The sequence below is a fragment of the Ornithodoros turicata genome, chromosome 10 (assembly GCF_037126465.1).
Source record: "Ornithodoros turicata isolate Travis chromosome 10, ASM3712646v1, whole genome shotgun sequence".
NCBI lineage: Eukaryota > Metazoa > Arthropoda > Arachnida > Ixodida > Argasidae > Ornithodoros > Ornithodoros turicata.
Genome location: NC_088210.1, coordinates 15794855 through 16260886, shown reverse-complemented (window position 1 = coordinate 16260886; position 466032 = coordinate 15794855). Strand labels below are relative to the sequence as shown.

The 466032-nt window shown below is 46.2% G+C and overlaps 24 protein-coding genes and 1 long non-coding RNA gene across 35 annotated transcripts; 14 read left to right on the top strand and 11 right to left on the bottom strand.

Annotated features, from left to right (window-relative positions):
• Positions 1–2043: 2043 nt before the first annotated feature.
• Positions 2044–19148, bottom strand: LOC135369736 (uncharacterized). Its single transcript, XM_064603253.1, has 11 exons — positions 18972–19148; positions 17395–17453; positions 14443–14584; positions 12878–13048; positions 11894–12027; positions 10362–10560; positions 8834–8989; positions 6724–6782; positions 6500–6641; positions 4560–4730; positions 2044–2240 (listed from the first exon to the last, which is right to left on the bottom strand). Exons 1-11 carry the CDS (start codon positions 19110–19112, stop codon positions 2103–2105), a joined length of 1512 nt encoding a protein of 503 aa, XP_064459323.1. The 5' UTR covers positions 19113–19148; the 3' UTR covers positions 2044–2102.
• A 4410-nt stretch (positions 19149–23558) lies between these two features.
• On the bottom strand, positions 23559–44815 carry LOC135369735 (uncharacterized). Its single transcript, XM_064603252.1, has 10 exons — positions 44542–44815; positions 44018–44076; positions 43793–43934; positions 41937–42104; positions 41648–41830; positions 28741–29373; positions 28173–28231; positions 26641–26782; positions 24901–25071; positions 23559–23873 (listed from the first exon to the last, which is right to left on the bottom strand). Exons 1-10 carry the CDS (start codon positions 44680–44682, stop codon positions 23736–23738), a joined length of 1836 nt encoding a protein of 611 aa, XP_064459322.1. The 5' UTR covers positions 44683–44815; the 3' UTR covers positions 23559–23735.
• Positions 44816–51624: 6809 nt separating this feature from the next.
• Positions 51625–58834, top strand: LOC135370683 (mucin-2-like). Its single transcript, XM_064604474.1, has 2 exons — positions 51625–52780; positions 53864–58834. Exon 2 carries the CDS (start codon positions 54273–54275, stop codon positions 58044–58046), a length of 3774 nt encoding a protein of 1257 aa, XP_064460544.1. The 5' UTR covers positions 51625–52780; positions 53864–54272; the 3' UTR covers positions 58047–58834.
• Positions 58835–59458: 624 nt separating this feature from the next.
• Positions 59459–75355, bottom strand: LOC135369734 (uncharacterized). The gene is made up of 8 exons (XM_064603251.1): positions 75139–75355; positions 72718–72888; positions 72105–72483; positions 69863–70121; positions 68599–69466; positions 66308–66676; positions 64622–65111; positions 59459–60369 (listed from the first exon to the last, which is right to left on the bottom strand). Exons 1-8 carry the CDS (start codon positions 75353–75355, stop codon positions 59619–59621), a joined length of 3504 nt encoding a protein of 1167 aa, XP_064459321.1. The 3' UTR covers positions 59459–59618.
• A 4361-nt stretch (positions 75356–79716) lies between these two features.
• LOC135370184 (uncharacterized) lies at positions 79717–89352 on the top strand. Its single transcript, XR_010415239.1, has 2 exons — positions 79717–80327; positions 88807–89352. It is a non-coding gene; the product is annotated as an uncharacterized LOC135370184 (long non-coding RNA).
• An 8108-nt stretch (positions 89353–97460) lies between these two features.
• LOC135369733 (mucin-5AC-like) lies at positions 97461–109109 on the top strand. Its single transcript, XM_064603250.1, has 2 exons — positions 97461–97466; positions 106785–109109. The coding sequence occupies exons 1-2, from the start codon at positions 97461–97463 to the stop codon at positions 109107–109109; spliced, it is 2331 nt and encodes a 776-aa protein (XP_064459320.1).
• A 3959-nt stretch (positions 109110–113068) lies between these two features.
• On the top strand, positions 113069–127939 carry LOC135370678 (uncharacterized). Its single transcript, XM_064604468.1, has 2 exons — positions 113069–113247; positions 120494–127939. Exons 1-2 carry the CDS (start codon positions 113239–113241, stop codon positions 127757–127759), a joined length of 7275 nt encoding a protein of 2424 aa, XP_064460538.1. The 5' UTR covers positions 113069–113238; the 3' UTR covers positions 127760–127939.
• Positions 127940–130715: 2776 nt separating this feature from the next.
• LOC135370677 (O-acyltransferase like protein-like) lies at positions 130716–145973 on the top strand. Of its 2 annotated transcripts, none has more exons than XM_064604467.1 (15): positions 130716–131536; positions 134781–134950; positions 135863–135974; positions 136056–136143; positions 137659–137777; positions 137881–138054; positions 138817–138910; positions 138982–139077; positions 139519–139684; positions 140382–140461; positions 141186–141311; positions 141389–141509; positions 142188–142368; positions 143086–143228; positions 144308–144641. In XM_064604467.1, exons 1-15 carry the CDS (start codon positions 131032–131034, stop codon positions 144335–144337), a joined length of 2205 nt encoding a protein of 734 aa, XP_064460537.1. In that variant the 5' UTR covers positions 130716–131031; the 3' UTR covers positions 144338–144641. The 2 variants fall into 2 exon arrangements, with proteins under 2 accessions (XP_064460537.1, XP_064460536.1); XM_064604466.1 differs by lacking the exon at positions 144308–144641 and adding an exon at positions 144658–145973 and having other exon boundaries at positions 130718–131536.
• A 5068-nt stretch (positions 145974–151041) lies between these two features.
• On the top strand, positions 151042–159508 carry LOC135369732 (beta-1,3-glucosyltransferase-like). The gene is made up of 13 exons (XM_064603249.1): positions 151042–151120; positions 151192–151322; positions 151393–151472; positions 151551–151662; positions 151732–151859; positions 152131–152191; positions 153028–153147; positions 153260–153329; positions 154191–154407; positions 154646–154768; positions 155274–155418; positions 157056–157254; positions 157318–159508. The coding sequence occupies exons 1-12, from the start codon at positions 151042–151044 to the stop codon at positions 157200–157202; spliced, it is 1413 nt and encodes a 470-aa protein (XP_064459319.1). The 3' UTR covers positions 157203–157254; positions 157318–159508.
• A 1722-nt stretch (positions 159509–161230) lies between these two features.
• LOC135370675 (A-kinase anchor protein 1, mitochondrial-like) lies at positions 161231–182552 on the bottom strand. Of its 3 annotated transcripts, none has more exons than XM_064604463.1 (9): positions 182386–182552; positions 175743–176566; positions 168902–169136; positions 167581–167714; positions 166428–166605; positions 165539–165686; positions 164373–164440; positions 164124–164257; positions 161231–163242 (listed from the first exon to the last, which is right to left on the bottom strand). In XM_064604463.1, the coding sequence occupies exons 2-9, from the start codon at positions 176502–176504 to the stop codon at positions 163177–163179; spliced, it is 1725 nt and encodes a 574-aa protein (XP_064460533.1). In that variant the 5' UTR covers positions 176505–176566; positions 182386–182552; the 3' UTR covers positions 161231–163176. The 3 variants fall into 3 exon arrangements, with proteins under 3 accessions (XP_064460533.1, XP_064460534.1, XP_064460535.1); XM_064604464.1 differs by lacking the exon at positions 182386–182552 and adding an exon at positions 179690–179868; XM_064604465.1 differs by lacking the exons at positions 175743–176566; positions 182386–182552 and adding an exon at positions 173037–173287.
• A 374-nt stretch (positions 182553–182926) lies between these two features.
• Positions 182927–222316, top strand: LOC135370674 (serine/threonine-protein kinase ULK2-like). 2 transcript variants are annotated; one of them, XM_064604462.1, is made up of 25 exons: positions 182927–183504; positions 185913–186005; positions 186066–186116; positions 186190–186222; positions 199875–199911; positions 202110–202160; positions 202243–202439; positions 203711–203812; positions 204562–204620; positions 205546–205628; positions 205722–205766; positions 207083–207312; positions 207433–207472; positions 207872–208167; positions 209769–209862; positions 210412–210543; positions 212671–212934; positions 214248–214346; positions 215105–215310; positions 215404–215532; positions 216195–216360; positions 217202–217350; positions 217698–217742; positions 218733–218823; positions 219694–222316. In XM_064604462.1, exons 1-25 carry the CDS (start codon positions 183415–183417, stop codon positions 219765–219767), a joined length of 2856 nt encoding a protein of 951 aa, XP_064460532.1. In that variant the 5' UTR covers positions 182927–183414; the 3' UTR covers positions 219768–222316. The 2 variants fall into 2 exon arrangements, with proteins under 2 accessions (XP_064460532.1, XP_064460531.1); XM_064604461.1 differs by having other exon boundaries at positions 207068–207312.
• A 2197-nt stretch (positions 222317–224513) lies between these two features.
• On the bottom strand, positions 224514–256148 carry LOC135370183 (uncharacterized). Its single transcript, XM_064603886.1, has 23 exons — positions 256041–256148; positions 252327–252949; positions 251132–251582; positions 248925–249058; positions 248559–248642; positions 248297–248485; positions 246566–246649; positions 244209–244378; positions 242125–242289; positions 240447–240518; positions 239754–239872; positions 236917–237151; positions 236016–236108; positions 235175–235267; positions 233180–233274; positions 231798–231859; positions 230425–230485; positions 229125–229192; positions 228777–228886; positions 227057–227125; positions 226309–226428; positions 224726–224799; positions 224514–224656 (listed from the first exon to the last, which is right to left on the bottom strand). The coding sequence occupies exons 2-23, from the start codon at positions 252688–252690 to the stop codon at positions 224530–224532; spliced, it is 3039 nt and encodes a 1012-aa protein (XP_064459956.1). The 5' UTR covers positions 252691–252949; positions 256041–256148; the 3' UTR covers positions 224514–224529.
• Positions 256149–258686: 2538 nt separating this feature from the next.
• Positions 258687–285826, top strand: LOC135370668 (uncharacterized). Of its 3 annotated transcripts, none has more exons than XM_064604456.1 (13): positions 258687–258794; positions 258858–258906; positions 260964–261064; positions 263724–263840; positions 266923–266988; positions 267045–267080; positions 269689–269856; positions 273500–273753; positions 276635–276732; positions 279245–279353; positions 281112–281297; positions 283957–284094; positions 285352–285826. In XM_064604456.1, the coding sequence occupies exons 1-13, from the start codon at positions 258773–258775 to the stop codon at positions 285682–285684; spliced, it is 1677 nt and encodes a 558-aa protein (XP_064460526.1). In that variant the 5' UTR covers positions 258687–258772; the 3' UTR covers positions 285685–285826. The 3 variants fall into 3 exon arrangements, with proteins under 3 accessions (XP_064460526.1, XP_064460525.1, XP_064460527.1); XM_064604455.1 differs by having other exon boundaries at positions 266920–266988; XM_064604457.1 differs by lacking the exon at positions 269689–269856 and having other exon boundaries at positions 266920–266988.
• Positions 285827–293689: 7863 nt separating this feature from the next.
• LOC135369731 (O-acyltransferase like protein-like) lies at positions 293690–306201 on the top strand. The gene is made up of 15 exons (XM_064603247.1): positions 293690–293846; positions 295037–295248; positions 296005–296128; positions 297612–297699; positions 297785–298051; positions 298988–299205; positions 300594–300687; positions 300748–300843; positions 301451–301616; positions 301682–301761; positions 302533–302655; positions 302715–302835; positions 302925–303111; positions 303772–303914; positions 305999–306201. The coding sequence occupies exons 1-15, from the start codon at positions 293708–293710 to the stop codon at positions 306146–306148; spliced, it is 2208 nt and encodes a 735-aa protein (XP_064459317.1). The 5' UTR covers positions 293690–293707; the 3' UTR covers positions 306149–306201.
• Positions 306202–308832: 2631 nt separating this feature from the next.
• LOC135370174 (uncharacterized) lies at positions 308833–314179 on the bottom strand. Of its 2 annotated transcripts, none has more exons than XM_064603874.1 (6): positions 313856–314179; positions 312748–312967; positions 311980–312154; positions 311315–311675; positions 309927–310362; positions 308833–309178 (listed from the first exon to the last, which is right to left on the bottom strand). In XM_064603874.1, the coding sequence occupies exons 1-6, from the start codon at positions 314035–314037 to the stop codon at positions 308903–308905; spliced, it is 1650 nt and encodes a 549-aa protein (XP_064459944.1). In that variant the 5' UTR covers positions 314038–314179; the 3' UTR covers positions 308833–308902. The 2 variants fall into 2 exon arrangements, with proteins under 2 accessions (XP_064459944.1, XP_064459945.1); XM_064603875.1 differs by having other exon boundaries at positions 308833–309175.
• Positions 314180–317044: 2865 nt separating this feature from the next.
• On the top strand, positions 317045–333817 carry LOC135370665 (aldehyde dehydrogenase 1A1-like). The gene is made up of 12 exons (XM_064604453.1): positions 317045–317169; positions 323437–323541; positions 325782–325922; positions 327061–327187; positions 327294–327355; positions 329025–329267; positions 329948–330050; positions 330397–330581; positions 332126–332448; positions 333099–333173; positions 333333–333372; positions 333658–333817. Exons 1-12 carry the CDS (start codon positions 317131–317133, stop codon positions 333688–333690), a joined length of 1476 nt encoding a protein of 491 aa, XP_064460523.1. The 5' UTR covers positions 317045–317130; the 3' UTR covers positions 333691–333817.
• A 2669-nt stretch (positions 333818–336486) lies between these two features.
• Positions 336487–338004, bottom strand: LOC135370663 (TNF receptor-associated factor 6-like). The gene has a single exon (XM_064604450.1). The coding sequence runs from the start codon at positions 337893–337895 to the stop codon at positions 336651–336653; it is 1245 nt and encodes a 414-aa protein (XP_064460520.1). The 5' UTR covers positions 337896–338004; the 3' UTR covers positions 336487–336650.
• LOC135370664 (tumor protein p63-regulated gene 1-like protein) lies at positions 336951–348141 on the top strand. Of its 2 annotated transcripts, none has more exons than XM_064604452.1 (6): positions 336951–338254; positions 339913–340019; positions 340662–340753; positions 341740–341916; positions 343666–343729; positions 343939–348141. In XM_064604452.1, exons 1-6 carry the CDS (start codon positions 338182–338184, stop codon positions 344230–344232), a joined length of 807 nt encoding a protein of 268 aa, XP_064460522.1. In that variant the 5' UTR covers positions 336951–338181; the 3' UTR covers positions 344233–348141. The 2 variants fall into 2 exon arrangements, with proteins under 2 accessions (XP_064460522.1, XP_064460521.1); XM_064604451.1 differs by lacking the exon at positions 336951–338254 and adding an exon at positions 339238–339586.
• Positions 348142–348916: 775 nt separating this feature from the next.
• Positions 348917–351099, bottom strand: LOC135370173 (large ribosomal subunit protein uL29m-like). The gene is made up of 6 exons (XM_064603873.1): positions 350887–351099; positions 350393–350502; positions 350271–350331; positions 350110–350206; positions 349913–350043; positions 348917–349252 (listed from the first exon to the last, which is right to left on the bottom strand). The coding sequence occupies exons 1-6, from the start codon at positions 350979–350981 to the stop codon at positions 348967–348969; spliced, it is 780 nt and encodes a 259-aa protein (XP_064459943.1). The 5' UTR covers positions 350982–351099; the 3' UTR covers positions 348917–348966.
• A 5842-nt stretch (positions 351100–356941) lies between these two features.
• LOC135370662 (kelch-like protein 17) lies at positions 356942–370796 on the top strand. Its single transcript, XM_064604449.1, is given in 13 exon segments — positions 356942–357265; positions 357898–358145; positions 358419–358540; positions 358625–358846; positions 358934–359050; positions 359616–359829; positions 360668–360694; positions 360697–360811; positions 361905–362161; positions 363364–363437; positions 364108–364289; positions 366261–366507; positions 368336–370796. Coding segments are annotated over 12 exon segments (1860 nt in total). The 5' UTR covers positions 356942–357200; the 3' UTR covers positions 366478–366507; positions 368336–370796.
• Positions 370797–372444: 1648 nt separating this feature from the next.
• On the bottom strand, positions 372445–375968 carry LOC135370659 (mediator of DNA damage checkpoint protein 1-like). Its single transcript, XM_064604446.1, has 2 exons — positions 373802–375968; positions 372445–373053 (listed from the first exon to the last, which is right to left on the bottom strand). Exons 1-2 carry the CDS (start codon positions 375791–375793, stop codon positions 372697–372699), a joined length of 2349 nt encoding a protein of 782 aa, XP_064460516.1. The 5' UTR covers positions 375794–375968; the 3' UTR covers positions 372445–372696.
• A 111-nt stretch (positions 375969–376079) lies between these two features.
• LOC135370661 (TAR DNA-binding protein 43-like) lies at positions 376080–389165 on the top strand. 2 transcript variants are annotated; one of them, XM_064604448.1, is made up of 4 exons: positions 376080–376409; positions 378576–378778; positions 382595–382735; positions 385204–389165. In XM_064604448.1, exons 1-4 carry the CDS (start codon positions 376172–376174, stop codon positions 386065–386067), a joined length of 1446 nt encoding a protein of 481 aa, XP_064460518.1. In that variant the 5' UTR covers positions 376080–376171; the 3' UTR covers positions 386068–389165. The 2 variants fall into 2 exon arrangements, with proteins under 2 accessions (XP_064460518.1, XP_064460517.1); XM_064604447.1 differs by having other exon boundaries at positions 382595–382747.
• Positions 389166–396004: 6839 nt separating this feature from the next.
• Positions 396005–418831, bottom strand: LOC135370658 (cholesterol transporter ABCA5-like). Of its 2 annotated transcripts, none has more exons than XM_064604445.1 (28): positions 418477–418831; positions 417474–417572; positions 417225–417356; positions 416087–416360; positions 414921–415039; positions 414483–414706; positions 413293–413479; positions 413023–413169; positions 411537–411681; positions 411313–411469; positions 410131–410479; positions 409509–409628; positions 409272–409410; positions 407641–407731; positions 407037–407322; positions 406369–406675; positions 405089–405240; positions 404109–404381; positions 403479–403763; positions 402408–402545; positions 402239–402337; positions 400801–401004; positions 399412–399618; positions 398625–398797; positions 398476–398551; positions 397814–398031; positions 396930–397165; positions 396005–396185 (listed from the first exon to the last, which is right to left on the bottom strand). In XM_064604445.1, the coding sequence occupies exons 2-28, from the start codon at positions 417570–417572 to the stop codon at positions 396061–396063; spliced, it is 4962 nt and encodes a 1653-aa protein (XP_064460515.1). In that variant the 5' UTR covers positions 418477–418831; the 3' UTR covers positions 396005–396060. The 2 variants fall into 2 exon arrangements, with proteins under 2 accessions (XP_064460515.1, XP_064460514.1); XM_064604444.1 differs by having other exon boundaries at positions 418482–418831.
• A 503-nt stretch (positions 418832–419334) lies between these two features.
• LOC135370172 (rRNA methyltransferase 1, mitochondrial-like) lies at positions 419335–424138 on the top strand. The gene is made up of 9 exons (XM_064603871.1): positions 419335–419866; positions 420478–420733; positions 421391–421455; positions 421801–421852; positions 422311–422390; positions 423064–423157; positions 423312–423432; positions 423648–423767; positions 423858–424138. Exons 1-9 carry the CDS (start codon positions 419682–419684, stop codon positions 423893–423895), a joined length of 1011 nt encoding a protein of 336 aa, XP_064459941.1. The 5' UTR covers positions 419335–419681; the 3' UTR covers positions 423896–424138.
• An 11156-nt stretch (positions 424139–435294) lies between these two features.
• On the bottom strand, positions 435295–443884 carry LOC135370657 (cytochrome P450 18a1-like). Its single transcript, XM_064604443.1, has 6 exons — positions 443233–443884; positions 442800–442921; positions 441167–441584; positions 439043–439307; positions 437977–438149; positions 435295–436976 (listed from the first exon to the last, which is right to left on the bottom strand). The coding sequence occupies exons 1-6, from the start codon at positions 443585–443587 to the stop codon at positions 436786–436788; spliced, it is 1524 nt and encodes a 507-aa protein (XP_064460513.1). The 5' UTR covers positions 443588–443884; the 3' UTR covers positions 435295–436785.
• Positions 443885–466032: the final 22148 nt, after the last annotated feature.

Sequence of the window (466032 nt, the reverse complement as noted above, 5' to 3'; positions counted from 1 at the left end):
GCAAAACTGCCATCTTGTCCTGGTCGCACGTCATAGAAAACGTCATTTTGAGGTCATATGACTTCGTTTACATGCCGTTTTGCCGCTTACCGACATATTTCCGTCGTCATACACATCTCATCTCTTACAGAGGTTTGTCACGTGACCAGAGGGGAACATATGAACACACAAGGGAACAACACAGAACACATTGCATATCTCCATCATTTACCGTACTTACTATCCAAGTACGTCAGTTCATCCTGACTAAGCGCAGTTGGGGGTTCAGTAAACTCCTTTACAGCGAACACCTTTTTAACGAAAATACCACTACAGCAAATTTTTTTGCGGTCCCGCTGGAGCCCTATAGGTCCAATAATAGACATCCTTTTTAGCGACAATACCTTTACTGCAAATGTTTTTTGCTGTGCCCTGAGTTTCGTTGTAAAGGAGTTTGACTGTACATTTTTCGCCCCCTTTTTTCGAAATTAGGAATGTCTAAAAAAATTTCCGTTCATCTTTTGACCTGAACCTGCATTCTATCTGTGTTTGTTCCACCTTTGGTTTACCTCCACACTCTTAGAAATGAATTTCACCGCATAGCACGCTCCTAGCCAACCATCATCTCATGATATCGTTATCAGCCCTTATTTGTTGATAACGGGGAGCGTACGCCTTTTTTGTGACACGTATGCTGTTCATATTTGTCACAAAAAAGGCGTACGCCTCCCGTTTTCAACAAATAAGAGCTGATAACGATATCATTCGCGATGATGGTTGGCTAGGAGCGTTCCATACGGTGAAGTTCATTTTTAAGAGTGCACATCGACTACACTCTTAAAAATGAACTTCACCACATAGCATGCTCCTAGCCAACCACCATCCCGAATGACAACGTTCTCGCCCCTGATTTGTTGAAAACGGGAGGAGGAGCCTATTTTGTTCCCATTATGCACGGCACAAAATAGGCTCCTCCTCCCGTTTTCAACAAATCAGGGGCGAGAACGTTGTCATTCGGGATGGTGGTTGGCTAGGAGCGTGCTATGTGGTGAAGTTCATTTTTAAGAGTGTAGCATCAAGGGCTAAGGGGCCGTTTACTGTGCCCTTTGTCTTATTTCTACGTTCCATCAACTGTACTCGTGTTTCTGTCCGTTGTCCTTACACCTCCAGTTTCTTCGTATAGCTACACTTTTAGAAATGAACTTCACCACATAGCACGCTCCTACCCAATCATCATCCTGAATGACAACGTTCTCGCCCCTGGTTTGTTGAAAACGGGAGGCGGAGCCTCTTTTGTGCAGGCACAAAATTGGCTCCGCCTCCCGTTTTCAACAAATCAGGGGAGCGAACGTTGTCATTCGGGATGATGGTTGCCTAGGGGTGTACAATGTGGTGAAGTTCATTTTTAAGAGTGTATGTACCAACAGGACCACTCAGCCATCCTAATCAGACTACAAATGCCTTGTTATTACTGCCTCGTGGGTGGACGGACGCTTCGTCACGTGGCTCCTCCAAATTTTTCCCTCTCCTCTGCACTCTAAAAGCAGAACCTCGCCACATAGCACGGCCAAGGCCAACCAAAACGGCAACAGCTCTATTTTTATGATGATGATGATGATTGAGGAGTTTCGTCGCCAGGTGAGATACTCTGCCGCATTGCTCATTGCACAGAATTATACCGTTATCACTCCTAATTTATGGGAAACTCGGGGGCGTACACGCCTCTTTGTGACAATTAACATAATGGCATGTCTGATTTTTTAAACCAATAATGGGCAGAAATGTGTGATCTCTGGGCTGGTGGTTGACTAATATGCAATTTGAAACATGTGGCCATTTTAAGACCATTAAGTTTTCAACGAACACGTGAACGGCATGGCCTATAGCTTAGTTCCAGCTTTCTTCTTTTCTAACCCGATAACCTCAGTTAAAAAAATAAAAAGTCTAGATTTAGACGCTATCAGTGCATTATGGCCATGGTTGTCCCTGTGCTGGAAAACGCAAGTCATCATGATGCTGTAATTTTCGATCAGCCACGGACTGTGAGCACCCTTACTAAACACATTAGGAAAGACAACTTTTATTTTTTTTATATTTCAGCTTGGGATAACAGCTGTATTCATTCATGCAAGTTGCTCAATCCGCTTTAGCATGAGTTCTAATCCAGGACGGTTGATTTCTTCGTAGCCGGGCAGTTCCTGTTTGATTCTGTTGTAGTAGCTTGCCAACTTGGGGAACTTTTCAGGGCTGGCAAACTTCAGCTGAAAAAACAAAGCAACAAAGAACATTCCTAAAATCCGTAAAGTTCAGTGTAACACCGTCAATACTCACTCATTCAATGTAAATACAACTCACAATGCTTGCCCATGCACATCGCATTTCAGAAATACGCACTTCCATTTTCTGACAGGTCAAACGATATGTTGAATACATAGTGCGTGTGTGTTGCGATACGGGCCTGTTCCCATAATTTTTTTTCTTCTAAAATCAAGTAGGGAAACTTGCTTGTGGACGCTGGCCCTTTTATACATACTGGAAAATATTTTTTTTTCAAGGAAAGTTTATTAACAGTGCTTACTTACAGTAAACAAGCTATTACAATAATAGTTTTACCAGTGATGGCCACTGACTACTTCTACAGTTGTTTAACTATAACTACTAACTACTTCACGATGGAGTAGTTTAACTAGTGTTCAACTACTTTTCAGGGAGTAGTTAAAATTACTTCTTTAACTACTGCAACGTATTTTAACTACATCTATAACTACTTAACGTTGTCCGTCAACAACAATCCCTTGTAGTGTTATTGGACACCTAAATATGAATCACAGGTAGTGATAATGATATTTAAAATATACTCTTGTGCCTACGTCGCTTAATTCACATACAGTCGTAAAATCCACTGCCTTTCCCTTGTATATTATGCACTGACAAAACAGCTTGCTGCGAAAATATTTTCTATGGAGTGAAATCTTCCGCTATACACTCAGGCTCCTTCGTGACAGATCAATGCGCCACGCACAAATATATAAACTAAGTTACAGAATTATTTCACAGCAAATGAGGCTTCGCTAGACAAGCATTAAAAGTGAAGATTTAGTACACATGCACGGCACAATTGCTCTGCACCTCCGTTCTCATCAAACTCTAGTAGCTCGAGCACGCTCCTAGCCAACCATTATCTCGAATGATATCGTTATCTGCCCTGATTTCTTGAAAACGGGAGGCGTACGCCTTTTTTGTGACACTTATGGTGTTCATAATTGTCACAAATAAGGCGTACGCCTCCCGTTTTCAACAAATCAGGGCAGATAACAATATAATTCGAGATGATGGTTGGCTAGGAGCGTGCTATGCGGTGAAGTTCATTTTTAAGAGTGTATACGGCGTCTTCTTCGTCAGAACGTTTAGCTGTTCAGTTCAGGAGGCGACGCAGACTCTTCTTGAGTTCAGGCAGGAACTCTTACATTACAAGTTTAAAAGTAACATGGTTTTGCTTTTGATTGTTTCTTAGTTTTATGGAAAGAATTCATAGCTGTATTTGACGAACAACATGTTACATAAATTACGTTTCAGAAGAAGTATATGGGTATGTTTTCTCCTGAAAGTGAACTATTATTTATAGTTTGTTTTTCGATAAACAAAGATACTGTATTCTGCTTCAAAACACTTTTCAGCACTAACTACTTTACTAGTAGCTACTACTACTAGTCGTGCTTTTCAGCTGAATTATTTTCCCCCTTGCTTTTCATACTCTTTTTAAAGAAAGGATTCCAAAGGATTCGAGATGCCAGGAACGCTCGCGCAGCGATCCATGTAATGTCCACCAGAGCGTCCCGAGGATGCCAAGGTCAGCTCAAAACCGTCAACCTCGATGAGCTGCTTGCAAGAGAAAGGAACATTTAATCCGCGCACGATAGATGGCATCGTGCCCTAAAGTGAAGTGCGCGTGGCTATACCGTGGCGCGGAAACAAGATGGCGCATGCTCGCTCTTGGAACTCAGTGTCGATACTCTGAAGCGAAGCTTGTTTAGTGCCTCTGGTATACTATTGGAGAAGAGTCCCTCGATAACGCGGTCCACCCTCAGGCGAGTCGTGTCTGGCGCGGCCTATAAAATGGCCGTCGGGACAGTATCCCTTGCGACGCTGTTCCCGGGACGATTTTTTCTTAAAAATCAAGCAACCGCTCCAGACATTAGCCTAATTAATTTTGACCAAATGAAGTTTTTAATGATGGAAGCTCTTCGGAGCAATGAGAACGGCTGTTCCTTTTCGTGGGCTGATGCCGCTTTTCAGACCCAGAGGGATAGGTTGTTAGCTCCCTTTGGTGCTGGGTTGTCTATGATGACTTGACCAGTCCTTCAGCGCCTTCTCTACGTCGAATATTTGATTTGATGGCTACAATGTTTCAAGAATGCATTAATGTCTCGTACTCGAACTCGAACACAAGCGCTCTAGAGCAGACTTTTGCACCGTCACAGCTTTACCTCTCCATCTTTTTTTTCTTCTTCTTCTCATCCATCTTGTACCGCAGGTAAGATAAATATCGCGGAGACACGAATAAAAAAAAGATGATATACCTCTAGTGGCGTGGACAAGTAGACAACCAGGGCAACATCAGCCACGGTAAGCGAATCACCGACCGCGTATTTTCCGTCTCCCACGAGATGCTCAAATCCACGTAGCACATTTTCTTCCAGTTCCACCAACTCTTCCGGTGTGGGCTTTCTTAGCTCGAAGAAACGTTGCCTCTGCAAACAGATGCATCACTGAATAACGTATTGAGTGTTTTTTTTTTCTAAGGAGCAGTGAAGGATTATTTCATACAGGGCATTTATTTTTATCTTACAGATTTTTTATAGGACAAACCTATGAGAGCAGCATAAATGTCGTCTGTGCAGTTGAGTTATAGTATAGGGCAAGGCGGACATCCTCTCGAAGAAGGTGTACCACTACAAGATGATTGGTTAACTAAAATTTATTAATTAGCTCTTTAATTAGGAGGTTTCGGGCAAAAGCGAGATAAAGCAGAATGAGAGACTATCCTCGTTGAAAGCCATTCCACGCTTTAAAAATCCTGAAACGCGACCGTGCGTTAAAATATCCGTCCCCGAATTTTGATGCGCAAATGAGCCCGAAATCGAAACCGCGGCGTCCTGGAATGCAGGGAGCACGGCGCTCGTTTCATGTCAGAGGGCCACGTGATTTGGAGCGGATGCCCGCCTGGCCACGTATAACTCAACTGCACAAACGACATTTATGCTGTTCTCAAAGCTTTTTTGTAAAAAAAATCTGTAAATGATAAAAATAAACACCCTGTATACAGGATGTCCCAGCTAATTGCGAACATATTAAAAAATATATGATATATACATATAACTTTTTCCAAGACGAAATCAATTGCAACATAAGATATGCTGAAGGGCACTCCTTAGGAGGGCATTAGCAAAGTCCTAAAGCAATGCCTTAATGAACTTTCATTAATTAACTTTCTAATTCTAAAAGTACGAAGTTGTCCCAGTGAGAACATCTGTTCGTTTCGGTCACCTGATATCGTAGCCGTTTTCAGAACAAAAATCCATTCGATAGATCGCCCGCAAAAAATTCGTGAAGGAGCACCATTTTTTTTCTTTATTTTGGTCAAAGTTCTGAGCGCCAGAACTTTGCCAGCTGTCCCTTTTTTTCGCCCGGTCTCGAAGCGATCGAGCAGCGGGTTGCCCAACTATATCCGGTCGCATCCGCACTGCAACGGTGGCGAGCGCTCTCATTGGCCCGCACGTCGAAGTTCACGTGGTTTTGCAGACGACGGAACCCGAAGACGGGCGACTCCGGTGCCCCTAGCGTCATCCAAGTGACTAAAACCGCTAGATTCCTGACACTCATGTTCGGTTGGCAACGGTCACGTGATCCAGCTCGAGCGCCGTCCTAGCAATTTCCGAGTGCTAGGTCGTGTCGCCACGAAATGACCACCCGAATTCGCCATTACTTCTGCTTATTCCGGGATCGCGTAGAACGAGTGAGGTCCACGTCGCTCCGTGGTGCGAAGGGCCAGTAGGAACATAGCCTGATCGCATCAACGGCGTGACGTAACAAGAAGTATGCCAATCATATTTCGCCACCATGAGAGGGACACGTGGGCAGCCACTCCTAGCCACAGCTATAGTTAGCGACTCAAGTGTCTTAAATAATGTGGTAGGGGTGCTCCTAGGTGACCACCCTTTCCATTTACTGATAAGGTTGTTCCCAGGCAGTGACCTCGTTATGCAGCGCCCCCGTGTGTACGATGAAGTGCTGTATTAAGTTTTTAATATGACACACCAGAAGCAAGCCGTAAAGCCGCCTAGGGCGGGCAGCAAAAAGGACAAGCGGGACAAGGACAAAGGACAAGGAGAGAAGCACCGTGTCCTGTGCTTCTCTCTCGTCCGCGTATTTTGCAATGTATTTCCATGGGTGAGCAAAAAGGAAAGTTATTAGTTTTCTTTTAAATAATCAATCAATCAATCAAAAGTTATTCACTCACAAAAAAGTCGAAGTAGTGTGGCTGTATGTTACTCGTAATCGTCGCTAAAATGATATCCACCTTGGCGCGGGCTTTTGGGCACTTCGGGTAAAGCGGTGTGTCCGGTGCATACTTGTTGATCAAGTAGTACAGTATAGCATTACTGAAAAAAAAAAAAGCGAAAAGACAAAGGCATTAGCTTATATACGTGGAGTCACTCTGCTCCGATGATATATCGCGGTTACCTCTCGTATACTGCAAATCCGTCGTCGACAAGGGTAGGGATCTTCTTGAAAGGGTTCAGCTGAAACGAAAGCGATGGAAGCAAGTTGATAAGTATATAGGGTAGAGTCCTACGCGGTTCGACCCGTACCCGCATGTGTAAGACCTGCGTCCAACCCGTGTTCCATTACGAAACGGAACCAGCACTAGAGCACTGCACGGTCCTAATTTTCAGGCCCGCGTCCGCCCCGGGCACGACTGCTACGACCCGCACCCGGCCCGGGCCCGAAGTCTTCCGTTTTTGCTAATAAGTGCTAAATATTTTGCTGAGTACACTACGATACCCCATGTCATCGAGGACTGTGACTGGTATACGTACGTGTGACCGCCAGGCGTTTCGGCGTCAACTTGAGCTCCTTGACCGTAGACCGGGGGTGCCGAAGTGGCGGCCCGAGTGGCCCACGAGCAAAAATTAAAAAAATAAAGAATATTTGTCCCAAGCTTCATGAACTGTCGTGGCGTTGTATGGGGCTCTGTACTCGTGCAGTTCATCTTATATTGGTTATAGTCATATAGTCAAAGAAAGCTTTCGCCATTGACCTGTAACTGCCGATGACTCTCTAAACAAGAGACAAACGAGGACGGTTGGTATATATACCAACAGCGAAGACGACAAAAGTAACACAGAGACACACAGGGCACGTCGAACTGTTTTTGTGCTACTTTCATCGTCTTCGCGGATGACTCTCTAATCCTGCCCCTGCGTGGCTGATAATTACTTGACTGATATTTCTGGTACATTCCTACCAAAATTTCGGATAAAACGCGGTGAACTCAAGCAAAGATTCTTCGAGTTTAGGAGACTTTTGAAACGGAGCTTCTTCGGTGGCCGTTTTCCGCAGCTGTGGACGACGTTCTTCATGACTTACAAATGGAACTGATTGACCTGCAGTGCGATATACCCATATAGAAAAAAAGAAAAAAAGAAAAAAAAATATCTGAAGTTGGATCGGCTTCGTTCTATTCTTTTGTTGGACGAAGGTATCCGAATAGACGTATGTTGTCGCCGTGAAACCGATCCATGTTCGGTACAACAGACGTCTAATAATGATAATCATTCGTGGCTGTATGTCGCAAGACAACTGTATCGACATACGTCTGAATGAAACCATGAATTTTATCCCTCTTCCCAGTCCCTTAATTCTCGTGAGACGTATTAGGTGAGCAAAGTCCACTGACCGACAACTATGGCGTTGCATTATGATCACATAGTTGTCTCGCATTTAACTATGTATACTATATCTTAGACAGGATACAAAACGGTTACAAGGAAAGCATTCACTTAAAAGGGTTGGGACAGTTTCATAGATGTGGTTCATTACATCACGGACGTGTTGTATACCGCACACCAGAATGCAGAACAAAAAAAATAAGTATTGTTCTACGTGTCGTACTTAGCGAGATACAAGCCCTCGAACAAGCACACTTCCAAGGAAAGCGCAGACGTCACAGAGCTAGCCGCGTCCATTGGTCCATTCCCACTGGGAGCCACAAGCACATGACTTCTCGTGGCAGCGGCGAGGCTGTGACATCGGAGCCGCATGATTTTCCGTATTCGCGGTGCCCATTTTCTCCGCTTCTATTATCCTCTTCGCTGTGAAACTTTCAATAGACATTCTTAGAGAAGCAAGCGCAACCTGTGCTACGCAAGGGCTCATGGGAACTTAGAGCGCCATTACGAGACGGCCAGGAGGGGGAGGTAGAAGAAGAACAACAACATTCCGGTGTGCGCATCAGCGTTGTCAGCCGAGACACAACGTAACCGTAGCAGACGATAGAGCCGTATCCCTCAAAGTTCCCATGCTGCCTTGCGCCGCGCGCTTGGTGGCGTGAGCATCTTTTAAAAAATCGTCTATTAAGGTTCACATCGGTGCTGAAGAACCGTCTTTTAGGGTTATCTGGTATAACCTGGGGGGTGACATGTCGCAACCCATTTAATTGGCATCCCATGTTGGGACACCCTACACCTCACTTCCATTTGCGTTCATTTAACGATACCATCGCCTTTCTGATCATGTGACCAACGTCAACACTTTGGCGCACGAACCATATAGTACACTAACCTCTACTCACCTTCACAAACTCCGGCTTGTGATTCGCTTGTCCGACCAGATCGAGGTCTTTGACGTTCAGGGGAACACCGAGAACTTTCGCCACCATACGTACTGTACGGCAAGGCGGACTGCCGCTGGTATTATACAAATCGATCGTCATATCTGTGTCCTTATCCTACCGGGAATCAGGGATCACTTTTGATTCAGAACCGGCGCTCTTCAATTTCAAGCGGCCAAAGACACACCACTGCCGGCGCTCGCAGTCACATGGGCCGGTGTTTCGCTATCCTCTCTCCCAGGAAAGGGGAGTTGCCATGGCCACGACTACTTCCACATAAACCTGTTGAGAGATGATTTCGAAAGAGCAATATAGTTGTAGCTGCGCGAGCATTGTTCAGGGCGACGTACGACGTAGACTGTTTGCACTGCTGTGCGCCGGAAACGATATGCTATCTCTCTCACAATGGCACGTGTCCATAATGGGGAGTTCTTGCCGGTTTTAGCGTGAGCTCGAGATTGGCTGCATCTTCTGGAATTGTGCGAAACGCGTTATGCGATGATATATATGCGATAGCTATACTGGGGGGGGGGGGGGGCATCTTTTGGCCATGCGCTGGTTTCTTGAGCTCGATTCGTTTCCAGTGGCTGCCTGGTCCGGTTTGTGCTACTTGGTTCCACAGCACCACCCACAGACGAGCGCGTTGTTTTCGTTCCTGCTCGTCGCGGCACCCTGATCTTCTGGCACCCGCACTGATTTCGGTGGCATATTAAATGCTGAACACTACACACTGATGCACGTGGAGAGACCACCCTTTCAATGTTTACAAACAGAACGCACAACCGGAAGTTGTCTAGGGTTCCCAGCGTCAGCGGCTATGTGTGGCGCCACGCCGTGTCGCTCATTTCAGTTAAACCCTTTCACTGTTTACAAGTAGTGAAAGGGTTTAACTCAAATTAGTGGCACATGTGGCCGCTGACGCTGGGAACCCTAGACAACTTTCGGTTGTGCCTTCTGTTTGTAAGCAGTGAAAGGGTGGCACAAATGGCGCGTATCTAGTCTTCTGCTTGCTCCTGCCTTTCTACCTTTTTACACAACCTTTTCGTCCCGTGTGCTCTCCCCAAGGACACCCTCTTTGCCATGGACGGGCCTGCAAGACTGCTGATGGTGGTTGGTCCAAAAAATATCGCTTTAATAACACTCATGCAACCGTTGTCAAGCCGAACATGAGCAATAATGTCCAAAGGAAAGCCACTGTGCTATGCTAGAAACCCCTGTCTAGGTTTAATCTCTACCACGTGGAGCACTGTGAATTTTTCTTTCAGTAGAAAATGAGGGGGGGGGGGGTAATGGCAGGATAGGCTCGCCGTTGTTGGCCATACAGAAGTCGGCGTCGTCACAACTATAGCAAAAAAGAAAAAGAACACAAAACACAAAGGACGTACGGACGGATGTAGGATAGAGGAGGATAAAGGATGGGGATGCGGTGAGGGTGCACGAGTTCGTCGGGGAGAGCAAAGTATTAGATGGGTCATTGAGCAAGACCTGCCTTCTGCAGAAAGAGAATGAGGTTTCTTGCTTTGGCAGAAGAACCAGCGGGGTAGAGGATGTCCGCAAGCGTGCCCGAGGTGGGAGCGAGGGAGATGTTCTTCGGGCGCAGAATTGTATGCTCGGCCGTCTCACAGGATGTGTTCGATTGTTTCGGGTTGTTCACAGTGGCCACAGCAGGCGTCACCCCTAGAGCCGATCTTGAATAGTTGAGAGTTGAACACACACCCAGTGCGGAGCCTATGGAGCATGGTCTGTATGCTTCGAGGAGAATGAACTTCACCGTATAGCACGCTCCTAGCCAACCATCATCTCGAACGATATCGTTATCTGCCCTGATTTGTTACGTTTGTACGCCCCTCATAGCATCAGTTGCTTCGCGGCGTTAACGTGCAATCAAAAAGCTTCACTACGTTAGCCAACTCCTACACTCTTAGAAATGAACTTCACCGCATAGCACGCTCCTAGCCAACCATAATTTCTAATGATACCGTTATCTGCCCTTTTTTGTGAAAACGGGAGGCGTGAGCCTTTTTTGTGCAATTATGAACAGCATAAGTGTCACAAAAAGGGCGTACGCCTACCGTTTTCAACAAATCAGGCCAGATAACGACATCATTCGAGATGATGGTTGGCTAGGAGCGTGCCATGCGGTGAAGCTCATTTATAAGAGTGTATTGCAAACGGTCTCGGAATCAAAGTCCCGGGCGAGGAAGTGGTGGATCCAGCTCGACTTTCTGAAAAACATCTTCACTCTCAGAACAGAAACTTCACCCGCATAGCACGTTGTGCGCCAACCACAACCACGAATGATAGTGTTATCGCTTGTGATTTGAAGAGAGCGAGAAAGAGACGGTGGGGCGTACGCCTTTTTATAGCAATTTTCATATATCCAAATTGCAGGTGTTGTTTCCAATGCAACCCCCAATAGACGGATCATCTCCCATGAATAGAAGGATTAGCCATTGTGTAGGGTACACCACTAGGGGCCGCTACGAGCGCCGCTTCACCACTAGGGGCCGCTGTCGCGTTCCGCGGATGACGTCATTGCTATGTTGGGGAGCATGGTGAGACACAGCGGGAGGCACGGGATGGCGATGCGAAGTTGAGCGCCCTTCTGCTGGCTGTAGTGGCGCTGCGGGCGACAGGACAGACGCTCTCGGTGGCGGCGTTATAGCCTGGTGCTCTTCAAATCAGAAGCGGTAACCCAATCATTCGCGGCAGTGGTTGGAGGACAACGTGCTATGCGGTGAAGTTCTGTTCTGAGAGTGTCCTTCATTACGAAAAGTACGTTTCAAAACGCCTCTCGGTCCCTGCGCCTATATCTGTCGAAGCTAGAAAACCAACGGGAAAACAAGCACAAAAACTGGACAATCTTTATTGCACGTGTTCTGAGAATTCAATATATCTTCATGTGTTGACCACATATAGGAACCGTAGAGCTCGCAGCTGTCCTCGGTCCCCCACCATCACTCTCTCTCTCTCGCACACGCACATTCAGCTGTACGACAAAATGCACTGTGCTTTGTTCACGCGAGCTGCGCGATGCGCCTTGTGAGTCCTTCGAATCCAGGACGGTTTATTTCTTCGAAGCCAGGCAGTTCTTCCTTGATCGTGTTGTAGTAGGACACCAGCTTAGGAAACTTCTCGGGACCAGCAAATTTCAGCTGCGAAGTTTAACAATAGGATCAGTAAAAACGGACCAGGGCAACGTCGGACGAAAAAGCACACTCTTGAAGATGAACTTCACCGCATAGCACGTTCCTAACCACTATCCGGAATAACATATGGTTTTCGTCCCTGATTCGAAAATGGGAGACGTATGTCTTTTTTGTACCACTTATGCAGGACATAATTGCTACAAAAAGGCGTACGCCCCGGCCCTTTTCAACAAATCAGGGGCGAGAACGATGGCTCGCCGTTGTCGGCCTCACAGATGTGGGCAACCTCACGACTGACGCCCTGGGGAATGTGCATCCTGGGCCGACTTCAAAGGGAACTGTGCCGACATATGTCTGAAAGCGTCTGAGGAACTACCTAAACACAGAACTTCACCGTATAGCACACTCCTAGGCAACCAGCATCCGAAATGGCATGGTTCTCGCCCCTGATTTGAAAACGGGAGGCGTACGTCTTTTTTGTACCACTTATGCAGGAGATAATTGCTACTAAAAGGCGTATGCCCCCAGCAGTTTTCAACAAATCAGGGGCGAGAACGATGTCATCCCGAATGACATCGGCATTCCCCTGATTTGCTGAAAACAGACGTACGCCTTTTTGTTACACTTACAAAAGGGCGTCCGCCCCATGCTGTCCACAAATCAGGAGTGATAACGGTAACATTCTGTGCGATGCTCATCTTCTCCTTCATTTATTGTTGTCGTTGTTCTGTGCGATGGTTGGCCTTCAGCGTGCTATGTGGTGAAGTTCTGTTTTAAGGGTGCGGGTGATGGTTGGCTAGGAGAGTGCTATGCGGTCAAGTTGATTTTTTTAAGAGTGTAAAAATGAAAGTTATACCTCGAATGGGAGTGTCAGGTGAGCTACCAAGGAGATGTCGGCCAGGGTGAGGGAATTCCCCACAGCGTACTTTCCGTCGCCAGCGAGATGTCCCAGCCCACGGAGGACGTTGTCTTCCAGTTTAGCGATATCTTCTTCCGTCGGTTTCTTCAGGTCGAAGAAACGGGGTCTCTGCGTTCAGGAGCGCGTAACGTAATGATTACAGAATCTGCAGATCGACACACCCCTTACGGGATATACGCTGTAGATGGAATGGATGCGTTTCTTTCTTATTTTATATATTCCGGGTTAACGCCGCGAAGCAACTGTGGCTATGAGCGGCGTACAGATGTGGACAGATGGAGAGAGGACAGCAGAAAGGAGTGGAGAGACGGGGGGATTAGTATGAATCCTGGGCAGACTTCAGGGACACTGTGCAGACATTTGTCTTCGGAAAGCCCAGGGAAATCCTCAGACAACACAGCCGGTGGTAGGATTCGAACACACCACCTCCCAGTCTTCGGCACTACCGTGGCTATGGATGAGTTTCCGTGGCAACAGTCAAGTGCTCCGGATAACCCTTTTGCGTGATATCACCGTTCATAACACGGGGACTGCAATATACTAGAAGCTGTACAGTGTGCGCTACCAAGAAATATTTATGCATTGAATGGTACCACGCCTATACTGACGCTTGGGACACGCGGTTGATGTACGATATATAGTATACGTAGTCAACGCCTTGGGTCTTCCAGTTGCCATGTTCCTTGCTATCGTTCAAGCAGCCAGTTTAGCGCAGTCAAAATGTTCTCGAATCGACAGAAAGGCTGCGACGAAGTGAGGAAAATATGTAAACGGGAGTACCGCAGATAGGTTGCTTGCAGCTATGAGGACCTGCTTCTCCGCTTTTGTGTACTACTGGCAGGCAGAAGCCACAAACTACACGCGTCCTTGCTATGAGCGCGCGATCCACGGATGTGTGCCCCAGTCACAACGCATCACGGAAGCACTGAGACGAGAAACCCGTATCCGTAAGGAACCGTACTAAGGCTTCGATGACCAGTCGCTGGAATGGTTCCCTGACGGTGACCGTGCTTATACTGAGCTAACACGATCTCGGATGATCATGGGCAGCGCGCACTTGACTGAGCATGCGCTTAATGTCCGCCAGTGTGTCAGGAGTGTGTGTGTGTGGGGGGGGGGGGCAGCAAATAACACACGTGGTCATGTACGCCAGAACACGTGAATAGTTCCTAGGGTGGCCGGCGCACACCACTGTGACGCTTCAGCCGCTGCGGTGTGAGGGTGCCTCGATACTTGTGCTACTTGCGCCCTCTTTACGGCATCCGGCCCTGTAAAGACCGACTTCACCATGGGCTTCACTCTGTAAAGAGGGCGCAAGTATCGAGACACCCATGCAATGTTTACGTAACAAGGGGAGGTCTATTGAAGTATCCAACTGGGCGCTGTGAAGCTTGTGTTCGGTTTGTCTCTATGTTTAACTGCGTCTCATCCACTACTATGTGTCGTTTTTTTTTTTTTTTTTGAGGTTTTCAGTGTTAAACAATTATTGGCATAAGACTTACAAAAAAGGCAAAGTAGTGCGGCTGAATGGTGCTAGTGATGGCGGCCAAGATCTTGTCGACGTTCGCGCGGGCCTTTGGACACTTCGGGTACAGCTCGCTGTCTGGTTGATACTTGTTTATCAGGTAGTACAGGATCGCATTGCTGGACAGAAAAATAGTCGAGATTAGAAGGTCAGAAAATTCGTGATTTCGAGCTGGCAAAGTAGTATAGAACCTCTGAAGTTACAAATGAGGGGAGGAAGAAAAAAATATGTTTTAAAAAAAATCCCCTAAGGTTAAAAACGAACCGCACACGCAAAACGCTATTACCCGAAGGATGCTCTCATGCTGCACAGGTTATCTTTCCTGATACAGATTATCTTATCGGATGCACGCAACCCCCCCCCCCCCCCTTTACCCGGCAAAATATTTATGTTTATTCGAATATTTCGTCTTCGAAACTTTTCCTGTGACATTTTGGGAACCTGACATTCTCAGTGCTGTGATGGTGGTTCAGTCATAGTTACGAAGATCCCTTTCCTGTCGAACGCAAATAAACAGTACAATAAATACAGTAAATAATGTAAATACAGGAGTGGGAACGTTTAGTTCCTATGAGCACGGAAAACGAATTCATAATTTTTTTTCCCCGTGCGACTAAGATTTTTCTTTCTCGACAGAATGGGTGGTTCCAGATCACACGGAAGTTAAATTATCAGATTAAGTTAGATTCGATAGTAAAAGAAAAAGCGTGGCGACGAGGAGGGAGCACAAATGCAGAGTAGCAAGCTAGCTGCGACTAACCTCTTCGAATATTCGCCTTGACATCCCCCCCCCCCCGACTAACCCGTGTGGAGATGGACTTATGACAAATCGTAGACATTTCTCAAGTTTAATGGATTTTCATGAAGGGTATCCTTCGGTCATTGACACTCCGCGCATACAAAGCTCGTGACTATACATAACGCATATTCAATAGAAAACAGAAGATATCCAACTCGACACTTCTATTCAGCGCCCACCATTTCCTCGGCAAAGGCAACGTTTGTCGGGAACCTATTGCATATTCTCATTATATCGCAAGCGAGTGCATATCTTACGGAAATCGAGGCAGAATGAACTGGGGGAATTCTATGAGGATCGCTCTTTCGTGGACACTCGTGAGACGGCAGCTGACGCGACGCGAAGGGGTTATTTCAGACGGCGGCGTGACGGAGTTCGTACTTCCTGTAAGCTCTTTTTATTCATTTTCAAAGAAACCGGTTTAGTTTGAACCGTGGCCGACGAAGCATATCCGTCTGAGTACTTGAACGGCATCGCAAGCCATGACGTGAGTTGAAAAAGAAAAAAAAAAAAAAAAGGACAGTCTGCTGATAATGGCGCCGAGAAGTTTGAGAGTCGCCTCCAAGTGCAGACTGAGCGAACCGAGTCGTGGGGATGTTCCCGGGCAGTATATGTGTTCCAAGTAAATCGCATTTTCATTCCAATATGAGAGTTTTATACTGCAAGTGACAGAAACGAAACCGAAACGAGGATCCCCACGAAGAGCCGGCACAGTGGCGCCTCTAGTGAAGGAAGGCAGCGGTGTCGTCACGAAAAGGAAAAATCAATTAATCAATCAACGGTTGACTGCAGCTGATAAAATGTTGAAGTAGAAGGTCAATACAATGTGTCAACTAGCCTGCAATAAAAGCTCCTTTCTCATTTCAATTCAATTAAATCTTATCTAAAATTAGCGTAACTATTATATTGGCTGGGAGACCCAATAACTACAGTGTTAGAAAAATTTATACCTTATAAGGTATAAACGGCTTGTCCCAGGGCGCATACCTTTTGAGGTATAAACGATATACCTCCTTCGAGGTATAATAACTTTATACCTCCCTGAAGGTATATTATTTGCACCTCATGGTATAAACATATATCCCCTTGAAGGTATATTTTCGAACCCGGGTGTAATTTTGAAAAATTTGAATATTTGATTTTTTTCAGTGCCATATAAGGGTTGCACTTTCCTGATCCAGCACGTAACAAAATTAGAACAAAATAATATTGAGTGACAAGTGCTTTAATAACAACAACTACCCCGAGAAGGAAGGAGAGAAAGGAAATACCTGGACACGCACGCATACAAACGTACCCACAAACTCATATTCACAGGGTGCAGGTGTAAAACGTAGAGGAGAGCTCATGCAGATTACTCGCCACGCAAGAAGCGACGTGGGAGGATTTGGTGGAGAACAGATACTGGCTATATAACAGATAATACGTCGCGGCTTCGCAAAATGTGGGGCACATTCGCCCGGCGAGCAACAATATGAGTGAGGACGCGTAGATTTGGTCATTTCAGGAACAAAAATCACGCTGCTATAAACCATGCCCCTTATTAATTACGATGCAACTGTATTGCTGACTGTGTTTCCTAATTAAATTACTGCTTAGATGATATGTTATACTGTCTCCACCACAAATTAATGTGGTACTACAGGTTCATATCTGAAGGTATACAAAATACAGAAGGTATAAACGCAAGAGAGAAGTACCTTATTATACCCTCAACTGGCGTGGAAGGTATAGCCTCCGCGATTTATACCTCCCACATGGTTTAAACGGGGTATAGACGTTGGTGATGAGGTATAAATATGGTAGTGTAGTCCTGGTTTATACCTTCGTTGCACCTCTTCTATACCTTTTCTTCTAACAGTGTATCGAGAGAGAGCACCACAACTGGGTTAACAGCAGCAGACGTCTCTCGGTAACAGCTTGGTCGTTTGTGCTGGAGACAACTCATGTTATGTCGTCCTTATGTCTCTGCTTGTTATGCCTCGCGTAGTCAAAGAGCACGTCAGCAACATTAGCATAAATTCATCCCCGTATCCACCCCGAGACTTGCAGTCGCCTGCTGAGTAATGTCGCTGATGTAGCTCAAATGTGTACGTCGCGTCACTGAATACGTCACTGCCTTCCGCTTACCTTTCGTAGAGGACAAATCCATCGTCGACTAGGGTAGGAACTCTGCTGAACGGATTCAACTGAAATCGGAGGGACAACCCGTTTATGCATCACGGAAGATGTCCCTAGTATATGGGCTTATTGCTACGTTAAGTTGGGTTGGGTTAGGTTCTCTTAAATGGGGTTGGGTTAGGTGGGGTTATAGGTCCGCAAAGCAGTCGAGGTGCAATCTAAAAAAAAAAGAAGAAAAAATCTATCTACTCGATAGGATGAGCCCTCACAATACTCTTATATCACAACTTTCATCACAATTGCGCTCATAGACTTCCAGAAAATTAATGTCGAAAACTACGGGCAACACTGTCGAAGTGAGCGCATTGCTCCTCAAGGACGGAGGCAACACCACATTGATGCGTACAACACTGGGTCTAAAAACGTAAGAAGTTGGCAACGAGTCAGCTACATAACCATCAGGGGAAGCAAATTTGTAATCGGGAACATATAGATCACCGTAGCTCGACGAATTTCGGGTAACTTCCCACCAGACGTCGCACCAAGCCGTTTTACCGCAATTTTTAATTTAAAAACATTTGTGTTAGCGCCGCGAAGCAACTGTGGCTATGAGCGGCGTACGGACGCGGACAGATGGAGAGAGGCCAGCAGGAAAGAGTTGGAGACAGGGGGTTAGTATACGTCCTGGGCCGACTTCAGGGGCAGCAGTGCAGACATTCGTCTGGAAATTCCATAGATTGAGAAGTTACCCGTCAAAAAGGAACTTAAGTTACTTTGGCAAAGTTATCTGAAAAAGAAACGAGTTCCTCTGAAAGTTACCTCGGCGCAAAAGTATCGAGTTAAGTTACCACAATAAGGAAATTAGTTACATTAACGAGTTACCTCAAAATGTGGGGAATTCTACCGGAAAACCCAGGAAAAACCTTATGACAGCACAGCCGGTGCCTGGATTCGAGCCCGCGTCACGTCGCACTCTCGGAGTGGAAAGCAATTATCCTAACCACTATGCCACGGGAGCATAGGCGCCGCAATTTCGATAGCAAATTAAAAATAATAAATGTTCTATGTCAACTGTTTACGAGTAACGAGCTGTCAATCTACACGCCGTCAACACAAACTGCCAGCGTGTCTCTAGAGCATCTTCAGATATTGTGGTCTTTGCCGATTTAGTGAAGATACGATCGATAGCTAGCTATTGCCGCAATATTTGGAAGGGCGCGTGGGCCAGAGGAGGGTGCCACAGAAAGAGAGAGAAAGAGATTAGGTCTTGTTATATTCCACCTCTGCTAGCTGTAATCTTTCACTGTGCCATGTAACTAAATTGTGCTCAAAAGCATTCCTATATCAGTGGAAATGACAGTGCATTTTGAACATATAGTTGTTTTAAACACCAGTACTGTCGTAGCTATATACTAGGACGAATACTTCCAGGAGAGAGAAAATAGACTTTTCCTCCCATTAGTCCTAACAAAGATGATGATGATAATGTAGCAGAGCTGTTGAGACAAAGAAGAGCACAGAATCTCTTCAGATAACATTCCTTATTGCAGCTACATCACATGAACTCTTAAAAGTTGGCCCCATACCTTGACGTAATCCGGCTTGCGGTGCTCGCCGCCAAACAGGTCGAGATCTTTTACGTTGACGGACAACCCCAGGATCTTGGCCAGCATCCGCACTGCACCGCACGGTGGGCTGCCGTTGATGTTGTATAGGTCGACCGCCATGTCTGCAACTCGCGAAGAAATGCGGCACGAATATGACAGGAAGGAGAAGTTCCGGTTTTCCAGTCTCACTTCTTTTTATCGCGGCCACGCATGCGTATATTGGGGCAGGTCGCTCGTGTGTAAACGTGGGCTTTCGGAGGCACGTGCTGAGTGACGCGGTGCTGTGGAGTTCGACAAAGAGATAAGTATTAGATAAACAGAGCATCTCGCCGTTGGTAGCATTGTAGTGGCTAATCGTGGATCTCATCAGATACTGCCACTACAGATCAGCGATCTCTTGACAACATGGTGGGCAGGGATGTGCCAATTAGCTGAGCCTCCAGCTGTACACGGTTGTCGCCGTGGTTATGCGATGTGGCGTCGTCTTCGTAGCGAATGTTGGCGCTTTGGGAGTGGACCTATAGATCCATTGGGACCAGCTGAAATGCTGACAATGTAAGACGACAAAGGCACACCTGCGATATGTTGGAAGATAGACGTGACGCAAGGAGATACACGATAAACCTAACCTAACCTAACCAAATAAAGTAGCGTTCGTGCACCAAGTATCGATTTATCCGGCCGAACTTTATTTCATCTTAATGATTTCCTGGCAGAAACATGCTGTTTCAAGACGAACTAAATACTAGATATACAATATGTCTTCCTCTGTGTTCTGTGTTGGTGTGTTGGTGCTGATGATGAAAATACTAGGGAGAGGTTGAATTCGTCACACGACAAATTCGGCTACTCCCATAAACAGAACCCCCCCCCCCCCCATGAAACAAATAACTCTTTTTTAAAAAAGAATTCCATAGATTCGAGATTCATAAGATCCGTGGATTCGCAGAACCTTCCTTTTATTCTTTCTCGATTTTTCTGGTATCCTTAACCGTCGGATTCGGATAATTTTCGATTCGTCCCATCTCTAGCTTTATGCGTTGAAAATATGAGCTGGAGTATTCCAAACGACTTACTGTCTAGAAGTTGCTTTACATATGTTACAGGCCTCTCTGACATATGCGAATATATTCCGAAAGCCGGGAATCGTAATGCGTACAAAGAAAAAAAGTTTTTTTTTTTTTTTTTTACATGTAGGCTAAGAAGTGATGAGTTCTTATTATTCCTTCCACTGCCAAGGACTAATTTTTTTTTGATAGAGAGAGACATAGACTACAGTCTATGTCTCCAATGATGGTGCAAGAATGTGGAAAGGTCTGGCATTATGTCCTCGGGCGATGACTCGCTTTCAGCGATTCAGACGTGAACTTCGCGGATTTCTCTTGGGGCATGCACAGTCGCTAGAGTAAGTTAGATAGATACAGCAGAAATACCTTTGTTTTGTTACCAAGTTGATAAAAATTTATTACCCCCTCAGGACACTTTGTAAGAAACATTATTTGTAAAGTATACATGCTAGGTCGGCGTCACAGCAGTACCTTTCAGATGATGATGCTGATGATGATGGTAGAAGAAAAAATATGGAGATGTGAGCCCGCTCACCGCGGGACAAGCTACTCCAGGTCTAATAGAGAGAGGGGGGACAAGAGAAGGAAGAAAAAAGAAACGTCTAAAAAAAACGAGAGCAGACGCCTTGCACATCTTGTAGGCGCCATTAGAACCTCTATACGTATTTTGATTGTAAAGAAGTAGCTCTCTCTCTCTTTCTCTCTCAAACAGTTTGTACATTAAACAGATGCGATTAGAGATAGTTTCTGAACCTCCTTTTAACAGTTCTTCCTACACATTTTTCCTCGGCTATTCCTCAGCTAACTGCCGGAAAACGACCAGGTGTGCGAGGAATCCAACACCCCTTCCCTCGGCAGGTCTTGTGACATTGAGACAAATGTGTGCGAGGGTCGTCATAACGGGCTTCAGGCGTTGTCCTCCACCTCGCTACCCGTTAATAGCTGCGGTAATTTGTTTTCCTTCACACGGAGTAGGCAGTCGGGTTTTGCTGACTCAACGTATTACAATTCTCTTTGCGAACGAGAACAAGGATAGAAAGTAAGCCTGTTAGCGATGTTTAAAAAGCAAATAAAAAAAAGCGCGTGCTGACAGATTACGGTCGTCACTAAATATGGCCTCATTTTTGTTTTCGAATGTTCCTATGAGGTGGGGGAGACATGTTTATTAAGAAAAAAGAAAGGTCAGCAGACGGAGGTCGGCTTGCTATTCCAAAAAATGGAAAAAGGGGACAAAAAAGAAAAGGCAAAGAAGAAAAGAAAAGGGGAAGACAAAGAAGAAACGAAACGAAAAGGACAATGTTCCTACTCCAGTACATGCTCTTCCAACAGGGATGGATACTGGTAGTACCCCCACTAATTTTATTATTTATTTAGACCTCTGCTGTAGTGCAGAAAAACTAGACTATTATCTAGTACAATATTCTAATATAGCATAATCAACAATTAATTATTATAATATTATTTAAATTGCATACGCATCAGGTGTCACCGTTGCACTTCCGCTGCACTCTTAAAAATGAACTTCACCGCATACACTCTTAAAAATGAGTTTCACCGCATAGCACGCTCCTAGCCAACCATTATCTCGAATGATATCGTTATCTGCCCTGATTTGTTGAAAACGGGAGGCGTACGCCTTTTTTGTGACAATTATGAACAGCATAAGTGTCACAAAAAAGACGTACGCCTCCCGTTTTCAACAAATCAGGGCAGATAACGATATCATTCGAGATGATTGTTGGCTATAGGAGCGTGCTATGCGGTGAAACTCATTTTTAAGAGTGTAGCACGCTCCTAGTCACCCATTATCTCGAATGATATCGTTATCTGCCCTGATTTGTTGAAAACACGGGGCGTACGCCTTTTCTGCGACAATTATGAACAGCATAAGTGTCACAGAAATGGCGTACGCCCCCCGTTTTCAACAAATCATGGCAGATAACGATATCACTCGAGATTACGGTTGGCTAGGAGCGTGCTATGCGGTGAAGTTCATTTTTAAGAGTGTGGGTTTGTCTCTATGCACGTCATCCCTCGCAAGAGTTCGTACTTGTTCGTGTCAACGTTCGTGACTCCTGAATTACACATGCACCTATAGGCTCGTCAAGACTTTCATCCCTTCTACAAGCGCAATGGGGCAGTGTACCGCCATAACGGCAGAGAATGACCCACCACATCGTCATCCCATATATATATATATATATGTGTGTGTGTGTGTGTGTATGTCTAGACTTTCTTGCAGTCTGGGCTACTTATATAATGTCGGTGTCTTCAAGTAAGGCAAATGGAAAGGTCGATGTTATATACGTGAGACGAATGCATACTATATATATAAATAAACCGAAATGTAAATATAGTGTCTATATATGGGTGCTGAATAACGTTTAGATTTCCTCATAACAAACTGTTCTGGTCGTTTACCTCCATGGTTCTAACTTCTTAGTCCGTTCTTGAAACGTGTGTGACACACATATCTACCGATAAACTGCGAAGAACTGGTTGTTATTGCGTGCAACAACAACAACAACAACAACAACAACAATTATATTCTGACGATGAAGTGGAGAAGTTTTCCACTCTAGGAGTGGGGCGCTACCCCATAGCTAGGGGGTGTAATATGAGACGATGATGAGCGACGGCGATCCTGATCGTGAAGGTGGGAATGTGCGAGGGAGCTGTCGGGGTCACAATGAGTCCTTTATGCCAGTCGCCTAAAAAATAAAATAAAAAAATAAAGCAACCACATGAGGTGTGCCACCAGCGTTATGTGCAGCTCACCAGCTGTATCCGATCTATTATGAAAGCACGCCTACAACGGATGACCAAGCCTACTACAATTCAATTCAGTTTCTCCCCTTTTTTACATTCAAACCCAAACTGAACTAAACCTAGAGGCAATTACGTGGTACTGGCAGCAGTCACTAAAGGTCTGCGTAGATATCGGTTTGAACGCACGCGCCATCACCTCTGTGTTGACCGTGGCAGGAGCCTTCTTCGGTTGTCAAGGTGTCTAATACGGTTGCCCTTTCGACTCTGTTGTTTTCTCGTCGATGATATGACGTTCGGTTCCTTGAGTGACAGCGTAAGTTGCAGACTGGTCGGTGTACGCTGTGGTCACGATCGGCGCGCCGCCGCCTTGACTCCATGACAGACCCTTCCGGCATTACATCTTCCGCAACCTCCTTGTCGCTGGCGTACTGGTCTCGGTACCGTTGCCGTGCCTACCACGGAGCCCGTTCTTCTCCGAACCAAGCGTAAGACACTACCACCGTCTAGATGCTTCGATCTGGGGACGTCTTCCACGGCCTTCTGCACGTGGCTGCATTGTACATGCCTTATTGCGGAGTGAAGCAACACCTTCCGACGTACTTGCGATGAGAGCGTTAAAACATATTAATGCAGCGTCAGTACTATATAGGCCACACTTCCATGCCGATAGCAGGGTTTTGCATTTGACGAAAAACTTAATTCATGCAGACACGACGACGTGCGACGTATATCCGTCTGCAATGTTTACTGCGATGGATTGGCACGTCAATTATATAGCTTATACATTGTTATAGTATTACGTAGTATACATTGTTGTTGTATGTTTTTATATTTGCGAAAGGAGAGCAAGAAGTAAGACCCTCCGATTGGTCACTGGATTTTTTCTTCGTTGCGGGACGTGCGAGCATTAGACGAGCTCTTCCCATCGCTTCTTGAGGGCTTCCAGTCCGGGACGGTTGATCTCTTCGAAACTCTCCAGCTCCTTCTTGAGGCGCTCGTAGTAAGCCACAAGCTTGGGGAACTTCTCAGCACGAAAGTGGGGAAGCTGAAAATCAATAGCCTCGTATGAAATGCGCACTCTACCGCAGCGCCCTTGGACGCCGAAAAAAACACCACGACACAAGACACAAGACGCTCCTGCAGTTTGTAGAAACGCACAAAGAAGGTTAGACCGAGTCGAAAAAATAAACTAAAAAATGAAGCGTCATTGTCATCAAGAGCAAAGACCTATACCCCTCTAAAAAGTACAATTTTGTTACTTTTCAGGAAACGGAAATGTACTAACATTGGGAACTCCATACTCACGCAGGAAAGGGTAAGAGTAAAGGGAAAGCTACGGTGTCATTGTGCATCGTCTTCGGACATTAGTGAGTTTTAGTATACCGTTGATAAGGTTATGGTGTCTATCGGAACCAATCGCAGTCGTGTATGACTCAGAATCTTATCCACTGATTGGCTCCGGTTGATACGGTTCAACACAAGCCACATTATCAACGGTCTGCTAAAACTCTCTATTGTGCATCGTTCGGTACACTCTAAAAACAGAACTTCAACGCATAGCACGTAGCGCGCCAATCATTGCCGTGAATGATAGGGCTGTCGCTTTTGGTTCGAGGAGAGAGGGAAGCGTACACCTTTTTGTGTCAATTACCATATACCCAAATTGCCACAAAAAGGCGCACGCCCCTTTCTCTCCTCGCGTCGGAAGCGGGGGCGTACGCCTTTTTGTGTCAATTTGGATATACGAAAATTGACACAAAAAGGCGTACGCCCCTCTCTCTTCGAATCAGAAGCGGTAGCTCTATCATTCGTGGCAATGGTTGCCGGACAACGTGCTACGCGGTGAAGTTCACTCTAGAAACAGAACTTCACCGCATAGCACGCTGTGCTCCAACCATTGCCAAGAATCGAAGGGAGAGGAGGGCGTACGCCTTTTTGTGGCAATTTTGATATATCCAAATTGCCACAAAAAGGCGTACGCCCACCTCGCTCTTCGAATCAGAGGCGATAACCATATCATTCGCGGCAATTCAAAACCATATACACGTCCTGCTTCAGCGCGTATTCCTTACCTCAAGGGCAAGTGTGAGGTGAGCAACGAGACTGAAGTCAGCCAGAGTCAAGGTATCGTTCACCGCGTACTTCCCGTCCCCAATTAGGTGCTCGAAACCACGGAGAGCGTTCTCTTCGAATTGCTCGATCTCCTGTTCCGTAGGCTTTTTCTTCTCGTAGAACCTCGGCCTCTGCGACAAGAGAAAAGATTAGATGCGTCACTTTCATGCGTGCTTGTTCACACCGACAACAGCGGTAGAAATTTGTAAGCGTGTCGGTTTCACAAACACAAGAAGTTAATCTCCACACTCTTAAAAGCGAGCTTCACCGCAATACACGGTACTAGCTAACCATCATCCCGTACGGCGTTCGCTCTCTCCTCTGATTTGAACAAAATGGGAGGCCGAAGCCGTTTTGTGCCGCTTTAGACGTGCTTAAACTGTCAAAAAATGGTCCGTCGTCCTGAGCAAACCAGAAGACACAAACGATATCATTCTAAATGTTGGTTCGCTCTGAGTGCGTTAGGTATCCGACTGGGAGGTACACGGGTTGGAATCCCGGTGCCGGCTGTGCTGTCTGGGACTTTTCCTGGGTTTTCCTCAGACACTTTCAGACATATGTTGGCATAGTTCTCTTAGAAGCCAGCCCAGGACGCACATTCCCCCAAGGCGTCAGTCGTGGCGTTGCCCACCTCTGTGCACTCTTAAAAATGAACTTCACCGCGTAGCACGCTCTTAGCCAACCATAACCTCGAATGACATCGTTCTCTACCCTGATTTGTTGGAAACGGGAGGCGTACGCCATTTTTGTGACAATTATGAACAGCATAAGTGTCACAAAAAAGGCGTACACCTCCCGTTTTCAACAAATCACGGGCGAGAACGATGTCATTCGGGGTTATGGTTGGCTAGGAGCGTGCTATGCGGTGAAGTTCATTTTTAAGAGTGTGGCAACTGCGAGCCCTTTCACAATTACCATACCTTTACCACCACAACCACCACCACTACCAAAGGAACGAAATGGCTCCAGACAACACACAGTCAGTGGTCGAATTCCGCAGAGCCGACGTCGCTGCTGCGCAGAATTGACCCGGACCTGTCTTACCGAATCCCTCCGCGGATGTCCCGGCCGTTCGAAGCTTTGCTTCACAGACTCCGACTCAATATCCCATTGCCCAACGCCCATTCTGTTCATGATATGCGCCCATGCTTCGTCGTTGTGTTCAACTGGGGTGTGTGCGTGAAAATTCGGAATATATTCCTCTCGAATGTGCGCGGTTTCGATCTGCACGTTTGCAACTTCAGAGATCCCTGAACCGTCTTGAGAGCCGATCCTTTGATGTCGTGAAAGTGCTGGGCGAATGGCCTGGGATTCATCGTCAGGGTGCACAGCGCTCACGCGTCACCTTCGTTAAAAGCATAGCAGAGCTCTCGTCTTTTTAGGCGTTGTTTTCTTTTTTCCTTACTAGACCTGGAGTAGCTTGCCCCGCAGAGAGCGAGCTCACATCTCCATTTTTTTCCGCCTATCATCATCATCACCATCATCATCATCATCAACCACACAGTTATGAAAAAGTTCTGTTTAATAGCGGTTGACGATACCGCCCTCTGTTAAAGATTCCCATAGGGCTTTCGTTACTTTCGCCACGCTACCTGTCGTTGAAATATTTTTGTTACTCATTTGGCTCTCGCTCTGGAGTTTAGGTAACCCTAGAGCATGGAGGCGGAGATACTTAATTCTTTTATGGGGCCCATACTCACGAAGAAAGCCATGTAGTGCGGCTGAATGGTGCTGGTGACAGCGGCCAGGACCTTGTCCACTGCAGCGCGGCTCCTGGGGCATTTCGGGTACAGGGTGCTATCCGGATCGTACTTGTTAATGAGGTAGTATAAGATGGCGTTGCTGTGGAAAAAGAAAACCTCCTGAAGTAACGTGGTGACAAGGAAGTTACAATGTAAAGATGAGCCAAGCGTGGTGTGCACAAGGGGAGAGACTGTTCTGGTAGGTTTTCACAAGGCTGTTGAGATGCCTGAGGGCAGAGCGAGAAAACAGCGGAAAGGGGCAGTTCCTTCAAGAGGTGACATACTAGGCTCCAGGGATCCAAAAGGCCGGAGCGACAATACGGTGGAAAGAGGGGTCCCTTGGAAAGGGGGCTCACTAGGCTCTAGGGTTCCCCGTGGGCAGAGCGAGAATATGGTGGTAAGAGAGGCTTCTTGGAGAGGGGTCGCACTAGGCTCTAGTGTTCCCTGTGCGCAGAGCGAGAATATGGTGGAAAGAGAGGCTCCTTGGGGAGGGATTGCACTAGACTCTAGTGTTCCCTGAGGGTAGAGCGGGAATATAGTGGTAAGGGAGGCTTCTTGGAGAGGGGTCGCACTAGATTCTAGGGTTCCCTGTGCGCAGAGCGCGAATTCGGTAGAAAGGGGGGTCCCTTGGAGAGGGGGCGCGCTGGTCCTTCTGGGTTCCCTGAGGGCAGAGCGAGAATGTGGTGGAAGGAGACGGCCCCTTGAAGAGGGGGGCGCACTGGGCTCTAGGAATCCCTACGACTGGGGAATAGCGAGATTAAGGCAGGAAGAGCGGGGGCGCGCTATAGGCTCTTGGGATCGCTGAGGGCAGAGCGAGAATACTGCGGATTATTTCGCCCTTTCTTCCTTTTCACTTTTCTTCATGTACCGTTTATATTCAGTTCTATTTTTAAATATTTCGGATACTTCTAAATGAGACCCACGAGGAGTGGAGAACGCAGGTGCGATTGCGATCGGTTCTGCACAGAGACTTTCCGTACCTATGGCAGCGATCAGTGCAAGGAGGAAAGAGACATCCAAAGAAAAAGCACAGTTTGTCTCAGTGTGCATGAATGGATTAACGAGATTCCCACTGTCCCTAAGAACACAGGCAGAGGGCGAATCCACATGCAAGAGAAACAACAGCCGTTGCAGGAGACTGGCCGCTTCCGCGGGACTCGTTCCCGCAATGGGGGTTTGTCAGATCTGAACCAGCACGGCAGCTATCTTCACAGATTGAATGGATGTCGGGCTTGATGGGGTCTTCCTTCCCCGCCGGTGCTGCTGCGGTCGCCCCGTCTCCGTGGCTTCGCTGGAAGATAGCTTCATTGTCTGCCCCCCAGCACCAACCGAGCGATACTCTTAGTCAGTGCTACTCGTGCTAGGGCTCTCTTCGTCCCACTTCTCACACCCCTCCAAAACAAACCTCTGTTTACTCAAAAAAAAAAAAAAAGTTTGTCTCAGTGTTCGTTGCACTGTTTGAAGTATGCTTCATCCACACGCCCGCTTACCTCTCGTACAGAACGAAGTCGTCATCAACGAGCGTAGGAACTTTGTGAAAGGGGTTCAACTGCAAAAAAGACAGGGTGCATGCTTAGTTCGAAAGCACATAACGAACATCACCTATCCAGTCTATAATGTGGGCTCCTACACTCTTAAAAATGAACTTCACCACATAGCACGCTCCTAGCCAACCATAATCTCGAATGATATCGTTACCTGCCCTGATTCGTTGAAAACGGGAGGCGTACGCCTTTTTTGTGACACTTATGCTGTTCATAATTGTCACAAAAAAGGCGTACGCCTACCGTTTTCAACAAATCAGAGCAGATAACGATATCATTCGAGATTATGGTTGGCTAGGAGCGTGCTATGCGGTGAAGTTCATTTTTAAGAGTGTAAACAGTAAATTCGCCGATTAGCTGCAGTTAGAAAACACATTTTGCGTAAAAAACGACGGTTGTTCGTAGATTCTATCTGCTTATTAAAACTATTCTTCTAATCGCATCATCTTGTAACGCGGAACACGCATCCGCACATAGCTGTACAGAAAAAAATTGAGACCCGCCGTCTTCTCACCTTTAGGTATTCAGGCTGAAGGTGTTCACCGGCAGCCATATTAAGGTTCTTCAGCTCCAAATCCGGTCCCACATACTGGGCGAGCATTCGGACAGCACCGCATGGTGGACTACCGTAAAGGTTGTACAATGTCAGTACCATTTTCTTTTGCGATGTCGACGTGGGCAAATCCCGGCGGTGTGCTGTCAGAGGCAAAAGCAAGGATGCGCCGATTCCGGTGCGCTGCGTCTGCTCTGGCGGTTTTCTTTCCCTCTCACCCTCGGGGTCTGATAAAGAGGATGTGATGGGTGTTGGACGGGGCCGACATGCAGCAGACCGGGAACCTATAGCATGCCGTCCTTGGGACGGCTGCTCGTACAAGTTTGAAGGGCGACTATTATTGTATGCTGATACGATCCATCGTGTGCATTGTTGAAAAGTAGGAAAAAACAATGGAGATCTTGATGGCTGGGTATTGTTACAAAAAAAGAAAGCAAGAAAAGAGAAGAAAAAAAATTGACGCCAAATGACGGGGTTGGTGGGCTTGTCGAGATATTGTACGTTGCGATGTGTGTTGACGCTGCGGCGTGACAGCTCTTGTTTGTTGGATCTTGCGATTTGTGCGTGTGCTGTTTGTTTATTTGTTTGTAAGAACTACTTCGGAGAACTACTATTATGGTCTGTCTGTGTGATATGCAGCTAGAGAGGCCCCTAAAATGAAGACATTTTCGATGAGGGAAGCTAAAAACTTTCAGATGCTTAGGTAACAAACGTGACGAGAGGCTTTGCCAACGAAGATTCCCGTCCTTTTTTGGTGGTGAATGCAATGGAAGCATTAGGCAAACAGCAGGCAGACGACGACACCATGCTTAATCCTTACTTTGTATGACTTCATGGTGACGTAATTTGTTTGTTCCGAGTAGTTTACCCACAGGATGACGGAATTTGAAATAGTTGACGGCGATTGAACGTATTTTGGGGCCGCTATAGTGCAATTTGAATAAACCCGTTAGAGGTGTCCCTAAGAAAATAAAGATAAAGACAATAAGTGTTGCCCGCTGCGCTATGGCCCAACATGGAACGTTAACACGATGGGAACGTTAGTGTAGCCCACCGACGACAGATTCCATTACTGCTGTACATTCAAGATAATACACCAGTGATATAGCGACGACTGAAAGAATGCCGAGCCAGCGACGACCGATAAGGGCCGGTGCTCCGCCGGTGCTCTTGTATTGTCCTCCATATTGCCGGCATTTTATCGCACAGAGCTAAGCCCAGTTGCTCTCCAGTCAAGTGCACTTCCATTTTCGAGAATGCGTATGAATTTCTACAGGTAGATTGAGCATCGACAGATTGAGAATAAACTTTGACCTTTCAGCCACCGTCATATAACGGTGCTGCGAATTTACTGTACAGAACTTCGCCGCATAGCACGCTGTATACCCCAACCATTGTCACGAATATGAGGTTATTCGAAGACAGAGGGAGGCGTACACCTTTTTTAGCGGCTATTTGTCATATAATTGCCACAAAAAGGCGTACCCCCTCCTCTCTCTTCGAATCAGAAGCGATAACCCAATCCTCTTAAAATAGAACTTCACCGCGTAGCACCTTTGCCCCATCTATCATCCCTTCAGAGACAGAACTTCACACTTCTAAAACAGAACTTCACCACAGAGCACGGTGAAGGCCAACCATGGAACAGAATGATATGTTCGTGTCTCCCGATTTGTGGAAAGCACGGGGCGTACGCCTTTTTTAGGAACTGCATAAATGTTTTTAAAAAAAAATAGCGCACGCCTTCCGTTATTCACCAATCAGAGGACAGAACGATGTCATTCGGGATGGTAATTGGCTAAGAGCGTGCTTTATGGTGAAGCTTACGTCGAGACAAGTGAGGCCGACAACGGCAAGCCCTTTCACCATCACCATCACCACCTTACGTCGAGATCGTTTTTCTCTTTGTACACAAGGCGGGTCTCACTCAACGATCCCTCTAGCACTTTGCACTCCCCGACGAACTCATACACCCTCTAGCATCTCCACCCTTCATCCTCCATCCGTTTTCTTTGTGTGTGTGTGCTATTCTGCCATCACCCTCAAGTCGTGACTGAAAGGTACCCGGGTTCGAATCCCGGTGCCAGCTGTGCTGTCAGGGTTTTTTTTTCCTGGGTTTTTCATGGACACTTTCAGATATATGTCGGCACAGTTCCCTTAGAAGTCGGCCCAGGACGCACATTCCCCCAGAGCGTTAGAACGTCGTGACGTTGCCCACCTCTGTGAGGCCGACAACAGCGAGCTCTTTTACCAGTACCACCACCACCACCCGGTGAGCGTTGCCGAGCAACTCGATCGGGTTTCCATCACCACCAACTGTTTTCAGAGTGCACAGAGTACACTGAGGGTCAACCATTGTACTGATCGAGTAATAGCTCTATCACGACAAAGGTATCACTTTATATACAATGGTTGGCCTTCAGCGTGCCCTGTGGTGCAGCTCTATTTTAAGAGGGTATCATTCGTACACTCTTAAAAATGAACTTCACCACATAGCACGCTGCTAGCCAACCATCACCCCGAATGACAACGTTCTCGCCCTAGATTTGTTGAAAACGGGAGGAGGAGCCTATTTTGTGCCGTGCATAATGGACACAAAATAGGCTCCTCCTCCCGTTTTCAGCAAATCAGGGGCGAGAACGTTGTCATTCGGGATGATGGTTGGCTAGCAGCGTGCTATGTGGTGAAGTTCATTTCTAAGAGTGTAGCATAGTTGCCGCACAGGTGCTATGCGGTGAAGTGTTCTGTTTAGAGTGTGATCGATACGATTTTTTTTAAAGATTGTGGTTCAACTTTACGTTCTCTTTATTCAACTTATGCGTTTTTAACGCTCTGGGACAAATGTCGGCACCCTACACTCTAAAAACAGAGCTTCACCGCATAGCACGCTCCTAGCCAACCATCATCCCACATGCCAACGTTCTCTCTTCCTTAATTTGATGAAAACGGGGAGCGTACGCTATTTTTTGTGGCAGTGAACTGCATAATGCCATAAAAATGGCGTACGCCCCCCCGTTTTCAGCATATCGGGGGGAAACACCGATGTCACAATCTAAAACTGAACTTCACCGCATAGCACGCTCCTAGCCAACCATCATCTCGAATGATATCGTTATCTGCCCTGATTTGTTACCTCCCGTTTTCACCAAATTGTTTTTGTGATTTGTTTGAAAATTTTTTGTGACAATTTGGATACATGAAATTGTCACAAAAAGGCGTACGCCCACCTCTCTCTTCGAATCAGCCGCGATAACCCTATCATTCCTGGCAATGGTTGGAGCACAGCGTGCTATGCGGTGAAGTTCTGTTTTTAGAGTGCACTCGAGACGATGGTTGCCTCGGAGCTTGCTGTGTGGTGAAGCTCATTTTTTAAGTGTGTATGAAGTCGGCCCAGGATGCGTGATGCCCCCCGAGTGTCTACATCGGCAGCCAGACCGATCTGCATTTTGAACAGTGGGTATGAAGGCGCACATTGCCGTTTGCAAGGTTGTGTCCATCATTCACGGATGTTGTCTTTCAAACACACACACACACATAAAGAGATAGTAATGAGATGGGGCAGATACCGGCCAGCAGGTGGGCGCTGCCCCATCTTCGCACTTAGCAGACGACACTTAGCAGATGACACCGTCAGCGTCTTTTCCTGTCGTCTGCTACGGAATATCTTGTGGCTGTGTCGACGCTCAGTTGTAGAGAATGAAAGATGGTGATGGCAGTCCAGGGGTGATCAAACCACGGTGGAGAGACCGGTTGATGACAGAAACTTCCAAAAGTGACAGATATACCTTGATGCATACGAGCGGGACTGGACCAGGGGCCCAGCACCTTCCCGTAGGTAAAAGGGCGGCGGTCGACTGCATGCACTACGCGCTGCGAGATCTCGCAAGGCTATAGATGTATTGTTTGATCATAGCCCCGCAGCAGAAACTTAAATACAATCGAACGATAACAACCTGGTAAAAAGCATCATTGCGGTTACACAGGACTTCCGGCCGTATATGAACCAGAGAAATCACTGTATACTATTGTTACGCAGCGTCAAACGGGCAGAGTGGCTGGCACGTCCACTTATGAAATCGTTACCGCCACACTTTACCCTTGTCCGGACAATGTCTGCGTGTTTTCCTCACCGACCTTGCATTGACGCTGCCTTACGGAATTCTCAAATAGGTCAGCGAACGGGTAGCGAACGGGTTTCTCCATTCTCTACCTTTGCACCTCGGTCGCGCCTGGATAGCTCCCGAATAACTTTTGCGCCCGCCATTGTATGGTTTTCAGATCGTTTTCGCATGAATGGCAGATGCAATACGAACTATGAAACATTGAAAATGTGATGCCGAAAGAGACACCCGCTTCACCCGCGACCGTCGGCGGGACTAATAATCTACCTTGTTTTCCTTTTATCTATCTAATCTAATCTAATCTAACTTTATTGTGCGAGTCAGGGGCAGGCCAAAGCACACTGGGGGCAACTTCGGCTTCACCTTGTTGATGTACGTGCTGATGTATGTGAACAGAGACTATAGTCCTATATGTCCACGAGGAAATGCCCAAGAGCTTCGTTAGAACGATGAACTGCCGCAAGAACCATATGCTGATGGTAATAAGTTGATGTACCGCCAAGTTCGGACGCCCATCGATCTTAGCAGAAGACGTCGCGTTGTCATAGAAGGAGTCCATAAAGATGTTTCATTTTCATGCAAGTCACATTGTTCCCATTCAACTCCATACTGCGATGTAAGAAGTATCGTTTAATCATATACATAACTTTCCCTTTTCGTTGACTCACTCTCGATTTCTACAGCACTCATTATGTGCGGAAAAACCCAGTTCTCTTCGTGGGATGTTTTCACATTCTCTATGAGATATACATAGATCACTGTGGACGGGGGACGTTGTGTTCCATTTCGCGAACGATAACTGAAAAGATCATTCTAATGTTATGAATATATAGGCATGTTAGGGCAAAGATATGCGTTTCTCACAAGTCGCAGGGAAATGTTACCAACAGTTCATAATTGTCACAAAAATGGCGTACGCCTCCCGTTTTCAGCAAATCAGGGCAGATAACGGTATCATTCGAGATGATGTTTGCCTAGGAGCGTGCTATGCGGTGAAGTTCATTTTTAAGAGCGTATACACTTTTTTTCTGGCACATTATGCAGCTTTGTTAAAGGCGTACGTTTGGCGAAATTCTGTCTGTTTGGAGACTGTAGAGGGAAAGTGAATATCTCCTTCTTTATTTCAAGGAGGAGGAAGGATGACGCCTCAAGTACCGTCTGCTCGCAAGTTCGCCAGGTTGAGCGATCGATCAATTTTCGCCGGCGATGCGTTTCCTTGAGGGCACGCATTATCGCCGACGTGCTGCTGGTTGTGTGCACAGCGATAGCGTTAAAGGGGCTGACGAGTTGACACGAGCTCAGTGAAGCTGACAGTTCGACGCCTGCGAGGCATCACGTCATAAACGCGTTGTATTTCACGAGAGAGTATTGAGGAGTAAAGTAATTATTTTCGGCAGGCGTCGCTTTAGTCGAGACATAAGCCGGCGAAAAACGGTCCTTCGTCCACTTGTGACGTCATTCGAGTGACACCCTCGGCCGTGGGTATTGGTTTACTTCACCACCTGAAGTCGGCCCAGGACGCGCACCAACGCCCCTGGCTCCCCCTCCTTTCTGCTGTCTCTCTCCACCTATCCACGTTTGTACGCCGCTCATAGCAACAGTTGCTTCGCGGCGTTAACATGCAATAAAAAAAGCTTTACTACGTTAGCCAACTCCTACACTCTTCGAAATGAACTTCACCGCATAGCACGCTCCTAGCCAACCATAATCTCTAATGATACCGTTATCTGCCCTTATTTGCGAAAACGGGAGGTGTATGCCTATTTTGTGACAATTATGAACAGCATAAGTGTCACAAAAAAAGGCGTACACTCATAAAAATGAACTTCACCGCATAGCACGTTCCTAGCCAACCATTATCTCTAATGATATCGTTATCTGCCCTGATTTGTTCAAAACAGGGGGCGTACGCCTTTTCTGTGACAATTATGAACAGCATAAGTGTCACAGAAATGGCGTACGCCCCTTGTTTTCAACAAATCAGGGCAGATAACGATATCATTAGAGATAATGGTTGGCTAGGAGCGTGCTATGCGGTGAAGTTCATTTTTAAGAGTGTATGCCTCCCATTTTCAACAAATCACAAAGTTCATCACGAAATCATGTTCATCAAATCAATACAGTGTATAGCACGTACACCATCATCCTGAATACACTCTTAAAAATGAACTTCACCGCATAGCACGCTCCTAGCCAACCATAATCTCGGATCATATCGTTATCTGCCCTTATTTGTTGAAAACGGGAAGCGTACGCCTTTTTTGTGACAATTATGAACGGCATAAGTGTTACAAAAAACGATACAGAAATAGCGTACACCTCCCTTTTTCAACACATCAGGGCAGATAACGGTATCATTCGAAATCATGGTTGGCTAGGAGCGTGACACTTATACAGTTATATTAAGTGTCACAAAAAGGCGTACGTCCCGCGCTTTGCACAAATCGGGATGATAACGGTATAGTTCTGGGCAATGATTGGCTTTCAGTGTGTTCAGTTCAGGAAGCTCCGTTTCCAGAGTGCAGGCAGTGGTGTCTAACGTGACATCACAACCGGGTAAGTTTCAATGTTGGCGGTGCTGACTTACGTCTGCTCGCTAATTAACTGTAAAATTTACGGAGGTGGGCATGTATTATAAATTATAATATGTTGTAATGAAATAGTGTTACTATAGTACATTTTTGTATTTTTGCATCTAGTATTCGTACCTTTATGTGCGTGTGTGTGTGTGTGTGTGTTGTACACTCTTAAAAATGAACTTCACCACATAGCACGCTCTTAGCAAACCATAATCTGGAATGATATCGTTATCTGCTCTGATTCGTTGAAAACGGGAGGCGTACGCCTTTTTTGTGACACTTATGCTGTTCATAATTGTCACAAAAAGGCGTACGCCTCCCGTTTTCAACGAATCAGGCAGATAACGATATCATTCCAGATTATGATTGGCTAAGAGCGTGCTATGCGGTGAAGTTCATTTTTAAGAGTGTACAACACACACACACACACACACGCACATAAAGGTACGAATACTAGATGCAAAAATACAAAAATGTACTATAGTAACACTATTTCATTACAACATATTATAATTTATAATACATGCCCACCTCCGTAAATTTTACAGTTAATTAGCGAGCAGACGTAAGTCAGCACCGCCAACATTGAAACTTACCCGGTTGTGATGTCACGTTAGACACCACTGCCTGCACTCTGGAAACGGAGCTTCCTGAACTGAACACACTGAAAGCCAATCATTGCCCAGAACTATACCGTTATCATCCCGATTTGTGCAAAGCGCGGGACGTACGCCTTTTTGTGACACTTAATATAACTGTATAAGTGTCACGCTCCTAGCCAACCTAGCCATCACCACCACCACCACCATCATTTTTAAGAGTGTATTAGTGTTACGTATTATAATATTCATTTTTAAAGGTATTTGTGTGATAGTATTAGAATATGCTAAAGTATGCATTACCAGTATTACTGTATTATATTATAATACGCGTTTTTGTGCAGCATCAAATATTGGTATTGTAATACAAAAATATTATTACTGCACAACGCTGGCATATTATAAATACTAATACAAGTACTTTTTGAAAATGCGTATTATAATACGTAATACTAACACACACACACACATAAATGGGATGATGATGATGGGGTGGGATGATGGGATAATACCAATACAAAAAGTATTATCGCAATAGTTATGTTCCTCCTCGGGGTGGGCCTAGCGATGATGAGACATTCGGCGGCCCAAATCCCGGATTGTACCGACACCTTGCTTGAAGAACGGACTCGCAGGCGACGTCAACAGACAAACAACTACAGTCGGACCTCGTTTTATGAACCCTCGATATACGAATTCCCTCAACTTACGAACGGCTCCACAGGGAACCAAACTTTTTCCATGTATTTTGACCTCGTTTTACGAACCCTCGATATCCGAACTATGAACGGATTATTAGGGAACGGACCCAAAGTAGCCATGCCATTCTGACCTCGATATACGAACGGGCGTTATGAACGTACCGAGGACAGGCCAATGCACCGGAGGATAATGAAAGTTCCTCAGTACATTCTGCCAAGGTCAAACATACAATGTCCCAACGTCGCTACGTTCCACAAACATGATTCATCATTTCCTGAAAGAATAATTCGGGCGTTTACAGCCGAACGGTTGTGAGTTTGGACCAGGTCTCCGAGATAGAAACATCTTGCCGTTCCAAGAGAAGGCGTTCAGTCCTGACAGCCGGTAACAAGCGTTATATTTGCCGTTGGAAACAGTCTCATCCGCGCGATACGGTACTTTGAGGACCGGGTGGATGAGTCAAGTGTCAGACTTCTGTCATCTCTTCTAAACAGGATAGACCTTGTAGAAAGTATGGTGCAAAGCACAATTACGCAGTATTTTCAAAAATAAAACTTATTCAAATCAATTTCCCGTGTTTTTGTGAGGTATTTGTGCACTGCACTCCTCGGACCTCGATTTACGAATACCTCGATTTACGAACGATTTTCTGAGAAACGAAGGGTGTTCGTAAAGCGAGGTTTGACTGTATTTACATTTATTTACAACATTATGATGGCACGTCGACAACCGACAATCAACCCCAATGATCAAGAAGCGTCGCCTTTTAACGGAAAGGCCACACCTCCTTCACCAATCAGATAATTACAAACTGACGTCAAAGTTTACACGTGAACATGAGCTGATATGGAAAACTTTCACTTTCAAACATAGCTTTCTCCGAAGTGGGTAACAAAGGCATACTGGTCCGGCTGACCCGCTTTCCACGACTCCGGACGTTCCGATGGTTTGAAAGGGACGCTGGCTCCGGACGACCTAGAAAGTATATACCGTAATCCCCATTGAGGGATCCAAAAGCGTATGTCGTTCTTCTAACAGATGCACATTGAAAGTTAATTAACAGCAAAATTATGTGTTTGCTCGGCTAGATGCCTAACAGCAATACTATTATGATACAATGTGTTACAATACATGCGCACCCCTGAAAATTTAGAATGTAGGTTTACATCGGTGAAAATAACACTTTTCAGCAGAATTATCCCGCACTACTTGGGGCTATAGGTGTGATATCCGCCTTTAAATGGGCACAAAGTGCAAAAATTCTTACCACGTGATGAGAGAGATGATGAGTGATGAGATGAGTGATGAGAGAGATGATTCCACCGCGTGAGATGAGAGCTGCTGTTACTTTAACAGCAGCTCAAAAGGAAAGGCGTTCATACGTTGCGTCGTTTGTGTACGTTTCCCCTCTCCCTCTCGTTCTCAAAAAACGCGGACAAACGCGATCCCCCGCGATGACTGGACAAATCGTTTGCGGCGACCAATGAGAGCGCGCTCTGACTATTATCGGCCTTCTTGAAAAATGGGGAGGGAAAGGAATACGGAAGACTCCTGTTCATTCGTTGTAGGTGTCAAGGTAACCGTATCTTCCATTCATTACACGAGGAGCATTTTTTGCACTTTAGTCGCCCTTTGAGTACTCATTGTTTCTTGTTATGGATGCTACAATAGAAGCAGAGATTACGCGAGCACAGTTGTGTATGGTATGGCAAAATAAACGTCTATACTGGCGCCTTTTTTATCGCTCCTACTATCTCTCCTATCTTATTTCGCGCAGCATCACAGAAGCGCTGACGCCCCCTTTGATCGTCGGAGTGGAATGCACTGAATGAGGACAAAGGCTTCGTTCTGCGATTTTACGCCTTCCTTCTGTGCTGTCTGGAGGCCGTCACTGCTTTTCGAGATGGCCGCTAAACGTACCTTGTTCATGCCGAGAGTGTGGAGGTAACAGAAGGAGGACTAAACCCGTCTCTCCTAAAATCAATGAAAAACCCCAGTGCAGCATGTGATGGCGAAAACAAGGGACGATGCACCGAGACGAAGATGATGACATCCCTGATCTCTTTACTCATGCATACAACACGCATGGTCTTATAATACAAGGCACAGGTTAATCAGCTGACATGAGCTCGGTGAAGCTGACAGTTTGATGCGGTACATTACGTCATAGATGCATTGTACACTCTTAGAAATGAACTTCACCACATAGCACGCTCCTAGCCAACCATAATCTCGAATGATTTGGTTATCTGCCCTGATTTGCTGAAAATGGGAGGCGTACGCCTTTTTTGTGACACTTATGCTGTTCATAATTGTCACAAAAAGGCGTACGCCTCCCGTTTTCAACAAATCAGGGCAGATAACGATATCATTCGAGATTCTGATTGGCTAGGAGCGTGATATGTGGTGAAGTTCATTTTTAAGCGTGTATACTGCACCAGAGGTGTAAAGAAAGAAGGTTGTTTTCGACAGGTGGTCGCGTTAGGCGGCGTATAAACCCGCGAACGACGCTTCCTCGTCCATCTGTGACGTCATTGGAGCGATATCCTCGATCATCCGTATTGGTTTTCGCGAGTCGCACATTCTAAAAACAGAGCTTCACCGCATAGCGCGTTATGCGGTGAAGCATGCAGCGTGAAAATTACCCCCTCTGTGACACTTATGCAATCATGGTAATCGTCATAAGAAAGCGTGCGCCCATCGTTTTTAACAAATCGGGATGTGGGGGGGGGGGGATATGTTTATTGGTAAAAAGAAAGAAAGGGACCAAGAGAGAGAAAGGGAGTGGGTAAAGGGACAAATCAGGGAAGAGAACGATGAAATCCGAGATGACGGTCGGCTGTCACTATGAAAACCAACCATGATCCCGAATATGACGACGTTCTCTGCCTTGATTTGATGAAAACTGGGGGGGCGTACTCCATTTTTGTGGCAATTACGAGCTGCATAATGCCACAAAAACGGCGTACGCCCCCCGTTTTCAGAAAATCAGCTGAAAGAACGATGGCACTCGGGATGATGGATGGCTGTTGGAGCGTGCTATGTGGCGAAGTTCACTTTTACGAGTGTACGATATTTTTAAGTGTACGAGAGTGCTACGCGGTGAAGCTCTGTTTGAAGAGTGTGGGTGTGATGCCCAAGCAGACTCGTGCGTAACGCGTTACTAGTAACTGCGTTACTAGTAATCGATTACTTTTTGATTAATTTTGTGGGTAATCAATTACTTTTCGGAATAATCGATTACTTCTCCGACAGAGATTAACTTATCTTTCAGATGTTCTGCCCCAAGTCAAGCCCCTCGTGCCGTCAGCCTTTGTTGGGCCGTTCTACTATAGCAAGCCGAGGTCGTTGTAATAACGTTCTGGGATTTCAGGGTCTCTCTCCCTAATCTCTTTCTACAACCAGTGTGGTAGTACTTGATGGGGAAGTTCCATGCAATGTTCTTCCAGAATCGGGTCAACGTCTTCTCGGGAGATAAATACCGTAGACGTACAGATCTACCTGTCCTAGGCGTTTTTGTTTTTCGTGTTATTTCAGCCGTTCAGCTGTTGAACTTTTTCTTTAATGAGGCACATGTAGGTGGGTATAAGTTGCGTGAATTCAGGGTAACGACCGGAGTAACGCGTTACTTTTCTACTCTTTACTCAATTACATTTAGAGTCGAGTAATTGTTAACGGTAATCAATTACTATTTTAGAGTGACGGGCACACGTCTGTGCCCATGGCCCGCACTCTTAAAAATGAACTTCAACGGGGGGCGTACGCCATTTCTGTGACACTTATGCTGTTCATAATTGTCACAGAAAAGGCGTACGCCCCCTGTTTTCAACAAATCAGGGCAGATAACGATATCATTCGAGATAATGGTTGGCTAGGAGCGTGCTATGCGGTGAAGTTCATTTTTAAGAGTGCGCGTCGATACTAGTTTATCCTGCTCCTGTACGCTCTAAAAACAGAACTTCACCGCACAGCACGCTCGGCACCAACCATGGCAACGAAGGATATGGCTATCGCTTCGGATTCGAAGAAAGAGGGGGCGTTCGCCTTTTTGTAGCAATATATAATATATATCTCCAAATAGACACAAAAAGGCGTACGCCTCCCTCTGTTCTCGAAACAGAAGCGACAACCCTATCATTCGCGGCAATAGTTGGCGCAGAGTGTGCTATGAGGTGAAGCTCTCTTTTTAGAGTGTAGTGCAATTCGGTGACCAGAGATTCTTCGTGTCAGCGCTAGTGGCGCTGCCATGCAGAGGGGGGAGTCCGGAGGATCAGTGCCCCTGAATTTGTGCATTTTGCAGTGCATTCGGGAAAGAGAAAGCAAGGGTGAAACCCTCTTCCCCATGTAAGGTTACCATACACTCTAAAAACTGAACTTCACCGCATAGCACGCTCCGCGCCAACCATTGCCACGAATGATAGGGTTATCGCTTCCGATTCGAGGAGAGAAGGAGGCGCACGCCTTTTTGTGTCAATTATCGTATATTCAAATTGACACAAAAAGGCGTACGCCTCCCTCTCTCTTCGAATCAGAAATGATAACCCTATCATTCGTGGCAATGGTTGGCGCAGAGCGTGCTATGCGGTGAAGTTCAGTTTTCAGAGTGTAGAAGCCCTCCCAAAGCATTCTTTTAGGAGGGGGGGGGGATACGTTTAATGCCGATATAAAAAAAGAAGGGAAAGGTTAGCCATGATATAGGCTTGCTATTCCAAAGGCTACGCTATACTGATCAGGGAGAGTTCTGAAATATGACCGTGGACAGGTCAGAGACCATCTTTCATCATATACCTCGCCGCTTCAGACACTGAGACGTCAATGTACGCTGTAATTACTTCCAAATATACATTTATTCACGACGTTTAACTTAAGAAGATTTGGGGCACGTCCCCGGGCACTGTCCCTTTTCGCCACCCTTATGGTGCTCGGCCATTCGCTTGACGAGCTCTAAGCCTTCGGCTGCGATCTCCTGGTACTCCGGTACGGCGCTCTTGACACGATTGTAGAACTCAACCAGTTGAGGAAACTTTTCCAAGTCGGGATAAGGAACCGCCTGAGTTTTCAACAAAAAAAAAAAAAAAAAACGTGGTTACACACTTTTTATACGTCGTATATAAATTTGAACAGTTGGAGTCTTAAATGGATGTGAAGATACATACCTCAATGGAGACACCCAGTGTGACGGCGAGACCGAGGTCAGCCAGAGTGACGTCATCTCCGGTCAAGAACTTCTTGTCTCCCAAAAGGGCCACTGCAGTTTCGAGAACCTTGTTGTAAGCAGCCTTCACTTCCTCGCTGGGCTCTTGACCACGGAACCACTTGGGACGCTATAAAGAGTTAAACGTGAAAAAAACATTTTATTTTGAGGATATACTTCCTGTATTGGTAGACATGAAAAAAAAAAAGTAATAATAGGGCTTTTGTCGCGAGATTACCACCACTAGTGACGGCGTAGAATGAAGGTAAGGGTAAATACGAGGAACAACGAGTCACCGTCTCACAAAATCACCACCATGGGAAAATACTTTGTTCGTCTCGGTATATCTCTATGCGTGATCTCCGTGCTTCATTCAACATGCAGCAGTCTAAAACGGTCCCAGTTCCCGGGCGAGCGCGCTCTAATCTTGGCAGGACTTTGTGTGCAAATTTTGCTCTGCATCGACAGCTCCTCGTTGCCTTCACTCGCGCTTATCGGTCGTTGAGCACAGGATGTTTGAACGTTCATCTTATAGCAAGGCACTAAAAATACGTCGACGAGCGATGAGCCAATATTTTCCTCTTGCTTTTCCGGTATAACTTTTGCAAAAATAAAAAAAAGTAAAACTGGATTCGTTCGCGCATCCCGTATCTTATTGGAACGATTACTTAAAAAAAGGGAGCTTTCGTATCCCCCCCCCCCCACCTCTATACGCAAAAAAAAAAAAAAAAACTTCAGCGATAACACGCTCTGGGCAAACGATTGCGCCGAATGCTGCGTCATTACAACTACACCATCACGTTGTGGCAGTCAACGTACGTATAAACAAAATTGTCATAAAATGGCGTACGACTCTCATCTGCAGCTATAGTCAGGAAAGGGTACGGTATTCTGAATGAGGGTTCGTTTCTGAGCGTGCTGTGCGGTGAAATTCTGGCTCCAGCGCATACAACCCGAAGCGCGTGTTAACCACATGTTATAATTGATATTAACATTGCCTCGAGTTTCAGGGGAAAACAGAAGATGAACACGGGACAAGATGAACAGATAGACTCACGAACCAGCAATGTAGCTTTAATACACAAAGGGCGAGGGAGACGGGGTGAAAAAAAAAAAAAGTGTACACTCCGGCGTCTCAGCGTAGGTGAATATGAGGATCGTTAACATGTTATAAGTTCATTTTTGGACTGCTTGCTGAAGCCTCAAACTATTCCACTCAGATATTTTAAGTTATTTGAAGCGCCTCAAATAAAAAACGTAAAATTTGTGTGTGTGTGTGTGTTTTCCTGTGTCACGAACGAAATAATGTCAAAGTTGGGTCTGTAGTCCGGAGGCACAAATACTGATAATACGGAAAAAACTGAAGCCAAGTTCATGTGTTATATGTACAAGGTTTCGTGTGGTAGACTACACTTAATTAGGTATATACTTGAGAAAGTGTAGCCTAGCTGCTACACTAAAAAACTTCATAAAAGCTCGTGCCCTAATATGTCAGGTTAAGCTTCAGTATTTCCCGTCTTACATCATGAACAATAAAAACCTTATATTATTCCTCCATTTGAAAGACAATATAAACGTATTTAGAACTGCCCAACCTGTACTTCACATTTAGTAACAACCTGGGTATGCAACCTGTACATTTACCTGTGTCTCGAATTCAAAGAAATCACGAATGACCCGCATGCAGCTAAGTGCTGTGGAACAGCCTGCATCCCTGTCGATCGAGTTAACATCTCTGTATTTTACTATGATTTTTTTTAAATTCTATGCAATACCCGACTCGTCGAAAGGAATCACTATCAATAGTGCAGTACTCACGAAGTAGTTCATCTGTGCGGAATACAGGGTTCCAGATTCGAAGTACAATAGCCTGTTGACCACAGCCCTCTCCTTGAGGTCACTCGGGTACAGCTTGCTACCTGCGGCATGCTTGTCCACCAGGTACGTACCGATAGCACGGCTACGGTATAGACACATAAACGAGTCACGTATATAAACGGATGGATTATGTGGATTCTGAACCAATGACTATACTGTAATTACCTTTCCCAAAGGACGAAGCCATCGTCGTCAAGGGTTGGAACTGTGTGCTGTGGGTTTAGCTGTGGAGAAAAACGAACATAAGTATTGCTTATAAAGAAATAACGATAAGCCGCCTTTGAGCTCAATATAAATTATTTTTTAGATCTAAATCTCTTCGTAAATCTCCTTTTTTTTAGTTTGAATTAAAGTTGCTGCTTGGTGACCATTCGAGCTCGCACTATAAGTCACATTCATTGCAGGGGGCGTCTCCCAAGATGATAAGCGTACCGTCTGCCCGCAACACTTCGCTACCTATTCACAGGAAGACATTAGAGAGCCATTAACTTCGCGTACGTAAGCAAATAGCGGGTGTACATTTCGCACGCGTGACTTTGCGTACAGCACGTGCTCAGTGGGAACAATCTTGCGCGCATGTACACCTCAACAACTCGTTGTATACTGCGGTATGGCTATTGAAGAAGGCACACGCATTTCCGAAGGGCACATGCACCAGCCGTCTATGTAGTAAAGCAGGTTAAATTTACCTTCACAAATTCTGGCTGCAGGTGTTCCTTAGCCATTAGGTTCACCTTCTTCAGGTTGAGCTCCACGCCCAAAAGTTTCGCCACGACCCTGACGAAGGTGCATGGCGGGCTTCCGGAAGAGCAGTACAGATCGACGGGCATGGTGGAATGCTTCTCGAATGCGATGCAGACACGACGAACGCCCACTGTTGACTAGAGCAAGGGCTCTGAAGTGCTCGCGTTTATAGTGCAGGCGACGATACACAGCTGCGTGACTCAGAAGCGACGCATTGGTGAAACTGTGTGGACGGGACTTGTCTTCTTATCAGGGCTTTTTCGCCAGAAGAATAGAGCTTGGGGGGTGATAATGTGACATCCGCCGGTTAATGTAAACAGGACGGATAAAATGACGGTGGCACCACTGTGCTATATATATATATATTTATAATGTTTCCTTATCGCGCGTGCATGCATAGTGGATATGGCTATCTGTAGTGAATGATGCTTTCCTGCGCGTTTGGCTGTGTGTGCGTTCCAAGGTTTTAGTCGCGATGTCCCTGCCGTGAATCACAAAACTTTCGAGAAAATTCTGGTTGGTTCAACTGGGCCTGCAGCCAGAACGGTTGCTCATATCCTTTGTTCCCTGAACCGGATGCTTCTAGTCGTGCTAGGTTACGTTAGATAAGTTTGTTTGTTCGGTGTGTCGGCGATAGTGACAGGCTGGCACGGAAACAGTACTCAACCGATATTGCGAGATTTCCCGTTAGCCAAGTAGTATAGTCATGTGCTTATTTGCGTTGATGGGAGAGCGTACATATTCTGAAGTTATTGAAGCAGTTTTTTTTATAACTGAATGGATTGATTTCCGCTCAAGCCTGCTCCTAACCATTTAAAATCGCGTAAACACGCGTATGGAAACGTTGGGATCCCTAAACATAATAAACCTAACAAGACGAAGTCATAACGTTATATATCTGAATCCGTATGATGCGTAGACGACTCCTTGTGTCCCTGTGTCATTCATGTAGTTGTTGTTGTTGTTGTCCCTGTGTCGGTCCACCAATCCAGCTCTGCAACAAGCTGCGCCAGGAGCTGTTGCGTTTGAACCTGTTACTGTAGGATGACCAGCTACTCTAAAGCTGAAATTAGTTGACAGGACGTATTTTGCATGCAAGGGGGCGGAGGGGGGGGGGTGTCAGAGTTTTGTGGACATTACCTAAAAGGTTTCGCGCCTATATGGTGGTGGTGGTGATGGCGATAGGGCTTGCCGTTGTCGGCCTCACGTATGTGGGCAACGTCACGACTGACGCCCTGGGGGAATGTGCGTCCTGGGCCGACTTCTAAGGGAACTGGCGCCTATATGGGACACATTATGCATGTCCAAGACAGCCGCCTGCTCCTGTTTTCAACAAATCAGGAAGCAGAATTATAGAATTCGAAATGGTTGTTCGCTAGGAGCGCGTTATGTGGGGTGAAGTTCTGTTTTAACAGTGGTTAGCAGCGTGTCCGCCTACCGATCTCAAGGTCGCGTGTTCGAACGCGGCGGAGAACACCAGCAACTTGGCGGCAGGATAAACGTTGCTTAGACACCAGGACCCTCAGGTGAACAGAATAATTTCACGCAGCGACGTCAGTGACGGCGTCTATGTTCACATTTAGAGAGTTTTATAGAGGAAGCCTACGCAGTCACCTTCCGTATACGTAATGAGGTAACGTGTTCACACTTGCGCACGCGCTGCACGCAGAGCCAGGTTCTACGCACGTACGCGCTACTTCACGCGTACTCTAAGCGGTTACGTGCGCAGTATACACCTCCCTCCCAAGCAGCACAACATATTAGCCCAATATTGGCTGGATATTGGCAATACGGTGTCCGACCAGTATTACCGATCTCCAGCCAATACTGTGCCACGATGTTGTACGGCTTGGGCTATTGTATCGCGCCGTATAAGGTCACGAATCACCGTTATCATTCGTAACTCTCACACGTGACCTCCGCAACGCGAAATGAATTGCCTGTACTGAAATCAGCACCTGGCACGGGCTCGAAAAAGAATCACGCGTGCGAGTCGCGTCGAATCATTACTACCAGCGCCTGCAACTTTCTCTGTCGCCCTGCGCAGACGTTCTAAATATACAATTACCTGAATCCTGTCCTTGCATTCCGCGACGAAATTATTTATTCTAAACACACGCGAGGAGACAAAGAGAATGTTCTCCTTGGGGAGCATCGAGCAACATCTCGCGATCATGGATAGCGCGGTCTCTCCGCCCTGCTTTTGATATCCTGCTTTCTTTCTCAATCCTTGCCAGTCTCCTTGAACGGCCTTGGGTAATTAGTGCACCGTCGCCGGAGGCTTGGGTGCGGAAACTGTATTCAGAATGTTCCTAAGGCACAATTGCTTCTTGCATGGGAGTAATCTTGGCTCACTCAATCGCATGCACGCGCTCCAAGGTCGCTGACAGCGATGGACGGAAGATTTTTTTTTTCGGGCTGTGGCGAGTATTATTCAATTTTTTCGAATACCGAATCGGTTTTTTCTTTTTCCATTCGAATTACGAATCAAATCGAATATCAATGCAATAGCATTTGAATTGTTCTTAAGCTGCGCTCGTAAGCCCCAATTTTGGTAGTGGGTATCCAATAAGGGTAGTCGGGGTAGTATCTTAGTTACCCATCCATCTTGAATTGCCTCGTTGTCTCCATGCCTGTGTCCTTGTGTGTTGCTACTCTTCTAACTAAGATGCCCCCAAAACGACAGAATACTGGGAAAAATCAAAGGCTGCCTGTGAAGCCTTACGTGTTTCATAGGTATGTGATTCGGTTTTAAAATTGCTAATCGCACAGGTTCAGTTATTCTACAGCTAAAAGTGCACTGCGCAAGGTCTCTGACACAGCGGAATCTGCGGCGTGCATTGTGTCTAATCCGGTATCGTTCCAGTAATGCGCTTCGAGATAGAGCGGGTCTCGTGCGTGCTTTGAATGTACAGTCTTGTGCAACGCGATATGAAGCATTATGGAACTCAAGTGGTTCTAACAAGAGACTGCAAGGGCTGCTTTATCTTCTACTTTTGGGTTGGCACAACTGAATGGGTGGATGCATGTTTCAAGGAAGCTATGGATAAGGCTTCAAAAATGATGGCTATGGCTATGGCTATGGCTTCACAAATGGTGGCTATGGCTATGGATATAGTTTCACAAATGATGGCTATGGGTATCTCCTTCTGTCCACGTCTGTACGTCCTTCATAGCTACAGTTGCTTCGCGGCGTTAACACGGACTCAAAAGTTCCACACATGTACACCTGTTTACTCCATATAGCACTAAAGGCTGACTGTTCAGCGACCACTTGAGATTGAAAGAGAAAATGAAGGGTAAATTGAAAAAATAAATAAATAAATAAATAATAATAAGATGTAAGATATAAAGAAAGGGTAAAGAGGGACAGGGAGTGAAATTACTATAAAGCGACGAAGCCGGGTAGGTTCCATGCACTTTGCTAAACTGAATTCCGTTATTCATTGGAAATTTGCGTCCACCTCAATGTCCCGGATATATTTGACTATATAGAGCACGAAATGCTCGTTGCCTGCCGCGTGGGTGCCACGGCCCTAGAATTTTGACTGCACGCGACGCCGGGGCTTGTCCAATATCCGTAGGATGTGTCTTCATTGCCATCGCTGCCAAAATCGTTACAATGTGTTACACTACATTACGCAGTTGACTTGGATTTTAAACTTGGCAACGCGTGTTCGACTGAGAGATCAAGTGCGGTCGTAAAACTGAGGGGGGGGGATGTGACGTCGAATATTGACCCGCCGTTGCTGGCAACACGCGAGTGGGCCAATGTACGACTATATAGCCAGAAAGGTATGGAGGGTGTAGGGGTGTAGGGTTATGGAGGTGAGGTAGGATGAATTGATGAGTCCTGTGAGTTTTTAATTTATTTTATGCCATGTTAGCACCGCGAAGCAACTGTGACAATGAGCGGCGTACAGATTTGGACAGATGGAGAGAGGACAGCAGGAAGGAGCAGGCTTGTAGTCCTAATAGCGTGTGGGCGTGGGTTTCTTAAGTAAACCATTTACTATTTGCCGTATAGGTAAATAAAGTGGACTTAAATGACGTGGGTTTTAAGAAATGAAGACCACATTATACTCTTAGAACTGCACTACATAGCAAACGATGTCACTCTGTGCAATGGTTAGCCTTCACCGTGTTATGCCGTGATGTTGTTTTTTTAAGGTTGCAGGTGTATAGTACGACGGTCATTTATTTTTCTATATCCGGTGGATTTGTCGACAGAAGCATAAATATAGCAAAACGGAAACTCGCACACAGGAAGACACTTTACACACTTGTCCGGATACGCGGGCGTTACGGTTTGGAAATCGAAAGAATGTGTTCCTCGTGGCTATCTCGGGACACTAAACGGTTTCGAGGAATCCTGCTTCGCTCTGCTAACGTCCTCGGTGGTTATATTAGCGTGGGAAAGAAGGAATGAATCACTCTCTCCGTATTCGTTCCATATTCGTTCACCTTGACTTTGTGAAGGGTTGCTGGGAAACACTTTCGGTACTTTCTCCTGATCTCGTCCGACGAAACCCCGCAGCGGGCGATTTACGAAAATAAAACAAAAACTCTGTTCCTTGCGCATGCGCGGAGTCTTGGGCGAGAGAGAGAGAGAGAGAGAAGGGAGGAATCTGAAGGGCATATGCGTAAATGTTTCGCCGAGAGATTATGTATATCATTAGTTAGATGTATAGCGTCTTGTTTTCTTCGAACATCGCATATTATGGACGACGACCAGGGAAATTGTGCATGCTTGCATGTAATTGTGCTTCTTTTCTGATGAGGAATGCCTCATAGCTTATTCTCGCGCTGAATGACATTTTGTCTCGCGGTCCATTGAGGTGTTGTCATTGACTATAGTGTCTGCTGTACGACTATCATGATCCTACATAGCAAATCTGTGATCGTTACAGAAATACCACGCGTCATTTTTAAGAAAGAAGGGTAACATGTACAAAAAAAGAAAGAAAAAAGACAATAAAAAATGCAGATAAGGCTGGTCACAAAAGAACTATACTATAGGATCTGCTACTCTGCATTCATGGGCTGTTAGCTGTTATCAAATGAGACGGGTTTTACGGAAACGAAAGTGCCCGTACCAAAGACGACAGACAAGTCCTGCACCTGCAAGGAAATGTACCAGAGCTTCGATGGTCAAGCGCTGTAACGGTGACTTGGCCCAATGACAAAGTACCTAGCACTCTCAAATTCAAAGGACTTTTTGTGACCTTGCCTGTGGACAAACGCAAACAAGACCGTTGTCGTATGTGGACAGCACACTGCAGAAGGACGTGCTCCATATCCGGAAGCGTACTACAGGTAATACAGAGTGAGGTTATTTTTCCTCATTTCATACATCGAAAGCGGGGCATTAGCAACATTTAGTCGTACAGCCGGTGTAGTAAATATGCTCGTGACCTCGTCAATACAACGAGGTATGAAAAACTCCATAGCGCGGTCTGTGGCTCTGTAGGCATCTGCAGCTACCAGATATCGGAGATAAAGTTTTCGACAAAATGCAGAGGCGATAAAGAGTGTCAGACCGGAAAGATTGAAATACGGCATTCGTCGAAAACTCGACACAGCGGCTCGGACCGAACCCGCGTACCTCTTGAAGATTGTGTTCTGTTGGGCAGTTTTTGTGTCCTGAACCTCATCCATGTACATCCTAGCATATGATGTATTCTCTCGCGTTGGGGTTCCCATAACATGTCTGATGCTGTCTATACTCGCAATCAATTCGTGCGTTTTTCTGGTTCCCGCACATGAGTCACATTGCGTATTTTACACTAAGGAAATGGAGTAGATATACGTATCCACGGTATCCGTGCCACGGCAGACCAGCCCAGGATGAGATAATTACCGACAGACAGATAGTGGGGAAGGCCCAAGCGCTTAGTCCTGAAAACAAAGCCTGGCAAAGCACGCAACTGGAAGGCTCCACGTGCAGCCTGCATGGCCGGAATGTACTCCTCATGGGCAGTTATCCGCATTCTGGCAGGCGCCTGTGGTTTTTAGAATTCAAGGTCTCTTACATTTCCCCTTCAACGTAATTAGATACAGAGCAAACACTTTCGATATTTCTTTGGGGCACGCAGGAGAAAGAAAGCACGTGTCACATAGCACGCCCGGAGCCCTCCACTTCGTATGAGTTTGCGAAAGCAGAATTTCATTTATAACTTGGAAACGCTTCGATATTGTATTGCGAAGCAAACTAGAAGGACAGTGACTGATGCCAAGAGACCAACGCAAATTCTTCGCTCATTTTGTAATGCCTGCTGTCCTTCCTCACATTTTCTTGATAGAAGGAGACCAAGTATTCTTGGGTATTCCGTGTGGGATGCAGGACTGAGCGCGGTAGCGGAACTATTAACAGCTAGTGTTAAAGGAAAGTATTACTAAAACGAAGAAGAAAAAAAAAAAGTGCGCACGGATACGGAAAGAAGATCAAAGAACATATTTCCGGGATGCGGCAGTCGCAAACCGTCTTCCCTTATACCGAAACTATTTTCGTCGCCCTACGTTTTCAAACAGAAGATCAATATTTTTTACTACCTCTCGCCATTTTTCATTTCCCGTATCCCATCCACGTTGCTGCTGGCTTTTCACACGCACGCGCACGCACACTGAAAAATGTGGACTGCGCTCCTTCGATATAAACGTGGGACATTCGAGTAAAAAGAAGACCACGTCTAGCCCGGAGGCATTTCAGCAGATGTAAATGCAAAGAGACTCAGCTTTATCATCGTCTCCAATCGCGAGCTTAACCGTTTTTCAGGAAGTGCGGTTGGAGAGGTCGTTATATTCTGTGGCAGAAACTTCTCGTGACTTCCGCAGGCTTCGGACAAAACAGCGTTCTGTATGGTGCTCCATTTGTAGACTGCACGAATAGTCTAAAGAGACAAGTGAGTTACCTGCTGCGATGCAATACGCTAATGGTTGGAGGTATGACAATGGAATTGAAATTCGAAGCAAGAAAAGCGTGCAGGTGTAGTCTTCATCAACACGAATGCCGGCTATACTGCGTCTAGCACTGGTAGCAGCGTGGTGCATGCTAATGAAAGGCAATAAAGCGAAAAGAAGAGTCGCAGAAAGATGTATGTCAGTCTGTAGCCTTCTTCTGTATGACCTGAACAAATATGAGTTGATGGTGCGTCGAGTCTGTCGGTGAACAGCAGATCATTTGCGCCAAAACATTCACGAGGTCAAAGTCGATTTCATCCACGGTCCTCAAGAAGGTATCGTCGTCCGTGACGTGCCACAAATTGTCAAGGAGTCAGTCCGTGGTGCAGAAGCTGCAGCAATTATAATTGAAAAAAAGAAAAAAAAATTAGAGTCCTCAAGTGGTAAAATATTTCGCTGTGAACTGGTCAAATTCAACAAAACAAAAAAAGAAGAAAAGTACAACGTCTTTAGTCGAAAAGCAACAACTTTCCTGGTCCTCAGTGAGATGCGGTCCTAATCCTGATAGTACTCCCTTATACCGTAGTATCATAGTACCCTTACCCCATAGTACCATAGTACTCTTACCCATTAATACCATAGTAACGTATAGTACCTTCTGCAGCGTATAATTTCACCTTGTATGAATGACACGCTCCTTTTTCTCTTGCGTTTGGTTCTCGTTTTTCTTAGACGCCGTCACGCGGCATCTTGTAATTGTGCGCTCTGGCTGTTGACACACGTTCAACGCCGTCGACTCTTCAATTCCCTCATGTCGATGTGTGCCGATGATAAGGGCAATACAGTAGAGTCGCCCTCGATCACTTTTGTGAAACGAAGCTCCGTACCCTGCTACCTTAGAGAACGAGCTTCACTTTCGGAACTTATCGCCGACCCAGATCACCTCGCCCCGATGATTTCGCAACGGCTGAAGAAAACAGCAGCGTGCCAGGCATGGCTAAACGTTCGGTACGAAACCGTATTTTCCCCTCTGGGCGTCCGAGTGCGAGGAGGGGGAAAGAAAGACCGACCGGCGAACGAGTTGCCCTGCCAATAAGGGACGGAACGATCCTTGAACGAGCACGCGCAAAAACGGTGCGCGACAAATATGGGGTTCGGTTGACGCGCGAATCGCTGTGTAACCATTGTGTGGAACTAGTGGATGTTGTACCCTCTTCGGTTTGGATGTGTGGGGGTCGGCATAATGGAAGGTTTCTGACACGTCGCCCATCCATCATGATACCGGTGAGTGCTTTTACAGTCGGTCGACTTTGTTCGTTCATGGACAATGAAATGCGATCGAATGCCTGCATTCGAAATTTTTTTTTCTTCGCGCTGTTGCAACATCTTTCCATTTCCATTTTATTTTATTTCATGTTTCCACGGTGCTACACAGATCATAGATTGTATACGGACAGAGGTCCCGTAGTTAAAAGTATAGTTACGAGACCTCGTGTTGTATAAGTGTAAAAGCAACTTTCAGAATTAGACGTAACGTGTATTAAGAGAAGAAAAATAATATGGATAATATGGCACATCGTGATTAGCGCAGTAGTAATATGAATCATACAGCTAAGAGATATACACTAGCAAAACAATGTGTTCAACGTTACAATTCAGGGAAAATGAACTGGCGCAAGGCATTTTTGAATGAAATTAAGATGTATGTCTGATGTCAACTTTTTCACAGTCTATCGTTATTCCTGAAGAAGAAACGTATCTTGAGTCTGAAGAAATTGGATCTTTCCGGTACCCCAGACGCTGGGATACATTGTCCTCTTCAGGTTCAAATCCATTAGCTTGCTTTCGCTTACAATATTCGAGTATTATTGGAACTTACAATGTAAATCGTGCAAAGGAGATGAATCTAATATACGTCTTATGTATTGAGAAGTCATCTCGGTATAAGCTGAGTGAGTTGAGCGTGGTATGAGCTGTCTTATCATGACTTGTCCCAGTTTCAGCTGGGCTTTGTACGAGTTCTCCTGGTATGAGCTTGGTGGATGTCATTGATTTGTATCTTTTTTAAAATACTCAAATGAACATCGTAATACGTACTATCGACGGAGACAATTTAATGAGACATGCATCTCTACCAGGAAGTACCCCTGTAATTAACGAGGAGCAGACCCGGCGGCCTAAAATTTATTCATTGAGACCTTCATTAAAGAGGTAGAGAGCCCGCGGCGATTCATTCTGTATAGCGAGCGCTCTGTCCATGTCCCCCTTCCAGACACAAGATTATAGTCCAAGAACGAGATCGCTGGCACTCTCTTGTACTAAAGTATGCTACTATCCGTAACTGTTTCGATTCCTGCTCCGTTCCAGGTCCTCTTGGCTGCGCTGTTGGTCGCGTGTCAATGTGCGCCGGCCGACAGGGACGATCCGGTCCTGTCGCACGGCTACAGCGTCAACACTGGATTGTCTTCCATACTGTACGAGGACTTCTCGCTTCCCCGCATGACTCGCTACACCACTAGCATCAAACACGGCCAACATCAGCATGGCGGTATCTCAGGCCAATTATATCCTCCTGGTCTGCAGTACGGAGACGCTGTGTCCAAAGTCACCGTGTCCTTCGGGAGCCGGATTCCTCCGCTAGAGGGTGCTGTGCCGGGGGAACAGTTTGCTCAAGGGTTGAATCCCCCCGTTCCGAACGGACAGTTCGTGCCAACCAGTGGAACTTCCGGTATACCCGGCGGACTGTACGGAGCTCCGTCGAACGTCGGCCAAAGCTATGGCTTTCGTGCCCCGTCGGGCATCGCCGCGGATGGCTCCTACGTACTTTCCCCCGTCCCAGTGGAGCAGGGACAGCGGTATGATTTTCGTGGCTCGGTCTCCAATCAGCGGCCTCCTACTCTACCCTTCGTCACCCCTGATCCCCCGAGTGATTTTACCAACAAAGGGTACCGGCATAACTTCCGGTATTCCTAGCGGTGGGTCTCTGACCCCAACGTCTGTGCCGTACAACCCAGCCGGGACCCCTGCAACGACAAACGGATACATCGTGCCATCTAACGGGACCTACGTTTCACAACCTGGTGTGCCTCTTATCTACTCACAGGGCCCTCACGACGGACAGGGCATTGGCGTCGGACCTGGAATGCGACCGTACACGGACTTTGCGCAGCAAACGTCCGTACGAGACACAGGTGACGATTTCATACCCCGCGCTTCTCCTCCTCCGTACCTGGATCCTAATACGCTCGTTATACCGAGAATTGCGAACCCCGAAACACCAGTGTTGGATACGGAGGTTGTTAATGCGAGAGATACCTTCGGGGACACCGCAGTATCAACGGAGTCTGGAGTGGACCTAGCACGGAGCAACACTTCCAAGTCCCATAACTGGAACTCGACCGACCCTTTACTGAAAAAGGTGAGCAACTTTAGCCCAAGCTCGCCAGATGCGCCCGGTCCTTCCGAGGGAGCGACTCCGGAACCCACTGACCTGTTGGACGTTTCCGAAAACCATGAAGTGTCAGTGCCGGAGTATAACTTGCCTCCGCGTGTTCGCCCTAAAGTACCAAACTGGACTTCGAAGGACAGTTCCAGAGGCGCCAGTAGTAGGCGCGGGAACTCTGCGGCTCCAACATTGACACGTGCTTCGGAAGATAAGTCCACTCTTAAGGATGAAAGTGCGACCGAAATCCAAGCACGGTCTTCAGCGTCCAAGCTTTCTCCCACACGTTTACAAATTCCAGAATACGTTCTTCAGACTGTGCGTGTGAACGGTGAAACCCCGGATAAATCTATTGAGCGTCCGGAAGTTCCGTCTAGTGGGACGTTTTCAAAGGAGTCTGCGAGTGCATCAGGCTCGGACGGTGCCAAAGGTAGAACTGCTGTACGTCCTACGGGTTCAATTAACAGTCCTCCAACAGCCTCACGGGAGTTGCTCGATCCTGCTAAGATTCCCAAGATACCTTTCAAACGCCGCGTTCCCGCTAAAGTTCTTACCGATCAGATAGTAAATAGTAAGGCGAATTCTGAAGAAGAAAAAAGTGTCTCTGCTACTGCCGTGCTGTCTTCCAGTATGAGGTCCATTGAAGTGGAAGCTTCTAGTACATCGCAAACCGTGCATAAACCTAAACTTACATTGGAAACTAAAAAGCCTTCTACAGGGCTATCTTCAAATAGTCGTGAAGGATCGAAAAATGTTAACGCGGCATCGACAGTTCTTCCTTCTGAGATACTTTCGGTTAATGGCAGTCCGGTAAGCACCCGTATTGTCCCTCTGCCATCTCCTTCGAAAACATCTAAACATTCACACACTCGTACCAACACCGTGACCGACGTAGAGCATTCTGATCCCAACACCACGAGCAGTACACCTTTGGCCCCAACAGCTACTTTGTCCCCAAGTTTCGTAACAGTCGCTTCGACTGTGCTTCCCACCACTTCACCATCTAGAGTAACAACGCCGAGCATGCGGCCGTCCGAACCAATAACCTCTTTACAAGTGCGGAAGAACACCTCCAAAACGGCGAAAAGCTCTTCCAGCAAATCGAGCAAGATGTTTGTGCCAGCTACTTTACTCCCGAAATCTTCAAACACGGAGGAGCACGGAACGATATCAGACACTGGAACTGAATCTGTTATACCATCCTTCGTACCGTCATCCGTTTTATCTTCATCCTTTAGCGAAATGGATGCCACGGCCGTATCTACATCAATTCCGTCCCCTTCCCTATCGTCACTTCGACCTACAGAACCGCAAGGAGATAGTCCGAAGCCGACAAGAACTCTGCATCGCGCTGGTACTGTCAAATCAAACAGCACTAACCTACAGACTCCGGCGAAACATGATAAGACGGCTACGCATTCTTCGATTCAGAGTGCAGATTCAATAAGCACGCTATCTTCAATCGAGTTTGCAAACACATTAGCATTTTCTAGGTCTCCGACAAACGCTTCCAGCGTTGAATCGACACTGACGACGGTGACCTCGTCGCCAGTGATTCGAGATATGAAATCGGTCTCTTCGACGTTTGCATCTCGTAAAGAGAACGGAACTTTAAGTACTACGTCCTACTCTGATTCGAAGCTAGATCCCGCTTTAGCCACACCATCTGCGATGCAGTCGCCATCCAAGGCTTCATCACCGCCGTCTGGTATGCTAAAATCGTCGGTTATCAAATCCAGTATGCATAGCACATTGACGAGCGCTCCAAGCACCACAAAATTCACGGTGCCCCTATCAGCTCTCGCGTCTAGAACAAAGAAAGCCCAACAAGGAACATCATCTCCTGCGGTCGGTCTTGAGACTTCGGACACTTCCCCCAGCGACGCTGTGCAGCTTACATCTACAGTGAGCTCGCAGCATTCCGTGTCCTTACAGTCCTCTGTAACTCCTTCTCTTTCATCTAAGGTAGTACCACGTGCTCGCCTTAGTATCTCATCCTCACCTCCAGAATCCCCTCGTACTAACATACCAGTAGCGTCCCCTACGGTCGTAGACAATATGTCCAAAGTGTCAAAGTCCGCAAGCCTTGCCCCATCCCTCATGTCTTCTACCCCCATTTCATCATCTCCTTCCTCTCGCCTTTCCGACGCATCAGACGTCATTCCGTCTGTCCTGACACCCGTGCCGCATCCTAAAGAGCCTTCCACTTCTATCTCTCCCTCTCGTACCGAACCTACAAAGTTATCTCCTGCAACGAAGGTTGTTCCTCAACAATCATCAAGAAGTACCGGGCAAAATGGTACCCGTGCAAATTCAACCCGACGACCGCGCCCCTCGCATACAACATCTGTTCCAACAACGGTCGTACACACAGATGTACCAACAACTGAGTTTCCTATGGAGCACGCGAATGCTACGACTGGTGCTACAACTCAGGTCTCTGTCCTCCAGTCGAAAAATAGAGCAACAGAGCAGATGACAACAGTCGCAACAGACGTGCCAATAGTTGGGGAGACCCAACCAACAACGAAGTCGTCTATGGAACAAGCGAATGCTACGGCTGATGCTACAACTCAGGTCTCTGTCCTCCAGTCGAAAAGTACAGCAACAGAGCAGATGACAACAGTCACAACAGACGTGCCAATAGCTGGGGAGACCCAACCAACAACGAAGTTGTCTATGGAGCACGCGAATGCTACGACTGGTGCTACAACTCAGGTCTCTGTTCTCCAGTCAAGAAATACAACAACAGAGCATATGGATATAGTCACAACAGACGTGCCAATAGTTGGGGAGACCCAAGCAACGTTGCCAGATGATGATGTCTCGGAGACACAAACGGGACAGGACACTTCGAGAGCCTATCCCGTTCCTGTGAACGACACCGGAGTGTCGCCCGCATTGTCGCAAGGGAACGAACCCTCTGCCACGTCGCCATCACCGGAAACAGACGACAACAGTCCTCCATCTCACCTGCTAGTGTCCAGGAGCATGCCTCTGTGGCCCTTCTTGGCACCACTCCTCTTGCTATTGTTTCTGCCGCCTGCAGTGTGGTTTCTGCTACGCCCCGTCAGGGTGCGTCCGCCGCGTCCCAGGTGGGTTGTGTGAGCAGAAGTGTGCCAACCTGTGTGAAGTGTTCATCAAACAATTCCTCGTTGAACATTATTATTATTATTTTCTGGAGGGCTTTGTGACCCAGACTGTATTAATCAAATTTTACAGTACTTCACCGCATAAACCCACGCTGATCCAACAACATTCAGAGTTGTTATTCAGAATGATATCGTTCACTGTCTCTTGATTTGTTCATAATTGAGGGCGTACGCCTTTTTGTGGCAATCAACATGTATCCGAATTGCTACAAAGGAGCGTACATTCTGAAAACGCAGCTTCACCACGTAGCACGCTGAAGGCCAACCACTGCCAAGAATGGTACAGTTATCAGTCCTGATCTGTGGGAAGCACAGGGCGTACGCCCCTTCTGTGACAATTAACATAATTTCATCAGCCTTCCGGTATCAACAAATCAGGGGAGGTAACCATGCCATTCGTCGTGATGGTTCGATGCGCGTTCTGTTTCAAAGTTCTCTTTTAGGGTACGCCCCCCTTTTATGTACGCCCCCCAGTTTATCATCAAATGAGGACGGATAACTGCACCATTCGGCACAATGATTGGCGCAGGGCGTGTTATGCAGTGAAGTTCTGTTTCTAGAGTGCATATCTGGAGTTGACTGATAAATTATGCTGTGCGTTGAACTTTGCCCCACTTTGGTGTGGTCAGCTGTGTGGTTCGTCGTATGGAATACTGATACGGTGTACATATTATGTATTATATGTATTATTTTGTATTATTGTGTGGTGTGCTACGAGTGTGCACTATAAAATATAAAAGTTTTCCCAGTTGTATTTTTTTAATCGCATGTAGACTCATTTAATCCCCTTGGGCAACGAGCAGTGCAGCGACGAAATCTTCTCTTTTGTTTCTGGCACAGGGCGAGTTAATAATACCTCTATGCGTTCTCCGACAGTTCTATGCCAGCAAGTTTGATATTTCCGATTAGATTCAGCTGGCGCGAGGTGAACCGAGGCCGTGATGTCCCCTCGCACAACAAGAGTAAACCAGACAGACGCCACGTTTGGATGAATGACAGTTCGTGAAGTCTGACACGTGCTCAAACATTGAAGCTCTCAACCCTTACACAGTACAGTGTCCTTTTAATCGTTCCAGTACTTTGTGCCCGGGACATGAACAGGAGTGTTCAGTGTCGCACGTGGATGTGCAGGTGTCGCGCGACGCCATTGACTTCAGTGGATGCATATGAGCGCATGTGAGAACATTTCCGACCACGTGTACATTCGACGCATTTTTAACCATGTTTGAGAAAACATTAGGTGCTGGACATCGTGGTGTGACTGAAACTGTGTTCTGTCTGCCGACTCTTGGGGCCACCCAAGCTCTTGGGTCCCCTATTCTAAATAACTGCATTCGTTTTACGCTTCGCGCAAATGAAAACTCACGGTGAACTATATATATATATTATAGTATATTAACTACTTTAGTGCTGCGAGCTACTGGGCACAATACATAATCATTTGCGTCGAGAGACGCTCATAAGCTGGACGGGACACTACACTTCATACTCCTCGTCAACCAATCAACCACCTTTGTCCGTTAACAAATTATTCCGCGGCTTCAGGAGGAGCAGGAGCGGAAAGTTTCCTCAAGAAGAACGTCTTGAGAGACCTCCTCCTCGCAACTGGAGCCGGGATGGCCACTGCGGGCGAGACGCCACTCAGCAGAGGCAGAGCTGGTGTCTTCGCTTCTCCTTCAAACAGCGCAGCGATTTGTTCCAGGCGAAGGCGGGACGTATCTGGAAGGAGCGACATCGCCAAAAATAATTCCAACGCCGTGATCGTAGCGATAACGCACAAGTCCACCGCCTCGCTCATAAGTCCCCTCTGGAAGAAGACCTTGACAATGCTGTGCGCGATCCAAGTGGTGCTGTACACAAGCCCGGTGAGGAGTCCGTGGTTCCTGGGCGGGACAAGCTCTGCGGCCAAAATGCCTGGTATGGGCCCGAGACCGAGGGAGTAGCCGATCACGAAAGTACCGACGAAGGCCATAGACAGGCGGGCCAGCAGGTTAGACCCTTTGCCGCTGACTTCGAAGAAATTGATAATGCCAAGGGCGAAGTCACTGATGATGACAGTGAGCGCAGAGAGCATCAAGAGGGGCCGGTGCCCCGCAAGGTCCATGAGGAATGTGGCCGTTAGGGCAAGGATGAGTTGGACAATGCTGACGACGATGCTGACGTTCGGGGCGCTGTCGCTCGCCGTCAGCGCTTCGAGAAACTTGGGAGATTTCATTACGATGTAGCCATAGCCGCACGTCTCCCGTATGCAGAACACCAGGACGGCACAGGTGACAGCCCTGCGGAGAGAAAGTGCTCATACATGTCGGGCTTCGTGTCAAGGTTGGCATATATATGGCGCAGCCAAAGTAGACTAGAGACAAGGAGAGAGGAAGCGCCGCGAAGCAACTGTGGCTATGAGATAGGTACAGATGTGGACAGATGGAAAGAGGACAGCAGGAACGAGTAGGGAACAGGGGGGGACACTGTCTTTGTCCATCGTCCACCACCAACACCACCAACCAACCACCACCAACCAACCACACCATGCCAACCTTATCAATATGGTAAGACACAGAAGGATATCACTCGGGATGATGGTTGGCTGGGAGTGGGCTATGCGGTGAAGTTCTGTTTTAACAGTACACTCTCAGAACAGAACTTCACCGCATAGCACGTTGTGCGCCAACCACTGCCGCGAATGATAGGGTTATCGCTTCTGATTTGAAGAGAGAGAGGGGCGTACGCCTTTTTGTAGCAATTATCATATATCCAAATTGCTACAAAAAGGCATACGTTTCCCTCGCCCTTCGAATCGGAAGCGATAACCCTATCATTCGTGGCAGTGGTTGGCGGACAACGTGCTATGCAGTGAAGTTCTGTTCCGAGAGCGAAAGTTCGGATTGGATTGACTTGGCTTTGACTATTGCGTACGCATGCGTAGCGTCACGTACGCGCGTTGCAGCGACGACATTTGTGGTCTTCAAAGAATACCACAACTGATCAATAGGCGAGATTTCCGAGTGGCACAACGCAGCGATTGGCTGTGGTCGGTATGATAGCTTCACGTTGACAGGAACAACCTGTCTGCTGAAACTGCCTAATTTGAGTTGAGAATGGTTAAAGGTACTATAAAGCAGTCGAGGTGCAACCTATGCAATCAGCATGACGTGAGAGTGCTAGACTCAAAGGTTCAGCACAACAAGTAATATGCGCAGGAGTTTACTCTAAGTATTTTTAATTAGTAAATAAAAACGCAGTCAAGAATATCGGGGCGACGCCTGGTGGGAAGAAGTCCTCAATTTGTCAAGCAACCCTGTAAACAAGGAGACCGATAAACAGATGGCTTTCCTGCTGGGATTTGCAAATAATACCTTTTGAGAAAATGTAATTCGTGTGAAAGAAAATACACAAAAGCCGAATCTTGCACTCCGTAGCTAAACATCTATACCTGGGCCTTGTTCCAGCACCGTGGCGCTGCTATCGTACGTCGCTCTGTTTGGCCCAGAGTCGTGCGCATGAGACATTTTCGCCGCCGTACTTGGCGGAGTTGGCGTTTCGTCGGTCTGCTTCGCCACAGTGTTGTCAGTAGATTTAAATTTGCATTTTTTCGGGAGCTATAACGTCTATGTGAGAAAATTTTGCGGCATTTAACTCCTGAGGACGTACACAATTCAGGGCACACAAAACATCAGGTTGCACCTCGACAGCTTTATAGTACCTTTAACGCCTCCAGAACTTCACCTCATAACACTGTCTCAAATGGCGTCGTTCTCCCCTGTCTCCTTTGGTGATAATCGGAGGCGTGCGCCCTTGTGTGACACCTACGCAGTGACGTTGACGTGGGTGACAAAAAGCCGTACATACCGCTCTTTCGACAAATCTGGAGTGATAACGGTTTGCAGTGCAGTCTTAGAAATGAACTTCACCGCATAGCACGCTCCTAACCAACTGTCATCTCGAATGATATTGTTTTCTGCCCTGAGTTGTTGAAAACCGCAGGCGTACGCCTTTTTTGTGACACTTATGCTGTTCATAATTGTCACAAAAATGGCGTACGCCTCTCGTTTTCAACAAATCAGGGCAGATAACGGTATCATTTGAGATGATTGCTCGCTAGGAGCGTGCTATGCGATGAAGTTCATTTTTAAGAGTGTAGGGTTCAGTGTACAGTTTTAGAGAAGTGTCCGCTCGAGGGGAGATGGCGCCACCTGGTAAGGTTAAGTGAAACTACAATGATGATGGTGATTTGAGTTTCTGTGGGGCAGAGACCACAAGAGACATAGTACATAGTGCGCCAAAACAGACTGAAAGGACAAAATAATAATAATAATAGTAAACCCTGGACTAAGCTTGTATTTCTTTTGAATAAACAAATACCCAAATGCATCGATGTAAACCTACATTCCAAGTTTCAGAGCGAAGAAAATTCGCACCGTGGTGGTGGTGGTGGTGGTCGCACCGTAAAGAGAAAAGAAAGCGAGGTGTGTGTGTGTGTGTCGGGGGGGGGGGGGGGGAGAAAGATCCGCACTGACTCTGACACCATGGACCGCGGCAGGTGTATCTGCCGGAGGCGCAGTCGCGGGTGAGGTCACTTAGATGAAGGATGAAAGGATGAAAGTCACTGAAAAGGTTAGCCAGCTGTAGGGATCGAACCCACATCTGGATTACCGGTCCAGGGCTCTACCAATTGTTTGTTCTAGCCTCAGAACATCAGTTTCTCTCTTGAGGTCACTTAGCTTTCTAGAACCAATAAGAATGACTGAGTCTCTCTCTCTCTCACTCCCTTTCCCCTCTGACGTGAGAGCTAGAGGGAGAAATTCGTTCGAGGGTCCCTATACTCAATGCCACCTATACAGGGTGTTTATCTTTATCCCTTACAGATTGTTTACATAAAAGAAAGCTATAAGAACAGTTTCAATGTCGTTTTTGCAGTTGACTTATACGGCCATGCGGACATCCTCTCGAAGAAAGTACGCGACTATACAAGATGACAAATTTATTATAATATATTAATTGTTAATATATTCTTAGATTATACAAAATTCGGTAATTAGAAGATTTTGGGCAAAAGCGAGATGGCTAAATCTGCCCTGATTTGTTGAAAACGGAAGGCGTACGCCCTTTTTGTGACACTTACGCTGTTAACAATGGTCACAAAAAAGGCGTACGCCTCCCGTTTTCAACAAATCAGGGCAGTAACGATATCATTCGAGATCGTGGTTGGCTAGGAGCGTGCTATATGCGGTAGTGTACTGCTGCCACACATGCATTTGAATCATCATTGAACATTTCGACGCACCCTGCACTTACACAGCTTCATGGCCCGGTGAAGGTCAACCGTTGCACAGAATGATAACTTTGTCATTCCTACTTTGTGGAGAGCGTGGGGCGTACGCCTTTTTGTGTGTGTGTGTGACAATTGACGTAACTGCATAAGTGACACATGGACGCGTACGTCTCCCGCTTTTAACCAATCAGGGGACAGAAAGATGTCATTCGGGACAGTGGTTGGGTATAAGAGCGTGCTATGCTGTGAAGTTCGGTTGTAAGAGCACACAGGCCTATCGAATGCTCTTTGAGAGGTTGACACACTACAGGCTAGATGGCGCTACGCCCGTCCGTCCGTCCGTCCGTCCAATGGGAAAGGCCACAGTATCCATCCATCCATTCATCGTCCGTACACATGACATTCTCGGGTAAACATAAACAAGCCCCTGCCACAACTTCCGATGCCACGAAGACTTCCGGTCCTTCCGAGATGCAAACGATTATGAAATTGGGGAGCGTACGCCTTTTTGTGACAATTATGTACCGCATAAGTGTCACAAAAAGGACAAACATGAGGCGAGAACGAGGTCATTCGGAATGATGGTTGGCTAGGAGGGTGCTATGCGGTGAAGTTCTGTTTTTTAAGAGTGATGTCGACACCGTGCATACCGGAACAAAAAGTAAATTTGTGAACGCCAGCCACATGCAAAAAACCGTAATAACTGTTATACTGAGAGCATGCACTTCTTTTAGGTTTGTTGTGCACCCTAAGAAAAAGGCTGTGGAAAGGTACCACCCAGGTTAGCATAGCGTATGAAAAACGATGTAAAAGGGTGGTAAAACCAATTATCATGTATCCAAATACAAAAAGGCGTACGACCCCCTCGCTCACCGAATCAGAAGCGGTAACTCTATCTATCATTCGTGGCAGAGAGTGAGGTAGCAGGTAGAACTTTGCAACCTTTTAGGCACAACATATGCGACAACTACTACCTCCTAAAGGGTGTAACTGCTATACCCTTTTTTCTGAGAGAGTGTGCATCTGTTTAGATTGCCGTTCAGTTTGATCGTCATTCATTTCAAAGACCACTGAAAATGTTCGTGTGACAGCGAACGTTATTCCCTGCGAAAAGGCGCTGGGCAGACGTGATGGTCCGATGGCGAGACGGTACAGCAAGCTATTTCCATTCACACAATTTACCACACTTCCAGAAACTCACTCTGATGCATCTCACCCCCATTTGGGGTCGCGTGAGGCCAAAGGGAATACGGTCACCTTACCTAGCGCTGGTCCTGCCAGAAATGTACCACGCTTCCATCCGGGCAAACTCCTCCCTAGCATCGGTGTGCTGCGCCCGCAGGTGATACATCGCCTCCAGAGCGTCCGACGTTCGACCCACGTGGTACAGCCAGTGGGGCGTCTCGATGGCGTACTTGCTAGCCAGGAATATGACCACAACGGGCACGCACGATACGGAAGCCAGGAGTCTCCAGCTCAAGAAGTGGCCACCGATGACGGACAGGAGAGCCCCAAGGCTGAAGACAACGTGCAGCGTTCCCGCGAAGAAGCCACGGAACTCTGCCCGGACGGTCTCGGTGACGTAGACAGGTGCGCAGACTGCCACCATTCCGCAGCTGAAGCCTTTCAAGATGCGACCCAAGTACAAGAGGAAGATGGTTCGAGTAAGGATGACGCAAAGCCAGCCCGCACTAAATGCCAGAGCGCACAGGTGAAGGGTGTGTACTGGACCCACTAGCTGGCCAATGGTACCTAAAGAAAGTATAAGAGTACCAGTATGCATATAGGACGTGTTCGGTGAATAAGGGGGCTTGACTTCTAGTGTGATTGTTATCAATTTCATAGGACGCGTTTCTGTATGCCGTATATACAGCAGTAATCACAGCACAGTGTAACGTGTACCTTACACTTTCTATCTAGAACCTTTACCTTGTAGACATACATTGTAGATAGATTGAGTTTTATTTCCAATACCTGTGCTGTGCGACAACCCACAAATGCCGACAGTGCAATACACCGTTCCTTCTTTATGCATATAGGCACGCTTTTCACACGCGCATCAGCATATTATACGTAAATATGGGGTATTCCACTTTGCCGCTTACCGCGTTCTTAATCTAATACGTGCACTAAACCAGGTTTTAAGCATTGCAAATACTTTTTGCCTATACGTTGTATATTCGATATGTAACCAATAGTAAAGGGCTTGACCGGGACGATAAAAGTCTTACTGGAAAAAGACCTAGGCTATGATGACTTCGCTCATGAGGGGTATATATGACTTGCAGCTATATAGTTTGGGACTGCCTACACTGCTTTTTAGCCTTCTTGCAGAATGTAACAGAGCACCGGCAACCGTGGATCATCTAGTGGCGTGTCCGCTTACTGGTTCCAACTTTGCTGGTTCGATCCCAGCCGAGGACGTCAGCAACTTCATGGCATGGTATACAAGTTGGGGCTGAACTAGACACTTCTACTAGCGGCAATAGCGGCGATGTTTGGCAATGGCCGATATCGGGTTAGATGAAGTTAGCCTAGATGAACTTTAGCGAGGTTAGGTTGTGTTGGGGGCACCGAAGCCCTAATCTGGTCCCGGTACTTAGGCGAGGTTAGGTTAGGTTAGGTTAGGTTAGGTTATGGAAGCGAAGCCCTAATCTAGTGGCCGTTAGACTGCGCCGCCGAAGTGTGGTTGCCGTAGGTTATCCCAAGTTGCTATAATGCCTTCCGCGAGGGACATTAAAACGTGCTGAGATTTCCGTGCGCATCGAAGGGCCCTAATGTGTGCAAAATTAATTTTGCAAACCAACCACTGTGGATAGTTAATGATCATGTCCCGTGACGTAAAGCCATAAACTGCCATGTAACACAGCGATTAGCGAATGTGCAAAACATGTGTCCTTGGCATTTCTATGCCCTCTTATCAGACGTCCTCGCTAGCTTACGCTCACCTCCTAGGATGCATCCAGCAATGGCACCTGCGTCCAGAAAGAAAGTAAACCACTCTGACTGTGAATCTCCAAAGTCGAAAGGCGGAGGGTCAAAGCCGCGCATACTGCGCTCGGCAGACACTCCGTATGCCATGACGTTTCCCAAGCACAACACTGCAACCCACGGGGCAAACATGACATGCAGGTAGCCGCTGCTCAGGTGCCTTAGGGTTGGCTTGATCTCTTCGGGGACAACAGAGGCAGCGGGAATATTGTTCAAGTTCATGTCCTCCTCTATCTGTCGCGGTGAGAGATCGACACATGAGCACGCGACCAGATCGAATGGTTCTTCTTCTTCTTCCCATGGAGAATGGCCATTAGCCACAAGGGAGATTGGCCAGGGTTATGGAATTGACTAACTAGACTATGGCATAACTATGACTTTGATCACGACCTACTACTATACTAGAGCACGACCTACTCTATACTAGTATAGTAGAAGGTCGTGTACTAGAGACCTGGCCATCCGCAAAACTCCCAGCACCGGGGTAGTAGTTCTGACAATCGCCGCTTGGCTATGTGATTTGGCGCTAGCTCGCACTATTTGTTACCACGTGACTTGCCGAGACCGCGGCAATACATGGCAGGCTGTGTTGACGACGACGAAGCAATAAGCGTAGCGCGTGCTTAGCAACAGCCTGTGTAGCTATGGCGGGCTAGCACGCCATAGTGTAGCACGAACGACGGTGGCAAGAGTGACAGTGTCATTCCCTCTCCCCAATAATGCTATGTGGCGCTTGCAGTGGTCACTACCGTAACTATCCCATGACCCGGCTCTCCCATAGGCGATCGCCAGTTGTCCCGGTCTCTAGTATAGAGTAGGTCGTGCTTTGATTGCACTATGGTCACTGCATGTGTACATGGCCGCTTCTTCCTCACACTCTAGTGTAGTGAAGGGTCTTTGGACCGTCGTGTGATCTACCTGCCGAAAGGTGACAACAAGTTGCGCGGTGTGGAAGTGCAGCAGTTATTGAAGCTTCTGGGACTTTGTAGAGAAGGATGACAGCTAGGAAGTACAGCAGGTACCATGTCTGCCGTAGGGGAATAAAGGAGCAGAAGCACCAATTTAACCATACTGTAATGGGCGTTGATGGAGTAGAGTATCGCCCCTATGGTGATGAAACTCCGCAATCATCGCCATTCAAATAAATTTGTTGTTGTTGTAGTTAAAGCTTTTCTGGTACAGTCCAGTCTTGGGGCAGCATCGGCGCTGGACATCCGCTGATGCCGTGGTATACACCCGCTACTGATGAAGTCCATTGTTGCCCACGACCATAAAGTTCATGAAGTCCACGGTGCATATGTGCAACTAGCCCACCTACACTCTTACAGAAGAGGGTGGAGTATAGTTACACCTTTTAGGAGGTAATGGTTGTCGCATATATGTTTGTGCCTAAAATGTTGCAAAGTTCTATATACCTGCTCACTCTCTGCCACGAATGATAGGGCTACCGCTTCTGATTCGGTGAGCGGGGGCGGCGTACGCCTTTTTATAGCAATTCGGATACATGATTATTGCTTTTACCACCCGTTTACACCCTTTATGAGACGCTATGTTGACGTATAGCTGTAGAAGTTACCACCTTTCCACACCCTTTTTTCTTAGAGTGCACTGCAATCCGTGCGTCTAGCCCCGAACCGATCGAGTCTCACTCTATGCCTGTTGCAATGAGTCAATCAATGCGTGGATGCACTGTTTGCGACTTATCAGACTTTTGTTGGGCCTATTTTTGCTGTTTCAAGGTTGCATTATATTAAGCTCCTTTCAATTGCAAGTAGGCAGTTGTCCTGTCTATAGTCCTTTTCGTCCCCGCCAGGTGTACTCTGTACTGCTTCTAGCTTCGTATGAACTGCAGTCACCAAGTAGACCACAAGTTCGCCGAGTGACTGCTTTTTTGTTTCCGTCGCGGAAGGGCGTCGGGGGTAAGATCACGTCAAGCACGAGTCTAAAAGCGCATATCAAATCCCGATATGATAGTGAGATCGTGGATTCTAAGACGTAAAGGACAGCCATCCTTAGGACTTGTGGCATATAACCAAGCTGAGGGGAAGACCCAGTCGCTGCTGTTCTTCTAACGCACCTCTTCTAACGCACCTCTTCCCCACGCATTTCCACTTCCTGAAACTATGGTTATTGATATATTGCTGTGTAATTGCACCCGCACAAGATAGTTGCAAGATGATAAACGAGATAAGACAGAAACGTGCAACACAACATTTACTCAACTGACTTATTCGATTTATTCATTTGCCTCGACGTTTGTGATCGGGTGTCATATTGCCTCCACTCTTACCAGGAGACTGAGGCTTTCCCTTCTGCTTGATGTCGTGCTTCTTGTCTTCTTGATTATCTTGTCTCATATCGTACGATTTCCGATCTGGCTTGGTACGACTCGCTTTATCGACTTTATCCTCCACCACCTTATTAAATTTAACACGCGCGATATCATCGCTAGTTATCTCTGGTTTGATAGCATCCTGTTTATCTTGTCCGAAGTCGATGAACCTGAAGGGCTTATCGCCTAACCTATACTCCTGTTCACTCTCGTCCATTGCTTTTTCGGGTCCAATAGCGCCGAAGAGCTTCCCCTGCCTCGTACCGTGGAGTCTAAGGTCTTCGTACTCGGCTGGCGTGGGAGTATCTGGAACTTCTTTCAGAAGAATAGCTTCTAGGGTCAATCCGTTCGTCTCGGGAAGAAACGGAACCAGAAGCGCAAGTGCGACGACACTGGTGGCACAAAAGAGCCACGTTGAACTGCCCTTCTGCACCTCGTCTCGTTGGTCTTCCTGCAGCATCGTCACCGTGTACGCGCAGGCCCAGTGGAAACCAACCACGCTGCCCATGAGGATGCCATAGCCGCGGCACGTGACCAATTCGACCACCGCGATCCACACAGCTGGCCCCAAGCCGATCGAGAAGCCAACGATGTAAAGTGCTATGAGCATGGGCCTCATAATGTGAACGAACCTAGTTTCTTCGTCCGTGGTTACCTGCTCGAACCATACGTCGGTCAGTCCCATAAGGATCAGCATTAAGAGGCACAGAAAGGACGACGTGATGATCATGAAGCGACGTCCCAACAGGTCCAACAGGTCGATAGTTGCGGCGGTGGCTATTACCTGTCAGTGGGAAAGAGCTATATAGTTGTGTGGGTCGTTATAGAGTCACTAAATAGGAGTATAGAGTAGAGACACTGAGCCACGCTGGCGAGTGAGCCCGCCATCTTGGATCCGGCGAGGCTACGTCGCGTAGCAACGGGACGCCAATCCCCTCCCCCCCCCCTTCTCCGGAGAACAGCGCAAACGAGCCACCTAGGAACCGTGGAAACCGGTTTTGGAAGGAGAGGACCCAACATGGACGGTGCGTTCTTGGAAGGAGAAACCACGTGACACGATCGGTCCAATCGCGGACACTGAACGGCGGCTACGGCGCGGAAAAGGAATGCGATACTCTGTACCCCTATTTAGTGACTCTATGGGTCGTTATAGGCGCGCCACTCGTTCGCTCGCTTATACCTGTAGTAGGGCAACGATAATGCTGCAGTCATGAGGGGATAGCTGGATTCCTAGACTGAGAAACGTCGATGACGCGTAGAAGATGATGGAGTTGATACCGGAGAACTGCTGTAGGAACAGGAGATGCAAACCCATGATGATGTTGCTCTTGGGCGTCTCGCGACTGGGGAACGTCTTTTCAATCTCCATCCATTCTTCCTCTACCATCCCTGAGCCGCCTCTGCGGAGAAGCTCGAGTGTCGACAGAGCTTCTTGCTTCCTGTAATAGGTCGTTGTCCTTCCATTACTTCATTACAAGGAAACGAAACCATGGTTCGGAGCATGTTCTAGGACAGCTGTCCAGGAACCTCCACGGACGTACATATTTTTTTGCTGTTATCACGATATGGATACTTCACAGTGGCGAACGAAAAGGTTCGATACAGGTGATGTACACAGCGTTTTCCCGCTATATATCCGCCACGATAATCGACGACCAAGTTCATTGAATACCGACTCATAGGTGGTGTGCTACGAGATGCCCCTCAGTTTCTCGTCTTCCGCCTAGGGGTGTTGTAGCGGTTTATCCAGAATCCCAAGCACGGAGGGGTGTTGGAAAAAATTGGGGGTGGGGGGGTCATTATTATATTTACGTCATTACAGCTTAACATATCATTACCGACATGTGTCTAAAGCTGAAATCGCAAGGGCACCCCCTGTATGCACCCCCAGGGCACCCCCTGACTGTAGGGGGTACATACGTGAAAAAATTTAGGGTGGTGTCACTGAACATTAGGGGGGTGAAGGGGGTTCGGAATAAATCAATGGAGTGTTGACATATAGCATGCACTCCGGAAAAGAAACAACGAGCACGGGTATCCCGTAGCGCGCGAGAGCAGCGTCTGACCTCCAAACCCTCTACAAACCCTCCACCTCCTTCAAAGAGCGTGTAAGTGAGCGAGGGAAGTCAACGTCACTTTGTGACGGTCGCAATTCCGATAGGAGGGCAAATCAGGCGACTCATGGAGAGAGGTAAGGCACACGTAATGGAATCGAGGCAAAGATGCAGACGCCATGTTCCTTCACAAGTGGATCCATTCACGGCTGGATTCTTCATTTTTGTTAAGCAGTTTCAATTTGTCCTCCGCGTGCTACACTTCGGAATCCATCATTTTACCTTGAAAAAAAAAAACAACAAAAAATTGCCCATCTGATCCTTTGACTCGTTGTCGAACTCTGTTAAACTCACCTCCTTCGTCTTGTTACCTTTCCTCCACCTCCAGTGTATCCTTAAGCGTGAGGTCACTTCTCTCCTACGCTTATATGTAATAAACCTCTACCCGAGAAATATGTTTGTAACTCAAACATCGCCATGCCAGTACTAGACAGCTGTTTCGGCCTTGTTGGGCCTCATCAACAGTATACGCAGGCAGGCAACGTTTGAGTGGATGGCGTCAGAAGGTCACGTAACATCACGAAACGTCATCATGACGTTGGTAGACAGACAAACCGAAACAAATCGTAAGGAGAGGGGTGGGTTCCACGAATGGGCACGTGTTTGCTGTCTCCTATTGAGGGAAAAGTAGGACTGAAAGTCGCGTCCCTTTCAGGGACCACAGTAATCCCCTCAAGAACATGACTTTCTTGCGCGACCTTATTCGCCCCTATATAGCTTCGGACCTCTCCCTGCTGGTAAACAAATGACGTCAGTGTGTTTGACAGCGCCACCAATTTGGTACGCTCGAAGCTAGGATGCGAACACGGTCGCGCCCGAAAGCCACGGTCTTGAGGGGATTACGATGGACCCCTGAAAGGGGCGCGACCTTCGGTCCTACTTTTCTTCAGTAGGAGGCAGCGAACAAGTGCCCATTCGTGGAACCCAGCCCTCCCCTTCAGATTTGTTTCGGTTTCAGTCTACCAACGTCATGATGACACTGACGTCATTTGTTTACAAACAGGTAGAGGTTTATTATACGCTGGGAATGACTCATAATGACCATCTATCGGTATAAAGCGTTGTTTTGTATCGTACACTGCTCTATTTCTGAATGTTATTTGTATTTATGTTCTGTATGTTTTGCAACGCATGTTTTGTTTTAATGTTTTACATTTTCTGTGTGTGTGTGATATCTTTATGTATGTTTGCTTAGGATGTGTTTTATAGTACGTTTCGTTATATGTCGTGATAAGCGCCAACACTAAGGCCCTTATGGCTGTACTTGGGCACAAATAAAATGATTAATACAAGGCCAAGGATACTTACTTCTCATTGAGTAATAGCCAGCGGGGAGACTCGACGCTGAGGTAGACAACGGGAACCATCAGTATGGGAGGCACAATACTAAACAATGCTATCCGGGACCAGCTCAGGTACCGTCCCAGGCAGAAAGAGTAAAAGATGCCAATGACGATGCCAAGCTGCACGACGCCTCCGTAAAAACCGCGGTTCTCAGCGGGTGATAGTTCGGAAATGTAGACAGGAGAAACCATGGAAACGACTCCGGCGAAGAATCCCGTCGCCAGGCGGCCAAAGTTTATCTGGACGTCTGTTTCCGAGAAGAACATTCCCAGCCAGGACAGGGTAAAGCCTCCGGAACAGAGATACAGCGTTGGTCTGCGGCCCATGTATTGCGACGTAGGGCCTGCGTTACGAGCGATGCGTATAATCGACGCTACGTATTTTACGCTATACCCGATAACGATAACCCGATAATCCTCCAATCTTATTTCGGCTTTTAAGAACAAGCAGATCATTTGGTGCACAGAGAGACATGGATATACGCTTTCCCAGTTCGTTCATTTACGGCTTCTACGGTACCCATTTCTCGCTACCAGGACAGGGAAACCAAGACCCATGTTCCTGTTGGTATATATACCTCCCACAATGCAGCCAAGGATTCCTCCTATTGGGAAGACAGAGCTGAACCAGAACATCTCGTCGTGGTGAAGTACGATAGAATGTTCCTCGTCGACGTCTACGATTTGGCTGCTCAAGCTGGTGGATGCTGGTGAAGAGTAACCCAGGGCAGTTCCCAGGCAGACAGACGCTGGGTAAAAAAAAGAAGGTATCACTAATACTCAAGCTCCCAAGCACATAGATTGAACATTACATCCTTACAGGTGATGAGAAATAGCGAACGACAAAGCGTCGTGAAAGTTCCTGTGCTGGCTATATCAGAAGCCATATAGACACGTGACTTCTCAACGCATGCGCAGATTGCAGTTAAACGCTGAAGACTGATTCTGCAAGGGAAGACTTTTCACAATTTCTTGGTCCGGACATGGCTAGAGCAGGGGTGGGGAACCTTTGCAATCCTAAGGGCGCACATCTGACCACCACCCCTCGTCGTCTTTTTTTTTTTTTTTTTGCCAGGGGCCGTATTTGAAACCATTTCAAAGAAAATCTAAACTATAGCCTGTCGCAATAATTAACCAGTAGAACAAGCTGAAAATATCTTTAACTATTACTTTTTAACCGTAATGTACTGAAAGCTCGCATTTTCCATGTCTTGTTGCATTCACATGGGAAGAGTACAGTAAACACCTTTTGTAAATTTTATTAAGAGCGGGAAAGGCGACGCAGAGAGTGCGCTTTTGCCGTGCCTAAGTCCTGGATAACCTCTCCTGAAGCACCTAAACAACAACACATCCTAAGCACCGGAATTGTCGTGCGCTTGGTCGCCGCTGGGCGGCACCAGCAACTGGGCCGCAAGCAGGTCGCGGTTTCTCCACCCCTGGGGGTCTAAGGGGATTCCTCCAGATAGATCTACGCATACCACCCTCGCCCCCCACATTGAACGCTATCGCCAACAAATTCATCAACACCTTGCGTTCATTTACAACAACGCGAACAAGTTTGATAGAGGATGTAGCTACGTGTAGCGGGCTGAAGGGTTTGACCGTGTGTGCTTTGTATAGCAACTGAATGTTTTTGAATTCGATGTTGCGGGTCGAACAGGGAAGCAGCACGACAATGCCCACGGCGTTCTTTCGCCGGCCTCTACCACCTATAGCCACCGTAAAACCTCTTCATAGGCGCGGTACATGTCTGAAGCACCGCGCCTGCACTGGAATCCTCTGGACACTATACGCACGTGCCTGAACTGCAAAAGCACGGAGACACGAACATTTATCCTGTTTTTTTGTCGAGCGCGGAAACTACGCATCACGACTGCCGTTCCGGGCGTCGACTTCCCATCGTAACGCACCACTGCGTCATCGATTTCGGTTCCCAAACGCGTACACCTCGGCTGCGACTCATGAGCTTTGGCGTCTTGGCTGTCGTCACAACACCAGAATATACATGGAAGAGGCTGGTCGTTATCCTACCAAAGTAGTGCTTTATTTTGCAGATCTGCCAAGAAAAAAAGAAAAGAGAAAAGGTACCTGTCCGCCTCTATGCACGCGTATGCTTCCAGTACGTTGTGCTGCCAGGGAAGGGCGTGCAACAGATTTATGCTATTTGGATATGGTGCAACGTGTTCAGCGAATTAAATCTTATCGATGATTTGACTACTTGTGAGAACATAACCCGGGAGGGGATATAGCAGTGCGACCGATGCATTGTTCTTCTGTCAGCAAATGGCACTTGTACCAACGTGCTTGGAAATATTGGCAAATGACGAACTGAAATGAGCAATATTTATTTTGAAGTTTGATTCGAAAATAACGTATAGTCCGCAGGCTACGCGAATGTCAGCTGAAAACACGTGGTCTGATGCCAGCACTGCCACGGAGCGGGTGGGCATTCAGCAGGGCCATAGAGGAACCTATCGTTGACTTGGTCTACCCTAACACAGTCTAGTCTAGCCTATAGCCAAGCCCGATCGAGATCGCCACCTCCTCGCCTCGGAGTTCACTGGAGCGCTTACGATGCAAGTGGAAGCTGCTGACAATCAATTCACTAACAGGGTCTTACTGACAGTGGCAGAGACAGTGGCACAGGGTCTTATACTGCCACTGAGTGGCACGGCTGGCTTCAAATTCATTTATACTGATTTCCTTTGATTTAGGTAAGAGTGTCGCTGTAAATACGAAACCTGCTTATCAATAAAATCAATAAAACGCAGTGCAGAGCGAGAGACACTGCACGAGCACTGAGATTTCATCGATTTCAATGCAACACCAAACAGCCAAGATTTTAACATTAAACTGTCCATTAATTCCTCGTGGTTGACCCAGGATACACCACTGGAAGGTGCTTCTTACAAACAGTGGCTATGTTTGGCTGTATCACTGTCCACTCAAATCGAATCGAACTTCCCTTCAGGGGGTTGAGGAGGGGAGGGGCAGCTTACCCATCCATGCACCGGTGAATGAGATGTAGCAGACCGTGGTGATTGACGATGGTGAAGTAGTGTGTTCTTCGGTGGTGGACTCCTTGGGCTTTCCAATAAACAAAACTGGCATCGCAAAGGAAGAACTTGGCTCGTATGGTTCGACGAGGGGGCAGATCAGACGCGCGTGCTTGTGCCATGCACTCTGACACGAGTCGATGGTTCTTCTTCTTCCCATGGGAATTGGCCAGGGCTATGGAATGGACCATTTCCGACAACGCGTATGCGCGTGCCCAGCCCTTGCGTCCGCCATGTTTGGGTGGAAAACATCACTATGCACCCACCTGCGGGAGACTGCCATGTTCATTAGGGGGAGATAATCGGTTTCAAGGTTACGCGGAAGGTTCTTTGTGTGTTTGTGTGTGTGGTTCTGTTTTTGATGTCTGCTTCTTATTCTACCAATCAAGATGACCATTGACACAAAACAAAACATTGACAAAAGACAACATTGCAAAACGAAAAAAAAAAAAAGAGAAAGTATTTTGTATATGTCTTTCAACCCACGTGTGCCATGCCCCATATGACTTCAGACTTCAAACCAACTATAACCAACCAACAACTAACTAACCAACTCTCGCTGGACTGTTATAGTCCAGCAAACAACTCTTTTCGATGGTATAACAACAACAACAACTTTATTTTCGGCCTTGGAGAGTGGGGAGTTTTCGATGGTATGGACACTACATAACATTTCGTTGTTCGTCCATCACACTTATAAATGAATCATGGCTTAACGGGAACGGCATACTTCTTCTCATCGACATTGTTTTATTATAGCCATGCCAGTTACAAAAACGTACATATGGTTGTACAAGTTGTAAACGTTCAACGTTGTACTCAGCTGGACAAATGAGGTCCAAGTAAAAGATTGAGCCGCAGCCGGAATTTCCGAACAGATTGTTATGGCAGCAAGGAAGAGAAGGAAAAGGCAAATAACCTAGTATAGGTCGTGGGAAGAAGAAGAAGAAGAAGAAGAAAAGCGCCTGGTCAAGTGTCCGATACTTGGATCCGACTTGGCCTTAGTCCCCATCATTACTGCACAGACATAAACAAACATCTCACACCCCTTTTGTCCTGGCCAATCTCCCTTAGTGGCTCACGGCCATTATCTCATTGGTAGAAGAAGAAGAAGAAGAAGAAGTGTCAGCATAGGACGAGACTTCCTTCAGCAGAAACAGAGTATTCCTAAAGCGGATGGTTCTCCGATCCGGAGCTTGACATCTGACATTTGACACTGAGACTTCTGAGACTTCAGAATATCAAGCAGCTTAATAGGATTGACAATGGAAAATAGTTTCGCTGAAAGTTTTCTCCTCACTGCGCAATTTAATCTACGAAAAAACGTCCTCAAAAGCCAGCCATGAGCGGTGAGGTGTGACCTTGGAAGCGAGATCACCTGTGCGTGACGTAATCGGATCAGTTCGGCGCAGTATCAGCGTAGCGAGCAGCCGCGAGATCTCATTTCCAACGGCTAACACGCCGCGGCGCTGCTTGTGGCAGGTGCTGTACACGTCACGGAACGACGTCATCATCACTCATTCACTTATGGGCTCTGTGAAGGAAGGAAAGGGTTTGTAGAGGTTGTGCAGATCAAAGACTTCTTTCAACGTGCTAGACGACAGCTACGACCGTCGTTCTTGTGAGAGTGCACATGATATTTTTTGGACATTCCGCCGCGAAAACGAACGAATTATAGGGATGGCTTTCATTGCTCTCTCAATGCCCAAGGCACGCTTCGGCATCAAAAGAGCAGTGAAAGAAGCCACTCAACTCCTTAACAAATCATTGTCCTTAGTCAATTTATGCTGACCAGTCGTTTAGGATCGGTTAACACGGTGGCGGACTGGTTAACAAAAGGGCTAGTGATGATGTTATCTGTATCTCGTACTGTCTGAAGCCGCAAAGCTGCCCTCATGTAAATGCTGGTCACAGAGCGCAAATCTCAAATGGAGGAGGCTCACAGTGCTGGCTGCGACATGTAGAAATCCGCTTTGGCTTAGATATATTGTAGCATAGTATTCATGGACACCAATAAGTCGTTGGCGATCAACTCCGGTAGACCTATCGCTGGCTTACACTGTCATCCAGGAGGCCGGACTTATTTGTGCTTACTTCAGAAGCAAGGTGAAAGGAGTAGTTATCGGTGCTGAGTAGTTAGTGCTGACACTGCAGGGACGCTAGGCAGCCCCAACGCAATGCCCCTACCAGTTGTACAGTCACTATAAGAATTTCGAATTGTCCCAGGGTCTCCCCTTAAGACACTAACATTGCCGTGTACTATGTTTTACCCGGTCGTGTGCACGATGTCATAGTGATCTAATCTTCTTTTGTGAACCTACACGCAGGCCGCACCTGAAGCCGTCCACACAGATCATAAAGTTATTTACCAACACAGTGAATCCTCCCATCACGGAAATCTCCCTCACAGGCGGACATTTCCATAGTGCGGACAGCTGGATCTCCGCAGGCAGTCTTCAGCGCTCTTACTTTCAATGCCCCTCGTGTGCGGACACTTCCCTTCAGCGAACAAGAACTCTGGCACCGTGGGTGTGTACTATGCCATTCGGTATTTTCTTTCTGAGGACGCGGCTTGAGGAGTCCATTCAGAGTCATATCTGTTAGCTGCGCTTCGCTGGTCTCGTACACATGGCCTTACTCCCCTGTATACGAAGACGGCAAACCCAGAGAAGGGGGCCACCGACTGCCTTACACGAGTGCAACGCATGAACGTGTACCGTCACGTAAGCCCTCTCGACTATTCCATCTCACCTGTCATCGGCATCAATCACACGCTGTCATCAGCATCGGCATCAATCACGAGTCCCGTTTCTTCTTTTGTCACCATGCACTTCACCAGGGGATTGATATATGCGTGTACAGAGCCCCTTCCAACCATATGGAGGTGTGTCTCCCATCAGAATATGCGTGGGTGGAACTACAGTCACGGCATGAGTGAAAGTCACCTTTCTCTATAGTTTTCTCTCGGGATAAAAAGAAACAGAAAAAAAAAGGGGGGCAACTGCGAGGCAGCAAACGGGTTTTGATGGGATAAACGCCCGATCGCGTGACAGCGGTTGTGATGACGGTAGGCCGTAGGTCGTTTATAGGGCTCTTTACTTCGGAAAGGGGGAACAATGAAAATATTCTGTGACGTGCATCGGCCTTTATTGCGTCTTGCATCCGGGGCCGCGCGCACGGAACGGAATATCCGCTGCATTCCGGTGTATAGGGTAAGAGTGCCTTTAAAGAGCAAGACACTTTCCGGAGCGCCGCCATATGTAAAAGTGGCGCTATACTTTGTCGTTATATTTCTGCTACTGCACCGGGGCCCTGTGGAAAACTTTCAATGTCGATACTATAGGAGATGATCCGGGTTCGAACCCCAGCACCGGCTGCGCTGCCTGACCTTTCTTTGAGCAAGGCGCGGTCGCGTATTTCACCAGAACTGAGAGCTCTCAAGAAAAATCTTTGCTACATTTGGTTCGCTCGCCTTCCACGTCTGCGCTGTCTATATGGCCGCAATAAGTTGCGGGAAAATAGTTATGCTGTACCTCGCTCTGGTCTGGCAATTGCGTGCTGCAGCTTTTCCCCCAATATGGTTTCGTGTGTGTTTCCACTTGTGTGTAATTCGTTACCGCGCTGTGCCAATTGAAATTTTGATATTAGAATTGATATTTTATTGAAATTCGTGGCAGAATTCTAATTTGAATTGATTGAAATGGTAGCCATCAGCATATATGTTCTGCGACTGCAGATGGTAGCAGACGACACGAAACGTCGACATCACACTTTTTTTATTACGCGTATAAAATTTACACGTGCTCGAGTTATTTCTCGAATTGAATTCTTCAAAATGTGTGCTATAAACCGGCCCTTTCTTACACTTGGACTTATTGTCACAATTTACACTTATCGCCATCGAAAGAAACCGCCACCATTCTCGGCCAAGTAGCGAGCGCCATTGCGGCAAGTAGTATAGTGGACGAACACCAACGCAAGCCTCACAATTCAATTGAACTAAACGTAAATTATGTTCACTTTATCTTCATCACTAACCCCGTATATTACCTTGGGTAACCCGCTACTATACCAGGTCACACACTACATTTTGTTTTTGATTTTAGCCCTCAGAAACCAGCGTCAATCTCAGCAATGCCGATTTGCTGATGGCTAGCACGTAGCAGATGAGGACTGCTGTGCAAACGCACAAGCCTTACTGATTATCAGTAACCTACTCCAGTTCAGATCTCGCGTAATCGAACAAAGAAAAATAAATATGTAAATAAGACCCCCCTTACGGACGTCATCTTCCTTCACCTTAGACACTTCGTCGCGAACAGAAATTGGGGGAAGATGAAGGCTGCAAGCCTCACATGGGTAGAGAAACGAGAGCTTACGCTAATGTTCATCCGCTAAAGCATGAAGATTCAACCTGCGGATATTGACAACGTTTTGTCGCGTCGCAACTTACTATTCTTCAGCTATTCGACAAATTTTAGACATTTTGACGACGTTTTCTTTTCCCCCGTTTCGCGAAGCAGCAGCTCCATTCGCTCGCTTTCGAGACATTGCCGCTGTTGGCGCGCCCACGAAGCGCGGAGGCCGCCACCTGGCGCCGGCGCTTGTCTCCTCCCAACCTCCCCTTTCAACCATTGAATGAGCTTCCTCCTCCTCCTTTCATCAGGGCTGCTCGCTTCTCGTGTGTGCACGCGTCTGTTGCTGACGCGTAGTCAGAACATTCTTCCCGTCATGTCGACCACGTACAAGCCAGCCTTCTACAAGAAGATCATTCATCTTATCAAGGACGCCGTCCTGATTGTTACCCGTGACATCCTGACTGTCGTCGCCCTCGTGGGCTTCTTCCTGACACCCGGCGCGGCCCTGCCGTACACCAAAGCCTACGTTCCCAACAAGTACACCCTAACCAACTCCAACTGCTCATCGCGAGCGTTGAGGATCCTCATGTCGCTCTGGCTGCTTCCCATGACTGTGCCGGTGCTCTTTTTGTTCGTGTTCATCCCTCCTTTGTGCATTCCCTTCGGTTGGAAGTATCGTAAGGTGGAAGAGAACTATGAGGTCGGCCCCAAGACGCAAGTTAGGCTGGATTCGCCGTTTTTCTTGAGAAAGTACAAGCTTTAAGTTTCAGGAAGGTGAGTAAACGTTTTTCATTCACTCGAACAAAACGTGGCGTGGAAAGCCGGCCGGCGCGGCGTGCCGGCCATTTCACGCCGGTTCCGCGCTCTCCACTGTCAAGGCCGCTCCCGCTGCTCTGTTGACGAGTTCCGACAGTTGAGTAAGGGGGGAGGGGGGGGGGGTTACTCGTAAAAGGGGGTTGTTCCTTCTCATTGTCTATTGCCCCACTTGTCTTCTAAAAGAATGACTTCCTCGTGACAGAGTGTAAAATGGTGCCAGAGACGCTTTGCAACAGACGTATGTTTGCCCAATAGCTCTACGCCGAACGGCGCAGTAAACTGATTCTGCTTGACAATGAAGATTATGCGCCGTAGGAAAGTGCAGCCATGCACGTGGTTGTTATCCTAATTGTCAGTCGCAACCTTATCGCCGTTCTGATAAGCAATATACGCAGGAGTTTCCGAGTGTGACGCATTTGCGGGTCGTTGCCTCCCCTTTTGTGTTCTCTTGCTTTGCGCTCGTTTGGAGAATGCGTGCTACATTTGGGATTTTAATTAAAAAAAATAAAAAAAAAGAAGCCGCGGAGAACAGGAAAACGTTATCCCATTTACTGTTTTGATCATGCCATGGATTAGCAGCCACATATATGTTCACAACCCGTTCTTCGAGCGACGAACTTCGGAGGATTCCACGCAGAAATTATCGACCGCGGTCGGGGAATTTTCCGCGACCTGCGTCAAAGCTGCCGTAGCGCTGATGCATTGCCACGACTTCATCGCAAAAAGGAAGAACCGGTTATAACCACGGATTGAAACTTGCTTTGCGCTGACTTTTTTTTACACGTTTTTCTTGGTCTCTTCTTGTCCGTTACCTGACACTAAACGTATAATGTTTGTTATTCGTTATTCCACCTATCCCCAAATTGTACTACACTCACCCGGTGAACAACACTTATGATGAAGAAAAAAACGTGTGAAGAAACGTATGTGTGAATGAGACTCGTATTCACGTGGCCTGGTTATATAGGTATATTTACTCGATCGTGTACAACAGATGCGCCCATTCACATGGTCTGTGTAGGGGATATATTGAGTCTTTAGAACTGTGGAATAATTTGACTTCCGATCAGTTATGTAACTGAATAAGATTCGTTTCAAGACTCCTTTACCGTCGCCCGACGTATCAAAAAGACCGATAAGTGCTTGGTATGTATCCGGTTTCAAGGCTCCTGGCGACAAGGCAAGGGTTCTTTCATTTCCTAAGAGGTCGAACGTGGGCCATCTGGTTGGCGCGTCGTCTTGTTTTTTATTTTTTCTTTCTTTCTCTTGCGGAAGGTCACTTTTGAACAGAACTTCTCGCTCAAGAACAGCTGAAGTATGTGCTTATGTAAGAAATATGATGCATGTAAGAAAATGCATAAAAATTGCGCCTTATGAGCACTATAAGGACCGTTTTTAGTCCTTGTCTGAACAGCTGCTCCGTGCTCTAAAGTACGGCTGATGTATTCGTTGCCTCGCTCCGATAAGCGCCCGACAGTATCGTTTATTGACATCACCTGTAAGAACTACGGCCCAAGCGCAATCAAGGAAGCCACAGGAAATCATTCAGGCCAGTCTCAGACAAGCAGCCTGCGCTTTACTGCGCTTCAGCCGTTTATTTATTTATTTCACACGTGTTGTGTACAAGTGATACGATGTGAGTAACCGGCCATCCCCAAAATGACAATCGACCGGTACAAAGCTGTTTTCACTGTTTCCCGATAGTCGAGCGTTTATCAGAGCGTCGTACCGTCAGTCTATTCTTTGTAGTCTAGTCAGTCGCGAAGTCTATTCTTTGTAGTCTAGTCAGTCGCGAAGTCTATTCTTTGTAGCCTAGTCAGTCGCGAAGTCTGTTGTTTGTAGTCTAGTCAGTCGCGAAGTCTATTCTTTGTAGTCAAGTCAGTCGCGAAGTCTATTCTTTGTAGTCAAGTCAGTCGCGAAGTCTATACTTTGTAGTCTAGTCAGTCGCGAAGTCTATACTTTGTAGTCTAGTCAGTCGCGAAGTCTATACTTTGTAGTCTAGTCAGTCGCGAAGTCTATACTTTGTAGTCTAGTCAGTCGCGAAGTCTATACTTTGTAGTCTAGTCAGTCGCGAAGTCTATACTTTGTAGTCTAGTCAGTCGCGAAGTCTATACTTTGTAGTCTAGTCAGTCGCGAAGTCTATACTTTGTAGTCTAGTCAGTCGCGAAGTCTATACTTTGTAGTCTAGTCAGTCGCGAAGTCTATTCTTTGTAGTCTAGTCAGTCGCGAAGTCTATTCTTTGTAGTCTAGTCAGTCGAGAAGTCTATTCTTTGTAGTCTAGTCAGTCGCGAAGCCTATTCTTTGTAGTCTAGTCAGTCGCGAAGCCTATTCTTTGTAGTCTAGTCAGTCGCGAAGCCTATTCTTTGTAGTCTAGTCAGTCGCGAAGCCTATTCTTTGTAGTCTAGTCAGTCGCGAAGCCTATTCTTTGTAGTCTAGTCAGTCGCGAAGCCTATTCTTTGTAGTCTAGTCAGTCGCGAAGCCTATTCTTTGTAGTATACTCAGTCGCGAAGCCTATCTTTTCTAGTAGAGGAAATTCGGAAATCTCGTGATGCTGATGAACGTCCAAGAATTGAATGTGTGCACGGAAAGTTCATGCGAAGGGAGGACATCTTGAACTTGTAGGACCAAGTCGTTCGAATGAACTGGGCACTACTATTCACGGCTCACTTTATAGTTCACAGTTCACTTTAGTGTAAGACTGTGCAGACAACAAGCCGTTTTGAACGAGCACATAGATACTGACATGAAAGGGAGTATTAAAAATTGGGTACCTAATCGCTTTGGAGACTCAGAGCAACGAGGGGTCGTCAGGACGCGAACAGGTGTTCTGCACACTTGTTTTCGATATTGTTCTCGACCTCAATCTTTATCGAGTGGTTGAAAAATGTATTGTTCTCTGTAAGTTCAGTTACGTACAATAACAGCAGGCCCGCATAAGTCCAGAGACTTGTAACGCTGGGCTTGGCGTCAGCAGTGGTTGAAAGCGCATATAGTTACTTTATTTTCCGGTGTATGACGCGCGCTCATGTATAACGCGTACCCTACAAACGGGTCGAATTTGAGAAAGTTCCATGTATAACGCGCACCGCAATGTTGCCACAAAGATTCTGTGCTGCCACAACTATACACAGTAAACCGAGGCGGTGTATAATATATGCATACGCTTTATTTGAAACATGTTTAGTTTCGCGTGCCTTCTAAATCACGCCAGCTTTCTGAAATAAATTCAGGATTATTGACTGCTCAATAGCATCCTTAAGCATCATTAATTTTTATGAAGTCCAGCGCCCTTTCTCCGGTTTTGTCAACTGACCCTAAGAGATTTGTGAGAAACTCACAGCACACCCTGGAAAAGGCTTTAATTTGTACGACACCGACCAGACAAGGAACTGTGTAGGAAAACATTTCCATGTATAACGCGCACCGTTTGATAACGCGCAGGACCTCTCCAGGGTACTTTTTTTACTGTATAACGCGCGCGTTATACGCCGGAAAATACGGCACTTCCCGTGGTGGGTTATCCCCAACCCCTGCGACAAAAAGGGTGCGGCTGTTTTTTGCGAAGCATCCGTGTAATGCGCTGAACTCCGGTCCTTGCGTAGAGGTAAATTTGCCAACGGAGTCGCTCATTTTTCTGCGAATCGTGCTTTCGCCTCAAAGCAGACAAGGAAACACAGATGGCGTATAAAGTTGTCTTCATGAGGGGGCGCGCAGCTTGGATGTTGCGACACTGACAGCATGGTCGGACAGCGAGCCAAAGTATCCCCAGAGGTGTTCACGTCGCAGGATGATCGTGCCATGACAGTGAGCGTTTTGGAGAGACAGCGTCTCATTTACTGCATACCTATGTCGTTTCCCAGCTGCAGCTTTTTCCCCGAAAATCGAATATTAACGGAGATATAGGATAACTAAAGGACGAATAACTCGGAATTCTCGGAACGTAATAAACTCCGAAAAAACATCCTCCCAATATGCCGCAAATAAATTCCGAAAACCCGGAATCCTGCGTAATATATGCCTTACATATACTTACTACTACTTATATACTTACTTATACTTACTTATTACTACTATGCCTACTTGCTTATACTTAAGTTGCCGCGCCATTAAACAATCATAATCATCACCTGCCCCAGAGGATATCCGGTGTTGTTGAGATACATAGATGTATACGACACTTTTCAAGCAGCCTTTTAGCACAGATAATCTTTCTTTCTTTCTTTTTTTTTTTTTTTCAATGTTTCGCTGCAGTGATTGAATACTGTGATACCATAACGTAGGACACAGTATCGCAAAGAGGGAGGAGTTCTTCGAAAAGTTACTGGAGTGCAAAAGCGACGAGTTCAGTTGAAAGTTACCGAGAAAAGTAGCTTAGTTACAGTAATGAGTTACCTGAAACGAGCTTCCCTCACCAATGGTAAATAGCAGTGTTGAATTGATGGTATAGGCAAGGCCTCGTGTTGGGGTTAAACCCAGTAAAACCTATCTTAGCTCGATTTGCATCGTCACTCCGGGTAAAACACCAAAATCCCCGAAAACCAGGTGATGGTGGTGGTATTGCTGAGAACTAGGCGGTCGTGCCTGTAAAAGAGCTCGTCGTCGTCGTCGGCCTCACACAGTTGGGCAACGTCAGGTCTAACGGTCTGTGGGAATGTGCGTCCTGGGCCGACTTCTACTAACTAAGCTTAGCAAAGTATCAGTTCAGCCACCAATAATGGCACTGGAGAGCACTGAGCCTTCAGCTCGGCTCGGTTTTCTGTTTGACGTACATCTCGTGTTCATGCAGAATGCGAGAAGCGCTCATTTGTGTGTATGTGTGTTCCACCCGAAAAATCTGCTTTTCCACCCGGCGTGGCCCGATTTTACTGTTTTGCGTTCCCGAAATAACACCCGGTTTTTACCCCCGATTAAAAAAAGAAACCATGAACACAAGGCCATACCACACGCTCCAAAAACAGAACTTTACCACATATCACGCTCTTAGCCAATCACCACCCCTATAATGACATCGTTCTGCATCCCGATTGGTTAAAAACTGCTGTGATAAAGGTCCTATTCCGTGCAGTGGTTGGCCTCCGCCGTGCTATGCGGTGAAGTTCGGTTTTTAGAGCGCACGTTGCGTGCTTTTACACTGCTGTATCCTTCTCCCATGTTCTCTCGCCGACGCTCGACAGCGTCGCTAGATCCCTTTAGAGCCTTTATTGGTACCGGTGATTTATCCACACCCCTTACACCCCCATAAGAGCCCTCAATGTTCAGTGACAAGTTGACAACCCCTTACTTTTCCAGCTGTGTAGCCTCTACAGGGGTGCTCCTGCGATTTCAGCTTTAGACACATGTCGGTTATTGATATGTTAGGCTGTAATGACGTACCGTATTTCCCGGTGTCTAACGCGCACCCCTAAAAACGGGCCGGATTTGCAAAAAGTTCCATGTATAACTCACACCGCAATGTTGCTACAAGTTTCTGTGCCGCCACCAGTGTACGCGATAAACCAGAGCGGTGTATCATATATGCATATACATTATTTAAAGCATATTTAATCAAAGCCGTTAAACTCCGATGCAGCAGGGTCGGTGTCGTATAGTATACATACTTCAATCGCCTCTCCGCTCTCGGTTTCGTTTCCCTTCTCAATCACGCCAGCCTTGTGAAATGATTAATAATAATAATTGATTAATGAAATTAATGATTAATAATAATAATTGGGGGTTTACGTCGCGAGACAACTGAGCTTCTGAAATGAGTTCAGTATTATTGACCTTAAGCAGCGTCATTAACTTTTTATGAAGACCGGTGCCCTTTTGCCGGTTTTGTCAACTGACCCTAAAGGATTTGGGAGAAAGTCACAGCACACCCTGGAAGAGGCTACAATTTGTACGTCACCGACCGGAGAAGGAACTCTATACAGGAAAATATTTCCGTGTATGACGCGCACCGTTAGATAACGCGCAGGAGATCTTCAAATCACTTTTTTTTTTACTGCATAACGCGCGTGCTATACACCGGAAAATACGGTAGCTATAATGACCCCCCCCCCCCCAGTTTTTTTCTAACACCCCTCCGTGCTTGGGATTCTGGATGAACCACCGATTGGTTCTCTATATTTTCGAGCGCACACGCATCTCTTGGGTTTCCAGCATGTGCAGTGGTGGCCACCCCATGTTTCTTTAAGTTCCTTAACCGCTTGGGTACCACATCGTAAAACTGCGTACCGAAGCTCTCAGAACATGAAGCCGCGGCCGACGTAGATACATTCCACATTGGCGAGTTCGTATCCACTGGAATCTCATTTCAGTGTCATGTAGAGAGCATGATGTGGAGCAGATATATAACGGCAACCAAAAGCCGAGTTTCTTGTTCGCCGTGTCCCGTGCGTGAAAGAAGATCGGCGAAATGAAAGGAGTAACTTGGTCTCTCACATTCCACCAAGCGGGCTCCAAGAGCTTGTATAAGTCATCATGAGCCTTATTGTAGTGTGGCCATGGAGACGTGTTCTTGAGTACCCTTGAAGGCGAATGTGTTCTGCTCAGCGAGGGACGGGTTGTAGGCACTAAATTTAGTGCATCTAAACTGACGCCCATTCAACGTGAGACGGCTGCGTGCCACATAGCCAGGAGTTTTGTATGGAGATAAATGTTGCTGTTGTGTTTCGGTACATCCGGCGGTCGCGCACCTAAGGTCGCGTTTTCTGCGTCAGCGCGTAACGTGGACGGGACGCGTACAACTTTCGAGCTAGGGCTGTGAGCAGAGAAATGGGCGATACATATTAGGAAACAGACGGTCACAGCATTGGCCAGATCAGGGATATTCTCCTTGTGCCCCCAAGGATCTTGCAGACAAAGCCCAGAGATGACAAAAGACCTCCGGGAAGCACCACCATGCAGTTTCGCGCCACCGACGCAGTCTGTTTTGCCGGTGCGCCTTGCCAATTCACATGTGGGCCACGTGGGAAACTTCAGTGTCTAGTTTATAGTCCTCTTTATTTGTTTACACGTTGAGCATTTGAAAGGATGCTTCGAGGAACTGCGTTTGGGGCCCTCCGAAACTCCTGTTCATCGGGACTACTACGCATCAACAGCGAGTTCTATAGTACATCGGAAGTATACGATAGAAGTTATCAAATGTGATGTCACTCGCTCCAAAGGAGGTGATTGGCTTTGAACAAGGGGGTTCGAGTCCTACAGCTGGCTAACCTTTTCAGTGACTTCCATCTTTCATTCATCAGTGATTGGCTTGCCATGTTTTCTGAACTCATCGTGAACACCTTCCGGCGTACTAAAACTCCCAGAGTTTTACGACAACTCTCTATTGGGGCAGCTTGTTCGTGTCAGGGCACGGGCGACTTTACCAGGCGTGTGATATCTTCGTGAGTGGTGCCGGTGATGACCGCTGACACCGCCGCTCATGCAGATGAACCGATCGATCAGTGTCGAAGCACGGCATTGATGAATCGATCAATTAGTGAAGCACCAAAGCAACCGCTTGCGATAATTCAGTGACAGTGTCACGTGACAGCCGTGTGATCGCTTCTTGTTAGTTCGGCTGTCGATCGTCGCTTGATTCGGGGGAAGTTCCGTTGAAACTTGGAATTACCAAGTAAATTGCGCTGGAGAAACAATTTATAGAGTCTTAGAGAAAGCATTTGCGGTAATACGAAAAATTCGGGCCGGATTTAATGGCTGTAACGGCTTCGCGTTCTTAAAGGGGCACTAAAATGCAAAAACAACTTGCTTTCAAACACACGTGTTTCAAACAAAATTACACAAAACGCTAGCGTTTAGATGACAAACTAAATGAAAACAGAGCCTCTTTGGCGGCAACCAATGGGACGTCCAAGAGGCGAAGATTGGCGGCATCCAATGAGACAGCAGGAGAAGCAAGCGCATATACCGTGGCCGTGTGGATTTGGAACGGGTCCGATCGCATAGTGTTCCGTATATGCGCGGCATGATGCGCACTGCTGCATTTTTCAACACCGATTCACTGAATTGTAGCCCGCAACAGTTCTCGCGAATGTTCCACTGAGAACATTTATCGTCACCTCCTTCTGATAGCGACGCCAGTCCGCTTCCCAACGCGCACTATCTTTTTCACCGGGACCCCTCCATGGCGTGGCAAGCGCGTACAGGGACAAAAAAGAAAAAAAAAAAAACACCGGTGCACGAGCTGAAGCTTCGTTCACTGCTTAGCGCCGGAACAAGAGAGTCCGGTACAATTTTGATTGTAGCTTCGTAACGTAATCAACGTTTTGAATTGTGATGACAAGTACGAAATTAACATAGCGTGTAACGTAATTTGAGGTGAACTTGTTTTGGCACCTTAGTGCCCCTTTAATGTTCGCCGGATGGACATTCCGTGTCCTGGCCCCTTTTCGTTCGCATTTTGCTCGCACTTGTTAGAGTGAGTATTCACCTGGTGTCTTTATCTTTGCAGGTAGAGACGATGAATACTCTTCAGAAGATAAACCCTCTCTTCAAGGAAATATCGCTTCGTGTATTGTCACATGCACCGAGCACATGGCATCGTCCGCTCACAAAATGCAGTGACATTTGCTTCCATAACATATTTATTGGACTCGAATATGCAAATATATTTCAATCAACTTCTCGGTCACCACGTGGACGCAGCCTGGCTTACAGGACCAACACATTCTCCGAGACATTCTGCGTCGACCAGGCAACTTTGTGATAATTTCATGCATCCGCGCTTTTACTACTTTTTTTTTTTTCCTTCTCGTTTTGATACACATACTCAGAGAGACTAAACAAGTATTTAAGCAAACGTATCTTTTCAGTTGTGTACAACTACCTGGAGAGTGCTCTGCATTATCAGCAATTTCAAGTTCCTTTCTCTCTCTTGCGGTAAACAATCAGGACTGCTGTGGAACTCTGGAGGTCTTCTGGGGCGTAACATTGTGCAACGATTTTCACCAGTTTCTTTTTTATACTGCCGAAAAATAAAACTTTCTTGTCAGTGTGGGGCACGCTTCCGTGTTCTGGTTACTGCGTAACCGGAAAGGGTTGTGACTAACATGCAGGTTATTCGGATTTATCCGGAAAACGCCGCTTTTGGGGGGTTTAAGTGACCGAAAACTCTACAAGAAAAGGCATGCCCTGATGATTGGTTGACGAGGTTCGCACTCTTCTGTGTCGAGACTGTGTCTTCTGTGTCGTTGGTCGAGAGCGTCTCGCATCGGGGGTTACCAGCCTCCGCGACAAGGAAATGTGGATCCCTCTATCTAGATCCACTGATATTCACTTCCGCAACGCGTAATGCATCTCTTTCATGCGGGCGTGCTCTGTTCTCGCGTATAGGGACGCTTGGTCGTTGGAGTCCGTGCCTTGTTTAGTGACTGTACGTTGTAGTTCTCTCGGGCCCTCGCTACTTCTAATAAATAAATACTCGACATAGGGGCATGTTGAGATATACTTGGGAAAGCATCCACCGCATATACAAGGTGTTCGCGCTAGCGTGTCCAGAGATTTTATTTAGAGCGAGAGATAGAGAAACGAGCCCTACTTTTCAGCTGCTTGCCTAAGAAACAGGTGCTACTAGTGAAGCAGTGCAAGTATCTTACTCAAGTAGCAGAAAAGTACCGCTTGCCTTTTTTTTTTTTATCGCTCGCTTTATAATTTCTGGACAGGTTAGAGCAAACGCCCTGTATAGGGCTTTCCTTTCCCAGTATGTGTGCATCGCTTCCCCTCTTCCTCAAAGTGGGTAAGGGAGCATGCGTTGAGTCGCGACTCTTCCACTCCAAAGGGAGTGGGAAAAGGGAGTCTAATCTCGCAACCCAAAGGTTGTCTAACCCCGCAAGGAGCCTCTGTTTAACGCTCCAAATCCTCGCTTTCTTGCCGGCCACACTGTCTTATGAGTGCTTAGGCTTAGTTTTGCAGACACCGCGAGCACTCGAGTTTTAAAAGCGGAGCGTTTAATAAATTGATTTTGCGAAATGTTGAGTCGATGCATCGTTCACCGTTGCAAGTTTGTTCTGGCCGTTCGAGATGGAGGTATGTCTGTGTAACGCAGAGCAGGCATCCACGCGTCAAAACCGATCAAAACACGCCATGACATCCGCCAAAACACGTCTCTGAGCTGGCGGAATGGTGAAACTACGTCACTACACTTCCGTATAGCCGGGTTCTCACTCCGTTTCTGAGGTGGAGTCACATGCACCGGAAGTGTGCTTGGCCGTTTAGTGGATGGAGTCACGACTACTTTGACTCTGGAATATCCACTTAACGCACCCAATGTCAAAAAAGAAGTCTCCTTGGAAGCACAGCTAGTTGTTGGAACGCAGACCGTATATGATGGGACGCAAGCGAAAGCTGCCCTGCGACTATATGTCAAGGGAGATCCGGATTTCAAGATGGTGACGTCGCTAGGTGATCGCGATGCAGGTGTCGTTGCCCGCAACTTATGCTAACAGTGGGCGGTTTTGCAAGGTATATTATTCTCGTTCCCTTATGAGCACGTCGTTACACAGCCTTCTTTTTTTGTTTTTCGTCTTGAATTTCCGGTACTAACTCGGTTGCAACAAGAAAACTCCGAAAAACTCCGAATTATCTGACGATAGTAAACCCCGAAAAGCATCCTCCGAATACGCCAAGATATAAACTCCGAGAAGCCGGAAACCTATACGGCAGTTTCCTAGAGAGCAGCCATCTTGCCTGACGTCACCCGGTCGCCATTACAGCTCTGTAGGGGCGTCAAGGCCGCGCCTAGTGATATGCGCCGCAACCAATACGGCAGTTTCCTAGAGAGCAGCCATCTTGCCTGACGTCACCCTGTCGCCATTACAGCTGTGTAGGGGCGTCATGGCCGCGCCCAGTGATATGCGCCGCAACCAATACGGCAGTTTCCTAGAGAGTAGCCATCTTGCCTAACGTCACGCGAGCGCCATTACAGCAGTGGGGGGCGTCATGGCCGCGCCCAGTGATATGCGCCGCAACCAATACGGCAGTTTCCTAGAGAGCAGCCATCTTGCCTGACGTCACCCGGTCGCCATTACAGCTCTGTAGGGGCGTCATGGCCGCTCTCAGTGATATGCGCCGCAACCAACATATTGTATGGGCACTTCGCCCCGAGCTTTATTAGAGAAACGTAAAAGAGCAACTTGCGTCGATGTGAACCTGCATACGAAGTTTTACAGCTGAACCTTCTCCACATTTGACGTAACTGCAAGCATCTCCGCCAATGAGGCAGTCAGCGACAGAGGTAACGTGCTTACGACAACCAATGGGAGTGGCCATAGCTCTCGTTCCTGGGATGTCTCATGTTCAATGGTTTATATCTTGCCAAGTACGACACGCAGAACAAAAAAGTTCCCGAATAATGAACCACATCTGCCAAAGTGTCACCACCACTTTTAATTTTGCAGCAAAGTAAACTCGTGTGTGGGTCAGTGGTCAATGCGTGGTTGAGACGTCAGCAATGTAGTAGAGCACAGCGTAGGGAAATCTCAAGGCGGCGTGTGCAGATCTCTTTGCTATTTCAGATAAGATAACACGTGCACATCTTGGGCTCACCCGCTCATGGTACGACATTTCTTACATGTTTTAATACAGCTGTCATGCGGGTATTTCAATGGTCATTGAAACTACAACTTTCCATAATGACAAGACAAGGAATACACACAAGAAGTGTGACTGCAGGGCACGATGGTCATTGGCCAAAAGCAATGGCCATTGAAGATAACTGACAATACGACGCTGCCGTATGGTCCACTCCAATGACCCTGGAGAGGCTGACACGCTACGCGCAGCAGGAGCCATACGTCTGTGCATCCATCTAACTCCACGCGGCCCTATGCGATTTCAAAAATCTGTGGGGAGTCCAATAGAGGCTGTACTTTCCTGTCAAGACCTTTCATCCAACAGAAGTGTGCTGCACTCTCCCAAAGTGCCTTCATTGCAGCAACAGGTGCCGCGAAACAAAGCCTCAATAGGCTGCCCTTTACACATACTGCGCTGCAGCTGGATTACAGGGTGTCACGAAAGCGCTTTCTCACGTCAGGAAAGAAGCGTCCTGGTAGCAGTTACAAAGCGAAGCAGCCCGAGTCAGCTAGGCTGCGAAATGCTCATCACACTCAATGAAGCTGTACACACAAGTAGCCTGTGTGCGTTGATGCCCCCCAACAGAGCGGAATCCAAGAAGAGAAGAAGGTGGTGGTGGTGATGTTGAAACGGATCGCCGTTGTCAGCCTCACAGAGGTGGGCAACGTCACGACTGATACCCTGGGGAATGTGCGTCCTGGGCCGACTTCTAAAGGAACTGTGCCGACATATGCGTGAAAGCGTCTGAGGATAACCGAGGAAAAACCCCAGCGAGCACACCCGTACCAGGATTCGAACCCGGGTACCTCCCAGTCTCGACGTGACAAGACAAGAAGGAGAAGACAAGGCTTATAATGCGCAACTCGACAAACCAGGATAAGCACGGTACTGCAAAAGCCAACTCCGAAGTATACATCAAGAAGACGCTTCGCAGAGTTCAACAAACAGCACTCGAAACCACCGCTCCGTCCTGTACTAAAGTATAACAGCATCCCTTATAGCTTGTGTGTATACCTTTAGAGATAGCAACCCATAGAATCCACGCAACACAACTCTCCACAGAAAGAACACACGATGGAGTTTGCCAGGACATGCAAGGTACCAGAAGACATCCTTGGTGTGATAATGCACCGCTACGATAACTTGCAGTCAATAAGGCATCTTGGTGTAATGGATTCCGTTCACTTTCTCTTCCGGACACTAACTTGCCCTTGGCAATAAATCAGTGCTCTTCAAATACGCTACGGACATGTTCAAAGAACAGAGGTAATCGGTAGTTTGAGGAAAGGCCTGGTACCCAAGTGCGTTTGACGCCCTAAAGAAATAAGCGGCCATTGCAGAGCATGGCCGGAACCAAGACAGTGCTTTGCGCACTGCGCGATGATAACTCCTGATTTGTTTTGGACCCTATTCTAAAATTGCCTATTGTCAACTGTTTCTGTCAACTAAAAACAGGGAAGGAAAACATGTGGTGTTCACTGCCGCATAAGTTTAACTGGGTTGTGGTGTATTGGAGCTAGGTGGCTGCCCTAAGGGCGCCTGCAGCTCCAGTTGTCCTGTTGTCCAGTGCCGCTAGAGTCTGTTGGAGTTTAAGTCTGGCTTGGCTATATTCTGGGCAGTGCATGATTATGTGGTGTGTATCCTCTGGGACTTTGCATCGTTTGCAAAGGTCTGAGTCGCAGAGCCTTAGCCGGTGCCTTGTAGTCCATGTGTACAGCGCTCCAAGTCGTGTGCGATGTATGGCTGTTTTGACTGATCGTTCAATTCCATTTGGAATTATTTTGTCTGCTTCAGGGTCGATGAATGCAAGGTAGTCCTTTGGTCTCATTGGTCGGATTTCCTGGTGTCTACGCAGCTTCAAGGAAGTTTATCCGCAGTTGATTGTCAGCATCACCAACTGCTTCAGGAACCCAGCCTAAGCGAAGGTTAGTCGACAAGGCAGGGCGTATAGCAGCTATGTTCGTGTTGGTATTCCATATTTCCTCTTGTAAATACAGCGCTCCTGTACCTATCTACATTTTCCACGTAATCATTACGCAGAAAATGTCCATCTTCGGAAGATGAAATGCGCGTGAGCTATGTGGATGTCTTTTGATGCGCGATTTAAAAATATACCAAATAGATAACGCACGGCAAACGGTGTTGGAGCCTGACTCCTGCTGATTGCTTCCGTGTTTCGATGCACCCTTCGGACGCTGTTTGAAGAGAGCACGTCGTCTCGTTCTGAGATAATGCGAGAAGATCAGCAAACGCTGCTCCAGGAATGAAGCCACCAACAGAAAGTCCTTCAAGTAATTCAATAAAATAAAATTGAATTGCATTCAAGAAAAATCGAATGAGTGCTAGTGCCAGACGCGTGTTTGTCCCTCTAGATGGAGCTCGCCTCGCCTCGTTTGCCTATCCGAAAGTCCTTGTCCTTGCAACAACAACGCGCTCTGAAGCAAAGCGCGAAGTTGAGCAACTTCCTCCAATGCTGCACCAGGTGGTGCCACTCGCCAAGGAGGTGCATGACTCCGCTAAAGCAGTGCGAGGAGGCATACGACAAGGTTCTACTATTTCATGCAGCTTAACAGCTTTACTTTTTGAGAGTTGCAGGCGTTCAAACTTTACTGCTCTTGCGTGCGTTAAAAAAAGAAAAGCACACAAAATACGAATTTTGTTCCGTATCGGGAACACTGAGTTTTCGTGAACGAAGGAACACAAACAAACAAATACTTAAACCTGAAAGAAGTACAAAACAAAAGAAGAACAAAACGACAAATGAACGATCGAACGCCGAACGCTGTGTGAAACGTATAAAAATTGATTTCTCCACTCCAAGACTGTCCGCGATGATTATTGAAGAGGCAACGACACTTCGGCGGCTCAGCCAACGCCACCTAGACAGAGAAAGCCTGCTTACTCGTCGACGTGACGTAACAACTAAGAGTCAGCCAATCAGGATCGCGTTTTCAACGGCGGTAGCCAATCACGAACGAGCTTTCCGCGGTCGTAGCCATGGAGATGAACCACCGTCGTCTGCGAGTAGTGATTTACTTTAACTTTAAAATAAAGCGCAAAACGGTCCCGTATCTTTCTCGAGAGTGATCTTCTCGAAAGCGTGTTGCACATTTTGTCTATATATTTAGGTCTGCAGGTTACAAGTCGGCTGCAATCATTCGCGAGTTCTTGAACACGCTGAACAGCGAAACACAGTAGTAGACGAATTCCGACTTTATATGTCCACGTAGCGAAGGAGGGAGAGAAGGCAATAAGCAGGCCTTCTGCATCTAGGAGGCGTTGGCTCAGTCCGAACGCGGAATAACCCATTGAAAATAACAGAAATAAATGAAATGAAAATGAAATGAAATGAAAATGAACCTGAGTATCGTATAGTTTGAAGAGGGACAGTCTGTCTGCCGGGAAGGGCGGAATACGAACATGCGGAGTAAAATCACGAATTTCATTTCACAACAGCGAAACCTTTTTATGACGCAGAATTGACGTCTTTCCGGTCGTTTATGTCGTTGACACTCAAGGAAACTTCATGCATAACGTTTCTGCGTGAACGTTTAGTGCAGGGTTAAGTTGACGTACATGGTCGACTCAAAGGGGCACTAAAGTGAAGAAGAATAGACCTCTTCCTGTTTGTAAACAAATGACGTCAAAGTGTTCGACAGCGCCACCAGTTTGGTAGAGTTGAACTATATGCTCGAAGCTATGGGGCGAACAAGTTCGCGCCCGCAAACCACGGCCTTGAGGGGATTACGATGGCTCCTGAAAGGGACGTGACCTTCGGTCCTACTTTTCTTTCAATAGGAGGCAGCGAACAAGTGTCCATTCGTGGAACCCAGCTCTCACCTTCCGATCTGTTTCGGTTTCAGTCTGTCTACCAACGTCATGATGACGTTTCTCGGATAGAGGTTTATAAAACCTTTATCGCGCGGAATGAGAGATGCCGTTACCTTGAGACCAACACAAGAGGAACGGGAGACATTTCAGTTACTTCGTAATTAAGTGCAGTAGCAAAAAAAAAAAAAAAAAAGACACGCATACTGGGCCGACTTCAGAGGGAACTGTACCGACATTTGGAAACCGACAAAGGAAAAGTCCAAGGGCTTTGATGGTCAAACTCTGTAACGCTCTATCCTGGAGTGATATATGTACACAGGGTGTCTCAGATAAATCCTCGCGCCGAATAATTTGAGAACGGCGCCACCTATCGGGAAATTTTCTTTTTTTGTAAGCGTCTCTGACGCATCGTCCACTAGCCACTGTCGTTGTCCATTCGCCACTCAGCGTGAAATTGATATGCGCATGCTCACTAGTTAGCAGAAAATATCAAATCAATTCCCCGAAAATGACAACTTTCAAAGTGCGCGTGAGACGGTATCGCGACATCTACTACACCATTGGGCTCCTTCCTGCTGCCCTCTCTCCATCTGTCCACGTCTGTACACCGCTCATAGCCACAGTTGCTTCGAGGTGCTGACACGGAATTAAATTATCCTGAGTACGTACCTCTCCGAGAAAAAATAATAATAATCGGGTCTAGTCATTTTTGCGAGTAATTAATTGGTTTCGGATTACACATTTTCCCCGCGTAGGAGCGCAAAAAGAAGCTCTTTCACACCGCATGTTTGACAACAGGGTGTGCTGATAGAAAAGTAACAGCAGTTATTTTCATCTAATTAATGAGCGTGCGCATGTCAATTTCACGCTGCATGGATAATGGACGATACGTCAGAGACGCTTACAAAAAAGAAAGTTTCCCTATAGGTAGCGCCGTTCTCAAATTATTCGGCCCGGGGATTTATCTGAGACATCCTATATTATATATCACTAACCGTGTATTCACATGAGCGACATTCCCCAGAATACTCCAGCGGAAGGTGCGAAAAACGTCATAGCTTTCTGGTGTCACGTGAGCGCGAGCGCTAACCGCTGAATATCCTGCGAAACGGCCACAAGATATTCCGTAGCAGACGACAGGAAAACACGCTGACGGTGTCTGCTAAGTGTCGTCTGCTAAGTGTGCAGTACGCCGCTCCCGATATTCCGCACTGTGTGAATACTCAACATAACGCGGGACGAAGCTTCGGCTCTGTGAGCAGTGTTTTCGCTTTTTCTTCCACTAGAATCTTCCGTGAGGATGTCCCTCGTGCGAATACGTGGTATCGCACTTATCTATGTATACACCGCAGTCCTCTATGACCGTGTGGCGCACTTTCGTGTCCTGCTTAGCGGCATAAAAGACCGCTGCAATCCTTCACGTCCGATGCCGTCGTCCGGTTGGACCTTCCGATTAGTCCCCTAATGAATGTCGTTTAGCCGCCTGTTTGACATGATGTCGTCCTCAACCATGCATTGAATGATCAGCGACGCCTTGCAGTCGCCCCTTGTTTTTTGGTTTTTTCGTCGGGCCATTCACCCGAAAGCGGGGACCTGTTCTTCCACTCACGTTCACCCTTACGGAAGGTGAAGTGAGAAAAAAAAAATCTCTACGGCGTCCGGTCGATTCATTCCGGTGGTTGCCTTAAACCAGACAGCATCGAGATGAAGGTGAGTCCAAGTTGCACGCCCAATTTTTGATATTCCTTGCCGTCTCCTTCTTCGATTCGAACTCTACTTTCTGGTGGCCGTACATAGTGCTGTAGTTTCAACGTCCGGTTCAGAACTACCGTCCTCCGATTATAAAGACGTTTTATCACCGTTCTCATACGGGTTCTTACCGATGCATACGAGTGCTATAGGTTCGCTATATTTCTGCTCCGCAGTTTATACCTATCCGGCTGTTCCTGTGTTTGCCAAATCCTATTGTTTCTCCTCAGAATTCCCGCTTTTCTTTCACATGTCTAATCTAACCTCATCCTTTTGTTTGTTTGTTTCTTTCTTTGAAAGAAGAAAAAAAATTGGAGAAACTGAAATAAACCTAATCCTTATTGTTCAGTGTTCTACATGTCCGGAAACTGTTCGGCTCCTGAATTCCGAGAAGCGGTTGATTTAAAGTTCGAGCGCGCAATATAGTTTGGGAGGGGGAGGGATCTCCTCTTCGCACATCACTGAACTCTGTCAGACGCAGACAGTAAAGCGTAGACACTGTAAATGGAGGTACTGTCGACCTCGGGGACGTTCGTCGATGTCAAAAAGGCGTGGCTTCGTTCACACGCATTAGAGAGTGCGTTTGACATATAGTTAGTGTAACAAGACCAGGCAGACATGCTAAATGTAATACTTTTTGAGGATGACATGGCTTTGAATAGGCTCTGCCCCCAACATGGCGACGCATGCTGTACAAACGTTTCGTCAATGAGGTTCCGCAAACCAGACTTGTGCGTATAGCTTAATTAATTAATTAATAATTCGGGGCTTTACGTCACGAGAATACTGCGATCGTACGTATAGCTTGAGTTCCGTGCTTGAAATACGCTAGTTTAAATGCCTTTGTTGGTATTTTAGTTACTCGATACACTCTTAGAAAAAAAAAGGGTGGAGTGGCTACACCTTTTAGGAGGTAATAGTTGTCGCATCATGTTGTGCCTAAAAGGTTGCGAAGTTCTACCTGCTACCTAACTGTCAAAACAATGCATAATATAAAACCCCGAGACTAAGGAACACGAAAGGACAGACACAAACACGAAGTCTGTCCTTTCGTGTTCCCTAGTCTCGGGGTCTTACATTATGCATCATCTTGACCAGCTCGCGTGCTTCCTAGCCGTTTTTTCATTGTCAAAACAAGACTTCACCGCATAGCACGTTGTCCGCCAACCATTGACACGACTGACAGGGTTACCGCTTCTGATTCGGTGAGCGAGGGGGGCGTACGCCTCTTTGTAGCAGCCTGGATATATGAGAATTGCATTTACCACTCTTTTACACACTTTATCAGACGCTATGTTGACCTAGGTGGTAACTATGGAAGTTACCACCTTTTCACACCCTTTTTTCTTAGAGTGTACTTTACACGGAGGTATTTCTGCGCTAGCTATTGGAAATACTTTTCTCAGTATTTTATACTCAGTAGTCTAATTACTTTATTTCGCTGCATACCATATATTTAGTTTCGCAACCCCGTTCCCCGCCCTCCCCCTGCTGCCTTGCCTGTTCGTCTTGTTCGTAGATTGTTAAAACAGAACTTCACGACATAACACGCTCATTTCGGATGGTATCATTCTGCCCCCTGGTTCGTTGAAAACAAGAGGAGCGCCAATCCTGGACACGCATAATGTGTCCAAGATTACTTTTACTATACTTTTATTACTTGCCTTATATGGATCCGTCTTCTGTCCCGAAATATGACGTTCCTGCACTCTTAGAAATGAACTCCACCGCAAAGTACGCTCCTATAGCCAACCATAATCTCGAATGATACCGTTATCTGCCCTGATTTGATGAAAACGGGAGGCGTACGCCTTTTTGTGACAATTATGAACAGCATAAGTGTCACAGAAAAGGCGTACGCCTCCAGTTTTCAACAAATCAAGGCAGATAACGATATCATTCGAGATTATGGTTGGCTAGGAGCGTGCTATGCGGTGAAGTTCATTTCTAAGAGTGCAAGAACGTGGGAGTGGGAGTCTTCCTCTGGCGGTCTTGCCCCGCGTGCGTTTCATCCGTGGACACAAGGAACTTGGTGACTCGTTCGTAATATACTCAGTACAGACTTGGTTCGTTGACAGGTTGTACCCAAGTGAATTTCGTCCACGTTTTGTCTTTGGTAGAGGTATACGAATCGTTTCCGCAGCGGTGCCATTCACAGTGAGCTTTAGTTTCTCCCGATATACCTTGGCGTCAGACTACAGAGTTGGAGAGCAGAAAGGGGATTCCCCTACTTCCCTGGTGGACGTGCAAGGTAATCATCTGAACGCGTTTCGGAGAACGACAACTTTGCCGACCGATACTCAAGTATTGACTGACTGATTGAGTAGAAAAATCAATAAAAATGTAAAGATGTGAGTCCCGATAGGGTCGGGACAGGCGCTACTGCAGAACATGTGAATAGAGAAGAAAGTATCATATATCTTAAATGTATCTTTAACGCTTAAAACATTGTCTACTCTACTCTATTTTTGTTTCCAAGAATTTGTACTGTACCTTATAGTTACATCCAGTCCTCAGTATTTTAATATTTCGTTTGAAATACTTATTCGTAGTATCTGGTACATGCCTGGTTACAGCCTCTTAAGAAGTAAAGAGTACTTTTCGTTGATGTACAGTGTACAGTACAATAGGACCAGCTCCCGTGGCCATAGTGGTTAGGATGATCGCTTTCCACGCCGAGACTGGGAGGTGACATGGGTTTGACTGCACGGCTGTGCTGTCTGAGGTTTTCCCTGGGTTTTCCGAAGACTTCCCAGACGAATGTCGGTACAGTTCTTCCTGATGTCGTCCCAGGACGCATATTAACCCGCCCCCCATTCCTCTCTGCTATCCTCTCTCCACATCTGTATGCCGCTCATAGCAACAGTTGCTTCGCGGCGCTATTACGGAATAAAAAATACACCAGTCAGGTAAATGATCGCATCCATCCCAGTGTACTACAGCTATCTATCAACCATTTGGAAGCACCGAAATGTGATTTTCAAAGTTAGCGGGCAACAGAAGCAGCACTGAAGCGCATTGGGCGCAATGCCCGAACACGAAGCCTAATTTTCCTTCTTCTTTCTCTCTCTCTCTCTTCTTTTTTTTGTTTTTGTTTTTTAAGTTCCTCACACATGAGGCAATCGACGTTGCGGATTGGCATTGGTGCGCCAGCGATTGCCACACTCTTGAAAATGGTGGTGGTGCACTCTTAAAAATGAACTTCACCGCATAGCACGCTCCTAGCCAACCATCATCTCGAATGATATCGTTATCTACCCTGATTTGTGGAAAACGGGAGGCGTACGCCTTTTTTGTGACACTTATGATGTTCATAATTGTCACAGAAAAGGCGTACGCCTCCCGTTTTCAACAAATCAAGGCGGATAACGGTATCATTCGAGATGATGGTTGGCTTGGAGCGTGCTATGCGGTGAAGTTCATTTTTAAGAGTGTGGTGGTGGTGATGGTGAAAGGGCTTGCCGTTGTCGGCCTCACGTATGTGGGCAACGTCACGACTGACGCCCTGGGGAAATGTGCGTCCTGGGCCGACTTCTAGGGGAACTGTGCCGACATATGTCGGCATAGCACCATGCTAACCAACCATCATCGCGAATGACAAAGTTCTCCCCCTTGATTTGATGAAAACGGGGAGTGTACGCCTTTTCTGTGACACTTATGCTGTTCATAATGCCACAAAAATGGCGTACGGCCCCCCGTTTTCACCAAATCAGGCGAAAGAACGATGTCACTCGGGATGATGGTTGGCTAGGAGCGTGTTATGCGATGAAGGCCATTTTCAAGAGTGCGGCAATGCACTCTTAAAAATGAACTTCACTGCAAAGCACACGCTTCTAGCCAACCATAATCTTTAATGATACCGTTATCTGCCGTGATTCGCTGAAAACGGGAGGCGTACGCCTTTTTTGTGACAATTATGAAGAGCATAAGTGTCACAGAAAAGGCGTACGCCTCCCGTTTTCAACAAATCAAGGCAGATAACGATATCATTCGAGATTATGGTTGGCTAGGAGCGTGCTATGCGGTGAAGTTCATTTTTAAGAGTGATGGTTGACACAGCGTGCTCTCTGGTGACGTTCTGTTTCTTGGAGTGCAGCACTGACGGCGCCGGAATCCGAACTCGCGTCGCCTCTGTACAAAGTTATGGGAAAAAAAAAAAAAAGAAGAAGAAGAAAAAATGTGGAAAGGGGAAACGTGATGTAGAGTCTGTGTCTAAAATGATTTACAAATGCTTGGTTGTGTTAAGTCGCGTTGCCAATCCCGAACGTCGATTGGCTCATGTGTGAGGAACGCCAAAAAATAAAATGAAGAATGACTTCGTGTTCGGGCTTTGCGCCAAACGCGCTTCAGGGCCGGGGCTTTACGAAGCCTTCGTTGGCAGTAAATTTCTATTAACTTTTTATTCAAAGCCCTGTAATGCTTCGTGAAATGGTTTAATTTCTCTCTGCATTGCCCCTGTATTGGCATCAGAGCGGAAGACCAGCCACACAGACTGGCTCCCTCTAACGTTTCACACGGACTAAACTAAGGCTACGTAGATGCCAACTCTAGAGCAATATGATCTCTAGATTAATATGTGTGCTGGACGTCACCCTGCAACGAACGAATACTCGCGGAAAGTTGCGAACGTGACAACGGCACACTGTACTTGGCCACCTAAAAGTGAAGCACATACGTACCTCTATCATCTTCAAAGAGGACCGAAGATGTCTGCCATCGTCTTGCAAAGTGCACAGCTCCCAGCACAGCTCTCTCTCTACGAAGAGCGCGACGAACCCCTGCTCGAACAAGATTTAGCGCTTCTGCTACACTACGCACGCGGCCACCCTGTGCTGCAATGCAGCGAGAAATCCACACCTGGTAGTTAATCTCAACTGCCAGAAGGAGGAACTGTTTCCTATCGCGATGCGGGACGGGAGGCTGAAAGAGCGTTTGAATGACAGCCCACCGAATGCGTAACACACCGAACAGGACTTCAACTTTGTGCCATAGCGTATCGGGCACAAGGCACAGATGAAACGCGTGTTCCGCAGTTTCGTGACAAGCACAGAACCGTGGTAATTACAACAAGGGCTTATGGGAACTTACATTGGAACGTTATGAGACAGCCAGAGACGGAGGTAGAAGAAGCACAACAACATTCCCGGTGTGCGCAGCAGCAGCGCCAGCCGGTGTAAACCCATAACCGAAGCAGGCAGACGACGGAGGAGTGTCCCTCAAAGTTCCCATGCTGCTCTGTAAAATCTTTGCGCATCTTTGTAAAATCGTTTATTTCAGAATGCCGCAAACACGGTCCGGCGTTCACATGGTAGTGACGTCACATGACCCTATAAATCCACTCCATGTAATTGGCCCCACGAAGCTATCGCTTTCAAAGTTGTCATGCAAGCAATTCATGTCTGTGACGAACATTGAAGGCACATGCAAAAAGACCCGTGAACGCCTCAGAGACCCACCTGTGCCACAACGTGTTACCACCACTTTATTCAGTGTCAGATACTTTCCCTGAAACGCGGATTATCAGCGGGACACCTGATTATGAAACGCTATCAGCGAAGATCCGCTTTCGCCATGACGCGTAGAACAGGATGGCTACTTTATATTGCGGCCGCGTGAAGTGTGTACGTCACGCTGACATCCAGTCGCTCCTGGATGACCTCGTCGACGGACGACAAGAACATTCTGGAAAAGATAGGATTAAGACACCTCTTACAGAATCGATAAGCTTTAAGCCGGATCAATTTTTCTTGGACGAAGGCCCAGCTTAGTAAACGGCTGTATTAAAGTCATTTTGTAGACATAAATGTCTTTCACATTTATTGGGCATTCACTTGGGGTGGGACGAAATGGACCTCTGCGAAATTAATGTGCGTTGGCTCATTGCGTAGGCAGCGCTCGGTCCTCCTGTTTCACATTGTTCTATGGCTGTGACAAATAGTAGTAGTATTCTTCGAATATCGAATCATTATATATATACGCGATTCGAATTCCGAATCGAATATGGAATTCGATGTTCGACTGGCAGAGCTATTCGACTACAGAGCTTTCGCTTGGACTATTCGCTTCGCGTTTAATTTGGGCACATGTAACTATGCGCCTCGGCTTTTTAAATCACTATTCGCACAGCCCTAAGTACTTCGCTTCGGCACGCACTCGCTTGTCCAGGAAGTGGATGTCTTAAAATGACACTGATCCTCGCCATAAAAGGATACTTACTCTTCTGTATGCATGAATAACATGCAAACGAGATCCTTCTTTAAAGGCTTATATACTGACCTTGAAACCAGATAAGCGAAAGTGTTATTAGTCGTATCCTTTCGAGCTGCGTATTTGGCACTAGTGGGAAAGTCCTTTAACGTCTCTTACGAAAAGATATATTGGGGAGGGGGGCGGTAAACAGGTTTGGGACGAACTTTCCTTTTACATGTATCGAAACTATATGTTTTGGCTGTAGAGCACGGTCGCGTACAGTAAGCGCTTTTTGTATAAGGTAGCCAATCTGACGCCATGTTTAGACTCTATATGTACTGCTTGCGAGTTGAGACACACTTGTCTGAAATCGACACTTCGTGGTTTATCCTGTCTGAAATGCCCAAGTGTTGCAAGATTGTTTCTTCCAATTAATATAGACTATAGTACGCCATACTTCCCACCCTCAAACACAGTAATGGTACAGTTCCCTCAGGGGCGTCCAAGCCAATACGGGCCGCTGTACCTTAGATTTCAGACAGACAAGTGTGTCGCACACTCTTAAAAATGAACTTCACCACATAGCACGCTCCTAGCCAACCATCACCCCGAATGACAACGTTCTCGCCCTAGATTTGTTGAAAACGGGAGGAGGAGCCTATTTTGTGGCCATTATGCACGGCACAAAATAGGCTCCTCCTCCCGTTCTCAACAAATCAGGGGTGAGAACGTTGTCATTCGGGATGGTAGTTGGCTAGGAGCGTGCTATGTGGTGAAGTTCATTTTTAAGAGTGCACGCAACGCACTTAACGCGTTTGCGTTTCTACCCCTTCTCTACCTAATAAAGAAAGAAGAATGAAGGGTGTAAAGACAGCTTGGCGTGTTAGGGAGTGAGCGAATGTCATGAATTCTCATTCTGACTGTGCATATAGCAGAGTTCTCGTCTTTTCAGAAGTAACGAAATGAGCACCGTTTATTGTGCAGCCTCACTTCACATTTGCAAGGGAACGCATACGCTCATTCACATGCGATGGTGATCTGACGTTTGGAAAGGAACAACAGTATTTATTTATTTATTTACCCTCAGAGTTCTTCATTACAGAGGGGAGTGGGTAATATATTGAAAATAGGCATACACATATGTTATACAAAAAACAAGAACAAGAAATGCAGTTGATCAAAATGCAGGTTTCATGGACAAATAAGCACATGTATCAAAACAGGTATCAAATACTATATTCGCTGAGTGCATTGTTGAAATGAGTGATAGAGCTGATGTTGGAAACAGAAGAAGGAAGGTAGTTCCACCTACGTGCTGTGCGCGGGATAAACGAATCAGCCAGTGTGTTAGTTGCAGCTATGGGAACAAACACTTTGTGAGAATGATCTACTCGCAAGGATATATAATGTGCAGAGGAAAGAAGTTCGTTTTTTAGCGACATGTTGTGATAATAAATTTTATGAAACAGAGAAATGCTAGAAAAGTCGCGTCGGGACTGTAATGATTGTAATGATAAATGATTCTTCATTAGTAGGCGGCAATTAAATTATGAACGATGAAAGGAAGCGGTTAGCTGCTGTTGTTTAGAAAATTTAAAGTCATTGATGCGGAGCGAGGGCGAAAAACTAGTTTTTCCTTATCTCTTCGCCACATCGTGCCGGACTTCCTCCAAAGGCGTTTTCATAATGTTGGCGTGAGCTTCGACCATTTCTTCCGAGCGCAAATGAAAAAGAGCAGGAACCACTGCATATGGAAAAAGGGGAACACAACCACAAACCAACCCTCTCCTTCCTACAACCGGTCCTCTTGTCGAAGCACCTTCATATGCTTTCGTCTTGGACGCTGGAACCCATAGCGTCGCAGGTTCATGCACCGTCCTTTTTTTTGCTTTTATATCAGCCACAGAATCGTCTGCGTTCAACCGATCCGTCATATACGCTGCAGGGATAATGCAGAGCAGGACCTCACGTAGGCACTCGGAACGGCCAGTGTTGCTGGATGCCACCTTCACCTCGACCTTCCAAGGCCGCCGCGGTGGCTACTTATTCATTTGTATCACGTACAGGAAATCCTTTTCGCTTGTGCCGTCAGAGGCTTGTATGAATGTCTCGCAGTGCATGCGTCTGCCATACATCATTCCTGGAAGACTATAGCGACTATAGCAAAGGTGGATGCCATTTCCTCAGTGGATGACAATTTTATGCAGTACAATTTTTTTTTTATCAGTATCGGTGTTCGACACAGTTCCTCATTACTCTTAGAAAGTCACTAAACAATTCCTATCCCCGGAAACAAAGTCTCAAAAAATGAAGGTGTCATTACAATAATATCTATGGTCCAGTGACAACGAGTGTCACTGGTATGGCTCCAATTTTTCTCTCCTCGTAACCACCCTCACCCTCGCACAACCATAGTGGAGTTGTCCACTGATGGAGGCCCACTACGGCAGTCGAAAGCACTACCACAACCACATACTGCGTCGTGTACAGTACCACAATCAGCACCTATTATGTATATTGGATTGCTTTTGTGCACCTCAAAGTAGAAATTGGAGACCGCAGTTCATCCCATAGACGATGTTATGGACATCCTAAGAGCAATAAAAGTCCTTACACTGTGCAACTTGCCGTGTAACTTACAAAAGTTACACTCTGCAAGGGGTACACATGTTTTCACATAGAGGTTGCTGAAATAATAAATACGTTTGACGAGTGCATCTACTTGTGTGTGGAGTGTTGGATCTTTCTGTGTTTCTGCCTGACCGTCTCGGATTGCACCACGAGCCAAGTGTGATGTGGTGCACTGGTTAAAAACCCACTTGGCGAGGTCGCTGAGAGGACCTTTCTATGTATTCAGCTCAGAATAAGGTCTGCCAAAAAGAAAAGTTCGAATGTTTTCCACAGGAATAATCTCGCGGTTCCTAACTTATCCACCAGGGATTACTCGCTTGAAAGGCAGTGAGCCAATTGATACAGTCATGAAAAATCTTGTTGTTTTATCATGAAACCTAATGCAAAAATACCTTTTATTGTCCTATCGCCATATTTGTCTTATCGCCATATATATTTTCTGTCTTTTGTTCCATTCAGGCACCGCTACTCCTGCTGACCATAACAGCCAGTGTTCTCAGCGTTCCCGTCGACAAGGCATACGACAGCGGACGCGAGAACGGTACGCCGAGACTACTACGTGCGGGCTGGCGTTTATCGGACGGCTCCACGACCGATGAAGGCTCTTACGGTTACACGGACCCGTTCGGCAAGAGACGCGGTGACCATTACACATCCGACGAAGGTGGCTTCGTCCCCAGAGACGATCACGGTCCCAACATCCCTTCAGAGGTTGACCAAAGCGTGGACCAAGTTGCCCAGCAAAGCGAAAGAAAACAGATCGTTCGAGACTTTGATGTAGCAAGATCTCTAGGTCGTTCAACCGCGAGGCCCAGGCGTCCACAGCCTCCATTCTACAGGGGTTCGGAATACCTGGCGGAGAAACCAGCGTTGCCACCGCATGTCCTCAAGGCGAGGTCCGGAGATACGTTTAGAGTACGTTCCAGGTCGAGACCAGTGTACAGGCCTTTGTATACGTCGAGCGATCACTTAGCTGAACGGCCGGCCATTCCTATACCGCAGATCGAGGCTTACGAGAGCAGTAGGGGGCCAGTGGGTTTGATTCCTTACGTGGAAGAAGTCGTGCAGGAGGAACCTTCAACGGAAAAGTCTACGAATGCAGCACGGGAGGAGGTTACGGTTGTCCCTCTAAGGTTCTCGAAGCCTAGTGCGGTACCGGACGTAACGACGTACTCTCCGGGCCCTGTCCTTGCTGAAGGAGATGCAGTTGAACTTGACGCAAAGCCCGATTCAACAGACGAGAATAAAGACGACGCTTCTAGCAACGTCCAAACCACCACTCAAGCGCCAACGCAAACGCAGGGCACGACATATGAAAACACTCCTGAACAGGCTAATGCCCTGTCATACTCGTCCACGCTTGAAGAGAGCTTTCCTTCTGCTCCCCTGACGTCTCTAAGACCCGAAGAACCTTTTTCGACCACCACGGTCAGCACCAGCGCGAAGACGGAGGAAGCAGATGGTTTGGTATTATACTCGGATGACGCTGAAGTCGCGCCCGAACCCTCGAGGCGACATCCGGTTCCCCCTCTGACGACGCCTCCAGTCCTAACGTCACCAAAACCTCCGTCTGCGTCATCGCTCTATCCGCCAAGGAAACGGTACACGTTCAAGCCCTTTGTAAAAACCAGTGCTGTAACGGTTCCAACTACTGTCGCCACGGTGGCAGTACAGGATGTTCTCTATTCCGGAGTCGGCACGTCAGGTGACAACGTCCAGGAAAGAGTTCCAGCCGTAAGCGTCAGCCCTAGTGCTGGATTTGAAACCACTCGTAACCTTCTCATATCGACAGAACCTACTGTACATGAGAACGATAACATTCCGGAAGTACCTCAGGAACCAGAAGAACAAGAAACCACAGAAAACCGCGATGAACTTACACAAGGGGTAACGTCAGTTCCTCAGGCTACCGAGATATCCGAATTGACTAAAACAGCAGAAGAGAAAGTTGCAGAGAAAAACGGAGCGTACTCTGAAGTTACCACGAGCAGTACCGTGGTAGAGCCGGGGGCGCAGGTAGTACCGGGAGAGTCCAGTGACGTGCAGACACAAGAGGTTCCGTCTGAAGCACTAAAGCAAGGCGAAGATGGCGTTGCTACGACACAGGCACAAAGTTCTAGCGTTCTTCCTCTCTCTAAAGTGACGTCAGAAACAGAACCTACCCACGCGTCAGGAGTAGAGCCAGCCGAGGAAGTGACATCTGCGGTGTCTCAACCGGAAAGCACGGTTGTCCCCTACCATGATGGGGCACATTCTCCAGAACGACCACAAGACAGCACTGCTCTTGCAGAAGGCGTAAGTGTTTCGCAGCTTCCAGGGAATGAACCAGTCACAGTTGTCTCCCCAGCGGAAGTAGAAGGAACTAGCCAGAAAGGCCAACCTCTTGTACTGTCCACAGACGCGGCAACGCTGGACAAGTTTGAACAGAAGGAAGGCCCTCCATCCTCTGAAAGTCCAGAAAGCTCTTTTGTTACGCAAAATGAAGAGTCTGCCGTAACGAATGAGGACAAAAGCGAAACCGATGCAGCGCTGCCTAGTTCCTCTTCAGCGCCTTCGACGAACGCGCAAACGGTTCAGTCGTCGGTCACGACAAGTGATCCTCCGTATTCCGAAAGTAAAGCACCTGAGTCTGCTACCACCGGACCCGTACAACCGACGGAGCTCTCAACAGAGACTGGTCTTGAGGAAACTGACGACAAATTACAGCCTGGGCAGTTCGCGAGGGGTCTTCAACCTGCTCATAGCATACATCCGGACAGTGCGTCTAGCAAACTAGTGTTTTAAGACGAGATCCTGTGATAGGACTTCAGAAGCGCGTGGAAGAGAATCTTCGAGAACTGCACAAAGGGTGACGGGACGTTGGTTATATGGTGCCAGAGAGTGAGTTTCTCTGTTTAAGGGGGGTGATGGGAACCTCACCTCGAAGGGGAGGGGGCAGCGTTTATATCAGTATTCTGTCTGAGACATTCCTCGTCGCATTGTCTCCCGCCTCATTTTAAAATTGTTGTGCGAGTGTTTTTGTTGTTTTGTGAATAAAATGTCAAGATATCGAATGTTATCTAGAACATTCGTTCTCGCATTCAGTTCCAAGCGCACGTTAATTGGACGAGTGCGTTGCTGGAAAGCCGTCTTGTACAAAACTTGTACACCTCATTTGAAAGACAAGTATAATTAGAAAATTTTGCGAATCAAATGGTTTGTGTTGAATATGTAGGGGCATCTTTAGTTTCAGGTCTGGAGGATACTATGGCTCGCATATACACACAATCGAAACTCATTCATATATAACCCGCTAGGAGTCGTACCATGCCCTTTACGTAACCTTCGAGAGGTAGAAAATTACGTAAGCTGTAAACAGAATAATGGGGCATTTTAAAATACTGTATGGATTTAATATATGCATGGTCACTCCTGGAATTTGACGCATACGTATATCCGTTTCTGCATTCCAGTTCGTTTGCGCTTCTTCTCAGACGTGGTCGATGAATTCCGTTTGACTGCAACAGGTCACTATGACCATATGGTCAAGGACACTGCTCTTTTAAGCAGGTCAGACAGGGGTATCATAAGTGAGCCCAAAAGCGGGCTCACACGTTTTGATCGCTGTAGGTCAGGAGAACCCAGGGTGCACGCAGTGACCAACGGTCGTAGTAACGAGGGTAACGTGCACATGTTCTCCTCTAGTTGTGCGGAAAATACCGGTCATTGTCATAAACGAAGTGTCGTACTAACGGGCAAGTGTGACCTGCAAAGGCGATTGGGAGGAAACGGTTCCAGAGAAAAGCGGTCATAATAGCGGGGGTGTCGTATTAACGACTTTATTTTCCAAAGACGGTGTGTCAGGATGATAACATTGCCACGGTCTCTCAATACTCTGTAGAGTATTGCCTATCAAGTCATTGCCTGTTACAATTGACATTGCCTAACCAAGTCCAGCCCAGAGTAATGATGAAGGTGTAACCAAAGAGTACCCTTTCCGAGCGAGTATCGCTTTCCTTCTCCCTCTCCTTCAGAAGAAGCGCTGCAATGCGGAGATTGGTTTCCTCAAACGGTCTCTCGCGATGATTGGACAAATCGTTTGAGGATACTCGCTCCAATGGGAGCTCGCTCGGCACTGTTGGTCTTCTTAAGAAAGAGAGGAAAAATGTAGATTCTTTTTTTTTTTTTTTTTTATCGGTCATAAATCACGAACGACGCAAGGAATATGAATCCTGTTCCTTGTGAATCGATGTCAAGGTAACGGCATCCTTCATTCCTTGAGGAGAAAGCTTCGGGGGATACCTCGAACGATGTTTCTGTCGTTCGCTTTGTGTTCTAATCTGAATTATTATTATTATTGCTACATATATTGGCCTTACAAATGGGTAATGCGGAGCTCCTCTAAAAATAGAACTTCACCGCATAAACCATCATCGCGAATGACAAACCAGAGCCGAAATTAGAACTACGCACTTTCCAATCGCCGAAACGACACAACCTTCCCCTTATCTGCACTCTAAAAACGGAGCTTAGCCGCACAGCACGTTCCTAGCCAACCATAATCCCGAGTGACATCTTTCTTCCCCCTGATTTGCAGAAAACGGTGGGGGTGTACGCCATGTTTGTGGAAATGGCGTACGCCCCCGTTTTCATCAAATCAAGGGAGAGACACATCGCCCTTAACGTTGTCGTTAAAGGTGATGGCTGTGGTTAGGAGCGTGCTATGTGTTGACGTTCATTTTTAAGAGCGATGGGTCGAAGAGCTCCGATCAGCTCCATCGCTCCAAAGCCCTCTCACGTGTATTGTGCGTCTCTCTTTCTGCCCTCTTGTAGTGGACTACTTGTCGTCCACTGGATTGATCCAGAAGCTTTAGTTCTTTCTTGTCTTTTCATTCTTCCTTCATCATCTTCACATAATATTCGTCCACGTGCAATGGGGTAGGGTACCGCACCACAGCGGTGAAACACCCCATGTCATCGCCATCATTCATTGTTGTTGTTGTTTTTGACTTGTAGTCCGAAGTTGTGGTTTCGGTTCAATTTGCATAGCGAAATTTGGCAATTTATATATCAAGGTACGTTCGCTTCTCAGGGTGTTTAATAAGGACGATTGGTTTGAATAATGACACTTGCACCAATTCTGCTATCTCGCATTCTCAGAAAACCTCGAAGTAATAAGCTCATTAAACGGTTTTTAGCTAATTAATCGTCCAGTGGTGCGCATACATTGTCCTGCAGGATGTCTTCCAAGACGCGCAACTTGCCTGCCAAGATGGCATCAGCGCTGCTCTCAGAACTTTTATCTGTGTCGAATAAAAAACAAAAAGCAAGAAACGTATATTTACTCCTTATGTGAGTCATTCTATCCATGCAACGATACAGTCATACAGACCACGACGTTGTCTCGCCGCTTCTTACGCTGTGCTTAGAAGGACAGCCATGGAGCCGTCGACTGATTTTGAGATTAGAGCTGTATTCGACTGTATGTTACGTCTATACATGCCATATGCAAAATATCATCCGACATAGCGTCGCAGTCGGCGAGATCAACAAGAGAGAGAAACAGAACGTTTGCATCCCGTTTTGGTTTTACGATGACGTAAGCACGTGCTGCCTCACCTTGGGGGACGTCACGAGGCTGTGATACCGAGAAAAAGGTGATTGGGCACTGTTTTCAGACACGATAAAGCGGAATCAACAAGTGTTGTCATGACAACACGATAAAAAAAAAAAAGAAGAAGGTGATGCGGAGAGTTTGGTCACAAAAAAATTAGGGCCCGCCGCTCTGCACTTGAACAGGTCGCCTGGTTACTTGACAGAGTAAAACCCGGAAGCAACTGTCGTGACGTCATGGCAGCTGCAAAATATAGCCCACGTTGCAAAATTCAATCAATACACGAATAATAAGTAATATACAATATACCAATTACTACATGATTATTTAATTAATCTAGGTATAATTGGTTAAGAACTTCATTACAACATTTTGCACGACGACTGAGCATCATGTCAGCATCAGAAACCACGTGACAGCGTTGTCTTCTGCTAACTTTTAAAAAAAAGCTTTGGTCTGGATCTGGACTTTCCCGCTTTCGGACGGTGCGGGCTTTCTTTCTGTGGAGGTGCAGAACGCTTGTCTCGGTACACGTGCGTTGGTGCTCATCCGGAAGCACACTTCTTAGCTAAAGTTGCCATGCCACACAAGAACACTGAACCTGATGTTTGTCTACTTCACTCTTCGAGCGTGACTTATCGACACAATGTGTTGAACATTTGGATGAATGAGTGTGGTGACGTTGAGTTGATCAACGGATGCAGTCAGAACCACGCTTTAAAGACGAATAAAACGAAGCAAAAATGGAAACGGAAAGCGTGAGGGTATTCTGCCTTATGACGTGTTGGGGGTTCTTTTCCTGCTGAGCGATCTGGCAAAATTTTGTTTGTTTTTTGTTGTTGTTTTTTTCAAAAACTACGTCCGCATTGCAGAGCGATGGAACAAGCAATCTCACATCTCAATCAGTTTACGCTTTCTATTTTTTAAATCTTTCTCAAGATACAAACCTCTATTAGTGGGCGATATAGTAGTTCGTTTTTCAAATAGAGGCGTACTATTTATTGCGTCTATTTTTATTGATCGCCACTCACTCAAGGTCGCTTGATCTTGAACCAGACCTTGGGCGGAATTTGGCACGCGAGCGCACTTCAGGAGCGAGTTCTTTTTTTTCCGTTTGGATCCCATCTGGTTTCGGACGCCAATGAAAGCTGTCAGAGAAAGCGAGTGAACGTGAGCTGGATTTGGGGTTCGAGATTAACCGTCGAAAGGGAGCATCTTTCTGAGGAGGTTGGTGGAAGGACCGCGTTCGCTCGCCACAGAGTGCTGGACAGTCGGCGGCACGTGCAAGCGGCCGTTTCTGACTGCTTCGAGTGGAAAATCATGAAATCGGTGAGTTTTATTGGGATTTTTCTCTCCGAGAATGTGTGGAAGGAGACTTGACGTGAGCGTAATATTGGAGAGCAATGTTCTTGGGCCTTGGTGCCGTTCGCCGGGGTCGTTGTATGGTTTGTGACGCAGCCTTAGCAGTGGGGACGCTTGTGGTAAGCGTTGACAGCGACCAGACCCAACCTAACCTAACCGCTGACACGCTGATTGTCTGACTCTCCGTGTCACGGGCGTGTGTACGTACTGCTCGCGGCACGCTTCTCTGAAATCAACACCCTGCGGTTTATCCCATCTGAAATCTCCAGGTGTTGTCAGATCATCTATTCTGAGTAATGAAAATGAACACGTGCAGCGTATGGTCTTTCTTTAAATACAACGTCGGAACATTTCCCAGAGCAGACAAGGAAATACGGGCTCCCGAACCATTGACATGCGATTCCACACAACCGTGTCTCAACCCGCAAGCAGGACCTGCTGCAACGTATCGTAGCAGCTGAGTCCAAGAAAGTATACAAGGGGAGCTCAACGCCCATTTGCACATTTCGATCGGGGGGCGTGGGCTCGAATCCCACTACTAGTGCTAGTTACTAGTGCTGCTACTGCTGGTGTACTGCTAGTGTTTACTGCTAGTGTATACTAGTGCGCCATTTCACCAACTGTCATTATTTAATACCTATTACAGCTAGTTTTCTATCTTTCCTATCTCAATATCTATTTTAGGAGTTACAAATACGAACTGCTGCGTCGAACAAAATTTGCATTAGGCCATGGAATGATTTAGGTTCTAGGATATTTCTAGGATAATCCGTATTTATGACGTTGCCACTGACCAAGAAGATATATGGCACAGGATAAGGATAATAGTTTTCGTGTTGCAACTAAATGGCAACGTGCAACGTGTTGCCGCGCAGCGCATAATCCTGGCCAATAAGATCTTCCATTGCGGTATGGTTCTATAAGCCAGCTCAAGCATGCGGTGATGCAAAAAAAGGTGGGCACAGTTAGTGGTTGTGGTGGTAGTGGTGGTAATGGTGATGGAAGTGCTTGCCCTAGTCGGCCACGTTCAGGCGGCCGACGTCACCAATATGCATCCTCGGCTGACTTCGCGGGGATAACTGTGCCGACATCTGTCTTAATGTGTCTTGAGGAACGCCCAAGGAAAACACCCAGACAGCACAGCCGGTGCTCGGATCCGAACCCGGGTCACCTCCCAGTCTCGTACCTTTTAGTGCTATGGTGGTGGTGCTAATGAAAGAGTTCGCCGTTTTCGCCCTCACAGAGGCGGGCAACGTCTCGACTAACGCTCTGGGGGAACCTGCGTCCTGGGTACCGACATATGTCTGACCGCGTCTGAGGAAAACCAAGGAAAAACCCCCAGACAGCACATTATGCACCCGGATTCGAACCCGAGCACCTCCCAGTGTCGACGTGACATGGCCTGCACGCTAACCATTCAGCCGCGCGAGCTATGGTACCACCGCCGACGGCTCCTACCGTCTGTACTGATCATACAGACACAAAAGACATCAAGTACTAATCACGTTCTGCCGATCCTGCATACGTTCAACCGTGTACGTATTTTCTCTAATCTGGGTCCGTGTTCCATCACCATTATCATCAGCAGCAGCACATCCCAGGGTACTTATGCTAATGTTTGGTAATGGGCAGAATAGGGTTGAGCAGAAGACATCAAACAAGTCTGTCAGGCCAGTGACACTGAGATTGAGATGTCATTGTACTTTTCAACCGGCGCGGAATGTGATGCGATGTTGGCGACCTTCCATGTCCTGTAGGCTAAGTGTCTGCCTTCCTGATTAGCTTTCGGTTTCTCGTGGAGATAGCACTTTTACGTAGGGAACTGAATTACACGCTGTGAATGCAAATTACTTACCGTGCAGGGGTCGAAGCGTGCGTCAGCACTTTATGGACCCCTGTCCGCAGTGTTAAAGCGCCTGAACTGAAGAAGAAGACGAAGAAGAAGAAGAAGATGATGATAATTCGTGGCTATAAACTGCCGCGTTGTAAGCAGAAAGTATAGTTCGTACGTGAAATTGCTACTCGTAGTGACTACGATGCTTTTAAGATGTAGCGACTGAATTTGCATTTATAGCTTTTAAAAAAAGGCGGTGCACCACAGTGCATGAAGCCAGTGTTTGAAGTGCATGAAGTGCACTGTTGCTGTTTATAGTCGGCATCACACGAATTTGCATACTACGAAAAGCATGCTCGGACATAATGTAAAAAAAAAAAAGGAAACAGTGTGATGAAATGCAGCAATGTCCCTGCAGACCTTAGCAATGAAACACGTACCACTCTCTCGACCAGGGACTCTCATTCAGGAACGTATTATTCGATTACTAACAGCTGGTTACATACACGTGTTGCAAGGTATAAATACTCGTACAGGTATACATGCATTAAAGGATACAAGTCGTTATATGTGGTGGTACAGATGAAGAACAGTGTCAGTGTAACATAGCTGGACAAAACGTTCCGCGAAATGTTTTCTTAATGTAAGCCAGTCGCAGGATTGAAATTGAAATGCACATTACGGCTCATGCAGACAGGTGAGATACATCGTGCCTTGCGTGTATAGCGTTTGACTGTGGCACGTAAAACGTGGTTTACTTTATGCATTGTGTCGTCTGCGGTGTACGGTAATTCATCTGCAGTGCGTCCATCCCTTACGCATGCGCTTAAACAACCACTTTTCACGCATTATAACAAAACTCGAGCTCCGCACTCTAAGGAAAAAGAAAGAAAGAAACTGAGTAAAATGGGGAGTAATTGCAGCTTCTAGTCCCCTATAGTGCAAATTACTCCCTCTTTTTGGTCCCCTAACCGCGATATTTACTGCCAAATTGGCACTGAACTTCACAATGAATGCAACAGTCTACGTAAATATGAGCTCTCGGTAAATTTGATGGCGTAACGCTGGTAAAATTCAGCCAAGTTCACAGTTTTCCACCCACACACAGAGTAAGAAACACTTAGTGCTTTCTTTCTTCGCAAATTGTGCCCTATGTTTGTCGCAAGATGTTATATCACTCGATATATCACGGTTGACAGTTAGATTCAAAGTATTTTCATGCATGCACACGAATTATGTAGTACCTGGGACAAGAACAGAGCGTGAAATGCAGTCCACACTCTGTGACATTCATTCACTCCCGTGCATTTATTCCCGAAAGGGAGTATTTTTTTTTTTTTTTTTTTGTGGCAATGCATCTAACCCCCAAAAGGAGTAAAATTACTCTCTCTCTTTTTTTTTTTTTTTTTCTTAGAGTGCGCTTGTCGATGCAGACGACTGTTTCAAGTGAAGTCCTCATATTCTGAGAAATAATGACCTGTTCGAGTTGGACCCTACCGAGTCGAAGTCTTGCGGACGATGTTTCAAAGACCTGCATGGCCGGCGCCCTTGTGTATTAGAAAAACACATGCAGGAAAAAATGAGAAATCCTAAGCAGCACAACATCTTGGCTCAATATTGGACCAATGTTGTGCTGCCAGATAATCGCGCTATCTGCTCGCACATGTTCTACAGCAGCAGCAACCGGTGACCATTCAACGACAGTAAGGATCGCCGTTCTACAAGAACTCCTTGGCCAATGCGATCGACCTTTCCTCGAAGTGAGTTTGTGAGCATATAGCATTTCGCGCAGCTTCGCAGGTCCCGGTCGTTCGTCCACGCGAGGCGCAATAAAGACCGATCTGGGAGCTCCGGTTGTTGGTTAGCCACGGTTGCTTCTTCTACACCTTGACTCACCCAATACGTGCAATATTACGCAGAGAGCAGAGCGAATCAGTGCGTCAAAGATGTCTTCTGCAAACACGATGAAAATGAAACAGTTGTTGAGCCTGCCTGCAGCGCTGTTCACGACAGCGTTTCCTAGTTTCAACAAGCAGGTAGTGTACGTGACTTTGTTTTGACTGGCACGCCATGTGTAGCAACGCGTCGGAATTCGCAGGCAAGCCGAACGCTCTTGCTGATAAAGGGGTGTTTTGTCCAAAGTTCGGAATGGTTGGATGCAGCGTCACGGCGTCAGTCGTCACTTCGAAACGAGTAGCGTATAGCAGCATGCTGTGTACGCCTTGCACGTAATGTGTGACTTGGTTCCAATATGTTAATTTCTTCTTTCGGTGATTAGGGTATTTGTCGGTTCCTTAAGGCCATTAAGGCCATTAAGGCCAAACTTAAGGCCGTTAGCGTAACGGCGTTTACTTCGGCTGTTGTCCAACCATCATTTCGAGTGACATCGTTCTCTGCCTTGATTTGTTGAAAACAGGAGACGTAAGCCTTTTTTGTGACAATTATGAATAGCATAAGTGTCACAAAAAAAGTCGTACGCCTCTCGTTTTCAACAAATCAGGGCAGATAACGACGTTATTCGAAATGATGGTTGGACAACAGGTGAAGAAAACGCCGTTACGCTAACGGGGTTAGGTTTGCATGCCGTCTGAGTGGGGTATAAATCAAGCCATTTCCGGCTGCGTTAGGCCCCGTATTAATCCTCGTACGTAAATAACGGTGACCATGTTGACGGGTCATAGAATCTACCGCGCTCGTGTTAAGGTCACTTGTTCGCGTGAACATTGGCGTTCCACGTCCAAAGTGCACATCTAGAAGGCGTCACGAAGGCAGAACGCAGATATACCGTTATCTCTTTCCCGATGTCCTCATATTAAAATTTGATGCTAGCTGCAAGAAAAATATGCGGTTGTTGTCTTCTTTACCTTTAGAGCTTGCTGTTCCTGATCGCTTCGAATAATGTGATTTATCGAGAATAGGTTTTAATCTTCGTATCCTTACCCTTATCTTTGTGTATGTAATCTTGATCCTTAATAGCTCAATAAGAGTAGAAATAGCAAAAAAAAAAAAAAAAAAGGTATGCGATGTGAGCCAATCACAACGTACCCTGTAGCCCAGAAGACAAAGTAATTCCAACAGGACCATCAGTTCCGGTCATAACCAAAGTTTAAGAAATGCAGGACCCTGCTCCTGGGGCCGTGCTGTGGCTGTTGCTAGTTTAAACAATTATTGCGGTAACCGAATTGAAACTTCAAAGCCCTCCAGGGAATACCGAAACCGTAGCGTATAAAAAAATGGGCTACAAAAATTACTTCAGTCTAGGAAAGAGTGCATTGCTTGAGATGAGGTTCCGAAAGTGAGCCTCAGACAAACCCAATAAATGATTTTTCATCTGGCACTTTCTGCGGGATCTCGCGACCGCTCAAAAAACAATTAGACCTTCGACCTTTCGCGAGAACTTTCTCGCTAAGAAACGTCGTACATCATCCGGAAGACCACCGTCACTATACCAAATAGAAAAACTCAACAACGACAACAAATATAGACGATAATGCGGAGTGAAAGAAAAAAAAATTGAAAAAAACTTAAATGATGAATGCGACGAGATAGAAAAAGAAGCACCGCCACTTTTATGTGTTTCTATACGAAAAAGTATAGAAAAACTACGAACAGGTATTTCTGTGTTCGCCCTCGATCACTGGGAAGAAAGTCCTCCTGAGCCATCAGCGATTCCGTCTGCGTAACGGTATGTAGTCCGCGGAGTCTTCGCCAGGGGGCCCCATATTGGGCTACGCGGACGACGAAAATAACGTTTTCGCGGTGATCCTGGTTCGGCTGCGAACGATAAAGCAAGAAAGAAAGAGACAGCGGCGAAATCCCCCCGGAGTCACGTCATGATCTTTGCTATGCGGGAAAGTACGGAAACGTGTTCTGAAATTGAGAGGAATTTCGATATCTGACAGTGACCTTGAGCGGTTATAACGGGAGATTATCGACGAGAATACTTTTGCTTTTCAGTTTCGATTTCCTTTCTTTTTATTGCTTCTGCGAATATGTTGGCAACATGCGAGCTACCAGTCAAACGTCATTCCGAATGACTCTTCCCTCCTCCTTCCTCCCCCAAGTTGTTGGAGATTTTATTTTATTCATTCGTTTATTGATGATGCGATAAAGGGGAACTGAAGTGCCAAAATTTCTGGAACTCAGTGCCAAAAACACGCGGTTGCTTTGACACCAGCCTAAAAGGAACGAGATTCATCGGTTGCGTCGTTCCTGGTTATGAGCGACAGAAACCGCAATTTAAGCTTTCCTTCTCTCCCTCCCCTTCTGAAGGAGCGGGACAATGCGGACAGGCCTCGGATTGGTCTCCTCAAACGGTCTCCCGCAATGCCATTGGATATAGTATCGGGAGACCAATGGGAGCACGCTCCGCACTGTATAGGACTTATTAGAACAGGCAGAGCCCTGATAATCTACGACGTAGGGTTAGCGGAGGCAGAGAGAGGGGATATTTCTTTGCCGGCACGCTGGTAGTATAGTTTTTTTTATTCTGTGTTAGCACCGCGAAGCAACTGTGGCTACGAGCGGCGTTCAGATGCGGACAGACGGAGAGGACAGCAGGAAGGAGTGGAGGACAGGGAGGTTAGTATGCGTCCAGGACAGACTTCAGAAGGAACTGTGCCGACATTCGTCTGGAAAGTCTTCTCTTCGGAAAACCCAGAGAAACCCTCAGACAGCACAGCCAGTGGTAGGATTCGAACCCACACACCTCCCAGTCTTCAGCACGAATGAAGTATAGTGCTTCTGGAAGTATAGTGCAAAAATCGTTCAGAGTAAAGCCTACTGCGCGGTTATGAACGCCCTGGGTAAAAGTGGAGAGCGACACTTTATGAAGTTTCCAAAAAGGTGCGGGGCATATTCGAGTCTTGAATCTAGAGGTGTAGACCTATTTTTCAACTGATGGTAGTGCAATCTTAAGACCATGTTGTAAGGAACCTAAGGTACGATCAGTGTTATCGATCAGATACATGAAATATGGTCATACCAAGGGAACTTGTTGTCGAAGTCCTGAGCTCTGGAATGTACAGCATGTCGCTTCTGTGCGCTCCAACCGAAACTGCGCCTCCTCGAACGATTCGTCCAATCAACGCAGGAGATCGTTTGTGGAGACCAATCGGAGGCCTCCCCGCGTTATCGGGCTTCTTGAGAATTAGAGGCAGAGGGAAAACGTAAATTGCGTTTTTTTTTTTTTTATCTATCAGAAAGCACGAACGACGCAACGTATAAAGCCCGCTCCTTCTATGTTGGTATCAAGGTAACGGCATATTTCATTCCGAAAAATGCTATCACTTTAGTGCCCCTTTAAGGCACTTGTACATCGTAACAAAGACTTTGCGAACCCAACGAGTACTATACCACGTCCGTTTATCTATTTTCTAGGTGCTGGCACTGTACCTGCTGCTGGCAGCAGTCCATGCTGCCCCTCTGGAGGTACGACAAAATCCGAAACAAACCGGAGTTCCGCACGAGCTTCAGCCTTTTGTGACGAACTCCGAAGAACATTCAAGTTCCGAAGAAACCGAACGCATCTTCAAAATCCATTCCAACTTCGGTGGCCTACGCCGTCTTTCCGACGATCCTCCGTCCGAGAGTGGCGGAACAAGCCCCGACAGTGGCGAGACGAGCATAGAAGAATCCGAGGAGGCTGAAGTCAAAACACTTCAACCATTTGGTGGCATCGTGCAGGGTAGTCGCAGGCTGGTAAGCCTAGACAGCTCGGAGGCTACCGGAGAGCATGTGGAAGACGCTGAGGAGTCTTCGTCACCAGAGCAATTGAAGATTCCGCTTGACACCGGAGGCCTGGACAAGAGAGGGCTTGGATATTCGGCAGCAGAAGACAAGGAATCTTCCGTGATCGGTGGCGGTAGTACGGTGACAGGAACTAGTCCTGGAACAGGTGTCGTAGATGCTGCAGCCAGTAGCGACAAGTTAGCACCCTTCACCGTTGGTGGAAAGTGGAACGAGGACTCACAGCGTACGCTACAGAGCGTTCCTGCTGGAAGTAATCCTGACGAACTCAAGCGAGGCTTAATCACAGAAAAGGAAATTAGAATACACGGTGCTCTTTCTCCTGAAGAAGAGCGTGCTACAGATGTGTCTGAATACGCAATTACAGGTGGCAGCTTCGGCCAGCCCAGTCGTGCAGCTGCTGTAGGTGTAACGCCTGGGTCTGCTTCTTCAGTTAGTAAGGTTCCAGGATCTGATCAACCGGTTCCAGATACTGGTGTTGCGACTCCGCATGCGGAAATCGCCAAGGACACAGAAGATGCAGTGTCAGTTCGGACCAGACTCGAGGATGCGACCAGCGCCCACGAAGTAACGGGGAACAAGAAAAGTGCTGAAAACTCAGGTGGTGTTGAGGGTGTTGGAAAGGGTCAACCAGCGCTAGCGACTTCAGTGGTTAGCTCCGGTGCGGGCGTTCCCGTGGTTCCTATCACATACACATTCCATTCGTTTGCTGATAATAATGAGAGCGGCGAGATTTCCCTTCCTACCGTGCGAGACGGGCAGGACAGTGTTGTAATCAAGGACCTAGCGTTCGAACCACTCAGGCAGTCATCGAAGCCGGTTGCGGAGAGTGGCACAGTTGGGCAAGGTGCCGGTCAGACGGAAGGTGCTCAAGACAAACCGGAGGTCCTCAACACTGGTACGCGTGTCTTCCATGGTCCTCCTGGAGGTTATGGTATCAAGTTTCAAGGATCAAAAATTAATGAACCCTCGTTTAGTGCACGCGACATCAAAGATGAATCCGAAACGTCTCAGCGAACAGGTGAATTTCAGCCACATGGAACAGTTGCTGCTGATGTAAAGGGTGAAGATGGCGCTGCAGTGAGTGGTGGAAAGCTAGATTCGAGTGCTTCGAGTGCTCCTGTTAGGGCTGACCAGCATCGAGATGGAAACGTTCCTGAAGGAACAGTTGTGGGTACCATGAGCCGGCAGGTCACTTTCGGGGATGCGAGCGGTGGGCAAGCTAGCACCACCGCAGGTAACGACGAAGAAGGTGGAGGAGGCCCCGAGGATGGCTCTAGGCAGACCGGGCAGGTGTTTGGTGGCGCAAGAAATACCGTTGGCTCCCTCCCTGATTTCGTATCCACTGGAAGAGCCACTGATGCACGAGTTAGGGAAGATGAGATGAATGACAGTACGTTACCGAGTGTAGGGGATGTCAGTACATCTGATACTTCCCCGACTGATCGATCTGATCACGAGAAATCATTTGACACCGGTACCAGTTTCCATTTCAGAGAAGGTTCCGAGCGGCCTAAAGCTCCATCAGCTCCGCAGAAGGTGCATAGTCCAGGAAAGAATGATAGTACGACAGCATCTGACCCTAACGCCGTCTTTCCCACTCCTGAGAAGCAAGAGTCGGCAAGTTCCAATGCTGAAAACCTTCAACCGATGGATGGTGGAGCTTCTTTACTAAAGAGTGACGTAGAAGAAACTTCTGTGACAGACAGAGACGCAGAAGCCCAAGGTCCGATACATGTGATGCTGTCCGGAAAAGGCTGGTCGGTTGCGACTGACGATGCTTCATTCCTCGAGAGCAGTCCGGACATGAGGAAAGAACTAACAGAGTTTGCAACGCACCTTAGGAAGGTCGATTTTCCCTCGCTGTCGGAAGACTTTGGTCGCAGACTTAACGCTGACCGGCCTTCTGGCGTACCTATCTCTGCAGACCAACACGGAGTGTTTAAAGTCGGTTCTAGTTTGAAAGACACCCTGGAAGAATTCGACAAGCTTATAGGCGACGAAGATGGGAGAAGTCCTGAGGTGGCGCGAACTGGTGCTGCGCCTGTTCATGAAAGCCAAATGACGGCAACTGGCAAGGAACCCTCTCTCGAAGAACCAATTATACCGGAAGAGGCGAGCTTACTGTGTCCGGAGGGTGTTCATAAGCCGGAGCCGGCAGACGGTAGCCGTCACGCCAGCCATGTTTCTAAATGTCGGGACCGTGTCACTAAAGACCTGAGTGGTCCAGAAGTTAGCAAAGAACAAGCATCCGAGCAAAATCCAGAAACAAACGGGTTTGTGCACACGAAACCAAAATCTTACTCTGGCGACTTACCGGCCAGAGACGTACCTTCCGAAGCAGCATTGCCAAGTGGAAAACATGCAGAGCAAGGTCTATCGCAAGAAAGTGGTGGTTCCGACGTTTCTTTACCACAAGTCCGGGAGCATGGTAAAGAAGGTGAGGAAAGCGGTGTTACCCGTGATCTCGATGAAAGCTACGAAACCAAGAAATCTGAAGAACGCAAGAAACCTGCCCAGAGTCAAAGCGGTGTGGTGGTCTTCTTAGCTGAATCCAGGGACTCTGCTACCGATGGAATATCGCTTCAGCACGGACCTGGTGTGGGCGAACAGGAACCGTCAGTACGTCAAAATAACGACGAAGTTGCAGCACACGGTCACGACGATGGTGTCGTTCAACAAGGAGCGGTGTCTGAAAGCTCCGTAGACACTCTGGAACCCGAACCGAAGCTCACTGCAGAAGGCGGGCAAGTTCTAGATAGGGAACATTCTGCAAGTAAAGGTAAAGAGGAAGTGCTGCTTGATAATAATGAGGCGACACCCGCAAATGTAGAAGGAAAAGCAGAGGATGCAGCTACCACATCTCTCGGAGGACAGAAAACAGAAGGAGGTATGCCGTCAATGAGACAGGACGCAGAAGCTGTTGGTCACGATGCCAGAGGTACAGCTGAGATGCACGGTGTTTCTGATACTCTCCATCCCGAAGCTGTCGGCATCCCCACCAAACATACACAAGATGTCTTTGGGCAGAGTGCTTCAACTACGGGAGCCGATGGTGAGCAGCATGCAGCAGACCAAATGCAACACGATGGCTTAGGGGGAGCTCTACGGGGTGTGGACAAGGAAAAACCTGATGTTGTAGTAAAAGATGCTTCGGTAGCTGCTGCGCCAGAAGCTGATACCTCTGATCAGTCTCAACAGGCTGAGTACCAAAGCAAACAAGCAGAAAACGACGCATCTACAGAAAGCAAAGCGGATGGAAGCGTGAAGGATGAACAAACTGTGGGAGATAGTCATGGTGAAGAGGATGAAGAGGAGTATCCGAAAGTGCAGGTTGATGAGAGTTTCCGCGAAGGCCTAGGTCCTAGTCATGGAAGCGATGGCTACATTCCAGCGGAGGCAAGAGAACAGGAAGAGAACACGACCCGTGACGGAACGGAGGAACCTGGTACCACTGTTACGGTGACGGAGGCTGAAATTACCTCGCAGGAAGCGCCACAGCAACAGGATACTGGATCCGACGGATTGACTGACTCTACAGAGCAGCATGTGCCGGAAAAGCAGGACGCTGTTGCAGATGGAACGGCGAGCGGTGGTAATGTTGCAGAGCTCCCAGATGTTTCACCGGGAAAGTTTTTCCCTACCCCATACGAGTACACTCGGCGCCCTGAGGTACCGGGCCATACAACCAGTGACGGAGATGAATATGATGTTCCCAAACTTCCCGATGTTGTTGATGCGGCAGAGTCACATGAGAGTAATGGAGCTGGCATTTCTCAAAAGCACGACGTGACTGACTCTACCCAAGCTCCAGGGCTACGTCTAGGCGATCAAAGTGTTCCTGGAGTTGAGGAGCAGTACGTCCCTTCGGCGAAGGATCACACCCAAGGTGCACAGGTACCTCAAGATAGTCACACTGTACATGGACTTGACGACCAAGACCTCCCTGCTGTCCGTGATCATACCCAAGACGGTGCAGCTGTTCCTGGAGCCGAGGAACATGGCGTACCTCCACAGCCTGATCACACCCAGGGTCCAGAGGAGTCTGAAGATGGTCAGACTGTTCGTGGAGTTGAGGAACAAGACCTACCTGTCGTCCGTGATCATTCCAAAGCTCCAGGGCTGTATCAAGATCAATCTGTCCGTGAAAGTGAGAAACAGGGCATGCCTTCTTTTCCCCATCATTCACAGGGTCCAGAGGTATCTCAAGATGATCACATTATTCGTGGACCTGAAGAACAGGCCGTGCCCATAATCCGTGACCATACCCAAGCTCCAGGGGTGTATCAAGAAGAACACACTGTTAATAGAGATGAGGAACAAGGCGTGCCTTCGCTTCCGGACCATACCCAGGGTCCCGAGGTATCTCAAGATGGTCAGGTTGTTCGTGGACCTGAAGAACAGGGCATGCCTATAGGCCGTGATCAGACCGAAATTCCAAAGTCACCACAAGATGACCATACTCTTGCTGTTACTAAGGAAGTTGACGACCATTTAGACGTTTCAGAAGTACCAGGACACGTTCCTGTAGTTCACGCTCACGTAGAAACAGATGACAAAACTGATGCTGATCGGAAAGCAGCCGTAGCTGAAGAAAGAGATGTTGTCCATGACGCTAGTGAACCCGAGGATGCAGACACTCCAGAGGTTGCACTTCAGCAGCCTGCCGCAGTTCATCACGGAATTGGTGTACAACAAGGAAAGCAAACTGATCCGTTAATACCCACTCATACTCAAGACCACGAGCCTGTTAATACACTGAAACCTCCCAGTGTACCCACAGGCACATCTGACGTTACCCACCACTCTTTGCCATGCGACCATCCAACGCTCCCCGTCAAGGCAACAACACCGCAACACGACACAGGACCGGTGGTGCATCAAACTGTTACTGGTGTACACCAACAACAACAACACGAGGTTCATCCCAATATTCCATCTTTACAATATCACCCAGGGGTAGTAACTGCACCGCATCTCCAACCTATAAGTACTGGAACGCTGGCCCAGGAACAGGGACCATTCGGGATATCCCATCATTACGCTAACAACTTTGGCTCGCAACATCAGGATCCGCAACTTGGCAGTGTTTCATTACGTCAGCCTAGTCCTTTCGGCCCTCCTCACCACTACCCTGGAGGCTTCATAATTGTCCACCATAAACAAGGCGATGCTGGCGTTCCTCAGGTGCAGACCGGGGTTCCACACAATCCACAGCACCACTTACAAGGTATTAGACCTGCTTTGCAATTCCAGACAGATGTTCCACGTCACGAGCCATCCTCCGTTGGTACTCCTGTCCTCCATGCACACAGTGGTGCAGCGCCTCTCCCTCAACCACCACAGCCTCACCAATTGGGCCACGCTGTTGGTCCATCTGACAGCGTACAACTAGGCGGTGCACCTCATATCCAACCCGACGGAGTCGTTCGTCAACAGCCACCGGTAATAAGCGGCGCTGAACACCAGCCGCATGATGGTGCTCTTCGTCACGTACCCGGTATTCACGGCCCAGCATTACAGCGGGAGCTTGGAACAACCAGCCTTACACACCAACACACTGGAGCCGTACAGCTTAAAACACCTCAGCCCGGGACTTACTTCCACGCGGAACACATACCACAACATAGTCCAGGATCCGCAGTTTCTTTCGTTCAACACGGAGAACCCGGCACTATTCAAGCGCCTGCGGGGTATCCCTCCGCTGACTTCCCTGGCTTCCAGCTTCAGGAGCCTGTACCTCCGTTTGGCCTACTCACAGCCGATCCACTACAAACACCTAAACCAACAATTGGTGCTCAGCCCCAACAAGACGACCCCATTGCAAAATACTTCGTCGGACGAGTAGTCGCTCCAGCGGGACTACCACAGGAAAACCCTTTCGGCAGTGACCTAAGCACACATTTTGTAACGCAAGCTCAGAACAATCATTCCCAGCAAACGCCCTTTCCTGTAACATCACAAGTTCAACATTTCGCCGGCGCACACACACCAGGGACGTCTAAGTCGTCGCCGTTGACACCCGGCGTTCAAGCGCAACCTACATTCTCCACACTTCCTCAGGCTCCCACAGCCCACGAGTTCCCTGGCTTAGGACAGCTAGGACAGCTCGTCCCACAGCAGCAACCAGCGTCACCCGACCTCGAAACAGTTCGCATACCCTATCCACCTTTTTACATAACCTTTAAACGCGATCAGACGTCGGTGAAGGTTCCCCCTCCTAACCAGCATGCGTATGATAGCTCGCCTGAATTCCCCTCTCAAACAGCTGACGCTAAACCTTACGAGGATTCAGGAAGAGCCTTCGGAGGAGAGGGCACTCTCCGAGATCTGGAGGCCTCTGAACAGGGGTCGCATTTCGGTCGCATCCTCGTCTCTGAGGGGCCTGTCACATTTCAGGCACCTGCGCCTGACTTTCACTTCAATGCTCAGGCATTCGGTGCTCCTGCATTGACACCTCTCCTTCCTAACTACGGAGAGCGCGTCCCAGTGTTTGAGCAGCCGCGCGTGTTCGCACCTGTGGCAGGGCACCACAACCCTTTACTTCACGGCCATTTCAATCCATTGTTTCACCAGCAGCCTCTCGGATTTTATAACAACAACAACAACTTTCCAGGTTATAACTTGGAAGCTTCTGCCTCATCGAAATCAAAGCGAATGGTGCAAAGACCGTCTAAAATGCTGAAATCTCTTAGGCAAGCCGTTGCTTCAAAGCTATCACCTTCAGGCCTTCAACCATTTACGCGGTTTCGCTCGGGTCGACAGCAGTCACCTGAGACCGCAAAAGGACCTAAATTGTTATCATCTCGGCTCGCATTCAGGCAACAGCGGAGGCTCCCCCACCTTCAGGTGCGGCCCGCTCCCGCGAACCAGTTCGGACTTAGGGTGAAAGCGTAATTCCTAGATGGGGTAAGACATCGTTGCGGGATCTCACCCGTGTCGGGTGAAATTGGTGATGGTGACGTTGATAGACGAATCAATGTTGGTTTATACGTTTCGCAATACTTACATCTTGTTTTCGCGTTGATCGTTTGGGCTTCTTGCCCGCAGGAAATAAAGGTGTTTCGTTGTCGTTTCTGTGCCGAATATACTTGTTCCCTACTTCCCGACTGACCTATGTGCAATGTGGAAGGACACTGTGCGCGTCCTCATTCACTGCACAACATACCCTGCCCTGCCTGCATAAGTTTCCCTGAACCGTTTGGACAATAGAAATCCTGACATCGTAATATCGTGATATTCATATTGAGAACGTGCTGGGCGTTTTGGGAGCCTAAGAAGCATGACGCAGCGTTTTCGGCACTTGTAAGCTTTGTAGTGATTTGTGCTATGGAGATGCTCTTCGTATTCACGCATCTCACCATCGCGTTTCTTTGCACTCACGACAGGTCCAGGAAATAGTATGTAGATGGAGGGAGCAGTGCTAGGGTATATAGCTTTGTAGGTTTCTCTAGGAAGGAACGGGAGGGTTCGATCTAGGAGTAGCAGAATTCGTCGGGCTTCCAGTTCAGTTTCTCAATTTCTTATTCTTTTTTCTCGGTTCAATTCAATTCCTTGATTCGTGCTTGACTTGTTAATGGTAAGTTCTGGAATGGAGAAACTGCAGAGCTTACGAGCGGAGTAATTAGCTTTAGGTTATAGGAGAGTACTGAACGACCGTTTAGTTTCCTGTTGACGTGTTCCTCAGTCATGATTACACAGCCTATTTACCTTTCTCGCTACAACGCTTTTTGTTTGTTTGTTCCTTAGGACAAATATCCAAAAAGAATGAACGATTTGCGGGCAATAAATTTCCACGCTTGACTGCCACAAGGAAAAGTGCAGGAACATCGGCCCTCCGATCGCCTGCATCTCTGTTTTTTTTCCTCGTCTCGCGATTGTGGTCTTGGCGAGGCGGTGACTTGTTTTGTACCACGGAGAAAAGTGCGCTGGAATTTGTTTTCCATAGTCTTCTTGCAGGACACGGCACAAGACTCTATCTTGAAAGGGCACGTTCAGGAAGCTGTGGATAACCGGAAAAAGTACCATTCCGTGGCAATCAAGAAATCTGAATTTTGCAGTGTGTTTTTTTGTTAACATTTCACATGAGTACTCTGTTTTTAATCCTAACGGCACTCTCCTTGAAAGTCCTTTTTTCGCACCCTCCAGTTCTTCTGCCATTCTGTATTTCCGTCACGCTAAAGTACCCGCATGTGGAATACACCAGCAGCAACGCACGTGCGAAAATTCCCACATTCAATTCATCCCATTCCTTCGTGCTACCAGGTGCCTGGTGCTGCCATACGGTGACGTCAAAAAGTTAGCCAATCACGACCTCCGGTGCAGACGAGTCCCATGCGGCTTCTCACACGAAGTCGACCTGCCTTCTACTGGAACACGGGTCTTGGACTTCTATTACGTTTCTACTCATGGAGCCCCAGCAGTATCTAACTCCAGGCTATAACATTCCATCCAAATTACACTTTTCGAGACTACTATAGTCGTGTTCAGCTTAAGAAGGAAAAGAAATCTAGTCCGTCAGCTCTCAAAATAATACTGCGCCGCAGATATAGGATGGTTGGACACAGATAGGTCACGATCCCTCCTGCGCGAGATAATGTAATCCATCATACTGACTCTGCTTCAGTATTGGCTGTGGGACTGTCTGCATGACGATACGCTGCGGCAGAAAGTGCGCTCTCCTACTGATGGCGCATGGTGGCACTGCAGTATTTCTCCTGGCGCACTATTGCGTCTCCTTATTCCCAACCTCGTTAGTTGACGGACTACATTTTTTATCCTTCTTAAGTTGAACACGACTATAGCTGGATATTGTAACGATGTCATAGCTTCACGAGCCTTCGATGCTTCAGAAGACTCTACGGGCCTAACAGGACCAAGGTATGACTAGTAAAGCTTTTATGTTTCATGTATAATAGCGTCATACTCAAGAGGCAGTCCTCTCACTTCGTAAAACATTTCGGTTTTGTCCAGGACAGTACTGTAAAAATGTTGGCCAAACCATTGCACGCCGACAAAAACGTGGCAAAAAAGAAAAGAAAAATACATTGGGACCAATGTGTGGTCCGGACACTAGTCAGTTTCATTCTGCAAACAACTTGTTTTAAAAAGATAGCTTCATTGGGCCAGGCACTGTGTAGATATACGTCCGTGGCACCCTGTACAGGGCCACGTGACGCCACGTGATAGTGAACCACGTGACAGCCAGAGTGCGCTCGCGGCACGCTGAGATCTGGCTGAAATTGTATAACCACTATACAGCGAGAGTGGAGAAAGAGTTCCGTTTTGGGTAATAATGTAGTGGGGCGAAGTACAAGAATGCTCTGCCCCCTGTAGTACCTATAAAAAGATATCACTGAGGGACAGGGACGAAAGCGAAAGGAAACGTTAAAGAGAAGAGAGATGAGAAAGAGGAGGAAAGTAATCACTATACAGTAACAATGTAAAAAAAATTACACGATTCCACCAATAAAAACGTAATAGCATTTCAGAAAGAGTTTCGCCAAAAATTTACTGCCAACGATGGTCCTAAGCGGCCGCATTTGAACGAGCTCGCACATTCTCCGAAGGAGCAGCCCATTGTTGTATACCAATAACGTTTCTATATACTTTAAGACACAACAGGAATCATGCTGAAACGCTTTCAGTCATCCACTCTATATTTATTCTTAATCAGTCGTTCTCCTTCCGCTGTACAGGTTAGAGGCTTCTTTCTATACGCAGATGACTTACAGCGATAGCAATATTACCTCACAAAATTATCACGCGATAACTCGCTATAGACGTCTTTCGCCACTTCCTCTTCTCCGCGCGTTCGGCGCACCAGTCTCCTCCACAGAGACTGCTTGCACCGATAAGATTTCCCAACAGGAAAATTCTGTGCGACAGACTTCTACTCTTGTTTTTGCAAAACGTGCCAGCCTTGAAACCTTGTTTTTCATGCAATCTACCTTCGCCTTTCCGTTCAGTGCGCGATTATCCTCATTGGCCGTTCACCACCACTGGACCTTGATTTGTCGTTCCGTAACGCGCCTTTTCTGCGCGTCGTCTGCTTCAAATCGACGTCGTCTGCTTTGAAATCTTCGTCTGCTTCACATCGACGTCGTCTGCTTTGAAATCGTCGTCTGCTTCAAATCGACGTTCACATATAGACTCTTCGCTCAGGGAGCATGCTGCTGCTTCTAGTACTCGCGCTTTTCTTTTCTGCTTCTGTGCGTGACTTGGCAAGTGGACAGGATGACAACGACTCAGCGACATCTGGATTCGGGAATCATCGGCAACATCAGCATCTGGTGCACGCTACAAGAGCAACAAAATCACCTGATAGTGGTTTGTTAAAGATACGAACGTCACGCGAAAGTTATGGTTCGGACGTCCCACGGAGTGCCGATGCGATCTTGAGCGACAGACTTCAAGATTTTAAGTCGGATATCCTGCCCACGGGTCGTACAGGACGCTCTGTGGATCCCAATGTGACATCGGTGCAGCGGCCCACCCGCGTACAGCTGGTTGATCCCAATGACGTCCTCTTCGGGATCTCCAAGGATTTTGCGGTCAAGCTGATATGGGTCCTGGAAGAGCTTCTTGCCGCAGACGTGATCACGTCGCAGTGCATGTCCAGCTTATTGGCGACGTACAGTGGTATCCTTCGCGATGACGTTTGGGCTCTGATGTGTGAGTTGTCTCCAAGTTCCGTTGTCCTGGGAGGCTTGTTGGCGCGACTATACCGTTCGGGTGTTTTCTCTTCTTCTTTTTTTGTGTGTGTTTGTGTGTGTGCCCGCCGTAGTTCTTCCTCGATCACTCCCACGTTTGTTCCCACATCAAAGTTTGGCGCCAGCTACGGGAAGGTAGCGAGTCAGGTAGTCCAACTAGATCTCTCTGTTCCGATTGGAGAAACAGAGATAAACTAATATTTGCCGGGACAGTATTCTTAGTGAGTATACCGGTTATGTAGCGTCCTTGAGAAGGACACGCTTCGGCCGTTTAGAAAATATGGGTGGATTACCTCTGGGTGACCGCGTAGATGGTGCTGCAAGTAATGCGCTGTCGCTTCGTGCAGGTCGAGAAAAATAAAGCGCTGACAAGGTAAAGTAATCGAGTTACAGCAAACTGATGCGAGCGAAAATTGCTGCTTAATACATCTTATAAATCGCGTTAAATTGTATGGGAAGGCTTGAATTGAGCCGAATAATTGAACTGAAAAACAAAAACATGAAAATGTATATAGTTTGCTTAACTACTTACTGAACTATAATTACTCGTTTTTCTTCAGCTTGTTTAACTTTCACTTGCGTCATTATGCTAACAACTGCATATATAGGGTTACATTTTCGTGATAGCACCAATTACCAATCGGTCGATGCATTTATTCGCAAAAATCCCTGCGTCTCCTTTCTTTACGTGACCGTCAGAGTTAGAGCTTAAAGAAGCTTTCACTGGAGACGGATGTGCATGCAATGATAGCTGCGTTTGTGGTGTAAATACACGGCAGAGCCGTACCGGTAAAAGCGTGAACCCGGTAAACTTTGGGCTTAGCGCCTCCTCCTCTCCCCCATGCTCTCCGGAAGTACGTAGAACCTAAAAGAAGACTGCGTAACACCTTTATGCAATTGGAAACGCATGCAACCGGCGTCTATAATTAAATAGTTGTGACCTTTTTGCGTCCGTAGCGAACGATAGCATCGTATATCCCCAGGCACTTCATTCACATTTTTCTCTTCAAGGCCTACTGGTTCGCGGGTACCGTCTCCCGTATAGTTAATTGAGCTCATTACATTGTGGATTTCCTCTTGGTACCTCAGATTAGGGATGCAAAATTACCAGAAATTTAGAACTGTTGGAACAAAATTGTCCAAAAGATTGTGCGTCCAACGTATTTAGAAAACGTGGCCGAGTACCATCTTGAACCAGGAAGGATCGCTCAGATGTCTCACAAGTATACACTAGATGAGTACCAGTGATGGGTAAAGGACCTCAAAATTGTACTTAAAGTAAAGTACCAAGTACATGAGATCATTTTTACTTGAAGTACAATACAAAGTACAAATGTACTTAAAGTAAAGTACCCAGTAATCGGAAAATAACTTTAAAGTAGAGAAAAGTACTTAAGTACTTTGGAGTAAAGTACCCGCAAAAAGTACTTAAAGTCCAGCACAAAGTGCACGTTCAAGATTGTACTCGAAGTAAAGTACAAGTACTCTGGTATGTACTTAAGTACTTGGTACTTTAGGTACTACCCATCACTGATGAGTACCCCAGGAATTTTTATTTTATTTATTTATTTGTTTACCCACCGGGCTTAAAGCATTGAAGAGGGGAGGGGCATAGGTTACAGCATTAGCTAGAACATAAATATCTATTAACAGAGCAGTTGTAATTGAAAAACTATACTCTAAACTGACAAAGGTTACAGAACTATACAAGCCTACAAACAACAACAGAAGAATTGATATTGTCAGCATGTTAATACGTATAGAACTAACCATAGTATAACCATGATATTAGTTAACAACGACGTCAATGATTATTGCAAGCGAAGGTGATCATATAAGGCCTTTTTGAAGTTAGAACTCTCTGAAATCTAAGTTATAAAATCGGGGAGGCCGTTCCATTCTTGAGAAGTCTTACGCAAGAAGGAGACAAAACATGATTTGGAACGACAAAATGGGACTTGCACCTTCTGCCTATGGTCAGGTCGAGACGAGATGTAAGATGGGCGCGAATACAGAAGAATGCAATACTTGATTGTGGTAGTAAATTTTATGAAACAATGAGAGACGTGCTGCCTTGCGGCGAGTGATAAAGGCGGCAAGTCAAGGGCAGATTTCATAGATGGTACGCTTGCTGTACGATTATCATTACATAATTCTCTAGGTTTCTATTGCTGCAAGTCAAGGGCAGATTTCATAGATGTTACGCTTGCTGTACGACTATATAATTACCTAATTCTCTAAGTTTCTATTACAGTGAACCCTCGTTAATATGACCCCCGATAATCTGACATACGCGCTTTACGACCATACTCTTGGGGAACAATGCTGTGAAACTTCTGCATATCCCCCCCCCCGTTAATATGACAATTCCGCATTATGACCAAAATTTTCGGGAACGACCATGGTCATAATAACGAGGGTTCACTGTATAGGTATCTAATCTGATCTAATATCTCATCTAGGCGTATCTCTCACGGTTTTGGGATTACCAAGCGTCAGATTTCCCCGGGAGAGAAAGTGTTAACGTGCACGAAAACCTGGAAAGAGTGGTGCAATTTTTTCCGCCCCTGGTGTGAAGTGCGGACCCCATCTTTCATGCCGCGACGAGAAATTTTTGCATATAGTATCCCTTGAAAGTTTTCACCTACACTCTAAAGACAGAACTTCACCACACAGCACGCTGTGCGACCAATCAGTCTGCACGAATGATACGATTATCGTTTCTGATTCGGAGAGAGAGGTTAGGGCCGTACGCCTTTTTCCGTCAATTTGGATACGTATACGACAATTGACACAAGGTGCCGGTGGTGCTTCTGAAACTGCTCGCCGTAGTCGGCCAAGCTCCTGCGGGTGACGTCACGACTATCGCAGTGGGGGTCGTGCGTCCTGGGCCGACTTCGTTGTACCTGCATTCGTCTTAAGGTGTCTGGGAAAACTCAGGGAACACACCCAGACAGATCTCACTCAGATCAGGAGTGAGAACGGTATCGTTCTGTCGAATGATTGGCACTCGGCGTGTTTACGTGGTGAGGTTAGGTTTAAATTATTCGAATTATTTTAAGTATTCCAATTACCTATGTTGAAAGAGTAAGCGAGACTAAGCGGGCTCCAGATCTACTGTAGCGCCACCTGCATATTTTATTGATGCTAATCGTCCCGTTTTTATTTTTAAAAATAGGTTTTTACTCCGATGGTTTTTATTTCAGTCCTGGATTCAACGGGCAAAGTTCCTACGGGTCTCCTGGAAGGTACAACCACTAGCCTGGGTTCCTACGATGAGTGTCTCTTCATAAAGACTCCCATCGACGTACCAGGTGGTACGACCGTTGTTGGTCGTTACTGTATGCTACGCTGGAACATCACCGATGCATCTGAGGTAGTCTGAGCGTCTGAAGCAGTCCCGCAAAAAATGTTGTCTGTTCTGCACATCTTTTAAAACTATGCCGCTAACGAGCCATCAGTGTATACCGGGTGTTTCAGTTAAATCCCCGGACTAAATAATTCGCGAACGGGTGCACCAGTCGAAGAACTTTCTTTTTTACAAGCGTCCGTCCGATACCACCTACAAGCTCCGCACCCTGTGAATGGGTGGGAGACGCTCATTCTTTAAATAAAAATTCAAATGGGTTTCGTGAAGAAAACGAAACTTCTAAAGCAGGGCGCCGTCGGCATTAAAGTGAGCACTACCTCTTTTAGGACCTGCAGTGGACATATTTTAGAGAAGAATCTGCCACCGAAGCGGGTCATTTGTTCCAGTAATTAATTGGTTTCGTTTTGCATATTTTTGTCGCGGTGAAGCGCAAAAGGACGCTCTTCCACTCCCTTATCCGCCAATGAATTACATCCTTATGCGCTTCGCTGGGACTAGCCGCGAGAAAAATATGTAAAACGAAACCAATTAATTACAGCAGCAAATGATCCGGTTCGGTGGCAGATTTTTCTCTAAAAGGTGCCCACTGAAGATTCCAAAAGGGGTAGTACCCATTTTAATGCCGGCGGCGCCCTACTTTAGAAGTTACGCTTTTTCACGGAACTCATTGGAATTTTTATTTAAATAATGATAGGCTCTCGCTCATTTACACGGTGCGGAGCTTGTAGGTGGTATCCGACAGACACTTACAAAAAAGAAAGTTCTTCGATTGATGCACCAGCTCGCGAATTATTTAGCCCGGAGATTTAACTGAAACACCCTGCAGATGCATTGGAAAAAGAACGATGTCCCAATAGACATATGTATCAGTACGTCCTCGTATTAATACCCTCATTAACATTTTTACCTGCTTCTCAGTTTCGTAGAGTATCCGAAGACCCTGCTCAACAATATGTCCGAAGCATTCAACTTGGAATATGCATTCCTTCACAGTGTACCGGTGATCACCTGGCCGCTGTTGCAGCTGAAAGTGAGGCCATACATTTCTCCGAGTGCGAGGTGCACATAAATAATAATAGCTCATATGTCTTTATTTGCATGTCATATGTAGTGCTGCAAGCGCAATACAGCTCCGTCGGGGTGTCATCCTGTCGCAGCAGGCAAGACCGTGTCATGAATAAGGCTCATGTCGCAATAATGTAAGTGCATAACAAGTATGCATGCAGAGTAATGTACAGATGTTTGGGATATTCTAATCTAAAGCATGGGTTCACCGCATAACACGATCGGGGGAAACAATTATCGCTCGCACTCAAAAGCCCTCTCCCACTCGTTCTCAAGAAGGTGGACGCTGCGGAGAGGCCTCCGATTGGTCTCCTCAAGCGATCTCTGACGATGATTGGACAAATCATATTTGCATGGGGACCAATGAGAGAGCGCTCCTCATTGTCGGCCTTCTTGAGAAGGAGAGCAAGAGGGCAAGCGTAAATTGCGTTTCTTTCTTTCTTCTTTTTTTTTTCTATCGATTATAAATCACGGACGACGCAACGGATGAGTCTCGTTCCTTTTATGCTGGTGCCAAGGTAACGGGATCTTTCATTCCGTGGCGAGAAATGTTTGCACTTTATGATATTCCTTTAACATAAATGTAGAGTATCTGCAGGCGTAATACGTCAGCAAAGTCCATGCATAGCCAAAGATGCAATAGGTTAATGCGACGACAAAGTAGGTGTTGTTGGAGAAATTTGCTGCGCTTTGTGTCGAAAGCACAAGCTTTTTAACGCTAGTGGAACGAGATCTTTGCCCGTGTCTGAGATTTCTCGTGTCTGCATTCATAGCCATAACTATTAATAAAGGAAATGGCTGCATCTTTGGAAATTGCGTCAAACGCGTGTTAAATGCGGTGGCTTTATAGGGATATCGTTTGCGCAGTAAATCTTTGTCAAAACTATTCTTGAAATGCTATTAAATTTTTATTGAAACGGCCTGGTAACGTCTTGTGAAACTGTGGTGGTTACACAATTTCGGCGTGTACCGCAAACACAGTGCGGCGATCACGTGGTGGTAGCACGTGACTGTGCCACGTGACTGGTCACCTGGCTCTTTGAAGCCATTAAAACCGGTCAAGGCACTACAAGGGTGGAGGTGGTACAGCTTGCGACATACTTGTCTGAAATCTCCAGCCCGGGGTCCAGCAGTCCCCTATCGGCAGTGTCGCGCGCGAAGGAGCTGTACGATTATCGCCTCCGAGGGGATGCAACGCCACCAATCGGGAGAGTCATCTGTGATACTTGGGCGTCGTATGCTAGCATTCTTTCCTCCATGCTAGCCAGACGACGCCCACAAGGCCCATAGCGCCCAACTATCACAGATGACCTGTCCCGATTGGTGGCGTTGTGTGACAAAGCTTCCCCTCAGGGTCGATAATGGTACAGCTCCACCGCGCGCGACACCGCCGGTAGGGGACATCTGGGCCACGGGTTGGGGATTTCAGACAAGTATGTCGGAAGCAGTACCTATTGAAGAGTACGCTTACATAGACTCGATAACGTATTTTGCTGCTGCTCTAACGAGCCGTCGTGTTGTTCCCGTTCCATATGAGATACGAAATACTGTGTCACCTTTCCTTTCACCTCTCCCATCTCATATCCGTGATTCCCTTTTTTTTTTTTTTTTTCTCGGCACTTACGGGTCTGCAACTTGTTTATCCACAGATGTCTTGTAAGCTTGTGGTGCACGGTAATCGTGTTGGCAACACTGATACACATCTATTGGACACACGCTAAGCGAGACTCGAGGAAAGCTAGAGGAACTCCAGAACGCATCAACTGCGGTACGTTCTGAGACTTCCTGTTTCGACGCAATTTGCGTAACGGATTAATTATGTAATCAGTTCTCGTTGATCACGTTGTGTTCTTCTTATTATCCGCCATTAGAACCTTTACTGGAGAAAGTAATACTCGGACTCTCGGCCATCACGAGTACAAAGGGTTTATTCGAACCGGAGCGATGCAGTTCTCCCAGGAGGATTATCCATGGCATTAGAGTAGTAGCGGTGCTATGGATTTTCCTTGGACAAACATACGAGCTTCAGACCTTCCAAGCACTGAGTAAGTACATCACGTAAGTACTAGTACGTAAGTGGTAAAAAAAAAACACAAAGAAAAACGAAGGAACGAAACTAAAGAAAGAGACAGAGAGGTCTACGCTACGACAGCTTGGTCTCTGCGCAAGGGAGAGGGTAAAGTTACAAGAAACCACGTGACGACGTGCCCGTCCAATCACATGGCAGCAATATTCGTAGCTCGGCATACGTCCACTAAAGAAACCACGTGCGCTTAACCTTGAAATATTGCGCCCCCTCATTTGGGAGAGGAACTAATCAGGACACTCCACGGGCAATAGAGGAAAGAGGGAAGCTGGGGAGCTGCGCAGAGAGCGCGTCCACTTGCATAACGCATTGCGCCGTGAGTGCGAACTATAGAGGGCGCTCTTACTTGCATACTTGCAAGTCGTGTCCACCTGTACACACAATTTCTATGGCTGTGTCTATGTGATTTTTCTTTGCTTGTTAAGCAATCACGAAGGAGACGACAGACATAAAAGCTAGCCCGAATAGATCCACATAACGCGTTTGCGCAACACGGACGAAATATACACCGAATAATACACTAAAAAGTAAAAGTGCACTGTTTAATGTTCAGCGCATCATCAGCTTCTGAAAAAGTCCGGTTGTTTTCTTTTTCAGTGTTTTCCGAATGAATCGTCAGAAGGTTTCACCCGTTCATTCGTTTTCAATTGCTCTCTAAGTGAGGAATATGGTTCCAAGTTCACGTTGTCGATGCATGAGCAGCGTTACATATTTCAAACAGGTAGTCCAGACGTATACTATTCCTGGCGGAATTGTCCATTGTATTCCCTGGTCGTCAACTGGAGCCTTGGCTTCACGGTCTTGTTTCTAGTAGGGTAAGCGTCGTTACTGACATCATGGCGCTTGTGACGAGCTTGGATGACGTCCATTGTCATGTGTTTTACAGGGGTGTTATTGGAAGCAGCGCAATATTGGAAAAATCTACGTCAGGCATTGGAAGCCTTACCTTGACAGCTGTCGTCCTTCTGAGGCGATACATCGCGTAAGAAATGTTTCTTTCTCTACATTTCTTTTTTCTTTCTAACGAACACTCCAAGCAACTCTGTGTCAACCACTATGCCGAACGGTACAGTTATCGATTGTGCGGTTTGGGGCGTGAGGCGGGCGTACGTCCACAACTAACATTGCAGCTAATATGTTGATTTTGTTTTCATTCTGTACGGCATAATGGAACAAAATTCATCAACCTCCCGTTTTCAACAACTCAGGGGCGAGAACGTTGTCATTCCGGGTGATGGTTGGCTAGGAGCGTGCTATGTGGTGCAGTTCATTTTTAAGAGTGTGGTTAACGAAGTCCCCGCTTTGAAGCAACTTTTCAACAAAAACAAAAGAAAAAGAGAGCGTCCGTGTTAGATTATGTAGCTGCATATACAAGGCTGAGCATCATCAGAGCATTCGCTTTCTTCTTTGCGTTTTCCAACAGACTCACCTTTCCTGCTATATTAGTGGTTGGAATATTCATCCTCCTTCCTCTGCTTTTGGAAGGCCCATTTGCAAACGATATTCTTCCGAAGCTCACATCACCCTGTTACCAAGAGTGGTGGACGGTCCTGCTCCACTTCAACAACTGGAACGGCCTGCAAGACATTGTAAGTGTAATTTCGTTGTCTTCTAGCTGCATCCGGGCACAGGACGATAAATATCGTAGAATTTAATGCCTACCCGTTGACCCCATAATACTTGTGAGCCCTTCAACACGTCATCCCTAACACCTTAAATGCCCCAAGCAGCACATCTTGACCAAATATTGGTCCAATATTGACAATATATTATATATTGCCATATATATTTCCACCCAAGCAGCACGACATCTTGGCCCAATATCGGCTGAATATTGGCAATACCGGCCTAATCTTGGTCCAATCTCGGGCCAGTATTGCCGATATATAACAAATATTGGGTCAATATATTTTGCTGCTTGGACGCCATGCCAATGATAAGGGTAGTGGCCAGGAGAAGAACAGTCTCTGTTCGAAATATTGGCGGCTCTCAAAAGCAACCTTCTGTATGGTGTGACACTTACACTGCGAGCGTGTGTGCCCATCGAACAAAACATTTACCCCCGAAGGGTATAAAAAATTAACGCGCACTCGTTTTCCTTTATACTGTTGCTCCGTGTATTTTCATCAAAAATTTCTCAATGCCGTTTGAAACTCGTATTCGACGCAAAAAGGAGCTCACGTTTCGTAACTGATAACGCTTGCACAAAAGCGGCAAATTGAATCGGATTCCTTAACGGGATATCCACACTCCAACCTTCATTGACTTGTGGTGGTTGTGTTTCAGTGCTACAGGCCACTGTGGTACATTGCTTGCCAGTTCCAACTCTGCGCTATTATTTGCGTACCTATCATCATCCTTGTAAGGTAAGCAAGCTTCTGCAAACGTTCCTTTAACCTCAACCTCGTGTCTTCACGTGTACTGCTAAATGTGGGGAATATCCTGCGACCTAGCCGCAAGATATTTCGTAGCAGACGACAGGAAAAGACGCTGACGGTGTCGTCTGCTAAGTGCGCAGTACGTCACTGACGATATTCCGACACCGTGTGAATACTCAACATAACACGAGGCGGAACATTGGCTCCGTGAGCAGTTTTTGCTTTTTCTTCCACTAGAATGTTCCGGTGAGGATGTCGCTTGGCAAGGTGTCAGCAACACAAAAGGAACGGGATTTATCCGTTGCACCGTTGGTGACGAACGAAACCGCAGTTTACCCTTTCCAGCTTCTCTCTCTCTCAAGAAGTGCGGAACGGCCGCTCATTGGTCTCCTCAAACGATCTAGAACGATGATTGGACAAATCGTTTGAAGAAAGCAATGACAGCTAGCTCCGCATTGCTGCCCTTATTGACAAAGAGAGAACAAGAAAAGCGGGAGAACGAAACGCGATAGTACTTGAGTTAGGCCATCGTCGTGTGATGCTTCGCAGAAGACGCTATGCTCTGGGGCTTTGTGAACAAATTGTCTGTCTACTAAGTGTTTTGGAGTCAGTTAGCTTGCTATATCATAGATGTCTGTATGGAGAAAGTATACTTTTGATGCATGCTCTACATTTGCCGTTTTATCACTTCCCATTGATGAATTATTTTCAGGCGCCCGAATATCGGTGTGGTTGCCATGGCTGTCTTATGTTCTGCGTCCCTTGTCGGCGTATCTGTTCAGGCTTCGCTGTATGGTTATGATCCTTTCCCGACCCTGCTTCCAGGCTATGATACGAGGTAATGAGGCCTATTGGCATATTGAGCGATAAACAGTAAATTATGAATACTAATATTAAGCAAGCACTTTGTTACAGAGATGCTTCCAGAACCCTGTCGTCCGTACTTTTTCTGCCATTTCTTCACACACCGGCAATAATAGTAGGTGCGGTCGCTGGATACTGGGCCTTGAAGGACAACAACAAGAGCCGCAGCACAGTAAGAATATGTTATGTGTGCGTGTGTGTTCTAATCATAGTGACAAAAAGAAAAATCAGGAATGCGCGAATCGTTGATTTTCGAGGAGCGGCCCGAGTCGCTGCTGTGACGTAATCGGGTCGTAAGCTCTCATTTGTCATAGAGAAGGAGCCGATAGCGTCACAAGCCACCTGATTGGCGCTTTCATCGTCTCCCTCTGCGTCAATATGTGACGTCAACTACACTCATTCTCTTACGGAGTCTCTAAAGGTGTGTAAGGGGATCTGGAGCACGCGCCGAATAAAATCCTCTCTCACGCGCTTAAAGGTCGTGTTTTGTGGAACAACCCCCAGCAGAGAGAAATGAAAAATTCAACCAGCACTTTCTGGGCGAAAGGGAAAACTGAAAGGAGAAAAAGCAAAATCGATCAAGATGCGTGGCATGGCAAGAAAAATTTTGTACAGCCACCGTCAAACTTAACTGTAACACGCGGACACGTAGGTTTGAGCCTTTGTGGGCGTTTGGGTTGGTGTCTGCGAAGGCCCCTGTTGACTATGAAGACGGCTGTACTCCTTCGTGTCCGACACCAACACTTCAGTACGTTCGATTTTGAAAACATTCCGATTCGCTCTGCTCGTATACCCTTCGGAGTATGCGACTTATTCGAGTTGATGAATGCCTTCATATCTTCTGTTCCAGACTTCCTATTTTTTCTACTGGACTGCGGCTATTGTCTCACTAGTAGCTGCTCTCTTTTCTCCCTACATATGGGACCATTGGATTCCATCAGCGCCCTCTGCAATGTTCTTAGTGGGTGTTAGGTTCCTGTTGGCGTGCAGCCTTGGATGGTTGGTGTTTGATTGTCTTCGCAATAGATCTAGTAAGTCAAGGTCCTTTTTTTTTTCTTTGCGCGATGTACTTGTGTGTCAATATTTGTTATACGAGGTTGCTAATGTTTATAGCGATCATACCACATACTACAGCGATCATGCTACAGCTGCGGTTGGTTTAGAGATGCCGTAGAAAGTAAAGCAAACTTCCGAACAATTTTAAAGAAAATTCTACATCAAAAGATCAAGAAAGTATCGTATGCAAGTATGCATATGAAACAAAATACAAATTATTTCGGCTTATTTTCTTAATGATAATATTATCATAAACACTATTCAATGTATCTCCGGAACACATTTCATGAATTGAAGTTTAAAACAACTCATGTACACTAAGCTTCATAAAAAATAAAAATTCAAATCTACTGACAATGACGTCAGCTATAAAAGTTCATTATAAATACCTAGTCGTGAGCTTAACTGAAGTATTTTCTATGCTAACTGATTCTCAGCTCGCTATGGTGCTCGTTTGGAGTTCGTACCTCAAGCACATTCTTTCAACGTTCGTACACGCTGCAAAACACAGGATAACAGACTTTGCGTGCAGCATGTCATTGGCTGCATGCATGTCAAAGAATATGTCTGACTGTTATCGTCATAAGAAACCACGTGACATCAATTTTAAAGTTCGGAGCGTGTCTGGACTTCAACTCTGAAACGCAAGATCCACAGATGCTACACGTATTATTATTGTTTCTTCGCCGCAGGTCTGCTGAGCAGAGTGCTAAGCTGTCGATGTTTCGTGCCACTTAGCAGACTCTACGTACCAGCGTATCTAGTCAGTGCAATGGTAACAATGTCACCGTCGCTCACAGCGAGGGATCTCATTTACGCCAGTCATTCAGTAATAGTAAGTGCGACTTATTTTTTTCCTCCTTCTGAACCTATTCCATATACTGGCTCGTGGAATGTTTAACATAATTCAAATCGGTGCTGACTGTTTATTGTTCTTCGTGATTGTTGATAGTTTATTGTTCTATTGTTGTAGGCATTTCGCTTCCGGGAAATTTACGCCCTTTTCGAAATTTTCGCTTTCCTTCTGGGAAATTTACGCCCCCACCTCCCCGTAGACGCCGGCACATAGTAGCAGACGCCACCATCGACCCTGCCGTCTGCTAAAGTTGGGCGCGAAAGGTTGAGCAAACGCCACCTAGGTACAGAAGGCCTGCTTATTGCCTCCTCTTCCCTCCTTCGCTACGTGGCCAACTGTGTCTGCTACCGCGAATCGCCGTTCTGCGAATTCGAGAACTCGCAAATAATTGCAGCTAACTAAGAACCTGGAGACCCTTTCCAGAAAATCAGTCTTCAGAAAAATATGGGACCGTTTTCCGCTTTATATTAAGTTTTTCCCATTTAGTACGCAGGGACGTTCAATCACTACTCGCAGACGACAGTGGTTTGTCTCCACGGCTACGACGGCTGAAAGCTCGTTCGTGATTGGCTACCGCCGTTGAAAACACGATCCTGATTGGCTGACCCTTATACGTCACGTCGACTGCCAGGCAGGCTTTTCTATCTAGGTGCTCTTGGTTGACACTTGCACCCACGTGACAGCAGAAAGCTGTGACGTTTTGCGCATCTTCTGCTGGAATTCTCTGGGAAATATGACGCTCGTGCGAATACATGGTAACAAGGACACTTTACAAGTTAGCCCCCCCCCCCCCCCCACACACACACACACGCGCGCGCGCGCGCGTTTTCATGAATCAGAAGAAATTACGATATTGTGATGTCATGTGATGTGATGTGATGTGATGTGATGTGATGTGATGTGAATAAAGAAAAAATGGGGATGTTAGTTTCCACGAAGTCAAACTGGCTACCCCAGTACACTTAATACAGAAAGTTCAAACCGATGATGCGATTATGAAAACACAATGGGATGATGTCCAGAGACGAACAGAGATGATAATGGAGTTCAACATGTAGGTCAAAAGTTCAAGAGCTGCGCCCAAGTGAGAGTAAAGTGGCGGAATCGCCGGGGGCACACAGGACACATCACACATTCACCGTGTCATAGGATGTCCATAAGCCCGGTTGCATGCCAAAAATCTTCAAGTGCCCTTAGCGCCTTGTCGGACGAAGGAGGACCTAATAGTTTCGTGATGTCGAAGGCTCGGGAGTCCACACGAGAGATATTGTCCTGAACGCTCTTTGCCTTGATTGTATTGTCTTGATGATCGTGGTGGTGATATTCTGTTCTGAGAAGCATTCGATACCGTTCTTTAGTGTTCTGTGTGTAATATCCGTTACCCTTCATTTTTCTGTGCTTGGTGTAGCTAGGGCAGTTTGTGCAGAATTGCATTACGAGCTACCTGCTGGCCTACATACTCTACGTACTCGCCGGAGGACCAGCGAACGCACTGAAAGACGCCGTCTGGAAGTTCTGGGTAACGTCGTCCAATCAAAAGGCACCACTCGACGAACTGGACAACAAAGTGCGGTTCCTCTCTGAATTGCTTCAGTCCAGTAAAGCGCCGACAAGCGACAAGCCACGGCCACTCCACAGAATAGCCTCCCTCAAGGATATGGTCGTCTGCCATTTGTGACATTGCAGACGACAGCTAATTCTTTATTATGAGGCGTTGTCTTGGAAGGCAACCCTGTTAAAGTGTGAAGTTTGTCTTGCCGGCTGCCAGTGCAACTGCGTGCCGTGGGACAGTGGCCATTCCAGGGGGGCGGTATGGGGCGATCGCCTCCCCCAAATCATTAGGTTACGCATTAGGTTTCTTCCTTTCCTGGAACGCCTGGTCTGGATACGCCTCTGCTGTGGGAATACTACCCACAGGGGTTCTGGTCCTGGCCTATCCGTGTCACTCAGCCGGCCTCCACTTCATCCACGCTCCCTGTGGCTTTCAAATGCAGCGCCAATACGTCGAACTAGGCGCTCGCACGTCAGGCTGGAAGGAGATAAAGTCGGACGTAACCGGCCATATCGGATATGTGGCATCTGATCTCCCAGAAGGCTGCGTCCAGTGACATATCCGGAGACTCCCCTGCACGTCCCAAATGTATGACGACAGCTTTCTCCCATTCTTCTCTGGGCGTCCCCTACAGGGGGGCTTTGTTATTTCAGCTTTAGACACATGTCAGGAATGACACGTAAGGCTTTTTTCACTAACCGTAATAATTAATTACCCCTCCCACGTGATCCCGACACTGAATAAACCACTGGCCGCGTCTATATCCCACCAGGTAAATCGGCGTTTCTCGTGATGTCCACCGTACTTTGTAAAGGTACTTCAAGCGCGTAGAGCACCACCAAGAGGGAATACCGTTCTTTACATCAGCGCAGTATTGTTATCACTCATTTTGACCATCAGCTCCAAGGGCATTACTATCTCCAAGAGATAGAAAGAGAGCAACGGGTAGCAAAATGGTTATTCCAAATATCATGGTCGCTATTCAGTGAACCTTGTGTTTTGTGACTGTCACATTTTTTTCAAGACCTAAAGCTAATATGGGACAGTAAAGTGGCCATCAATAATATCGTCTTCATTCTTCTTGACCTCTTTGTTGAACTTGAATTTGTGGGGTGGATGTTGTCCCGTGTGGACAGAATAGGTGACAAATAAATTTTGCTGCTGAATTTGAAGTTTACACTGCAGTGTACTCGTACTATGTATGTATTAGACACTTTAGTTATGAGGTATCGTTCCACTCCTATAGAGTGGAAAACTTCCCCACGTCATCGTCAAAATATAGTTGTTGTTGTTGTTGTTGTTATGCATACATTCGTGCTCAAGTTAGTGGAAAGCAGTGCAGAAAGGTGTAAGAGGGGTTACAAAGATGGTTACAAAATAGGAGATTTTACAGGAAATTTTTTGGGAAAAGCAGGAAAATTTGCAGGAGCTTCTATACCGACACGCCCGCTCTATAGATTTTCGCACCCCTAAAATTGGGCCCCAAAATGTATCATTGAGTACGGAAGGGTCCCGGTGCTGTGCCACAGGGACAGGACCTATTGGCGTAGTCGCTATATAGTCGTGTTCAACTTAAGAGAGCAAAAAAATCTAGTCCGTCAACTACATACGCGTTGGAGATAATGAGACTCAATAGCGCGCCAGGAGAAATACTGCAGCGCCACCATACGCCATCAGCGGGGGAGCGCACTTTCTGCCGCAGCGTCCAATACGGGAGCAAAGTGGATATGATGGATTACTTTCTCTGGCGCAAGGAGGCAGCGTGACCTCACTGTATCCAGCCATCCTATCCGCTGTGCAGTGATATTTTGAGAGCTGACGAACTAGATGTTGCCATATTCCGCTTTTACACTGTGGGGTAGAGCCGGGCGCAAATATCTGAGCTCCCAACTGTCGACTGGACCACTGTATAAGGTACCTGGAGCCGCTACCGATAGCGCCACAGACCGGAAGCAGTTGTTATCGTTGATTGCTGGAATAAATTTTCAAATTTGGATTCATCGCTGCCGGTTGGCTCTTAGTGGCCTAGATGGTAGGAGCATTGGCTATCTTCCAGGCAGTGAGAGCCGAGCCGTGTGTACACATCATCCACGGGCAGTCATCGCATGGGCTGGTGGAGTGCTCGCGCCAGCGGCGTAGTCAGAAAAAGTTCCGGGAGGGGTTCTATGGGGTTTTCCATGGGGGAGGAGGGTTTGTAGAGGAGGTGGAGTTCCTCTACATGAGCCCCGACCGGCGATGATGGTATGCCACGGAGAGGCGATGACGGTGGCCTATCTCCATGGCCGCGCCGGTGGAACTGAGGCAGGTGCTTCAGGCGCGTGGCCATCTTCGTCATTGTCCACGGCCCGCTACAGTGCTCCCCCCTCAGACGCGGAGCGGCGATAAGAAAGATGGAAGAATCACGTCTATACCGGAGGGAGAGAGCGTGTCAGCGGTATCGCCCCGACCGGCGATGATGGTATGCCACGGAGAGGCGATGACGGTGGCCTATCTCCATGGCCGCGCCGGTGGAAGTGAGGCAGATATGCTCCAGGCGCGCTACAGTGCTCCCCCCCCCCCAGACGCGGAGCGGCGAGAAGAAAGATGGAAGAATCACGTCTATACCGAAGGGAGAGAGCGAGAGCGGCCGTGGATGACGTGCACTACCGGACGAATTCGTGGGACAACAGAATACCCGTTGCGCGAAGCTCTCGATGAGCGAGGCAGATGAAGGGCGAATCGTTGGGCGTCAGAGTCGTGGCCTGGGGTGCCGCAACCGGCACGGGAGCGTGAGCTCATAGGGTCCCAGAAAGTGATTCTGCGTACCCGTGAGGACTGCCGTGAAAACTGCCGAGACGCCGGCTAATGCGGGCCGTGGCGTCGGCGTCCGCGACTGCCGAAACCGGCAGGCGAGCACTTTGCTCTGTTGTCGCGGCCGCTGCGAATGAGCGTCGAGAGGCGGAAGGGAAGTGGCGGGTAGTGACTGTGCCGGGGTCCGTGCACAGCGCAGGGCGGTCCCCAGGATTCGTCAAGCGATGGTCGGTTGGAGGATCGTATGACCAGTGACCGGTTGGAGCGTTGCATGGTCGTCCGAATCGGTACCGTGGAGGGGGGCGGTACGTGAGCGTCGGCGCGTCAGTCGACAGGAGAAGGTCAGTCGTGATGCTGTCGTCGTGAGCCGGACGGTGAAATGCTGCACGGCTGCAGAGGTGGGCCGAGCCGTGCTGGACGGTGAGGCCGCAGACGGAAAGCCGCCGGGTACGTTAACGGCGGGGTTTGCGGGCGGTGGGTCCAAGTATAGGGCGCTGTGGTAGTGCTCGTCGAAGGCGTCGTCAGGAATTTGGGATAGTAACGAGCCGAATTGCTCCGAACATGGTGTTCGTTGTTCGGGTCACCAAATGTAGAGGAGGTGGAGTTCCTCTACATGAGCCCCGACCGGCGATGATGGTATGCCACGGAGAGGCGATGACGGTGGCCTATCTCCATGGCCGCGCCGGTGGAACTGAGGCAGGTGCTTCAGGCGCGTGGCCATCTTCGTCATTGTCCACGGCCCGCTACAGGTTTTCCCCTCGTTTCACTCTCCCATGTGCACCACCAAAGGTACAATTACGGGAGGGTTGAACCCCGAACCCCCCCTGGCTCTCGCCATCGGCTTATCTCGACTCGCTTCTTTGCTCATGAAGAAGGTGAGTGGCACATCAAATTCTAGCGAACACACTAGGAGTCAACTTCCCTCCGTAGCGACTCTTGCGGAGCTTCGTTCGCATGGTATGGCGCGTACAAAAAGCAATATCCCCTTGGGAACGGTGTCGTATATAAGATAGAGTTTCCGTCGGTGTAAAGGGAACAACCTCCATAGGCAGTTCTCCTGGTTGACGACAATAAACACGATGGTCTCACTAGATAGAAATCCCACCGCGTACATGATCTGGAGCAGAACGTCGTCACAGTGCATCCTAATAAGGGGGGGGGGGAATAGAAAACATGTGTCTCGCTCAGACTTTGCAAGGCTAGGGGTTATTGTAGCTATGGTCACCAGACCACCTGCAAGACCCTCAGGTATATCAGCCATGGGCGGGTCCAGGCCCTCACTTTGGGGGCGATCGCCCCCCTAGTGAGGTCGATGGTCCCTGGAAGGGACGCGACCTTCGGTCCTACTTTTCTTTCAGTAAGAGGCAGTGAACAAGTGCCCACTCGTGGAACCCAGCCCTCCCCTTCCGATTTGTTTCGGTTTCAGTCTGTCTACCAACGTCATGATGACGTTTCTCGGGTACAGGTCTATTCGTCGGGTGGTGAATTCAGTCCCTCACCGTTTCTTTCCAACCAACCGACGCTTTTCGCAGCTGCGCATTTCATATTCGCAACGCTGTCGTATAGGCTTTGGTGGTTCCAAGAGTGATAACGGCATACGAGATAATACCATATAATACCTTCTAAGCAACAAAGAACAAAGGAATAAAGATAGCCCTAAAATGTGGACTAACGAACAGGCGAGATACTAGCCCTTCAATTGCGCCGTGGCGAGGTACGTTCAGGAGCTATAATCACATCCTGCGATGAGAAAAAAACAGAGCCAAAAGGACGTTCAAACAACAAAGACAAACATTGGGAAGAATGGAACCTCTACAGTCTGCCCATTTCCAATGCAGAACAATGCTTTTTTTTTTCTTTCTTTTTCGTGCGTTTTACGAGTAGCATGGAGTTCAATCATATTCTCCGAAAGCAAGAGGTAACCTTCGGACCAGAGGGAAAACAAGAGATTTGGTCTTCGATTCCACCATATATGTCGCAATCAAAATATCTATTCGACCAAAGTTCGCAAATGACGTGAAGGAAGGAAAAACTACAAACCAGCGGCATGGCCTAGAGCGGGTGAAGGCGCTAGTTGGTGGTACTATATAGCCAAGGTCGTGCTGAAGACTGGGAGGTGGTGGGTTCGAATACCACCACAGGCTGTGCTGTCTGAGGTTTTCCCTGGGTTTTCCGAAGACTTACCAGACGAATGTCGGCACAGTTCCCCTTGAAGTTGGGCTCAGGGCGCAAACTAACCCCCTATCCCCCACTCCTTCCTGCTGTCTTCTCTCCATCTCTCCATATCTGTACGCCGCTCATAGCCACAGTTGCTTCGCAGCGCTATAACGGAATTAAAAAAATATATTACAGGCTACTAAATTTTCAGGTCAATGATGGCTTCGATCCCAGTGTAGACTACAGCTATCTATCTATTAACCCTTTGCAAGCACTGAAATGTGATCTTCGAGCTTCGGGGCGTACCCAGTTTACCCAGCGTACCCAGATCATCTGGCAACAAAGAAACAAAGAACACCGAAGGAGTAAGTACAAGGGCACACGGGACGAGGAAACGATTTTAGATTTTTAATTCTACCAGTATGTCCGCACTGGTCCGCATACCTTTCCTGCTGGGCCCTTGCTACAAAGCGGCCCACCAGGGGTGGTGGTGGTGGTGTTGAATGGGCTCGCCGTTGTCGGCCTCACAGAGGTGGGCACAGTGGCGTCACTAGGGGGGTGCGGTCCGCACCGGGTGAAGCGACGGAAGGGGTGACGCGTCCTACCAATACTGCCGCTTCCTCCCATTCTCTGCGGCACGAGGTACGAGGCACATTTTTTTTTTTCTTCTTCTGAGTGTGGTGTAATATGTTTATTTATGATGAATCGCCTGCTATGCAAAGGGGTCCGTTAATGGGGGCATGGGGTGGAGGTGGGGGGAGGTGACGCAAAGAGCCCCCGCACCGGGTGACGCGTACCCTATAGCGACGCCACTGGGTGGGCAACGCCATGACCTGGGGCAATGTGCGTCCTGGACCGACTTCTGAGGGAACTGTGCCGACATATATGTCTGAAAGTGTCTGAGGCAAACCCAGAAAAACCCCAGACAGCACAGCCGGCACCGGGATTGGAACTCGGGTACTTCCCAGTCTCGATGCATACTAACCCCCCCTATCCCTCACTCCTTCCTGTTGTCCTCTCTCCATCTCTCCACATCTGTACGCCGCTCATGCCACAGCAGGGGTGTCACTACAATACATCCGATCTCTGCAGCCGTCCATCCATCCACGCCACAACACAATTCTAAAAAACAAACAAAACTTCACATTTGCTACCGTCCTATAATTTACGAGAAGCCTCATCGACATTAACATTTTAGAAACCGAAACTTAGGGGAAGTGTCATCGACATTGTTGTGGGCTCGAATTTTGTTACTAGCAAATTTTGAGGTCGCTTAGGTGCAGCATATCGAGCATGTCTGTTCATATCAGGACGCTGAGTGTCTTTTATTACCTGTTATGTCTGCCTTTGACATGGGCCAGCGCATCTCAAGGCAAGTTCTACGCAGAACAACACGTTGCTGCTCTGTGCTTGTATCTCCGAACATTGTTCATAATCTCTAAGGCATTGCTCTTCTTTCCACACAACGTATAGACATAGTATTCGTTATATTGAGTGAAGACAGCAGTTACCACAGACAAACAGCCGAACGTCTCTCTGATAACTTAAGACGCCAATCTGATGTTTTAAACAAGGTAATTGAAATGACACTTGACACGCGCTGCGCTGTGAAGCGTCGTTTGACGTGCTGACATCAACTTTCAGGCCCGTCCTACAGTGTATTCCGTCGCCCATGACTTTGTACATATTCCCGGTGCATGGGCAATTCTTCCTATCCTCAGCAGGTCAGCTGTCCTCTTGCTACTTGCCACGATTCTGTCTTTCGTAGTTCTTGTTCACTGACTTTACGTATATGCTTCAAGCTTGGCCGCGAAACATAAGAACCCAAGTACCTGGTTCTTCTTTTGTGAGGATTCCACCGGCGTAGACCTCGGCAGGTTACACAAGCTTCTGCGACCCTACAATTCTTCAGAAGTAAGATTGGCATCGCTGATGCTTTTCTATGGCATGCTTTTGCACATTGTCATTGCATCTCTGATCTAGGAGCACTTTCTGGGCTACCAACTGCGGGATGTGGAGCCGACCATTATACACCACTTTGACGAATCTCGCTCCTTGGCGTACCCAGACATGGCAGCAGGATTTATTATCAGTTTGGCAACTATAAAAAAGTAAAGCTGCCTGTTTGTCAGACGTCCACGTGTTGCACATTAATTTGCATGTTAGCATGGTAACGTGTTCGTGGTGGGGGACTGCTACAGTAACCACTAACGCTTGGTCTTGCACTGCTCGTCTGTCGTTTGTGTTGTGAAGAACATCAAAATGAGTAGTTGATATGCACGAGACGGAACTCGCTGCAGAGAAATCCTGCAGTGCTTTGCATTGCATGTCATACTTCGCGGGACATGAGCACGGGCTTGAATAGAGTGTGTTGTTTTATAGGGCTTCCAAGGCTTGGAGTAATGCAAGTGTCAACGACTTTGTTATTGACCGTCAGTATGAGGTAAGGAGCAGTTACGGTGTGGTTACTGCGTGGATAGTTCCTTTATAACTGTGATACGTTAAAGGAGCAGTGTGCTATATACCACATCACAGAGCCTATTAAAGGAGGTAAGAACTCCTATCTGCAGGTACTTAGTTACGGGTGTAATAGGTGTAATATTGTTCTTTTATGCTTCGTAATTCTATTTACACTTTACCATTCAATACTTCTCCTTTATAATGTGTACAGTGTTAATACAAGAACTCACTTTTTTTTTCGGATACAGGCGAGTAGATGTAGCGCCATCCAGATACCTCTATCCATTGTTACATCATTTGAAGAATTGTAGCACCCAATCGTACGCCAACGCGGAGGTACACATAATGTTCTGCTCTACACGCTTAGAAATGAACTTCACCACATAGCACGCTCCTATCCAACCATCATCCATGAATGACAACATTCTCATCCCCAAGTTATTGAAAACAGGAAGCCATTTTGTAGCCATAATGCCGTACATAATGGGCTCCGCCTCCCGTTGTCAACAAATCGGGAGCAAGAACGTTGCCATTGGGGATGATGGTTGGCTAGTGATGTACTATATGTGGTGAAGATACGGACCTATCGGATTCATCTGCACAAAAGGTGTCACGGCCAACAAGTTAAAATGGCCGTTTGGAGCCGACGCAGTCAAAATACTGGTTGCTCGTGATAGACTGCTCGAATAATTAAGCGGGACTTTGAGCAATCATGAAGGTCATTTCACTGCTCCTTTAAAAAGCCAGTTGCGATGTCTTAATACCCTGCAGTTTTTAACTTTCCTTATCTGTAATTGTGTATCACGTTGACCTTTACAGTTTGCAAAGTTTTTACTAGAGGCCTGTAATGGACCATGTCTTCAACATCCAAGTGAGATGTGCTTGCTTGAAAAGCAAGGAAGTTGTGCCTCTTGGGCAAAGATGCAAGCGCCATCATGTGTGAGTTCCGTGCAACTGACTAACAGATTGTGATTTTTCAGGGCACCTGGCATGTAACTCCAGTTCAGTGCTACGTTGTTTTTTATTTTTTAGTTTTTTTTTTTTTTAACAGGACGGGAGAGAAAGACTGGACCAAGTTGTGTTTGCAGTTAAGACTTGCACGAAGTTTCATGAGGAAAGAGGTATGTGATTTCATTCTGCTGGCTGATGAGGGTTTGTGGTAAATTATGAGTAGGCTGCTTCAAAGAAGTAACGCTACAGTTACATATCTAGCTTGTACTAGTTACTTCACAGTTGCGTTTTAAGAAATGAGATCTGAATCACTTTGCGAATCTCAAAAAGCTTTGTTTTAGCTGTCTACCATCAAACTGCAATTATGTTACATGTTTGTTACCCTTAAGCAGTAGTTGTCCTTCAAAGCTATCGTCAGTGCAGGCTTCCATTGCCTCAGTCCAAACACAGTAACTCCTCTAAGACTGTCTGGCTGTTTCAACAACTACGTGACAAACACACCATGTACCATGCCAAGATGTCGTTCAACAGGGGCATTGTAGCTTTCTTGGTATAATTTCCTAAAGAATGTCAAAATGATGTTTTGAAATGGATGCATTATGCCACTACCAAAGTAATTTAATTCCAGTTACATTTGGCAACTGCTTTCACCAAAAGTGGTAGCTAATAGCTACAGTTGTAAGCTACTTGTGTCCTAGTTACTACCAAAGACTGGTTCGCCTTGCCCTTTTGCAACCCCAGTTTTTCATGAGTCGTACACTGTGAGTAGTTCAAATGCTTACTGGATGACTGCGATTGCAGAATTGCTTCTGAAGTGTCAGTTTTTGCTCAATTTTTGCGTACCATTGAAGCCTCCACATTTTTGAGTGTGTGAAATTTGCAAAAATTGGGGTCTCACAAACATTAGGGGTTTTACAGTACATTACTAGTGCTGCATTGTGTTGTATGTGTGCATGTGACTGTCTGCAAATGTGTGCACACACATAGGGCCGAAGTGACAGTTTCTTTTCTGTTGTTTCTCCCGCTTACAGTTTCAGTTGTGAAGCGAACTTGGCACCGAGATGCAAGCACAGTGTTGTTCTTCAGCGACAGTCGAAATGACAGCATTCCAACGATAGACCTGGGAATAAGGAACACAGAAAAGGGCCACTGTACGAAAACAATGAAAATTCTAGATTACATCGCGAGCGATGAAAAATACAGCACAAAAAAATGGCTCCTTTTAGCTGATGATGACACACTGCTCAGGTGAGTCTATTGCTGTGTGTAAATTTTTGAGTTTTCCCACTGTGGTGATGTCTATCAGGATTGAGAAAATGATGTTCAAGGTTAGCTTTCACTGTATTTTTTAGGACTGAACATACTTTAAACAGACATAAAACTGGTTAACATTGGGCACCCTGTGCATAACATGTTAGTTTTCCTACATATGGTTCTTTAAAAATGTTTATTGGTGTTGAATTTAATGGTTCTTTTTCCTTTTCAGTGTTCCTCGACTGTTGAACTTTTTGAGCTGCTTCAGTTCAGATGAGACGATGGTAGTTGGGGAAAGATATGGTTTCGGTGTGCTGTCAGGTCATGGCTACAATTATCCCACGGGGGGATCGGGGTGGGTATATTGCTCAAGGAATTACATTAATAAAATTCTTGCGCAGAGCACCAAGTACTTCAATATAACAAACAAAACCTTCGAAATTATTTGAAAGGTATTACAAAAAGTACACTACAGCAATATAACTGCATCGCCTAAGGTGTATAGAGAGCAATTTATTTTTGCTGTTTTTCCCACATTTGGTCGTCTTTGGTGAGACCCCTTCTATACAGATGAACGGTTGCAAGCACCGTAAAATCATAAACAGCGTGGTGTTCAGCCTTATTTACGTTTACGCACAATAAGCGGACCACCGGGCCAGATGCACACTTCAGTGCATGCACACTAAAGGTCTTCTATTTTATGATTGGAGATGGCCACTTAGACAACTTAACCTAGGGCTGAGAGTGGATTTTCCAAAAAGAAAAGAAAGCTCACTTGACAACAGCACAAACACTACAGGATTGGATAGCGCACACATAACAAAATACCAATACGGCCTGGTGGTTGTTTTTGTTTGCAGAATCGTATTCAGCATGGCAGCAGTAAGGGCACTTGTAAAGGCTCAGTGTACCTGCCCTTCCAATGACTCTCCAGATGACATGATGCTGGGGATTTGTCTACAGGAACTTGGCATCCCTATTGTGCATTCTCCACTATTTCACCAGGTAATATTCTTCCGTCTTCTTGTACTATATTTCTCTAACTAAAAGTTGAGATATAATTTTTTTATGGGACGATCATCAATTGTGTTGATGAATTAAGCGAAGGGATGCTAAATACGAGCTGTGTACATGTGACAACTATAAAATGAGTACAACTCCGCGAGTGGAGAACTACGAAGTCAAAAGTAAAAGAATTGCAGAATTTTCCTTACAAAATCCAGAATTGAATCGTTTCAGCAAAGAGCAATAAATAACCAAAAGGAAATACATAGAGAAGAAGACAATATTTTAGCTGAGCAAAATTAGATTGAAAAATATTTGCACTGACCTCACTTGCATAGCATGTTTTCATTCACTGTATCCTCAGGGAAACATTTCTGCACTCTCTTTATTTTTCTAAACCGGCCTCGGTGGCTCAGTCGGTAGCGTGTTCGCCTTCTCATCCCGGGATTGTGGGTTTGAACCCAGCCGAGGACGCCAGCAACTTGGTGGCGTGGTACAAGTTGCTTAGACAAGCCGTCTTCCGCAAGTGACGTTAAATACGGGGGTGCTGTGTGGTGAGCTTTCATCGCACGTTAGAGAACCCTCAGGTGGGCAAAAGCAATCCACAGACTGACCGCTGTGGCGTCGCTCATGATCTCAGTTGTCTCATGACGTAAACTCCCAGTTATTAATTATCTTTATTTTTTAAGATTTCAAGGTCTGGCACTTTTGTTTGAGTGTGCACATAATTTGTAGGGGTTATCTATAGAGCCCGAAGTTTTAGGGTTTTACCCGATTCTTCCACGAATTTGCACCCCGAATTGGAGGTTCCCTATTTAGGGTGAAACCCGATTTTTACCCGGCAAACTGCCCTCACTGGGACATCTGTAGGAAGGCACTGACTTAATTGTTTGGCAGCAAATGCAGTTACATCACCATTTGTACCAAACCACTACAGTTAGTTTGAGTAGCTGAGCCCGATTTCTCCCCGAATTTAGCATACTGGAAGTTTTTCCACACGAATTCACATGAATTTACTGCACACGTTGATTTACCCGATTTCTACCCCCCAAATTCAAAAAAAAATATTTCCAGAAAACTTCAGGCTCTAGTTATCTACAACATCCCACATCTACCTACGCCCTAGCATAGGCCGGAATACTATTCACTCGTGATGGCTATCACACACATATTCATCACGGCAGATGAGATGATGTTTGCTGATGATGGTTGGATGATGGGGCTGACGACACATGCTTTGAACTGCTTTGCTGGTGTGCAATTGCACGTCAAGGGACCCTGACTGTCGCCTCTAAACCGTATATGGTGCTTCAAGAGAACAATAAAATATGTAATGGTGACCATCAGGCTACCAATCACTGCACACCCCTCCTACGGCATTGTGTTTTTTGGACAATAAAGTGCATTGTGCGAGCAAATCCATTGATTTTCGCACCATAGGCTGAATAGCTCTCCGGCAACATGCCCCCTTTAAGAGGTGCAGAAATATCGGAGTTTTTTTAATATCGACTAGAATACCGATTACAAATATTGATAATTTATCGGTATTTATCTATATACTGCATAGGTATCCATGAGAAAAATATTTATACAAATATTGATACTCTTCCGTTCCTACCCACCACTACACATTCCAGGCCCGTCCCGTTGACTATAGTGCGGATCTTCTCGCGCACCAGCAACCTATTTCGTTCCACAAATACTGGATGCTTGACCCAATCGAAGCATACGAACGCTGGCTGAAGGATGTGGACGTTAAAGGGCACGTGCACGATGAACATTGATTAACACTGCATCGTGAGTTGCATCAGTGTGCCAACTACGCTTTCCGAGTGGGTAAGCTGGAGCTATTGACTTACTTTGCGATTAGAGATGTACTCAACTGCAGGTTACTTGCAGATGCCAAATGCAGCATTTCATCTAGCAGAGCGTCGTAGTTTTGGAGATGAACAAGGGAAAAGCACACATATTCGCATCGAGGCTTTGAGTTTCACGGTGACATGAACAGGAACTACGAAACCTTGACGGGCAAGCGCATGATAAGATGCGGGTGATTGAGGGTTGTTTTGGGTTTTGGTAAAACGCAATCGGCAAGTTTTGTCTCGAATCTGTGGTTTGATTGTTTGGCAGAACAGAAACTAGAAGTTACCGACACATCATGCCATAGAACACACTTACTAAAAGCTTAGTTCTATAAATAATTGGCATTGAATTTCATTGAAATATTTTGCACAGTTACTCAGCCTCATCATTGGGGCACAGATTTTTAGGCGTTTGCCTATAAATGCCTAAATTTGCATAAATGCAACATTTTTCTTGGTCTCGCTCCATGATTGTCTTTTCTTAACTTTTTTTAACCCTCTTTGTCCACCTCTTCGCGCTTGTAACGTGTGTTTAGACACGAAAACTAAGAACAAGGGTGCTACTTATGCTCCTTTTTTTGTGTGTGTGCGACATGCTCCATGCTGCTTGTGCCGCAAGGCCCGATTTTGGCCTCTGACGGCCACAGTTGAGCACAGTGGAAGCATCGTGCAAGTGTGCCGTATATTAGTTTTCTGCGCAACGAAGTCGGCATATTTTCTTTCTTTTTGTTTTTATTCACGACCGTTGGTTGCTTTCATGCCAGTGTATATGGGAGGCATTTTGGTCTTGTCCAGTACTTTGGTTAGCTAGAAGATATTTAGATAGAAGGGATCAAGATACGCAGCTTTTCTTGGTGTTTGCAAACCTTCAGGGCCTGCCGGGGTACCCAGAACATGATTCAGTGTAGTGTACTTTTAGGACAACGAGCAGCTAAAATATCAGTGTAAAAGTGGCCTGGGATTGGCCCCATGCATAGTAATATTCTTGTACGAGGAGTTGAAGCTTGTATAGTATCATAGTATTTAAACGAGCGCAAGGACCATCATCGCATATCGTGAAAAGCTGTAAAAGAATGTCCGTATATAACTTCAGGAGAACATGCCCACTTCTCTTTTTACTGCCTATTTTCGTGACTTTTGGGGGCTTAGATGCCCACAAATTTGAGCCGCCTAAAAATTCGGGCCCTAATCATCACAAAGCATGTGACAGCATTTGCGATCCTAAATGTTGGCTCTATCCGTCCATGTGTCCTTTGCGTTTATCGCCGTGTCAGCATTTGCTTAGCTGTACTTAGGGCGATAATGGCAGCAGATAATCTAGCAGGTGATAGTGGTCAAAACTGCCCAGTAGCATGACTATTTCTTGAGTGTGTACTGAAAAATCGCCACAGTAGCAGTCTTAGGAGTTAAAGCATATCTGCCTTGTCTGTGTATATTTACACGAGCGGCGTTCCCCGGAATACTCCAGCAGAAGATGCAAGATACATGATAACTTTCTGCTTCCACGTGAGTACAAGTGCTCAAAGTCGCGTCTTTTCACACTCTCCCAGCTATGAGGAATATTGTACGACTCAGCCACAAGATATTCCGTAGCAGACGACACGGCCGAAGGTGTCGTTTTCTATGTGCACTGGATGCTACTCGTCATATTCCAGTGTCAAGCAAATGTTTAACATAAGACGCGGCGGAACTTCTGGCCCACAAATAGTTTTTCTTGCTTTTTCTGCCACTGGAATACCCTGTGGGGATGTCACTCATGTTAATACACAGTATGTGTCATTTTAACGTCCTAGCACAGTGACGTACGACAATATCTCGTGACATTTGAGAGGACAGAAATGTTGTGCATTGCTTCGAATAATATTAAAAGGATTGTGTTTAAGGTTTTGAATGCCTGGTACTGTAAGACGGGCTCTATGAAATGAAGGAAATGCAGTGCTTTAAAATTAGTTCAGTTATTTCTTGAGCAGGATTTCTAAAATAAGACGTACATATCAGATGACATGCCCTCAGTGTGGCGCAGAACATAATTGGAGTGAGTTGTAATGTCATGCGAGACAGGTGTGTGCTGCGGATTTGTAAGCACATCCCAGTGCAAGCGTGAGAGGCATAACCTTGGGCAAGAAGTTGCATTTTTTACTGCAGGCTGCTATTGTAACTACTGCTTTGTGAGCAACAAAGTTTTGTTAATAAATGAAATGACCACTAGTTTTCTAGTGGAATGAGCACATTATTGAGCAGCACATGATGTTTCTGTTGTGTGTGTGGTGGTGCATAATATCATCGTCCTTTTGGCACCTTTTGACTTCTTTCGGGCCATAGGGCCCCACATGTATCGCAAGTGTATAAAACTTCATGTCCGAGTGATGGGTATATTGCGGACTATGAAGTATTTGAGTCGGGTCTTCCAGGTTCACCCACTCCAAAACCAGCTCTCCAGAAGGATTGCGTCACGAAATGCTCAGTCACGCTAGGCAATAGAGATGTAAAATTCTCTACTGGAGTTGTGGCAGTTCTGAATTCTTGAGGTTTCTTTTTAACAAGGGTACAGGCTTGTTCCTATGATGCTTTCTTTAGCTTGTGACGGTTCTGTGCCTCTCGTAGCTTTGAGGCCACAACGTGAGCCAAAATGAAACTGCAGAAGCATAACTTGTACTACTCAAGTGCATTTCTGCATGCTTTGTCCAGTACCCAACTAAGCATACAAAGGCAAACATAACCCATAATTTCTTTCCACGAGGTTTAAAAACTTCTTCTGTAAAAACTGTTTAAAAGCTTTTTTAGAGACGGCATAAAAACTTCAATGGGATACTTAATTTAGATACAGATTTTCGTTCTGTCAAGCCCCATGGATGCAACCACCAACACAGTCCTGGTACCTCAGCAGCTCTCTTTAACAGTCCAAGCAGGGACTCTGCTTTGCTGAGCAGCAAGTAAAGGCATGAATAATTTTGAAGCAGTGTTTCCATTTATAATCTTAATTTGCAGACTATTCTATGCACAATAATACAGTCCACCCTTAAATTTGTTTTCTTCAAAGTCCTTGCACGACTAGTGAGGTACCGTTGGATGTCTAATTATCTACGTGCCTGGAGCGTTAGTAACATAGGATAATTTTGAAAGTAGCAACTGGAGGGAGTTTACCAAATGTATTAAAAACATTGCAATGAAAATTATGCGCATCTTGGTTCATTTTCGAATTCAGAGAAAACCAAGCTCTTGCTTTGAACACACCAGATTACATACTAAAGTGCCATTGAACCTGTGTATGCAATAGGGGATAAGTAATTTATCCCATTTTTACAACTTTTGCTGCGATGACATCTACATACCAGTATGTACCTGCCAAAGAAAATGTAGGATATATATTAATATATTTATTTGCCCACTAACAGGAGGGCATTTTCTGCATGAAACGCCTGTGCGTGCAGTGTTACAATGAAAAAGGGGATATGCCATGCTTTTGGATTTTGCTCCGTTCCTGCTAAGTCACACACCCAAAACCGATGCTAATAGGGTGTGAATGTAGAGTATACACATTTTGCATGTGTGTTATTCGGGGAAACCCAGCTGCGATTACTTTACAAAGTATTCACTTGTAGCTTTCTTGGTTTGCAATCTTTTTTACTTATCCCCTTATTAATAAATTGAACGGTTAGAAGCATCAATACAGTTTCATTTGTTTGATAAAATCGCTGCACACAAAGGTTCAATTGGTGACTAAAGGTATCGTAAGAACAACATGAGAATAGCGAGTGCTAGTATATCAGAGGCACTCGATATGATAATGGAAGCTGCCAAATCGAAGATAAGCTTTTAGAAGCATTACCATGAACACCTCGTGATCTACTGAAACAAAATAATGTTAGGGAGAGTAAGACCATCCTGCCTGCTGTGGTGAATGCACGTTAGAGTGATAAGATAAAAAGGAAATAAACATACAAACCACAAATGAGAAAAATACTTTATTCCTCACAGTCAGAACACATTTAAATAACCATGTACTCCCATACACGTATTCCACAAGAAGGCGCGTAATGGCTTTGCAGAAACCCTAGGCATTCCATGAGAATGCAAAAAACAGAAAGGAAGCTTATCTTTTGCATACCTTTACATCTTGTACAGGGGTGAGCTTAAGAAAATACTGGGACAGCAACAGGACAGCACTGTTGTTGAGCGACACTGAACACCCCATAAAGAGTTTTTTTTTTTCTTTTCGTTAACAACTTTGCACACCCTATTTATGTACACAACAGCAGCATCCAACGTGCTGATACGCCTTTTCAGGCAAGATCTAAAGCTGCGGCAAACGTTTACTACTCGAAAGCAAAAGTGCTAACAATTCTAGTATCACTAATGCAAAGAAGAAAACAAACGTAGTATTTACAGCAAAACCACTTGTACACGAACTGTCTAGTGACCTGTGAAGGGAAACCTCTCGAGTTGTGTGCGCTGAAGTTTGTTTCCCACCCATGATCGTTTGCGTGCACTTGTTTCCAATTACAATACAACTTGCGAAAGCAGGCCACAGTAAATTCAGACAGCATTATTCGGTACACTTTGAGTATCACATGGAAAAACGGTAATAAGCTGACGTTAGGACCAATAATATGAAATCCAAATTACTACACTACAACAGTTACAACGGGTGAAGAAGAACCCCTACTCTTACGAACGTGCGGACAAGCACTCTGTGATCGCTGCCACGTTTCTGAGTGGTCTTAAATGAATGTGCAAATTTAATGTAGAACAAGGAAACAACACAAGCAAGCTGGTGTAGGCTAGGTGTTGGTATACTGATACAGACAACAAAAATGAAACCCCTCATACAAAGCAGTATCTGTTTCTAGGAAAAGTGTGCACACATGTACGATGGACGAGCAATAAAAGTCACTGCCAGACACATGTGATGGGAATATGGTGCTGCTGTGGAACCAAAACAAGAACCACTCCAGTGTACACACCCTCCACTACAAACTGACAGTGCCTGATCCGACAGTCTTCGTATGTAGTTACGAGGTTCTCTAATCACTTTGCACTGACCAAAAACTACTGATATCTGTACGTTGGTAGTTTCTTTAATGTGGTTGGCGAAAACAATTGTACACTGAAAGCTTGAAATTGCTCGCGTTTATTCCCTGCAGTTTCATGTTAAACTGCTCAATGTCTGTGGCTGCCTGAATCCCTTTCCCCAATGTACCTGGCACTTTATTACAACAAACTTGAGTTTTAGCAGCCAAAAATAAAAAATAAACAGGGTGTGGTGTTCACTGAATGCAGAAAAAATGAGAATTTTGTTTCCCAGAAATTTTCAGCGTGTCTCTTTAAAATATCACAGAAAACCGCTTACTCTTGGTGAGCGAAAGAACCACAGATTTTCCTCACCGAATTTCTGTAAAACTTAACTCAGTAAACTGATATGACTTTGTTCCTGTGAACACACGCAGCTTCAGCGCACACAACCCTCGGAGGACATCCCAAAAAGAAGTATATTAAAAAAAAAATATTCCAACAGAGCTGCTTCAAGTCTTTCCTGCATAGCACCAGAGATATGAACAACTGACTGAAAAAAAATCTGGCGTCTGATGTAGTGGCACCGAGTGAACAAAATAACTGACCTCTTCGCTTGGTAGGTGTGCAAACCAAACTCTGCTGCCAGTTCAATCTACACAGAGACTTTCAAGCTTTAAGATCACTACCTGCTTCCTGAGCTCTTTCCCCCCGATCCCTCATGCGGGAGTTGTCTTCTCCTGTACATGGAACCTGGCATGCCGTTCTTTTTTTTTTTCTTTCTTTCTTGTGAGGTGGGGCCCAGGGAGGATAGTGTTGACATTGTCTTGGCGGTTCGACGACTGCTGCATCCACATAAAACCAAACATCGTGCTCTTCCGACGGATCAGTGCGTCAGCTCGACCCATCTTGCAGCTCTGCGGTTCACCAGCTCTCGGTTGATGAAGACATTCTGCGGCGAAGCGAAAAAATGTGTCGTCACGCTAGCAAGGCGCCAGAAAGGTGAACACAGCGAGAGTTGGTATTTTCGCAAATTTTCTTAACTGATGTTGCCCCACTAGTTTAAAGCCCAGAGAAATACTGATAACAGTGGCAGAAAAGTACAGGAAAACAGGAATATGCGCATAGAATGAGTTTTAGCGTACTTTGCCAACATTTTACGCTACTGGGCATCGATATTCATTCGAACGTCATCTCACCATTCCGCTCGGCACGAGAATGCACCGTAATTTCACGCGTATAAGCCGCAAGACCAGTTTTTAGGAACGTTTTGAAGATTTTCGGGCAACTAAGCTGCGGGCAATACCACGAGACTAATTTGTGCGCCAAAGGAGACCATAGAGAAGGCCATACACCCTGTGGTCCATACTCTGGGGTCAGCGTGGTGTACAACAAAGGGGGTCAGTTGTAGCGTTCTACCAAGATCGGATTGTGCCCCTGTTGCGTGTTTTTCATGGATCGGTGGGTCAGTGGCCTTCCAGAAGACACGAGCCACTGTCACCAGTTTTCGTTAAATCTGCTTGGGGGAAAGCACCAAGAAGGTCAGTCTACTCGAATGTGGACATGTTCCTTGTTACACATTGTTTGTGCACTGGCAAGGCGGTGCTGTTCCAGAGACACTGTTGGCCCTTTCGTTAAAACCGGCATACGGGGAAAACACCAGGGAAAAACAGTCACCAGATAAGCCACACCGGTGGATAAGCTGCAAAGCTCCAGTGAAAAAAAAAAAAATCGTGCATAAACTGCGGCTGATACGCATGAAATTAAGGTATTTTTGCACGGTAGGGCTGATGTGTTCAGTTCCCCGCGGTTTTAGGTGGTGTTCCAACTAACCGAAACGCCTTGAATCCTGTACAAGTGCACGTAGGGAATGCCGTTCTCGGCGTAGCCCACGATGAGTGACTGAAGGATTTGACCTTGGGCCAAGTCCTCAAACATGGCGCACGCTTCCACCGACCAAGTGTTACCTGCGCAGACAAAGAACAATGCGTGTGGGAGCACAGACCTCTATCGTTGCATCTGACAAAAGGCTAATAAAAACTGTGGAGGTCACTCGGCGGTAGATAGTAGCGGACTTCTCACCTTCTACAGGCTGCACGTTTGCAAGGTAGCATTCGGATGCCTGGAAGGGCAGGGTCATGAAGTCACTCCTGTAAATAAACAAGTGATTAATAAACACTAAAATCCCTCGAAGACACACACAACATCTCATAAGCAGCGTGAGAAGCTTTCTAATCGACATCTATTCCTCCCAGTGTTTGCACATTGAACGGACCACAAGCACCTTCTGATTATTCTGGAACCATATCGGAAAGGGAATGAAACTCATTCCAAAGTGGCATGTTATCACTTGCACTTTCATGCTATCTAAAAAATGAAACTGTCACAGGCATTCTCTTTTCTTTTGCTATCACGCACGTTTCTTTCTCTGTTTCATTTTGCCTTGTTTACCGTGTTACAGTTTCTAACACAAAACCGGACTCTTACCACCGGACTTGGGGGCAAAACATAAGAGCCCGAAAACATAAGGTTCCACGTGATATCCAGTGCTCTCACAACAGAGGTGGGCAAGCATAAATAAGATTTAAAGGGGCACTAAAATGCAAAAACAAGTTCACTTCAGATCACATTACACGCCATGTTCTTTTCGTACATGTTATCATAATTCAAAACTTTGATTCCGTTACGGAGCTACAATCGAAATTATACCGGACTCTTTCTTGCTTCGGCGCTAAGCAGTGAACAGGCGTTTTAGCTCGTGCACCGGTGTTTTTAGTCCATGCTGCGCGTGCCACGCCATGGGACGGTCGCGGTGAAACACACGGCGCGCGTTGCTAATCGGACTGGCGTCGCTGTTCGAAGGACGTGAATATAAGTGTTTTCGGTGGAAAATTCACGAGAACTGTTGTGGGCTAACAATTCAGTGAATCGGTATTGAAAAATGCAGCAGTACGCATATACGGAACACTACGATCGGACCCGTTCCAAATCCACACGGCCACGACAGGTATGCGTGCACTTCTGCTGCTGTCTTGCTGTCTCATTGGATGCCGCCAATCTTTGCATCCTGGGAATCCCATTTGTTGCCGCCAAAGAGGGCTCTGTTTTCATTGCATTTTTCTTCTAAATGGTAGCATTGTGTGAACTAATTTTGCTGGCACATTATACTGATTGAAACACGGACTTTCGTTTGAGAGCTAGTTGTTTCCGCATTTTAGTACCCCTTTAATAAATGTTCAAGGACCCACCTGATCTGCCTGAGGTATGAAGTGGATAAGTGCAAATAGCCCCCGTAGTCAACAAACTTCACATCGCATTCCTCGCCATCCTCCGAGACGCCGACGACTAGTGCTCTGAACCATCCGCCCATCACCTGAGCCGCGCAGATGATGCCTGCTGTTGTAGTAAGAAACAAATTTAGTAAGCGTGATTACCAACGATAGACCGCATTCGCAACAACCAATGAAAAGCAGTCACACAGAGGGCACTTAAAGTAGCACAGGAGTCATTTTTAACACCCTGTTTTCTTCCTATAAGACTGTTAAGTAGGCCAGTAAGATGCACCGTGAGAAGTAATTCGCACCACAGAGTCGTGTAATTGTTGCAGAAATTGAATTTAGGGTGCACCGCAAATTAGGGTGCGCAACAGCGGTGGAGAGCAGTACCAGCCTGTGATCTGCCTGGGACCTCGCGCTGACGCCACACGGCTCGTTGATTGGTCCAGAGAAATGCTGTCTGCCACTCGGCTGTTTGCTACTCCTGGCTCGGTCATTATGCGGCCCCTCCTTCTACGCCCAATTCTCCGGAGGAACTGGCAGAACTGGTTTACGGCGGAAAAGGGACAGAGCGCTGACCCCCCACTGACCAGCAAACCAGAACGAATTCTTCTTATAATGTCATCAGCAACGTGGCATCACACCTTCTCCTCCTCGTTACACCCGGAATGGCGAGTTAAGGGTGAACGCGCGGAGCCATGTTTATGTATGTTTTTTTTCTGGGAAACAAATTGCACACATCAAAACATTTCCCGCTAGTCGGTAAAATGACACACACACACATTCATCAGACGTCATAATCTGAACTTTTTTTGTTTTGATGGCCCTCTGTACTGCTTTAAGGACTTTCGGAAACACTAACCTTCAGCGGGTTGTGGCAGTGGCGGCGTGTTGACCTGAGAGTAGCAAGCCAACATGCACTGGTCCAGTCGCGCCAGTGATGGATATGTAGGGTGCGTCGGCTGCTGCAGGAAGAAATGGCCGGCCGTCACCATGCTCGTAAGTACCACGTCGCATGTGACGCCTTCTGGCAGGTTCAGCTGTGGGAAGAACGCCATGAAAGGTCATAAAAGGCCTTCTAATGGTGCACTGTCAGTCGACTCCTGTTGCAGTAGCTTGAGGCGGAGTCACTTCTTTAAGACAGTCTATGGGGAATTTTTGTTAGCAGGGTTCTCGTAAACCTCGATAAATTTCGACACGAAACAGGTACAGGCGTGATCCCCTCGAGTTTGTCTATGGAATGACGTATTTTTGAAGGCCTGATGCGACCCACAAATGTTTTGCGTATTAAGGCTTGTAAAATTTTCAATGCACGGGAGTCTGTGGGAGATGCGACAAAATCGCTCCTCTCAGCACGCCTGGACGCGATATTTGGGCCAAAATGATGTCATTCCCATAACAGTCGGGAAATTGATTGCAATCAACAAATTCGACAAGCTTACTGCAGTTTTCCGGATGCTCAGCGAACAAAAATAATGGCTTTGTCGTTTGTTAGCATGTTCTGCATACTGGTGCTGATTACATTAATTCCTTCAATTCTCTTTAGAAGTGAATCTTAACTAGACCGCATGAGTCCGCCTTAACTTGTTCAAAGGTGCAAGATCCAGCAAACATTCAAAATCAGAATTTGTGACATTCTCGCAAAAGGTTCTAGTGGAAAAAAAAAATGCGAAAACCCTGCTCATGAAGCCCAAGTTTCACACGGTGCTGGAATACCGGGAGTAGCCTACTGCGCACCTGGCGGACAACACTTAGCAGACGACACCATCAGCGTCTTTTCCTGTCGTCTGCTACGCAATATCTTTTGGCAGGATATTCCCCACTGTTAGCAGTGTATGTGAAGACACGACATTGAGGGCCCGCGCTCACATGACACCAGAAAGCTGTGATGTTTTTCGCATCTTCCGCTGTAGCATTCTGGGGAATCCCGCTCTTGTGAATCGCTACAGTTATAGTCACTACAGAGGTGTCACAAAAATGCCGATTCCAAACGACCTTAGGTCGTGTACACGTACCTGTAACGTTTCCGGGAGGGGAACTTCCATGTACGGTAGCAAGTTGATTTGTGCCAGTGTGACGCTTGGATATGTGTTGAGTGGGAACTTTTTTCTTATCATTTCAAGAGCCATTTTCACTTCACCCTGGGTACCTGAATGCAAAAACATGTTCTTGCTTTTGAGTCAACATCAAGATTTGACAACTTATAATGAGAATTTAAGCGTTCTAAAAATAAATTCGTACCTATCTACATATGTATTACTAAGCTATCGAGGCAGTTTTAGACATTTTGAGGGCTGTTGGAGCAGCTATCGGAGTAGATAGTGCCATTTTTGCAGGTGAATTATACGGCCAGGTGGACATTCTCTCGAAGGGAATATGCATAAACTAGATCACTAATTACCCATAATTCATTAAATAACTTCTCTATTAGAAGCTTTTGGGCAAAAAGTGAGATTGTACAATCAGTAGTACAATCCTTAAGTGCTCTCAGAGTTTTATTTAAGAAATCAAATGATGAAACCAAACACCCTGTATAGCGACCACGTATGTTATATTCGATTTGAATAACACTTCCTCAAATACCCTGAATATATTTGAGTCATCGATCGCCTACTGTAATGGCATGCACATCTGGCGGTTCCAGTTTCTACGGGCTAAATTTGGCAGATTTTCAATTCCAATATGTGCGACGCTAGAATGTTCTTTATTTTGTAGTGCAACATGAAACGACTCAAGCTTTTTGACCAAGTTTGTTATGAGTGTCACATGACATGAACACAGACACTATGTCATCACGTGAACGAAAATGTCATTTTGGATTTCGACACTATAGCCCTCTCTCTGCACAGGGGAACAGGTAAAGCTTGATTCTGGTGGTGATGATGGAACTGCTTGCCATGGTCATGAGGGGGTCGTTCACCCTGGGCCGACTTCGCAGGGAACTGTGCTCAAGTCACAAAGCAAAAATGGGGGGAGTCATAGGCTGACAAGGTTCCCCGCTTGTGTCCCACCGAAGAAACCACGCGTCCCACGCCCAGAGATGGTAACCCCTTATTTCAGTGACAGACAAGTGAGGTTGCTCCATGGGCAATAGGGGAGAGACGGAAACTAAGGAGCTGCACAGACAGCTGACCATAGCGTACTGTTCATCTTTAATACTGCTAATGAGCCTGCATAAGACATACTACTCTATATCTTTGTACATGTGTTAGTATTTTAGAAACACACAGTTTTAGTGGCGTATCTTTCAGTGGTTCGTTTCAAATCAGTGGCCATCAGGAATGCCCAAACAAGCAGGCGATGGCCCCCGGATTACAGAGGAAAGCTCAAACCTACCTTCAACAGCACACAGCTTGAGCTTTGGATTGAAAGGGTGTCGTCGAACAAACACGTTGGCATTGGACTGATCCTTGATGGCAGCAACATTGCGCCCTCCTCGTCCAATGAGGCGGCCACAAAGATCTTGAGGAAGCTCAAACTCGTACACCGTGGGGAGATCCTCTGGAATAGTGGGGGTAGAGTCCGACCCAACGTGAATGTCGCTGCTCCCCTTGCCACTGTCACTCGAGCCCTGTGTCGAAACCAGGACTTCTTACACAAAGCAACGTAAATTAAGCACTGATTGATGGCTGTATCATCAAACGATCCTCGACTCGACAATCCCACCTCAACTCCAATGAGCAGAGGAAAGGAGTGCGCCTCCACTTGAGGACACATTTGAGGAAACTCCGGCGGAGCTGTGTTTTACTGGAGGAAAGCGTGGAGGTCTTCCTCCGCTCCGGGGGCGTTCAGAGTCAGGGTGAACAGCATGAGTGGATGGTCGAGTACGAGGATTGTTTGAAGGAGTACTGAGGGCCATCCAATTGTTTTCAGTTTAATACATCTGATTAAAGTATATGTGTAAGGTTGCTGAACAGCACAAAACGTTTTGTTGCATAAATTTTTTTTCCAGAAACAAACAAACAAAACAAAAAAAAGTACACAAACACAGCCGCGCACGGTCACTCTCGACTCGCCCTGTGGGGTGTAACGAGAAAGAGAAGGACGACCGATGACGCCATAACGTCAGCGCGGTCAGTCCACGTCAGCGCCTGCCTTTTTCTTTTTCTTTGAGGGCTTTCTCCCCTTTTGTAGCAGGAAGACCAGTAACCTCAGGGGAGATTAGAGATTGAACGGGTGACTGTCTGCGTGGAGGATTTCATTGTCCCACCGGAGTTTCCCTGTGTGCAATACTTCTTCAGAGCCCTGCACAGCTGACTAGCAGACAACATTTCTCTTAACTAATCAGCGAATGCAGACGGTATGTTGTCAGCACAAGGTGACAGGCTGGTACTGAGGCGCATAAATTCAACTTCTCTGATAATTATGACTCTGTAGGGTGAGTTCCTTCTCATGCTGCATCTTACTGGCCTACTCAACAGTTTTACAGAAAGAAAACAGGGTGCTAAAAATTACTTCCGTGCTACCTTAAGAATACGTCCCTGAAAGAAACACATAACAATAATATGGTAACGTAATTTATTCACGTAATTAATTTATGTTGTACATTTAGGCCGTAAGCAAGTAAACACTGCTAAAATGGGGGAAATTCACTAATCGCTGCAATGATACTCTTGAGAGACTGGCGAGCTGCACAACAGATAGAACTTCTGCAGGAGTAGGCCCGCCCTTTTCCCCTTTAGGCCCGCCCGCGAGTAGGCCTTTATTGACACGTTACGTGAGACACCCTGTATACTACGTGGGAGGTGCACACTGCTTGACATTGCTCAGACTACAAAGTGTGAGTTGAGTAGGACTATGTACCATTGTACTTTGTGACGTCGTCAAAAGCTTTCGAGATAGCTACACGCTACAGCGGTCTGTCCAATCACAAGGCGGTGATAATAGTGTATTCACAGACTGGTATGGTACTCCGTTCAGGTTCGCAAGAGAAACCTCGTGCTGCTACCCTCTTATCTGGGAGAGGGACCAAAGAGGTCACTCTGCAGGCAATAGGGGAGAGAGGGAATCTGAGGAGCTGTGCAGGCAGCTGGAATACTCGCATAGCGTAGGCTCTTCGTACATTGAGAAACTATAGTCAGTGACAGCTTAAGTCCTACAATTGGGACCGCCCACTCATCCGTGGAAGGCTCCTGCGATTGGCTACCAGCCTTTGCAGGATGCCCCTGCTTCGCGATATAGTGCCAGCTCTCTCTTTCTCTACCCCCAGTCCCCACTTTGCCGCACCACACTACACTACACTACACTGCACTCACGCGCAGAGCGACAATTCCAACTGACATGCTGCAGCAGCAACCTTTGTTTTTTCATGTAGTCTGCTTGAAAAGCAAAACGGCACACAAAGCAGCAAAACAGCTTTTACCAGCCTCTGAGAAGCGCTCAACAACACAAAAACAACTTCCTTTAGATTTTATGTTGCTAACAACCTGCTACGAGGGGAAAAAAAGTATTCTTCTTTTGCTTCGACCTGCTCTCCGCAAGCAGACTTCATCACCCAGGCACAATGCATTTCATTGCTTCATGTTGAGAGCTGATTGATTGATTGATTGATTAGGTGTTTAATGGCACAAAGGCAACAAAGGCCATAGAGCGCCAAAACCATGGTGAGTGTGTCGGAGATGATTATGGGAAAGATGATGTGAGAGAGAGTGTGTGGTAGTTAAAACCTATCTACCTATGTTGAAAGCGGATGAATGCTTGTAGAAACACCACAACAGACATGTCCTCTAATTTTCTTAGTGAATGATACTTGGAATCAGAATGCCAGCAGCTGGTTTGAGCTCCGTCACACAATCGCAAGGATTGTTACGTGAAATGCAAGGTGCTTCGTTATTGTGACAAGCCAGGCACATTCTTTTCGAGAAACCGGCATTACAAGCAACCATATCTTGTGCAGTAGTATACCTCACCAGATGTTGTAGACAAACATGACAGATAGAGGTCTGTAATTTTTGTTGTTCCTCTTCTATTCACAAGCTGAGGAGAACAAATGACAGATTTGGAAGAGAACTTAGAGCCAGTAAATAGTGTTCTGGTTTGCTTTGGTTCTCAGAGAGTATGTGTACCTATTGTTTCGGCCACGGGTTCCACTTCTGACCCACATTTATCTTTTTGCCTGACATTATTTGTTGCGTGCTCAGTTGCCTAGCAACTTATTGTCCATTAAATAACTAACACTGAACTGACGATGACATTGCTCGGATTACAAAGAAATCGCATAACGTGACAGCTGCAAGAAGAGAGAGAGGGGATCTTAAACCATCATCGTCAGACCTCAAAGTATTCTACTCATGTTTGCAGCTGTAGTTAATGCGGTTTATATTTCTGATCACAAAATCACTTTAGACTTCATCATTGTGTCATTCCTCACGATTAATCGTGATACACCCCCATATCTAGTTCAAAGAAGTGACAACCACAACTTCATGCACTATAGCAAACTTCATTCAGCCGCTCCTGAAAAGGTGACGAGCTCTCCAGCAGAAGCCTGAACAAACCACAAAACACGAGCAAAATGGCTGCTATTCATCACACTATTCTTCCTGATGATTAACACCCGTAAAGTTTGTTGAAACCTCAAAATAATTCCATAAAGTTTGCAGACGTCCATTTATATTTGAAACCTACCACCAGCAGCCACATATCCTTAACTAAACTTTAGTAATCCTCAAAACACTGTCGTGACATCCTCAAAGGTGTAGGCCAACACATAAATCATTCTGAAACCGAACCCATATGTGCATACTGTCGTTCTCACTTCCAGAAACTGTGCTTTGCTAAATCATATTTGGTGTACAGCACCTTCAATGCACAGCACCGAAGTGCTCCTTGAAACCTCGCATTATCGAGGTAGCTGTCACTTCTCCGAACAGGCCATTAAAGATCCATTCTGTCAAAGCAGCTCGCAGCACACAAACAGTAAGCCTTCAACCTCTAGCAGAATGTCTAGGGTTCCCTTCGTTTTCCGGTTAAACCCGATATTTCACAATAGTTCCCCCCCCCGAACAACCTTTCAAGAATTCGGGTAAAACCCGATATCTACCTGAAATCCTCGCAGTCCCTCAACTTGTCGTTCTCTGTAAACTGTCGGAAAAGTGAATCGTAATATCAGCAAAGAGAGCTATTTGTGACAACCTATTTGTCCTCCTTTTATGATCCCCTCCTGCGGGAGTCGAAGATGAGCTTTTGTGGAGCTCGGGCAAGTGTTTGAATACTGCGATCATTCACTACCCCAGCTCAGAGCGGAAATATAAAGATTCTTGTTTCTCATCCCAGTGTCACAGCAGTGGCTCGTCTCATATGCCTCCCGTTTTACCCGAAAATCCCCCGGTGACATACGAAACACAGATCATAGCGCCCGATTTCCCCCCCGATTTCTCGTGTCTAAATATCACCCGATTTTTCCCTCTCGAATTCGAAAAATCATAAAACCCGAAAACTAAGAACCCTAAGAATGTCTAGGAGTGCTCACCAAGCCCACAAAGCTGAAGTAGACGTCCACGTATGGAGCCTCGTCCAAGTAGACCTCATCTACATCGCAATTATCCTGCATCTCTTGCTCGAGGATCTCTTCCATGAGAAGCAGGCGGTCCTCGTCGAGCGAGAAGCTGAGGCATCGATGCATGCACGACAGTTCTGCCTCTGTACAGCACATTATTGCACTTTTTTTCCCGTAAGCCACTCGCGGTGTATCGACACTACCAAGACTTGCTGCAGCACTGAACGTGGAAGGGAACAGCTTTTGCGTCAAGAGTCGGAGAGAGGAAGAAAGAGCAGAGGGACAATGTACAGCTGTTTCCACAGGCTCTCAAAGGAAGGGAGGGCAGCCGCATGTGAAGGCAGGCACATGCAGGCAGCACGCAACGAAGATTTACGGCCGCTTTACGCGAAATGTCCCCTCTCCGAGACGCCGCTGCGGCGGAATTTGATGCGAGCTGCACCTGTGCTGGGAAACGTGCTGCATGAGCAGAAGGAGAATCGTGGCCGGTACAAAAGTCAAACTGCTGTGACAGAAACCTAATTATCTGTTCAGCTGTTGGACCGCGAGGCCAGAACGTATGAGTAAGGCAAATTAATTTGTGTCGGCTTTATGTAATGTTATAGTGCTAACAGGTGGTCGTAAGGAGAATGGTGAATATCTGAAAGGGCAGCCGTGGCAAGGGGGGAAAAAAGTAAAGAGAAAAAAAAAAACAGCTAAACAAACACTCCCAACAGCCACTCCATACACTTCACTGCTACACCCCCCAACCAAGAAATCGCGAACGGGCGAATGTCGGAATTCATTTTCATGAGGAGACCTGTTAGGGCCCCCTGAAACATCGCGGCTTTACAATGGCTTGTAACTGTTGTTCAGCCAGTATAGTCTTCTTAGTACCCTCAATAAAATGACAGCAGCGTTATACGTGCACGTCCTAGTGCATTAGACACGCCCCCTCCCCCAACCCGATAATTCGTATAGGCTCCCATGAGCCTTTCACAGCACATTAAGCTTTGAAGGAACACCCGACAGATTTTTACACATTGCAGGACAGAGTAGGTCTCTTTTTCCTTCGTATAATTATACTGCGTAATTCAGATATCTCAAAAAGCTGTACGTCGATTTGTAGCACAATAGACTTCTCTGTAGCTCTATGCAATTCCTATGGTCGATAATTGTGGTTCTCAGCGACCCTGTGCTACAATTACCAGTTGGGATTCTGCAGATGGACCTTGGCAACAACAGTTCTACAGAATCCCGCTGCGTCACTTTGCACCTGCTCAGACACTGTGCCATTTGTTAGACCAAGACGATTACCGATGACGTGAAGCCGAATTTTACTTAGCGCAAGGAGGCTTTGATTCTTGTTACCACGATTTTGTTGCTTCCCATGTATTTGTGGATGACTAAGCTGGATGTATACAAATACCGGGGTAGTGTTTGTACCAAGCTTTAAACGGACTATCGCATCTGTCCCGGTCGATTCCGAAACTATAGTGCTGTTTTACTCCGCGTTCATCACCGATAATAACACCGAAAATCTGACGCGATTTGGTGGCTAAGGTAGAGAAACGGGGTAGTTGAAGTTTTACGCAGCAGAGAGACAAGGACAGAAAGAACCAGACGGGAAGGCTGCGTTCTTTCAAAAGAAAAAAAGGAGAAAGGACAGAAAAGAAGAAAGAAAAAGAAAAGAAGAAGAAGAAAAAAATAATTGGTGGCCTTGTTCCTGTGCAGTTTGATGTAACACACGGCAAGAGCAGACGACACATATTGAGAGTATTCTGGCATTCCCTCTCTGGAAACGTCACCAGGACAAGGCCAATCAGCGAGCACCCTTTTGTGCGGACGAGACCAATCAGGTAGCGGTTGGAGAATGAAGAATTACTGTAGTGTGGATGCGTCATCGGCTTTTACACGTTTATTCCGCATTCAGCGCAGTAGATGGAGCATTGGGGAGCCGAACAGTACCATACCCTCGCAGCACAAGTGATCTTCCGGTGAATATACGCAAGAATTACGGAAAAGAACCATCAACTCCGAACATCGGCCCACGTGTTATCCACACTAGAAAGGTGACAGTGTCGCCCCCTATACGTCGATCTCGCAGCGAATATTGCGATGCGAACGCCGAGCAGACGACCTCGGAGACAATCTCCTGCGCTGCACTCCCATTCGTGTGCATGGCTTACGTCATCACAGTGTTAGCTGCAGAGGGAGTACAAATCTTTAAAACTCATTTATTTAATATGCATGCCGTTTTCAGAAGAGGAACTTGGCCAGGGTGACTGTGAAGCGGTGACGAACATTACCGTATCGGTCTCATACATACGTTCCTGGATGCAATAGTCCCTTTAAGTGACTATCACACATATATATATAGTATGGTTATATGGTATGGATGGTATATACACAGAATATAGTATAGTATATATATATATGTACAGTAACTCCATCTGAATAGTACAGGGTTGATACTTGTTCTGCATATCTGGCATGTATGCAAGGTAGCAACTGCAACAAAAAGCACCTGCATTACAAAGAAAACTCAAAAGTAGCGTGTCCAGAGAAACTGTTTTGTGTGACAACGCAAGCAACGAGCAGGAAATGATTGGTTGATTGATTGATTCTGCGTTTTTTGGCAACAACAGCCTGGCGCAACAACAGCAAGGGTCAGCAGGAAACGAAGTGAATGATCCTCACCTCACTGTGCGCATCAGAGAAGGCCGTCTGTAGAGATAGGCTCGCATCACCCGTGCTGTCGTCTGCTGCTCTTCCTTCTGAGCTGGCAACATTGTCCCCGTCACAAGTAACTGCTGACACAGCTTTCTCTTGTGCACTGCTATCCACACAGGTCCCACTATCACTGTCACCCACAGGGGACACTATCGCCACCACCTCCTCCTCCTCTTCCTGTATCACTTCTTGTTTGCTATCCTCCGCGCATGACTCCGTCTTGGCTGGCATCCTCGCATCCGTCTCGACTCCGTCGTCTTCTTCATCCGCATCTAAGCAGAGGGTCGACATGTCTTTGGCCACTCTGTCCTCTTCCTCCCTTTGTTCGTTTTGTTTATCTACAAATTTCGGAGACTCCGCCGCGCTCGAGCTGACCAGACTCTCGCACAGGGCGGAATCCACCGACCCTTCCCTGCTCGGAACGTCGTCGTCCTCGTTCCTGAGCAGCTCGGGAGAGGGGGCCTCATCTTCCACGAAATCCGTGGAGGCCTTCAGGGCCATGATATCGGAATCGCAAACAGAGAGCGGCGTATCCTGGTCTGGCCTTTGAGACTGCGTGTCCGTGGATGCTTCCGGCTCCAGTAAAGGCTCGTCGACGCTTGCGAGTTGGGGAGGGTGCTGTTGATTGTGCCTCAGCCTTCTTCTAAAGAGGAACAGGGAGATGAGGAGCACAAGCGCAGCTGCCGGAACGGTGCAGGCTACGGCCGCACGAGGGCCGAGACCGGCCATGGGTTGCCTGCCTTTGGCCCGCGAGTGGTTCCCGTGGGGCACGCAAAGTCACGGAGAAATGCCTGCGGAAGAGAGACGGCAACGTCACTGGCACGTATACGTAGGGCTTTTACTCTTCGAGCGTAAAGTAAATTCACCAGAGTATTCGCGGATCAAGTAAATCGTGGTTACCCCTCGGTTCTGGAAGAAAAATTTGATGGAATCTGCCGATTAAAATGCACTGTGCGAAGTGTTCCATCCGACAGATGCACAAATATGCCAGAATTTTAATTTATTTAATTCATTATTTAATTTATTTAAATTTGCATTAATTAATTAAAATTTAAATAAAAATTTAATTTGATTAAAAATTAATAAAAATTAAAAATTGAATTCGCGACTGTGCACAACAGTAGCAGTGCCCACAACTACGACCACAACTTTCACGACTACAATCACGACAACTACTACAATCTTCACGACTTTGAAAATCTCATGTTGCATGCACACAAATGAAGCAAGCAAACAAATATATAAGAATGTACAATAGCAGAACTACTGGGAGTGAGTCTTCGAGGCTGTCACTACACTTCAACATGGACACAATCGAGGCCAAGCCAAAGTGTATCAATGCAATGAGATTTAAGAACATGCTATCAAGCTTCCCTCAAACCTACACTGAGGACATAACGGACACCAACTCCACTGAAAGTGTACAACGGAAACACATTTTGCCTTCCCCAAAGAATTCAAAGAATTGAACCCAAAGAATTCAGACTAATATGGAATTTTTTTTCTAGGGAAATTTCCTCTGAACCTTTGCAGCTAAAAATATTGAGACTGTGAATGCCTAGTGTTGCTGCACAAAATTATCCTCCAGAAATACTCTGGACACTAATTCTTATCACCTCCACTGCACCTACACAGACTGTTTTCCTCAAATGCCTATTTGTGAACTGTGTCAAGTAAAGTTTGTTCGTTTACGAGGAACAGTAAGCCCGACCTTATGGCGCTATTAGCTGATCTTATCTGAAGGGTGGTATCGGCCTTTGCTGTCGTGATCCAGATTCCTCAGCCTTGCTTCGCGGGCACGACAAATTTGCATATGTTTCTCACTCTTATTTGACGGAAATCAATCCCGTGTGGATACCATAGAGACCCACACATCTCAGCAGACGTGAAACGAAACGCTAGCTCACTTCACACATTCCAAGCCTCGCAGGTTTCTCACTAATATCGGAACGACTGCTTCACATACTGCAATACCAGATTTCTACCTCTACGTTGCAAACACGCTGCGAGACCTCCCTTCAAATGCACGTCTCAATTTCATAATTCTGCAGCCATACATTCTGTGGAGTTTCAAGCAAACAGGGATCGCTTTAGACAACGTTTCGAACAGCAGCAAGATGGCAGGACGACACACAAATCCTGTAACTTTCATTGGGACACCACTGTCAGCAAACGACCGATTGTTACAAGAATGCTTCCTCACACCACAAGTAACTTCGAATGATTGCAAGTGAATGATGAAGAAGCGCAAATAATATGACACACAATGATGCCACAAGATGAGCACAGCATGCCTCTTCAGCACACAACCCTCTCAACATAGCAAGTGCCTCCCTCTCTGTGCTTGTACACCACCACGGGTGACAGACATCCAGGGTGGTGTGAGCACGTGCCAACAGAAAAATGCATCCACCATGACTATTGCAGCAGAGATCCACCACCACAAAACACAAAGGCAGACTAATTACATTGCAGACGACGTCGCAGCTTGCCAAAACTCTGAGCAGTATAATCCAAGGGTAGAGCAGAGAGGGTAAAGGATCCACAGGAATCGTCACCTATGCCACAGACGGCCACCACATCGTGCTGAGCCAGAGATCAATGCACAACTGCCGGCGCAGTGACCTCATCTCCTGATACATAACCTGTTTCCCTAGACCAGTACCTATGTTCCAACTTGCTTGCCTCCCAGGCAGGGTGGAGTGACTGACCAAGATACGACTCTCTCTCCAACCCCCACTCCCATTACAAATTCATTTTGGGTCAATTGGGAGAGGGGGAACATTGTTCTCTCCCCCCTCCCTTCAGTGTCCTCTTGGACTAGTGGAGCAGATTGAATATCGAGCGAGGTGCAAAGCCACAAGGAAGGAAGGAAGGAAGGACGTGGAGAAAAAAAAAAAGAGTAACAATTATCTTGCAAGGATGTACAGGCTTACTTCTTTCGTCTCCCTCTCTGCATGACCACAATTAACTGTCTCGACAGGAAGTGGTCAAAAACAATTGAGTTAAGAGAGAAAGTGCGAAATCTCTTTCGAAAGCGGACGATGCCCCCGGTTTCATGAGAAAGCTTACAATTGAGCGTTCGCTAATGTCAGGCTAAAGCTCCGAACACTTTGTTTGGAGATTACCGCACACACAGTGTCGAAAATCAAGGTGTGCGTGCTAACACATGCTAGCACTACACCTGGGATTGGCGATTTGAAACGGCGTTACGAAAACGATTAGGCCTGTCATAACAATGGAGACGGGAGGCAGTTATGGCCTGCACCTGTTGTAGTTACAGGCGAAGCAAAGAATGTGTTAGTAGCAGATGAAGGGATCGACATTTTACGGGTATTATCGGTCCTCGATTAAACGTAAAATGGTGGTGCACACAGCAGAACTCTCTTCCCTTCAGGTTGTGGCCAAAAATAGAATGGAAAAGGCAGAGCAGTAAACGGGTCATCTGCAATGTGGAATGAAGCAGTCCGGATATATGTGACATGACTGTAGTACAAAAGTCTTGGCCACTAAATACCTTCTCGGCTATGCATTCCTTTTTAACATATAGTCTCTCCACTGGTCAGGCGTGAGTAGCAAAACGCACACTCCGAAGAAACAACTTCACACAAGCACAATATGCACAGACACACTGAGCAACCAGATTGTGAAAACATGACAGAAGAAGGTGCTAACGACAACACATTTGCCAGCAGAGTAGACTACTAATTTTGTCTTTCTGGCACATTGGGTGGAACTGGCATCATACACACAAAACAGCTTGGATTCTAGCCCAATTTCATGCAACGAAACTAAGAAAATGGCCCAAGAGAGAAGAAATCACGAAAATGTGCGCCACTTGCGACGGCACAGCGGAACAACAGTGTTTTCCACGACCCTATCAATGGAGGAAACATAAAGGCTGCGCATCTCACCATGCGTAAAGTCCGTAGCAGCAGCAGCAGCATTCCTTTTCGCTCAGTGGGAATAACTTAACTAGATCCCTCTGCTCAATGCCGCCCCGTTGGCAGACGCATAAACGCTTACGTAGCACCGTGAGCTCTCAATACAGAATGGAACCTTCGGAGATACGGCAACCTTCAAACTAATCTCTCGAGCTGGCTGTCCGTACGACGCATGCAGCAAAGATATCAGCACGTTAGCTGTTGCCTCTATCCCGTGATGCTGCTCGGAATCGTAGAGAAGACGTGTGATGAAACTGCCATGAAATAGTGTGTTCCTATTGATAGCACACTATTGTTCTCGTGATGGAGGACGCAGATGTGTACAGGCTTTCTTCTGTGATATGACCACTCTGAAAGCCGTCTATGGCAAGAAATATACGTTAGACGCGTGAATATGCTCTCTTCTAACGTTTGCTGTTCCACGCTACCAAGGTTGTTAACGTTACTTTTAAAAAGTACCCGAGTTACAGTTACGGAAAAATACACTGGTACAGTTACAGGTATCAAATAAAGAAGAGTACTTGATACTTTTCCAGTTACTTTCCTCCAACATCTCCAAGAGATAGCTAAATCATAAAGCACATCTTCTTGGTTCACCCAGCATATGGAACAATGTATTTCTTAGTCATAAATGACTAATTTATTTTTTAAATTTATTCTAAAATTTCATTTCAGTAACAAATTATAAAACTTGCAATGGAATATTCTGTGATGTTTTCTTTTTCGCATTCTTTGATCTGTAATTAATATGACCTTGGTATATTCTATGCACATTAATGTACTTTGCTATGTATTGTTTTCCTTTTTATTTTCAGTACTTCTACATAAATATCCTGCCCATGGTACCACACCTCTACTACAATGCCTGTCTGCACTGTAGGGTATTTCAATAAAAAAAAAAAGCTGTTTTCATTTACAGTACATTGACTAGATGGTATGCATCCATTTACGTCTTCTACCCCCTATCCCAGTTGTTTATAATAATTTGGCTTACATTACCCATATTTGTGTTCAATCACTTGCCTAGATAAAAATACACGCGGTGAAAATGTTATCTAATATTTTTCTCGAGATACAAAAAAAGTACACAGTTACATAACCGTTCTAACGCGGGGGTTGATGAGGAGCAGCACTGTAACTGTTTCACTATGGATTTGGTAGCTTCTATTCAAGGTCAAGGAATACTTGGTAGGCTCATGCTTCTGTTTATGCTTTCTCAACTTCAAGAAGGCATCCAATGATGCTTTTTATCCGTAATTTGGAAGTGAAATATGATGACACTTTGACTTTTAACATGTGAAAAAAAAAAAAAAAAAAACTTTCATGCACATTAATGTTTTGTGCATACATTCCATTCTGGAGAACAAGAGCTGTGCTGTACCTTTGTGGTTAAAAATCAAAAAAAAAAAAAAAAAAAAAAACAAAAAACATATTGCACCAAGTGCAGCTAGTTGTCACATCCTTTTACCAGTTTCGTGCACTGGATTGTTGAAGATCAAAATGTGACACAGAGAACAAAGAAGTCAGTTCCAACTCTTTCCAGACCAAAACTGACTCATAGGAGAGGAATAACATTTACAGACACATTTTGTCTTACCTGAAAGGTCAGATCATATCTATGCGTCTCACACATATCCATAGCATTTTCCATCATATTTTCTTCCTACCACCGATGTCTATCATCTTGCATGCATATAATATGCATGCCAGATAAAGTGGGCCTCGTATGTAGTGGTCTCGTGTGAGATTCCAAAATAAAACGCATAATGAACAACCAAAGCAAAAATTCGTGAATACTTTTATTCTGAACTTAGACAACATCCAGGTAAACCCCCGGCTGCGAGCGTACGGAGTTGTGTTTAGGCAGATGCAGCTGTGAAGCAGATGAACATACGAACATGTAAATACGACCCCCATTGAACGAGTTACTACCTAGCACACCTAAAAGTGTAGTGTACACTACGCTACGAAATCTACAGGAAAACGCAGTAGAGAAAGAAGCAAGAGACGGTACTTATAGCTGAGAAAGCAGAAACACAGCCGCGGGGGATTGCCATTACAGGCCATACACAAGCGCCTCATGCAGACTATATTTAGCAACAGAACATATCAGCTACCCAGCGTTTCGCCTCAAAATTATGAAGAATCACATTTCACTATAAAACAAAAAACAAAAATATCCCACAATGACAACCTTTGCGCAACTACCTGTTGATTTTGATTCTGACACGACGTGATCAGATTAAATGACGTGCTCGAATATCCAACACACACGTGTTTATGTGTTTTCTTTCTTTCTTTTTCGTCATATAGAGGAGATGCAAAGAACTAGGCAGCAATATGAACACATCGAGAAGATATGAAGACAATCTGTAACAACGAAATACGGTACAGATGCAAAACAAACAAAATTCGTGCGCAGCTACGGACGATTTTCAGGCTACTTCACACGCATGGACGCTCTGATTCAAAATCTTAGGAAACCAGATGCCAATATCTTTTACCACGGTGCCCCGCAAACGATACTGGTATTTAAAATTTTACTGTGATCAATCATACGCTACCAACAGTGCATCAGGCTTAGGTATCTCCGCACGAAAACACAATATGGTGGGTTTGCATCGCCACCAGAATGCATGACAAATACCAATGAACACCGCACTTACCAAGATCAAACCGCAGCGTACCTTCCCCCCACCGAAAGGATAAACACTATTAGTTACGAGAGATGTTCCGTATTCGTTACCAGCACAAATGTACGGTTTTGCGTACAAATAACTTCACCCCACGTGGCTAGCAACTCTGTCGCCATGAGCAAATGTTTCTCCTTGGGTCTCGAACAATCACGATCTAAGCGTGATTTGAAACGATGCGTAGGAATACACTGTGTGATTAATTCTTTAACTTTTTGCAAATTATTACGGATGTTACAAATTATATTTGGAAAATACGTGTTTTTCAGGTTAAAGTTGAATTTCTTGGGTTTTAAGTTACTTCATAGAACAACATACCCACTACCACGATCGTCAAGTAACAGTTTGTACTATTGTACAATTTTCACTTCTAGATTGCAAAGCTGTAATGCCTTAAAATATCCTGCTGTAACAATTTTAATTATTAAATATATCCTACCGCAAATAGGACGGCGCTACAGGACGGACTACTTCTCCGCGCGCATGAGAAAGGTGCAAAGCGACAAAACAACATCGAAACCAGTCGAAACCAGCGAAACACAACACATGAAAGAGCTTGCAAATGGACGTCGGTGTTGTGAATATGAAGTGGTGTGCGAGGCCGTTTGTTTGTAAGAACGTCGCATCATATTTGTAATAGGAGCATTAGGTCACATCAAACATGAGCGTTCCCAGACTATACCGAGCAACAACGGTGGCAAGAACGAAACAGATACAGAAATGAATGGAGAGGATGCACAGTAACACGGCGCAGTGGGTTATCCCTTGTGGCGTCATCTCAGCTCTTCGCCGTTTGGATATTACGTGTTGTGATCTTCGGTTTAGGCATTATGGGTCTCCCATAGCCTTCGATATAGTGAATTCAGCTCGAGGAATGGCTCGGTCCTCCGCATCTTTCGCTGACACTAGGCCTAACAGAAAGAGATCATCTTAGACAAAGGGTTGCTCGGTGTTGTACGAAGAAACAGCAAGCCTTGCAAGTCTGACTTTTGGACAGTGGACATGGAAGCTGTCGGTGATTTTGAGTACAATACTAAAGACTTGATCGGCCACGGTGCCTTTGCTGTGGTTTACAAAGGGCGCTATCGAGCGGTAAGTGTTGTTTACAGGGTAACTGGGTGCGTGTTAGATAACTATCACTAACTACGCCGTCTGCTCTTGGGTGTTCTGCGTCAAGTATCGAAACTGCCAGGTTGATGAGGACACGTTTAGTGGTGTACGGAACTCAGGTTGGTCTCCACGAAAATGGTGGACAGCATAGCGCTTTCGCTCTCTATTGATTTTCAGGCTGTGCGTGTCATTTGGTTTTCGTATATTTTATTTTTTGTACTAGCCTTCGCATAAGGTATGAATCTGACCTGTCGTAATGATCCTGCATATTCATTCAAATTAATTGAAGTTGTCTCGCGCACGTAGTGCCCAATCACACCAGACGTTCAGAACACTCAAGGGCTTAATCAATCCATCCATCCATCCATGCAGGCAACGCACATGTCATGTCTGAAATATTGAGGGTATGTAACAATTGTCAGCTATGAGCCCGGAGATTTGTCTCTCGTTGATCTCTTTAGATTTTGACATTGCATCAGCAAGTAGGCGCTGCTAGCTACAAGCCAAAACACCTTCGCCTCGTAGTCAAACTTCGTGTGTTTTCCACGGTAGTTGCATGTGTTCTTTTCGTTGTCTGCGTGTCCGAGTAGCCGGAACGCTTGTTTACCAGACGCCAGTGATCTACCGGAACATATTTTCGCATTTGCTCATCACAACTGGCGTATCCCATTTTGACATGAAGGTCGCAACGCAGAGCGCTTCCCTTGCAAGACCAATCGCGTTATTGCTATCGTACAACATACAACAGTTGCTGCTTTGAACGTGAGCATGACAACATAGCGTGGTTTGACGCCGAACGTTTCTGCACCTGCTGGTCTTTCCCACTGGTGACGCAGATCGCGTGTTCTTTTTAACCTCCAAGGTCCACATGCATGGTTTTGTACACATGAGAAGTACGGGGCGGCTCATCCAGTGCATAGTGGTACAAGGTTGTCTGAGTTGGGCTGCTTCGAGGCTGTGGGGAATCGAAGCAAGTCGGTTACGTGAAATGAGTACACTCAGCTTTAGAACGCGGCGAGAAAAAAATAAATACATACATAAGAAAGGAAGCAAACGCTCTTCTTGTCCCGCTGGTCTCGTAGTAGTTTGTTTTCTTTTTCACGGAGAATGCTTTCTCGGACTTCTCTATCCTTTTTTTGTTATTCCGTGAAGGAGGTCTTTTTTGAGAGACCTCTTCAGTATAGTATTTAAGAAAGCATTAATATATCTAACATCGTGCATGCAAACGTGGTGAACATTTTTGAAGAATGTGATATGTCCTCAAACGGTGCCTCTCGATGAACACAAAATAGATCTGTGAGATCTAGATCGTAGCTACAGCTTTTATTGTGTATCTGGTGAAAATTTCACTATCAGGACAATCTGTCCTGCATCTCACGTGTGGACGGGTGAGTTGAAGTAGGGGACACATCTATATGAAATTTGCGAACACTCACAACACAGGTCCCTGAAGCTATGTCGCTAACGTCCAACACGAACAGATGGTGACAGGCAGCACAAGCTTTGCGGTGTGCATACAAAGTCGAGAGGGCCAGGTGCAAAAAATAACCGCGACACTGATAGTATCCGGGTGATCCTGCCCATAAATATGCTTGCAGTTTGTATCCTTGGAGTTTGCACATCGCAGTCACTGCGTTGTACACTGAGATCTCTCATGCCTCTCCCGAACGATCTGTGTCTGACGGAGCCATGTTGCTCGTCGTCTGCTTTCGGCTCGTGCTGGTCTTCTGCTAGAAATTGCGCTGTCGTCTGCCAGAAACACGACCTGCTTAAATAGGTCGTGATGATGATGATCTGGTGGTCTAAAAGTCGTTTATGACTAAAAAAATATATGCATGCAAAAAAGAAACAGGAAAGAATCCGAAGAAAACCCGGGGATACACCCTGATAGAGATTCGAACCGATGTCACCTCCCCTGGGCGTAGGTGTAGTAGTATCGCAGGCCCCCTGAACCACTCATCCACGGGAGCTGGTCTTGAGGAGGTCATTGGTCGAGACTGACCTTGATCCAAACAGCTGTAGCGTGCATTGGAGCACCCTTCAATCGCGGAAGTGACTGGCCTGTCTCTGTTGTCGACGGGGAGGCCCTCGACCTTTGCGTTATCCTAGTGATCTTGCTTTTGCGGTAGCATTTGATGGAATGATGTGGAAGTTGATTTTTCTTCATGCCACGGGGTGTGGATCACCAAAGCAGCTGGTTGCAAACTTTACTTTTAGAAAGATGACATATGAGACAAGCGATGGCTACATGGGGGCAAAGCATACAAGTTCTGTTCTAACCATACATACAGTCGTCTTACTACGAGAGTTTAAAATGACGTCATCTCTTGCTAAACGTTCTACACTTAGCATTCCCGTGCTGATCCGATATTCCCCCTTCCAAAATGCAGAAACCAGAGTTACCCGTGGCCATCAAGAGCATCACCAAGAAAAACTTGGCTAAGTCACAGAATCTCCTCGGCAAAGAAATCAAAATATTAAAGGTGAGTTCTTGTGTCCTTGCTGTGATCGGTGCGGGTAATTAACATACTGTCCGTTTCTAGGAACTCGCAGAGCTTCACCACGAAAACGTCGTCGCTCTGCTAGATTGCAAGGTGAGGTCCCATTCTTTGATTTCTGTTTGAACGTGGACATCATGTAAGATGTCTCTCTCTCTCTTTCACGCAGGAAACAGCCCATCATGTCTACTTGGTCATGGAGGTAAGCACTATTTCGTGGGGGGTAGAGGGGTGTGACAAAATATTCCATGCTAGGGTCCACGGTGAAGCGAAAGAGTGTGTTGCTAACAGGAAATGCGAACCGTTTTTAAAAATAATCTCTCTCGAACAATTGTGCGCAAACTGATACACGCCAGGAACTGCTTTGTTAACGATGAAAACGGTGGAATATCACGATCCACGTGGGAGGCACATGGCAGCAACATTTCTGGGCCAAGCGACAGAGGAAGGGAATACCGTCGAGTCACGTGAGCGCAGCTGTCGCAGCCGTGTTGGGTGGCGTGTGCAACAACCCATTCGCATTGCAGGAGCAGCAGACTGCGTGTCGTCTGCTTTAAATGAACGAAGTTTCCTGGGCAGTTGCATCAGCCGCTCATCGTGCATTTGGCAACGGCTGAATCCGGGGAGCGTGCCAAGTGGCAAGGAGGTCGCGATTTGTTCTTTCTTTTTTTTTTATCTGTCGTCGTTGTATTTTCTTGCACGTGCGAAATGCGTCGGTGATACCGAAAGATTGCGAAGTTATACATCGTTGTGTTGACAACGCAATACGGCAAACGTTGAATACGGCTCAGTTCGTGCATGATGCAAACGCAGCATCTGGTGCACAGAGAGCCTGCGCGCTGATCGACGTGACGTCAGCGCCCCTAGCCATGAAAACGAGCCGCTAACAGCCGTATTGGGCAGCCATTCGTAGCCGGACTTCTTATGTTGGAAATCGTCTGCGGCGATTGGACAAAGCAGACGACACCGCGTCTTTGTATGTCTACGCTGCGAAGGAATGAGAGTCGGCACGGAGCAGTTGGCTTGAGTCACGCCCCAGGACTGTTTGGGTTTTGAAAGGTTCAATTTAAATATAGCCTGAAGTTACTGTTACCAGGTGGTATTCGGTAAGAGAGAATGCGTGGTGGAATACCACGAGCGTGTGAGTTTATTTGCGTCCTTCGCGTTTCCTTACGCGTACGAAATGAAAAGCCCTTCCGCGAAAGGTCATAAGGCGACGGGTTGCTATCGGGCCCAGTCGCGTGCTACGCGTGCTACTACACATGAACATACGGAAAGATCAATATGTAAGACTCAGCCAGAAGATCCCTGAAAAAATTGAAACCTTGCAAATTCATACTTTTTAAAGGGATATTTTCGTTATCCAAGGGACAAAATTTCTCAATAAAAAAATAGTAGAGTCGACAGTTCCACGGAAAATTATGAAGACAAATGCAATATATTTTTCTTGAAGACAGAAATTTGCACCATCTTGAGGGGAAAATCCTGCGAAAATCCCAACACTAGGTCATGTTTACGCGTTGTTGTGTTTGCTGCACTTTTTTGCGTTCATGTTTTGAGCAACGGCGAAGCAAAAAAATAAGAGTTGAATCAGCTGTACCACCCCTGTGGATACGTTGCAACGTTTCGTTGTATTTTTTTCCTAATTGTGAAGTGCGAGAGCGTTTGAAAGAGCTTCCGGTCGAAATGCAGATGAGAACACCCTCTCACCCACGCAAGCATTCACAGACTCGTCTGTACGCCCTGGCCTCATTATGTACGCCTTGTGGAACTTTCTGTTGATACTATTTGGCATTTGTCCCGGGAGAGTTAGCTGTACCAGATGAAACTCCGTCCGTACTCATTATCATTCAAATAAAGTTGTTGTTGTTGTAGCCTTACCAGCACCCCCCCCCCCCCCAAAAAAAAAAAGTATAAATGCTTAAACCCTCTATCAGATAAAGTTGAATTACGCATGGAAACCGTAAGTGATTCCGGAGGGTCCAATCAGTTCGGTGTATTTTGAGAACTGCAAATGTCGCTGCTGCAGCGTATCACCGATTGCTACACCCATATCAATTGTCAATAATATAATTGCAGTGGCTGTGTGCTGCAATTTTGCTGATGACAGCGAAATTGTTTGAGAGAGCTGTGGAGAGCGCGTTTGTTGACATTGCAGAAGTAACGTCTGCGGCGTCAAACGTGTCGTCTGCCACGAAAGTTCGGAGAGCCATAATGGCGATGGAGCTTCCCTCCGGGTACTTCGAGCAAGGCCAATGCAGGCGCGTCTCTAAATTTAATCGAAAGAGAGGAAACAAGGCACGCGTGTACTTAAGAGGTTGTTTGTTCCGCACGTAAAGATTGTCCAATTACGGTACGCCATCGAATAAACGTAATAACGCCGGATTGGGCCATTTCCGGCGCAAAGGTGCAGGGATGCAGGCTTCACGTTCGCCGGAATAGCAACAGGATATGGAAAGCGAGTAGTTGATTCTGACTCCTCCAAGGGCCGTTATCTGGAGTAGCTGTTTGGCATGCGCTGGTTGTGTTCCTCCGGTTGTAAAATCGGAAAATCGTGATACGCGGATTTGGGATCTTATAAAATTGGCCCTATAAAAAAGATAGTGTTGCAGATCTGTCTGGGGGATGTATCTTTTCCAGACTGCTGATTGCGGCGTCAAACTCCGTTTCGCTATATTTTCTTTTTGTACGTTTATATTTATTTTCTTTAAGGTGCAGTTTGATTCCAGATACATACACGTTCAGTAAGTGAGCCCCTTTTAAGAAGATTGCAACTCTTATAATATCTATTCCGCTTTGTGTCTTGATCCTCGGCAGACGCCGTAGCGGTTCCGTTGAATGAGTTTCGTGCTACGGACTACGACCTGTTAGCTCGAGTGATTCCAGCAGTCCATGCAGCCGAGAGTTTGGGGCTGAATTATTCCGCGCTGTGGGAGAGCGCTCTCTCAACCGCTACTTTTATTCTTGTTATTTTCCCGCAGTGGTTCAAAGCTTACCGCCCTTGACATCACGTAATAATAATAATTGGCTGCGTTCGGGTCCGGTTGTATCCGCAGGTCTTCGCGTCACTATGTATCCGCGAAATGGCGCGTTGAAGCGGGGCATCCGTAGCGTGTTGCTGCAAGCCCGGGGATTACGTAACATTCCTAAGGCGGCTTTGAAGAAGAAGAAAAAAAAAAAGTCTGTCGCGTAACATTTTCATTAGACGTGAGTAGTAACAAGTAACTGTGACTAGGTACTTTTCTACGAAAGTTACTCAGGTTCTACAATATTTTCTCGAGCTTTGAAGTACCTTACCGTTCTGTCCAGCTGGGAATTCCACGGATTTTGTCATCCCGTAGGAACGAACTCCAACCGTGCTTTTAGGGTCCATGGAAAATGTGTTTATAACAGGGTATAATGGTACTAATGGTATAGCAGTGGTTGGAAGGTACAAGTACTAAAACACATACTTTGAAGAGTTAACCTTATTCGGCTTTTTTAGATGTAACCGTAGAGTAACTATAGTTAATTATTCGAATGTGCTAACTGTAACTGAACTAGTTACATTTAAAAAAAAAAGATCTCTTATTCAGTTACTCTTTTTGCAGTCTAACTATAACTCAGTTATTTTTCGAGTGGTATACTCATGAGTTATTTTCATCCTACGAATTCAGTGACCAGATCAATACTCAGTACCAATTTCGAGCTCCGCGGATCAATATTATGCGCTGTCGCCTTTCATAACTGTTTCTCGTAGACCAAGCCCCGAGTTTCGTAACGACACAAAAGCAATTTCCTGCCATCTTCTTTCTGTATCTCTCGTGAAGTACATATCATGTTACAAATGAAAGATCGCCTGTGAAGATGTGTCATATATGGGTTGCGCGAACGTCGCACGTGACTGCTATCATTTGTGTGTATCAAAGATTGTGACGAGTTTCGCAAGAGAGTGCGCGCGATCATCCTTCAATATTACTGACCACGAATGCCTCGCTGTCAAAGTACGTAATGTTCGGTGTGTAACACGCGTGTTATACACGAAAAAAAAAGTTACAAAAATGGGCCCGGCGTGTTATATATGCGTGCGTGCTGTACATCGATACGTTTCCACATAGGACAGCCAGTCACCTTTTATAACGCGCGGGATGATGAACGGGTCAAAATGCCGTTGAAATCAACGGGTGCGTGTTATACATGATGCGCGTTATACACAGAAAATTATGGTAACGGGATTTTTGCAGCCTAATGTCCCCTTTTAGTATCGCTTTGACATATGGTATTGGCGCCGAGAAGTTTGGGAGTCGCCACCTGGTGTTCACTGAACGAACCGTGTCGTGGGGTGGTCCCCGGGCAGTATTAGCACATTGCATTGCGTATCAAGGCATTGCACGTGTAAGAAGCTGTCCAGCGCTGATGTTTCAATGCTGATTGATTACGAAAACGACATACGTGTTCCAGGCACCACCTACTACATTATAGTGACCATGTCATAACCGGCAAGCCCAATGAGGAGCCCGTCTGCGCGATCCGCTAGGGGCGCTACTCATCGGCCGGCGAGATCTGCATCATGATTGGACGATGGAAATTTGAATTTTGAACGCGCAGAAGCGAACACACAATTAGCGTAGCAGACGACAGCAACAGTTCCTATGAAAACGCGTAGAATGATGATGATAATCAACTTTAGAAAGGTGCCTGCATTTCTCGTGAGACATCCACCGCTTGTACGAAAATATTAAGGTAAGCTAAAGTACAGAGTGCTGTAGAAATTGGGGAAGCAATAACCGGGCCGATGGGTAGCGCCACCGCTAGCCTCGAAATGCGGCGCTGGGAAGGCGTTCGTATGATATGGTCGTGTATGGTCCTAGTAGGTCGTGGTTCCAAGTCGCATTTTCGAAACCGAAACCGAAACGAGGGCCCCCACCACGAGGCGGAACAGTGGCGTCACCAGTTAGGGTCTCGCCGCCAATACACAAGCGGAGAATTATCGATCGATGGCTGGATCGCGCAGCAGAACAACAACAAAAAGAAGAGGAGAAAGAAAAGCCCCTGAAGCTATCTACAGTGACGTCACGAAAGCGGAAGCAGAATTTGACGTCTTTCCGATCGTGAGAGGCGAGCCGTGCCAGCGTAGCGTAGTGGTTTGTGTACCCGATCGGCCATCGAGAGAGATGCGCGGTTCGGTTTACACCGCTGTCTGGCTTTTTTGACGGACTGCCGTGCTTTCAGAAATTTCGTGTAACGTTTTTTAGCGTTACGGTTTTGGTGCAGGGTTAAATTGATTAATGAATTTAATTAATACCGTAAAAATAATTATTCGAGCGAAATTAAGAGCCACCAAAAGTGGTATTCTACGCGCAGCACTTCGCGGACTTTTCCATCCGGCATCCTTCTCCATAGCAACGCGAGTCCGTGAGATGTGTTCCATTTTGCATGCACGTTTTTACGTTGCACGTTCGTCCGATTGACGTCGACGGAGGCTTGGCCTTGGACGGCGTTCACTGTAACATCGCTCTCCCTTTCTACGTGTCGCACCAACGCAACTTTTCCATGCGGTTTGTCTTCGTTGCCGAGTCCGTTAAGCCATTGCGCTTGTCTCTTTTTTTCCCCTTGACCTAGAGCCCTTGAACCAGTTAGACTCCGATAATGCTGCGGTACCTACTACCTCACTTGGCTTGTGTCTGAGCAGTGGATTGATGGTGTTGTAACGGCGTCGAATGGAGTCCCTTGACAGGGGAAGCACGTCTTGTCTGTAGCGGGTCGTATTGGGTCTTTCCCCCACGTGTGCTGACTTTGATACCTCCGAAGATGTCGACAGCAGGTTGTTTTAGTCCTAGCAGGTCATGGTGGCTATATCTATATGTGTCCTGAATTCGCGAAGCGTTGCTTCAGCTGCAGAATCTGTCTCTAACCGTGTGGGGGAGGGGGGGATATGGTTTGCTGCTGGAAAATGGACGTAGTACTGAAGAAAGAATGACTAGCGCTATATGTACTTTTTTTAACTTTAATTTTCTGTGTTAGCGCAGCGAAGCAACTGTATAGCTATGAGCAGCGGACAGATCACACTGAGAAAAAAAGGAGTGAAATAAGCACCTTTTCGGGGGTAAAATGCCCAAACACCCACACTGCAAGCAACCACTCCCTTTCGGGAGTGAAAGCAACGCCTAGGGCCCCATGGAGTAAAATAGACGCCCAGGGGCGAGGTGTTTAATTTACACCCATACCGGTCTCCTCATACACCCTGCATACGGGTGTGAAGTAAACCCCTTGGTAGGGTTAGATTTACTCTATTGGGGAGTTAAGAATACCTTTAACTAGTATTACTGCTTAAAACAATTAAACAATAATGCATTTTTTATACTTAAGCGCAAGAATTGACTGAAACATTCAAGTGATGGTACGTGGAATATCTTTATTATATACTGCTGTAAGCAACGGTAAAAAAGACATCAGTGTGGAAATGTATATTGACTTTTCCGACGCGTCTCTATAACACTCCCTTGGGGACTAATACTTAAGTAACGGGAGTAAAGAATGAAGAAATTCATGTAAACAGAAAAAAAGCAGCGGCGCGGCGACTTGGAAGCGAGCCAATAACGTGCAGGGGGTGTAACTTTGACTTAAACTCCCTTTCAACTCCTTTTTTTTTTCTCAGAGTGATGGAGAGAGGACAGCAGGGAGGAGTGCGGAGGGGATAGGGGGGGTTAGTATGCGTCCTGGTCCGGCTTCAGAGGGAACTGTGCCGACATTCGTTAGGGAAGCCCAGGGAAAACCTCAGACAGCACAGCCGGTGGTAGGATTCGAACCCACCACCTCTGTCTTCAGCACGACCTTTGCCACCACCACCGACGAGCGCTGGGCCATGCCGCTGCACGGGGGGGGGGGGGGGGGGGGGTCCTACCACATGCCTGTGCACTGACGACCGCAATGTATCCTGGACAGGATCACACACAAATACAAACGTGATACACGTGACCGTAGGCGTGGATATGGGGGTGGTCACTTTATTGGTTATGGTATGGTCACTTTGTTTGTCGCTGTCTGCTATCAAAGGCTGCCGGCGAGCTCTGGGCGTTTGTGCCGTCGTCTGCGTGTAACACACAATATGTAGGTGATATATCCCAGTGTAACGTGGTAGATGACCAGTGCTTGAAGCGTGCTTTGTAATAATTCGATGAAAGCGTCCGTGTAAGCGTCGGCCAGGTGTAAGACAGCATCAACAATGATAAAGCTTCAGCGCGGACAGCCACGAACACGAACTGCTAGATTATAACGACCATAATCGGCAAATCCTGTGAGGAGCCCGTCCGCACGATCCGCTAGGGGCGCTACTCATCGGCCCGCGAGATCTGCATCATGATTGGACGATGGAAATTTGAATTTTGAACGTGCAGAAGCGGACGTACGACTACCGTAGCAGACGAGAGCAACAGCTCCTACGAAAACGCGTAGAATGATGATGATAGTCAACTTTAGAATGAAACATCTTCCGTGAGATATCCACCGCTTGTACAAAAATACTAAGGTAAGCTGAAGTACAAAGTATTGTAGAGGTTGAGGAACCGGGCCGATGAGCAGCGCCACCGCTAGCTTCTAAATGCGGCGCTGGGAAGGGGTGCCTATGACATGATCGTTATAATCTAGTAGGTCGTACGAACTGCTTGAGTGGGGAATCTTTAGATGGAATCTCAGATGAGATAGGCGCTTTTATCTTTGCCGAAACTGATTTGAAACTCCGCGTGTTTTGTAGCCGTTGAATTTAATGCTATACGAGTGCGATGAAAAACGGGCTGATAAGGTTGCGATACGGCTTTAGCGTAGCGTGAAATAACTTTCAGTTTCACAATGAGCAGTCCAAAGAAAAGTGATTCAAGGGTTTGCAGCATCTGCATTTATTTAAAACGCGCTTTCTCGCAGAATTTGAGTTTCATGCACGAAAGCGTATCAAGTAAATGCAGATGCTCCTAATAATCGAATCTCTTATTATTATTTTTTTTACTCACCTTTGATGGATACCTGACTCTATCTTTACAATTCATTCTTCTACATGTTTAATTTTCCAATGTTTATAGAGTTTTCGGTCGAATGTGAATAGAAAAAAGGGGCAATGACACGCTGCGCCTATTTTTAGCCGGTGCTCCCAGAGATCGCTTGTAGATGGACCCCTCCTCAACAGGAAGTGAAAAAAGCTCCCATCTTTACATTATAAAAAGACAATGCAAGCCATATATCATCGCAACTTTTTGCGTGGTGACGAGCATGCACGATAAACGATGTATATGGTATAGTATATCTGCCTTTTCGAAATCGGTTCCCTCCCTCCTCCCTCCCCCTCCTCGTGGGGAAAGGGTATAGGGGCATTAATTCGAGCTCGCTCGTCCGTGGGGATGCGCATCGCCGCGGAGTGTCTTGAAGAAGAGGTCATTGTCGAAGGACAGGTTACGCCCACTGGCTGAAGCCGTACGTCCATGACAAGGGGGAAGCCCTGTTGCTATGTGAGGAACGGGTTTTGGCGCTCGACGAGAAGCAAGGACGTCGGGGGGGAGGGGGGGTCGCTCCTCGATGAAAGAAGGGAGGATGCACGTCTGTCATGTTGGCTTCATCCATATTTGACCTGGCAGGTGCTAGTATTAAAGGGGCACTTAAAGCTCAGCTCCGCCGATTTTCGACTGCGACAGAATGGAGCCATGCTTGGGCTGTGCGTTCGTTTCCGCACAGGGAGCATACATGTGAAAAATTTTCACCCATTTGTTTGTAGTTTTTAAGAAAACAATTTTTTAAATTTCCCTGGCACGGCGGTCCTGTGGTCGGCAAACCCTGACCAATCCCGGCTTCGTCCTGGCTTAGCCGCGCTCGTGGCTTGGCTAACGCCAAATCGTCGATGCGATGGCGGAGATCTATGGGCGAAGGTGAATGTTTTGGGTGTGTTCCGTGATAATTGCTGTCGTTAATAGCCTCAAAGATAGTTTTGCCGGTCTTCTTTAACAAGCCTTACAGGATGGCCTCGTTGTGCAACGACGGCCGTCGTGAGCGGACATTCTGTGCCCGCACTGTGCTTCATGCTACCAACAAGACCTAACACCTAACGTGTGACGTATACTCGTACGCATTCTCAATAGCTTTGGCAGCGCACTATGCGCGGACTTGCTGCGCGTGCAGAAAGCACCACCAAAGCTATTGAGAACGAGTACGTGCTCGAAGACGAAGTATTTCTTATAAGAAACATGATAAAACGGTGCGGTGGTCCCCGATAGCTCGTGACAGCTATTTCAGCACGATACAGCGGCCATGACGGAGTGTAAACACAAACTGGTTGCCAGGCAGAGCTGGCTAGGTGTGGCTATCCAATCCGCGCAGTTCCAAGTATGACGTCACAAGTGGAACCGCCGCCCGGTAGTTTTTCTCAAATTTCTCACGAAGGAGTATGGAAATTTGGAAAGCAATGTGTGTTTATGAATGAAGTTGGGACCACGGTTCTGAATATCACAACGTCTTCATACTTTCGGAACAGCAGCGGAGCTGCACTTTAAATGGAGAAACAAGTTCACTTCAAACTACGTTACACTCTATGTTACTTTCGTACTTGTTATCATCGTTCAAAACTTTGGTTTCGTTACGGAGCTACAATCGAAATTACACCGGACATTTTCTTGCTTCGGCGCTAAGCAGTGAACGTTCGTTTCGGCTCGTGTATCGTGTGTTTTTAGTTCGTGCTGCGCGTGCCACGCCATATGGAGCGGTCCCGATGAAAAACATAGTCTGCGTCGCTCTCTGAAGGACGTGATGGTAAATGTTGTCAGTGGAAGATTCGCGAGGTCTGTTGTAGGTTACAATTCAGTGAATCGGTATTGGAAAATGCAGCAGTACGTATCATGCCGCGCATACACGGAATACTAAAATCGGACCCGTTCCAAATCCGCACGGCCAGGATAGGTATGCGCGCGCTTCTCCTGCTATCTCATTGGATGCCGTCAATCTTTGCCTCCTGGGGCTCCCATTCGCTGCCGCCAAAGACGACTCTGTTTTCATTGCGTTTTTCTTCTGAACGGTAGCGCTGCGTCAACTAATTTTGCTCGCATTATACTAACTGAAACACGGACTTTCATTTGAGAGCAAGTTGTTTTTTTTTTTCATTTTAGTGCCCCTTTAATGACGATCTACGTTATTTTGATTTCTTGCTTCGACGGCCATTTCGCAAACTCAGTGGTCTCGCGACGTGAGTCTACGAGTTGTTAGAGAGTTTTAGTACATCGTACGCTGTCGCCTTTGCGTACGTAAGGAATAGCGTGGTGCAGTAAGAAATAGCACTGCGCGAACCTATCTTTATGTTTTGCGCGCGCGCAGGACCACCACGCTGTTCCTTCTGCACGCAAAGGCGTGCAGAAGGATAGCGGACGACATACTAAACCCAAGCGCGTTGTGGCCCCAAAGAAATGGCGTCATCGCCACTGCCCATACTCAGAATCCAAACCGTCCTTTGTGTTTTGAGAGCGCACGCTATTTCTCGTAAATAGCGTAAGGCCTCAAAGCTGGCTGGCGCGCGCTCTCGCGGCCGGCGAAAATACGCGTGACCGTGTCGTCTGCAAACTCCCGAAGACATCAGCAACACGCGTACCCACGTACAAAATATTTTGCGATGCCGCTTATTTTTACCGCTAACAGCGCACGATGTTTACAGAGAGCTCTGTTCTTTTATTTTATTTTTTTTCTACTATGTGGGAGAGAGAGTTGTATAAAATTTGGGTAGCAAAGTACACAATGCGGGGGTTCGCACAGGGTTAGTAACTGAAAAAATGATACTGGAAAAGCTGACAAAATGTTAGCGCCCGTCTGTTCCCCGTCACCCACTGTCAGAACGACGACCCGAAGGGCTGCTCCCGGAAGATAGTTGTTGCTGGAAAAGCGGATCTCTTTTGTTGCGTGCAGAAGGGTCACCGTGTCGACCGACTTGAACTAGTTCTTCGCCCATTTTCTCTTCTTGCGTCTCTACACTTGTTTGTTTTGTCTTGAGATGGGCATTTTATGGGGACGCCCGTGCACGCAGTATCAACTTCAGAGTGACGCTTGACGCGATCTTGTCGCATTATATCGCCCGTATCCTACAAAAGCTCGCCTGTTACCGCTCAGAATCGCGCGTGTATCGTACGATGCATCGGCCATAAAACTGGTGCGAAATGTGCATCCCTACGCGCCGTCGTCATCTCATTACCATGACGATCACGTGATGTACTAACCGTAGCCAATGGAGACGTTGACTCCGTGGCACGTGTCCTCATGAGGGGTAGCCACGTGATGAGTGTCGTCTGCCAGAAAATGCGGCCCTCCCGCTGCTTTGCATACTTTTGTAGCTTCGTTTTCTTTTTTGGCGCAAACGATAATATTTCTGTTTTTTGTTATTATAATGCATGAGTAGTGTTCGATACAGGTTTCACTAAATGTCTTTTTCAACGGCGACGACGAACCTTCCGTGTCCTCTGCGAGTTCCGTTTTAAATGATGAAAGAAGCTGAGGTTCATTGCGAAGCCAAATGAAAAGTAAATTGCAAAGTCAAATCGAGTCCCCACACGCAATCACGAACGACACAACGGATGACTCGCGTTCCTTTTGCGTTGGTGTAAAGGTAACGGGATCTTTCACTTCGCAGGTGAAATTTCGCACCTTCGTGCCCGTTTAACTTTTAAGGGCGTTTCTCACGGTAGGAGGGGGAAAAAAAAGGCTCGCCGAGTTTCAAATGACTGTCTTGAGCTCAGTGACGCGTGAAGACAGAACAGCAATCGCAACACAGAATAACAAGGGGAGTTTGTCAACCTTTGCTGGTGCTCTCTGACGCAGCGTGGCGGTTGTGAAAGCACATACACAACGTTTCCAGGTTCGGAAAGTTGTCACTGATTGCTGCGTAAATAACCTGAGAAGTATGCGAAAATTTCCACGATATCGACACGAAGTTGTGGTTGAGAAACGGTAGGAGGGTCTCAGTTTGTCACTGCTTTTATATGCTCTCTGTGGTGTCGTTAGATAGAGGACGTACAACAGTTTTTCGTCTGTGCTTCCTTATCTTCGTCACCTGGACCTATCAGCCAAACTGCGGTGCCATTTAATGCTCCGTCGCACGAAAAGCGTAGTCATTTCCGTGGCTGCACCGTGAGAGATCGCGAGCGAGACCGTATGTTGAGCAAGTGGCGACGACCCGGCCGCCGTTTCGGCGAATGCCCGCATGGAGACCATTTTCGCCAGCTTTTAATTTTCGTACTCTGGATGGGGTTGTGTGTTTGTTTTTGGAGGACCTCGACTCCGAGGAAGCTATTTATAACGACCTACGTAATGTTCACGTCGGGGAAGAGTTGCATGAAGATGAAGATGGTAGCAGAAGCGGAACGCAATATGGAGCTAACAGCGGAGGCTGCGTTAATGGGCTACAAAAAGGCGATGTGGCGGGGAAAATACTTAGCAATGTGGCGCAAGGCAGTGGTATATGGTGTGGGTTTTTTTTGTGATATACGTGTCTGTCGTATTGATTTGACGTGACGTTACGGAAGATGATATATACGGCGGTGTGAAAAGAAAAAAAGAAAAAAAAAAGATATAATAGTGGCAGTATACTCTTGTTACCCATGTTCACTAATCAGTGTTACATGGAAATATTACACCTTGAAAATATTGTTGAATACAACTTGTACCTGTTTGTTCAAATAGTTTGCTTTCCTGTTGGACAGAGTACAATGCGGGAAAGAATGCTTTACAGCACGCATGCATTGTTATAGGCGTGTGCGCGGGGAAAGTGACATGGTGAGAGCTAGTACAAGAAGTTGTGTTGTCGCGTCCTCCTTATGTGTGTGTGTATGTGTGTGTGTGTGTGTGTGTGTGTGTGTGTGTGTGTGTGTGTGTTTTCTTCTTTACCGTTTTTAGTTGCAATGTACCGCCGACACGCCTAGCTCGACGCTTTAGGTGCAAGAAGTAACATGACTATTATGACTAACATGAACTATTGAGGCAGGGATAGAGATGTTCCGTCCCTTGCCTCTCTTTTGTCTGCGCTAGAAGTTACTTCACGCTGTACTGCACAAGCCTATAGTCTTCTACGTTGTTCAGCTAAGTGGAATCTGATCGCGATATTGTGAGATGATCAGCTCCTGTCGTGCCGGATAGAGTTCAGACGAAAAGAATGCCAGACATTTCTACGAAAGACGTGCTGTTCCGCTTGATGTGCGGCGTCGATTTTGTTAGCTATTCAAGTAAAAGGTCAAATGAGGTTGTGTTAAATTTTTATTTATATATATTTTTTTCGATGTAACCCGGTGAAAATGCCAAAAATTAAGTTAAGGTGGCAAAGAGGCAGGTTTATAGGGAATGCGGGTTTACCCGCACTATCCGCGGACGCGTTGCGGGTATATCCGCGTCTTACCCGCAGTGTCATTGATGCACGCAAATCTGCGCGGGTATCTGCGGGTAAACTCTGGTATACCCGCACCCGAGGCACACCTCTATAATCATGAACACTAGCAAGTACGGATATAAGCCGATTGGCAATGTAGGGGACAACATGACACGCAGAACGGTCTCTTGGGAAACACTGCATCGAATTTTCGCTCTTAATTGGCGTATGCAAAAGCACTGTTGCTCACAGTTATTGATGAATGTAGTGTTGCCTTCATCTAGGGCAGCCTACAAGGAAGCACTACATTATCCTGCTGTGCTTTTCAGATTTGTGTCAAGATACCGTCCAGTCAATTGCTGTTCCTCAATTAGCATATCACAGAGGCATCACTTTCGCTTCACTTTTTGATCACTTTTCTTTGTTGCGTAAACCGCGTTCTGAGTCATGTCGTTGTGGAAATGTTCCGCAATTTTACCCCTTTCTTCTTCTTTTCTCAGTACTGCAATGGAGGGGACCTGGCCGATTACCTTCACGGTAAGAACCTGACACAGATACGTTAGCTACAGTGCTTGCACGTGACTGGCTCAGTTACTTTTTATTTATTTGTTTTTTCATCACATAATTATTCTTGTGCTCGGAGGATTGGAGGGTTGTAACGGCGCCAGAACTGGTTCTCTCCTTACTGTTTGTCTTGTCCTTCCCGCCCGTATGGCCTTGGTCTGCCACCTCTTCTTCGAGTGAGTCAGGCAGATCATTTAGGCGGTGCACTCCCCTTTCATATGCTTCCAAGAAGGCAATGGCTCAATCACTCTGCCCCTGGTCGGTTTGAAGCCATGCTGCATCTGATCTCGCGAGCAGGACGTGACACAAAAGGTTGCCAGTATTGCGAAAGAAGCTGGTCCTTGAAGGGCGCGTTCGCATTAATGTTGGTGCATGGAGTGACATTATCTAATCTAAGTCGCATATCAGGCTTGGGTATCAACAAATGAATTTGTGCAAATGTCCGAACGGTTAGATGAGGTGGAGAATAAACTAAGGGTAATGAACTAAGGGGTGTTAAAGAAGCGAGCGTTTTCCTTTCCATTCCTTTTGCTGACTTTGCATCTTTCTTCGTTATTATTATTGTTTTTTTTTTAATGTGTGGGCGTGTGTTGACCAGGAATGCACAGACATTAGAGCAACACGCTTTCGGTAGTGTCGACCTTACTTTTTATCTCTTCTCGTATTTCTTACCTCGTGTCTCTTACCTGGCATCCCTTACCTCGCATCTCTTACCTCGCATCTCTTACCCCGTATCTCTTACCCCGTATCTCTTACCCCGTATCTGTTACCCCGTATCTGTTACCCCGTATCTGTTACCCCGTATCTGTTACCCCGTATCTGTTATCCCGCATCTCTTATCCCGCATGTCGCTCATGATCGCAGTTGTCGCGCGACGTAAAGCCCCGAATTATTATTGTAATCTTATTCCGCGTCTCTTATCCCATACCTGTTATCTGTTACCGTACCATAACCGTACCTCCTATATCATACCTCCTATATCATACCTCCTATATCGTACCTCCTATATCGTACCTCCTATATCGTACCTCCTATATCGTACCTCCTATATCGTACCTCCTATATCGTACCTCCTATATCGTACCTCCTATATCGTACCTCCTATATCGTACCTCCTATATCGTACCTACTATATCGTACCTCCTATATCGTACCTCTATATCGTATTTCTTATCAGGAAAGGAATTGCAGTGTGAAGCAAGAATATTTAGAAGCATTGTAAAAGAGATGCAGTATTCGGTGTACTAGATTTGCAATCTCAATCCTGTGCAACATGATGACCACATACTTTCTGTGTTTTGTATACAGGGACAGATCATCATGCACGTGTCATTACGTGTGTGCTATTGCTTAACTTCATCAATTTTGAACTAAATTGTTTCCTGCCCCTATTAGAGAGCTTAGTGTAGCCCTATGCTTTGTGGTCAATTCTTGCAGTCATTGATGTTCAGTAACTTCACCAGCCACAGTAAAACCCCAATGATGTGTTAGCATTAGCAATGCGGTAAAGGTTCTCTGGAGCGAATAGTATAGCCTGATATTGCACGACAATTGGAATTATTTCAGGCTGACTCAAGGAAACAATATTTTTTGTCATGACTTACGAGCGTTTGTTGATGCACTTCCAAGATGATGGCAGACACTAACTCATTTACTGGTTAGCAATCCTAGCTTGCATGTTTTGTGGGTAGTTGCGCGTGCTGAGGCTGTAGATTAAAAGCAGTTGATACGCAACAAAAATTTAGTGTGCCAAATGCAAAACATGGCTGTTGTCACAAAAATGTGTGGGCCCCACAAATTTCCTTTTATGTCACAGAGGAAGTTATTCTTATACGTTTGTGTTTGTTTGTTTGTTTGGCTAGGAGCAGAGGAGAAAACCACATATCCAAGATCTCATCGTTCAGGTTTTACTGTGCATGTTCAATTTTGTGTGGAACTACTAATTCACACCAGATATCGTCATAATCATCACCGACGCGTAAAACTAGATTTTCCGAAAAATTGTAATCACACTTAATCATGGTTGTGCATTAACCACAAAAGTTACTGAGTATTTATGACTGTTTCGGGTCTTTAAAATGGAGACAATAAAAGGCGTACTCATATTAGGTGCTTTTTTGTCCGTCCGAACTTCAAGGATAAATTAATTATTTGACTTCATAATATTTCAGACAAAGGCACATTGAGTGAAAACACCATTCGACTGTTCCTGCGTCAAATTGGTGCGTATCAACTATTCCCTGCCTTTAGTGGGTATCTAAAAGGTGCTTGCCAAGTGTAAGATGTGACTCTCTTCCTGCACAGCTGGGGCAATGAGAGCACTGAACGCCAAGGGCATTGTGCACCGTGATCTCAAGCCGCAAAACATTCTCCTGTGCCACGGACCGAAGCCCAAGCCAGCTCCGGTGGACATAACGCTCAAGATTGCAGACTTTGGTTTTGCGAGGTTTCTGCAAGACGGTGTAATGGCTGCGACACTCTGCGGTTCACCCATGTACATGGTGAGCAACTGTAAAGCCTGGAATTATTATTATTCTTATCTTATCCCGCATCTCTTATCCCATATCCCGTACCTGTTATCCTGTACCTCCTATATCGTACCTTCTATATCGTACCTTCTGTATCGTATCAGAAATGCTCAGTAAATGCAGTAGGTCAGCTGTCCGCGTAACGCTCCAGTTTCTCTCTCTCTCCTGTTGTCTGTGGAGCGACCTGATTGGTCCCTCTCCCAGCAGCGCATCATGGTTGTGCGCACGCGGTTTCTTCTGTGAAACCAAACGGGGTACCCAGTAGGGCAGTCCATGAGTGCCCCTTATCGCTGCCTTGTGATTGGACAGGAACTTTGTCACGTGGTTTCCCCAAGCTTTGCCCTCTTTAATGCTTAGAGACAAACAGTCGTAGCGTATATTCCAAAACCTGCAAGTTTAGATATTACTGTAACTGCTATTTCCCTGTATTATCTCCTTATGCTTGCTATTAGATAGATTACTTGTATGGTTTCTCGAATAAGTAAACATTGTATTGTATTACAAATGAAAAAATGGCTGTATTTTTTAGCATTGTGGAAAATGAATTTGAATGTGGTAGCGTTGGGTGGCCATCATTGGCTAGAAATTTTGGGTCATGTGATCCTATCCAACTTTTGTGAATGGTGGATGAACCTACTCAGTTGTCAGCGTTGGTGGACTTTGATATATAAGCCGAGTGTTGTCTAGGTTGCACCCCACAACCTTGTAAGGGTTCATTTCTTAACTGCAAACTGCCAAATAGAACAGAAAATAACAACAAAATTACATATTTGAAAAGGAGATATGATTATGTAAGATGTGGTAAAGAGCATATGTGAAAAAAAAAAATATCAAAACTTTAATGGTCTTCGCAAATAAATATTGAAGAATGTTGTTGAGCTCAGAATTTTGAAACTTCCATCGCGCACATACTGCAACGGTACTTGTGAATATTTTTTAGGAGTAACTCTTATGTCATGCATGCATAAACAATTTTCTAAGGAGCTCCCTCTGGCAGCATTGCACAACCTTTCTTGACGGCAGGGCAGACCTCCAAGGGGACGTGAAACTTGGCAGTCCTTTGCTGACTTTTCAGTCAAACGAGACACTTTTTTTCGTCTTAGTTCCTAAATGAGGCCTGGGCGTAGGGCCATGAGGGATCTCTCAGTTTCATTTGTTGTAGTGCAGGTATTCACCCGCTCATGTAAACATACATGTGCCAAGGTATTATTTTGAGCATTGAAGCAATCTGTGCATTTCCGCAGGCCCCGGAAGTAATCATGTCCCTTCAGTATGATGCCAAGGCTGATCTCTGGAGCATAGGCACCATTGTATTCCAGTGCCTGACAGGAAACGCACCGTTCAGGGTAAGCCGCTGTTTCTAAGACGGCATGATGCCTGACGTATTTTCATGTTCTTATGACACAGGTTTGTGGTGCAACACTGTGGCAAAAAAGCCTTTACGATAACTTATGGAGCCTGAAGTTTTAGGGTTTAACCCCATTCTTCCCCAACTTTGTACCATGAATAGAAGGTTGCCTTTTTAGGGTGAAACCCCGATTTTGATATGTCTGTAGGAATGCCTTCACTGAGACGTCTGTAGGAATGCACACTTACTTGTGGCAGTAAATGCAGTTACATCTCCGTTAGTACCAAATCAGTACAGTTAGTTTGAGTACCTGAGCCCAATTTCTCCCCGCATTTAGTATGTATACTGGAAGTATACTGGAATTTGCATGAATTTAGAGTGCACATTTATTTCCCCGATTTTTTCCTTCCGAATTACAAAAAAAAAATTTCCCGAGAACCTCAGGCTCTACTTATGAACATAAAATGCAGACGCTCAATCAATAATTAGGACAAAACAGCGTTTCAGCCTTGCCGACACCAGGGCAATGAACTCAGGGACTCCGAGGAATCCTTGAGATAATTTGATGTGTTGGTGAGAGTGTGACGTCGGCGTAGTGTAATGGGCGTAGTGTAATGGTAGTGTAATGGCCGATCTGCAGTCGGCGAACTGCAGGATCGATTCTCGCCTTCAGCACTCTCGGACTTTGTATCGCCTGCATGCCTTCACAACTTATGACTTACGATCGTAAACTACGGAAACTTACAGGCACAAACACCACAAGCATTGAAGCAGTTCTATGAGAAGACTGCCAACCTTGCACCACGGTATGTAATGCTCTGACACCGGAAAGAAGCACGTTTAATACCAATGTCACACGAGCAGTCTTCAATGGTCATTGAAGGCAACGGCCATTGAACAGCCACGTAGTGCCATCAAGCATGTAACGTGCCAACTTCCCAAAGAACATTGGATACAAAACTGCCTGACAGGTTGGCTCATTACACGCCAGGTGGCCCTGCATGCTTGTTCATGGGAATTGGTTTCAATCATAATTGAAGCCAATTGATCATGCACTTAGTGCCACCAAATGTGTAAAGTGCCAACTTCTCAAAGAGCACTGCATCCAGTGCCAACAGCACCTAGAAGGGGAAAGTCTGCTTATTCGTCGATGTAATGTAACAGCTAAGAGGGGCCATCCAGGATCGTGTTTTCAACAGCCGTAGTCAATCACAAACGTGCTTTCAACAGTCGTAGCCATGGAGCAAAGTCATCGTCAGCCGCATCGGCTGCAGCCACTGTCGTCTGCAAGTAGTGAACGTCCCTGCATACTAAATGGGAAAACAAAATGAAGCGCAAAACAGTCCCATATTTTTCTCAAGACTCATTTTTTGGAAAGCGTGTTGCACTTTTAGGCTACAAGTTCAAATTTGCAAAGTTAGCTGCAGTCATTTGCGAGTTCCTGAATTTGCAGAACGGCGAATCGCGGTAGCAGACGAATTCTGACTTTATGTGTCCACCGATAGATGGAAGGAGAGGGGGCATTAAGCAGACCTTCTGTCTCTAGGTGGTGTTGCCAGTGCTCCCTGACAGGTTGAGACGTTACACACTTGGTGGCGCTACCCGCATGTTCAATCGCCATTGGTTTCAATGCTCACTGACGACTGCCCGTGTGATACGGGTATTAATTATCTGCGTGTGGTTTTCGAGGATATGACGGAATTTGACTCGTGGCTGTGTCCTGACTTTCAGAATACCATCAGGGACATCGCCGGAGCTCTACGACTTGCTGAGTAGGCTTCTAAAGCGAAACGCAAAAGACAGAATGGATTTCGGTCAGTCAGTTGACTAATTTGTGTCGTGCAATATGTGGCTGCATATTGTCTTGTAACTGGAATTCTTATGTTCACTTCCTGTCTGTCCTTTAGATGAATTTTTTTCACACCCCTTCCTGAAGAGAGCAGCCAAACTAAGTGAGTTCACATGTTTGCTCATAATTCTGCATTCATACCAAATAAATTGTGCACTCTTGGTGTGTTGCCAGAAGTTTAAACATGTTGTTGTTGTTGTTGTTATTTGTGTTCTCCAAAAGTATGGCTATGTGACAAATGTTGGAGGATCGTCATAGCGTATTTGGATGTGAGAATGAGATATTTGGTGTAGTGAAAGAAAGATGTAGAAAAACGTGCCTGTATGGTGTACATTGTTGATAACCCAGGTTTCAGGGAAAATGTTTTAGGCTAAATGTCATAATGACTTCTCTGGTTCACTGTGCATGGTTTTAAATTGCTGTTGCAAGGCACTTTCCTTGGTGGTCCCTTAATATAATCTCTTCTGCCTTGTCGTGCCATCATGTTTGTCCTCCTAAAGCTTTTGTTCAAATAACAAAAATAATGAAGTTCTTTCTAACGTACTGATTACTGTCCAGTATTTGGTGGAATACTATTAATCTCTTCATTGCCCGCTACATGATATACAGTCAACCCCTGTTTATCTAGACTTCACTTATCCGGATCCAGCACTATCTGGACGAAAAACATGGGGGACACATTTAAAAACATGAGGACATATTTAAAAACTTTTTAAAGAGTTTAAAATTTTTATATTGTAAAAATGTTTATCTAGACCTTATCCAGATCCAGCACTATCTAGACAAAAAAAAACATGGGGACACATTTAAAAACATGTAAAAACATTAAAAAACTTCTTTTAAAGAGTTCAAAAATTTCTACAGGCTTCAGTTTCTGGATCCGGACAAGGATTCCCAGAAAACAGAAATTTGTTCCTCCCCATTGACTTTCATCTTTCTGGATACTTCCCTATCCTGACACTTTTGCTGGTGACAGCAAGGTCCCTATAAACAGGAGTTGTCTGTACTTCATTGACTCGCATAATTAATGCTCTCTTTTAGCCGCTAAGCATATCACCATAGAAGTGTGTGTGTGTGGGTGGGGGGGGGGGGGGCACGTTATTTATACAGGAGTCACAGTATTACGGAGGAGCCACATGGTATTAAATATGCTGGAAAAAAAAAGTACCAACATTTGGGCGCCCAATTTGGGGGTGCGTTAATTATGCGAGCGCATTAATCGTGCAAGCGCATCAATTATGCGAGTCATTTAATAATGCGAGACATTAATTATGCAAGTAAGTAAAGGAAAGGATGCCACATGTGGGCAACTGCATGATTATCATTGCATGTGGCAACTTGATGCCAGTTTTGGGTGCATGGATTTCATGCCTGAACATTGTTGCTCATCACGCTTCATGTCAGGTTCCCCAATGCCAGTGCCTTCCCGCCGTTCCGCATCCCCCGAAGCGGCATCCCCGCTGAACAACTCGCCGCAGTGTGGCAGCTCCCCGATGTCTGGGAACCTTCCTCCTTCTCCTCACGGGTGGTGTGGGGAAGTGCCTTGCGAGGACATGGCAGCATCCCCGCAGGAGTCTGCAGCGGGCGTTGATGCAATGACGAGCCCGGCACCTGCGGAAAAAAGCTTGCAGTCTTCACCCGAGGACCAGGTTTGTTTGTTACCAGTTTGCTAGGATGATGTTTTAAAAAATCTCCAGACCAGTTAACTTTACGGAAGTGATAAGTAGTTCCTGCGAGCGCCAACTTATTTGTATATTTTTCCTTTTCAGGACTTTGTTATGGTTCCTGCATCTCTTGATGAACAACAAGGTATTAAGTGTTCTTTCTCAACATTACTCCCATATTGTTGTAGATGACAAAAAAAGAAAGAAAAAGATTAAAGGCAAACCTCTTTGTGTGAGTGTTCTGCAAGGGTTTGGATATAGAATTTATGTTGGTGAATTTTAATTTTATTTAAATCAGTTAGTTATCTATTAATCTAGTTATCTATCTAGTTAATTCGACTATTAATTAATAATTGGGTAGTTACTTAATATTTGAAATTAATTAACCTACACTAAACTGTAATGCCAAAATGTTACATGAAATTTTTCAAAGACTTGCATTCTACATAAAAAGAAAGAGAAAGGCTGGAGTAAAGCACTCTTTGACATATCTTGGTTGCGGTACACCTTCTAACGCATCTCGATGCCACCTTCCTGTGCACAGCGGCGGACTACATCCAGTGTGCAGTAAAATGGCAGACTGATGATTCCGGTAGCACGCCGGCTAAGAAGGCAGCCTCACAGCTGGAGGGCTCGCCGCGACCCTCCTACCTTCCCGTGCGAGGTTCTGGCAGTCCCGCCCAGCGTACTGAACCCATCCCGGTGCCATCTCAGAAGCAGGCCTTCCAACAGATTCAGAGGAGCGGCAGCAGTGCGCAGGATTCTTCTCCAGTGCTGGAAGGAGGACAAACGACGGCGATGCTGCCTTCGCCAGACGAACCGCCACCGTGTTCCCCGAGGGTGAGTGAGGGTCTGACTCCCGAGTAAAGGCGTAAAGGCTGCACGCACGACATATAGGAGTGAAAGAATATAGCTATGGTACCTGCTTCTTGTAGTTCTCAGATAATCTAATGATACCTATCTAATAGTTGCAGCCTAACAGATAACTTCTCCATTTGTGCACAGAGGATGGATTTTCGCGTTAAAAACTAGCAATATTTAGCAGGCAGACACGAATAAAACACTCTCGACAGTATTTATACCAGTGCACGTATTCAGAGCTGTCTTCTTTTCGTTCCATAATTTGGTGAACGGCTAGACATGTGACTTGAGTGTGCGTTTGTTTTTAAAATTGTCTCAAGTTAAGATAAGCCTGTATGTGAAGGGCTGGTAATATCTGATAGTGCAGTCGCCGACCGGTTTTTCAGACTTGAAGGAGCCACAAAATCGGTCTAAATTATCAAGCAGTCCGAATTTTTCAACAAAGGCTTAAATCTGCAACGTTTCAAAAAAAAAAACTTTATTTGAGCACACACACTAGCACAACTGTCGCCGCGAGTTTGCTTCGCCGCGCGGACATGGGATAACTAGAGCCTGAAGTTTTCGGGTAATATTTTTTTCTAAATTCGGGGGGTAAAAATCGGGTAATGTGCACTAAATTCATGCGAATTCGGGTGAAAAAACTTCCAATATGCTAAATTCGAGGAGAAATCGGGCTCAGTTACTCAAACTAAGTGTATTGGTTTGGTACAAACGGTGATGGAACTGCATTAGCTGCCAAATAAGTAAGTTTGTGCATTCCTACAGAGATCCCAGTGAGGGCAATTTGCCGGGTAAAAATCGGGTTTCACCCTAAAGCGGCAACCTTCAATTCGGGGTGCAAATTCGAGGAAGAATCAGGTAAAACCCTAAAACTTCAGGCTCTAGGGATAACACATTGATGCGAATTTCTGAACAGGAAAGGTACGGCACTTTGACGATAAAGTGTAAATGTTGCAAGTGCCTCATCCTGCGACAAATTGTGATCATATTCACTCAACGACGTTCTGTCAGCTATCCTGAAGTTTCGGAAATGTGTCCGAAGCGGAAAGGCAATGCACGCGCTACTAAACTCCGGCTTCACACACGTGCGCAGGCGGCGTTTTTACGCACGTTCCAGGTCTCCGCGCTTCCCTTTGTGGCATGGTCCGAAATATCGCGTCCAGAAATGCACGCGAGTGCGTCTATTTTGGCTCTTGGAAGGCGAAAAGTCCTAAAAAAAAATAGGCACGCTCAGAGCAAAACGATTACGAAAAGTGGGCAGTCCGTCTGAAACGGGTACGTAATATTAACTTTATTAAATTAAATTTATTACATAATAACTGAAATACATTGGCTCTATGGGGCATTTGACGGTGCCGAGAGTTTTGTCCGAAAAATTGGAAAGTCCAAATACCTGTAGCCCGAAAATACTGGTCGGCGGCTGTACCAATGGCAAGTGTGAAGCTGATCTGCTTGTCCCCGGTGCAATTACCCGGGATACTTTTTCCTCTGGGTCTTCCATCTGTATAAACTGTACTGTTCATTAAGCATTGTAAAGTTTAAATAAATTTAAATTTAAATTCAAAATTCAAATCTTTCAGTTGATGCAAAGGGAAAGGAAGGACTCGACCAGCTCTCACTCGAGCGAGCTGGGCAGGAGGACACCCGACATAACGAACTTGTCACCGCCTCCTGGTAGGTACTGCGGCGAGCTTGAAATGCAATGAAACTCTATAAAAGGTGCAAAATTTCCTCTTGCGTAATGAAAGATGTTATTACTTTGGCAACGACGCAAAGGAAACAAAATTCATTCTCAAACATTTTTCTCCACTCTTTGGGTGGACCGTACCTTCTATGTCAGTGTCGAGGTAACGGGATCTTTCGTTCCAGGAGGACAAATTTTAGCATTTCAGCGCCCCTTTAATATGAATCCTATGACACTGGCTAAGATCCCTGGATTGTTCAGTTTTGGCTGGTCCAGCCACCAGAAGCTTGCTTTCTTCCCATACACTCTTGAAAATGAACTTTGCCACATTGCATGCTCCTAGCCAGCCACACATCCTTAGTGACATTCTTCTTCCCCATGATTACCGGTTTGATTTGCGGGGGGGGGGGGGGTACGCCTTTTTTGTGGCATTATAAAGTTCATAATTGCCAGCTCTGCTTCTTAGAGTGTTTGTTGTTCAGTGTTGATGATGTACGTACTACCATATCACTACTGAACTGGCCATACTGCCTGCGCAGTCCAATTCCAGATAGGAACGCCACCCAGTGGAGGACGGAGAAGGCACTGGAGTGGCGGCAGTGGTGGAACGCCACCTTCAGTTCGACACGCACTTCCACCTACAGTGTCTGGGTCACCACTTCGACGGCAGAGTAGGTGTACTTTAGGACCCGTAGAATCAGTCTAAATTACTCAGCACTTTGGATTTTGAGTGAAAGGTGGAAGTCCAGTTTACTTGATTCAAAGCACCCAAAGCAATGTGTCTGCCGGCATGAACATGGGGGACAATTTGTCATGGTGAATTTCTGCTAGTGTAGTTTCATTGCTGTATGCATTTATGCAGTCTTAGGAAATAACTTCACCACAAATGATATGTAATTCACTGCAATTACTAATACCCTTTCTCAGATCGCAAGTTTCATGCTGAATGCCCGTCGGAAACAGGTGGTGAACGAAGATTCGTTGAGTTATACTTGCTTGTTACACTTACACATACTAGTTAGTTATACTTACTAGTTAGCTTATACTTATGCTTCCTGGTTGCACTTGCTAGTTAGTTGCACTTTTGCTTACCACCAGCTCTCGTGGCATACTGGTTAGGATGATTGCCTTTTACGCCGAGACTGGGAGGTGACATGGGTTCAAATCCTGTCACTGGCTGTCTGAGGTTTTCCCAGGGTTTTCCCGAAGACTTTCCAGACGAATGTCCGCACAGTTCCTCCTGAAGTGGGCTCAGGACACATACTAACCCCCCTGTACCCCCACTCCTTCCTGCTATCCTCTCTCCATCTGTCCACGTCTGTACACCGCTCATAGCAGCAGTTGTTTCGCGGCACTAACACGGGAAAAAACAAACAAAGAAACTTATGCTTACTAGTTAGTTACACTTACTAGCTACACTTATTAGTTACACTTAGTACCTTAGAAATTCCTGTTTAGTTCTCTCATTTCAGAAACTACTCACTGCTTCCCTCAATACCCGTCGCCGACTGGACATGAAAGTTCTCTCTCTGTGAAAGAGTTATTAATTATGGTTACCGATTAATTGGTTGTAACTGTTTGGTTGTACAGTGGGCTCCCGTTAAGCCGAACTCGCTTAAGCCGAATTTCCGGTTATGCCGAACAAATTACGGACATTTGTTTGTTTTCCCATAGACGCTATGTAAAAAAATTCCGCTTAACACGAACAGACACCGCGGGCACTTCGGATAACCCAAACTTTTCCGGCGCCCGCGGCGCCTGTAAACGGGCTTCGCCGCACGCACGGAAGCGAGGAAGGCACGTGATGCTGTGCACACGGCACCTTTGGGGCTCAGCTTCCACCACCCCCGCCACGCAGAAAGACTCTCTGGTCGTTTGGGGCTCAATCTTGATCTGCACATAGCGATCGTTATAGCTATTTTTCAAAATTTGCGCGCTCATTCCGTCACACGCATTGGCCGTCAACCGGGGAGCACGAGCGTTTTGCAAACGTTACGGGATGGCGAAAAGTTCAAAATCTAGCCCTCCCTATTTGGGCCGACCACACACAGCCTTTCCCCCTTTTGCAAGTGCACCATAACATGAAACCCAAACTTTGTGGTGTCTTTTGATGTGCAGGCATTCGGAATACGTTCGCTCCTTACAGTGCGGCACGTGCGATTGCGCAATTCGCGTGCAGTCTCGGGGGAACTGCCGTTCGCGTGCTGTTAGGGCCCATTCTATCCGCGTGCGCAGCAGTGGGCAACCAGCGGCTTAATAACGCTTCAGTAGGTGGCCAAACTGGCAGGAAGTAAGCTATTGTATGCTGCCATGTTGCCAATATGGCGTTTCACAATTGCTACCCTGTTTTTGACATTTTCTATGACACTTTTGGGTCCTTCTGTTAAGATGAACTTCTGATAAGACGAACAAATTTCCGCGGTCCCCTCGTGTTCGTCTTAACGGGAGTTCACTGTACTTGTAACTAAGGTACTTCCCAAGACTGCATTTATGAGCATATTGACAACAGCTAGGATTGCCACGGTTGAGCCCACATCGACACTACCACTGGCAAGGCAGGTCGGGATATCTTGCAAGCGTGACCTAAAACGCAAACGAAAGAAATCATGCGCTCTTTTTTTAACACAAAAACTGATTTGAAACATTTCAGTGCAGTTCAGAATCACAAAACTGATTCTCCTCTTTTAACTCGCTGCAAATTAGCGTCACCCTTCAACGATAACGAGACGATAGGAATGTCTACCGCAGGTCCAGATCCTTTTGTGATTTAGTCTTGGATATACTTTGTGCCTTTCCAGCCTTGCCCGCCACCTGTGGGAACGCCAACCAACTCATGAATCTAGCAACCCTGACAAATGCCAACCCTCTTTCCCCCATCATGGGGTCTCCAACCCGCGAGGGAGGAGGAACGGGAGGCACGTGGAACGCGAGAGATGCAGCCCTGTGCGGCCTCGACCAGTGTCACAACATAAATACGTCCATCCTCCGGGCCGGTGCCACGTCGCCTTTTGGGGTGCGCGCCATGACTCTGCCCGACATGAACAGAAGGGACAACTTTCCCGGTGAGTAAGGGTGTATGGAACGTGTGTTAGATATACTAGATCAATTTTTTTGCGCAAAAGGTGTAGAAATGTAAAATTTGTTAACAGTAACAATTTTACTTTTGAAAAGTACTTTTAAAGGGGCACAGAAAGCGTTTCAGTCCGGACCGTTTTATCAAACCAAAAGCCGTTAACCTTACTGCTAAAAAAACGCGCCATGCGAAGTGATTCGCTCGACAGATGCATGCGTATCGCGGAATTAGATTTTGAAAATCGCGACCGCGCAATGGTGGCAATGTCCGCAACTATCTGCCAGAGTCGTTTTGACGTCGTCATGGTACAACCTGCTAACTGGTTTGCTTGTTTGGAGAAGCATCGTCTGCTACACAGAGAGAGAACTTGATAGACCAAAAGCCAGGGGACATCATGAGAAAAAACTTACACACACTAGCTTGACGTAACAATGATCATTGTTACGTCAAGCCAGTGTGTGTAAGTTTTTTCCCAGAGAGAGAACTTGGAGTATAAACGAAAAAGAAAAAAAAAATATTCTAAAAGTGCCGGCCCCGATTGGAGCGTGGTCTCTCTTGTAACCCTGATGACATCACAATCCTCCTCCTACTCCTACTCGTTTTGGCCTGCAGAATGAGTCGAGTGGGAACGTGCGCATTGATGTTCGGGGGAGTTTTATTCCAAGAAAAATACTGCGTACAGAGAATATTTTTGTGTTGGTTGTCGTGTCAAGTTACGTCCTTTCGTAATTCGCCTGAAACAGAAAATCTTTTTGATGGCTTTCTGGGCTTCTTTAAGTAGATGAGAAGGGGGCAGGTATCATTTATATGCCTGCTGCATACAGAGTCAGGGAATAAAGACAGTAACCCATTTGCAAAAGCAATCTAGCAATCTGCTTTTCAAGGAAAAATTCTAGCTCTACGATCTGGCGGGAATCTGTTTTTCCTCTCCTGAAGTAGTTAGATTTAAAGAACTGAGTATTTCACGCCCTGCTGCACGTTCATCTCAAGGTTTATTATTTAAACATGCAAAGAATTGAAGGGTCATTATTACAATTACGTCGTAACTATGTTTTACTTATCATTGCCGATGCGTGTCTGAGGATGAAATAAAGGCCTCCCTACAGAAGGTGCGCAGGAGAGGAATGGGAGTGGGTCCGGATAAATTACAGTGGCGAACTCTGTCTATGCAGCTCTTGAAAATGCTGCTTTTGTAAATGTTGTGACACAAACAGTGCATTACGCACACATGTTGTAAGCACATACGGTACACAAATGATTCCCAACTTCTCTAATATCTTTAAATGCTCTGCTTCCATCTAGAACAACAAGAATGTGGCATCCACAGGTCTGGTAGTGCCTGCAGACTCTTTGAACACGGAATACTTCGAGGAAACTTGGGGTCTGAGCAAGCCGCTCTCGGTACGTGCAGATACGGACACGATTCCAAATTCGCTGATGTGTCTCCCGTAGAGCACTGCGCGGGCCGCATTCTTAGACCCGAGCCTGGGCTTCCTTTCATTTACCTGCCTGGGCCTGGCCCAACCCAAATCATTTCTATGTTTCCTGGCCCATGCCTGAACAATTTCTATGCTACTCGACCCGACCCAGTGAGGCAGGCCGGGTAGCATAGAATTTTTTGGGGCACGGGCCACGAAACGTACGCCTTTAAAAATGAACTTCACCGCATAGCACGCTCCTAGCCAGCAATAATCTCAAATGATATCGTTATCTGCCCTGATTTGTTGAAATCGGGAGGCGTACGCCTTTTTTTGTGACACTTATGCTGTTCATAATTGTCACAAAAAAGGCGTACGCCTCCCGATTTCAACAAATCAGGGCAGATAACAATATCATTTGCGATTATGGTTGGCTAGGAGCGTGCTATGCGGTGAAGTTCATTTTTAAGAGTGTAGAAATCAATTGGGGTAAAAGTTGACCGTGGCTAGCAAAAAAGTGTGGTTACACAGGTTTGAGCCCGACCTAGGACCGGCAATATACGGGCCCATAATATGAAACCCGATCCAGGCCCAGGCCCAGGCACGCAAAAAAGACTGTGTTACCCACCCCACGGGCACGGGCTTTCGGATAAGCCGTAGCCCGTGCAGTGCTCTGGTCTCCCGTTAATCGATGAAGGAATGTGCTTCTGGTTACCAACTTTCTACAACACCGACACACAGGGTCTTATAGCCCAACCAGCGCGACTGCTATGATGCCGTTTGCCGGCGCGGTCGATTGGTCGCTTGCGCAGCGTACTGGCTCGACTGGAATGCTGATGGGCTCGTCCCCTGGCAGTGCTGGGAGTTTTCCCTTTGGCACGTCGCCGCCAACCGGAGAAATGCCGACCTTTGTTGCTCCCGAGCTCCCTGAGGAGACCATACTAGAGGTGAGGATCACGTTCAGACTTGGGGGGGGGGGACTAAACTTTTCTCAAGCTGTGTCATAGAATGTATGTTTTTGTCTCTGCTTGTGTTTGCAGAGAGAGCACAATGAAACCCTGGCAAAGCTGCACTTCATCCAAGCTCTGGTCAACTGCATCTTAGAACTCGCAAAATCCAAGGGCAGGCCAGTGACGGCTGCTCTGACGGACTCTCTGGTCCGTAAGGATGTAAGTGTACATTTTTGTCTGTGGAGCCCCACAACAAAACTTTAAGTAAGATGCTGAAAAGAAGTGAGTTGAATGAACCAGTCACTCTGTCTGTGAATTGGGATGTAGTTGCATACATAGGGCCCTGTGTTTTAGGTTAAAACCTGTTTTTAACCCCTCTTTGCATCATCATCACATAGGGTAAAACCTAAAAAAAAATATGCAAATGAACTTCCAAAGTGCCAATTCAGCCACCAATAAGCCCAACCAATAAGCACAAATAAGAAAATTTGCTTTTCCACCCAACATAATGTGTATCGCATTACATTCAGAACAGTCTGAGCACCAAATCGTGCAACTGTCAATTGTGTAGAGTGCTTCCATAAGCTGGGGGTCAGATCATGTTCACGCGCGTTAATTCCGTCATGGTTCGCCCTCTCTTGCCACACGAACGTTTTCTTTTATGAAAAGCCACAAATATTTTATGTTCCTTCACCTTCTGTAATTCACGTGAATCTGCTAAGCAAAGAATGTGTGACACCATGACAGTTTCTCCCTCATCTATGAGTCTCAGCTTCAAAAATGAGATGAGCACAGATTGTAGCAATAGCTTGCTTGAAATCGTCGAGTCATCTCTTCGGCGCAGCGCTGGAAGAATCGGAATGAGCGTCGTGTCCTTCCAGTTGCAGGGTTCTTCAGAGCAGGTGACGATAATGAGCGAAGGCTATCGCCGTGCGGAACAGCTGGTGCTTTACATGAGAGCAGTGCAGCTGCTGTCGTCTGCGCTCGGCATGTCCAGGCACGAGGTTGAATCCAACAGGCTCCAGCCCTCCTCTACAGTCAAAGCAGGTGGGCTCACTGTGTCATTGGTCGTCTCGTTACAGAGCAACCTTTTTTGCGACAAAGAGATTTTTCTTTTGGCAAATTAATAAATTAATTGGAGCTGGGTGAATAGCTAAATTTCCGTGGCGAATCGAATCCAAATAATTTCTTCAGAAGGCGAATCAAATTCGAATAATCAGAAAAGGCCCAATTCGAATAATCTTGAATGCCTCATGGTGAAATATTTTGTGATGTTGTGTTCATTCGATGATGCTCTGCTCAAAACTCTTGAGCCTTTTCACCCAGCATAACATATCGTGAGAGAAGGGACCCTCTGTGTTGTGTATGGTAGACTGCATTAGTGGAATGAACTGTATTGAGAGTTAGTAATCATGATCTATGCAGCCTGCTCTGTGTGCATCTCCTCATTTCTATGCTTACATCGTCAATTTCCTGTACTTTTTTTTTAGAAACTGCACGTATTTCCATCTGTTACTGAGCGTAACTCTGAAAGTTGGGAGTACATTTCCTGGCACATGCAGTGCACAGAGTATAGTGTTGTTCATGAGGTCACAGAAGTTGCAGACTTTAGTGACAGAATACTGTAAGCAGTATAAAGCGAGCTTCACCTAACACTCATGTGTAATGTGTAACGTGAAGTGGGCTTCACATAACTTCACATAACAAGGCGAAGCCCACTTGCAAAACAGCTGTAGCGATACCCCGCTTCTGTACTATTCGAAAATTTCGAATTTTGAAAATAGGTTGCTAATAACATTCGAATAGCATCGGATATTCGATTCGTATTCGAAATTTTGAATATTCGCGCGGCTCTAATTAATTAATAGTGAACTGTTCTCTCGTGCAGTGCTGAAATCCATGCGAGATGCCTTGTACTGCTGTGTGAAGGAGTGCAAACAGTTGGCAAGCTCGGGGATCCTGCAAGCGACCGGCGTGGATCCCCACTCTTCGAACATCACAGCGGACAGGCTGCTGTACAACTACGCCATAGAGATGGTACGCCTAATTATGCTGTCACGTACTTGAATGGTTGCCGGAGCAGGAAAGAGGCCGCCATAGGAAACGAGGGAAAATGTAATGGTCAGCTTAAGTTTTGAGCACGGTGCTGATGCAGCAGTTATTATAGTTAAAAGAATGTTAATTTCATGTGTGCGGCACATTTCGGGAGCAGGCAAGGCGATGTCCCTATCGTAAATTTGATGTGCACGTTACCACTGATGAAGATAAAGAATGTGTGGAGACGTTTTAGTGTGTTTGGCTTTGTTACATCCAGTACAAGCCACACTTGTCTGTTTGCATCTTTTTTTATGTGCCTAACGAAACCTCTGTATCTGTTTTTGAAGTGCCAGTCTGCTGCCATAGAGGAGCTTTTTGGAAATCCAGAAGAGGTAAGAACCTGTAATGTGTGCGTTGTAACGGTTGAGTGCATAATTCAGTGAAGTCTCAATTATACCAGTACTTTTTTTGCTCTCTATCAATGTCTCTATAGACAGCATACTTTTTGTATCTATGCATATAGGTTCAGAAGTGCATTTCTTCAAGGGCACAGTTCCTCTGTTGTAGCAGGAACACGCGCATTCTGCAATTTTGTGTAGCAGATGCTTTCATGCATAAGTTAATGAAGTTGGTCTGTTTTTATTAGCTAAAAAAATGTCCCTACAAGAATAGAACTGCTAAAGGAAAACATCCCGGGACCCAGTATTATCGTAAGAACTCTCCTCGTGTGCATGAAAACATCAGTTTTCCTCTTTTCTTGTATCATAGCATCCATGGCCAAGATCTTGAACACGCACGTAGCAAGCGCTATCGTTATTTTTTATGTTGACACATTCAGAGCATCGCTTGAAAACGGCTTTAGTAGGCCAGGATTTCAAGTATACATGATCTGATTGGCATTCACATGGTAGCTCTTGGCAATTCAGGGACAAGGTGAGGCATTTAGCGCCTGCTGCAGAATATCTGCAGGTCGAATATCTTGTGCCCTGCTGTTGCTCTCCTCAATGCACTCTTCCCCACGGAGCATGCGTTTGCTATTTCGGACACGAGTGGGTCGTGAAAATCGAAACAAAACGAAAGTTCCTGTCCCTACAAGAGAAACTTGCGATAACCTGAGTGGACCAAATGGGGGGCAGATTACTCTGCAATGTTGGGAATCAAAGCGACTTTGTTTCCATCACGTACGGGACGGAGAAAGCGTTCTTAATTCGTCGCCTTCTATATTGGTGCTTTCCCGCAGTGCTTTTGTGCTAGTGATTGCACTTTTCTGGGTGAGGGGGGGAGGCGTGTGTATTCCCACAAAAGGCGATGTCTTTGGGACTTCACTGAATGCCTACGTATTTGCGTTGACATGCGTGCAACATTTCTTTCTCTCTTTGCAGTGCTTCCGGCGGTATCAGACAGCGCAGATCTTGCTGCATAGCTTGGCCCAACAAGTAGGAAATGATTCGGACAAGCAGCTTCTGAACAGATGTAAGCTTAACAGTCTTTCTGTGCCAGTGCTATGTATAACAACGGGGATGAAATTTGCCAGTGGGATAATGGGGAACGTTTGGGGAAGTTGGCAACTCCGTGCACCAAGAGAATGGAAAGGACGAGAGTGGTGCAAGAGAGGGTAAGGGTGTGTGATCCCTCCCTCTCTCTAGGATTTAGTGGAAGGAACTGTCCATTCTAGGACCAGTAGCATAATAGACGTTATGCACTCTCTTGTCTCCTTTATAACTTGGAGAAAATAACTTACCCATACTGCATTGCTATTTATATTATAAGAGCGTGCAAGTTTCGGTTCTTCAAACCTAAAGCGACACTAAGGTGCGAAAGCTGCTCCTCTGGTGCTGAAGATGCTGTTACCTTGAAAATGCTGTTACTCTGAGAGATGCTGTTACCTTGACACCGACACAAAGGGAACGGGATTGGTCTGTCGCGCCATTCTCGATTTATGAGCAAAGGAAATACCGCAACATGCGCTTTCCCTCTTCCTCTCCTTCTCAAGAGGGCCGACGATGCAGAGTGGGCTCCCATTGGCCTCCTCAAACGATCCGCCCAATCATTGCAGGGTGATCGTCTGAGGAGACCAGTTCGAGGCCCCTTTGTGTTGTCGTGCTTCTTGAGAAAAAGAGGGAGGGAGAAAGCGGTGCCTTTCGTGCATAAATCACAGACGGCGCACACGATGAATATCCCCTTCCCATTTGTGTTGATGTCGAGGTAGTGGCATCTCTTATTCAACAAGGAGAAATTTTTTTTTTTTTCACTCCCACGTTTGCGATACCATATTTCGTCTGTGAGACAGGCGTAAAACTGGCAGGTAGGGTAAAGCTGAACGAAACTTGCTTCTCTCCACAGACAAGGATGCGGTCGAGAAACGCCTCTTTGTGCTGCAGAGCCAGGGCCTGGTCTACGCTTACGACTCCACCTGACAGGACGACCTCCTGGCGCTACTCACGTAATCCCCACGGGCAGACGGCAAAGAAGTACCGTTCTCGGTTTTATTCATTTAGGCATTCACGCATTTATCTTGCCATTAGGAACGTTGTTATTTCTTTCTTACATTTTTTTTTAGTTTGTATATCCCCGTTTTAACCGTATTTTTTCGAAGAGAAACAAACAAAAACAAAAAAAGAACAATATGCATGGTATGTAGTCATAAAATTTTGCAGCAAAGGTTGCTGCGCGTAGACTTTTGTGCTTAGCTTTGTGGGTGGCATGTGGTTTTTCTGCATTTAAGTTGAAAGGACGGAATGTTGAGAAGACATCGGCAAGTTATGTCACGAGGGTTACAACGGAAAAGGAAAAAATATACATATATAGAATGTGGCACTCCTGTTCTTTCAAGTCTGAAATGTGATGCACGTAATAAGCGGTTGATTTTTGGCTGATGCTGGCATTGGTGCATCAACGACTGTACAACATTGTGCCACCTGATTGGTATGTGTATGTGTGTATGTGAATTGCAGGGTGAATGGAGGGATTTCGATGCATACGAAACAACAAATTGTGCACGTGTCCGTGCGCTTTGTTTTCAGTTTGTAGATAGATAGAGACTGTGTTTGTGCTGTACGCCTAGGCGCGTCGCAGTTTATAAAACGTACGAGGTGCTCCGGCAATGCTTATCGTGATCAGCGTAACGTATTGCACCGTGAGTACAGGAGGGCTCTTGGGGGGGGTTGGTCAAACCCTCTGGCAAAAGTCATTGGTCAGATTCTTCCTCTGGGAAGGAGAAAATGTGGAAATGTTTAGGGTTTGGCTACACCTCTCACGTGAAACATCGCTGTAGTTACAGCCCTGAAGGTCCCTGAAAAGATCTGCAGATCTCGGGACGCATTTTTGTGCTATACGTTCTAGTCAGTTTGGAAGTTCCAAGTGCCGCAAGGTGTGGTGAGGCACAGTTTGTAGAATGTACAGAAACAGGGAATATTTCTCTGTAGCGCGGCACCATGCTACGGGGTTGTACTAAAGCTAAGTGCTGGGCTGCAAGCGGCTGACACTTTTAAGAGGCTGCGTTTGTGAGGACCACTTTCGCAGAAGTTGTTAATCGGAACCTTTCATTCAAATGACAAGTTTTGTGCCTCGGAGGAACTGACGGCAGTCTTAAGATTTTTTGTGGAATGTCGACGAGGCTGTATAGTGTGCACGAAACCCTAACTGCTTTTGCGCTAAATCCAGCTAAACGACATCTCCCCCATACCAAACCTTTTAAGTCCTACCGCCCTGACACTTCGATGGGACACTGTAGTTTGACTATTGTCTTCCATGTGGATGTAAGATACTCTAAAAATCATAGCTGTATTTTTCTGCACTCTCTTTCCAACACAGCTTCATTTTCTTCCTTCTGTACATATTGGTTGAGCGGGTACGCTGGAGAGCGAACAGGATTCTACATTGTTGTACAGTGCAATTTCTGCAGGGCCTCTTGTCATTTGACACACACGCTCGTTCGATTCAGTTGCAACGCGGGCCGCTCTTATAACTGCGGGCAAAAAAATGGCCTGCGGCATTGAGTTGAACAACACCGGCCGTAACGCTTTCGTGCATGTTAAGAGTTTTTTATACCGAACACGTGCACAGTATGCTCCAGTGAGCACCACTCTGTACCCCCCAGCACCTGTGTAAATACGGGGCATTGCTGCGTGCAATGGCTGTCATCTTTGTCGTGCGTGACTCTATGCAGTGTAACTTATTAACGTGTAGTACATACTTGCTCGACGGAAACGCTTTTACACCTTTTCTAGGCCCGGGGGCCTAGTGGAGACGAGAGCTTTAGCGAACTTCACTGTCCGCAGTCTGTGTCATTGCTGCAATGGACCCTATACGAAAACGTAGCCTCATTAATGTGTAGGTACGAAAAGGTGCGCAGGGCACCTCCTGTTGTAGCTGCACTCCGACATGGATATTATACACCTCCCTAGGTTGTGTTATATGGTGGTATAGTATTGTGAATATATATAGCTTAACCTTGCAGAGCGTTATGTATTTATAACAGCAGCAGTTCAGTAGACCTCGGCTCCCCCGTTTTTGAATGTCTGATTACATATGCCAATTTACTTAGTAATCTTCGTCTTGGAGGTTGTGTGCTAGCCATACGTGATAGGGACGATGAAGGGCTGGCTGGTTGTAAATAACGTTTCATGTTCTTCGTTACGCTCCAAGGTAATATTGCTCTCTTCGAGCCCGTGCCCTAGCAGGGTGCACCTACGCCCTGATTGCTGTGTGTACATATGTGTGCTTCTCTTATTTCATTTTGTAAATATTCCGTACTTTTACCAAAGACATAGGAAAAAGAAAAAAAAATCAACAAAGTGTTCACCACAAAATGCCACATGGACATGCAGGGAAATTGCACTCGTAGTGGCGGTTTTTAGGTTGATGCTTCTCACATTATTTTTGCATGTGGTACATTTTGAAGTGACGTTCCTGATGTACAGGTATTTGTAATAAAAAGATACATGCAGTGTCATCTTACAGCGTTTACGTGCAGTAATGTCACATTTATTTGAGACGCTATCGCAATATGGTTCAAATAACGGCACACCTGTGAACCTTCCCGATGTTTGCCAGGTACGGATGTACACATGCCTCAGTTTCATGTAGGTGAGCTGCCTTCTTGGACACCAAGTATGAGCACCACTCGGGGTTTCCGAAGGAGTTGAGGGATTTCTATTGGGTGCGCTGCAAGTCAGCTAGGATAATCGTAACTTTTGGTAGTGCATTTGGAAGAGGGAAACCAGGGGGAACCCTCCTCCCCCATGTAAAGTCCCCAGAAAACCCCTCCCGAAATATTTTTCTGGCTCGCTGGTGGTGGTGCTTAAGTGTCTCGCGCAAGTAGCGCCGCCCTGTGTCCGTCACAGTGAGACGTCGAATCTCCCTGCCACGTTGATGCTAGTCACAGAAAGGGCCTGATGGCGTCACGCAAGGAGATCGGGCTGGGCCTCGAAGGTCGGCGCCGCAGCGCTCTTCGATTTATACTGTTACGACAGCCCAGAGATAGCTTTGTGGGTACTAGAAGAGAGAATGAGCAGTGGTCGTTGCATGCAACCGCCGTGAACTCGGCAGAGCCGTCCCGAGGCGAGCTTCCGCCTGGGAGCTGGGACACGATTACACGAGCTCAAAATTATCTTTGTCCTCGTTTTGTTGGTCCAACCTGGCTCCATCCCCAACAACACCGAACGTCCGTCGGATGTGTATATGATAGATCCGAATGTCGACAGTCCCTAGCGTACATCCGCCGGAAGCTCCCATATACGCAATGGTTAAGGTGGGACTACCATAGTTCTAACTTGTACAAAAAAAAAAAGACGAAAACGAAAAAAATGGCAGCTACGGGTGCGTCCCGAAACTATACCTAAACCTACTCCCGAGTTGGGTAGATCACACGGCACGGTTGTACCACGTGACCCTAGAGTAGCGGTAGTGGTGGCGGCGGTGAAAGGACTCGCCGTTGTCGGCCTCACAGAGGTGGGCACAGCCGGCACCGGGATGCGAACCCGCGTACCTCCCAATCTCGACGTGACTTAGCCAGCTAACCGTAGCTTTTTTTGTGATGATAGGCGGGAAGACGTTATAGACCCCCTACAGGATGGCCATATCGTTCCTAAAAAAATCATAGAACGCGATAAAGCAAACAGCTATCCAATCCCAGTTGAAATATCGTAGCAAGATTTGGTGAAAATAAGCAGTTGCGGTTCTTTTCCAGCAGTTTAGGAAGCTTGAAACGAGAAAAGGAACACTACAACATGACGCGATTTTTTGCTTGGATGACTACATAACTGATGCGCATGGTATATAAAACACGTGTGCACTGCAAAGTACAAAATGACTCGCCGGAGGATTGTGGGACTTTAGGCAATTACCTTTCTGAAACTTTTGCCGCCATTTAGGAAGGCCTTGGACAATTTTTAATTCAGGGAAATTTATTATTTTCTATTGAACTTTGAAAACTGCCAAGCGAACTTCACTGTTTCTTTTTTGTTTTTTTTACTGAAATATGAAGTCATCCACGGATAACCACAGTTCCAACAAATACTATGCGCAGTATACCGCGACAGAAATAGTGGAACAAAATTCGTAAAAATTCCGCTTAAGTCCCGCCTGCTTGATTGCCGCAAAGAAGAGCACACGGAAGGTGCAGGGAGAGGAGGAAGTGTTCCCGCCCCTTGCTTTGCCTTTCTTTCCCCTGCTTTGACCTTGATGCTAGTGATAACCGTATCACAAAGAAAACAAAACAATCGTCTTAGTCCGTCTTATCACAAAAAAGGCAAAACAAATGAAGGCGGGGACACTTCCTCCTTTAGACGCACACTCGCGCGCGCTTCTTAGCGACCAAGCAGGCGGGGCTAAAACGGAATTCTTACTCATTTCAACTAGTATTTCTGTTGCAATACCGTGCATAGTTCCTGTTGGGTCTGCGGTTATCTGTGGACGATTTCATATTTCTGTAAAAAAAACGGGAGGTTCGCTTGGCAATTTTCAAAGTTCAATTGAAAAAGATATACTTCCCGCAATTAAAAATTGTCCAAAGACTTCCTGAATGGCCCGAGGCTTGGTGTGCTGCGGGTGTCCGAAGTCTGGAGAAGGTTCCGTACGTCGTAACTTGTCATGTAAAGTAAATATACTGCCCCAATAAAATACAATATTTTATTAGTTTTTGAAAAAAATTGAAAATTGAAAAAATTGAAATTGTGTTTATTGCGGCGGTGGGTAAGCCGACGGAATGGAAGCTCTGCAGAAGGTATCCCCTACCATGTAGTCACCGGGCTGACAGTCGAAGATTTTACCGAATTTTTCCCAGTTCTTGAACAGGAAGTTCACCCTGAAATAGATCAATTTATTAAATTGTTTAATTTCTCACGTCCCAAGCAGTAAATTCCCAGCAGCTTACTTGGTGCGTGCTGTGCGCATACCAATCTCCCTCATGATTTCTAGATGTTCGGGCAAGTATTTCTCGCAAAGATTCTGCGAGAGAAACATAATTGAATATTTACCAAGGCTCATGTGACTAGTCTGCTAGCTTTTCGGGCATTTTTCGCCCTTTTGTCGGGAATTAGGGGGGGGGGGGCAGGTTATAAGATGGTTAGGGGCTCTGTTAGGGGCGGGGAGTCCCGAGAAAATCGTCGCATGGTTCTATTAGAGTCACGAAATAGGGAGCACAGTAGCGACACTGAGCCACGCCGGCGAGCGAGCCCGCCATCTTGAGTCAGGCGCGGCTGCGTCCGCACCTGGTGTCCGCACGAGCGACACTATCCCGCGAAATGTCGTCAGAGGACAGCGAAGAGGAAAGCACGAAAGCGCACAGGGAACAAAATATCGCGAAAGCAAATGGCAAAGGGTATCCGCAGGACACCGAAACAAAAAAGAAAAGAAGGGTGAAAGTTTGTCGCAAAACGCGAAGGGGGGCGCTCAAAGCGGTGGCGCTAGCAGACGACACAGCCAGACGACCAGCTCCAGCAGAAGGCGCGATGGTGCTGGCAGACGACACAAACACACGAGCAGCAGAAAATGAGGTATGCTTTGGCGAGCGGACTCTTCTCAAGACGCAGGGTCATAGGTGAGAAGACGCTACGAAAGGCTCAGATGGTCAGGTGCACTCAACGAGTTCGGATGTTGCTTTTTTCGCAATCGCGTCTCCGACGATACCTCGCCCGATGAAGCAAGATACAGTCGCTCGTACGGGTACTCGACCAGTATCTCCATGTCGGTTTTATTTTATTTCCACAAATATAAGTTACACATGTCATACGGAGAGGTCCCGTAAGAAGAATCTTATGTTGAATTCCAATGGCGGATTGGGAGTACCTTCGGAGCCTTGACGGGCTTCGGAGTTGACGCTACACGCTAATCAAAACGTCACAACAAAAAAGAACTTTTTCAAATTCACCGCGAAACAGCAGGTGCCTTTCGCTACGAGCACCGCCGTGGTGCAGGTTTATCTTCGATATTGCCCTTGCTCAGGGCGCCATCGGCGCGGAGCACTGCGCACCCTGGTGGTTCCGGGGCAACTCCGGTGCAGTCTTACCGAAGATGCTATCGCTTTCTTATCCTATAGGAGCAGTGTTCGGTGGTGCGAGAGCGCCCCTGGTGACTGCTGCTGACTGCTCAAAATTTCCCATTGGAATTCAACAGTAAAGCGGCCGTCCGGACAGTCAGTGATTTATCCAGATCCCCCAACCCCCTACACTCCCCAAAATCTAGAGGGCACTCCCCTAAAATATTGTGAGATTGCGCAATATTTTGTCAAAAGCATGTAAATACATCCTCTTGCAGAGCCCCCACCCCCCTCCCCATCCCTCAGGGACGAGATTATGGGTGCGGACGATGCTACAGAGGACGGAAGGGCACTCACAGAACAGTAAGTACCCTTTGTACTTTGTATTCCAAGGTAGTTACAGTCACGATGGCCATTAATGTTTTGAGGCTTGAACACATACTAAGGGACAACTGACGCTCTTCTTTCGCTGTACTTACAGTCGCCAGTGCAATGATGAACAGTTGATCTGAAGTGAAGTAGGGAAGGTCACCCAGAAAACTTTCAGACGCCCTAGCTTTATGTATGTGGCGTCGGCTTCTTGTCTGCGATCTGTACAGCTAAAGAAAGAAAACACAGCGACATATGGCTTACTGCTTGTGGAACGGGCAAATGCGAACTGGTTCCAAGATAACACGCGAGATCTGCTTCTGTATCTCTCGACCCGGCGGGGTCGAGATACAGAAGCAGATCTCGCGTGTTATGGTGCCATATAATTGTATCACAGTCTTCATGCTGCACATGGCTTTTAGTGCGTAAATTTGTCTTTGTACAAAGCTTCTTAGAAAGGTAACATCTCATTACGGCCGAAGTCTCATTACGGCCGAAAGTCTCATCAAGAGACATCGGCCGTAATGAGATACAATCCTTAGAAAAGGCGCAGTGCGGATAAGGCCATACACGGCTCTGGGTCATACTGCCGAAAACCGCTGACGGTAATCTGAAGGGAAGAATTTTCTGTTTTCCTCTCAACGTACAGGCGAATAATTCAACAGGACAACGGGTTATAGCTGGTGATTTATGTCACTCATGATGAACTGAAGGTACACGAACAAATGGAAGACAGCCGGACCACCGCGCACCTATTTGTAAGATATATGCTAACGTAACTTCTGTATCGCATACGTAACGTATGCTAAGTATACCCAACATCCGAGCGGTACACTGGCACCCGTTCGGAGCACTTACCTCGAAAATAGGGTTCAGTATTGCTGTCTCCGCGATGATATCGTGAATATCGTATTCCGTGTAATTCATCTGCAATGAACGCAATATGCAAACAAAGTGATCAGGGCAAAGGTGATTATCCGCAGCGTCCAATCAATCCTTTGCCAATCCAATCCAATCCAATGGCAAGCCAATCAATCCGTAAGCCAATCAATGGGCTCTTCCACCGGCACCTCAATGCATCGTTGCGATCCACACAAAGCTGCGTGCGCATCGGTGTGCCCTAGAGTCACTAAATAGTGACTCTATTGTGACTATTTAGACTATTGTGACTAGCGACTATTTAGTGACTCTAGTGTGCCCCGCTGGCGTTGATGGTGTGCTACATGTGCGTCCAAGAAGGACATTTACTGCGTGGCAGTGGAGCAGAATAGGCCCCTCCCTGTTTGTAAACAAATGTCGTCATAGTATTCGACAGCGCCACCAATTTGGTAGCGTTGAACTACGCTCGAAGGTAGAGGCGAACAAGGTCGCGCCCAAAAGCCACGGTCTTGAGGGGATTACAATGGTCCCTGAAAGGGACGCGACCTTCGGTTCTACTTTTCTTTCAGTAGGAGGCAATGAACAAGCGTCCAATTCGTGGAACTCACCTCGTGGAACCCTCCCCTTCCGATGTGTTTCGGTTTCAGTCTGTCAACCAACGTCATGATGACGTTTCTCGGGTAGAGGTTTATTGGTGTTACGGTACGTTTCTTCGCCTAACTCGTCAACCTTTTTTCATACCCCCCCCCACACACACACACAAAGCAGATCGCGACCGCGTGGTAGCCACAGAAAGACTGTACTTGAACTCGTCTGCACCGATTCGCAGACGCAGACGACATCACGATGTCCACGGTACCCAAATGGCGCTGCTTTAGCCCGCTGACCAGAGCCATGGTTTATAGGGAGAGTTTGAACAGTAGGCGGAGTCTCAGTTGAAGCGCGTCATGTGATGTCACCGCTAAACGACCCCCCTCGCCGTGCTCTATTGTTGTCCCGTCGTGAGCCGGTCGCTGACGCCATATTGAGGCTGATCGTTGTTTACGATGCAAGGAGGAAAGACGCATGCGTACATCGTCCTTCGAAAGCCCTTCATCCCTGAACTCTTTCAGTTTGGCAACAAAGCCCCCCCCCTCCCCCCCATCACAGGCGGCTGTGGCTCATAAGCAGGTTATTCCTGTAGATTATATCCACTGCAACAACAAAGCTGTTGGCCAGATGGCGGACAACATCAAAATGGCGCGCACCAGATGGCTGATAAACGGATTCTGCTTGGATTCAGGCTATTTGTGCGGCGCAACCACGACTCTGACGTCGAAATAGGCTCCGCCCATGAGGCGGCGAAAGATCAAAGAATGGCCAAACTCTCCCTAGAAATGCCTCTGCCGCTGCCTATGACATGTCTGGCTTCGCCACCCAACTGTGGCCCCCAGAAGGTATAATTCACTCGACGTATGGCATTAACGGTATTGGTGTAGCATGAACATGCATCAAAGCATCAACTCTCGCTTTTCTCATATCCCCCTTCTATCACATCTCGCTTCTCTGGACATCCCATAACGCTTCCATACGTGTCGTCCTTGTCTCTGTGCGTTCTCCACCATGTCTAGTATCAACTCTCAGGAGTTTACGTGTCGCTTACGTCCATAGCGTCTGCCTATCGTATATACCTTGCTTGAGAGGCAGAACGCGAAATCACCTTGTATCTCTTGAGTAAGGTCTCGAAGCAATCCTTAATTTCGTCGTAGTTTTTCCGGGTAGTATTGCTGTACCACGTTCGAAGGACTCCCGAATCATCTATAGTTTGACCTGGAAAGGCGACCATATTAACATCGCTATACACTGGGATCTGGAAACAACTAAGTATACGGCTAGAGGCTACAATATGACATACTTCTTGTATAGTGAGCAACTAATATAGGTTATCTATTCGTTTAGGCTGGTCTTGTGTGGTGTACCAGCGTGGGGCTTTTTTTTCTTCTCTCTCTCCTTTGCTTATACTGTACACATAGGCGCATGGCAACCTTCTTGAACACACTGAACATACCTAGGTAGCCATAGGCATGAAACATTTCTCGTGCCGCGGGAAACATGTACATCGGCATGTCTACGGGTCTGCAAGAGAGAATTACTTGCTTGAGAAAACCGCCATTGCTTTGCACTGTAACAATATGCGAGATTAAAATCTGAACTGGTGGGGAAACAACGCAGTCTTCACTGGTCTGAAACCACTGAGCTACCAAAAAAATCCCCTTCGTTATATTCAATATGCGAGTACATTCATCGTAAATATCGTACGGAAATACACCGAAGAAAAGCCATGATAGTTGTAGAACTGTTTTGCGTCACAGCTACGACTAAGACAAGGTTAATGCGTAGAAGACTGTCAAATGAGTCGTTGACAGGGATCTATATTTTGAACATTGTATTCAAAATTCTGATGGACATTAGCCGAGTTATTCGAAATTTGCATCGCATCCGCAGTTGCAGTGGCGATGCTGTACTGATGAAGACAGAGCCGTATACAGAGAGAGTTTGGCCATCTTTTGATCTTTTGCCGCTCCACGGAAGGAGCTTGTTTTGACGTCGGAGTCGCCATTGCACCGCCCAAAGAGCCTGAACCCAAGCGAAATCCGCTTATCAGCCAGCAGATATGCGCCATGCGCCATTTTGATGCAGTCCATCGGCTAGCCGGCAGGTGCTTTTGCGGCGCTCAATGTAATCTACCAGCAGAGGCTCTGTCTACCAGGTTCGCCGGCTTATGACCCACAGGCGCCTGTGGTAAGGGGGCCTTGTTACCAAACTGTAAAGATTCAAGGACGAAGTGTTCTCGAAGGACTCGATGCACACGTGTATTGCCCCTTATATATGCTTTGCATCAACATGGCGTCGGCGACCGGTTGGCGACTGGACAACAATAGATCGCAACGCGGCCGTTATCAGCCGTGACGTTGCATGACGCGGTTCAAGTTAAGCTCCCCCTAATGGCCAAACTCTCTCTATAAACGACTCTGGATGAAGAGACAGCGCTTTGATGAGGACACACTACGTCTGTTTCTCTACTGCAAACAATAGACGATTTTAAAAAGATGCGCGCGGCGCAGGGCAACATGACAACTTTGAGTGACACTGCTCTGCAGTCTGCTTCGGTTATGGTTTACCCCGACTGACGCTGCAACTGCGCGCAGTAAAGAATGTTGTTGTTCCTCTACCTCCGCCTTTGGTCATCTCGTAATACTTTAAGGCGCTCTAAGTTCCCATGAACCCTTGCGTGCCAGAGGTGGCACTTGCTTTTCCAAAAGCAAGCTCTATATAACTCAGCGTACAATTCAAAGAGCATAACTCACATGACTCTTTCCAGGTACTTCATTGTCTCAAGAACGCGTTGCATTGATTGCGGTGTGATGACTGAAAAAAAAAAGAAGAAAGAAACGTCTCGCCACATTGAACGTAAGACATCATGTGAACTAAATGTATGGCAGTATCCCCCCCCCCCTCCTCCCGAACTATAAATGCACAATTGAAATATGTTTCAGCCTCAGAACTGTTACTTTCCATCGTATTAACCCACGCCTTGCATTCCTCTGTCTAACCAAGGGACAGCCTATGTTCCAGTAGCTCATCAGCCATCGTTCCGATAAAACCACGATATCTCCCCGTCCCATAGACCACTTGCACTCCTACGTCATCGATTACGTTTCGCCGCCGCGCAAAGCATGCTGGTGGGCACCTATCAACCTTATCAGCCTTTTCGGCCTATCAGCAGACGGGTTTTTCCCGCTTCTTGCCAACCAGAGCAAAATATAACCTCGAACCGGTCTTCTCGGGACGCCACATGTTTGTAAACAGAAAGTGGTCTATAGAGTCACTAAACGACAGGGGTACAGAGTATCGCATTCCTTTTCCGCGCCGTTCGATGTCCGCGATTGGGCCAATCGTGTCACGTGGTTTCTCCTTCCAAGAACTTCGTGAAAGAAGTGGTCGCTACTCTGCTTCCTATTTAGTGACCCTATCCCGTCCTACCTTCATAAATCCTCTTTTCTGCGGCCTCTTCCACCAACCGGGCATAGAAAGGCAATCCAATACATATCTTCAGGGTCCCTGCCAGAGCTAGGGTTGCCACCAGGCCGGTATTATACCGGCACGGCCAGTTATTTGGTCTCTCTGCCGGTTGCCGGTAGGAAGGTGATACCGGCAGCCTTTTGCCGGTATTTGTGGCTCAACACCTTTCATAGGAGCTTTTACGGGGTTTTCCTTTCAACATTCCACTGCAGCTTGCATAAATATGGAGCAGAGATCCAACTCCGTAGTCACCAGTCGTTTTCTTAGTTATTCATTATTATTATCATTGTTGTCTTGAGCCGGTACGCTCGTTCTTTCATTCTCTCTGTCTGTATACTGTCCACCCGTCACTTACTTTCCCTTTCCCGCGAACATTGCCTCCTTTCTCTCTATTCCACCTCCTCTCCCTCAGCCGGTATTTTTCACTATGAAAGGTGTCAACCCTAGCCAGAGCTGACTTTACGGGAGGTTCAAAGACAATGAAACGTAAAAGTGAGAGAGTGAAAAGAGGTCATCCTTCAACTGCACGCTGTCGTCCTTGTCTTGTAGACAACGCAATCGTACGTCCTAGTGTGTACCCCTTGATCGAAACCTATATGCCTTCACGCTTTTGTTTACGTTGGTGATTCCCTGCTTCCAACAAGGACGTCATACTTACGAAGCGTATTCAGATCTGGATAGTAGGTCGGGTCCCTGTCCAGAGGATCCATGTACGTCCACCTGCGTGAACCATGATAGTGCAATTTTGTCCTCTCTCAATGTAGCGCCTGAACACGCGAAAGCGCAAGAATGCAGTGCCGAAGAAAATTAAAAGGAGCGAACGTTAAAGTGCTATTTAAAGTGCAACAGGCAAAGTGCAACGTAAAGTGAACGTTTGCGACATATTAAGTGAATCTCCTCAGGGCGAGATCAGCCAATATTTCGAACACAGATTGTTCTTCTTCTGGGCACCGTCCTCACCATTGGCATGGCATTTAAAGGTTATGACGTGTTCCCCTATGGCGGAAGCGGCCATTCTACTTCGGCCACAGGAGCCTGAACGGACCCTTTCTTCCCCCTGGGCTGTTGACCCACAACTCGCATGAACCTTTAACGCGTCATACCTGACCCTTTAAATACCATGCCAATGATGAGGACGGTGCCCAAATGAAGAACAGTCTCTGCAGCTGTTCGAAATATCGGCTGCTCTCGCCCTGATTGATACCCGTCTACGTTTGCAACAAGGTAAAACAGACCAATTATTTCCAAATACTTCAGCTCATCCAGGACTCAGTTCCTTTGCATGGAACTTTCAAGCGCCCGCACCATGACATGCAGCAAATGTGACGCTAATAAGCTGCACTGACACTATAAATGCTGTTAGGCATAAGGTAAAACGCCACAAGTAACTAGCAAGGCAAGGTACGGCATTAACCTATAGTACTCGAGCAGCGAACATGGATTCTCCTGGGTGTTCTTCTCTCCTCTAGGTTGTTCACGGCTACAGTGTTACTATAAAGGTACAGCCCGCCTCTATTCGTCTGCGTGAATGAGAGCGCGGCTGAGAATGTGCAAGTCAGGGCCGTTTACCGGACAGTTTGGAAGTCCATATTTTGCCCCCGCGGAGATGGTGGTCTCGCCGTGACGTCATATTCGTCATCGCTCCGCCCAAAAATGCATGACACACACAATGCCATTTTTCTGCATGGTGTCATGTCAAATGACGTACTTCAAAATAGGCTCCTCCCAGTGGCTATAGACTCTCGCTATTCGCTGCGAGAGGGGGCGACACCGTCACCTTTCTAGTGTGGATAACAGGGCGGCCGGTGTTTGGAGTTGATAGTTCTTTTCCGTAATCCTTGTGTATTCACCTCCAGCAGTCTCTTTCGCGTATATTCAATGCCCCACCTACTGCACTAAACGCGGAATAAACGTGTAAAAGCAGACGACGCGAGGAAGCTATCCCCACTACGGTAGTTCGTCGTTTCTCCGCAGCGCGCCGGCACCGTTCGATCTCGGACTCGGAACGAATGCATTGCTCTGTGTGCAGCTAAAGCTTACCTAAGGTCATCCTCGGGGAGCACGTATTGCTGGGCGTATAGTGTCATGTTGATAGACTGTCGATAATTCCCATGAACGTCGCGAGTTGGCTGATCCTGCGACAAGAATAAAAGCATTGTTCGCATGTTCCGTAATATACAGGGTGTCCCAGAAAACGTGTCATTCAATTATAATAAAAAAACTACACCACCTAGAGTCATGCGGTCAATGGCATTTGTTCTTACTGGGTTTTTGCCACTTCCTCATGTGAATGTCGTGTAACGTAAGTTTAATTATGTAAATTTTTGCGAGCTTAAGTCGGAAATTTGCTTAGTAAAGGTCACTTTTTTACCCCACCAATGTGAAGAGCGTGTCTAATTTAGTCAAATTAATGATAATTGACAGGGATATTCAGAAGCTATCCCATCGGGAAAAAATAGCCGAACATCATGCTCTACGGAGGTCGCACAGAATAGCGCACGATGAATTTTGCAGGGCAATCTTTGTCAAGTCCGACGAAAGGAGGTTGGAAACCCAGCCCCCCCCCCCCCCCCCCCCACAACGCAGAAAGAGATAAAACAGGCACGGCTTATCACGTCTGACTTTCGCTGGGATAATGCTTTCCCTCCCCCAATTTTAGGAACTGTTACTTTTTCTACTATCACTCTGTGGGCTGGCTTCAGAACCTCCTTTCGTCGCACTGAGAGAGATTGCGCTCAAAAAGTCATCGCGTGCTATGGTCCGGTGCTTCGAAAAACATAATATTCGGCTATTTTTTCCGATGGGATAGCTCGTGAGTATCACTGTGAATTATCGTGAATTTGAGTGAATTCGGCACGCTCTTCATATTGGTGGGGTAAAAAAGTGACCTTTACTTGGCAAATTTCCGAGTTCAGTTCGCAAATATTTACATAATTAAACTTGGAGTACATGACATCCACATTAGGAGGTGGCAAAAACCTAGTAAGAACAAATGCTGTTGACCGCATGATTCTAGGTGGCGTAGTTTTTTTTATTATAATTAAATGACACGTTTTCTGGGACACCCTGTACACTCTTAAAAATGAACTTCACCCCATAGCACGCTCCTAGCCAACCATCATCTCGAATGATATCGTTATCTGTCCCGATTTGTTGAAAACGGGAGGCGTACGCCTTTTCTGTGACAATTATGAACAGCATAAGTGTCACAAAAAAGGCGTACGCCTCCCGTTTTCAACAAATCAGGGCAGGTAACGATATCATTTGAGATGATGGTTGGCTAGGAGCGTGCTGTGCGGTGAAGTTCATTTTTAAGAGTGTATATTTCATACTCTCCCCCCTGCTGAAACTGATTTTCGAGAAACTTATAAGAGGATGTTCGTCTGCAGCGTAAAATCGGAGTAGTCCGTGACAAAAAAGAAAAAGAAGAAAGTCACGAAACTCCCCCTTCACCGTCCTTCATCGTGTTTTTTTTTTTTTTTGGTTTTTTTCGTCGCCATTTTGGGTTGGCAGTCAGGCATCATGACGACCCTCGTGGTAAAAAGCAAACCAACGAGGGGCGCGCAACTGTGATTTGCGCACTCTTTGCGCACAACTCTTTGCGCACGCATTGCATTCTGGGCGCTTGCTGAGCGAGGGAACGAAGGATAATCCTTCACATTTCGCTTTCGCTGACCTTGACACGTCGTGGACAATGGACCGGTAGGGGAGAAATCGGAACAGTTTGGAGGCCCACCCGTTTCTTTCGTATTAGTAATCTCCCACAGTTCAAAGCGACGCTAAGCACTCTGGGATTTTCTGAACTCGTCTATTGTCATCATGCGCGTGGCTCCGCCAAGCGCTCCAAGCTCGGTTGTAGATAACTCCCGGAGAACGCTTTTTTCTTACACTGAAAAGCGTACCACGTACACCCGCGCTAAGGGCGCGAAAATGTATCTGTTATCAAACAACGGCGTTGGCACACTTACCCCAGGGAACTGGAAAAGAAATACAGGGCAGACATAGGCACCAAGTGTTCTGAAGTGAAAGTCTTACGGCCATGTGTTCCGTCGAGAACGGGTATTCCACGGACTCTGTCCTTGACACGTTGACGTCAGGATAAAGGTAGAAGATTTTGAGATCGCCCACCTGCAGGTCGAAAAAAGCGGTGAAAATTCGAGGACGTGCTCATTTTTCACAAGCGATGCACTTCTTACGAATCACACGCGCACTATTTTGCAATTTTGTAATTTCCAGTGCCAATACGAACGAAATCTCGTGTCTTCACAATCCTACCAAAGTTATGTGACTGAAATCTTCTTGTCTCATTTTACATTCCCGCAAAATATTTTGGCTCTACGTACGTACCGCGAAAGCTAAAGAAAAACAATTTTTATTTTTGAGAACTGTGACGTCATGTTAAACTCCGACGGAGCGCCCGGCTCTCATATGGCAACGTTGTTGCCCTTCGCGTCTTCTGGGGGCTCACTTTTTGCACTCCATTAACGGAGCCCCACGTGACATATCATCAGACCGCTCCGACCTTCGATAAAACACAAAGGAGGGAGAAGACGTCTTTCCCATTTCCCCCTCTTTCGATCAGCGTCACGTGACATCTCCACCACGTGACCCTCCCCGGACGCCGGCGTCGTTGCTATGGGTGACGAGTACCCTCTCCAGAACATGACATCATTGCAATTTGTGGGCTTATGATTACGTCGTCCGCTCAACGCGTCATCTAAACTTGTGAAGGCTCCGCAAATCTTCAAAAATTGACAGAAATGCACAGAGTTCGTAAACAGAATTGAAATTTCGCGAATAGAATCCTTGGGAACCTTCTTTTCATGGATTAAATAAAATGAACGCTGTTTTCCGAGTGGCACTTTAATGTGTTTACCTTATTTTGAGCAGTGGCTCTTTCGTCGTCCGTAAATATGTTCAAGCTGTTGATCACCCTCAAGGCGATAGACTTGATCTGCTCTGTTACAGGCTGTAGTTAACGAAATTATGTTAGCATGGACGTAAAACGCAACAGCTGCGAGTACTTGGATAGCCTTTGCGGATTGCACAAGCGGTCCGTAACGACAACGGTTCCGCACCGTTACATCAGTTTGAAAGTACATGCACAAGTCGGCCCGATAGCCTTTATGCAATGACAGCAATGCGTTAAAGCAAACGAGAAATCCACCTCAAAGATTTTTTGATTATGAAAGGATGCTTCAAAATCTGCCACCGAAGCGGGTCATTTGTTGCAGTAATTAATTGGTTTCTGTTTACGTATTTTTGTCGCGGCTGGTCGCGGCGAAGCGCAAAAAGACGCTCTTTCACTCCCTTATCCATCAATGAATTACACCAATGAATTACGTCCTTTTGCGCTTCGCCGCGACCAGCCGCGACAAAAATACGTAAACCGAAACCAATTAATTACTGCAACAAATGACCCGCTTCGGTGGCAGATTTTTCTCTGAAAGGTGTCCACTGAAGGTCCCAAAAGGGGTAGTACCCATTTTAATACCGACAGCGCCCTGCTTTAGAAGTTACGCTTTTTTACGAAACTCATTTGCATTTTTATTTAAATAATGAGCGCCTCCCGCTCATTCACGCGGTGCGCATCTTGTGGACGGTATTGGACAGATACTTGTAAAAAAGAAAGTTATTCGATTGGTGCACCGGTTCGCGAATTATTTAGCCCGGGGATTTAACTGAAACACCCTGTATAATATAATACACCATGAAATGAGGTATGGGATTGTATGGTATGTTAGAAACACAAACTCAGGTGAAGCCACCTTCCCTACCTGAGTTCTCATGAGCTCAGCCAGCTCGTCCGTGTGCATGTATTCCCTGAGCAGGTCGAATTGGAAAGCTCTCTGGTACTCTCCCAAGCTCTCGATGCATAGCCTCTTATCGCTTACAGGGCCGTATATTCCTCGTTTCATCATCATATAAAGCTTGCTGCTCAGCGGTCTTTTGTCCATGACGCCTCTCAGCAGGGAGCCATGCAAAATGGACGCGCCACGGGTGCCAGAGTGACTGCAAGAGAGGCATCGAGCCACGCATTCTCACTTCACGGTCACTCACTGCATGCAACGCATCACATACACACAGCCCCCGTCACAACTTCCGGTGCCCTTTCGCGACTAAAAGGGACGCTCGGAACCAGCTGCCATACACTCTTAAAAATGAACTTCACCTCATAGCACGCTTCTAGCCAACCGCTATCTCGAATGATATCGTTATCTGCCCTGATTTGTTAAAAACGGGAGTCGTACGCCTTTTTTGTGACACTTATGCGGTTCATAATTGTCACAAAAAAGGCGTACGCCTCCCGGTATTTTTAACGAGCCAGGGCAGATAACGATATCATTTGCGATTATGGTTGGCTAGGAGCGTGCTATGCGGTGAAGTTCATTTTTAAGAGTGTACAGAATGATACCTTTCGCTTTCCTGATTCGTTGAACACGGGAGGTGTACGCCTTTTTTTTTTTTTGTGGCAACATGAATTGCCACGAAAAAGGCGTACACAACCCTCTCTCTCCTCAAATCGGAAGCGATAACTGCATCAATCGGCACAGTGCACTCTTAGAAATGAACTTCACCACATAGCACGCTCCTAGCCAACCATCATCCCGAATGACAACGTTCTCGCCCCTGATTTGCTGAAAACGGGAGGAGGAGCCTATTTTGTGCCCATTATGCACGGCACAAAATAGGCTCCTCTTCCCGTTTTCAACAAATCAGGGGCGAGAACGTTGTCATTCGGGATGATGGTTGGCTAGGAGCGTGCTATGCGGTGAAGTTCATTTTTAAGAGTGCAGTGGTTGACGGAGAGCGTGTTTCGCTGTGGAATCGGATGTCGTTCTTTGGCACCAAACCGGAAGCGGTGCAAGTGGAATGTATAAAGTTAAAAGTTCCCCCCAACCCCCGTCTCCACACCTTCCCGCTGCCCTCTCTCCACCTGTCCACATCTGCACGTCGCTCATAGCCACGGTTGGCTTCGCGGCGCTGACGCAGAATTTAAAGAACTCCAAGCGTTCCTCAACTGCCATCTTTCAGAGCATTGCTTTGGGCGTTGGTGAGGTTTAAATGGTGTGTTCCTTTTAAAGGGGCACTGAAGTTGCGAAAATTGCTTCTCGCCGATGAAAGGTGTTGTTACATTGACAGTCTAAAAGGAACGTATGGTGCGGGCATGCACCCTCACTCTCAGAAAAAAAAAGGGTGTGGAGCAGTTACATCTTTCAGGAGGTAAATGCTGTCGCATATGTTGTGCCTAAAAGGTTGCAAAGTTATATATACCTGCTACATAAGAATGATAGGGTTACCGCTTCTGATTCGGTGAGCGATGAGGGCGTACGCCTTTTCGTATAGCAATTTGGATATATGATAATTGTTTTTACCACTTTTTTACACCCTTTATCATACGCTACACTCTTAAAAATGAACTTCACCGCATAGCACGCTCCTAGCCAACCATCATCTCGAATGATGTCGTTATGTGCGTTGGTTTGTCGAAAACGGGAGGCGTACGCCTTTTTGTGACAATTATGAACAGCATAAGTGTCACAAAAAAGGCGTACGCCTCCCGTTTTCAACAAATCAGGGCAGATAACGATATCATTTGAGATGATGGTTGGCTAGGAGCGTGCTATGCGGTGAAGTTCATTTTTAAGAGTGTATGTTGACCTAGGTGGTAACTATATACAGAAGCTACCACCTTTTCACACCCTTTTTCTTAGAGTGCATTGGTCTCTTCGGACGATTTGTCCAATCATCGTTCGAGGCGACCAATCCGAGCTCACTCCGCATTGCCGCATTTCTTCAGAACGAGAGGGAGGGGGAAGGTGTAGAAATATTTGCAGTTTATGTCCCCTCCTTAAATGGCCTCATGCCTTGAGGATAGCAGTAAAATAGTAGTTATTTTCGCCGGGACGTAAGGGGTGGGAAACCTTCGAATCCGTCGCGATCTTTTCCGAAAATCCCGGGATATGCTGAACATTGATGACAGAAAGATGCAGGCGTCGTAATTTGCAACTTGCAACGCATAAGATTCGGATTAACCGCTGTCGAATCAATCCAGTGGGCGGGATTTATTGTAGCACTCTCCTTGGTAGCAGCTATACACTCTTAAAAATGAACTTCACCACATAGCACGCTCCTAGCCAACCACCATCCCGAATGACAACGTTCTCGCCCCTGATTTGTTGAAAACGGGAGGAGGAGCCTATTTTGTGTTCATTATGCACGGCACAAAATAGGCTCCTCCTCCCGTTTTCAACAAATCAGGGGCGAGAACGTTGTCATTCGGGATGGTGATTGGCTAGGAGCGTGCTATGTGGTGAAGTTCATTTTTAAGAGTGTAGGGGGGGGGGGGGCATGCGCTAATCCGTCGCGATCTTTCCTGTGGCATTAAAATCCCCACTATGTGCTGCATATTGATTACAGAAAGGTTCAGGCATCGGAATTTGCAACAAATGAGATTCGAAGTACCCGCCGCCGGATTAACCCAGTAGGCGGGATTGATTTTGACGCTCTCGCGCCTATTTCGCCGCACATGTATAGCAGTGTTTAACTTCCCCGAAACGCTACAACTTCAAGTTCAAAGGGCTCTTAGGTGTTTAAACAGGCTTATACGTACCCATATTTACCCATGAGGCGGCTGAATTTGTCGAAATACGAACTGTAGTGTATAACAACTTTCTGGTCGCGCTCTGATTGAATGTTATAATAGTCCATGATCTCTTTTGCAAGTGGCGCCTGGAAGAGGGACAAGGTATCGAGACCCACTTTTGTCAATTCTGGAGAGAGAAAAAAATTAGCACACGTAATGCGGTTTTGTGGCTACCTCCAGATTTTGTGGCTATAGTTCGTCCAGAACGGCCAGTTCGTGGAGGGGGGAGGTCGCAAAAAAAAAAAAAAAAAAAAAAAAAGAATAGATTGCAGCTACATAGTAACAGTGGTGCACAGGAAAAAAGATTTGAGGGGTGTTGGGGAGGGGGGGTCTGGACAAATCGCTGAGTGTGAACCAGACATAATGATTACAGTGAACCCTCGTTATTATGACCATGGTCGTTCCCGAAAATTTTGGTCATAATGCGGAATCGTCATATTAACGGAGGAGATTTGCAGAGGTTTCAGTGCATTGTTCCCCAGGAGTATGGTCGTAAAACGCGTATGTCAGATTATCGGGGGTCATATTAACGAGGGTTCACTGTATTTGCACGCTATCCGCAAGTATTCCTCCGATGCCCGCGGATATAGTGCAGAGATTTAGTACGTGCCGCTATCAGTGCCACTGTTGCGCTCTGAGGCGAGATAAAAACGCACTTACATTGCTGATCTTGAGCAGTTCCATTCTGATATACCCAGCGCTGAAGAGATCTACTTTGCGATCCGGTAGTATCTGGGAAATGGAAGTGAGAGAAACATTGAAGAAAGGGGGTTGTAGAAGGGAACCCATTATAAATTATGCCCCGCGATGAACCACAGAAATGTTTAAACATAGTCACGGAACTTTCTGTACATTCGGTAAAATGCAGGGAAGTGAAATCACCGGTGCCCGCGAAAGTTGGAGAACACTTTTCCGGTGCAGCCCTAGCGGAGTGTGCCCGCAGCACTTACGAGTCTATACCATATATGGACACCGTTGAGAAATGTCCTCAACGTTCATCGGGCGAGATGTTGGCGTGAGAGAGCCAGTTAGGAACGCACGCTCCAAAAAAGATATCGAGAAGCGCCGAGAGGGGCGATTTTGAAATAAATAAATAAATAAATAAATAAAGTAAAAGTAAAAGCACGGCAGCTAATTGGTTAGATTAACATCGGCAGCGCCTTAAAGCTATGCTGCTAGTACCTAAACGAATGGACCTCTCCCTGTTTGTAAACAAATGACGTCATAGTGCTCGACAGCGCCACCAATTTAGTAGAGTTGAACTACGCTTCCTGCAAGGTACACTCTTAAAAATGAACTTCACCGCATAGCACGCTCCTAACCAACCATCATCTCGAATGATATCGTTATCTGCCCTGATTTTTGTTGAAATCGAGAGGCGTATACGCCTTTTTGTGACACTTATGCTGTTCATATAATTGTCACAGAAATGGCGTACGCCTCCCGTTTTCAACAAATCAGGGGGCTTAATCGCTTCATCGTCGTTACGGTCGTTACCAGCTAACGAGTGGCGGGAAATTCAAAAAGGCGGGCGGGAAATTTAAAAAGGTCGGCACGTGATAAAACACGTGCACGGCGCTCTTCGCGCGATACACGTCACGCGCAATGTGTCACGTGCCCACCTTTTTGAATCTCCCGCCACTCGTTAGCTTGTAAAGACCGTAACGACGATGAAGCGATTAAGCCCCCAGGGCAGATAACGATATCATTCGAGATGATGGTTGGTTAGGAGCGTGCTATGCGGTGAAGTTCATTTTTAAGAGTGTAGGGGGCAAACAAGGTCGCGTCCGAAAGCCACAGTCTTGAGGGGATTACGATGGTCCCTGAAAGGCACGCAAACTTCGGTCCTACTTTTCCTTCGGTAGGAGGTAGCGAACAAGTGCCCATTCGTGGCACCCAACACTCCCCTTGCGATTTCTTTCAGTTTCAGTCTGTCTACCGACGTCATGACGACGTTTCTCGGACAGAGGTAGATGGAAGCCGCAGTTCCTTCCGGCTGGCAGGATATGCGACACGTCGCCCCCTGGGGAGTAGCGTGTCAACTGCTCTTCGTAACACCGCCACCTTGATTATTTTGACTACAGGAATTGCGCACCTTGCGTTATATAACTTAGCGCTGAGGTGCTCAATCGCTTGGAAATTTACCATGATTGAATGTCCTTATGAGCTTTATACGTATACCACACAATGTGCCTCCTGCATTGAGCCGAAATCGGCATGCCGACAAATTTTTGTTGCAATGCATTTAGTCGTCAAAAATTACTGAAAATTACTCCTTTACTGAAATTACTTGACGCCTCACATCATGCGAAGTGCCGCGACCCGTTTTGTATCTTACCTTCTGGAGGTCCCACAGCGCGTTGAATGAGAAGTTGAACGCGCGTCCGGTGACACTTATAGTGGACACTTCCTTTACTATGTCGGTTATGGCAGCCTTGAAGTGTTGCCTGAATGTCTCCGATTCGTACAGAACGCGAGGAGCGAGCGGCTCCAGTGGGTACACCTGAAAACGGAAACAGTCTGACGGAAGGGCACACTCTTAAAAATGAACTTCACCGCAAAGCACGCTCCTAGCCAACCATAACCTCTAATGATACCGTTATCTGCCGTGATTTGCTGAAAACGGGAGGCGTACGCCTTTTTTGTGACAATTATGAACAGCATAAGTGTCACAAAAAAGGCGTACGCCTCCCGTTCTCAACAAATCAGGGCAGATAACGATATCATTCGAGATTATGGTTGGCTAGGAGCGTGATATGCGGTGAAGTTCATTTTTAAGAGTGCAGGCAAAAAGAGCAACGAATGGAAACAATCCTCGAGGGAACACGATAGGACGACTTGTTTCTAAAGTGCCATTCCGGACTCGGGAAACGGCGTTTTTTTTTTTTATTTAATCCATGAAATGAAGGTGCCTCAAGTATTCCATACGCGAAATTTCAATCCTGTCTACGAACGCTGTGCATTTCTGTCAATTGTTGAAGATCTGCTGAGCCTACACAAGTTCCGATGACGCACCGAGCGAGTGACGTAATCATAAGCCCACAAATTGCAACGATGTCATGTTCTGGAGAGGGCGCTCGTCTCCTAGCAACGACGCCGGCGTCCAGGGAGGGTCACGTGGTGGAGAAGTCACGTGAGGCTGATCGAAATCAAGTAAATGTCACTTTTTTTTACGACACCAATATGAAGAGCGTGTCGAATTTACTCAAAGTCACGATAATTCACCGTGATATTCAGGAGCTACCCCATCGGGAAAAAAATAGCTGAACATGATCTTCGGTGAAAGATGAAAGTCACTGAAAAGGTTAGCCAGCTGTAGGAGTCGAACCCACAGGATGTCGTTCTCTGGGACATCCTGAATATGTGCCTGCTAACCACGATAGAAATTAGGTAATTGAGACACATGCGGTCAACGTTTTTTTTTTTTTTTTTTTTTTTTTCTGCCAGGAACATTGGTCACATATTGGTACCATTTTCATTTCATATCAGTTGATGTAAATTTAATTTCTTGAATTAAACTCCGAAATTTCCGAAGTCGTCCTCGCGTTTTCATTGTGGAAATGAGTTCGTACGTGGTCACTGTACTCAGCATAGCAAGTGTAGCACCCGTAACACAACGACAGCTTCTGAAACAAATTCGCCGAAGCCGCCCCCCTGTCCCCCACTCCTTACCGCTGTCCTCTCTCCATCTGTCCACGTCTGTACGCCGCTCATAGCCACAGTTGCGTCGCGGCGCAAACACAGAATTTAAAAAAGATAAAATAATCGCCAAAAATCCGCGGAAATGAGTCCTTGGCTCCGTCTCCTTTTCTTTTCATTTTTTGCCTCGCGTCTGTCTATCTCGATCTCCCCCACTATCTGCTTCGCTGTTTTGGAAGTAATAAAGCGTACACTCTTAAAAATGAGGGGGGGGGGGGGGGGGGGTGTCGAGGTAGCTTGCCGTTGTTGGCCGCACTCAAGTGGGCATCGTCACGACTATAGCCAAAAAAAAAAAAAGGAAAAGAAGGTGGGAGAAAGGGGAGTTGAGGACTTCAAAGTGATGTAGAAGCAGGATGACCGGTACTGATGGGACGGAAGCACACTGTAGGTGAGAGGTGCACTAGAGTGGTCTCTCCCTTAAAAATGAACTTCACCACATAGCACGCTCCTAGCCAACCATCATCCCGAATGACAACGTTCTCGCCCCTGACTTGCTGAAAACGGGAGGAGGAGCCTATTTTGTGCCATTATGCACGGCACAAAATAGGCTCCTCCTCTCGTTTTCAACAAATCTAAGGCGAGAACGTTGTCATTCGGGATGATGGTTGGCTAGGAGCGTGCTATGTGGTGAAGTTCATTTCTAAGAGTGTACTTTCCATAACATCCAAGGTTCGATGAAAGATGAAAGTCAAGTAATCGAGTAAAGATGAGAGGTTCGCTCACATGAGGTCCTCTGGGTACTCCTAGCTTTTTCGGGAACACGGAGTACATCAACTTGGCCGGTCCCATTATGGTAAAGAAGTTTGTGAAGAGGCCGCCTGCTGGACGGATGTGCCACGATGGTTTGTAAGGTAAAGCACTGACGTCCCCGTACTCCTTAATGTCAGCTGGAACTAAAAAAAGAAAAGAAAAAGCAAGACCAGTGTGCACAGAGAGTACCTGTACGTATATCTGAACTGTTCACTTATAGGTCTATATCAGCGGAACAGTCCGGAACCAACGAGTGATTGTGACATTTGAGTTGCTTCTACCGTAACAGTGTATCCACACAAGCGACATTCCATGACAGAATACGTACTCCAACGGAAGATGCGCAAAACGTTTATAGCTTTATACTTTTCTTTTCCTGCTCTTATTCTAACTACAAGGATAAACGTGCGACCCAGCCACGGGATGTATTCCGTGGCAGACGACATTCCGTGGCAGACGACATTCCGTGGCAGACGACATTCCGTAGCAGACGAAGCCGTAGCATACGATGTCGTCTGCTAGGTGTGCAGCGTGCTCCGCCCCGTGAGCAGCTTTTGGTTTTTATTCCACTAGAATATTCTGTGGGCATGACGGTCGTAAGAATCCACGATAAGAACAAACGGTGTGTCGAAATCCGTTCCAGTTTGACGATGACGTCATTATGAGCCACGGGGCCTTAGTGGACGTCACGAGCACGTGTCACGGCACAACAGAAACCGGGAGTTAACTAACCGTGACGTCAGTGCAGCTTTAGTTCTCAGTCCTTGTTGCGATGGTGCGAACCGCTGGATCACAAAGGTCGCAGTTATTAACCAAACTTAATACTCTTAACAAGAGCTACAGAGCTGCTTGAGATGGCTTTGGAGTGGGCGCCGCTGATATGCTACACAGGTAAAGAAGAGAAGAAAAAAACTTTGCGGCCCAGATAAGACGCCGAAGTTAAGCCCAGTAAGACGCCGAGCGAAGTTGGTGTCCTTTCCTTGCGCTCGTGATGCGCTTGGTTTCGGTTTCGGTCCATATATAGAGCAAAACTTGGCGTTCGATTTTATAAAGTGCCTTTTCCATCTGTTTTTTCGTTTCTTTTTCTGAGTAAAGATGCAATTTCAGGAAATTTATCTGTTCCATAACCTGAGCCCTTATGTACTCCCACGTCATAATTCTCGTCACAATTGCGCTCATAGTTTGTTAGAAAATTAAACTTGAAAATTACGGGCAACACTGTGTCGAACTCGCCACCAATTGCGCGTTGTTCACCAAGTACGGCGGCGAAACAGCATTGCATGCGCATAACACTGTGTCTAAAAAGCTTTAAAAAAGAAAACCCGTTACGTGTCGGCTACGTAGCCATCATGAGCATCAAGCCAGTCCGAGCGTGTATCACTGTTGCTTGAACGATTAGGGACTATTCCCCATTAGACGTTGCCCGGAGTCGTTTTACCGTATACCGCAATTTCACTAGCAAATTAAAAATATTTAGTGTTCCGTGCAACATGGGGGTTACAAGCAACAAGCTGTGAAACTACGCCGGTAATTTAATCCCTCCGTCTGCTGGTTTACGCCGTACCGTTAAAATAAGGGCTCCAACTCTCCTCTCGGACATTTCGCGGAAAACATCCAGTTAAAAGTTAATGAGAAGCTAATGTTAGTTATGTTAATATAATTAACGTAATTCATGTAAAGTTGTGTTAATGTATCGTAATTAATGTAATGTAATTAGCACAATTGTACGATTATGTTAATGTGACGTAATTAAAGTAATCCATGTAAAGTTATGTTAATACATAATGTAATTAACGTAATTCACGTAGAGTTAATGTAATGTGATTAACGTAATTCATATAAGGTTGTGTTAATGTAATGTAATTAACGTAGTTAATGAAAGTTATGTTAATGTAATGTTAAGTTTTTCTCATCTGATATTTACAGCAGTAGCCGTGTTTGCACCTAGCCGTATAATCAGCCTGGAAACGGTATCTCTGCCGCACGACTCATATATGCAGGCGTACCCAGAATTCCAAGCCGGAGATTGTGGCATACGTGCCAGGTCCGCGAAAGCGGCCATCTTAGGAGTCAACGCATCGGAACATATTGAGCACCAAGTGACGACTGATGCACGGGGAACCGATGCTTAGAGTAGTTAAAAATGTTGCCAGGTATATGTTAGAAAAAACTGTTTCCTTTCTGGCGCTTCGAATACGTGAATCTCATTTGTTGCTAAATTCCAACGCCGTTTTTGCTCTGCCATCGCGACAATATTTCGCGGGACTTCAGTTTCGCGAAAAATGTCTGCCCATTGTTAAATTCGCGAAAATCATACTTGTTTTACGTACCTGTGGCCATGTGTGTCCGTAAGCATACGCCCATGGTTGACTCCCCAAGTTCCGCCATGTTTATCACAGGTTCTCGATATATCTCTGCGCAGATATATCGTTTTTGCGCATGTTTAGAACCTTGGTACACACACGAAACACACGCGGGACTGCTACGTTACAGCACGAGACGAACACGCTGCATATTCACGGGATGCAGAAAGCTGTGCAGTAAACAGCAATATAATGGGGAGGAAATATACAGTAAATACTCCCTATAGCAACAACAAACAACTTTATTTTCAGAACAGGGCTCATCTCTCAGGCTCTCAGGGCTTATCTCAGAACAACAGGGCTATAGGGATTTCCCTATAGCGAAGTCAACGGGACTGGGAAAACTTCGATATACAAGACTATTCGATAAAAGTGAAAGTGTCACATCAAGAGTGACGGTAGCCTATAAGAAGAGTAGGGAAACTAAAAAAGAAAAAGATAGCCATACAAGCAGGCAAAAAATTTTGGTGTTGAGTACTCTTGTAGCCTTTAATCTATATTAAGAAAAGGGAGAGAGAGAGAGAGAATGGAAGTCATAAGGTGAGTTTGCCGAGCGCGTTTCCGTCGACTCTCCCTTCCCACTAACCGATGGTAGGGCACTTCGGATTATCTATCGGATTCGAACCACCGAGTATGAGAGCGATACATTTCAATAAACACTAATGCAAGTTCCTCTGTAAGGATCATGCAATCGTGACTTTTTCGCTTCTTTCCCTTTTGTAAAAGCGGCATTTTCTGGTCCGTATAGTTTTGCGCTGAGCAGTGTGTAATCGAAGGAAAAAGCACTCGGCTTCCGACGTTCGATCTTTACACTTTCCTTTTTGAACGTTTTGTTTGTGATTTTTGGGCTCGAGAAGTGGCTTCCAGCATTCGTAGGAGCAAACCCGTATACGACAAGCTGAAGGACTGAATTATCAAGCGGCAGCCAGCAGCTTCCTATATACCGCGTCAGGTTACGGAAACGCGTACCACCACACAAAGCATTTCCTCGCACAATTAGCGCAGTCTCAATTTGGGCCTCCAAATGTTGTTTCCGCTGTTCCTCGTCCCATCTGCGCGTACCACAATGCACAGCGAGCGACGGTATGATACCGTGCTTTTTATCCCTTCTTCTTTTCTTCTTCTTTTTTTTTTTTTTTTTTTTTTTTTTTTGCGGGCGTAAAGAGTAAAGGGTGAACCGCATGGCACGAAAAACTGGCCGAAAACTGGCCGAACCGAAATCGGGACCGAACTTTTTTCTCTGCTACCGAAATGCACCCCGAATTTCGGCCGAAGACTTCTGACCTTGGGGAACATCGCCTTTCAACCATCCAGGTCAATGAGATAATCCCTGTATTCATAGGGGTAGAAGTCGCACACACGGCAACAGTCAACCCCATTGCTACGTCATCGTTGCTATGGTTCTCCTTCCGGCTGGATAGCCATTGGATGCTTCTACTTTTTCGGTTGACGTCACTTCCCATTTCGGAGGAGAAATCTGGCTTGGCCAGATCGGGAATTCTGTTCTCCGAAAAAAGTTCGGTCCCGAATTCGGTTCGGAAAGAATTCGGACGCTTTTCGGGCCATGCGGTTCACGCTTTACGTTTATTGTGCGAGTAAACAAGGCATTCCCTCCAAATATGCGGTTTTCCCGGGATGCACAGTTCTCAATCAGCGTCTCATAATCCTCTTGCAGTCCCTTTGCGAAGGCCGACTTACCGAACTCGTTGAATCGATCCTCGATGTATTTATCCTCAATATGATTGTCGATTCGGCTGTACATGTCGTTGGGCGTCGCCGCCCCGTACAGTTCGTTGGTGGCCTCTTTCCGGAATCCACCGCAGACGAAGCTGAACAGGTCCAAGCAAGGGGCACTCGACCACTTTAGGTACCCGACGACGTCACGACCTGTCGATCGAAAATGGGGATACGCCAACCATGTCGTCTGTCCTCTGGGTTGCCTTATTTAGTGCGCACTTACTGAAGCGCTTGCAGAGGGGCGTATCGCAGTAGAACTGCTTGAGCTGCGGCCTGCGCCTTTCCTCCTCCGCTGTGTTTTCTTCAACTGGAAATATATTTTGAGAGAGAGATAGAGAGAGAAGAAATAAAAAGCTCATTTAATCATGCATGGTCTCAAGTATACATAATGACAGAAAATAAGTAGCCTTCATAAAATCAGGCTCTCGGCGGACACCGAAGACGCCAATTTAAAAAAAAAACAAAAAAACGGATACGAAATATTCGATTCACCGTTTTGGGCACAGAAAACACGGTATCGCTCCCTGCTACATCATTGTGCCACTCCAAAAGACGACTTGCGGGTCCAGGTCACACAGGCCGGACTCACCGACTTTGTTATTCAGCATATACCAAAGGATAACCAGCAGGACTACAAGAAAGATGATGAGAGCTAGCGATGCAATGAAGCAGCACTCCCTACGGTTTTGAGATGTTTGATCCTCGTCACTCAGGTCTGAAAACCTGAAGAAGAAGAAAAATAAAAGGTAAAAAATAGTTCATAGGGCACATGATGTCAACTACCGCATCGCAGGGCATATAGGTTAAACACTTTGCTTCCTTTCTGAATTACGGGTCATATGGGATATAAGGACAATAAGTAACATTTCGCCTGCAAATCTGCCGCGGAACTATAATGCCTGTAGCCATACAGAGCGTGTTTTTATCCCTTGCAATTCTTTTGATAAAAATGCGGGCAGCATAGACGTCGTTTCTACGGTAATTTCTAAAAGAAGCGTATACGAAGAGGGGAGTACCTGAGGAAGCGTGGACCTCCACGCGAAAGCTTGTACAAATTAAACGTAAACAAAAATCTTCAGTGTCGGCTTCTGTATTTTGTTTATGTAATTTCTATAAAAAAAAATTCAAAGAAATGGCTTTCAGCAAGGACTTTCTCCCATTCATCTATCTCGCTTTTACCCGGAATTTCCTAATTAGAGAGTTAATTAATGCATTTTAGTTAATTAGTCATGTAGTCGTTACATGCTGTACTTCGAGAGGATGTCCGCCGAGCAGTCACTAACTAAATTAAACCAACTAAAATATAATATCTATAAGGGAAACGTCAAACCAGAGAGCGTCAAGTGAGCGTTTTGATAAGGCGATTGGCAGCTGACATTCCCAAAACAACGCCAACGAAAAATCTGTAGCAAAAGGTATACGTATGGGTTACACCTCATGCGTGTGCTGTTATTCATCGTTCAGTGTGCGTGTACTTAGCAGAAAAATCTAGGATCAATATAGCACCGCGTGTCAAGCGTTTCAAGGCTTATACTATATAGAAGAAACAATTTTCTCGAGAATGCTGCTGCCACGGACGAGCTTATTGCGATGCCAAATGAACAAACGCTACACAATGACGTCATAGATTACCATCATAATCCAACATTATTAGCATCAGTGCGCAGGTCTTTTTTTTTTTTTTTTCCTTCGTTCATGAAGCTCCAATAGCCTTGCTGACACGATCACGTGCGATAGGAATAAAATATATGTGCTGAACAAATTAGAATGACGCATGCGCGCTGGTGTAGTGTGCCTGTTCGCGTGAACAGTCCTTAATGAAGAACTAAACACAACCGTTCTTTGAAGAACCTTTTAAAGGTGAACAGGCTGAAGAACTGAAAAACGTTCTTTTGTGAACAGTTATTTTTCTGTGTGGCACGAAATGTCAAGGAAATGCAACCTCGATGGTTCATAGCCGCATTGTACAAATGAGTGCGTATAGAAAGGAGGCCTTATATTACTGTCCGCTCCATTGACGCGCGTGCATTTATACCCTCCTGAGGTTTGCACAATAAATTGTGATACGGTCCTGAATTTTCTTTGTCAAAGTACGTACAGGTATTTAGATGTCATTGCAGCGAAAGAATATTGAAAAGGAGACAAAGTGGGAAGTTCAACTCAACCGAGCGTACATTGCTCGCTGCGGACAGCCAAGAGTTCGGCTTTCGGTCGTCGATCCGCAGGCTATAAGGCCGCGACATGGTGACGCGTGTGGAAATGATGTTTCGTTGCATGTGTGCACCGAAAACGGTATCCGTGTATGCACACGAGCGACACCCTTCACGGAATATTCTAGTGGAAGAAAAAGCGAAAACGCTGCTCTCAGAGCCGAAGTTCTATCCCGTGTTATGTTGAGTATTCACACGGCGCCGAATATTGGGAGTGGCGTACTGCGCATTTAGCAGACGACACCGTCAGCGCGCTTTCCTGTCGTCTGCAACGAAATATCTTCTGGCTGTGTGGCAAGCAGGATATTCCCCACAGTTAGCAGACGACACCGTCAGCGCGCTTTCCTGCCGTCTGCTACGAAATATCTTCTGGCTGTGTGGCAAGCAGGATATTCCCCACAGTTAGCAGACGACACCGTCAGCGCGCTTTCCTGTCGTCTGCTACGAAATATCTTCTGTCTGTGTGGCAAGCAGGATATCCCCCACAGTTAGCAGTGTACGTGACGTGACAGCAGAAAGCCATGACGCTTTTCGCATCTTCCGCTTCTGGGGGAATGTCGCTCGTGTGAATACACGGTATGCTTACGTTTCACTTAGTCCGGACGTTGACAAGCCTGGAGAGCGTGAACCCCATCGTCTGCCTGGTGATGAACTGGAAGGCGACCTGGAAGGCGAACTGCTGAGAGGAGGCACCGTCGACTCTCCCGTTGTTGTAGCGGGCGACGTTATTCCCGATGGGCCCGATGGCGACAGGACGTCGTGTATGTCCGATGATACTGTTTCAGCCGGCGAGAGGGCGCCAGAAAGCGGTGCATCTTCCACCGCTTCAGGCCAAGGAGGTAATATGGTTAGGATGGGACCGTCCGGGCCGACGGCTATTTCCGCAGGTTGACCCTCAATGCAAACTGAGGGCCAGGTGGCCGCCTGCAGAATTTCTTGTGCGATGCTTTTGCGTCTCTCGTGCGATGGTGGTTGAGACACACCTACCAGGTCACGTCCCCCTTTACGAGGAGCAACTTCCACTGCTTTGGATGGTTCTGGAAATTTTACTCTCGGTTTAGCATACGTATATAGACTCTATAACGGCCAACTGCTACATCACAATGAGATCTTTCTTCAAACGGCGAGTCTGTATAGCCTTAAATGCTGTAGACGAGTTGTATCGAGTGCGCGGCGTAGGAAGTCGATTTTACCCCACAATTATAAAAAAAAAGAAAAAAAAACGTGAATGATATAGAGCTTGGATTTAGTTCCACAGTCCTTTACGCGCCAATAATGATATGTCCAACACGTTCTAACTCTCGTTATAGAGATCTATCGCACGTGGTCCTTGCAGCTCAGTGGCGTTACCACTTGAGACATGTTGATTCTCCCAGATGCTGCCACTGCTGGCACAAGTCTGCTCACATCTAGCCTCGTTTCTTTCTCTCTCTCTCTCTCTTTTTTTTTCTTAATGACTACAGATGCCCTTGCTCTGCTACTCCCCTCTTTCGCTGTTATACATATCGATCACCTGCATTTTTCACTAAGGTACATCTCGCGTCAAAGTTAAGTTGAACACCGCTCCAGCCTGAGAAGTGGGAAGAGGGCCACCCTGGCAGAGCCTAGCAGAGAACAATGCCTTCGTAACGAGGGTCACCCCCCACTAACTAGAAATACACGACCAAAAATACCCTCTGCGCCGTTATTTCTACTAAGCACCGCCAGGGCACGCATGCCGGAATAGCGTTCACGTTAACTTTTATCCGAACTGTACGTCCGCTGTGGCCAGGGAACCTCACCAGGTGGTGTTCCGGGTTCGATGCCATCGTCGGGGTGTCTGCCGCTATCGGTTGCGGTAGGCCCCTTTGGTTTCTGATCTTTCACGGCCTGTGGCGCTCCGACGTCCCGAACTGCGCTCAGCTCGTGTCTGCTGTCCTTCGAGTCCTTTGATGCACTGGGCTGCTTTGCATTACTGGCGTCTTGCGTGCTTGTGGGCTCATTGGGATGGTTATCGGTAGGCCCAATTTTGGCTTCTAATGTTCCTTTGTCCGTAGGCTGCTGACCTCCGTCTGGCGTTCTTGTACTCTTGGAGGTATTCACCTTCCGACCTCCACTGTTGCCCGCACTTGGCACAGTAGGCTTTTTTACGTCAGGGCTTTCCATTTCAGCGTGCGGAGGTGTATAGAGAAGATTTAGGCTCTCCGCATATAAACCGGATCTGGTATGGCAATGTACACCTAAGTGATGGGCGCCTATGTACACTTATGAGATCACAGTTGGGCACAGATGGACTTCTGACGCTGGAAGCGCCTCCAGGCCGACTGAAACGGCTTTCCGTCCAAGTGAGTGTCTTTGTCGCTTTTTTGATGGTTTTGATGGTCGTATTTCTTTTCTTTTTTTTTTGTTACCAGAGAGGCGCTTTCTGAAAAACGACAAGAGAAAAATCTAGACGTCAGGGCACAGCAAAGCAAAGTATACTATGCTATATCGTTGCAATATTGATAATACTATATACTCTTTATGCATACTGTCGCAATACTATATGCGTAAAGCACATTGTTCCTTCACACGAGCCGTTCCGGCTGCAGCAGCTGAAGGAGCACTTATCTTCTTGTGGAGGAAGATAGTGTTGTTCTAAGGACATTTAGCTGGGTTGTACGATTATTCTTTTTTTTTTTTTTCAAACTGCATATCTAATTTCGAGTTCTGATTCCAATATGCCATCATGTATATACGGCTGAAATATGGCAGTCGTCGTGAAAGTCAGACAGCGGCAGGGTTCGAACCACGCATCTCTCGTGTACCGGTCGAGCGCCTTGACCAATTCGACCACGCTGGCAGTCGCTTTTCGACGACCTGCCTTTTGACTGACGAGACACGCGTTCACTCTCTCCTACAGTTCTCCTCTCATACACGCGTACATACGGCACACGTATATACGAGGCCCTTGATGACATGATGTACGTTCCTGCCTCGGAACAATTACTTTCCATCGTGTCACCATGTATTTCAATTTCGAGTCGAAACGGTGTTTCTTCCAAACGGAATACCGGGCGTCTTCAGTTAAATCCCCGGGCTATCACTCTAAATGTTTTCACACCTTTAAAGGTGCAATGCATGGCACACTCCTTTTTAGGTGTCATTTTGGTAACATAATGGAGCACGGTTTCGTACAAATTTTCTTTACTCCAGTGTTGTCCGTCCTCCAAAAATTCAGTCTTGCAACATCTCAACATTGTTCAACAGTATTGTAGACACTTGCGCGTGCTCGATTATCGATAGCGATGCATATATGCATTAGCTCGTACCTACGATATCCAAGACATAATGAAAGCAAGATTTGCACTGACACTTGATCTTTAGTAATGCTTTCCGAATTTTGTAAAATATCATCCTGGAGATGCAATGTTACGCAACCAGGTTCAATGTGCATAGCGCACACCTTTAAAGGTGTGAAAAAGTTTACAGTGTACGTAAAAGGACGTAATTCATTTGTGTAATTAATTGGCGTAAGGACGTAACTCATTGGTGGACATGGGAGTGCATGGAAGAGCGTCCTTTTGCGCTCGTTTGTTTCATTTGTTTTTATAACTCATTTATTTTTATTTAAATAATAAGCGCCCCCCACTCATTCACACGGTGCGCAAGTTATATAGGTGGCATCGGACGGATACTTGGAAAAAGAAAGTTCTTCGAATTCGCGAATTATTTAGCCCGGGGATGAGACACCCTGTATATTCCGAGTAGGTACGAAGCTGCCCTCGTAAACCTAAAAACACTAGGAGAAGGGGCGTAAAATAGAGTGGGTCACTGCTTTACGCATAGATCACTATGCAGACACCACGTCGATACACTCTTAAAAAAAGTGTGTTCTAATTTTTCGGGAGGACACCCTTGGCACATAGATCACTCCCTTTCGAGTGTACAATTACTCTCCATTACCGTCGTTAAGGAGTCTTCTCACTCCCTTCATAGATATATGAAGGAGTGAGATGGAACAATCCAGAGGGAATGATATATGCGGCAAGGGTGTACGGTACTCTTAAAAGGGAGTGTATGCTGCATACACTCGTGTATATGCGTATAATGTGTTCGTTCGAGCTGCGTAACTACTAACTTCGTATTCTGTTTTGGCATAAAACTTGATTGATTGATTTGGGTTTTTTTGGGCGCAAGAGCAGCTCTGTGGCCATACTGCGCAAAGACAATGGTTAAATATATAGCAAGCTTCTATATAGCTAAACAATTAAAAGCTGTGACTATATGGCAATTTGATAATGAAGTGAACGATGAAAGTCACCCATGTGGGGCATAAAACTATTCGGTTTTAAAGTGACTACACATTCTCACAGCCCTAGTCATAGGCGCCGACTGCGGGGGGGGGGGGGGGGGGGGGGGCGCGGGGGCCCTTGCCCCCCCGGAACATGAACTAGGGGGGGGCGCCGCCTCCCCCGGGAAGTCCCGCTAAGAGGCTGACACCAACCTTTGGGGCTCGGCGCGCCCGGGTCAAAAGAGCGAAGAGGCACAAACCAAAAATGAATCTTGCAATTTGTAAAATATGTATCCGCCCACCATACTCATTATCACAGTATAAGGTGAGGCGAAGAAACACAGAGGATGACACAACACATAGCCTGAATTTCGCCCAAAGCAATCAGATCAGCAGTCGAAAATGTACCAGCAGCTGCCAGTGAGGTGTAACGGTAGGATCTTCGGAATCTTCATATTCGTTGGGAGCGGGTTCAACTCCCGCTGCTCCATTTCATTGACCATATTCATTATATTGCGAGCATTTCGGGTCAAACACCGAGGATTTAATACATTTTGTTCTTTTTGCACTCAGTTTTCAAAGGCGTAATTCCTTCAGTTGTGCACATGTTCACTGTTTACGTTCTCTCTGTTTTTTCTTTTGTTTTGTTTTTTCCGTTCTTCCTTCCTCTTATTTCTATACCAGTTCTGCATAGTACATCATAGGATCCCGCCAGAGTGTGTGATTCTTCAGCTTTAGTTTTGTGTTCTTCATTTTTCTTTTCCTTTACATTCCTTCTTTCTGTTTTTTTTTAATTTTCTTTGCCTCTTTTGACTTCCCCTTTCACTTTTTTTTTTGGAATAACAAGCCGACATCCATCTGGCTTACCTTTCCTTTCTTTCTTTTTTTTTTCTTAATAAACATATCCCCCCCGCCAGAGTACTTACTTCGCGGTGCGCCCTTGCCCCCTCCGGGAAAATGAAAACTCTCCGCCTCTGGCCCCAGTATTCAGGGTCCGTGTACCGCTCTCTCATGAAGGTCGCACAACGAGGACGATCGAAGAACGTGGTAACAGCATGCGAGTGGTGTAATTGCGACTCCTTGAGATTGAGAAGTTCAGGACAAAAACAGTTTGGGAGAACAGGAACAAGCATCGTCGCGACCCTGTCCAGTTGGGACAACAGCTCACATCGCTGACTCGGAATAGATGAGATAAATCCTATTTCGCAGGTTCGGGTATCTAAATTCCTGCTGTACAAAATACCTGCGGTAAGTAGTGGACGTTCATTGACGATGTCTCTAGTCCATCGAGTTCTACTACTTCTTCTTCTTCCCACAGAGAATGGCCATTAGCCACAAGGGTGATCGGCCAGGGCTATATGAGGTTCTTCTTCTTCTTCTACCTCAGGGCAATGGCCGTTAGCCACTGAGGGCGATTGGCCAGGGCTAGTCATGATGTAACGCGTGAAGCGACCTTAGATATCAGGTACGATCAGATAGGATGACAAAGGATGATAGGATGATATGAGGTTGTCTACCTTCTTCTTCTTCTTCTTCATCCTCGGGGAAATGGCCGTTATCCACTAAGGGCGATTGGCCAGTACCGGATGAGGATCATAGGCGTGGATTTTCCTGAACGCTAGCTATATATGTGAGGAGGAGGAGGAGGAGGAGGTTGAGGCTTGTCGGACTAACGATAGGTATCCATCTTCCTGGGGAGATGAAGAAGAAGAAGATAGGTATGAGGTAGGTTGTCTACCTATACGACGACCTATACTATGACATGACGATGACAATCTGCATGGGCGGAGAATGTGATGGTTGAAATGATGGAGGTGGTGAGGGACTATGAAAGGATATTTGACAAGCCCACGATTATTTTTAATTTGTTCTCCTGTACTAAAGCGTCATGCATTCAGTCCGTGAAATATGAAGTTGAAAGTGGTTCAAATAGCGAAAATATTCTATATTAAGCACGGGCGTGAACGGCAGCTGCTATACGGTCCGCCTACGAGGCGAACTGGCCGCATCATATACACGGAACATGTTGCCGATTCGTGGACGGGCTTTTGCGAGCCAGCTGCAAAGTTTGTAAACAGGCTCGCATACATCGCCGTGATATATGTTTTAATTTGACCTGGAGACAAGATTTATCTAACCGTTGACACAGAATCCTACTAGAAACGTAATATAGCCGTTGACTGTCAGCATGGCTACCGGGGCACGTTTTCTTCTTTGAACTTCTTCTTCGTCAGAACATACCTCCGTCGGAGACATTTTACGAGCTGCTGAGTACCGAACGATCCACAGATGCTCGGTGTGTCGCATAATATCTTCTTCCTCCATTGATCCTCCTCTGCCAGAGAGCTATGAGCCACTTTTGACGAACAAGACAACTCGCACGACGATTGGCCTTCCTATGTCACCATTCGTCGTCGCCTTCTCGTTCCCCCTCTTCTCTCTATCGGTGCTCCGCTCTCCTTGACATCTCTGCTATCCCTTGGAGCCTCCCATAACGGCGCTAGGGACCGCGCCATTCTCCGTAGTATCGCCACTCATCCCCAGCGTGTGCACACTGCGCACTGGACTAAACCGTAGAGCACTTAACTTGCTCCAGCCATAGCCTCCTATGTATACAGTGTATACTATCCTATGTATACTATGATCAGTATATAGGAGGCTATGCTCCAGCACTCCCTTTATGACCGCCTCCGCCAGTCCTGTATATGCACACCGTTTATACGGGTGGGAGTAGCTTGTCCTTACCGTCTCTGTTATCATTTGTGGCGACCCATAACGGGACGTGGTGTAAGTCCGTAGCCACTGGTATTTTTATATATATATATATTTTTATATCACTCTCACAGCGTTTAGCTTCTTCACAGGCATCCACATTTCACTTACACGCACCATTTTATTTTGCTATTTCCCTTTGTGAATCACGGCGTATTTGTGACTGTAAGGAAGAAGAAGAAGAAGATGACTAGTGGCTGGCCGAAGGCTCACGGCCATTATCTCATTGGTAGAAGAAGAAGAAGAAGAAGGCTGCCTAACCTCTGGCTAGGCTAGTGGCTAACCTCTGCAGCTCCAGGCAGACAGAAGCCTTGGTGACGAGAGCTCGATGCCTGGCGCTGCCGCTAAATTTTTACCTCCACCGTGCTGGTCGGTCTTTGTCCCCTGCTTGTTCCCACTGTGGCCAGGATGAAACAACTGAACACTTTTTGCTAACCTGCTCTCCGTTCGGCCAATTACGCCGCAGGTATATCTGGACACCCTTACGCTTGTTAGGAGCCCCACTCTCATTGGCGTCGTCAGTGCTGTCTCTCGGAGCATCACACACTGCGCTCTGTCATAGGCCTGTGCTAGCGGGCCTTGTATCCTACATCGTGCTCTCCAATCGCCTCTAGGCACTTCCTTCCTACTCTCATACACTCTCACGCACACACACACTCATACAGTCATCCTTTTGGCCGTGTATAGCCGCCATACGCATATTCCTACATACGTGCATATACCCAGTTGTTCATGTATTAGTCATCACACGTCATATATGTCATAAGTTACGTGGATCTGACCTGGCCTTAGTCCCTATCATTACTGCACAAACATAGACAAGGTGGTGGTGATGGTGATGGTGAAAGGACTTGCCGTTGTCGGCCTCACGTATGTGGGCAACGTCACGACTCACGCCCTGGGGGAATGTGCGTCCTGGGCCGACTTCTAAGGGAACTGTGCCGACATATGTCTGAAAGACAAACATAGACAAACATCTCTCGCCCCTTTTGTCCTGGCCAATCTCCCTTAGTGGCTCACGGCCATTATCTCATTGGTAGAAGAAGAAGAAGGGGCATCGGCACGTTCCTTGAATAGCCAACAGGTGGCCACTGTTCCTAGTGGTGGAAGAAGAAGAAGAAGAAGGTATCATCATCATCATCACCATCATCCAGAATGGAAGGTGCCACATAGTGCCACTGCGTGAACCATAGTGGTCGTCGGATGACCGTCGGAATGGCACCCGGTAAGGGCTAGTCTTCCGCACATCTTACGCTTTCCTGCATCTCGGTTCTTCTGCTGCTTGCAGGCGGGAAGACGATGACCGTGGGCAACGTTCCTCTTGAGGCTGCCCGGAGGTGAGTTGACTTTTTTCTTCCTCTGGTGGGAGCAGAGGAGCTGGGAGGGTGTAGTTCTCTACGTCTATTTCTAGATTTTAAATAGTGAGCGTACAGAAAAGTCGAAGGCTGCGCGCAATTGAAAATGCGGTGTGTGCGGAAACATTGATACAAAAATGGGCTCTAGAATCTTTTTGGATGTAGTTCCGTATCGGGACCACTGTTTTTTTTTTAAAGAAAAAAGAATAAAAACAAAAATCGAACGCTTTTACGTGAAACAGGAGCTAATTAGTAACGATATTAAACACTTCTACTGAGGACCTTCTGATCTAACCCGAGCGCGCAGCGCCTCGTGCGTGGGCCAGATCCCCCCCCCCCCCCCTGAATCTGTAGAACCTAACCTAGACTAATCTCACTAGAGTGAGGGGATTTAGCCCAATTCAACGACCCTACCTCTTGCAAGATGGCAAGTTTCGAGTCCGTTAGGTTTAGTGCATCAGGTGGGGTTGCTGAAATGCATATAAAACTTCTAGTCCACGGAATTTTATAATTATTACATTTTTAGATTCAGTATGAGCTTCTTCCACTTCAATGCAATATTTACCTTCCTAACGCTTTCACTAATTTTTAAAAACCAGTAGTCCCGATACGGAACTACACCCATCTTTTAAATTTTGGTTTCATTAAAGGGGCCGTAAACAGGTACAAAAGGTGCACATTTCTTTGTGTTATATTATTGGAACTTAGTCAGTGAAAACTCCTTGCAATTACTAACGCTCAAAAACAAAAGGCGCTTGCATACGGATGAAATATTCACTGCACTCTTTCGCATTTTAGCTCCGCCCCGCGCTCTAACTTGTCGTCATTTTGACGTAGCGCTTTCCCCACCAATTACGATTTAGTGTTCCACGTATGATTTTATTTCAAATGCGGAATTGGACTAGATGAACGTGAATCCTCTTCTATTCAAAATCTAAACAGTTACAGCCTCAAACTGAGAAAGAAATGCGTTTAATTTAGGTATCATACGCGCACTACGTTTTCTGGGCAGTAGCACGCAGCACACCACCTGCGCGATGAATATCCGGGACTACAGGGGCTCAATCTTGATGTGCACATAGCGATCGTTATAGCTATTTTTCAAAATTTGCGCGCTCATTCCGTCACGCGCATTGGCCGTTAACCGGGGAGCACGAGCGTTTAGCGAGCGTTACGGGATAGCGAAAAGTTCAAAATCTAGCCCCAGTTCCGGAATCTTAGGTAGGTGCGCGATGGAACATCTTCGTCATCTTCGAATGGTTCCGACAACTGGGCTGCCGTACTTTGATTTGATCCACGCGGCATCGCGTCACCAGCTCGCGTGGTACAGTGGATAGCGTGCTGGCCATGTCACGTCGTGACTGGAAGGGACCCGGGTTCGAATCGCGTCATGTGATAGCAGCCCAGCTGTTGACGTTTGCGCTGGCCGGAGATGTTGAAGATGTCATGACGTTGAATTTCGGAACCACGGAGCGCAAAACGTCGTTTCACACAAACAAACTGAGCGCTCCGACTCACAGCTGATAACGAAGTATGTTTATTGGCTGGTAATTTGAAACGTCATGTGCGCAGCTGGGCCGCCCGATTGGACGGCAAAACGCTACGTAGCCATGTGACGTATGCGTTGTGGAGAGAGGCTCGCTGGTTACTCATCTTTGAAAGCAGTTATACGGGTCAATGAGCTGGCACGAGCCGAACGAAATATACTTGGGTATTATGAGCTGCGTTCTTTCATGGGGTATCATTATTTCAGAAATGTTTGGTGGCCTGTTTACGGCCCCTTTAACACTGGCCGTGTATTCGCGCGCGCCATATCCTCACTGAAGATCCTAGTGGAAGAAAGAGTGTAAAGAAACAGTAATTTCACATGTTTCATGCGCCATAGTCTCGCACTATATATAGCGGCGCCATGGTACCAGGGTTGCAGTACGATGACCGCAAGCGAAACAAAAATTGTAGCCTGCCAGGGCGAGCTCTGGAAAACGTTGTGCTTAACCCCAGTCATTCGCTTATTTTGTCGATGTTGATTTCTTTTGCAGGAGGGCCCGGCGTCTCGACTTCATTGTTGTAGCCGGGGCGTGCACATTCCTCATTGTGTGCATGCTGCTTTCTTCCGTCATGCTCTTACACGCTGCACAAAGTAAGCGCTATCGATGCGTGAGCTTATTACTGCATTGAGCTATCTTGTTCGGAGGCGCCATTGCGCGCTAAGCCTCGTGCCTCCCACTGTCCCTTCAAGTATCATAAAAATCAATTTCTAGTTTTGACAAGCTGTTTTTCATCGTGGGTGTGGGTCGGAGAGCTGAGGCGTGCGCTGTTGTCGAAGGCTGACGCCAGGAGCCGCTTGCGCAAACGTTGAGAACATTCCTCACTTGGTGTCTTCAGCAGCATTGGCAGAGCTTTACGCATAAGCAGCGCTGAGCACAGTAGTGCTTATGAACTATACATTACTATTGTATATATATGAAAATACATTACTGAAGCTGCTGAGGACACCATCGAGGAATCTCGTCAGCGTCCGTGCAAACGCCTGGCTGCGCTGCCGTTGAGATCACATTCTCTTTGACAACCCGAAGCTATAAAGTTCTGCGCATCCAAACAAGGTTTTGCGGGGTTTTTTGCGGAATTCGTAAAGGCGCGTGATGTTCGCTGGTGGCCTCTAAAGGTCGAGTACTGAATCATTGACGGGTGGTAGATTTGCCACACCCCCTCTCACACGGGCGGTCTTTAAGTGTCACTGAGACCAACGGTCATTGAACATGCGCGCAGCGCCACCATGCGTGTAACGTGTCAACTTCCCAGAGCATTAGATCCAGTGCTCCCTGACAGGTTGACACGTTTCACGCTAGGTGGCGCTAAGCGCATGTTGGATGACTGTTGGTCCCAATGGTCAGTGTAGACCATGGAGGTATAAAAAGAGGAAAGGGCATGGCTCCATACCCGGCAAGCACTCGATGTGAAGTGAGTTTTGCCGGCTTTGCATAGAACTCTGGTATAAGAGCACCATCTTGTCAGGACAGTGTAAACCGAAACAATGGAGTTTGTCTCGTCAACAAGTGTCATGGCGACATGTAGGAAGCGCTGTAGATTCGTCGTCTTGTCGCTGTAGTTCGCTTGGAGTTCGTTCTTACGATATAACGTACGTTTTCAGTCTACCTCCACGGACAGTGATATAAAGAAACCGGACCCTTCGGATTGTCCTGACAACTTGGCCGACGCTGAGAGAAAATTGGCTTGGCTTCCAGCTGCCATGTCCCCCCCACCCCCCTCTCTTAATGTGTTAGCATTGGAGTCCTCGGCATGCAAGAAGCGCGGCGTGGCCTGGCTGTAGCCCGGGCGCGGCGCGCATGCGCGGTGGGAGTGGAGAGGGAGGGAGAAAAGGAGAGGGAGCGTGGAGAGCGCGACGAGCCGCGGGGCAACCAGCAGTGAAGCTGTGGTGGCCGACAGGTTCAGACGTATCTGCTAGGGTAGCGCAGAGAGGCGTCAGCGAAAGAAGGCTGACTGCGCTGCCAAGCTGAATCGGAGGAAGCCCGAAGGGCTGGTTAGCCTCGTTAGCGTTAGGTCGTGTGAAGGGTTGTGTAGCGTTGTGAAGGGGAGTTCCCAAAGGGTTTTATCGACCATGCACCCGCCCGACAGGGGTGTTAGAATACAAAACATATTTTTTTTTCCAGTTCGTAGTGACAATGGTCCTCAGCTTTCTTGTTAGTGTTGCTACGCTAGTAGTATGAAGTAGTGGGCGATTTGTCTGTAGTTTTCTCGTTAATGCTGCTGTGCTAGTAGTATGAAGTGGAGGTCGATTCGTGTCCTCGCCAGGCAGCCTTTGTACGATGCTGCAAAGTATCGGTGCCTCGCGTGGCAGACCCTAGACTCGTGTCAAGTGGGGACATTTTTGTATCGCGTGTCCATTTTTCTTTTTTGTGACAACCCGACGTGTATTCTCTTGCGGGCCCACGCAACTTCTCAGTGTTACAGTCAACCCTCCTTAATATGACACTCGTTAGAATGACATCCTCACTTTGTGACCATTTTTCTCAGCCAGGGTTTGCTCCCAATGGAGGTCCTCTGTAAAGGCCCCTCGTTATTATGACAACTCGATTATCGGACTGTGACCAACCTCCCGGGGACGAACTGGGGAGAACACATGTATTATTCTCTGGTTATTGTGACCGTTTACCACTGACTGAGTCATCCGGCTGACCCAAAAGTTCAGAGGTCCCAAGTCCTGAGATGACTCACTGCTAGGCTAATTGAAATTGAAATACTGTGCTTGCAATGTCTACGCCTTCATTCATCCATGTTGCTATCGTTAATATGACAATTCGCTTTATGACCAAAATCTGCAGGAACGGCCTTGGTCATATTAACGGGGGTTGACTGTATTACCATACTCAAGACACACCCCCACATGCAAAAAGAGAAAAATATAAACCACTTTCTGAATGTTGTTGTTGTTGTTTTACCCAAACTGATACAAATGGAATGTTTCTGGAAGAGAAAAGGAAAGATAATCATATCATTCTCAATACCAGTTGGTACTGAGCCTGTTGCATTTTTGTAGTGTGTAGTGGTCAAGCATTTCAAGTGCCCGCAGAGAAAGATGCGTAAAAGAAACAATTTTTTTTTGTAAGAATGATTGTGTTCAGCTTATGGGAAAAAAGAAAAAAAAATCCAGTGCGAGTTTCGCATTTCAAATCATTTGATTGCAAGATTGACGTGCAATGTGCTGTGATTTTACGAATATTGTTCAAATTTTATTGTTTTATATTTACTAATCGAGTAACAAAAATATCTGTGGCCAGAAAGCCAATGGCGGGACACACGTGGCGAAGCCGCCAACCCAAATTCGCCGCCGTCAACACCAGCGAAAGCCAAGCGACAACAGTCTGTGACTCGTGCGTCATCAACGGTGACCGAAAGTGAGTGCTGCAGCAATACACGTGTGACTCGCTGGTGCAATAGCAGCCAATCCAATCGTAGCCACAACTTCAGCACAAAACACGCTGAAGGCGCCCCACAGAATAATACCGTTATCACTCCCAGTTTGTGGAAAGCCCAGGGTGCGTGTCTTTTTTGTGACAATTACAGTGAAACCCGCGTATAACGATACTTACGGTAATCGCGAATTCCATCGTTATACAGGGTACATCGTTAAACAAGGGCTTACGTAAATAGCGCATCCCCGAAAAGTCGCGCCACCCCGCGTGTAGCAAAACAAAGAAACAGATGCTAAGAAAACATGCGAAGCTGTGTGACATCGCACTGGCTTGGGAAAACAGCGACCTGAAGTCGTGGAGAGAATCAGGGAACATATCGGACATCTTCTGGCAACACTACACGTCACCATTCCGCAAGTCGGCTTCACCTAGCGCCTGCGTGCTTTAGGAGAAGCTTGCTTTAGAACACTGTCGCGCGACTCGCGGGTTTAATTCTTTTGATGCGGATTTCGGATGATACGAATTCTTCCGCTACCCCGTGAGATTTGTATAATCGAGATTGTACTGTATCTTATCGTGATGAAAATCGCCGCGAGGTTACACGCACGAGACAGCGTTCCACATAGTTATAATCGGAACCGCGGCCTCCATCGCTGTACGCGGGTCGTTTCCCCATAGAAACAATGTATATTTTGACGGTAAAATCATGAACCATCGTTTTACGAGGAATATCGTTATACGCGATATCGCTATCCACGGGTCTTACTGTAGTACTGCATGACTGTCACAGCAAGCCCTACAATCTGGAGGCAACCATTCGGGATGATATTTGTCTAAGAGTGTGGAAAGGGAGCGGGGCACACGCCCTTTTGTAACCACAAAATAGAACAATATCCTGAATGAGGATTGTCTTTGAGCATGCTAGGCGTGCTCTCCTACCCTGATTTTTCTTACATCTATGTGGTTCCCGCACTTGTCACAAAAAGACACGTGGCCCAAGCTTTTCACAAATTTTGGCTCGTTACACATAGAGCGATAAAAGTGCACATAATCACTTTCAAAATTTGACTTTATTCTGCAGGACACATCTCATTTAAAAACATTGCTGAACAACCAACCAGCCATTGTTAAAGGCTTCTCTTAGCCTGATATTTATGCCGCAAGAAGTCTAGCCAACATATACCTGTCCGCAAATATTTTCATGAACTACGTTCGTATTATATCGACATAAATTTTTTTAGTACTTTATTCTCACCTTCACTAGCTCTTTCTATTTCCCTGGCAGCTACCCTAGACAGCCTTTCTTTTTGGAACACAACCCTTCGTGTGCTTCTTACTAACTTCTTAGCGTATTTCTTAAAGGGACTGTATAAAGTGGATGGCAAACCTATAGAAACTGTGCTCTCGTGAAAGCTTGGTACCTGGATGCTCTGCTGTACATTGAACATTTTTTATTAATTGAATTTCAAAGATTTCTGCGCCAACCAAAACTAATGAACACCAAGACGCAGAAACCCTGATGCAACTAATGCGCTATATAGCAACATAGGTGAGTTGTGTCGTCTCGTCTCCGCATCTCTGCCGGACGTGTATGCGGTCGGCAAGCTGCAGTGTGCCTTTCGTAATTGTCAAAAGCCTCAACGTGTGCGGCTATTTATGGGCTGAAATCAAAGAGCTTGTGGCCTCGCGAAATCGAGGTCAGCTTGTCGTCATGATGCGTCGCAAAGTAGCAAAGTTTGGGAACCTGCTTTAGTACACATTTATCCGCGCTCTGTTTAACATCCATGATGTGACCAAGTCTCAGCCACATCAACAACGAGGATGTAACGCAACACAAGCTAATTTTTTTTGCTCTCTTTAGCAGTTCTTTGAGCTTGAGCTTTTTTTTAGCTTTGAGCAGCCTTGTTGCTGTTGTGCCTGAGCTCAGGCCTTCGTCGTCTTGTCACAAAGCTTTCATATATGCCATTTGATCTGCTATCTTTATCAGAACGGCGGGGAATAAATGTGTAAGTATATGCCTTCGATTTTTTTTTTGTTCGATTGCTAAAAGTTACGCCTTTGACAATGATTCGTTAGGCAGCAGTGGGGTTTCTTTAAACAGGGTGTGTCTTGGCAGAAGAAAGTAACATTTTGAACGTTGGCGCTTGTGTCGTGTCGTCCTTCACACTGTCGCTTTTTATATAGTAGTCTGCAATTTATTGCCTTCGGGTGTTTTACCTGGTGAAGCATTCATGCAGCGTGGGTGTACCCAGGACTTTTTGGAGAGCGGGCAAGGGGTTCCTATTGGAGGAGTGAAGAGCATTCAACCAATAGAGTTCAAAGTACTCTGATGGCTTCTGAATATAAAGAGTGATGACTTGCGTGTAAAGTATCTTGTCAATGCGAGTAGTGTCGGTAAATAAATAAAATAGAGGACAGTTTCAACAAGTGCCTTTGGAGCTCCAGGGATGCCCCCCCCCCCCGGCCCCCTCGGTAAGCCTATTCGCTCCGAGATCGAACGGTGTCGCCGCGCTGTGGAGAAACGGAACTGCCGTAGTGTGGATGCGTGCTCTGCTTTGATATGTTTATTCCGCGTTCAGTGCAGAGGTGGAGCATTGGGGAACTGGACAGTATCGTACCATCGCGGCACAAGTGATCCTCCGGTGAATATACACAGGTCGAGTTACGGAAAATAGCCATCTACTCCGAACATCGGCCTACGTGTTACGCAGATTAGAAAGGCGACTGTGTCGCCCCCCTATAGGTCGATCTCGCAGCGAATAATCCAGTGTATGGCGCAGCAGTACCTTTTAGTGTGCAAAGCCTCTGTTACTACCCAGCTGGTCGCACATACCGATTTGATTCGTCACTGTTATTGCTCGTCTCTCTTATCCTCTCTCTTATCCTGGTCCATCTCATCGCTCATACCTGTAGATAGCTTTTAACTACCACACACTCACTCTCTCACATCACCATCGCTCACATACTCACCGTAGTTTTGGCGCTCTATGGCCTTTGTTGCCTTTGTGCCATTAAAACCATAATCTCTCTCTCTCTCTCTCTCTGTTATTGCTCATACAAGCAGAAAGAGCAAAGCAGCCCCGCCAGGAACGGCAGACCCTTCAGACGCCAACGCCGCTTAAGGGCCTGTGTAAGTACCCTCTGTAAACACATTAGGCATTACGCGAGAATGCCTCTCTATTGCAGCCATCACAGAGCCGACGAGTATCGAGGGGAACAAATGTAAGTGATACCAGCGTTTCCGTTTCCACCCCTTATATCGCAAAAGCACCACCACTGCGCCATTAAATCCACATTCACATCCTGCTGCTCACTCGGTAGTTGCTCATTGTTGCTCAATATTTTTTACTGTCGTGAAGGCAATTTCAATTTGTTCCTATTTGTTCCTCATTGCTCTCATTGCGCATCACTGCTAGTGCTAAAAAATGTCACTTTTGTCTCGATGAGCTTCATATTTCATTTTAAACGATAAAATCGCTAATACGAAATGCGTAATAAGAACACGTAAATTCCATCACCCGTCTGCAAATTTTTGAAAGAAACGAGAGAACCCTACGAGAGCTCCACAGTGGTGTCATCACACGGTCCATCATCTGTACGATTCCCTCACCTGCCCGTTTTGTGATCTCTGCCTCTGCACTCTAAAAAGCAGAACTTTGCCACAGAGCACGCCCTTTGCCACTCACCATCCTGCCTCCGCCCCTTCATTCTGCCCCTGGTAGGTTAAAAACGGGAGGCGTACGCCTTTTTTGGACACTTATGCAGTTCTGAAAAGAAAAAAAAAATCCTACGCCCCGCGCCTTTCCATAAATCGTGAGTGATAAAGGTATCATTTTGTGCAATAGCTCTGTGGTGAAGTTCTGTTTTTAGAGTGTACGTTGGAAGACTCTCTTTGGAGCATAAAATTGAAGTCAGTCATGATTTAAATTCATCGTCCTTATTAAACACCGAGAAGCGAGCGTACTTCGAGATAGGGATTGCCAAATTTCGCTATCCAAATTTCACTATCCAAATGAGCCGAAACCAGAACTACGCAGTACTGGAGTGCAGAAAGAGAGTGGGCCATATACATGCTTTGGAGCCACGGAGTTGATTGGAGTAGGCGCTAACCTGTTGGCCAGATAGATCGCACTCTGACCTAGACAAGGTGACGGTCTCTGTCCTCAAAAAGCGCGTAGCGAAATTTGACAATTTATATCTCGAAGTTCGTTCGCTTCCAGGGTGTGAACTTGTTCTAATTCAGATACCTCTCATCTAATCAAATCTAATTTCGCTGTCCTACAAGATATCTGCCGGGCCATATAACCCACCTGCAAAAACTGCATTCACGTTGCTCTAGTAGCCTTTTTATTTAAAAAAATTCAACGAATAGTAAAAAGCACCCTGTATAAAATGCCAGCTGAAGTTGGAGCTGTCATGGTTGCCTGTATAGTTTGCCAAAAGGTTGAGATTGCATTATTCTGAGCTGAATTGGATTATTCTGAGCTGAATTGGATTGTCTACTTCTGTACGTCACAGTTTGAGGTAGAACTTGAGGTGAAGACATACAATTGCATGTGGACAAATGATGCATGGTTTGCTTGTCATTGCCTCCCGTAGGAAAGAAGATAGAAATTGAAACAAAGGCAAGCTAAAGACGAAACCCAACAGGATCTTAAAATCATTTTTTATAGTGCTACACGCACTATTTATTTATTTATTTACTTATACGTATACACGCCACGCAGGTAGGGTGCAACATACAGGCTGTCCCCGCTATATGCGAACATATTTAAAAAAATATATATATATACTACTTCGAGTTTGCAGAATGGCACTCCTTAAGAGGGCTCCAGCAAACTCCTAAGTCAATGTCCTAATTAAGTTTCAATAAGTAACTTTTTTTAATTATAAAAGCTGCAAAGTTGTCCCAATGAGAACACCTGATCCCTTCGGTCACCTGATACCGTTGCCATTTTCAAAACAAAAATCCGTAGCTGCCATTTTCCCGTTGCCATTTTCCGTTGCCGTTTTCAAAACAAAAATTCAACTTCGTAGCTTTTATAATTAAAGTTAATTTTCGAAATTTAATTAGGCCATTGCCTCAGGAGTTTGCTGGTGCCCTCTTAAGGAGTGCCCTTCAGCATATGCTATATTGCAACTGACTTTATCTCGAAAAAACAGATTTCTTAAAAACTATACATATATATATATATACATATTTTTTTTAAAGAAATCTGTTTGCATTTAGCTGGGACACCCTGTATAGTAATGAGGTCGTAACACTATTCTGAAAGTTACGTCGTATGGATGTGAGGGATCGTTTTTTGCATTAATACGAATACCAATTTCACACCAACTGCAACCACGTAGGGGATCGACACCAAAAGCACCATCTGTGTAGGTTGCAGTGAGTGACCCTTTAATATTGCCTGGCCTCCCATTATAATTGTCACGTATATTAACATTTTACTCTACAAGTACTCCATTGATTTTCAAATCTTGCAGTGCAATAAAACCTAGCAGCAATCAGGAAGTTGACGCATTAACGTAACACTGAAAAGTCACAGGCACGAGTCACGTGAGAATGGATCATTAAGAGATGAGCAATGAAGGAGTACTCAACAGATGTTGCATAAAATAAGCTTCAATAAATGTCCTGTTGAGCTCCTCAACACTGTTAAGGCTCATCATAAATGTGGTAGCAATTCTGCAAAACGTCTGTTGAACACCGAACAATATAATTGAGCTGATTGATCCCAAGCAGCACATCTTGCCCAATATTGTGTCCAGATGTGCTGCTTGGGATTCAACAAGAGGTTCACAGAAATTCAAAACCCGTTTTCATAAGGGTTTCGATACGGAGACGTGCTGTGCATCGACCACCAGATCTTGAATTTCAACCCCGTGGGTACCGCCAGATCCATGCCCAACCAATGCACCTGGCACTTCTTCGCCCAAATGGCTAACACATCTGGTAAAGTGAATGGCTATTACACCTTCATACCGGAAATACCCCGTGAGTATAGTCTTTGAATTTAGGAGGAGAAGCAATTGCCTCTAACTGCGTCTACTAAAAAAGCGCCGACAGCACCGGCAGGGGGCTGTGCTAGCGTTTAGTAGACAAGCTCGCTGATTTTGCTGAAAATGGCGGCCAACGAGCAGACGATGAGAGCTTTGTGACGCCCTCATCTTGGCCTCCAGCCCTCCCTCACGCTTCTACACCAATATATACCCAAGGGCGACTCCCTCTTATCACGAGGGACGTCTCAGTTCTGTATAATTCGTTGATCCGTCGTATACATTGCAAAACTGCTCCTGTAGAGAAGCAAATGTGTGCAGAACCGAAACCGCGCCAAAAAGGGGCGGGAGGTTTATTTCAGTTAGTACATCGCGGTACATGAAACGTACTTCAATTGTAGTTCCGTGTACGTACCGTGCTGCAGTCTGCTTGCTCCTTCTGGAGTGACAAAAGAACGTTCGCGCATCCTTGCGGTGTTTTTATTGATTGTGACAGTGATGAGCACAGCAGTCGATGTGGACGCCACTACGCGGCGGGCGACGTCGTCTGCTATAGTGACGTCACACAGCCAGCAGCAGCAGCGCGCTCAGCGGCTCCCGACCTGCTGCCTGCGCTGGCCAGCGGGAGCGGCGGCGCTGTGGCTGCAGGTTGTCTACGAAACGAGCGCGCTGCCCTAGTGGACGGAAACTTGCCATCCGCTGACAGCGCTGGCAGCGGCGCTGCTTTAGTAGACGCAGCCGAAAAATCAGGATGCGTGGCCTTTCTGTGTCACCTGATTGGTCGCCGGTACGTCGTTCTCGAGAGTTCTCGCCGACGTCGTGAAAGTCCGAAGTTCGGCATTGCAAGTTCTTTGGTTCGACGTGTGTATCCTGTCTCAACGCCGGAAACACACATCTATTTCCGCCGTCCGTTCACGACGTCGCGTCGGGCGCCGCCAAGTGAGAATTGGGCCTTACGTGTCTCCAACCTACTGGCGAAGTCATGGGCTAAGTAGCTGGCTTCTTGAACTTCTCAACACTGGTACATCGTGGAACTGTCAGCAGAATCACCATAAACGCCAGTTCTCACTTGGCGACGTCCGACGCGACGTCGTGAACGGACGGCGGAAGTAGAGGCTCATTTCCGGCGCTCCGTCCGGGCGCAGGATTTTCATGTTCCCACCACAGTGGTATTCCGTCGTCAACAGCAGACGAAAAATCAGGAGGCGTGGCCTTTCTGTGTCACCTGATTGGTCGCCGGTATATCGTTCTCGTCAGCTCTCGCCGACGTCGTGAAAGAAGTTCGGCGTGGCAAATTTTTTGGTTCGACGTCTATCCTGTCTCAACGCCGGAAATGCACATCTATTTCCGCCGTCCGACGCGACGTCGCGAGCGGGCGGCGGAAATAGACGTGCATTTCCGGCGTTGGAAGAGGAGAGACGTCGAGCCAAAAAAATTGCCATGCCGGTCTCTTTCACGACGTCGGCGAGAACGATACACTGGCGACCAATAAGGTGACAGAGAAAGGCCACGCCTCTTCAGTTTTCGTCTGCTTTGGGCGACGGAATGCCACTGGTGGGAACATGAAAATCATGCGCCTTGGCGGGGCGGCGGAAATGCGCCTCTACTTCCGCCGCCCGACGCGACGTCATGAACGGGCGGCGGAAGTGAACCAAGTGAGAACTGACCGGCCAAAATGCGCCATGTCCGGCGAGCCGGCGCGGCATTGGGGTGCTAGCGGTCCACAGATGTCGCTTGTGCGCTCCCATTGTTATTGGCATGCTTTTGTTCGCCATCCCACATGGCGGGAACTGGGGAGTTCGTGTCCTACAGTACTAAATTTGTACACTGAGCACCCAGGCTTTCATATGAGCCAGCAGCATAAATTTGTGTGTCTCTTGCTTTAGAAGAAGGGGACACAGAAGAAAGGACAAACGCACCTCCCCCGTGTGTGAGTTTGTCCTTTGTTCTCTGTTCCAGTCTCGGGGCATCAATTTCCATCGTGTGAACGGCGTACGCCTACCGTTTTCAACAAATCAGGGCAGATAACGATATCATTCGAGATTATGGTTGGCTAGGAGCGTGCTCTGTGGTGAAGTTCATTTTGAAGAGTGTGCTCGTCTCTCCTGATTTCTTGAAAACTGGAGGCGTACGCCGTTTTGTGACAGTTATGAACAGTATAAGTGTCACAAAAAAGGCGTACGCCTCCCGTTTTCAACCAATAGGGCAGATAACGATATCATTCGAGATGATAGTTGGCTAGGAACGTGTTATGTGGTGAAGTTCATTTCCAAGAGCGGTAGCCATAACAAAACGAATGCTTTGGAACGTCAGTTCGGACGAGCACAAAAATGCTTCCCAAGGGAATTGATGTCGCTTAGTTCAGTTGTCCTGCCGGAGTTTCCCTGTAGGTAATGCTTCCTGTAGGCAATGGTAGCCCTGAACAGCTGACTTGCAAATGATACTCTGAACCAATCGGCGAGCGCGGACGGTGTAGCGTCAGTGCAAGGCCGCAGGCTGGTACTGCTCTCCACAACCATTGCGCACGGTCACTTTTTGCGGCTTACTTTAAATTCAATTCTTCACTTCTCATGGTGCATTTTACTGACCTACTTAATGGTTTTAGAGAAATAAAACTGTTAAAACTAACTTCTGCGCTACTTTAAGTATGCATTTATTATGCGTTAATTATGCATTTATCCCTGTATTCGTGCAACAATGGGGGCACGCTGCGCTCGTCGTGTTTCTCTAGTTGCATGGAGTTTGTCGCGTGCAAAAATCCTCCACTCGGAGAGGTGCCCAACATCACGTGACCTATAAAATTCCTTCTGCATAGTTTGCTGCGGCTGAGAGATAGGCACCAACAGAGCCTTCTTTAACGTGCGACTCCGCAACATCACCACAAAGGTTGTAGTACATCCGTAATCTTTGGGATGTCAGGAACATGTGTACGGAGATATCTGTCCATACCTGCGCAGATTTTATTGCAACAAACTATTACGAAGCGAGCGCTTCCCCCCTGTGATGCGAGAGGGCGCTCAAACCAACACATTGCGGACATCATCCGGCATTCGGCAAGGCAGAAAGAATGCAGTCTTAGAAGAAAACTGCAATGCTGGGTGAACGGAGTCCGGTGGCGCAGCGGTAACGCGTGCGCTTGGAGACTGGGAGGTCCGCGGTTCGAATCCGCGGGCCGGCTGTGCCGTCTGGGGTTTTTCCTGGGTTTCCCTCAGATGTGTAATAGGCGTATGCCGGCACAGTTCCCCTGAAGTCGGCCCATGGACGCAGCTATCCTCCCCCCGAGCGGATTCCGCTCGGTCCTCCACTTCACCCTTTCCTCTCCACCACCTTTCCCTTCCCGAGAAACATGCCGTCTAATCAGGCAGGCAGACCTCTCGGGTTCCTCCCAACGACACTCCAACTCCTCCTCCTCTTCCAGACGAACCGCCTTAGTATGGAGCTCTGTTTTCTTCTCTTCGCGTTTCGGTTTCGGTTTGGTATTGTCATCATTTACGAATGAATTACTCGCGCAAAATGAATGCGAATGTTGTATATGGTATCGAGAAGGTTGTTCGTGTGGTATGATGCTCACCTTCTTCTTCTTTTTTTTTTTCAAATCCTCGTGAAGTCTAGCTTTAACGTCCATTTTCTTTCTTTGGCAGGGCTGGACTACTTCATGTTTATGGTTAACGTGTCACTGCAGGGCGTTCTCGAGCCGAAAATAGTACACGTCATAAAGGGCCATTTTGGCAACAGTGAATTCGCAACGAAGCTACTGAACGATGCTACGTTTCCCACGAAACTCGTCACAGGCTTGCAGAATCTCTATTGGCCGCGAAAGCTGTACGGCATCCATCTTTACGTGCACCAGGTCTCCACGGGGCAGTGGTTGGACGGAATCAAGCGTTACTTCAAGGTGATATGTTTTGTAATTTGTGTTGGGGATTTGTATTTGTACTTGGGAATGGTACACTCTCAGAGCAGAACTTCACCGTATACTCTTAAAACAGAACTTCACTGCATAGCACGCTCCTAGCCAACCATAATCTCGAATGATATCGTTATCTGCCCCATTTGTTGAAAACGGGGAGGTGTACGCCTTTATGTGACACTTATGCAGTGCGTAATTGTCAAAAAAATGGCGTACGCCTCCCGTTTTCAGCAAATCAGGTAAGAGAAACGATGTCAGTCGAGATTATGGTTGGCTACAGGAGCGTGCTATGCGGTGAAGTTCTGTTTTAAGAGTGTATAGCAGGTTGTGCACCAACCACTGCCACGAATGATTGGGTTAACACTTCAGATTTGAAGAGGGAGAGGGGGCGTACGCCCTTTTGTAGCAATAATCATATATCCAAATTGCTGCAAAATGGCATGCGCCCCCTTTGCTCTTCAAATCAGGAGCGGTAACGCTATCATTCGTGGCAACGGTTGGCGCACATCGTGGGTATGCGGTGAAGCTCCGCTCTGAGAGTGTGGGATGCAGTTACCTCGACAGCAATACAAAAGGACCGCATCCTTCCTGAGGTGTGCACCGGGGTGTGAGGTGCAGGTGTGGAATATACCTGCGGCCACCCGCGATTTGAGCGCAGAAATTCAATGGGTTCGAATCCTACGCTCTTAAAGAATGGACTTCACCGCGTGTCACGCTCCTAGCCAACCATCATATCGAATGATATCGTTATCTCCCTGATTTGTTGAAAACGGGAGGCGTACGCCTTTTTTGTGACACTTGTGACGCTGTTCATAATTGTCACAGAAAAGGCGTACGCCTCCCGTTTTCAACAAATCAGGGCAGATAACGATATCATTTGAGATGGTGGTCGGCTAGGAGCGTGCTGTGCGGTGAACTTCATTTTTAAGAGTGTACCCGTTTGGGTGCGTGCAGAGTTGAGTAGTGTTATCGGTATCACAAGGTCAATAGTGAGTTTTAGTATACCGTTGATAAGATTATCGTGCCTATCGGAACCAATCGCAGTTGTGCGTGACTTAGAATCTTATCCACTGGTTGGTTCCGGTTGATACGGTTCGACGCAAGTCACGTTATCAACGGTCTGCTAATGTTGTCATATCAAACGTTAATCATATCTTATCTTTGAGATATAGTCTGCGACACCTCCAACCCTTTGCTTTCCAACGACAGGGATGCACATGTTTACCGCCTATGACGTGTTGAAGCGGCGTTTGTGTGCTTTGCGGGCGAAATCGATAACTCGTAACGAATGCAGACATGTATTTTCGAAAGCGACAGTAGTCCAACGTTGAATACACACAACTAACCGCTATCTTGGTGCTGCTCTGCTAACCAACGGGAACCGGAAATGGCAAAGCTGAAACCACCCACCGCATTCCATGCTCATGGTCTGTCGAGTTTCGTGTGATTATAAGGTGTCGAACGAACACAAGCAAGTGACGTATAGTGGGAAAATATTCGTTGCTAATATGTTTAGCAAATTCATATGACATATGCACATAGTATGCCGAATTCCGATAGCAAGTGATGAATCAAGGAAAACGAACACGCCAAGCCAACGCAAGGCAACGCCTTCCATGACCAACGGATGGCAGCTCCCATGTGGTGACGCTTCCGAGATCGAGTCCGAGCCCCCTGCTCAAAACAGTGCTTCACCGCATAGCACGCTCCTAGCCAACCATCATCCCGAATGGCAACGTTCTGGCAGTTTCCTGGAGAGCAGCCATCTTGCTTAACGTCACCTGGTTGCCATTACAGTACTGTGGGTGCGTCATGGCCGCGCCCAGTTATATGCGCTGGAACCATTACTGCAGTGTGGGGGCGTCATAGCCGCGCCCACTGATATTTGCCCCAACCAATACCGCAGTTCCCTCGAGAGGGGCTATTTTTGCCTGACGTCACCCGGTCGCCATTACAGCACTGTGGGTGCGTCATGGCCGCGCCCGATGATAATGCACCGAAACCACCGTTGCTACGTGGTGAACTTCTGTTGTAAACATGACATCCCCCAATGACATCGTCCTCTCCCCTGACTCGTTGAGGTAGGGGCACGCCTGTTTGTGACGTTGTTTACAGGTACGTTAATTCGCGAAAGAAAAAAAAAAGGCGTGCGCTTTCCTCAAATCAGGAGCGACGACGGTATCATTCTGCGCAGCGCGGGTGACCGCCAGCATATCCAAAGCAGCACAACGTATTGGTCCGATACCAGATGGATATCGGAGATGCTGGTTCAATGTTGGACCAATATTGGGTCTTGATTTATTAATAGAGTGGAATTGAAACTTGTGGATGTCATTTACGGAGCCCGCGCCACCACCACCATCACTCCTAAAACATACCTCCACCGCATAGCAAGCTCTTAGCCAACCGTCATCCCAAAGGACATCGTTTTGCCCCCGTAATTGGTTACGAACTGAAGGCGTACGCCTTTTTGTGACATTGCGCACCGCACTTTCCAGATATCGGGCGTCATAACGTTGTCATTCTGTGCAACGGTTCGCCTTTTCACCGTGCTGTGTGGAGAAGTTCTGGCAGGAAACAAGCAACTGCACACTCTTAGAACAGGACTTCGCCATATAGCACTCTGGGGGCCAACCATTGCCCAGAATGTTGCCGTTCTCGTACCTGATTCGTGGAAAGCACGGAGCGTACGCCTTTTTGTGACAATTATCATAACTGCGTACGTGTCACAAAAAGACTTACCCCTCCCGTTTTCAATAGATCAGGTAAGAGAACGATGTCAGAACGAGACAACGGGTTGGCTAGGAGCGTGCCATGTGGGGAAGTTCAGCGGGGGAATCTAAACAGGCGTTGTCCACATTTTCAGGCTTTTCGCGATGCGACCAAGGGAAGTATCATGCTGTCTTTCGGCTTCTTCCTTATCGACAGTGCAATCTACTATGACACGCTGAAGTACCTGTTTGAGTGAGTATAGTGTTTTCCTTCAGCAATATCAGCGGAGCAGGCTTATATAATGCATTCACACGACCGACGTTCCCCAGAATGCTCCAGCGGAAGACGCGAAAAACGTCATAGCTTTCTGTCACGTGAGCGCTCGCCGCGTTTTACGTAACACTGCCAACCGCGAAGAATATCCCTGCGACTTAACCACCGGATATTTCGTAGCAGACAACAGGAAGGGACGCTGACGATGTCGTCTGCTAAGTGTCGTCTGCTAGGTGTGCAGTACGCCACTCCCGATAATCCGGCACCGTGTGAATACTCAGTGCAACACGGGACGATACTGTGCGCAGTGTTTTAGCTTTTTCTTCCACTAGAAGCTTCCATGATGATGATGATGCTCGTGTGAACAAACGGTTACAGGAGCGCCATCGGCTCCAGGGTCCACGTAAACAGGGGAGGCAGAGGATTATAAGCAGGCCTTGTGTATCTACACTCTTAAAAATGAACCTCGCCGCATAGCACGCTCAACCACTACCTCGAATGTGATCGTTATCTGCCCTGATTTGTTGAAAACGGGAGGCGTACGCCTTTTTGTGACACTTATGCGTAAGTGTCACAAAAAAAGGCGTACGCCTCCCATTTTCAACAAATCTAGGCAGATAACGATATCATTCGAGATAATAGTTGGCTACAGGAGCGTGCTATGCGGTGAAGTTCAGTTTTAAAGGGACTATGAAACGATTCTTTTCTTCGTTTCGTTCGAAAGAAGACATTTTTCTGAGCCTAGAACCGAAATTTTACTTTCGTCGCGCGAGCGGATTTCTCGGGAGCGAATTTAAACGGAGCGGCGAAGGGAGGACAGCTGGCGCCGCGCCGTGGGGAGCTACCGAGCGGAGACACAACGGGCAACTTGACGCGACCACGGCCGGCTCAGCAACACGTCATCGTGACGTGTTGCCGAGCCGAGGAATCCCGCCAGGAGCATGCGCCGTAGGATCCCGCGTATGCGTTCATCGGGAGTGGAAATCTCCATGACAGCAGCTTTCGCGCGATCGGCAGATTTCGGCAGTGGCGGCAGCCACAGCGCGAGCTCGCGGCATTACTTGCCATTGTGCAACACTGGTGACGTAATGGGGAACCGAAGTGCGGTCCGTACAGTTACACCATCGACAGCGAAATATGCGCGGGAGAGGAGGAACGCGGAAGAGACATTTCCAGCGCGCGCTCCTCGCAGAGTGGAGCGATTTCGTCCGGAAAAATTTGTGGCATATTAGTTTCTCTGCGGGAAGAACAGTTTCCATCGAAAAAAAGTATGGGGGTTCGGGAAATTTCATAGTCCCTTTAAGAGCGTAGGTGACGTTGGCACACTCTTAGAAGCAGTTACTCTTAGCTGTTCCACCTTTTAGGGGGTAATAGTTGTCGCATATGTTGTGCCTAAAATGTTGCAAAGTTGTACCTGCTACATACGAATGATAGGGTAGGGGCTTCTGATCGGGTGAGCGAAGGGGCGTACGCCTTTTTGGAGCAATTTGAATATATGATAATTGCTTTTACCACCCTTTTGCACCCTTTATCAGACGCCATGTTCACCTATAGGTGATAACCACATTTTCGCGCCCTCTTATCTTGGAGAGCAGCAGGTAAGGACGTTGAGAGCTGGCGTTGAAGTGAGAGAAGAAAGCTACGACTTTTTCCCCTGAGTATTTGTTGGAATGTGGCCCTTGTGAGTATACAGGGTGTTTCAGTTAAATCCCCGGGCTAAATAATTCGCGAACCGGTGCACCAATCGAATAACTTTCTTTTTTACAAGTATCTGTCCAATACCGCCTACAAGATGCGCACCGCGTGAACAAGCGGGAGGCGCTCAGTATTTAAATAAAAATTCAAATGAGTTTCGTGAAAAAAGCTAATTTCTAAAGCAGGGCACCGTCGGCATTAAAATGGGTACTACTCCTTTTGGGACCTTCAGTGGACACCTTTTAGAGAAAAATCTGCCACCGAAGCGGGTCATTTATTGCAGTAATTAATTGGTTTCGGTTTACGTATTTTTGTCGCGGCTGGTCGCGGCGAAGCGCAAAAGGACGTAATTCATTGGTGTAATTCATTGGTGTAAGGATGTAATTCATTGGTGGACATGGGAGTGAAAGAGCGTCCTTTTGCGCTTCACCGCGACCAGCCGCGACAAAAATATGTAAACCGAAACCAATTAATTACTGCAACAAATGACCCGCTTCGGTTGCAGATTTTTCTCTAAAATGTATCTACTGAAGGTCCCAGAAGGGGTAGTACCCATTTTAATGCCGACGGCGCCCTGCTTTAGAAGTTATCTTTTTTCGCGAAACTCATTTGAATTTTTATTTAAATAATGAGCGCCTCCCGCTCGTTCACGCGGTGCGCATCTTGTAGGCGGTATTGGACAGGTACTTGAAGAAAGTTATTCGATTGGTGCACCGGTTCGCGAATTATTTAGCCCGGGGATTTAACTGAAACACCCGGTATACACTGTGTCATGCACTTAATCTCGTTCCCACAGGAACACGGATTTGGTCGTCGCCCATATTGCCAACCACAGCGTCGTATTTCAGAGCCCGTGGGACCATTATCAACCTTACGGCCAGGCATATGGAGACCCTTTCTTGTTGGTAAATATAAGTGAACATAACTCTCATGTGCAAGGTGGGTGCACGCTAAACCGATTGGACACGGCGGTCTGCAAATGGTTGCGTGTACCTTTCGCCTATATGGGCACTAGCGACGTGAAAACCGAAATTCGCTCACGTCATCGGCTAGCGCACCTCGGCACCATCAGCAGGCCGCCGTGTCTATACATCGGTTTAGCGTGAAGGAAATTCATGGAGACGAAAGTTTTGCGTGGTCGTATTTATTTTGTGATTGGTAACAATAATTTTTTCGTTGGTTTCTTTGGCATAAATTCTGCGCGATAATGGTGACTGGTTTGGCTTGCCTGTTTATTTATTTATTCATTCATTCATTCATTCATTCATTTATTCAGAGAGCTCTGCAGCACCGTAAGGCATTACAGCAGAAGTGAGGTAATACAATAGTGATGCTACTTGCATCATTCTCAGCAGGTCGAACACGCAATATTGCAAAAAAAAAAAAAATAATAATAATAATAAGAACAAAAAACTAAGAATATATTGCATAAGAGACCTAATCTTAACCATGGCAGTTATTGGCAGCATTATCAGCTTCTTGGGGCAGAGTTCCACTCTGGAATGGTAGAAGAAAAGAAAGATTGCCTAAAAACACTCGTTGAAAAACGGAGTGGTTCAATCTTTTTAGAGCGATCCATCCTGGACGATACCTATACACAGGTGGCAGGAGAAAATCATTCTTATTTAGACCAGTGTCTCCGCTGTGAATATCTTACAGTATAGTTTCAACCGATTATATCGCCTTCTATTTTTCTAAGTTGTCCCACCCGAAGTCAGCAATAAGTTCATGAGAGCGGATAAGAGAAGAAAAATTGCATGACACGAAGCTCGCTGCCGTATTCGCTTTGACAAACACAGGCTCCCCAAGCCACGCGAGCGTATATGGACTGCAGTGTTGGCCGTATTATGTTCCTTGATCTGTATTACCAAGTGTAGACAAGTGACGAGCTTCTTGCAATATACGGGACGTGTTTTTAGCCTTCACGGAATTTATGAAAAGGTATGAGAGCAGAGTATATGTCGTGCATGCAGGCGCAGGCGGACGTCCTCTCGAAGAAAGTGCGCAACTTACGATTATTAATTCTGGACTCCGGGCAGAAGCCAGATAACGGGCTGTCTTTTAGTTGCAAGCAATTTCACGTTTAAGAAATCCTGAACACGCACACGTTAAAACATAGCCATCGCTCAATTTTGATATGCAAACGAGCCGCAACTGCAACGTAAGAACCTCGCAGATACAAGCTTTGAGTTTGAAATGTCACAACCCCTTTGAAATGTTTGAAGTGTCACAACCCCTTCAATTCTCGTCCAGTGAAACGAGGGCGTTGGGACATCCGTTCCGACGAGCACAAAGGTGCTACTTGATTTGGCTCAGTTCAGTTCAGCATGCCGTTTCGTACGCGAAAACATTAGCGTGACAGCAGTAATAAACAGAAAGTTGCGCACCAACTATATACGAGGTCACTTCTGCACACTGACACACTGACGTCCCTTTGTTCTCTCTGCACACTGCATCTCAGCATCACGCGCGAAAAATCGCTCCGTTGAGGTCAGCCTTTATACGCGTGCGCCGTAGCTTCGCGATGTGACGGACAGCGCGAAGTTGGTGGGAGAGTGTTGCCTGCATTTTTTACACCTGAAAGCGAGCCAAAGCTTGCCTACCTGGAAGCACTTTTTTTTTTCTCTCTCTCTCTCTCACACACAGTTTATTCTCCTTCGCAGAAAGATTATCTCCAGTACGTCGTATATGCCAAGCAGTGGTGGAAACGAGATACCAGGGCACCCGTGGGCATCTTCTTCGATATCTGGCCGCGTGAGTGTGAGGATAAGGGCACCGTGCCTCTAGCGGCCTCGGACCACAACATCAAGTGCCGTGTCACGTACAAATCGTCTTTCTCCTCTCCCCATGTACGTCCTGGGTTTGGTACATTTCCAATACGTCTCGTGAGGAGCTGAAAGACGGGGTGAAGCAAGCTGTACGCCGCCTTCGCGCTGTAGAAAAATTCCAGGATATATATACGTTTTGGTGCCAAACTATGCCGGAGCGTTCATAAAACAGAACTGAAACAGATTGCGTGTGTTCATGTTGGAAAGACGTCATGTACGTCACGACGGCGCAGCACGCTGTACACCAACCATTGCCACTAATGATAGGGTTATCGCTTCGAAGATAGATAGGGGGCGTACGCCTTTTCGTGGCAGTTGAAAAATATGATATACACTCTGAAAACGGAACTTCACCGCATAGCACGCTGTGCGCCAACCATCGCCACGAATGATAGGGTTGTCGCTTCTGATTCGGAGAGAGAGGGGGGCGTACGCCTTTTTGTGACAGTTTGGATATATGAAAATTGCCACAAAACGGCATACGCCCCCCTGTCTTCCAATCACCAGCGATAACACTATCATTCGTGGCAATGGTTGGCACACAGCGTGCCGTGCAGCCAAGAACGTACCAATCGCAAGGCCAAGACTAGAGGATGCCTGCTTACTCGTCGACGTGACGTAACGAGTCAGCCAATCAGGATCGTGTTTTCAACGGCGGTAGCCAATCGCGACCGAGCTTTCAGCGGTACCAGCGATACAGCGTCGGGAAGCTAAAGTAGACGCTAGAGGACGTATTATGCCCCAAACTATGTCGATGCTGCACACTTGGTCCGTTTCTGTGCGGATAAATCGTGACAATGGACCTCTACCTGTTTGTAAACAAATGACGTCATAGTGCTCGACAGCGCCACGAATTTGGTAGAGTTGAACTACACTCTTAAAAATGAACTTCACCGCATAGCACGCTCCTAGCCAACCATCATCTCGAATGATATCGTTATCTGCTCTGATTTGCTGAAAACGGGAGGCGTACGCCTTTTTTGTGACAAGTATGAACAGCATAAGTGTCACAAAAAAGGGGTACGCCTCCCGTTTTCAACAAATCAGAGCAGATAACGATATTATACGAAATGATGGTTGGCTAGGAGCGTGCTATGCGGTGAAGTTCATTTCTAAGAGTGTACGTTCAAAGCTAGTGGCGAACAAGGTCGCGCCCGAAAGCCACGGTCTTGAGGGGATTACGAGGGACGCGACCTTCGGTCCTACTTTTCTTCCAATAGGCGGCAGCGAACCCAGCTCTCCCCCAGAGCCCTTCCGATCTGTTTTGGTTTCGGTCTCTCTATACCAACGTAATGGTTTATTAAAAAAAACGCCGCTGCCTAACATCTCTATTCGGCTATACCTGTGTTTCAGCCCCTTCCGTCAGATGGCGACCAGGGACCGGAACCGAACAATTTTTTTGCTTGTCCTGAACCGAACCGGAACTGAACCGAAAAAATGAAATACCCATTGTACCATCGACCGACTTTTTTTTCGATTATTTATTTTTGTACGATGCCAGATGAGAGTAAGTTTGAACCAGTTTTTGCCGGAACAAATGAGGGCCCTGACCAGGTTCTGCTAAAAGTCTTCCAGCACTTCGCTTTTAGTTTTCAGCGGACGACCACGGAAATGCAATACAATAAAATATCACGAGCCCTAACCATCTTGTTCAACGAAGTGGCAGAAAGTGACGCCGAAACTTCGCAAAACTTCGTGCGTTTCCCTAGGAACGCTTTACCCTTGTGAAGCAAGTGGCCGGGGCGAGGCAGCAGTAGACTATTCCTGAAACGGTTCTCACATCCTTCTCTTACAACCGTGTGCGGTGAGGGTGAGCTCGCTTCCATGTCGCAAAATTACTGCCGATGAACCAGTTAAACCAGGACCGAGAAAAGTAACGCTTCCAATCCCTGTAAGTGTACAGACCATGACGCTTTTTTTTTTCCGTTTCTCCCGGAGCCGAACCTGAACCGAACCGATATACCTGGACCGGTTCAAGCTGATAATTTCCGTTCAGCAGAGCTAAACCCGAACCGAACTAATATGCCTGAACTCGAGCCCGCGAAGCGGACCGAAAAAAAAAATACCGGTTCCGATCCCAGATCCCAGATGGCGACACGGTCGAACGCGGCGTTGCAGACACCTTCGCACAGCATAGTCCTCTGCATTCAGTTCCTCTTGTTCACTGGTTTCGATACCATCTGCCATGCCATTTGCAATGCGGCGTTCGACCGTGTCGCCATCCGGCAGATGGAGCTGAAACATAGGTATAGCCGATTGAAAATGTCAGGCAACCGTGTTTTTTCTTTTTTTAACTTTCACGATTTATCCGCAGAGAAACTGACCAAGTGGCAGTATCGGCATAAACTTTTGGGGCATAATACGTCCACTAACATCTACTTTAGCTTCCGGACACTGTTTCTATTCATCTCCATTACAAACCCCGAAGTTTATCTTTGCGAACCCTGTAGTTTCGAAATGACTGGAAAACTGGGACGGACGCGACCGTCCCTTTAAAACGGCACTTCACCACATGACACGCCGAGAGCGAATCATCGCGGAGATGACGGTGTCATCGCTTCTGATTTGAGGAAGGGCGCACGCCTCTCGTTTAAAAAAAAAAAAAAATCGGGGGAGAGAGCGATCTCGTTCGGGGATGGTCGTTGACTGTCTGTTGAAAGTGGGGTTAACTCTCTTCCAGTGGAGCACGATGACACCTGGTACCTATGCGAACAAGACTCAGTTCTACTATGGGTCTCAAGATACGTGCCGTGGAATCAGAAAAGATAAGGGACTAACCGGAGTGACTGCGGAGACTCAAGAAGGAATTGAATACAAGGTACGAACTGAGACCGCAATGACGGCACGTCGGGTGCAATGGCGAAATTTGGCTAGTCTGCATGAAGGCTGCATAGTTTAAAGGTGGTGTCCTGCTTGCAATTGACCTCTCCCTGTTTGTAAACAAATGACGTCATAGTGTTTGACAGCGCAAACCGGTTTGGTAGGGTTGAACAATACCCTCGAAACTAGAGGGCGCGCTCGAAAGCCACGGTCTTGAGGGGATCACGATGGTCCCTGGAAGGGACAAGAAGTGTGACCAGGAGTTGACCTCACGAGAGTTCACCAGAAGTTTACCTTCGGTCCCACTTTTTCTTCAATAGGAGGCAGCGAACAAGTGCCCATTCGAGGATGCCAGCACTCCCCTTCCGATTTGTTTCGGTTTCGATCTGAACGTCATGATGACGTTTCTCTGGTAGAGGCCTATTGTAAAGTTAGTGTGACTGATATCCACTTAGCGATGCCTTCCAACCAGGAAAGTTTCGCAAAATTCGTTGGTAGTTTTTCATGAAACATCAAAAACATGGAATTCGAAACCAACTGCCAGCTTCCGGTTGAAACGGTCCTTCCAACACCACCTAGATAAAGACAGCCTGCGCGCTTGTCCAATCAGGATCGTGTTGTTAACGGCCGTGGCCATGGAGAAGAACCACCGTCGCCTGCGAGTTGTGATTGGACGTCCCTGCGTACTAAACTAAAACGCGTACTAAAACTTGGAAATAAAGCGCAAAACGGTCTCAGTCTTCTCAAAACTGATTTTCTGCAAGGTGTCTTGCACTTTTTGTCTAAATATTCGTCTGCAGGTGTCAGGTGAACTGCCATCATTTGCGGGTCCTTGAATTCGGAGAACGGTGAATCGCAGTAGCAGACAAATTCTGAGACTTAACTGAAAGAGGGAGAAGTGATAGTATTTGAAAAAAAATAAAAATAAATATCGATGAAACCTCAGGCAAATGACTATCAGTCTGCAAACCTTGAAGCGCAAAAGGCGGTACATTTTATTTTCATTACTCGGTCGAAATGTGTAACCTTTGCTAAATTCACCCTGTAAACCAACTCTTCGTTCTAATGTCCCTTTTGTCCCGTAAGCGACCTTGCTGGTGTTATACAGGCCTTGTTGCGGGCCCTCCAACGGGGAGGGGCAGAATGACAGGAGGGCACAGCACGAGCTGAAGGGGGCGGCCGCCCCCGCTTGTCCATTCCTTCCGACGCCCCTGCAGTGCTGTAATGCCTTTCCTTTCTTTTTTTCTGCATACAGATCCGGGAGGTCATGTCAATGTTTCATGCTGCTGGAATGGTGCCCATGATGGGCGTGGAACCGTTCTGTCATGATGACCAGCACATGGTCTCACGTAGGGGAGCTAATCCCTTCACGATGGCCATCGCTAAAGCTGTGTACGAATCCTACAACTTCGACGACCAGGTCAACCCCATGTTTCCAAAGAGGATGTCCATGACACGGCCCACGCCAAACCCTCCCTGGTATAGCGATAACAACACGCTGGACACCTGGCGAAAGACGGACGAGTTTTACTCGTGGGATAACGAAATGACCAGCACTTGTTCAATGGTGTTCTTTAAGTTGGTATGATGGCCGTGTATGATAAAAGACGAAAGGATGTCATTGGAATGCGTAACGGTCTCTGTGTGCATGGTGTCCCATTGGAGTTCCGCATTTCTAGAACAGACTTGTGCAAGTTAGAATTAAAAAAGACTGTACTTTTTGGCGCGAACAGGAGTGTAATCCGTTATTATACTAACATTATTGCGTACGAATGACGAATATTCCGTTTCGGACGTCCAACAGTTTGCCCTACTATGCCGAACTGGCCTCCGATATGCAGCGGACGTCTAACCCGTGGAACTCTCATAGCTAGAAACCAAGCCAGCAAAGAGGGGCGACTCAGCGAGTGATCTGCCATGGATACGGAAGGCCTAGTGTGCGTATCCCACGAGCTCCGTGCGCCGTCCCCTGATGTCGCAACACAAGGTATAAACCGTACCGTAGGCTTAAACCCACACAGCCTGACACACTATTCTCAGCGGTAGCGAGCACGGCTTGGATTGGATAGCATGGCGCTGAATTCACAATATCAATCGCCTCAGAGCCGTTTATAGGAAGAGTTTGGCCATTCTCTGATCTTGGGTGGAGCCTATTTTGACGTCAGAGTCGTCATTGCGCCGCCCAAAAAGCCTGAATCCAAGCGGAATCCGGTGATCAGCCAGCTAGTCCGCGCCATATTGATGCTGTCCGCCAGCTGGTCAACAGCTTCGTGGTCGTGCTCAATGTAATCTGCAGAAATAATCGGTCACTAAATCTAGTTCAGCCGTGATGTCGCATGTCTCGCGTCGCCGAGTGTCGTCGAACTATGAACTCGCTGGCGGCGGCTCGCGTCGTTACGCCCCGCTCCGTCGGACTCTAAACCAGGCTTTGCGTTACCCTAGCGTCCGCACCTCCCGCAACAGTGTCGGCACGTAGGGTTGCCACCAGGCCGGTATTATAGCGGCACGGCCGGTTATTTGCGCGCTCTGCCGGTTGCCGGTAGGGAGGTGATACCGGCCGCCTTTTGCCGGTATCTGTGGCTCAAGACCTTTCATAAGGGCTTTTACGGGGTTTTCCCTTCAACATTTCACTACAGCTTGAATAGATCTGGAGCACAGACCCAACTCCGCAGTCACCAGTCGTGTTCTTAGTTCGGTCTTGTGTTCGGTGGAGACAAGAGCAGTGGTTGTGCGAGGCTGTTGGTGGTTGTGTCGAGCCAGCTAGAACGTTCCTCACCCACTTTCCCTTTCCCACGAGCCTTTCCTCCTTCCCCTATATACCACCCCCTCTCCCTCAGCCGGTATTTTTCACTCCGAAAGGTGGCAACCCTACCGGCACGTGTGCGAGCTCTATATACGCGCGAATGCTCTGCAGCACGCCGTTTACACTGACTCCGCGCTGTTGGACGCGGCATCGACGACGTTACACGAAACGCACTGCGCAGACGCTATGGAGTTTCGGCAGGTCGCGAGCTCTACGACAACCGGATACAAAGATCCACAACATAATGCCAGCCAGTTCAAGGGAACTTCCAACCTGCTGACGCTATACGCTTCACCGAGGACCAGAAGTAACCAAAGTGCGTTAAAGTAGACGCACAGTAGAGTAAGTAAACATGCAGTAAACGCACGAGTCGTGTCACTTGTTGATTATAACGACGATGCCCAACACCAATGATGAGGACCGTGCCCAGAAGAAGGTATATATCTGCTCGAAATATCGGTGGCTCTCGTCCTGAGGCACTTCCCGACAAATTTGCTTACCGATTCGCTGGAACTTATCTGTGCTAACCCACATATACAACCTCTCCCTCTCAACTGGTGTCTACCCGCAAAAAATGAATTTATCCAAAGTCATCATTTTACGTAAATCGGGTAACAACATAATGAGCTTGGGAACTTGGGAAGTGCTAGAAAAAAATAATTCATTCTCGAATGACGAAGTTCTTCTCCATACATAAGGTCATTTCATATTCTACAGTTCGGTTTCCGTAAGAAATACTCAACCGAGGCTGCACTTTTATATATATAAAAATTAATCATTCAAAATCTTAAAAATAAGTTCTATACATTAGGTATCTACATTGATTTTACAAAAGCCTTTGACCTTCTAGTCCATGGCATACTGTTAGAAAAACTCGAACATTGCGGCATACGTGGGGTGGCATTGTCTCTTCTGAGGTCCTACCTGGAAAACAGATACCAATGTGTGTATAATAATAACTGTCATTCTGACATGTTACAGCTAATCGCGGGTGCATACCCCAAGGTAGTAGCTTAGGGCCGCTTTTATTTAACACGTATGTAAATGACATTACCACAGTCACTGAACTCGGGCAATTTTTCATCTACGCCGATGACACAACTTTGTTTTTCTCGGGGAATGTAATTGACCTTATTAGGAAGGCGAACAGAGCTCCGGAAGATTATCGGCACTTGGTGCGCAAAAAATCGTTTAATCATAAATACGGCTAACACAAAGGCGATACTTTACAGGCCGAGAAGCCAGATAAGCCAGAAGAGATAAGCCAGAACACCACTCGCTTAACATTTCCCTGGGAGATGAGGCTATTGAAATAGTCAAAACTGTAAAGATACTGGGAGTGTTTTCTCCGAACACCTCTCCTGGGATGCCCATGTAAGCGATCTAAAGGGAAAGATAAGCAAAGCGATAGGCATATTGAGTAGGCACAGATACTTATTACCTAAGTCTGTTAAGTTATTGATATTTAATTCCCTAATCATGTCTCACTTCAACTATTGTCATCTCGTATGGGGCACGACAACACAACAAAACCTAACTACTCTTCTCCTACAGCAAAAACGTGCAATACGGTATATGGCTTGTGTACCAGCTCTTTCGGATACTGCTGACATCTTCCGTAGCCTCCATATCATGAAAATAGACCATTACTATACGACTATCATCTTCTCAAAGCCTACCTCACTGCAGTTAGACATGATAACCAGTTAATCTTATCGCTGTTAAAACTAAAACAAAATCTTACCCAAAAAAACTCGACAGGCCCGGCTTTTGCAAGTGCCTCGATCGCGTACAACCTATGGTGACCAAACTGTATCGTATCATATCTCGTCGCTTCTTAACAAATATACACTGCATGGGCTAGACATACAGAGCTTCTCATTGAAAGACCTGCGATCTATGTTTATCACCTGACTTCATCTGCTTAGAGTCTATGGTTTCCATTTGGTACTTTGACTCACTTGTTGTTCATGTTGTATATTCTTGGGTTTCTTCTTTTTCTTTTCAATTAATATTTTTTGCTCAAAGTTACATTGCACGAATCATATTGTGTATTGTCATCACGTGTGTATTGCGTGTATGTACTTTACTGCCGTTGTGCCCAGTATCCTGTTGGGGGTGTGCCCTCGTCAAGCAGCAGTCTTGCTGCTTTTAGGCCATCCCTTGTACATAGCCAGTGTAAGTTACATTCGCATATCTTGAATAAATTCAATTCAATTCAATTCAACTTCTGTCCTCCTATGAGGGATCCTGTATTTTTCTTCCCCACGTAAGGTGGCAGTATTCTACGTAAAAAAAAATTATGGTCGATCCATTGATGGGCCCGACAGAGATGTCTTGGCTCATAAACCCTACGTTTCCGTAAGCCAAGGGCGGCGACAAACGGGGAAACGGGTCGATGGGGAAACGACGTCCAGCGTATAGGAAGCGAAGCAAGCCGCGTAATTGTGTCGAGTACGTACGAACCTATTGAATGCGTGCAGAATTTAGCAGTATTATCGGAATCACAAGGTAAACGTTGCCATATCAAACGTGAATTTTATCTGCGAGATTTTCCTGCGATACCACCAACCCTTTGCTTTCCACCGACACGGATGAAGATATATGTTTACCGCCTATGACGTGTTATATATATATAAATTGGGGGTTTACGTCGTGAGACAACTGAGCATGACGTGTTGAAGTGGCGTTTGTATGCTTTGCGAGCGAAATCAATAAATCGTTACCCATCGTAACGAATGTAGGCATGTATTTCCGAAGACAAACAGTAATCCACACAGTAAACCGCCATCTTCGTGCTGCTCTGCGAACCAATGGTACCGGAAATGGCAAAAACAATCCACTCTCCATTCCATGCTCTGGTCTGTCGAGTTTCGTGATAATAAAGTGACGAACGAACGAACGACAGCACACAAGCAAGTGATGTAGCGGGGAAATATTCACTGTTTATTTGTTTAACAATTACACGTGAAATACGCACATTGTACGCCGAATTTAGATAGCAAGTGATGAATTTAGGAAAACGAGCACGTCAAGCTTAGCGGAATGAAGCAGATAACGAAAGGCAACGTCTTCCACGACCAACGGATGGCAGCTCCCTTGTGGTCACGCTTCCTTGAGCGAGTCCGACCCCCTGTGTTTCCTGCGATTCAGCTTGGTGGCGCCGTCTCGCATCCTCAGCCATCTCTCGCCGACGCTCCTCCGCAAGCGGTCCCACGCATATACCTCTGAACCTGTCGACCACCACAGCTGCACTGCCTCCGCGTGCCACGCCGCTGGCGCCGCGTCGCGTTCTCCTCGCGCCATCTCCTTCCCTCTCCACTAACCGCGCAGGCGCACACCGCGCCGGGGCTACGGACAGGCCACGCCGCGATTCTTTCGCAGCGAGGTCTCCAATGTTAACGCGTTAGGAAAGAAAGCTATGACGCTTTTCGCATCTTCCCCTGGAATATTCTGGGGAATGTCCCTTGTGTGAACACACAGAAAGCGAAAACTGATGTTGCTTACGCTCATAAATCTGGAACGACGCAACCGGTGAACCCCATTCCTTTTGTATTGATGTCAATTAAGGGAATGACATCTTTCCTCCCTCGAGAAGATACCTTTGTACTAGGTGTCCCCATGACTTGACATACACTTTCGGTGAGCGAGCGTTGCTGTGCAGACATAATAATCAGCAGGATCGCTGATAGTGCTCCGATACCAACTCGATACCAACAAGCCGCGATCCAGGACAGTACGACCGGCCCGCACGAGACGATATGTGTGTCGTGCCTCTCAACGCCGCCAAAGCTCAGTGCATTCAGGGTATTCTTCGTTGTATCACCGGCAGTGGCGTCGGAACTATTTTTCCAGTGGGGGAGCGAAAAAAAGTGCTACCATAAACATCATCATCATCATCATCATCATAACTTATTTTCCTTGAGGGCTCATGCTGGCGTTATACAGGGTTGCTACACAAACTGTAAACGTGCTCCAGGCAAACGACATCTGCATATTTGTACAGTAGATCTAAAATAGCATTGCAGAAGTATTGTAATGAAATAGCGCTTGGTGATGGGCTAGTTTGTTATGAGTTCAGTGCGTCCGGCTTTTTTATTTCTGCGCAGTGCCTAGACCTCTATGACAAGTAATGTGTAAGGAACTTCGGGGACTTGTCCCCGGCAACCGTCGTCGCGGCATGTACGCGTGCCGCGACTGGAAGCGAATATCGTCCGATCCGCAAGCCTTCTGCGGAGAAACCACAATTTCCTGGGGCGGTCTGGAGCTCAGCAAGAATGTGTCCCTTTGACACCCAGCTCTTTGACTGGGTGTCACGCTGTGGTTATCAGTCCAGGGCGACTCAATAGGAAAAGCCGGGTAAATGACAACAGCGGGTAGTTTTGGACGTCAGTACGGTGGAAAGTGAGGAGCCAGCAATCCGGTTAATAGCTAGAATATTTTACTATGACAAGTGAACATATACATAATATGAAGACAACAAACAAGCTGCGATACATATCTCTTACCAGAGGTGTGGGCTTCTCCGATGTCTATGGCGTTTGATAATCATGTAACGCTGCTACAGGCGACAACTTGATGGGGCTCCCTCGACGTTGCCGTTGGAATCCGACACGTGAACACAACACCGGTGCGACGTTTCGTCTCAGTCAATCGCACTTATTGTCATACTACAGGTCTCACACGCCAGCTCAGAGTGGGCACCCTGGCCACAACCGACTGAAATCTGTGGCTGCACCTGGCAAACCGCCCCTATAGCAACCTTCAACCGGGCGGTATCTTTGTATCCTTATTTCCCCCAGATGCCTTGTGTCTTGCGTGCCTTTCGCGATTCCCGTTTGCGCCTCTATCCCCCCACCCCCACCCCGTGGATTGAGTCTGGTAATGCTCGCGCCTCCCGCTACACGCTTTCGGACTGATTTATTGCACTTCGAAACCTCGACAGTGCACTTCGTACCACAAACCTTGCCATGGTCAACTCCAGAACCCTGTGAACCTGACACCTTTTGTATGTAGCTCTTCTCAAACGGTCTCCGCACAGTGACAGTGGTAGGCTCTCTGTTTATTGCTCTCTAAATTTATGGCCGCCGAAAGAACACATGCACGGGTCTTTCCGTTACACCGTAGAAGAATACGACGCTGGGCTGACACTGGGGGAGCCGTGCTCCCCCATTCGTAAATGTGGGGGAGCCGTAGCTCCCCCTGCTCCCCCTGTTCCGGCGCCCCTGATCACCGGCATGGCTGCCCGTATATGACACTTTCCACAGCGTTGTGTGTCCATCCGTTGACCAAGTGTCGGCACTACAAAGAATGGGGTCACGGCAAATATCCTTTCCCGGCCACTTCTGGAATCCACGCGAACCATCAACGTGAGGGCATCTGAACCAATATTGACACTGACGCGTGTGTCTACAGTTTCCTCTTGTGCAGCGGAGAGCTCACCAGACGAAGGGCACGGTAAGCACGGCATTAGTTATTCAAATTGAAGCGGTATGCTGCTTAACAGGGGGTTTGCTTTCACGAACGAAACGTTGAGGGGAGATTCCACAGTGATATGTCCTCGGTAGCTTCAGCAGCTGAGGACGAGCTACTCCTCGACGTTCCTGAAAGTGCGTTCTGACTTCAAAACGATATATGGGACTATGGAGAATACAGTGAACTCTCGTTATTATGACCATGGTCGTTCCCGAAAATTTTGGTCATAATGCGGAAATGTCATATTAACGGGTAGGGATTTGCAGAGGTTCCACTGCATTGTTTCCCAGGAGTATGGTCGTAAAGCTCGTATGTCAGATTATCGGGGGTCATATTAACGAGGGTTCACTGTTATATGTATTGGACATGTGTCACTTTTCGTGTGGGAAGTGGGTAGCATAAAAATACCCTTTGCGCCACTGCTGCCTTGGTGTCCCTAACGCCTGAAGCAGGGTTGCGGAGTTGCAATATGACTCCGGAATCATTGCGGACTTGTCAGAGCCCGGAATGGAGTTGGAATGGAATGGCGGGAGGTGTCCCAGGAATGGAATGGGAATGTGTTTTTTTTTTTTTGTGCATAGGAATGGGGCGATCTGGGTGCCCCGGTGGTTTTGGTTTCAACTCGCTGGTTTCTGCACTCTAGCCCTTTGCATATACGCACCGCGTCTGCACACGCTCAGGAGCGAAATAACATTGTCTTTGTGCTTTTTCCGTGCTGGGTAATGTCAATCTTCTCTATCACTGCTCGGCTGTAGCAAGTGCTTACCAACCGCTTTTCTTTTATGACGGAATTAAAAGAATGGGGTGGCCCAAGGCATAACAAAATATATACACGTACGTTCAAAGCCATTAATGCGAAACGAGTAGAAGGAGATGTATTAGCTAACCAAGTGCATACTTAACCGAATAACAAAAACTTACCTATACCAAGCCCTCTGGTTCGTGTAACCGGTTGAAGTAGGTGTACGCGGTGGCGCAATCGCAACTGTGGGTTAGCCAAAAACGGTGTACGCTCTCGTCCGAGAAGAAGGAACAGTCCTTTCTCAAGAGCCAGGATTATAAACGTGGGCAAACCAGCCATTGGAAACGGGTTTTTCGCTTATTTTTGTTCAGTCCATTGATTCCAATGGCGCGTATATTCAAACCTAACCACAGTTCGACAGGCTGACGTCACAACGTTCCGGAACGATTTCCAGGTCCACCGTCCCCAAAGGCAAGAACAGAGACAATCACAATGTTGCTCGCTCTGTCTCTGGTGATCGTCACGTGGACAGGATGCAGAGCTGACGGTACCCCCGAAGGTTATACGTCTTACGCCAATGACACGACCAGCATGATGAAGCGGGTTCTACATTACGCCCTGCCTACGGTACAGAAGTCCTTATCGCATCCCAACGTGTCCGATGAGTGTGCCCAGAGCTTATTTCACATTATGAGGGCACTGCTCAGCTTGGACATGTCTGCGTTACGATGTGAGTACGCATTCTTTTTCGAGCCATTTCGAATCAGTGCCTGCACTATCCTGCATTGTGGCCAGTGTACTTCAGCTACGGTCTGGTTGTGTTGTCGCCTTACATATAGAACTACCTCATTGTTGCACTATGGCCCTATTCTTCAACGATTCTCGACTTCACTCATGCGTGCGAAGGGAGGATCCACTGCAGGAACCTTTCGACTTCAATGCTTCCTCCACTGAGGAGCTCCTTAAGTGATCTGGGCACAACTAGGAGGGCAGGACAAACACACTGTCCTCAAGCAATCGTCCTTCACCCCGGCTCTATAGTCTCGTCCTTGAGCATCTCTGATAGTCCATCAAAAATGTCGGACGTTTTCTTGTACAACACAATTGTGGCGTACAAAATTAGCATCTCGGGTTCTTCTCTTAAAAAAGTGTTCTACGCCGTCTCTGAACATACGAACATTTCTTTGCCGTCGTAGAACTGTTCGTCGACTTTAGAATGGTAGGAGATCCAGTGAAGCGGTACGGAAATATTAAGGGAACAGCCTCAGCGCGAGAATTGCCGATATTTCAAACAAGGACTCTTCTTCTTCTGGGCCAGGAGAAAAACTGTTCAAGAACTGAAGAAGCGATTATTCTTCTCCTGTACTCAGAAGAACAGTCTCTGTTCTAAATATCGGCTCTCGTCCTTTGGCTCATCCTTTGGTTCGTCGTCTTGTAAGGCAAAGTCGACGTACTCCGCGAATCAGTTTTTTGTCACCAGTAAAAAGCTGACCAGACCTAACCTAACGAAACTAAATCAAGCTCGACTCGAGGAACGCTCAGGAAACCATCGGTGCTACCTCGAGGTATTCGAGGAAAACGTAGAAGGCCTGAAGGAACAGATGAGGAGTTCGCAAGCGAGCTGGTGGGCATTCGATGGAGGCAACATTCCCTTGAGTTTGAGGAAAGAGTCTGTTTTCTATATATTTCCTCAAACTCAATGAAATGGTGCCTTCATCGTTGAAGGCCTACTCCGTTCCAGGAGAAAAAAATAGCAGGAGCACGTTCCAGGGCCGTTTCGACTCGAGATGGGTTTATGAACAGGTGCCGAGGAGCAGCTTGAGTTGAGGGCCGAGTTGAGGATCGTTTGAGAATACTGCCGTTTGTGCTCCCACTTGTTTTACGAGACAGGAAGAATTTTGATTTGCCGTCTGCATATAGTGTTGGATTCCAGTGGGAAGTTCCCGTCAGGACTCCTTGAAGGTTCGACGGCCGCCCTTGGCGCGTATGACGAATGTCTTTCAACTGTCCTGCGGACCAGTGAAGGCCAGCCACTCTACAGGGGCAAGTACTGCAACATGTACATAAAACCGATACGGTCTGCCGTAATGGACAGACTCCTCGGACAACTGACACGTCATGCTGCTGTCAAGGTACAGTCATGTCTATGGATATGGTCGAATGTTGCTTCCCCCCGATCGCCTACCTAGCGATGGCAATGAGGTTTTCTTGAAAAATGTGTAGGTTTCATTTCATACTTCAGGAGAGAACCATGATTTTACGGCTTACCATCAAGTCGCCAGCGGCCATGTTTGAGCCCTCAGGTTTGGTGACGCAAAGATGTAATCTCAAGAAAACGTCATGGTGTAGTCATACCAGTATGTTTCACATTGACAAATATGCCCAATGCATGGCACGCGGTACCGCCAGCTCATCCAACCCATGGTCATTTGATTTATTTCCTTCACGCGAGGGTTCTCTAACGCGCTTTGAAATCCTTGGAGACGGCACACTGTGCTCTATTCGTATCATTTCGTATAGCACTTTTGCTGGGTGATGCGATAGATAGATGGATTGATTGATTTGTCGTTTAATGGTAAAAACCATCGGTTCTTTTAGCATGATGACCTTCGCTTCAATCTGGTGTCGCCCCTATTCTGGTGCACTGCATAGCCGCAGTTGCTGTCACGAGCCGTTGTTGTCTCTATTGAGTTGCTATGGGCATTAAAATACAAGTCATCATCAGAATTTCCTAGCCGCGTTCCGTCAGTTTTCTACGACATAAATGCCTCTAGTGTTCATGAAAAAATCTGTAACTTTACACTGTTGGTCCGATTTAGACTGTCGGTTCTGGTTGTTATTCATAAATTCATAAATCTGTGCACATGTAACCACGTACTGTGTTGCAGAATCGCTTCAACGTTACGAGTATCTACGAGGCTCTGAAGAAAGGTCGAATACACGGCTTGAGGTTCGGACTCTGTGCGCCGTCTACTTGTACTTCCAAGGAACTGGAGCTGATCCTCTCACCTCGTAAGTTTGACACGCCATGTTTTTCACCGGGGCACTGGCAAGACATTATGAAGATGTTCACTAGCCTCAGTACTAACATAATGCCTGGTTACCACCACTATTACTGTTACCACCACTTCCAGCACCACTACTACACTGCTCTACCACGACTACCACCACTTTACTTTCACAAACATTGCTTCCAGCACCGTGTGTCGGAGATTGCCGGCGCACGTCAAAAGAACCCCTGGTGGTCGAAATTATCCGCAGTTCTACCCTGCGGCACGCGCAACATGTCGCCACACTGCCCAGACAAACTTTACGGTGTAACGTCACAGGACCATTACCACTTACTGCCACCACTCTACTGCTGCACTTTTGAAAATGGTGGTGGTGGTGGTGGTGAACCAGCTTGCCGTTGTTGGCCTCACGAATGTGGGCTGCGTCACGACTGTAGCCAGGATGCGATGAGATGATGTGATAACAGATGAAGGAATGAAGTTACGATCTTAGGCAGACACTGCCTTAGCTCCTAGCCAACCATCATCCCGAATGACAACGTTCTCGCCCCTGATTTGTTGAAAACGGAAGGAGGAGCCTATTTTGTGCCGTGCATAATGGACACAAAATAGGCTCCTCCTCCCGTTTTCAGCAAATCAGGGGCGAGAACGTTGTCATTCGGGATGATGGTTGGCTAGGAGCGTATATGTGGTGAAGTTCATTTCTAGGAGTGTGCTTGCGATGGCGGTCCGCAGCGTGAACTGACTGCACACACTCTCCAAGCTCTACTATAGCTCTACCCAAAAGAGGCAGTGTATCACGGCCTGTTTGCGAGAACCTTGAGATTCCTTAATGGATAGAGTTCCCAGTAGTAGTGGATCGCGCATGCGCTACAGTCTTCAGCGCTACTCGTGCGTAGAGCACTGCCGAAGATATTGGGGACACCACTATAGGAATGCTCTGAATGTTCGTGCAAGCGAACTCACATGAATCAGCCAGGCCAGGGGAGTCCAGGCTAGCTACGCAATGACGAATAGCAGCAAGAAGACAAGGACAGGGTAGACGTAGACAGGACGACTGCAGACTCTCAACTGACGTTTAAGGATTTAAGGATTGTTCCTATTGAGCTACGCAACATCTTCACTGGTGACCGGTGAAGCGTGGCGACACTTCTGTGAACGGTACACTTGATACATGGCGCGCGCTGCATTCGTTCAATACTTCAATCGTTCAGCGTTCCCTCGATTTGTGTGGCAGAAAAATAATATACGCATGCAGATATCCTAAAGTTCTATACCACTAACCTGGAAATACAAATCCTGTCCGAGGACTGGAAGCACTGCGGGAAGTGCTCCCGGTTCAGTGAATCTCGGCGTCCACTGGGATGTCGGCGTGCTGGGTTTTCCCTGCGAAGTCGTCCCAGGACGCGCGGCTCCGTTATCAAGAGAGACGAGAAAAGACGCTAGTTGAACTTGCACTCACTACTTCACGCGTCCTTTTTCAGTGACAGAGCTGGTAAGTGCCACCGTACTCATCACAAGCTGCAGGACAGAGGAGCCGATCACGCTGAACCCAGCCCATGTTGTTTACATGTAGGTGGATTACGATTACAAGTGGATTGGGTTACAAAGCTACAAATCCGTTATTCATTTGCAATTGGTCACTCGTACCCTGCAGCTTCATCTTCACTGTACTGCTGCTCATGTTGGCTATGGGAACAAGCGTGGATGTACTCATCCGTTACAAGTCGAAATCGAAGCCAGGACTGGACGCTTGTAGGGAGTGTAAGTTTTTCCTTTTCTGTTTCCCTCCTCCTCCTTTCGTCACCGCCAACGTCATCGTCACTTGTCAATGCACTTGCATCGATGCAGAGTCTGATGTTCCACGTGACATAAAGCGGGACGTTCATGCGGAGTGGGACTCCGCAACAAAATCACCACAGAGGTTGTGGCAACCTTTGGGATGTCGGGAACATGTGTACGATATATCTCGTTCAAAAACTGCGCAGATTTTATGCAAAGGAACTTATCACGTGGGGAGCGGTTCACCTCTGCCAAGCGAGAGGGCGCTGAAAGCCAGTGGCGTAGCCAGACTTCTAAGGTAGGGGGGGCTCGATACGAAAACTCGCCCCCCCCCCCCCCCCCCGCTGATCCTGTGTCGACAACACACACATACTTGTGCACACTGCAAACTGAGGATTAAAAAAAGAAACGAAAATAGTTGATTTCGTCGTTCACATCTAATGTACATGTATAGGCTGTCATGATCAATGAGGTGGTGTCACGAGATTGGGAGTATTTTGAAAAGCTCATGCTTTGAAAACCATTCAAGAGTGCTTCTTAGATAGACGCCATGAACTGCAAGAACTGTCGCGATCGTCACACTGCCCCCCCCCCCCTCCACATATATTATGTTCTCGGATATGCACGATCTGTGTGGGTAGGTCCGTGGCAGGTAGGGGGTCTCGAGCCCCCCCCCCTAGCCCCCCCCGTGGCTACGCCACTGCTGAAAGCAACACACTGCTAGGGAGCCTCCATGTTCGTTCCCCTTTCCCCTTCTGAAAAGCGGAGAAGCCGCAGCAACCCATGGAGGCTCCCTACACACTGGGGGGGGGGGGGGGGGGCACCACTGCAATTGGTTCCGATAAGCACGATAACTTTATCAACGATACACTAAAACTCGCTATTAAGATAAACTGAAGTATACAACGTATTGCAAAAATTGACGAAGCAATAACCGTCCCCATGAGTCGCGCCACCGCTATAGCTTCCAAATACGGCGCTGGCAAGGGGTGCCTAATGACATGGTCGTTATAATCTATTAGGTCGTGGTGTATGCCACGCGATGCTGATGTGTTCGACCAATATGTAACACGTTGAGCATCGTCCCATGTTTTTTTTTCTTTTCTTTTTTTCTTAATACAGCGCTGCTATTCAAGGTTCCGCTCTGCTTCTCGGCAATATCTAACACGGAGAGCCTCCTGAAGGCAGTGGACGACGACAGAAAGCAGTTGAAATGCATCAACGGCCTCCGCTTCTTCTCTGCGGCCTGGGTTATCCTCGGTCACACATACAGCGTCTTAGATCCCCACATTCTGGGTAAATTCAGTCCACTAGTAAATGTAACAGCTATTATGTTATGAATGACTGAATCGGCTACGCAGAACAGCGGTTGATGGAACGGCACCATCACTCTAAAAAAAAGGGGGCGTGAAAAGGTGGTAACTTACCTAAGTCAACATAGTATTCAATAGAGGGTGTAAAACAGTGGTAACCTCACCTGTTACCGCCTCTTTGCAAGTGCTGTACAAAATGTGTGTAAGAGCCGTTATTACGGACACAGAAGCAATGCACTTTCAAGGAGTGTTGCTTTCCCCAACATTGACGGTACAATGGACATTGAGCACATTGTGTACAACGAAGAGAACTGCAATTGAAACTTGTTTTGGGATTTGCGCTAATCTGTTGCGCCAACTGCAACCAGGTAGCATGTAGAACTTTACAACCTTTTAGGCGCAACATATGCGACATCTATTACCTTAACTACTCCACCTTTTTTTTTTTTTTCTAAGAGTGCGCAACGGTGGATGTCGGACTAACTGCATACCATTTTCAGTCAAGAGAGATACTACTGCCATACATGATGCTACACTCTGAAAACAGAACTTCACCACACAAAACGCTCCTAGCCACCCATCAACTCGAATGACATCTTTCTCCGTCCTCACATGTTGCATCTGAAAGCGTACGCTTTCTTCGCTGACCACAGAAAAGGCTCGCTCTCTCCTCTGTTCAGAAGTGATTGCAACTGTGGTTACAATCCAGGCCATCAACTGTGGTTGCTGGCCTTGAGCGCGTTATGTGGTGAAGTATAATTTTATACCTCTATCACACGAGCAGTCTTCAATGATGATTGATTTTCTTTTATATTTCGTGTTAGCGACACGAAGCAACTGTGGCTATATGAGCGGCGTGCAGACGTGGACAGATGGAGAGAGGACAGCAGGAAGGAGTGGGGGACGCGGGTGGCATGGTATGCGTCCTGGGCCGACTTCAGGGGGAAATGTGCCGACATTCGTCTGTAAAGTCTGCCAGGAAAACCCCCAGACAGCACAACCGGTGAGGGGATTCGAACCCGAGTCACCTCCCAGTCTCGGCGTGGAAAGTGACGACCCACGGGAGCTTGTAAACGATGATTGAAACCAATGGCCATTGAACATGCGAGCGCCACCGAGCGTATAATATATCAACCTGTCAGGGTGCATTGGATCCAATGTTCTTTGAGAAGTTGATACGCTATGCGCTAGGTGGCGCTACGCGCATATTCGATGCCCATTCGCTTCAATCATCATTGAAGACTGCCGGCGTGGCAGGGGCATTAGAATGCAAAGGGGATGTTGAAAAATGGATCGTGAGCGGGGGGGATAGGTCGTGACTGAAAGGCATCCTAAACGGAACGGGGTGCAACTTTTTCCTTTTCCTTGCAGGAAGAGCGCTCGGGATATTTGAAATGACCCACCAACTGTTATTCTGCATAATTGCTAACGCTTATCCTAGTGTGGAAACCTTCTTCGTCATAAGGTGGGTCTCCGCCGTGTATTAAAGGACATGTTGAGAACCCGTTCTTCCATGTCGCTCTAGCGGGTTCCTGCTCGTATACCAGCTCTATCCAAAGTTCAAGGACACCAAGAAGAAAATTCGCTTGCTGCTGGTTGCTGAAATAAGACGTTACGTAAGGTGAGGAAAATAACTTATCTTCGCTGCTTTTTGGGGAAGGCGAGCTCGTGAAGGCGACACTGCGATAAACTGTCATGTCTGTGATGTCGACCATTCATGGTCAATGAATTATCAGAACGGAATTAAATATATTAATGTAATTAACTTAGCCCGGCGCCTAGCCGTCACATCAAAACGTTATATGGAATCTGCTAAGTGTCAACCACATAAGCCATCGGAAAAGCGTAAATTCTCCATAAAAAGAAAGAAAGAAGAAATGTCTTTCGAGGCGATGGACGGCATGAGTACAAAGGTGGCCTTTACCATACGAATAGACAATCGAATGGAACATTGGTGGTGGTGGTGGTGGTGGTGATAGGGCTTGCCGTTGTCGGCCTCACGTATGTGGGCAACATCACGACTCACGCCCTGGGGGAATGTGCGTCCTGGGCCGACTTCTAAGGGAACTGTGCCGACATATGTCTGAAAGCGTCTGAGGAAAACCCAGGAAAAACCCCAGACAGCACAGCCGGCACCGGGATTCGAACCCGGGTACCTCCCAGGCTCGACGTGACATGGCCAGCACGCTAACCATTGAATAACCATAAAACATCCATGGTGTTCGTAGGATAACGACGCCAATGATGTTACTTCTCGGCCTCATATTCTTGTACCCCCTGGTGGTCCACGGGCCTGCAGCCGACGAATGGCTCCCCATTAAAATTGGAAACTGTTATCGCAACTGGATGGCAATGCCTCTGCACTACAACAACTGGCTCACCCATGCCGACATTGTAAGAGTCAGCACCGAGGTTATTCCATAAAGTATGTCTGACGCTTTTCCTTTGACCACTTCCAGTGCTCCGGTCACCTGTGGTACCTGGCATGCGACATGCAGATCTTTACTGTGGTACTTGTGCTCTGCATGATATTGGCGCAGTATGTACTTTTGAAAACGGTAGATCGTGTAGATTTTGAGCTTCAACTGGCAGCATTTAGTGGACACTGTGGCGTGACTCTGTAGAGGATGAAGGGAGAGGAGGAAGATAAATGGGGGGGGGAGTCACGTGACATCACCGCTAGTTTGGTTCCAGACTGGATGTGACACCCGACTGCGTAACCGTTTGAAGAGTACTTTCAGGATTCCTGAATAGGCAAAGCGTCCGCGTAAAGCGACCTCCAAAGTGACGCGTTCGAAACCTTCCCAATGGTCGTGACCCTTCCTCCGGCCCTTTCTCTGAAGAAGCTATATGTATATATATATAGAATCTAGTCTGCCAACAACGTACGCCGTTAGAGATAAGGAGACGCAATAGTGCGTCAGGGGAAATACTGCAGCGCCACCACGCAGCGTATAGTGTCATGTGGCCAGTCTTAACAGCCAATACGGAACCGGAGTGAGTATGGTGGATTACATTATCTGGCGGAGGAGCGCGCGTGACCTCTCTGTGTCCAGTCATCCTATCTGCGGCGCAGTAATATTTTGAGAGCTAACGGAATGGATTTATTTTCCGAACACGACTATAGGACTTGTCTCCTATCCACATGCGAATTGGCGAACGCTTTTCCTTTCTTCCTCCATGAATGGAATACGGACCGCTCAATGGTCTCCGTAACATTTACTCACCCGAACAGGGGGGCGCTGTGGTTCGGCTAACTGTTCCTTTTTTTTTTTTTTTTACTTGTTGTTGCTTTTACTTCGACACTTAGGAGTCCGCGGGCGGGGACGTGCATCATGGTCCTCGTCGCACTCCTCTGCAATGGTGCTATCGCATACCTCACATACGTCATGCAGATTGGACCATCTCGTGTCAGCTCTGGTGGTGACGTCAAGTAAGATAGCGGTATTAAGGAGCCTATTGTGAACAAACAATCACTCAATTATTTCGTAGCAAGATGATGAAGGCCCTGGACTTGATCCATCAGAGGCCGTTCCCGCACGTGGCGTCTTATATCATGGGAGCACTCACTGGATTCGCCATCTTGAAACGTGGCCAGGCACAGATATCGAAAGTATAGCCGTTATTTTCTTACGAACCTTCCGAAAATATTTGGAAACGCCTCCGGTGCCATAACGCGGATACGCCTTATTAACTTTGCAGGTAACATGCGTGGTCTTGTGGCTCTCTGCAACGGTCTGCTGCCTTTACGGTGTGTTCGGTGCTTTCAAATGGCAGATGGGAAATCCACCCGTTGGAGCCGATGTGATCTTCTATAACGGTATCCACAGAAGTGCATTTGCCTTCGGAATATGCTGGGTTATCTACGCATGTATTACCGGACACGCCCGTGAGTTTAGCTCTTTCACGTTATGCAGCAGGATTTACGGGGCGCTACCCAAAATAATGTAAACCCGTACCAACATAGCATGTTTTGCAAACGACGACCCGTATTCAAAACAATCATGATGGCGGTGTTGCAAACGCCACTCCCCAGAGGGGGTCGTGACGCATAACACTCAAGCGCACACTCTTAAAAATGAACTTCACCTCATAGCACGCTCGTAGCCAACCATAATCTCGAATGATATCGTTATCTGACCTGATTGGTTGAAAACGGGAGGCGTACCCTCCCGTTTTCAACAAATCAGGGCAGATAACGATATCATCCGAGATTATGGTTGGCTAGGAGCGTGCTATGCGGTGAAGTTCATTTTTCAGAATGCAGTAGTTGTTCTGCAATAACAACCGCGTCAGTGTTGTACGTCACGGCGCCCTCTGGGAAGCAGCGCATCAACAGCCCTTCGCAAAAGCGCAATTTTGATTATTTCGGATACGGGATAATGTGTTGCATTATAACTTGAGTGGGTGAGTCTCCTTCACAGCTTGATATGTAGACCGGACTGCGTTCCATCTGCATTGAGTACTATATTGCCGAGCATGGCATGCTGGCGCGGGTGTACTTTTTATAGGGCAACGCACAGTAGCTATAAACGAGCTATCCTTCCAGGACTCGTGAACCGTCTGCTTTCATGGAACGCTTTGCTCCTGTTGGGCCGTCTCACCTTTTCCGTCTACCTCGTTCACTTTTTCGTCATTGTGACATCAGTAGCCATGACACGGGAACGCATCTACATTTCCCACTGGTTCCTGGTAAGGACTAGACCCATGTACTAGAACACAGTAGCTGTCGGATGAGCACAGGAGCAAGGGCGAACGCTCCGCAAGTATGTCAGCTGCAAGTCTTCATGCTGACACCCTATGTCAGTGACGATCGTCGGCAAAATATTTCGCGAGAGGTTCTACGCGGAATTACAAGGCGGAGGGGATTTCACTCTCGTATTTCCTTTCCCCCAAATGCGTTACCGGAGGTACGACCCCCCCCCCCTTTTTTTTTTTTTCCTGCGTATTTGCAGAACTTTCTGTGGAGGGAAGTTGGATATACCAACACTCAAGGGAAGGGAACACTGAAGTTACCATTATATTCTGAAGCATTCGAGTCGGCGTTGCCGGAGCTCATGTGCGCTAAATACAAAATGAAAAGAAAACCTACAGGACGGTTAGGATTGTGTGACGCGAATTTCAGCGGTAGCCGTTGTGTGTGGATGTTGACACTTTTATCGCTGATGTATGCCCAACTACTTTAGAGTGACGAGTACTGCCTTGCGATCTGTGAAGTGAGTGGTGATGTGTATAGAGCCGGGATTAGCGAGACGAAAATATTACTAAAATCGGGACAAAACCGGAACAGGAAACGCTGAAGAATTGGGACACTTTCCCCGACAACATACCCATCGCTGAGTGTGTCAAAACTGCTTTTATTAGCTTTGGATTATTATAATTGTTTTGCATCACCGAAACAGAGGGTTTTGTGATACAGACACAGCGATGCCCCGCCTTTCCGTTAACAGGTAGCAGTGTTTAAAAAAAAGGAAAAAAGGAAGAAGAATCCCTTATCCGTATCCCGCACCATCCCGACATTTCTCCAAACAGTGGCGACAACATTGTAGAATATTCCTCTTTCCTATGTACTCCTGTATAGCGCGCGTTGGCGTCAACGCGCGCTATACAGGAGTACATAGGAAAGAGGAATATTCAAGGTTGGTAGTGTAGGCAATGAAGAAGAATGTTCTCCTTTCGGGAAAATGAACGTTCGGGGTCACCAAATTGTGGGAGCTATTCACAGTGACAACCGACAGCAGCTGATTCAGTCGACGAAAGTGTTTATTGCAGCTCAAAGAGTGCGGTACCCGGGTTCGAATCCCGGTGCCGGCTGTGCTGTCTGGGGTTTTTCCTGGGTTTTCCTCAGACGCTTTCAGACATATGTCGGCACAGTTCCCTTAGAAGTCGGCCCAGGACACACATTCCCCCAGGGCGTGAGTCGTGACGTTGCCCACATACGTGAGGCCGACAACGGCAAGCCCTATCACCACCACCACCACCACCACCACCACCAAAGAGTGCATGCGCGGGCAGCAGCACAAAGAACTTCGTCGTCGTCGACGCTATACAGACTATAACGTTTTTGCACCAAAGTCCTGGATGCGCTAATTATGCGAGGAAATTGGTCCGAGCCGAGGTACTAAGCCTGTGTTGCCGACTTTTCGGCAGCCTTCCCAAAAATATCGCAGCTCATATAGCAGCTGTCATAGTAGCTCTGTCGCGTAACCAATGCTGTTTTCTTTCGCGGTCTTCGAAGCCGCTAGATAACTGATCATACCCGTTCTTTCATAGTTTACCTCGCGTAAAATGTACATAATTTCCATGTACAGTGAACCCTCGTTAATATGACCCCCGATAATCTGACATACGCGCTTTATGACCATACTCTTGGGGGACAATGCTGCGGAACCTCTGCAAATCTCCCCCGTTAATATGACAATTCCGCATTATGACAAAAATGTTCGGAAACGACCATGGTCATAATAACGAGGGTTCACTGTATTTTCGTTGTCCCTCTTCTATGGTGCGACACATAGAAATACAGTGAACCCTCGTTATTATGACCATGGTCGTTTCCGAACATTTTTGTCATAATGCGGAATTGTCATATTAACGGGGGAGATTTGCAGAGGTTCCGCAGCATTGTCCCCCAAGAGTATGGTCATAAAGCGCGTATGTCAGATTATCGGGGGTCATATTAACGAGGGTTCACTGTATGTATAATGCATCCCAACTTTTTTGTGTTGTAGAACGGGATCCGTTGTTTCTGACGTCCGCCATCTGACTTCTTGCAGGTGAGAAGCTTTTTCGGCAACATGGTGCTAAGTTACATCTTCGGCTACCTCTTCTACCTCACCTGCGAAAAGCCGTTCGTAAACCTCGAGAATATCGTATTCGGCCGCAGAGACGCGAATAAAGCGCACATCACCAAGACCGCTGGGTGACCCATAAGAAGTGACGATCAGCTATAGAGTGCGTAGTAATGCGCTGTTTATAGATTAACTGGCGACGTCTTCAACTCATAATAAATTATTGATGTTCTAGCTCACTGTGTATAAACTTGAACAACGAAGGAAAAAAAAATATATACGTGCTAGTCGAGTGCTAGTGGGAAACACAATGCAACTGGAGTCTTTGTCTACCCTTTGTCTTACAAAACAACTTGTCTAGATTTATATGTACACATATTGTAGAAGACGATGCTTGCCTTTGCAACCCAGGCTGTCTGACATTTTTAAGGAACTTTTACACTTTTAAAAATGAACTTCACCGCATAGCACGCTCCTAGCCACCCATCATCTCGTTATCTGCCCCGATTTGTTGAAAACGGGAGGCGTACGCCTTTTTTGTGACACACACGCTGTTCGTAATTGTCACAAGAAAGGCGTACACTCTTAAAAATGAACTTCACCGCATAGCACGCTCCTAGCGAACCATCATCTCAAAAGATATTGTTATCTGCACTGATTTGTTGAAAACGGGGGGCGTACGCCTTTTTTGTGACACTTATGCTGTTCATAATTGTCACAGAAAAGGCGTACGCCTCCCGTTTTCAACAAATCAGGGCAGATAACAATATCATTCGAGGTGATGGCTGGCTAGGAGCATGCTATGCGGTGAAGTTCATTTTTAAGAGTGTACGCCACCCGTTTTCAGGAGCCTGCTATGCGGTGAAGTTAATTTCTAAGCGTGTACCTTAAAAGTGATAAAAGACCAACGACCTACTAGATTATAGCGACCATGTGATACGGAACCCTTCCCAGCGGCGCTACTCATCGGCCGGGTTATTGCTTCAATTTCTACAGTATATACTCTGTACTCTAGCTTACCTTAGTATTTTTGTACAAGCGGTGCATGTCCCACGGGAGATGCTTCCTTCTAAAGTTGATTATCATCATCATTCTAAGCGTTTTCATAGGAACTGTTGCTGTCGTCTGCTACGGTAATCGTGCGTCCACTTCTGCGCGTCCAAAATTCACATTTCCATCGTCCAATCGTGATGCAGGTCTCCCGGGCCGACGAGTAGCGCCCCTAGCGGATCGTGCGGGCGGGCTTCTCATAGGGGATGCCGGTTGTGACGTTGTCGTTATAATCTAGTAGGTGGTGAAAAAAAAAAAAAAACAGTGCAGGGCGACACAAAAGGACGAGACAGATACAGCACAGTGCTGTGTCTGCGTCGCCCTGCATTGTGGTTTTTATCGATGTTAATGTCACACCAAACAGCCCAATTTTCAACCCTTTTCAACCTTTACCTAAACGACATATAAAACATTGGACGGTATTTGACTCTTCTTCGCCTACACCGTCTATAGGAGTTGCGTGCTATCCTGCGTGTAGCGCATCGGGTAGTCTCGATATTCCCGTTCTTGGACATTTAAAACTTTCCCACGTCACGTTGCGTCATTGTTGCAAAATCACGACGACACTTCCGCGACTTATCGTGCAGTGATTTCTGCTCATCAGGTCGACCTTGGCACAAAATTGATGGTGAGAGAGACGCTGTGCAGGTCTTACGTATGAACTCGCATGAAGGAACATTCTTCCGACCTGAAAGTATCCGTGTACTCGACGTGCTTTGCTGCAGGTCATTACTTCTAGTTCCTCTTCCACCCGGAGCGTATATGCATATATGCAACACTGAGCTGTTCGTCTGTACGAAAGGCCACGTATAGATTGATACGACCTATAGGTCGCGCCACGGACACTGGAGCAGCCTATGCGCGGCGCAGCAGGGCGCGGAGTGTCGGCACGGCCTGCGTACACATTGGCGGGCACCCTGCGGCGCAGTATCAGGCCACGTGACTGTGCGTTCAAGAGTAGCGATTAGAGTATCAGCACCGGTTTTGTGTGCCGGGTTTTACTACAAAAGGTGTCATGGAATGACCCATAAGAACTGGACAATAATAAGGAAGACTCCTAAGCAGCGACAGCGACGTCTTTCTTCGTTGATTGCCTATCGACAAGGACGAGGGGACAAAGGACGCACGCAGCATATTGTTGCACAAGAAAAGCGAAGAGCAACTAGGCAAGAGACCTCTACCTGAGAAACGTCATGATGACGTTTTTCAGGTAGAGGTCTATTAGTAGGTAGTAGACAGACTGAAACCGAATCAAATCGGAAAGGGGGGGGGGCTGGTTTCCACGAATGGCCACTTGTTCCCTGCCTCCTATTGAAAGAGAAGTGGACCCGAAGGTCGCGTCGCTTTCAGGGACCATCGTAATACCCTCAAAACCGTGGCTTTCGGGCGTGACCTTATCCACCCCTAGCTTCGAGCGTAGTTCAACTCTACCAAATTGGTGGCGCTGTCGACGACTATGACGTCATTTGTTTACAAACAGGAAGTGGTCTATCCCGTGTCGTATGTTGGAGCGGATCTTCAGTTTGAACGCTAGTTTGTAAGCGATGCAGTTGGAGCGGTGTTCTGCAGGTGATCGTTTGTGGGTTTCTAATGACGTTAAGATTTGCGATTTGAGTGGGCGTCTCTGCTTAACGAAACGTTTCCAGAACTTTAAGTTATCCGCGTAGTCTCCAATTCAGCGAATCAACGGCAATGCTGTCGTAGATTACGCCTCCTTGCACGAGCAAGAAGACCACTAGTCTTTCTGCTATGCCGCTTCTTCTACATGCTTAACCCCACGATTTCATTAAGAAATTTATTTGATACAAATTATCCATTTCAACTTATTTCGTTTGTCGATCAATAGTACTCTCCCGAAGAACTGCTCGACACGAACACTTGCCCGTATGGCGTCGCAACCTTAAAACTAGCCAGTTCCCCTTGAGACCTGTGTCTTCTGGGCAATCTACCGTGAACCACGAAACCACTGTCATGCATAAAGGGCCCTCCCTCCAGTCCTCTGGTCGGCGATTGCATTGGCTGCCTGGGGTACTTGGGCCCCGATGTCCTCTGGCATCCTGGGTACATCGGGTCCGGCGACATGCACGCATTAAGCCCCGGCGATCCTGGGACCTGCTGTCGGAAGGAAGGAAGGAAGGAAAATAAACGTTGCTCGTGCACTGAAAATAGTTTATCACTAGCGGCGCCCAGAATGTTGGAGCGTATTCTCCCTTGCTCCGTGGCTTTCACGTGGTCGAAAATTTGTGGTAAAAAAAAAAAGCGAACGCTTTTAAACGAGATTGGCACTATCCAAGTGAGTAATCATGCTACCGGGAATTGGAGACGTGGGCAGGTACCTCCGCCTCAGAAAAAGCGAAATGAAAAAGAAAAACGCAGCGGCACACAGTTAAAAATGAACTTCACCGTATAGCACGCGCTCCTAGCCAACCATCATCTCGAGTGATATCGTTATCTTCCCCGATTTGTTTAAATCGGGAGGCGTACGCCTTTGTGGGACACTTACTTATGCAGTTATGTTAATTGTCGCAAAATGGCGTACGCTTCCTGTTTCCCACGAATCGGGGGCGAGAACGATGCCATTCGGGAAGATGATTGGCTATCATATAGCGCGTTATGCTGTGAAATTTCAGTTTCAACTTTAACTTAACTTAGCTTATACTTTGTCTCGTACTTTACACCACCAGTGGCGTGGCGGATTCGGGAGGGGAGAGGGGCGGTTGGGCGACCGCCCCCTCCCCCCCAAAAAAACGTCAGTTTATACATTGGATTTCCCTCCCTTCCCTCCCCCATTACGCACTTCAACAAAGAAACCGCCCTCCATCCCAGTGCCTGGGTCCGCCCCTGACACACACCCCTGACTTACCGCATTCGATGCAGGTGACATCTGCTCAAGCTGCATCATACGTTGGTCCATTCTTCGGTACGCCGGGTCGTTCAGAAAACGCTCCTCATTCTGCTGACCACCGAACCTAGTGGGCGACATCACCGATCGTTTGCCACGCTTCGGCGAAAGTGCGCGAGGAGGAGACGATCCTGGAAGCTTTTTATCCTCGTACCCGGTGTCTTGGGCCAACTTGCTGTAGTAATCTGGCCCCTTCGTGCGCTTCGCCTTGGGAGAAGAAGCACCGTTGTTGCCTTTGGGAAGCGCGGATGCGGAGACGGATTTCGGCCCAACAGTGTCCAAGGACGACACGGGACTGGGCATTGTGCTGAAAGACTGGCACGATTGGGTGTCACGCAGATGCTGGACTCCTGGCTGCTTATGGACCCCTTGCGGAAAACTTTTGCGCTTGATGTCCCTGGTGGGCGGGAGCGGAACAAAAGGCTTACCGTATATTCACACGAGCGACACTCCCCAGAATACTGCCGCGAAAAACGTCATAGCTTTCTGCTGTCACGTGAGTGCGAGCGGTCAACGTCCGCCGTCTTCACGTACACCGCTAACCGTGGGGAATACCCTGTCGCATGATATTCCGTAGCAGACGACAGAAAAAGACGCTGATGGTGTCGTCTGCTAAGTGAAATGTCGTCTGCCAAGTGCCCAGTATACGTCACTTCCTATATTCCGGCACCGCGTGAATGCTCAGCCTAGCACGGGACGCAATTTCTGTTCCGTACGTGGGCAGTGTATTCGCTTTTTCTTTGACTAAGAGTCTTCGATGAGGATGCCGCTCGTGTCAATACACGGGTAACGTCGTATGTGTCTTAATACTCTTCTAATTCCGCAGCAGACGACCGGGCCGACGGTGTCGTCTGCTATATGTGCAGTACGTCCCTGCGTGAGTATACTCAACAGAAGATGCGATGGAACTTCTGCCCTCGGAGCGGTTTCTTCTACTAGAATATTCCGTGAGGATGTCTCTCGTGTGAATGCACAGTTAATGGCGTCGAGCGCAAGCTTTTAAATCGAGTAGACGTCAAAGCCGTTTTCTTTTGTGTTGGGTGTGTGTTTTTTCTTTCTTTCTTTTTTTCACTTATATGCTCTGAAAACACTGATTCACAACACAACATGCTGTGGGCCAGGCATACTCTAAAACTAGAACTTCACCGCACAGCAGGTCTACGCCATTCACGTGCCCTCAACTGACAGAGTTATCGTTTCTGACTTCAGGAGAGAGCGGGCCATAATCCTTTTTGTGGCGGCGAACGAATATCCAAAATGTCACAAAAAAAGGGCGTACGCCAACGATATCATTATCGGTTCGTTATCATCGAACGTGTTATGCAGTCAAGTCAATGAAGCGTCCTCACCTGAGCTTCCTTTTGATCCTCTCCCTCCTCATCCAAGGATGCTTCAGAGCCCTGGTCACGGTACTCCGATAGAGGACCACGGGCTCCAACAAGTGTCGAATGAGGTTCTTCAAAAGCTTCGACAAACGGTACGAGGGCGGGAAGTAGATCTGGCGACACATCTGCGCTCGCACCTGATGAAACGGATCGCTGTCATCGAATGGCAACTGGCCCGCCACCATGATGTACAGAATGACCCCGAGGCTCCACGAGTCGTACCGCTTGGGACGGTAGCGAATGTTCTGGATCACTTCTGGAGCTGCGTACGCTGCGCTGCCACAGTACGTCTCGCTCAGCAATTTGCGGCCGCTTTTAGGGTTATCTGCGATGTAAACGGTTGTATATACGGTCCGCACTCTTAAAAATGAGCTTCATCTCATAGCACGCTCCTATCCAACCATCATTTCGAATGATATCGTTATCTGCCCCGCTTTGTTGGAAACGGGAGGCGTACGCCTTTTTTGTGACAATTATGAACAGCATAAGTGTCACAAAAAAGGCGTCGGGGTTGAAGTTCTGTTAGTGACGTCGATATTACGTCATAAATTCTATTATCTTATCTTCCGGTATAATGAAAGCACCGCTAGACAGGAACCTACCGTACCTATAGGAAAGGAGACACTCACAGCAGTAGCGGGTGAAGGAGAAGTCGGCCAGTTTGACCTGGTGATTTGGATTGAGCAAGATGTTCTCGCACTTGAGATCACGGTGTACGATGTGCTGCTTGTGTAAATAAGCGACGGCGTCGGCTATCTGTTCGAAGTACAGGAAGGCCTTGCCCTCAGAAAATGGCGCCTCATTCTGGAATAAAGGACGGAAGGCCAGGAATATTTTCAAACCTCTACCGTATAGGAACGTCATCATAACGTTGGTATAGACAGAGTGAAACCGAGACAAATCGGAAGGGGAGGGCAGGGTTCCACGAATGGACACTTGGTCGCTGCCTCCTATTGAAAGAAGAGTAAGACCGAAGGTCGCGTCCCGTTCAGGGACCATGGTAATCCCCTCAAGACCATGCCTTTCGGTCGCGACCTTGTTCGCGCGCTAGCTTCGAGCTTAGTTCAACTCTACACTCTTAAAAATGAACTTCACCGCATAGCGCGCTCCTAGCCAACCATGATTAGAGCACTAGAAAAACAAGTTTCCGAGTACCGCCAGCCTTTTCGCTTGCCGCCACGATGCCTATCTGGGACACATTATACGTGTCCCAGATAGGCCCCTCCTTCTCTTTTGAACGAATCATGACACAGAACGATATCATTCGGAATGGTAATTGCCTAGGAGCATGCTATGTGGTGAAGTTGTATTTTAACAGTGTACGTGGTGTTGAGTGGACCCTCGTCACCTTCTAGCTCGTCGAGTGGCGTAAAAAAAAAAAAGAAAGAAAGCCGTACCGACACTTTTTGTAGCAGGTCTCCTTTCGTTGCCATCTCCATAACAATGAAGACCTTCTGCCTGACGTCCAGGATGTCGAACACTTGGACGATGTTGGGATGCTGCAGCTTGGGAATGATGTCCAGTTCTCGTGGCAAGAAGTGGGTAACGTACTCGCGAGGAGCCAGGTGCTTCGGGACAATCTTCACCGCGTACGTCATCCCGTTCTTTACGGCCATCCTGCATAAACCACGGAATCAGAATGTCCCTGCACTCTAAAAACAGAATTTCGCCTCCATGACATGCTCCTAGTTCAAGCACCGCTCCGTATGACATTACAGTTCTGCTATTTCCAGCAAGGCGCAACCACAGACAGAAACAAAGACACCGAGAGACGCTAGGACATGAGGCACTATACGGTTTAAACAGCCTTTAGTTGCTCCATGTTAGATGCGTGCTTTGCCAACGAGCTCAAAGGGCAAATTTAATCGTTCTCGTATAGCTTGTTCTGGGATGGACCCGCCGTCATTGGACACTTTGCATTTCTACAATGTGTCCTAAAGAGGCGTGCACTTGACACTTTCAACAACAGAGGGAACAGAATGGTATCATCTGGAATGGATTGGCTCCGGGTTGTGTTGTGCGGTGAAGTTCTGTTTTAACAGTGTGACTTGTTAAAAAATATAGTAAGTGTACTCCATTTTGCGGCAGTTTGCATGTATTGTGGTCGCAGCGGGCGTACGCCCCTATATCCTTTAATAGCATATCTGCTGTGGTTGGCCTTGAGCATGTTACCTGTTAGCAGTGCCAAAGACGTTTGGCATAGAATACACCTCTACCCGAGAAACGACATCATGACGTTGCTAGACAGACTGAAACCGAAACAAACTGGAAGGGGAGGGCTGGGTTCCACGAATGGACAGTTGTTCGCTGCATCGTAATCCCCTCAAGACCGTAGCTTTCAAAAGCGACCTCGTTCGCCTCTATAGCTTCGAGAGTAGTTCAACTCAACCAAATTGGTGGCGCTGTCGAACACTATATGACGTCATTTGTTTACAAACAGGGAGAGGTACATTACAGCCGCTCTTTCATTTCACGACTGCAAACAGAACCCGGTATAGCCCATACCTGACTTTAGAGTACGTTCCTTCTCCTATCTCCCTGCCGATAATGTACCCGGCATAGGCGAGCAGCTCTCTTGAAGTTGCATTCCTGGCTGGGGGTTTCGCCGGGGCCTTGGTTGGAGACTTGACCGGGGACTTGGCCGAAGGGTTCGGTGGAGACTTGGCTGGAGCGGACTTGCCCGCCATTAGACGCCTGGCAGACGCCGCCGCTGGACGCGGGGTTCTTTCGCTTAACGCTGCTCAGCACCCATGGTCTGCGCGCATAGCCGCCATTCCGTGCTAACACGCGCAAGCGGGTGCAACCAGTGTGGCCAACATACCGACGGGAGAAACAGGCAAGAGTGTACATATTGTAAGCTCCGCCGTCGTTCAGCCTTTCGCAAAATAGTTCCCCGATACTGCTTCTATGCGTAAGGGAGAGAGCAACGTGAAGAAGAAGAAGACGGCAGAGAACCCATTCGAGGGTTCGTTACGGCAGCAGCATTTGGGAAAGATTTTCAGGTGTGTGACTGTTTAATAATGGCTCCAGCGAAGCATTACATTATGGAATTACGCGATCTGAAAGCCCAACTTCACCGCATAATGAGCTCTATGCAACCGTCATTCCGCAAACGTAGTCGTAAACGTAGTGGTTGAGTAGTGGTCACAGCAGGCGTATGTTCCTCTCCCCCATCGAGAGTGATAACGGTATCACGCTGTGCAGTCGCAGCGCCACGTGACAGCAGACACGTGATGCGTGTCACCCAGCTCCAGTGTCTGTAAATAAACAGATGTTTCCTCCTCCTGCTCACTCCTTCACCACGTGAACATACAGAGACGGTATGTCGTCTGCTTCAGCCAAACGGCGCAGACGACACAGGCTTGCTCTGGCTGCCATTGGCCGCCCATGTGGCTGATGTTGGCTCGTCTCCATATAACTGCGCATATACCTATGCACTGTGCATATGTTATGAACACATATTTGGGAGGGGATGTTCGTTTATTAACTCTCGCGACCCGCAAGTCGGAGTCGTGACGCATGAGAGTCACCGCGCGTCATCGACTCTAGCGACCCACCTCGAAAGGAGAGTCGGTACGAGTCGGCTCTCGAACACCTCTAGTGTTGGATCCTCGAATTTTAGAACGGAAGTTACTGTCACGTGGGCGACGTCATAGAGAGCCGCGCCGCGGCATTTTCGGCCACCAATAGTCGACTCCCTCGACTCTCGAGTCCAATAAACGAACGCAACCAAAAATTGCAAATATCTTATTGTTTCTTCAGAGTTCCTTGAAAGCAATGTTTGTAACGCGAAAGCATTTCCGATAGGTAACCCTTCCAATACCGTGCGCACCCAGGAGCTGTCGTGCCACGCGCGGTTTTATTCTCCACTTCAAATCCGCCTGTTACGGGCACGGTGCGGCGCTGCACGCGGCGTACGCTCTACGTCACAGAGTGCCGTCAGCACCACTCGTTCACTTACAAACTCTGCGAAGGAGGAGAGGGGTTTCTATGAGTCGGTTTTTCGTTTCTCTCTCTCTCTCTATCTGGGGGAGGTGTCTCCACTCTCGTGCGGACAAATCAGCGACTACCGTCGTTCTTGTCCAAGGGCACAGGTTGCTTATTCCACCATATACGCCGCAGCCAAAAACGATAAAGATATGGACGGTTCCTTCACTGCACCTTTAACGTGTCTGGACATAGCTCACATGCATTAAAGATAATAATAATTTTATAGAACCCTTTGTCGTCCTCATCGCAATCATTCCAAAGACATTGTAGATATCTCAATACAATACTTACAGCAAGTCGTCGTATCAAAATAGAAAGCAACGCCAGAGAGTTTGTTGATTTTACATAAAACGACGTGTCGTCTGTATTATTTATTTATTTTATTTTATTTTTTCGTCGCTCGATTTTCACGAACTTACCCCACAAAAACGCCTTCGTCAACGTTCTACAATTTGTGAAGCAGATTCAGGAACAATAGAATAAGGGCAAAATATAATCGGCAGCAAATTGCCACCGAGCAAGTATCGAACAAGGACCATAATCCTGAAAAAAACGTAGCGACGACGGAGGAAAACAGAGTGAACGTCGAACCTTCAACCTTTATTAAGAATGGCCAGAAAAACGAAACCACCCAAGATCAACAGCCAACCATAATCTTCGTTGTCAGAGCCACCATCTTCTTCGCAAAGGTGATTCACGCTTGACCTCTCTGTTCATGTGCGCCTTGATAGCCGCTATCAGGCCGACGCTATCTTTTTATACTTTTCCAGAACTCTTGTCCCCGTCCTCACAATCGGTTAATATTAGCCAGCCTAAGTACAAGGCACTCTACGAGAACAATGCAATAAAGCTCAGCAGTGTGATATCAGCCACTCGAAAGGAATAGTGCGGTACGCATATCATGTTTTCGAAACCGTTATCTCGAACATCTTCGGATGTACTATATACTCGTTATCGAAGCTTCGTCATATGAACATAGAGAGCAACATAATCAAAAAGCGCTAAACTGAAAAAAAAAAAAAAAAAACGGCGATGCGGGGAAGCCTTGTATTGGTTTCCGCAAACGATCCCCCTCGATGATTGGACGAATCGTTTGAGGAGACCAATGAGTCTCAAGAGTCAAGATCACGAGTAACAGAAAAGGAAACCTCGTCCGTAGCAAGGTCTTTTATCTGTTACCTATGAATTATAATGCAGGTTTAATTACATTTCAGTAGACGCCGGTCCAGATGGATCGTATCGTGTGTCGTATGCAGTTCAACACTGTACTACTTTTCTGAAAAAATGGCTAGGAAGCAAGCGAGCTGGTGAAGCTGGGGTTGAAGCTGGTGAAGCTGGTGAGCTGGGGTTTTTACATTATGCATATACTTTTCTGCATTGTAACAATAAAAAATGAATGCCCACGCACGAGTCCGTTCGAAAAAGGCACCGGCCCCTTCGTTAGCACAGGCAGCCCCGGCTACACCGCGACAACAGAAAAAGACAGGAAGAAAGCCAAAAAAAAAAAAAAGGCAGCTGCAACATCAGTGAGCGCCAGTCGCGATCAGGCGACAATGATCAGACTGTACCCGAAAGAACGATAACAGACGACAGCGTTATCTGTCTCCTGTAGTCTGCAACGCAACTTCGGTCGCTGCCGGCAGATGGCAACCACAAGGGCAGTATTTTGCTCTTGTTTTTTGCTCGCCGCCGGTACGCCCCTCCCCCGTCTGCTCGCGATAAACAAGCTGTGTCGTTTCCTTTCTTTCCAGTTCGTAGACCGCTTCTTGCTGTACGGTTCGCACAACAACATGGCTCCTATTCCCACTCCGCCGGTGAAATACACCCAGGTGAGCCCCTCTCGTTACCGCCCGACGACCGGTTGAAAAATTCAACGTCTGAGCACTCTCCGGTGAACAAATATGTTCGTTCTTCATCGGTATGCGTTGCCAAAACGGTGCTGACGTCCGTTTCAATTGCCTTGCTTAGGTCACATGTTTTTCGAGGGTAAATTTTGCTTTCTTGCCACGACTCTTTTTCACCTCTGTCTTTGACGCAATCCTGTTTCTTTAGTGAGGTGTTGCATTTACTGGAGTTCTTAAGGAGATTCAGTATTTTGTGTATTTCGGAGAAGTTATTTTCCGTAGGCGCACACTATTATAGGTAAGGTACACGGGATAGTGTGAATGTAATAGTTCCCACCGTAACTAATGGTGACAGGGATGCGTCATACCTTCAAAGATTATCCGTCGGAGCAATGAAATTGAAACATATGCATCATTGCTTCGTTTGTCTTTCTATAAAGGGAATGAAGTAGCAGCTAAATTCGCAGGGGTGGAAGTGCTGCGCCATTTGCGCCATTCTGCGCCCCGCTGCTTTTCATGCGCAAACTTGAGCCGCAACATCAAAGCTGCGCCAAACTACCCCCGAGGTCCGTACCACTCTAGTAACACTGCCAAAAGGGAGCCACGAGCATCCATATCCAAATCCGCCCCACGATCAACCCGTCCACAAAGCTCTCTTCATATCCAACAAAATCCAAAGTCAGCCAATCCGAGACAATTTAGTTTATTTTCATGTCGGTTAGGCCGCCGGTCAGGCTCGTTAGGCTTATCTCTGATGGGGTGCGCGGCAGCGGCACTTCCCCTTTTGCGGTTCTTGTTGCCTTTGTCGTCTTTTATGTGGTGCCGGCACACTGTGCAACGCTGAGCAAAAGTAACGATAGGCAAAAGTCACTCCTGACTTGTTTTTTTCTTCTTGTTTTTTGTCAGAATCACGTTACGAGGGCCCATGTACATTTCAGAAAAAAAACACGAAATTCAACGATGATATCTTCAAAATGATAGACTAAAATGGTGACCTCACTTCGTTGTGCTGCTAGCCTAGTGTAAAATAAACCGATGCTTACTGCACTTTATGCAGCGTGGGCATATCGTGCACGCTGGTGGTTCGCCTGTCACGCGTCATGCAGCACCAGAGAAACACGCGGACAAAGCAAAGAATCACAGACACAGAGAGTGGCGTTCTTCAAGTGCCGAAGCAAGGATTTAAACACTTTTGAGGCCAGAGCTAACGTACAGGAAAGTCACTATTTTCGTACTTTAGGTGATTGCGAACTCCGCCCCTTACACATGGGGAGACGTCGCAACGGAGATTTTCCCGACCATGTTTCCCCCATTCAGTGCGGAAGGAAGAAACTTTCGTACGTTGTTTCCCAAACTACTACAAATCATAGAAAGAGCGCCTGTAACGAGAAGAAACAGAACGGAGGACGCGGACTGCTGAGGCTGCCCAAAATGTCCATTCGATGTCCAGTCACTGGTCAGCCAAGGTGGCAAGTCAAAGGACATGGTGAAGGTAGAGAGCACAAGCGTTCTTCTGAAGGACACAAACGCAAAATTTCCAGAGTTTCTCCAGCGCATTCAAGAGATTGAGAGTAACCCGCGGAACAAGAAAAGGAGGGGATCAGACGAACGTTATACTCTCAGGGCTGCACGAGGAACATCAAACTATGGATAACTGTACCAACGTAAGCACTGCACATGGCACTCCTCAGGCAACACTGAAAGTACAACGTTCGTCTGATTGTGTATTGTGACTGCATTCAGGCAGTGCTGAAAGTTTCATTCTGTACTAGTTTCCACCAGGTGTCAACTAATCAAGCCAGCTGGTCAAAAAAATATGTACTAGTTTTCACCAGTGTGTGTGTACGTTTTAAATAGTCATGCAGACTAGTCAACGAAATATGTGTTAGTTTTCACGACTGTGTACGTTTTAACTAGTCATGCTAGCTAGTCTATAACATTTTGTACACTGATATTTTTATGTTTACATTAAGGAAATGGTTAGCTTCTCATGGTTCATGGTGTATCTGGCAGTATATGACAATGTGCGGATCTTCAATCTTCAAGGAACCAATCTGCGTACCAGACGTTTCTGCTCCAAATTCCGGAATATGTGCTCCAAAATGTCATTTTTCCTGCTCCATATCTGCTCCAGAAGCAGATTTTTGCTGCTCCAATTGTAGCTCCAAAAGTCCTGACACCACTTCCACCCCTGAATTCGCAATCTTCTAAATTGCTCGTTGATTGCCCGTGCACTTCCATACACAACGAAGCGCATTGGTCAATTATTCAAGAAAAAAAAAATTGTCGCACATTTCTGGATGGGGCGTTGACGGGCGATAAGCTAACATTACTCTGCCTGTTGTAAACCTCAACCGAACCACAAAGGTCTGCGAATAGTCCAGTCATGCGCTTAACGTAAAACGTTCTCCTTTATCTTTACGGGAATAACATTTATGAGTACGATCAGAACTGTCAATCATCACACGTGACCCGACTTAATCAACCGCGGTATTCAATTACTTTTACGCTGCTTTGACGAGAATGCAAAGAAATAGGAATAGTCTACTGCCTCTTTCCTAGGCAGAACCAAAAAATATTTATGTGGAGCTTACATTTTTTAAATATTTAAAATGATACAGTTCGCGTTGGGATATCGGTGGAACAGAGTGACGGCCCCGCAAACACGTCATCGTGTTCATGGATTTTCTCAGCACCCTACTCTCTGATGTTCTTCAAATCTTAAAACCATCTCCCCCCCCCCAAAAAAAAAAATATATATATATATATACATGCGAGTAGGCTGCAATAACAGCAGACATGGGCGTTCCCCCCCACCCCGTTTTGGTGGACTTCTCGCAACATAAAATTTCATGATTTTTCAAAATCGAATTCATTCCACTTGTTCATTCAAGGTCAGGCATGTGACTCCTGCAATTTCAGATAAGTAGCGTTTGGATTATCCCCTGTTCGGAGCAAAGTTACCACCCGCTCTTCGATAAATAAAGTAGCAGAAATACCGGGAAGTGTGTATCGAGAATGACCACTATTCACGCAATTCGCAACACAAGGCAGGAGAAGACCTCGGCCGTACATAAACAGCATTTACGGAGAAAGTAGAAGGTATATACTATTCGACTTTCCTGTGCATTAAGATAGAATGCAAGGTCGTACGGATATCCTCCTCTCTAACCGGCGATGTGGGAAAATCGCCAATTGCGTAACGCACAGGCCCGCAATGACAGCGGCGTTTACGTTCGTTCTGTGTCTGCGTGCCAAGACTGCCTTCCTTTCATGCTTACAGACACACGGTTCATCGACCCTTTTCGAGGCGTAAATTGAAGCTCTGCATAGGAGACGTTGATATAGTACGTATGATTCTGAAGCAGACATCCGCGTTTGTTAGAGATCACTGAAATTCAGGTTATCCTTTTATTTATTTTTTCGGTTCTGAGCCCTAAAGTAAAGGGTTTTCTCATTTGGAACAGTTGGCAACAGACCACCGTACTTCAAAGTTGCGCTCAATACACAGAAGAAAACCAACGACACACAGAGCTGCTTACTTACAACTGACTAGTTTTATTTTTGCCCTTAGCTGCCCTTGTGTCATATTACACCAAACTTTATTTTGATAAGACTTCTTTAAATAGGGCTTCGATACTCCAAACAATATTCGCGGACTACCTTGGGATGGCCAAACTTGCGAAAATGAGTGTTTATGAGTCCGAAACATCGCCACACCAGCACCTGAACTGTTGTTCCGGCCTTATTGGTGGCGATGTTTGACTTATAAACACATGTTCTACGTGCAGCCAAAGAGCTTCGGCTGCTTTTCTTCCCTTGCGAAAATGAGTGGCGTCTTTGCTCGAATTTTCCATGCTTCCCCCCTTTTTTTTTTAGAAACCTGGAGGCGCCTCGTTATCAAACAGAGCAGTTAGGACCAGTATTGCTTCTAAGCTACACGAATTTTTATTAACAATGCCAGTCGAAACTTCCGTGGCTCAGTCGGTAGCGTTTCCGCTCGCTGATCCCAAGAAATACGCCGAAAGAACGATGACTGGAAAGTTGGCCAGTTTATTTATCCACGCTGAAGCATTTTGTTTATCGTAGTATGTCCGATTGGAAAAGTACCTTCAATATTTCTCAATAGTGGCAGTATTTTTCTATGGACCACCGGAGCATCTCTGCCATTCGACTGCACTTATAAGGATTGACACTTTGATAGGTATGATTCACTACGTTACGTCAGCATTTTACTACTCGTCGCAGTGCAGTGACGAAAAAATTTTTACATGTCTTAATTGGCGAGTTAGAAACCCTTGTACGAACTTCCTGTTCAAACCCTAACGTCTGAAGACCTGGAGCCACAGCTATTCTTTATTGGCTCTCTGTAAGCACGTGTCGTCTCCCGCGGAAGCCTCACTGGTCGAGACACCTGGCGTGATGTCACAGCCAGAGGGTTCCCTCGTACACGTTGCCACGTGTTGCCTCCATTTGCTGTAAAACTTGGAGTGCACGTTTGACGTCCATATCCAAATAACCGTCTTTTAGATTTACCCAAGTATACCTTACGGTGAAGCGTCACAGCCCCTTTAATATATACCTTCAGTAGCACCAAAGGCTACCCTTGTGCCACAGGAAACTCCAAACCAAACCAAGGACTGCCTCACTAAGGCAGCATTTCACGTCACCGGTGTGAAACCTGTGGTTTTGTCCAGATTGCGCAAATCAGTTAGCGTTCCCTGTATGCAATGGGCAGCGGTCAGCTTTGATGGCGAGGACTCCCACTTCCTGCATGCGCTCTGTGATGTGAAGACAACGGCTATTGAATGCAAACCCGTCACAAATGGCGAGTGTGTTGGGACGAACCACTGTCGAGGACGACTGGACACAGCTTCCGCTTGTTACTTAAACCTCCAGTGTCACGCTAAACAGCTGGAATCGAATCCTATATGCAGCATGGCCGTGTGCTGTTTGTGACGTTTTCCGCAGGGTTTCCGATATGCTTTCCAGGCCAGACGAAAGTCCCCCCACCCCCCAGAGAAGCAGTTCTTATTGTCTCCTTTCTGGTTGTCCTGCCTCTGTGCCAGCGTCTCTGTTGCTTACAGACCTTGTCGCGTTACTCTCCAACCACTAGTCTCCGTACGCACCTTAGCCTCGTTCCCAGCGACGACACAACAGGGGTGGACTGCCAGAATCTCTTCCCATTGGGGTGAATACTGGTGGTCGCAGTCTTCAATGAGTATGACCGACGATAACGTCACATTCCATATAACTAGTCATCCGGTAAACATCGGAGTACTCTGATCTTATTGCGCCAAAAAACATCAAACATCGGAGTAGCGTATCAACGTTCGAAAGATTGCTTGCTTCCGCGTGCGACAGTTCACGTGGGGAGTGCTGGCTGATGCGATATCTGTTCTACGCTGGTTCCTGAGCGGGAGAAAATGAACAGTCACGAAATGGACACACAAATGAACTAAAACACACACACGGGAGAATGAAGGAACTCCGCTGGGAACCCTACTTGATACCAATACACGCGTAGAAATTTTCAACTGCTGTTTTTGGGATGTTGTGAGGATACTACGTCCTGTCAGATGTAGAAAATGTGCTGTCACGCGACTCCCTCATTATTTTACACATCAACCTATACCTCAGTGTGTACAGCGCCGGACAAAACTTTTCGGAACACGTACTCCGGCGCATTCCTTCCTCAGTGACACGCTAGCAGCAAATGGTATACCGTACGGATTTACAAACAGGTAACTAGGTTACCTATGCACATATCTGTAAGTCCAGACAAGTATACAGCAAGCTGTATACGTACAACAAAGTAGTTCTAGATATTCTTATGTTGCCTGTTATATCATGAACGTTCCGTTCTTACTCTTGTTTTAGTCAGTTTTCACCGTGTCAAACGCAATCGAAAATGTTTTCGTCGAAAACTGCAGTTTCCAGGTACAAAAGAAAAATGGTTTCCAAGAAATTCGAAAAATGTAATTGCCGAAAGTAAGAAACCCTACTGTAGCTCCTATAGCTGCTTCGTGCATGGTGCTTACGAAGTTAGTGTCAACAGAAGCTTACGGTATCTTGCATGGAGTGACGATGGTGACGAATACCCTTCAATGGTTCATTGATTGATTTAAAAAAAATAAAAAATAAAAATACGGGTTTCACATCCGAAATACTCGACGTGCGTACGGCGGATTCCATTCTGCGCATAATCGTAAGCATATCTGCCTTTGTTAATGTTTCTCGTTCCTCTTTCAGTTGTTCATCAACAATGAATTCGTGAACTCCGTCAGTGGCAAGACATTCCCTGCTTACAACCCGGCGACGGGAAAGAAGATCGCCGACGTTCAAGAGGGCGACAAGGTGATTAAGATAGTTTTCTAATAAATGTACACAATGAGAAATTTATCAAGAAAGCTGGCTGGTATATACATTATGTATGGAAGGGCATTCAGTTCAATTAACACAGTGAAGTATAGACACTAAGGCGAACACTCAGATGTTGCAAAAAAAACAAAAAACAAAAAAAAACTTCAAACATAAAAGACTGACAGGACGCGAACATAGAGTACAAATTGTCCGGGACCATTCATTACTTCGTCGCTATTTTTAAGAGTAAGAGTATTCTAAGAGTATTTTTTCATATTCTAAGAGTAATTTTACTCCCTTCGGGAGCTAAATGCGTTGCCACAAAAATAGTCTCTTTCGGCAGTAAATGAATGTCGGAGTGGAAACTGCTTTTCACGCGGTTTTAAGGACTTCAGGTACACAATTCGTGTGCATGCATGAAAATACTTTGAATCAAACCGTCAATCGTGATATGTGGAGTGATATAAAGTCCTGCAACACGCACATAGGGCACAATTTCAGAAGATGCGCCAACTGTTTCTTCGTCTGTGTAGGTCGAAAAGTTTTAAGTTGACTGGGTTATACAGCCTCATCATGTTGACGAAGAGCACATATATTTACGTAGACTGTTGCATTCGGAAGACCATTCCCGAGGTTCAGTGACAATTCGAAATCCTGGGGAGTAAATGTCGGGGTTATGGGACTAAAATGAGGAATACTTGCAGTCTAGGGGAACAGAAGCCGCAATTACTCCTCATAGATTCTTTTTCTTGAAGTGCACCATATCAACGAATGCCAGAAACAGGCACTTCAGAACACGTAGAACACACCCAAGGCAGACTTGCAGCTGTTTGAAAAACCAGAACAAACTGAGGACATGATACATTCATTTTCTTCTTCTTTTTCTTTTTTTAGCCTGCACAGTCTGCTTAGAAGGGATTGAGAATAACCTTGACGAGAACTCTGTTCTAAAAATACCCTCTGAAATAGAATCTCGAGCGTTGCCGTCAACCTCGAGAGTTCGTCCGTCGCCTGTTACGCATGACACACGTGCATGTGATGGAGTTCAAGTGTACGGCCTCTCTAGCTCTCTACTAAAGATAAGGCTTATCGCCAGTCTCGCCGGATTTTGAGAAATGTGTGCTATCTGGTGAATGTCAGTTGGCAAGCAGTACAGTGAAGCCATCGAGCCGCTGATGTGTTATCGTTGAACCACTTCGCAGAGGAGAATGTCCGGGGAAGATGTTTTGCGAGCAGGTGCTTTGCTTTATCATAACTCAAATCACGACTGACAAGGACACCATTGCAGAACTTTTACTTTGGGGACTGCATCTGTCCCTGTCCATCCGTGTGGCGGTCTCCTGTGTAGTGAGCTTTCACTGTACTGACGCACTGTGTGCAGGAGAAGCAACCAAGCAGTATTTCTCTTCATTTCAGTCCCATTTGCACAAATTATTTTTGCTCTGTCTTGGAACTGCCTGAGGCACGTGTTACATATCTTGTTAGCATTTATTTATTTATTTCTCTATTTATCTCGAGCGAAATGCACTGCTAAAGCTGCAAGGATTTTCCGTTGTGCGCGCACGCAAACGTGCCCACTGTTCTCTTAGCGAGCACATCTACTGCTATAATGAGGTGCTGTGACTCAGTATGGTGATGTGATGTGAATAAAGAAAAAATGGGGATGTTAGTTTCGACGAAGTCAAACTGGCTACCCCGGTACCCTGGCACCCCAGGTGTTGTGACTCAGTATGGTGTTAGAGTGAAGTACATACGAGCTTCAAGTTTGAGTAGATACACACCTGAGACTAAATGAAGAGGCCAAGGCTTGAACCTGTGAATAGTACATCACTTACTTCAGCCATCGCATGTCCGTTTTTTTGTTTGTTTTTTCATCACCAGTTCAAGCTCCTACAAAGCGCACATGACGCTGTACAAAACGAGTGTCAATACTTTCTGCAGTGGCAGTGACTCCCACCAAACGCAAGAGTATTTGCGCGTGGTGGGGTATGGGGGTTCTAAACCGCATATAGAAACGTTATTTTAAAATATAAACCACTTTAATTCAATGCACGTTGGCTTTGCTTTTCGGCCGAATATCGCGTATACGGTGACATTCACAATGCATTCGCAAATTTCATCAAGGTTATCGAAATACCTCCGCGTTTTCATTGAACATGGGCGATGTGGTTAATGTCCTGCGTTCTCTAGAAGATCCCGTTTCCGACTGCTTCATCTCGAACATTGCGTTTCAGGCCGATGTCGCAAAAGCAGTGGAGGCAGCCAAAGCTGCCTTTGCTCGCAACTCCGTCTGGCGTACGTTGGACGCGTCGAAGCGAGGTCGTTACCTCTACAAGCTGGCCGACCTGGTGGAAAGGGATGCCGAATATCTCGCGGTGAGTTCATGTTTCTTATAAAATCTTATTCTTGCTGCAAAAATTCAAATTATAGTATCCCTTTGTAGCTTTCCCAACCTGTTTTCCAACCTGTTTTCCAACCTGTTTTCCAACCTGTTTTCCAACCTGTTTTCCAACCTGTTTTCCAACCTGTTTTCTGCTTTTACTTGAAAATCTGCTATGGAATGTACCAGCCACGAAAGCCGCAAGGCCTTTTACGACCATCCCTCGTAGTACAGGTACCGGCAAATGTTTACCCAACACGCGAGCGGTGAATTTCCTCTTCGATGCTGCACACTGCCGGCGAGCGGAAAAGGGATCGTTTACTCGTTCAGAGGGGTGAGGAGCGAGTGCGCTGGCAGCGACACACCGCGGTAGTTTCGGTATCGCTTGAATGTGCCAGAGGCGTGATTTGAATGGGTGTCGCTGCCGGCGCACTCCGTCACACCTGTGAACGAGTGAACAAGCCCGCTTGCCGCTAGGGTGTTGCATCGAGGGGAAAATACACCACTCGCGTGTTCCGCAAACTTTTGTCCCATATTGCCAAACCAACTGAATTTCTCATTTCGGAAGAACGTACCGTGCTTATTGACACAGCCATTATAATAGTTTCGGATTGTCCCGGAGCGTCCCTTTAAGGCGGACTCATGCGGTCTAGTTAACGTTAGCTTCCGAGAGAGCTGGCAGTACCGTCGCAAAATTGTTTACTTCGCCAGCGTGCGCAACGGGATAGCAAACGACAAAGCTATTTTCATTCGCAGGGATCTGGAAAACTGCTGTAAGCTTGTCGAATTTGTCGATTGAAATCAGTTCCCCGGCTGTTACTGTAGGGAATGACATCATTTTGGCCAAAATATCGCGGGCGGGCGGGCGGGCCGAGAGAAGCGGTTTTGTTGCATCTCGTATAGACTCCCATGTATTGAAAATTTGACGAACTTTAATTCGCCAAAGATCAGTAGATCGCGTCAGGACTTCAAAAAATATGTCATTCCCTAGATAAACTTGAGGGGAACACGCCTGTACCTGTTTCGTGTAGAAATTTAGCGAGGCCTACGAGAACCCTGCGAACAAAAATTCCCCATAAACGTCTTAAGAAGCGAGTCCTCCTTAACACTCGACGTGCCTTTCTCTTTTTCAGAACCTCGAATCTTACAACAACGGCAAGCCATACAAGTACTCCCTGGTTGACATGGAGATGGCCGTCAAGTACATCAGGTACTATGCGGGCTATGCCGACAAACTCCACGGAAAGACGCTACCAGCTGGTACGACATTTTGCTGAAACCAATCAACCTTGTCTACTTTTTTTCTTTCGGATGTTTTTGCAACAACGAGACCGCGCTCTCTTCAAATCGTGTGGATTTCTTTCAGACGGAGACTTCTTCTGCTATACCAGACTGGAGCCTGTTGGAGTCTGCGGTCAGATCCTCCCAGTGAGTGATCACTTTTATATTTCAATTTGCCGCGTTCTTCTCTGTGAAGACACCTACCATGTCGGAATTTGATGTCCACGCTTCCGCTCAGACCGTTCTGTACCCGACGGTTCTTGCGAAGCGTGCTTGAAAACTAGGACGTTGAAAACTAGCTTGCTTCACAAATTACCACCAATTTCTAGGTACTTTATGTCGTATATCCGCCCGTACTCCTTTGAACGACGGGCCTTGAAATACGTCCCTGGAACGGAAACGGCAGTTAGTACCCGAAGTGGCATGACATCTGGAAGACCTCGCTCAGCCTATACCGGAACAGGTGCTGAGGAGGCATAATTTAGTACCGTTTGGGCAATTGACTGCCATAATGGACCTTTTCCACATACGCGTCGTACCCTAGCGATTCTCCAGCGAACCACGCTCTGAGCGCGTCAAAATAAATCCACGTGGGTAGCACAAATGACCAAAACCGGTTCGGAGCGGGACCGTCGAGCTCGCTCCGTTCGTGCGGTCTCCCCACTGGTCCCCGCTTCTGTCGTCCCCATACTGCGCCATCTAGTGAAGAGGGAGATAACCCTCTCCGGCGCCTCATGGTCATGCTCATCAAGCCTTCTGTGAAAAATCCCGTCACAAGTCCCTCTTACGTAAGACAAAGTTGGTCCGCGTGCGTAACGCACAGCGATAGTGGCGCCACACTAATGCGGGTGCATTTCATGATACGTATTTCGCTTGACAAATTGGCTCGTTTAGCGAACTTTTGTTTTTGTTGTCTTGGCAGCACAGAATACCACCGGAGATTCGGAACAGCCTAGTCTCAGTATTCCCACTCCACCCTCAGGGACCCCTGGAACGCACTTCAAGGGGCCCTCTGAATAGTTCGGCAGCGATTTCTTGCACGCGCGTGTGTGCTCTATGCACTGCTTTTGAATTGTGCACTAGGTCATAGAGTTAGGGGCTCCTCGAACGAAGCGAGAATGTAGCTGTAAGGCTGCAGCTTCTCACCTTTGACGTACCTGTCTGCTGTACAAAGACTATGGACGGGCATTCAGCGGAAAATAAGATTTTTGCCCTCAATAAGGCTCACGTGCCTGACCAGATCGTAGCTCAGTGAACGAGCACATAAGAGCCATTATAGCTAGAGGTCTACGCGGTTGCGTGTGTACCCGCGGAGACCCGCACTAGTCTGATTTGCGAGTAGAAAAATTACTTGATGCGGGTCGCGGATAATGTGCGGGTGTGAAAACGTGTGTGATGCGGGTCGTGCGGGTACCTACGTTCATACGCTTTTGCGAAATAAACGCGCAAAAGGCAGCACTTCCAGTGCGTTTTTATTTTTTATAGTTTGATAGCCGTTCTTTCAACAATTATGTGTCATTTATTTAATGTACCAAATCTAAAGTGCGAATAAACGTCTACAAACGGAGTTTTTCTTTGTGCTGCAGTATTCTAATTTGTGCAACTCTGCTGCACGCCCCTATAATGCGGGGGTGCGGGTAGCTCCACCAAAACTCGTGCGGGTGTGTATTGGGAGACCGTGTCTGCGGTGCGTGTCGATAATTAGATACCCGCGCATATATCTAATTATAGCTGTCGTTATTTACTTGGGTTCCAACCGTTCGTTTACCCGCAAAGTGCTGCGAAGAGCGCGCTTCCAACTCAATTCTTCTTGCAGTGGAACTTCCCTCTGATGCTGCTCGCAATGAAGGTGGCACCAGCGCTCGCAGCTGGCTGCGTGTGTGTTGCAAAGCCCGCTGAACAAACGCCGCTGACTGCTTTGTACTTCGCCAGTCTCGTCAAGGAAGCTGGCATTCCAGCCGGCTGCGTTAACATCGTTCCTGGGTACGGACCTACCGCGGGAGCAGCCATCGCCGAGCACATGGATGTCAACAAGATCTCCTTCACAGGGTCTACTGAGGTATTGTATAGATGCCACCTTTAGTGTTCATACAGTTGGAACGATAGGCCAGGGTGGCTTTGGGGTGTCTTTGGGGCGTTAGTGTTCCACGGAAAAAAAATCATTTTATTTGGTATTATAAGTCAACCTCGGCTGAAAGATTCGCTGCATAAACCATAAATACCGTCGTTGAAAGTTGCGTACTTACACGCGTTACACGCACAAACACGCCGCAAAACTTCAGTTTCGGATTTGTCCATGAGTACGTGACGTCATCTGGCGTCTCTCTCCTGGCAACAGCGCGACAGTCTTCGCGCTTCGCCCAACGTTTGAAGTCTGCTAGCAGCTGCGGTGAGGAGACGAAAATCGACCTTGAAAGGACACTGTTGCCAGACGCCTTATGACATCATAAATGTCAACTATAAATTTTATTATGCTTCTCAGTCACATAGAGAGCCATAATTTTGGCTAGAATGCGGTGCCAGATACGTGGATTTGAATTACGTTAGTTAAGATTCTGAAGCCAAGAATTAGTCCTTAATGACGCTTCAATGTCATAATCATTGTTGGGAGCAGCTATCTTGTTATCCCTATCGGCTATCCCTAGCTAGCAGCAGTCTTGATTGGGATTCGATGAATGTTAATCGGCAGAGCCGCTTTCTTGAAGTACAAGTGCATGGTCATCCTTTTTTTTTTTTTAGGTAGGAAAGCTCATCCAACAAGCGGCTGGCAAGACTAACACGAAGCGGGTTACCCTTGAACTTGGAGGCAAAAGCCCACTGGTTGTCTTCCCAGATGCTGACTGTAAGCTCAACGATATTTGTCCTCTATTATGTCTGATGTGTGAAATTTCCCACGCTACCCTCCTTAACCTCGTACTGATGCAAGAATCTAACACCTCCGCTGTAAGGGACCTCTAGCGCATGACTGGCGTTCTCAATAGCCTTGCAGCGCTTCCTGTGCTCGCAGCAAACTCCTACTGGATGCAGTGTCAATACTATTGTCACTATTGTGTACTACTATTGTCAACTGAGAGGGCCCCCTGAAGCACACTAGGTCGAGGGATCCCTGAGGGGAAGCCCAAAGTGGGAATCTATAAATGCCTGCTGTTTAGTACTGTAGAACTCTCATTATGTGTTTGTCCTTGCAGTGGATGAAGCTGTTCAGATTGCCCACCACGGCCTGTTCTTTAACATGGGACAGTGCTGTGTCGCTGCCAGCCGTCTTTACGTCCACGAAGACATCTATGATCAGTTTGTGGTCAAGGCCAAAGAGCTCGCCCTCAAGAGGGTCGTAGGAAGCCCGTTCGATGATAAAGTCGAGCAAGGACCACAGGTAGATTACTTTTTGGGATTGGATATGAAAAAAAAATATGTAGAGGTTAGTCCCGACCCAGTTAGGACTGGCTATTCCAAAACGCTTTTGTGGTTGAAACAGATTACTCTTTCGTGAAGCTGTCGGGCGGCGTCCAATGTTGCGGACCGTTATATGGATCGACCACAACGCTATGCGAACGGCAGTGTGTCCCGGACGACAGTGCAAATTCGTGTTACTGAAGATCACCATAAGGCCGCGCACCTACACGCGGCAATAGCGCGCGGTAACGCGTACGCGGTGTGGAAAATTCCGCGTGGAAAAAAAGTCCGCGACCCGCTTTGCCTCGACCGCGCAATGCACGATTTTTAGCGGCATGCAGCGTGTTTTGTTCAGTAAGGTGGTTAACGGAGATTGCGTCACGCTCGTGTTTTCTTCCGACCACTCACGCAGTCTGCAGCGCGTTGATAACGTCGATATTTGATAGCCGCGGAAGCCGCAAGCGGTTTTCGCACGTGTGTACTGGATGTGGGTAGGTGATGTCTCGAAAGGGCTCTGCGCATAATGTCTGTAGAGTATTCCCCACGCAATAGTATTGCGTGCAGTTTTTGAAGCGGCTAGCATGAAACGTGGTCCCAAGAAACTGGGCACAGGCCTTTTGCGTGTGGCGGCTACGTGCGCTGCGAAGAACGGGACGGTACAAAAGAAATGGGCTGGTGCTTTTGAAGAGGGGAGGGTCTCTGGCAAATCTCTTTCTGGGTGTCTTTAGCTGTACTCGAAGGCAAGATAAGAGCTGCAGTCACGGAAGTATATCTCCGCCGGCAGATAATGCATGTAGCCCGCATATTCAGAGCGGAGTATACGATATAAGATGGCGGACGCCACGCAGACGCGGTGAAGCAGATTCATTTTAACACTATGATCGATCTGGACACTAGTATTTCAGGTGTTTGCCTTAAAAGCATGCAAATTTCTCCAAGCATACGTCATCTCCGACGAGTGTCCTCGCAACGTATAATCGGTGTGTAGAGAAATTTGACGCACGCGGGTGCACTACATCGTGACTCGGAGTCATGCGCAGCTCCAAGCCAATCACAGAAGTCACAGCAAGACTTGTGGGCGGGCTTGACCTGTAGAAGTTGATTTATCCCGAAGTAAAGCATGGATACCAGCAGAAACTACAGGATGCGTGTCGTGCCGTCGGGGTGCGCGTGTCCAAGAACTGAATTTCCATTCTGTACGCGAACGGACTCCTACGCAATAAACTTCTACCAGAGAAACATGACATTGGTAGACAGACTGAAACCGAAACAGTTCGGAGAGCCGGGTTCCACGAATCGGCACTTGTTCGCTGCCTCCTATTTAATGAAAAGTAGGACCGAAGGTTGCGTCCCTTTCAGAGACCATCGTAATCCCCTCAAGACCGTGGCTTTCGGGGCGCGACCTTGTTCGCCACTAGCTTTGAACGTAGTTCAACTCTACCAAATTGGTGGCGCTGTCGAACACTATGACGTCATTTGTTTACAAACAAGGAGAGGTCTATTCCTGTTGCGTTCTTCCAACAGATCGATGACGAGCAATTCCAAAAGATCTTGGACCTGATCGACTCTGGAAAGAAGGAAGGAGCGAAGCTGGAATGCGGTGGGAACCGCATTGGTACCGAGGGCTATTTTGTGGAGCCCACGGTGTTCTCAAACGTCACTGACGACATGCGCATTGCGAAGGAAGAAATCTTTGGCCCTGTGCAGCAAATCATGAAGTTCAAGACGACGGAGGAAGTCCTTGATCGGGCTAACAACACGTCCTATGGGTTGGCTGCTGGAGTTGTGACGAAGAACCTAGAAAATGCAATCACCTTCTCTCAGGGTATCCAAGCTGGAATGGTCTGGTATGCATGTTTTGCTCTTCCATTTTGACAAATATCCCAGTATTCGCTCAGAGATCTATCTGTGTCTGCGCGCAGCGGAGAAACGATGAACTACCGTGGTGTGGATAACTTCCTCGCGTCGTCTGCTTTTACACGTTTATTCCGCGTTTAGTGCTGTAGGTGGAGCATTGGGGAACCGAACGGTATCGTACCATCGCGCCACAAGTGATCTTCCAGTGAATATACGTAATAATTACGGAAAAGAACCAACTCCGAACATCGGCCGGCGTATTATCCACACTTGAAAGGTGACTGTGTCGCCCCCCGTAGGTCGATCTCGCAGCGAATACCAGCAAAATCTCGGCCCCAGAAAAGTCGCATATGTCACATACGTCCGAGACGTCTATCAGACGTTATCTGTACGTCCACAATGTGATGTTGAAATTTGTCTTAATTTGTCTATCCCAGGGACATCTGTAGGACGTAGAAAGAATCCCAGAGCGCGATATTTTGCGGACATATCTGGGACGTATGATGCTTACTGCATTGACCGTCCCATGGATGTAAACGGGATGCTCTCGAAAATCTTTTCATTTACTGGGATAGCAATATGTTTTCTTGTTCCCATCTGAAGTACAATCTGGAAGAAGTCAAATGAGTTCTTGTTGCAGGGTGAACACTTACCTCTCTGGAAATGCGCAAGTGCCGTTTGGTGGATTCAAGATGTCTGGTATTGGTCGTGAAGGGTAAGCAAGAGGTCTTTACAACTGTTTTCTTTACAAGTCCCCATTGGTGCATATAATAAACCGCAATGCAAAAGTATTGTTGCCGCTCTCCTTGCGTTCCATCATACTGCCTCATAAGCTGTTTACTAAGTCTGGACATGTTATTTTTCTCACATGCAGAAGTGAAGAAGGTATCCTCGCTTACTGTGAAGTCAAGACGGTGAGTTGTGCACATACATTTCTGGTCGTAGCTTAGCTTTCACTAATTTTCATTCACAAGTGTGCCGCGAGCTAGTGGGTAGAGTAGTGCCTGTAGCAGTGAAAACGCCCTCTCCCGTACCTGAGGATTTTGAAACCGAGGCATGCGGGTCTGGTCGGAGGAACTGGACCTTTAAAAGCCCCGGGAGCAATGCACGAAGGCATATTGAAATCCCTTCGCGGGAGAAAATGAATTTTAGGAGACAAGATCGTGTCGCAGATACTCACCCTTTCATTCTTTTTTCAGGTGACTGTGAAGATACCAAAGAAATCTTCTTAAAGAGACGGTGCTGGGAACCGGTTGTGCAAATTCCGATGCTAACATCGGTTATTTTCTACGTTTACTGTGTATCACGTTTTTGTGAGCTGGTTATGGTTCAACATGAATAAAAAGTGCCCTGAGCGAATTGGTCTCTCCTAGCTGTATTTCTCGATTTCGTAAGCCGAATGGACGTCTAAGACGTCAATAGGGCAAAGTAATTCACAGACCGATCATTGTGGCGTCTCATGAGTATAGTTGTGTCGTCACGTAAAGTTGAAAGTGGATATGAAGAGTAGCTACGGAGATGCGCAGAAACCGAAACCGAAAGTAAGGGATGCAGTCCAGGGATGTCAGCTTCGCACTGACTCTCACCTTGAGTTTGACTCAAGAAAAAGCCGTGTCCTTGTATTACGAAACCGTAACCTTCAAAATCTACAAAAAAAAAAGGCAGCCAGGTTACCGAGGGGGTAAACCTCGAAGGAGGCATATGCCCCAAGAGGTGCCCGAAATAAAGATCGCGAAAACAAGCGGTGGCATCTGCTTTCTTCGGCCATCTGCATCAAGCTAGTCCCTCCTTTTCATTTTTTTTTATGAACAGCGAATTGTCCAGTGCCTGAGTAACCTTTCCTCTTGTGTCAATACGCGTACGCCCCCTCCCCCACTAACCTGTTCGCACTTCAGCATGCTTCAAGACTCTTTCCTCAGTCGGCCGCATGCTATAGCCTATAGTTGTCCATTGCGATACTTGTTCTTGTTACGCATGCATTGGGGGAAATCTCTCATAAATGACCATTCCGTGGGCAGGCAAATGTATTGAATAACCTTCAAGGTGCACCGAGCAGAACTACACACATGTGTGGCCCTCAGGACTTACTACAAGATGCACGTACATACGATGCAGAGTGGACTGAGATGATTGAAGCAAGATTCATTTAGGAAAAGATCTCCGTTGCGCGTCAGTGCGCTCCCAACGAATCTTGCAGGAATCTAATATGAATATCTGGAATGCCAGGCTACAAAGAAAAGCAGCCACAGGTATCGCTTGCCTTCAAGACTATGGACCGTAAGAGAGGGTCGTGTGAAAACTGGGTTCTTTTCTCAGAGTCCGCGTCGTCTTGATGTCCTACTCTGTTTACGCCATGTGGGTATACCTCACGCGCCGTTATAGAAATGTCGCCATAAGGAATTCAGTTTGGAGGGTGTTATCGGTTTCCTCATGAAACTATATACAGGGTGTATTTAGCAAAGGTTACACATTTTAATCACGTCGTAAAAATACAAAATGACGTTTGTGGCGCTTCAAACTTTGCAGACTGATAGTCATTCGCCTGAAGTCTGATCCATATTTTCTTCAAATGCCATCACTTTGTAGATAAAAAGTTAGAAGCAAAGCGAATTCTCACACCATGTATTTCCTATATGGCCTATGCTGCCCGCAGACCGCCATTTTTTCCTCTGTCTGCTTCGCGTTCATATCGCCACGTATAGGTGGCGCTGCCTGGAGACGAAGCAGAACCAAAACCTATGGAACAACCGCATGGGCCAGTTGCAGGGTTTCTAGGAAGCGCCACTTATACGTGGGAATGTGAACGTGAAGCAGATAGAGGGGAAAATGGCGGTTTGCGGGCGGTATAGGCCATAGGAAATGCATGGGGTGAGAATTTGCTTTCCTTCTACGTTTTTTTCTACAAAGCGATAGCATTTGAAACAAAAATATGGATAAAACTTCAGGCGAATAACTATCAGTCTGCAAAGTTTGAAGCGCCACAAACGTCATTTTGTATTTTTACGACGTGATCAAAATGTGTAACCTTTGCTAAATTCACCCTGTAGACATGAGCATGAAGCGCTAAAGCGCGGACCCCATAACAAGCGACAGCGACACGCTCCAAGCGACAAAATCGACGGCGGCGCCGCCACGCGAGCGACAAAAAAGCTCTGTCGCAGCGTTAAATGCCGTAAAGGCTATTTGCTTGTATCTTCGTGGTTCTGTTATTAGAGAGTTTTAGTGCGTCGTACGCTATCGCCTTTGCGTATACGCAAGAGAAAGCGTGGTGGTTCTGCGCGAAGCTCACTGTTTCGCGCGTTTGCAGAACCACCAACGCTGACGTCTCAATCATTAGGCAGCGCTTCCAGGGAGGCCAGCGTTTCGCGGTCATCCTGCTCCAGGCGGAAGTTTGCCTCAAGTGATCCCTGGACATGATAGAGGAACCAGCCATGAGCATGACAGCCTACGATTTTTAGTTGATTTCTCACTTTTTTTTTTTTTCGTTTCACCGTGGCTATGGCAGTATTATGTACTACTGAGCGTCCACTAATAATGCAACATTGGTTGGAGATTACATCCATCTTGCGTTGCTGAACTCAGATTGCTGAGTGAGTGCAGCTTGAAGACATGTTCCCACATTTATAAAAAAAATCTTTATAAATAAAAAAATTTATAAAAAAACTGATAAAAAAATAAAAAAAAGATGTGCGCATCCCAACGACGTAAAATTACTGGTGTAGTGTGTACGAGTGACACCGAAGCAGCACTTGGGCAAAACAGCCTGCTCAGAGCTGGACTGCTGTCCTCCTGCAGCTCTGTAACAGCATTTCCATTACCGGAAACAGTAACGGAAACGTAATGGAAACGAAATTGTAAGGCTGGTATCGGAAACCGATAACGGAAACGAAAATGGAAACGGTAACGAAAATATATCCGCTATCCTTCCATGCCATACCATACTTTGGGAACCACTGCCACAGCCTCCGATCGAGACAGTGGCCAGCTGCCAGAAACTAGACGGACACAATGCAACGCACAACAGTGAATTACAGGCAGCATTTACGTCATTTTTTATTGCTGAATGCTTGCCGATTCTTGCTGAGAATCTTTCACAATCGACGTTACGAGAGTCGCGCGCGGTTTTTTTTTTTTATCACTCAGTAGCTCGTACTTACGCTAAGCAAAAACTGCGCCACAGACAAAAAAGATTCTAGATTTCGCAGGTGATGAAGTGAATGACGAACGAGTCGTTGACGACGTAGCCGTTGTCTGGATTCTCGATGTCTTCCAAGCTCATTATGGCCGTGTACCCGATTCCTTCGTTTTCACCTTCCTTCGGCCTCTGGAAGCAGTGCTCCAGCTCCGGTCCCAGCTCTTCCGGTATAATCTCGGCAATCTTGTGGTAGGTATTGCTCTTCTGGTCCACGATGATGAAGGTACTCCTGCGCTTGTACGGCCACTCGAGCGTCGGATCATATGGGCCCTTGGTGATGTAGACGTACACACTTAGACACGTCTTGCCTTTGTCGTCCTTCTCCGCGAAGTGACCGCCCAGGTACATCTTGTAGCCCTGAATTCCGACGTAGAAATCGTCGCTGAAAAACGACTTCGCCTTGCCCTCCACAGCCTGCTCCTTCAGCTTGTAAAAATACTTGACCTGCCAGACGAACTTGCTGGAACGGAACTTATCTTCGATGCTGTCGATTCTTCCTTTCAGGTAGCCCTGGATCTTTTCGATTTTTCCGACGATCCTTTTGCTGGCAATGGCAGAGTCCTCGCGCATTTTCTTCATCTCGCTCTTCACCGTTTCCTGGAAAGAGTTGACGGTGCTGCGGATCACCTCAAACTCGGCGAAGCTCTCTTTGAAAGACTTGACCTCGCGACAGACATCGTCCAGTTTCTCGCGGACTTCGCTGATCTGGCAAGCCTCCGCGTTGGTGTACATGGCCACGTCGTCCCTGGCGAAGCCGGCAACCGCGGACCCTTCGCCGGCCTCTTGCTGCTGAAGATTCCTCTGACATTCGGTCTTGAGATGCGTCGCCACGTCCTGATGCTTGAGCTCTTTCATGCAGATGCCGCACTGGACGCCGTGATAGCCGCAAGTGCTGACGTGCTCCTTGAGACTATTCAGAGGCCCGATGTGGTCGCATCCGTTTCCCTTGTTCGGACAAGCCACCTTGAAGCCCTGCAAGATCTCTGCAGATGTCGTGTCGTGGTAGAGCTGATCCGGGAGGCTCTTGGTGTTATCCACGGGGCAGGTGAATGCGTCGTCCTCCTTCAGTTTGGAGAAGCACTTTGGGCAGAAGAAATGCGAGCATTTGGTCAGGTACAGTTCCGAGGGCACGGCGCCGCAGAGAGAACAGATGCGGTAGATGGGAACTTCCTCTTGGAACTCTATGCTAGTGTATTCCCCAACGAAGGGAAAGCCGGTCAGATAGCGCTGGCAAGTCGTCATCGCCAACGGTCGCAGGCCGTGTAGAACATATGATGCAGGTGGCTTCGAAATGCACGAGGACGCACGGGCGATTACGCGCGGGTCATGCAGGCCCAGTGCAAGCGTGCCAGTAGTGGCTCTAGTTTGGCCGTCACATATTTGATGACAACATTGTCATTTTCTTACGAGGCGATCAGTAACGCGTGACAAGGCCGGAATCGTAATCGTAAATTACTCGGGACTACGGCGGTCGCCGTAAATGTTTCGGGAACTTGAATTCTTTTGACTGATATAGCTTCGTCCAGGCATGGCGTTGTCATCATCCAGCAACATGGGTCGTTCAAACATTTGCTGCTGGACGTTATATCAAGAATTTAAAGGTAATTATTGAGATTTTGCTATTGCTACAAGTTACAGTAGGAAACAGCTCTTGCCTTGATTTCCATTTGAGATAGAGGCATTTGTGGAAGGGCCACGATGCCTTTCTGTGCTCCTCCCCAAGCAAAATCATAATTAACCGTTGTGTTCCGTTGCGTGTTCGTGCTTTCGCCGTTGTCGGCCTCATAGAGGTGGGCAAGTCACGACTAACGGTTCACATCGGTTCAACGTCATACGACGGAGTCTGGGCCGACTTCTAAGGGAACTGAGCAGACATATATATCTGCAGAAAACCCAGGAAAAACCCCCAGATGATGGCAACACAGCCGGCAATGAGATTCGAACCCGGGTACCCCCCAGTCTCGACATGGCCAGCTAACCACTAGCCACTCGTTGCGGTCGGTTGTGCAAAATGGTGATCAATGAAACAGGCCTTATAGCAGGGCGTATCTAGCAAAGTGAGTGAACAGTACGAAAACAAGTACAACACATTTAGCCAGAACTACATGTCGGCGTCTCCAATTTACTGCATCTCGTGCGGAGGAAACTGTAATTCAAAATGAACGGCGCCGGTTGGTACATATTGGCGTGTGCCATAGTCGCAATAGTCAGCCAGAAAAAGTAATGTTTCCACGAGCAACAAAAAGTAATGTCCAGATTCTGGTTTTCAAGAACACATTTTTATAATAGACTTCGGATGTGGGCACGGTTGCCCGTGATGTCAGCTGCTGTCCTCTCTCTCTCTCTCTGTCTATCTGTCGACTTCTGTACGCAGTTCACAGAACAGCTGCTTCACGACGCTACGGAATAAAAAAAATGAAAGAGCGGTTTCTTCCAACATGAATATGACCTCGATTCCCAGCTGCACAGTATTTATGTACGAACATTATTTCTGTCTGTTTCTTGTTTTGTCACCCGGCTCTTTTGAATGCCAGTGACGCTTTTTGTTCGGTCACGCGTCTGACGTCTGACGCGTCTAGTGAACATGGCTCTGCCATTCGTATCCAAACTTGACGGATTTTATTACTACCGCGCTCTGCTGAATCACCCTGTGCGCGTCTGCTTGTCTGCGTCTTCTGCTAAGTGATGTGCCAGCGCTAGTTTCGCGCATCTCGTCATGGCCGGCTTGTGTGACAATAAATATCCAAAAAACGAAAACATTGCTGTTAGCCCGAATGACTCAAGCGACGTAGACCGCCTTGACGACTATCAAGATGCACCATTTTTGGGTGGAAGGTTAGCTTTAAACCAGGAGAGCGAGCTCACCTCTCCCAACCCTGTCGACGCGAACCACGTCGAAACTTCGTGCCTTGTTAGCAACCGCACATCTACAGGTAGGTGCCAAAGTCTGCTGCACTCCGTAATGCGCGGCGGCTACGTCACAAGGAATATGCGCAACATGTTAGAATGGTAGTCGGGAACACAAGCGCAATTTTGCATTGCATGGGCTGCAGGCGTTTTCTTTTCGCATTTTTCTGCTCGCAACAGTATTAATGGAAACATAATAACATCGACACAGAAAGGAATTAGTTAATAGTAATAGCACTGCCCTCGAACCTTCGAACTATCTATAACATATCTCTCATTTATTATGCATTTTGTTCGATATTTTTCCATTGCGACAAAAAATTTATTCGTTACATTTCTTCAATATGTCTAGAAGTCAGCCCAAATGCAAATGAACAACCTGCTGCTGCAAGAATTACTGCAAGGCAGTGCACACGAGGAATGTCTATCGAAGAGACGAAAGAATATTTTGCTGTTCGGGTAAGAACAAAGCTTTTCCGAGCATGCTGCTTCTCATTGTGGTATAGCTGATAACAGTGTTATGTACTGGGACCTTATGGATACATTTGTCTAAAAAATTACCAGTGTTTGGTAGACAGACCTCAAATAAACCCAAGCTGTCGAACAAGTGATATAAAAAGAGAAAGTATGTTGCAACTTCAACAATGCTGTAATTATCTAGGACCACCGATATATATAGTCAGAGTTGTAGCATGTCACGTTCACATGAATCCCAATAGACGTCTCCCTGTTTGTAAACAAATGACGTCATAGTGTTCGACAGTGCCACCAATTTGGTAGAGCTGAACTACCCTCGAAGCTAGGGGCGAACAAGGTCGTGCCTGAAAGCCATGGTCTTGAGGGAATTATGATGGTCCCTGAAAGTGATGCGACTTTCGGTCCTACTTTTCTTTCAATAGTAGGCAGCGAACAAGTGCCTATTCGTGGAACCCAGCCCTCCCCTTCCGATTTGTTTCGGTTTCAGTCTGTCTACCAACGTCATGATTGACGTTTTTTGGGCAGAGGTCCATTAGGGATATTAGTTCTACCGTCAAGCTCCGTCAAGTAGACTGTGTGATACTCCTGGGATAAATGGATATTTCATGATAAATGTTTCCACAGGATGGAGCCATTGAAAAGGCTGCAGAGCAGTGTAACCCTGTCCTATTGCAACACTTAGACGGTGAACTCAGAGGAGTATGGCTTCTAACACAGTAAGGCTCTTGCATTCCTTGCCCTAAACACAAAAGTAAGGTGCAAACAAACCAGAATAGATTCAATTGAGGTAATACTTCCTTGGCACTCATGGGAAAAGAGGGACACAAGACAGAGCGCTATGTGAGTCTTATGCGAGTCAAAGCACGCGTCTTGTTCTGAGTCTGTGCTGTGTCCTGTGTCCAGACCTGTAAAAATTACTTTTCAGGAGCAATTGAATTACAGTTGTAACTACACGCTCATAAGAGTAATTAAATTTCACTTATAATTACAAAATTGTATTTGTAAGTGGATTACAATAACAATTAATTCAATTAACATAAAAGTAATTGAGCTATGCAAGTTACATTAATTTTAATACGTAATTGTGATGTATAACTTTATGCTTCTTCCCTGAGTGATGCAGCACAGGTATTGAAATATTTATTGAAAGGACGAATGAAATTCGTACTGGGGCAAGGTTCATAAAAATTTATGCTAGCAGCAACAAGGTCCCATATAGTACCATAGAGCATTGACTCTACAAGGTTCCTGGTGACTCAGCGAAAGGAGATGGGGAAGGCCTGTAGGCATTCTGTGTACATATTTGGTCATTCGATGTTCACGTGTTTGGTCAGGGGTTCTTGGTCACATACGAGGGGCTCTATGCCGGGCGAGAAGCTCCAGGGGAAATTTTCCTCAGATAAGCCGCACCGTTACATAAGCCGCAGTAGACCTCCACAGAACTTTTTTAACAGATAAGCTGTGGATTATATGCAAATAAGGTAGCTCCAGGTGCATTACGTATTCGACTAAAGTAATGAAGTTACAACTACGTAGTACCGAAAATAGTCCCAGAGGTAATTAATCACTGAGAATGTAATTAATTACACTCATTGGGAAACTTGATGTCTTTTCCCTCAGTCTCAAGGAATTGTTAACTTATTCGAATCCCTCATTCCTTTCAAACTCTTTTTTTAAAGTGTTATTCGCTGTGACATTTCAGAATTGACCATTGGGACACAGAAAAAGAACGCCTCTTGTTTCTGACGGACTTCAGCCTGATCATACTGAAGTATGACTTTATCACACTGAAGTTGCTCGACTATCAACGTCTGCACCTCAAGAGTTTTGACAAAGTCCAGGTTGGGCCGCTCACATATCCAGAAAAGTCCATTATGCCGTGAGTCTCCCATGTAATTACAGTAAACACATTTCTACCCCCCCCCCCTTTTTTGCCCCACCTGGAGAACCGAAGTCGCCAAATTTTACTGCACACTCAGCACTACCAATCAGCATCTCATATTCAGAATTTAAAGATCTGCTCTTTCACATGATACCACCTGATTTTAACATGTTTTACAGCTCCTGGTGATAAAACCTGACTTTTATTGTGGAAAACATCCTCAGTATATTAATTTATTTTATTTATTGCATTATTTTCTATTTATTAAACAATTTGAACTATTAAATTATTTTGTTATTTATTAGGGATATTTAATGCACTTAATGATAATACCCCCACCCTACCCGCACTTCTGAAAAAAATAAACAATGTAAAATATGAAAACACAATGGTCTTGGTATGCACACACATATATATGTATGTATATACATATATATAGCTGAAATGAAAAATGAAACACAGACTATGAAGGTACGGGAAGTAAGAAAAAAACGGGATGATTTATTTACATTTAAGATACTTGGAGTGCTAAAAGGGTTGTCTGCATTAACATATTGTCTGCATGTCTGTATTTATATATCTGTAAAAGTAAGTCAAAAAGTGCAAAATCCACTGATATGATGGAGAGAAGCAAACGCCTTTGTTCAGGAGAGGACCCTTGTATTGGCATTGCCCCCCCCCGCCCCCTTATTGTAGGTTATATGAAGATCTACACAGCAGTGCTTTCAGCATCTGGTAGTGTCCATAAGCTTGTTTTACAAAGAGAGTCTTCATTCTATGCGTCATATTTGCGAGAACTTCTCCTCAGAAAGCTGACGGCTTCCAGCTGCGGCAGCGTTCACTCATACAATTCTTTATCCATTGCTCCCAACACATGCTGCCGCACAGGAAAATAAGTGTAGCCATGGATTTCATTAGAGACAAGGTAACGGCTAGGGGTAGGGTGTTGCAGGCTGCCGAGAACTCCCCGTGCAGTGAAGAAGGTTCTCTCCTTTCTCCTACGAGGTGTGCTTTCTGTCTCTTACACTGTCGTCTGCTTTCTGTGGTGGTAAAAGCTGTGGTGTGTGCACGATCTGTATATGTACTGTGGCATACTGGAATGGTTCGTAGCATTCAGTGATGGCATTCACTAACTACCTCACGATGGAGTAGTTTAACTAGTAGTTCAACTACTTTTCAGGGAGTAGTTAAAACTACTACTTTAACTACTGCAGTGTATTTTAACTACATCTATAACTACTTAGCGTTGTCCATCAACATCAATCCCTTGTAGTGTTCTTGGACACCTAAATATGAATCTCAAGCAATGATAAACTTGCTGTTTTATCTGCGGCAGGATTTTTTCTGTGCCTGCTCGATAAACTAAGTTGCAGAATTATTTTGCAGCAAATGAGGCTCCACTAGACGAGTAAAGCTTGCAGCAAGATCGGAAGTAGTTGGTGCCTGCAGTAACCTAACTACTGTAGTTAACTACTCAAAATAGTAGTTTGACTAGTAGTTCATTTCTGCGAGTAGTTGATAACTACTTTTTAACTACAATCAGGAAGTTGAACTACATGTAGTTAACTACTGGCCATCACTGGTAGCCTTGGCATTTCTGTTCAATGTTTCTGCTTTCTATCTCGACGCTGTTTGTGGCATGCTTCTGTCACATCTTGTCCTGCACATGAGTAGAGAGAGTTGTAAAATGTGTATAAGTCTACTTTTGCAATTTTTCTTTACTACTATACTTAATTCCTTTTGCAGTCCACGTAACCAGGATGGGATTCGTTGTATCTGGGACAACAATGCCACAATACCTTTTGTCAAAGTAAGTGTACGTGAAACTTCGTGAGCACTTCAACAAACTGGGTGAGGAAGTGCGATAATGTGCAATGGTCTCCCACTGGTTTCCGCAAACGATTCGTCGTGATTATACTTCGACAATCCTTCCACACGGTCAGGCCGCACTTGTTGAGAAGGAAAGCGTAAACTGTTGCTTCGTTCATGCGCAAATTGTATTTGTTCTTTCCCCCGAAGGAATGGAACCCGTGGTGTCGTGACATACCGTGGGTCACCTTCACGGCGCACCACCTGTGGGACACTCCAAGCCCATCCGATTACTACGACGTGCACTGCTTCTCGGACTCTCTCGTCGCTGCCGTGATCCAGCTGGACCTCGCCGTGGCGCCCCCCACCGACATTGTTCGTACGCACCACTGCGTCGTGGCCCAGGAGCCCGTCCTCATACGCAGCTATGCCGGAGTGGCAGCAGCATTCCACAATGCGAACAACCTCGGCTTTTTCAAGGCGCGGGGAAAAGTCAGTTTCTGATCTCCACGACGAACCCGCTTAGTTATATTTGATTATAGGTTAGAATGTAACTTCTAACTTGCGCTGCCGAAAGGAAGCCCGCGACACACTCCCTTTTGCTCTTGAAGCTGAGCCGTTGTATACTACCGAAACTAAAAAAAAAAATTATTCTATAACCCAGGTCAAAAGCTCACGAAAGTGGCACGACTCGAATTGCGGGTAATATATGAGTAGGGCCTGACTTTTTAGGGTTAAACCCGTATCCGCCCGGTATTTTACCCCCCGAACGAAATCCGTAAAATTCGGGTTTAACCCGAATCTACCCGAAAACATCCGGGTCGCATGGCACACTCGTAAGCGTGCATTACAATAAAGTTTGATGACATTGCTAAACATTAGTTCCATGTTAAGACAAATTTTTATTAAACAGAAAAAAAAATCACCCGAATACACCCGAATTCCTGACGACAGAATCTGCCGTAACGGGATTTAACCCGAATACACCCGAATTTTCGAATGAAAAATCTCACCCGATATTTACCCCCCGAATTTGGCCAAAAATAAAACCCGAAAAAGTCAGGCATTATAAATATGAGATACCAAAGATGTAGGAATATTGACGATACGCGATTCAGTTGCATTACCATATTTTACTTTCTCTGCATATTGAATGGGAGCCTATAGGGCTTCGTTTTATAATTGATATGCAACCTTTGTGCCTATGTTTAGGTAACCATCTCGTTATTTTATTATTATATGGTGCTTTCAGCACTGTACATCCTGCTGTTAGGGTTACCATTCAATGGAAGGAACAGTTCACAGACTGTATCTACTATGTTGTTCTTATTAACAATGTCCTGGACACTACTGCTACCACATTTAAACTGGCACCCTACCAGCACTGTTGTTGTGCTTCACTGTTGTACTGGCCAATGTCGAGCCGTTGTTGCCGTTGGATGCCGCCAATCTTTGCGTCCTGGGGGCCCCTATTCGTTTTCGTAGCGTTTTTCTTCTCAACTGTAGTGTTGTGTGAACTAATTTTGTTTGAATTGTACCAATTGAAACATCGACTTTCATTTGAGAGCAAGCAGTTTTTGCATTTTAGTGCCCCTTTAAGCATTTTAAGGTGACAAGTGGCATCTATATCTGGGCGGTCATTTTTAAGTCCAGTACAATGAAAAACTCCAGTGGGCTGCTTCTGTGAAAGAGGAGATTTTATGTGGTAACCTAGTCATGCAGCAGCATTGAACGGGATGCAGTGTTGTAAGAGCTTGTATACTGCAGGGTTCTTAGAATAGGAAATATGCAAATTTTGGTCTGTACTAGTCTTTATTTGAAGTCTTGTCTGCCTCTAAATATTACAGTATTAAAACTATGTCAAATTTTAACTATGTAACTGTTAACTATGTAACTGTTAAGCAAAGCGTAAACCAATTGTTACTGTTTGGTGGTTTACAGATTTACAGATTTCAATGTTAATGTTGTGCCCCCTCTTGGATACCAGAAACATACATGCCTTTTTGACAGATAAACATTTTTGGTATGTTACGATATGCATATGAAAGCTAGTTGTTGGACCTGTCACCAGGCAGTGGATCCGGACCCCCAGTTTGGGGGGGGCGGTCTCTTTGTCGAAGAGCGTAGTGGGGGAGGGGAGAGAGGGAAATTCAATATGGTAAGCTGACGGTCTTGGGGGGCGATCCCCCCCTTCCTGGGTCCACCATGGCCTGTCACAGTGTAGTGAGTGTGCCGCCAAGCGGGTCTAAGTGTGACAGGAGTGTTGCACTTATTCTCCCTCACTCCTCTCCTGTCCTTCCCTTTTTGTCCTTATTCCCCAATATCTCCTGCCCAGGCAGGATCATACTTGCGGAGATTATATTTCAGAACCAGCTAATGATTGTGATAGGCAAGCATATCAGATGGGTGTTCCGTTGTCTTGTGATATGTACCGACATTATATAATTTTTTTTCTTTGCACGTATTTACATATTGTGTTCCGTATATTTGTGCATGTGTAACTCTTCATGTCAGAAGTGCCTTAAATGAGGCACTGTAACAGTCTGTTGCATGTCAGTGTGACAAGAATGAGGCTATAACAACATGTTGCTTGTTGGCACTAATGGTGTTTTGAAAAAGAACAACTAGGCTGTGCCGCAACAGGAGCATAAACAATGTTTCTTTCTTTCGTTTTTTTAGGTTTGAAACCTTCAGATTTTGATGGTGAGCTTAAGTGCATTGTATGCATACTACCTATTGATAGCACTCATATCCAGCAAATATTTTTCTGATCGTGGCACCTGACAAAACATGGTTTGTCAGGCCTCTGCTTTTTAGGTTCCCTGGATGCCGCTATGCCAATGTTCCCTATCGCTATGTTAGTGTACATATAAAGTACATTGATCTAGTACTTTGACTGTACTCTAAACAAAGAATGAAAGTAAACTTTAGAATCTAGTCCTTTTCTCGTGAACAGTATTCTCTATCTTAAGAGCTCTCGAAATGGGATGAGGGCAGTGATTTCGCCAACTTGTTCCATACGTCGTTTCAAATTTTTAAAAGAACCATATGAATATGTGTAACCTCACTGCATACTGTTTGCAGTAATATTGCACACAAGTATCAGTGTTCAAGATTTTCAACATGTATTACCCAAGCTTGCAAGAATGTTTTCATGTTTGACACTTCAGAGGAGTGCTTCTTTTTACCACTCACTTTTCGTACTTACCAATAAATGGGTATTTGATGTTCAAAGTGACAAACAGTTGCAGTTCTTAAGCTCAGCTACACGATGGATTTTAGTGGCTGTTTAAATCTATGCTGAAAGGACTTGCAAAAGCTAAGATAGGATTTTAAATGTAATTTAGGTTTGCAATACTATTCCAATTTTCTCTGGCCTGCAAGGATGCAGTTCTATCTGTGGTTTCAAAATTTTTAATTCAAGTTTGCATAGCAGTGTTCAAAATCGACATTGTGTGTGATAAAGGTATTGTGCTGTACATAAGATTGTACGGTTGAAATAACCGTGCATGAGTGTGCTATTTTGTGCGATGACCTAATCTTTCTAATAGATCTGCAACAAATTGGAGGTTAAAAATGTGTAGCGCATGGTGGAATGAAGACTTGAAAATCTTGTACATAGTTGGTAACTGGGGGGTCTTTGAAGTTACAGATGTAGCATGTCAACTTGTGCTCCTGTATTACGAGCATTATGCACACAGCTGGGTCATTTAAGCTTCTTCAGGTTGCAACAGCTCAGTGCAATTCCTAAAAGTCTGGCATTTACCCAACTGCAAAGAGTAGCATAAACTGCAACCATTGACCAAAAGTGATCATATTATGCTGGGAATATTTTATACTTCAAATTATTGTAATGCTTGCTCTGTGTGGGGCAGGTATCACACGTGGTACCACCATCGGTGTCCCTGCGTCCCTTCCGACCCCGTTTTGCTGTCACTGCTGTACTTGCATAATGGGCAATACGTGGCTGTCATCGTGCTTAGAAATTTTTCCACACATTACTAGTCTAAGAATCTCAGTGTCCGCTAGACATTTGGCACGGGGAGATGCCTTTCTTTCCCTATCTCTCCAGTATGGCATATTTTTCCTATATGTCATACCATTGTATATAGGAATGTAAGCTGGAGTAAGAAATATTGTGACATCGCAGGGTTGTAACATTTCTCCTCCGAGATGTTTTCAGAAAGGTTTTGCTTCACACTGTTACGTATCTAATTTTTATCCTTCAAAGCCACAGCTATTTTTCTCTCAAGTTGTAACCATGCATTTTTTGCCCAAGAAAAAGACTTTCTGTTTGTTATACGTAACCTTGAAGCTTAGGGCAACAATAGTTCTGTACATTGTAATGTCGGTGTGTCAGTATAAATCTTTTGTCATTACGGGGATACAATAAAGCAGTCGCCTTTTACGTGATGAATTTTCATGACGGTGTTAAGTACTGCACACCTTATAGAAATGTTCCAGTGAAGCTCACACCACTTTGGTTTTGAAACAACTACAGTCGACGACCAATTTTTCGGACCCGGATTCTTCGGACATGCTCGTTTATTCAGACCTTCGCGGAGGTCCCGCGGAGGTCCCAGGTCCCATACAGTTGATGTACGAGACCGCCCAAAATTTCAGACTCTCTTTGCCCAACCTGCGAATTTCTCTCTTGGGGTGACCGAAATTAGTCTCTAAAGAAATCAGCCAACTAAAATATTCAGCAAAAAAATAGGCAATGATTGTTAATTTTCCATTTCTGGTCTGTTGTAACGCGTTTAAGCACGTGCTGTCCGCCCGCGAGTCGTGCGACAGCGCTGTAAAGCGAACTTCACCTAAAGCACGCACGCGTTAGGTGAAGCCGACTTGCGATCTTGCTTGATGACTGCGTTGCCTCTGTCAGTGTGCAGTGACGAACTGTCGTTTGGGGAAACAGAAGCTGATGTTATCAGGCAGAGTTAGACGCGCGTTAGGAAAGCATCGACAAATTTTTCCAGCCTACTATTGCTTAGTAAAGTTCATTTTGAAGCGAAATTCTTTTTTTTTTTTTTTTCGGACTGCTCGATTATTCGGACTTTTGCGCGATCCCCGCAGAGTCCGAAAAATCGAACGGCGACTATATTCGCACATGCTTAATACTGGTAGGTGAAAAAATGTCTCCCCTGAAGCGATCATTTCACGCGTGACAACAAACACAACGCAAGTATCCCGAGCAACAATGTTTATTCTTCCTATCCAAATGTATACGAATAAATTCTATGGAGCGTATATTGCGGGTCTTATGTGCTCCTCGAGCTTTTTGACGAGCTTATCGATATCAACGTCTGGATACTTCTCTTTCAGTAAGCTCTTGTCGACGTCTGGAAACCTCTTCAGCAGTTGCAGGACACGATTTCTGTCTCGAGTCACCCGCCTTTTTTCTTCCCTCGCCTCTTGCTCACGATACTTCCTCAAAAAGTCTTTCATGTCGTTGTCCCGAAAGAGAAGAAAGTATCCGTTTGGGTTTGCCTTTCGTGGCATCACGTGCTCTTGCCTCGCGTACCTAGAAAAATAATTTTTTTTCATGTGCATCGACTGGCTTCGGTTGCACTCAACTACAACTGATACAACGTACAATTTACACCTCTTTTAAGCATAATTTACGCCTCTTCAACCCTTCTGGAGAAGGGTGGCAATGCAGAGAGGCCTGTCGTTGGTCTCCTATGAACACAGTAATTGTAAAAAGCCTCTGTCGCGGAGAAGACGTGTGGTCTGTGAAACGGACAGCACCACAGTGCTGGACGTGACAAACAGAACAACCGCCATTATGTGACGAATGCTGCACTGTTAGCTCATAAAGAAATGAAAACAAAAGACAAAGTAGGCAAACTTGAACATTCAAGCTTCTGGCAAAAAAAGTTTTTTTGCAAAAGTGTTTTTTATAATCTGTAGGTTGCAGGAGAATGTCAGATGTCTCGGGATGTGTTGACAGGGCAAGAGACTTGCGGCAATTTCCTCTCACACCCTACCTTTGTCAGGTTTACTGCTCAGAGCAAATTGGTGGATCTTTCGCTCCAAACAAACACCGAATACCACACACTGTGACGGTACATTCAGTGGATCCTACCACATCATTCTAAATTTTTGCAAAGTTACCTCGTTCTTTGTTACGTGCACATTAATTGATTTTCTTTTTTTTTACATTAAAATTTTCTTCACTTACTCTCTGACAAGACCGTAATCGTTCTCTCTCAGCTCCCAAGGTTGTTCACCGGTCTCTCCAGTCTCGAGCAGATAGTAAGCCCTGTTGCGTTCCCGGACGACCGCTTCCAAGTTTGCCATGCTGTCCTGCACCTGTTCCGACATTTGCGCGTTCGGCATTAAAGTCAACTTTCCCGTGCCCCTCATTCCTCGCCTAACCTTGTCGATTCGCTCGGGACTCGGGAACAGCTCTACTGCTTCTTCAGCGGCGTGCTCCATCGTTAGCAGCATGTTGTACTCCTTGAGCAAGACGTACCTGTAAGAATTTTTTTTTTTTTAAGTTGGAAAATCTTTTGTTCTTCACTAGACTTTATTGTTACCAAAGTTTATGCAGGTCAGAGTTGCTCTTGATGCGTAACTCTTCTTTGGACCAAGATTTTCCTAGAAACAAAAGTTCACTTCACACTTTCGCTTTTCATTTTTTAGGGTATTCTTAGTTTACCCGACTTGACTTCTTGTGCTCCCCAGTTTTCTTTTGGCTCGAAGAATTCCATGAGATCCCTGTGCACGAAGGATGTACGCAGGTTGTACGTGGGAGAGGTAGAGAGGCATCTGAAATGCATGGCACTGCGTTAGTTGGGTGGAGATAGATGAAGGCAGGTCAATGTGGGGTCTGCGGCAAGAATGCGGCACAACAAACGGCTCGCTCCACAGAATAAGCCAAAGCGAATCCACACTTCTAGTGGCCCATGGCAATCACTTATACCACAGCCCAAGCTCGCTAGCTCTTGGATTCACTTTGTGTGACCCTGTATCAGTCGGTGCACGTTGTGCAAGTAGTGTGTATTTCTGGTCTCCCTATTTTTCGCGTGTGGACAGGTTGCTTCTTGTCCTTCGATTCGTGTGCTCATTCTACGTGTGTCAAAATTTGTGTAGCCACAACCGTCTACGCAAGTACTGTCAGGTAAGAGCAATAAATTTGTTGTGTAAGGGTACCTCGTTGCACTTGTAGCAGAGGACAGTACGTGCCCAACCGTCCTTCCTCTAACAGCACTAAAACAGAGCCCAAAAGAACGCTGTAGGTTATGCATAGTCTCACATATCACACCAGCGCACACTGGTATAAATAAGGTATCACGCGCGAAATGCAAACTTTCTATGCAAGCAAAGCAGCAGAACGCCGCTAATGGATTCTCTTGGATCAAACTGTTGGCTATCGTGGATTCTGTTGGCTATAGTCGACTAATGATAGACAACGGTAGTAAATAGAGAACAATCAATATTATCGGACGCCCTTGATATTGATTATCCAATTGCAAAACGAATGAGAAGAATACGATAGTATTTCAAATTGTTATCGCGAAGCCGTAGGTGACGCCATAGGCAAAGGTCGTGTCCGTGGCGCTCAACCTAAGCCAACGCAATCCAAGTCCACTTTAGTTTCATTGCTGGATAGCGGGAATTTTAAAGGGTACATTTCTTTGTGCAATTTCAAGTTACATGTGCGACCAGTTTGGCGTGTCAACCGAGACTGTGTTAGACCAGAACGTATAGTGTTCTTCACCACACATTAAGAATTTGTACCTTAGTAACCCCACCTCACTCAAGAAATGTCCAAAATGGTAATATAGCACCCATCTAAAGCAGACGGCGATGAGGTGAGCACTTTGTATCTAGTGGATCATATCCATGCGGATATCCTGCTTCCTTGTCGTCTCCATTAGAACATCTCTACGTCTTTGTCCACCACTTATCCAACCACGACGAAACTAGATCACTCAACGTCCACGAAGTATTGTTCAATGTCTTGATTTTAGATAAATTTTGCTAGTGCATAACCGAGTTTAATTTCACGTTTGAAGTGTATTTATCTTGTGAGTGGTTAAGAAAGTGAATGACATCTTCCGAGCGCCGTAAAGATGTCTCTAATGCCAAAGCCGAAAACCTGTCCCCAGTACAAGGACACGAAATCACTGAAATCTACCAGTTACACATTGTTGCTTAGAGAGTGATACCGTTTGATAAAGCGGCATTCCAAGTTCTGTAAATACCGCACCCAATCAGTGGCGTACATTTGGGAGAGGGAAACAAGAGGAAAATATTCCTCGCCCATAATATTTTACTGGCTATACGCCACTGCAGCCAATCAACGGATAAGATGCTGAGTCACGTACGCCGCCATTGGGTCCGGTTGGTACGATGACATCGCGGTGACGCTATCAGCGGTGTTCTAACCAGCTCGCCTGGATCAGTGGTTAGCGTTCTGACCACGTCACGTCGAATCCCGGTGCCGGCTGTGTTGTCCGGGGTTTTGGCTTGGTTTTCATCGGACGAACTGTTTCGGAAGCACCACCTCTCCTAACACTATATATACTATTATGTCTTGCTTTATTGGTTACGCTTACATGTTGTCTCATTTCACACGTTATGTCTCTCATCCATTCCGAAAGTACCAATATTTCCATGCAATACATTCAATGAGTTTCGTATTTCAATTATTTACTTCAAAATAATAGGAGACGCATTCATCCTCGTTTTTCTTTCATTCCGAGCAAAACACCGGATATACGTGGGTGTCCGATGGGCAAAATAAAAAGCATGACATGCGGGGCGGCGTTGATTGGGAATGAGGGCTAGGCACCCTACTGATCTATATGAATAAAGGTTGAATGGCAGGTGAGAGAGAAAGAGAGAGTGTGTGTGTCCCGCGGGGGAGAGGTGCGGTCACTGGCCGCCATATTAGCGGGCTTGAAGGAATACGAAGTTTACATTATCGAGAAACGGAAGTTGGGAATGGTCATTGTGCTTTTGAGCGCTCGTGTTATTGACCTCTGCGTTGCTTTATTTATTTATTTATTTATTTATTTACTATACCCTCAGGGCCTCAAAGGCTTTGCTTCAAATTGACGTATTGATCATACGTTATGGATTGATATGTACTGACGGTAGTTTTGTTTTGAATTGCGGTAATCCTTGCCGTACAACCACCCCGTATGGGTCGAAATGGTAGAAGTACAGGAAATGTGGGATGTCTTCTGAGAGGACTTCTGTGTGGCATTCAGGCAGCCGCTCGGCGGGCCAGTCGGCAATGCATGGAAGCTCGCTCACGATGTCTTCCTGCTCCGCACATGTCTACAACGATTTCATATCTATGTAGCATGGACAACTGTTCGTCTTCCAACATGTCTGAGACGGCGGAACATTATTTGTCGCGCTGTTGTATATCGCTGTTACTACAGAGCAGGATTGCGTAAATATACGAGGAACAAAGCAGCAGGAAGCAAGCAGCGAGCCCTTGAAAGTCCCTCCGCGACAGTTCCTTCTGTCTCTGCGTCCCTGTTGCCAGTGCCCCTTTTTCTCAGGCTCCAGGAAATACTATACCTTCGTCACAGATATTTCAGCTTCCAACAGCCTTATAGGCCATTGCGAGGTTCCTGGAACCACTTCCGCTAGCCGGCATTACAACTGCGAAAACAATTGTCATTGTTGACCGCGGAAATAAATTATCGAGTGTGGACTCGCCGGTGCCGGTCAGCACTTCGGTGGCTCCGACTGTGGGAGAATGGTCATCTTCCAGTCCGTGAGGGCAGGGCTCCGCTCGCTTACGAGTGGCACAGCACGCGTGGCCATGTCACGTCGAGACTGGGAGGTACTCGGGTTCGAATCTCGGTGCCGGCTGTGCTGTCTGGGGTTTTTCCTGCGTTTTCCTCCTCGTCCTCTTTCGCTACGTCGACATAGCGGAGTTCGTCTGCTAACGCGATTCGCCTTTCTGCGAAACTCGCAGATGATTGCAGCTGTCTTCGCAAATTTAAACCTGTAGACTAAAAGCGGAACACGCTTTCCAGGAAATCAGTCTTGACAACGATATGGGACCATGTCGCGTTTTATTTTGTCTTCCCATTTAGTATATGGGGGACGTTTACTGCTCGCAGACGACAGTGGCTGCCCATGAAGCTGACGGTGGCTCGTCTTCACCGTTACGACCGCTGAAAGCACGTCCGTGATTGGCTACGGCCGTTGGAAACACGATCCTAATTGGTTGACATAGTTGTTGCGTCACGTCGACGAACAAGCAGGCTTTCTGTAACTAGGTGGTGTTGGCTCAGGATGCACATTCCCTCAGAGCTTTAGTCGTGACGTAATGGCAAGCTCTTTCATTAGCACCACCACTGCGCTTACACCATCAGCTCGTGCAGAGATCAGATAGCGACTATAGTCGCTATCTGATCTCTGCCCGTCTCTTGCGTCATTACGTCCTACACTATACTACACATTGGAATAATTCAACTCCTACAGGTTAGCTCCGCCCACAAAGCTAAAGACGCAATGATGATTGGCTTAGGCGGGAACATCCCCGGCTCACAACGTATAGTGCGCCCGCGTGCTGCAAACTGTTGCATGTACACTGATGATGTTGCGAAAACACTCAAACACTCATCGAAGACGACGTACGCGTGCGGACTACATTACCCGTCGGCGGAGGGATTCCTCTGTGACTGCAGCTCTTTATGTTGTCTCGTAGTGTACTGCCCTTCGTGGCGACTCTTCCGAGTTTTCAGGATTGTTCGCTTGCGTTTCATTGCGCAGCGTTGTTTTTACTTCGACACAAGTTATATGCCAAATAAATGTGAAATACAATTATTTTTCATTACAGCAAAGGAGCCAATAGACACAATACCGGAACTCACCCGACTGCGATATCACGGCAAGCATGTCCGCCAGCGTGGCGGCCGCGGGAGAGGTCACGTGCTTACGAGAACCAATAGGAATGTCCGACGGTCTTGCTCCTTTGACGTCAGTTGCTGGACACGGAAGTTTGTTGAATGGTTTAGAATCTCGCCAAGGACGACACGTATAGAAAAAGAATTATTTATTCGCAACTAATCTGGCGTGCATTACAGCGAGTGCACCATATACGTATAATGAAAATCCCTATAACGTGCCAGTCAATCGCTCGGCTGTTAGTGCGTTTGTTTATCTTCCATTTTTTCCTTCTTTCTTTCTTTCTTTCTTTTTGATTATTCCCGCTTCGCTTTTGTCGCGGACCTATGAAGTGTGCAGCTTCACAGGCACGACATTGTTATGCTTTATGGTCAGATATTCGATGACCTACGCACCGCATTAATCCATCAATACTTCCTCTTACAACTGATTCAGTGCGCGGTCACACTTCAAACTCGAAACGGATTTCCTACTCCATTTCCGCGTTTTTGTAAAAACACGCCTCGCATGAATTTGCACTCCGCAGTCCTCGATGTTCGCGGCCGCGTCCTCACGTAGCCAACGATCGCCCATTTCAATGTCAGATTCTCGGTAAAAGAAAAAAAAAAGGCTATCCGACGCGGACATTGACCTCTGCAGGCTACGCCTGCATTGTTTAATCATGAGTATAGCGTATCACACTTTTGAACGTCATCCCCGACACGGGAAGCTTCAAGTCGTAGACGTTGGGGGTCGCACTGAGTGGGCGATCTGCTCGGATCGATGACAGCCGCCGAACACAGGGCGGGGACGTCGAGGCAGCAGCACTTGGAAACAGGTGTGCGTGTTGCAGGAGTGTTCCCGGGCATTCAACCCCCGGTGTGAGTGCTGTGAAGCCATGCCAAAGCCCTGACTTTACAGCGCACGGAGCGGACGCCGTTGCTGCTTTCGGTAAGGTAAGTGCGATGCAGGATAAATGTCATCCTCGATGCGTATCATCCTCATCCTTGTATTTCGTTCATTCATTTCAAATTTTGGACTAGTTTTTAAACGAATTTCGTGGGGCCTTTCCGCGTGCAGAAAGCGGTCGGGTCACGTGATATCGGAAGATGCGCGATTTGTAGCAGACGACTGTTGTTAGCTTCGCCGCGAAGATGCACGATTCGTAGCAGACGACTTCTGCTAGTTTTGCCGCAATGGAACGCTTGTCTTTTTTTTTTTTTTTTTTTAGCGCCGAAGTTTTATATGCCGAAAGCAGTTTGCATTGCGGACATGCTTAACATATTTTTCTGTTTATTTGCTCGTAGCACGTGTTTTTGCAGGTATCGATTCGGGCGGTCGATATCGCCCGCTAAGAAACAGCAAAGCGTGGGATTCTGAGGCTTTGCGGAACATGGCGTGTTAACCCGCTGATTATGCTGGCGGGTCGTCGATTGCGTGTGCACGAGGTTTGTGAATTGCGGAAGAGAACACAGGCGCGGCGCTTGCTTCTGTGCGAAAACTCTTCGTGCTTGTCGGTACAAGGAAGTCACAGAGGATATGTTTTGGATCCCAAAAAGGTAGTGCGCGCGTGAATGTTAGGTACAACCGTGTATTATTAGCACCATTTAATACAGATCATACAACTTGGACATGCTGATAAAAACGCCGATGAAATTTATTTTTTTATTTTATTTTTTTGCGATAGCTAGCGGAAGGGTGGGAAACCAGAAAGGTGCTGGCCCATTGATACCTGCCATTTCAGAGACCGTATGTATGTGAGTTATTTGCTGTACCATTTAAATATCGATTTAAGGTTCCGGGTACCTTTTAGTTATTATCGCTTTCGAGAACATTCTTGTTCTTTCTTTTTTCAACATGTCGTATTTTGTGTGTTTAGTAGAATGCCGGCGAAATGTCAACAACTTAAAAGCTTACCAGGTGTCAACGTTCTTGTAGGATAAAAATTTATTACAGTTCATTGTGGACTTTGCCTTACGAGCCCACTTTGCGCGCCTCAACGGTATGTGTAAATCCATGTGTTTAATGTGATATTGTCGTCCAAATATTAAATGCGCAAACCTTATTTACTTGCCTCCGCAGCACGCTGTCTCTGTGTTAACCTAGGGAAAAAGAGGTCGCTTTCACAAAGCCCGACGTTTTTCACCAAACGGTGAATTTTTCTCGAGAGGTGCAGGCGGTTACCATGGGAACTGGAACGCCTCGCGCCTTTCACGAAGAGGCACGCGCGTCGTTTTTGCTATAATACCTGTTATCTTTGTGGGAGCTGAGGGAGAGAGAATGGGCACCTCTCTCCCAGAGCTAGATTTCTTCTTTTTTTTTTCAGTTTGTGATAAGATAACTTTCGAACGCGGAATCACATGGGCGGCGGGCTTCGATTTTCACATTCAAGAGACAAATCCCTACATTTTCTAACGTGATTCCTTCAAAGGAAGTAGAGACATTTCTCAAAAACGCCTAAAAGTGTTCCCCAATTGCCTGGGCTTCAACCGTATTACAGACGGACGCTGAAGCACGTAGCAGCAAACGAGATAGTATTTGGGGACAGTCCCGGGCTTCCTTGACGCATTTGAACATTCCGTACGCAGGGTCCAATTACGACAATTGCCATGATACGCAGTGTGCAGTTGACAGCAGCCCCTTCTATGCTTAAGAAGCCAGAAGATACAAGCAGGTATTTGTGCCACGGACATTATTATTGCTTGACTCAAATGCTGTATGAATTTGAAATACATGTATATATATATATATATATATATATATATATATATATATATACAGGGTGTCCCACCGAAAAAGGGCCAGGGGCTAAAGGAAAAACGGAGTGCTCTACACAAATGGAACCAACTGTACGTGCTTGGCAGTTGTGGGGTCTATCCAAAAGTATTTTTTGCATCGCCCCTTGTCAATTAATTAGCGGTAATTAATTTTCTAACTTTTTAATTATCAGTTTTAGCTCTCGGATGTGAATGAGGAAGTTGTTGTGCATGTCGAAAATGACGCAAGTGAAGTGGTTCGAGGTTGCTATGGCTTGTGGTTTCGTTTTTCCCCGGGTTTAAAAATTGGTTTCAGAAGCCGCGCGCACCATAGAGCGCTCCCCATAACTCGGCGCCCGCGCGCGATGATTGCAGTGATAGGTGTGCCGTGACAAGGGGCGATGAAAAAATATTTTTGGATAGACCACACAACTGTCAGGCACATACAGTTGGTTCCATTTGTGTAGAGCACTCCGTTGTTTTCCTTAGCCCCTGGCCCTTTTTCGGTGGGACACCCTGTATATATATATATATGTATATATACTTCCAGAATTACTTCCGGTGTGACGGAAGTAGACATGCTAGATGGAGGAAGCGGAACAGGGCCCTGCAACAGCGCTGCGTACGAGACAAATCACATAAATGTGGACCATCACAACGCCGCGTTCTCGGCCATGAATTGCATGCGGCAAAAGGGACAGCTGTGCGATGTGGTCCTAGTAGCTGCTGGAAGAAGTATTCCAGCCCACAAGGTGGTGCTGGCTGCGAGCAGCGCGTATTTCCACGCCATGTTCAACAGTGAGTGCATTTTTAAATTAAGTAAAAGCATTTCTCAACATCTGCACTGACTCTATATATGTCTGCTGGTTTCGAAGAAAATGTCGCTGCCTTGTCAACGGGAATACGCCCTGTTGGCATAGGTCGGCGCTTTTCTAGAAATTCATTCAACGTAATGTCATATGTAGGCTTTGCTCACAGCCTATCACATCGACATCAACTTCAACATCATCTCGCAACCCGTCACTCAACATTACCTTATTCGCCACCATTCGGCTTAATTTCTCTCCGCAGGTGACATGAGTGAAAAACTGAAGCCGGAAGTTGTGCTGCATGACGTTTCGTACACGGCTCTCCAACTTCTGGTAGATTTTACGTACATGGGTGAAATCGTTATCACTGAGAGCAACGTCCAGGTAATCGTCAAGTCATTGCAAAAAAAAAAAAAAACTTGATGGTACAGATCTAATTTTCTTTCACTGCTTTTACTCGTATAACAGGGCCTATTACCCGCAGCGAGCCTTCTTCAAATCCACAGCGTGCGAGAAGCCTGTTGCAAGTTCCTCCTACGACAGCTGCACCCCAGCAACTGTCTTGGCATCCGTAGTTTCGCAGATGCGCACGCTTGTCAAGAACTGCATTTCAAGTCTCACCGCTATGCGCTCCATAATTTCCAAGAGGTTTCCCAGACAGATGAGTTCCTGCTGCTCTCTCTGCAAGAGGTCATTATAATGATTTTTGAACGAGCTAGAACCGAAAATGTAAGGAACGAAAACTGACCTGCAGGTTGCGGTTCCTTTAAAGCGCAGGTGGAAGATTTGATATCGAGCGATGAGCTTAACGTGTCATCTGAAGAAGCCGTGTACGACGCTACGGTTGCCTGGATAAAGCATGATATGGCAACACGACAGAAATACACAAGCAAGGTACCAGAGAGTTTTACAGTATAGGGGACCCAAGCGCTTTGGGGGACCCAAGCGCTTTGGGGGACCCAATAAAATAGCGTCATCTCCGATGCATCTGCCCAGAACCCAACTGCGCTTTGGGTGCATGTTTTACGTAAATAGCTTGAGACCACAAAACTGGCTCGCGTCGCTCTCGTGGTCGGCGAGAATCCACGTGAACGTGTCGTCTGCAAACAGCCGAGAACATTTACAACAGAGAAACGGTTTCGTTTTACGATATCAATTATTTTTACTGCTAATGACCCTATATTCCTAGGAAGACGTATCTTTTATTTCCTGATTTCTTTTGCTTTTGTAAATCTCGGTTGTTAGTCCTTGCGGTGCCCCAAGCGAGGAACGCAAGCGCGCTGCTCTGCTGTGCTATCGAAAATCCTTTCAGTCCTGCGCGTGGAGAAGTCGCTGCATGAAGTATAGCGCTTGCGTTTTGGGTCCCCTATTCTCATACAACCTATTATAAAATTCTGCGCAATTGTTATATCGCTTGCGAAATGAAATTATGCGGCACAAATGGCATCTTTCATTGCAGCTCCTACAGCACTGCCGCCTACCGCTCATACGGCGCGAATTCTTGCTGTCTCGAGTTGGAGACGAACCTCTGGTACGAGGCAGCGAAGAAAGCAAAGATCTGCTAATTGAAGCCATGAAGTACCACTTGATGCCTGAACGTCGTAGCGCTATGTGCAGTACCAGGACTACCCATCGTCGTCCAGAAGGACTTCGTTCCTATCTGTTCGCAGTCGGTGAGAAATCTTATTGTGTATTCACACGAGCGCCATTCCCACGGAATATTGTAGTGGAAGACAACAACAACAAAAAAAAAAAAACTGCCCAAGGGGCACAAGTTGCACCGCATGTTTTGTTGAGCATTCGCGCGGCGCTGGAACACTGGAAGTGGCGTACTGCGCACGTAGCAGACGACACCGTCTGCGTCTTTTCCTGTCGTCTGCTACGGAATATCCTACGCCGCGGGATATTGTTCACGGTTAGCAGCACTAACGCCACCTAGAGTAAACAAAGCCTGATCCCTTAAACGACGTGACATTGTCGCTAAGAGTTCGCCAATCACGACCTGCTTTTAGCGGCCGTAGCTATCGAGACGATCCGTCATCAGTCATATAAGCACCCACTGTTGGCCACAGGAAGCCCATGTTTAAAATGGTCTGCGGCGGTTGGTTGAAGCAGACGACATCCCTACGTTACATCTCCACGTCGCGAAGGAGTGAGAGAAGGCATTAAGCAGGCCTTCTGTATCTAGGCAGCGCCACCTGGACCAGCACCATCTTTCGCACGTGGACACAGTTGCCGCGAACGACTTCGAACACAGGCTTTTTGTGGCTTACTAGTGGCTGCCCGTGCGGCTCATGGTGGCTTGTCGATCAAGCTTTGCTTCTAGGTGGCGTTGGCAGTGCACGAAAAGACGTGACGTTGAGCGCTCGTGCTTACGTGGCAGCAGAAAGCTATGACGTTTTTCGCATCTTTCGTTGAAGTATTTGGGGAATGTCGCTGGTGTGAAACATATACGGCTACTAACGTGTTCTGCTTAGAACGCAATTGTTTACGTGGCGCATTTAAATGCAGGTGGAGGGTCTCTCTTTGCGATTCACAGCGATGCGAATACTATAACCCTCGCACCGACCGGTGGTGCCCTTTCGCTCCGACGATACACAGAAGGTCTAGAGCTGGAGTGGCATCACTAAACCGGATGGTCTGTGCTATTGGAGGGTAACTGCCTATGTTTTCTTATCATTCGTGTCATTCTTATCAACTTTTAGTTGATACGTACGTAGCCCTTAATTTATTATTTTTGATTTGATTATTTTTTTTAATTTGTGAACATTAACGGACAGTGGACACACGCGAGGACGACGAGAACACAGCACAGTAAAAGAAACTCAGAGTGCCAAAAGAAAAAAAAGAAAACGAAGATAAACTCGAAACAGATAAATGACTCGTGGCATGTAGAGGACCATTCGTGGTGTCCATGGTGCAATACTGGTCACTGTTAGGTTGTCCTCTAATTTAAATTTTTTTAAAAATATTTGTATGTTTATAAAGATATATGGTGATGTCAGCAGAGTCCAAAAGCGCACAAATAACAAGGAGAAGTAACAGCTTAATTTTTGTATATATCAAAAGTGGAAACGCTCTCCTATTAGGAAATACATGGTCTATATGAAAAAAAAAAAAACTACGTGGTGATGCGCGTTACAAATACTATTTTTATAGCTTCCTAAACACGTGTTTTGTGCACAAAGCAAAGTGAGCACTCTGACTCAGCGGACAGATTCAAGCAACGTACTCATTGCGCTCAGAGGAGTAAGCGGGAGGGGAGAATCTCCTGGTCAGCTCGCGTGACGTTTCGGCCCGATGGTCACGTGTGAGCGCCCTCTCCCACACCTCCTCCTCCTCCTCCTCTTCTTCACGTGTCCAGGAGTGACCGAACTAAACCATTTACAGAGTTGAGATGGCGCCAAAGGAACGCCCTCGTGTCGTCATGATGTCGTCACGTTGGTTTCTCTGCGCGGTAATTTCAAACCGCGTGTATTGCATACATTTATATACCGCTCAAGTTGGCGATGAACAAGGCAAGCGAGTAGTAACCTCAAAATAGAGGAAGGCACAGACAACCACATCAAATTCTTGAAATGCACTTAAATTATATTAAACGAATTTATGTAAATTAACTTTAAAATCTTAAATTAGAAGATACACTGCCCGTGGAAGCAAATATGTACGAATTAACGCTTGGATAGCGAACTTACCCCTTTAAAACTGTACACCGCAGGAACTTGATTGAGTCATTCCTCCGACACAGGTTCGACGGCACGAAAGACCTGTCCTCGGCTGAGTGGTACAACCCACAAACAAACGCATGGACGTTGCTGCCCAGTCTTGGGACGAAGCGTAGCTGCTTGGGCATTGCATCACTTCACGGTTTGCTCTATGTGGCAGGAGGCTATGATGGGGCTTCCTGCTTGAACAGCGTGGAGCAGTTCGACCCACTCGTCGGCACTTGGAGCTCCTTGTCTGGCATGGAGTACCGTCGTCGCTACTGTCGCCTCGCAGTGTTGGGTAGGCTCACTCGTCCTAATACGGGACCCATAGCGTATTGGGGCCCCTAAGAAATAGCGTAGTATGCCCAGAATTGAAATCGAGTTTTGAGTTTTGCGTGCACACGCTATATACTTCGTAACATAGCGTGGGACACGGAGTCTACTCGAAGCTGGCTTCCGCCGCTCTCTCGGCCGGCGAGAATCTGCGTGAGCGTGTCGTCTGCAAACGGTCGTCTGCAAACGTCTACAAACGCGTGTCGCTGTCAATCTTTTCGACCGTTTGCACACGACACGCGTTAAGTAGCTGCTCTCTTACTCCTTCTTGGGAGCTCCCAGTTTCCCACGCGGAAACCCATCTATGAAACGGATACCACTGTGTTGGGCATCGGCCAACAGTCTACCTGGCTAATTTTTTTCGTTCCAAAAGTGCTTAGATATTAACTAAACGAATTTTAAAGATCAGCGCCACCTCTCCGCGGTTGCGGAAGCTCCAGCGGCGTGACGTCACTCCATAAGCGAAGGAGTGAGAGGGCGGTGCGGAGAGGAGGAAAGGTGCCGTCCAGACGCCCGCGGCATTCCTTTTCTCAAAGGCGTGCCACCATTGGCCGGTTACAAAATGACGTTTTCGCGTTTTATCAGAGAGGGAATTCCGGCATACCCTCAATATCCGTCGTCTGCTCTTGTCATGCATTTCGTCGAATAAGAGTGAAACTACACCAGTATTTCGCGTGGGATTTTCGATACCGTGGTGAGTGGTTCGCGAGGAATTAAGTGGCACCTTTTGTTGTGTATTTTTTATTGTACAAATGCCCGTACGCAAAACAAAACAAAAAGAGATAGACAGAAGTTCCCCCTATATTCTAATTTTTCGGTAATTTCACGTTCCACCGAAGCAAGAAGTGTGCATCACTGTAGCGTGATTAAGTAATGACCACAGTACGCGATTAGCGGGGTAAACTTCTAGAAAAAGTATTTACATCGAAGCAGAAATCTTCAACAGCGTAACTGTATACGTCTGACCGATTGTTTCGCTTGAGCAATTTATATTCCCGGCTACTTCTGCTCTCCTGCTGCTGCAGGTGGTGCCACTGAGGTGATCCGTTAGTAATGATAATTAATGGTGTCATTAATCAAATAACAAAATGAAGCAGTTTAAGAAATGTGCAGCCCCAAGCTATATATACTTATATGTATATCCTATAGCATCTGTATATCTTGCAGACGACTGCCTCTACGCTGTTGGTGGGCATGACGGCGCCAACTACCAATCTTCGGTCGAACGGCTCGACCCAAGGGTGGGTATAGCTTTGCCTTTTTTCTTGTACAGCGGACGTCATACGTAACTGTAACGTCCGAGCGCGTGGCCTGCGCGAATGCCAGCGCCGCGGGGTGGTGGCCGCTGGGTCTGAGAGGCCGCAGTGCTCACAGCCGATGGCGATTGTGTGTGCGAAGCAGGGACTGATTGTAAGTGCAAGCCAGCTTGCCGAGCCAAGACGCTTGCCAGAAAATCACTTTTGAGAAAGATTGAGACAGCTTTGCGCGTTATTTCTAAGCTTTCCCATGACGTTCAATCACAACTCACAGACGACGGCGGTTCTTCTCCATGCCCACGACCGCTGAAAGCACGTTCGTGATTGGCTACGGCCGTTGAAAACACGATCCTGATTGGCTGACTCTTAATTGTTACGTCACGTCAACGAGTGCGCAGGCTTCCTGTATGTGGTGTTGGTCTAGCATACCAGTAGGGTGCTCTAGTAGATCGGAAGCACTCTACGAGAACGATACGAAGAGAAGAGCTGTCGAATCAAAAATCAGTAACGTGATATCAGCCACTTCAAAGGAACAAGACGAATGGCCTATGAATTTTTCGGAACAGTTATCGCGCACACCTTCCGATCTACTATAACTCTATAGGTGCTGCGGGAAGAATGTGGGAATGTAGCAGTGATTAGGTGTGTTGCGCAGGAGGGCAAATGGCACCTCTTGCCATCGATGAACAGCCGTCGCAACAGCTGTGGAGTGGCCATCTTGGAGCGGTCCCTCTACGCAGTTGGTGGAAATGATGGCAGCCTTTGTATGAACAGCGCAGAACGCTTTGACCTCGCAGCCAATATGTGGGAACACGTTGCTTCCATGCATTCCAGGAGGTAGGCAATGTCTTGTGTCATCTCCTTTACATATATGCAGTCGCCGACCGATTTTTCGGACTTCTATGGGACTCATAAAGTCGGTCCAACGAGGGGTCCGAATTTTAGACGAAAAAATTTCAAAGGTGCGTTATTCAATATAGTCAAAGAGGACCCAAAAGCTGTTAGTACTATGTATCTGCTCTGCTGCGAACGAACGCGAGAGAACGCTTACGGCAAGATTCTGCGTCACCGGCACCGCCTACTCGCTTGGAGAATCCGAAACTATGACTTTCTGCTCTGGTTCTTTGGAAAATTCGCGGAAGCACGTTGTGTTCACTGACGGCATTAATATTTTGCGTGCGAAGACTTCGATCGAGGTCGATTTCTTAAAAAAAAAACAGCTAGTTTTTAATATTTTACCATGAAGTCCCCTGCGTAAATTTTTCGTTTCCGGCTTCGCTGGAGAACATGGGAGTAGCTGACCCGAAGGGTGAGGGGAGGCCTTTCATCTGCACGTCCCCAGGAAACCCTCAACTCTTTCAGGGAGCCTGAAAGAGAATGAGCGAGGTTCGTATCCTATCGCTCGCGTGTGCTACGTCACCATTACGTCACCGCATTAGATCGGGCCGCGCCTCCAAAGTCACGCCGCTCGGCACATGGCTCATTTTCAGGCGGATTTTGTAAATTAAATTGTGCAATGACCTGACTCCTGGTAGAAGCTTTATGAATGAACCAGGGTTTCGAGTCATGCTAAGCGTCCTTTCATGTGCATGTAAGCTTCGCCTACGCATGGGGATTTGGCATGAATATACTGTGTCGGACTCACTGCCAAAGGCAGTCTAAAGACAAGTTCGAGCTGAAATGTGTGCGAAAAATCGACCTGCAAATGTATGCTCCCACCAGGAACTGAACGGCTGAATGGTGCCGCCGGTGTTGTCCGAAAAATCGGTTGGTAATAGCACTTGTACGTTATTACCCGGTCAGCTTCGGGCCAGGAAGAGCCTCCTTCCACGCCTTTTTGATGTTCCTTTTTTTCTGTCTTTTTTCTTTTTTGTAAACAGCGGTACACGTATAGGTCATACGACATGTAACAACACTTAGCTCAACCGCAGTTGTTAAAATTTTTAGATAGTGCCTGCTTTCTGTGTTTCGTCTGTGCCTCTCACCCCTCTAGATGGCACCAGCTTCGAAAAGGCGACACCGCCGCCATGGTGTAGGTCCGACGAAGTTTCGGTTTCGGTTTTCGAAGTGCGCGAAGTGCGCGCCCGAGGAGCGCATCACCCTCACTGACGGAGCTAGGCTTACCTGGGCCGGAAAGCGGTTTATCCGGCCAGCTGAGCGGCACCTACTCCAATTATCTCCAACACTCCAAATCACGTGACCTCTGACGTGAAATGACCGCTGTGCTCCCTGCCGCGTTCCCGGTCGCCGCAGTTTCACAGTTTCGGTTCATTTGCATATCAAAATTAGGGGATTGATATTTTTGACGCACGTGCGTGTTTCGAGATTTGTTAAACGTGAATTAGATTGCTACTAGGATAGCCTCTCATTCTGCCACCCCGCTTTTGCGCGAAATCCCCAAATTAAAAAGTTAATTAACGAATATTAGGTAATTAGTCATCTTGTAATTGCACACTTTCTTCGAGAGGACGTCTGCCTGGCCGTGTAACTCAACTGCAAAAACGGCATCTATGCTGCTCTCATGGCTTCGTTATAAATTTTTTTATAAATGTTTTACATAAAAGATTTTCAGGATCTGGCCTGTAAAGGCTAAAACAAGTACACCCTGTATACAGTACACTAGTTTGGAAACACCTAGTGAGTCGCAACTAGGACGAGGGTGAAGGTCTGAACGGTCAGGACTTCAGGACCTACATCGTCGCGGCAAATACGCTAGCGACTGTGGCGCTCCCCTTCGAGTGACGTCGTCTCTGTCGTCCGTCCGTCCGTCCATCCGTTACGCGAATGTCAATGTGATCATTTCCGCAGGACGACCCACGAAGTGGTGCAAGCTGATGGCTTCCTGTACTCCATTGGAGGAAACGATGGAAGCTCGAGCTTGAACACTGTGGAGCGCTATGACCCACGGCACAACAAGTGGATGCTAGTCACTGCCATGATGCTCCGGCGGAGCAGCGTCGGGGCGACTGTGATGGAATGCCCAACCCTGGAACGTCTCAACTATGCATCGCCCGGTGAAGTTTGATGGAACGTCTACAGGTGGTGAAATTTTTTGGTGAGTTGCTTTGGGTCTAAGCGTATGAAATTTGACCGTGGGATTTTGTTCAAGCAGCAGTACAGTGTCGTGCGCAGAAAATGATGCTTCTGGAGGAAGCAGCCATGACAGTTGGGATACACGTGACAAACGTGCTAAAGTGTTTCGCTAAAAACGAAAACAATACCCTACGATGCAAATCTACGAGCATTTTGTAATATGCGCTCTCATGTCGTATTTACTCGCAGAATAAGCGCACCCCAACTTGGGCGCCCAAATGTTAGTGCTTTTCATCGCGTATTCTGCGCACCGACCCTACCGGCACGTACCATGCGGCAATGGAGTCAGCATAGAGCGGACGCCAGTTTTTCTCGCGTAACAGGCTCACCCCTCCATGGCGCTACGTTTGTTGGGGTAACAAAGTGCGCAAATTATACGAGTAAATATGATAATAAAGCAATACTATATTATTTTCCTGTACCGATGCTTTCACAACGGCACAAAAAGCACAAGTGAAATTTGTTCGACATTGATACTCTTTTTTTTTATGTGGTAGATTTATGAAGCCAACCACAGGCGACATCCGTGTAGATCCGTCCATGGCCGAGAGAAAGCGAGAGACCGTGTGTGTGTGCGCGCGCGCGCAGGAAGAGAAAAATGCGCGGTAAGATCATGAAAAGGGTAGAGAGGAGGAGCAGATGCACTATGGATGCACGCCAGCTGTGCCACCAGATGCGCCGCCAGCAGGTGTTTGCGCAGCGGCGTAGGAGTTTACGTAGGGGAGAGGGGTGTGACGTCAAATGTTTACATAGGAACGTCTATAAAAGCAGCTTCTGCTCGCGTTAACACAGGTGGTGTTCAACCTTCACAGTGACATCGAAAACGAGTACTTACGAGGGTGCTGACGTACCTGGTGAGAGTGCTGCGATTAGGGTGAGGACGGGCAGGAACGGAAACGGAAGAAGCCAAGGGACAATGTGAGCGTCAAGTGATATGGCAATGGCTCATCACGACACATTAAAGCCCTTTCAATAAAAATTTAATAGCGTATCAATATACAGTTTCGCAAAAGATTTGCCACCCGCGATTGCCCAAAAAATCTACCGCATTCAAACGTCGCGTGCTTCGTGATTTTTTTTTTTTTTTTGCGCGAACGAAACCGCAGTTTGCATTTTCCTTCTCCCTCGCAATCTCAAGAAGGGCGGCAATACTCTGTGCAAGTTGAACTTCTGCGCAGGAGAGGGGAAAATGGGCGGAGAAATCACGTGGGCAGCGTTCCTCCACTCACGTCCTCCACGTCGGCGCGGAGTAACCAACGTGCTCGATGTTGTGGTTGCGGTTACTTCGTTGCTTTCTTCCCAGGTGAATCGACCCACATGGGATCTCCGCGTCCAGTTTATTGTGCCGCGTTAGGTTACGTCAGGGGCTGAGGGAAAGGTGGAACCGAGGAGCTGCGCGGAAGCGTGACCTACTTGCAGAGCGTATGCGGATCGCGGCGTCTCATTGGTTTCCTCAATCGATCTCCCGCGATGATTGGACAAATCGTTTGAGGAGACCAATGGGAGGACGATGCGCATTGCCGCCCTTCTTGAGAAGGTGACAAAGCGTAAATTACGATTTATCCCGTTCCTTTTGTGTTGATGTGAAGATAACGCTAAAAGTAACGGTTGGTGTAAAGGTAACATTTCTCAGTGCGCGAGGAGAAATTGTTGTACTTTAGTGTTCTTTTAAGTAATGAATCTTTTTTTCTTGATGAACTGTTATGATTGACAGATTTTTTACAGTGTGCAGGCGACTTGCTCTTGTGTCAATACAGATGTCAAATTTTTGCCCATTATTATTTTTTCAGAAGAGAGCTAAAGGCTGCCCTGCTAACAGGTTCTCTGCAACCACTTGCCCCAGGCTTTTCAACACACATGTTGACCATCTTACACAAGAAGTAAAGCTCCTCCGCTCCAAATGAAATTATTTTGATGTCCCATAATTCCAACAACAGTCGTCAAGAGGGCATTCATACGGCTCCCATAACCTTACAGAAAGCACCGTGAGACAGACAGCTTTTTCAGTGTACATAAAGTGGCGTGCTGTTCGCACAGATACTTATCCGAAGCTGCCAACAATGCACATATGTGCCGATCGAAACATTGTTGATATTCGTGCAAAACAGCATGTAGTCGTACATATAGGCGTGTAGCATTTTTGTACGGAAGTCATATTCAGGAAGCAGACCAGTGATACCGAAAACATGCATGGGCTGCACCATTTTCTTCAAGATAGACGACATGCTTCACTCATTAGCCCTCGTGTGGCTGTAATGTAGCTCGTGCAGGTCTTGCATGCTGAGGTGTACCATTTATTAATACGCTCGTACAAGCAAAGCAAATTCAAAACTTCCAAATAATTCCGTGAGCACTTGTACTATTTAAGGCATAAACATGAATCCTTCCGTTTGTACTTTCAGTACACACCACCAGGTTGGCGCTTCTTGGAACAAGGCTACACAAATACAGCATTAATATATGTGGTACCTATGCCACTTGAACTGTTCTGGTATTGGTACTGACATGACACATTTTTCGTGACCAACAAATAGAGTAACAGGCGAAGGAATGTAGCTCGAAATTCTCCAAAATCTGTTCCAAAATAACTGATGTTTTGCAGCAATGTTAGATAGCAGTCTGTGCTTTTCGTGTAGACTATGTCTGATTATGACTTATAGTGAGAAGATTGTTGAAGGCATTATTGGATGCAATCTTGCTGCAGCTTTTCTAATAGCAACATCATAACGACAAGCTCTCAACGACTGCACTGCAGCATTTCCAGTTCAGTGTTGCTGCTAGGACATATCTTCGACGATTAAAGAGATCAATACTTCTCATCCAAAGATATTTCACGTGGGGTGTCATGATGACGCCTGCAGAATGCTCTACACATACCATACATTCCACTACAAGCAAGGTGTACACGTTTTTTGTTTTTGTTTTTAAGGTGTTAGGGTAGTTCTGAAAGCAGCGTCGAGGTCTGAGAATACGAGGGCCATTTGCCATTCTTCAAAAAAGCCTCGTTTTTGCTTGGTGATGTTCGTACATCACAGACTCGTAGCCTTGGTTGGAATGTGCAAGCCCTTATACCTAAAGTTTCACAAGCAAATGTCGCAAAAAAAAAAAAAAATCTCCATACTTAGATGTGTTTATTCAAACCCAACGAACATGTCACATGATTTTGTGATGAAAAATGTGTATGAATGCCCACTGTGTTGGTAGTTCCTCAATGTTCCTGGTGGCAGTCTTTAGTAAGTTCCTATTTACTTTACCATTGTAATGCTGCATTTACGCCTCTATACTTTGTGGTACACAAGCACGGAGAATACTGCTATTTGTGTGGAACTTTAGTACAGTACATTTTAGTGTGATTTTGAGGGCTGCAGGCGGCCAACTATATGAAACTTGTTGTGCGTATGACTGTAGGAAGTGGACGTATAAAGATACTGGAACTGACTGTACACTGTACTCCATGTGGATGTGTGCACTGCTGTGATCCTATCTGTGCATTCACACGAGCGAGATCCTTATGGAAGATTCTAGTGGAAGAAAAAACGAAAACACTGCTCACAGAGACGAGGTTCCGTTCCGTGTTATGTTGAGCATTTACACAGTGCGGAATATCGGGAGTGGCGTCCTGTACACTTAGCAGACGACACCGTCAGCGTCTTTCCTGTCGTCTGCTACGTAACATCTTGCGGCTCTGTCGCAGGATATTCCCCTCGACTAGAAGTGTATGTGAACAATGGACGTTGAGCGTGAGCGCTCAGAAAGCTATGACGTTTTTTGCGTCTTCCTAATGTCGCTCGTGTGCGTGCACCTTATGAAGCAGATTTTCATAGTTATTTCACAATATACACACACGTTTTGCGGTTTTTGTTGCTTGTACACTGCCCATCTTGTGTTGTACAAGCCTTAACACTGCCTTCTAGTCGAAAATTTTGCGCAACGTGTGTACTACTCACGCAATGGTACTATTCATGACGTATAAAATTCCTTTTTCAGTAAAAATGTGTGACATTAGCGACGCAAAGTAGGGCTGTGCGAATAGTTGGATCGTTCGAATACTACAGCGAACAACTTGTTCGAATTCCAAAATCAATATAGAATTCTATATGAGAGTTTAAAATGGAAGGAACGTGTCCTTCAGCTCTGAGCCTGCATGTGGAAGTCCAAAAATTCTACTACAGAGGCCATAAAACAAAGTGAGCATGTATGTTGCATCTGTATTCAGTTCATTTATATGACTATTTGCTTCATATTTGCTTTGAGCATATGACTATTTGCTTCATATTTGCTTTGAGCATATGACTATTCGCTTAATTGGTTTTAAAACGACTATTCGCACAGCCCTAATACAAAATTATTCTTTTATGCCCCTCGTTCCTTCACGCAACATTACGCATGTAATACAAAACATTCATGTAAAGCGCCAGACGTGATCAAACTTTTATACAAGTCAGTTTCGTTTTTCCATTACTTTTTACATTGTACGTGTCCAATATAAAAAAAAAAAAAAGATATGTAAGCAAGCTGTGATAGAGGTTGGATCGCATAGAAAGCAGCCCCAGTGATATCATTCTACGTTAGCATTATTCCAGTGATAGCTCGAGTGATACGCTTAGAATGTTACAATACTCCACATGCCGCACGAAACCCTGTTAAGCACATTTGTTTTACAGAAGCTACCTTATCGTAAACTTCGACGCAATTGTAGTGCAACTTGCTTGCCACAGCTACTTCCGACAGAAATACATTAGTGTGCATAATTATTGGATGCCAAGGCTGATTATGTAAAAAAAAGAAGATGCTGTATTTAGTGCCTGTTTTATGTCGATGCTTCACGGTGAGATTTGGTAGCATCTTGAAGTCTTACACTATGCAACTTCATCTGCATCTCCTTTCAACATGGCTGTGGCACTGCCGCTTTCAATGATGTTAGCACTCCGAGTGTCAGTACCAGAACATATCCCATTAGCACGAGGAGTACAAGGTGTCTCATTCATCTTACTCCAATTAAAATCAAACAGCACCCTTTATTCAAAACCAAGCAGAAGCATCTGAGCTCTTGCAATCGGATAGTCTTAATGTGATATGCAGTTCGCTTAAAGTTCGCTGCAGTTTTCAATAACCTGTAAATAATTTGTTTACTGCAAAAGTGAACTAACAATTAATTAATAATTTTAACAGCATGATTCTTGCCAATGCGCCCACTGGTCGCATCAGTTATGCAGCTGATCACTTGAAGCATATAAAATGTGCACGCGGAACAAGAAGCAAAAAAATTTAAAAAGTTCAGTGCCACAGACTTGTTCTACACTGCCTGCGATCGGTGAACGTCATGTATGTACTATGCAATCTTGTATTGAATGCGATTGCATTTCCACATGTGCTGCAATTTTTAAAGTTCAAAGAAGGTGCCGAATTTGGGATTCACTTTTTTTTTTCATTATACGTCTGTGGTATTGTATGTTCTTATAAGTCGTATATAAAAGATTTACAAGATGTAATGCACTGGTCTGGAGTTTCTTTGCGGGCTCGTAGAGGGAGAAATCACGGGCTGCTCACATTTTCAACTCTCGTCCGCTGGATACTGTACTGACCGCTGGGATTGTGTTTCATTTGTATTACAATGCAGTAGAAGGACAGCTATATGTAATGATTTGGAGATCAGAGCGTACCTATTCAACGGTAAGCTGCGTGTATGTGCCATATGCAAAATGTCGTTCAACAGAGCAGGACAACGAAAGGGACTTCAATAGTGCACTACCTACAATCAATTTGTTCAATTAATTGCCACGTTCTCTAAATCAACAGTCACACCAAGAAGCATGATTTGCATACTCTGCAAATGTCCGATAGGACCTTTCGGGTACTATGAAATGAATAGATAAATAAAAAGCTCCAGTTGTGTAGAAACTTTCAAATTTATGCTTTATTGTTTGCTCAATAAGGTTCTAAAACAAGACAGGAGCTACACAAATTTTTAAATGTTCCCTGGAACACCTCTGTATCCTTTCAATATATTAAAAAACTTTAAAAACTTTCAAAAATTTTGCAACAAGATTCAAAATATTTTCTCAAGCTCACATACATATAGGGGGTAAGCTGTACATCACAACCGTGGACTAGAGCAAGACCATTAACAGTGAAACAAACTGCTAAACAGCTACTGCTTGCGAACTCCAGCTTCACATCTCCGCAGCAAGAGCTCAGCTAGCAGCACGGTGCCGTTTTCGACACAGTTCTCCTCGGTAAACTCGGTGTGGTAGGCAAGAACGGCCCTGTTGGATATGAGGGCGCGCGCCACACGGCTGTAGAAACCACTCTTTCTGCACTTGCAGATTGGCTGACACCTTCCTTCGTGTTGGAGCCGTTCATCTGCACTGTCACGTAGTTGAGTTTCCAGATGCTCAATCGTGGCCCGGATGAGCACTGCTGTTTCATCCGTGAGCACGGCTCCACCACTTGGTCTGGCTTCACTGTCAGGGTAGTTGCATCTTGGAAGGCTGACAGTATCTTGCTGCTATATAAGGAGCAGATACATATTAGCATTCCTTTCTTTCTTTTTTTTTTTGTCCGATGCAAGCCAGACAAACTGGGTGCCAGCGCTAAAACTTTTAATAATAATAATAATAATAATAATAATAATAATAAATTAAATAATAATAATAATTAAATAATAATAAATAATAATTAAATAATAATTGGCGATATGATCTTGGTTAAGTGGTTCACCTTAGGGCTGCATCCCCGGAGCATTGCTCTCATTAATTTTCACTAATAAACTTTTTAATTACGAGAGATAGAAGCTTGGCCGACAACGTCGGTTCCCTTTGGTGTGCTGCTGCCATTTTCAGAAAGAGGATCGAGCCAATGAAGAGCCAGGAAATGGCCCCGGAAAAATAGCAGATTTGGAGGCCATTTTTGCCACTCCATCAGCAACGGGCTCTTCCCTTGCCCCAAAGTGCCAGAAAGAACAGGCAGTAGCCCTTCACCCTTTCCTCAGGACAAAAGAAATGCTCATTTCCGGTGAGCGATGAAGCATGGCCTCCAAATCTTCCGTTTTTCCGGTGCCATTTCTTTTACTTTCAGTATTCTACTTCTACTGGTTGTTTTTGTCCATCTTGGTTTCACACATTTTTCTCGTGAAGTACGCTCATTCATTCAGAGCTCACTGAGCGACCCATAGAAGGTGTTCGTTATCGTTTCGTGTGTAGCTTCGGGTTAAGAGACAAATTTTTTTAAAGTCTGTACCATGAAACAGTCCTTACGCTAGAGAGTGCTGGTGAAGCAGGAGCAGCCCCATGACGTCCGTCGTCTGTTTCGGAGTCCTCGACATCAGTTTCAGTATCGCTCGTACTTGATAACGAAGGCAATGATTCAGTCTCTGCGCCTGCATCACTTCCCTCTGAACTTGCTGGAGAGCCTTGGGAAGCCTCAGAGTTTGGAGTTGCAAGGTTTAACTGAAAGTTATCTGTATCACTAATGGGGCTCGAGTGTGATGCAACTGGCTGCATTTCACCACCAGTCTCTTCTATCTGCTGTTCAGCAGTTGGCTCAGTTACAGCTTCGCTAAAGTTATCAGACTGGCTAATAGGGTCCGACTCTGGTGCAGCTGGCTTCAGTCCAGCGCACGTCTCTTCTATCTGCTGTTCTCCAGCTGGCTTAGTTACATCTCCGCTAACATTATCTGACTGACTACTAGGGTCCGACTCTGGTGCAGCTGGCTTCAGTCCAGCGCACGTCTCTTCTATCTGCTGTTCTCCAGCTGGCTTAGTTACATCTCCGCTAACGTTATCTGACTGACTACTAGGGTCCGACTCTGGTGCAGCTGGCTTCAGTCCAGCACACGTCTCTTCTATCTGCTGTACTCCAGCTGGCTCAGTTACATCTCCGCTAACGTTATCTGACTGGCTACTAGGGTCTGACTCTGGTGTAACTGGCCGTACTCTACTGCACCTCTCTTCTATCTGCTGTTCTCCAGCTGGTTCAGTTACATCTCCGCTAACGTTATCTGACTGACTACTAGGGTTCGAATCTGGCGCAACTGGCTGCACTCCATTGCCAATCTCTTCTACCTGATGTTCTCCAGTTGGCTCAGTTACACTTCTACTAAAGTTATCCGTCTGACAACAAGGGCTCGAATGTGATGCAACTGGCTGCTCTTCACCACCAGTCTCTTCCATTTGCTGTTCAGCAGTTTGCTCAGCTGCATTTCCACTAAAGTTATCCGTCTGACAACAAGGGTTTGAATCTGATGCAACTGGCCGCACTTCACCACCAGTCTCTTCCATCTGCTGTTCTCCAGCTAGCTCAGTAACATTTCGACTAAAATTATCTGTCCGACAACTAGGATCCGAATCTCGTGCAACTGACTGCACTCCACCGCCAGTCTCTTCCATCCGCTGTTCTCCAGCTGGCTCAGTTACATTTCCGCTGAGCAAAGCACTCATATCGCACTGCGACAAGTTGAGCAGTCGCTTCTGTCTCACTTTCCTTGTCGGATTCTTATCCGTCTTTGTAGAACACTCGTTTTCCATGTTCACCTCCGCCGAACTCTCGGGGACAGAACGCCGAGAGTTTGCGGCCTCATCACACGTACTTTGGCACTGTTGAGTTGCTTGTGGTGCGTCACTGCCCTCTGGTGGTTCTTGCATGCTCGACTGTGAATCACGCGTCGGTCCTGCTGGTCTATCCTTTGTCACCCACCCGTCAGGTTGCTCACGTGGGACGATAGAGTGAACTCGAGGCAATATTTTTTTGATGTAGTGTTCTTTAAGGGATTGCCATGTATGGCGTGGAACAACTCCATCCTTTTCCATTGCCTTGTAAAGTTTGTTACCGTGAACAGACATTGTTTTTTGATTTTCGATCACATATTTCGCCATGGCGACCTGTTCGGCTATGGTGTATTCCAGCCTTTGCTTAACTACCCGCAGCTTGCCCTTCTCTGGCTTCTCATTTCGTGGTCTACCGCTCTCAACGGGCTTGATTAAGTATTTCTTTCGGGGCAACAGCACATTTTTTGATGCACAATCCCGAATGTATGCACAGTACAGCGTAGACCTCGGATGGTCAGCGTAACTGGTACCGGAAGGTACAAGCCTAATGGTGTTTTCGACTCTGCTTGGCTGCACAAGTTCTCCCCCTCCATGCTCTATTATCTGCCGGATATCAGACCGTTCAGGACATGGGACCATGGAAAAATACAACGGTTCACCCTTTTTTGTGAACAGGGTGCTGCTGTGGTCGTAGCTTTCCATATTTGCAGCACCATAAACTGTAGGATTTACATGTAAGCTTCTGGGTGGTGGCGTTTGCCAAATGGGTGCCAGGCGTCCGTGATTTGTACCGCGAACTACTGCGTACTGTTCAACAAAAAGCGGAACCGCGGAACTAGCAATACCGCGTCACCACGTTTTGAATCGTGAAAAACGAACTGACTAGAATCTGACTTCATATTATTAGCCAATAGTAGCCAACAATGTCACAAATGACCACCAATTGAGTGTTATTTCCAAAACAAACGCAGCTCGCAAGTCTCACGTTTTCTCGTGACTTACGAGATGAGCTAAAGTGGTTTGGCTGGTGTGTGTTGTAGAGTAAGTGTATGACTGTGTGTTTGTTTATAAAATTACAGAATGAGCTGTTTTATTCAAGTTGCAGAGGATGAAAGTGAAGAACCTATTGAACTTCCATGTGAAGATGATGGCACCTTGTTATTAACAACTTTGTCAGCGCAATTTCCAGCGACATGCGGCCTAAAATACAGAAATCCGGACTCTGGAACTATGCGTGGAGTGCGTTTAGTAGATGGAAGATTTCATCCTCCTGACAGTGGTTGGGGAAATGTTGTGTACTACTGTGTGTTCCCAAAAGGTAAGGCAGTGGAAAGTGATGGTGTGCGACGGTGCTACTGCAGAAGGCGCGAATTGTTCTTTTAGAACAGACAGCTGAAAACTAGGCCTAATTCTTTCGGAAATCCTTCTCTGGGGCCTGCATCTAGCGTACTAGCGCCTTACCCTCATGCAGCGTATCGTTGGAAAACGTGAAAAGTCGTTATGGGATAACAGTGAATTCGTAAATGTGATCCCATGTGCAACGTGTCTGTTTTTGGCTCAGCAGCAGGAATCTGTCAGTTGCGGAAGCGACTAGCATGGTGAAGCGCATGTTCGGATGCCTACTGTTTTCTGGTCAGAGATCCGGAAATCAGAAATTTTCTTTTGTATTGGCAGCAGGGATTGCGTTTTTTTTTTTTTTTTTTGCTCCTAGAAACGCTCGTTGCAGGAAGAGGGAACTCGGGCTTTCGTGTAGTGGGGCTGTCCCCCTCCGAATTGAACGAAATTGTCAAAGCACAAGACAAATGTATCGCCACGAGAATGCGATTGCTAGATTCAGAAGTTCATCAGCAGGTAGCGTCACTACTATCAGCAAGTGCAACAGTTTCTTTTTTCAGAAAAACTATGGAAGCATGATTGGTGCTTTTCTTCTCTTCTTTTTTTCTCTCTTGTTAAAGCAACAAAGCGTCAAGTCTGGAAATCGTGGTAGGGGTCGGTCGTCTGGAATCGTGAGAGACACAGAACAAGAAGGACGAACGACAAATTCTCAGTCTGGAAATTCTCAAAGTTTGGAAATGGCACTTGCACGAATTCCCTTTGATATATTTGTGGCGAACAGACAGAAATAAGCAATATTTACGACAATTATTTTTGGTTAAATACGGAAACAACCTATTCTGCAAGCTATTGTCTACTAAAGACATAGCTTTACTGCTTCACAGTCTGATGCCTGCACCACTTCCTTCCCGGGTGTACCTCAAAATAAAGTGCTCGAAATCTCCGTTGCAAAATAAACAGCTGTAAATAGATGTTATCCGACTATAAAATGCACAGTCGCGCGCGAAACTGCCAACGGCGAACTTGAACTAACCTGGACATAAAAATGCAGACACCAAACTTCAACTAACCTAATAAGAAAATAACCAACAGGCCGTTCCGTCGTTTCCGCCTTGCTAAGTTTAACGACTGCTAAAACGTGGCTTTCGTTTACTAAAACGACTTGGACAGACATCGAAAACCTGTAAGTTTGAGTGGTTAGATGGCAATAATGGCAGTCGAGCATTCCCCTTGATTTTTCTTGCTTTGAGATCGGGGATTTCGCAACCGGGAATATTGAGCCCCCCCCCTCCAATTAAAAAAAATGCACAAAAAAAAGCATTCGTGCGCTGGCAGATTATTTTGTGTCCCCCTTTCACTATATACATGTCGCATGCATTTTTGACAGCAGCATACTGGTAGGGTGCACAGACTGGAGGGGGGTTTCTGCTATCCAAAACGTGATGCGTTTTAGTTCTGCAGCCTTTAAAAGAGCATGAAGGACGATATCTGTTATCACAGACTGTGTGTGTGTCTGTGTGCACTAAACTGTCAAAATCAGGTGACACAAAAATGCAAATTGAGCACATGCAGACTTTTCCCTTCATGTAAAGCTGAGGTTAGACGTCAAGTAAACGAACGGGTGTTTGTCGTTCTCTGGCCAAGAGCCTGATGGAAGCTGTTGCCCACATCTGGCAAACTCGGAGAGTCAGCCCGGCGCTTGCTGTTGCTCGACCTCGGAGCGACAAAAGTTATCCGCTTGTGTTCCGTCTGAATTCGAGCTTTTTCAGCAGACAGTAATGCAGAGATGCAGGTGAACTGACGAATGAATTCCATACCAAAGAAGGCCGAGCTATGAGCGAAACACGCAAGAAAGCAGTTCGTGTTGTGCCCCGTGTCCATAGGCTTCAGTGGGAGTTTCTCGATGGAGCTAGAAAGTGGGCAATGGTACAAAACGAGGAGCAATCGGTTTGCTTCGCAGTGGAGTGAGTCGATCTCAAAACAACCAGCACAACGCGTGAATCCAATCCGGATCAACCAGCCAAGCACGCTTTCTCTACCTCATATGGGAGAAAAAGGAAACCACACCAGATTGACGAGTCTATTTCACCACTAGTCACCGGAGGAGTGACCAAGACGTTGTGTTTACTTTCCGTTTCTCGTCGTGCAGCATGTGTGGCAGCGGATGTGTCCTTCCACTCGGAGAACAAGCGCAAGTCGGACGAACAGCTGGAAAACAGCACGGCCAAGACGAAGCGCATGGAACAGCGGCAGAAATGCTCCGACCTCATAGTGCTGGGACTGCCCTGGAAGACCTCCGAGCAGGACTTGCGACAGTATTTTGAGTCCTTTGGGGAAGTGCTCATGGCTCAGGTACGGTGACACTTCCTGTGGCTATATGTAATATCCTGTCCTTGTAGCACGCGTCTGTCTTGTATACGAGGTGATCTTTTTTTTAACTGAAACGTAATTTTATTAAAAAGAGGGGGGGGGGGGATTCACTGCTATGCGGACGCCTTCCTCACTGTACGTTCCTTCATCTCGGTGGACGTTACAGTGGCAGTTGTCTGTCGAGGTCTGTAGTGTAATTAAAATTTCCTTTCTTTTCGTTTTATTTTCACCAATCAGGTATGGGGGCAAGGACAAAAAGCAGTAGAGAGACTGCGTGACAAAGGTCTGGCCCCCATGCAGCAGATAGTGCAGTAGTTAAATGCAATAAAATTAAAATACTTGTACTATTAGTAGTATGGGTATGCAGAGGATAGAGGACAAAATACTACATAAATGCAAATTCACGAGTTTAAACAAAGAATGGAAACCGAGCATAACCGCAAATGAACGACAGTATAAGGGTAATATGACCTGACCAAATGTCCATATAGTTTGCAAACAAATGCGGGCTAATCACTAAGGGTAATCATTAACTAAATTTGTTAATTAACTTCTTAGTTTTGAGATTTCAAGATTGAGATTTTTGGGATTTTAAGAGTAACGTGAGATCAGAAAATTGAAGCCGGTCACTATTCAAAGTCGCCGTATCGTTTTTAAAATCCCTAAATGGGTGCATACTCTGATATGTCCCCCACCAAATTTGGCTATGCAAATGAGCAGAAGCCACAAATATCAGGAACGCAGGAAAATACTATAAACCTTATACTGTAAAAGGAAAATACTATAAAATTCTGTTTCATTTAAAGAAAAGATCACCCTGTATATTGACATCGTTCGAGTAATTACAACTACTTCCAGCAGAACAGTAGCAGAGTGCAGATTATTTATATTTGTTATGGAAGAATTCATTTTCCAAACATCATCGCTGCGGTGCTATTTGTGAGCTGTGTATATTACCTGTACCATGTATGCTCAGCATGTTCCATGCTCCGCCTTTCACCCTCTCCACCTTTTTGATTGGTCGTTTTCTTCCCTGTTCACAAGATCTCTGCCTCCCCCCCTGAAGGCAATCTTTTGGCGGTAAACTGTTCTACATTACCAGATTAGATAAACTCTGAAGGATTGCTGATGCAACCGCTACCTGCCTTTCTAATCTGTAAGCCTTCCTGGTGGAATAACACTTCAGTCTTCCTACGTTTGTACAGAATTGTTCTCTCTTCGAAAATTGGTCCACAATCTCTGCATTGTCTGAGATGTTCTGCTAACCTACTATAACCTGGTTTCTTTCTGTTTTTTTTTTTTTTTTTGCATTATGTTCCTTAAGTCTATTGTTCAAAGATCTTGAGGTCTGTCTTATGTACCTTTTCCCTGCACTGTAAACATATACAGTATACCACTCCAACCTTACAATTTCGTTTCATGTTTGATCCCACATTCCTCACATTTTTCGTTACCTGTTTGTTTTCAGTCTTTTTTTTTTTCTTTTCTTTTCTTGTTTTAGTTTACGTTAGTACAAAATGAAACCCAAAAGAGTGGTCACAACGAATAATCGACGAAAAACATTATGGTTCTACCAAACACATTTAGGTGAGGTGAGCTTTTGCAGGACCGTATTCTGATCCCGATCCCGATCTTTCCTGCAGCTGTAAAGGCCAGTTCCCACATACAGAGCTAGAAAATAGCTATCAAAATGTGGCGCTGTTTTTTGGCTTGCCGTTCTCACATACAACCGAGCACATAGCGCTATCCTGCTGGGGTCACGGGATATCTCGTTGCGACGTGATGCTTACTGTCCGCGCCAGGTATCCGCAGCATGAAGGGGGATGACACTTTCGATGCTGTGATCGCGATACCAAACTATAGTAACCAGACACCCATGCATTGGCAGATGAAACTCGTGGCCATTTGCATGTCGTCGTTGCCTTCCATTCTGGCTGCTTTGAGTGACAGGAAGCAAAACAAACACCAGCATCCACGACGTCACGGCTGAAAGAAGCTCACGATTGGTTAACGCAGACTCACCGCTCAGTATGGCGCTAGAAAAGTTGGAACGGGGCTCTACTTCGATGAGAGCGGTTTTATAGCGGTTCCCAGCAATGCAAGAAGGAAAATATAGCGCAGTTTTCTAGCGCTATGTAGCAAAGCTCTATATGTTAAGTTCTCCCTTCCTTCCTCTCTCTTCCACAACCATCGCAGACAGACCTGCACAACAGTCAACACTTGGGGACTCCACGAAGCTATCGCTTTGAAACGAACAGACTAAAAGAAAACAGAATAATCAATGTGGAAAGCAATGTGTGCACAACATGTGATACGTCAACACTATTAAGAAGAACAATTAGAACAATGAATTTTTTGTCAGATGTGGTCTTAACGTGAACGCAGCTTTTAGAAGCACACTCGAGAGCCATTCATTTTGGACAACATTGTTCAATCACTTCCTCCTGTTTGATCATGTCTAGGGCCTTGTGTTTTAGAGCAAAACCTGGTAAAACCAGGAAAATACCTGACACCGAAAGCAAACTTGGCAATGTGCCAATTTTGCACTAGAGCACGGCTTTTCCACATCTTGCGTTAATCTAAAATGCGAGAGATTTAAAAAAATATATATTTATATTCACCCCAAAATCTACTTTTACACTCGATACCACCCGAATTTACACCGTTTTACGGCTCTCGAAATAAAACCCTAGATTTTCGAAAAAGAAAAAAAAAAAAACGTAAGAATCGAAAGCACAAGGCCATAATCATGTCCCACACGGAGACAGATGTACCTATTGTGCAGCAATCATAATGACGTTCAAGCAGCCAAAGAGAGGACGACAAGACAGCACAAAACATCTGCTTACTCTCAAACTAGCAGGTTTATATACACACTCAAACACTTACACACACACACCTTGTCACACAAAGCGAACTTTGGCCAATAGAAACACAGGAGAAACAGGCAGTTTACCCACTCACTCTTTACATTCTACAAATCAACAAACTGAAGTATCATTCCGTGTGCACGTGATCCACCGAAGGACTGCTTACACAGTCATCCATACCGAGTTCTTTCATTAGGTAAGCCTCCTGAATTTCCCCAACGACTCGTTGTTGATACGAGGCTTTGACCTCCGTATTGGAGAAATTTGGGGAGCAACCACATTGCTTACAATGTACTGCCACGTTTTTCCGGTGTTCCAGGTTGTGAGGCGTCTTATTCTTAACAGCAAGAGCATGTTCATATCTTAAAGGGGACATGTGTACACAGAATGGTACTTCAGTTTGTTGATTTTTAGGATGTAAAGGGTGTGGGGGGTAAACTGCCTGTTTCTCCTGTGGTCCTATTGGCCAATGTTCGTTTTGTTTGACAAGGTGTGGGTGTAAGTGTTTGAGTGTGTAAATAAATCTGCTAGTTGAGAGTAAGCAAATGCGTTGTGCTGTCTGTCGTCCTGCCTTTGGCTGCTTGAACATCATTATGGCTGCTGCACAATGGCGGGACATGATTAGGGCCTTGTGTTTTTGGGTCTTATGTTTTTTTGAAAATCTTGGGGGTGAAAACCCGATTTTATTTCAGGAGCCGTTAAAAACAGGGTAAATTTGGGCGATATTGAGTGGAAAAATAGATTTTCGGGTGGAATATGAATATACTTTTAAAAAATCTCTCGCATTTTAGATAAGGGCGTTTTACCAGGTCCTTTTGCTGCTTGAACATCATTATGACCACGTGATGCCAACTGCCCCATTTTGACACAATTGTACCATTGTGCAGCAGTCTATGCATGTGTTGCGATAACCTGTGACACTGTTCAGGTGAAGAAGGACCCGAAGACGGGGCAGTCGAAGGGGTTTGGCTTCATCCGTTTCTCAAACTACGAGTCTCAGTTGCGGGCCCTCTCCAAGCGGCATCTCATTGACGGCCGCTGGTGTGACGTCAAAATTCCCAACTCCAAAGTGAGTGCGCAAGTAAGCAGACCTTTCTTTCTGCCTCTCTCTCTCTCTCTTGGCTTGCTCTTCTCTCATCTGTCTGTCCAGCGCAAACACTGTGTACAGCATTTGGTAAAATTACCACAAAAAGTCCTGTCCGTTTCATTTCTCATTTGTTTGCCCGACCGTCACTGAATAGCTTCGCTCAGAGTATTGCATTCCCTTTCCCCCGCACTATGCCGGCAACCGTCCGGCAACATTGAGAGCGCCGCTCTCCGATTGGATAAAATCTGCAAACTCGGCAGCGTTTTGTTGACACGCCAGTGGAACCGCGCACTCTTAAAAATGAACTTCACTGCATAGCGGGCTCCTAGTCAACTCTCGTCCCTAGTGACATTGTTCTCGCCCCTGATTTGTTGAAAACGGGAGGCGTACGCCTTTTTTGTGCCAATTATGTACCGTATAAGCGTGCAAAAAAGGCGTACGCCTCCCGCTTTCAACGAATCAGGGGAGAGACCCTTGTCATTCGGGACGATGGTTTGCTAGGAGCGGGCTATGCGGTGAAGTTCATTTCTAAGAGTGCAGTTCCTTTCCGACGGGGCAAAACGACCGTATGCTGCCGCAAACTTATTTCACATTGCGAATTGCAGCGCGTTGACCGTAACAGCACGTGCAATTTCGTTTAGAGGGCCTTGATCCATTGTTGTCAAGGGAGACGCAAAAGCGTGGTCGTATAGAGAAGAGAGAACGAACGTCTACAGACACGGGATCCGTCATTAACGTAGCAGATGAACTTAACGGAACCAATATGGCGTCCACACGTGGCGCCCCCTGGCGTAGATCTTGCCGTTGTACATCAGTTGCGGTACCCCGAAGCTATTCAGTGACTCTAGTTTGCCCCCTAACGGGACGGTCGCATCCGGACCCCCCGTCATGTCCCCCCCACTCCTTCCTACTGTCCTTTCTCCATCTGTCCACATCTGCACGTTGCTCATGTACGGCACGTAGCTGGCTTACGTTCGGCGTCGGCCGACGACATACCCGACAGATTTTGTCCTCTGGGATGTTCCGAGATATTAAAGGAACAGCTTTTAAAGATCAGTCCGCGGAAGCTCCGGCGGCGTGACGTCGCTCCCAAAGCGGAGAGAGCGCTGCTTTGACAGGAGGAATGGCGCTGTCCAGATGCCCGTTTGGCCGCAGCGTTCCTCTTCTCAAAGTAGCACCCTCATTGGTTTCATTGGGGAGTTATGTTTCCTCATTTTTCCAGAAAGTGAATTCTGGTATACCCTCAGTAATCGTTATCTGCTTTTATGATTTATTCCATCGAATAATCGATATCGTCAGGATTTCTGATGCCGTGGTCAGCGGTTCACGAGGAACACGACAACACTATAGTTTTAGTAAGCCAAGTAGCCGACTGGAGTCGTATAGTAAGCCGACCTGAGCAGATGCGACCGTCCCTTTAAAGGCCAAACCGTATCGCATAAGGAGGGAATTGGAACGTGAAGCGAGTCATTTGGCAGAATATAATGCAAGAGAGACTGTAACGCCAACTAAAAATAGCACGGTACGGGACACTAACATTGATAATCGTCAAAGCGAGACATTCAGCAAAATGTAAAGCAAAAAGGATAATGACACGAACTAAAAGTAACACCCGACAATGTATGCTTGATGGAGCAGTACCGCGGAAAGGTTTGATTCTACGTGGGTTTTGGTTCTAACAGGTTTAACTATAAAACACGGGGCTTTAACTAAATGTCATACGCACATAATACACCATTTTGCTAAATCAAACGCATTTAAAATGAAAGTGACAGAGATACCTCGAACGTGTCTGACACCAAAATTTGTGGCAAAAATCCGTCTGTAGTAGCCGTCGCTGTCGGTACAGTTTGCAAACTGCAATGGTGATCAACTGGCAGAGCCTTGTTTTGATTCGTCTTCTTTTCTGTCAATTGCAGCAGCTCCTATTGTACATCGCACAAATGAAACGTTTGTAATGGCAGTTATTTCTGCATGAATCCAACACACTTTCGTCTCGCGCGCCACCTAACACCACGGGTTTGAGTGGCACACCCGCGATATTAAAGTATTGTGGATCGCACTGGAACTAAACGAATAAGGGCATAAATGTTACCAGCAAAGCGTGTTGTATGGGAACACACAACTACAGGTTTTCCCGGCGATTTTAATCCAAGTGCCAGCTAAATTAATCCACGTGCCATGCAAACTTTATGGGGCACGGATCAATTTAGCTGGCACTTGGATTAAAATCACCGGGAAAACGTGTAGAGCCGAGTGCCACAAAATAGCTTTTTAGATAGAGAGACAGTAGATAAATACGGCGTACGAAGCGTGTCGTCTGCCAACTTGTGTGCATGTATTGATGAGCTGATGAGCGAGATGTTTTGAAAGAGCTGTGCTTGATTGTGTTGGGCAAGAAAGGGAGTGAAAGCGTTTATTCTTGTGTGGCCCCTCCCTCCCCCTCTCAGGATGGGCAGGCGTCCGAGCTGAGCCGCAAGGTGTTTGTGGGCCGCTGCACAGAAGACCTAACTTCGGACGACCTGCGCGAATATTTCTCCAAGTTTGGCGAGGTGACGGACGTCTTCATCCCCAAGCCCTTCCGGGCGTTTGCATTTGTCACGTTTGTTGACCCCGATGTTGCCCAGTCTCTCTGCGGAGAGGACCACATCATCAAGGGCACCAGCATCCACGTCAGCAATGCCGTGCCCAAGAACGAAGGGGGTGGGGCGGGGGGCAGCGCCCACCACCACGCCCACGGTGGGGTGGTGGGGCGAGGAGGCGGCCCCAACCAGCGGAGCCCCCTGGATACCTCACGCCCGCCGCAGGGAGGCGGGGGTGGCTACGCGACGAGCCCCTTTGCCGGCGCCCACCTCACGCCCCACGGAGGCTGGGGGCAGGGCGGCGGCGCCCCGCCGCCCCCGCATCGTGCAGGCGACATGCCCAACCTGGCAGCACTGGGAAGCAGTTTGGGAATGGGACCGCAGAGTGGGGGTCCACCCCAGGGAGTGAACACGACTCCGCCCACCCTGGGGATGGGTGCGTTAAACTTGGGGGCCGCGACGTTGCCGTTGAGTTCCGCCGTCGTTGCTGCGCTGGGACAGGCGGCGGGCTTTGGCCTGTTCGGTGGAGGGAGCTTCCAGGGCGGGGGCGGGGAGCCCGGGGGAGGGCATCCGCCCAACTCCGGCGGAGGACCCGTGGGTCAGTCTGGGGGCTTTCTGGGATGGATGGGGCAGGGCGGCGGAGGAGGCCAGGGGGGCGGCCAAGGGGACAGTGGGGGGCCCTGGCCGCAGAGGGACGGGAAGCAAGGCTTTGGGATGTCTGTGTCACCTTGAGGTCCACATAAGACTAGGCGTTTGGAGAAAGGGTGCTTGAGGGGTGAAGCATGGGCTCTATGACAGGTACACATTTGACAGCCCGGGGTTGACGCGCGTGTCTTTGGTAGCATGATGACCGAGTGGAAGTTTTGGGGGGGTGCTGTCCTTTATGTTCGTTTGCTACTGTTTTTTGACGAGGCAGTTATTCCATGTCGGTGTGCAAGTTTTCATTGTGTGTCCCCCCCGCCCGAGTGTGTTCGTTTTTGTGCGTATCAGGATCTCCCTATTTTGTACACAAAATGAGTGTTGCTCTCCACCCGCGCAGGTGTTTTAAATGCTGTGTGTGGTTAACTGTGACATGTATTTATGGTGTGTGTGCATGCAAAGTGAAAAAGAAAAAATAAGAGAGGCAGGGAAGGAGAGGCATCTGCCATGTGTAAATTATGTGCGTGTCATGCTGCGGGTGACTTTAAAATGTAGGACAAGAGGCTCACCGAAAACGTGGAGCGTGACACCATGCGGTGTGGTGTCTGAAAAAAAAAAAAAAGAATACTTCCGATGTACAAATAACGTTCATGCATTGGTGATTGGGAAAATCTCCACACTTCATCTTGCACCTTTCTGGCTGGAGATTTGGGATTGCTTTCTCCGGGCCAGGAGCAGCGGTTCCCTTGTGTTGGTATGAATGAAGAGTGGCAGCAAGGATAAGCACGGCACGTAGATGCCTATCTGAACTTGTGTTGTAGCTGTTTGCTTTCTCTCTGTAAACTAGCGCAGAAATATTTGTCACAAGCTGCTTCTCCCACTAGATGCCGTATCTGTAGTCTGTTATCAGATAAGTCTCTTGCCTTAAGAAAGGTACCAGCACGCTAACGTGTAGTAGGGGCGCCGCGTAAGTATTGTAGCTGTGTTTCTAAGAAGCACTCTAATGGAAAAGAGAAGAAAAAAAAGGGTTTTCGTTTGTTGAACGGAAAGTGGCCCCTTGAGCCAGCTTGTTACAGAAGCAAAAAGAAAATCACATTTGCTCAAAAGAAGGAGAGAAGCATTCTTGCACGAATTTCCGTTGCTCCGACATTGAACCAAACAGTGCGTTGAATGTGTACCTGGGTTGACGAGAATAAGGTAGATACGTTATACATGCTGGCAGGAGGAAGCACCTCGCTTCGAGTGTGTGTTCAGAGCAGTTCGTGCGAGTTTTTGACCAACTGCTTGTCTTTGTGTTCAGCTTTAAAGAGAGAATGTATGACTGTGTGAAGTGTGTGGTTCTGTTTCAGGGAAGATTATTTTTAGCACCTTTTGCGACTATGCGTCAAAGCATGTGTACATTTTTGGCACTTCATTTTTTTTTTTTTTTCTTGCTTTCGTCGTGGTAGTGTTCTTCCATTCTTGAGTGCGATGTAGAAGGTACCCGGAAAAAATGTCGAGCCCGTCCTTACTGTCTTGACGCCGCAGGATGTGTGCTGTTTTGAGATGTAAAAAAAGAAAAATCTATATATACATGCACGAAAGAGGAAGACAGGGCCCGCGTGCATGAAAATCGTGCTAGGATCCTAGTCCTAAGGTGTGCTTCATGCAGCACAATTTTACCTGCGGTTTAAACGGACCACTAAAGCACAAAAATTTCTCCTTGCAGAAGTACAGAAGTTGTCACATTGACACCGTCATAAAAGGAACGAGATTCATCCGTTGTGTCCTTCGTGATCTACGCGCAAATGAAACTGCAATTTGTACTTTCCCTCTTCTGTAGAAGTGTGGAGCGGCCTCCCATTGGCCGCCTCAAACGATTTGCCCAATCATCGGCGTAGACCGTTTGAAGAAACCAATGGGAGGAAGCTCTGCATGTTTGCGCTTCTTGAGGAGAAAAGAAGAGGGAAGGTGCAAACTACGGCTTCGTTTCCACGCGAAACACGAACGATACAACGGGTTCCCGACGGGTTCCCGACGGACTCTCTAACAATGCAGTCCCATTCCTTTTGTGCCTGTGTCAAAGTAACGCTGCCTTCCATGTCACGAGGATACATTTTTGCACTTTAGTGTTTGTTTAAACATGCGCTGCAGCCCTAAACTTCAGTATTTTCTAGCCTGCGTGGAATGTATCGTGAAAGCAGTCGTTGCGGGTTTTCCTTATGTTAGCATCCTGGCATGGTTTCTGTGCAGATGGGCCCAGATCTTTTGTTTTGGTACATTCTCATAAATGTCACGTTTATTATAAGGGTATTCAAACAAATGGCGTGCGAGGTAAAGTGGTTTGCCAGAAGCACGTTGTGTTTCTGTCCCTGTAACTTAGAGCAAATTTTCTACAGCAGCGGATGTAAATTCTGTGTTTGTAGGCTGTGTGAAAGTAGTTAGCTTTGAGAAGAATGTATCGTTATTGCATCCAGGTTCTGAAAATGCATTATGAAACACATGGACTTTGAGGATTATTAGCAGAGCCTACAAAAACATTGGTGTTGCTCTCTTCACATAAAAGAAAATCTGCAGCCTAAATTGCCACTAGCATAATAACATTACGAGAGCACGTTCTGTCACTGAACCCGCGCACCTTTTTTAGCGGGCCAACAAACTCGTGGCACTGTACAAAACCTGCTGTGAGTCCCGGCTGTTTGTATCTCAAGTCACGAGCGGCAGTGAAAGTTTTGTGCAATTTTCCATTCTGAGGGAAAGAAGTGTGTACATTTGCAAAGACGGGCCTCGGGTGTTAGTCTCAAAAGCGTCGTCCTCCCTTCATACATAGGCTTGTATCTGTAAATACGTATACACAGTAAGTGCGACATCATCACCACCGGAGTAGCTGAGACACGGTGAAGTACACATGAGACTGAGTGGCACAACATGAGAATGCATGATCCATCATGTACAGCGGATGTTTCTTGCGGAGAGCAAAAAAGAAGAAAAGGGTGATGCTAAGACCAAATGGCTCTCTGTTTTGTAGTAGCAGTTCTTTGAGGTGTAGTTGCAGCAGCAGCAGCAGAGTGTAGTGTGTGCTGGTGGTTACTTTTTACGTCCCAACCAGGGGCCTACTATTTTACTTGTTTTACTATTGTAGGTGGAGCGTGTGTGTTGTGTATGACATGTATGGGTTTGTCTGTGTGAGAATAAAAACACTGGATGAAGGAGACCTGTGTGAATGAGCATGTTTGGCAACAGGACGATGCGGAGAGTTGATTTCCGTAACGTGCAAAGTCCATCTTTCGGAATTGATAGAAAGACTGTTGGCCTTCCACCACAAGCCTCATTCTTCATGCCGTTATTCTGGACGTACGCTTTGGTGGCGCTGCGACCTCCTAGCGAACAGTGACACCTATTAGACGCCTAGCTGAACTTTCACGAAAAGTGACTTTGCTCGTTTTGGAGGTCAGCTCCTCACGTCTGATACAAAAACCAAAGCTGATATTAACATGATGTGCAGTTCCGAGTTACGGTGTCGCGGAGCTGTGGTTTCGTGGTAGAATTTTTTTTTTTAATACGTATGAAACAGTTCTATGGCATCGTTCAAGGTTTGTACCACAAAAAAGGTATGCAGACTGTTATTTCTCATCTATGTGAATGTGATGGAAGATGCTTAAATTTTATAAAATTCATATGGTACTGTTTATAGGCACACAAATGTCGCCGCGCCAGCACTGGACAGCTCGTACGGCCCTATTGGGCCGTCAGCAGCAGTTTGCAGGTAGGCAACGTTTGGATGGGTGGCATCAGAAGGTCATATGGAATGTGATGTCTGCCCGTAATTGTGAGGGCCCTGAAAGCCCCGTGCAAAGCCTGCGGATTATCTAGTGATGGCCTAATAAGGCCTGAACAGCTGTACAGTGCTGGTGACAGTGGTGGACAGCTGTCCAGTACGGCGACGTTTGAGTACTTATAAACCTGTAATTCATGTGCAGCCAACGAGCTTATACCCCTGTCACACGGCAAATTGAATGTCATTCCCAACAAATGACATTCATTTCGTGTCGCACGCTGAAGTCAAATGGCAATACATGTGAACAATATTCGCTTTTCCCTCTCGCAGTAGAGAGGTAGCAAAAACAACAACGATAAACCGTTTGAAGAAATGCAAGACGGAATGAAAAGTTGTACTCGAGTATTTTATCATGAATTTGATAACTCTTGGCATGAAGGAAGGAAGGCTAAACACCGTTTTTCGGGGAACTACCCTCGTTCTCAGTCGCCACGTTGCTAATTGCGGTGCAGATAGGCGTTTAAGTTGTCTTTGCTCGTGGTACTTAGCCAATTAAGTGTCTTTGAAGTAGCAGCGATTTTGTGAAATAATGTAATGTAATGTTTCGCTAGTTTTGAGCAAAAGAAATGAAGATACAACCAATGTACCTGTATAAGGCTTTACGTGTTAGGCCCTGGTGTCTTAGTTATCGACACTGACATAATTTGCGAGCGACATTTTGTTTCTTCGTGTACCTCGATGCAAGACAAACGAATGACATTTGGTGCGACCGTCATTCGCTGGGAATGCCATTCGGTTTGCCGTGTGACATAGGTATTAGACGTTTCTTACGTTGTTTCAAAATGCAGCTTGAGTTGAATGCATTTTTTCTCTGCTCAGGTATATATAATTTTCTTTTTACAATTCTGGAAAAATATGTTAGAGAGCCTCAGAATAGGACACCCAGGTACTTTTGGGCTGCAAAGAAATAAGGAGTTACCACTGCACATTGTGCAATGCACTGAGTTCTTGGCATGCACGGTGACGACCCCCTATTTCTTTGGAGTGCCCTATTCTAAAACATTTAGGCATTTTGTTTCCAGAGTGCTTGTTATGTATGCCACTTTTATGATGAGTATCTCAGACTTCAATGTACTATGTACAGCAATATTGTTTTGAGAAGGAGTAAAACAAAATTTTATTAGTTTCGGTTGACACATGAGCATTATTGGGAGCGATCACAAATACCTCTTTGATACATGTTAGGTAAGAGTAAATTAAGAAGGTTCAGCTTGAAATTTTTTTGAGAAGCAGTAAAGGAGTTTTGAGAAGGAGTAAAGCAAAATTTTATAAGTTTTGATTGACACATGAGCGTTATTGGGGGTGATCACAAATGCCTGTTTGATGCATGTTAGGTGGGAGTAAATTAAGAAGGTTCAGCCTTGTAATTTGGTGAGGCAGCAGCATTGCAGTCCAGTTTGCTGACAGAGGTTTATGTTTCATCATTTAAGGCGGACTCACTTAAGAGAGTCTACGGGGAATTCTTGTTCGCAGGGTTCTCGTAAATCTCTCATTTTCAGCACCATTTCCCAGAGCCTGTGGTTTCCTCAAAAGTTGTTCTTCTGGAGAGCACCAATCAATTTTTGCAGAATATGATACCAGCTAAAGCACCTTCGTGTACTTTTCCGGAGCTTCTGGAACTCTCCAACCTGCAAGAAAGGTACCCAAGCCGGAATTCAAAAGGTGCTTGATCAGCAAAGTAGCCTCGAGTTCCAAGTTTTGCTGAAATCGATGGAGCCTCTTTATTCCCGTGGCACTTGTGTGTAGAGACCCTAGAGCAAGAAGAAAGTGGCGGTTACCTTGTTCCTGGTTACGTGCAAGTTGACAAAGGTAAGACCTCCACTGTAAAGCTAGTTTGGGTGGTCGTAAGATAGTCTTTATGAGGCTGCCTATAATGAGGCCATCGCTGTCGAGGAAATGCCACTGATCAGTTTTTTGTGCAGGAATCTTGGAACAAAGGAGGTCCTGTAGCAGGGCTAGAAGCGGGGCCTCCTCGCAGTGCACACGATAAGGGATACAATACAAAGTTAAGCAGTAGCCTGTGATAGAGACAGAAAAGATATGTGAACAAATATCAGTGACCACTTAAAGGAGTACAGAGGGCCATCCAAAAAAATTTCAGATTAAGACGTCTGATGAAAGCGTGTGTGTCATTATACCGAATAGCGCGAAAGGTTTTGATGTGCGCAATTTCTTTCCCAGAAAAAAAACTCGCATAAACATGGCTCCGCGCGTCCACCCTTAACTCGCCGCTCCGGGTGTAATGAGGATGAGGAGGTATAATGCCACGTCACCGATGACGTTATAAGGAGAACTCTTTCTGGCTCACTGGTCAGTGGGGGTTAGCGCCCTGTCCCTTTGCCGCCGTAAACCAGTTTTGCCAGTTCTCCGGGAGAGTTGGGGATAGAAGGCGAGGCCGAAGCATTACCGAGCAAGGAGAAAGGCTTTTTCAGAACCCCGAACAGCCGAGTAGCAGACGACAGCGGAGTAGCAGACGACATTTCTCTAGGCCAATCAGCGAGCGTTCTCCTTATAGCGTCAGCGCGAGGTTCCAGGCATATCACAGGCTGGTACTGCTCTTCACCACCGTTGCGCACGGTCGCTTTTTTGTAGCGTATTTTCAAATCAATTTCTGCGATAATTATGACTCTGTGGTGTGAACTACTTCGCGTGGTGCATCTTACTGGCCTACCTAACAGTTTTATAGGAAGAAAACCGGGTGTTAAAAATGACTTATGTGCTACTTTAAACAAAGTACATACATTATTACATGGACATCAGTGGAGGAGGAGGTGCAAATAAAGAAACCATGGTATGCGCCTGATGTCTTTATATGGGAGGCTAAACAGTTCCATATGACTACTGGCACAAAAAATGCTGTTTTCTGATAGTAGTAATGCAGAATGCAAAATCTTTAGAAGTTTGCTTAACACCTTAAAAATAAAATACTTTTAACACCTACCTTTTGTACCATTCTCCTTCATTTTTATATGGAACACCAGAAAGAAAAAAAAGTGACACTAAGCACCATACTCAAATCAAGGAAAGCTACAATGCAAAATGCCTGTTCGAATACCATGCCTGTTAGAGAAAAAGTATGTTACATGAACGTGATCACACAATACATTTTTGAACTGTGAAGTATTGGTAACGGTTAAAATATAGCCAGGAAGATGGTTCGACTCACAGGGCATTTTTGGTGGCAATGACAAAGCATATGGTAGTGGTGCAGAAGCGGAATGCAAGTCTCTTGTCTGAAGTGTGTGATGGGCATGATATTAAAGGATATCTGAGGGAACCGTGACGTGATAAATTAAGGCTGACTTTCATCGAAGTGGCACTAGCTGTGGGACCATAGTTCCAGAGAATGAAGTGCCTTGCACGGCTTTGTGCACCTTGCACGGCTTTGTGCACCTTGCACCTGACCAGTGAGCAAACCTTGTCCTGGGTCCTACACAGAAGCAGCATATTTGGGAGCAGTTTCAGGAGCTTTAGGTTAGGCAGAGGAGACTCTGCAATTTCGTTGTACGTATGTCCCCCAAAGTGTGTGTAGGCGTTAAAAGCGATAAAAACCCTCCATGCCGGGAAACAAAAAGATGACAAACCACACAACACAGACTGACGAACCAAAGTACGCTTTTTTATCGCTTTTAAAGTACGAACTACCGAACAGCCCAATTTTTGTGTGCGTAGGGTTACTAGTAATGCATTCGCCGAACCACTAACTGTGCTTTTTCTGTTATAGATGTCTTTTGTTACCTGGGGGTCTGTTACCCTGGATTGTCTGGCTATTCCTCATCATTTGCTCTAAAACTCTGCCTTGTCTTGCGCCTTTTACTTCCAAAGAACCCGTCTTGTCATACTTCTGCCGATATCGAAAACGGGTAGCAACCTGGCAGACACACATCTCTGTCCCGCTTCCACTAATGCTGCAGTAATGAAACCTTATCCAACATAAAGGCTGTCTGAGATAACGGTGTATTCAGCATAGCAACAGAGCCTCTTGTTTTCAGTGTGACCGTGCATATGCTGTGCGAAGTGGGGTACTGGAGCTGTCTGAAATGCATGCAAAAACAGGCAGTAACTCAGAACTTGTACCCGGAGTATCCTCTTATTCAAGTGTCTTTTCAAGGAGCTACAGAAGGAAGACCGAAACAAAAATAGTACCTTCAATAAATGTTTTTTTGGAAGTGCAACAGGTTCGTAATTGACTGCCACATGTCTAGAGCTCTCTCTTTTTTTCCGCATTTTTCTGCTTTAATAGGCTCTGGGGCCACCATAATGTGAATACCGCCGTAAGACCAGAGGCTTCTTAAAATTAGATTTTGCATAAAATTTTTTACATACTAACACGTGTGTACAGCTCGCATCAGAGTTAACTTGAACGCTATTCTGGCATGCAGACCCTGGTGGTGCCTACTAGAAATAACGGTAAAGGGTGTTTTGGTCGTCTATTTACGGCTGGAGGGGGTGACCCTCGTTATGAAGGAGTTGTTCTCTGCTAGGCTTTGCCAGGGTGGCGCTCTTCCCACTTCGCAGGCCGGAGCAGTGTTCTAGTTAACTTTTACCCGAGCCGTACATATGTGAAGGAGCTTGTGGGAAAAAATGTGATAGCGTCTGTGCATTCCTCATATTTGCGGAGTGACAAGCAACCGAAGCAAGGAGCTCTGTCATAGTGTTTGAAAGTTGAACCACAATACTTCGTCTTAAATAGCTGGATATAATGGGGATAAAGGACAGGAAAAAAAATATTTTATTGCATTTTGCACCAATTTTTGCAGTTACATTTTTAGTGGGTACATGCAGAATGGATGGCAGGAAGTGCATCAAGACCTGTGCGTTCTACAAACTACCACAAATTTCTGCGGTTGTACACGTTCTTGTAGCTTTGCAATCTGTGCCAGCACAAATTAGGTACGTGATTTAGCACGACAAAATAGGACTAAATAGAATAGGCTTACAAAATGTTGTGGAGCAAGAAGGGTAATGTGGAAATCGCAAACTACGACATGAGCAGTTATGGATCTCGTGTGGCCCAGCATTACATATGCACAATATTTATGCTTTCTCACTTTATTTTTTGCTTGTTCACAAACACAACACATCACAGTTACTCCGTCGTTGCGCCATTAAACATAAAATCAAACATCACAGCTAAATGCTCAAAAAGCATCTGTCACTAACACCTGCCTGCTACAATGTTGAATAACAAGTTGACTTTGAAGCAGGACCTGAAACGGATATATTAGCAGCAATTGGAGACTGCCTTTCACACTGATGAAAGGTGAGGTTAGGTGAAGTGAGATCAATGGTCCCTCACCACCATGAGTGTGCTTCATCAAAAGCCACTATCACAGCATATAATTCAAGCTAGCAGCAAGAGCGACTGGTTTTGTGATTTCTTGTTATAAATGCAGAACTCTGCCAATGTGAAAAGCATTTCATGCTTATCAGCAGTATTACAAGATTCTGCAAGTTCATACAGTGCAAAATCGTGGGACTTTGAAAAAAAGAGGACGGTGAGGTCTTGGTGCACGTGAGGCGCAACCAAGAGTGGGCTGTCATCATGAATGCTTTCTACACTGCAGACAATACAATTTGACTACAATTTGCAGACTATAGTTGTGGCCCTGCAAGCACTGCACGTTCATCACAGCCATTTGGCATCTCTTGTTCATCTGAATTTTTTTTTTTTTTTTTTAGTTGTACCCCAGTTTTACAGCCCCCAGAGCAAGGCCAGATTGCTGCCCCAACTAACTACAGCCCAGCCTTATCAGGAGGAGGTCACAGGTGGAACACACTTATGGATGTTCTGAATAGTCCAGAAGGCAAATTTGAAACAAAGGATCCGTTCCCAAACAAATACATACATGAACCGATCATCAATTTTACAGCAAATTTGACTCGTTAATCTGGATCTTTTCTTTTTTTTGCACTGTGGCCGAAGACACGCTTCGCTGATCATTGACATCAATGTGTCTGAGTGTTTCTTGCTCTGCTAGGGAATTGATGAATTGACGCCAAGTTTGCCATTTGTGGGCAACAGTTTCTGCGAGTCTCTTTGGCCAGTTGTTGCTCTGTAGCTCTCCCTAGAACAACCAGCCTAGTTCTCCATTAGTTTTGGACAAACCAGTTGCTTTCGGGTATATTTACAAAGTCCGACATGATGACTAGATGCAACCAGTAGAAAAATGGTCATAAAAATATACAGGCAATTCATGTAAAGCACTGCAGTGGCACTATCTAACATAAAAAAAGGCTTTATTACAATGGCACGTGAAAAGCAGAACTTAGGCCTGTATTTGGGCATCGTCGTCATCCACGCTGAGTTCTTGTTCTTTGGCGAATCCGAGGAACACCTGTTCGAGGGTTGTTTGGCTGAAGCTGAATTCTTCTATACAAAAACGGGTTTTTGCTGCAATTGGATGCGTGGTGTTAGCATCATCATATGGCTTGAATGGACATAAAAATGTTCGTAGACTCCACTTTTGTGATGCAAATGAGCATGAAGTTCTGCATGCTTTGACATGCCGCCCTTTTAATTCGAGCAAGTTCTTTGTAACATTAGCGTGAGGCGAGAGCAATATATTAGCTGTGAAACCACCTTGATGAGGCTCTTTAGCTCTCAGGTTCTTTCCATGTGTACCTTTCCAGGCGAAAGCAGTGCGAAACCGGCAGTTAGCCAGTAACCGCAATTAATAGTTCATTCTCAGAGAGTATCTTTTATGGTGGATCACCATTCCACGACAGGCACCGAACGAAGTTACAAATAGTTTCTGAAATTACAGAGGAAGACGGTGCTAACTAGTTAGTTACTTCAGAATCTCGTGTTTGTCCCTCAAACTTCAGAAACTTGTCGCATCTTCGTTCAGTACCTGTGGCCGACTGGTATTCACCATGAAAACTGCTCTCTAAGAAAAACAAGAATTAGTCTGTACTCCTTGTCTCAGGTTTATTTCGCAGTCACGCACCAGCTTGTCAGCACCATTTCGCTTTTGTCGATCTAAGAAAAGGCTATCAATTACAGTTACTGGTCAACTACTCTGTAAGTGATTACTTGTAACCAATTTACTTCAAAAGACTGCAAACCGGAAAGCGTGCTGTCTATGTCTTCCTCTCTTTCCGAATCCCCCCCCCCCCCCCTGACAATCGAACTCACCGTCATCCATGGCAACAAAAACGTTGGCAAGTGAGTTGACCCCCGACTGAGGAATGTCGTACGTGAGCCGATCCTGAAACCCTTCCCGCAGTCTGGCCATGGGAAACACCTTCCTGATGTACGCCTTGAGGCTGTCCAAGTTCTTCTGCCACTTGTTCTCCCGTCGTTGCATCTTGATGTCCAGCGTGTAGCCTGCTCCAAACTTGTTCTTCAGGTGCTGAGTTGCGCCCAAGCATCTGTTGGAATTTCAATTCTGCTGAGTTCTACGATTCTTGAAGACAGACAAGTCTGAAATATTTCACGTGAACAAAACAAACGGGAAGAGGTGGCGACAGAATGGACTGTTTTCACAGCAGTGCACGTTCCAGCATCGACAACAAAAGGGAACTTCGTTTACGAAGTCATTTGCCCAAACAACCACATGCTTTTTTACTTACTTCCCTCCCCCCCCCCCCCCCCCCCATTTGGCCAGTCATATGACCTTACCCCTCCTCTCATGTGAAGAGACCACGACCTACTAGATTACAGCGACCATGTCGTACAGACCCCTTCCCAGCGCCGCATTTGGAGGCTAGTGGTGGCGCCACTCATCGGCACGATTATTGCTTCGTCAATTTCTATAGTACTCTGTACTTTAGCTTACCTTAGTATTTTTGTACAGGCGGTGGATGTCCCACGAGAGATGCTTCTTTCTAAAGTTGATTACCACCATCATTCTACGCGTTTTCATGCGAGCTGTTGCTGTCGTCTGCTACGGTAGTCGTACGTCTGCTTCCGCGCGTTCAAAATTCAAATTTCCATTGACCAATCATGATGTAGATCTTGTAGGTATAATCTAGTAGGTCGTGGTAGAGACACACTGACACAAAAAGCTGATTTTGTACCTGAGGGAGCCCCGCACCATGATGCCGACCTTGGTACACAGGGCGTCTGCTTCTTCCATCGAGTGTGTGGTCAGCAGAGCTCCCCGGTCGCCCCCTTGTGGAAAAGTGGAGCAGATGGTGTCCCAGAGAAACCGCTTGGACTGTGGGTCCATGCCCGTGGATGGCTCATCAAGGAGGACAATCCGTGGACGTCCCAGCATGCTGATGGCGTAGCTCAGCTGCACGATGCAATTCAAGAGGGCTTAGACCCCTCTGTTTTCGGGTTTTGTTTCAGGAGCCGTAAAATAGTAAAACCGGGCAGCATCTACCACGTTTTAGATCAACCCAAGACGCAAATTATGCAAATCGGGGGGCAAAAACGAGTTCTCCTAGAGCCATACGGGTTTTCCGAGAAGCATACGGGTCTCCTGGCATTCCACATGTTCCCTGGGTCACAGAGCACGGCAGTGACAGTTGGCACATGTGATTTGTGAGCTGTTGGTGTCGCAGCACCTTGGGGGAGCAGTGCAAGTCCCCTTCATAAAGCTCATTTTTGGCTGCGGCACATTACACAGCAGATAACGGATTTGCGCGAGCAATGCCGGCATCACTCTGTGACCACTGGGGGGAGGCACCAACTCATACGGTATTCAAAGAAAACTTGCACGTTGCAAAGCACATACCTTCCTCTTTGTCCCACCAGAAAGGTGCTTTGCACGTTTGTTGGCATGCTCTTCAATGTTGAGCTTTTCCATCAACCTGAAGAAAGAGTTGCCTTAGTCATTTCCCGTATCTGTCCTCCGCAAGCTACGGGAAACCAAATGTACTCTACCATGAGGTAATGGGCTCAATTTCAGAGTTCCGTATTCCTCGTAGAGCAGCGAACAAATTAAGGTGTTCCTTCGCCGTGATGTTGTTCCACAGTGCATTGTGTTGTGGACAGTAGCCTAGCATCTTGAATGCCTGGCAGATGTTTGACGTTATCTCAAAGCCGCCCACTGCAACCTTAGAAAAGAAAAGAATGGGAGCTATTAGTCCATTCCATCATAGCCATGGGTTTCTGACGGTCCAGTCGGACATGTCTAAGATGTGTCCCAAAATACCGTATTTGGTATGGTATATTACGCGGTAACTGCACTGTGACGAACACTGTGGTAAAATTATGTTCGATTCATCGGGAAGACTAAACTATTTTTGTGTGTTGTGTTTCATATATCACTTGTGCACGTTATATAGTAAAAGGCTGGTTTTACACTGCCAGATGCTCAAGTTCTGCCATGTAAGCACAGGGCACTGTTTTCAGGTTTTATGTTTTTTGAAAACCTGGGGGGGGGGGGGGGTAAAAATACGGTTTTATTTAAGACGCCGTAAAATCGGGTGAGATTGGGTGGAAAATATTTAGAAAAAGAGCTTCTCTCATTTTAGATGAACATGAGATGTAGAACGGCTATGCTTAGTGTTCTCCTGTGCCCATATTGGTAGTTGAATTGGGACATTGCCAAGCTTTTTCGGGTTTTCCCCTCAGTGATTATGCACATCGGGGGGGTACAAACGGGTAAAAACGCTGTCATACGGTGACGTTTATCATCTGCAACACACTTGCTCAAGCGGTTTCTTACCCTTCCACTTGATGGACTCTCTTCTCCAACTATCACTTTCATTGTGGATGTTTTTCCTGCACCGTTTGGTCCAAGGAGGCCAAAAATATCTCCAGTATTGATGGCCAGAGAAAGATTGCGGATGGCGATCTTGATGCTCGTGCGAGGACGGCAGCAATTCCCTTCCTCGTATACCTTTCGCAGCTCGTGTATGTAGACCACAGGGGGCTGCATGGAACAGTAGCAGACGAATATGATGAAGTAAGCTTGTGAGCTACTCATTGCTTATCTAGTACCCACGGCAACCCACACTGCACAGCTGTTAGTCCTTGTGGCAAGTGCTAGTTACGCTTCCAGCCTGGGCTGAAGACATGCAAGATCAATGTAAAAGACAGATGCAGCATTTGAAACCAGAAAGTGCGCTCTGTCTGTGCTTGGGAGAGGAGGGTCAAGTATGGAGAAACCACATGATGAAGTGCCAGTCCAGTCACAAGGCAGCAATAAGGGGTTATTCGTAGCCTGGCATGGGTGTACAGAAAAAGCCATGTGTGCCTCAGCCTTGAAGTGTTACTCCCTTATGCGGGAGAGGGGCCAATAGGGTCACCCCGTGGGCAGCAGAGGAGAGAGGGAGACTGGGGAGCTGCGGAGACAGCTGACCTACTTGCATGGCGTATAGTAGGCACGGTACTACAGGACTGTATACGTTCCAGAACATTCCGTAGGATCTCTGGACCTTCTCTTGCACCTCCTCGTCTATATTACACCCCATCTTTAAAATCCACCCCTCCGTGGATGGTAAGGATCACCGACTCAGGCACAGGAAAAGGGTCCTCCTCTTCAACTTGATAGTGATCCAGGATACAGCTGTTGGAAACGGCGGAATTCGTCAAAAACTGGACGCCCCATATTTTACTGTTGGATCGTGTTGACTGCTCCAAAATGTAGCATGTCAAACAAGGAACAGTAGGCACAGTACTATAGGACCATTCCCTTCCAGAACGTTGCTCCAGAATGTCTTCATTTTCCTTCTCTTATCTCACCTATACAGCGGTGAGAGAAGAGCCTCCTCCTCGTCTACAATGGTCACATGCATTCAAAGTTTTACAACAAAGGGAGAAATGTACGCGTAGAAAATTTACCAATGAGGCAGCCGCAGACAAGGTCACATGCTCTCAAGAACCAGCTGGAACCAATCTTACTCCTCTGACATCAGAGCTTGACATCAAGAGAGTCGTCAACTGTGACGCATAGAATTTTTTATTTATTTTTCCCTCTGCACTCCGGCGTGTAGCGCAAAACATGCACAATGCAATGATCACATCCATCAAAGTGCAACAAAAGGGGTCTTGCACCGCTAACTGATAACTACAAACTTTACAAATTGGTACTCTGCACTGCAAGTGCACCTACCTTTCGCATGAGGCTAATATCCATATCTGCTACGCACTGCCGTTCGTTCTTTACATCTTGGTCTTCCTTTTCTGGAATGTCGCAGTTTGGGGTGATGTCAATTATCTTGCGTGTTATCCATAAGGCGTCGGCCACCCGTCCGCCTGTTTTGGCAATGTCTGCCATGCGAAGGATGAAGTAGTACACCACCATGTGTAGTACACACTGTAAGAAGGGATAATGAGATATTGTTGTTGTGAACTTTGCATACTTATGTATGCATGCATTGCATGACAGCTTTAAGTCAGCAAACCATAGGCCCTCTCGCCCCCAGGGTGCACCAGTGCGCGTCAGCTGGATGTGCGCCCCGTTAGTCCGGTTTGCGCTGGTTGTTTGCAAAGACACTTTCCCACGCTCCGCTCTGCCATGGTGCGCCAGCGCGTGTCAACTGGATTTGTACCCCGTAAGTGTTCCGGTTTGCACTGTTTGTTTGCAAACAGTGAAAGGGTCTATACGAGACAATTGATGTTCTGAGGCTGGAACACGTAGAAAGGACAAATACATACAAAGCCTCAAGTGTCTGAGAAATTGTGCCCAAGTCTATACGAGGTTTGCCTGTGCAACCAAATTGTACACACAATGAAATGTTCCATTCATGCTGAAAAGAATTGTTGCGTTGGTCATGATTTATGAAAGAAACTGCAATTCATGCTTCTTTCCCCTCCCTCTCAAGAAGCGCGGCAATGCAGAGAGGCCTCGGATTGGTATGCTCAAATGATCTCCCGCGATGATTCGACTTATCGTTTGAGGAGACCAATGGGAGCCCCCTCTGCATTGTCGGCCTTCTTGAGAAGGAGAGGGAGAGCGTAGATTGCGGTTACTTTCGCCCATATGTCACGAACGACATGACCGATGTATCTCGTTCCTTTTGTACTGGTGTTAAGGTAGCACTAGTACTGTACTAGTCAACCCAAGCAGCACATCTTGGCCCAATATTGGCAATACTGGCCCAATCTTGGTCCAATATTGCCATGGTGGCCAAGATATTGTGCTGCTTGGGAAGGTGGTCAAGCATATTTCATTCCACAAGAAAACATTTCTGCACTTTAATGCCGAAAAAAAATACTACAAGAAAAGAATGGAACCTTTTTGCACTGCAAGCAGGGATCAGTAATTTGGCTACATTTTCTATTTTCTTGAGTTATGTTGCGTATACATAAAGCTCCGAAGGCGATTCGGGACAATTCTGGTTCATTTCTTTGCGATTGAGCACCACAGTGCAGAGTAATAATGCGAAACGTATGAATTTCGTAGTCAGAACAATGAAACGGCAGCGGTCGAAGAGCATGTGAGACTCTGAAGTGGCCGAGATTGCAGTGAGCTGTTCTGTAATCTCAACTGCTCCAGTGTTGTTGTGTGTTGTGCTGCAGTACCTGCGAGGTATCGTAGGAAGACTTACAGCAAGATACGTGATGTCAATGTTGTTTTCCCAGTCAAAGTACATCCACGGATCTGCTGGGAATCCGTTTGAACGCCTGGTCTCCAATATGACCGATGTCTGGAAGAAAACGTATAGAGTCTTCAATGACGAGGCGACGAAAGTGCTGGTTAAGGACGGCTCCTCTTACCTTTGTGATGTAATATAGGCCTCCATTTGGAATGTAGAATGGAACAAGTATGCACAGGGTGATGTGAAGGGCTTTTGCACTGAACGATGATCCCATCATATCTAGGATAGTGACTGGCACAGCGGGAAACATGGAACACTGCGATAGCAAAAATAAGTTGCCACCTCACTTGAGACGTCGTTGAGGTACACGCACATTCTAGTGGGTACATGTAGGGCCTCGCCGGGGTTACAAATTGGGCTTTAATTCGGGAGCTATGAAACAGGAGGTGGAGATATGTGCGAGTTAATTGGTGAGTCATGGATGCCGGTTTATGGCAACGTTAAAGCAGAATAGTTGGTGCGGTTGGAGGCAGTGGGAAAGAAGCCATGATATAGTGAATAAGCACAGCATACTTCAGTTTCATAAAAGGCCGCGGCACCGTTTTCTGATGTGCAGACGCAAACACTGACGCCCCACTACGACAAGTGCCTGAATAATGGCGGGGACTGCATAGAAACATGGTTTGATATGTGTAACCTGGGGCCCGATGCTGAACTGAACATACCATTCACTGTCGTTATCTTTTTATGTTGGCGCACATGCTAACCGTTTTGGTGGGCTGGGATTTCAAATAGACGTCACGATTGGCCATCGCGCGGTAGGTCACGACGAATCATATGCAGGGAGTGACCTTTTCGGGTAATGCCTTTCTCAGATTCAGGGGGTAAAAATCGGAGGCTATTTCTTAAATATGTAATTCGGGGAGAAATCTGGCGATAATTGTGCCTTCAGGTGTTACCGGGTGTTTTTGTTTCTCCTCTTGTCTATTAAGTCACGTCGGATATAACCCGAATTGGTCGTCGGACGTCGGTTCTTGGGGGAATAGCCGGGCGGAATCGGGAAGAGTCACTCCCTAATCATAGGGATGCGAAGCATTTATGGGATAACGATACAGGAACGTATGGGATAACAAACATTTGGTGAAAATTTTGATAACAAGATTTAGTACTTTTTTAAACCGTCAATCGGAGCTTACTTCCCAGATACCCGTCGCACTTTTACGATTTCTGCAAATGAATGTTTGCTTACCAATAGACAGAGAAAGGGCAATACACCCTTCGCAGTTTCATGCTTGTTGAAGAGGTGGGTAAGGCAGTAGCAGACGAGCAACGAAGCGGGTACGTAGAGCATAAACAGGATGACAATAGCCAGCATTGCGGTTGGTTCGGTCAGAAACGGTACGGAGGTCGTCATGAGGGTGAGCACCATGAACAGCATGGCCAAGAGGAAAACCAGCATGTGACTCAGCATGACAGTCACCCAATAGCCAGAGAAGAGCAGACCTGCCACACGTAGCTGGTTCTTCACTTTGTTCTGAAAGGTGAACGAGATCAGTGAATAATGAGTCTCCACGGCAGGCTCAAGAGCGTGGATTCTATTTCAGCTGAAAACAAGGACGAAAGCTGCACTGGTCAACTTAGGTCAACCTATTTGTACTATGCCGTTATTGAGACTAATGCCACGCGTCATTCCTCTAAACTCTGTAAGAAATACAGTTCGACTATAATCCTCGTGGTATTTCCTTTACGTTTTGGAACGTTCCGTCGTTATTTTCAAGTTTTTTAAGACGAAACGCAAAAAAATTGAGGACTCATGAGCAGTTTAAGGTTTTTGCAGTGTTTCTCCTGCTAAGCATGCCGCAGAAGTATGCTACCGTACCTGTCTGTCTTCAACAACCTCGACGGTGATCAGCGAAGGCATGTAAGCGAGCACGACACTCATCATCATGGTCCAAGTATACAGCTGAGCATCGAACACCTTCTCTATGCCGCGTTGAGGCCACGGAAATGAAGAGACATGGAGGCGCCTCTTGTCGAGGACATCCGCCGATTTCTCCAGGTGCGTGTAGAGAACGTTAAATGTGAGCGACTGCAGGATGGGTAGAGTGTGGATGAAGGAGTCGTTGTATAGGAGCACCATCGGGTTGATGTACTGTTGAAAAAGAAAAAGTTGCAGCTTTTAGACACATCAATTACTGTAGTCTGTCTGCATGATGGAACTGCGCTCCGAGACTTCATAAGAACTACAGTAATACAGCCTATAATACAGCAGTCTGAAGAAATCCAACATCCTCTAAATTAAACTTTATTTCACCTCAACTGCACTAAAGAAGTCAGTAATTGAACCTGTGTATGCAAAAAGGGGATAAGTCATAAAATCCCAAACTGAGAAAAGGGGCCTCATCTGATTGTCCGTCCCATTGACAGACATGCATTTCCCGTTTTTTACCGTCCTGTAGCGGGCCAATAAATTGCAATACGGTCCTAAATTTTCATTGACAGGTGCATACTGGTATGTAGATGTCATTGCAGCAAAAATAATAAAAAGGGGATAAGTCAACTTATCCCCTTATTGCATACAGAGGTTCAATTGTGTCCTGTCGCATGTGGCGCCTGTGTATGGTGATGTCCGCTCGCTTTGCACAATGCGTTGAAAGCTGGTGAACAACGACAGCATTCGCAAACAGAATTATTTGCAACAACAACAACAACTTTATTTCGAGATGGTGGATGGGGAGTTTCATCGCCAGGGGCGACGCGGGGAATGAAATAATGAGCCCCCCTTCACAATATGGATCGAAATCCTATGGTGTCCATTATTTACAAAATGTTGATGCCAAGAAGGAACTGTATAGGTACCTTGTATGACTTCAAGTCTGTCCCCAGATTGTCTGGTACTGCAGCGTAATAACTTCCAGATGGTACAGTGTGCAAACTGACGGTTCCGTTGTTCCACTGCACTGTCATGTTCAACTTGGCCATAGCATTCTCATACAGCTCCATTTCAGTTTCTGCAGAACAAGTTGTTTATCAACAGCACGTAAGCCTGCGACATTTTGCATATTTGAGAGCGCTCATGAAACTAGCTACGGTAAAGCATGTTTTCACCTGCGTACATTAGCATGAAGGATGCACGATCTATGTGCATGCTTAGTGATAATGCATTGTACAGTGCTGGACAAAAGTTTACACAACACGCTCTGCACATTCGTTCCTCGGAGTGACATGCTAGCGTGTTCTGTAAACTTTCCAGCACTGTACAGTGATGATATATGCATGAGCTTGTTTTGAAAATTCGAAATTGGGTTTGCAGCTGCCACATAATTACTGTTACCAACACGAGCCATGTGGTGATGTCCAGGGAGCATGCTTGCTTTTTATCTCTCGGTTATGTGGCATGTCTTTACTGCCACGTCTGTATGCTTAGGAACGTGTGTTCTAGGGTAGAACCCGTTTTTACCTCCCGATTTGCATCATCCTCACTTGGGGTAAAACCCGAAAACGAGCCTTGCAAAGTGTCGATTCAGCCACCAATACAGGCACTAGAGAATACTAAGCACTGCACATTCAGCACAGCTGCTCCACACTGTATGGCTTCCTTATTTTCCAATAGAAAATCTACTTTTCCACCCAATATGTATCACCTGATTTTACGGTTTCTGAAATAAAACCCGATCTTTATCCCCTCACATTTTTCAGAACACACAAAACCCGAAAACACGTGTCCTTATGTATGCTTAGGGCGCTGTGTTTATGGGTAGTGGTATTATGTGTTTCGAAAATCAGGGGTAAAAATTGAGCGTTATTTCAGGGTCCATTAAAAAGAGAAATCAGGCAATATCGGGTGGAAAAGCAGATTTTTGGGTGGAAGTGCTTCTCACGTTTTACATGCACATGAGATGTGGAACATAGTGTCCTGTAATGTCAGTATTGGCAGCTGAATTTGCACATTGTTAAGTTACGTTATTGTTATTAGGGGGGGGGTCTACCCAAAGTGACAATGCTGTAAATCTAAGGCAAAAATGTGTTCTACAAATTATTATCAAATACACAGTAGAAGAGCATACTATTCAACATATTATTTGTCCAACCAAATGTAGTAAGGGCACAAAAAACAAAAAGCCTCGCTTCTTACTTACCGTACTGGCCTGGTGTGCGGAAGGCTTCGATGTATTTCCCATCTGGGTAGAAGGTGGGGTCGAGCACACCGTAGGAATTGACAGGCACTTCACTCTTACTGAGGAATGCGTAGCTAAGCAAAACCATGATGGCAGGCAGCACAATGAGCGGCACAACGTGCATAGGTGCACGCACAAACAGCAGAATGCGCACTTTGAAGAAAGCCACAAATGCCAGAAATGCGTTCGGCTCAACAGTTGCCAGCGGCATGGCTTCCTTTGTGCCCTTCAGGAGAACAACCTCGTCGATTTCTTTCTGGTATTGTTTCTGAAACAGAAGCGTGGCAACACTGAGGCTCTGTTTGGCCTCCTTAAAGTGCCACTACAGACTAAATCTCGCGTCTTCAGAATCCTACCAAAGTTACGTTACTGAAATCTTCTTGTCTCACTTTACATTCCTGCAAAATATTTTGGCTCTACGTGACGCGAAAGTTAGAGAAAATTAATTTTTATTTTTGAGAACTGTGTGGCGTCAAGTTAGGATCCGACGGAGCGTCTGGCTCTCATCTGGCAACGTTGTTGCCCCTCGCGTCTGCTCAAGTCAACAGTTGGAACAACTACGCATACAGAATATAACAGTGACTGTGAATACAAACAGATTCCTAAATCTTTACAGTGTTGGCACATACATTAATGTCCTTCAGGTGCATTTCCTCTGCCCTGTCCACTTCTCCCATCTTGAGGAACACCTCTTCCAGCGTTGTCATGGAAATACCGTAACTCTTGATACCAATGGTGTCCTCATTAATTGCAGTTTCAATGGCTCCAAACAGGCTGGCAAAGCTGTAGGTACTGTCCATTGGAAGGATGAAGGCCAGTTCCGTCGTAGTTGTTCGGTAGATGGTGATGTTTGGGACAAAGCCTTGTACGAGGTTGGTGATGGCCGCTTTGTCGGCACCCTGGTCTACTACCATTCTGCGGGTTCAGAGTGTGTGAGAAAATACCGCGAGAGTAAAAGAACTCTCCAACGAGCAAAAACCGTTAAGAAAACCGTAAAAAAAGTATGAAAGATACTGCGAGAGAACTAGAAGATTTTTAATACTGCTAGAGTGTCAGTGTGTGCCTTTAGATGAAGCAACAAACAGTGAGTAGCCCAGGTCTGCAAACTCACTCACACCAGATTTTACCCTGTTTTACGGCTCCCGAAATAAAACCCGATCTTCGGCCCCCATTTTCGAAAAGCCTAAGACCGGAAAGCATGGGGGTCTACATATCTGCATCCATGGTACTCACGTAAGGTGGTAGCCAATGCCAAATCTATTCTTCAGGAATAAGGATGTTCCGGCACAGCGAAGTTTTCCTTTACAGATAATGGCTTTCCAATCTGTGGAGAGAGGGTTGTTTGATCAATCTCAAGTAAGACCGGATTTCCAACATCTGTAGGGTGCCCCAACAAACAAACACTAAGATAAAAAAAAGAAGACTAAGCACACTGGCGCCACATGTGTTTTGAGAGGGCTGGATGTGGCCTACATGTGACAACGTGGCCACATACTGTGGTTGCAGTGTTCTCAAACGTGTGCAAGGACGAAGACTACCTCATGCATGGAACACTGACGGGGCTTTGCATTGGTGTTGGTCTCGAGTTTTTTTAATCGTGATTATTAATTTGCAGACTTTCCTTTTAGACAAAGAACAAAAAAAACAAAAACAGAAAAAGCTAAAAGTGTTGAAAGCCACACGAGAGCACCTCGTTCGGATGCTTCTCAACGTGCTCTACAACATTTCAATTGGCAACCCTAAACCAATACTTTAAAGGGGCACTAAAAATGCAAAAGGCAAAAACGGGGCACAGTGGGGGGTGTTCGGGGTGTTTTTTTTTCCGTTGTTGGAGCACATAACTGGGGATGGGACATGGAGAGAACTGATGTTTAACCTAATATTTTCTGATGTAATTGTCTATTTTTTGGGGGTGGGTGGGGGGGGGGGGGGTGATCACCCAACTGCCCCCCTCTGGATCCACCACTGTTACCTTGACACCAATACAAAAGGAACGGGATTCCTTGGTTGCGTCGTGCATGATTTATGAGCATAGGAAACCACAATTTATGCTTTCCTTCTTCATCTCAAGAATCGTGACAGTGCGGAGAGGCCTCGGACTGGTCTCAGAGGCCTCTTTCTCCGAGAATGATTGAACAAATCGTTTGAAGTGACGGCTGAAAAGCCAGCTCCGCATTGTCGGCTTTCTTGCTTACAACAATGCACGAGTGCTAAGATCGTCCAGTTGGTTTCATTCACACAGAACACACCGCGACCTACTAGATCATAATGACCATATCATAATCGGAAACCCCCTATGAGGAGCCCGTCAGCACGATCTGGTAGGGGCTCGACTCATTGGCCTGCGAGATCTACATCATGATCGGACAATGGAAATTTGAAATTTCAATGCGCAGGTAAGCAGACGTACAATTACCGTAGCGGACGCCGCCAACAGCCCCTATGAAAACACATCAAATGTTGATGATAATCAATTTTAGAATGAAACATCTTCCGTGGGACATCCATCGCTTGTACAAAAATACTAAGGTAAGCTGAAGTACAAAGTATTGCAGAAATTGAGGAAGCAATAACCGGGCCTTTGAGCAGTGCCACCGCTAGCTTCCAAATGTGGTGCTGGGAAGGGGTTCCTATGACATGGTCGTTATAACCTACAGGTTTTCCCAGCAATTTTAATCCGAGTGCCAGCTAAATTAATCCATGCCCCATGAAGTTTGCATGGCACATGGATTAATTTCGATGGCGCTTGGATTAAAATCGGCGGGAAAACCTGTAGTAGGTCGTGGAACACACGGCCCATTGTTTAAGCTTAAATCTTCGTGCATGTTAGCTGGGACACCACATACGTGAAAACCAGCATTCACCTGCGAGAATGTCAGCTTCGTCCATGAAATGTGTAGTGAGCACTATCACTTTGCCTTCCTTGCGCTTCTGCAGCTCACTCCACAGGTGACGTCGAGAGTAGGGATCCATTCCGCTGCTTGGTTCATCCAAAAAGACAATCTGTTTACAATATGCACAAAGAATTACTGCGTGCTTCGTACAATCATGTTGGTCTGACCAAACCGACAAGTGATGCAGATAAATTCGTACACACACACCTTGGGATCTCCAATAAGAGCTATGGCAACAGAGAGTTTCCTCTTCTGCCCTCCACTCAGCTTTACAGCCTGCACGTCTACTTTTTCAGCGAGGTCTAGTTCCTCTAATACCTTCACCACCTGCATTATGAAGCAATAACGTCAATGGACCTAACACAATAAAAAAAAAATCACAGGAAGCATACAGTTGGATGAGAATGTTTATGCATTTACAACACAGTAAATATTGTGCATAATCGGGTATAACCCTAAAAGTTCGGGCCCTACTTATATGGAACAGGGACCAATGAGGTCGCTCCACAGACAACAGGGGAGAGGGTAGAACTGAGGAGCTGCACAGACAGGTGACATACTTGCATAGCGTATTGAAAGCTAACTGTGTGCCGTGGTGTATTCAATAAAGCTGGGAAAGATGCAGTCAGCCGAGGATAAATGTCAGTGTGCCAGAACCAGCTGAACCTACGAACATCCTTTTTTTTTTAAATAAAAATAATATTTATATATTTATTTATTGATTATAAATAAAAAAATATTTCCCGAACACTTCAGGCTCTAAATATGAGCCTTGACAAGAAGTAGCACGCGACAGAGAAGTCCACACGAATAAGAGGAGACATCTTACCTCACGTGGAATGTCGGCCCTTGGAATCCCCTTCATGCGAGCGAAGAACGTGAGGTGCTGTCGAGCCGTGAGTGTGTCAAAAAGTATGTCCTCTTGCAGACAGACTCCCAACATGGATCGTATGCGCATGACGTCGCCATGGTTTGCAGTGTTGAGCTCGTAGATGTGCGCTGTGCCTTCGGTGGCAGGTAATGTCCCAACCAGCATGTTGATGAGCGTGCTTTTGCCTGCACCGTTGTGGCCGAGCAGAGCGGCAATCTGTCCTTCGTGCATGGAGAGGGTGATGCCGTCCACGGCTGTGACGGGTTCTTTGCGCCACGACCTGAACACTTTCTTCAGATTGCGGATTCTGTGAAAGGTTACCGTTCCGTTAAAGGAGCAGTCTAGAGGCACACAACTTTGTTTCTGTTTTTGGTCGGTATGGAATGTTTTGTGGCCGAACACAGTTTTCTCAATATTAGTGCAACCGTAACGAAATTGGGACGCCTGCAATAGCCCCCTGAACCTCCTGTGCACGAAACACCCTCCTTCGCCTTCACGAGAGACGTGATGAGTGCCGCCACACGCGTCACTATATGACGCAAGTGGTAGGGATGCTCCTCATTGGACCTGGGATCACATGATCGAGGTGAGCAACACCGCGCAGGCCGAGCCGTCTGCTACCGCTTCGGAGACGCCATGCGTTCTCCAGCTGCGTGATGTCTGAAACGGAGGGTTTGAAGGCTGTCAACGACGCGACCACGATTTTTTGGGGACCGCTGACACCACGAGAAGAACGAGTGAGGGAGAAAGTGTGCATCCGGCACAGTTATAAAAATTACTTTCAAGTCGGCCTTTCTGTAGGGGCCATTTCCTCACCATATTTGCTTGATCCTTTTTTAGGAAATGTCAACAGCACTAGCACACCAAAAAGGAGCAGATGATGTCATTGTGCCGAACTTCTGTCTTTCATGATTAAGAAGTTTACTGTCAAAAATTAATGAGAGCAGCACCCCCAGTAGGTTGCTAGTGCAGCCAACTCGGGCCAGAACCCTTGTCATTTGTTGTAAATAAAAAGGCATTTCCGTATTCTATAAGGTCATCGAATTAGCGCAGACGCCCTGTCATTGGTGGTATGCAGTGCAAGAATTATTTCATCTTGTTGAAGATGCCTATTATAGCCTATCTCATTCACAAGCGTACTTGATGGCTTCCCTGCCCAGCAGCTCAGCTGGCCTGTCTTCCACATCCGGGCTGCCCTGCATCTCGATGGACGTTGTCGTCTCCTTTTTGTTGTCCTTTTGCCAAGGCATGAACCAGTTCAAGATGTACAAGGGGCTGCGGCTTTGACCGAACTCTCCTGCGCAGTCACAAGAGGTGCGGGTGAATGTCGGGCAATCGCGGTGTGACACACACACGACACAAACCTGGTACAACGGTGTCAAAGTAGTACGCCAAAAGTCCATAAAGCAGGATGTCGACAAAGAGCATTATCATCGCGCTGCCCACGGAAAAGCTTTCATCGAATAAGTTGGAGAACCTCATTGATCCATTAATGTCCATCTGACTGACCTGATGGAAAAGATAAGTATGCAGTCCAGACATCATGCACGTGTAGCATTACGTATAGGCAAAGACTACAGATTGGACTTGTGCTGCGGATTTTCTGGTCACGTACTGAAGCAGAAAGCCAATGTCTCAGTGCTTCTATGGACATAAGATAACGTAATTGACATAATGGACTTAATATAATGGAATGGACTTAATAATACCGGCCTTCTATATGGCCTCCTTTGTCGCACAAATCAGTCGCGTTGTATTGTCCGCAGCTTATCTGCGAGTGCAACTTATCTGCCAGAAAATTTTCAAAACGCTTCTAAAAACGGGTCCTGCGGCTTATCTGCAGTGCGACTTAAACCCGTGAAATTACGGTATGTGAAGGTTTCTTACAGACAAATGAGATTATTATTTTTGTGTGTGTGCGGGGTGCAGGGGGATTTTCTATTCTGAGAATATGTAGGGCAAGTGCAGCCATGAACCGGCAGTCATCATCGCCCTTATAAGGAGTTACACTGCTGCCTGACTCCATGGTAACATTTGTGCATAGCATGTGGAACATTTGACACGTGCAATGTTCCTATCTTATACTGCTTGTCATAGGAGTGAGGCGATCTTTGATTGCTAGATGTCGTATGCATTGGAGTCCCTCTCGACGTGATGGCAAATTGGAAAATCGCACCTAAGAGCTCATACCTTACCTGTAAAAGCTATACATATGTATGTGCACCAAAACTGCACTTCTGCTATGTAATTGTAGGCTGTTGGTTGAACAACCTCTTCTGTTTGATACAGAAGCACTTTTCATTGCTTTCTCTGTAGACTGTGACCTTCTGTTTCATACAGAAGCACTTTTCATTGGTTTCTCTATTGGCTGTGAACCACTCCAAATATACGTACTGTTCTATCTTCCGTCATTGACGGGGCAACAAAATGAACTCTCGTTCCCCAAAAAGACCATGGGTATCGAACAAATGAACTGAATTAATAAAACCTGCATATAGCCTCCCATGAGTCATGCTGGCAACAACAATATCCACTATGTCCCCCCCCCGTCCCCCCTAAGTAGTACTCATGTGAGTGTCGCCAAAAGAAAAACAAAACCAAGTTTTGAAATTTTCTGCAGGTGCCAAACAAATTAACAAAACTTATAAGCTAAGAAGTTGTAAACTGCCTCAAGAATTACACCTGTAAGTAGGTAAAGCTAGCACGACCTGGCTACTCAAAACAATGGTAACTGCTCAGAGGAAAACTACAGAACAGTAGGCTTCAACATGGCCAACTTTGAAAATGGTTTCTACTACAGTTTCTCGGATACGGCTTAAGCTACATAGCCTGGAACTAATTAGAACTTACCCTCTCAAGCCCGAGTGTAAAGGCTGCAGGAGAGAGCAATGAGAGAAAGTAGAACACCCATGATGATACTTTTCCATGCAAGAAAACTGAGAGCATATAGAAGAAGCTGAAGAGCAGCATCATAAGTCCAACGACAGAGCCTGCTACCTGAAAAATAAGGCATGACGCTAGAAAAACAGCAACTCGTGAAAGGTCCGCGTCAATTGGTCCCCGACGTCAATTAGTAACAGCCACACGTTATACGCAAGTTCAAGAAGGCGAAGAGCTTACCTTGGATTTATTAAAGAAGGGGGTTGCCATAAAGCTGAACATAACAATAGTGAAGCCGTAGAGAAGTGAAAGTATGAACACTATCAGGATGTCCGTGTTTGGCAAAATCCGTAGGGCGAGCACCATCAGCGTCATGATTGCGGACACGGTTAAGACAACGACTGCTTCAATGAGGAACCAGGCCATCCTGCAGTGAAAGTGTGAAAGGCATCGTCGAAATGAGTGAAGACCGAACATTACACGTAAGGCCCTGTGTTTTCGGGTTTTATTTGGGAAGCCATAAAGCAGTAAAGTTGGGTGATATCGGGTGGAAAACTAAGTTCGAAAAAAAAAAAAAAAGTAAAGAAAACTATTCTCGCGTTTTAGGCTGACATAAGATACAGAACTGCTGTACTGAGTGTCGATTGCTTAGCGTTCTCCAGTTTCCATGTTCCCAGCAAACGATATGTATATCCAGAAAATGTCTACAGGACATCCCATTTTGGACGTTGGGATATCCCACGGACTTTGCCACAGAGCCCATTGACGTCCAGGAGACGTTCTGTGGACTAGCACTTCCTAGTGATTTGTAGATCCACGGAATATCCCAGGAACGTCTTTTTAGGATATATGGATGCATGTGGGACATCATGCAAGCAGGTTCAACTTTGCCTTTTAAAAGTTGTGCTAGTATCATTTACGTTTTTGACACATTGTCTACACACACGTCTACACATTGCCTGCACATTGTCTGCACGTTTACACACACATCTACACATTTTTACACATTGTCTACATGATGTTGTGAACAGTTCTGAGGGGAATGAAGTTACTTGTAAGCAGACCTGCAAAGTAATTAAGTACAGTATGTTGCACATCGGGGATGAAAACAAGTTTTACAAGGTTTTACCTCAAAACAAGGGGCTCTAAGTACACATCATTGGAATGTCACGTGTCCATATTGTGACATAGCACATAATTTCATCCTGTGTGAAACATTTCCTCGACTCCGAGGAGAACTTGGATGATGAAATCCTCCTCAAAGAGACTTGAGGAGATGTTATCCATCTCACATATCCTCCGCCAGCTTGCTTGCCTTCTACTGCTTTGTTCATCAATTTAATCCTAATATATAGTTCGGCAGACTGCCTATAGCATGCTTCGTTTCACTGTTACTAAATGCACATTGAAGAAACATGTAGAGCACTGACCAATAGGCAGAGGGCATCATTCCCATCATGAGCATGCCTTCCTTGATTTTCCTTTCTTTTTCCAGCACAATGTTGACACATAACACAGAAACAAATGGTGAGAAAGCCAAGGTCAAGTACAGAGGGACCAGACTTCTCCACGTTTTTCCCGGATCGTTGTACACGGGCTTCGGTAGCAGACGTAAAACTATCTCAGGGAGCTTCACATCCGACTTTGTCCATAGCTGTTGAGAAATATTATGGATTATTTCAAATAGAATAATATTTGTTGTTAATAATATACTACTATATATACTACTAGTACATACTATATATATAAAAAACTATATAATGTATTTATAATTTATTACAAATAATTATAAATATATTTATAGAGAGAAATAGGTGGGGTGATAGCGCAATGCAAAATTAATGCACCGTGTTGATGCCCCTACTTACTCGAAGGTACGTATAGTCAATTGCAGCTTGAAGAACACTAAAACCGCTGGAGTAATAAGAGGTTCCCGGACATAGCGCAGAATCGGAAGAATAGATAAAGTGCTTTGTTCGGCAGAGGTCTGCAAGAAAGAGAAGCGCATGAATTATCTTCAGTACATTCAGTACGTAGTTTGGGTTGGACAACCTCCACAGTTGCGGCTGAGACGAGGTATGCATGCATTCTACTTTAGCAGAAAGCTACTTTAGCAGAAGTGTTGTCAGGATGCTCAATATGGTATCAGCAAATATATACAGTGCAATCGCATTAATTCAAACTCGAAGGGCACTGCAAATTTGTTCGAATAAAGCACCCTCAATCAAGCACTCTGAAAGAGTGTTGCCTGCTTTGAGAAAGGCTGCCTGCTTTGCCAACCATTGTATGACGCATTTGCACACATCATTACGGTGATTCGTTCTCATTCATTTGGCATAAGTATCACCTTTGTAAGTAATAAGTTAGCACTTAATAAGTAAACGTGTCCCTGACGTGCAGCGTGATGGCAAGCACGCTCCCTGTCAATGTGTAGTTGGGCGCCAGTAGTTGGCCAGGCAATCTCGTTCAAATAAACCATTGTGAATAAATAAAATTACCGGGTGTTCTCCCTATTGAAATACATGACTTTCACGGAACCAGAGCACCAATTGGTATTAAGAGAGTTCAAATTAATGGGATTGCACCGTATATCGGTACAATTAATTAACTGGTTCTTCATATATGAATATAAAAACACCTATCGTTGAATCATCAGTAGCAAGCTTTAGTAGCACGATAACGGTTCTGGATAACTGATGAGCCAAGGCGCCTTCTTCCTTAGAAGTGGATGACATCACATTGCTGATCTTTGATTTGACAACTTCCTTTGTCATAATGTTTTTGTAGGCCACTTTCAATCCACTACCCCAACAACACCGAATGTCCTCTGCATGTACAAATAATGTCCTAACGGATTTGGACATCCGATGGATATCTGAGGGACATCCATGGGACGTACGAACTCGTTAGGACATTATTCGTGCATCCAGACGATATCCGGTGTTGCTGGGGTAGGGCTCCGTAACATTTGGTCAATTGGGAACACAGTTCGAAAAACCAGAACATTCGTTGTCGACCGTTGTTTCAAACTGACCTATTCCAGCTGTCTTCACATCTGGTGACGGCACCAGACGAAGTGGAAACCGAAGCGTGTAGGAGCCAGACACGTCCAGGTCACCATTGAACACCACCCCGACTGCAGCCCTTGTAGAATTCTGCCTGTACGCCTCTTCCATCTCCTCAGAAGAATTGTACAGGGAGTAGTTGAAACCGCTCGTGTACGTGTTGGTGTTGAGGAATTCTACGACCGTGTGCATGAACCCGTTGACTTGTGCGGTGTTGGGAGCTGCCATGATTTCCGTTGTGACCTAGAAATGAGAAGCTTTTAATACTCGAGGAATGTCGGTCGTTATTTATTTACTTTTTTTTTTTTTTTCATTGATAAGTGAACATTTGAATAAACTAGGCTGAAACAAGTGACACCATGTATTGGAAAAGTTTAAAAGTGTATACTTTTGTGCTTGTTGGTATTCCATAGGGAACACTGAACTCGACAACTTCATCGCAAACAAGTTTCACAAGCAGATGCAGAGATGTATCGCCGAGTGACCACAATAAATTTGTTACGTTCTCCGACAATGAACTGACATCCTTGAGAATATGACGCATTTTGTATGGTGACTTGGAGACACATCTGCAAAAATGCTTGTGAAACTTGTTTGTAATAAAGCTGTTGGAAGTAGCGCCTGTCTCTCATCGTTTGTCTGTCCGTGTTTAGTTTAGTTTAGGGTTAATGTTTAGCACCTTGCAGTTTCCATTTCCAAAAGTTGTAACTTGGTCTGGCAAAGTGAACTGGGGAAATTTCATGGGGGTTGTGACATTTCAGCCCAAGCTGTCATAGGCATCAATGCGGACCTGCATTCAATGTCTTGCAGCGAAGGGGTAGACAGTAAGCTCCGCGAACATAAAATGAAACCTGTTTTTGTTTGTGGAGGGATGTTTGCGCGAACTATGGTACAGAAACTGCTGAACCGCATATTTGTTAGAAGACTAATGATGCTGCAAAGCCCCTGGCAATGAAACACCCTGTTCATCATCTTTAAATAAAAAAAGAATTGTTGTTGTTGTGCATTCTTGCCCTTCACTGCATAACAAATCTGTTATGCAGGGAAGATCCTTTGCAGACAAATCCGTTATAACAAACGTTCTACATTACACATTAATGTGCGGACCTGGGACAAATGGGACGGTGTGACCAGCCGCACGTGACCAAGTGGCCCTATGTGAGCAGGTTTGGAGCTGGGCTTGAGGCCGCTGCGAATGCTCATCAAGGATGCCACCATGAGCAAGGGCATGATAACCTCCTATATATAAAGGAAACAAAGCGATGTAAACATTCTGCACATGGCACACGTCACTTTCAATACGAAAGGATACAACATGTTTTTTTTTGTGTGTTTCCTATAAAAAATCCAGCCTACCCAAAATGTCTTGGCCTTTTCTGTTTTCTTCAATAAGTAGTTTCGCCATAACAAAGCTGTGAGCTGTTTCCAAAATGTGACTTGCCGGGTGTTTGTCATCTGTGCGGGATAAGATTGTGACAAGATAAGCGTGTGATCTGACCGGGTAGCTGAGCAGTCTAACTTTGACAGGATAATCGAATTTGCTCCTGTCAACAAATTTTTTTACCTCCAGAGCTTTTCCGATCACTTTTGGCATGAAATCATAAGCTAGTGTGTCTGAATGTCCATCGCCACACGGCAAGAATTTGTGGGCGATTTTAATCTTGGTGGTCGAAATTCTGTAAAGGAGGTGTGACACCCTTGTCTGCAGGTGTCCCGCACTTTTGCAGCCTTTTTGTCAGATGTTGAAGGGGGTGGGAGGGAGGACAAATTCGTTCCACCAGGTCACGACGAGCTCAAGTTTGAAGGATTGGAAATTTTTGTATAGTACCCCGAAAAAACGTGCCATAAAATGGCGCATCCCTCCCAGAGTGCACAGTGACTCCAAATATGGTAAACGGCTTACAGTATACTGTGCTAGTCCTTCTCGATGTGAACAACAGGTGTAGATTGACATCTTTGGGTTTGAAACATGCATTTGTGTCGGAGAAGTAGCGACACTACCAGTGAATGCGTTTAGGCGAAAGCAACACATTTTCGTTGCTTAAAGAAATATTACCAGCAGGAAGCGAAATCCATGGAAGTGGAACGGCCTGTAAATATCTGCATAAAATACTGAACACAAGACCTTTCCTGATGTACCATGTATAAAAGGGAAGGGGAAGACCCCCAGAGTTTGGACACCAGGGATTAACCCACCTCCACATGCCCCTGTCAAAGTATGACAATGCAGTGAACAAGAAACTGTACAACCGTATGCGTGCAGTTGCGATACCAAACGGGAAAGCCGTATAGGAGTCACAAAAATAGCCGATGGTGGCAGCCGCTGAATGGCACAGTTTCACTCTGCGAGGTCCTGTACCTTACCATGGACGGTTTCGCCAGCTGGTGATGGCTTTTCACGCACAGCACCGTATGTCAAATTCACCACTCACAAGTTCACTTCGGTGGCATGCCGAGCGCACTACGGCAACCGATTGCGATACCGCCCGACACTGCCTGTCTGCTGATCACCGTCTGTACTCTGTGAAATCGTTTCGTCGTATATTTTAAGTGCCCAATTCCCTTACAAGTTTTCACATTCCTTTCGAAGCCTTCGGAGCTCCGTAGGATTGTGGCCACTCTGCTTTGGCGCGCGTGCCCTCGTTTCGTATGTGCGCGTTTGCTTTGTGGCGTTGCGCTTGCTACCTCGTTCACAAGTACGGGGCCAGTCTGCAAAGTATCTCGAAGGAACAGTATGTCTGCCTCCGATCATAGCTTCGGGGAATCGCAATAATATCCCCTTTTCTGTGCTTTCCCCTCGAGCATAACGCGCGAGGATAGCGAACGAAATCCGAAACCGAAACTGAAGCCTGGCTGAAGTAAATTTGAAGTTTCCTTGTCTCCAAATGTGTTGTGAACGCACATCGCAAATGTATTATGGATGGTATAACAATATGTTTGTCTAATACACCTCTCCCTGTTTGTAAACCAATGACGTCATAGTGTTCGACAGCGCCATCAGTCTGGTAGAGTTGAACTATGCTCAAAGCTATGGGGCGAACAAGGTCGCGCCCGAAAACCACGGTCTTGAGGGGATTACGATGATCCCTGAAACGGACGCGAACAAGTGGCCATTCCTCCTCTTTCGATTTGTTTCGGTTTCAATCTGTCTACCAACGTCATGATGACGTTTCTCAGGTAGAAGTAAAATGAAACCAGAACTGAAATCATATTGGATAGGCGTGAAAGTAACGTACATGTGCTACATGTGGACTACGCCGACTACGCGCAGACCCCTCCACATTAAAGGTGTCCGAAAAAATCGTGCTCTGCTCTTCGCTGTTGGAGGTTGGAGTTCAAAGCAAGTCATGTGTTGACTGACCTCTCTGCAAGCAAGCAAGCAAAATGTGGCGATGTGGCTCTGCGTACAGCAGTCCACGTGCTATCGAAGTGTCGGGCGTCCTGAATGCTTGTGTGTACGTTTTTTTTTAGTTGAGCCCGTAGCATGAACCCGAATTAACTTGAAGTGCCCGTACTACATCTGTGTTGATATCTGTGTGTGTGGTGCGGTAATAAACACTCGCGATGAATAAGCTTGTCAGCTGGACGGGCCGGCGTGTCCATACTGTTCACAGTAGCTTTCGCGCCGGCTATGCTGTACGTCCCAGGGATGCATTCGTGTCCGGAGTAGATTTGTTGGAAATGGATTCAGGCTCTGAGAAGCTAAGGAGAGCGCCTGTGCTTGCAGGACCTAAACAGTCGTCGAAACGGTGAGATTTCAGCCGTCGTTCAACCAAAGGTATTTGTATGCAAACGTGTTTTCATTTTCTCATTTTCTTGAGACATCCTGAGATCTTCACAGCATCCTAAACACACCCTTAATGCACACCCCACAGACATTTACAACACCATCCCCCACCTAAGAAAAAATTAAAGAAACAAGACTGTCAGAAAGGCGAAATAGAAAAAAAAAAAAAAAAAAGAGAGAGACACGAAAAGTCAGCAGTTGCGGATGCCACACGTGCCCCCGGGAAATCCATGGAAATCCTGCACGAATTGATCACACCCACAATTGATCATGACCCACAACTCCTACATATGATCTGTTCACATGCTGCATTGTTGCAATTTGAATTCTGAAATGGCAGTAGGAGATTAGAACCTCCTACCCCACTGGTGATGCTCATCATAATTTAGCAGGTCTTCACGTTCAACTTAGCACGTAGTTTTTATGAGAAACTGGTTCCTCAAAGCACCTGTACATGTATGTACCTGCGAGCACAAAATGTGTCTATGCTTATGAAACACCATTAACACGCAGCTACATATATCTGCATATAATTTCAAAATGACCTGTGTTTCATTTTTTCTCTCTTTTCAGTCCAAGTAGGAAAATAAACACTATCGAGGTGAAAGGCGATCTGATCTTTGGGCTCTACCCCACATTATTGGCACTTCAAGCTAGAAAACGAGAGTTCTACAGCCTCTACGTGAAGAAGAGCAAGCTGAAAGACGATGAGAGCATTTCCACGGGTGTCCTTTGTGAGATCATGAAGCTCGCAAATGAGCAAGGCCTAGTTCCACAGCCCGTCTCAGGCTACGTCCTCAGCGACTTGATGAAGGGAGAGGTGCACCAGGTAGGCATCGTTATCTTGCAACTTTATTTTTTCACAACTTGAGACTGTATTTCAAGTATATGCACAAACAGAGTGTAGTTATGCACTGTAGACTTGTGGGTAGATGGCTCTCTTGATGTGCGCAGTCTTGGTTTCGACTCATTCACATAGCGAAAATTGGTCATGGATATCTCAAGGCATGAAACTTAGAAAAAAAAGAGAGAATGGCTTTAATAAATAATCACTGGTTCCAATTCTGCTATGTGACATTTCCCCCGAAACATTACAGGAACAATTAATGAATTTTTGATAACTAGTTCATCTCACCCTGAAAAAAAAAAAGAAAGAACTTGCTAAAGTGCAGTTTCAGTCACCAATATTTAAAACATAAAGAAAAAAAAAATGTGTTTATACACTGGACTATATGGACTGGTATGGAACTGAAACTGATCTATATAATGAAAAGTGGAATTGGTGAGGACTCCGAGTGCACTAGTATCAATAGGCATCTATATAGACACTATATATATCACCTATATAGCACCGATATATATAGGTGCTGATTTCAGACAACCATGTCGCAAGCGGTGCACTGCTACCGGATGTCGATTCCACCCTCATTCTCAACTTGACGATGTATGCTTGATTGTCCATTAAGGTCTCGTTGTTTATCGATAGGGTGTTATCCTGGAGGCCTCTCATCTTATACCCGTTGATCAGTCGCAAATCTCTGCATCAGACATGTAAGTATATCATGCAATACGTCTCCATAATCGAGGCTGAAAGCTGTGGTAATTTTAATGCGTGAGCATATTTCTGCAGTATTTGCTGGAGCAGCGTTCAATGTGCAGAAGGCATTCTTATGTGCCTTGGACACTGGGGTCCCCAGAAAATCTTGAGGCTTGAGCTGTAGTCATTTTACTGTCCAATCTTTTAGTATCCTGAAAGTCAATTTGGTATTATTTCAAACAGCACAACGCTATAGATGTGTCTGGTGTGCCTTTAAAGTGTGTGTTTCTTAAACCATGTTACAGGTTTGCACATTTGTTTCGCTGCCCTAACAGAACACTCTTTCATGCCCTTACTAGGGAAGTGATGACAGGCAGGTGTCCAGTCTGGCTACTCTTGGACAGGATACAGGTAAAATAACCATGAGCATATTTTTGTTACCGTGTCCATTTTTTTTACTCCCATATTTTCATTTGTGTTTCTGATGCCAGCATATCAATTTTGCTTCCATTTCCATAAATCATGTGGTGTGTCCAGAGATCTGCAGTGTATGTATTGAATGTATTGAATGAAGTGTTATGTATTGAGTAATGTTTTATGTACTGAATAATTAAGTGTGTACCATAAGGTAGACCATTCTAGGTTGTTTGTGGGCGCCTTTAAAAATAAAACTTGTAACTTAGTGTATCACTATCATTATCAGAATTCAGAGTACATATTATGTGGGCCTTGTACCTTTCAAGTACATTTGACATTTCTTGGCACCTTAAGATATCTGTGCACGTGATGTGAGACGAAACATGCATATAGTACTTGGTTAAACATGCTCTGCTAACAACTTTTTTGTTTATTGTCTTTTTTATCCCAAGGATCCAATGAACTTTGGAGCAGTGCTGAGGTCTAGCTACTACTTTGGGGTCAAGAAGATATTCACAATGAAAGATGAAAGGTGAAGCATGCAGCAGCATTATGCTTTGTCATGTCTCTCTGAATTCTCTTGGACATCTTCCACAATGTGGCTCTATCTCGCGCTTTGCTTGCAAACGTCCAATCTGTTTGGAGGTGGAGGCATCCACGTGTCGTCGCCACTGACTTCCCTCATTGACACCTGACCACACTCGAGAAATTATCTTGTCGCTTCTATCTGTGTGTCGCTGTGCACTTTGGCTGTGTATCAAATACAACTAGGTTCTTTCGCTCGCAGGAAAAATACAAACAGTTGTAACGTGTCCCCCATTGCTCATTGTACTAATACAATGCATGCGCCTACATGTAAATTGTGTTTTCATTATGTGTGAAAGTACCGCAACCATCCTAAAGCTGAGCCTGAACAGTGTCATTTGCTGTAATCCTGCTACAGAACCAAAGTTGTTGCGTAAACAGGTACTTAGTAGAGCATAGTACTCAAGGATTTTCCCAGCACCCTCGTAATGCCCTCCCAAAGTTCTTGAACCCCCCCAACCGGAAGGAAGGCCAAAAAGGCAGCAGACATGGGCGTCCCTTCCCCTGGAGATGGAAATCCTGGGGGTATCCCTGACATCCCTGCTACCCCTGCTTCAGTTTTCTGACTTGTGTCACATGTCATAAAGCAACATGCCATCATCATTATTTGCTCATTGCAGCTGCCGTCTATCACCGATTGTGAGCAAAGCAAGCTCGGGGGCCCTGGAACTGCTCGATATTTATTGTTTAACCAGTACTTTGGAGTTTCTTGAGGTAGGCAGCTTTACTCTCTTTGAGGACCACACTATAGGTGCATCTTTTTTTACCTAGATTTTTTTTACCTCCACCTTGGCTGTGTTTCATTAGAGCAAGATCCATAATACTTGCCTGAATTCCATTGCAGCCGTCCTTTTTACTTTCTGACTAGGCACTCAAGAGTAAGGGATGGACCATTGTCGGAACAAGTGCCGAACCCGACTGCGCGAACAGCTGCCCACTTCACGAAGCGTCGGTGCTGCTCTCGCAAAAACATGTGCTTTTGATCATGGGTAATTATCTTATTGGTTCGCTTAAAGGAGCCCAGAAAGCCATCCAAAAGATTTTCCGTTTGTGGCGAACTACGAAAAGATGTAACTTGACGTGACAACTAACACAAAAAAATTCTCTGTGCGCAAGTATTCTGCGCTCCTTTAATCACCGCAGAAACCTGCGGCTTTTCACACCAATCTCAGGTTTTCTTTGTATGTCCGCAATGCTGTCCTAGGCAATGAAGGTAAAGGTGTGCAGCCTTCCCTCCGCAGTCTGTGTGATGTGAACATATTTGTGCAACGGGCAGCTGGCATTCTACCCTCGATGGGCTCCCTAAACGTCTCCGTAGCAACAGGTGGGACATATTAGAATTGCTTTAGCCTGTAAAGCTGTCTTTAGCACACCTTGCATCTATATAGTCTTATTTTCTTCGTATTCCTTCCAGGAATAGTTCTGCACCAACTGTGCCAAGGCAGAAGATAACAAAGGTTGATAATCATGGGGTGGTCGGAGTAGAGGCGAATTTAGTAAAATTGTATTGAGGTGTATGTGAGCGTACTGTTGTGCGTCAAGTGATGTTCAAGCCAGAATTCTCTGTGAGAACAGCCTTTATCCTGATGCTTGTTATATGTCTTTAATGCATCCTTTGTACATTTTGTATATATGTGCATATTTTTAATAGCTTGTAAAATAAAGGTAGAGTCATCCGACTGGCTATGATGAGTACTGATGTGTCTGTCCCACACTTCATCGCAGTGGGGAGGCCAGAGGGGTTGTGCACCCAATTTTTTTCTGTGTGTATGTGTGCTTTATTGCAACTTGATTTGAGTGATTTAATTTGAAAAATTTGAATTTGAGTAAAAAATTTGAAGGTCTTCTTTTGCAACCAATTTGACGCTGAAATTAAAGTGCAGCTCCTGCTGTCCATGTGTGCTTTATTACGGCTCGATTTGAGCGATTTTATTTTTTCGCAAAAAAAATTGGAAAAAAAGTAAGCCTAACCCCTTGGTGTTTTTTAGGGTCAAAATTTGAAGGTCTTATTTTGCAACCAATTTGACGCTGAAATTAAAGTGCGGCTCCTGTTGTCCATGTGTGCTTTATTACGGCTCGATTTGAGCGATTTTATTTTTTTGCCAAAAATTGCAAAAAAGGTAAGCCTAACCCCTTGGTGTTTTTTAGGGTCAAAATTTGAAGGTCTTATTTTGCAACCAATTTGACGCTGAAATTAAAGTGCAGCTCCTGCTGTCCATGTGTGCTTTATTACGGCTCGATTTGAGCGATTTTATTTTTTCGCAAAAAAATTGGAAAAAAGGTAAGCCTAACCCCTTGGTGTTTTTTAGGGTCAAAATTTGAAGGTCTTATTTTGCAACCAATTTGACGCTGAAATTAAAGTGCAGCTCCTGCTGTCCATGTGTGCTTTATTACGGCTCGATTTGAGCGATTTTATTTTTTCGCAAAAAAATTGGAAAAAAGGTAAGCCTAACCCCTTGGTGTTTTTTAGGGTCAAAATTTCAAGGTCTTCTTTTGCAACCAATTTGACGCTGAAATTAAAGTGCGGCTCCTGCTGTCCATGTGTGCTTTATTACGGCTCGATTTGAGCGATTTTATTTTTTTGCCAAAAATTGCAAAAAAGGTAAGCCTAACCCCTTGGTGTTTTTTAGGGTCAAAATTTCAAGGTCTTCTTTTGCAACCAATTTGACGCTGAGACTAAAGCGCGACGCCTGCTGTCCATGTGTGCTTTATTACGGCTCGATTTGAGCGATTTTATTTTTTCGCAAAAAATTGCAAAAAAGGTAAGCCTAACCCCTTGGTGTTTTTTAGGGTCAAAATTTGAAGGTCTTATTTTGCAACCAATTTGACGCTGAAATTAAAGTGCGGCTCCTGCTGTCCATGTGTGCTTTATTACGGCTCGATTTGAGCGATTTTATTTTTTTGCCAAAAATTGCAAAAAAGGTAAGCCTAACCCCTTGGTGTTTTTTAGGGTCAAAATTTGAAGGTCTTATTTTGCAACCAATTTGACGCTGAAATTAATGCGCGGCTCCTGCTGTCCATGTGTGCTTTATTACGGCTCGATTTGAGCGATTTTATTTTTTCGCAAAAAAATTGGAAAAAAGGTAAGCCTAACCCCTTGGTGTTTTTTAGGGTCAAAATTTCAAGGTCTTCTTTTGCAACCAATTTGACGCTGAAATTAAAGTGCGGCTCCTGCTGTCCATGTGTGCTTTATTACGGCTCGATTTGAGCGATTTTATTTTTTTGCCAAAAATTGCAAAAAAGGTAAGCCTAACCCCTTGGTGTTTTTTAGGGTCAAAATTTCAAGGTCTTCTTTTGCAACCAATTTGACGCTGAGACTAAAGCGCGACGCCTGCTGTCCATGTGTGCTTTATTACGGCTCGATTTGAGCGATTTTATTTTTTCGCAAAAAATTGCAAAAAAGGTAAGCCTAACCCCTTGGTGTTTTTTAGGGTCAAAATTTGAAGGTCTTATTTTGCAACCAATTTGACGCTGAAATTAAAGTGCGGCTCCTGCTGTCCATGTGTGCTTTATTACGGCTCGATTTGAGCGATTTTATTTTTTTGCCAAAAATTGCAAAAAAGGTAAGCCTAACCCCTTGGTGTTTTTTAGGGTCAAAATTTGAAGGTCTTATTTTGCAACCAATTTGACGCTGAAATTAATGCGCGGCTCCTGCTGTCCATGTGTGCTTTATTACGGCTCGATTTGAGCGATTTAATTTTTTCACAAAAAATTGGAAAAAAGGTAAGCCTAACCCCTTGGTGTTTTTTAGGGTCAAAATTTCAAGGTCTTCTTTTGCAACCAATTTGACGCTGAAATTAAAGCGCGGCTCCTGCTGTCCATGTGTGCTTTATTACGGCTCGATATGAGCGGTTTTATTTTTTCGCCAAAAATTGCAAAAAAGGTAAGCCTAACCCCTTGGTGTTTTTTAGAGTCAAAATTTGAAGGTCTTATTTTGCAACCAATTTGACGCTGAAATTAAAGTGCGGCTCCTGCTGTCCATGTGTGCTTTATTACGGCTCGATTTGAGCGATTTTATTTTTTTGCCAAAAATTGCAAAAAAGGTAAGCGCCCTTGGTGTTTTTTAGGGTCAAAATTTGAAGGTCTTCTTTTGCAACCAATTTGACGCTGAAATTAATGCGCGGCTCCTGCTGTCCATGTGTGCTTTATTACGGCTCGATTTGAGCGATTTAATTTTTTCACAAAAAATTGGAAAAAAGGTAAGCCTAACCCCTTGGTGTTTTTTAGGGTCAAAATTTGAAGGTCTTATTTTGCAACCAATTTGACGCTGAGACTAAAGCGCGACGCCTGCTGTCCATGTGTGCTTCATTACGGCTCGATTTGAGCGATTTTATTTTTTCGCAAAAAATTGGAAAAAAGGTAAGCCTAACCCCTTGGTGTTTTTTAGGGTCAAAATTTGAAGGTCTTATTTTGCAACCAATTTGACGCTGAAATTAAAGTGCGGCTCCTGCTGTCCATGTGTGCTTTATTACGGCTCGATTTGAGCGATTTTATTTTTTTGCCAAAAATTGCAAAAAAGGTAAGCCTATCCCCTTGGTGTTTTTTAGGGTCAAAATTTGAAGGTCTTATTTTGCAACCAATTTGACGCTGAAATTAATGCGCGGCTCCTGCTGTCCATGTGTGCTTTATTACGGCTCGATTTGAGCGATTTAATTTTTTCACAAAAAATTGGAAAAAGGTAAGCCTAACCCCTTGGTGTTTTTTAGGGTCAAAATTTGAAGGTCTTATTTTGCAACCAATTTGACGCTGAGACTAAAGCGCGACGCCTGCTGTCCATGTGTGCTTCATTACGGCTCGATTTGAGCGATTTTATTTTTTCGCAAAAAATTGGAAAAAAGGTAAGCCTAACCCCTTGGTGTTTTTTAGGGTCAAAATTTGAAGGTCTTATTTTGCAACCAATTTGACGCTGAAATTAAAGTGCGGCTCCTGCTGTCCATGTGTGCTTTATTACGGCTCGATTTGAGCGATTTTATTTTTTCGCAAAAAATTGGAAAAAGGTAAGCCTAACCCCCTTGGTGTTTTTTAGGGTCAAAATTTGAAGGTCTTATTTTGCAACCAATTTGACGCTGAAATTAAAGCGCGGCTCCTGCTGTCCATGTGTGCTTTATTACGGCTCGATATGAGCGGTTTTATTTTTTCGCCAAAAATTGCAAAAAAGGTAAGCCTAACCCCTTGGTGTTTTTTAGAGTCAAAATTTGAAGGTCTTATTTTGCAACCAATTTGACGCTGAAATTAAAGTGCGGCTCCTGCTGTCCATGTGTGCTTTATTACGGCTCGATTTGAGCGATTTTATTTTTTTGCCAAAAATTGCAAAAAAGGTAAGCGCCCTTGGTGTTTTTTAGGGTCAAAATTTGAAGGTCTTCTTTTGCAACCAATTTGACGCTGAAATTAATGCGCGGCTCCTGCTGTCCATGTGTGCTTTATTACGGCTCGATTTGAGCGATTTAATTTTTTCACAAAAAATTGGAAAAAAGGTAAGCCTAACCCCTTGGTGTTTTTTAGGGTCAAAATTTGAAGGTCTTATTTTGCAACCAATTTGACGCTGAGACTAAAGCGCGACGCCTGCTGTCCATGTGTGCTTCATTACGGCTCGATTTGAGCGATTTTATTTTTTCGCAAAAAATTGGAAAAAAGGTAAGCCTAACCCCTTGGTGTTTTTTAGGGTCAAAATTTGAAGGTCTTATTTTGCAACCAATTTGACGCTGAAATTAAAGTGCGGCTCCTGCTGTCCATGTGTGCTTTATTACGGCTCGATTTGAGCGATTTTATTTTTTCGCAAAAAATTGGAAAAAAGGTAAGCCTAACCCCCTTGGTGTTTTTTAGGGTCAAAATTTGAAGGTCTTCTTTTGCAACCAATTTGACGCTGAGATTAATACGCGACGCCTGCTGTCCATGTGTGCTTTATTACGGCTCGATTTGAGCGATTCTATTTTTTTTGCCAAAAATTGCAAAAAAGGTAAGCCTAACCCCTTGGTGTTTTTTAGGGTCAAAATTTGAAGGTCTTATTTTGCAACCAATTTGACGCTGAAATTAAAGTGCGGCTCCTGCTGTCCATGTGTGCTTTATTACGGCTCGATTTGAGCGGTTTTATTTTTTCGCCAAAAATTGCAAAAAAGGTAAGCCTAACCCCTTGGTGTTTTTTAGAGTCAAAATTTGAAGGTCTTCTTTTGCAACCAATTTGACGCTGAGATTAATACGCGACGCCTGCTGTCCATGTGTGCTTTATTACGGCTCGATTTGAGCGATTCTATTTTTTTGCCAAAAATTGCAAAAAAGGTAAGCCCTTGGTGTTTTTTAGGGTCAAAATTTGAAGGTCTTATTTTGCAACCAATTTGACGCTGAAATTAAAGTGCGGCTCCTGCTGTCCATGTGTGCTTTATTACGGCTCGATTTGAGCGATTTTATTTTTTCGCAAAAAATTTGAAAAAAGGTAAGCCTAACCCCTTGGTGTTTTTTAGAGTCAAAATTTGAAGGTCTTATTTTGCAACCAATTTGACGCTGAAATTAAAGTGCGGCTCCTGCTGTCCATGTGTGCTTTATTACGGCTCGATTTGAGCGATTTTATTTTTTTGCCAAAAATTGCAAAAAAGGTAAGCCTAACCCCTTGGTGTTTTTTAGGGTCAAAATTTGAAGGTCTTATTTTGCAACCAATTTGACGCTGAAATTAAAGTGCGGCTCCTGCTGTCCATGTGTGCTTTATTACGGCTCGATTTGAGCGATTTTATTTTTTTGCCAAAAATTGCAAAAAAGGTAAGCCTAACCCCTTGGTGTTTTTTAGAGTCAAAATTTGAAGGTCTTATTTTGCAACCAATTTGACGCTGAAATTAAAGTGCGGCTCCTGCTGTCCATGTGTGCTTTATTACGTTTCGATTTGAGCGATTTTATTTTTTCGCAAAAAATTTGAAAAAAGGTAAGCCTAACCCCTTGGTGTTTTTTAGAGTCAAAATTTGAAGGTCTTATTTTGCAACCAATTTGACGCTGAAATTAAAGTGCGGCTCCTGCTGTCCATGTGTGCTTTATTACGGCTCGATTTGAGCGATTTTATTTTTTTGCCAAAAATTGCAAAAAAGGTAAGCCTAACCCCTTGGTGTTTTTTAGGGTCAAAATTTGAAGGTCTTATTTTGCAACCAATTTGACGCTGAAATTAAAGTGCGGCTCCTGCTGTCCATGTGTGCTTTATTACGGCTCGATTTGAGCGATTTTATTTTTTTGCCAAAAATTGCAAAAAAGGTAAGCCTAACCCCTTGGTGTTTTTTAGAGTCAAAATTTGAAGGTCTTATTTTGCAACCAATTTGACGCTGAAATTAAAGTGCGGCTCCTGCTGTCCATGTGTGCTTTATTACGTTTCGATTTGAGCGATTTTATTTTTTTGCCAAAAATTGCAAAAAAGGTAAGCCTAACCCCTTGGTGTTTTTTAGGGTCAAAATTTCAAGGTCTTCTTTTGCAACCAATTTGACGCTGAAATTAAAGTGCGACGCCTGCTGTCCATGTGTGCTTTATTACGGGTCGATTTGAGCGATTTTATTTTTTCGCAAAAAATTGGAAAAAAGGTAAGCCTAACCCCTTGGTGTTTTTTAGGGTCAAAATTTGAAGGTCTTATTTTGCAACCAATTTGACGCTGAAATTAAAGTGCAGCTCCTGCTGTCCATGTGTGCTTTATTACGGCTCGATTTGAGCGATTTTATTTTTTTGCCAAAAATTGCAAAAAAGGTAAGCCTAACCCCTTGGTGTTTTTTAGGGTCAAAATTTCAAGGTCTTCTTTTGCAACCAATTTGACGCTGAGACTAAAGCGCGACGCCTGCTGTCCATGTGTGCTTTATTACGGCTCGATTTGAGCGATTTTATTTTTTCGCAAAAAATTGGAAAAAAGGTAAGCCTAACCCCTTGGTGTTTTTTAGGGTCAAAATTTCAAGGTCTTATTTTGCAACCAATTTGACGCTGAAATTAAAGTGCAGCTCCTGCTGTCCATGTGTGCTTTATTACGGCTCGATTTGAGCGATTTTATTTTTTCGCAAAAAATTGGAAAAAAGGTAAGCCTAACCCCTTGGTGTTTTTCAGGGTCAAAATTTGAAGGTCTTATTTTGCAACCAATTTGACGCTGAAATTAAAGTGCAGCTCCTGCTGTCCATGTGTGCTTTATTACGGCTCGATTTGAGCGATTTTATTTTTTCGCAAAAAAATTGGAAAAAAGGTAAGCCTAACCCCTTGGTGTTTTTTAGGGTCAAAATTTCAAGGTCTTCTTTTGCAACCAATTTGACGCTGAGACTAAAGCGCGACGCCTGCTGTCCATGTGTGCTTTATTACGGCTCGATTTGAGCGATTTTATTTTTTCGCAAAAAATTGGAAAAAAGGTAAGCCTAACCCCTTGGTGTTTTTTAGGGTCAAAATTTCAAGGTCTTATTTTGCAACCAATTTGACGCTGAAATTAAAGTGCAGCTCCTGCTGTCCATGTGTGCTTTATTACGGCTCGATTTGAGCGATTTTATTTTTTCGCAAAAAAATTGGAAAAAAGGTAAGCCTAACCCCTTGGTGTTTTTTAGGGTCAAAATTTGAAGGTCTTCTTTTGCAACCAATTTGACGCTGAAATTAAAGTGCGGCTCCTGCTGTCCATGTGTGCTTTATTACGGCTCGATTTGAGCGATTTTATTTTTTTGCCAAAAATTGCAAAAAAGGTAAGCCTAACCCCTTGGTGTTTTTTAGGGTCAAAATTTCAAGGTCTTCTTTTGCAACCAATTTGACGCTGAGACTAAAGCGCGACGCCTGCTGTCCATGTGTGCTTTATTACGGCTCGATTTGAGCGATTTTATTTTTTCGCAAAAAATTGGAAAAAAGGTAAGCCTAACCCCTTGGTGTTTTTTAGGGTCAAAATTTGAAGGTCTTATTTTGCAACCAATTTGACGCTGAAATTAAAGTGCGGCTCCTGCTGTCCATGTGTGCTTTATTATGGCTCGATTTGAGCGATTTTATTTTTTTGCCAAAAATTGCAAAAAAGGTAAGCCTAACCCCTTGGTGTTTTTTAGGGTCAAAATTTGAAGGTCTTATTTTGCAACCAATTTGACGCTGAAATTAAAGTGCGGCTCCTGCTGTCCATGTGTGCTTTATTACGGCTCGATTTGAGCGATTTTATTTTTTTGCCAAAAATTGCAAAAAAGGTAAGCCTAACCCCTTGGTGTTTTTTAGGGTCAAAATTTCAAGGTCTTCTTTTGCAACCAATTTGACGCTGAGACTAAAGCGCGACGCCTGCTGTCCATGTGTGCTTTATTACGGCTCGATTTGAGCGATTTTATTTTTTCGCAAAAAATTGGAAAAAAGGTAAGCCTAACCCCTTGGTGTTTTTTAGGGTCAAAATTTGAAGGTCTTATTTTGCAACCAATTTGACGCTGAAATTAAAGTGCAGCTCCTGCTGTCCATGTGTGCTTTATTACGGCTCGATTTGAGCGATTTTATTTTTTTGCCAAAAATTGCAAAAAAGGTAAGCCTAACCCCTTGGTGTTTTTTAGGGTCAAAATTTCAAGGTCTTCTTTTGCAACCAATTTGACGCTGAGACTAAAGCGCGACGCCTGCTGTCCATGTGTGCTTTATTACGGCTCGATTTGAGCGATTTTATTTTTTCGCAAAAAATTGGAAAAAAGGTAAGCCTAACCCCTTGGTGTTTTTTAGGGTCAAAATTTCAAGGTCTTATTTTGCAACCAATTTGACGCTGAAATTAAAGTGCAGCTCCTGCTGTCCATGTGTGCTTTATTACGGCTCGATTTGAGCGATTTTATTTTTTCGCAAAAAAATTGGAAAAAAGGTAAGCCTAACCCCTTGGTGTTTTTTAGAGTCAAAATTTGAAGGTCTTATTTTGCAACCAATTTGACGCTGAAATTAAAGTGCGGCTCCTGCTGTCCATGTGTGCTTTATTACGGTTCGATTTGAGCGATTTTATTTTTTTGCCAAAAATTGCAAAAAAGGTAAGCCTAACCCCTTGGTGTTTTTTAGGGTCAAAATTTCAAGGTCTTCTTTTGCAACCAATTTGACGCTGAAATTAAAGTGCGACGCCTGCTGTCCATGTGTGCTTTATTACGGGTCGATTTGAGCGATTTTATTTTTTCGCAAAAAATTGGAAAAAAGGTAAGCCTAACCCCTTGGTGTTTTTTAGGGTCAAAATTTGAAGGTCTTATTTTGCAACCAATTTGACGCTGAAATTAAAGTGCGGCTCCTGCTGTCCATGTGTGCTTTATTACGGCTCGATTTGAGCGATTTTATTTTTTCGCAAAAAATTGGAAAAAAGGTAAGCCTAACCCCTTGGTGTTTTTTAGGGTCAAAATTTCAAGGTCTTCTTTTGCAACCAATTTGACGCTGAAATTAAAGTGCGGCTCCTGCTGTCCATGTGTGCTTTATTACGGCTCGATTTGAGCGATTTTATTTTTTTGCCAAAAATTGCAAAAAAGGTAAGCCTAACCCCTTGGTGTTTTTTAGGGTCAAAATTTCAAGGTCTTCTTTTGCAACCAATTTGACGCTGAGACTAAAGCGCGACGCCTGCTGTCCATGTGTGCTTTATTACGGCTCGATTTGAGCGATTTTATTTTTTCGCAAAAAATTGGAAAAAAGGTAAGCCTAACCCCTTGGTGTTTTTTAGGGTCAAAATTTCAAGGTCTTATTTTGCAACCAATTTGACGCTGAAATTAAAGTGCAGCTCCTGCTGTCCATGTGTGCTTTATTACGGCTCGATTTGAGCGATTTTATTTTTTCGCAAAAAAATTGGAAAAAAGGTAAGCCTAACCCCTTGGTGTTTTTTAGGGTCAAAATTTCAAGGTCTTCTTTTGCAACCAATTTGACGCTGAAATTAAAGTGCGGCTCCTGCTGTCCATGTGTGCTTTATTACGGCTCGATTTGAGCGATTTTATTTTTTTGCCAAAAATTGCAAAAAAGGTAAGCCTAACCCCTTGGTGTTTTTTAGGGTCAAAATTTCAAGGTCTTCTTTTGCAACCAATTTGACGCTGAGACTAAAGCGCGACGCCTGCTGTCCATGTGTGCTTTATTACGGCTCGATTTGAGCGATTTTATTTTTTCGCAAAAAATTGGAAAAAAGGTAAGCCTAACCCCTTGGTGTTTTTTAGGGTCAAAATTTCAAGGTCTTATTTTGCAACCAATTTGACGCTGAAATTAAAGTGCAGCTCCTGCTGTCCATGTGTGCTTTATTACGGCTCGATTTGAGCGATTTTATTTTTTCGCAAAAAAATTGGAAAAAAGGTAAGCCTAACCCCTTGGTGTTTTTTAGGGTCAAAATTTGAAGGTCTTATTTTGCAACCAATTTGACGCTGAAATTAAAGTGCGGCTCCTGCTGTCCATGTGTGCTTTATTACGGCTCGATTTGAGCGATTTTATTTTTTTGCCAAAAATTGCAAAAAAGGTAAGCCTAACCCCTTGGTGTTTTTTAGAGTCAAAATTTGAAGGTCTTATTTTGCAACCAATTTGACGCTGAAATTAAAGTGCGGCTCCTGCTGTCCATGTGTGCTTTATTACGTTTCGATTTGAGCGATTTTATTTTTTCGCAAAAAATTGGAAAAAAGGTAAGCCTAACCCCTTGGTGTTTTTTAGGGTCAAAATTTGAAGGTCTTATTTTGCAACCAATTTGACGCTGAAATTAAAGCGCGGCTCCTGCTGTCCATGTGTGCTTTATTACGGCTCGATTTGAGCGGTTTTATTTTTTCGCCAAAAATTGCAAAAAAGGTGCGCAGCGGCGACGGCATTCCAACGTAGCAGACGACAAACGTACGACAGGTGGCTCACGTTAAAGGGAACGTGCCTGTTGCTGCTTTGTGCGTTAAAGTTAATTTGCTTTGCCGAATTTATTTTCATATTTATGTGCCCTTTTTCATTTGCTTCCGGGAACGCTGGTCGACGTCTCAGGACGCAACCCTCGTGATACCTCTCCTCACCTTCTTTTTGCTCTAAATATTATCTTTCCTGGATCTGTGTGGACTGGTGAACCTGTAGTTTACTTGGTTGCGAACTATGATAACCGCGATAAATGTGTTCGAGGATACCGTAAAATTATCTTTTGCTTCAAAATGAAACTTCATTATTGTTGCCCAAAAATTACGCCGTTCTAGCAAGCCGTACCTTGGTGTCTTTTGTCGGGGTCACAACAGCTTAATGGAGACCATTATTTCCGACTAAATTGTAGTTGAAAAAAAACTTACATACCCGCTTAGTACATATCTGCGTAGCTTCAACTTCGTCTGGAAAGATTTCCTTTTTCCTTTCTTTTTTTCAACCGGAAAGGTATCTCGATGTCTTTTGAAGTCAAATCTGGCGTAGTTCTCCGAGTCCAATTTATAGTGAAAACTGAGAAAGTTCTTCAGCCCGTACTTAATCTCGGCTCTTAGGAGTCTTCATTTGCTATCGTATGTGTGAGCTCAATGTCCCCGTGTCGATCCCAACCGATCGATGATGATGGTAGAGTAAACATTGCTTCGAGCACCGTGTGTCGGGGATTTAGGGCTCAAGTTTAAAAAAATAAATAAAAAATTTCCCGGCGTCCTACCCTGTGGAACGTGACAACTTGTCGCGGCAAAAAATAGTGGTCGACTCCCCTCATGTGTAAATCTACTCCCAATTAACTATACTGTCAATTAAAGCTTTTATTTCAGCCTCTCTTCTCGGTGTTTTTTTTTTTTTTCTACAAAATATTCCGCCCATAGTACGTATATCCATGTCTGAGATCGATTAGGAAACCTGGCCTTGTCATCTATTAGCGCATATATGGCGTTCTGCAACCCATAATTCATGTAAGGAAGCACATAAGCATAAAGAAGAAGAAGAACATCGCCGCATGTAGAGTCACTACCAGGCGTATACCAGTGTCTTGTGCAAGGGCTTTATTTATATACATCTGGATGACTTAGCAAAAAGTTGCTAAGAAGACAGTCATAACAATGACACTCACAAGACACAACAATAACTTGGGTAAAGAACTACCTATGTACACGAGATCATAGTTACGGAGATCCGTCTTGGAACCCGTCATGGGGCAAAATGATGGTTCCAGCAGTGAATACTGACTGCGGCGAATCCGCAATCTACTCTAGAACCAAGTCCCATGGGGCGGCAGGAAGCTGAATATTTTCGCCACATTAAAAGCGTGTGACATGTGGATGTTCACGCCGACCTTATCTTACACCCACACTTGCATACCAATCAGCGCGGTGGAAACAAGTGGCATCATCCCAGCAAGAAATGCCAGTATATATGGGCTCGTTCGCATGACATAGCTTTCCTTGCACGTGTGCCCTTCGTTTTCTGGCGGAAGCACACTGCACCGTAGAAGTCGATGGGGCCAATTTACACATCCGTGTTCTTAAAGGGGGTGCTAGTGTGTGCAAAGATCTCTCCTCGCAGAATCAAAGGCGTCGTTCCTTTGATACCAATACAAAAGGAACGTAATTTGTCCGTTGCGTCGTTCGTAATTTTTGTGATCTCTCTTTCTCTCCTCCTCCTCCTCCTCCTCAAACGATCGCCCGCTACGAATGGGTAAATCGTCTGAAGAGAGACCAATAGGACGCCGTTCCGCTTCTTGAGGAGGAGGAGGAGGAGGAGAAGGAAGAGGAGGGAAGAGGGGAAAGCGCAAATTGCGGTTTCCTTCTCTCATAATTCCCTAACGGCGCAACGGATGACTTCCGTTCCTTTTACATTGATTTCAAGGTAACGGCACGTATGATTTCGAGAGGAGAGGTTTTGTCACTTTACCGCCCCTTTAACGGACGCCTGTGTCCGCACCGTTCTTGTCAGATGTTTCTAAAAAGAGCTACTATTGGGTCACCCGCAACGTGACACCCTCAGACCAGTGTGGTCACGTGACGACCTCATAAAGCTACCCCGTTTGGCACAATGCCCAAAGATGCAGCCTTACTTTTCTTTTGTTTTTCTCGGTCTCCCCGATACAAGTCCACGAAAAATGAAGGAAAAAAAAAAAAACGAATACGGGGGACAACAAAAACGGCCGAAACACGGATGTAACGTATACGGAGCGGACAAAACGGTCCGTCGCGTCCGCGTATTCGGGGTAAAAATCGAAAGCGGTCACGTGAACGAGGCCCAAAAGGAACAACACTGACCGCAGATAGTGGACAGCACCTTCTGCAGGACGCGGGCATTTCTAGCAACGTAGCAACATAGCGGTATCAGCTTGCCGTAGCGCACAGCACAGCCTTGCTCTATCATGTGTTCACTGGGAAATATTTGAAGCACCGAAGTCCGTTCGCCAGCACATAGTACAGCTGTCTTGGCGGCGGCGGCAGTATGCACGGAATGCCTAAGGACGCGTCATTCGTTGGACGCTATATAGGATCACGTCATCATGCGGGTGTCTTCAGTGGCGTTATCCTGACTTTGTATGGCACCGCCGTGTGGGATATGGCAACGTGACCATCCATGGACGGGAGTTCCTCTCCTTCCGGCAGGTCGAGGGAATACGAGCGAACAAGGTTGGTCAGGAACAGGAACATCTCTGACTTTGTGAGTGCGTCTCCGAGGCACATGCGACGCCCTGTTGAGAAATGGAAGTGGTTTTCAGAATGAAACTTTTTCCAGCATGCCTGTTATCAGTGAGAGATATATCGGGCTCAACAAAGAAAATTTACGTCAGGAGGGCTTTGTACCGAAAGCAGCAGAGGCGGATGTACAATCGCTGTCAGACTTAACGGTAACGAGCGAACGCGTGGTTTGCGCCGACGTCAGCGCTACGGACCATGTTGACCGTTGACACGGACTGTTTGAGACCATGTCGCAGCTAGTCGCAGCGTGCATGCTGTGCAGCCGGTTGTGAGTGCGAAGCAGAGACTGTTTGTAGGTGCGTCAATCAGCCAACTGCCGAGGCTCTAGAACGTCTTGGATGTAGTCTCAAACCCAGCGACGCACGCGCTCGCGCGTTGCAGTTAAGTGTGATGGCGCCTGTATACGTTGCAGCAGACACTACAATTCGTTGTGCTTCCGATGCGGCGACGGTATTTATGCCGAAAGCTAACTCGGGTTAACTATCGGGTTCAATCCGACCCGGATCAAAATTGGCGATGGAATCTGGCTTTAGTAGCGTGCCTCAAATGCTCAGATAACAACAGCAAATGTTTGTCCGCTGCACATTATTGTTCTTCACTATCTCGGCAATAACGAGCTCGAAATTTTCCGTATTCGACATCAGCAAACTTTCCAGCTGATCTTTCTTGTTGATGTTTTTTTACAGATTTTTGTTTCACGAGCTCTTCAAATATTTCGGCACAATAGAAAGACATTACTTCGATCTTACCGAATTAAAAAAAAAAAAAGAAACAAGACCTCGAGTGTTTAAATCGTATTAGAAGCTCCAGTCAAGACATCGTCGAACGTAAAGACCGTCCGAAAGTGAAAGTGAAAGTGCAGTGCGCGTACGATAAAATTTACAACTCAATACTGCTTTAAATTAAATTATTTTATATCCATCCGACTCGTAAAAGATTTACTAAATCACGGGTCCGAAGTGGAACATGAAGAAAAGGCCTCAAACGACTCACCAACAGAAAAGGGCATAAAGTAATCCGGCTTATGAACTCTTCCGTCCTGCAAAAATCTTTCCGGCTTGAAGGCCTCCGGATCGTCCCATAGATTGGGGTCCATGTGGATCGCCCATAGATTGGAAATGACGTGAGTATCACTTGGAATGTGGTAGCCAGCAAGCTCAACATCACTGCAACAAAATCATGAGTGAAATGAGATAAGGAACAACACAGTTCCAAATATGGCGGATCTGAGAAATTGGACAAACATATCATTTGGGAGGAACTGAAGGTATTGAATTGAAATTGAAGAATTAAACGTATAGCTCTGTTGGGCGGTCACGATCCTCGCAGTATGGGTTATATGTAGGGTTCCTTGCTTTCGGTTTTTATTTTGGGGCGGATTCGGCATATATTTTTCGGTGGTGACCTATGTTTATGAAATCGGCATTTTTCGGCGATTTTTCTGGCGTGTTTATCATGGTTTACCCTGCAGCTATCGGCGAATATATAAATATGTAACATAAATCGCAACGTATAATTTCGAAACTGCGTCTCAGCACGGTCTTTAAAAAAATTCAAAATTAGCCCCTGTCAGACATCACAAAAGGAACACTTTGTTGCTCCACAGGGAAGCGGTGGTACATAAATCGTGAAAGCTGAGCTTAAATCTAACGATTTGTCGGTTTATCCCCCTAATATTCGTTTCCAGACATTAATTTGTATTCGGCGTTTTGGGGTTAAAACCGAATGCAAAATTTTACCGGCGCAAAAATTGTAAAAGCGGAATCCTTGTAGGTAAACACAAATGACTCATTCAGTATCATTAAGGAGTGCTCTGACTCCTTTTTCGGTGTATATCAACACCTTCACACAAGAGTGCACCCTTCCAAATGGGTGTTTTGTAACCCCGGGGTCCTAATGGTGTACAGAGGGTGCACAGGAAGGAATAGAAGGGTAGTGTCGCCAAACATTTTGGGGATTGTCCAGTGAAGGGGGTCCTCAATAAATCGCTGCCGGAGCTTCCCGCGCATGCGCCTACGCGCACATACGTACTCTATAAGCGTCCTACGTCAATACGTACCTGAGAGTGGAGTGTGCACTGCCGAGCGCAATGACGTTTGCTCTTCGTAAGACTTCTAAAATAGTGGCTTCTGTGTAAGGAAGATGGGCCATGTCATTGGTCGATATGTTACGCCCCGGATCCACGACTCCTCTGAGTTCTTCCCGAATCTTCTCCTGGACTTCTGGGTGGCGGACTAGGAAGAGAACGGCCCACTCCAGGGTCGAAGTGACTGTTTCCAGACCAGCGCTGAAGATATCCATGAGCACTTGAATCAGCTGCTCCTCTGTAAGGGAAATAAGAAAGAAAAAAGCTTGTAACGAGTCTGGTGATGTAAAAGTGTCATCATCGTGTCAGAAGTATACTCGCGAAATTAAAAACGGTAAAAATGAATAGAGTAAAGTGGACTTCAGATCACGTGCTCGATTACGTCATGCACGCGCTTCTCTGTCGAACCTTGACGTCGCAGGAGTGAAAGCCTCGTCAATTTCTGTTGGTTCTCGTAAGCACGTGACCTCTCCCGCGGCCTCTCTACGGCGTCCGTAACGTTACAGCCGGACGCGTTTCGGTATATGCAGGGCCGGCGTCTACGGGGTGGCACGAGGGGCAATTGCCCCCCTTGAGCACGTCTAAAGGGGCGCGTATGGGGCGCTAAAGTACGGTATGCGGGGGGGGGGGGGGCGCAAAGTAGACGCCAGACCTGGGTATATACGCGGTGTCACTTTTCATCGCGTCTATTGGGGCGAGGTGTCACAAACACTTTAAATATTTGCGCAAAATTGCGTTGACCCTATATAGAAGACACAAAAGCACGTGCACAAACTTGTAGGGTTAGTAGCCGACGGGGATAAGTACCTGACACATCATATATACGGTGCGCCTTGTACTTGTATCGGCCCTCTTTTTTTTTTTTTTTTTTTCAGGGCTGTCATGGACAGAAGGCCTAGTTTTACTCAGCGACTGTTCACCGACAACCAACAGATGTAACGTAGTTGCGTTGTCGACGTAGTGCCGCTTATCTGAATTTCATTCTTATCTTATTTCATTGCATAAGCGAGTATAATATACCGATGGACTTTTCCAAACATTCTCTACTCCACTTTCTGCAGTGTTCATCTCTCGCTAGTGCCACAGACACAACGACTGTGACATGATGAAAATGATATAATGAAGCATCCGACAGTGCATGTGTGCTAAAGATGTTTTCTGTCAACGCTAGGCATGTGGAATGGATACGATAAATGAGACCTGTAGACGAGATAGCAACGCAACCTATACTACGCAGACACTTGGCGTGTAGCACCCGACCAATCGCAACCAGCTATGAAATCCATCAGAGTGACCATCAGCCGCAAGGGCGATTGTCGGAAGCAAACGACAGCATGACCCACGTAGCGACGGAGGGAGATGAATAATCGATCAGGTCTTTCATCTAAATGGCGTCGGCACAAGACCACGACCTACTAGATTATAGCGACCATGTCATTTGCGCCCCTCCCCAGCGCCGGCCGCAATTTGGAGGGCAGCAGTGGCGCCCGTCATCGGCCCGCTTATTGCTTCTTCAATTGCTGCTAATATCTTGTAATACAGTCGTACACCGATTATCGTCATCATTACACGCGTCTTAATTGGTTTCGAAGTTTCGAAATACGCGTACCGTTGCTGTCGTCCGCTACCGCTGTCGTCTGGTGGCGCTGGTGGTTGTGAAAGGGTTCGCCGTTGTCGGCCTCGCAGAGGTGCGCAACGTCACGACTGACGCCCTGAGGGAATGTGCGTCCTGGGCCGACTTCTAAGGGAACTGTGCCGACATATGTCTGAAGGCGTCTGAGGAAAACCCAGCAAAAACCCCAGACAGCACAGCCGGCACAGTCTGTCGTCTGCTACCGCTGCGCGTCCGCTTCTTCCCGTTCAACATTCAAATTTCAACTGTCCAATCACAATGAAGATCCCGCGGGCCGACACATAGCGCCCCTAGCGGATAGTGCGGACGGGAATCTGCGTAGGAGGGGCTGACTATGACATGGCCGTTATAATCTAGTATAGGTTGTGTGCAAGACACGTTGTTTTCTTTTTTGTATTCTTTAGACAGAAACTCACTCTGTCTTTCGACAAAAGCCAGTGTCTTGTTCAGTACCATCAACTCACCGGAGAAATACGTTGTCTTGCCATCCCTTGACTCCTTATCCTTCAACTGCACAAGATAAGCGTCCACGACGTCCCGCACTTTGCCGTCGATGTACGAGTCCCTATGAGCATCAGCAACGTTCCGGAAGTAATCGGCGGTTTGCATCCTGTTGTTCTTGACCTTCTTGTAAGCCCGGTTGGTAAACGGAACATATCGGAGAGCCGGAATAAAGTTGACGGGCACGGCCAGGGTGAGGAGCCGAAATCCTTCTTCGAAGAGGCTCAGTAACTGTTCGAACTTGGAATCACGGGACGAGTATGTGACGCTCATTAGAAAAGAGCCGAGGATGTTGCTGACTGCCCGTGCAATGGAACGTCGGATGACGGAGGAAGGACCTTCATAAGGACCCAAATTGTCCAAGAACTCGTCAATGTGGACCTGCGGAAAAGGAATTATTGTGAGAAGTTGGAATCCATCCGTGTCTTCTGCAACTTTAGCAAAATGACTGCTTTTCCGAAAAAAAGAAAAAAAGTTTTGGGAGGACTAAGCACTGCCACAAGACCTGTACAGTGTGGTCAGTATCTGTTCTCTGCAGGCCTCCATGCCACACCATACCATAGGGCCGCTCTAGGTATGAAAGTCCGATGAGGATACTGATTGATGTTAAAAAGCTTGTGCTTGCACGGACTATGCATGCTTTAAAGTCAGCATTGAGCTGCAGACAAGGCGAAGAAACACGTGCTGACGGCTGTAAAACCAGTTTTAGTATCTAACTAGCTAAAGTATCTACACGACTTGCACAGAAGAGCCATTACAGTTTCGTTTTTCGTTCTTTCGTTTTTTTTTTTCGTTTTCTTTCATGCCGCCTTCTTTCCTTTTTTCGTTTTCTTCCTATCTTTTCGTCCCCTTTCCTTTTCCGTTCCTCTTTACGAAAGGAATAGCAAGTCGGCCTTTGCCTGACTAACCTTTCCTTGTTTTTTTTTTTTCTCAATAAACATATTCCCCCCCCCCCCCCCCATTACAGTTTTCAGAGACCAGCTGCCGTGATCAGGATAGTCGTTTGCGAGGGGACTAGGCGGTGGACCCGTGTCAGAACCCCCGGCAATGGATGTTCTGTCCAAATATTATCCTATGTTTGCCCCTCAGATACGCTATTGCCCATGAAGTCGGTCCAGGAACCCCTTTGAGCAACATCCAACCGCATGTAGGAAGGTATAGCTTGGTAAACGAACGATGCACAATTCAGTGAACGAATTTCACCGTTTAAAAAAAAAAAACTTTTAAAGAAGGTTTTTGAAGAACGTTCTTCACCGCCTACATGAATCACGCGTAACACCGAAAGCGATTAAATGAGTTCCCGAACTGTACTCTCCGGGATCCGGAGAGTACAGACTTAACGAGGTAGACTCTCGCCCACTCTCTCTCACAAAATTGCTTGGTCCCTGGCCACATCCAGCCCATCAACGCTCTGCCCATATACCAATAGGACTTCGATCCTTATTGTGAAGGGGCTGATTATTTAATTCCCCGCATCACCACCGGCAATGGGGTACAGTATCGCCCCCTGGCGATGAAACTCCCCATTCATCATCTCGCAATAAACTTATCGTTGTTGTTCATCAGTTCCATTTTTATGCCATCTCCATGGCTTACCTGCATTTTGTCCTCGAGTTTAATTGATCCTGCTCGTCCAGGTCTCGGCAAAAACTCGCGAAACACCCGGTGTAAGAATGCTCGCTGTTCTCGCCAGAGGGCGCCGTCGGAGTTCATGATGCCTGCAAAGAGGAGGTCAATAAGAACGGAGTTGACAAGCAGCACCATAGTAACATAAAATATATTTACACAGCGCCGCATGGCGGCCACAGTTCTCCCACTGCTTCTAACAGAACTAGACTAAACGAACTAAGCGTCTAAAGCGTCGTAAAACAAAGCAGAAAAGGTGGGAATGCGAATTCACGTCACTTCGTGCCCATGCCTACCCATGTGCTAGTGGCACGTCAACCAGATTACGGTACATAATCACCAAAAAGAATCCCCCACACAGACATTGATGAACGGGTACCCACGAAGTCCAAACCGCACGTACCGTATCCTTGCAGTAGCTTGGTGAGTTCCGTGTCTGGTCTCCCTGAAAACACGGCTTGACTGAAGGCCTTGCGTACCAGGCTAGGATCACTGAGCACCACCACTCGCTTGCTGCCCAAGAAAATTTGGTAAACCGGCCCATAGCTCTTGGCCAGCCTCTGCAGTGTCCTGTGGAAGTCTTTTCCGAGAAAGGGCAGGAAGCCTAGAAGGGGTACTCCAGTAGGTCCAGGAGGAAAAGGTTGTTTCCCGCGGCTCGTCAACCAATGGCGTGTGGTGACTAAGACACAGAAAAACACCGCCAACACTGTTGTAGCCGGCGTGGGGAAGACTGTTGAGATGAACCAGTGCAATGCCATAGTCACTGGATTGGTTTGTAAGTTCTTTGGCACACGTCGTCAGAGATATAAGAGATAACGAACACGCGCTTTTCTGAAACTATTTTAGCTCGCTTGCACGGACTTGATCTGACTTGGTCGAAGCTTGGCACATGGTATACGGGTCTCCGCGCTAAAATACTGCTGTCTGCATCTGATTTATGACTGTTTCTCGGACGTGCTGTGGACGTTTCTGTGGTGATGCGCGAGCGGACGTGCTTCGGTCCAGGACAGCGTGGTGGCTTTTATAGGACGGTGGCAGGGGAGGGCTGCTCTGGGCGGGGTCACACGTTCCCATTGGAGGGACATCGATGCAAGGGAGGGGAGGCCGGAGGGTCGTGGGGGGTTGACCCCCGCAGGCGCTGGCCCAAACGGTCGCTAGATCCATGGGGATGCGATGGGGATGATTAGCGGCTTTGCTCTCACCGACGAGGTTGCGATCTTTGTGCTCGAGATATGCCGGTGGCTACAGTGCGGTGACGGTTCCGTTGCACGCCACTGTACAACTTGCGGTACTTTTATTTATTCTACGCGACAGCGACAAACGAAGAATGATCCCATGGATCGGAAGTCTACCATTTCTGATAAAACGGAGACATGCAACGTTACTAATGCCCACCGCACTGTTAATGTTGGCGGACTAGGAATCCATTTGTGATGTTTCTGCTTCTCTTCGCTTTACTAGAAATGTGTCGTATTTTGCACTACCGGTAACGTGACCTTTGGTTAACCTTGTTCGATACGATCCGGTCTTGTGATCGCAACCACATATCGTACTTTACCTTTGCGTCTTTTGTGTGCGCTTTTATTGTGCATACCTATCCATTTTACGTCCCCTTCCCCCCCCCTTTTTTTTTTTCGTATTCCGTCATCCTGGAACAAAACCGCGCTGAATGCCCTCTGCGTCCACTCGAGCGTAAAAAAATTACTCTGTCGCGCGACCTTCTTATTTCGAACGACACTACCGGCATAACATCGTGTACATTATTAATTAATGACATTTTAGCTATTATCTCTTATGATAGTTTAGCTGTTAATTTATGACATTTGTCACGCTTCATGAACCAGTTACTTCCCATTTCCGTACGGACAATGATCCGCTGGAACTGTCTCGTGTGTCGTCTGCTGATTGTACCGCAAAAGCGGTATATTTTCTACGCTTTTTGCCATTACAAGCGCCCGGCGTCCTCGCTCCACATATAGCTACCCTGCTTCCCCTCGGAAGCGATTTTATTCGAGATAATCATCTTCTGCACCAGATTCTGCAACAGTTATGCGCGGGCAAAGGCACATCCCGATGCGAAGTGGCGTCGATGCCACTATACAGGAGGCGCAGTTGCATAACCGTTAGACATTGCATGGAGGTGTCCTTGATGAACATCGATAGGCTGAACAGTGAAAGCCAACAGTGAAGACAATTGGTCATGTCATACAGGCCGCCTGGTCTGTAAAAGTGTGTGGTAATGCGTACGTGCGGTAGTATGATTAAAGACTATTGGGATCCACTTGCAGTTTTTACAGTTCAGCATGACCCCATTTTGCGTCCCTGAACCCACCGGTCATGTCACCGGTCTCAGCAAGCGTTGGGTGGCGAAGTTTAGTTTCTGTTCTTCGTGCAATACTTTTGTATATCTGTGAAGCATATGAACATCATTCAACACCGCACCGCTATTCGATAGTGCTTCTTCTTACTATGTATTTTGTATAACTCAGCCCTAAATACAGGTTAACCATATGTTAAGACGATAATACTTCTTTTCTCCCTCGTTGCAACCCGTATAACTAGTTCAGCCGATGGAAAACTCGAGGAGGATAGCCATTCCAGTGCACCCTTCAGATCATGCGGAGTCTTGCCAGAGGCAGAGTCTTGTGGATATCGTGGTTGGTCGGTCGCTATGGCTACGGCTAAGGCTAAATCGTATGGCCGAGCTGCGAAATTCGCGGTCTATAACCAATGACTAAATATCGGACAGCTCGACATCAAAGGTTCATAATAGTGGGATTATATCTTTCTTCCGGAACATTACAGCATTTCTAATTCACCGAATAGACAACCTTAGCAGACGACACAAGCACGTATCGGAAAATGGAACACTAAATGGCGGCGCCCCGCGAACAGTGGCTCTGTTCTGTCCACATTGCAATGCAAGCCTTTCGACACGGTTCGGGTTGAACGACCTAAGCGGCATCTGTCTTTTTTACCGCTTCCTCCACTCTAGCTACGTCCCGTGTACCTACTCTCGCTTTCTGTTGAATAGCGGTCGCTCCCGACCTCCACGTTGTCCCGGTGACGTCATCCTTGTTAGCCGAGCCTTTTTCCTCTCAGCGCGGCGTTTGGGAGAGAAATGGTTAGCCGCGGGTAACTGTTTTGATGCCGTTATAGTTTAGGGGTCGCTGAGGCCATGAACGTCTGCGTGGGCGTGGAGAATGGAAACGATTAGTAGTGCTATATAGGAGACCTGATGCGCCGAGATAATCGAGATGTGAGGGCGCTGCTAGAAACTTTTGTTGGCCTCCAGGAGTCCATAGGGCTGACTACGCATTATAGTTTCTAGACACCTGTTGGGGAGACAGAAGCAGGGACTGGAATTTGACAGGTGCTTCTGTCTCTCATGGCAATTAAAAACGCTGCTGCTGTTCTTTTTTTTTTTTAATGTGAATTTCGCTTTTGAACGAACAAATATACTACTCTTGCGTATCTATGATCAAATGGTACTGCCGTGATTTTTTTTTTTTTTTAGGCTGTTGATTAAATCGTGACGTTGAATGACGAAACCTGCTGTTTTTGACGAAAGTGGACGAATTTTAGAGACAGCCACGACTTACAGGCTTGAATACATTGGCAATGAGATGGGATATATTTCGGAACACAGCCCCCCCCCCTCCAAAGAATTAGCGCAATAGAGTATTTGATGTGAACGTGCACCAAGATACTTTGGTAGCATTTTAAGCATTCTTTCCACAATTAGCAGCTACCCTTCCAGCTACAGAAGGCTACAGAATAAACAGAAACAGAAATATTGGACACTGCGGAACGGTGGAGGTATCGAGGCATCTAAAAGGAACCGCTCTTCCTGAAAGAAAAAAAAAAAGCTTCCTAGCGGTGCTCTTTACCATGAACAACCGCGTGTTATACGTCGGCAAATACGGCAATCTTCTGCCTTCAAATTACACAGCGCATTGCGTGACGTAAGCACTGACGTATTTGCTCGTAGAAGTGCTCTAGGCGTCCAATAGAATTGAAAGGGCTCCCTATACATTTACTGCAATACGGAAAATAATCGGCTCAGCGATCGCGATGGGCACACAGGCAAACACCACCATCAACACAAGAAAGGAGGACAAAGAGGGAGAAGGACTCAAAATGACAAGGAGAAATTTTCCGGAAAACTTTCCACGGTGTACGACAAGAGATGTGTTTACCCTTATTTGTGTCGGACGACGTTGCCATGTTGCGCGCAGAAGAGAGTAAATAGTGAGTTTCAGTACATCGTACGCTATCGCCTTTGCGTACGTAAGGAATAGCGTGTGGTACTGCGCCCTGCGCGAAGCTCTTTTTATGTTTTGCGCTTGCGCAAGACCACCAACGCCATCCCCTACGTACGCAATGGCCGTACCGTACGACGCACTACTCTAATATAAATGCACATCGTATGTGTGCAGTTGAGAGAGAAAACACCTTTCGTGTTGCAGACTTCTGTTTTATCAGATAAACTATATTTTTCTTTTCCTTGACGACGCAAAGAGTTACGGCCCCCGTCACAATATATACTATGAGACGATTCAAAGAACGGTCGACGTTTCGACAGTGGCACTGTCGAAACGTTTCGACCGTTCTTTTAAGCGTCTCATAGTATATTATAATCTTTGTGTTAAATGACCAACTAAATAAACTAGTTTTTGTTAACTTCCCTGTAATCTGTTGTCCACGTCTTATTAATTTACTTATACAGGGCATTTGCACTAACGTGTCCAGAAATTTTATTTAAAGCGAGCGATAAAAGAGAAAAGAGCGCTACTTTTCAGCTACTTGACTAAGAAACAGGTGCTACTAGTGAAGCAGTATCTGTTTCTTACTCAAGTAGCAGAAAAGTACCACTTTAAATATATTGTGGAATTATTGTGTGGAATTATATTGTGGAACTATATTGTAAATGGAAGACAGAAGACGAAAATAGGGGAAGTAGCAAAAAAAAGAGCTTATTAAAACTTAAAAGTTATAAAAGTTAGGGGCGAGGTCTAAGTTACGGCGGAAGCTCCGCCTTCTTCAGGACGAAAAATTCTGTTTCGTCGAGGATTCTATTCGATCTTCGAAGAAAACGTGAAATGGGAGTGTGTCGTTAATTGCTCTCTTGTGTATGTGTAGGATAACTTGAAGTTCCCATTTCTTTTATTTATTCATTTATTTTTCTATTGCAAATTTATTCATTTATTTTCTATCGAAATTGAGATTGAATTGAAATTAGTTTTAAATGTCTGTTACCCTGCCAGTAGCGTATAGGCAGGGAGCGAGTTCCAAGGACGTCGGGAGGTCATCGACCTGCCTTCGTCAAGTTGGTCGCTCGGCTAACGGGTTTTCTGGATTCCTACCGTCGAACAGCTGCCTTACATTTGCTCTGCCCACTTCAGTCTTCAGAAATGAAAGTTCTCTTTCACAATCCAACTTTAATCACGAGCGTAATCGTTAAGTCATCAATCTCGGCTCGTTTTGTTATGCACGTTTTCAATTAAAATCTTCACGATTTCGTAAGCGTTCCAGGCTTAGGAAAAGAAGGGCAATATGGAATTGGAGTAATTGGGAATACGGTATGATTGACGTACCGTATAAATATCGATATCCAAATAAACAGATAAACAAACAGAAAATAAACAGATAAACGGAATAAACAGAAAGTAAACAGATAAACACACACCCACACCCACACACAGATATTTTCTCTCTCTCTCTCGATATCTATCGACATTCAAAATGCCGATATTATAAATTGGGTGTATAGTACGCCGCTGGTACTATATAACGTCAACGTGTGGACGTCGTACCTGTATACCAGAACCCATCGCATAGCGCATATTGTGACTGAGAATATCGTCCTTTTGATCGGGTGCGGTAGATATGGTACTGCGTTGTCGACGGTTTACTAAAACTATCTATTTTCGCGCCCCTATATGCAGTCCGCACCCCTTCTCTACAATATCCCCCGTTCTTGCGTGATTGGCCCTTCCGTCTTTGCGGAAACACTACACGACTTCCTGCTACTGCGATTCTATAATCGTCGCTTTCCTGCAGTATCTGCCTTTACTTTCTCTCTCCTTCCTTACTTCTGTCGTTTCCACTCATATCACTTATCTAATATCTCGCATGCAACGCGGCACTGCACCGCACCCCAGCGGTGAAACGGCCTATATGTCATAGTCGTCACATATTTCTTGTTGCGTTGTACTTCTGTACGATTTCGTTCACATCTTTTTTTTCTTCTTCTTTTTCTTTTTTGTTCAGTGATGTCAGGCCTCGCCGGTGCCAGATGTGCAATCGCTTCCGGGTCTCTGAAAGGGGGTGGAGGGGAGCAATTTAAATATTTTTTCCGTAAAAAAAAAAAAAAATTACCCCCACAGTATATACTGCAACAGACAGGGGCCGATCCACGGCGTATAGGTAGGAATACTGAATATATATATATATATATAAAGAGGGTCACTTTCACGGGTCGGCTGACGCTTCTGTTGTTATTTATTTATTTATTTATTATTTATTTACAGTGGTCCCTCTTACTCTGCCCCCCTCCTCTCGCCTTCTCTCATCCCTCAAAGTACATTGTGTTCGCGCTGGGGTCTCATTCACAAGGCGCTTATATACTCTCACTAGGCGAAGCCCGTCCAATATGAGGGAAATGGATGTTGTGGGTCAGAGAAGCCAGTTTCGAACTCGTATACGCATATACACAACGATCACGGGTTATGCCTGGTTAAAGGCACGTTGATATACGTTGATCGCTAATAGTAGTAAAGAAAGCTTTAAAAAATTGTATTCATCAATCGATAAGCCATTTGGAGCAGATGACGATAATGTCGACGTTGCAGCGAAGGACCTGCCCCTTTTCAGGACGAAGGGGATACGTAGAGGTGACTAACAACAACAACAACAACAACTTTGTTTGAATGATGATGATGATTGGGTAGTTTCATCGCCAGGGGCGATACCGTACCCCATTGCTGGATGACGGTGACGATATGGAACCGCGGTAAAAATGAATAAATGGATGCAATATCCTGGGCCAGTCCATCACAATAGGTATACGCAAAAAAGGTGACTACGTGAGTCACTGCGCGTACACGATGTTTCACTCAACAGGGATATGATGCATGGCTGTTAAAAGGATGTTTATTTGCTTCCATATATTCACGGGTTTCCTCGACAACGGCTATATACGATGTTTGACTAGCTTTTGTTTCTCCCTGTGCAGGTTAAGTAATGCAGCACCTCGCCTCGTATAATAGAAATCGTGTCGTGAAAAATCATTCTTTCATTAAACTTTTCTCTGTTCACGGGGAACATTTTATTGTCACTGTCAGTCATTGTCCTTCAGCTGATTTTCCTGTGGGAAACATTTCCATAAATCCATAAACATTTTTATCGTGTTAAAAATTTCAGAGGAAATTACGGCATTGTTCTTATCATTGAACTGAAGCAAATCACACCACTGTTCCCACTGTTGAATTGAAGTTTTTTTTTTAATTTGATGTAGCGCCGCGAAGCAACTATGGCTATGAGCAGCTACAGACGTGTACAGATGGAGAGAGGACAGCAGGAAGGAGTGGGGGACAGGGGCGTTAGTATGCGTCCTGGGCTGACATCAGGGGGAACTGTGCGACATTATTGTCTGGAAAGTCTTCGGAAAACCCAGGGAAAACCTCAGACAGCACAGCCGGTGACAGGATTCGAACCCGTGTCATCTCCCAGTCTCGGCGTGGAAAAGCGATCATCTTCACCACCATATGCCACTGGAGCTGGTTTGAATTGAAGTAAATTACGTCATTGTTATCGCGGCTGAATTGAACGCAATAAATCGCTCCCATCGCTTTCACTTTTGAATCCACATAAATTACGCCGCTGCCGAATTGAAGCGAAATAAAGGATGAAATAACGGCGCTATTGTTCGAGGACGCCTTTCCACCGGTCGAGTTCTTTGAACCTACGTGGGCAGAGTGGGTCATGGCTTCGTAGAGTGGTTCGGAAGCCAGCTCCTTCCGTGCCAAAGGGCAAAGCACCGACGTGGTTGACCTCGTTCCCGTTCCTTACTTTCGCCTGCCGCACAGGTCAACAACCTCGCTTGATTCTTTCGGAAGGGGTTAAAGAGAGCCATGTTGCCAAGTGGAAGTTCTTCGGAAGCAGGAATCGGCCCCTTGGAGGAAGGGCTGGACCGCGTTTGTTCGCCCTTACTCTTTATCGTTCGCGGAGCCCCTCTCTTTGTCGTTCTGCCCTGCGTTTAGTATACCTCATTTTCGTACAAAGCGCTTGCTCCCTAGAGATATTAATTAGCGCGGGAGTTATCTTTCCGTTATCTCTGTTCAAGTGGTCATCGGTCTCTCCCTCCATAGAGGTCACAATGTCGATACGCTTTCTCGCCAAGTCACCGCTGTTGGAGGTCGTATGCCATCACACTATAAGAGAAAAATGCGTAATTTTAGTCCCTTTAAGGAGTAAATGCGCGGGAGTAAATGAATGTCGTAGTGTGGGGACTGCATTTAACGCTCTCTTCTAACGCATATTTACGTTGAATATTGCATTCAGGGGACTTTTTACGAAGTTCAGTGACTATTTGCAGTTCTGGGGAGTAAATTTCGGGGTGAGGGGAGTAAAAAGGGGAGTAATTGCAATCTAGGGGACTGGAAGCTGCAATTACTCCCCCGTTTTGCTCATTTTTTTTCTAGAGTGCAGCAGTATGACAGTGTTGTAGCGACGGAAAGGAGCGAGGTTGACAAAAAGTGAACAAACAATGGCCACAAGTTCAACTTGATGACAATACACACCTATAGATGGTTTTACTTGATAACAGTACACACACACACAACAGACGCCTGACCGCTACCGTGAGTGATGTATACGGGGGCTGCAAATGAACAAAATCTACACCCGAATAGCTTGAAGTGTACCGCGATGAAGAAGAATAGCAACAACTAAATGATGAGTTATGATGTCATAATGCGTTTTCCCGCTTTGGCTGCGGGACTCTCTATCCCATGGCATGTTGGTTAATGTGATTGGTTCAAACTGTCCTTTATAGGGATACTGGTATACGGTGCAGCGTCATGATCAAGCGCTGGAACACAGAAGGAAGACAAGGTCTTTGTCTTCGTGTGTCTCTTAGAACTTTTATCATGACCACTTGATATGATTAGTGGAGCTAGCATGACATTCACACGAAGGTTGCAGGGCAAAGGCTTAGAGTTCGTCCAGTAGGCCTGTGGCGGTGAAGAAGGTGATGGTGGTGTGGTAAAGAAGATCTGAATAATTCCATCATTTGTGAACGTTTCCACACATTGGTTCCGTGGTTGAGTGTTTGAAAGTGGTCGAAGACATTTTGGTGGTGTGCTTCTTAAATTCTCTAAACGCGCCGTCCTCCGGCAGGGACGTTAAACACACGCCGTGTGGTAAAATTTCATCCGGGACATTAAAAGACCGGCATTATAACGACAAAAAGCACGCATATCAAAGCAAGAGCAATGAGCATACGTGACCGGAAACGCCGTGAGAGAACATGCGCTGCAGCATCTCTCTCGCTCTCCTTCCGAAAACCCTGTAAGAGAACAAGGGAGGTTATTGTCACGCAGTGACGACCAGGGAGCTGCCAATCAGGTGTATTCTCGCGTGGCGTCAAACGGCTCAGCTGTAATGTATGCGGGCAGAGCCGTGCAATGTCCTTAGCAGACGAATTTTCAGTGTTAAATGCTCATCTCCCCATGACGTTTCGAAGCGGGGATGGGGCACCATTCAGCGAGAAAAAACAATATTTTTTTTTGTTTTTTCTCGTTAGAACTGCTTGCGATCAATTAGGCAGGATTTCTAATTACAATTTTCACAATCAAGACGGATAGAAGAGAAAGGAAACAGAGATGGTGGTACTCCGGAACATTCGCCGTGTATTCACACAAGTGACATCTCGAAGGAATATTCTATAGGAAGAAAATGCAAAAGAACTGCTCACGGGCAGAAGTCCGCTACGCTTTCTTATGCCATAGTTTTATGTTAGATATTTGCACATTGAAATATGTCAGTTGCCGAAAAGGCCCAGACAGCGGCGGAAATACAGCCAGCCAGTGCGTCTCGATTGACGGTCAAGTACGCTGCCCACTACGCTACGCTGGCAATGGCTTTACGACGACTTACCCAGATGCCTACATTCGTATGTTTGCGTGATCCAGCCTCAAAACAGTTACTGTCTGTCATGCTTATACCGCGTACTTAGCAGACGACATTGATGGGCAAAGTGCCTCAAAATTGTACTTATAGGAAAGTACTAAGTACCTGGCATCACTACTTCAAGTACAGTACAAAGTATCCAATTCCAAATGTACTTCAAGTAGGCAAAGTACTACAAGTACTCATCAAGTACGCTGCCAATTTAATTTGTATCACTTTTCATTTCACTGTTCAGTAGCTATATGTCTTGCTCTTTTTAGCAAAGCTTTAGCCCAGTATTATTCTCGGCGAATACTGAAGAGATGAAGTCATATATGGTTAGCGCTATCTGTGCGTTTTCGTTTTCTTGTTCTCATATTAGCGCTTTTAGTAGGGTGCATTTTTTATACTTTTTTCTATGATTTTTTTCTGGAGTCTAAGCTCGGGTACTTGTGTACTTGATGGGAAATACTGGGACGAAGTACCTTAAGTATAGCACAAAGTACTACTAAACGTACTACTAAAGTAAAGTGCCTGTCTTCGCTTAGCGCTCACCATTAATTCATCCTCTCATATTAACCTCTGTGAAGTGGGGTAGGGTCCTGTAGTTACCACGGGGAAACGCCCCATGTCATCATCACTTCTCCATCATTTATTGTTGTTGTTGTTAAAGTACTACTTGATCCCAGAAGGAGAACAGTCTCTGTTCGAAATCTCGGGGGCTCCCGTCCTGAGGCAATTCCCTTCATACTTGAGTACTTGGTAAGTACTTCCCCCCATCACTAGACGACGCCGTCTTTGTATTTTCACGTCGGCTGCTACGGAATATCTTGTAAGCTGCGTCGCAGGACATTCGCCACCCACGGTTAGGACTGCACGAAAACACATGAACATATAGCGGCCCCATATCGACTAGGAGGGCAACGCTGGTATAAGGCCAGCGCCAACGTAAGACCAGCGATCACAGGAAAGACCTGAGGAGGTTCCAAGGTATGGACGCTGGCAGCGGAAAGGTAAGGAATATATTGACGTCCATGCATGATATCTTGGTGACACCCCGAGACAACGGATGCCGAGGAGCCGCATTGTAACTCCTGCTATATGACGCAGCGACACCTTTGTACTCGTAATGCATAGCCACAGTGGGTTGCATAAAGATTCTTCTATATAGCCACAGCATTGTATATTGACTGGGATAACTGTATCGAGCGTGACCTTATCATGACAGTGTGAGGGACAGGAGGACTCCCGTGGAGGCCTTGTCTGAAATCGCTAAATGCGGCATGATGGGAGGCACAACACAGCCCGTTAGCCGCAAGCTGAAGACACTATCTTCTCAGAGGAGACGTCCGTGCCCCCCGTAAAGTGAAACGTCGTCACAAGGTCAGGTGACATCTGCAGTCGAGACCGCGGTTCAGGCCACAGCATACACTTCTGAAGAACAAAGGCGGGTAATATCCGCAGCCACCCCGAACGAGCAGTTGGAACGGCGTTGAACGCGAAATGTTTTTGAAAACACCGTATCGATATAGTCTCAAACAGAGTTCGAGATAACTCGTTACAAGTAACTCGTTACTGGAACTAAGTTCCTTTTTTTTTTTGTAACTTGTAACTTAACTCGGTACTTTTGCGCCGTGGTAACTTTCAGAGGAACTCGTTTCTTTTTCAGGTAACTTTGCCAAAGTAACTTAAGCTATGTTCCAAGTTACTTTTAATTCGATTTTTACTCACGTCCACTTATTTTCTTTGCTTTCGCTCCGGTTCTTTCGATATTCAATCAATGACAGTATTCTACTCAGGAAGTAAGAACCGCTGCCATTGTAATGAAGCTGAACCATTGTGCACCCACAGGGACTGTAAGATGCGAAGCGTTCGAATTGTTGCACATAAACGAAAAAGCGCGTTGCACTCCTCCGCAGGCAACTCAAGGTCGAACTCAACTGCTCACGCGCGCTGCAGCTGCGTAATGCTATTTTGTGTCCGAAGTAACGTGGAAGTAACTCGTTCTTTTTTTAAGTAACTCCGTAACTGCGAGTTACATTTCAGGCTGAAGAACTTCGTTATTAACTTAGTTACATTTTTCACACGGTAACTTGACTCGTAACGAGTTCTTTTTGACGGGTAACATCTCAATCTATGGTCTCAAATGCCGATAAATATCGACACATATCGATAGGCATGTACCAATCAAATGTATCAATATCGAAATATTATCGAATATCGATGCAATGTCGAGTCATTTTCCCTGATATTAGTACGTATCGATAAAAAATATAGATAAAATATATACTTTTAAGGCATTATTGAGTTTTAAAATATCGTATGCTGTCATCTTTGCGTATGTAAGGAACAGCGTTGGTGATTGTGCGCACGCGCAGAATATAAGAAGAGCCTTGCGCATTGCGCAGCACCACCGCACTATCCCTTACGTACGCAAAGGCGACAGCGTGCGATATACGACATAAAACTCACTATTGTTCTAATCGCAGTTTTTCGACATTTTGCTTCAGACGTCGGTATTCAAAGTCCCGGTATTTTTGCACTTCTACGCCGCCAGTCTTGGAATATCTGCACAGGGCGCACTATATTGTTACACGTAGACAACGAAGCGGAACCTTTATTTTTATTTTTTTTTCGATTCGGTTCAGGTTCAAACGGTTCGGGTTCAGCTCCGCAGCAGCGCAAAATATCGTTTCGAACCGTTCAGGAAACTGAGTTTTGAGCAGATCGCCATGGGTTAAAGGGAAGCACATCCTTACGCTTTTCAAATAATGCAAATAATTCAAATAAGTAGGAGGACTTCGTCGTTCGGTCCTGGAACCCAGGCGCGACATTACGCAGCACAGCCCACCCCCCCAAGACTTGGGGGTTGCTGGACGATGAAAATCACGTAAAAGGAAGCCTACAAGTGCCGAAAGGACGATCACAAAACTAACACACCTGAATGAACGAATAGCTGCGAGTATAGGAAACGCATCGCGCACTTGGGTTGCAGTTTTGTTTTGTTCAGTTTCGGTTTCGAGTTTGTTTGGCAACGCGGCTCAGTCCGCTGTGCAAATCGTAGTTCCGATCTCTCACAACGCACATTACGTCTGAACCGTTTCGCGAACCGGTAACCGCCTCGATTTATTTCGGTTCAGTTCCGGCTCGGTTCAATGCGAGAGAAACAGAAAACATATTTTGGTTCGGTTCCGATCCCTGGTCAGAGCTCGTGCCTAGAACCCCGGTAACCTTTGAGGCAAAAAGCTTATCCTACGCTTATCATTTGGAGGTTCGCGTTATCATACGTTCCAGATTCTCACTCCCTATTTGTCGAACCCGATGTGTCACGTGCGGATGCTCCAGAGCAAGCAGAAAAAAAAAAAAAATCGAATAAACGTCAGTCAATGAAGAACCTTTCTGTTTAAGGATAAGGAAAGCTACTGTCCATGGACCGATATTCGATGCAAAGTTAATCCGACACCACAAGACGGATCATCTTGTTTCTCCCTCTCGCTTCCCTTCAGGGTCAGAATAGATGTACCAGACGGGTCGAGCCCAGACGACCCTTCCATGCAGAGGTCGTTATCCCCTTCTACAGCGTCCCTGGACCAACCTGTTTTGGTCAGTTCCAGATCATCGCGAGTCATTACCGGGGTCTCCGGCAGCCCCCCTCGTTCCCCATTTTCCCTTCCCCTTTTTACCCCATGCAGGGTCCGACTTAAAGGGAAAAAAATGAAACGAGGGAAAACGGGAGTCAAGGGGTCAGATTCCTTGGGTCCTTGACCGACGGGGCGATAACCTCGGGAGAAGGGATGGGAAAGCTTGTTTTCCTGTTGTTGCGTTCGGTTTTCGAACAAGAAGAGAACAAGTAAAAGAAGGGGTATACGGGGGTCAAGCCAGGACGGCGGCCCGTGACCGTAGGTCAGTGCAAGTGCTCTTTGTGAGATTTTGGTTCTTCCGGGTTCCGCGATGCTAGGTTCGGGACAAAGAGATTCCCGGGCAGGTCTCTTCCCGTGGAATGTATGTATTGTGGGATGCCTCTCTCTCTCTCTGTCATGTACAGGGAGTTTTCAGCTCCGTCACATTGTGACGTGGCAGTGACGTGGCAGGCTCGTAAGCTCCTCGCACTGGTGGTCACTTTTCGTGCTAGCGGCATCGAAAGATGACAGACTGCGCTATTTTTCAATGCGACAGCCATCGTTTTCGTAAAAGAAAATGTGAGAACGACAATGACGAAGTGTCTTTTTCTCCCTGGTTTTCTTTTAAATAATCAATCAATCACGAAATGTCTTCGGGATAAAAGAAGGGTACGGACGAGAATTGATTTCAAAACACCATTCGAGGCTTCGTTTTCGATCAAATATGCTAGATAATCTCGGCAGCTGCGCCGAAAAAGTGACCACACCACCATGGCGGCCAAACGCGTCCGTTTGACGTCATGTGAAACCACCCTTATGGCGGGCATCAAACGTAATATATGTTTGGCGTAATCTCGAAGGCATTGTACTGCGATTATACCTGAAAAAAAAAAATACTTTCCAGAAGTAAATAAGTTACATCGAGTTACATTAATTTAAATATATAAATTTGACGTGTAACTTTATATTTGCTCCCCGAGAAAGAAGCAGTGCAAATATGGAAGTATTTATTTGAAGTGCAAATAAAATGACTAGTGGAGGACGATTATTGTAAATTGATGCTGAGTATAGAAAACTACGAACATGCCTGAAACCGATACTCCCAACGCATAGAAGAAGTTTGAGGTGAAAGAGGGCCTCCTGTAACCGTATATGTCAACCAGATAAGTAAAAGTCCCGGCTCCTGCACATGACGTCACGCGCAGACTTTGAGCGCCTTTGAGTCACGTGACATGGGAAAATGTGGGGATGCGTCACGGCGTCATACTGCGGGTGCGTTTTTGCAATTTCCTCTCATAATTGCACGCATACCGCAACAACTCAAGGCATACGGCAATATGTTTTCTAATGTCACGTGACCAAACGTGACGTCACTGTGTTTTGAGTCTTAGAGTTTTATTTATTTGCCAAAAAAATTGCTACACTTAACGAGGGAGGCCCCGTAAATCAAATTGGTTGAAGATTTAAAATGAAGTCGAATCTCAAATCGCCCGCGAAGTAATTCCAAAAGTCACTCCAAGTGTATTAGAAACTACCTGCGAACGTAACTAAGTTACAATTACACAATATCGAAAATAATCGTGGAAGTAATTGATTACTGAAAACGTAATAAATTATAGTAATTGCTCTACTTGTAATTATTGCCCAACACATCTGATTGTGATGCAGTCCGTAAGAGTTACAATTACAGCCAAACCAACCATAGTTTGTCCGTGGTCCCTTGGCAGAAACGTACGTCCAATGTTACAGTCTGTGACGCGGCACGCGGCGGTAATATAGTGTAGCTATTCTTTCCAAAGTCGCGAAATCACATCTTGCATCATCTGGCACTCAATGCAACGGGTCCTAATAATAATAAGAAGAAAAAATAATAATAACACATATATGTGACTAAATCAAACCGTTCCCTAGTAGTCGTAGTCGTTGTGGTAAGTATTCTGGAATAGCCAGATCCACATAATTTTTCTTTCCAATCCGATCCGATCCAATCCGAACGACAGCGGTTCCGTTCGCTTGCGTCCATGGGCAAAATTACAGCAAGTCATTTGAGTTTGAGAGTGCCACGTGGTCATTGGACCAACCTATCGGTTATAGCGCTTGGCCATATAGAAGCCCCTGCTGGTGATCACTGATATAGAACAGGTCTGACGTCTTTAACCGTGTCGTGCGGTGTTTGATGCTGGTGCGGTGCATTTGGGTGTATCATACGACTGGACGCCCCTGCTGTCATATTTGGTAACACCTTGTTCATTCGCTAACAGCTAACAAACCATGAATGCAGCGTAGCAGGTTCCTCTTTTTACCAACCCAAGACATCGAGAAAACAAACAAACACGACACAATCTCCGCGATCGAGATCGTTTGGTTATTTTCTCCGTGTCTCGGATTTTATCGTTCTTAAATCTCTTTGCACTCTCTTTTTTATCGTCCCCCCACCACCACCGGCACACACAAATCCCTGTAAGAGTCAGATTTAGCAGAACCCAATGAAATCTGATTTGGAAATCGGACGTGGCAGAAACTGATACAAGGCGAAACGTTATTCGAAAGCGTCGTCTTACCACCATGTAAACATGGCACGAGAATGAAAAAATGGCAATGAAAAAATGGCTAGGAAGCAAGCGAGCTGGTGAAGATGATGCATAATGTAAAAAACCCCGAGACTAGGGAACACGAAGGGACAGACACAACACGAAGTCTCAAGTTTCGAGACTTCGTGTTGTGTCTGTCCCTTCGTGTTCCCTAGTCTCGGGGTTTTTTACATTATGGCACGAGAGCCACGACACAATAAAAACGTTTTGGAAACGGTTAGCAAAATTGCTCATGTTTTCCACGTATATATACCGTTACGTCTAGCAGATCTGTGATAAAATAAACAAACGAACAAACACTGTGCACAACCTGCGCTGTCTCAGCGACCACCGAGCACGTCCTCATGACGTGCCCACACTGTACAAGAGTGAAAGACGTATTTTTATGCGTCTACCAGAAGGCATCAACGCATCACATCGTCCAGTTGGTATATCCAAGACGCTTGAACCTTGGACACCGTCCAGCACACCAGCGCTGGACTCTTCCATCGTTTGTGACTTTTCTGACAGTTATTCTTTTCTGACATCTTTAAAAACATTTTCTCTGCATATTTACGAGAGTATGTACACTTGCCGTGGCTTCATTTACAATATCGGTCTTGCTCCCGAACGGTACAATGTACCGACCACCGGGTACTCTCCTGACCCTTGTGTCCGTCTTTCACCTTCCGAATTACTCTATATGCACTCTATAAATTATACCCGACCTCTTCCACGATTCGTTGTCCCGGTGACGAGGCTACGGGTTACTGAATGTCCATTTCATTTTCCTTTTCATGTAGCCTGTGGATGTGTCTGTGTAGTCTGTGGATGCGACTTTTCAGCTAGTTACACGCATCCTAGAGGCTAAACAGTAGTGGTAGTGGTGCTTGTGAAAGGGCTTGGCGATTGTCGGCCTCACAGAGGTGGGCAACGTCACGACTGACCGTTATGCCCTGCTTATACTTCGCGTGCATGCCGTGACACCTCATCGAACCATATTTACCACACGAACTGGGCAGACTATAAGCGGGGGAACAACCCATGACGTCATCATTCATCATTTACAGGGAGCTCTAAAGAGTAAAAATGTCTCCTCGAGGAATGAAAGATGGCGTTCATGACTCATGATCGATAGAAAAAAAGAAAAAAAAACACAGTTGACACTTTCCTTCTCCCTTTCCTTCTCAATAATCGCGACAGTGCAGAGAAGCTTCCGATTGGTCTCCTCAAACGGTCGTATGCGATGATTGGAGGAATGGTTTTGCGGAGACCAATGAGAGTGCGCCCCGCACTGTTAGCCTTCCTTCTTGAGAAGGACAGAGAGAGAGTATACATTGCGTTTTCCTTCACTCATAAATCACGAACAACGTAACAGATGACCCTCGTTCCTTGATGATGTTATGATGATAAAGATAACGTTTTTCGCATCTTCCACTGTAGCATTCTGCGGGATGTCGCTCCACGACGTGAAATGTTTGCACTTCAGCGTCCCTTTTAAACGTTGTTGCGATAAGTTGTGCCCGACGAATTAAATGATCGGACATGTGTTGTCGGAACCTTTTTGTTGTTGCTGCTGTTGTTCGACGACAGCGGGCGCCATGTTTACATTGGTGGCAGAGCAGATTGGTGGATCACTTTTATTTGACTTGAAGTTTTTAAGTATAGCTTATTTGGTGACCCCAGTTTAATGACTCGACCACAACGTGTCTCCAATTTGCGGATTTTGCTGGCACAGCGATGTTCCTTTTCTTTCTCTCTCTCTCTCTCTCTCTCTCTCTCTCACACACACCTTTTTGTCCCCCCTACATCAAAGCGAAAATACTCCAAAAGCAGGGATGCATGATGTACAAAAAGAAGTTACAATAATAATATGTCGGAGTTATGCCAAGTTGGAGTTATTATTTTTATTTTGTACACACCTACATCTGTATACTGGAACCTAGCTTCATTGCTAGTCTGAGTCTTTTCCTATATGTTAACATTTCGTGCCCTTGTGTTAACCTCAAACTTTTTTTTTTAATTCCGTGTTAGCGCCGCGAAGCAACTGTGGCTATGAGCGGCGTACAGACGTGGACAGATGGAGAGAGGACAGCAGGAAGGAGTGGGGGACAGGGGGGGTTAGTATGCGTCCTGGGCCGACTTCAGGGGGAACTGTGCCGACATTCGTCTGGAAAGTCTTCGGAAAACCCAGGGAAAACCTCAGACAGCACAGCCGGTGACAGGATTCGAACCCGTGTCACCTCCCAGTCTCGGCGTGGAAAGCGATCATCCTAACCACTATGCCACGGGAGCTGGTAAACCTCAAACTAAGGGGTATGCTGTTTTTTTAATGTTTTCTCATCGATCCCGCATTGCAATGAAACACAGATCCTCGACGGGTCAATCGCCCTCGCAGAAAACGGACATTATTTGGAGGGGGAATAACAGGCTTTCATTGTCAGAAGACGGCCGTTATGTCCATTGTACTTCGTCCGCTAGCTTCCGCCTGGGTGTCCCCTCGGTGTAAACAACAGCCAACGGTTTCCACGACACCAGATGGCTGCGTCAAAGGGTGCCACAGGTGCCCCGATTGAACCAGCGCGACACCGGAAATATAGTTCCACGCCCGTTGTTCCTGCTACGCACCTTAAACGATGCTTCCAAATAAAATATTAAAAAAAATAAACGAAATAAAGGGTGCAACATGTGACGGGCATTTGAAGGGCGACAGCGTGTCGCAGAAGAAAGAAAATCCTATGCCGTCTTTCCCTGGGCCTTGTCTTGCAAGGGTCTCGGGTACTGAAACGCAAAAACTTTTCAGTTCAGTTCACTTTTCAGGTGATTTTAGTTTTGTGTTCTTCCTTTCCTTTTCTTCTTGGTCTTTTCCTTTTCTTCCCATTTTTTCCTTTTTTCTCTCCTTTTCTTTTTCTTTTCTTCCCCATTTTCCTTTTTTAATAGCAAGCCGACCTCCGTCTGGCTGACCTTTCTTTTTTCTCAATAAACATATCCCCCCCCCCAAAAAAAACAAGTTTTTCGGATAAATCAGAATTGGTTAAAATTCTGCTGCATTAAATTGCATGATACATTTTTATGATGCCTATGATCCACAGTCTACAAAGGCCCACCCGGTCATCCAGTGGTGACGAACTTGTGGTCGAGGAGAAGAAAATGGCGAACGAAGACGTTAACTTAGGTTAGGTTAGGTTGGGTTGGGTTTAACACTCCAGAAACACGCACGCTTCGAATTTTTCACGAAGAACTCAGATACACGCTCGACATGTTCTTACGCAACATACGGGAAATGTCTTGCTCACCGTGTGCAGGAGGTAGTCTCTAGGCCTGTGCGAATATTCTAGTTTTTCGAATACCGAAGCGAATAATATGTATTCGATTCGATTATCGAATTAAATACGGAATTTATATTCGTATTTCGAATCATTCCATGTCAAACGTCCCATACGTTGCGCACGACCATCTCCGTATTGTTCCCATGCATCCAATGCTCTCCTGACTTATTTTTGACGCAAAAAAAAAAAAAAAAAATCGCTCCGTGGCCGCCTCTTGAAGATTGCGATGGGGTATGTGAACAACCTGGTAAAAAAAAAAAAAAAAAAAAGAAGAAGAAAAGAAATCCGTAACAAAATAGCTTTTTCATGAATTCCAACCAAATTTATTTTGAGTGACGGCAAAGCAAAACGCTATCGTACCAAGACCCGCTGAAGGTTGATCGACACCTTTATCAATAGTTTATGCCCCGAGAAAACTGTAAAAATTCGAGAACATCTGAAATTTTTTCAGAGGCATTTAAACTGTTTAGCGCTGTTGTCTAGGAGGCATAGAACGTGCTAAAAATATTTTGATGTGCACACACTTGGAAGAGTACGCGAAAAAAAAAAGAAGTTTATGAAGAAATATTGGTTTTGACCGTATATAATTCAGCCGTCAGTTGCACATTGAGGTGGTGCTGATAAAAATATGAGACAAATCGTTGATAGTATGCACCTTGAACAGTTATTTTAGATTTTATTTTTTTTTTTTGCAGCGAAGATTTTTTTTTTTTTACTTGGTCACCCCAGCCCCGCAAGGCTGCTTCATCCCAAGACGCGTCGCTGCTGCTTCTGCCAAACACACACACACTATAGAATAATTCAGACGCAAGGCAACAATGTGCTAATTAATTAATTGATTGATTAAGCGCTACTTCATTCTGAACCATATGAATATATATCGCGTATACACCCGATTTGGGTTTACAACTAACATATTCCATTCCGTGTAACTATTCTCTTCTTATTTGAGTTGACTATGTTCTATTCGCTTCGGTTTTAGAGTAATTGTTCGCCACATGCCTAATTTGTTTAGAAAAATATATTCGGTTAATTCTCTTCAATTAATGCTTTATTTCATCGTGGGTACGGCTTTAATGCGTTGCACTTTCGTGTACTGTATAAAATTATTGCAATCAGAGCGGTTGCACGGATCCTACAGCTGATGTGAAATCGGGTCATAATGTTTCGAGCACTTGCGCCAGGACGGTGAAATCTGTCGCACGTGCAACCACGCAGTTGTGCATAATAAATATTGTGCTGTCGTTTCCGTCTGGTCAAATCCTCGTCTGCTTCAGTCACAAACCCAAACAGTTGGGTGGTTGCCGAAAAACGCCGCGAATCGCCAAACACACAAACCCCCCCGACTACATATTATCGTTTCTTCGTTTTATTTCAAACTTTGATAGTTGCAAAGTTCGTCGCCCTGCTCAATGCATTTGGATCGCTTCTGATATGTGAACTTTTCGGCGAGCGGGCAGAAGTAGGTTGAGGTTATGAACTTCTCCATCTTGATGGAGGGCATACCAACGTAGGGCAGCCCCCAAAAGGTACCAAGCTGTCAAAGCAATTTGACCGACGCCATTTTCCTCGTACGTGCCCGCCAGTGGACGACCAACCTCTTGTTGTCCTTTATTTATTGCTGGAATTATTTTATTACAACCCAGCAAACGGCACGCCCTCAGGTCGACGCTGTGTTCCAGGGCCAATCACGGCAGTCCGGTCTGTTCTTTGGTTTTCTTTTTGTTGTTGCAGTGCACACGACGCAAAAGAAAAAAAGAAGATGAAGGAGAGAAAAAAATGTGGGAATAAAAATGTTCGTAACCGCTCATCAGTCAAATGGTTACTTTGAAATGCGAGGGTCGCCGAGCTTGTACAAAGCAGGAACCTGCTACCGACGTGGTTCTAGGGAATGCTGAGGTGCGCTGCATTCCCTGTATGTAGGAACAAGTAAACTCTAATGCGGCTTTGTGCACGCACTTTTGGATGTTAGGCACAGGGTGTAACGCAGTGTTTGTGCACGTTCTGAAAAGTACACACATAGTTATCATGCGCATGCGTGATAAAACATCCACTGTATTTTCCGTATCAACATGACCAAGAAATCACGGTACAGAAATGTTACACAACCGAGACGAGTAACCGCAAAAAGAAAGGAAAATAAACTTTTGTTGAAAAAAATAATAATAATGAGGAAAAGCGAGAGTTTTTGTGTAACACGAGGGAAACGTAAATTTCAACAGCAGAAATTTGGGCGAGGTGGTAACGCACATTTGAACTAGATATTAGTGCAGCAGGAGACACACAGACACGATGATCGCGTGTGTCTTCTGCAACATTAATCGCTTCAAATTCGGGCAACGATTTAGGATTGGGATGAAGTTTGTGGAAAACCAAACAACTGAAACATTTCTATTATTATTTCTCAGTTACAATGTGAGTCCCGCGTGTTTCTCAAACCTAGAGCTGGCTACCAGTACGCCATCTGCCGCGCCGCGCAGAAACGTCGTCTGCTAGTGGAAGCCGAGGAGCGCGGTCAATGAACTTCGAGCGCTCGCTTGACCTACTTGTTGACAAGGGAGTTCCTGGCCCAGTTTTTTCTCTTTCTCCCCGGCACCTCAAGGGCAGGAAGCTGTGTGACGGTAGCGCTGCTGAGCTGCATGCATTTTTATTGCTCTCTTCGACGTCCGTTATTCTAATGCGTGAGCCTTGGGTACTGCTGCGGAGAGGACGTAAGAGGAGAAAAAAGCAGGTTCCTACTTGGCCAGGTCGATGACCTGACTTGGGGTGAACCTTGTGAAAGTTAACTTGCGTAACTTTAAAGCGATAACACGCGTATACGTGTCGTGCTGCATTAATTTCTCCATCGTATGGCATTGTGCTGGGGAGCAAGTAATGACACATTTGCCCTTTTTTTTCTTATTCTTTTCACATTGAGTGCGTCTCCGCGTGCCTCTCTTTGTGTAATTACACTCCCGATTTGAATACGCGTGGAACTTTAAAGCATATGCGAATGCTTCATTAGAACTAAAGGTTGTTTTTGATGGGTATAACGTAGAAATTCATTCAAGACAAACAATAGCTGGCAAAAGTATCAAATGATAGTTATGATTCTGATGCACTTCGGCTGTCAGGGCTTAAAGTTGGGCGTTCCTTTGACAGAAGTGAATAGCTAAGAATTGCTGCAAACTAACAACTAGTGATAATGTGTGCTTTTATTGTTTTGCGATGCATTTTTGCCTGAGCGCATTTTTTTCGGAAGGAATTCAGGCTGATTTACAAAATGTGTATTGTTGGAAGTTTACAGCAATACTCGGAGCCCAGTTAGTACTCAATACAGCGCTGGGCATTTGAGCGAAACAGATGAGGGTTTTCTTGTTAGAGCCTTGCACAAACAACAAACAAACCCCTCCCAATCCTTACCCCTCTCACCAAGCTTTGCGAACCGTTTATGAAATACGTGAGGAGTCAGGAGCAATGTAAGGTGACTTTGAAAATGTTATAGAGGGTCGAGTCGCATAATGCAGTGTCC

What these genes read in the sequence shown, in the direction of transcription:
- LOC135369736 (XM_064603253.1), bottom strand. Translation starts at nt 19,112, where the DNA reads ATGGCGGTCGACCTATACAACATCAACGGCAGCCCACCGTGCGGTGCA. An exon ending in GGATTTGTCCTCTACGAAAG is followed by an intron (nt 14,585 to 17,394) that starts GTAAGCGGAAGG and finishes TTTTCTGTCCAG; the next exon opens with CAATGCGATCCTGTACTACC. An exon ending in TCATTCTCTTTCTGCAGAAG is followed by an intron (nt 8,990 to 10,361) that starts GCAGGTCTTGCT and finishes GATTCCCGGTAG; the next exon opens with GATAAGGACACAGATATGAC.
- LOC135369735 (XM_064603252.1), bottom strand. Translation starts at nt 44,682, where the DNA reads ATGCCCGTCGATCTGTACTGCTCTTCCGGAAGCCCGCCATGCACCTTC. An exon ending in CACTGGGTGTCTCCATTGAG is followed by an intron (nt 41,831 to 41,936) that starts GTATGTATCTTC and finishes TTGAAAACTCAG; the next exon opens with GCGGTTCCTTATCCCGACTT. An exon ending in ACCTCACACTTGCCCTTGAG is followed by an intron (nt 23,874 to 24,900) that starts GTAAGGAATACG and finishes ATTGATTTTCAG; the next exon opens with CTTCCCCACTTTCGTGCTGA.
- LOC135370683 (XM_064604474.1), top strand. Translation starts at nt 54,273, where the DNA reads ATGGCTTTCGTGCCCCGTCGGGCATCGCCGCGGATGGCTCCTACGTAC.
- LOC135369734 (XM_064603251.1), bottom strand. Translation starts at nt 75,355, where the DNA reads ATGGGAAGAAGAAGAACCATCGACTCGTGTCAGAGTGCATGGCACAAG. An exon ending in TTATCGTTGCCCTACTACAG is followed by an intron (nt 69,467 to 69,862) that starts GTATAAGCGAGC and finishes TCCCACTGACAG; the next exon opens with GTAATAGCCACCGCCGCAAC. An exon ending in TGCTGGATGCATCCTAGGAG is followed by an intron (nt 65,112 to 66,307) that starts GTGAGCGTAAGC and finishes TACTTTCTTTAG; the next exon opens with GTACCATTGGCCAGCTAGTG.
- LOC135370677 (XM_064604466.1), top strand. Translation starts at nt 131,032, where the DNA reads ATGCTGCTGCTTCTAGTACTCGCGCTTTTCTTTTCTGCTTCTGTGCGT. An exon ending in CTTCTGAGGCGATACATCGC is followed by an intron (nt 139,078 to 139,518) that starts GTAAGAAATGTT and finishes GTTTTCCAACAG; the next exon opens with ACTCACCTTTCCTGCTATAT. An exon ending in GGAACGGCCTGCAAGACATT is followed by an intron (nt 139,685 to 140,381) that starts GTAAGTGTAATT and finishes GTTGTGTTTCAG; the next exon opens with TGCTACAGGCCACTGTGGTA.
- LOC135369732 (XM_064603249.1), top strand. Translation starts at nt 151,042, where the DNA reads ATGTCTGTTCATATCAGGACGCTGAGTGTCTTTTATTACCTGTTATGT. An exon ending in ATGGGCCAGCGCATCTCAAG is followed by an intron (nt 151,121 to 151,191) that starts GCAAGTTCTACG and finishes ATAATCTCTAAG; the next exon opens with GCATTGCTCTTCTTTCCACA. An exon ending in GAAGTTTCATGAGGAAAGAG is followed by an intron (nt 153,330 to 154,190) that starts GTATGTGATTTC and finishes TCCCGCTTACAG; the next exon opens with TTTCAGTTGTGAAGCGAACT.
- LOC135370675 (XM_064604463.1), bottom strand. Translation starts at nt 176,504, where the DNA reads ATGGCCGGTCTCGGCCCTCGTGCGGCCGTAGCCTGCACCGTTCCGGCA. An exon ending in TCTCTGATGCGCACAGTGAG is followed by an intron (nt 169,137 to 175,742) that starts GTGAGGATCATT and finishes GTTTCGACACAG; the next exon opens with GGCTCGAGTGACAGTGGCAA. An exon ending in CAAGCTGTGTGCTGTTGAAG is followed by an intron (nt 167,715 to 168,901) that starts GTAGGTTTGAGC and finishes TTTTGCATTCAG; the next exon opens with GTACCCAGGGTGAAGTGAAA.
- LOC135370674 (XM_064604461.1), top strand. Translation starts at nt 183,415, where the DNA reads ATGGAAGCTGTCGGTGATTTTGAGTACAATACTAAAGACTTGATCGGC. An exon ending in AAGAAATCAAAATATTAAAG is followed by an intron (nt 186,006 to 186,065) that starts GTGAGTTCTTGT and finishes GTCCGTTTCTAG; the next exon opens with GAACTCGCAGAGCTTCACCA. An exon ending in GTCACCACTTCGACGGCAGA is followed by an intron (nt 210,544 to 212,670) that starts GTAGGTGTACTT and finishes GTGCCTTTCCAG; the next exon opens with CCTTGCCCGCCACCTGTGGG.
- LOC135370183 (XM_064603886.1), bottom strand. Translation starts at nt 252,690, where the DNA reads ATGGAAAGCCCTGACGTAAAAAAGCCTACTGTGCCAAGTGCGGGCAAC. An exon ending in ACGTCCGGACTAAGTGAAAC is followed by an intron (nt 249,059 to 251,131) that starts GTAAGCATACCG and finishes CTTCTTCTTCAG; the next exon opens with GTTTTCAGACCTGAGTGACG. An exon ending in CCTTACTCAAGAGATACAAG is followed by an intron (nt 227,126 to 228,776) that starts GTGATTTCGCGT and finishes CGTTCATTGCAG; the next exon opens with ATGAATTACACGGAATACGA.
- LOC135370668 (XM_064604455.1), top strand. Translation starts at nt 258,773, where the DNA reads ATGACCGTCGGAATGGCACCCG. An exon ending in GACCGTCGGAATGGCACCCG is followed by an intron (nt 258,795 to 258,857) that starts GTAAGGGCTAGT and finishes TGCTGCTTGCAG; the next exon opens with GCGGGAAGACGATGACCGTG. An exon ending in AACGCCGCTTAAGGGCCTGT is followed by an intron (nt 266,989 to 267,044) that starts GTAAGTACCCTC and finishes TCTCTATTGCAG; the next exon opens with CCATCACAGAGCCGACGAGT.
- LOC135369731 (XM_064603247.1), top strand. Translation starts at nt 293,708, where the DNA reads ATGATGAAGCGGGTTCTACATTACGCCCTGCCTACGGTACAGAAGTCC. An exon ending in GAAACCTTCTTCGTCATAAG is followed by an intron (nt 300,688 to 300,747) that starts GTGGGTCTCCGC and finishes ATGTCGCTCTAG; the next exon opens with CGGGTTCCTGCTCGTATACC. An exon ending in ATGTATTACCGGACACGCCC is followed by an intron (nt 303,112 to 303,771) that starts GTGAGTTTAGCT and finishes CTATCCTTCCAG; the next exon opens with GACTCGTGAACCGTCTGCTT.
- LOC135370174 (XM_064603874.1), bottom strand. Translation starts at nt 314,037, where the DNA reads ATGGCGGGCAAGTCCGCTCCAGCCAAGTCTCCACCGAACCCTTCGGCC. An exon ending in CTCCTTCACCCGCTACTGCT is followed by an intron (nt 311,676 to 311,979) that starts GTGAGTGTCTCC and finishes TTTACATCGCAG; the next exon opens with ATAACCCTAAAAGCGGCCGC. An exon ending in TGTCACCTGCATCGAATGCG is followed by an intron (nt 309,179 to 309,926) that starts GTAAGTCAGGGG and finishes TCCTTCCGACAG; the next exon opens with CAGGTCCCAGGATCGCCGGG.
- LOC135370665 (XM_064604453.1), top strand. Translation starts at nt 317,131, where the DNA reads ATGGCTCCTATTCCCACTCCGCCGGTGAAATACACCCAG. An exon ending in GGGATGCCGAATATCTCGCG is followed by an intron (nt 325,923 to 327,060) that starts GTGAGTTCATGT and finishes TCTCTTTTTCAG; the next exon opens with AACCTCGAATCTTACAACAA. An exon ending in TCTGCGGTCAGATCCTCCCA is followed by an intron (nt 327,356 to 329,024) that starts GTGAGTGATCAC and finishes TTCTTCTTGCAG; the next exon opens with TGGAACTTCCCTCTGATGCT.
- LOC135370663 (XM_064604450.1), bottom strand. Translation starts at nt 337,895, where the DNA reads ATGACGACTTGCCAGCGCTATCTGACCGGCTTTCCCTTCGTTGGGGAA.
- LOC135370664 (XM_064604451.1), top strand. Translation starts at nt 339,370, where the DNA reads ATGGCCGGCTTGTGTGACAATAAATATCCAAAAAACGAAAACATTGCT. An exon ending in TAGCAACCGCACATCTACAG is followed by an intron (nt 339,587 to 339,912) that starts GTAGGTGCCAAA and finishes CAATATGTCTAG; the next exon opens with AAGTCAGCCCAAATGCAAAT. An exon ending in GGAGTATGGCTTCTAACACA is followed by an intron (nt 340,754 to 341,739) that starts GTAAGGCTCTTG and finishes GTGACATTTCAG; the next exon opens with AATTGACCATTGGGACACAG.
- LOC135370173 (XM_064603873.1), bottom strand. Translation starts at nt 350,981, where the DNA reads ATGCATAACCTACAGCGTTCTTTTGGGCTCTGTTTTAGTGCTGTTAGA. An exon ending in TCTGCTACAAGTGCAACGAG is followed by an intron (nt 350,503 to 350,886) that starts GTACCCTTACAC and finishes CATGCATTTCAG; the next exon opens with ATGCCTCTCTACCTCTCCCA. An exon ending in TCTGACCTGCATAAACTTTG is followed by an intron (nt 350,207 to 350,270) that starts GTAACAATAAAG and finishes AAATTCTTACAG; the next exon opens with GTACGTCTTGCTCAAGGAGT.
- LOC135370659 (XM_064604446.1), bottom strand. Translation starts at nt 375,793, where the DNA reads ATGGAAAGCTACGACCACAGCAGCACCCTGTTCACAAAAAAGGGTGAA. An exon ending in CTTCACCAGCACTCTCTAGC is followed by an intron (nt 373,054 to 373,801) that starts GTAAGGACTGTT and finishes CTCCTTATATAG; the next exon opens with CAGCAAGATACTGTCAGCCT.
- LOC135370661 (XM_064604447.1), top strand. Translation starts at nt 376,172, where the DNA reads ATGAGCTGTTTTATTCAAGTTGCAGAGGATGAAAGTGAAGAACCTATT. An exon ending in GGGAAGTGCTCATGGCTCAG is followed by an intron (nt 378,779 to 382,594) that starts GTACGGTGACAC and finishes GACACTGTTCAG; the next exon opens with GTGAAGAAGGACCCGAAGAC. An exon ending in ACTCCAAAGTGAGTGCGCAA is followed by an intron (nt 382,748 to 385,203) that starts GTAAGCAGACCT and finishes TCCCCCTCTCAG; the next exon opens with GATGGGCAGGCGTCCGAGCT.
- LOC135370658 (XM_064604444.1), bottom strand. An exon ending in CCGCACACCAGGCCAGTACG is followed by an intron (nt 405,241 to 406,368) that starts GTAAGTAAGAAG and finishes CTTGTTCTGCAG; the next exon opens with AAACTGAAATGGAGCTGTAT. An exon ending in GCCTATATTACATCACAAAG is followed by an intron (nt 402,338 to 402,407) that starts GTAAGAGGAGCC and finishes GTTTTCTTCCAG; the next exon opens with ACATCGGTCATATTGGAGAC.
- LOC135370172 (XM_064603871.1), top strand. Translation starts at nt 419,682, where the DNA reads ATGAATAAGCTTGTCAGCTGGACGGGCCGGCGTGTCCATACTGTTCAC. An exon ending in TTCACAATGAAAGATGAAAG is followed by an intron (nt 422,391 to 423,063) that starts GTGAAGCATGCA and finishes TGCTCATTGCAG; the next exon opens with CTGCCGTCTATCACCGATTG. An exon ending in AAACGTCTCCGTAGCAACAG is followed by an intron (nt 423,768 to 423,857) that starts GTGGGACATATT and finishes TATTCCTTCCAG; the next exon opens with GAATAGTTCTGCACCAACTG.
- LOC135370657 (XM_064604443.1), bottom strand. Translation starts at nt 443,587, where the DNA reads ATGGCATTGCACTGGTTCATCTCAACAGTCTTCCCCACGCCGGCTACA. An exon ending in CAAGACAACGTATTTCTCCG is followed by an intron (nt 439,308 to 441,166) that starts GTGAGTTGATGG and finishes TTTCCCTTACAG; the next exon opens with AGGAGCAGCTGATTCAAGTG. An exon ending in CTTTATGCCCTTTTCTGTTG is followed by an intron (nt 436,977 to 437,976) that starts GTGAGTCGTTTG and finishes ATTTCTCAACAG; the next exon opens with GGCGTCGCATGTGCCTCGGA.